General features: G+C 45.3%; 3 protein-coding genes and 1 long non-coding RNA gene across 8 annotated transcripts in view; 2 read left to right on the forward strand and 2 right to left on the reverse strand.

The window, feature by feature from the left end:
• The first annotated feature begins 79233 nt into the window (after positions 1-79233).
• Positions 79234-121092, forward strand: UGCG (UDP-glucose ceramide glucosyltransferase). The gene is made up of 9 exons (XM_066604429.1): positions 79234-79537; positions 94110-94251; positions 102870-102972; positions 105759-105860; positions 107635-107747; positions 110596-110774; positions 112131-112217; positions 112547-112736; positions 118375-121092. The coding sequence occupies exons 1-9, from the start codon at positions 79440-79442 to the stop codon at positions 118543-118545; spliced, it is 1185 nt and encodes a 394-aa protein (XP_066460526.1). The 5' UTR covers positions 79234-79439; the 3' UTR covers positions 118546-121092.
• A 3199-nt stretch (positions 121093-124291) lies between these two features.
• LOC136628488 (uncharacterized) lies at positions 124292-323837 on the forward strand. The gene is made up of 3 exons (XR_010792881.1): positions 124292-124377; positions 259675-259777; positions 322031-323837. It is a non-coding gene; the product is annotated as an uncharacterized lncRNA (long non-coding RNA).
• On the reverse strand, positions 312303-445876 carry SUSD1 (sushi domain containing 1). The gene is made up of 25 exons (XM_066604430.1): positions 445685-445876; positions 417545-417667; positions 414885-415037; positions 404113-404265; positions 402315-402494; positions 396036-396188; positions 391407-391583; positions 389646-389825; positions 385471-385650; positions 378811-378990; positions 378223-378402; positions 373824-373921; positions 373545-373728; positions 356459-356553; positions 355609-355795; positions 351712-351800; positions 349854-350001; positions 349581-349666; positions 348290-348479; positions 341200-341290; positions 337774-338020; positions 333799-333838; positions 321213-321306; positions 317592-317628; positions 312303-313003 (listed from the first exon to the last, which is right to left on the reverse strand). Exons 1-24 carry the CDS (start codon positions 445761-445763, stop codon positions 317613-317615), a joined length of 3303 nt encoding a protein of 1100 aa, XP_066460527.1. The 5' UTR covers positions 445764-445876; the 3' UTR covers positions 312303-313003; positions 317592-317612.
• Positions 445877-520788: 74912 nt separating this feature from the next.
• PTBP3 (polypyrimidine tract binding protein 3) overlaps positions 520789-576716 on the reverse strand; it is a 140087-nt gene continuing 84159 nt past the window's right edge. For all 5 annotated transcript variants that reach the window (XM_066604431.1, XM_066604433.1, XM_066604432.1 and 2 more), the window contains exons 2-14: positions 568561-568636; positions 563862-564031; positions 551270-551416; positions 546751-546915; positions 544397-544507; positions 539886-540060; positions 536149-536223; positions 534390-534529; positions 532544-532577; positions 531737-531829; positions 528632-528848; positions 527082-527159; positions 520789-524101 (exon numbers count right to left, since the gene is read on the reverse strand). In XM_066604431.1, the coding sequence (XP_066460528.1) occupies positions 523969-524101; positions 527082-527159; positions 528632-528848; positions 531737-531829; positions 532544-532577; positions 534390-534529; positions 536149-536223; positions 539886-540060; positions 544397-544507; positions 546751-546915; positions 551270-551416; positions 563862-564031; positions 568561-568636 (1614 nt within the window). In that variant the 3' untranslated portion in view covers positions 520789-523968. The remainder of the gene's footprint in view (positions 524102-527081; positions 527160-528631; positions 528849-531736; positions 531830-532543; positions 532578-534389; positions 534530-536148; positions 536224-539885; positions 540061-544396; positions 544508-546750; positions 546916-551269; positions 551417-563861; positions 564032-568560; positions 568637-576716) is intronic.

Here is a 576716-nt window from a genome sequence, read left to right on the forward strand (position 1 = left end):
CTGTTGATACACTATCTTTTTATCCTGTTTCTATTTTTTTATTATCTTTCTTGATATCTTGAATGTCTTTTGATGTCTTGTATGTATATCTACTTTTATCATTTTGAGTAAACTTGATTAATACTTATCCTGTGTGTATGTGAATTCATTTATTCTCGCCGTGGAACCCACCATGAATGCAGGGAGATGTGGAAACAGCTGACTGCTGCTGTAAATCTCCTAGACTTCAACAGGAGATATGAAAACCGAGAAGCACACTAAAGCCCTATTTACACACAACGATATCACTCAAAACGCGTTCAAACAATGGCTTTTGAGCAATAATTGTTGTGTGTAAATGCTTCCATCTTTACTCTTCTCTGAACAATAATTTTTAGGTGAGCATAAAATACATCCTTCAGCCAGAGAGAGATAGCAGGGACCAAAGGCTGTGTTCTCCATGGGAGCAGCTGATTACATTGTATTCAGTTGACAGTGCAAAGACAATGCAGCTGAGTGCAAAGTCCAGACTACATGCTGGGATTTGCAAACAGCTGCTGGAGAGGCTCATTTAGATGTAAATGAAGCTGATAAAGTGCTAATGGTAATTAGTGCCCATTAGTACTTTATGCAAAATGATCACTAGAACTGTCAATCTTCCAATGGTTTGAAAAATTGTCTTTTCGTGTAAATGAGCCTTAACTTGGTCATTACTGTGTCCTATACTTTACTGTTCAGTTGTGAGTGACCAGGCTTGGCTTTTCTAGGAATTTTTGGGGATCCTAGCAGTAAGAAATTGATAGTACTGTATATAAAACTGATTTGTCACCAATGATAATTAAGGAAAAAGCTCTTTAAAATATACATGCAAAATTTAGCATGAGATTTCAGGGTTCTTTAAACAGATATACACTGAGGTACTATAGCAAAGTACCAGGGTATGCTAGCTGGACATGAGTGACTTGACTCTTTGCATTTTGCAGAATCCTAATGGCCTAAATAATTTCTATACCAAACAGGTTTATCTGTATTTTCATCAAAAATTGTATACAAGACTTTTTATTACATTTAGGGCTCTTTCACCCAAACGTATATCGGCTGCCGTTTTCACGGCCGGCCGATATTTGCTACGATATGAGGTGTAAAAACTTATGAATGAGTGCACAAATCTAAAGTCTGTGTCCCGTTCAGATGGCATGGGCCCCAATGCATATACGTCGAGGCCGCCATGATGTGGCCCCTTCCCTCCCCCTCGTTGGCTCACCTCTTCTCCCCTCTGGCTGATTGCAATAGGAGTGGGCGGGATAGGAGCGAAGCTAAGCGCTGCCCCGTCCCGCCTCCTCCCATTGCTGGCTGCGGACAAGGGTCGGGGAGGGGACAGGGCTTAGCTCCACCCCAGCCCTGCCCTCAGTCCACAGCAGAAATGTTCACAGCATCGCTTAGCTCCGCCCCCTCCCTTTGCAATCACCTGGAGGGGAGGAGAGAAGAGGGAGGGAGTTTAGCAGTCACGCTGCTAAACTCCCTCCAACCTCCCTTCTCCGGCCGCTGTCCTTGGCTCCCATAGGAGCCCATGCAGCGGCCAATGTATTCCGGCCCAAAAGATAGTTCCAGGATTATCGTTTGGGCACGACGTAAAAACGCCCTGCACTATATTGGTCGGCTGAGCGCTTTAACATTGCGGGAATACGGCCATGTGATCTGATGCATTGGAATCCAATGTATCAGATCACAGCGGATATCGGCCGACCGTGAAAACGGCGGGCCGATATACGCCTGTGTGAAAGAGCTCTTAAGAAAATGCAACCCAACTGTATCATTCTTGGAAACGTAGAAGTAATTGTGTAAGATCAGGCTCTGTTCACATCTGTACTATGGAGCTGCAGTGACAGATCATCACATGATGAACTCCAACGGACCTCATTGAACTCCATCGAGTTCCATTGCATTGTCTGCCATTTCGATGGAAAAAATAGAGCTGCTTGCAACACCTTTTAAATTTGCAATGTAGGCTCACAGATCTGTACCATCTTCCTAAATTAATTTATTTTCTACCAACCTATACTATACAACTTAATTGAATACTATGTAAGAGTTTTAATATAGTCCTATTTATTGTGCTTTTTGATTTCTTATCACCTCTTTACAAATGGCAGGCTATGACCAGTGACTCACGGGATTTTACTAGAAGCACATCGCTATAATTAATCTTATTTTGCCAGGTGGAGGATTCCCCTTTTAATTTTCCTATGTTTATAAATGATTTTGTGATGCAAAGAGTCATTTCATTGTGACCAACTGTTACCAATGAACACAGGGCTGAATTTATAACTCATGCTGCCCTAGGCATTGTGGCTGAATTTGCCACCTCTAAAGTGTACCTCCTGGTGCAACAGGTTCAGTGCTGGACCTATGTTTTATATATGTCCCCGTGAGACAGTATGGACAATGGCAATCATACAATATGGGAAGTCTCTGTTGCAAAGTTCCTATAGTTTCCCAATGGCACATTCGTACTATACGCAAAAGCACATAACATGTTCTAACTGGAGGTATACATTAACTCAATATGCCACCTATTTTTATTATTATGATATCACATATAAATACCGTACAGGGCTCAAATAGTGCTATACACTGCAATTAGTTAATCCAGTGGGTGGATATTTAAGAGCAGATCAAGGAATAGGGAGTGGATTCACGTGGGAAACACAGAAAGCCTGTTTGTGGGAGTTGCTCTGTGTAAGTTCCAAACTGAAGTTGCAAGAAGGCTTGATTCAGGAAGCTGGACGGGAAAAGGCCTGCAGTGTATAGAAAGGGATATTTTTATTTAGTTAGTGCCAAACAGTGTTGATTTTGTACCTGTATTTCTGCATTTGATCTATAACATTTGAACCTCATACAATAAAGCTGAGTGAATAGCAGTCTTTAAACTTATGCTTGGTTGCTAACTCTGATTGTGGAGAAGATAGGATGTAGCTGGCAGAGACAGGCGGGGCATGTGCCCCGGGTGCAGTAAAGACTAAGGGGAAACATAGCTGGTTATGTAGGTAAAAAACATTACAGTTTTGGACAAACTGAACTTGTTCTATTAGTGCTGTTTCTGTAATTTTGGAGTCAGGCTTAGCACTTGCTTTTTTTAACAATGCGTGTATAAACTTACAACATGCATACTAAAGGCCTATTTAGATACAACCATTATCACTCAAAATTCGCTCAAAAGCCTCTTTTGAGTGATAATCATTGCATTTAAATGTGCCCATCTTTCACTTTTCTTTGGAGCCATGGATTTCAGTTCTTCATGAAATCCATCCTTCAGCAGAACAGCTGATAAGCAGGTCCGCAGGCTGTGTTCTGCCTAGGGAGCGTTGATAACAGCTGATTACATTGTCTCAGCTGTCAGCCCCATGGCAGAACAAAGGGAATGTATTCAGGGAACAGCGGGTGGTCTGCTCCTTGAATACAGCTCCCAGAGGCTCACATGCTACTAATTGGTGCTAATAGGCATTAGTACCAATTAGTAGTTTATGCAAAATGATCGCTCAAAAGACACCTTTGTGGTGTAAATGCACTTTTAGGGCATCTTCAGATGACTGTATATCGGCTGGGTGCCAATATTTGTCGTCCCTCTCTGCAGGGGGAGGAGGCTGGAAGAGCCCAGAGCAGTGCACTGAGCTCCTGCCCCCTCTCCGCCCCTCGTCACTATGTGCAATGGGAGGGAGTGGGATGGAGCTCCCATTGCACATAGTGGCGAGGGGCGGAGAGGGGGTGGGAGCTCAGTGCACTGCTCCCGGCTCTTCCAGCCTCCTCCCCCTGCAGAGAGGGACGACATATATCGGCACCCAGCCGATATACAGTCGTCTGAAGGTGCCCTGAGGGCTCCCACACACTTGCATTTGCGTCTTTTGTTAAAGTGATTGTCAATGGGACTTTCTAATGTTAAAAACGCAACGCAACGCAATGCACCAAAAACGCAAGTTGCACTGCATTGCGTTGCGTTTTTTACATTAGAAAGTCCCATTGACAATCGCGTTATCAAAAAACGCAAACGCAAGTGTGTGAGAGCCCTCAGGGCTTATTCAGATGACCATATATTGGCTGGGTATTCACGCTGGCCGATATACGGTGTCTCTCTCTGCAGGGGGAGGAGGCTGGAAGAGCCGGGAGCAGTGCTCTGAGTTCCCGCCCCCCCTCTGCCTCCTCTCAACCCCCTCTCCGCCCCTCTACACTATTTGTAATGAGAGGAAGCGGGACGGGGGTGGGGCTAAGTTCCGGGAATTAGCTCCGCCACTGTCCCGCCTCTCCACATTGAAAATAGTGCAGGGGGGTGGAGAGGATGTAGAGAGGGGGTGGGAGCTCAGAGCACTGCTCCCGGCTCTTCCAGCCTCCTCCCCCTGCAGAGAGAGACGCCGTATATCGTGAAGACCCGACCGATATACGGTCGTCTGAATGCGCCCTTAGACTTATACATTCATCCACTAAATGTAGGCAAACAGAAACTTTCATATGCACCTGATATACTCTCACACATATGTACACTCACTAATTACATCTACACACAGTTCTGTACACTTTACATACATACACGCAAACATATGCGCAATTATCATATATATATAGTGTGTGTATATATATATATATATATATATATATATATATATATATATATATATGTACTGTATCCAAACACATTCTATTCTTCTTAGTCCTTCCCTTTCTCCTTCTTTTGTTAATGTTTTGGAAGTTTAATACATGTTTGATTTAAGACTCAGATCTCCCAATAATTGAGATCTGCAAATTAATTCAGACTCTAAAAGTAGCATCGGCTGTCAGTGGCAGGATACATCTGGATTGGAGCAGAAGCAGCTGCTCCGACTCCTGTGTAGTGGCCGGCGTTTGTAATTGCAGGTGCAATTCCCATTTTAATCAATGGGAGCTGCGCTTGTAATTGCAGAATGGGGTCCCATTGATTTTAATGAGAGCTGCGCTTGCAATTTCGAGCGTCTGCCACTACACAGGGATCCGAGCAGCGGCTTCAGCTCCAACCCTGGTGTAGCCTGACACTGACAACCGGCGCTACCTGAAAAACCGCTTTAAGGAAAAGCCATGCAAATCTGTCAATTTCTGCTGGGCAGGCATCCTGCACACGGGTTAAATGGCCCGTAGAACAGAGCTTTAGACACTGTGTGCTTCCTTACAGACTTTCTTCACATGGATACGCCGTGTGCGAAGGCCTAGGATGACGGCAATCTATAATTCCTTAGACAGCACTGCCCAGTTACACAATCCTTCACAATCTGCTATTATGTGTCTGATTTCCTTGTTACAGAATACAGGTTCCAAGTATTAGGAGATAATATGAGCCTATTATTACTCCAGTAACCTGCTCTAAAGTATTCCACAACCGCATCTGGAGGACGAGCAATTAAAGGTCATGTCATTACTTGTGCGCTATGCATAAAACTTGGATTATATTAAGGGTGTATGCACATGGGCGAGTGCCATATTGGTCTGAGGAATTTGGACCGATATTTCACTCTGAGGGCGACCGTATATCGGCCGAGTTTTCACGCCCGGCCAATATACGATGTACGGTATGGGGCGGGGCTAAGTAACGGGATTTAGCCCCGCCCCTCCCGCCCCCTCCTATTGCAAATAGTGGAGAGGGGCTGGAGGGGGCAGGAGCTCAGAGCACTGCTCCTGGCTCTTCCAGCCTCCTCCCCCTGCAGAGAGGGACGCTGTATATCTGCCGGGCATGAAAACCTGGCCGATATATGGTCATCTAAATAAGCCATTAGGGCTAATACACACAAGCACATTTGTTCTTTCTATTACAAGTGCAATATTTGTGTGTGCAATATACAGCAAGTAATACTCACTGAATTCAATGGGTTCAGTAATATGTGCGTTTTCTGCACACGCATTTCGGTCGTGCAAAAAAAATGCAGCATGCTCTATTTTCCGTGTGTATTAAAATAGCACATACCGTGTTTCCCCGAAATTAAGACTCTGTCTTATATTCATTTTTGCCTAAAAAAAGGCTCAGTATCTTATTTTCGGGGGAGGGGGGGGGCTTATAATACTCACCTACCGCCGGCATTCCAATCCTCGCGCTGGCCTCCGTCGCTGCTGCAGCCTGCCACGTCCTCCTTCACGTCGACAGAGCAGTTCTTCCTAGAAGCGGGGCTTAAATGCCCCGCCTCCAGCAAGCTAATGCTCTGATTGGTTAATCCAGTGCTGCGTCAACCAATGAGGTGCTGGATTAACCAATCACTGCCATTCAATGATGTCATTGATGGAGACCGGTGTGAGGACTGGAACGCCAGCAGTAGGTAAGTATTGTTTATTTTCTTTTTTCACATGTAGCATAGCTAAAGCTTATTTTCGGGGAGGGCTTATATTTCGAGCACCCACCTCCCCCCCGAATATTAGGGTAGGTCTTATTATCAGGGAAAATGGTATAAAACTAATTAAACTGAATTGCCTATAAAAAACAGTGGAAGTATGCTTGTGTGTGTTTTTGCATGCGCAAATACGCAGGGCTTGTACATGCAAAAAATACAGTAAAATATGCACAGATACGCAAAAATGTAACGCCCTGTTGCGGAAATATGTGTGTAAATACACTAACGCATGTATGAAGCTGGCATTAAACTCTCCATTTTGGGTGCGAGCGTGATACAGTTTTGCTTAAAAAAAACAAATCGTACAAAATTTGTGTCTGCAATACGCAATGAACAGTAGCCATTGATTTTGATAGGTTCGGCCATGTGTGTTTTTTTGTGCATGCAGTTGTGGAAAAAAAACACCGCATGTACTATTTTCATGCATATAGCTGCATTCTGCGGCTAAGGTCCGAGAATTAGCCCCGCCCCCATCCCGCCTCTCCCCCACTGCAAATAGGGCAGAGTGGCAGAGAGGAGGCAGAGAGGGGACGGGAGCTCAGTTCCTGCTCCTGGCTCTTCCATCCCCCCCCCTGCACATGAGGACGACGTATATCGGCTCGACTTGAAAGCCGAGCCGAAATACGTTCATGTGAATGCAGCCTTCTAGGTAGATATATTGTCACATATGGTCTTAGGTTATGCTGTCGGAGCTTACTTGGAGCCAATATGTTTTTAAGGTTGGGTCCTTACGATCCATGATGCTCTATTTTGTTGGCACATTGGCTCTAAGAATGGATCCTCCTTCGAATTCTGCCAAAGTATTATGGCACATAGTATTAACAATCGGCTGGTGTTTTTGATTTATAAGTGGTAACGAAATTGACACCATTCAATGGATGAACCTCTTTCCTTTTTTCCAATGGGATCCAACACTCCTGCTTTGTTAGTCCTGGCCCCATCGTAAGCATTAGCCAAAGTAGTCGCATAACCTTTCTCCTCAGAGCGCTTTTTCAAGATGTCAAAATGATGTTCAAGAGTATGAAATTCTGTGCAATTTTTCCTTATCCTGCTAAATTTACTCTATGGTACATTCTGTTTCCATTTCTTGTAGTTGCCACTGCTGAAATCAATAGAACTGTTCACATCTGGCCTTTTAAAATGTTGATGTAGTTATTTTCTTACTTTCATGTGTTATGATTTAATCGAGAAATTCAGTCCTGGAGTGATTGTAATTAAGAGTAAAATTGATCCCCCAATCATTGTTATTAACCCCTTAAGGACGCGGACCTTTCTTCTTTTCATTTTTCCCTTCCCATTTAACCCTTTCCAATCCACTGTCTGACATCTAAAGACATTCTGATTGAAGGCTGTACAGCTCGGATGTTGGAGGGCATCCAGCAGGGTATTCTTACTGTAGATTACTGGCCACTCTGTTGTCGGTAGGCCTCTCCAGCATGTCCCATACCGCAGTACTGACTCTAGCCAGCAGATGGTGCCATTGCATAATGGCAGAAAGAGGAAGCCCCCTAGGAAACCCCGAATCCAAAATTGTATTGCAAAGGTTTAAAAAGAAACCCAAAACATATCTCTTTTATTTATCCATTGACGTCGCTGCCTGATGGCTTGTTTTTATACTGGACGAGTTGTATTTTTCAGTGGTACTACTTAATGTTCCATATAATGTACTAACAAACTTTTTAAAAATTTAAAAAAAGAAATTCCAACATCATGTGGGGGAGGGGATTGTTTCTACGATGTGCACAATGCAGTAAAAATGACATGATAAACGTATTCTGTGGGTCAGGAACATTACTAGGATACTAAATTTATAGGTTTTTTTTTTGGTAAACTACTTAAATATCTTTGTAAAAAAATGTTTTTTCTGCCGCCATCTTTTGACAGTCATAACTTTTTTATTTTTCATCGACATCGTTCTATGAGGGATTGCGTTTTTGCGGGATGTCCTGTAGATTCCATTAGTACCAAATTGGAATAGACATGACTTTTGGATCGCTTATTCTTAATTTATTTTCTTATAGATGGAGTGACCGTAAAAAAGTGCAGTTTTGACATTCTGTATTTTTTTCAGACAACGTTCACCATGTGGGATAAATAGTGCTTTAGGGTGGGTTCACACGAGCGTGTTTTTGTGCGTGCATATGAGCGCACAAAAACACACTTCTATTAGAACCAATGCATTCCCTATAGTGTGTTCACATGTCCGTACTTTGCAGATATATCCCTGTAAAGATAGGACATGCGTGCACCATAGGGAATGCACGCATTGTCTTCAATAGAGCCGCCGGCAGCAGCTCCTGGTCCCTGCGCTCAGCCAATCAGAGCCAGCACTCACCCATTCATGAATTGGCTGAGTGCAGGGACCAATCAGAGGCAGCTCTCAGCTGTCATTCAATAGCTGAGAGCTGCCTCTGATTGGTCACAGTGCTTAGCCAACCAGAGGCAGCCCATTCAGCAGGCGGGGATTTTAAATCCCCGCCTGCTGAATACTCCTAAGAGCAGTGCAGGAGAAGAACCAGCTGGACGCGGCTAAGCCCCAGCAGCTGAAGAAAGGTGAGTATTTTTTAAAATTATTTTTAATCACCATTTTTTCATGCTTTTCAGGGAAGGGCTTATATTTAAAGCCCTTCCCTGAAAAAACATTTACAGGATGCCGACAGCTGGATCCCCTACTGCAGCTGTCATCTGTGACAGCTGTGGTAGGGAATCCTTTATTCCCTGCAGGGATGAAGAATTTCTTTGCTGCATCTGTCACAGATGTGGCAGGTGCAACAGGGAATTATTTTTCCTCGTGGGGATGAAGGAAACATCTGCCGCATGGGACACGGCAGCGGCGGACAGGTAAGTATTTTTTTTTTTTACCCTAAAACACTTCAGGGGTGTCGGCAGACTATTGCCTTCAATGGAGCTGCCGGCAGCAACGCGGCTCCATTGAAGGCAATACGCAGACCTGTCCATTTTACGAATGATTGTGAATGCTTGAGTTTGGTTCCATTTGGAGGTTCCGTCATGATGCCGCTTTGGGCACCTTTGCTTGGACCCAAGACAAATATGCCATGTGAATGCTCCCTAACAGATCCAGTTGGTAGCATCAGCATCACTGGGATGGTAGCAGGAATCTTCTTTAACCCCTTAAGAACCAAGCACTTTAGTCCTGGGCTTTAATCCTGGCTGATGGTAAAAATACGGTGTGGGATTAAAGCTCCTACAATATAGCAGGAGCAGATTGGGTTGTAGGCTGTCAGTAACATCTGAGGACTCGGTGGTTAAATACCGCTTCTGCCTTCTCTCTTGCAGACTATATATAGAGAAAGTGGAAATGTCACTTCCACTATTTGACCCAGTGATCATGTGACCGCTCTGGTACACATCTCAGATAATGCACTTGTAGCACTATGTCTACTTTTCTCTTGCATTACAAAATATATTATTATTATGATTAAAAAGGTGTCAATTGCATTAATGTCACTAATAACAATAGTCATATTTGACTTTTTCACCTTTGTATTTAGCTATTCTATGGCACTGAATAGTTATTACCACCGCAGGAACCATCCCAGTGCTGTTTACTGCTGCAGGCTACACTGATGTGAACCATTAGGGACATTTCAAAGTAAGACTAAAAGCTACTGAGTCAATGATGTCAATTCGTTTAGCCAACAAATGCTTAAAACTGTTGAACTCCGTGAACTAAATGTGTGTTGAGTCAAGGCAAGATTTTTTTTTTAAGCTCCAAACTTTTGTACTTCTAGATCATAAGCTTTATACCAACAGAACTAAAGCACAGGCACGTAGGCGAAAATGGATTGAATGTTTTCAAACATGAAGGAGGTCCGGCTCAGGTGTTATCAGCAAGGTCTGCGGTTCTGACGCCAAGAAACCAGTTAAATGCACACCCAGTGTTTACTTTTTGCTCTGCTACTATGTGCATATAATGTGGCTATTAGTATGTGCAAACATCTGATAAACATCTTTACCTTAGCACAGGCCGGCACAACTTGGCAGTAGGTATGGGCCAAAATTAAAATTGGCAACCCTTTTGGCCTGCAGGTGGGTTATTACCGTAGCAGCTCACTTTCTAAGTACACCACTAAAAACCTATTCTATGGTTTAATGATTACACTGTTTTGCAAACCCCAGGATGCTCTGTCTGCCAATAAATAGAACTGACCTCAGTTGGTTCATGCTGCTATTTAGATACAATGCTACAAAAACTATGATTCCACACACTGCTGCACTATATATATATATGTTTGAGTATAAAAAAAAATACTTACCTGTCCGCCGCTGCCGTGTCCCATGCGGCAGATGTTTCCTTCATTCCTGCGAGGAAAAAGAATTCCCTGTTGCACCTGCCACATCTGTGACAAATGGAGCAAAGGAATTCTTCATCCCTGCGGGGAATAAAGAATTCCCTACCACAGTTGTCACAGATGACAGCTGCAGTAGGGGGTCCAGCTGTCATATATATATATATACACTTAGAAGCCTAAGGATACTTCTTACCCTGCAATGTATTACTGTTACATAAACATGGCAATACATGTTGAAAGATTTGGCCACACTGTTACTCCTGGGAACTACAGGACCTTCCCTGACTTGAGTGACAGGCATGTGACCGGCTGTGCCCTACACTACGCACTGTGGACGATCATATGACTGTCACCCATTGAAGGTCCTTTACTCTGCACTTTCATGTCATGCTAGCCGCTATTGCTGCTAGTTGCTAACGGTAAAATTTAGGCTTTATGGCTAGCATGACGTGACCGTGCCGCGGACTGTGACATGAGTATGATGTCAAGAGGCTAGCGGACCGCCAGAAATCTCTGCGCTGTATTTTTTTCCCCATGTTCATTTGTGCACGGTGAGCAAACACACTGTTTGAAATGCATAATTAGTTCCAGAAGTGTTCTTTTTCCAGTCTTCTATGCATCTTCTTCCGTATTGCGTGCGTATTTACGCCTTCCCCCATAGACTTCTATGGGGACCTTAGGTGAGCAAATATGCAGAAACATAGAACATGAATCCTCCTGCAGACCAGACATCACTAGCTCTAGTTATTCCTATGAGACTCTCATTGTGACTGTCATATGAATGTATTAGGCTGCCTTCATGCCTGCCCTTGGGGCTCTGCCTTCCTCCTGCGTTCGGAGAGCAGGAAATGGGAATTCCCAGGTTGAATCAGTCCGTCTTATGATGGAACCGAAGAGCACCGGATGGATCCAATTGACTATAATGGGATCTGTTTGGTTTCCACTCAGCTGCCCGGAATCTCTGCAGATGTGATGGCAGCCTAAAGAAACTAACTTCCACTTGCACAGAAAATACTGTGTGATTTAACCAGTTACAGTGTAGGTCAGTCATGTGGGATGATGGGGACCGGGCCAGAGCGGCTATTTCATCAACATAGCAATATGTATAGATAAATATAAGATCTGCTCCAGTAGACTCTGCCTCATAGGCAGGGAGGCATATACCATCTAGCTGGACACCTTGCAAACGGTACGGACCACCCTACTACCGGTCCTAAAAGACCGACCACCTGTACAGCTTACAGCAGCTGGATGACATGCATGCAGGGTTGATCTTTGGACCCAGAGAAAAGAAAGCAGAATATGGATGACTCCAAACGGAGACAACATCCCCTGTGATTACTGGGGTAACTGCACTGTAATCACTATCACTGTGTAGAGCTGGTATTCCAGTACAGTATATGATAACTGCAGACCCACAGCCAGGCTGTGATGCTGGTCTGATATTGCCCATATACAGAAGTAATGTGGTTTGTGGTTCGGAGTGTGATGGGTAGCAGAGTACATTTTCATTTTTGGGTTTTGTGCATTTTATTTCTTATCATCATTATGTAAAGTAAACCAATAAAGACAATGACAGATGTGTTTATAGAATGGCACCATAATACATTTGGCCTCTCTGTTCCAATTCGTAAAAGTCTGTCAAACTCTATAAACTGTTTAGATAAACCCTCATCATCTTAATTGAACTGGCCAACCTGACATAAACTTATACCCGTCTTCTGCCATTAACTCCAGCTTGTTTTACAGTTGCCCCTGGTTTTAATGTCCCGATTTCAGAGATGTTGGCCGGATTAGAAATTATTTTACGCACAATCTACCTAGTCTGTTTGTAAGTGGACTGAGTGACACTGTCAGCATGGCCCTAATACACATGAAGAATGTTTTCACTGCGGGTCGGGGTTTTGTGGGGAAAATATACTAGGACTTGGTATGCTTACACCAGATGACATGAGTTTACAGCATGATTAGGAAGGCTGATTAATGCCCTTGTCTCAAGGGGAGCAGTTTTAACCATGCAATTTGGTATGTAATTGGGAGATGTTGCAATGCCTTGGCAGCGCCACCTATTAGAAGGCAGCTCTCCTGCAAGTCAATGCCTGCCCTATTAACAGGCCTTACAACAATGGCTGAGAATATAAGCCAAAACCAGAGGCTTTACAGAAAGAAAAGATAATCATGTACAGGCAGGCTGTTTCGGGGATTTTGCCCCTCCTGGTGGCTATAGGGGCCGCAGGGGTTTCGTTTCGTCCCTTTTTGCAGCTGTGATTTGCAAAATGGGACAAAAACACGCCATATGTGCCCTCTGTTTGTATGTGTATAAGGGGCAACTTACACGGCCATTGGCGTTTTACGCGCACCTGCCGGCGCTGTAAAAATGCCTTAACGGCAAAGGGCCCGGCGCATATATGCTGAGGCCGCAATGTCGTGGAGCCTGAGGGCCTCTTAACATCTTCATCAGCACTTCTGCACTATTCAAAATTCCAGCAACCTGATTGGTGAATAGGGCAGAAGTGCTGATGAAGTTATTAATATGCAGCCTGGGCAGACAAGTCTGCCTTCCCTCCCTCTCGCCGGATCACCTCCTCTCTCCTCCCCTCGGGCCGTTTGCAATCGGGGGGGGGGGGGGGGGGGCAGCCAGCAATGGGAGGGACGGAGGGGGTGCTGCTTAGATCTGCTCCTCACCCTCCCATTGCAAACAGCAGCAAGGGGTGGAGAGGAGAAGAGAAGGTGTAGGGAGTTTAGCAGTCATGCTGCTAAACTCCCTCCCGCCACCCTTCTCCAATAGCTAGTATAGGCTAACATAGGAATCTACGCAGCTGCCGGCATGGTAGCGCCTTAATTACGTCTCTGATGCATTGTAAGCCAATGCATCAGAGGGGCAGCGTATATCGGCCGGGCATAAAAAGCTGATCAATATATGCCCGTGTGAATAAGCCCTAAAAGTGTGCCTGTATGCTTGTAAGATGTTTTATGTGTGGATTAACACGAGCGTATATCGACCGTGTTTTCACGCCCGGACAATATATACGCTGCCCTTTTGATGCATTGGTTTACAATGCCTCAGTGCTCATGGGCGTATTTCCGCGTCAGAAAGGGACCCGACCGGCTAAGAAAGTGCATTTTAGTCGGACACTTTTAAGCCACCGCCGGCCGCATAGCCTCCTATGGGAGCCTATGACAGCTGCCAGAGAAGGACGGTGGGAGGGAGTTTAGCAGACTGACTGCAGTTTTTTCAATAGGGCTGCAGATTCATTGTGTAAAATCCCTACACCATGTTAAACCGATTTTCGAATCCCCCTCCACACGGCTTGTACTGTAAATGCTGCGGAAGCTTCCAGGTAAATCCGCAGTGAACAACCTGCAGCAAATACACCGCAGATCCGCAGTCGCCAAATCCGCATTAGATTTGCCACAGATTTTAATCCTTGTATTTCACATCTTGAATGTCTGCAGCATAAGACCCCCTTCCCCCGACCGTATCCGTATTTGTGCCCGCATGAGTGTAGCATGTTTTTGGAATGAAAGTTGTTTTGTTGTGCGCGTATCGGCGTATCTTACAGCACTTTTTCCATATGCAAGTCATTGAAATGGCTAATTAGTCTAATGAGTTTTTTTCTGCGCAATGTTTCACGCATTTCCTAGCGTATTTTTCACGCACTTGCTTATCCCCATTGACTTCTATGGGAACTTTTGGTGTGCAAAGGTGCAGGAAAAAAAGAGCACGCTGCGTTTTGTTTTTGCACGCCCATAATGCGCAGGAAAAATACGCACGTGTGAATGAACCCATTAAAATCAATGGGTTCCATTCTCTGTGTATTGCGCACTCAAATTGTGTATGCATAAATAAGCCCGTGTGAAGCTGGACTAACTAGGCATACTACAGGGAAATGTTTCCCTTCGTATGGAGGAGATTTTTGAGATTTCTTCCACATGGTTTGTACTGTAAATGCTATGGAATTACCATACAAAATCCGCATTTAGGCCTCCTTCACACAGGCGACAAAGTTGCGCGATTTTGTCACATTGCTACAATGCAGCAAATCGCATGTATGTGAAGTCCGTGCTTTCCTAAGGGTTCCTTCACACATGCGATGTTTTGTAGCATGCAACAACCTGACACAAAAACCTCGCGGGTCCGGCGATATGTCTGCAACTCGGGAGGTTTTGTAGCCCATGTTTCTCTATGAAGCCTTCCTCTCTGCTGCATCACATCACACGAAAATGTGATTTTCGGGCAGTGCAATGCAACTTTGACAGTAGGAAATCCTAATGTCAAAGTCTAATCTAAGCCCCAGCTGCAGGGAAAAATAAAAAAACACATACATCACCTCTCTGCGCTGTCCGGGTTGCCGCCACAGCTTCTCCCCGGGTCCCGAGACTGTTTCTCTTCATCATCTTCTAGCCGAGGATTCAAAAATCCCCGCCTCCTGGAAGCGCTGGCTGTGATTGGCTGACGACTAGCCAATCACAGCTAGTGCTTGATGAATGGCTGTTTTTAACCAATGAATTTAACCAATCACAGCCATTCATTGAGCACTGGCTGTGAAGAGTCAGCCAATCACAGCCAGCAGCCGGGGATTTTTTAATCCATGGCCAGAAGATGAAGAAGAGAAACCGTGCCAGGACCCGGGGAGAAGCTGCGGCGGCGCCCCACACAGTGCAGGAGAGGTGATGTATAATCTTTTTTTTAAAATACAGATACAGCTTATTTTCGGGGTAGGGCTTATATTTCAAGCTTCTCCCAAGCCCCCCCGAGAAAATTCTTGCATGTCAGTCTACAAAGTCACGCGACTTAGTAGCGCTACAAAATTGCGGTATTACGGCGAGAACACACAGCGATATCGCACGGACCAACGATGCGATATCGCTGCGATTTTCTCACGGCGATGCCTTGTCTCCCATGTGAAGGAGGCCTTATAGTGTGAATTTGATACTTTCAAACTATTTGTATTTGATTGTTGTCTCACCTTACACAGGGCAGAGACAAGACATATTTTTGTGCTGCCACTGATGTTTCCATAATATAGGACCGTATTCACATTTGCACTGGGAGCTCCATTTGAAGGTCCCATTGCAGATCCGGCACAAAATGCCGAATGATTGAGCGGAAACCAAACGGGCCCCATTACAGTCAATGGGGTCTGTTCGGCATTGTTCGGTTCCATCATAAGAGGGAGCTGCCCGGCCAGGGGATTCCCCTTTCCTGCTCCCCAGATGGAGCAGGAAAACTGAACGCCCGACGCAAATGTGAAAGCAGCCCAACACATTTCAGCAGCGGTATACAATACCGTCTTTATACTCACGCCAGTAAGTAAATACAAGTAAATCCCTTTGCCCATTGTAGTCAGCTTGTAAGATGTTACAATTTCCATACGCGCACCCTGAGCGCTCCCGTAGGTATTATATAGCTAAGAAGGATTACAAATCCAATTTGTATTAAAATAACAGATTGAGCTAATTGCAGTTTTCTTACTCCTTATCCAATTTTAATAACCAAGAGCTTGTCCGATGCTTCCTATGGAGGGATTGGAACTTTTTTCTTACAGGATTGTGAGATTACAGACTGTGAGCAATCACATTTATCAGAATAATCTTAGTTTAATGAATAGGATCTGATCCCAGGGTGCATTCAGAAAAAGTACATTTTCATGGTCTAACTAGGTGATGAACATTTCTATTTCAGCCTCATGTACATCACATAATTGACAAGATCTAGGAAGAAACTGTTATCATTGCAAATATGCATGGATTCTGTATGGATTCTGGCTTGGCTTTCAATTCCCAGTCATTCTTACGAGGCTTGTATAAAGAGTCTAACATTGACTTGAAGGAATGCAGCCTTCCAATAGGTGGCGCTGCAGAGGTATGGTTCTACCTCTCTTATTTGCATATTACCCAGAGGAACACGAATGGCCCTTGAATCTCCTCACTCACTGTCTAGGTCTCTCCCTAAGGAGAAAAGATAGTGTTTCTGACCTCCACAGTTGTGTGCACACAGGCTGATTTAAATTGCGGATACCGGGAGCGGAAAATAGATTGCAGCGTTCTCCATTTCAGAGTGGATTCAGCGCGGACGGGCTCCATTGATCTCCATGGAAGCGTTTGATCCGCAATTACATCCCACAGTGAAATCCAGCTGTGCCCACAGACATTGGAAGGAAAAAAGGGTTTTCTTACCTCTCCGGCTCCAACGCCGGCCGGATCTTCTTTCTTCAGCACGGCAGATGCATCCAGACGTGCTGGCGATGTTCCGGACACATGCGCAATGCATTTTTTTTTAATGAACTGCTTTTCTGTGGATCCACGGCACAGCCAAAATGACACCTGTGGCTGTGCCACTGATTGACTTCAATGGAAGCTGTCACGCGGAATCCACAGCCAAAATGGAGCATGCCACGATTCTCTCCCGCAGCGTGCGATCCCCACGCCGGGAGAAAATGGCATCCATATGCTTTTAAATCGTTTGCGGATGCTAATGTATCCCTACGGGTAGCTTTGATTTGCGGATCTCCCGCCTAAGTCTCCTCACTCACCTTCTGGGTGCTCTCCCTAAGGAGAAAAGATCTTTCCTGACCCATGTAATAGGCCTCTCACTAGCCAAGCCAGAAACCTACTACACACTGATGAGACCCTCCACCGATCTTAAGAATGATGGGATCCAGTTCCCCGTACTGCTAGAGGTGGTCCCTTGTGAGTGATCTCTGTCTGCTTCAATGAATTATGAACCCCCATTTGGGGATTTCCATAAAAGTGACTGTTAGCATCATGCCGTATTCGCCTGTATTATAGATCCATATTATGCCGCCTGCTATTGGCCCATACCTTGTACCATTGTTTGCCGCTGATTCTCTGTGGAAGCAGAAAGAGCAGCGGTGCCAAACTCATCACCGAGGGCTACATCAGTCTTATGACAGCTTTCAAAGGGCTGACTGTAATTGTAAGACTATATAGTAAGGGCTTGTTCACATGAGCATATCTGCGCTCGTAATACGCAGTGAACAGAACCCAATGAATTCAATTGGTTCGTTTACATGAGTGTATTTTTTCACGATTTTCTCACCCGTGTGAAGCCGGCCTTGGGCTGCTTTTACATCTGTGTTTGGACGTTCCGGCACGAATACCGGAAGAAAAAGTCCTGCATGAAGGACTTGTTCGTCCGGTAAAATGCCGGACAGCTGAACGGAGACCAAACGGAAAGCATTAATGTCAATGGGTTTGTTTGGAGCCATTCGGTTCCATCATAAGATGGATTCGTTCAACCGGGGGATTCTCCTTTCCTGCTCCCATAATAAAGGAGCAGGAAAATGGAACCCCGAATGCAGATATGAAAGCAACCTTAGAAATGCACGTTGGCCATTGCACCAATATCTGCATATATGTTATGGAGGAATACACATGTACTATAATAATTTGTAGACTTTTAGCAACAGAGAAATTAATATGTATCTTTTAATTCCACGGATCTTCATAATCATATGTATGCAGCCCTGCCTAAACTAAACATGCACAGAGTCTACATGGAGGTTTTTTTTTCTTATTTGGGTATAGGAATTTAGAAATTAGTCATTCAGGAGTTGATCAATGGCCGCGATTTACTCTGGCAAGAATAACTTTGGGGGGGGGATTGAAAGTTTTCACTAAAATGCATAAACCATATGGCTTCCACCAATAGACGGGTGGCGTGGGCGAACCTTGCTGGATTTACCTACTGATACATTTTGGTCAGTTGTGTGTAAATGTAAAAAATCCTAGTTTATACACCTGGCGTTGCCCATGTATAGATCTATGTATATTAATATATACTAATGCTATTTACTCATTGTTGTCTTTGGCCCAATTAGACAGATAAACAAAAACATGCACAATTTTTAAAAATCATTAACTTATTTATTATTTAACACTTCACAGTCTGTAATATTTCATTCTTTTTTCTTTTAATCTAATAATTTGTCATTCTTCTTGATCACCTCTGGAATATGCAAAGTATAATTGTCCATGGGAACAGCATGGAGACTGCAAGCACTTCTTTTTCTGAACCGCTGTGCTTTATGTTCCACGGTTTCTGACGCCCAGATATCCTGGTATTTCCCCTGCTGTTTTGGGGTCTCTGCAGCCCTTGATGTCCCGGCTCTTTCCGGCTTATCTTAAGTTGTGGGTCATGTTTGCTTGTCTCACTCGCTCGCAGTAATTTTATTTTCTTTGCTTTCGGGTGGACTTATCAGATGGGTTTCCATTTTTTTCTGAGACACTCTGGATGCTTTACCCATCTGAATCACAAAGCATCTTATTTTACCATAAATTATGCAATAGGCTTCATTTATTGAAACGTTGTTTGTGGTACATAACAGCCAATTATCATTCATTAACCCCTTAGTGACCACCCCATAGTATTTCTATGTTCTGGCTGTGTGGGCTTTAATCCCCAGGGCCGTAAAAACACGCTCGCCCTGGAGATTAAAGCCGCGGGGCCTGTGGATACGACAGCTCCCTGCTGTCGGCTGCTGGAGGTAGACGACAACCTGGAGCTGTCATGGGGGGCCACGAAATGCGACCCCTAGTCATGCGATCACCTTTATATAATGGTGATCGCATGAAAGTAAATACAAAGTGAAAAAAAGTTAAAGTTTCAGCTCCCTTCACAGGAAAAACATCCCCGAGTAGTGACAGTAGTCACCAACAGAGCTAGTTGTGGTCTGCTAGGACAAAGCAGCTCTGCCATGGCAGGGGGCACCCGGCAGTCATGTGATCGCTGGGTCAAATAGTGGAAGTGACACTTCCGCTTTCTCTATTCACTACATAGTGATCGTTGGGCACTATGTAGCCTGCAAGAGAGAAGGCAGAAGTGGTTAAAAACTGTCTTCTCCTCCTAGTCGGGCTGTCACCAACAGCCGAGAGTCCGACCTCCTCCTGCTGCTGCGTTACAGGAGCAGGAGATTTAATTTTTACTATTGGCCGGGATTAAAGCCCAGGGCCAAGTGCTGTAAATGTGCAGTGCTTGGTCCTTAATGGGTTAAAAACATGATGTGAAGATCCCTTCACTCTCAATTGATTAAGATAAATTTCCATTAACTCACAAGACAGTGATTGTGCAAATCATAATCACTGTTAGACTAGAAATGGCAAAATTTGGGGGAAAAATGTATTCTTCCTACTTCGGAAGAAATAATAAATGCTATTAATGAAAATTGCGTATATGTAAATGAATCCGCTTCCGGTCTTCACGGATTATCTCAATTTTATCTTCACCGGGATGTTTGATTAGAGTGCACATATAATAAAGTTCTTCAATTACTCTAAAAAGATCGGATATTCGAAAGCGTCTCATATATATTTGTCACCTCAACGTTTCTACAAAGGTCCCTTATCTGATTCCTTTATTTTTTGTACTGCTTCTTGAAGACTCGTGGTATTATGTAAGTGATTGCTGGACCTTTGTACGCTTTGTACTTTTAGATGCCGAACACCATTGATTTTTCTGTGTTCTCTCACAAACAATAAAAAGTAATGTTATAAAATTAAAGTAATGGCTGCTACGCTTTTAGGCTTAAGACCTTTGATGCCTAAATGTCCACATCAAAATTTTATATTTTCAAAACAATGCATTCTAAGGGTTAATTTTATTTCATATCTATTTTTTTTTTGTTTTTTGTGGCATTCATGGTACAGGACAAGGCCAGAACCTTATAATTATACTTGTTGTGTGGAGAAGAATGGGCAGAAATCTTGTTAAATCTTGTTATTTTGTATAGCGCCAACTTATTCCGCAGCGCTTTCAGGTAATTTTTATTTATGACACCCCACCAAGCTGGGTTCTCATTTTACCGACCTCGGAAGGATGAGTCAACCTTGAGCCGGCTACCTGAATCATGCAGGGATGAACTTGCAACCTTCAGGTCGTAGGCGAGAGAAGTTGGTCTGAGTGCTGGCTCGGATTGGCTGGCGCTCGATCCAATCACAGCACTTGCTTGTGGAGGTGGGGTAATTCAAAACCCTGTTACCAGATAGAAGAGAATCCTTGGTCAGGCTGACACGGCAGCATGCCGCGGCATCAGAAACCAGCCAGAGGACCCGGACACTGGCGGCTAAGTGAGTTTCCCCCCCCCCAGTAGTGTAGCTAGGGCTTATTTTCAAAGGAGGGCTTATATGTCAAGCCCCCCCCCACCGAAAATCAGGGTAGGGCTTATTATTGGAGTAGGTCTTCTTTTCAGGGAAAGGTGGTACTATACATAAAATTGGAGCTGCGTCACAGGAGGTAGTGATGCAGCTTTAGAGTGTGTGCAGAAGCTGTTCAAGAGCTCACCAGCAGCAGAGTGACACAGCTATGTTGAGAAGCAGCCAAGGACCAAGGACGTGGCAGCTGCTATATGGATAGCATCGTGATTAGCACTGTCTTTATGCTGGGGAGCATTGCAGGAGAGAGGACTCACTATCAGACAGCCTAATGACTGGGGGCAGAATGCTTACAGAAAAAGGGCCCCGATGACTGGGGGCTGAATGGGGACTGTGAAAGGGCCCTGATGATCAAGGGTCAAAGGTTTGCCAAGCTGCACAAAAGAGGGAGTCATTGCTGTGGATTCAACAGCAGGATGACCATCCAGACTTCTGTGGTCTTGTGTCGGGAGCTACAACATGGAGCAATGGTTGAGGTTGGACTTCCACCAATAGGAAACATGAGTGAAGCTCAGCCTAAATAAACACTGGTATCCACATCAGGAGAGGGACTAAATGGTTAGCCAGCAGGCCTGCTGTGAAGGTAGCAAGGATGCTGATGGTAGTAATCTGGAAAGTAGTGAGTAATGAAGGCTCAAACAGTTAATGAAGGGCTGAGTTATAGGTTGAGCTGCGAAGGGATTGATGATTTCCTGGGGTTATGGGTAAAGTGTTATTTTGATGATATTTAACCCTTTGTAGCCAGTAATATTAATGATAGTAATGGGTATATAAAGTTGCAGCAGGACCACTGGATGTGTAAAGAGAAATATAGTAGTGTGGGAGACCTAAAGTAGAGTGGTATATGTGTTACATTGTGCGCCCCGGTGTAAGGAAATGGCCCCTATGGTGCAGAAGAGGTCAGGTTATCGGAAGTGAGTTCGGTGTATGTCTAGGAGGTCCGAGGTATTGTGTGAACGTGCAATGTACCCACGAATGCAAGGCGCTTTCCCTCCCATCACTTCTGTGCAGTTACGATCGGCTAGTGTTTCAATGAGAAACCTCGCATCGCACTTGTGTGCACTTTGCATGCCGTGTAACCCGTTTTCCAGTCCCATTGAAAACAATGGAAGATGCGTTCCAAGGAGCGCGCAAAGATAGAGCATGCCACGATTTCTTTTAGCCGTGTGAAAGCTGTGTAAGCAGGCACAATTCTGTAGCTTGAGAGATGTGCCGTCTGAATCATCTCAGAACCCCAAGAGCTTCTAGAATGTCAATTCCACTAAAGGACATTTCAGGAAAAAATATGTCTGAGCAAATTTCTAAAATATGACTATTCCTGGAGTAAGTAACTATAGACCACTTGTCAGAATCAAGGCCCGCGGGCCAAATTTGAAGCGCCACATCATTTTATGTGGCCTGCAATGATGTCCAGATGCAGAAGGACCAGCTCTCCACTTTCCTCAAAGGATGGAGTCAATGCTTGATAGAAGGAGCGGCATCTTGGATTCTGAGCTTCAGCGCACCTCCACACCACTCTGTTCAGCAGCTCACAGGTGGCGGCACAGTGCTGACAACCCTACCCGGGCATCCATAGCCACCTGTCAAGGTAGGAAACTCAAGAGGTGGAAGGGGAGAAACCCCATGCTAGTGCAGAGAGCTCCACAGCCATGCAGGGAGTAGTTACATTCACACGAGCGGAGGCAGTTTCAGTCTGTGATATACGCAGCATTTTCACGGATTGAAGCTGTGCGTATTCGGACCCTCTTTACTTTCTGCTCGTGTATTCACCACATTTTTCACGTGTTCAAGAAGGTCTCGTAAATTTCTCCTGCCTTAATGCGTAAATATGCAGTGAGTAGTAGTTTTGTCCGACTTCTATATGGAAATATTGGCAAGAATATCAAATCTGTATCAACCTGCTGTTGTACAGTAGGACTAACTATCGACTTTACAGAAGATTAGCTATTTCGAGGAAGGTTTCCACCTCTGAATCTTTTATACAGCAATCCTGGAGACGGAAGGGTATAAATAGCAGTGTGGGGGCAGCTAGAATCCGTAGACATGCCGTGTACGTATAATGGGTCACAGCAGTAGACCAAGCGTGCGTAGGAGCGACGGGTCCCGGATTAGGAAACATAAAGTAACATTCCAGCTGGTTTGGACTGCGGGGGTACATATATGTGTAGCAGCAATTATATACATTTCTGAGGAAATGTAGAGGGGTCCCACATTCAGGACCCTCATCTACTAGCCGGACCTAGCTAGTAATGCACTAGCTCCAGAGCAGCCAGCATGCTAGTGCATTACACAAACGGCGCTGGTGACTACACAGCCAACGGCTGATGACGGACGCCCAGCTATAGATGTAGGGCCACATAATACTGCTCACCATTACTATTCAGATCAGTCTGAGGAAAAGCTACATTTAGTATATAGTCCTTACTAAGAGTAACTACCTCCCACTGACCTCTATCTTTCACAAGTATGTTACTCTATGATCATCACAATTTAACCCCTTAAGGACACGTCCTATTTTTGCAATCATTTTTGCAGGGATTTTTATCTCCACTTTTCTAAAGCCATAATTTTTTTTTTTTTTTTCTGTCCCTGTGGCCACATAAGGCTTGTTTTTTGCATGGCAAAATGTATAGGTACCATTTTTGGGTACATACGATGTATTGTAAAAATTGTATTTTTGGTGGGGTGAGAGGGGGGTTGGAATAGGATATAGTTTTGCTGCGGGTCGGTATGATTATGACGATATCAAAATGATATATATATTTTTCAGGCCTTTCCAGTTTTGCACAATAAAAACCCTTTTTTTGGAAACATTTTTTTCCTTTTTTGCCGTGGAGGATAAATAGTGTGTTCAATTTATTGTACAGGTCGTTATGGATATAATGATACAAAATATTCGAGGGTTGTGTTTTTTTTATACAAACAGGGGAAAATGTGCAAAAAGCGGTGTTTCTTTTTTTTTTTTTACAAATTTTCTTCTTAATGTCCTTGGAGGGGACTTGAACAAAAATAGCTCTGTTTGCTATGACAATGCACTGCAGTACTTCTGTACTTCAATGCATTATTGATTACAATAGCGATTGCAGGCCATGGCAGGCCCGGACACCATTAGCCCTCTGTGATTATATGTCGGAGGGCCAATGACATCATAGAGGAGCACTCTCCAGCTGTGAAACCTATACATGCTGCGATCTACATTGATCGCGGCATGTAAGGGGTTAAAAGTGGGAATCAATGTTGTCACTGATCCCTGCTGTTGCAGCCAGCGGATGGCTGTCAGTCACAGCCAGCTCCTGCTGCAGTATGGCATTGGCTTAACTTCTGAGCCTGTGCCATCCACAGTACATAAGTTTATATTTTATTGCATTAGGTGTCCTGCACACGGGCGGATTTGCATTGCGAAATCTGGAGCGGGATTCTGCTTCTGGATTCTGCAGCAAATCCAACCCATGGCATGCTATGGGAATACGCGATTTCCTGCCCACAAGATCGATTGCGATCTTCCCCCTGGGAAGGGGGGGGGGGGGGGGGGAGGAGTTGCAGCATGCTGTGATTTTGTGTGGACTATGCATGTCCGGCATCCACCCCATGGTCATTCTGGTGTGGCGTCCTCTGTACTGCGCATGTGCGCTGGCGCTCCGGGCCTGCACATTCGCAGCTGAAGAGAAGACCGTCAAAGAGGTAGGCTGGGGTCACCGGATCGAGCTCCACTGCGGGAATCCTGCATGCGGGGTCTGACCCGCCCGTGTGCAGGAGGCCTAAAGTGCCCCCAGCCAGGACAAAAACTTGCGTCCTGTGGCATTAAGGGGTTAAATAGCATACAGTTGTATATCAGCAATCTGATTCCTCCTTTTAACTTTCTGGAAGAAACAAGTCCTTGGGGATCAGTTTTCTCAAAGATAGGGAAACTGAATTAAGTGCATAGGAGCATCCATTTCCAACAATTCAATTAGAATTATATATTTGGAGAGAAGTTCCTCCCATGGGAACAATTATAACTCGTGTTCTTGATAAAATGAGCAATCTTAGTATTTACCACCTCGTGGAGACTTGTAATTTTTCTATCACTAATCTCTCTTTTTCTCCATATTAAATATTTCGTAGTGCAACGGCCAAGCTGAGTGCGCCAAAGTGGGGGCAACCACGGTGATTGAAAGATGGTTGTCACGGGTGGCTCTGTAATCCCTCCCGACAGTGGCGATAACAGGGCTCTGCTCAGCTGTCGCACAGTGGCCAAATAATGTATACAAGCATGTTTAGAATGAACAATTGTTTTGTCATGGGTGCTCCAACCTGAACTCACAAGTGTAATGATGGCTGAACAACTTGAGACGAGTCCAGTAGCCTGTATTAGTAAACTGGGAGCACGCAGTTGGTTGCAATAACAGATAGATATGCAATGTTATGCAGGAACAGCAGGGTCCACAATAAGGGTGGCTTCAGACGAGCGGGTTTTTGTGCATGCCTACGCACGCACAAAAACACGCGTCTGTTACAAGCAATACTTTCCCTATGGTGTGTTCACAAGTCCCTGTTTTACAGGTGCGTGCCTGTAAAGATAGGACATGTGTGCACCATAGGGAATGCATGCATTGGCTTCAATGGAGCCGCGGCTGCTGCCGGCAGCTCCATTGAGGACAATGGTCTGTCGGCACCCTGTAATTGTTTTTCAGGGAAGGGCTTTATATATAAGCCCTTCCCTGAAAAACAACAATTTTAGTGTAAAAAAAAAACAAAAAAAAACCTACGGGATGAAGAATGCATCTGCCGCATGCGGCAAATGTTTCATTCATCCCTGTGTGGTAAAAGAATTCCCTGCTGCACCTGCAACATCTGTGACAGATGCAGCAAAGGAATTCTAAATCCCTGCAGGGAATAAAGAATTCCCTACCACTGCTGTCACAGATGACAGCTGCGGTTGCGGATCAAGCTGCCGGCATCCAGTAATTGTTTTCCAAAAATAAAAAAAAATCTATACTCACCTTTCTTTAGCTGCCGGGGCTCAACTGCGTCCAGCTGGCTCTTCTCCTGCACTGCTTGAATTCATGAATGGGTGAGTGAGTGCTGCCTCTGAATGGCTGAGTGCTGGGACCAATCAGAGGCAGCACTCAGCTGTCATTCAATAGCTGAGAGCTGCCTCTGGTTGGTCACAGTGCTCAGCCAATCAGAGGCAGCCCATTCAGCAGGCGGGGATTTTAAATCCACAGATTCAGTTCAGGTTGTGCAGGTGGTGGAGGCAGATCGAGAGACTGAGCAGATGGCAGCCGGGAGTGCTATGCAATTTGTGTTTGGTGGTACTTTGAGGACAAAGGGAGCTGCAGGGACTTCTCCCCTAGTGTCGCCCGTTGCCTGCAGGTTCTCCTGTAGACTTGAGTCAGACTGCTGTGGAGCCTGCACTCCGTGCCATCATTTTGCCTAGCTACGATCAAGGAGTGCATCAGGGGACTTCAAAAGGTTCCCTGGAGAAAATGCCAGCCTCAACCATAAGGATGCTTTTATGGAGCAAGAAGCTTCTCCAGCTGCCGTGGACAAGGTAGAGGGGCAGAGAGACTTGATAGAGCCTGCCCGAGAGGAGATGGAGCAGACCCAACCTGTCCCCAAGGCTGAAGAACTACATCACTTCACTTCATCAGAGGAGGTCTTTATGTCATAGTATCCTCCTTGGATTTTGTTGCACAGGAACAATTTGGAAGCCCAACAGGCCATACCTCCTCATTTACATCCCCTCATAAAGGAATATGGAGATCAATCATTGAATAGCTGTGATTGGTTAATGCAGCGCCGGCTTTCATTGGCTGGACATTCAAGCCCCGCATCCGGAAAGCAATGCTCTGTCGGCATGAAGGAAGGAGCGACAGGCTGCAGCAGCGCTGCAGATCATCACAGAGCACCAGCAGTAGGTGAGTATTGATTTTTTTTTCTACAGGTAGTTAGTTTCCCCATTGAAATGCATTAATGGCGTTTCAATGCATTTCAATGGGGAAAAGTGCTTTAACAAATGATTTTTCTGCCTTACGAGCTCTGATTTAGGGTCACTACCCACTAGAGTTTGCGAATTAGCTGCGTCTTTTTTTCCAGGTGTCTATGGGGCTTTTAATGTTAAAAACACATTGCAGCAAAATCGCAATTTACCGCAAAATCGTGATTTTAGCATTCACAAGTCCCATAGACCCCTGGAGGAAAAAAAACATTGCGAATTTCACAGTGAAAAAGAACTGTAGTGGGTAATCACCCTTAAAGGGGTTGTCCCGAGGCAGCAAGTGGGTCTATACACTTCTGCATGGCCATAATAATGCACTTTGTAATGTACATTGTGCATTAATTATGAGCCATACAGAAGTTATAAAAAGTTTTATACTTACCTGCTCCGTTGCTGGCGTCCTCGTCTCCATGGTGCCGACTAATTTTCGCCCTCCGATGGCCAAATTAGCCGCGCTTGCGCAGTCCGGGTCTTCTCCTCTTCTCTATGGGGCTCCGTGTAGCTCCATGTAGCTCTGCCCCGTCACGTGCCGATTCCAGCCAATCAGGAGGCTGGAATCGGCAATGGACCGCACAGAAGCCCTGCGGTCCATGAAGACAGAGGATCCCGGCGGCCATCTTCAGCAGGTGAGTATGAAGACGCCGGACCGCCGGGATTCAGGTAAGCGCTGTGCGGGTGGGTTTTTTAACCCCTGCATCGGGGTTGTCTCGCGCCGAACGGGGGGGGGGTTTAAAAAAAAAAAAAACCCGTTTCGGCGCGGGACATCTCCTTTAAGAGCGAAAACTTAGATTAAGAGCCTTGCTCTCAATGGGGCTGCTGTGGGTGGCCCCGTTGAATGCAAAGGCCTGCCGGCAACCCCTGCAGTGATTTTCGGGGAAGATTTCCTGAAAATCTTCCCTAGCTGTAGTAAAAAATATATACTCACCTGTCCGCGGCTGTCGGGGCTCAGGCATGTCTAGCCACCACTTGTTCTCCCTGCATTTTTAATCCCCATCTGCTGAAAAGCTTCAGAGCAGTGATAGGGGAGCACAAGTGGCGGCTAGACGCGCATGGGCCCCGGCAAACAGGTGAGTATATATTTTTTTCCTACTAGGGTTGATTTTCAGGGAAGGGCTTATATCTAAAGCCCTTTCCCGAAAATCACTGCGGGGGTGCCGGCGTCCTATTGCTTTCAATGAGGCAATGCCATCCCCGTTAAAATCAGTGGGAGAGCTTCGCGATCTGGAACTGATTAATGGCTTTTCCATTCATTTCAATGGGTAAAATTCATTTGACTTACAAGTGTTTTGGGTTAAGAGCTAAAAAGAGTTTTGGGTACTTCTAAATAATCTTATTAAAGCTTATAGTGAAAGTAATGAGTTAAAGGTAATCTGTCAGCTCAAACAAGCTATCCAAACTGCAGACATCATGTTATAGAGCAGGGGGAGCCGAGCAGATGGATATATAGTTTAATGGGGGAAGAATCAATATAACTTGTGTTTTATTTATATCTCTGCTTCTCCTGAGCTGAACTGTCCAATGGTCAGTCATATACAGTTGCCAATCACTGATAGCTATATCTTAGCTATTCATGACTGAATAGCTAAGGGCTATGGGTGATTGGCTGAGCGCTCAGCCAATAGCTAAGCAGTAGCTGTTATTGGCTGAATCCTCAGCCAATCTGCACAGCCCTTTCAGGAGGCAGGAATTTTTAAATCCCCGACTGCTGAAAGAGCTTAATAGCAGTGCCGGGGAGCCAGCAGGAGGACGCAGCTGAGCGCAGGAGAGGTGAGTAATAATTGTAAAAATTTTTTTACCACTTATTGATGATTATTGGGCAAGGGATTATATTTCAAGCCCTTCCCCGATAATCATTCTGCGGGGCTTGGCAGAAAGCAGGGCTTTCAATGGAATCGGCAGCAGTGCCGATCCCATTGAAAGCAATGGGCTAGAATGCCGTGGACTTCTGCCACAGCTGTCACAGTTGTGGCAGAAGTCCGCAGCATTCTCTCTATGCTTTCAATGGGGCTAGCACTGCTGTCGCTGGCTCCATTGAAACCACTTGCGATATGCCGGTTCTATACCGGCCTCTTTCTTGCGCTGCGATGCGAGAGTTTTCTCGTGCTCTCGCAGCGCAAGTAAGAAAATATCGACAGTGGGTGGGAGCCCTCAGAGGAATTCGTTAAGGGGTCTAGTTTTCAAAATGGGGTCATTTGTGGAGTTCTCCATCATTTTGGCTGCTCAAGGGCTCTACAAGTGGGCAATGGGGCCTAAAACGCCTTCAAGCAAAATGTCTGTTCTGAAAGCCATTGGCTGCTCCTTTCAGTTTGGGCCCCATTGTGCATACAGACAGATGATTAGGGCCACAATGGGTATGTTTCTAAACACAGGACAAACAGCAGTATGCATTTTGGGGTGTAAATCCTCATTTTCATGTGCACTATAGAAAAAAATATGACTTTAAGGGCTCAGTCACACAGGCACCAATCCGCCCGTGTTTCTGTAGGATAAGACAGCTGCACTGCAGGTGCGGACGACCCTCCACACAAGAAAGGAAACATGGCCAGCAATGGAGCCGGTTATGCAGAGAGTCGTCTGCATGCAGTGCGGCCATCTTATCCTGCAGAAACATGGGCGGATTGGCACCCGTATGACTGAGCCCTAAAATGACATTTGCAAAAATATAACATTTTTATTTTTTCTCCTCTAAATTGCATTAACTCCTGCCAAAAAGCTGTGGGGTCAAAATACTCCTGACCCCCCTCAGTAAATACATTAAGGGGTGTAGATTTTAAAATGGGGTCATTTGGGGGGGGGGGGTATCTATCATTCTGACACCTATGAGCCTTTGCAATTTTGGCTTGGTGTAAGAAAACAAAGTGTTCCTCCAAATGTTGATAATCAATTTTAAATTTGTACGTCTCCTAAATGGTTAAACAAATGAAAGTTTTTCAAATGTATGTCCAGAATAAAGTAAACAGATGGAAATATATGTCTTATTTTCAAATTTGTACAGTATGTTTGCACATATTTGAGATATTACAGTTGAAAATGTGAAAAAAATATTTTTTTCAAAATTTTCCCAATTTTGGCACTTTTAATAAATATACACAAATTCTATTGGTTTATTTTTACCAATATAAATGAAGTACAATATGTGGCAAAAAAACAATGTCAGAATCACTTGAATATGCAAAAAGTTTACGGAGTCATTCTGTTAAAGTGACACGTGTCAGATTTCCAAAATTTGGCTCCTGCAAAATTTGGCTTGAGCAGCGTTAGCTAATCAAAGCAGTGTGTAGTGTCTTAGGCCACTCTCACCCAAGTTTGTAAAAAAGCATTTTTGTGAGCTTTTTCCTGTGTTTTTACTGCATATTTTCTGCAGTAACATTGCAGGCAAAGTAAGCTGATGACATTACCAGCTTTCCCCCCTCCCGTTGGCATAGTAAGCAGCGTTAAAAACGTTGAGAAACGCTCTACACAGTGTCTTATAACGTTTTTCATGCCATTTTTTTTTAAACTCGTTTTATTGACAAGTAAACAACATGTCAAGAACAGAAAGGAAAAAAAAAAAAAAAGGCAAACAAAAAAACAAAAAAGAACTTTTGCAGTACAGAGTCATGTATACAAAATAAGGGGTCAATTGACCTTACAATTTCAATGTTTACACAATCTGGTATAATTCGTGAGTAGGAGGAGAGGAAAGAGGAGAGATAAGTGGGAGGATATAGTAGTGCCTTCTAAAGAAGAGGTTGTACCATTAAAGAGTATGGTGAGGGGAGTATATCTGTTGTGGGAGCAAACATATATATATATATATATGTATGTAGACTTGCGTGTTGGTACTTCTATAGGAAGAATACACCATAGTAGGGAGTGGGATCATCAGGGCATTCTTTAGTGTGGTGTCCTGGGTGGGTAGCCATGCGCGGGGGTCAGGTCCCCCCTTCCGACCAACGGTAACTGGTTTTAGCGTCGTCTATGTAGTACGGATATGGCCATCGTGAGCGGTTGTGGTGGGAACAATGTCAGCGACGAATCACACCACTGGCCCCACACCTTCAGAAATTTGTCTGGACATTTACGTGCCTTGTATACTAAATTATTATAAAGTATGGTTGAGTTGGTGATTTTTCTCCACATTGCTAGGGTCCGGCCCCTCTGGTCCATCCACCTCAGAGCAATAGTCTTCCTAGACAGGAACAGGACCTCTCGTAAAAAGGTTCTGTCATAGTGTTGCATTGCTCTGCATCAAGGATACCAAAAAGGCATATTTCCGGGGTGATGGGATTTCATGCCATTTGTAACGCAGCCCATTCATTTCAATAAGAAATGCAAGGTGTCAAAAACACACTACACCGCTGAAAATAGCATATACAGCGTTTGTTTTAGCACATATAAGTGCTGTGCTAAAACACTCGTCTGCAAAGACCCATTGAAATTAATGGAGGCTTGTTTTTAATGGACATTTAAGATGCCTGCTAAACTCTATACAAGAATGCCTGTGTGTTTAAATCACCACCCTTTTGCCATATCTATCCTAAAAAATCAAAATCATAAAATCATTAAAAAAATACCTATTTGCTATCGCCGCATCCGTAAAAGTCCGATCTATCAAAATAGCACATTATCTACCCCGCACGGTGAACGTCGTCCAAATAAAAAAATAAAGAACGCCAAAAATGCACTTTTTCAGTTACCCTGTCTCCCAGAAAAAATGCAATAAAAAGCGATCAAAATGTTGTATGTATTCCGAATCGGTACTAACAGAAACTACAGGACATCTCGCAAAAAATGAGCCCCTGCTCAACCACGTCAACGGAAAAATAAAAAAGTTATTGCGTGCAGAAGATGGCAGCAGAAAATAATTGAAAAAAATGTATTAGTTTTTTTTTTTTTTCATTTTACTCCACTTAGAATTTTTTAAAAGTTTTTCAGTACATTATATGGTAAAGTAAATGGTACCATTGAAAACTACAACTCATCCCGCAAAAAACAAGCCTTCATACAGCGACATCGATGGATAAATAAAGGAGTTATGATTTTTTTTTTTTTTTTTTAAAGGGGGGAGAAAAAAACAAAAATGGAGGAAAAAAAGGGGGCCGCGTTATTAAAGGGGTTGTCCCGCGGCGAAATGCAATTTTTTTTCAACCTACCCCCACATTCTGCCCCGTTAAAATCAATACCGTTTGTAATTAAAAAAAAAAAATTGCTTACCTCCTTCCCAGTTCGCGCAGCATCTTCTTTTCTTCTTTTAAAGATGGCCGCCGGTCCTTTCCCAATGATGCACCGTGGTTTTCTCCCATGGTGCACCGCGGGTCTTCTCCCATGGTGCACCATGGGCTCTGTGCGGTCCATTGCCGATTCCAGCCTCCTGATTGGCTGGAATCGGCACACGTGATGGGGCGGAGCTACGTGATGATGCGTAGAAGGGGGTGGAGCCAGAACGCCGCTCGTGCCCGGACCGACCAGAAGGGAGAAGACCCTTCTGCGCAAGCGCGTCTAATCGGGCGATTAGACGCTGAAATTAGACGGAGCCATGGAGACGGGGACGCCAGCAACGGAGCAGGTAAGTGTATAACCTCTGTATGGCCAATATTTAATGCACGATGTATATTACAAAGTGCATTAATATGGCCATACAGAAGTGTATAACCCCACTTGCTTTCGCGGGACAACTCCTTTAAGGGGTTAAAGTAGTCTTAAAATGCACCAAATTGCACCAAAATTGTGCAAACAATTGCTCTGCAGTAAGCCAACAAAGCTTACTTTCAGTTACTACCACATACAGTACAACACGGTTATAGCGGCCAGAGAGATATAAGATACAGATTACTAAATTATCACAACTAACTAGGACTAGATGAGTAAAATCTCAGCACATGGATATGCTCGTTGTCCATGGATGCATTCCATGAAAAGTGGCCTCAGGCAGGACTGCTCATCACATGAAGCAAAGGTTGTAACTAATCGACAATCACCATGACAAAGCTGTAAGGCCTGGTACATTGCCTCTTCACTGCTATAACCCTTCTCTAGCATTATACCCAACAAAAACCAAATTCAGTCAGCACTTCCTACAAATGAATTAAATGTGCCGGCCCACCTATGCCATGGTGGCAACAATACAGTACAAACAAAAACACATGGCTACAGCACGCTGCAACATTTAACATCTGAATTAACATATCTCTTTTATGTACTAACCACATAAAAATGCTAGGTTCTCAGCACGCATTTTGATCAAAATATGTGAGCCCATCTGCCAGCAACAAAGCAGCCTCTTGTAGATGGCACCTTATACTGACACTCACATCTCTTGATTTCTAGGTCTCCAAATTCCTTTAGTAAATGTAGGATTAACGGGATTTGGGACAGATGGTGAAATAGAGTGCACAACAGATAAGGTAAGGTACAGGTAAGGTATGATGGTGTTTGCTTGCAGTTTTCTTTAAAGCATGCCTAAGTTTTCATTAAGTTTTCGAAAATACACCAGGTTCTCCTTACCCTTTCTTCTGCTGTTTGCACCCTATTTTGTGTCTGTTCGTTCTGATTTTCAGGTGGCTTTCCCCATTTTTCTGTTGCTCTGCTCTTTGCAATGCACTTTCAGGAGCAAGCCTACTATTCTGCCAGTAGTTCACTGTCCTGACTTCCTTGCCCTTACTTTTCATGCTGCATTGAACAGTCCCAGGTCCAATCAGCCAGGAGACAGTCTCTGAATGTCCGGTCCTCTGCTTTCCGTGGGCGATCCAGTATTTTGAGACATTCTGGCCAAATGGTGAGTAAACCCACTATAATGTGTTGGCTGTGTCCTTCTGCATCCGGACCTCATTGCGGGCCCCATAAAATGATCTGGTGGGCCGGTTTGTCTGCGGGCCTTGAGTTTGACACGTGGTGTACAGGGTTAGATTTTCCATTAACCACAAGGGGTACAGTATCTATGCCATATAAAGCTGCCATTACACATTGTTCATAATTTTTTATTTTAATTAGTTCCTAAGTTTCCTTTTGTTGTATCGGAATTATTAAGGAAGCACTTTCAAGTGCTTTAGGTTATTCTCTTCTTAAGGCTCTGCTAAGCAGAAAATGTATGCTTGAAGTCATCTTCAATAACGTCTTGTCACCCAGAACTGCTTTGTTTTCTGCCTCCTGACTTCTCAGCTTACAACCATCCTCCTGATCTGCACATGACTCTACGCTTGACTACTCTTAATCCTAGCAACCAACACTTCTTGAGCCACGGATAGGTATTCCTATCAATTAGTCATGTATTTTTTATAATCTGTTTTGACAGACCCCATCTGCTAGGAATTCTCCAATGGCATGAAGAAATGCATTTACTTTCTCCCTAGTAGTAAACTGACAATGGAGGGAGATCTGTTGTGGTGTAGAAGAATGACTGCTATTTGTAAATGATAAACTAAGGTTAATTGTTACCATGCGGCGGTTGCTGGTCCTCCCGGGGCGGCGGTGTGCGGGGTCCCGCGGTCAGGGCGCATCCCCCCGCTTGTTGTCCGGCTGCCGGGGGCTCGGGTGCCTGGGCGGCGTGGTGCTGGTGGCGCGCGCACCTGTGAGTGCAGCTGACGTGCACGAGCTCCCTTTTATTATGTTCTGATGGAAGTTGGCTATCTCCCTCTCTCCGCCCCTGGGTGGAGGCTTTTGTTTAAAGGTCGGGCAGAGACTTGCAAATCACTGCCAGTTATTGGTTTCCCTCAGTGTGCTAGCTAGTCTGCCTCTGTTGGTCTCCTGCCTCTGTCATCTTGTCTGCTATACTTTGCTATTTTCTCCCAGGTTTTTCCGCCTGCCTCAGTTCTGCTTAGTATTGTTTGTGTTGGTTATTTACATCTGCCTTTTCTGTTGGTATTCTACCCTTTCTATCCAGGTACGCCAGCGTACCTTTTTCGGTCCTTAGTTAGAGTAGGGACCGCCGCCCAGTTGCCCGCCTGGGGTTAGCCAGGAGTGGAGGCAAGTAGGCAGGGACAGGGGTTGTGGGTGAGATCTAGGGCACCTGGGCTGGCGTATCCCGGGTAGTATACCGTAACATTAATCTGAGTTAGGAACCTCCAACGTAGCTTAAAATGACACTAGGATTATTACCACAGTATCTCCAATGTGTGTTACAACTAGAGTATTGTGTGCTCATTTCTTGTGAGGAAATATTGCATACGCGTTTACTATTTCCTAGTGATAGTGCCATGTAAAAATGTTGTGGGTGGAAATGTTCCATCCGGGTGAAACTAAACTACAGAAGTGCAGAAACAGGTTTTTCCCAGAGAGTTATTATTAAATAGGAAAAACTTTGCACCTAAGGCCGCAGTCAGCAGTGCTCAGGACTCCTGGCTATTGAGCCAAACAACGAAAATACCGGAACCATTGGATCTGGCACATGATGTACCTACTGTAAGTGGAGTTGGATGGACCTCATTGCCTATAATGGGGTTGTCAGGTTTCTGGTATGCTAGCCAAAATGCTGCATGCATGCTGCACTATTTTGCCAGGCCTGCACTGCAGGATGTGAAAGTGGCCAGTGGCGTAGCAAAGGTTCAGCTTTGCCCTCTACTCCCTGCATTAACACCCACATTCCTACGTGTTCGCGTAGACACTGTGGCAAAAATTACATAACTTTATTCTGTGGGTCAGCATGTTTACTACCACACCAAATTCATATAGTTTTTTCTTTTGACCACCATACCTTTTTTTTAATCTTTCCATCAGTAGGGTTGTGTAAAGGGCTCATTTTTTGCAGACATCCTGTAGTTTCTATTTGTAGCATTTTGGGGGAAATATCTTCTTTAGGCCGCCTGTAGACGGGCGGGTCGGATCCAGCGGCGAGAATTCTTGCCGCGGGACCCGACCCGAGCCCCTGCAGGGAGGAGCGTGTACTCACCCGCGCCCGGCGGCCCCGGCTCTTTCATGTGCCGGCTGCCGGCAGCCGGCGCATGCGCAGACCGGAGCCGGCGGCCAGGTGAGTGATGTTTCTGTGCGAGGCTCTGTGAGCCCCGCACAGAAATAGGACATGCCGCGGTTTGTTTGCCGCGCGACATTTCGCGCGGCAAAACCGCGGCCGTCTGCATAGGAGTGCGTATTGTAATGAACTCCTATGCAGGCTTTCAGTGGCGGAAATCCCGCTGCGGGATTTCCGCCCGTGTGCAGGTGGCCTTAATTAGTTTTTTACGAATTGCAATATTCAAACTTACATAATAATAAGTAACACTGAACATACTTACAATATAATAAATAAATACTGATATCTATAACCAGAAATAACCACATAACAATCCTTATCCCTCTCAGGTTAAATACTTCATGGTTAATATTGGTTCTAGACAGGTATATAAATCAATCCATCACCAAAATCTTTTGGTGTTATGTTTTGCCCTGACCGGCCATCACCCCGGCCTTATAGGAGGACTGGAGTGGTGCGCACAGGGCTCTACTGAGCACCAAATGCCCCTCTATAAGGCCTCATGTCCACGGGCTTAAAATCTGCAACGTTTTTCCTGCACGCGGATCCGCGCCCCATAGGGATGCATTGGACACCCGCAGGTAGTTAAATACCTGCGGATGTCATCTTTCCTGTCAGGCGTGGATCCGCGTGCAGGAAAAAAAATGGACATGCTCCATTTTCGTGCGGGTCTCCCGCGGGGACGGATCCCGCAGGCTTCTATTGAAGTCTATGGAAGCCGTCCGGATCCGCGGGAGACCCGTACCATAATTAAACTCACCTGCTCCGGACGATGCGGTTCTTCCCTTCTTCGCGGCCGGATCTTCTTTCTTCGGCCCGGTGGATGTGCCCGGCGCATGCGCGCGGCACGCCGCTGGCCCGAAGAAAGAAGATCCGGCCGCGAAGGAAGGAAGATCCGCATCGCCCGGAGCAGGTGAGTTTATTCTTATTTTTAGGCCTCAAGTCCACGGGGCAGGAGGGACCCGCTACGGATTCTACATGAAGAATCTGCGGCGGGCCTGATTTTCCTTGTGGACATGAGGCCTAAGGGTTTCTTTTATCAGCCAGTATTATTCCTATATTCACACGAAAAAGTAGAAGGAAAAAAGAAAAAAACAAAAAGAGAAAAAAGGGGAGAAAAAAAAGGGAAGTCTCCGGCCTCACTTCTCACCCCAGGCTCCGTTGATTGAAGTGTAATCTATAATCAGGTTCTAGATCTGATACCTCTTGCCCTTTGGCCTTCTCTGGGATCTGTCCCTCCTACTGTCTTCTATATTGAGGCTGCCCCATCTGAAAGCCACCCCGCACATCTTGGGGACCCTCAGCATCCTTTCCAGACTTCCCATGTCATATTATAAACCGCCCATTTAACGCTTTGTAATCCAATTTTGGATTTAGGATTTCCTAGGAGGCTATCTCTTTTTGCCATTTTACAACAGCGCCATTTGCTGGCTAGAGCCAGTACTGCAGTATGTGGCATGCTGGAAAGGCCCCCGACAACAAACTGGCCAGTAATATACAAGAAGAATACCCTGCCAGATGTCTTCCGACATTGGATCTGTACAGCCTTCAATCAAAATGTCTTCAGATGTCAGACAGTGGATTGGAAAGGGTTAATATCGTCCTTGGCTCTGAGTTCCTCCATATGGTTGATCTCGTCCACAATTAATATCCAGCTTATACGCGTGGGTGGGACCTGAGATTTCCAGGATCGAGGAATCGCAAGTCTCACAGCCAGCAAGAAAAACGTAGGATGTCCCTTTTGTTATCTGCGTAGGAGCCTGGAAAAATTGAGAGAAGAGCGATCTCTGGGGCTAAAACCACTGATCTCCCCCTCAGCAAGTTATTCAGTATCCTGATCTCCCTCCATAGACCTATTATCGCCGGGCAAGACCACCAAACGTGCCCATCTCATCACGGCATCTCCAGCACCTATCAGACGGCCCGTGGTGTATCCTGACGAGGCGGGCAGCAGTATAATACCATCTCACCAGGATGTACTCCTGGTGTCTGCCCGACACAGAGATTTTATGGGTCATGATCAGAGATTTGGACCAATCCCCCTCAGATAGGGGGTGACCCAGTTGACTCTCCCGGTACCCCTTGAACCATATCTCCTAGTTCAGTAACTCCCTGGCTGCCAAGAGACCATAAATCACAGAAATCTCTCTCCTAGAGGCCTGGGGGGGGGGGGGGGGGGGTGCATAGTTCCTCAAAAGGTGTGGACTAACCAGTCGTGGGTAGGCCTAGGCTTTGTATAAAATAGCAGGGCTGTAAATATTGAAACCATGCCCTTGTCTCCTAAAAGCTCAAGTAGTATTTAATCCCGCCTGCCTGCATGATATCTCGGATCCTATTAGTACCATTTTGGAGTGCATACAACTTTTTGATAGTTTTTAATAAATTTTATTTTTCACCCGCCTAGTGTATTTTTTTTCTGACGTTCAGTGTGTGGCATATATAATACATTACTTTCATTGACGGGACTTTTACAGATGAGGTTGTACCAAATACGTTTTTGAATTTCTTTTGCTTTGATTTTTTATTATAAAATCGTTATTTTTCTTAACTTTTAATATCCTTTATTTTTTACAGTAATGGAAAAATTCTTTTCCCTACCTTTCACCCATTTTTTAGTCCCTGTAGGGGACTTGAACTTACAATCTTTTGTTTGCTTAAGGCTGCCATGCACTTCTGCAAATACAGGCCTGTCTACATAGAATGCCTGCAGAAATGCCATATACTGCAATACTGATGCAATATGGGTATTTCTGCAGGCAGTGTATTAAGACAGGCAAAAAAGCGTAGTATGCTCTGTTTTCCTGCACATTTGCACACCAAAAGTCTCCATAGAAGTCAATGGGGAAGCGGGGGTGCAAATGCACACGCCATACTCTAGAAAATACATGATATGCTGCGTAATTCCGCTAAAAAAGGAACTCATCTGGAACTCATTAGACTAATTAGCTATTTCAATTAGTGTGTCCATTTGGCGCGCATAAATAAGCATGTCTTGCGGGCGCAAAAGTACAGTAAAATACGCCAATGCACACACAAAAGAGCATAGTTCACAGAAATGCTACACTACGCTGATGTGAAGGAGGCCTTAATATTCAGAAATACATGGCAGCGCTGCAGGCCGATCGGGGCATTTAAATGCCAATGTCAGAATTGACAGCGGCATTTACAGGTCTAACAGCCACGATCAGTGTGAATGATGATCATGGCCGTTGCTGCTGGGCGTCAGCGTATCAAAGACAGCTTACACTGACCGTGTATGACCCTCTGCACACGGGCAGATGTGAATTGTGGAATCCGCAATCGGTACCCGCAAGGACGATCCGCTGTAATAGTCTCCCATAGGAAAGCATGTGCTTCCGCAGCTCCGTGCACACAGGCAGATTTGAATTGCGCATTCTGCGAGCGGAAAATAAATCACAATATGCTCCATTTTAGCGCGGATTCTGCACGGACGGGCTCCATTGATCTCTATGGAGGCGTTCAATCCGCAATGCATCTGGAATTACATTGCAGATGCATTGTGGATTTGTAGGTGGATACGTCTCCGGTTGCTTGGAGATCAGACAGGGAGGTGAGAGAAGGCACTATTGGGCTTGCGTTTTTGTTTTTTTTTTGCCCTGAAAAGCTCTTGAATCCAAACCAAAGTTTTCATTGGAGGCAAACTTACGAAACAGACACTTTGACCACATAATGCAAGCTCATTCATTAGAAACATTAATAGTGTTTGAAATGGCCAGCGGGAAAAGAAGACCTGATGCCAAAGAAGGCGTTGGCTTAACCTTTGCAATCCAATTTTGGATTCAGGGTTTCCTAGGGGGCTTTCTCTTTCTGCCATTATATAATGGCACCATCTGCTGGCTAGAGCCAGTACTGCGGTATGGGACATGCTGGAGAGGCCCCCAACAACAGAGCAGCCAGTAATCTACAGTAAAAAATACCCTGACGGACGTCTTCCAACGTTGGAGCTGTACAGCCTTCAATCAGAATGTCTTTAGATGTCAGACAGTGGATTGGAAAGGGTTAATACCTTCAAAGCCAACACCAACATGCAAATGATCGCACTGGAAGAATCAGAACAAAACAGAACCGCGTGGAGAGGGCCGAACCATAAAGTGTCCGACAGTCGGCCCTGACTGAACAGATAAAGATAGATTGATCATTCATATAGTATTATAATGTGCAGCACTAGTTAGGTATTGCAGTGTCAAACAAATGTTCCCATAAGAACTGCTGTGGCCTTCTGCGTGATAGACGTTCTCAGTATATTGTTGTCATTTCTAAATTTTATGTGCCGGTTTAATAAGAATGTGAAGAACATACCCTAAATATAACTTCCACTATTACATAATATCTGAGGCTCACAAACCTGTTTCTAGCAAAGTGACTAAACGGTGTTGCTATAAAAGCCGTGTGAGTCACCAGCCGGAGAAGGTGCAATAGAGGTGGGGTAACCAGAAAGTACATTGTGCTACCTGACTTTCACAACAGGCCTTTCTTTGACATCAGAATGATATTGAAACCCGAGGTGTAATCAGTGCACAGATCAACCACCGTAAGGCTTCACACGGGCGTGTGTGCGTGCTCAAAATTTGCATATGCCATATGCAGAGAATAGAACCCACTGATTTCAATGGGTTCATTCCCATTTCCGTATTTTGCGTTCACATTCCAGTTGCGCAAGAAAAAAAACAGAACACTTTTCCGTGCAGTTACGCACCAAAGGTCTCCATAGAAGTCAATGAAAATGCGTGAACCACTACATTATTGCACTGGAAAAAGGACGCAACTGGAGCTCATTAGCTATTTCAATCAGTGCGTCTTTGTTCGCCGCGCGCAAATATACATGCATTGTGGGTGAAAAAAGTACAGCAAAATACACCACACCAATGTGTACGCAAAAAAAGCATAGTCCATACACAAAATCATGCGTGTTAAATACGCATACGCCCGTGTGACGCCGGCCCTAGTTGGGACTTGATTGTGTCATGCATTGCATATACCTGCAGCCCAAATATGCTATAAAATTATATAACTGAAATTATGCAAATTTGGGCTCTCCGCCTCCCTGACACATTAACTCCGACACGTCTGCATTACAGCCAATGCTGGAAATTCTGGCCTGCACTGAATGGAGGAAAATTCGTGTGCGAATCGGCAGCATTTGAAAAATTGTAAATTCGTGGCAGGAATCACAGGGTTCGTCCACAGAAGCGTATTTGTGCAGCATTGTATGCTTAACATGAGCGTATCTTTTCACGCAATGTGCATTCATGTGGAAAAATACATGACCCATCTTGCGTACCGCAAGTGCCCATTGATTTCCATTTAAATGCGCACAACATATGCAGAAAACCTGCGTATTCGCTTATATGCACTAAATGAATGTGATCTTGTGCATTTCTTTGCACGTGCAAACACGCGTTGCAATTGCGCACACAAATACACGTGGGAGCCGGTGAAATATGTAGGTGAAATATGTAGGTGAAAGCACATTTCGGTCGTGCAAACGTGGCGTATTTGTGTGGCCAAGATGCACTTACGCCGATCTGAGCCCGGCCTAAGGAGGTATTCACACAGGCAGGTTTCAGATGGGAGTTCCGTCCGTATTCACAGGCCATATAAACATAATAGAGGGGGGCCCCCGCTATGTTCCAGAATGGAGGGCACGCTCAGTAAAGGTCTGGAGACTTTTTGCATTTCATGGGCCCTTTAAAGAGAACACTCTTAGGCCGGCTTCACACGAGTGTAAGCGTATTTGGGTGCACATGACTGCCACGTATTTGCGGAATGAATTCTGCTTTTTTTGGGTGCTCATCCGCGTATATTTTGCATTTTTGTGGGATTTTTGGTGGGCAAATGTGCAGGAGAATAGAGCATGCAGAATTTTTTTGCAGCACGGAAACAAGCAGGAAATATGCGCATGTGAATGAAAAAATAGAAGTCAATGGGTTCTATTCACTACGTATTGCGCGCACAAATTTGTCTTGCGCAAATACATCTTTGTGAAGCCATCCTTAAGGAGAAATCAGAACTGGGGTTAAAGCTAGAAGATATGAGTTATTGAACACGTGAGAGGGTAATCTTGTGGTCTGTAAATGCTATACTTAAAGTCGTAAGCCTAAGGCCCCATGTCCGCAGGCGGATTTGAATTGCAGAATCCGCCAGGACGATCCGCAATTCAAGCTGCCCGTAGGGAGACATGGGTGTCCGCAGTTTAATTAAAGCATGTGGATTTATTTTGCAACCCTTCTGGTCCGAAAAACAAATCGTGGCATGCTCCATTGTGCTGTGGATCCCACACAGGCGGCTTCCATTGAAGTCAACGGAAGCCGTCCGATCCGCGGTACAGAAGAAAGAAGATATGAACGTGGAGGCAGAAGACTGATACAGGTCCACACAAGACCCGCACAGGTAAAAAAGTGTCCTCGGCCGTGGTCATAATCGGATCCCGCTGCGGGCCTAAGGCGTAAGGGCTCTTTCACATGGGTGTAAGCACATTTCGGCTGCTCACATATGTTGCGTGTTTGCGAGACCAAAGTGCGCGTATGCCCATGTATTTTTCTCAGTCTCATGAATACACCGCATGTTCACTTACACAAAAAATCTGCACAAAATCACATTGATTTTGTGTGTATATGTGCAGTGAATACGCACATATACACTATCTGGGTATGTCATGCCCATTTACGCATCCCCATTGATTTCAATGGGCTCTTGCGGTGCGTAAATGTAAACCAAGATAGGTTGTTCCGCATATTCTTTCACACAATTGTACATTGAGTGAGAAAATACGCTCATTTGGACGAACCCATTGCAGTCACAAAATCTGCATGCATAATATGCTGCTGAAATACACTCAAGTCTAATCAATGTGACAAGGAATCTGCGGATCGTCTGGAGTTGTCTGCAATTCATGGTGAGCAACCATTTCAAGTCATGGACTGTAATACTGGGGTGGGTCAAGATGGCGCCCAGGCATGTTCTTCCGGGATTATCGCGCCCGCGAAAATTTCCCGCCACTCAATTCCCTCCGAGTATCCGTTGCCTCGTCATGGGACTCCGGATTTGGAGAGGATGAAGAGGTGAGAGTCTTTATGTGTCCAAGCCCGTCTCTCTGCTCTCCTGTGGGCATCAGTTTGTGGAGTAGTTGTGCCACCCCCACTGGTTTTACGTCGGAATCAGAAGCCGAAGAGTCCCCCATTACTAGGTGTTGATAGACTCTTATGCAGACTGTTTATGCTCTTGTTGCATTTTGGTTTTTTTTCAAGACTTTCTGAAAAAGACTTTTCGTTTTCATTTACCGCACTTATATTAGCCCCAAAAGGACTTGAAAAAATGCTCCCTTTTCACAGAATCAAAAGTCTGTTGCACATGTGCTGTACATTGCACTTATCTGCTAATGTTATGCAACGTTTAAGCAATTGTGCAGGAGGGGTAAAGAAAGACTGTCTAAGTAAAATTTGCTTGCCTCTCTCATGTATGCTTGTTGAAGTCATTGTATGCAAATCCAGTGGGAGTTCCTTGTCTACAAGTCTTCCTTGTTGCGTAAGTGTGCCGACATGTTTCTTTACCTGTCCCAGGGGAAGCATCAACAATAATCATCTTCCTTTTCACTCTGTTGGGAGTATATACCTAAGGTTACTACCCTTCATGAGATAGTCTTCCGGAATACTGATGAATCATTCCACTTTTTCTGGGTTAATACTAGCAGTCAACCATTTCTCAGTTTTGTGACTTGTAGCGGTGTGATGCTTCATTTCTCTTACTACTAGTCCTTGGGGAGAAGAATTATCTAAGTGCCCCATGGCAATGTTAGTGCATCCTGGATTCTGTCCAGCTTAACAGATACTTGTGGTAATGGCCATACCACTTTCTGCACACACTGTCATAAAAATTAACACTAGACACAAAACATGATGTTATAAGTAGTCTCAGTACACTTTGATAGGTAAGCTGTAAGTAGCACCGGAGGGTGAGTTGTGTTTATAGGTTTCGCCTTTCACACTCAACAACTGTGTAGATTGTGCTCCAGATGTTATTGTGTAGGCCACTGAAAGCTAGCTTACTCCAGAAAATTGCACTCTGTTTAAGAGGTGCCAGGGTCTGTTTTTTTTAAGTAGGGGGGAACTATAGTGGCCCAGTACAATGGGGCCCTCCTGAATGGTGTGTATGCTCAGTATTGTGCTGTCAGTGTCTTTCACTGAAAGAGTTAAGTGTCTGGTTTGTGGATGACTGTCTGGTTTTGTATCTTTTTGTCTGTCACGTGATCATGCTTGAGGTATGTGTTCCGAGTCTGCATGGGAAAGAGGGACTCTGTTCTGAGTTCTGCTAGAGACAGGAGTGCAAGGCAGTACCTTCAACCCACAGACACAGAATGGAGGAGGCCAAGAGGACGGTCTAGCAAATGTGGGTACTTCTATCCCCCAGCAGTTCTGCAGTGTGTTCCCGTCTGTGAATGTGAAACCGGTAGAGAGAGAGATAAAAAGAGAAATGTTATGCCATCCAGGACCTACAGATAACCGAGCCTGTGGTTTCTCCTGTCATCCCATGAGTCCTCCCGGTCATATAATTTTCCAAGAAGCTGCTCAATTGTTCTGTTCTTCAAGTGAAGTAAAACGACCAGTCGCCTGTCTGTTTCCAGAGGCTGTGTCTTAAACTGTACCCATGTGTGTGTGGATTTACTCCATCACCCAAGACACCCCCTTGCCCCACGGAAGCTACACGGGAGAGGATTTACTGCACTATCCAGGAATGCCCCGTTGTGGAAGAAATAGTGGCATCAGGAGACAAAAACAGGACTTGAGGTAATCCATCCGTTGGGTTCCCCTTTTATTAACCTGTCCTCGGCCCTTGCGCGTGTCACTGGTTACCCTCCGGGTGGGAGAGGGTAGAGCCACCGTGACAAAGCCAAACTCTACCCAGCTGTCTCCTAGGCCATGACTCGCTCCTCGGTCACTGCAGGAAGGTAGGTGTGTGATATATCAAACTGGCAGAGAATATAACCAGAAATACAATGGTGTGCTTCATTTTAACATAACTTAATTCGTTTTCCTGTTAACACAGTGATGCCTTTTCATCATAGGCAATGTTGATAATGGCATTATCTCAAGCAGAACATGTTGAGATTGTCCTTATGTCAGGTGAATGAAACACGTGTCATTGCAGAAGAGTTCAATCAATGCCACTCACCCAGATTTCCATTACCTGTAGTGCAGCTGCCAAACTTCTTTCCGAATTCCAGGAAACAGGTTCTGTCGCTGATAAACCAAAATCTGGAGAGCAGAATTTGGTCATCCATATTTTTTACTTTACAAATTTAATTCATTTGTATATTACTATAAATTATTTAGCATCTGTTCTACTTCAGCTCATAAACTGCAGGGATACCAATCAGTCCAGTTAGGAAGCATAAACGATTGTAAATCAATTTCACCTGCTTTGGTGCAAATGGAAGGGACAAGAGGTGCGCTGGAGAGCAACAGCAAGACACTCCCAAAAAGGGAATGGTTCCGCAGGTGATGGGCACATATGTAGTGGCCCAAAATGTATATTCCTGGCCCCTCCATAAATGTCATACATGTCTTGTCTGTTGTGTAGATGCACTGTGCAAACTGTCTAGGTTCTTGTTATGTATATTGCACAGCTGCAGCAAATGAGAGGTTAACGTTTGCATAAGACTGGGAGATGCCTGCAAATGTATCGATTTATGTCCTGTCATGTGGTATGTAAGAGATTATAAGTATGAGTGTCTGAGAGCGGGGAAAAGGTGTTCTATTCGTCTGGGTTCCTGAGTTAATGTGCCAGCCACATTGGGGTATCTTCAACCCTCATGTGGTGAAGAATGGAAGAGGAGGAAAGGTATCCTGAGAACCTTAATGCCAGGAGCCAATAGAGAGCAAGATAAGTAAGAGAGAGAGAATTTGAGAGTGAGCATGTCCGGAAAGGCCGTGATCCCCGTGCAGAGGTACTGTACTTCAACAGTGTCTGTGGAGTGACCCTACCCCTATCCTCCTCTAGAGAGTTCCTCTGCCAGGAGTGGTTCCTGTTGGATAACTGAGACTGCAGGACCGATGTAATCCTGTTTCCTCCCTGACCTCAAATCTGCTGTTTTGCCTACACGTCTTTTGCTTTTGTGCTTTGTATCACGTTTATCAAGTAAAGTTTTGCCAGGCCCTGGCTCTTCTCAGGGCCTGAGGTACGTTACACAGTCTGCGGATTCTTTATTTACCTCCGAGGGTCATTCTGGTGGGTAACGGAACGGTGGCGTCACCCGTGACAACGTTATCTCCTGTTCCTATGTTTTCTTGGCCATCCCTCTCCTAGAAGTGTCCGGAAGAGGCCCAGCGCTGCTCTGGCCGAGGCTAAGTGTGTCCCTCTGGGAGGGAGCTTAGTGCGTATTTCGTCACATATGTTCCATTTTTCATGGTCCGACGTATTTACGTGCCATATAGTCGCCCGTGTGAATGGATGCATTGTGTCCAAGGGCTCAGATGGTCGTGTATATTGGTTGGCCTTAAAAGCGCCCCGTTTATGCGCTCGTGTGAAAGAGCCCTCAGTTATAATGCAAAAAAAAAATACCAATGGGGCAATGAAAATACAGCAAAACCTCTTCAAACTGCCTTTTGAGAAAACAACCCCCTATCTAGACTAGTATTCTCTTAGAAAGTACCACCCCCTAGGAGACAACTTTTCTCTGCAGTTTTTGGCGGTTATGATAACATCTTCCTCCTCCATGATGTGCTATTCTGTCATGGGAACCTAGCAGTTCCCACAGTTTGATATAAAAAGTACATTAGGTTGATTATGTGGTCACAGGAGCTGCGCCCGCATGATTACCGCAAAAGCATGGCTGTAACTGATAGCCGAGGTCCTGTTGCAACAGTTGGTATCAGAGAAAACTAGGATCCCAGCTGTTAACTCCCTAGATGCTGTGGTCAACACTGATTGTGGCATGTAACTGCTTAACACAAAGAGTTAGCTCCCTCTGTCACATCAATGGCGCTCTGCAATGCAGTTCCTGAGCGCCAACAGCTTGCCATGATAACCAGAAGCCCACTAGAGGCTTTCGAGCCTGCCATTGCTGTCAGTCTAATAAACAGGACATAACAATTCATAAGTATAGCAGTGTATTATCTGAGCGAAGATAGGATCACATGTTCAGGTTCCCTAGGAGGAAGATGTAAAAAAAAAAGAAAAATGGTAAAAAAATATCCAAGTTAAAAATATGCTTTTGTGTACTTTTACCTTTTTGAAAAACGAGTGAAAGAAATAAATCTTACATTACCATATTCATAGCGGCCTGCACAGTAAATTTTTAAAAAACAAACAAAAAAAAAACAGAAAAACAAAGCCAAAATTGTGTTTGTTCATCCTGCCTCCAAGAAAAAATGTAGAAGAGAACAAAAAGGTTGTACGCAGAATAAAATCATACCATTAAAAATTATAGCTTGTCACGCAAAAAAAAAAAAAGCCCTTGCACAGCTCCGTTAGTGGAAAAACAAAAAAAAATTAACTGGGTCTTTGAATACGGCGTAAAAAAGACATTTTGATAAAAGAGGTTTTATTGTGCAATGTCCTTAGGGGTTAAACCTTTCCTATCCAATTTGTATCCTGGTTTTCCTAGGGGGCTTACTCTTTTTCTGCTGTTATACAACGGCGCTATATGCTGGCTAAAGCCAGTACTGCACGAGGTGACACACTGGATAGGCCCCGACAGCAAAGAGGCTGGCAATATACAGTAAGAGAACCCCAACGGACATCTTCTAACATCGGAGCTGTACAGCCTTAAATCATAATGTCTTCACAGGTCAGACAGTGGATTAGAAAGGGTTAAAGAGGCTTCACTGTATAACATTTCCGGTAATACAAACCCACGGGAAATTTACTAACTAAACAAAATTACATTTCGGAATGTTTCATGTCGAGTTTCCACTGCATGACCAGTTTAAGAACAGAAAGAGATGGCAGCATAAGTGGAGAAGCAGGCTCAAGAAAACTTCATGGGTGTTTACACACATAACACACATATAAAGTAACAGAACTGTACCATTAAGGGTTAAATAGGTTGTCCAAGATTAGAAAAAGTCTGTTTTCTGGTAAACAGCGCCACACCTGCCTATGGGTTGTGTCGGGTATAGCAGCTCAGCACTATTAAAGCGAATGAAGAAGAGATGCAATACTACACAAACCTGTGGACAGGTTGGCACTGTTTTTGGAAAAAAATCAGCCACTTTTTTAAAATCTTGTACGACGCCTTTAACTGCTTTGTAAATATTTCACACTTGATTCAACAATGTATAAAAAAGGCCGCAGGATTGCTTAGACCGGGCTCGCACGGGCGTATGGTAGAAGGCTGCATGTATAACGCAACGTTTTACCATTGTGTGACCAGGCCTATTGCTGTATATGGCAGCAATGTTTCACTGCGCATGACAGCGTATCTCATGCACAGACTGACTTTTTTCTTTTTTTTTTTCTTTCCTGCTCTGTCACTTAGCGACGTTGTATATAGTTATGCCACGAAGAGAACTATAGGACTGTATCATAGGCGTATCGTGAGGGGGAGCAGGGGTCGCCATTGCGACCCGGCCCTTGCTCTGCAGGGGGCCCAGAAGCCCCGCCATATTCAAAATGCACACTTGTGCATTCTATAGAAGGCGGAGCAGGGCGACCGGCATTACACTAGCAGCTGCGTGATTGGTGCGGCTGGGGTGTGTGGCTGCTGGAGGGGAGGAGCGACGAGGGGAGGCGAGGCAAGGCTGCCTTACCCATGCAGAGAACACTGCAGACGTGGCTCCTCTCCGGTTACTTCTCCTCCCGCAGCGTGTCGGCAGCCACCAATGAGACGTCCAGGGAACAAACAGGCTTCTCTCTGGTTCTGTAAGCATTCTTTCTTGAAGTAAAGTCCCGATTGGCTCCTCCCACAGGCTGGTCACATGACTGGCCACATGAGTGTGACATCAGAGGTCCTTGACAGACAGCACCCGGCTCAGGTAGTTAACCATGTGCTGCCTGCTTCCTGGAGGAGAACCCCTCTGTCTGCTGGGAGTCCCCCAAACTATTGCAGATTTACATGCAGTTCACCCAACAACCCTCCATGTCTAACCTCACTGACCAGCAGTGAATGCCCGCAGTTAACTCCTTCATGACTGACCTGGTTTAAGCACTAATGAGCAACCAGTTTTTCAGTCTTTATTTTTGTGCATTCCTGGGATCAGAACTCTTTTTTTTTCTTGTTGACATGTTTGTTTTGAGGACTTGTTTTTGTGTGAAAAGTTGTTTATTTAACCCCTTCCCGCCCCATGACATAAGGGTACATCATGGCAGGGTGGTACTTCTCGCAAAGTGACGTACCCTTATGTCATAGGGATAGCGCGAGATCATAGTAGATCTCGCGCTATCCCGCAGCGGGAGCCAGCTGTCACTAGTAGCCGGCGTCCTGCTGCAACAGTGGGGGGCATCGGAGATGCGCCCCCCTCCCCCCTGGTGTAAACCCCTTCCCTGCCGCGATCTATGTTGATTGCAGCAGGGAAAGGGTTCACAGAGGGAGCGCGCTCCCTCTGTGACTTCAGCCGGCTCTCGCAATGTTATCGCAGAGCCCGGCTGGTTGTTATGGCAACAGGACGCCAGATACTGGCGTCCTGTATTGCCAGCGCCTAAGATCGCTATAGTAAGCATTTTAGCATTTTGCCTCACAAAAAAACACAATAAAAGTGATTAAAAAAGCGTATGTACCCCAAAATGGTACAAATAAAAAATACAGCTCGTCTCGCAAAAAATAAGCCCTCAGAGAGCTCCATCCATGGAAAAATAAAAAAGTTATAGGACTTTGAATGCAGTGAGTTAAGAAAAAAATAATAATTTCCAAAAAAAGGCTTTTTATTGTGGAAAAACCTAAAAAAAATATAAGAATTTTGGTATCATTGTAACCGTACCATCCCGCAGAAAAAAATGTAGTGTATCATTTATGCTGCATGATTAACGCTATGAAAAAACTCTCAAAATTCTATGGCAGAATTGATGCGTTTTCTCTCCCTGCGATCATAAAAAAAGATGTGATACAGGCGAGCATGGAGGCTCTAGTACCCCGTTGTCCCACCTCTAGCTTGGATACAAGATGTGATACAGGCGAGCATGGAGGCTCTAGTACTTTGTTGTACCGCCTCTAGCTTGGATACAAGATGTGATACAGGCGAGCATGGAGGCTCTAGTACTTTGTTGTACCGCCTCTAGCTTGGATACAAGATGTGATACAGGCGAGCATGGAGGCTCTAGTACCCTGTTGTACCGCCTCTAGCTTGGATACAAGATGTGATATGGGGGGCAATTGAGGCATACAGGTTCCATATGGTATTATGTGTCCACATTTGCTGTGACTGAGCCTCTAGATCAGGGGTGGGCAATTAATTTTCCCATGGGGCCACATGAGAAATTGGAATGGTTTTAGAGGGCCAGACCAACATACGAAGGCTCCATGCACATTGCCTTAATGGGGCCGTATTCCAGCCGCCCGATTTGCGGCCAGAATACGGCCGCCATTGAAAATGAATGGCGCTGTAATATCTAGCAAGTCTTCAGATACCCGTGCCCGCTCTGCCTCCGTCAAGTTCTTGTATTTCTCTCCGTGTTTAGTCTCATAATGGCGATGCAAATTGTAATCTTTAAATACAGCTATCTGCTCTCCACAAACTAAACACACAGCTTTACCTTTGGTTTCAGTAAATAGATATTTAGAAGTCCATTCTTTGTTAAAAACTCGGCATTCTGCATCAATTTTTCTTTTTTTAATGTTAGCCGCCATATTTAAGGGTTAACAGCTAACCTCGGAAAATAGATTTTTTTAATACACAGTAGTATGCTCCTAGGAGAGGGCACAGAGAGCTGCCCCAAGAAGAGAGATTAAAAAGTGAATATTATTAGTATTATTATTCTAATTACAATGCAAAGGGAAAAGTCCTGACACTTACCAATGACGAGCGTGGAACGATTGTCCTGGCACTCCCCAAGGTCCGCAACGAGCATCCTGGCACTCAGAAGTTACAGTGGCATCACTTACTCAGCATCGGGAAGCAGTGAAACTACAAACTCCGAAGCCTTGTCCATTTTGTTAACTTATGTGCTGTTTAATAAAGTTATTCAAGCCTACGTCATTGGTAGAGGTGCTTGAATAAGTAAGGCCTGAATAACTATTAGCACAGCACAGAAGTGAACAAAATGGACAAGGCTTCGGAGTGCATAGTTTCGCTGCTTCCCGTTGCTGACACCGGACTCATTGGTGAGTCACCAGGACACTCTTTGCGGGCCGGTCCGAGCTATTCAGCGGGCCGGATTCGGCCCGCGGGCCGTGCTTTGCCCAGGTCTGCTCTAGATCATACAAACTTCTAGGCTGTGGGAGTTGCCGTCCTAAATGCGCAGACAGGTGCCCGCGGCCGGCGAGTGACGTTTCTGTGTGGGGCTCTGCGATCCCCGCACAGAAATAGAGCATGCCGCGGTTTGTTTTCCACGTGTGATTTTGCGCGGACAAACCGCGGCCGTCTGCCTAGGATTGCGTTTTCTAACGCAATCCTATGGCAGCTTCCATGGGTGGAAATTCTGCGGGAAATCCGGCAGCGGAATTTCCGCCCGTGTGCACGGGGCCTAAGGCTGCTCTAAGACGTGCATTCAGAAAACACAGCTTAAAATCGTGGGTTTTTTACCTCAATTTTGAGCAGCACTTTTGAACGCATGGTAAAGCGGTTTTAATGCACCCCACAATTGTGATGGGTGGGGAGGTGCGTTAGAAAACGCAAATACAGGACAGATAGCGCTTAAAAATCACCGCTTCCGAGCTCACGTCTGAGTAATCGCATTCAAATCAATGGAAGCAGTATACCGCAATAAAAAGTGGTGTGTGTGTGTGATTTTCATCTAGTGCAGGAAACGCGGTAATAGGGCTAATTCATGTATGGAAATTCGTTTTGCAGCTGTATGCAGCATGATTTAGGTATGGGTACGCGGTGAGAAAGGGAAGGGGGGGGGGGGGCCCTGAGCTGAACTTTTGCACCCAGGCCCTTGAGCCTTTAGGTACGCCCCTGGACTGTATCATTCACAATACGCGGGAAAATAGAACATGAACATGCTGCGTTCTTTTTGACGTGCGCATTATACACAATGTGTATACGCAAGTGTGAATGGGTCAATGAAAATGAATGTGCTTTTATTGATTCCATTCATTATGTGTGTGTAATATGCTGTAAACACTCATGTGAGCCTGCTCTTAGTTTAATGATTTGCACTTTATAAACAAAAGGTCACTAGAAGAAGTTGTGGTTTTGCTGCAAAACCCAGCATGCAGTTACATCTCAGGCAGATATGTAAATGATGAGAGTTGTGGTGATTAGATGAATGGCCTTGTCATCTGAGGCCCTAAAAGTGCTTCCCCACTTGGCCTATAAAAGGCTCCTTAGAATCCCAGAATGGTAGAATTGGAAGGGACCTCCAGGGTCATCGGGTCCAACCCCCTGCTCAGTGCAGGATCACTAAGTCATCCCAGGCAGATATTTGTCCAGAGTCTGTTTGAAGACTTTCATTGAAAGAGAACTCACCACCTCCCATGGTAACCTGTTCCACTCATTGACCCCCATCACTGTCTAATATTTAATCTGTGTCTCCTCCCTTTCAGTTTCATCCCATTGCTTCTAGTCTTTCCTTGTGCAGATAAGAATAGGGCTGATCCCTCTGCACTGTGACAGCCCTTCAGATATTTGTAGACCGCTATTTATCCTCTCAGCCTTTTTTTGCAAGCTAAACATTCCCAGATCCTTTAACCGTTCCTCATAGGACATGATTTGCTTACTATCCTGGTAACGCTTCTCTGAACTTGCTCTAGTTTGTCTATGTCTTTTTAAAGTGGGGTGCCCAGAACTGGACACAGTTTTCCAGATGAGGTCTGACTAAGGAAGAGTAGAGGGGGATAATGACCTCACATGATCTAGACTCTATGCTTCTCTTAACACATCCCACAATTGTGTTTGCGTTTTTGGCTGCTGCATCACATTGTTGACTCATGTTCAGTCTATGATCTATTAGTATACCTGTCTTTTTCACGTGTGCTGCTGCTTAGCCCAATTCCTCCCATACTGTATGTGCATTTTTCATTTTTCTTGCCCAGATGTAGGACTTTGCATTTCTCCTAGTCAAATACCATTCTGTTAGTTGACGCCCACTGTTCAAGCTTTTCTAGATCTTTTTGATTACTCTCTCTCTTCCCTAGTGTTAGCTATTCCTCCTAGCGTTATGTCGTCAGCAAATTTGATTAGTTTCCCATCAATTCCCTCCTCCAGATCATTTCTAAAAATGTTGAACAACACTAGGCCTAGGAAAGAGCCTTGTAGTACCCCACTTGATACATTCTTCCACTTGGATATGCAGCCATTTATGACCACTTTTAGTACGATCACTCAGCCAGCTGTGAATCCATCTAACAGTTGCCTTGTCAATCCCATATTTGGTTATATTTTCAATAACTATAGTATAAGATACTTGGTCAAATGCTTTACTAAAGTCAAGATATGCTATATTCACTGCATTTCCCTGATCAAGCCAGTCGGTGATACTGTCTTGAAGGAAATTAGATTAGTCTGGCATGACTTGTTTGTTACAAAGCCATGCTGGCTCTGGTTAATTACTCCACTTTTATCCAAGTACTTGCATACATGCTGTAGTTTCCTGGATCCACCTTCTTCCCTTTTTGAAGATAGGGACATTTACCCTCTTCCAATCTTCTGGGACTTCTCCTGTTCTCCAGGAATTTTCAAAGATTATGGCGAAAGGGCTCAGTAATAACCTCTGCTGCTTCCTTTAGTATCCTAGGATGTAATTCATCTGGACCTTGAGACTTGAATTCATTTAAGTTAGCTAAGTGTTCCCTCACCATCTCTCTGCTTATACATAGTCTACATTCTTTTATTCCCCCAATAGCACAGGGAAGATCAGTTGATGTTACATCTACTTTCTGAGAGAAAACAGATACAAAACAGGAATTTAAACGTTCGGCCTTCTTAACATCATTCTTAACCAATTCACCATTTTCATCTTGTAAGCATCTAATAGCATTTTTGACTTTTCTTTTGCTTTTGACATATTCCACAAAATCCTTTTTTATTGCTTTTGGTCTCTGTTGCAAGCCTCAATTTAATATTAGCTTTAGCTTTTCTGACACTTGCCCTACAGTTTCTGCAGACCTCATTATATTCTTCTTTAGATATTCCCCCCTCTTTCCATTTGATAAACATATTTCTCTTCATTTTTAACATGTGTGCAAGTTCTGTGTTCATCCATCCTGGTCTCTTTAAATGCTCCCCATTCTTCCTTCTTTTAGAGATTGTTAATGATTGTGTTTTGAGAATCTCATTTCGTAATATTTCACAACCTTGGACATTTCTGTCCTTAAGAACATCCAGCCATTGGATTCTTCCTACTTTCTTTCTGAGTTCATTAAAATCTGCCTTTCTGAAATCTAACCATGAGGTCTGAGTTTTCTCAGGTCTTCCTCCCCTTTTTATTCAACATTCAAGGATAGCATGATCACTGCCTCCTAAGGTTCCAGCCAACCTTACTTCCGCAACCATTCCCTCCCTGTTGGTAAGAATTAGATCCAAGATAGCAGAAGAATTTGTTGGATCCATTACTTTTACCTGAGATTCCCAACAAATGTCTTGATAGGTAAAATCTCCCATGATCACTTTGTCATGCTTTTTTGAGAGATTGGCCATCTGATGTAGAAAGAGTTCCTCCATATCTTCTGCTTGTCCAGGCAGCCTGTAGTAAATTCCTACAATAGTGTCCTTTCTGTTGTTCTCTCCTTGTATTCTTACCCAAACAGTTTCTACAGAACTCCCATGTCTAAAGCTTGAATCTCGGTGGAGATTAATGTTTTCCTAACATACAACACAACACCTCCTCCCTTTTTTTAGGTCTGTTTCTTATAAATAAGTTGTATTCTTCAAGCCTTGTGTTCCAATTATGTATATTATTCTACTTAGTTTCCGTGATGCCTATGACATCATATTTCTCTTCCTGTGTTAGGAGCTCCAATTCTCCTTGTTTGTTTCCCATGCTCTGTGCATTTGTGTAAAAACAGGTTAGTTTGTGATCGGTGTCTCTTGCTCCTCTACTTTCCCTTCTAATTTTTTGTCTTTGTTCTTTCTTTCCACTTCAAATAGCAAGGTCCTCAAATATATTAATTAGCTGTATATTTTTACCTAGCCTTTCACCTCCCTTCCCATATTGTTCTATTCTAATGCTCTCCTAATGAGTGAAGCAAGATGCCCCCCAAATATATGCTTACCTGTTTTTGTAAGGTGCAACCCGTCTTTAGCAAGCGGTCCATCATATAGGTAATTCACTCCATGTTCTAGAAATCCAAATCTTTGCTGACGGCACCATCAACATAGCCAGTTGTTTACTTCTAGAATTCTGTTCCATCTTCTTATTCCATGACCATCCACTGGCAGGATAGTTGAGAAGACCACCTGTGCTCCTAGTTCCTTCACCTTCTTTCCGAGGTCTTCAAAGTCTCTGCAGATAGTTGCAAGGTCCTCTTTTGCAGTGTCATTTGTCCATACATGTATTAGTAGGAATTGGTGGTGTTCTGTAGGACTGAAGAGTCTTGACAGCCTATCAGACACATCTTTGATTTGTGCACCTGGAAGACAGCACCCCTCTCGTGAGGTTATGTCTGGTCTCTTAATAGGGAATCCCCCACAACCACCACTTCCCTTTTCTTCTTCACAACAGCCCTTTTTTTCTCCATTTAAGAGGACTCTATGGGCTTACTACACAGTTCTTTGTGAGTAAAGTCATTTCCTGCTGTACCTCTTTCTCCTCCGCTCTGTTCTTTGTGTGTAGTGACCTCTTCTTCCGCTTGTGTAGAGCTTGTTGACCACTAGACGCCTCTACGATGCAGAGAAGAGATTTTGCCCCATTACCAGAGTCTGAGAGGGGGTGCATTATTGGGATGTAAGAAGCTAGATGATTGTATCTACAAATTGCCCCCCACCTGGGCCATTCTGACCAGACTGTTAAGGGGTGTTAAGGGTGTGAGGGTGTGGGTGTGAGGACACACTAGGCGAGCGGGCTCAGGATATCCTCGACAGACCAGCAGTAGAGAGGATTGTCTGCTTGTACAACAATCATGAGTAAATCCAACTGTTTTATTGCTGTTGTCCAGACACATGTGGCACCATCCTTACAAGCCACTGTGTCTGTTAGAACTATTTACGGGGGCTTGGCTGAAGGACATTTGGTCCCATGGCGCCCATTAATTGTACTTCCTTTGACACCCACTGTCATCTCCGTTTGCAGTGGTATTGTGAATTATGAAATTGGGCTGCTACAGATTAGTACTTGGTTGTCTTCAGTGGAGAATCCAGCTTTAGTTTGGGCACTGATGATGGCCATGTTTATCCCTCGAGACCTAGGGAAGAGCACCTCAATCCTGCCTTTGCCATGGAGTGGCACACTGCCCCCAATGCTGGTGTGATGGCCTGAGGGGCCATCACATATGACAGTCCATCACCCCTAGTAGTGGTACAAGGGACAATGACAGCTCTGTGATTTGTTCAGGATATCCTGAACACAAGCGCATCACAGCAATGTCTCCATAACATTGTCACACTTCTGCAGCCTGCATGGTCACGTTTCATTGCCAATAGAACATGTATGGGACCATCTCGGATGCCAACTTCAACAGCCTACCAGTTTGCATGATCTAGAGGCTCAGTTACAGGCAATGTTGACTGATATGCCGTAGGATATCATATGGAACCTGTATGCCTCCAAACCCGCCTGTTTCACATCTTGCATCCAAGCTAGAGGCGGTACAACAGGTACTAGAGCCCCCATATCCACCCATATCACATCTTGTGTCCAAGATGGAGGCAGTACAACAGGGTACTAGAGCCTCAATGCCTGCCCATATCACATCTTGTGTGCAAGCTAGAGGCGCTACAACAGGGTACTAGAGCCTCCATGCCTGCCCGTATCACATTTTGTATCCAAGCTAGAGGTGGTACAACAGGGTACTAGAGCCTCCATGACCGCCCGCCTGCCCATATCACTTCTTGTATCCAAGCTAGAGGCAGTACAGCAGGGTACTAGAGCCTCCATGCCTGCCCGTATCACATCTTGTATCCAAGCTAGTGGTGGTACAACAGGGTACTAGCGCATCCATGCCCACCCCTATCACATCTTGTGTGGCAGCTAGAGGTGGTACAACAGGGTACTAGAGCCTCCATGCTGGCCTGTATCACATCTTGTATCCAAACTAGAGGCAGTACAACAGGGTACTAAAGCCTCTATTCCCACTCCTATCACATCTTTTATCCAAGCTAGAGGCTGTACAACAGGGTACTAGAACCTCCATTCCCGGCCATATCACATCTTGTATCCAAGCTAGAGGTGGTACAGCAGGGTACTAGAGCCTTCATGCCTGCCCGTATCACATTTTGCATCCAAGCTAGAGGTAGTACAGCAGGGTACTAGAGCCTTCATGCCTGCCCGTATCACATTTTGCATCCAAGCTAGAGGTAGTACAGCAGGGTACTAGAGCCTTCATGCCTGCCCGTATCACACTTTGCATCCAAGCTAGAGGTAGTACAGCAGGATACTAGAGCCTCCATGTCCACCCATATCACATCTTGTATCCAAGTTAGCGGTAGTACAACAGGGTACTAGAGCCTCCATGCCCGCTAGTATCGCATCTTGTGTGCAAGCTAGATGCGGTACAACAGGGTACTAGTGCCTCCATGCCCACCCATATCACTTCTTGCATCCAAGCCAAAGGCAGTACAACAGGGTACTAGAGCCTCCATGACTGCCCACCCTTATCACAACTTGCATCCAAGCTAGAGGTGGTACAACAGGGTCCTAGAGCCTCCATGCCCACCTGTATCACATCTTGTATCCAAGCTAGAGGTGGTACAACAGGGTACTAGAGCCTCCATGCCCACCTGTATCACATCTTGTATCCAAGCTAGAGGCTGTACAACAGGGAACTAGAGCCTCCATGCCCACCTGTATCACATCTTGTATCCAAGCTAGAGGCGGTACAACAGGATACTAGAGCCTCAATGCCTACCCATATCACATCTTGTATCCAAGCTAGAGGTGGTACAACAGGGTACTAGAGCCTCCCTTCAATTGTTTAGTTTTCTGCAATAATGTATCCTTTTGCTCTGATATTGCAATCAGTTACGTATAGCAATATTACCATCACACTGAGAAAGTTTCATTCCATACCAACAACTCCTTCAAAGGGAGGGATTTTTCTTGACAATGAGTGTATTAGAAAGTCTTGACTTGTGATTTCTGTTTAGGTGTCAGGGGGTTATTTTGCACATATTGTACGAGCTGCTGATTATGGAAACGTCTAATGCAAATCCTGGACTTGCCCTGTGTCACATGAGCAGCTTCATTACATTTCCTCCGCTTCAAGCCGAGAACCTGATGTCACAATACAATTACTCACACAGCATTCCACAACCGGATGTTATACAATCCTCATGATGACCTTGTGTGCCTTGTGGAGGAAAGGTGCATTGTGCGAGAGAAAATTCCCTGAGTTGTGTGACGTCATTAATCTGCTGACTTACTCATGACTGTATTTTCATCACCGGAGGTTTCATAAATAACTTTTCTAAGGATCTATTGTCAATGCTACATCGCGCCAACCGACCATTCTTCACATTGGCTCACAGGAAATATTTCCTCATGTTCTGTGCGCACCATACCTACAATTATCAACAGTCTCTCAATTTCAGTCACAAGTCCTTATCGGATAGATGTCATTTTCTTCTTTTATTTCATGGCGAAAATATTGCTCTGTTCTAGGTGTCGGTGGAATATGCATTAACCCTTTCAAATCCACTGTCTGACGTCTGAAGACATTCTGATTGAAGGCTGTACAGCTCAGATGTTGGAAGACATCCGGCAGGGTATTCTTACTGTATATTACTGGCCACTCTGTTGCCGGGGGCCTCTCCAGTATGTCCAATACCGCAGTACTGGCTCTAGCCAGCAGACGGCGCCACTGTATAATGGCAGAAAGAGAAAGCCCCCTAGGAAACCGTGAATCCACAATTGGATTGCAAAGGGTTAATATATGTGACAATGTGAAATGAAGCATGGATGCGAGCCAGGCATGCTTAGAATACGAGGCTCTTTCCTATAGTCACTGGGGCTTATTTACTAATACTGTCTAAACGTTAGACAGTGCAGATGTAGAGTGGACAGACTTCAGATGCACCGGATCTATACAGAATGGTAAATCTGTTACATTTTAAGGCTGCCTGCATACTGGCGGATTTGCATTGCGGAACCTGGTTATCCGCCTCTGGATTTTGCAGTAAATACATCCCATAGCATGCTATGGCAAATCGCAATTTCATCTCCACGAGCGGAAATCGATTGTGATTTTCCACTTGTGGAGAAGAAATGGCAGCATGCTGCGATTCTGTGCGCACTCTGCATGGACGGCTTCCATTGAAGTCAATGGAAGCCGTCTGATCCGCGGCCCCTCCTCAATGTCATTGTGGAAAGGTCGCGGAATCCACATCATCGCTAGGTGATGACACGGGAAAAGCAGCGATTTAACAAAAAAAATGTGTACTGCATATGTCCGACGTCTCGCCGTGCGGACTATCTGCAGTACGGCAAAAAGACTTCTGCGCGGATGCCGGCCGGGCAGAGGGTCAGATTCCGCTATGGGATCCTGCATGTGGAATCCAGCCCGCCCGTGTGCAGGCGGCCTAAGACTCTCTAGTCTAGGTTTAGACCGCCTATTAGTTGGCTTAATTTCTGCCAAAAATTGCACCAAAATTTTGACGCAATTCACAACAATTTGGCATAATCTAGGTTATGCCCCTTTTTGGACAAGTTGAAAAAAGGGTCTGAAAGGGCCAAAAAACAAATGATAAATGTGGCGCAAGCATGTTAGTTTTCTGGCATAATTTGCACCAGAAAACTGTCATATTTTGCATAGTAGATAAGCCCCAGTATGGGTGCTCTCCTCTATGGAGAAGAACAATTATCTAACAGCAGCACACTAGTGAATTACAGTCTGGGTACAGCAGGAACACCCTGTATGTACTCCGATGATAAGTACATCTATGTGCACAGACCTGTACTGCAATACATGGAAACCTCATGGGTCCATATCACCAAGTCGTCTGTGTGCCACCATACAGTGCCTCTATAAGCCTCCACTTTCTACCCTAGAAGAATGCATCTATAACTGTATATGGCATGCAATAATGTATGCTCAAATCTTTTTTAACACTATCCACTAGGAAAAAATCCTAGGATCAAAAATGTCTATGAGGCCTCAGGATTCATGCAAACAGCCGGATTCCAACTTTGTACAACCCTTGAGTTATACCGAGCTGTAATATCATACATAGAAGTGTATGGGCCCTACCATGCTTCTGTATGACTCCAATTTCTTATAGAGTTTTTGTGTGGGATCCCTATCCAAATCTAAGCCCTCCGGCACACTAGCGACTTTGGGTTTATGTGCTATTCGTGTTATTTCATGGACAACACATGGACCCATTATAGCCTATGGTGCTATGCACGCTACAGTTCCGCAGGAAAAGAAACTCATTGCATGTCCTATTCTTGTCTGTATCATGTTTCATCGGTCTCCATTCGTACAGTTATCCTCTGCCGGATGTGCCGTTCTCTGTGACAGTGTGCCTAAGACCTGATCAAAAACTGAAACTCATGCTCTCTACATGTCCACAACGTTATACTTATCTTAACAACAACATTAAGGTGCATTTAGACACAAAGATGATTGCTCAAAAGATTATCATTTTTGCATAAAGTACTACTTAGTACTAATGCCTATTAGTACCAATTAGTAGCATGTGACTTGTAATCAGGGAACAGACCACCCGCTGTTCTCTAAATACATTCCCTTTGTTCTGCTGACATGGGGCTGACAGCTGAGACAATGTTAGCAGCGCTCCCTGTGGAGAACACAGCGTGCGGTCCATCTTATCAGCTGCTCTGTGGAACAATGGATTTCATGCCGAAATCCATCATTCGGCAGAAAAGTGAAAGATGGGCAAATTTACACTCAATGAATACCGCTCAAAAGATGGCTGTTGAGCAAATTTTGAGCGATAATCATTGTGTCTAAGTGGGCCTTTACTTTGTTTTCTATTATAAGGCTATTGAAATTTGTGCTGGACATGACAACATGATAATAGAGTAGCGTTATAATGGGCCGGTATAGGACGTGTTCCAAGTGGCTGTTGCCAGCCCAGCTTGTGTTCATAAAGCTCAGCAAAGGGTTTTCAGAACACCCCAATTCCGGTGAGAATTTGCAGTAACATGATTTCCAATTTAAGTTTTTGTCTGAAATTACTTTTTGTGCAGTTGCTTATATGGCCTATTGCATACAGTGTACAGATGAGAAGTCATCCTTCACAACTACATGATGTATATAGACGTAATGTGGTTCGGAAGGGGTTAAATGTTATTCAAAGGGCTAGGGAGTCAAGTCCACTCCATACGCAACGTCTAGGAGCAGCCTTGAGAAAGCTGCCGGGGATGCCATTCATAGATGCCAGGAGGCAACATGAAAACCGGGGATGTTGGTTTTCCAAATTTTGCTACAGGGCTTTGTGTGCCAGTTACAAACAAGTAATCAGGTCATTAGGAAATGAAACAATATTACTATATAAACAATTACTTTCCATCTCTGCACCTCAGAACTCTACTTCAATATGTGATTAATAATAGTTCTCAAATATTGTGTGTCTTATTAACCCGTTTAGGACCAGCCACGGTAAATTTACGGCGGCTGGTCCTGGGCTTAGAGGACCGCCGATAGTAAAATTACGGCGGTGCTTTAAGTCTCCTGCCTCTGCAATCAGTCAGAGCAGGAACGGGTTATCAGCTGTTAGTGACAGCTGATAACCCGGAGCAGAAGGCAGGAGGGGTTTTTAACCCTTTCTGCCTTCTACTTCCCCGATATACAGCGCTCAATGAGCACTGTATGGGGAAAGTGAAAGTAACATGTACTTTCACTATGGGAGCCTCGGGGGGTCATATGACCTCCCGGGATTCCCTGCTACTGCAGAGCTGGAGGGTCAGAATAGACCCTGGCAGCTCTGCAAGTGACTAATGTCACCACAGGGGTTGCGTTCCCCTGCTCCTATGGACGCCCTAGCTACAGGTGGAAAGTGTCAAATAAAGGGAAAAAAAAATGTGACTGGCCCCCAGAGGTCTTATATGACGTCATGGGGGACATAGATAGTAAAAAACACAATTACATAAATAAGTAAAATAAAACAACAGAATAAAACAACAATACACACAAAAGAAAGAGAATAACACAAAGCAGACGCCAACAAAAACCGTCGCCGTATGCGCCCTATAAACCAAAACCATACATATTGTATATCAAAACGTCCGAAATAAATAGAGGAACCCATTCCCATACTTTATTTTAGTGTAAATATAAAAATACTTTTAAAAAAAATTATAAATGTTAAAAAAAAGATTATTTTTTTAGCTTTTTACTCTAAATAAAACTAAAAAACGGAAAGAAAAGTCAGTGAAAAAGATATAAAAAAGTAGTCCTATATGTCACGGAAAAAAAAACGCAGCAAAAATAATTTTGGTAGCTGAAGGAAAAAAAAATGAGCAGTAAAACCGCCACATGGGTAAAATCCCTAAAAAGTGTCTGGTCCTTAAGGTACAAAACAACCTGGTCCTTAAGGGGTTAAGCTTTCACGTCTGTGTTTGGGGTTTCGTTTTCCTGCTCCGTTGGCAGAACGGATTCTTGTTTTATGACGGAACTGAATGGGGCCAAGCAGACCCCCTTGACTTTAATGAGATCCGTTTGCTCTCCATTCAGTTGTCCGATGTTTTACCATACGGTGGATCCTAACGCAGATGTGAAAGCGGCCTAAGAGGGGAAATAAGGCCCAGAACAAAACGCAACGGATGCTGCCCGAGAATAGAGGAGGGTAAACTTTCCAGATGTCAGAAAATACAATTTGGCAAGCTTGCTGCGACATGGGACGCCTGGATCCCCGGCTCCAGCTTTTACATTAATTGGCATCTGGAATCAAAATGTTTCTGGCTTCTATCTGCACTTTGCACACCAGATACTCTAAACGTCCCAAAACACAGCTTGATATTAAAGGATACTATTGCAGCCTGGAGGGCCATAAGGGAGATTTTCGAATGCCTCTGTAATCTATCCAAATACCTTTCCCTATGGGGTCATCCAGAATTCCAGCAGGGACAGGGGAAAAATATATTTAAACGTTGGTAGATGAAAGGCTTCCACAACTGAAACACATTCTCCAGCCACTTGAGAACTGACTTTCCACCTTTCTGGAATCAATCTTATATCCCAGCTGGCCATTTCTTGCCGTACTACCAACTAGCAAAGTTCATAAATTCAAAAATATCAGATCTGACAAAAAATGTAGAGCTAACATTTATTATCTTCTGATCACTATCCCTGCTATGTAGTAAGCTAAGCGAGGATCCCATCGAGTGGGAGAGTTTTGGAACCCTGGGCAGATGAATTCCAGGACTCTGAGCTACAGCAAATGTTTTTTGAGTATTGGGATATAGTGAGAAAGAGTGTTGCAGGTTGCCTATGTCCTATATTACATTTTGGATATGAACAACAGCACAAAATCAGGAAGGGGAGCTTCAAGTTACGCCTCTGCATGGTCGTATTCCTGAGACGTATATAGCTCCGGGCGTTTTTATGTTGGGCTCAAAGGATAGTCCTGGAACTATTTTTTGGACCGGAATACGTTGACCGCTGCATGGGCTTTTATGGGAGCCAAGGACAGCGGCCGGAGAAGGGAGGAAGTTTAACTTGGCTGCTAAACTCCAGGGCGTGGCTGCTAAATTCCCTTCCTCTGCTCTCCTCCCCGCTCCTTCTTTGCAATGGGAGGGGGCATGGCGAAGGGCAGAGCTAAGTGACACCCCGTTGCGACTCCTTCCATTGCTGGCTCTGGACAAGGGGCAGGACAGGGGTGGAGCTAGGCTCCGCCTCTGTCCCGCCCCTCTTATTGCAAAGAATGAGCGGGGAGGAGAGCAGAGGTGAGCCTGCATGGGGGGGAGGAGGGGAAAGGTGCAACGGCATGGTGACATGGCATATATGAGCCGGGGCCCATGCCGTGTGAACGGTAGATTTGTGCGCCTGTTCATGAGCTTCTACGTCCCAGATGGCAGCGTATATCGGCTGGCTGTGAAAACGCCGGCCAATATACACTGTGGCAATAAGCCCTTAACCCCTTGAGTGGCACGCCCAGAAATTTTCCGGGACGAGCTCCACTGCCCATAGCAATATAGCCCGAAAGATTTCCGGACTATGTATCACTATGGGAGCTGCAGAGCATAATGCCGCAAGCTGTGACAGTGTGCTCTGCCTGCACAGTCCCACAGAGAACAAAACAAGGGCTTTGAAAAACCAGCAGAAGATATTGCCGATATACCGGCAATCTCCTGCTTCTAAGTCTCCTGCTTTGTTTACAGGTTGCCATAGAGACCATCGGCTTGTCAGAAGCAAGCCGATGGTCTCTGTGGCAGGGAGAGCTGGTGCTTGGTTGTCAGAGGACAGTTAGGTACCAGCTCTTACAGCAGAGATCAGAGAAAACCTCCGATCTCTGCTGTGTTAACCCTTTACATGCTGCAGTCTATGTGACTGCAGCATGTAAAGGGCTGTCACTGCAGCATGTAAAGGGCTGTCACCATCGGACCCCCGGAATGTGATCAGGGGGTCCTGATGGGTCCCTGTGAAAGTCACCTAAAGGGACAAAAAAAAAAAAGTAAAAAAATAATAAAAACACTTGTCTCCCTTCACTTTGTAAAAAATCAAAAATAAAATCACACATGTGGTATCCATGCGTCATAATGACCCAGAGAAGGAAGTTAAAACATTATTTAACCCCTTAATGACATGGCCCCTTTTTTTCTTTTTTCCCCATTTCTTTTTTTCCTCCCCCCTGTTTAAAAAATCACAACTTGTCCCGCAAAAAACAAGCCCTTATATGGCCGTGTCAATGGGAAAATGAAAAAGTTATGGCTCTTGAGACGTAACTGCAAAATTAGTTGAAATTCAATGATTAGACCATTGTAAAAAACCTGCCCTGGTGGGCACGACAGGGTGGTAGGAAACCCGCAGCTCAAGGGGTTAAGGCAGGATTCTTTTTGCGGAATTCACGGTCAGCGTCATACCCTTGTTTGCAGTTTGTAACATTTTATATTCTTTTTGCCCTCTTTATTACATTTTTTTACAGCCTACATTGAACAATAAGGTCTACATTAGAAGCAAACACGTCTTGTGAGATATTTCTAACTTTTCTCTTTCCATTTCTACCTAACTGTTGATGTAAGGAAAAGGATCAGATATGGGATTAATAATTTCAAGGCCTTTACACGGTCCACTGTACCTTGTACCGATCGGGATCTTTAGTAATAAAATTAATAGTCAGCCATTTATATTATCTGCCAAGCACTTTGCTAGATAAAAGTTGAAAGAAAGTCCAAAGGCATGAGCAAGCAACGGGAAAGAGGATTTCCAGCACAAAAAAGACATTTAGATTCCAGCAGACTAGCTTGCATTTTTTGTTCCGTAACTAATTTCAATGCTGGTGGTGTTCATAAGTCAAGTATGGCCGCTGCACACAGGCGGATTTGCATTGCAGAATCCGGAGCCGGCGTCGACCTCCGGATTCTGCAGCAAATGCGGCCCATAGCATGCAATGGCAAAATGCGATTGCCTACCCACGAGTGGAAATCGATTGCGATTTTCCGCTCGCAGAGGAGAAATCTCAGCATGCTGCGATTCTGTGCGGCTTCCATTGAACTCAATGAAAGCCGTCCGCCACGCAGTGGAAAATACCCATGTGAATATACCCAAAGACTGGAAGTGGAGAGAGGTGCGCACATGCATAGCCAGCTCTATTCTCTGTTCCTCCTCTTCTCATGTTCTGCAGCCCCAGGAGGGTCATAGGATGCTTATCTTCTCAGCAATGAGACCCCCACCTACTAGACATTTACTGCATGTCCTACATTTATGCCCTAAATACTCCTATGTGACTCATTCCTCTTTTTGTGAAAGCTTCAGTTTCAAGAAGAAAGTCACCATGTATCACAAGCCTGTTGCTTTTCCCACTATGTGAGCAAAGGCAGCATTCTTCCTTTTAGTTTTAGGTTATAATAACCCCTTGTTCTGGGGCTCACATTCTTTGGAAAATTGTCTACAGTAGAACTATACCTAACTTTAACCCCTTCCTCCTTTGTGACATACAGAAGTGTTGCTTGAGTATGAAGGGGGCCCAAGTGTAATGCCAGCTGCATACCCGGTGGGTGCAGGCGGTTTGAAATGGCTGACACTTGCTGTGATCAGGGCTAGCTTCAATCATGGCTGTTTGACGGCTTACGTACATGCGCTGTAAATGCTGAAGCATATAAACCATTAGCCAGAGGATGGGGTTCCCCCTCCAACTCATTATTGGCCCCCTGTGATGAAATCATGGTCAACGTTTGCCATGGTAGCCTTGGGCCTAGTGAAGGCTCCCTGGGTTGTCATGGAAGCCTTCGGGTCTGGAGAAGCAAATATGGCCAAATCGCCTCTCTGACTATCTGATACACACTGTGTATAGCATGCATTGGTAGTCTAAATACTAAATGTTCATCTGATAAGTCAGTTCAGCTCATATGGGCAGCAATGGTTAATCAAAGCAGGTGGGTAGTGTCTTAGACTAATAATGCATCCCAATGTACAGTCAGAGAAGCTACTCTGGCCATCTTTGTTTCTCCAGGCCCAAAGTGTCATTTAAAACTCTGTTTGTGCCAGGGCTTAATATGTGAATGTAAAAATTGAATACACTGCAATACTGAAGTATTACAGTATATTATAGACGCGAAGTGTCATTTTGGCTAAGTGTCTGGGCAGTTATACCATGTCAGTTAGACAGAGCAAAACACAGGTACGCTACTTACAATTTGTTACTAAATCGTAATTCCACCACTTTACTAATGCTTCTGCTTTCCTGTTAGCCCACTACCTCACAACTAACAAACAATATCCCCCTTCTGTGCGCTCCGTCCTCATCAGCCCCTCACCCATGCAAAGTTCACTCGAACTCTTCACATTCCTAAACTGCCTTAAACCATCTGACTCCACTGTTAAACATAAAGGTTGCTTGTGCAAATCTCTCAACCATCTGCTCACCCTCTCTATCCTTCTCCTACTAGCTGTGGGGGCATCTCTCCTAACCCCGGCCCACCCCTAGGTGGTTTAACTTGTAATCTGCCTAAGAAACCAACCAAATCTGGTTACTATTCACTACACACCCTCTCCTGTCTCCTTTAGGCCTCATGCCCACGGCCGTGAGGGACTACGCCAGCAGAATATCGCAGCAGATTCCGCCATGGCACCCCCCAAAACCCCCATATTCACCACTCCGGATCCGCTGTATGCGTCCCGCCTTGCGGGCCGGCGCGCGTGCGCAGTACAGCGCGCAACGCGCCAGCAGTGTCAGATGATGCGGCAGGCGAGGACGCGTATTCAGTGCTACAGCGGAAGTGTAGCGTGACGGCCGGCTTCCATTGACTGCAATGGAAGCGGGCCGCACGTATTCCCGCGGCAAATAGAGCATGCCGCGTTTTCTTTCATGCTGCGGAATTCTGGGGTATGAACACTGAGCTATTAGGTTCAATAGAACGTAATAGCTGCGGGACAATGCCGCAGATTTCCGCCACGTAAAATGCGGCAGAAATACGTCCGTGGGCATTAGCCCTTAAGTGAGAGTTCTGTAAGCGTCAGTAAGCTTACAACAAACTCCCCACAATTCATGATGACTTCATTACAAAATCGCTCAACCTGCTGTCTCTCACAGAGACCGGGATCCAACGGTCTGACACAGCCCCCCTCACTGCTCTATCTTATGATGGCCTACACTTCTCCCAAACCCCTAGACCTGAGAACAGGCTTGGTGGAGGAGTAGGCATTCTTCTCTCTTCACAATGTACCTTCGAGGTCATACCTTGGTAGACGTGTAATTACTGGTATATTAGAAACCCAGCCTCACTGTCCATAACTCCAGATCCCAAAGTTTTTGTGTCCCCTCTATGCCATGTAAAAGAGCCTTAAGACTTATGCTTCTTTGCATTGTTCAACGTTTGGGAGGTATAGGCAATACTATACATCACATCTATCAGTGCATTATTGTGATAGACGTATTACTTAGCATTACTAAAGGCCCATTTACACGAAACGATTATTGCATTATTCGTTCAAACGATGGCATATAAGCGATAATAGTTGCGTGTAAATGGGTCTTTAGTAATGCTATGCAATACATCTATCACAATAGTGCACTGATAGATCTGGTCATGTGATCAGGGGTGTCACTCACTTACAGACAGGTGGTTGTTAGTATTCCATTGCAACTGAGGCCGTGGGGGGGGGGGGTTGTAGTCCACCCATAATCTGCACAGGGATGAAGAACCTGTGATGATGTCACTAACTCACTCACAGACACAGAGCCCAGGTGACTGATCACAGGATGGTGACATCATCACAGGTCCTGTAAGCACATGGCTGCTGTCAGGCTCTGCATATTTTAGGACCTTAGATAATGTCACTGTCGTGGCAAGGAGCGGAGCATGTAACTCACTAACTCACGGACAGGGGGTCTTTAGTATTTTGATAATGCTATATACACCTTGTAAAAAAAAAACAAAAACAAGCAACTAGGAGTTGCCATTTTATAACAAAACCCAGCAGGTAGTTCCATCTCAGGCAGATATGTAAATGATGAGAGTTGTGGTGATTAGATGAACGGTCTTGTCCATGGAGGCCCTAAAAGTGGTTCCCCCTTGGCCTATAAAGGCTCTCAGAGGCTCATTGTGTGTAGTGACCTCTTCTTCTGCTTGTGTACAGCTTGTTGACCATTAGACGCCTCTACGACACAGAGAAGAGATTTTGCCCCGCTAACAGAGTTTGAACGTTTTATTTGATTCTGACAACTCCTTCTAGGGGAGGGATTTTTTTTTGACAATGGGTTTACATTATGTCCAACATGTGCTTCCACTTGCCTGCTTTTATGCATTAGGGAAAAAAATATTTTGGTACCTGACATAACTGAAAAAGGACAATGTTCTCCACAATCCACAATTCATATCCGCGAGTCTGAAGAAAAATTCAAAAATGCATGCCTTTCAATGCCCGCATATTACAGTGGATCGTCCGCGAGGAAGCTGATAACGGAACCTGCAATTCAGATCTGGTCATGTGAGCCCGGCCTTAGTCAACATTTTTGTCCTGTTTTACATGAACCTGCCCTTAAAAAAATTCTAAAAAATGACTTAGTAATTAAAGAGGGCTTGTACTCTCAGTCTGCGGCGCTCGTGCTCCTTCAGATGTTTTCGGGTCCTCCCGGCAGCTGAAGTCATCCTCATATAGTGCTAAAAATGGGGCCGTCTTCAACTACCGCGAAAAACAGGAGCAAAATGGCCGACAGAGCACGAGCGCTGCAGACTGAAAGAAAAAAAAAGCCTTCTGCATTACACACTAGTCTTACTCATCTTGATTGGCCAGGGCATAAAATTGTTCCAATTTTCGCAAAATTGAATTGGATTAGTCCAAACTGATTTTTGGTAAAAATCGAGGGAAAATAGAATTTCCCATAATGCCTGCTGCAGGTCTCTGTGTAGCCAAGGTGCCTTGTTAAGGTCACCAAATGCGTCTTCCATCTTGCAAATGGGCAGCAGTTTCATTGGATGCCTGAATCACATGACCCAGCCATATATAACATAGGCACAGTGTAGCCAGTGGTCATTTTACAGTAGAGCATCAGAAAGAGAAGCTACATCACGTTTATATGCCTATATAATATTTGGTCTGTTAGGGTTCGAAATTCTACAGAGGATATATTGCTGCTGGGTATGAAAACTTACATTGGAGGGGGCAAAGAAAGAAGCTGCATCATGTTTATATGCCTATATCACACATGGTCTGTTTCTAAAATATTCTACAGAGGATACATTGCTGCTAGTGTAAAAGCTTGTATACCAGCGGAGAACATAAACAGGGTTCTGTGGGAGGGAGCAAAGTAAGAAGCTGCATCAAGTTTACATGGTCTGTACATAGGGAGAGGGTTTATTTCTGCTGCTGTCAACGTATATAGCAGCAAAGCAGACAGACATTATTAGCCTCTCCAATCCATACTATGAGCAGTTAGGCTCATTTTTCTATCCAGCCGTTTCTCAGATACCTCTGCATTATGCCAGTCGCTGCATTGGCTGGCGATACACTGTAGAACTCAATTTAAACTCCTCACCCACAAAGCTCTCCATGGCGTCGTGCCACAGTACATCACCTCCCTCCCGTCCGTACACCACTCAGCCCGCATACTCCGATCAGCCAACACATTGCGATTAAACGCCCCTCTAATACGAACCTCACATGCTCGCCTACAGGACTTCACCAGAGCAGCACCCATCCTCTGGAACGCTCTACCCCAAGGCATCCGGACAATCCCCGATGCATGGAATTTCAGACGCGCCTTAAAAACGCACCTCTTCAGGGAGGCATACCAAATCTCTTGACCCAGTCCCCCTGCCCCTCCCTATGGCTCCCCACACCTTCCACCCTGCCTTTCGTACACCTCCTTACCAACCCCGTTTGCCTCTTAATAACCGATTTCTACGTGTAATTCCCATACTGCCTGTGACCCCCCATGCCTCACCCCCCCTGTACCTCCTGTATCACCCCCACCCCGTTTGTTTCAACCGATTGTATAACACATGTAATTGCGGTATTGTCTGTGTTCTCCCATGCATGAATGCGCTGCGGAATAAGTTAGCGCTCTACAAATAAAGATTATTAGCCTGACGAAAAGCTTACTGTAACAATTTCTTTTTCTTAGCCATTATAAGGTATCATATCTAAAAATTACATTGTTTCTCTTAATGAGAGCAGTCACGATGAGGTCATAATCAGATGAGGTCACAATCGTGATGATAAACAAATTCCAAAAGTGCCTCAAGGAACACACCAGTGCTTATTACCCAATACGTACAAAACAAATGCCCAAAGGTCAAAAAAGTAACTGCTGGCATCATCAGGGGTTGGGGCTGCTAAGGGGGCATCACCTCCATGACAGTTTTTATAGGCAAGAAGGGAGGGCTTGCCAGTCTCTCTAGCAAATAGGGAACTGCATCTTACCTATTATCCAATAGGAACATAGCCATCGGTAAAGAAAGCTCCATATACCAATCACATCTGCAGGCTCTCACGCAGTGTTTGATGATGTAACTCCCAAGTCTAACCACTAACGGCTCTGTGCTCGCACCCTGCGTTGGTGTTTCTGAGCGTGCACTGTATGTCCCTTTTCGGACTTCGTGCATGCTCACCGGGGGAAATCCCACACTTAAAGGAGCGCTATCAATATTCTTTGCAGTTTCCTATGCAAACTAGGAGTATTTGTGTTCTACATCAATCATCCCAAGCATGCACCATATGTCACTTGATGGACTTAGAAATGCTGAATATGCTGTAGCGCATGCCTGCTGTATTACATTCTATACTTAGAAAGACTTATTGGATTCCGTCAGTCCTGCAAGTAGATACATTATTATTTGCTAAAGTAGTGATGAGGAGTATATGTTAGGGCGGAATATTTTATCTCCAATATGCTGAAATGTATTGTGGGTGCCTACTTACAGTACATCCAGTCCCACCCGCAGTATAATTATATTCAGTCTCCACCCCTTCACAGTATAAGTACATCCAGTCTTTCCCCACAGTATAATTACATACAGTACCCACCCACCCCCCAATAAAATTACATACAGTACCCACCCACCCAATATAATCACATACAGCCACACTCCCCAGGCCCATATACAAGTGGCACATCAATGAGTAACTCTCCAAATCCTCCCATGTGCATCGACAAAAGGCTCATCTCTTTCTTCTCCTGCCCAGGTCTATAAGCATGAAATTTATTTCATCTTGGTAGTTGGCTCTGAGTCCTAGGACCCAGAAGCAGTGCGGATGTTGCCCCTTCAGCTCCTAGTGTTTAGTGTTAAGGCCCTTTAAGACAACGATTTTCGCTCAAAAATCGCTCAAAGCCATCTTTTCAGCGATAATCGTTGTGTCTAACTGCACTGACATTGTGCAGTTTTCGTTATGCCGTCCCTGATCTTTCAGCATGCTGTAAGATCAGCGATCAGTTATCAGGAATTCTCAGCAGGATGCAGCTGATACCATTGTTTCAGCTGTATCCCACTCCCTGAAGACAGGCGGGGAATGAAGAACACAGGGCTCCAGCTGTGTTCTGCATCCCCCGCTCGGAGTGCTTGGCTGTATAACAGCTGGGCGCTCCGAGCAGAGAACAGCTGGATGCAGAAGACAAGCGGGGACACCCCGCTTGTCTTCTACATCTTCCGCTCGGAGCGCAAGGTGATCGCTCAACGTTTAAGTGATCACCTTGCGCTAAAGAACACAACGATTATTGCTCAAAAATCGCTCAAAAGATTTTTTTGCCCGATAATCGTTGTGTCTAAACAAGCCTTTAGTGTCAAAGGACGGGCCATCCAGTATACATATTTGCTAGATGCCAAAGAAATAACTCATCTGGAGTAGAGTTAGTTGCAAATGGCAACAAGATTGAAAAATCTTGTCACCATTTGCAAAATCTTATACACATTGGTGATCATTTTGGTTGCCATCTGTAGCCCTGTAATAAGCACATCCCTGCATTCCCTTCCTTCCACCGGGCTCCACTATCCCTACCCACCGAACACATTTAGAATGTTTCTTCTGATATTATGCCAAGAGAGTAGGGTGCATTGGCTTACTTCATCAACAGCATCACTGTGACAGCCCTTACAGGTGGCATAATGAACGGGAACAGGAGACTATTCTGAGTTGAGTGGGGCTGTGTTGGCTCGTCATAAAAATCAGAAGGGACTGTACAACTTCCTAGAACATCGGCACACTTTCTTAAGAAGATGTATGCTGATAAGTTATTCAACTCACGATTATTAAATCGCTGCATGATAATTTTATGGTGCTGGATAATTCCTCTAAAGGGGTCTTCTTCCTAGAATTAGCATCTGCAAGAAAGCTGATAAATGCCTGACCACTGGGAGTCCCAATGCTGGGACCCCACCGACCATGTGGGTCCTGTGTCCACCTTAATTCCTCACTGCACCGCGAAGTGAGGAGGCGCTTGAATGGAGCAGCGACCAAGTTGTTGCCCTTTGTCGTGCAAGCATTGTTTGTGAATATCCCGTTCTAACTGCACACAAGTGGCCTTGGACATCTTGGCCTTACTATACATTTCCTGCACACTACATACTTCCAGGTGGCAGGATATGTTGTGTACAATATAGGAAGAAATTATTCATTTTGTCGAGCCTTTTTCAATTCAAGCTGTACTAGTGCTACACAGAAGGACTTTTGTCCCGCGGCACTGGGTCACATTTATTCTCTAGTTGAGTTTGGTTCTACTCTTTTTATGGTTCTCGTGGGACTTTCTGGTTACTTGATGTCATATTATTACAATATGGTAAATGCACTTTGTTTGCTATTGGGCTTGAAATAAGATTACTTACCGGTACTCCGTTCTCTATGAGCCCATAACACCAGCCACGAGAGACCAGCTCCCATCCGGACAGGAAACAGGGACCTCCCCGATCTTGTTAAAAGCAGGAACACCCTTCAGATCCTCGGTTCTTTTACAAGATTCAATGGACTATTTGAGACCTTTTTCTATTTTACTTATGTTTATACCTGGAATTTCCCTTGCGCCCATGACTGCACCATGAGAGATTCAACCAGATTCCTAATTAGGGGGGCTTTATAGCCTGAAGTGCTATGCTACTGTTGGCTAATAGCTTATTGGGTTGGAGATGCCTTCAATATAGAACTAGCGAAACTCAACAGCTGATTCGTAGCTTTGAAGTATTCGTATTCTCTCCTGATGTTGAAGCCGTGCCACACAACCAAATAGACGTTCCAATTCTACCATGTATATAACATCTGGCCCCCATTACACTGATTTATCTATTACTGCCAAGCAGACTATGGGACTCACCTTGTTTCTAATATTTTGATAAAAAAGGTAAATATGATTCTTAGAAAACAAGCATATTTCCAATCCAGTGTCGGCCCTTGTCCGACATTAAAATTTCCCTGCATAGCTTTGATGTTGGAGGCTGTTCTGCATATCTATGCTGCAGTATGCAGGACAGCGCTCCATCAATGGAGTGCTGTCCTGCATACTGTAGCATGCACATGAACAACAGCCTACGACATCGGAGTGCTGTCCTGCATACTGTTAGAAATATATGTCTGACCTCGTCCAACATCAGCGCTAAGCAAGGAAGTCTTAACGTCAGACAAGGTACACTAGGTTGGAAAGGGTTAAAGGAAACTTGTCACGTCCCGACGGCACCATAAACTAAGTTATGATGCTGTTAAGGGACGTGGCAGGGAGCTGGGTGATATATTTTTTATACTCACCTGTGATCCAGTGCTGTCGGCTCATGAAATATGTGCGTGGCGCACAAATCTGACTCTTTTCAGAGTCCTATTCGCACAAGTCTATGGGGGAGCGTGCACATGACTCCGAGCAGAGTCAGATTTCCGTACAGTCTGGCTTTACATACTGTGTTTGTAATCTGTTTCTGAGCCAAGATCTACAAAACATACAGTAATTAGAGAACAGGTTCTCCAGATTTCCAACTGTACTTTAAGGACTCATGCCCATGGCCGTGACGGGCTCCGCAAGCGGAATACCGCAGCAGAGGCCGTTACGGCGCCCCCCCAAAGACCTCATAATCACCTCCGGGTCCACTGTGTAGCTCCCGTATAACACTGCCGGCGTGCATGCGCAGTACAGCGCAGCAGTGTCATATGACGCGCCTGCAATGTCACATGAAGAGCCGGCTGCGGGCGGGGTGCGTATTAACGCTATACTTCCGCTGTGCTACAGTGGAAGTATAGCATGACGGCCGGCTTCCATTGACTACAACGAAAGCTGTTTGCACGTATTCCCGCGGCAAATAGAACATGCTGCGGGTAATTTCACGCTGCGGAATTCTGCGGTGGAATTCCGCAGGGTGTACATTGAGCTATTATGTTTGCCGTAGTTGCCGTGAAATCCGGCCGTGGGCATTAGCCCTCAGCTAAATGACTGCAGAACCTGAGAGAAGCGCGTGCTCCTTTTATATACCCCTTTGGTAGGCTGCATTCACAAGAGCGGTAAAATCGTGCGAGTTTTGTGCGTTGCGAGGTGCATGAAAACAGAAGCCATTCTTTGCAATGGGCAGATTACATGGGTGAGTCGTCTCTTGCATTGGTACCGAGAGACGGAGAGATCACAGCAGGTTCTATTTACATGCGAGTGTCGTATGAGAATAGATCCCGCAGATGTGCGGTCTCCCGCACAACACACGGACGACTCGTGCTATCATTAACATGGGCTGATCACGGAGCCTTTTAGTGCTCCCCCTCATCCCCTGCGACGGAATATAGCTAGTAATGGGCAGGCGGCAATAAACCAATGTGAAATATAAATCATAGTGATGCTTCTGGCCTTCCCGAGGGCTCAGTGGAGAAGTCAGCGCTGCGCCAATTATCATGGGCGATTGTAAGTTTAAGGCCCGCTTCATATGGGCGTAAGTGTATTTGCGCAATGAACGTTGTGTTTTTGCATGTAAATGTGTGCATTTTACTGTATTTTCTGTCTGCGCATGCACTGCATATTTGTGCGCGCAAAAAAAAAAAATGTGTGTGATTTTTTTCTCAATTACGTATTGGAGGCAAAAATCGCATGATGTGTCATAAGACCAGCTTCACACGGGCGTCCGTGGATTTACGTGCACATTTTCACGTTGGGTGTTGCTTTTTGGCACGCATGTGTGTTTTTACTGTATCTTTTACACGAGCATGCCCTGCGTAAGCGCACACACAAACACACAAGCATGCTCCCACTGAATTCAATGGGCAATTAAGTTTAACCCCTTAGTGACGAAGCCTGTTTGCGCCTTAGTCACGGAGCCAAATTTAGTAAATCTGACAGGTTTCACTTTGACATACAACTCCGTAAAGGTTTTGTATATCCAAGTGATTCTGACATTGTTTTTTCGCCACATGTTGTACTTCATTTAGGTGGGGAAAATAGTCCAATTGAATTTATGCATATTTATTAAAAGCGCTAAAATTGGGAAAAATTTTTTTTGCAAACTGTGTCATTTTAAAAACAGTTTTTTTTGTACAGCACACATAACAATGAAGACTTTCACTCCAAAATGGATCCCCCTGTTTGTCCCGTGTTCAGAAACATACCCATTGTGGCCCTCATCTGCTTACAGGGTACATGGCTATAATGGAAGGAGCACCCGTTGGATTTCAGGGCACAACTGAATAAATCCAGACCCCATTGCCCACTTGCGCGGAAAAAAATTTGACTCCCTAAAAATAATCCCCCTCCCCCTCCGCGCCCTTTTTGGCGTCCCCTAAATCTTAGATAAAAGTAATAATGTGAACTGTGTGGTTTGTTCGTAGACAGGGGTAATTACGGAGGCTGGGTGGGATGGGCACATGGGGCAATAAAACCGGTTATCCCCCCTCCTCTCATGCTTTTTTGGGGGTATTTCTTGACCCCAGCGTCAGGAATAGGGCGTAAAGAGTGGCGCTCTGTGAGGCTTCGCAAGCTCGCTGAGGTGCGATGGTCTCACACAGAAGGCGCTCAACAAGCTGCTCCTGAAACTGCATGAAGGCGAGCGTTCCCGGGGCCTCTTGTAAATTACTTATTACAGGTAGTGGTCTGAATAACGCCGGGCTCACACGGCCGGATGTGGAATCCGCTTGTGGAAGCCCGCAGTGGATCCCAGCTGTGAGCCCGACTGAGGCGCTGTGTACGGCCGCGTAATGTACTGCGCATAACTGTATACTCACCCAGGCGGTCATGCGCAATACTTTTTGTTTGTTTGTTTCCCGCACAGTCGCTTAGCGATGACACGGGTACCCGCAGCCCGTACACAATGTAGTTACGAATCGGCTGCGGGTATATCCGCAACCATGGAGCACAATAGGCTCTATGTCGCGGATATACATGATGAAGTAGAACCTGCTGCGTTCTCTTTTCTGCGAGTGGATTACGTAATTCTGACCCGCTAATGTGAGCGGAATTGTGTAATCCAATGCGATTGATCTGCGTATTACCGCGGATCAGACGCATGCGGAATCCGTAATTCCTATCCGGTCATGTGAGACCGACCTAAGGTAGATCGCTACCTTTTTTTTATCACATGAGTGGGGACCGCTCAACAAGGCCACTGCTCTAGTCCCTCTCGCCAGGAGCAAGGAGATTTTACATTTCCCCGCTCCTGTGAATGTGTCTAGCATTTTGCCGACGGTCGCATGCGCAGAAGCTGGGAAGCTTCACGGAGGAGGATCGCGTTGGAGTTCAAATACGGAGGCCTCCTGTAAAAAGTTTCATCGTGAGGGGAGATGAAACTTAAAACTTTTTTTTTTTTTACTTTTACATGATCGCCATTACCATTGGATAACGGCGATCACATGATCGGGGACTGACATCTCCAGGCTCTCAGCTACCTTCTGTAGTCAGGAACAGAAAGATTTTAAGTTTCCTGGGCAATCCTCGACTTTAGCCATGCATCCGCCATTATGCTGACAGGCGCATGCGCCGAAGCCGGGGTAAACACCGTGGATAAAGATCCCATCGGAGGGAGATGAAACTAATTTTTTATTTTTACTTTATTTAACTTTATATGATCACCGTTATCCGATTATGTGACCCAGAACCGCATACAGCGGCCCCGGTGACATCTACCTACACTTGGCTATCTTTGATAGCCGGGTGCAGGCAGATCTTAAATTTGCCGGGCTCTCTGCGTGTGCGTAGAAGCCCGCGGGAGGTCCTGATCACCGGGGGACATCACGGAGGACCGGGAGGAGTATTTTCAGCTGCCCCCATGGATCCGATCCGGCCCTTTTGTGCAGAATGATTATTGTTCAAATGAGCGAAAGTGAACAATAATTGCTCAGTGTAAACACGGCCAAAAACACGGATAAATCCCTTTTCATTCACTTTATGCAGCATAAAAACCATCATTGGTTCGTTCGCTTGAAACGGCGCTCGTTCTGTCACTTTCAGCGTCCTATACGGCGACTGTGAATTCCCGATCGATTTCTCGTTTGAACGAACCAACGATGCATCTGCTGTATAAACAGGCCGCCCGAGTGTGAACGAGCTAGTGACCCCCCGGCTGGTGAGCCTACGTTTTCTGTATTGCGGATGACCGCGGACGCTCAACCCATTGGTCATGCGCAGTACAGATTTTCTAATTAAATCTTTGTTTTTCCTGTGCTGTCGCTAGGTGATGATGTGGGTACCCACGGCCTATCCGAAATGTCAATTGCGGACAGGCCGCAAGTCAGGACGGGTTCCATTTACTCCAATGAAAGCTATCCGTGCGGACGCCGCACAAGAACAGAACATACTGCGATTTTATTTCTGCTCGTGGAAATCGCAATCGCTGTCCGCTCATGCTCTATTCTTTCAATGTGTGTGGATACCGCGGGCGATGATCGCAGACTGCGCAATTCAAGTCCGGTTGTGTCAGATCGCCATGGGCTTAAGATCTGCCACAAAACCTGAATGTGACCCCATAATAGCGCCGGTCATGGACCCCGGACAGTCTGTCGCTGGCTACAAGAAGGCAGCTACATCCGCTCTGGCCTTTCTGTGCGTTTCATTGCAGACGGTACAGAATAGTCCGCAACAATGTTGCAAATACGCAGCCCGGAATTTCAACCCAAAATTCACCAATCTAAATGCAGATTTTGATATGTAGTTAGCGGCAGAATTCTGCATTCTGTAGCTACCTGCTGGCTGTGCGGATTTTGACACAGAATGTTCCGTAAATGGGCGTATTTGGCAACAATGTTGCAGAATATTCCTGGAAGCACCGATGCTGCTCACAATATGGCAACAGCACGTCCGCGATGGTCGCCATGCAGGTGGTCATGGGCTGTCAGAGGTGAGGCACACAGGCTGTACGTGTCTCTCAGCAGCCCCCCGGACCAGACTTTCCTGTACCCTGTCCGCCGCGACTGCCCGCAGGACGATGACGACACCGTCTCCAGACACGTTCCACACACCTTCCGGCCCCGCCCCTCTCGTGACGTCACCGTGCCCAGCTGATAGTAGCGCTGAAAGGTTTGTAGTTCCACCGAGAGAGCCCCGCCCACATAAGGAGAGGAGGGGCGTGGTCACCCGGGAGTGCTTCGTACGACGGAGGCGCTGAGTGAGCGAGCCGGACATGAGGTGGGCGTGGCGTGAGAGGGGGCGTGGTTCCGCGCCTGGCTGTGAAGGGTGGAGGGCTGCTGTGGCTCCGGTGTCAGTTATCTGTGGACTGTAGAGCCGGGCGGAGGAGGAGGGCCGCTGGGCGCACGGCACACACACGCTTCCCGGACAGCCCTCTACCCCCGGCCCCGCCGTGTCCATGCAGTGCGGGGCGACACGTTACTGACACCTGAGCGCCGCTCTACACACGGGGAGATAGTCGGTGTGTTCCCGGTGATGGCCGTCCTGGATCTGGCCCTACAAGGTCTCGCCATCTTCGGCGTCGTCCTCTTCTTCGTCCTGTGGTTCATGCATTTCTTGTCCATCATCTACACGTAAGTGATGCGGCGCTCCCGTGCATGACGGCGCTAGTACATGTATGCCCACCGGGGGGGACCCGGGACATGTATGCCCACCGGGGGGGACCGGGGACATGTATGCCCACCGGGGGGGACCGGGGACATGTATGCCCACCGGGGGGGACCGGGGACATGTATGCCCACCGGGGGGGACCGGGGACATGTATGCCCACCGGGGGGGACCGGGGACATGTATGCCCACCGGGGGGGACCGGGGACATGTATGCCCACCGGGGGGGACCGGGGACATGTATGCCCACCGGGGGGGACCGGGGACATGTATGCCCACCGGGGGGGACCCGGGACATGTATGCCCACCGGGGGGGGGGGACCCGGGACATGTATGCCCACCGGGGGGGGGGACCCGGGACATGTATGCCCACCGGGGGGGGGGACCCGGGACATGTATGCCCACCGGGGGGGGGGACCCGGGACATGTATGCCCACCGGGGGGGGGGACCCGGGACATGTATGCCCACCGGGGGGGGGGACCCGGGACATGTATGCCCACCGGGGGGGGGGACCCGGGACATGTATGCCCACCGGGGGGGGGGACCCGGGACATGTATGCCCACCGGGGGGGGGGGACCCGGGACATGTATGCCCACCGGGGGGGGGGGACCCGGGACATGTATGCCCACCGGGGGGGGGGACCCGGGACATGTATGCCCACCGGGGGGGGGGGACCCGGGACATGTATGCCCACCGGGGGGGGGGACCCGGGACATGTATGCCCACCGGGGGGGGGGACCCGGGACATGTATGCCCACCGGGGGGGGGGACCCGGGACATGTATGCCCACCGGGGGGGGGGACCCGGGACATGTATGCCCACCGGGGGGGGGGACCCGGGACATGTATGCCCACCGGGGGGGGGGACCCGGGACATGTATGCCCACCGGGGGGGGGGGACCCGGGACATGTATGCCCACCGGGGGGGGGGACCCGGGACATGTATGCCCACCGGGGGGGGGGACCCGGGACATGTATGCCCACCGGGGGGGGGGACCCGGGACATGTATGCCCACCGGGGGGGGGGACCCGGGACATGTATGCCCACCGGGGGGGGGGACCCGGGACATGTATGCCCACCGGGGGGGGGGACCCGGGACATGTATGCCCACCGGGGGGGGGGGACCCGGGACATGTATGCCCACCGGGGGGGGGGACCCGGGACATGTATGCCCACCGGGGGGGGGGACCCGGGACATGTATGCCCACCGGGGGGGGGGGACCCGGGACATGTATGCCCACCGGGGGGGGGGGACCCGGGACATGTATGCCCACCGGGGGGGGGGGGACCCGGGACATGTATGCCCACCGGGGGGGGGGGGACCCGGGACATGTATGCCCACCGGGGGGGGGGGGAGGGACCCGGGACATGTATGCCCACCGGGGGGGGGGGGGGGGACCCGGGACATGTATGCCCACCGGGGGGGGGGGGGGGGGGACCCGGGACATGTATGCCCACCGGGGGGGGGGGGGGGGAGACCCGGGACATGTATGCCCACCGGGGGGGGGGGGGGGACCCGGGACATGTATGCCCACCGGGGGGGGGGGGGGGACCCGGGACATGTATGCCCACGGGGGGGGGGGGGGACCCGGGACATGTATGCCCACGGGGGGGGGGGGGGGACCCGGGACATGTATGCCCACCGGGGGGGGGGGGGGGGGACCCGGGACATGTATGCCCACCGGGGGGGGGGGGGGGACCCGGGACATGTATGCCCACCGGGGGGGGGGGGGGGGGGGACCCGGGACATGGTGGGTGCCTCTTTGGCATTGGTGTTTTGCTTGCTTACCCCAGCGGGTCCCCTGGTGACTTGTGTGCCCTGTAAGGTGCCCCAATAGTAACACAGTATATGAGGCTTAAAAAAGCCCCTTGCCCCCTCCCCGTGTTTATCCAAAAAACCCAATGAGGTAGAAACCAGTGTTCCCCCTCCAAAAAAAAAAAAAATCCTCCCTGCGCCCTGGTGGCACGTTTCAGAGGGAGCCCTGGTATCGTTTGTTTGTGTGCCCGCCCTAGAGGGTGCTCCAGTGGTGACTGTTTGGCTGCATGTTCCAGAGGGAGCCCTGGTGGTGTCTGGTGCCATGCTTCAGGGGACGCCCTGCTACCATGAGAGGGGGAATATGCTTCTGGAGGGTGCCCCAGTGGTGGCTGCAAGCTCCAGAGGGTGCCCTGGTATCGTGCGTGTGCCCTATAGGGGGCCCCGGTGGTGGCTGCAAGCTCCAGAGGGTGCCCTGGTATCGTGCGTGTGCCCTATAGGGTGCCCCGGTGGTGGCTGCAAGCTCCAGAGGGTGCCCTGGTATCGTGCGTGTGCCCTATAGGGTGCCCCGGTGGTGGCTGCATGCTCCAGAGGGTGCCCTGGTATCGTGCGTGTGCCCTATAGGGTGCCCCGGTGGTGGCTGCATGCTCCAGAGGGTGCCCTGGTATCGTGCGTGTGCCCTATAGGGTGCCCCGGTGGTGGCTGCATGCTCCAGAGGGTGTCCTGGTATCGCTGTGCCCTATAGGGTGCCCTGGTGGTGGCTGAAAGCTCCAGAGGGTGCCCTGGTATCGTGTGGGTGAGCTGGTGATGTTTGTTTGGTTGCACCCTTCAGAAGATGCTCTAGTGTGGGGGGGGGGGGGGGGGTGCGCCCTGGAAGGTGCCCCGGTTGTGTCTGTTTGGTTGCACGCTGGAGCGGACACCCTGGCATCTTGCGTGTGTGGACCCTGCAGGGTGCCCTCCTCTACATGGAAGGAGGGCACAGCTCTTCTGGCTGCTGCCATGTGCGGTGTCTGCAGGCAGAGCACTGAGGCCTCTGTCACCAGCTTTGTGTCCGCCTCGGCTCTGTACATTGTACCCACACGGCTTTCTCTATAAAGGTAGAAGGGCATCTGTGTTGGCGATCCTGGACGTGTTGATGCCATCTCTCACCGTGCCCCCTTATGTGATGGGCGGTCATATATTATGCCCACTCTGTGATCTGCAGGGGTATATAACCGAGCCGTCTGCAGCCCTGCGGGGGGGGCAGTGTCTTCTGTCTTCCTTGCTGGGTAGAAGTGCTTCCTGCGGCGCTGCTGCTGCATTGTAGCTGAAGCCCCTCGCTGGGGATCCTTGACGCCTGGTGAACTGCTGGCTGCCCGCTCCTTATCCCCGCAGCTCAGCGCCATTAACGTTTAACCTTTGGCCACTGAATCAGTGTTTGTTCCTACAATCAGACCATTAAACTTTGTGCTGCATCAACAGATCATGTGACGTGGGTTGGCAGAGGCTGGTACTGGCATGGCACTAGCCAGCGTCTGCCCCAGGTAATGGTACCTGCAGGGATATCTATAGATGTATACCCCCCGCCTGCTCCTGCTGTCGTGCTCAGTTCTCTCGTGCGTGTGGCGGTCGCTGGTTGTACCCCCCCCCCCTTGTCTCTCAGGATGTCGTCCTCCAGCATCACCTCTCCAAGTTCTGAGACCATTCGCAGACGAGTATTGTTCGCGTGCGCCCCTCACCCTGACCTTGTCTTACTTGTCCCAGTCATCGCCGTCCGCTTCTGTCCTGGACGGCGGCCATTCACTTATACGGCCGAAAATCTGGCAAATAATTAGTTTACACGAAATCTGGAAGTTGCGGGCAATCATCTGAAGGCTGCGACTAGAAGGACGGAAGCACAGAGCTCCTTTAATATTGAATACTGCCAGTGCGCCCCCCCCTCCCCCCTCACCTTACAGTACCATGCACGCCGCCCCCTATAGAATCGCAGTGATGTCCCGTGCACGCCGCCCCCTATAGAATCGCAGTGATGTCCCGTGCACGCCGCCCCCTATAGAATCGCAGTGATGTCCCGTGCACGCCGCCCCCTATAGAATCGCAGTGATGTCCCGTGCACGCCGCCCCCCCGTAGAATCGCAGTGATGTCCCGTGCACGCCGCCCCCTGTAGAATCGCAGGGATGTCCCGTGCACGCCGCCCCCCACCTTACAGTACCGTGCACGCTGCCCCCTATAGAATCGCAGGGATGTCCCGTGCGCGCCACCCCCTATAGAATCGCAGGGATGTCCCGTGCGCGCCGCCCCCGCCCCTATAGAATCGCAGGGATGTCCCGTGCGCGCCGCCGCCCCCTATAGAATCGCAGGGATGTCCCGTGCGCGCCGCCGCCCCCTATAGAATCGCAGGGATGCCCCGTGCACGCCGCCCCCTATAGAATCGCAGGGATGCCCCGTGCACGCCGCCCCCTATAGAATCGCAGGGATGCCCCGTGCACGCCGCCCCCTATAGAATCGCAGTGATGTCCCGTGCACGCCGCCCCCTATAGAATCGCAGTGATGTCCCGTGCACGCCGCCCCCTATAGAATCGCAGTGATGTCCCGTGCACGCCGCCCCCTATAGAATCGCAGTGATGTCCCGTGCACGCCGCCCCCCCCCGTAGAATCGCAGTGATGTCCCGTGCACGCCGCCCCCCCCCCGTAGAATCGCAGTGATGTCCCGTGCACGCCGCCCCCCACCTTACAGTACCGTGCACGCTGCCCCCTATAGAATCGCAGGGATGTCCCGTGCGCGCCGCCCCCTATAGAATCGCAGGGATGTCCCGTGCGCGCCGCCGCCGCCCCTATAGAATCGCAGGGATGTCCCGTGCGCGCCGCCGCCCCCTATAGAATCGCAGGGATGCCCCGTGCACGCCGCCCCCTATAGAATCGCAGGGATGTCCCGTGCACGCCGCCCCCTATAGAATCACAGGGATGTCACGTGCACGCCGCCCCCTATAGAATCGCAGTGATGTCCCGTGCACGCCGCCCCCTATACAATCGCAGTGATGTCCCGTGCACGCCGCCCCCCCGTAGAATCGCAGTGATGTCCCGTGCACGCCGCCCCCTGTAGAATCGCAGTGATGTCCCGTGCACGCCGCCCCCCACCTTACAGTACCGTGCACGCTGCCCCCTATAGAATCGCAGGGATGTCCCGTGCGCGGCGCCCCCTATAGAATCGCAGGGATGCCCCGTGCGCGCCGCCGCCCCCTATAGAATCGCAGGGATGCCCCGTGCGCGCCGCCGCCCCCTATAGAATCGCAGGGATGCCCCGTGCGCGCCGCCGCCCCCTATAGAATCGCAGGGATGCCCCGTGCGCGCCGCCGCCCCCTATAGAATCGCAGGGATGCCCCGTGCGCGCCGCCGCCCCCTATAGAATCGCGGTGATGGCCCGTGCACACCACCTTCTGCATCACTGATGTACCGTGCACGCGCGCCCCCCTTGAATCGCAGTGATGTACCGTGCACGCCCCCCCCAATACAATATCGCAGTGATGTACCGTGCACACTGCTCCCCCGCCCCCCAGAATCCTGGTGACGTACCGTGCACGCCCCCCCCCCCCATATAATATCGCTGTGATGAGCCGTGCACGCCGCCTGCCAATATAATATCGCAGTGATGAACCGTGCATGCCGCCCCCCCCTAGAATCGCAGTGATGTACTGTGCACGCCGCCCCCCCAATATAATATCAGTGATGTACCATGCACGCCGCCACCCCTCCCTCCCCAGAATCACAGTGATGTACTGTGCAGGCTACCCCCCCCCCCCCCCCCCACTATAGAACCACAGTGATGTACCGTGCATGTTGCGTATTACATGGCGCAAATATGCTGGTGTGGACCCCATCCTTGTCTGTACTCTCTATATACGTGTGCTCATAGATTGCAAGCTCTTGTGGGCAGGAGCCTCTGCAGTAACGTTCAGTTAGTAGCTCTATATTGGAGGTACCATCTGACTTGTAAAGCGCTGCGGAATATGTTGACGCTATATAAAGATGATTATACACTGTTGCTGTGTCCGGTACTGCGGTGTATTGTGCTGGCACGTAGAGTAATGCCAGGTTGCCATGGAGCCTGATGTAATTAAGATGGATGGTTCTTGTGGTATCGACAGCTGTGATGCCTCCACCTGTAGCGGGGCGGGTGTCGTGGCAGCTGTCACCTGTCAGTGTCTGCAGGGATCAGCCGCAGTTAATGGGATTAGATGTGTCACTTTGCTATTTCGGCTGACAACCTCCGAGAAGGGATTCCGGGTTCATATTGCGGCATCCTTCTTCCCCTGGACGTAAGATCTCGGCACGGTTTCCTCGAGATGCTTTTCTTCTGACTCGCACTCTTAGAGCGCTCCCCTCTGCTGTAAATGTGGGGTAAGGGGAGCGCTCAGATGGCAGGATGGGTATGTGCTGGCCGACCTCCATTACGGTCCGTCGCTTTCCCTCGGTATCGGTTGTCTGATTATTCAGCATCTTCCATGCTCTGACACACGGGGCCCGCAGGGTTTGCATGGCGGCGCCCCCTCTGTATGAAAAGCTGCCATGTAAGCGTGGGAATATTTTAGCCAAGTAGTTCTCTGAAGTAACTGAACCCCTCGCTGTAGTTATTTTTGGCTGTTTTAGTTGCACTTTTTTCCTTATTAACCCCTAACGCTCCAGCACGTACAGATGCGTCGTGGAGGTACGAAATTAGTATGGAGTGGGGTCTGCAGTCTGACAGATGACACCCACCTGCAGCAGCCTTGGCTGACGCTTACGTTGATCGCGGCGGCTGTTTAAATGCCTCAGTCGGAGTTCGCGGGGCCTGAACTGCCCTATCCACAATGAGATCGCAGGCTGCCAGGGGTAACAGGGCTGCTATGGCAGATTGCCTGCGGCATTGCTTGATCGGCTGCCTGTCCATTGTATCATTTTATACTACTGATGCTTTAAAATGATCGCAAGTTCAAATCCCATATGGGGATTAAAAAAAAAATTGATATCGCTCCGTCCATAAATGTCTCATCTAACAAAGTCGCACATTATTTATCCTTCATGGTGAGAATCGTGGGGAAAAAAAATACACAATATCAGAATTTCGTGTTTTTTCTTTTTTTCTTTTCCGGTCACCCCATCTCTAAGCAAACACTTTATTAAAAAATTACAGGGTGTCCCGCAAAAAAAAAAATTTTATTAAAAAGCCCTTAAAGGGGTTGTCCCGCGCCGAAACGGGTTTTTTTTTTCAAACCCCCCCCCCCCCCGTTCGGCGCGAGACAACCCCGATGCAGGGACCTAAAGAAAGCTTACCGGAGCGCTTACCTTAATCCCCGCGCTCCGGTGACTTCTATACTTACCGGTGAAGATGGCCGCCGGGATCCTCTTCCTCCGTGGACCGCAGCTCTTCTGTGCGGTCCATTGCCGATTCCAGCCTCCTGATTGGCTGGAATCGGCATGTGACGGGGCGGAGCTACACGGAGCCCCATAGAGAACAGGAGAAGACCTGGACTGCGCAAGCGCGGCTAATTTGGCCATCGGAGGGCGAAAATTAGTCGGCACCATGGAGACGAGGACGCTAGCAACGGAGCAGGTAAGTAAAAAACTTTTTATAACTTCTGTATGGCTCATAATTAATGCACAATGTACATTACAAAGTGCATTAATATGGCCATACAGAAGTGTATAGACCCACTTGCTGCTGCGGGACAACCCCTTTAAACAACTACGTTGATAGAAAGATGGTTATGGCTGTAATTTCCCTCCCAAAAACTTTAAGAAGCAGAGCAAAAAAACTATTAAAAAATCATGCCCCAAACCTACTGACTTGTAGGATAAAGTTGTCATTTTTGCCGCAGTAAGTATTTAAAAAAAATTTTTTCACTCCACTTAGTATTTTTAAAAAGTTTTTCAGTACATTATATAGTACCATTGGAAAATACAACTCGTCTCGCAAAAAAACAAGCCCCCCCCCCCCCGAGCCGCTTCAGCACAACGTATTTTCGCAGTGAACAAGGTTTGAGGTAGGTCTCGGTGCCCAGTACTATAATTCGTGCAGTTATTGCCCCATTCACACGACTTTCTTTTTGTACCATTAACTACAATCCGGACCCTGAAATCCCAATCCAGATGTGGACGTCTCCCATAGCAACCAATCACTGCACAACTTTGTTTTACCAGAGCGATTCACTTTAACACCGCGTGAACTTGGCTTCAGGTCTTCTCCACGTGGAGAAGTTGGATTCGTCTAAACATATAGGAAATCGCGCTTCCTTCCTCTGTCCCTCGGGGGGGGCGGCTTTCATTGGTGTCCAACTATTCCATTGTCTTCAGTGTAGTATGATAGACTTGTAACACGGGCGATTCACAGTTCAAGGGAACGTTGGATACAATGTAACTACTTCTGGAGACAAATCTGCTACAAATGTTTCTATGAAGGCCTCTGCAGTCAGTGCGCATAATACCTAGAATATGTGCCAAAGGGGGTCTTAGAGGGTCTTTGGGATGGTTACCGATGACTTGTCCTAAGCGTAGGTCATTGGTCGGCGCCCTGACGATCAGCTGTTATGTCAGCAGACAGAGCTGTCCGTATTGTAACAACCTTCGTTAGTAATGCAATCACAGCTGCCATTGGATTCAGCAGACCCCATAACAGCTGATCACTAGGGGGTCCCAAGTGGTTAACCCCTGCCGATCAGCTATTGATGACCTATCCTGAGAATTGGTTATTAACAGATAAGTCCAAGATGACCTTTTTAATACTTTCTGATTGTAAGAGTCGTATTCGCATGCTGATATTTAAGTAGATGAAACATGTAGGCCGTTTACACGTGCCAATAATCACTCAAAAGCAAAAATGCATGATAATCGTTGGGTCTAAATGCAGAAAAAAAGCTTACTATTTGTTCGCATTTTGTTATTGGTCAGCCAGCATCAAAATCATTGCTGGATCGCTGACTTGTCGCTGCGTGTAAACGCTCCCCGCTTCACATAGAATGAGGAGGCAGCGAGGATCTGCCAATCTAAACCCACTGTATGAGTATGTAGTCCTTTAGACGGGAAGATTGTCCTGTCATAATGTACCTTTTAGCTGCAGTTCTTGTAACTTTATAGAAGTTGTGTAACAAATGAATGGCTCACAAGAGCGTATTCTGCTGCATATTACGTACACGGGTTTTGCACACGTGATATGAGATGCTAATCTTTACTCTACGTCTCCTAGGACCTGGAATCCATCACTGTATGGGAGCAAGGTAGAATCATAGAATGGTAGAGTTGGAAGGGACCTCCAGGGTCATCGGGTCCAACCCCCTGCTCAGGGCAGGATCACTAAATCATCCCAGACAGATGTCTGTCCAGCTTTTGTTTGAACATTTCCATTGAAGGAGAACTCACCACCTCCCGTGGCCGCCTGTTCCACTCATTGATCCCCCTCACTGTCTAATATCTAATCTGTGTCTCCTCCCTTTCAGTTTCATCCCATTGCTTCTAGTCTTTCCTTGTACAGATGAGAATAGGGCTGATCCCTCTGCACTGTGACAGCCCTTTAGATATTTGTAGACAGCTATTAAGTCTCCTCTCAGTCTTCTCTTCTGCAAGCTAAACATTCCTCATAGGACATGATTTGCAGACCGCTCACCATCTTGGTAACTCTTCTCTGAACTTGCTCCAGTTTGTCGGTCTTTTTTTAAGTTGGGGTGCCAAGAACTGGACACAGTATTCCAGCTGAGGTCTGACTAAGGAAGAGTAGAGGGGGATAATGACCTCACGTGATCTGGACTCTATGCTTCTCGCAATACATCCCAGAATTGCTTCTCGCACACAGGCAATAAGCGTGCGCAAAGAAAGTGCAAGCTGCGTTAATTTTGGCATGTATATGGGGATTGGGTACGCAGCAAGCATGCGTTGCGGTACAGGGCTTAAAACCACGTGTGAAACAGACCTAAATGCTAAGAAAAACTCCTTGTCAATATGTCATTTACAATTGTGACAAAGGGGGGGACCTTTTTTGAAGGAATGTAGCATCTTCACCCATGAGGAACTTTGGGGGGTCGTGATATATTGTCGGTTATGGCCTTCTATTTTAGCGAGCATCGGGGCAAGGAATGGGACGCGCTTGCATGAGCGCCACCAAACTTGCTGAAGTCCACAAAGTTCCCAGGACGGTGCACCAATACTGCTCTGAGCTTTGCTCTGCAGGTCATCGGCTTTGTGGTACATTCTGGTAGATCATCAGTTAGAAGCCATTAAGGATATACAAGTGAGAATTACGCCCACTGTAACCAAAATAAGAGCGCTTGGCTTTGGCCAGACGGGGCAAATTGGCTGCACGGTTTTCAGCGCAAATCGGCATAAAGTTTGGAGCAGGAAGAACGGCACAGAATGTTGCAGATCTGCTTTAGGGCTTCTACCCACTAGCGTTGTGTGGGTGTGTTTTTTTTTTTTTTTGTGCAATGGGATTTTAACATCAGAAAGTCCCATTGAAAAATGCAGCGATATCACAACATAAAAAAAAAATGCTCATGGGTAAAAGCCCTTAGATTTCACCCTTTTTTAGAACTGGGTGAAATCCATGCTAAAAAGTAACAGCAAAGAACTGGGATTGGGATTAGAGGGCTTGTAGATATTATTTTTCTGCAGTATCTGTAATTGCTGCGGATTTCTCTCTGGAAATTCTGCATTGAAAATCTGCAGCATTTACTTCCCCTCTGAACAGACAGCAAAAAAAATTAATGTCCTACGAAGGCTGCTCACACCTGTTCACAAAACGCCGCGTTGAAACCGTGGCACATGCTACAGTGTCTCTTAACAAGCACGAAAATCTAAAATTACAGCGTTAGAAGTCTGCGAGGCCCCATTGAAATCAATGAAAGCATTGTACCGTGATTAGCATGTCATTTGTACTGTCGCTGTAAAAAGCGAGCGCTGTGATTGGCCGAAGGCCTCGCATAAAAAAAATTATGCACTTAGATTTTTTTTTGCTTTGAGTTTTCATTGTCATGCACTTAAAATGCCTTATACCAGCATTACCTCAAATTCTCCTCTGGGTTTTATAGCTTGGGGTGTTCCCTGGACTGATCAATACAAACTCTGCTCCTCCTCCCCTCTCCTTGGTCACAGCCTGTGTAGCCACGCCCACTCAGTACTACACAATGCTATCTTTTTACTATTTATTAATGAGGCATGGCTTGATGGTGGAAAACTAATCAAATGACAAGGTGCTTGGAGATGAGCTGCACTGAAAACAGACTAAGGCTGCCTGTCCACAGGCGTTTTTACATTGCGTTCCCCGTGGCGATAATCCGACCATGGGGACCGCAGTGCATGCTTTCCATAGCGTTGCTATAGAAAGCGCAGGCCCCCTCTGTCCATGAGCAGAGAATCATAGCGATTCTCCGCTCGCGGCCGCCAGTTTGCAGCATGCTGCGAATTGCCACGACTCTCTGCCATGAGCCTATCTGTCTGCAGGCTCCAGCTCCTGGGTGGCGGCTCTGCTGCAGGATACCGCGACGCCCATGGACAGGCAGTCTAATTGTACTATGATCTGGAGAGCATAACAGTCCTAGAAGCTGCTGGGGCACAGGGGCTGGTGAGGAGATCTGCGTCTCCCCACACTGTCATACAGCCCTATGTAAGAAGGTTTCTCCCTCCAGATATATCAGGGGTTGTTTTTTCTTTTACTGCTCTTCTGACTTGGAGTGACAGTAATAAACAATGACATATAAACTTTCCCTAAATGGCACTCCCCTGTGCCAAATGACACTGCTTACTTCTTCCTGTCACTGCAGAAAGCCCCTAAGGGGGTTGTTTCTCACAAATCCCTTACTGTGCAATATGTCCTATCACAGCATACTTTTTGCTAGGCTAGGGGATCGGCTGAGAAGCAGCAGTCACTGACTGATTTTGCAAGTCTGTCAATCCTCCAAACTGCAATGCCTTAGAAAACAATAAAAGTATAGAAAAAAACTTTTTTTTTTTTTAATGAAAACCAATTACAAAAGGTCTTTGTTTCCAAAGATACATTAAGGTAAGGAAAAGAGTGTAACGATGTATGTGGCGTTTAAGCTCCATTTAGCTGCAGTGGAAATTTTCTGTGGTGAAACCGTCATATCTGTATTTACGGTACTTTCCAAAGGATGAAGTCAACAGTGCGCCCCGACATCTGGACACGGTGTAGAAAACTCTACTTGCATTCAGTTATATTTAAGACCCATTCAGACATCTGATTTCACGGACAGTACTTGGGTCAGTTATAGCCAATCAAGCTATTAACGTGTTTTTTTTGTTTCTTTTCACGCGAACGATTATCCCTGGGGTGGGGGTGGGGAGAGACACTCGCAGCATGTCCTTTTCTAATCCAATTTACAGATGAAAATTGGGAATTCATTGTCCACTGCCCATGGGTATCACTTACGTTGGACATGGGTATGTGTCCGTGTGCTGTCTGATGCGAGTTGCCCTTGAGAATCTGAGTGACAATTCGCACCCGGCTGTCTGGATGCGCCTTTAGTTGCACATTTTTAGTACAGAAATTTCACCCAAAATCTGCAAAAAGTCTTGCCCTTCTGACTGTGACCTTAGTGACAATGACCGTTCTGAATGATCTTGTGTAGATCTGTCACCTAGCTACTTTGTTGCTTTTCACTGCGGTTTGGCCCTTTAAAACTACAACCCCAAGAAGTTAATGGTCACGCACTATTTTAAACTCTTCCCTAAAAATGCTTCAGAGTTGGCCCACTGCTTGTGGTGTGAAGCTTGAATGTTCAAAGAATTCCTGGTGATCCGCTCTACTGTCCAGATGACAGCCGTTAAAGTATCCATAGTTTACAGATTAACTTCTGTGGTTGTCATGGTTAATCCACTCAATAGTATGTCTATGAGCAATGCGCGGGTAATAAATGTACATGAAAACTGACATTAATATTTTATCATATGGTAATCATTCATTGTGCAACATTATCACATGTTCACTCCCAGCATATGTTTTGCTTGCATCATAACATCCTGATTGAAAAACTACCAAATATGGGATTGACAAGGCAACTGTTAGGTGGATTCACAACTGGCTGAGTGATCGTACTCAAAGAGGGGTCATAAATGGCTGCATATCCAAGTGGAAGAATGTATCAAGTGGGGGACCACAAGGCTCTGTCCTGGGACCAGTGGTGGTCAATATATTTATAAGTGATTTAGATGAGGAAATTGAGGGGAAACGGGTCAAATTTACCAATGACACAAAGCTGGAAGGGATAGCTAACACTAGAGAGGATTCAAAAAGATCTGGGCAAACTTGAATAGTAGGCAACGACTAACAGAATGGTATTTAACAAAGAAAAAGCACATACAGAATGGGAGGAATTGGGCTAAGCAGCAAAACGTGACAAAGATTTGGATATACTAATAGATCATGGACTGAACATGAGTCAACAATGTGATGGAGGAGCAAAAGGACAAACACAATTCTGGAATGTATTAAGAGAAGCATAGAGTCTAGATCACGTGAGGTCATTATCCCTCTCTACTCTTCCTTAGTCAGACCTCATCTGGAATACTGCGTCCAGTTCTGGGCACCCCACTTTAAAAAAGACATAGACAAACTGGAGCAAGTTCAGAGAAGAGTTACCAAGATGGTGAGCGGTCTGCAAATCATGTCCTATGAGGAATGGTTAAAGGATCTGGAAATGTTTAGCTTGCAGAAGAGAAGGCTGAGAGGAGACTTAATAGCTGTCTGCAAATATCTGAAGGGCTGTCACAGTGCAGAGGGATCAGCCCTATTCTCATCTGCACAAGGGAAAATTAGAAGCAATGGGATGAAACTGAAAGGGGGGAGACACAGATTAGATATTAGACAGTGAGGGGGATCAATGAGTGGAACAGGTTACCCCAGGGGGTGGTGAGTTCTCCTTCAATGGAAGTCTTCAAACAAAGGCTGGACAGACATCTGTCTTGGATGACTAAGTGATCCTGCCTTGAGCAGGGGGTTGGACCCGGTGACCCTGGAGGTCCCTTCCAACTCTACCATTCTATGATTCTACCTTGCTCCCATGCACAGTGATGGATTCCAGGTCCCAAGAGATAATGTAAGCTGCAGAGTGTTTGCTGGGAAGTGGTTGTTACTGAATATTGGTTTCAGTGGTGAGGCATAAAACTAGTGCTTTCCTGATAAGTGAACCAAAGGAAGTAGCCGGTCACGAACACGGTTTGCAGGCTTTGCTTTCTGACGGGGATGGGGAGGGGGGGGGGGTGTTTGTTCTTGATATGCATTTATTTTAGTCTAAGAATAATCTTTCTTTGCATTTGTGTCCTATGAAAAATGTAATAAAGGCAGGTCAAATATATGCATATCAGTAAAAAATGGCCCAAAGGTGCCCATAGCTAGTACGACTTTATATTCGCGGGATCCGACGTGGATTTCTTTAAGTGAATTCCGCCTCTGAAAGCGATGGCAGAAGCCTGCAGCGGAGCGCTGTATTTCTGCTGTGACTGCAGATGTATGGCCGCAGATCCACAAGCAGATTTAACGCTTTACAGTTGGCAAATGTGTGTATGGAAATGGTGTGGAATCTGCGTCAGCAGTGACATGTTGAGGTGTGTTTTTATTTCCCCCGCATGTGTGAATTTGAAATCCACTTATAGAAAATGTTGACGGTAATGGGATGCTGATTTGCCATGAATTTGACCTAGAATCTGCATCAAGTCCAAAACCCCGCTATGTGCGCATAACCTTTGGTGTACAGCGGAAATGCTGCCGGTGGACGGGGTGCAGCTGGACCATGCCAATAACGCACATGTAATCTTCATTGCAGGCGGCTACATCTCAACAAGAAGGCGTCGGACAAGCAGCCTTACAGCAAGCTTCCGGGGGTCTCGCTGCTTAAACCACTGAAGGGTGTCGATCCCAATCTCATCAACAACTTGGAAACTTTCTTTGAGTTGGACTATCCTAAGGTACGCAGCCCGTCGCTTCCTGGTGATCACATGACTGTTTGTTATGTGTGTGTAAATTATGGTACGTTGCGGACAGGTACGGGTTAAATATAAACCATACACTCCATTTTTGTTACCCACCCGCCTCAGCTGCTTCGGGCACCAGGACCACTAGAGAGGTGGCTTATACTTCTGTCTACTATAGGATTCTTTCACTCTTGTAAAACCCTTTTTAAAGCAGTTGTCCCGAAAAATGAGATGGGTGTTAAAGGGTCTGATCAGTGGGGGTCTGACTGCCAGGAACGGGGGTCTGACGGCTAGGGACACGGGAATGGATCCAGGGAATAGGTAGAAAGTTCATTTTGTGAAACTACTTGACTTGAGACCATTGACAGTGGTGAAGTTTCCCCTCGTGTCACCCGCTGCACACCACACGAAAGTGTGACTCTTCAGATTGCTATGAATGCTTTCTCCCATACACGCCTATGGCAGAGCATGCGCTTGGCAATCTGAAGAGTCTAAACCTGTAGCTCAGAGGCAATAGATGCTTGCTGTGGCACTAGGGGATCTAGTGAAGGCTCCCTGGGCTGCCATGGAATCAATCCTATTAAGCCCTGCCTGTGGTAGGGCCTTAGAGATGATCGTTAAAAGTATAATGTTCTGCAGTACAGAAGTATTGCAGTATATTGTACAAGTAATCGAACAGTTGTAAGTTTACGTCCCGTATGGGGAGCAATAAAAACTGTAAAGTTTAATTTGAAGAAAAATAATTAAAATAAATATCCCTCTCCCTAGTAAAAAGAAAAAAAAACGTAATAACTACCGTAAAAAGAAATAGGCATTGTTGTGTCTGGAAGTCTAAACATTTAGGCTGGGTTCACACAGGGCGGAAATTTCATCAAATTTCGCCGCAGCACATCTGCCTGCGGCCGCTGATCCCTGGATTGGCCAGCCATGTGGACGAGATTTCTTAGACCTCTCATCCACACAGGACAGCAAATCCGTCACGGCAAAGCCGGGTGCTGCGGCGCGGATTCGCCGGCCGCAGCATGTCCCCTTTTTTTTTTTTGTTTCCTCAATTTTGCTGTGGCTGCACTCTCCTCTATGGGATCGCCGGCCACAGCAGAAAAGCGAGCGACCAGGCCGCTTCAAAACCCATGGCTAAGTGCCGCGGGTTTTGAAGCAGCGCTTTTCCCCGTTGAAATCTCAGTTTTTCGCTGCGGCCAAACTGCGAGATTTCCGGCATGTGTATGTGTGGACCCAGTCTTAAAATCACATTATTTATCCCAGATGCTGAACTCCTTTATACTAGATAATAAATTGCGCAATGCCAGAATTGGGGGTTATTTCTCATAGGACTAATAGAAACTCGAGCTTTCTGCACGGAGAACCAGCCCTCCAACAGCCCCGGTGACGGAAGTATTGAAATGTTACGGCTTGGATATGGTGACAAAGTAATTTTAACAAGTGTTTAGGTAAAACTGGTCGCTGTAATCGTGCTGAGCTGCTGATTATCGCCGCGGCGGTTTTAGTGCCATAAACGTCTTAAAAATGAAACCGCTATGGAGTGAGGTAAAGGCGAGCGAGTAGCTGACCTAATGATCTCCTCCACGTACTGCAGAACTCTTCTGCTCGGGGATTGACCTGCGATGGCGATTTCTCAGTGCGTATTTGGCGCACAATGTTGGTGGACTTTGGGGATTTATCCTATTAACTTCAAAGCAGAACCCACAAGTGCGAACTTCAGAATCATAGTTGGCTGTAATACGGGGGCACAAATGCATCATGTAAAGCCGTCCTTACCGCGATGTGACGCTCCAACGGCCTCATATCCCAACTCGCCTTGTATCTTCTCTGAGTGCTGATTGGTCACTGTGAATAAAGGTGCTTTTACACGGAACAATTATTGGATCCAGCGAGAATCTGAACGTTTATCGTTCAGTGCAAATGCACCGACTGAACGACAAGTCTTCAACTTCTCATTCAGTTTCTGTGTGCGCCTATAAAGGACTGCCAATGGTGGTTGGCGTGATTCCCCGCCGCTCCGCCACCGTGCGGTCAGCAATGATTGTACTTTTTACACAGGAACAGAAGTGATTATTGCTGGGGCGACCTGTTGGGCATCTGTGGCATGACAGATAAACACTCTAAGGCCGTCTTCACATGACCGAGAAAATTGCGTTGCGAGGCGCACGAATATGGGCCCCATTCCTTTGAATGCATTCCTTTACCAGCCCTATCGGAACATGACGCTATATAGGGCTCTTATAAATCTGACGAGGCGGCTGCCCGTAAAAACTAGTCAAATTGCGCGTTTACTCTTCCATTGCGTCATAGAAGACGGGAGGCGATTGGATAGGTGGTTGTAGTTCGTCCGTTACTTTGTCTGTTTGCTGTACTGGAAGAGTTGGGTTATGGTTTGGGGTTTTCTACATCCCCTTTCGACTCCCCCTGTCATGGCTGACTGATGTTGGTCTGTTAATACATCTATGCAGGAAATGGTTATGATTAATTGAAGTGTGTAGGAAACTTCTTCCTTCTTTGCAGAACTTTCCTAAAGTAACTTAAATTCATGTTTTTCAACTTTTATCGGTTGTTTTTTTTTTCCTTCTGTTGCTCTAATGTCGTTTGCGACTTCCTTTGCAGTCATGGCAGCATTTTCTGCTAGCTTGATGCTCTTGGGTTAGTAAATCCCCCCTTAGTGCCTAAGAAGCATGGCTTTGCTGAGGCGGCATGTCTTGTAGATGTCTGATGAATAATGAAAATAAATGATGCCTCCTTGTACAATCCAGTCCTCCTCCTACAGCATATGGGGGAATTCAGCGAGGAACCGCAAGGGGAAACATTCAGCACCAGCGGGACGGACGGATGCTGCAGCGAAGGTTAAATTAAGTAGATAAAGAAAAACTAACCCCCAGTATGTGCCGTCTAAAATGGTGTGCTAAACACTTTCCGAGTGCATAGCCTTGGGCAGCGCTTCCTTCAAGGAGCAGATTTCGTTCCAGAAGAAACAGTATGCAAGAAGGCCTTCGCTGTTCGCAAGATATCACATAAGGATGTGTCTGAGAGGCTGCAGACTGACGGCCGTTCATCTATTGGATCAGTCAAAATAACTGGTGACCTTCTCAAGGTTATGGGGGCCTTATAGTAGGTGGCTGTAAAGAGGCTATACATTTATAAGCATAGGGTGTAATGTTGGGCGTTTTCCCCATGAACGCCCTATCTTCATTTCTGCAATCCTCAAAGAACTTCCGATTGTACGCATTGCACTAGCAATCCATGCATTTGTTTATAGATTAGATAGCTTTCTCATTTCACCCCACCCAGCTGGCATCGCTGCTCGTTACCATGTTCTGCTGCTAACCTGTAATCATTTGCAAAGGACAAAACAGATACCTGTAGTATTAAAAGTACTCATTTGGTATAAGGGCTGTAGTACCCTGTTGTACTGCCTCTAGCTTGGATACAAGATGTGATACGGGCAGGCATGGGGGCTCTAGTACCCTGTTGTACCGCCTCTAGCTTGGATACAAGATGTGATACGGGCAGGCATGGGGGCTCTAGTACCCTGTTGTACCGCCTCTAGCTTGGATACAAGATGTGATACGGGCAGGCATGGGGGCTCTAGTACCCTGTTGTACCGCCTCTAGCTTGGATAAAAGATATAATACAGGCGGGCATTTAGGCTCTAGTACCCTGTTGGGCTGCCTCGAGCTTCGATACAAGATGTGATATAGGTGGGCATGGGGGCTCTAGTACCTTGTTGGGCTGCCTCTATCTTGGATAAAAGATGTAATACAGGCGGGCATGGAGGCTCTCGTAGCATTTTGGACCGCCATTAGCTTTGATGCAAGATTTGATACAGGCTGGCATGGAGGCTCCAGTACCCTGCTGTACCACCTCTAGCTTGGATACAAGATGTGATATAGGCGGGCATGGAGGCTCTAGTACCCTGATGTACCACCTCTAGCTTCAATGCAAGATGTGATACAGGTGGGCATGGAGGCTGTAGTACCTTGTTGGGCTGCCTCAAGCTTGGATACAAGATGTGATATGGGTGGGCATGGAGGATCTAGTACCCTGTTGTACCGCCTCTAGCTTAGATACAAGATATGATACGGGCGAGCATGGAGGATCTAGTACCTGTTGTACCGCCTCTAGCTTAGATACAAGATATGATACGGGCGAGCATGGAGGCTCTAGTACCTTGTTGGGCTGCTTTGAGTTTAGATACAAAATGTGATATGGGCCGGCAAAGAGGCATACAGGCTCTGTACAGTATCCTGTGGTATATTAGTCCATATTAGTCCACTTTTGCTGTAGCGGAGTCTCTAGTTCATGCAAACTAGTAGGCTTTCGAAGTTGGTGTCCCAGATGGCCCTATTAATTTTTTATTGGTGATAAATCTGCGAGCAGGCAGCCACAGAAGTGACAATGTTGTGAAAACATTTCTGTGACCCCCCCCCCCCCTTGTCCTGCTGGAAAATGCCTCTTGGAAGCCGCCATGAGAAGAACACACGTGGTTGCAGGATGTCCTGAACATATCGCTGAGCTGTCATTGTCCCTCGTACCACTACTAGGGATGACTGACTGGGGGTCCATCGTATATGACAGTCCATCACACCAGCAGTGAGGGTAGTGTGCTGCTCCACAGCAAAGAGAGGATTGAGATGCTCATCCTGAGTTCTCCAGACACCAATATAGCAGTCAGTGGCCAAACTAAACCTGGATTCGTTGACTACAACCCGGATCCACTCCATGGCAGGCCAGTTTTGTTGTTCATGACACCACTGCAAACAGCGTCTATGGTGGGTGGGTGACAAAGGCAAAACATGTAATGGGCGCTGTGAGACCAAATATCTTTCAGCCAAGCCTGGAAATGGTTGAGGCAGACACAGGAGCCTGTAACGATGGCGTCTTGATGGCGGACAATAAAACTGTTGGAGCTGCTCATGCTTGTCGGTTGATCAGACGCTCCCCTCTTCTGGTGGTCTGTTGGGTGTGTCCTGAGCCCGGTCACCTTGTGTGCCCTCACACATCCACTGGTTCCAACACCCTCTAACAGTCTGGTCTGACCCTTCTCTCTTCTGGTGGTCTGTAGGGGGCGTCCTGAGCCCGGTCACCTTGTGTGCCCTCACACATCCACTGGTTGCAACACCTCCTAACAGTCTGGTTAGGACAGTCTAGATGGCAGGCAATTTGTCAATACGATGATTCAGCTTCTCACCAATAATGCACCCCTCTCAGACTCTGGTAACGGGGTGAAATCTCTTCTCTGTGACGTAGAGGCGTCTAGTGGTCAACAAGCTCTACACAAGTGGAAGAAGAGGTCACTACACACAAGGAGCCTCCGAGAGCCTTTTATAGGCCCATACATTACTCTTGGGGCTGGAGGATAAACCCAAAAGCACTAGTGGTACCAGAAGGTGTAGGGAGCCTGTCCAAGCAGTACCTCCAGCCCCAAGAGTGATGTCCTACCCAGCCTGACTCATGAAGGGGCCTACTCCGAAACGTGTATCCACTGGCTTTCATTGATATAATAAGAGGAGGTTGGATGTTATCCCACTCTGTTTGAAATTCATTGGAGAGCAGCGTCTAAACACCAGCATTGTTCCTCCACTGCACTTGACCAAAAGTTAGTAGATCTATCTGGTAAGCAGCGCCTCCCTAGTGAAAATTGTTTCACACATGTGCATGCTTTTCTCTCCTCATCTTCCGGGCTCCGGACATCTGACTGGACCCTTGCATACACTGGGCTTGCTCCACACCTTTCCTATAGGCCAAGTATGGAACCACTTTTGGGGCCTCAGGTGACCATTCATCTAATCATACCACAATTCTCCTAATTTTGTACATCTCCATGCCGAGTTTTGCAGCAAACTACCATTTCCTGTAGGGGCGGGATTTTCTTTGACAAAAGGTGTATTTTACAAATCAAGTGAACGTGTAATCAGTATTCATATATAAATGCTGCGGCACAATATATCCAGTTGATCTCTAGCGGAGCGTGGCAGAAAGTTGACTACTTCCCTCTGTTTTATAATTCTCGCCTTGTTAAAAATTGTTCACAGTTGGTTTTGGGATGCTGAACCCTCTGTAGACTTTGTGGTCACTATTTCTAATGCCAAAACTTATTACAAGCGTTTCATTGGTCAGGAACGCTATCTTTTCTCCTTAGGGAGAGCACCTAGGTGAGTGAGGAGACTTATAAGGCCATTCATGCTCCTTTGGGTAATATGCAAATTAGTGTTTTAGTTGTAACCTTCAACGTTGGCTAGTGATACTCCTGGGGGTGTTAAGTATCGGGTGCCAAATCCTGTACCTTGTCTCTGTTTACAGATTCATAGGGGAGCCTTTTAGAACCTTTTACTTTCTGACATTGACCAAAGGGGAGAACATATTTAAAGCAAGGCCTATTTTGTTGTGATGGCCAACGTAGGTCTTCCCACATCATGCAATGTCAAATTTACATAAGTCCTAGATACATTGGTTCTTCATGAATATTTCATTGGATTATTATATACTTCGAGGTAATAACTTACTGTAAAATGTCTCCAAGTTCGTTGACTGACGTAGACTGATCTGGGTGTCCGCATCTTTGTTGAGCGAACAGGTTCTACCAGAGCCTATTAAGGTCACATAGTATGTAATTTAAATAACAAGTTCGCCAACTTTCAGGTTGGTTCCCTTTGTGCCAGGGTAATGACTTACCTTGATGTATTCTTAGCCAGAGTATTTATATAATGCAGCAGGAAGGGTGGATAACGAGGATTACAAGTTGGCACTTGGTGTCTGATCATTATACAGTACTGCTGAATCAATGGCTTATACTCGCGTTCCGTACATCGCTTAATTCCATGTTCCTTCATCACCTGCAGTTCTCTGCCGTCCCTCAGATCCGCCAATTTCGGGTCTTTTTCTTCTTTTGGTCGTCCAAGATGGTGAATGCACTCCTCAGACTACCTAATCCCCACGGTGCATGGGTAGTTTTGGACTATTAATGCACTCTATCTAATGTCTGATTTGCCGGAGATGCTCATGTGATCAACAGTGGCCAATCAGAGAGCAGTGTGCATTAGGTAGATACTCTTCTCTTCTAAAATCCCTCTCCCTCCAAGTACAAACATCTTCTGTAAAATTCTGATCCTTTTGTAAAAGTTTCCCTCCTGATGGAGGATCGAAAGTGTTCCCCATTGATTTCAGTGGGGTAACCTTGCAATGTATCAAAGGTCCCATTGAAATCAATGAGCAATGTGGAAAAATAGGCCAGATTTTACCTTGCTGCATCGCTGCGAGGGAAGGCATTGCTTATATGAAATGAACCCCATTCTTTTGAATGGAGTCAATCACGTCTCAATGCGCAAAACTCGCGTGAGATTCCCTGCTGCGCGAAACCGGCCTTAGACTGCCAAATAATGCTGTAAAAACTGCCACAACCTCAAAAAAGGCAAAGCTGCATCCAGTTGTTGGCTTTTACCTGCAGCGTCTGAATGGACTCTCTTGGTGGTTTCTCGTACGTGAAGACGGTTCTCTTCCTGATGGCGCCGTAAAAGCTGCACTTTGTAATTCTATTTACCCCTCCACACTGTAAAGTATGAAAGCTGATCTTTGTAATATACAACTCGGGTTGCTTGGCTCACCTTGGCAGGTTATTATAGGTCACGGACTCGTTGCACAACTATACACGCCCTTGGTGACTGGTAATTGTCCTTCATCTGTGCACTTCCTGTTCCGTGTCCGTCCTTCACGGCTCACGGTGTGGGGAGGACTCCTCTAACTCTCATGTATTTAGAGTGTGAGTGAAGTTCCCGAGCGGCTGACGCCATCCCCGCTCATTCGCGCTCGGACAGCGTGTTTTAGAATGATTTTCGCTGAGAATCGTACAATTCTCGTTCAAGGCTTCACATTTCTGCGCACGAGCCGGCGGTGATTTTTATGCCGGCTGAAACTGAATGACTAACGAGAACGGCGTGTTTCTCACTTAGTCGTCGACTCGCGTTTAAACTGGACGGTTATCATTCCGTTTTTTTTGTTTTATGAGCGACAATCGTTCCGTCTAAATACACCTTAAGGTTTGTCACACGGCCAACAAAATCACGTATGATTTGTGTGTTGCGAGGCACTGAAATCTCACATGAGTATGAAACCCATTCTTATGAACGCGGTCATACACGCAACTGCCATATAATGGTGTTCTATTTTATTTATTTTTCTGTTGAAACAACATGCGCAGGAAAATTGCACGAGCGACGCGGCGCACCCCTGTACGGCTTGTTCCGTTAGGGCTTTCTATGATGTATGTTGTAAAAAAAAAAATGGCACCGCATATAAGTTGGTCAACATGGCTGAACCCAACAGAACCCTTTCCGTCATGAAGTTCCATCAAGGTGTTTTTTGTTCGGTGACCATAAGCAGAAACCTCCCTGTAAAGTCTGCCTTGTGGCCGTGAGTAATAAACGCGACTACGTTGCCCTTGAGTAATCGCCATCCTCTGGGTAATTCTGGTGTACGGTTGAACTGGCAGGAGGCACTCGCTATCCCTGGTGATGTAGTTGGGTGACCTGCGGCTAGAAATAGTCGGAGCCACGGGAGGATAAGTTGCTAGGCGCTAATTGACTTGTGTGCCTTTTTTTTTCCAGTTCGAAATCCTCCTTTGTGTTCAAGATGTTGACGATCCGGCTGTGGACGTATGCAAGAAACTACTGGGCAAATACCCCAATGTGGACGCCAACTTATTTATAGGTACGATCGCCAGCCGTTTAGTCGGGACTTGTGGGTTTAAGCTGTTTAGTCGATATTGTTCTCAGGTATTAAACAGTAGGTAGGTACCAGTCCCCTGATGACTGACCTCCAGGGTGATGGCACATCGCAACATTTTCTTTAAAAGTCTCTAAAAGGAGAACATTTGCATATCCGCTCAGATGAGCGGATAACAATCGAGATTTCCGTGAGTGGAAATAAAATCGCAGCGTGTTGTATTTTTGTACGGACTCCGCATGGACGGCTTCCATTGAATCATGGAAGCCGTCCAACCTGCGGCCCATCTGCAGTTGACATTGCAGATAGGCAGTGGGTACGCGCGTCATCACCTGGTGCTGGAAATATGAAAAACATCTATACCGTGCATTACCAACGGCGAGCGCAGTAAAGAAATTACAGGTACGCGGGTCGCTGGCCGTGGTCAAAGCCGGATTGCGCTGTGGGCTCCTGAGACCAGCCTTAAACGTTTTCTCCGGGTCTTTAAAAATTGATGACTTATCTACGGGATAAGTCCTAAACGGTTGATCGGTGGGGTCTGTCACCCAGCCTGTCAGCGATTCACCGGCAATAAGCGGAGAGCGCTGTGCGTTGTGCAGGGACTACAGTGAAGCCGTCGGTCTTCAATGTTCGGTGCAGAAAATGACGACTTCTTACATCCGTCGTTGAGTCGTCTGCTTGGTGTTCGTCTAGGATTCACCAGTTATACATTTCGATGTCCTCTGGCTAATTTGCAGCAGCAAGAAGAATCCTCTCTGCTGATATTCTATACCGGTAAGCCGGGAGGGCAGGATGTGTTACAGAGGAGCGCCGGCCCCCCTCCACTGCCTGGTAATCTAATACACAACCAGATCTGCTAACCGGCTTCCAGGATTCCCTCATTTGTCTTTCCAGGAACGGCTCTTTCTGATGTGCCTTGCCGTTATTTTTTTGCCTTTCTCTGCCGGGCGACTAATTTGGTGGCTCAGCAGTTTTATGCCGAAACAATTGCCTTTCACAAAGAAATACGTACTTTTTAAAAAACAATGTATTTATTTTTATAGATTTTTTTTTTTTTTTCTGTGCTATCATCTACTTGCCCCGTCCCTCCTCTTTCCCAGCTGCTATCGACCCTGGAAAGTAATGCTGATGACAGCAGTACTGCTCGGTCCTTCTGCTAGACACATCCCGCAGCAGTGCTGGCAATCTCAGGAAACCTGGCTTGCAAGAGTCCTACTAACAGCTGAGCGCTGAAAAAAACCGCTTTGGCTGAATCAGACGGCCTTTTCCTGCCAGCGATGAATATTTAATTATAGACTCCCAACCCTGCTATTATTTCCTGTCATCGTCTTGATATAAACTGGGGCATCAAAAATACTTCACCTGCAGATCAGTGTAGTAGATCTGTGTTCTAGAAAAACGTACATATGTAAAAAGGAACCTCTATCTGTAAGAGGGGTCTCGCACGAACGGATTCTAATTGCGAAATCTGTAATCGCCGTGTGCGCCGAGGCTACATGGAAAACACGGGCCGTGAAAGGCACGAACGTTAATTTAAATATTTTTTTATTTTTTTTCCCCCCCTCCACGCTCATGGATACGAATTGCATTTTCCACGAGCGGTAGAAAAATTGCCGCATGCTCTATTTTGCCACAGACCCTGCTGAAGTCAATAGAGGCTTCGAACCTACAGCCCATATACAATTAATATTGCGTATGGGCCGCAGGTACCCAGGTCATCGCTTAATGACGGCGCAGGTAATGCAAACCATGAAAGAAGAAAAACTGTACTGATGAAGACCGCTGGCAAGCCGCTGCAGTCATCCGCAATACTGAGAAATCGAGTACCGGTCAGGCTCTCAGCCGGAATCCGCTGGGGGCTCCTGAATGCAGAATCTAGTACGCCCATGGGAGCCTGGCCTGAAGCGAACCCCACCCCCCCAAATACACATGGAGTGACAGTATGCTTCTGTTCTCAATGGGAAGCGCTGGAGAAAGCATGTTGGAAGAGCGGGGGTCACATCTGCACTGGAAGGTCCCATCACAGAGCCAGCACAGAATACCAGAAGAAATGGCGCAACATGCAGCACTTTTTTTTGCTTCCAGTAAAACGCCAGCAGCTGAGCAGAACCCGTTCTAGTCAATGGGGTCCGTTCGCGCTATTGGGTTCCACCATAAGACGGACCCGTTCGGCTTCGGGATTCCTCTAAACTGCACCCCAAACGCAGCATTCCAACCCTTCTCTCCCCCCACACTAGTATTATGCCCAGGATGCCTTACACTGGCTAACTTGTGCTGATCGACAGATCGCATATGGATCAGTACTTGTTACTGCTGTTCTCGTGCGGCAGGGGATCATAAGAATATCCAGGTAGGGTGGCGATAAGTGTTTGTACCCGCTCGTTGGTCCGTGTAAAGGGGTCTTACTGTCTACATCCTAATGAAACCATGAAGACATGAGGTACTTAAAGGGAAGGAAGTTAATTAAAGAACTTAAACTTTTTATAAAGTTTTCACATGTCATAGTGACCTGGGGGTCCGGGGAGTCTGATCACCGTGCCTATTAGGCTGTTTCCGGATCGGTGTATGGGCTTCATAGAAAGTCACCGGAGTCTGTACATCGTTTGCTGATTGGCAGTAGAATGGGCACAGTGCTCAGAAGTTTGTTCCTTTTCGCGGTCAGTGGGGGTCTCCGTACCTGGACAATCACTGATCAAAACGTTCGACCTGTCAGACGTTTATAAAGTTTTTACTTACACTTAAAGCTAACTTTTTTTTTTTTTTCCTCCTAGGTGGTAAGAAAGTTGGCATTAACCCAAAAATCAACAACTTGATGCCCGGATATGAGCTTGCCAAATATGATCTCATATGGATCTGTGACAGCGGCATTAAAGGTATCCTTCCTCAGACATGCCACAGATACATGTTGGGTAGGAAACCAATAACTTCCAGGAATGGCGTTATTTGAGCAAGAGACGACAGTCCTGTAACCAGCTCCCAGGATGGGCGCGCTCTCCGCAGGGCGCCCGTTACTGTTTGTTTAAAGCCTCCTATTTACGTAGTCGCGGCTGAGGTCCCTGTAGAACAACTTCTGGCTGCGCTGCACTTCCATGAGCTTTATGAGGCCAGCGGGACCTGATAAGATCTGTTTATCCTTCCATATCCTCTTAGTGCATAATGTTGCTTATGTTATCCTCTCTGAAAACAAAGCATTACCCCGGGCGCGCGCCAATGTCAAGCCAAGGCTAAAGCCTCGTGTAGTCAGACTACTTAGACACGAGGTGCTAAATAGAAAAATGGGCAAATATTACCGCCGCACAACGAATGCGTTGATATTGGACTAATATTCACAAGAAGGCAACTTTCATCCACATTAAGCAGTTGGTGACCAACTTACTAGATACAATCTGAAGTCCGACTGCTGGCAGGAACTTGGAGGGTTTCTTTTTTGTGACACTTGTGGGCAACATTTCTACAGGAACTGCAGTAAAGGTTTCTGGGCCCCTCTACCCCCCTCTATCAGATGACCTATTTTTTGGTGTTCTACTTCCTGTTGTTCCTGCTGTGGTCGGTCCTGTGGTTCTCGGCTGTAGTGCAGTTCCTCGTGTTCCTTGTTTCTATACTTATTTCTGCAGTCCTAATATTTCAGGGCGTCGTTTACAAGTTGCCATATGAAGACAGATCCCTTTAATTTTTGGGATCCGTTAGTGATCTGTCAAATTAAACCATTTCTTAAAAGCACCTCGTATTTAATTCAGTGCCCCACCGCAGCCAATTACATCCCGCCCTCCTCTCGCCTCTTAAGGCCGCCTGTACACGGCAGAGCGGAATTCTGAAAGCAGGTGCCCGCATCGGATTCCTGTTCTGACCGTGGCCAGCGACCCTGCACACCTGTTTTTTTTTTGTTTTGTTTTTTTTCCCCCCTGTGGATGGTCGTGGCGCCGTTGTACATGCGCAGATTTGTTTTTGTGTGTTTTTTTTTTTTTTTTTCAAATGTTAATCTCGCACCGTCGCCAGGCGATGACGTGGAATCCGCGACTTGTCTGCAATGTTAACAGTTGTGGACCGGGCGTGGGTTGGATAGCTTCCATTGACTTCAAAGGAAACTGTCTGCGGGGAATCAGTGCGAGCATTGAGCATGCTACAATTTTTTTTAATTTTTAAAATTTTTTTATTGATTTCCCTCCGTGAGCAGAAACCGCAATTGATTCCACTCGTGTCCAGGAGAACGATCTCCCCTAGCATGCTATTTGCTGCTGATCTGCGGTCTGGACGCCTGCTGCGGACTCCACAGCAATAATCCATTCGTATGTAGGTGACCTAATGCTGCCCTAAGTACTGCAGCGTGCGCCAACTGCTACCGAGCCCTACTTAGTGGAAAATCGTGCGACATGTCCGTAACGGAAAATCTGCACCAAATTCTGCATAACTTTCCTTGTCAAACATTTAATAATCCGCATCGATGGTGAGCAGATCCGCAACTGATTTCACTTTTTCATTGGAGGGGTGACGTCTGCTGCAGATTCGCACCCAAATCCACATCAATCTGCTCAAAGGGTAGTTTCACACGGGCAATCGTGATGTAGGTTCCCGCGGGTTTCTTGTTGTGGTGGTTTGTTTGTTTGTGTTTTTTTTAATTTTTTAAATTCTTTTTAATTCCTCTTGCAGTGAAGCCGGACACTCTGACAGACATGGCCAATCAGATGACCGAAAAAGTTGGGCTGGTGCACGGACTTCCATATGTGGCGGACCGTCAAGGCTTTGCTGCTACACTAGAGCAGGTAAATCACTTCTGAGCGTGTGATCCCGGAGATGGAACCTCCCGAGGGCGGAGGAACCAGTTGTGAGGCGGCTGACGTGGCAGCTACACATTCCAAAGTTCAATTTTTTTTCTTTTCGTTTTTTTCCCCATTCCTCTTCTTTATAAGCAATGATGTAACCTATGCACACCTGTCTGTGTGCCGCTACAATGTATCTGTTTCTGTTTGGCAGAAGCTGATATTTACACTTTTTTTCTTTCTGAGTATTGATCCAGCTCTATAGTACAATATTTAAACTGTAGCAGTCCGTTTCTTGTGGTATGCGGCCCCCGTGGCGGTTCCTCCACGTTCCTTGAAAGTAATACTTTGTTTAAAAAAGAAAAAAAAAGTATATCTTTTAAACTTTGCATTTACTATGAGGGATCTAGTAAGTAAATAGAATGCCCTCGTCCTCCTATCAGCTCAGCACCGTGTAAAGTCATTCTATTAAAATCCGTCTACTGAAGGCTCCTAGGTGCGGCGTCTTGCACTGGAATCCGGCTGACGGGGTTTTGCTCTGACGCGCCTCTACCAGTCCGGAAGGAACGGTGACTAGTTCAGGCAGCAGTTCTGAAGCAAATACCTTAGTGATGACCTGTCGAGCGTCGCCTGCCTCCAGTTTCACTTGTCCCTTATTCTACATTGTGAGGCCCAATACCGCGTTCACCAACGTGCATTATTTTTTATGCCGATGCCATGCGGTTTTCATTCAAAAGCGCTTCGTAACTTTTCTGTGAAATTGCGGTCTTCAGGCGGGTTCCACGTACTTGAGGATCGCAAGTATTTCCCATTGACTTCAGCGAGGAACATGATATCACACGTCATGCGTCTTCTCTTAAAATCCCGCTGAAAACAATGGGTGAAGCGTTCCGAGGGAGCGCCAAAAGACAGAACGTGCTGTGTGTAAGCTTGTTAATGGCGGTTTCCCTTTAGCTGGAAAGTTGGTTTCCATTCTATTCCAGGCTGTAAAGTACAAGAATGTCCCCACAGAGGTGGGACGGCGTTCCTGCTGGGAGTTTGTGAACTTTTTGTAAACTTTTGACATGTTATAGCGACACACTAGAAGTTTTGATCAGCGAGGTTCCAATAGTGGAAGCGCTCAGCCAAGCGCTGTGCGCCTTCAGCTCTGATCACTCTCTGGCTCTACTAGATAGCTGAAGTCGGGCTAATGGAGGCCCGCAGAGGGGTCTTGTCTACAGCTGCCTAGAAGACTGAAGAGACGGTCACAGCCAGAGGTACTCGGCACATCTGCCCCTTTCAGTGATTGAACCCCCACTGATCAAAAGTTTAAGTTTGTGTCTCCCTGATATGTCGAGTTTTACAAGAGTGCAGTTACTGTACGGCTCAGTGCACACTAGCGTGTTTTGGGGTCTGTGTTATTCCATAGACCACACACAACCCCATTATAGTCTACGAGGCTAAGACACATGGACCCATGTTTGTATGGAAAGAACCGCCCACCCCTTCCCCCCCAAAAAACTGGCATGTCTTATTCCCATGAGTAACTGGATATGTCAGTGCAGGTGAATGCGCTATGCCTACATATATTGGACGGCGCGCTTTAGTGTCCATGTGCTATCCCATGCGTCATTGGGGAATTTTTTGCCTTTTTCTGGATCAACAAGGGGAGTGGAAACGGGCTGAAAGACAATGACCATTTAGTTCAGCCTAACATACTATATTACTATTAGCGTTGCACTGAGTTACTCGGGCATCACTTGCAGTTATTGCTAGTGTGCACTTTGTCGGCTCCAAGTGAATTTCAGCCTTACAATCCAGATTTATATAAAACGCCACACGTGTACTACCATGTTTCCCGATAAGCCCTCCCCCGAAAATAAGCCCTAGGTAGGCCACATGTAAAATAAAAATAAATGTTCTCATAGCAGCAGGCATTCGGGTCCCTTGCGCTGGGCTGCGGCACTGCTGCAGGCTGCCGTGTCCTCCTGGATGCCGACAGAGCAGTTCTTCCTGGTGGCGGGACTCGAATACCCCGCCTCCAGCAAAGCTAATGCTCTGGTTGGTTAATCGAGCAGCGTGTCAGCCAATGAAAGCCGGCACTGGATTAACCAATCACGGCCACTCAATGATGTCATTCAATGAGTGGCTGTGATTGGTTAATCGAGTGCCGACTCCCATTGCCTGATGTGGTGCTCAATTAACCAATTGGAGCATTAGCTTGCTGGAGACAAGGTATTCAAGCCCCGCTACCAGGAAGAACTGCTCTGTCGGCGTGCAGGAGGACACGGAAGCCTGCAGCAGCGATGGAGACCAGCGTTAGCACTGGAATGCCGGCTGCTAGGTAAGTAGTATTAGACACGCCCTAAAAATAAGACACTGCCTCTTTTGGGGCAAAAATTAATATAAGACAGTGTCTTATTTTCAGGGAAACAGTTAGTCATCGTTTTAGCACTTACAACATTATGGGTAGCAGTCCCCCACCTTCAAGTGTAGGAACGGCCTATGTCTGTCTGCCCCCAGTCTATAGACAGAGTTGGGTTGCACTCTGGCTGTGATGGTCTGCATATTTACATCATGTTCTTCGCAGCGGAGTTACTGGAGCGGCTTGAGGCATTTTTCACACCTTCCAGGCCGGGGATCAGTTCTTTCCCCTTTTTGGCCTAATCGAAACTGCATATCCAGACACTTTGACCACAGTCGGGAGGACATTACTTGCAAAGTTTAACTTCTCTAACTTTTTATAGTGAATTGGAAGGAACTGAGAAACTACTTGTTAATTAAGTTCCTTTCATTATGAAAATGGTGACGGCTCTAGAACTGCATGCAATATACTACATATATAACCGGCTCTTCCCTTTTTTGTGTTTAGGTTTATTTTGGGACTTCCCATCCGAGATCCTACATCTCTGCCAATGTTACTGGTATCAAGTGTGTAACTGGGATGTCCTGCCTAATGAGGAAGGAGGTTCTGGACCAGGCCGGTGGCCTGATCGCGTTTGCGCAGTATATAGCTGAAGATTATTTCATGGCCAAGGCGATAGCAGATCGGTAAGTTGTGCGCAGGTTCAGCCTTAAAGGGACGTTGAGCCTAGAAGTGACGCAGGAGATAATCTTGCCGACGCGGTTAGAACCGCTCGTGAAGTCCTTTCAAAAGAATTAAGTCGACGTTCTTGCAAGTTCTGTGCGTCTCGCAATGCACGAAACTCGCAGGAGATTTCCGCAATGGTAAAATTGGACATGCCGTGGAATTGAATTCCGCACAACATGTCATTTTCCACAGGGTTTCGTGTGATTATTTCTCAGCTTGTGGGCAAGATTTTCAAAGTTTTGCTACTGTAAGACCGCCTGCAGACGGGCAGGTCGGGTCCGGCGGCGAGAATCCAACCCGAGCGCCTGCAGGGACCAGTGTGTACTCACCTGCGACTCCGGCTGTTTGATGTGCCGGCTTGCCGGGCAGCCGGCGCATGCGCAGACCAGAGTCGGCGGTGGGTGAGTGACGTTTCTGTGCAGGGCTCTGCGAGCTCCGCACAGAAATGGAGCATGCCGCGGTTTGTTTGCCGCGCGAGACTTCGCACGGCCAAGCCGCGGCCGTCTGCATAGGATTGCGTTTGTTAATGCAAACCTATGCAGGCTTCCAGCGGTGGAAATCCCACCGCGGCATTTCCGCTCGTGTGCAGGTGCCCTAAGTGTTGTGGAATTTCCGTGCGGTGGGTCTGCATAGACATTCCACAGCAAACCCGCCTCCTCTGGACCAGCCCGAGGTATTTTATAATTGGGTTTTCCTTGGCGCTCGTCTGTCGGAGGTAAGTAGTGTAGAATTATGGCTGAAAGCCTCAAAAATCAACATGTGAAATTTTAAAGTATGTTGGGTGATTGTAAACACTGCAAAAGCATGCAAAAGAGTTAGAAAATGTGCAAGATTTGGTTTGGAGGTCACGCTTGAAAAAAGCCAATTTCACTACAGAATGTTTTCATTGAGGGCTGCGCCTGCAGTTACGAGCGTTGGCCACTACAGAGGTTGGGCAGTGTGGCTTCGGCTCTGACCCCTTAAGTATTACTGGGTGCAGAATCCTGTTGCATACCTGAGGAATGTATACAAAAAAACACTAAATGTTGCAAAAGAAGTAGTTTGCATGAATAGCGGGAGAACCAACCCATGTGTGCCGGAGACTCGGTGTGACCTTCACCACCTCCGTGGATTACGGCAGCACTTTCTATACAATGCATGTTGTGTTGAAACTGTTACGGATCCTGTGGAGCCGTGAAGTCTGGACCGACCTTAAAACAGCTAGTATAATAGGTGTTGAAGCAATATACCAGCTGATCGTGCTCCGGCGCGTCCAGAGCAAACATTCCCTTTAATCCCTTCATGATATAACCAGTTTCATGCTTTCTTTTGTTTAGCGGCTGGAAGTTTTCTATGGCTACCCAAGTTGCAATGCAAAATTCTGGCTGTTACTCCATCTCTCAGTTCCAGTCCCGAATGATAAGGTAAGTCGACCTGGTGGATGCACAGGGCAAACAAACTAGTGTGGAAATGTGCAAGTAGCGGCTACTAGTATCGTCCTTCGGGAAGTAGATTTGGCCGTTCTTCGTGGAGAAGACTGTTTCCTTTTATTTGGCCTGCTTGTTCCATTCTGCCTAGAACTAGAGAATCGGTCAACTTGGCCGGATGATCGGAACTCATCTTTGTGAACCATTTACATAGAACATCGAGTTCCGTATATAAAGTTTACTACACGGACTATATGGAAATCCTGTTTTCTCCTAAGGCCCAAAGAGGAAAAGACCGAAGAACTTATTTTGTACGTTTCTTGCAGATGGACGAAGCTCCGAATCAATATGGTACCCGCCACCATCATATGTGAGCCCATCTCGGAATGCTTTGTTTCCAGTTTAATCATCGGCTGGGCGGCGCACCACATCTTCCGCTGGGACATCATGGTGTTCTTCATGTGCCACTGCTTGGCTTGGTTTATATTTGATTACATACAACTCCGAGGCGTGCAGGTAGGGCTTCTGTTGGCTCATTGGCACTTGGTTATACTTCATATTAACGCTGCTGAACCTCAAAAGTTGGAAAAAATGGCCAAATCCATTAAAGGGGTTGTCTCGCGGCAGCAAGGGGGGTTATACACTTCTGTATGGCCATATTAATGCACTTTGTAATATACATCGTGCATTAAATATGAGCCATACAGAAGTTATACACTTACCCCCTCCGGTGTTGACGTCCCCGTCTCCATGGCGACGACCGAAGCTGCCTTCTCCCTGGATTAGACGTGCTTGCGCAGTCTGCCCTCTTCTGTCCGGCTCCGGCGTGCTCGCATGGGCAGAAGACCTGTGCGGCGCGAGCACGCCTGAGCCGGACAGAAGAGGGCAGACAACGCAAGCACGTCTAATCCAGGGAGAAGGCAGCTTTGGTCGGCGCCATGGAGACGGGGATGCCAGCACCGGAGGGGGTTGCCAGCACCGAAGGGGGTAAGTGTATAACTTCTGTATGGCTCATATTTAATGCACGATGTATATTACAAAGTGCATTAATATGGCCATACAGAAGTGCTTAACCCCACTTGCTATCACGGGACAACCCCTTTAAGGAAGGGCTAAAGAACTATTGGTGGCAGAAGTAAACTACCGATTTACTTATCCCATTTTTTAAAATTTTGTATTAACCCTTTCCAATCCACTGACATCTGAAGACATTATGATTTAAGGCTGTAAAGCTCTGATGTTGGAAGACGTCCATCGGGGTTCTCTTACTGTATATTGCCACCCTTTCTGCTGTCAGAGCCTATCCAACATGTCACCTCCTGCAGTACTGGCTTTAGCCAGCAGATAGCGCCGTTGTGTAACAGCAGAAAGAGTAAGCCCCCTAGGAACACCAGGATACAAATTGGACTGGAAAGAGTTAACCCCCAACGGTGACGTTCAACTTTAAAAACCCTTTTGACAATGTCACGGTCACTTCTAACGGTACTTTTCGAATTTGTCTCAAGTAAATCTATCTGATGCAGAACTGTCGCCTTAAATGTGTATTTTTAACCCCGTAGTGACAACGTTAGCCTTAAGAGCCGAGACGTAATTGCATAATTTCCCCTTTTGTATTCTAGTGGTCATAACTTCATTTTTATTTCCGTCTGTGTAGCTGTAAGACAAGTTTGTGTTTTGAGAGACTAGGTCTCGTGTTTAGGGTAACCGTAGTTGTTGGCACCTTTTTTGAAATCTATACGATTCTTTTAAAGCTAAATACATCTGACTGGTTCAAACGTGACTCCTGAATAGACGCAATGTCCGCATTAAGAGGTGGGAGTGGGAGGGGGGGTATTAAAACTAAACTGCGAGTAGAGACACAAAATCCTGGACCAAAAATGGAAAAATGAAGCCAGTAACCAGAGGACCAGCTAATGAGGAAGGCTGACAGTGAAAAGGCTCTCCTAAGTAACAAAACAGACACTTAAGATGCTTTTAGACGAGCCAATTCTGGTTTGGACGAACGAGTGACGTCATCGCCAGCTTATTCGCGCTCCTGCAGCCTGCTTGGACAGACAGACCCCTCATTGGCTCGTTTTAGACACCCATCGTTTAGTCTTTCACATTTGCGAGGGCGGTTTAAACTAAACGAGCCAACGATGGTTTTTATGCCTGCATAAAAAGGAGCGATTCTTGTTCGCCGTTCAGTCATTGGTTCGCGGTTTAAACAGAACTATTATTGGTCACTTTTGCTCGTTTTTAAAAATTTTAACGATAATCGTCCTGTCTGATGTTTTGGTCACAGTGAGGAGGGACCTTGGCCAGGGTGAAGCGGAGGATGGAGTTGTCAGGTTCCATTCCTGGATAAGAGGCTTCGGTTCTGCAGATTCATTGGTGACTAGAGATATGCGAGCGTACTCGGTTCGGGTGTTTTTGGACCCGAGCACCGCTTTTTCCGAGTAACTGACTACTCGGACGAAAAGATTCGGGGGGCGCCGGGGGTGCGTGGTGGGTTGCAGAGGGGAGTGGGGGGTGGGGAGAGTTCCCCACTGATATCCACCCCCACCCCCCTCCTGCTCCACCACGCCGCCCCTCGAATCTTTTCGTCCGAGTAGTCAGTTACTCGGAAAAAGCGGCGCTCGGGTCCAAAAACACCCGAACCGAGTACGTTCGCTCATCTCTATTGGTAACCCTTTTTCCCATCCTTTGTTACAACTAACTTCACTCGGAATCCCCATTTATACGGGATGTTGTTGGCACAGAGAATGTTTGTCTTAACAGCAAATTCATGTCTGTGTGCCAAAGTGGTTGCACATAAGTAGGCAAACATGGTAACTTCTTGGAAGCGCTCGGGCAAATTCTTGGCTCCTCCTCGTTACCATAATTTTTTTTTAAAGTGATGGAAATGCAAGTGTGCAGGAACGTCTCTGGAACGGAGATGGGCAGAGACTTTGGTTTAGGTATGCGATGCCCTCTGTCAGTCGAGATCAAACTGAGGGGTATCTACTAATATCGCTGAAGGCATTCTGCCAGGTGCTGCTGGGATGCCACGGAATCTCATGTTGTGGCAGTGGGAGCGATCTTCCAGATCTGCCACTATTAAATGCAGAAACCCATCTCTTACTCTAAAATGTTGTTTCTTTTTGTTTTTTGTCGACTAGTTCACTATGTGCTACTGAGAACTCCATTTTATTCTGTGTAGAGGCTGCGTTCTCCCAAAACCATTAGATTCTGCCTAAATGTTCAAAAGAGCAGTTTGGATGTCCTATTGAATAGTAGCTTTTAAGTCGGGAAGTATAGCCCTTAGAGCCCTCAGTCACTGGCTAGGAGGGGGTTAATGCAGGAGTAAGGCTCTGAGGAGGACTGTGATGCCGCGTGTTATGCAGCTTGTTTAAAGGGCTAATTACAGGCTTATCAGTGCAAACAGCAGGGGCACATAAGCTCCTTTTAGACACAACAGGAAGTACCCCATTCTCGTTTGCCGGAGTGAAGGAGCTGGTGACGTCATCGCCGGCTCGGGCAGTCTGTTTGAGAACTGCATGATTCTCCATGAGAATCATGCAGTTTTCATTGACTTCTCATTCAGTGGTTCACATGCCTATGTGGGTCAGGAAGGGTATTGTTTCTCCTTAAGGAGAGCAACCTAGAAAGTATGTATGTGACACTTAGAAGGCCATGCATGCTCCTCCTGGGAAATATGCAAATGGCAATATGGAACAATACCTCTGCAGCGCCACCTATCAGAAGGCAGCATTCCTGCAAGTCAATGTCAGACTTTTTAAACAAGTCTTATAACAATGGATGGGAATTGTAAGCCAAAGCCAGAATAGCCATGTACAGACAGCTGTTTCGGGGTGATTGGACCTCATCGGTGTGCTGCAGGTTCCTGGCTTGGATGGTGAGAGGCTTAAAGACCTCTTCCCATTTACACATTCCTGCGTGAAACATGGTCAGTGTTTAAACTACATGATAGGTTCCCAAGCTTATATTTGCACCACTGATTTAACCAGTCCCTTCTAAGAGCTGATGTTTCTAATGATTAGAGAATGGCCAATGTCGTACCCCTCCATAAGAAGGGTAGTAGAGAAGCCAGAAACTACAGGCCAGTTTGACCCCTATAGTTAAACTAATGGAAACTCTTCTGAAAAAGTGGATATTTGACCCCAATTAGTACAGCTTCACTGCAGGCAGATCATGTCAGAACAGATTTCTGATTATGGCACAAAAGTGGTAAATAAGGTGGCGCTGTGCAGATCGCCTACCTGGATTTCAGTAAAGCTTTTGCTATAGTTGCTCATCAAGAGCTCATAGATTATCGAAAAGGGAAATTAACCCTTTGATAGTCCGGTGCATTTACAAATGGTTAAAATATGGCTATCAGTGTTAATGGTGAACAGGGACGAGTTACCGGTGGTGACCACAAGGGGCGGTCCTCAGGCCAATTCTGTTATGTTCATAAGTGACATACAGTTAGGCAAACGTTTAATAAGGTTTGTCTGCTTTTGGACACGGAGTGTGCACTGGGGATGACACTCCTGGTGGGTCTTGAAAATGGAGAACAATTTTTACCATTCCTGGATAAATTTATAAAACAATGGAAACTACAAGTCAATAATTCCAAATGTAAAAATGTACTTTAAGAAGAAGAAATCCTTGGACTGAGTATCTTTTATGGGTTCTGATTTCGAACAGCTTCAAAATGAGTCCAAAGTGTGGTCAGTCAGCAAGGAAAGCAAGTAGGAAGCTTAGTTGCATAGCCAGAGGTATAACCAGTAGAAAGAGAGAGATTGTGATCCTGGTGTATAGAGCTCTGCTGAGACATCTGGAATACTGTGTTCAGTTCTGGAGACCTAGCTACAGAAAGGCACTGATAAGATATAACCAGTCCAAAGACGGGCTACAAAAATGGTGGTAGAAGAAAAAAACTTGATCAGGAAAGCCCTAGCTTAATTTGAGGGGCGCAACATGATCAAAACCTCTCCATGTGCTTAAAGTATAAAGGTTCAGCAGGGAAGAGTTAGGCAGGTTTTCCACGGGATGAAAATCCAGCAGGAATCTCGTGGCTTGCCCGCACTGAAAAGCCGTGAGCTTTCCGTGGGAGAGCCACAGCTTCAAAACCCGCTGCATTTTGCTGTGGGTTTTGGTGTGCTTTGGCCGCTGGCATTTCATTGCAGCTTTCTCTCCCCATAGAGAGGAGTGAGGCCGCAACGGGAAAAAAATGACATACTGCTGCTGTCAATTCTGCGCTGCATCGCCAGTTCTGCCCGGCTTTGCCTCAACGGATTGGCCACCCCGTGTGGATGAGATTTTTGCAAAATTCTGTCCACATGGCTGGCTAATTCCAGGATTAGGAGCCATGGGCGGATTTGCCGCACGGAAATTCCGCGGTAAATCTGTCCCATGTGAACCCAACAGTAGGAAACTAAATTTAAATACCTTCACACCAGCTAGCAGGACGCTGAAGCCGATCAACCTGGAAGTTAGAACCCCATTCCATAAAATGCATAGAAAAGGCATCCATAAAGAATACAATGTGTTCTATATTTATCTATTTATGTGCCGTGTAGTATTTATGGGGTCTTATATATTTGTTAGAACTGTATATTACTGAGGGCCCCCTGGGGGGGGGGGGGTGTCTCCCCGCGAATGTCAATGGGACTTTCTAATGTAAAAAAACGCATCGCACAAAAATTTCAAAGCGCCAACTTGTTATGCAGTTTTAACATTAGAAAGTCCCATTGACACTCGCATTAAAGAAACACAAGTGTGCGGGAGCCCTAAGGGTGGTTTCACATCTGTGTTGGAATCTCTGGCCAGAGCTTCCATCAGATGTGGCTGAAAATACCAGAAGAAAAAGCGCTGCATGCAATGCATTTTCTTCAGTCAAAAAGCCGGCCAACTGGGTGGAGAGCGGGCGGACCCCGTTACAGTGAATGGGGTCCACCTGGCGCTGTACGGTTTTTCCAGAGACGAAACTGGGTCATGGGGATTCCTCTTTCCTGCACTCTAAAGAAAGCAGGAAGGTGGAATCCCCACTGCAGATGTGAAACCACCCCAACCCCATGCAGTCATCAGAACAGTACCGCCGTACCAGTTTATGAATCGTATGTTAATGTCTTGTCAAGTGACCTCATCCTGGATCCTCTTTAGTAATTGTGTGTTTTGTTTCCACCAGGGTGGTCCTCTTCCTTTTTCAAAGCTGGACTATGCAGTGGCGTGGTTCATCAGAGAGTCTATGACGATATATATCTTTTTATCTGCCCTTTGGGATCCAACAATCAGCTGGAGGACTGGAAGATATAGATTACGATGTGGAGGCACAGCCGAAGAAATCCTAGATGTATAGTTTTGGACCTTTAATTGTATATAAAAAAGACGACGGAAAAAAAAAAAGAAAAAAAAGTATTATAAATTATGTTTATACGAATGCTTTTAAAGAAACTACCTTTTGAATAGTTTTTACATGTATGTATGTTTTGCTATCTGATCCTTAATTTATTTTGCATGGCAATCTGTGAAGATGAGATGTTTGTAATCGGGACCCTTTTTGGGGGTGGGGGGTGGGAAATGGAATAGAAGTGGCCTGCAGTACAAAAAAAAACCACCTAGGCAGAAAGTGACTGTTGCTCTCCATCTCAATATGAGGGGGCAAGTGGCCAAAAAGTTGTTTGGCGTTTCTTCTTCCTCTTCATCAAGGAACAGTAGGACAGTAATGACGAAGCATCTGGGCTCTTACTTGAGGATGGATACCTGCCACACACCAATCTGCTTCTACTGAAATGCAACATGGCAATTACTGGACAAATGATTGGGCTACCTCTTCACATTATGGGCAGTTCAGTTTGTGAATGCTAAAGGCAACGACATGTACTTACTGACTTTTTTATTTGCCGAGAAAATATTTTTGGCGAATCCAAGCTGCAACATCGGTGGGAATTGATGACGCTGATTCTTGAGGCACTTTATGGACGCTGACATCACTTCCTGGGAGTTGATGGTTTGCGTTCTCATCAATATTGGATTAGATTACACTGGGACTGGCAAATGAAAATTTGTACAAATTTTGCAAGTGTTCAACCGGCTTCACACTCTCACCGTATCATGATTTTGAACTGGAAACCGTGGAAGGAATCTGAAAGTACATTTTGCCTTTTCTACTTTTCTTCGAGACGTCTTGATCCTGTCCCCATAAAACACTTGCTGTGTGTGTGTGGTCCCAGCTTCAGAGAAGATACATTTTTTTGCTTCCTAGCCATTACTGCAATTAACCAAAAGTAGACTGATTGCTCCTTTTGGCTCAACGTGTCCTGAAAGTCCGTTGCTAATCTCAATGCTGTAACTAGCCTTTACCTCCAGACGTCCTCCTGGCGAGGTGACTTTGTTTTGCTTTGAGCATCCTTTTTTTTTTTTTACCTTAATTTTCTTAGTTTTTCTTCTGCTACCTTTTTTTTTTCTCTCCTTTCTACATCTGATAAAATGCAGTTTAGTAATTCATGCCTTCAAACTATTTTCTTACTCCACGTGACATTGCTAAAATGGGTCATTTTGTGACCGCTTTAGTATCTTTTTAATGCATGTATAATATTGAAGATGAAACTCACAGTAACTATTGTAAATATATATTTAAATGTGCAAAAAAAGACGAAAAAAAAAGTGAGGATGTATTTGCCGTAAATGAAAAAGCTGTAAACTGTCCTAATTTATTAGCTTTTGAACACGTCTAACGCTGGGTCGTCTGCTTTATACGGTTTAGACTTAACTTTTTTTTTTCTTTTAGGTCTACGCTTGGGTAACAATGTGAATAAATGTTGATGCATGCTGTAGATTATTCCTTGCTACTGTAACTATTTGTACTTGATAGTCCCAGCTGTAACCTCCCCTATAGCTCTGGTGAACTGGGCATACTTGGGTAATGTATATGCTCTCGAAAGAAGTGAACAGGAAATGCATAAGCCTTTAATACATGTGCATGTACATGTCTTATGTCACCCCATCTCACTCCATGTTATCGACGCAACGGCTAGTGAAAAGGTCTCGTTACTTTGAAACTTTTTATTACACCTAAGTATAGTAGATACTTGGGAACTTTTTAAGAAGTTCATAAAAGCAATAATTACCTGTAACATTTGGGCACTCCCTTACTGAACCATTATAGATCTGCCCAAATCTTCCTTCTCCTGTAAACTAGTATTAGATAAAGACCGTCCTAGCCTGCTTAATATTTTGCCTTTATGATATCATTATTTTTTTTGTTTGAAGGGCATCTGTCTTTTTTTTTCTCTTCCCGATGGGGTGAGGCTTTTGTTGCATGTTCGCATTCTTTACATGAATCGGGGACGTGGTGTCCCTGATGAAATGGCACATTGCAAGCCTGTCTAGTTGTGACCCACATGAGCTTCGTTATTTTGTTTATACTTTTATTTTTTGTACTTTTTAATGCATTTTTTTGTTTTTTTGAAGTTTGGTTGATGCCACCCATTCCGCTGCTATCCCCATCATACACTGTACTATCTGGAAGCTTATTGGTGTATGCAGTGTATCTATAGAATGAAGGCTGAACGGACTTCAGAAGTTTTTTATGTTTTCTAGGTATAACCGTGGTATTTTGCACTTCTCGTACATCTGCTTATGGAGGCAAAAAATTTTAAAAAATGAAGCTTCCTATGAAGCGCACAGTTGAAGCTTCTGTTTTTGTGTTGGTAACTTTTTGATTTCGGCACTCCTGAGTTTCACAAGCAGAATATTTTGAATTCCAAATACTGTGTATCATTGAAAGTGGTCTTAGTAGATGCAAATGAGGAAACGTGTAGAATATTTTCAGTGTTTATTTAAAATAATTGTTTCTTGTTGTTAAAGAGGAAAAAGAAAATAAACTTTCACAATGAAAAGATGAGCCGTCTGGTTTCTTGTCATTTTTGGCCTCTGGAATGTATATTTTATGTGCTGTTAATGGGGAAATTATCATAAACTGTCTTCTGAACGGATTCTTCGACCACAGGAACATTTTGGTTTTCATTATTTCCTTTAATGGCAGGAACAAAGTTTCTTGTAGCTGGGACACTATCGAGCATTACCGAGCGTAATTTATTACTGTGCGGGTAGAAAAATAAAACTGGCCTCCGTTATTTAGAGATCTGAGAAAAGGAAAGTGCGCCACAGTTTCACTTAAGAAAACTGATGAGAGACGGCACTCCACCCACTGCCGTGTAATAGTGGTACAAGAAACAAAAAGATGGGACTTACCCGGTGTAGGTGGAAGGGCTTCAAAGGAGAGCCCCCCACCTAACACCTCCACGTCCTGGTAGCCGTTGTGTATATATAATGCAGTCTCCTCTCTCCAGTCCGGAAATCAGGAAGCGATGCAAAAAGAGCAGGCACGGATCTGTCACATCCCTGGGTGGGGATGCGACTGAGTATAAATGAATTTAGGAAAAAACTAAAAAGATCCAGCGCTCCAAAAGAAGGAAAAAAGGCAGAAAAAGCCTTAACAATTACATCAATGAAAGGCTCCTTAATATGTCAAACCAAACAGTTGCTTTTATTGAAGATTTGTCCGACGCTTTTCGGCGCATAACAGTGACTTTTTCAAGTGACATATAAAACAATTACTAACCTTATATACTGTCATACAGCCCACCTTACCTATGTAACAGCTGTTGTCTATTCTCTACTCAGAAGGACCGAGACGCCGTGTCACGGCTTCCGGGGCACCGGAGGGGTCCTGGAGGACTTCCGGTTCATGTACATTACTTCCGGATTCAATCCCCATATACAACTCTCCGTGTGACGTCTCGCTGTGCCGATCATGTGACTGTAGTCACATGATTACTCAGCGACATGTCATCATTACGCTCAGCGCAGGTCATTGAAGCCTTTGTATGGAAGATGCGTTACCATGGTAATGGAACGCTATCAGCCAAAGCTGAGCGGATATATCCTTATATGTCACGCTGTGACCAATTTATAAGGCAAACCAATATATAGATCTGGAAACCCTATAAATGTACAAGATTATAAAACATCTCATCGTCATTCTTATAATTATCTAAAATTCTTAAAAGGAAAATTGCATTACCATAGCCACACTATCATCGGGTATATCACTGAGCCTCATTATTCTACCTTTTATCTCTATTACATACAATACTAATACATTAAAAATATATATAAAAAAATTCAATAGTGCAATTTATAATATATACTCTGCAATCTAATAAAATTTATATATACTATTAAACCACAAACATTAAAAATAATAAATACTTCATAAGCACATTTCCACCACTATATCTCATATACCCCTGAATATAAATCTTGGTGTGTATATGTATGTGTATATATATATATATATGTATATATATATATATATATATATATATATATGTATATGTATATATATATGTATATGTATATGTATATGTATATGTATATATATGTGTATATATATGTGTATATATATGTGTATATATATATGTGTATATATATATGTGTATATATATATGTGTATATATATATGTGTATATATATATGTGTATATATATATGTGTATATATATATGTGTATATATATATGTGTATATATATATGTGTATGTATATATGTGTATGTATGTATATGTGTATGTATGTATATGTGTATGTATGTATATATATATGTATATATATGTGTATGTATGTATATATATATGTATATGTATATATGTATATGTATATATATATATATGTATATATATATTTATTTATACTGACTCCCTGAAGAGAAAAAGAACTATAGAATAAATTGGATAAATATGATAAATATAAAACCCCCATTAGAATTTCTCCAAAACCTCATTTAGGCCATGAGGAGTGAGTGTATTTGTATATCCAATACATTTCTTTAATTCGTAAATTTCTCACGGACCGTAGAGGAAAGCTTTCTAATGGGGTAACCTTCAGGCCTGATGGATCACTATCGTGGAACATTTTAAAGTGCCTGGAGATGCTATGTTGCATAAACCCCTTTTTTATGTTACTTTTATGTCTTGAGACCCTTGCTCTCAACATATTCAGAGTTCTCCCAACGTATTTTTTGTAACATGGACATTCCAATAAATATACAACATCTTACATGCAGGTCCAAGAACGTTATATATTTATTGGAATGTCCATGTTACAAAAAATACGTTGGGAGAACTCTGAATATGTTGAGAGCAAGGGTCTCAAGACATAAAAGTAACATAAAAAAGGGGTTTATGCAACATAGCATCTCCAGGCACTTTAAAATGTTCCACGATAGTGATCCATCAGGCCTGAAGGTTACCCCATTAGAAGGCCTTCCTCTACGGTCCGTGAGAAATTTACGAATTAAAGAAATGTATTGGATATACAAATACACTCACTCCTCATGGCCTAAATGAGGTTTTGGAGAAATTCTAATGGGGGTTTTATATTTATCATATTTATCCAATTTATTCTATAGTTCTTTTTCTCTTCAGGGAGTCAGTATATATATACCAAGATTTATATTCAGGGGTATATATGAGATATAGTGGTGGAAATGTGCTTATGGAGTATTTATTATTTTTAATGTTTGTGGTTTAATGATAGTATATATAAATTTTATTAGATTGCAGAGTATATATTATAAATTGCACTATTGAATTTTTTTATATATATTTTTAATGTATTAGTATTGTATGTAATAGAGATAAAAGGTAGAATAATGAGGCTCACAGCGCTATACCCGATGATAGTGTGGCTATGGTAATGCAATTTTCCTTTTAAGCATTTTAGCTAATTATAAGAATGACGATGAGATGTTTTATAATCTTGTAAATTTATATGGTTTCCAGATCTATATATTGGTTTGCCTTATAAATTGGTCACAGTGTGACATATAAGGATATATCCGCTCAGCCTGGGATAATAGCGTTCCATTACCATGGTAACGCATCTTCCATACAAAGGTTTCAATGACCTGCGCTGAGCGTAATGACGACATGTCGCTGAGTAATCATGTGACTACAGTCACATGATCGGCACAGCGAGACGTCACACACGGAGAGTTGTATATGGGGATTAAATCCGGAAGTAATGTACATGAACCGGAAGTCCTCCAGGACCCCTCCGGTGCGCCGGAAGCCGTGACACGGCGTCTCGGTCCTTCTGAGTAGAGAATAGACAACAGCTGTTACATAGGTAAGGTGGGCTGTATGACAGTATATAAGGTTAGTAATTGTTTTATGTCACTTGAAAAAGTCGCTGTTATGCAACGAAACGCGTCGGACAAATCTTCAATAAAAGCAACTGTTTGGTTTGACATATTAAGGAGCCTTTCATTGATGTAATTGTTGAGGCTTTTTTTTTTCCTGCCTTTTTTCCTTCTTTTGGAGCGCTGGATCTTTTTTTGTTTTTTCCTAAATACAGTTTGACTTAAGTTTATTGTAATTTTCGTTTCACAGTTTTATTGTAGTTTTGTCCCCATTTTTGAGCCTTGGAATTAAAAAAAAATTTTTTATTTTTTTTTAAATTTTATTCTGCTCTCCCATGCAGAGAGGGATTCCACTGGACAGAAACAGGTTAGGACAATTAACTGATTTAAGGACCAAGCACAAGGAACTTGTGGCACTTGGTTTCCAAGATAGAAATACCTTTTAAAGACAAAGATATGATGTGTGTATGGATGCTCTAGTACCCTGTTGTACCACCTCTAGCTTGGATACAGGATGTGATATGGGCGAGCATGGAGGCTCTAGTACCCTGTTGTACTGCCTCTAGCTTGGATACAAGATGTGATACGGGCGGCATGGAGGCTCTAGTACCCTGTTGAACTGCCTCTAGGTTGGATACAGGATGTGATACTTGCGGCATGGAAGCTCTAGTACCTTGTTGAACTGTCCCTAGGTTTGATACAAGATGTGATAGACAGGCATAGAGGGTCTACCATCCTGTTGGGGTGCCTCTAGCTTGGATACAAGATGTGATACAGGTGGCATGTAGGCTCTAGTTCCCTGTTGTACCACCTCTAGCTTAGACACAAGATGTGATACGGGTGAGAATGGAGGCTCTAGTACCCTGTAGTACCAACTAGCTTGGATACAAGAGGTGATACGGGCAGGCATGAAGGCTCTAGTACCTTGTTATACTGCCTTAGTCTTGGATGCAAGATGTGATACAGGCGGGCATGGAGACATACAGGTTCCTCCTGCTATATCGGTCCACATTAGCTGTAACTGAGCATCTAGATCATGCAAACTCGTAGCTTGTCAAAGTTGGCGTTCCAGATTGTTCATACATGTTTTATTGGCGGGTTAAATATGGTAACGAGGCAGGTCATGGAAGTGTGACAGTTTGGGGGCTTCTGTGATTTCCTCCTCCCCCTCCCCCTTGTGGGTGAGGTCAAGCATTATCCTTCTGGAAAATGCCTCTTGAAAGGATTGGGTAGTTGAATTTCAACAGGCCTGAACCTTTTTAGTTCTTGAGGAGATAAGGCACTGCACAAGTAGTCCAGCAGTAACTTATTCCCCTCTCCTTATTCAGAAGACATACATGCTTAGTGTGCATGTGTGGAGGGGGCGAGAGAGATGGCTGTCAGCCAATCGGCTATCTAAAATGTAGGGGGAGCTTTAAGTTCTAGCTCAGTAACACTACAGATTTCAGCCCTGGGTAGTATTTTTGATTGTGAACTCACTAAGCTTAAAACTGCAAAAAGATTTGTCAAGGCAACTGTGGGAATGAGACTTCCCTTAATGAAAACTATTCCAATCTCGGTCTTAAATTTTGTGCCAAAGGGATTGCGCTTTCCCACGCTTGAGCCTATTTAGCCAGGTTGAAACTCCTAATGCTCAAAACAGCTTTTGAAATATCTGTCAGAAGGCTTTGTAAAATGCAAGTATTGTCATGTAGAGGAACATGCCTAAACATCGGGAGTCAAACTGGTTTTGAAGTTTAGATCCTCCTTTTCTTCTTGGTGTTCCAGCGGCATAGGAGTTATACAAATATCCTTCCCACATTCTGCCAAAACCCCAAGAATGAATAGGGCCCATCCTTTCATAGTCTGCATACCACAGACTTGTTCTACTGCATTTACAAGCTTCTGAATCATGGGGAATTGATAATTCTTCCATTCAGTTCCAGAGGAAGGACACAAGTGAAAAGACTTCTCGCAGTACCATTGCATGATTGATCAAGTTGGCAATTTAAGAAGATTGCAAAGCTTATTATGTAATGAACTACGGTTATAAATATCTTGACAGGATGCCAAGCTTCAAATGGAACCAACCCTTCCACTCTTATCCATATTCCAGATTCTACTAGAGGTCAAATTCCCACCATTTCTAAATATTTGCATGCCTTAATTGATTGCAACTGCTACAGGCTTTTCTAGCTGGACATCGACTAAACCAGAATTCAATACATCAGATCTAGAAAAAAAAGGCAACATATTAGTTTAGACCCGCTCTCTGTCCAAGAATTTGGAGAACACCATGAAGCTCCTACACCGTAAGCGACTTGGAAAATGGGTATTACCTAGTAACATAGTTCGTAAGGCCGAATGAAGACAATGTCCATCTAGTCCAGCCTGTCTATCCTCCTGTGTTGATCCAGAGGAAGGCAAAAAAAACCAAGAGCAGAAGCCAATTAGCCCTTTTGGGGAAAAAAATCCTTCCCGACTCCCTAATGGCAATCAGACTGTTCCCTGGATCAACTCCTAATAGTTCCTACCTGCCTGTATCCCCGGATTAACAATTAACCTAAGATTTATAACCTATAATATCCTTCCTCTCCAGAAAGACATCAAGTCCCCTTTTAAACTCCTCCATGGATTTTGCCATCACCACTTCCTTAGGCAGAGAGTTCCACAGTCTTAACTGCTCTTACAGTAAAGAACCCCTTTCTATGTTGGTGATGAAACCTGCTTTCCTCTAAACGTAGCGGATGACCTCTTGTTACCATCGTAGTCCTGGGTATAAACAGATTATGGGAGAGATCCATGTAGTGTCCCCTCTTCTCGAGTAACTGCATTCCCGTCCGAGCGTGCTCGGGGGGAGGGAGAGAGATTCGGGTGCCGGAGGGAGGGGGGAGGAAAGATCTCGCTCTCTTCCCCGCCGGCACCCGAATCTTTGCGGACGAGCAGGCAGATACTCAAAGGACAATACTTGCTCGAGTATTTGTCCTTAACGAGTATGCTCACTCATCTCCACTTCTGATCTCTGCCACAGCACAAAAATAAAAGCTATCCTCCAGACCTCCCCTCACGCTCTTCCACACAAGCTTTATCTGGAACAACTGTCCTTTCTCTTTAGGACGTATTAGGTAGAAGCCACAATTTTTGACAAAGGAACGAGTAGAAACCATTTTTTTTAAACATAGGAAAGTTTTATTACACACTTACAGAATACAAGCTAAAATCAAATCTCCGTTCTGTGACACCCCTAGGTGCCTGGAACAAGAACTTTAGAGGGAACCCACCTATCTGAAATCTAATACAGCACCTATTAATGGAGTGTCCAGGAATCCACAGAGCTCTTTCTTCCTCTGTCTTCCTTTTTTCTTTTTTTTTGCCTTTTGTTTAGCCATACATTTTACTGACAGAAAGGGACATTTCGATTAATGAAAAACCTAGCAGGTGACCATACTTATATGATGGTAGATCTACACAAAGGAGGTGAAAACACCACTCCCCAACAGCATGCAGAGAGACCCAGAGGAGCATGAATGGCCATTAGTCTCCTCACTCACTGTCTAGATGCTCTCCCTAAGAAGAAAAGATAGCGTTTCTGACCCTCGTGCCAGGCCTCTCACTAGCAAAGTCAGACTCCTACTGTACCCTGAAACACCTGTCTGTACATCGAGTTTGGTTTTGCTTTTACTTCCCAGCCATTGTTACAAGGCTTGTATAAAGATTCTAACTTTGGATAAAAGGTATGCTGTTTTCCAATAGGGGGCGCTGTGTAGGTATTATTCCATCTCCCTTATTTGCATATTATCTAGAGGAGCATGAATGACCTTTTGAGTCTCCACTCACCGTCTCGGTGTTCTCCCTAGGGAGGAAAGATAGCATTTCTGACCAGGCAAAATACTGATCACCAGCCACTCACACCTACCACACACTGGGGTGGTAGCTGCTCAGTACTATATTTGCACATAAATATAGCATTTTATGGGTGTCAACCACACAGGTACATGTAGTGCACTATGCAGGCTTACAGCCTATTGGTGATGCTGCTATTCTATCCGGCAGGTTGTCCTGCACTCTACAAATGAAACACAATAGTGGAGGCACCCCGGGCTCCCGCCAACATACCATAGTGGAGGCACCCCGGGCTCCCCCAACATCCAATAGTGGAGACACCCCGGGCTCCCCCAACATCCAATAGTGGAGACATCCGGTGGTCCCCTGGTAATTATAACCCAGACCATTTACTGCACTACATGTACCTACTGCCCATACCAACATGAATCAAGAATGCTTGCTCAGAGGAAGAGGCATATAATGTACTAGCTGATATACCCGGCTTCGCCCGAGTTAATTTGGTGCTGGTGTTCATCTGGTGTGCACACGGAAAATCTTATGAAGTCGTGCTTACTTTAGAGATACTGAGGAAAAAAATATGTTCACCATTTTGCATAGTTCTCTGCGTTACCCAGGAAACACCACGGGGAGGTAACCATGCGACGTTTCCTTTATATAAAATGACATCAGGAAGTGAGAGAATTTGATTACGTACATAAAATTTGGCCACTAATTTTTTTGCGCTTAGAATTGAATAATCGAGTTGGGACCCATTAGCTTTTCCTATTTATGACATAATCAATGCTCGTGCCAAATTTCCCGTTTCTATGACAGCGGAAAGTGAAAAAATTACATTCCGCACGTAAAATTTGGACGCTAATTCTTTTGCGCTAGAATTGAATAATCAAGTTGGGACCTATGAACTTTTCCTATTTATGACATAATGCTCGTGCCAAATTTCACGTTTCTATGACACGGAAAGTGAGAAAATTAGATTCCGTACGTAAAATTTGGACGCTAATTCTTTTGCGCATAGAATTGAATAATCGAGTTGGGACCTATTAACTTTTCCTATTTATGACATAATCAATGCCCGTGCCAAATTTCATGTTTCTATCACATTGGGAAGTGAGAGATTTAGATTATGTACGTAAAATTTGGACGCTAATTCTTTTGCGCATAGAATTAAATAATGGAGTTGGGACCCATTAGCGTTTCCTAATTATGACATAATCAATGCTCGTGCCAAATTTCCTGTTTCTATGACACCGCAAAGTGAGAAAATTACATTCCACACTTAAAATTTGGACGCTAATTCTTTTGCGCATAGAATTAAATAATCGAGTTGGGACCCATCAGCGTTTCCTATTTATGACATAATCAATGCTCGTGCCAAATTTCCCGTTTCTATGACACCGGAAAGTGAGAAAATTAGATTCCGTACGTAAAATTTCGACGCTAATTCTTTTGCGCATAGAATTGAATAATGGAGTTGGAACCCATTAGCTTTTACTATTTATGACATAATCAATGCTCGTGCCAAATTTCCTGTTTCTATGACACCGGAAAGTGAAAAAATTACATTCCGCACGTAAAATTTTGACGCCAATTCTTTTGCGCATAGAATTGAATAATGGAATTGGGACCTATTAACTTTTCCTATTTATGACATAATCAATGCTCGTGCCAAATTTCCTGTTTCTATGACACCGGAAAGTGAAGAAATTACATTCCGCACATAAAATTTGGACACTAATTCTTTTGCGCATAGAATTGAATAATGGAGTTGGGACCCATTAGTTTTTCCTATTTATGACATAATCAATGCTCGTGCCAAATTTCCTGTTTCTATGACACTGGAAAGTGAGAAAATTACATTCCGCACGTAAAATTTTGACGCCAATTCTTTTGCGCTAGAATTGAATAATTGAATTGGGACCCATTCGCTTTTCCTATTTATGACATAATCAATGCTCGTGCCAAATTTCACGTTTCTATGACACCGGAAAGTGAGAAAATTACATTCTGCATGTAAAATTTGGACGCTAATTCTTTTGCGCATAGAATTGAATAATCGAGTTGGGACCCAATTTCTTTTCCTATTTTGGAGATAATCTATGCTTGCGCCAAATTTCATGTTTCTACGACATCGGGAAGTTGGAGAACTTTTGGCGAGTGAGTCAGTCAGTCAGTCAGTGAAGGCTTTCAGTTTTATATATATAGATGAGATTGACACCATTAGCTGTAAGGGGGTTATCCACGTTGGCTTGTCTAAACAGCACGCAATATTGACACTAATAAGAACTGCAAAACATTACTTGATTCTGATTAATCAAGCAATAAAATAATCATTGGTTATGCAGTTAGGCAATAATTATCAGATTTCCATAATTTGTAAGAATACACCTTTATTATACCAGGATATTGGATGGTTATCGTGTAGTAGCCTAAAAGTGGAGGATTTTGCATAATATTTTATCCCCGAGTCTATTTAACAGTTGCAAAATCCAACCTACTTGGTTGAAATACAAAGGAAATCCGAAATGTACTTCCAATAGATATCGGACATATAACACGCACATTTATATGAATTACATTCCTACATTGTGATGTGGAATATGTAGTGTGTAGCATTCAGCGTATGGCCTGCAGGTTGAAGTATGTAGGTCGCACTCCTCGCAGACTTTGTTTTGGTATTATGGTATTGAAAGAGTTAACAGACTCCCAGGGGGAGGTGATAGATGGAAGTAACTCCTCCTCCGGGAGGCGGATCGGATGTGTACCTTGAATACAAGACAGCCATTGGGTATAAACTTTATAACGGACATTATGTATGATGCATATTAATTGGTTTATAGTATACATAAATATTCATATGGAACGTTTATATTGCGGTAGAACATGTGACCTTGCTTGCAGGTTCTTGTTTTTTTTTGATTGGCCGCTATTTGATTTTCATATTGTGGTGTCGTCTTTTGTATATATGCCACGACTAAGGGCGGTCACGCTGGAAATGCATTGAAGCTCAAAACTGTCTTACCAGTAACACTGCTCCTCTTGCCCGAAGCAACCAATCACAACACAGCTTTCATTTTACCTCCGCAGCTTTGAGAAATGAACGTTGCGCTGTGATTGGTTGCTGTGGGCAAAAAGGACAGTCTTAAGGTGCTTGAACTCCTGCTTTTAGGGTTCCGCTTTCTTGATCTGTTTAAGGAGCCGGAAAGGGAAATCCTCACGGCTAAGCGGCTCCATCTCAGGATGGAACCGAACTGCGTCTGTTCGGTATTCCCTCGGCTGCCGGGTTTTTGGACGGAAGAAAAAGCGCTGCATGCAGGTATTTTGAATCGGATATGTGATGGAACCTCCGGCCGGAGATTCCAATGCAGATGTGAAGGCAGCCTTAGGGCGCCTTCGCATTTGTGAGAAAATCGTGTGTTTTTAGAGCGATGCGAGAGTGAGTGAAAACACGGAGTTTTAAAACCAGTGATTTTCAAAGGTTTCATTCCCATTTGCGATGTTTTCACTCATGGGATGTGGAGTGGAAAAAAAATCGAAGTCCTATCTTTCTGCGTTTTGCTTTTTTTTTTTTTTTTTAATCTCCCATGTTTCCCTATGGAGCCTCCATTTTAACTCCGCGCAAAACATGAACTTGTGATTTTTGTATGATGCGATGCGTTTTTTAACATTAAAAAGTCCTATTGACTTTTGCGGCAAAATCGCGTAAAAAAACTACGCGAGAAAATCGCAAGTGACGGTGACGTTTTTGCAAGAAAAAGCAGCGCTGACGCTCAGAAGTCGATTTTCTCGCGGCAATATCGTGATCACGAGTGTGAAGGAGTGTGAAGACAGTTTTGCTAACTGAAAATGTTTGTGTTTTGTTTGCATTGATATCCTGTTTCTGTATCTGAGTGTCATTAAACGTGAATTATGGGGGGTCACATCGGGGAGATCATCTGTAATAACCCGGCATTATAACTGTTAAGCGTGAAGCGGCTCAGAGGGAACATTTCGGAGTGGCCTAGTCAAAGTCCGGACCTGAATTTAATTGTGACGCTATCACGGGTTGAGGGTGTAGAGCAGGCCGGTACAACTTGGTAGTAGGTAGGGGCCAAAATTAAAATCGGCAAACCTCTTGGGGCCGCAGATGGGTTTTCAGTGTCCCACCTCGTAGTAAAGGTAATCTACCTCTCATCATCACTTTTACTTACAAAGTAAGCCGCTAACAACCTATCACTCACTTTTGTTACTGCAAAAACTTTCACTTTCCAAAAAATTGCTCACTAACTGCACCAACCTGATTACAAACTATCATAAGCTGTAATATATATAATGTATATATCGCTATATACTGTATAATACAGTATATATCATTGCAATATGAAAGCTTAAGGCCGCCTGCAGACGGCCGGGTCAGATCCGGCTGCGAGAATTCTTGCAGCGGGACCCGACCCGAGCTCCTGCAGAGAGCAGCGTGACACTCACCTGCCGGGCAACTGGCGCATGTGCAGACCGGAGCCGGCGGCCGGCGAGTGACATTTCTGTGTGGGGCTTGCAGAAATAGAGCATGCCGCAATTTGTTTTCTGCACGTGATTTCTCGCAGACAAATCGCAGCCGTCTGCATAGGATTGCGTTTTCTAACGCAATCCTATGGCAGCTTCCACGGGTGTAAATTCTGCAGGAAATCCGGCCGCGAATTTCCACCCGTGTGCACGGGGCCTAACTGTCCTTTCAAGCCTTCTTAGAAAGATTCTAAGCCACTGCTGCACCGCTTCCTGCTCCTGTGTGACCGCTGCTGCTCTTTGCATCTGAGCACTGGCGTAGCTATAGCGAATGCCTTTGCTCCTGGGCCCATAAGGCCTCTCTTCTCCATATAGGGAGCCCAGTACTATGAATAAAGCATTATAGTCGGGGCCCTGTCACAGATTTTGCATTGGGGCCCAGAAGCTTCAAGTTACACCTCTGTATCTGAGCCTAAAGGACCTTTCCTGAAGAAGTCATGTGACCGGCCGTACAGTGAGAGGAAAGCGGGCATCAGCTGCGTATTCAACACCACATTCAAGTCATGCCGCTGATGCCCGCTATCCCCTCCCTCGCTGTGCTACACGGCTGGTCACAGGACTGTTACTCAGGAAAGGTCCTTTACCGGGTAAGGTTTACCGCTAGTGTGGCATGACTATGACTAGGCTCTTGCCATTAGTCATGTCACAGTCGGCAGGGCGGCATGTTGTGCCGGCCTGGTGTAGAGTGACCTCTTGTACACTGCCTCACTTTACATATTTCATTTGTTAACTCTTATGCTTCAAAGAATCATAGTGGTCATGTGACGATATTACTCAGGATGTAAGTACATTATTGTCTCTTATGCAGACTAACTTTTCTCTTGCCTATTTGTGTATATCCTTGCAGCCTCATGCGGCTAACAGTACGAGAGTGCACCGGGTGCAGGGGTGCCATGCTCACCCCCCCCCCCCACAGACACCTCTCGTACAACCATTATATACGTTAATAAAATGCCATTTTTGTCCCCCCAAAAATATAAAAACTATTGGAAACTGAGTCAATGGTTTCATTCTACGTTCTGTTTGAAAACTGTTAGATTGTATTTGTCTAGAATTGTGACTTCGGTAACGATCAGACCACATTTTATTAGTAACCAATGCTGAAATCCAGATAATTCCAAAGGGTTCCCTTACCTTTTGTTGCAACTGCACACTTCACCCCAAGTATTACTAACACCCTCTCCAATATCATCTTTCCTATTTTTCCGATATCCTCTGACTCCCCCAGTACTCCCCTGTATCATTTCTCCCTCATGGTATAATTTCTACTCCCCAATTTGATCTTACTCCCCCCAATATCATTTGATTTGTCACCCATCCTTTCCCCCACCGCCACCCCCTTCCCAGAGTATTACATCTCCCCTGCTGTCATTTTTTTCTTCACCTCTACAACCATCAGTAGTTTTATCTACCCCCGCACACAGTATTGCCCCCCCTCAATAATACATCTATTGCGTCTTACCTCACCCATAGTAGACTGCTGTCTTACTGCCACCCCACCATAAGCACCTTCTCCGCCACACACAGTACACCAGCAATAGCCTCAGGGCAGGAGCTGTGAGAGCCATGGGGAAGAGCTACTGATAGCTACTACTGCATGTCGGAAGGAGTGGATACCGAAAGGAAGGATGTGAGCCATCAGAAGAGCGAGCAGCTAGGGGTCCCCCTCAGACAGCAAGAGAGTGGGGTCTGGAGCTCCAATGTCCCCGACGATCAGTTTTGAAGTACATTATTGAAAAAGCTAATGAAACCTGATGTGGAAACCATGATGCAGTGCAAGGATTAGAGATGAGCGAGTATACTCGCTAAGGCACATTACTCGAGCGAGTAGTGCCTTAGCCGAGTACCTCCCCGCTCGTCTCTAAAGATTCGGGGTCGGAGCGGCGGAGGAGAGAGGGAGAGAGAGATCTCCGTTCCTCCCCGCTCTCCCCCGCCGCTCCCTGCCCCCCGCCGGCCCCCAAATCTTTAGAGACGAGTGGGGAGATACTCGGCTAAGGCACTACTCGCTCATCTCTAGCAAGGATCCATGAAAAATTTGCAAACGAGACTCCAATGAAACTTTTGACACAGAGCCTAAAATCTGCTGCAGAGAAAAAAGAAATGGACCAAGTTACATATAATGGGTTCCCGGCCTTCTGGGCTATCACTTGTGTTTTGGACACAGCATACCACATAAAATGCGCTTGTAATAATCTACCTCAGGGTGAAATCAAGAGAATCAATAATTAAAAATTGGATGGGGAAAAAAAATGAAAAAAGCATTTTAGATACGGAGTTTTGCTGGTAATTAGGGACTTTAATGAACTATGCATTAAAGCCTCATAAATAATGTACTGTATATTATTTTCCAAGTAAAACTGTACTTTCTACTTTCAAGTTCGGCTACTTTCACATGGAACCACTTGGGTAGTGTTTTGATTAATATTTGTAAACCAAAACCATAAGCAGAACATAATGCAAAGATCTGCTTTCTTCTGGACTTTACAGCCCCCCCAGGTTTTAACTTACTGGCGCTGATACAAAATATTGACATGCGAAAATGGCCTAAAGCAAGAAAAGTGCCCTCTCCTTCCAAAAGAATTTGTACACTTCAATAAGTAGATTGCATCATATCTTATTAGCATGTCATGTAGCATCTTAAACTATTCTACATAAGACGCAGACCCTTGGAGGTGTCAGCCATAGTTTGTGATGCATCAGCCCTTCTACGCATACAATGGTGCAGGGAGCCCCATTGTTGGACAGTTGGGTAATGGAAGAACATCCAATGGAGTGGGAATCATGATACTCCATCTTCAGATCAGATGGGCATACCTGGGTGTGGAGGATGAGGGGAAACGCCTTTTGCCTGAGTGTGTTGTGCCAACAGTTAAGTACGGCGTAGGTTCTGTTATGGCCTGGGGATATTGTACATGGCATGGTGTAAGTCCGCTGGTTGTAGTGATAAGAAGCATGAATATGGAGGTGTACCCTGACATTGTAGACAGTAATGTGCTGCTGACCACTCTGGGAATGGTCAGCAATAATTCCAACAAGATAACGTGCCTTGTCACACATCCAATGCTGTTTTACATAGATTTTAAGATGTCGATGTTCCATGATTAGACTGACCTGCGCAGAGTTCCGACAGGAATCCTACTGAACATCTTGAGGACGAACTGAAAAGTTGGGTTGGGGAATTGGTACAGAGTCCATTTCCTTTGAGAGAACTCACCAGATGCTTTCAGGATGAATAAAGGGAAGTGCCAAATGAAGTGTATCAGACGTTAGTATACCACGGAGAGTATCCGATGTCATTTGGGCCAAAGAAGGCCCCACTAAGTATAAGAAATACTACTTCTGATTTTTGCTCAGATCTCCAATCACTTTTGGTAGGAGAGTGTAGTAAAAAAAAAAGGGTGAAGTGCAAAAAAAAAAAAAAAACGCCTCCCGAAAGGAGGGATGTTCAGATAATAAAGTGAATCTCAAAATTAATATTCAATACAATTAGAATTGAAAATTTGAACTTTCTTCATCTGGTCATAATTAACTATTAAAGGGGTTGTCCCGCGCCGAAACGGGTTTTTTTTTTTCAATAGCCCCCCCGTTCGGCGCGAGACAAACCCGATGCAGGGGTTTAAAGAAAAAAACGGATAGTACTTACCCGAATCCCCGCGCTCCGGTGACTTCTTACTTTCCTTTCGAAGATGGACGCCGGGATCTTCACCCTCGGTGGACCGCAGGTCTCCTGTGCGGTCCATTGCCGATTCCAGCCTCCTGATTGGCTGGAATCGGCACGTGACGGGGCGGAGCTACGAGGAGCAGCTCTCCGGCACGAGCGGCCCCATTCAGAAGGGAGAAGACCGGACTGCGCAAGCGCGTCTAATCGGGCGATTAGACGCTGAAAATTAGACGGCACCATGGAGACGAGGACGCTAGCAACGGAACAGGTAAGTGAATAACTTCTGTATGGCTCATAATTAATGCACAATGTACATTTCAAAGTGCATTAATATGGCCATACAGAAGTGTATAGACCCACTTTGTTTCGCGGGACAACCCCTTTAACATCTTCTTGGCAAATAATTCCCGAATACACACTAGAGTGCCGCGTAAATATACCCACGTGCTGGGAGTAGCTAGGGGATTGTAACACACCATATGCATTCAGAAGATACCTGAAACACAAAGTACAAAGGTAACAAGTGTTCCTACTATAGCAACTGATTTGTCTACACATAGGAAAGATGAAACCGCATCTTGTGGTCAAATTATCAACACTGTTGCCTTAGATATCGTTCTTTCATGTTCTTTCTTTGAAAACCTCTGCAATGCTCCATTGACTTCCATTGCTTTGTACAGACCACATTTCACAATCTTTTGATCTCAATAACTACCTAAAAGTAGTTTCATGCCTGCACTGGGGATTCCGCTTTGTTCGGGGAGCAGGAAAAGGGTATCCCCGCGTTTCTGTGTCTAGAGGAAGCTGAACAGCACCAGACGGACCCTATTGACTATGATGGGCTTTGCCCACTTTCCGCCCAGCTGGCCGGCTTTTGGACAGAATCAAAAGTGCTGCATGCATCTGCTGTTGTCCGCCACTCGGCAGAGTCCAACTGATCAACTATTTTCGGGAAAACCCCTTTAATATAAATACAGCATTCAGTGAGTTGTGTAAAAGCTTTCATACAACTGCTGTTTGTACACTTCAGCGACTTTTCTGCGCCCCTATGTGAATGATAGTTGTTTAGTGTAAAGGTACCTCCAGGCCGGCTTCACACTGATGCATTTATGCGCGCAAAACTTGCACATTTAATACGCAGTGAATAGAACAAATTGATTTCAATAGGTTTGTTCACATGCGCGTATTTTGCGTGCGCATTTTTCGCTGTGCAAAAAACCCATAGAACATGCTCTATTTTTCTGCACATTTACGCATCAAAGGTCCGCATAGCGGTCAATGAGGGGCGGGCAAATACACAAGGAGATGCAAGAAACACTGCATAATTCTGCTGGAATAAGAACACATCTGGAACTCATTAGCCATTTCAATCAGTGCGTTTGTTTGCACAAATGCACATGACATACAGTAGAATATGTAGTGGCCTACCCCATGTAGACTTGTCTTTGTGCTGTGTTGGTGTTGCCTACCCTCATGATGTGTCCTACCCCCCTAATCTGCTGAGCCTGTGATTTGTGTGGTTGGTTAGGAATGTTGGGGGTAGAGTTTGGGTAGGAAGTGGAGTCGAGGGAGTGCGGAGATGTAGTCGGTGGAGGAGGACATGTGAGCAGGGGGCTGATGCTCTGAAGCTACTGCCTGAACAGAGCCTTGGGCCTATCTCAATGTCTTTGGGATATCTCCCCTCCCGGGAGTTCAGAGTTCAGATCCTGTTGCTGGCAGTCGGCAGTGGTGATTGCATATCTCCTCCACGTAACTACGACAGTTCTGAGGACGAATTAGGAGTGAGTCACCAAGACTGTTGAGTGTGTCTGGGACAGAGAAAGAGAAGATTGTGACAAGAAAGGAAATATGTCGTGTGTGCCCCTACATGTCAGGAGTACATTCCCCCAGAGATCATCCATCAGATAACTGAGACTGGGGATGTTCATATGTCGGGAAGAAAAGAGACTTCTAGATACAAAGATGTTGGAGATTCTGAGGAGAGGAAAGGACAAACATTGTTCAACATGAATTGTTATGCCTAAGACTGTTGTAATGCCGTGTTCTTGGAAAATCAAAGTTGAATATGTGAATAAAGGAAAACCGTGTACCTCCGGTTTAAAACTACTTCTTTGACTGTGGACTCTGTTATGTGGTTTGGGTGTTCGATCACTTGAAAGAGGCACTGGCGTCACATGGACAAACAAGTAACAAATTTAAATCAGCACGGTTGCCAGTGTGTGGCTGGGCTAGCATCACTTTGGATTCATCGGGAGGGGATGGTAGAGCCACCCATGACACATCATCAGGTTTTTCCCCGCTATCTCCCCCAGCCAAAGAACTGACCCTGCCCGCTACATATGCTAAGGCTGCCTATCAAACATATGATAACAGGTGCTGGTGCATTAGGTGCATGAACACTTGCAGCTTTCAGTTTAGTAGCTGTGCAGTGGGAAATGTGCTACAGACCCTTGCATTTCAGCTGCAGAAGGCTGATGCACTGTAGTGTTCAACCTGAACAAAAGCTACTGAAACAACTCTTTGCAGTCCTTAGTCCTCCCATCTCCATATAACCGAACCCGGCCATTCACTAGTGATTTTTTGTTGTCTACTATAATAGATTTCTTTAACTTATAAATGAAATAAAAAGTGATTAAAAAGTCATATTTACTCCAATACCAATAGAAACTACAGGATGTCCGACACAAAATGAGACCAACACTATGTTGATGGAAATATAAGAAAGTTACAACCGGCAGAAGATGGCGGCATAACATTTTTTTCCCCAAAAAAAGATTTTTTTTTTTTTAAAGTAGTGCGTCAAAAAATTTTAAACTATAAACTTGACATCGTAATAATCATACTGACCCATAGAATATAGTGATTGTGACATTTTTGGTGCAGTGCGTACACCGTGAAAACAAGACACCCCTCCTCCACCTCCAAAGATGGCGCAATTGCCCCTTTTTTTTTTCATTTCACTTCAATTAGGATTTTTAAAAAGTTTTTCAGCACATTATATTGTAAATTAAATAGTACCATTGAATAAATACAACTCGTCCCGCAAAAAACAAGCCCTCTGACAGCTACATCCATGGATAAATAAGAGGTATGATTTCTTAAAAGTGGGGTGGAAAAATCGAAAATGGGGAAAAAAAAGGCTGCGTCCTTAAGGGGTTAAACTGTTCTAAGTTGATTTAACATGACAAACAATACTAGCTCTGTCTATACTAAAGGAAGTTATTCTGCAAGATTCCTGTAATTGAAAATGTTTACCTCCCACAGGCATAAAAGTGTTGGCCCGTGTTAAGCAAAGTCAGCTTTCCGCTCTTGAACGTTGTAAGGAAAAACACATGGATGGACAATATCCTGCTTATCTTAAGAGACCTTTTCGCAACCCTTCAGTAAATTACACATTAGCATACTAAAATGGTTAACATGGAGAGATTCTTCTTCGCCTTTTGGTTGTGTTCATTAATCAATTATATCAATGTATAGGGTGTAGAGATGAGCGAACGTACTCGTCCGAGCTTGATATTCGTGCGAATATTAGGGTGTTCGGGATGCTCGTTACTCGTAACGAGTACCACGCGGTGTTCCGGTTACTTTCAGTTTCCTCTCTGAGACGTTAGCGCGCTTTTCTGGCCAATTGAAAGACAGGGAAGGCATTACAACTTCCCCCTGTGACGTTCAAGCCCTATACCACCCCCCTGCTGTGAGTGGCTGGGGCGATCAGATGTCACCCGAGTATAAAAGTTGGCCCCTCCCGCGGCTCGCCACACGTGCCTTGTGAGTTAGCTGAGGGAAAGTGCTGTTCTATTGGAGTTGCTGTAGGGAGAGTGTTTGTAGTGAGTGTAGGCTTCAAGAACCCCAATGGTCCTTCTTAGGGCCACATCTACCTGTGTGCAGGCTGCTGTTAGCAGTGGAGAAATTTTTTTTTCTTCTCAAAATCGGCAGTGCAGAGCATTGCACCCGGCATTAGGGACAGAAGTGGTGCTTAGGCAGGGAGAGTGTTAGGAGTGAGTGTAGCCTTCAAGAACCTCAACGGTCCTTTCTAGGGGCACATTTAACTGTGTGGAGTACTGTGCAGGCTGCTGTTAGCTGTGTTGCTTTTTTTTTTCTTCTCAAAATCGGCGGTGCAGAGCATTGCACCCTGCATTGATACTACAGGCACAGAATTGTGTAGGCAGGGCCACAACACAGTTATTAGTCATTGAATAGGCACAGTGGGCCTTTCCTTTTAAACAAAAGGGAAAAAATTATATTTGCCCTGCCTCTGTCAGTCCTAAGGGCTCTGGGTACGTGTGTGCTGCGTGGAGAACGTCAAAAAATCAGACGCAACCAGCTACGGTTGAGTGCAGCCTTGCGCCAATTTCTTTCCTGCCTGGGAAATACCTGCTCTGCCACAGTTAATAACTCTGCAACAGTAAAGTTCTGTGACACTTTTGCAGGGCCGCAACACAGTTATATTAGTCATTGAATAGGCACAGTGCGCCTTTCCTTTTAAACAAAAGGGAAAAAAGTATATTTGCCCTGCCTCTGTCAGTCCTAAGGGCTCTGGGTACGTGTGTGCTGCGTGGAGAACGTCAAAAAATCAGACGCAACCAGCTACGGTTGAGTGCAGCCTTGCGCCAATTTCTTTCCTGCCTGGGAAATACCTGCTCTGCCACAGTTAATAACTCTGCAACAGTAAAGTTCTGTGACACTTTTGCAGGGCCGCAACACAGTTATTAAACTTATTATTCATTCACTAGAGGCAGTGGGCCTTTCCTTTTTAACAAAAGGGAAAAAATTATATTTGCCCTGGCTCTGTCAGTCTTAAGGGCTCTGGGTACGTGTGTGCTGCGTGGAGAACGTCAAAAAATCAGACGCAACCAGCTACGGTTGACTGCAGCCTTGCGCCAATTTCTTTCCTGCCTGGGAAATACCTGCTCTGCCACAGTTAATAACTCTGCAACAGTAAAGTTCTGTGACACTTTTGCAGGGCCGCAACACAGTTATTAAACTTATTATTCATTCACTAGAGGCAGTGGGCCTTTCCTTTTTAAAAAAAGTTAAAAAATTATATTTGGCCTGCAGGTTTGCGCCAATTTATTTCCTGCCTGTGAAATCAAATCACTGGTAATACAGCATGCTGAGGGGTAGGGGTAGGCCTAGAGGACGTGGACGCGGCCGAGGACGCGGAGGGCCAAGTGAGGGTGTGGGCACAGGCCGAGCTCCTGATCCAGGTGTGTCGCAGCCGACTGCTGCACGATTAGGAGAGAGGCACGTTTCTGGCGTCCCCACATTCATCGCCCAATTAATGGGTCCACGCGGGAGACCTTTATTAGAAAATGAGCAGTGTGAGCAGGTCCTGTCCTGGATGGCAGAAAGTGCTTCGAGCAAGCTATCATCCAGCCACAGTTCTGCGCCGTCCACTGCTGCAAATCCGAATCCTCTGTCTGCTGCTCCTCCTTCCTCCCAGCCTCCTCACTCCACTACAATGACACATGCTCAGGAGCGGGAAGACTCCCAGGAACTGTTCTCGGGCCCCTGCTCAGATTGGGCAGCAGTGGTTCCTCTCCCACCAGATGAGTTTATCGTCACTGATGCACAACCATTGGAAAGTTCCCGGGGTCCGGGGGATGAGGCTGGGGACTTCCGCCAACTGTCCCAAGACCTTTCAGTGGGTGAGGAGGACGATGACGATGAGACACAGTTGTCTTGCAGTGAGGTAGTAGTAAGGGCAGTAAGTCCAAGGGAGCAGCGCACAGAGGATTCGGAGGAAGAGCAGCAGGACGATGAGGTGACTGACCCCACCTGGTGTGCAACGCCTACACAGGACAGGTCTTCAGATGGGGATGCACGGGCAGCAGCAGGGCAGGTTGCAAGAGGCAGTGCGGTGTCCAGGGGTAGAGGCAGGGCCAGACCAAATAATCCACCAACTGTTTCCCAATTCACAGACGTGACTTATATTAAAACTCAAATTTTAATAAGATACGATTAAAAAACGAAAAAAGGGCACAATACTGACAAACATACAAAAACAACAAACCAGGTGAGGTAGACCACGAAAAAATAGTGGTACCCGTAGTGCCCTGGATTATGACACTCAATGAGTATTTTCAAACACTCCACTGGGACAAGAGTCTAAAAGACCCCAACAGAGCAAAAGTGGAAGTTGAACGGGCTCGTATTAATTATGGTAGTACAAGAGCCCGAATAGAGTTTTTTTTTTGAAATCTCTAAGGCCTCATGTCCACGGGGAAAATCAGATCCGCTGCAGATTCTACATGTAGAATCTGCAGCGGGTCCCTCCTGCCCCGCGGACATGAGCGCTGAAAATAGCAATTTAAAAGCATTTACCTTTCCGTAGCGGACGGCGAAGATCAGCTGTTCCTCACGGCCGGATCTTCATTTTCGGCCGGCGGATGAATTCCTGACGCCGGCGGCACATCGCCGGCACGTCGTCGACGTGCCGCGCGCATGCGCCGGGCACATCCGCCGAGCCGAAGCAAGGGAGATGCGGCCGTGAGGAAGAGCAGAGCTTCGCGGTCCGCTGCGGGTGAGTAAATGCTTTTAATTCCTATTTTAGGTCTCCCGCGGATCCGGACGGCTTCCATAGGCTTCAATAGAAGCCCGCGGGAGCCGTCCCCGCGGGAGACCCGCATGAAAATGGAGCATGGTCCAGATTTTTTCATGCTCCATTTTTTTTAAAATGCCTTTTATTGACGATCCGCGGGTATTTATCTACCCGCGGGTGGTCAATGCATCCCTATGGGGTGCGGATCCGCGCGCGGGAGATCCGCTGCGGATTTTAAATCACATTTTGCCCGTGGACATGAGCCCTAAGTTCCACTCCGTCTCTGTAAAGAAACGTATCAGACAGGTATCTGCTCGCATTGAACGTGTATCGTTCGATGCAAGTTCAGATTTATAAGTCCTATATTGACAAAATTTGGTGGGGTGTAATAGTGTGGTCACCCAACACCAATATTTATAGAGCACCTGTAAATGATAGAAAAATGCTTAAGGTCAGTTAGAACTCAGTATATTGTACTGTGGTGTTTCTTTTCTCAAGATGTTGAGTACAAGACTCTAGATAACCAAGAGGAAATGTATGTATAATTATACTTTATTCCTCTATCTACTGAAAGAAGCTGAGAATTTGATAATGCAATGATAGTATCTGCTTCAAGCAGTTAATGTGTGAAAATAGTACTTTTAGACTCTACGCGTTTCACCACATAGTCTTTGTGGATCATCAGGAGATATAGTACTCAAGCTATAGATAACGAATCTGTGTATAATCACAAGTAGATAAAGTTGTATCACGTCACAGAGTATCATGAAAAATTAACTGAAATATGTGATAAAGTCTCAGTTTCGTTTATAAGAAAAATAGGTCACTGAGAGTAAGTGACCCATTTAAAGAGTCTTAGGAGATGGATCCTGACTCAAAAGTGCCAATAGCTCCTGCTCCTAACTGAGGTAAAATGAGCTATTTCTAAGTCTGAGGGACTATAGTACGATAGTCATGCTGTTGGGGTTGTCAAGCGACCTAATATTAGCAAAAGTGAAGCACTAGGGGGAAGACAACAATATGTGTTTGTTAGCCCCACTCTTAGTTGAATGTCACAAAAAACAAACAACAAAAGGAGAGAGACTAGTGCTTCTTGTTAAAGTGAGTAAGCCCCGAGGCTATCACAAGGTCTAAGTCTCAAATCCCAATGGTGGATTTTGAGATAAGCAAGAGAAAGTCTATTGCCTCTTGTCAGAAAAAGTAAGCCCAGAGGCTGCCGTAGGTCTAAGTCTCAAATCCCTATGGTGGATTTTGAGATCAGCAAATTGATTAGAAACCCCTCCAGCAGTAGCTAATGCCCTAATCCAAAAGAAAAAAAGAGCCCCAGCAGGAGCATAGCGGAGAGAGTAACCCGTGACCACACTATTACACCCCACCAAATTTTGTCCATATAGGACTTATAAATCTGAACTTGCATCGAACGATACACGTTCAATGCGAGCAGATACCTGTCTGATACGTTTCTTTACAGAGACGGAGTGGAACTTAGAGATTTTAAAAAAAAACTCTATTCGGGCTCTTGTACTACCATAATTAATACGAGCCCGTTCAACTTCCACTTTTGCTCTGTTGGGGTCTTTTAGACTCTTGTCCCAGTGGAGTGTTTGAAAATACTCATTGAGTGTCATAATCCAGGGCACTACGGGTACCACTATTTTTTCGTGGTCTACCTCACCTGGTTTGTTGTTTTTGTATGTTTGTCAGTATTGTGCCCTTTTTTCGTTTTTTAATCGTATCTTATTAAAATTTGAGTTTTAATATAAGTCACGTCTGTGAATTGGGCTTTAAATTTATTTGGTTTGACTCCAACTGCCTACCCTCTGAGAATTCTTTACCAACTGTTTCCCAAAGCACACCCTCGCGCCATGCCACCCTGCAGAGGCCGAGGTGCTCTAAGGTCTGGCAGTTTTTCACCGAGACGCCTGACGACCGACGAACAGTGGTGTGCAACCTTTGTCTGCCAAGGTCAGCCGGGGAGCCACCACCAACAGCCTCACCACCACCAGCATGCGCAGACATATGATGGCCAAGCACCCCACAAGGTGGGACGAAGGCCGTTCACCGCCTCCGGTTTGCACCGCTGCCTCTCCCCCTGTGCCCCAACCTGCCACTGAGATCCAACCCCCCTCTCAGGACACAGGCACTACCGTCTCATGGCCTGCACCCACGCCCTCACCTCCGCTGTCCTCGGCCCCATCCACCAATGTCTTGCACCGCACAGTCCAGACGTCGCTAGCGCAAGTGTTGGAGCGCAAGCGCAAGTACGCCGCCACGCACCCGCACGCTCAATCGTTAACCATCCACATAGCCAAATTTATCAGCCTTGAAATGCTGCCGTATAGGGTTGTGGAAACGGAGGCTTTCAAAGCTATGATTGCGGCGGCGGCCCTGAGCTACTCAGTTCCCAGTCGCCACTACTTTTCCCGATGTGCCGTCCCAGCCCTGCACGACCACGTCTCCCGCAACATTGTACGCGCCCTCACCAATGCGGTTAGTGGCAAGGTCCACTTAACTACGGACACGTGGACAAGCACAGGCGGGCAGGGCCACTACATCTCCCTGACGGCACATTGGGTGAATTTAGTGGAGGCTGGGACAGAGTCAGAGACTGGGACCGCTCACGTCCTACCCACCCCCAGAATTGCGGGCCCCAGCTCGGTGGTGGTATGTTCGGCGGTGTATGCTTCTTCCACTAAAGCACCCTCCTCCTCCTCAACCTCTGTCTCGCAATCTAGATGTGTCAGCAGCAGCAGGACGTCGCCAGCAGTCAGTGTCGCGCGGCGTGGCAGCACAGCGGTGGGCAAGCGTCAGCAGGCCGTGCTGAAACTACTCAGCTTAGGAGATAGGAGGCACACGGCCCACGAACTGCTGCAGGGTCTGACAGAGCAGACTGACCGTTGGCTTGCGCCGCTGAGCCTCCAACCGGGCATGGTCGTGTGTGACAACGGCCGTAACCTGGTGGCGGCTCTGCAGCTCGGCAGCCTCACGCACGTGCCATGCCTGGCCCACGTCTTTAATTTGGTGGTTCAGCGCTTTCTGAAAAGCTACCGACGCTTGTCAGACCTGCTCGGAAAGGTGCGCCGGCTCTGCGCACATTTCCGCAAGTCCCACACGGACGCTGCCACCCTGCAACATTGCTTTAATCTGCCAGTGCACCGACTGCTGTGCGACGTGCCCACACGGTGGAACTCTACGCTCCACATGTTGGCTAGGCTCTATGAGCAGCGTAGAGCTATAGTGGAATACCAACTCCAACATGGGCGGCGCAGTGGTAGTCAGCCTCCTCAATTCTTTTCAGAAGAGTGGGCCTGGTTGGCAGACATCTGCCAGGTCCTTCGAAACTTTGAGCAGTCTACCCAGGTGGTGAGCGGCGATGCTGCAATCATTAGCGTCACCATTCCTCTGCTATGCATCTTGAGAAGTTCCCTGCAAACCATAAAGGCAGCCGCTTTGCGCTCGGAAACAGAGCCGGGGGAAGACAGTATGTCGCTGGATAGTCAGAGCACCCTCCTGTCTATATCTCAGCGCGTTCAGGAGGAGGAGGAGGAGCATGAGGAGGAGGGGGAAGAGACAGCTTGGCCCACTGCTGACGGTACCCATGCTGCTTGCCTGTCATCATTTCAGCGTGTATGGCCTGAGGAGGAGGAAGAGGAGGAGGATCCTGAAAGTGATCTTCCTAGTGCAGACAGCCATGTGTTGCGTACAGGTACCCTGGCACACATGGCTGACTTCATGTTAGGATGCCTTTCTCGTGACCCTCGCGTTACACACATTCTGGCCACTACGGATTACTGGGTGTACACACTGCTCGACCCACGCTATAAGGAGAACCTTCCCACTCTCATTCCCGAAGAGGAAAGGGGTTCGAGAGTGTTGCTATACCACAGGACCCTGGCGGACAAGCTGATGGTAAAATTCCCATCCGACAGCGCTAGTGGCAGAAGGCGCAGTTCCGAGGGATGTACCAGGGGAGGTGCGTAGATCGAGCAGCATGTACAGCCCAGGCAGTGCAACAGTCTTTAAGGGCCTGGACAGCTTTATGGCTCCCCAGCAAGACTGTGTCACCGCTCCCCAGTCAAGGCTGAGTCAGCGGGAGCACTGTAAAAGGATGGTGAGGGAGTACGTAGCCGATCGCACGACCGTCCTCCGTGACGCCTCTGCCACCTACAACTACTGGGTGTCGAAGCTGGACACGTGGCCTGAACTAGCGCTGTATGCCCTGGAGGTGCTTGCTTGTCCTGCGGCTAGCGTCTTGTCGGAAAGGGTGTTTAGTGCGGCTGGGGGAATCATCACAGATAAGCGTACCCGCCTGCCAACCGACAGTGCCGACAGGCTAACACTCATCAAGATGAACAAAGCCTGGATTTCCCCAGACTTCTCTTCTCCACCAGCGGACAGCAGCGATACATAAGCAATACGTAGGCTGCACCCGCGGATGGAAGCTACGTTCTCTCTCACCATCCAAAACGGGGACATTTCTGCTTCATCAATCTGTGTCTAATATTCCTCCTCCTCCTCCTGCTCCTCCTCCTGAAACCTCACGTAATCACGCTGAACGGGCAATTTTTCTTAGGGCCACAAGGCTCACTCATATAATTTTTCTAAACAATTTTTATATGTTTCAATGCTCTTAAAAGCGTTGAAACTTTAACTTGAACCAATTTTTAGTTAAACTGGGCTGCCTCCAGGCCTAGTTACCACTTAAGCCACATTAATCAAAGCGATTAATGGGTTTCACCTGCCATCTTGGTTGGGCTTGGCCAATTTTTACTGAGGTACATTAGTACTGTTGGTACACCAATGTTTTGGGGCCCTCACCTACAGTGTAATCCTAGCAATTTGTATGTTCTTCGCCTGCACTCATGGTACAGAAGTGTGTGTGGGGTTGGCCTACACTTTAGCTACATAAATGTAACTTGGGCCTTGGCTATATTGCAGCTACTGAAATGGAACTAAGACTGCGCTCCCACTATACTGCTGCTTCGGAATTGTTCCTGGGGCCTGTGTAGGCTGCTACAATGACTTAAATGGAACTAAGACTATGCTCCTCCTATACTGCTGCTTCGGAATTGTTCCTGGGGCCTGTGTAGGCTGCTACAATGACTTAAATGGAACTAAGACTATGCTCCTCCTATACTGCTGCTTCGGAATTGTTCCTGGGGCCTGTGTAGGCTGCTACTATTACTGAAATGGAACGAAGACTGCGCTCCCACTATACTGCTGCTTCGGAATTGTTACTGGGGCCTGTGTAGGCTGCTACTATTACTGAAATGGAACTAAGACTGTGCTCCCCCTATAATGCTGCTAGTGATATGTTAGTGGGGCCTGTCGCTAATGCTACGGCTGAAATGTTACTAATTCTGGGCTCTGCCTATACCGCTGCTAATGGTATGTCTCTGGGGTGTGGAAACAGAGGCTTCCCAAAGACATGATGGCGGCGAGGCCATTTCCCACCAACGCTGTTACTGTTAAGGTGCATATAACCACGGACACGTGGAGAGGACACGTAGTGCCTCCAAAACATCCCCCGCCACGGCCCACTTAATCCTGGCCACATTCCGAAAACCAACTACATTAAACCGCGCTACCAGGTCCGCAGTCACCACCACATTACCACCAACGAGGTTACTGTTAAGGTACATATTACCAGTCAGACTGGGGCATGCAGTGTGGGCCGAAGCCCACCTGCATTAAGCACGACATTACTACCTCAGCTGTGTTGGGCAATGCAATGGGATATTTTTATGTACCGCCGGTGGCTTCCTGGCACCCACCCATGCTGTGGGTCCACAGGGAATTATAAATGCATCTGTTTCCACTTGTAAAGAACCCCAGTCTGACTGGGGCATGCAGTGTGGGCCGAAGCCCACCTGCATTAAGCACGACATTACTACCTCAGCTGTGTTGGGCAATGCAATGGGATATTTCTATGTACCGCCGGTGGCTTCCTGGCACCCACCCATGCTGTGGGTCCACAGGGAATTATAAATGCATCTGTTTCCACTTCTAAAGAACCCCAGTCTGACTGGGGCATGCAGTGTGGGCCGAAGCCCACCTGCATTAAGCACGACATTACTACCTCAGCTGTGTTGGGCAATGCAATGGGATATTTTTATGTACCGCCGGTGGCTTCCTGGCACCCACCCATGCTGTGGGTCCACAGGGAATTATAAATGCATCTGTTTCCACTTGTAAAGAACCCCAGTCTGACTGGGGCATGCAGTGTGGGCCGAAGCCCACCTGCATTAAGCACGACATTACTACCTCAGCTGTGTTGGGCAATGCAATGGGATATTTCTATGTACCGCCGGTGGCTTCCTGGCACCCACCCATGCTGTGGGTCCACAGGGAATTATAAATGCATCTGTTTCCACTTCTAAAGAACCCCAGTCAGACTGGGGCATGCAGTGTGGGCCGAAGCCCACCTGCATTAAGCACGACATTACTACCTCAGCTGTGATGGGCACTGCAATGGGATATTTTTATGTACCGCCGGTGGGTTCCAGGGAGCCACCCATGCTGTCGGTCGACAGGGACTTCACAATAGTACCTGCCTGTGTCTATGAATTAAAAAGCCCGGTCTGACTGGGGCATGCAGAGACACCTTGACAGAATGAATAGCGTGTGGCACATAGGTTCCCCATTGCTATGCCCACGTGTGCAGCTCCTGATGGCGGTGGCACAGGATTCTATTTCTCATTGCTTCTGTACAGCATTGTGGGCTATCGCCCCGCACCTTTTAAAGAGGGTCGCTGCCTAGCCGTGCCACCCTCTGCAGTGTGTGCCTGCGGTTCCTCCTCATGGCAGACGCACTTCTAAATAGACATGAGGGTGGTGTGGCATGAGGGCAGCTGAAGGCTGCGCAGGGACACTTTGGTGTGCGCTGTGGGGGGGAGGGGGGGCGGTTGGGCAGCATGTAAGCCAGGAGAAGTGGCAGTGGAGTGTCATGCAGGCAGTGATTGTGCTTTGTTGGAGGTAGTGTGGTGCTTAGCTAAGGTATGCATTGCTAATGAGGGCTTTTCAGAAGTAAAAGTTTTTGGGAGGGGGGGGGCCCACTCTTGCCGCTATTGTGGCTTAATAGTGGGACCTGTGAACTTGAGATGCAGCCCAACATGTAGCCCCTCGCCTGCCCTATCCGTTGCTGTGTCGTTCCCATCACTTTCTTGAATTGCCCAGATTTTCACACAAGGAAACCTTAGCGAGCATCGGCGAAATACAAAAATGCTCGGGTCGCCCATTGACTTCAATGGGGTTCGTTACTCGAAACGAACCCTCGAGCATCGCGAAAAGTTTGTCCCGAGTAACGAGCACCCGAGCATTTTGGTGCTCGCTCATCTCTAATAGGGTGATTATTATTAAAATATCCCTGTTCAGAGATGTCTACGAGTCGTAACAGAAGCAAACTTGGTAATAATACTATCCAGAACATATAGCTATGATCCATGTAAAAAAAGTTAAAATGGCTGATGTTAGCCATTTTGGACTCAGCCCAAGATACTTCAATGGAAAGAAGGTTGTGGGATGTGCAATTTCAGGATATAATTTCATGAGAAGTCAATTGGGGCAGTCATTTTTTCAATAACAGCAACCATTTTTGAGTTATGACTGATGTCATGTTGAGTTTTAATAAAGTTGCTCATAAGAAAGTGTAATTGTCAAAACAGTACTTGCTGGGAGGAAGGGGGATCTATTGCCAATAGAAAGCCCCTCCAGAAGTGGTGTCAAAGTGGTCCAAATAGTAGGATGTTGATGTTCAAGAAGATTTATTCATTAAAACGCGTTTCGGTGATGAGTGATTACCTTTATCAAGCGATAAAAAGCAGTTTGAAACACTTGGACACGACTTCTGGAGGGGTTTCTATTGGCAATAGATCCCCCTCCCTCATGACTAAGTACTGTTTTGACAATTACACTTTCTTATCAACACAGCCACTTTTTTGAGTCACTACTATTTCTTTATTTTCTGAAACACACCATTTTGGACCTGACCATGACGCTCTCCTATCCCTTGGATACACTGTGTACATAAGTAGTGTACCGGCTTCCAGTCAACCAGGATCCAAGGTGTGACGTCTACCCTTTTGAGTCATTATTATTACTTATGTGTCTTGAGGATCCTTCTGACAGTTGGTTTACTCACACCATGCTCCAATGGCAGTCTCCTTCATGCAAACAGCTAGCACAGCTGTCGACACCTAGGGACCAGAAACACTGCTCAGAATACCAGTTCTTGGTTTGTCCTAGACACTACCAGTTTCTCCGAACTTATTAATCATTTATGTAACACTTTGTGTACTCACTGACTGTCTTCCTGGGTGTTCTTGATTAAAAACCTTGGCCACCTCATGTGTACGTCTGTTACAGGATGATTTCAATTCTGTCTGGGATTGTTAATGGCATCTTCAGGGCATTATAGTGGCTGCCATCCAAATCCATTCACCAACCTGACCCACATGAGTTAAAGAGGTTATCTAGGACAGTCTGGCTGAGATACAGCGGATCATAGCGGAAGTCCTGCTCTGGCCCCTGTATCATAGTCAATTCTTGTAATTGCAGCACAGCTCTCTCGCTTACAGTTAGAATCACCAGCCACTATGCAGGAGATGGAGCAGCACTTCCGCTCCAACCACAGTGTATCCTGGCTGACGCTCCCTGGATAACCCCCTTTTATTGGAAATATTTAGCCATATACCCAGCTTTCTCAGAGTTTATTGGAGGCCTTTGACCAAAGAGAGTTGTCTTTTAGAGCTAGGTACTCATCCAATAAAATTTGCCTAGATGTGTCAGATGGGTCCAGATGTTTTGATCAAAATATGAGGTGAACAAGAACCCGTTCTAGGGTTTGAAACGCGTTCTCTGTATTTTATGGCATGAATATTTAAATAAAAGCAAGTCACTTTTTTCAAGCTTACCAAGCACCCTATCTTTTTTGGACCTGGTTTGAATGAAGCCGCTGTGACTGGGCGACACAGTTTGACAAGGGCAAGTGATTTTGAAAGAATGGACAGTTGCAAAATCCCAGCAAAGGTGAGCTCTTTTTTCTTTTTGACTCATCCAATAAAGTTCGCCTAGATGTGGCAGATGGGTCCACATGTTTTGATCAAAAGATGTGCTAAGAACCTATTTTATGTGGCTAGTATAAACAGCAGTAGTACAGGTTTATTCAGGTATTAGATGTATATAAGTGATGAGACAATGTGTTTCTGTTACTGTATTTGTTGCAGTCATGGTTTACACGCACCTTCACATTTCCTTTATTTGTTGAAAGTGCAGACTTTTGATTTTTGTATGCATTCATTGAAATGCAGTAAGTGAATTCTACAGTGAAACCTGCATGTGAATTTTGGTGCAGATTTTCTTTATCCTGTGTGCACATACCATTAGGAAGGTGCAGCATTGTGGAGAGCTCTATGGATGAAAGTGATCTACTTAAATTATGTTCTAAAGTGGATGGAGAACCAGTGCAGTGACTGGCATAGCTTTGAGACATCAGTGTAATGCTTGGACAGAAAGACTTATTCCAAGACTTTTAACCCTTGTACTATTGATGACTTATCCTCAAGATAGGCCATCTATAGTGTATCGGCAGGTTTCCCACTGCTTGGGACCCTGGCCATCAGCTGATCCTAGCCCCGCACGCATTGCAACTGAGCTAAATTTTAACAACGATATCCGCATTGTGTTTAGAGCCAGAAGCGTAATAGAAGGCATAGCTTTCACTGTAATCAATGACAATCATACTAAATTATGAAATAGTCTACAAGATATACCCTTGTAGCTATACATTCAGGTACTAATGTCATTAGATGTGAGGGAGTGGTGGAATGAATAAGACAAGATTATTAATAATGATTGATATAAACACACGGGTGCAAACATTATGGTGCTAGATTTTGCCTTCCAGGGCGGCAGTGACAGGTATTTGTTTCTCCCTCCACACCCTTTCCATCATTTCCTCTTCTGCATAGGCTCTTGCCACATAGAGGCAATGGTGATGGGACCTCTCTCTCCAAGGGCCCTGTAGCAGCTTTATAGCAGCATTCAGTCTTTTTAGGTCAGTGTCTATAAGCATGGTACATCTTGACTTGGGAATCTTTACACACTTTTCTGTGCGAAAGCTCTCCAAATCTGTCAGATTGTGACGTGTGTAGCGCCCTCTTAAGGTCACCCACAGATCTTCAATAGGATTCAACTCTGGGTGGGCCATTCCAAAACTTTGATCTTCTTCTGGTGAAGCCATTCTTTTGTTGATTTGGAGGTCTGATTTGGGTCGTCGTCGTGCTGAAAGGTGAAATTGCTCTTCATCTTCAGCTTTTTAGCACAGATCTGAAGGTTTTCCGGCAGAATTTGCTGATATCTGGATCTGCTCATAATGCCCCTCACCTTGACTAAGGCCCAAGTTCCAGCAGCAGAAAAACAGCCCCAAAGCATAATGCTGCCCCCACCATCTTCACTACGAGTATGGTGGTGAAGCACGGTGTTGGCTTTGTAGCAAACATGCCTTTTGGAATTATGGCTGCAAAGTTCCCCCTTGGTCTCATCAGACATAATACGTTCTCCCACAGACTTTTGGCAGAATTGATGTAGGTTGTGGCAAAACACAGCTTTGATATTTTGCTTTGTTAGAGAAGGCTTCTGTCTTGTCACCCTACCCCACACAATCCAGTCATATGAAGAATATGGGAGATTGTAATCGGCGTTCCACCATCTTCACTGCCCGCTCTTTCATAGCTGCCTCGTACCGGCGTCCCTGTAGAGCAAATGCGCATGCGCCACCCTCATTCCATTGCGTATGCGTAAGACTGTGACTGTGTCTTTTTGTGATGGGACAATAAATTATTTTTTCTACTGCATCCCTATATGCTGCCAGCCCTATACTTTCTTTATATGTCTCTCTATTGCTGTCTCTCTATCGCTCTTTCTTTAACTGTCTCTCTCTCTCTCTATCACTCTCTCTATCTCTCTCTCACTGGGGAGTGTATGGTGCAGCTTAGCAGTGTATGCAGTGTTGCTTAGCAATGCTTCACTAATTCCAGTGCATGCCTGAAGCACAGCAGCGCCGCCTATAGACTTAACATTGTAACTTCCAACCCGCCTGACAGTCCCTGAATGTATTAAACTCACATTTCATGATTTTATAGCACCGGTGAGCATGTGTGTCATCTAATGACACCAACATCATACACCAAAGTTACAGCAAAGAGGGGCAAAGTGTGGGGCAAGAAAAAGCACGGAGGCTTATTTATATTAGATGTGTCTTCTTGTGACATTTCTACTACAACCAAATCCACTCTGAATCTTCCGGCTTGGAGATTATTGCCTTTAATTGTACCAGAACAACCTTGGACCCACTTGTCCATGGATTTTATCCCACCCCAGAGGGGAATACTGTTGTTTGAGTTTTGGTGGACTGGTTCAGCAAGATGTGTCATTTAACGGCTCGACCTACCCTTCTAAATACAAAAACTTTGGCCATTGAATATTGGCTCAGATCAGAGTGTTCCTTTTATGTCTAAATTCTGGCGCCTTCTTTGCTGCCTTTTGGGATTCAGCTGTCCTTCTCCATATATCGTCTAGAGACAAACAGTCAAATGGAAAGATGTAACCAGAGCCTAGAACAATACTTGCAGTGTTTTGTTTCTGACAACCAGGAAGACTGGTCGTGGCATTTGCCTTTGGCGGAGTGTGCACTGAACAATAGGTCCCTGGAGTCTTCTGTCACCTTCCCTTTTTTTCTGTTTACTATGTACACATCCATGTTTTGGTTCATATTCCAAATTTCTCTCTGAGGTACCTGATAACAATGAATTTTCGTCCCATATTGAGATGGTTTGAGAGGAGGTTTGGAAAAATTCAAAGAAGTCAGTGAGAGATTACAAGAGGGTGGCAGACAGAAGTCGCTTGTTGGGTGTTAAATTTGGTCTGGTTGTCCACTAGGAACATTAAGCTTAAACTGCCATTTTTTAAACTGGGTCCACGCTTCATCGGTCCGTATAAAATCAAAGAGGTAATTAACCGTGCCGCTTTCAGGAACCCCATTTCCTTTAAGATTGCTGATCTCTTTCTCAAATCTTTAATTAAGAAGTATGTGAATCCTGTGAATGGTGAATCTCCCCCTTCTCAAGTTGCTGTGTATAGGAGTCTTCAGTTTGAGGTCAGCCGAATAATTGATTCATGTCATGTTAGGTATTCAATGCAATATTTGGCATATTGGCGAGGGTACGGTCCTGAAGAGAGGACTTGGGTTCCAGCTGCAGACGTCACATCCTAAGGTTCCTGAGGCCCCTCTTCAGAGGGGAGGTACCGTCATGGCTCGATGGCCGCGATGTGGAAATGGACTGACGGTACAAGGTCAATCCGAGCCATACTATGACACTTTTGTGGTTGTACGTTGTTATCCCCTTGGGTTTCCTCATTATTGATAAAGGGTCATTGGAGTCATATGTTGAAATTTGTCTAGGTGGTTTGTGTTTTCCTTGCTGCTACTGTCCGGATTAAACTAAGTAGTTTGTGTATTGATTTATATCTAAAGCCCCATTAACATGGGTTGAGTGTTGGGCAAACAATGCCTGACAACGCGTTCTAGTGAAGCTTGCTCCCGTGCTATTACACAGGAGCGAGTATTGCTGGCATCCCTCAGAGCATGATCAGCATGGGGACGGAGTGGCCGGGGAGTCCCATGTGAACACTGTCTGGCGCGGCACGTGGTGCGTAAACGCTCAGCAAGGACCTAGTATAGAACAGCCCAGTGACTCAGCTACTTTCAGCTGCTGCCAATTATACTGGGTCACAGGAAAAAAACCTTTGTCTGCTACTTGGGGTATTTCATGTGTCCTATACTAAACCGAGTGTGTAGAGTCCAAATTTGTAGTTGGATTTTGCCTCGGATGTCGGGTTCTGCAGTTATACACCATCATTGGCTATTCATACAAACATGAGAAACTGATTTTCTGTTGGCTATCCAGCCACAGTACAGAAATACAAAGCACAGACACTGTTCTAAAGGGCTTTAGGCGCTCGTGAGTGTCTGTTGTTGACCCTGCAGTAGTTGCCATCATGTTGGGGCTGAAGTGGCCCTGATATCTTTTCTTCATGGTGACAATATCCTGGTGGGATCTCTCCCCATGTTCATCACTCGCATCACCCAAAAAATACAGATGAGATGTAGGAAATTAGATTTGAGTGACATTCGGCAGCGAGTTGCTGATCCGCTGCTCACCTACATATATATATATATATATATATATATATATATATGTGATATATATATAATTCTTTGCATCTTTGGGCCACTACATCAAGTGATCAGTTCAGACATCAACAATATCGGGCAAATCTCTACTTTCAACTCTGTTTTTTCCCTTTTGTTCGGGGCTGGCAGTGTTATTGTGTATTTTTATCTGTTCCTTTTACCTGCTTGCGCATGGAGTTGCCGGTGCATCTGATTTCTGTAAGTTGTGATTAATTATTCACATGATAATAGCTAGGTAGAAGCCATTATTCAGTTGCAGCATCAGTGTTTTAGTTATCTTGGCACAGTTACCTATACAATTATTTTATTTTTAGTATGGATTTTAGTTCTTCCCTGGCATCAAGTAATTCATTAAGGGTGGATGAAGAATCATTGGCCTTATGAGGCATTTCGAGGGAGCGGACACTGTTAGGAAGCGAAGAGACTTTGAAGGTATTCTCTCTCTTGAGCCACGACCCGTATTTAACCAGAATGCCCCGAATTACACATTTCAAAACCTCCCATTGTATTGGAAAGGGAGTAGAAAGAGAGGAGTGCGTAAAAGAAACTCTGTGATACAATTCCTAACATCTGTGGAACAAACCAGGACTTTCAACAAGTCATTGTTGAGACACCATGTCCATGGTTTCTTCAGTGACTCAGGAAGCTCAAGAGAGAGAAACATTGGTGCATGGTCCGACCACAAAGCAGACCCAATATCAGTGGAGGGGCTCCAGGACAAGGCGAAGTGGCTTAGCAGGAAATAGTCTAGTTGACTGTAGGTCCGGTGGGCAAGGGAAAAATAAGAGTAATCCTTGTCCTTGGGATGTAAGATTTGCCATACCTCAACCAATAGAAGGTTATGTAAAGCCTGTCGGAAGAGCAGATGGAATTGTGCAGTAGGGAATTGACTTCTAGAAGCAAAGTCTCCATAACCTGTTCTAGTGGGAAATTAAAATCACCGCCTGCTATAACTATGCCTTCCATGATATTGGCAAGTTTCTTCAACAAGTCCTCAATGATCCCTGCTTCGGGAAATACCAGTTGGCCAAAGCAAACATCTTGTTTCACACCTTTAATTTAAGAAAGACTGACCTGCCCTCTGAGTCAATAAGGGTGTCCCTTACCTCAAGCTGCAGAGCCTTGTGAATAGCAATGGAAGTACCTTTTGACTTTGCCTCAGGATTCGTGCTGTGAAACCAGGAGGTATCCTTCCCGTATGGTGGGAATACGTCCTGCCCCAAACTATGTGTCTCCTGTAAGAACACAATGTGAGCTCGCTGCCGATGCATTGGATATAGAACATGCTTAAATAGTATAAACTTTCTTTTTGCCATTTTTTTGTGCCCCTGACAGTTTTATGTACAGATGTATTCCAGGACGTTTTTCATTTGTTCTATTGATGACTGACTGTCCATCACTAGATGACTGATGAGAACCCGCCGTTCGGATCCCCGCCAATCAACTGATCAGGGATCTTTCACATGACCGTATGCGTTTTTACGTTTTCTCGTCCACACCGTAAATTTGCTGATTTTCTGTGATCACGGCCAGAGATAATTAGTGTTTTCTCATCTATTCACATGATGTTTTAGCAAAAAAATACATTGCACCCCGGAAAACCATCGCTCGGCATAAATCCTCGGGATGCCTTCAAATGCCTAACTAGAGGCACCTATAAGCTTTTCACAGCTAAATTGCCTCCCCCTCCCTTTTTTTTCCAGAACTCTATTTTTGCCCACCGTATAATCAGCCATGCGTATTTATGTCGCGTATGTTCCATTTTTCATGGTGCAACATTTTCACGCAGCGTATATTTCCCGTGTGAACGAATGCATTGGAGACCAATACCCCACATATGGTCACATATATCAGTCAGCTGTAAAAATGTGCCGTATATGCGCTCGTGTGAATGAAGCCTCACTGTCACTATGGTCAGCGCAGAAAGCAGAAAGTGCTGACCAGTGGATTGGGTTAGGAATTGCAGGCGCAGCTCCCGTTGAATTCAGTGGGACCTTCGCTGCGCTACCACCCCCGATCGCTGCGCTATCGTCAGCATTTTCTGCGCTGACTGCAGTGACAGGGTCCCTGAGAATCAGATAATTGGTGGAGATCTGGGCGCCAGGTCCCTGCCAATCATTGCATTTGCACGCGTAAAATGCACAAAGTCCTATTGATTTTGTTGGAAATGCGCAGCGAATATGCAGGTTTAGGGCTCCTGCACACGCGCAGCTTACGGTACTTTTTTGCACTGCTGGGCCCGGTTACATCCGGCTTTGGAACCAGCTCAGCAGCCTAATTAGTCCCTGGTGTTAGCAATTGACACCGCTAAATCCCACAGTTACGCACACAATTTCATGCGACCCTCGGGTGCGCAAATGGGCACAAAAATAGAGCATGTCACGTATTTTCCCCTGACAGAAATCCGCGTGCAAAAGTGCAGAATGTGAGGGAACCCATTGAAATTGATGGCTTCTATATACTGCATTTTAGCTCACACGAAATCACCCGTGTGAATAAGTCCTTACTGCATATTTTCTACATATTTACGCACGTCCATTGATTTCAATGACCTATTACGGTGTGTAAAATACACCAAGAAAGGATATGCTGCTTTTTTTTGGTCGTGTGAAAAATATGCAGCTGTGAATGAACCCATTGAAATCAATAGGCTCTATTCACTGCGTATAATGCGCGTGCGTAATGTGCTGCTTAAACACATTTTTGTAAGCATTTACCTTACAGGGTTTTTCATCTGTAATGGCGGCTTCAGATGAGCATAGACGCAAATATGCTTGCCTCAGTGCAACATATTTGCGCAGTAGCGCTCTTGCCTACACATAGTACTGTATGTTTTTGCGCATGCAAGCCATGTTCATATGTGCGTGCGACATCGTCTGCCCTCATTCAAAAGTCTATTTAGCCTAATGAGGCTCAGATGTGCTCTTTTATCTGCAGTTTTGCGCAGTGTATTGCCCATCCACTTGTGCGTACTTGAGCACCTTCCATAGACGTCTATGAGGCCCTTTGCTGTGCAAATATGCAAAAAGATAGAAAAGGACCTATTTTTTTACCCGTGCAAGAAATGCATACATTTATGAACCCAAGACATCAATTCACTACATATTGCGTGCGCTAATTCTGCATTCGCAAATGCGACCACCTGCAGAATCCCTAAACTATTGATGAACTATCATTCAGGATGGGTCATTAATTAATAGTTGATTGGAGTGGGGCCACCACCGAGGGTCCCCGCTGATCAGCTGTGCGCCGGTTCCATGCAGAGGTGGTGCGTGCTGGAAACACACGGCTGTGCACGCTCTTCGGCAGTCCAGACTGGCACTACAGGCACAGCTGTCCTTCAAGTCAATACTATTTGTAAAGGGATGAAAAATGGCTTAGCGAAGGATTGCTTGCAAGAATTCCTGGTATGAATTCCCATGGAATGCCGGAGTGAGAAACTGGTTTAACAAGACACCTTTCTGCAGTGCACACTAACGAGTTAGTAATTAAGAGGATTTTATATAAACTCTTATTGCATTACAGCAGTCCAAGCAATGAAGATAAACAAGGGTATTACTGGTAATATATTTGTTTAGTAATACTCTGTTGTTCTAAGACTTCCAGCACATTGTGCTCAGCAGGATGTGGACAGAGATTGTTAGTATCCTTTGTTATATGGACATTTCCCACGGCTATCCATTACCTGCTGATTTCCAACTGAGAGGAAATAATATATAGCGGTGAGCGAAACGTATTTCATGGCTCGTGAATTTCTATAATTTGAGGAATGAGTGCTGATCCAATCTATCATCTATAAAACACTGTGATCGCATAGTAATTATAGCCACATACTAAATTAAAGGGGCTTTCACTCCATAATGTTTTATAGTCTGAGAACTTCGACAAACGAACGTGAAACGCGGGAACTTCCCACTCACAAAACACAGAGAATAGAAATGATGGGAAGATTAGTATTTTCCATATTTTGACCCTCTTCTGGTTTCATTTACAAAATACTGATGTTATATATTGATGTTTGACTTATTTGTGATGATTCCTAGCCACTGGGAATTTGTATACTTCACTGCACTTCGATTTTCTGTTGGGCCGGTCTATTATTTCTCGGATCATCATCGTTTTCCCCAGGACAACGATGCACCTTGGAATGCAGAAGAGGCTGAAGCTGCAGCTCTCCCAGCAGACATTGGGAATGACCCCAAGCTGCATTGCAGACCAGCAGCATTTGTTCTCCGAGTCAGGGACATTTTGATGGACTACTTTCTGAGTCCTCATGGAACAGTTCTGTGGCAGATGGACTATGTTCGACGAAGCAGATGAACTGATCTCTCCAAACATCATTATTTTTTTTTAAACCAGCAGTACTTCATTTTTTAGCTTAGCCAGATACTTAATAGCAATTGTTTTGTTATGGACTAGCAAGACAACAAGGACCCTTGACGCGGGTTGCGAGCTTAAAATAATTAGGCAAACTTTAAACACATTTGATTTTCTGTAACCAATATTGTCACTTTAGCTAGTTTGCCACTGTATAGGAGTTTGCCTAATTACACTGGACAAGAAAACTGTACTTTGAAATTTTTTCTCAAAATAGTTAACCTACCCGGGGCGTGGCCTAGATGCAGACCCAGGCAGACATGTTTCCTAGATCTCTGCTCGTACCTGGCCTTAAAGCAACGTTAAAAGCATCCCCAGCGAAGCCAACCTGCTCAAATCTACTGCTAAAGTTCCCTACAGCGGTGGCGGCATAGTTTGAACACTGAGAAGCGTGGAGGAGAGGAACAGTGACCTCCGTTACCCAGCATATCCCAGAGAGGTAAAGCCAGCTAAAGACATCTGGAGACATATCAAATGTCTTACCCGTCCTCGAGGGCAATCTCCACAACGGAAGAGAAAGATCGGAGCCCCAGCACTGACAGCGCAATACCAGCCGGTGAGTTGCTGCAGGAGGAAGCTAGGTGAAGAGCGGGAACGGGCGCCATCTTGGACTCCGGTGGCCATGGCTGAGTGTGTAGTGCAGAGTATAGCAGCTGTCATAGCACCAGACAGCGTGCCGTAGCCCCAAGCCCTCCGAGATAATAAAGCCCACAGCTGCTGCTCAGATAAGCTAGACAGCTGAATACAGAGGAACTCTCTGCCTAGCAGCACTTTGCACTGATAACAGAGAGATTAGCTCCGCTTTGCACTTATAACAGGGAGAATAGCTTCGCAGTGTCAGAGATAAGACCCTCAGGGACCGTGACTCCCCTGCACTGGGGCTTAAAAGAGTGAGATCTCCCAACAGTGAAAGCACTATAATTGACCATAAACCGGGTCAAATTTAAGCACAAACACATCACAATCAAATCTAACAGAGAACTCCCTTGGAGGGGGAGTGGTCTGAATGCAGGCAGGCACAACTTCACAACACAGAGATCTGACTGCCTCCGGTCCACACAAAGATTGAAAGGGATACTGCTCTCTTTTGAAACTTCTAAAAACAGATCAAAAGACCCTCTATAGTAAAAAAAAAAATAAATGCCCAAAAGAAGAAGCACCAGAACACCATTAAATAAAGTTTCAGACTTTTTTACCACTCATGGCCCAAAAAAACAGGGACCATTAAACAAAGATGGCTCCCCCCCACCTGCGAGCCCCAAAGAGAGAACGGATCTCTCTCCTTCTCAATCACTCGGCGCCAGAAGCCAAAACTCCAACCAAGAATTACAAGGAGAGGAGACACTGAGAAGCACACCCAGACGTGGGGTGAGTGTTTCCCTTGAGGAAAAAGATGGTACCACCCCACATGGCCGAAAAATGGCGCCGATGGGCTCCCGACCACCAACTACCCCCTCCACCCCTTTATCAAGCCCTGAAAAGCAACGTCCACGACTATCCCCATCCACCAATCAACTCCAGGAGGACCCCGCATTTGAGCCTGACCTCATCATAAGTGTTCCATCATCCAATATGCCTGCCACAGAGGATTTTATAAAACAAATGATCCTAGCTTTAAGAGGATCCTTACAAAAGGACATTAAGTCTCTGTCAAATTCTCTAAATACCTCTATACAAGAACTGGAAGAAAGGACCGATCATATTGAAACCAAAATGGGAGAAGTAACTGCATCCCACAATAAGCTAATAGATGCACACTACTCCCTGGAGGAGGAAGTAGAAGACATAAAGAAAAAACTCACAGATCTGGAGGATAGGAGCAGGAGATGCAATGTTAAATTCAGAGGCATCCCAGAGAGTGTTCCACAGCATGAGCTAAAAAGTTTTCTCACCAAGCTAATCAAAAGCATCCTTCCAAAAGTCTCGGAACTGGACTGTACAATTGATAGAGCGCACAGATTGTTAAAGCCGAACTTTCTCCCAGATTCTGTCCCAAGAGATGTAATCGCCAAATTCCATTTTTTCCATATAAAAGACGCCCTTATGACAGCTGTAAGAAAACAGGGCACCTTACCATCTCCATTTACAAACATCAGCCTTTTCACCGATTTATCACAGAATACAATTCAAGCAAGAAAGGCTTTTTCTTTAATCACCTCTTCCCTAAGAGCTGCAAAAATCCCCTACAAATGGGGTTTCCCTGCTAAAATAATAATTCACAAGGATAATACAGTGCATGCTCTAAACTCTCCAGAAGACGGTGCCAACATCCTCTCAAAATGGAATATTCTACTCCCGGAAGAACCACCAACAAGCAAGTCCCAAAGGTCTTCCAAATCCTCCTACCGCCGCACGCTCCCCACCACCCCTCCGTGAGAACATCATGAATACCCTCAAGTGTTCTTCTTCATATGTCGCTGGTTACATCCTTTGCCGACCTTCAAAACCAGGCTGATGGTCTGCAAGCCGAACTTTCCCCCCACAACAGGATTCAGGTTTTTATACCTGTTATTATCCAAAGTTTTATCTGTTTTGTTTTACAGGTCCGTTGCTTATTGCATAGAGGACTCATCCAAATGCTTTATTCAAATAATGCATTTCACATATCTTTAAATGTTAACAGGCATATTACTGTTTCCGCCTGTATTTCTGGACTAAGTTTGTATGTTTACTATGCTGCCAAAGTGTTCCAAACACATATGCTCACAATTTACTTCTATAATGCATATAAAAATCTGCTCCCAAAACGTTAGGGGATTAAACTCCCCATTTAAGCGCTCAATGGTCTGGAAGGACGCTAAAGCGTCCAATATAGACATTCTATCTTTACAGGAAACGCATTTTGCTCAGCAGTCTTGCCCTAAATTTTCAAATAAACAATACCCTCATGTTTTCTTTTCGAATGCCCACAAAAAACATGCAGGAGTACTGATTGCTTTAAGGGATAACCTTCACTTCTCTCTCCACAAACAAATGTCAGATGACAAAGGCAGATATCTGATATTACAAGGTACTATTAATAATTCACCGTTTACTCTAGTAAATATTTACGCACCTAACAAATCCCAGGTCTCCTTCTTGAACAGAGTAATCAAGAAGGTCAAAAAAACCCTCTCGGGAAAATTGATAATCTGTGGAGATTTTAATATAATAGTAGACAAAGAAATGGACTCCACAGCGCCCACCAGAAATATGTCGGTCCTCCGCCCTTGGTTACATAAAGAGGGGCTATATGACACGTTTAGATGTCTCAATTCCTCCTCAAAGGAATACACTTTTTTCTCCCCAAGACACAAAACATATTCGAGGATAGACATGTTTTTGGTGGACAGAGAGACCTTCACATCAATTACCAACTCCACAATTGGAGTCTCTACTTGGTCAGACCATGCGCCGATACATATGGAATTGAATGTGGGCGCACCATGCACTCTAACAAAAATCTGGCGTAATGACACCAAAAAATTATAAACAAAGCCCTAGAGGAATATTTCTCCTTCAACACCACCCCGGATATAAGTAACGCCACACTCTGGAACGCCCACAAGGCAGTTATAAGAGGAGTGCTGATAAAACTCAAAATACAACAGAATAAAAACAAGCGAGAAAAGTTAGATCTCTTACTAGAAAAAATAAAAAAGCTGGAATCACTCCATCAAAAATCTTCACAAAGCATACATCTACTGGAACTGTCTTCCTTGAGAAGAGATTTAAAGAAAATGCTTCTAGATAATTTTAACAGAGGTCTAATGTATTCCAAAGCAAACTTTTATTCTTACATGGATAAGCCCTCAAAACTGATGGCCAACCTTGTAAAGAAAAAACAATTAAAAACAAAAATTCCATATATCACTAATATCAGTACCCCCCAAATAAAAATTTCCCACCCCAAGCAAATAGCTGAACAATTTAAAGACTATTACATGAATCTTTATAATCTCAAGGATAGCTCTAATACCTTGCAACCCACTCCGGAGATAATAAACAAATTCTTGGATGGAATAGCTCTCCCCACGCTAGACGGCCAAGAAGATATCTTAAGCAAACCAATCTCGGACGCAGAAATCCACAAAGCCATACATGACCTGAAAAGTCACAAATCCCCTGGACCTGACGGTCTTTTAAACGAATACTACAAAAATTTCGCTCATATGCTGACTCCCCACCTAAACTCACTATTTAATGAGACGATGGAACAAGGCATTATGCATGAAGAAATACTCCAAGCCACCATCGTCACTATACCCAAGCCGGGCAAGCCCCCGACAACACCAGCAAATTTTAGGCCTATCTCCCTTCTAAATTCTGATTTAAAAATATATGCCAAAATATTGGCCTATAGGCTCCTAGAGGTCCTGCCCAAGGTCATACACAATGACCAAGTAGGTTTTACGAAAGGAAGAAGTGCCGCGGATGGCACACGCAAAATCCAGAACTTGCTGGAACAGATAAACTCGAGTCGGACGCCTTCTCTCCTCCTTTTCCTGGATACAGAGAAGGCGTTCGATAGAGTGCACTGGGGCTTTGCTTTTGAAGTGCTCCGGAGATTTCGAGTGGGCGAGGGCTTTATACGGGCGGTCCAAGCTCTCTACACGAAACCCTCAGCCAAAGTACTAGTTGACGGGGTGTTGTCTTCATCCTTTTCTATATCAAATGGTACCCGACAGGGCTGCCCTCTGTCCCCATTATTATTTGTTATGACGATAGAGCCCCTTGCAGAAATGATTAGATCCTCCCCAGAAATAAGAGGAGTTTCTATGGGATTAAGACAACACAAAATCGGTCTTTTTGCCGATGACATTATTGTCACCATGACAGACCCCCTAAACTCCCTAAGAGAAGTAAACAACTGTATCATCCAATATAGCAGAGCCTCATTATACAAGCTAAACTCTGACAAATCCCAGATATTGGGGATTAATGTCGATTCTGATTTAAAATTAGATATACAAAGGGAGTTCCCTTTCCAATGGAAAACCGAGATACCATACTTAGGCACCAACATATGTCAAAACCCATTGGAAACAATCTCTGCAAACTTTGACCCCCTATATGTTTCCCTCCAAACAGAGATGGAAGAGATGGGCAAAAAAGAATTATCTTGGTTTGGCAGAATGGCACTCTATAAAATGATATTACTCCCGAAAATCCTATATCTGTTCCGCACACTGGCATATCCAATTCCCCTATCCACGATTCAAAAATTCCAGAGACAACTACTCAACTTCATTTGGAGCGGCAAGAAACCGAGACTGGCAGCGTCCATACTATACCAACATAGGAAACAAGGAGGCCTCGGTGTACCCAACCTCCAATCCTATTATAAAGCTTCTCTATTAAGCCAATCTAGTATATGGCTGAAGCCCCAAACATCTCCATCCTGGTGCCACATAGAGAAAAATAGAAATGGAGATAAATACCTAAGCTCTTTAATTAAAGCCTCAATTATGGGGGCTCTGATTCAGAAGATTCAACCATTAATAGATCTTCAAAATATCTCCTTATTAATGTCAAACACCCTAAATTATTGGAACCAATTGGCTCTTGGATATAAGATTGATTCAAAGGGCTCACCAGCGGAGCTTTCATTTGAAATTCTCTCGTATTTTATACGAGACCTAAATCTAAACAGATGGCTGGCAAAGGGAGTAAAATCTATCTCCGACATACTAAATAATGGTAAACCTATACCTTTTCAAATAATCCAAAACAAATTCAATATACCCGACTCAGAAGCCTTCTCATATATAAAGATTATCTCCTTTCTCAAACACGCCGATATATATAGCTTCTCCTTCCCAAAAGAACTGGAATTCATATTTCTCAGATGCAGAAAATCCCAAACTTCCCAAATTAAAATTTTTTACAACGCACTCACTCAAAATTTTAACAGATCAAAAAAGATTCACTTATTGAACTGGGAACACACAATAAAAGAAAACATACCACTCCCCAAATGGTTGAAAGCCTTTGAATGGGCAAACAAAGCTACTTTGTCGGCCAACATTCTCCAAACCCACTACAAGGTGTTAACCAACTGGTACTACACACCCTCAAAAATGGCAAGATTCTTTCCAGCTCACTCTAACTCATGCTAGAGAGGCTGCGGACAAGAGGGTACCCTATATCACTTGTTCTGGGAGTGCCCCCAAATTCACGGTTACTGGAAAGAAGTATTCAATACCATTCAACTTATAACTGGCACACGTCTACAATGCCTACCCCAACTAGCACTTCTTCTCATCGATTGCCAATCAATACCAAAAAAGAAAAGAAAGTGGATATGCCATTTTCTACTAACGGCCAAAAACATCATAGCAAAAAAATGGAAAGAGGTTTCCCCACCCTCAATGAGGGACCTCCTAGGCGCAGTTTCAGATCACTATTGTTATGAAAAAATATATGCAAAATTTAATAACTGTCTCCCAAAATTTAATAGCACTTGGAATAAATGGCAGCAATTCGAGTTAAAAAATAAGTTTTGACATGGTTAAAAACTGTTTTGTTGATCCTTTCAACTACTGATTAAACTTAAAGAGTATTTCATCATATTTAGAATTTATATCGCTGCATAAAATGTAGAATTCGAAACACACAGTAACAAGAACTTTGTAACGATGTATACAATGTCTACTGCATATATAATGTTTGTATATGTACTCTTGATCTTTTATAAAACCCAATAAAAATTATTTAAGAAAAAAAAAATAGTTAACCTACCCGAGAAACACGAATATGATATTAGATTTTGTTTATTGGCTCTGTTTTTTAAGATATACTAATCTCAAATCAAAATACTAATAATACACTTTAAAGTTCTTTCTTTTCTCAAAATAACCAAACTACCCTAATTTTGGGTCGAGGAAAATGAATGTGCCATTATATTTTGTTTAGTAAGCCTAACTCTGGTTTATAGATACAGAAACTGAAAATAAAGTACTTGTTGTGACCTCCTAACTGGATACCGAAATATTGGCGATATGCAGTCTTTGTGATTGGAGTAATTCGATGTTTCTGGGCAGAAAATGTCACCTCACCACATGTAACAAAAATTTTCAGAAGAGTTTTTACAATTATGTGGCATCTTTGATTCTAACCTGAAATTATGAAAGAAAAGAAGTTGGAGAAACTTAATTGCATTTTTCTTGTAATGTATACATATCAATTGTAAGATTTAAGCATTACGGTATCTGATTTACCTTTTAGGTATTCAGCGATTTTACTATATATACACCTTTGTTTATTTAATGATTTCACTCATCTAACCTCGTGGATGTGAATAAAGGTACATATATTTAATAGAGATGAGCGAGCATACTCACTAAGGCAAACTACTCGAGCGAGTAGTGCCTTATGCGAGTACCTGCCCGCTCGCCTCTAAAGATTTGGGTGCTGGCGTGGGAGAGCGGTGAGTTGCGAGAGTGAGCAGGGTGGAGTGGGGCGGGTGAGAGTGAGAGAGAGATCTCGCCTCCGTTCCTCCGCGCTCCCCCACCGCTCCCCGCCCCCCGCCGAATCTTTAGAGACTTTTTGCCTTAGCGAGTATGCTGACTCATCTCTAATATTTAACTTAAATGGGCTTTATCTTAGAGCCCAGAGCTCACTCAAAGTTTTCAATGTCATTTTCGTTTCTTCCATGATGAAATGATTAGGAAATACCCATTTTCAAGTCAGAAAGATTTTCACTGTTGACCGGTGTTATTAACCAATACCTTGTTATTGTTCTCACCCATCCCACAAACCAACAACAACAAAAAATAAAGACAATGTTAAACGACAGTTTTTTGTTTTTAAAGAAAACCATGCGCTGCGTGTCCAAAACTGTGCGATTAGAAATGCGTAGTACAGTTGTGACAGTGCCATTAACAGCTGAAGGTCCCAGTAGTGTAATACTGCCGCCCTACTGGTTGCAGGTGCACTATTGTTTTCAGGCATTGTGTAAACTACACTCGAGCACACTGTATGAAAGCATAATAATAGCAGCACCAACCATGTGTCAGTTTGTCTATGTTGTCAGTAAACATACATTGGCAGATAATGGGGCCGCTGTATGATGACTGCCATAATAACAGTAGCTATGTGTAAGGACTGGCGGTTCGCGGGTCCGTCGTGCCCGCACCGCCGGTCCGATCACACGTGCGGCCGCTGTGCGGCGCAGGGGAGCCCCGGCCCTCGTCACCTCCCCTGGCCGCCGGGCTCCGCCTCGCCGCCGGGTTGCTAGGGACGCGGTGGGTGTTTCCCCGCGTTGCGTCCTAGGTATCCTGGCAACCAAACGTGTGTCTCCTTTCCTGCCTCCTGCAGGGCTGGGGGCGGGTTCCCCAGTGCTGCTGGGTGCACTCAGCTGCTGTCAGGCTCCCCGCCCCAATCAGCTGCTAGGGCGGGAGCTCTGACAGCATTTAAACCTGCTGGTGTCTCCTGACCAGTGCCAGTGTTAGTCTTGGATTTCCTGCTACACCAGCGTACTGCATCTTTCTGACTCCTGACTCCTGTTACCGACCCTCCGCCTTTTGACCTGACGTTGCCTTTGCCTGATCCTCTTGTACCGCGTACCCTCTCGTTGCTGACCCGGATTGTCTGACTCTCCTTGCTGTTGTTTGTTCCAGTGTCTGTCTGTTTGTTAGTCCCCATGTCCCCCTTCCTTAGTGAGTGTAGGGACCGTCGCCCAGTTGTCGCCCTGGGGCGTAGCCCAGGGGGACAAGTAGGAAGGGACAGGGGTTGCGGGTATTTTCAGGGACCTCCAGTTTCCCGGACCCCGTGTCCTGACACTATGCTGTAGACATGCACCTGATTACCACGGCGGATGAGTAAAGTACTACAACGCAGCTAGAGCAACATAAAATATTTATCCATCACAAAACATAAAGGGAAGATTAATTTCATTTAAAATTAATTGCTATTCCAAAAATAAAGGACAAAGTACTAAAAAAAACCTAATCCTGAAAATATCTGTATTATAATAATATTGAGCACAGCCGAAGTACCGCGGAAAAACACGTGGCCGGCTTCTATTGTAGTCAATGGAAGCCCTCCGTTGCATGCGATCCGGAGAGGTGAGTATGGGGACTTCTGGGCTGCTGCTGCGATATGCCGCTGGCAGAGTCCGCCACGGCCGTGGGCAGGAGGCCTAAGGGCTCCTGCCCACAGATGGAGTGAGATACGACCACACTTTAATGCCGCGGGAATCCCGTGGAGATAACAAAAAAGTCCCTGTTGGCGATTGTGGAAAAATGTGCGTTTTTCTGAAGTGTCCGGGAGGTCTACTTTAATACTATATTAATGGAGACCTCTTGTGGCGCAAAAACTCGCTAAAATACAGCACACCTGCGGCAGCATCATGCCGCAGTAGGAACCGCTGCAGAAATCCAGCCCTAAAGGGGACCAACGGCGATATCACATATGTGGGGTTTTGCTGAAACGTTTAATGTGCTTCATGAAAATAGGGGAAAGAAAAGCAAAAAAAGGTTTAAAAAAAAAGAAAAAGTATTTTATTTTTTGTAAACTATTGATTTAGTCGCTAGCAGAGGCATATATTTATATTCCACAATACTTCTGCTTGATTTAACCCAAACAACCCATCACTGTGAATCAGCCAACCCAAACAACCAATCAGGTTGCTGGAATTGTGAATCAGGCCACCCAACAACCAATCAGGTTGTGAATCGAGCAGAAGTGTTGTAGAATATAGATATATGCATGGCAGAGCAGGACGCCTGTATCCTGTTGCCATGACAACCCAGTGACACAGAAAGAGCTCCCTCCCTCTGTGAAGCCTTTCCAGGTCTCCACCGAGCTGCTGCTCTCTGGAGCTCCCTGAAGGTGGCTGAAGGTGCGTATATAAGCAGCCAATCAGCAGCTAGCACAGAGCTCTGGGCACAGCAGTGATGGTGTGTATGTGGCTACCAATAAGAAGCTCTGGGCGTTCCCTTCACCTCAGCCCCTCTCCACCCATCAGCCTGGTGGTGACAAGTTACAAGAATACCACACACATGTCCCAATCAGACTTGATCTGCTCAGTTTTTTTTCGTTTTTTTTAACTGTTGTAGGAATAAAAAGTTTGGAAGGAGAGAGCCATTAATGGTGGTAACACTGAACGGCTTCGTAAGAATAAGCTATAGACACGCCTGGAATTAAAAAAAAAAAAAAATTTTTTATTCCAGTAGTTAGCAGATGTTTATTTTAGTAGGTATTCTAGCTAAAAGCATTAAAGGGTTCCAATGAGTTATCCCCTATCTATGGGATAGGGGATAACTAGCTGATCGGTGGCGGTCCGACCACTGGGACCCCCACGGATCACAAGAACAGGGGCTCGATTGGTATCCGAATGAAGGGAGCGCAAGTTGGGCAGTGCATCATTACTACAGGGGTCCGCTGTGGGATGTCACCATTACTACAGGGGTCCGCTGTGGGATGATGTCATCATTACTACATGGGTCCGCTGTGGGATGTCATCATTACTACAGGGGTCCGCTGTGGGATGTCATCATTACTACAGGGTCCGCTGTGGGATGTCACCATTACTACAGGGGTCCTCTGTGGGATGACACCATTACTACAGGGGTCACTGTGGGATGTCACCATTACTACAGGGGGCCACTGTGGGATGTCACCATTACTACAGGGGTCCGCTGTGGGATGTCATCATTACTACAGGGGTCACTGTGGGATTTCACCATTACTACTGGGGGCCACTGTGGGATGTCATCATTACTACAGGGGCCGCTGTTGTATGTCACCATAACTACAGGGGTCCGTTGTGGGATGTCATCATTACTACAGGGGCCGCTGTGGGATGTCATCATTACTACAGGGGCCACTGTTGTATGTCACCATTCCTACAGGGGCCGCTGTGGGATCTCACCATTACTACAGGGGCCGCAGTGGGATCTCACCATTACTACAGGGGCCGCTGTCGGATGTCACCATTACTACAGGGGTCACTGTGGGATGTCACTATTACTACTGGGGGCCACTGTGGGATGTCACCATTACTACAGGGGCCACTGTGGGATGTCACCATTACTACAGGGATCACTGTGGGATGTCACTATTACTACAGGCGGCCACTGTGGGATGTCACTATTACTACAAGGGGCCACTGTGGAATATCACCATTACTACAGCCGGTCACTGTGGGATGTCACCATAACTACAGGTGGCCGATGTGGTATGTCACCATTACTACAGGGGGCCGCTGTGGGATGTCACCATTACTACAAGGGGCTGCTGTGGGATGTCGCCATTACTACAGGGGTCACTGTGGGATGTCATCATTACTACGCATGTGGCAATGTGTTCTTCATCCCCGGGGGGGGATACCATTACTACAGGGGTCACTGTGGGAAGTCACTATTACTACAGGCGGCCGCTGTGAGATGTCATCATTACTACAGGGGGTCACTGTGGGATGTCACCATTACTACAGGCGGCCGCTGTGGGATGTCATCATTACTACAGGGGGTCACTGTGGGATGTCACCATTACTACAGGCGGCCGCTGTGGGATGTCACTATTACTACAGGGGGCCGCTGTGGGATCTCATCATTACTACAGGGGGTCACTGTGGGATGTCACCATTACTACAGGCGGCCGCTGTGGGATGTCACCATTACTACTGGGGGCTGCTGTGGGATTTCTCTATTACTACAGGGGTCATTGTGGGATGTCACCATTACTACAGGGGTCACTGTGGGATGTCACCATTACTACAGGGGGCCGCTGTGGGATTTCACTATTACTACAGGGGGCTGCTGTGGGATGTCACCATTACTACAGAGGCCGCTGTGGGATGTCACTATTAATGCTGGGGCCACTGTGGGTTGTCACTATTACTACAGGGGGGCACTGTGGGATGTCACCATTACTACAGGGGGCCACTGTGGGATGTCACCATTACTACAGGGGCCTCTATGGGATGTCACCATTACTACATTGGTTACTGTGGGATGTCAACATTACTACAGGCGGCCGCTGTGGGATGTCACCATGACTACAGGGGTCACTGTGGGATCTCACCATTACAACAGGGGCCGCTGTGGGATCTCACCATTACTACAGGGGCCGCTGTGGGATGTTATCATTACTACAGGGGGCCACTGTGGGATGTCACCATTACTACAGGCGGCCGCTGTGGGATGTCACCATTACTACAGGGGTCACTGTGGGATGTCACCATTGCTACAGCGGTCACTGTGGGATGTCACCATTACTACAGGGGGCCGCTGTGGGATCTCACCATTACTACAGGTGCCGCTGTGGGATGTCACTATTAGTACAGGGGTCACTGTGGGATGTCACCATTACTACAGGGGTCTCTGTGGGATGTCACTATTACTACAGGGGGCTACTGTGGGATGTTATCATTACTACAGGGGACCGCTGTGGGATGTCATCATTACTATAGGGGTCACTGTGGGATGTCACTATTACTACAGGCGGCCACTGTGAGATGTCACTATTACTACAGGGGCCGCTGTGGGATCTCACTATTACTACAGGGGCCGCTGTGGGATGTCATCATTACTACAGGGGCTGCTGTGGAATGTCGCCATTACTACAGGGGTCACTGTGGGATGTCACCATTACTACGTATGTGGCAGATGTGTTCCTCATCCCCACGGGGGACATCATTACTACAGGGGTCACTGTGGGAAGTCACTATTACTACAGGTGGCCGCTGTGAGATGTCACCATTACTACACGGGGCCGCTGTGGGATCTCATCATTACTACAGGGGGTCACTGTGGGATGTCACTATTACTACAGGCGGCCGCTGTGGGATGTCATCATTACTACAGGGGCTGCTGTGGGATTTCTCTATTACTACAGGGGTCACTGTGGGATGTCACCATTACTACAGGGGTCACTGTGGGATGTCACCATTACTACAGGGGGCCGCTGTGGGATTTCACTATTACTACAGGGGGCCGCTGTGGGATGTCACCATTACTACAGAGGCCCACTGTGGGATGTCACTATTAATGCTGGGGCCACTGTGGGATGTCACTATTACTACAGGGGGCCACTGTGGGATGTCACCATTATTACAGGGGGCCGCTGTGGGATGTCACCATTACTACAGAGGCCCGCTGTGGGATGTCACTATTAATGCTGGGGCCACTGTGGGATGTCACTATTACTACAGGGGGCCACTGTGGGATGTCACCATTATTACAGGGGTCCGCTGTGGGATGTCCCCATTACTACAGAGGCCCGCTGTAGGATGTCACTATTAATGCTGGGGCCACTGTGGGATGTCACTATTACTACAGGGGGCCACTGTGGAATGTCACTATTACTACAGGGGGCACTGTGGGATGTCACCATTATTACAGTGGGCCGCTGTGGGATGTCACTATTAAAACTGGGGCCGCTATGTTGGGTGTCATTATTACTAATGGGGGCCACCATGAGATGTCACTATTGCCACTGGGGCCGCTCTGGGGGATGTCACTATTACTAATGGGGGGCCACTGTGAGATGTCACTATTAACGCTGGGGCCGCTCTGTGGGGTATCACTATTACTAATGGGGGCCACTGTGAGATGTCATTATTACCACTGGGGCTGCTCTGGGGGATGTTACACGCACCTGCCTGTAGATTGTATGTGATGTGAGCGTCTGCAGACTGCAGCATGTTCTTGTGAGTAGATGACATTTAGTGTCATTCGGGATCCAGGACGGGGTCCAGGAGATAAAGGAGAGAAAAATGCTGTGATAAGCCACGCCCCAAGCCACACCCCTTTTCTACCATGGTCGGCATTTTTTCGTGACAAAGGTGGCAACCCTACCGCCGTTTGGTAGCTCCCCGGCCTTCTGCACATGACATTTTCCGTCTGACGCACATGCGCAGAAGCCCACAGCAGGTCCTGGAAGCACCAGAACGCGAAGGATTGGGCTGAGCATCCGATCCGTGAGGGGAGCTGAAACTTTAATTTTCTTTTACACTTTTATGCGATCGCCAACCGCTCACCGCGGATCTCAGTGTGTGCTCCAGACCTCTGGTAGGTGAGAGCCTGGACCTGTGACACCCCCAGGGCCCGTGGTTCTATTCCACAGTGAGGCCGTCTTTTGACAGACGTGTGGACTAAGGCCCAGCTTGGGAGGCCGTCAAAAGGCGTATTGGCCGTCATTAGGAAATTAAGGGAAAAAAATTGTTCCCGACTCCAATCTGGCAATCGTAATAATCCCGGATCCTGACCCCTCTGATGTAATCAGTGATATAACATGTCATATTGTATCACCCAAGAAAGACATCCAGGCCCCTCTTGTACTCTTTTAACTCTTTAGAACCCCCTTCTATGTCAGTATAGAAACATTCTTTCCTCTATATGTATAGGATGTCCCCTTGTTAGGGCTCCTTCATACTGGCAATAAAATTGCGCAATTTTCTTGCAATACAAGAGTGACTGAAAATGCATGATTTTCATTGGTTTTATTCTCATTTCCAAAGTCCTCACTCCTGCGATGCTGCATGAAAAACAAATCGCAGCATCTCCTTTCTTTTTGTGATATCGCCCATTGTTCACGATGGGGCCGGTGGCAGCAGCGTCGGCCCCACTGAAAACAATGGGAGAACATCGCGATCTCCTGCCCGGCTATGACAGCTGTGGCGGGGATGAAGAGAACCCCTGCAGTGATCCAAGGCTGTTTCCATGTGAATGGAATACAGGGGTTTTCAGAAGGATTGTGAGGATGATATTGGGCCATGATTCATGCCCTGATATCGCTCTCACCAGTTTGCAGGAGCCCTTACAGTCACAGTCCTGGGTGTAAACAGATGATGGGAGAGATCTCTGTATTGTCCCCCCAAACCCCCAAGTCCTTCTCCATGTCAGTGTTTCCCATGTAATGTGTAATGGTGACATGTATTTCCTCTACCCGTGTGCAGAACCTTACATTTATCATTTGCGACTTTTCTTCCCCCAACTTATCCAGATCCATCTATAACCGCATTCTGTCCTCTTGTATTAATTACTTTCCATAGTTTTGTATCATCTGCAAATATTGATATTTTACTGCACAATCCTCCGCCGCGGGAGCTGCCACCGGGGAGCAGGAGAGAGCTGACGGCTCTCCACACTGAGCCTATATGACAGATAGGCTTACCGCGGAGAATCGCGGCAAATTGCAGCATGCAGAATCACTATGATTCTCCGCTCGTGGACAGCGGGGCTGCGCTTTCCATAGTAGTCTATAGAAAGCGTTCACTGCGTTCCCCTGTGTTTGTTGCAGGAAACGCAGAGAAAACTCGCCCGTGGACAGGCAGCCTTACACTGCGGGAAAGAAATCGTGGCATGTTCTATTCTATCGCGTTATTCCGTGGCGCGAGGTCTGCATTAATACAGTATTAATGGAGACCTCCCGGCAACCGCGGAATAAAGCACGTTATTTCACGATTGCCAGCGGGGATTTTTTTGTTTATCCCTGCTGGCGATCGAGCCGTAATACCGCGGCAGAATCTCGCTCTGGCTGTGGGCATCCGGCCTAATAGTTCAATGTTCATGCTGCAGAATTCCACAGCGTGAAAGAAACCGTGGCATGTTCTAATTGTAGTCAATGGAAGCCGTCCGTCACGTGATACTTCCACTGTGATCAGGTGTCAGCGCCCACCGGCGGCTGCATCATTGCCCTCTGACGCTGCGTCATGTGATACAGAGAAGGGAGTATGGGGTCTTGTGGGACTCCACTGCTATATTCCGCTGGCGGAGTCCGCCACGGCTGCGGGCATAAGGCCTAAGGGCTCCTGCCCACAGACAGAGTGGAATACGCCCAGGGTTTAACGCAGTGGGAATTACGTGGATATAACCAAAGAATCCCTGCTGGCGATTGTGGAAAAACACGCCTTTTTTTGCGGCGTCCGGGAGGTCTCCTTTAATACTAAATTAATGGAGACCTCACGCAGCGAAAAACGTGCTAACATACAGCATGCTGTGATTAGGGGATCCCGTGGACATAACCAAAAAGTCTCTGCTGGTGATAGCTGAAAAACACATGAATTTTTTTCCTGCGGCGTAAATCCGCGGCAGCATCATGTCGCCGCAGGAACCACTGCAAAAATCCCACTCTAAAGGGGACCAGAGGCGATATCACATATGTGGGGTTTAGCGGGGTCTTGTGGGGCGCCGTGTGGGAGTCTGCTGCGATATTCCGCTGGCGGAGTCCGCTGCGCCGTGGGCATGAGGCCTAAGGGCTCCTGCCCACGGACAGAGAGGGGTATGCCTGCGGTTTAACACAGCGGGAATCCCACAGACATAACCAAAAAGTCTCTGCTGGTGATAGCGGAAAAACACGCATTTTTCTGCGGTGTCCGGGGGGGTCTCATTTAATACTATATTAATGGAGACCTCACGCAGTGGAAAAACGCGCTAACAACAACTAAAAGATCTTTTCAACTCACTCCTACAGGGCGAAGTATTTCCCAAACAAGCGTTGGAAGCCCATATCACCCTCATACAAAAGGGGGACAAAGACCCAGAAAATTGTGCGAACTACAGACCAATTTCACTCATTAATGTCGATGTGAAATTATGGGCAAAGTTCCTAGTCAGGAGGATGGAGGACCACATCCCTAACTTAGTACATAAAGAGCAAGCGGGGTTTATTAAGGGAAGGGAGGGAAAGGACAATGCATACAGGTTGTTACACGCGATAAAGTTCGCTCAAACACACAAAATCCCAACAGTGTTGATTAGTACTGACGCTGAAAAGGCGTTCGATCGCGTTAACTGGACGTATCTAGAGAAGGTATTGCTCAACTACAACTTTCCAAGCCCCTGGGTCTCAGCAATACTTTCCCTGTACAGTAACCCCCACGCAAGGCTAAAAATTAATGACTCCCTCTCACAGGCGTTTGACATACGCAGCGGGACGCGACAAGGGTGCCCGCTCTCCCCGACCCTTTTTGTACTAGCGCTAGAGCCCCTGTTACAGGAGGTGAGAAAGCACCCAGAAATTGAAGGGCTAACGGCGGGCCGGCAAGGGCTTTCGTTGGCAGCCTACGCCGACGACATTATGTTCGTCGTATCGAACCCGCGGAAAGGGATCCCCTCATTAATTAAGATCCTGGACACTTTTGGCTCCATCTCAGACTTTAAAATAAACTACGCAAAGTCAAAAATATTGAATGTCTCCGTCTCACCAAAATTCAGCAACATTCTGAGGGTCCGAATCACCTTTGATATGGAAAGAGAACTATATCGAGTACCTAGGGATAAAAATCACCAAAAAGGTAGAAAACCTCTACACAACCAACATTCAACCCCTCTTGACACAGGTTAAAAACCTGCTAGGCACATATGACTTGCCATACCTTTCTTGGTTTGGGAGGAAGAATATCGTAAAATCATATGTGACCCCCATTATCACGTACAAACTACGCATGCTCCCGATCCACATTCCCAGGCCATTCTTTCTGGACCTCAACTCATTACTAGCCAAATATGTGTGGAAACAGAAAAAAACAAGAATCGCACTCAGTCTATTATCTAAAAGAATAGAGGAAGGAGGGATGGACCTGCCTAACATCCCCAACATATACAGAGCCATACAGCTCACCTATTGGCTGGACTTAGTCCACCCAAGTAGAGACCCCCTCCTCCAAAAATTAGCTGCATACGCACATGGGGATACCATGGTCGAAGACCTATGGCGACCTGTTAGGCATCACTACACCTCCAAGAAATTCAACCCCCTTCTGAGAGCTCCCTGTGAGACCTGGGATACACTTAGGCCCAGCCTAGCACCTGATCCTTCCCCAATAGCCCCACTGAGCACCATGTGCAACTTGGTGGGCATCGATACAGACCCGAGCATAAGAAACATATGGCGGGGGCTCGCAGGCGCCAAGATAGGAGACGCGCAAGCATTGGCGAACCAGACGCCGAGCGAGGCCGGACAGACCTTGACCGCAAACTTGCAAATCTCTTTCTTACACAGAGCACACATTAGCAAAATAACAGAAGAGTTCCTCAGGAAATACAGATCCACCAGACCTTCCACCCCCTTTGAAAAATTCTTTTCGGAGGGCGCGCCCAAACAAAAACAAGTAGCGAGAGTACAAAGAAAATTTATTAGTCCCACCACAGGTTACAAGCCCGCATTCCTCACCTCCTGGGAGAAAGAGCTAAACATCTCCCTCACAGCAGAAGACACAAAGCTTATCTTAAAATTAGCTTTTGGCCTGTCACTGTGTGTTTCACTGCAAGAATGCCACTATAAAGCCCTCATTAGATGGTATAGAACACCACAGGGGTTACACACACATAAGCTGGCCACGCATGACAGGTGTTGGCGTTGTGTAGCCGAAGGCGGCTCATACCGTCACATCTGGTAGGACTGCCCGTCCATTATCCCGTTCTGGAGAGAGATTGAACTCTCTATAAAAAGCATCAGGCCCAACTTTATACTGTCACCGGAGATAATTTTCCTGTGGAAGCCTTCTTCCGATTTCCACCCCACGAAAGATAAATTGATCGCCTTGCTGATAGATGCAGCGAAAGCACTCATTCCGACATTGTGGCTACAAAAATTACCTCCCACTGTGGCTCAATGGAGAGAAAAGGTTGACCTGATCTATAACCTGGAGGAACTTACTAGTTGGAAGAGGAACACCCACGAGAAATTCATTAAGGAATGGGAGTTGTGGAAACGCATGAGCTAAGCCCCGAGACACACATTAATTCACCTCGACAGAGGGTGACATGTCCCTCCCCGGGCTTCCCGGGGGGACACAACTTCACCCCACCCCCTCATAAAGAGCTTCCACACCCTCAAGGTGGGTGTCCTGCCCTGTCATGCGGAGGGAGAACACCCCGAACGTTGGAGGAGACCTAAGCGGGGTGCTTCCCATAGGGAGCCCCCACAGCAGGAGTCAGAAAACTAATGACCCCGGAGACACCTGGTGATGGGAGGCGGAGTCTGCGGGCGTCCTCCTGTGAGAGGTAAACTTGGAGGGTTAATGTATACCCTTACCCCCCCCACCACCCCATTCCCCCCCCCCTATCCTGCGTGTTATGTTGGATGTGTTATGTTTTATGTGTAATGATTAGCCGCGCGTTAGGCTACTGCATTTAGAACGACCCAAGATGATACATGGACAATAGAACTAAACAAGCACAGTAACCCTCTTTATATTTAGAAAGGTTTAATGGTTTTTAAAAGTGTACTGTACAAGACCTGAATCTAGTTGTGATTATTGTTATTGAAAAAGTAAAATCTTTGAATAAAAAATTATAAAAATAAATAAATAAAAAATAAAGACCATTCTTTAGCTGCATTCTTTAGAAATGCATCTAAAAAAAACAAAACAAAAAAAACGCGCTAACATACAGCATGCTGCGATTATTTTCCTGCAGTGTAAATCCGCGGCAGCATCATGTCGCCGCGGGAACCGCTGCAGAAATCCCTAAAGGGGAGTAGCGGCGATATCACATATGTGGTGTTTAACTGAAATGTTTAACGTGCTTCATGAAAATAGGAGAAAGAAGAGCAAATGAGGGCTTTTTAAAAAGAAAAAAAAAGTGTTTTATTTTATTTTTTGTACACTACTGACTTAGTCCATGGCAGAGCAGAACTCCTGTATCTGGCATCATGTTGCCATGACAACCCAGCGACACAGAGGGAGCTCCCTCTGTGAAGCCTTTCCACATCTCCACTGAGCTGCTACTCTCTGCAGCTCCCTGAAGGTGGCTGAAGGTGTGTATAAAAGCAGCCAATCAGCAGCTAGCAAAGAGCTGCACAGCAGTGAGGGTGTGTATGTGGCTGCCAATAAGAAGCTCTGGGCGTTCCCTTCACCTCAACCCGTCTCCACCCATCAGCCTGGTGGTGACAAGATACAAGAATACCCATTATACATATAATCGGTATATAGGTGCATTGTACATTAGGTCTGTATATAGGTACTTTGTATATATAGTCTCTTTATAGGTGCATTATACAAACAATCTGTATAGAGGTGCATTGTACATATAAACTATATACAGGTACATAGTAAATATAATCTGTATATAAGTGCATTATACATCACATCTCTTTTACAGGTGCATTGTATATATAGTCTCCATATAGGTGCATTAAACAAACAATCTGTATACTGGCACATTGTACATATAATCTGTATACAGGTGCATTGTATATATAATCTGTATACAGGTGCATTGTATATATAATCTGCATACAGGTGTATTGTACATATAGTCTGTATACAGGTGCATTGTAAATATAATCTGCACAGGTGTATTGTACATATAATCTGTATGCAGGTGCATTATACAAACAATCTATATACAGGTGCATTGTGCATATAGTCTGCATATAGTTGCATTGTACATATAATCTGTATACAGGTGCATTATACAAACAATCTGTATACAGGTGCATTGTATATATAATCTGTATATAGGTGCATTGTACACATAGTCTGCATGCAGGTGCATTGTATATATAATCTGTATACAGATGCATTGTGCATATAGTCTATATATAGGTATGTTGTACATATAATCTGTATACAGGTGAATTATACATATAATCTGTATACCAGGTATATTGTATATATAATCTACATACAGTAGCATTGTACATATAATCTATATACAAATGCATTATACATATAATCTGTATACCGGTGCATGTTATATATAATCTATATATAGGTGCATTAAGCATATAGTCTGCATAAAGGTACATTGTACTTATAATTTGTATACTGGTGCATTGTACATATAATCTGTATACAGGTGCATTGTATATATATATATATATATATATATATATATATATATGTAGTTTGTATACAGGTGCATTGTACAGATAAGAATGTGGAAAAAAGCTGGTGTGGGGCGCAACCCTCTAAGCTACCAGAAGATAAAAGATCCAGTATGTGATGGTGAAGGCACTTCTTTTTTATTATTTCACAAGATAAAAACCAGCAATTGAAAGCGCGTTTCGGGTACGCCCCTCTTCGTCAGTTCGGCTGCATTGGACACAACAGGATGCCTGGGGGTGACACAATCCCAAAGGTGTTTTGGGTGTGCCAGAGGTCCTGCATGTGGCAGGGGGACAGGGGAGAAAGAAGTGCACACGTGCCTGAGCATATTATTGTACTTTTTGTGTACGCAGGGCCAGTTCACACATAAGCGCAACACATCCTTTCCGTGGAATAAAAGACTAATTAGCCTAATGAGCTCCAAATGTGTTCTTTTCTCTGTGGTTTGTGCTGTGTTTCACGCCTCCGCATCTGTATTTGCGCACTTCTTATAGACGTCTATGGGACCTTTGCTGCACAAAATGCAGGTATATAGAGCAGGTTCTTCTTTTTACCACGAGTGCGAAACGCACCTGCAAAACGCTCTCCAGTGTCATAAGTCCACTCTCACAGTGGAGCCTTTTTACTGTGACTTGCGTGGCATCCAGAGTACCATGTTAACCGCGTTTCAACGCCGTTGTTTTCAATAGAGTTATTGCAGACCAGCGCTGAAACATGGCGTTTCAGGCGCTGTCTGTTTTCTTTCTGCGTTTTCGAATGCACCCCTTCACAATGATGGGGTGCTTTTACAAAGCACTATTAAACGCTGTTACATTGCATGCAAAAATGGTGCTTGAAATAAAAAGCATTAAAATGGCGCGGTTCCGAGTGGCGTTTAACTGAACGCATTTGTAAATGTGACCTTAGGAGTCTATGGCAGGTGTGCAAAATGCAAGAACATGTGCAATCTGCTCCGCAACTCCATGAAAAACAAAACACATCTGAACCTCACCCGGCTAAATGCATTTAAGTGAAAAACTGGTCCCTCAAAGGTATCCATAGCTCTTAAATATATGCTGAGTCCCATAAAATTCTATTGATCCGCTTCACAGCTACTGAGCCCTGCTGAGCCCTCTGGTACTGTGACAAGTTCAGCACTTGCAGTCTGTCTCTTTCTCTATCTAAACATTTTCCATTAAGACCTTCTAACAGTTGTTTCCGTTTTATGGACATTAATTATTGCTAATATAGTATATTCTGTATTGTTCTCTGCTGTTATTATCATCGCATAGTAAAGGGACATCCGGCCAGTGAAACTTACCATTTATAAAGAGGTGACATCTGGGGAAATACAAAAGCTCTAAGTGCTTGACTTCACTAATAGCCAAATACAGAGTGATTTTATAAGGAGGTTAATTGAAGTGACTGCAGAAACCAATCCCTGAGCGCTGACTTCAGACAGCATCACATTTCATTAACAACAATAGCACTTGAATATTAACACATATCCTCTAAACTTGCTCATATCATCTTTGAAGCATAAAGTTAAAAATAGATGGATAAAAAAATTAGGTGACAAAATGGTAAAGACGATTAAAGGAGTTTTCACAGAAAATAAAAATGTGGTCAAAAATGTGGTCAAAAATGTAAATGAAGGAAATGTTATAAAATTAGATGCTATACTCACTTGATAAATCCGTTAAGGCTCCAGCACCACCGCTACTGTGGACCCCACCGGCTGCAGTGATCACGTGCCCATATACCCACGTGACTACTGCAGCCAATCACAGGCCACCAGCAATCTCATGCCATACATGTAAGCACCACCACAGAGGTCAGTGACTGTCTGCACTGCTCTCGTGGGTCTGCAAGCACGTCATCACTGTACCCAAGTAAGGAAAGACCAGTAGGGACCACCGAAGCAGCAGCACTGAAGTGGTGGGCGATTTAAGAGACGAAAGTAGGTTGTTTTGTGCTTTTATTGCTTTTTTCATCCATTGGGCAAATTTTTTATTATCTAAAAAAAAACACTTTAATTTCTATTAGTATTTCAACCTCCAACATATCATGTATGACAACAACAGCATAAAAACAAGCTACAGCATACTCGTATATAGTCAACTAGTAGAGTACAGGAACCTCGTCCCTTCTGGGCTTAGTCACATTGGCGTTTTTCCGTGCGATTTTCTTTTTGTGAGCAAAACTGATGCGCACAAAAAATCGCGTGACCGAAGCCAGCGTCACGGCTGAAAAAAACGCTGCTAGCAGTGTTTATCAGCCCAAAGGGCTTAGTCACACGGGCGCTGCCTGCTATCCTCTGCCACAGCTGTGGCAGAGAACGATGTTCGCCGATTGAATTCAATGGAGCCGGCAATACAGCCGGCTCCATTGAAAGCAATGGGCTGCCAGCAAGCACTGTATTAATTTTCGGTGAAGGGCTTCAAATATAAGCCCTTCCCTGAAAACCATCCAAAAAAAGTGTAAAAAATATATATACTTACCTTTTTGCAGCTGCTGGAGATCAGCCACGTCCCACCGGATCTTCTCCTGAACTACTTTCTGTAGTATTCAGCAGATGGGGATTTAAAATCCCCGCCTGCTGAATGGGCTGCCTCTGATTGGTCACAGCCCTCAGCCAATCAGAGGCAGCTCTCACTCACCCATTCATGAATTCATGAATACTACAGAAAGCAGTTCAGGAGAAGAGCCGGCTAGACACGGCTGATCTCCGGCAGTTGCAAAAAGGTGAGTATATATATTTTTTTATTTTTTAAACTTTTTTTGGTTGGTTTTCAGGGAAGGGCTTATATTTGAAGCCCTTCCCCGTAAATTAATACAGCGCTTGCCGGCAGCTCATTGCTTTCAATGGAGCCGGCTGTATTGCCGGCTCTATTGAATTCGATGGGAGAATATCGTTCTTCTCTGCCACAGCTGTTACAGCTGTGGCAGAGGAGAACGATCTTTAGTATACACTACCGTTCAAAAGTTTGGGGTCACCCAAACAATTTTGTGTTTTCCATGAAAAGTCACACTTATTCACCACCATGCGTTGTGAAATGAATAGAAAATAGAGTCAAGACATTGACAAGGTTAGAAATAATGATTTGTATTTGAAATAACATTGTTTTTACATCAAACTTTGCTTTCGTCAAAGAATCCTCCTTTTGCAGCAATTACAGCATTGCACACCTTTGACATTCTAGCTGTTAATTTGTTGAGGTAAGCTTGTGAAATTGCACCCCACGCTTCTAGAAGCATCTCCCACAAGTTGGATTGGTTGGATGGGCACTTCTGGCGTACCATACGGTCAAGCTGCTCCCACAACAGCTCAATGGGGTTCAGATCTGGTGACTGCGCTGGCCACTCCATTACCGATAGAATACCAGCTGCCTGCTTCTGCTGTAAATAGTTCTTGCACAATTTGGAGGTGTGTTTAGGGTCATTGTCCTGTTGTAGGATGAAATTGGTTCCAATCAAGCGCTGTCCACTGGGTATGGCATGGCGTTGCAAAATGGAGTGATAGCCTTCCTTATTCAGAATCCCTTTTACCCTGTACAAATCTCCCACCTTACCAGCACCAAAGCAACCCCAGACCATCACATTACCTCCACCATGCTTAACAGATGGCGTCAGGCATTCTTCCAGCATCTTTTCATTTGTTCTGCGTCTCACAAACGTTCTTCTTTGTGATCCAAACACCTCAAACTTGGATTCATCCGTCCACAACACTTTTTTCCAGTCTTCCTCTGTCCAATGTCTGTGTTCTTTTGCCCATCTTAATCTTTTTCTTTTATTGGCCAGTCTCAGATATGGCTTTTTCTTTGCCACTCTGCCCTGAAGCCCAAAATCCCGCAGCCGCCTCTTCACTGTAGATGTTGACACTGGTGTTTTGCGGGTACTATTTAATGAAGATGCCAGTTGGGTACCTGTGAGGCGTCTGTTTCTCAAACTAGAGACTCTAATGTGCTTATCTTCTTGCTTAGTTGTGCAACGCGGCCTCCCACTTCTTTTTCTACTCTGGTTAGAGCCTGTTTGTGCTGTCCTCTGAAGGGAGTAGTACACACCGTTGTAGGAAATCTTTAATTTCTTAGCAATTTCTCGCATGGAATAGCCTTCATTTCTAAGAACAAGAATAGACTGTCGAGTTTCAGATGAAAGTTCTCTTTTTCTGGCCATTTTGAGCGTTTAATTGACCCCACAAATGTGATGCTCCAGAAACTCAATCTGCTCACAGGAAGGTCAGTTTTGTAGTTTCTGTAACGAGCTAGACTGTTTTCAGATGTGTGAACATGATTGCACAAGGGTTTTCTAATCATCAATTAGCCTTCTGAGCCAATGAGCAAACACATTGTACCATTAGAACACTGGAGTGATAGTTGCTGGAAATGGGCCTCTATTCACCTTTGTAGATATTGCACAAAAAACCAGGCATTTGCAGCTAGAATAGTCATTTACCACATTAGCAATGTATAGAGTGCATTTGTTTAAAGTTAGGTCTAGTTTAAAGTTATCTTCATTGAAAAGTACAGTGCTTTTCCTTCAAAAATAAGGACATTTCAATGTGACCCCAAACTTTTGAACGGTAGTGTATGTTCTCAATGGGGTCGGCGCTGCTGCCGCCGGCCCCATTGAGCGCATATACAAGAACAACGATTTGCGCAGAACGCAGTTACATGCGTTCTGCGAATCGTTGTGTCATATAATTTTCGGCACATCTGCATAAAAAACGGCCATGTGACTGATCCAATTGCTAAGCATTGGGTATATATATTTGCAGATCGCAAGCGCATCTGCAAATCGGGCAAAAAAACACCCGTGTGACTGAGCCCTCATACTGTTTATTCACCCAACACAAATCCCATGGCACACTTAGAGGTGGCACACATTACTAATCTCAGGCTGCCAAAGATAAACTTCAGCAGCTGACTTTATGCAACTGGATAACCTTTTAGTGACCATCAATATGCCTTTTTATAGTGGTCGCTAACGGGCTTTAAACCTGCACATACACCTTTTAAAGGCGTGGCTTGGCTGACTACTGACAGCCAGGCTCCTGCTCTAACAGCCAGAAACCTGATATCCTGGCAGTTTAAGCCCTTACATGCCACAATCAATAGCAACTGCGGCATGTAAGCAGATGACGGGAGGGGAAGCTTTCTGTCACTCATTGGCACCCCACAGTGCGTTTACAAGGTACCAATGTGTTTTAATGGTAGCCGGAAGCCTGACAAAGACCTCCATGTCTGCCATGTAAATCAACCTATTAGGCCCCGCCTCCTGCAAAGTCTAAAGCTCCATTTAGATGGGACGAGTGTCGGGCAAACGATGCCCAACACTCGTCCCTGTGCATACTCTCTCTCGTGCTGCTGCACAGGAGCTGGTATTACTGGCTCACAGTGGGGAGGCTGCAGGAGATTTCACTCTGCGCTCCCCCGCCCCTCTCTATTGACATAACATAGCAGCTGTTCAATACTGAACGGCTGCTATTTACACTGACTGATCAGCGATCAGCTCGTTTATGCAGTGTACTATCCTAATGATCGAACAGTAACAGTAGTCTTCAAATCCCCTTTAGGCAATAAAAAATAGTTTCCAAAAAAGTTCAATAAAGTTTAACTTAAAGAAAGAAAATCTAGTTTAAAAAAAATACATATTTTTCCCCACAAAAAAACATTTTTAATAGATAAAATACCCCAAGTTTTTTAAAAACGGAGCACGTAATAGGCATTACTGTGTTCATAACGACTCTGAAAATGAAAATATTTTGCTACTTATCTGGCTTGGTGAACGCCATAAAAATTATTTTAAAAAGGAATTTCAGAATTCATATTTTTCTTTTGTATGCTTCCAAAAAATGCAGCATAAAGCAATCCAAAAGTCACATGTACCTCAAACTGGTGCCAATACAAGCTGCAACTCAAAAAACAAGCCCTTACAGAGCCCGGACAAATAAAAATGTAATGGATCTTAGAATGCGATGATACAGATTCAATTATTTCTCTTTAAAAACATGTCTAATTGTGCTAATGTGGTAAAAAAAAATCTTTATATACTTAGTATCGCAGTAATCATACTGATCCAGATAAGAAAGTTATCATGTCATTTTTACTGAATTGCTGTAAAAACAAAACCCCAAAACAATGGCGGAATTTCTTCGTGTTTTTTCATCTCTCCCCAAAAAACATAAAAAAAGTTATATAACACATTATATGTCTCTCAGAGTGGTGCCGTTAAAATATACAAATTGCTCTCCCCCCCCCCCCCAAAAGAAAACATTTATATGACTATGCCAATGAGTTATGGCTCTTGCAATGCGTCAAAAAAACCCTTAGTCCTTAAGGCATAAAATAGGCTGGTTTCTAAGGGGTTAACCCTTTCCAATCCACTGTCTGACGTCTTCCTACATTCTGATTGAAGCTTGTACAACTCCAATGTCAGAAGACGTCCGACAGGGTATTCTTACCGTCTATTACCAGCCACTCCGCTGTCGGAGCCTCTCTGGCGCACACACACAGGCTTTAGCCAGCAGATGGCACCGTTGTATAACAGCAAAAAGAGAAAACCTTTTAGGAAACCCTGAACCAAAGATTGGATTGAAAAGGGTTAAACCATCAATAAATTACTTTTAATACCTAACAAAAAGACCCTTGTAGTTTCAAATAGAGACATAAACTTCAGCAGTCCTATAGGCCCTAGCATAACGCTCCAATGGTGTTCACTCTGGGCAGGAATGTCAACTTGTCTATTTGTTCATGTTTAATATGACCGAATGAAAAAAGTTTGGTATGTTATTATCCAGTAGAGCAAAATATGATTGTTCCCAGCAAGAGAAACCAAGTAATCTTGTGAATATGATGACTTTTAACGGCTAACAAAAATACATGATGTTATAGCGAGCTTTCAAACCTCTAAGGGGCCTTTCTCAGGCTTAAATGAAATAGATCTGAAGAGGCATGCATATATATAGACACACATACTTTTGACAAGGCACAGACATCTCCTCATGCGGGTGCTATGATATGGCACCTGTCTAGCGGCGAGCTGAGTAGTTGCCATGGTAGCTTTAAGGTCAGTGACACTTCCTTGGCATCGCGCTCCTTTTGTGGTCAGTCCTTGGTGGGGGAGGTGGGGGCATTGCTATAATTTTAAAAGCAAAGGCAAAGGCTAAATGTAGTGAGGACCCAATGTAAAATCTGTAGCATGGCCCCCCAACCATCCATGGCCCCCCCAACCATATTATAAACACCATTTATAATACTGGTGTTTTCTTATAATAGAGAGGCTTTTGGGTCCACTAAGGCTCTGGGGCCCAGTATCACCTGCTATATCTGCACCCCCTATAGCCACGGCCCTGGGCCCCTATGCTTTCGGGTAATGTGCAGTCAGCACCTAGCATTTAAGATACAAGTTGGGTATCAAATGCTTTGATCTATTTCTAACAATTAAGCAGGCTGCTCTTATCTGTGGTTACACCATCTAGATAAGTTTACTCCTCCCGGATAGGCAGAAGAGAGCCTATGTTTTATAGCTGGAGTGCGCTCATTTATTCAGTTCACTGGCTGATTTACTATATAAACCTGGTGGATTTATTTATAATCTTTTGTTTGGTGATCTGGACCTGTATTGTCTATATCTGGGTGACTTCCAAAAATTCATCTAACCCATGATATGACACAAGTGTCAGCTGATGTACGGCTGACTATGTCCCAGACACTTACAAAAAGTTTTGAGAAGTCTGTTGGGCTAGTTTAAGCATCGTAATTAGAGATGAGCGAACGTACTCGTCCGAGCTTGATACTCGTTCGAGTATTAGCGTGTTCGAGATGCTTGTTATTCGAAACGAGCACCACGCGATGTTCGAGTTACTTTCACTTTCATCTCTGAGACGTTAGCGCGCTTTTCTGGCCAATAGAAAGACAGGGAAGGCATTACAACTTCCCCCTGCGACGTTCAAGCCCTATACCACCCCCCTGCAGTGAGTGGCTGGGGAGATCAGGTGTCACCCGAGTATATAAATCGGCCCCTCCCGCGGCTCGCCACAGATGCATTCTGACAGAGATCAGGGAAAGTGCTGCTGATGCCGGAGCTGCTATAGGGAGAGTGTTAGGATTGATTTTAGGCTTCAGGAACCCCAACGGTCCTTCTTAGGGCCACATCTGACCGTGTGCAGTACTGTTGAGGCTGCTTTTAGCAGTGTTGCACTTTTTTTTTTTTTGTATATCGGCCGTGCAGAGCATTGCATCCAGAGCATTGCGTCCTGCAGTAATTTTACATAGTCCAAGGCCAGTAGTAGTGATGAGGCAGGGACCGTGAAAGACATATCCAGTCTATATAGGCAGTGGGTTTTTTCCAAAAAAATTTGGGAAAAAAAATCTATTTGGGCTGCCTGTGACCGTCCTGACTGTACTGCGTCTCTGCTGGGGGTAGTTGTCCTAATTCATACGCAGCCAGCTAAGTGTTACAGCAGGCTTGCGCAAAATTCTTTCCTGGCTCTGCGTTGCCTCATACATCACTGCTGTCATCCTGGCCACAGTGAAACAGTCTGCAGTAATTTTACATAGTCCACGGCCAGTAGTGGTGGTGAGGCAGGGACAGTGAAAGATATATCCAGTCTATATAGGCAGTGGGCTTTTCCAAAAAAATTTGGGAAAAAAAATCTCTTTGGGCTGCCTGTGACCGTCCTGACTGTACTGCGTCTCTGCTGGGGGTGGTTGTCCTAATTCATACGCAGCCAGCTAAGTGTTACAGCAGGCTTGCGCAAAATTCTTTCCTGCCTCTGCTGTGCGTTCCGTAAGCGAAGTCAGCCTCCAACCACAGGCCAATAAGCGGCACATTTAATTACAGCGTTCTGTTTCTGCACTACTAGTAATACAGCATGCTGAGGGGTAGGGGTAGGCCTAGAGGATGTGGACGCGGGCGAGGACGCGGAGGCCCAAGTCAGGGTGTGGGCACAGGCCGAGCTCCTGATCCAGGTGTATCGCAGCCGACTGCTGCGGGATTAGGAGAGAGGCACGTTTCTGGCGTCCCCACATTCATCTCACAATTAATGGGTCCACGCGGTAGACCTTTATTAAAAAATGAGCAGTGTGAGCAGGTCCTGTCGTGGATGGCAGAAAGTGCATCCAGCAATCTATCGACCACCCAGAATTCTGCGCCGTCCACTGCTGCAACTCTGAATCCTCTGGCTGCTGCTCCTCCTTCCTCCCAGCCTCCTCACTCCATTACAATGACACATTCTGAGGAGCAGGCAGACTCCCAGGAACTGTTCTCGGGCCCCTGCCCAGAATGGGCAGCAATGGTTCCGAATCCTCTCCCACTGAAGGAGTTTGTCGTGACCGATGCCCAACCTTCGGAAAGTTCCCGGGATCCGGGGGATGAGGCTGGGGACTTCCGGCAACTGTGTCAAGAGCTTTCAGTGGGTGAGGAGGACGATGACGATGAGACACAGTTGTCTATCACTCAGGTAGTAGTAATTGGAGTAAGTCCGAGGGAGGAGCGCACAGAGGATTCGGAGGAAGAGCAGCAGGACGATGAGGTGACTGACCCCACCTGGTTTGCTACGCCTACTGAGGACAGGTCTTCAGAGGGGGAGGCAAGTGCAGCAGCAGGGCAGGTTGGAAGAGGCAGTGCAGTGGCCAGGGGTAGAGGCAGGGCCAGACCGAATAATCCACCAACTGTTTCCCAAAGCGCCCCCTCGCGCCATGCCACCCAGCAGAGGCCGAGGTGCTCAAAGGTCTGGCAGTTTTTCACTGAGAATGCAGACGACCGACGAACAGTGGTGTGCAACCTTTGTCGCACCAAGATCAGCCGGGGAGCCACCACCACCAGCCTCACCACCACCAGCATGCGCAGACATATGATGGCCAAGCACCCCACAAGGTGGGACGAAGGCCGTTCACCGCCTCCGGTTTTCACCGCTACCTCACCCTCTGTGCCCCAACCTGCCACTGAGATCCAACCCCCCTCTCAGGACACAGGCACTACTGTTCCCTGGCCTGCACCCACACCCTCAACTCCGCTGACCTCGGCCCCATCCACCAATGTCTCTCAGCGCACCGTCCAGCCGTCGCTAGCGCAAGTGTTGGAGCGCAAGCGCAAGTACGCCGCCACGCACCCGCACACTCAAGCGTTAAATGTGCACATAGCCAAATTTATCAGCCTGGAGATGCTGCCGTATAGGGTTGTGGAAACGGAGGCTTTTAAAGGTATGATGGCAGCGGCGGCCCCGCGCTACTCAGTTCCCAGTCGCCACTACTTTTCCCGATGTGCCGTCCCAGCCCTGCACAACCACGTCTCCCGCAACATAGTACGCGCCTTCACCAACGCGGTTACCGCCTGCCCTATCCGTTGCTGTGTCGTTCCCATCACTTTCTTGAATTGCCCAGATTTTCACAAATGGAAACCTTAGCGAGCATCGGCAATATACAAAAATGCTCGAGTCGCCCATTGACTTCAATGGGGTTCGTTCGTTACTCGAAACGAACCCTCGAGCATCGCGAAAATTTCGTCCCGAGTAACGAGCACCCGAGCATTTTGGTGCTCGCTCATCTCTAATCGTAATTTTTCCTTTCCTGTTTTCACTTATGTGCTCTATTTTTAAACATTTATAGGGGTTGTCCCGCGGCAGCAAGTGGGTCTATACACTTCTGTATGGCCATATTAATGCACTTTGTAATATACATCGTGCATTAATTATGAGCCATACAGAAGTTATAAAAAGTTTTTTACTTACCTGCTCCGTTGCTGGCGTCCTCGTCTCCATGGTGCCGACTAATTTTCGCCCTCCGATGGCCAAATTAGCCGCGCTTGCGCAGTCCGGGTCTTCTGCTTTCTTCTATGGAGCCTTTCGTGCAGGATGCCGGCTCCGTGTAGCTCCGCCCCGTCACGTGCCGATTCCAGCCAATCAGGAGGCTGGAATCGGCAATGGACCGCACAGAAGAGCTGCGGTCCACGGAAGAAGAGGATTCCGGCGGCCATCTTCACAGGTAAGTATAGAAGTCACCGGAGCGCGGGGATTACGGTAAGCGCTCCGGTAAGCTTTCTGTACGGCCCTGCATCGGGGTTGTCTCGCGCCGAACGGGGGGGGGGGGGGTTGAAAAAAAAAAAAACCCGTTTCGGCGCGGGACAACCCCTTTAATATTAAAGGTTAAAGGGGTTGTCCCGCGGCAGCAAGTGGGTCTATACACTTCTGTATGGCCATATTAATGCACTTTGTAATGTACATTGTGCATTAATTATGAGCCATACAGAAGTTATCAAAAGTTTTATACTTACCTGCTCCGTTGCTGGCGTCCTCGTCTCCATGGTGCCGACTAATTTTCGGCCTCTAATGGCCAAATTAGCCGCGCTTGCGCAGTCCGGGTCTTCTGCTGTCTTCAATGGGGCCGCTCGTGCAGAATGCCGGCTCCGTGTAGCTCCGCCCCATCACGTGCCGATTCCAGCCAATCAGGAGGCTGGAATCGGCAATGGACCGCACAGAAGCCCTGCGGTCCACAGAGAGAGAGGATCCCGGCGGCCATCTTCAGCAGGTGAGTATGAAGACGCCGGACCGCCGGGATTCGGGTAAGTACTACCCGGTTTGTTTTTTTAACCCCTGCATCGGGGTTGTCTCGCGCCGAACGGGGGGGGGGGGGGGGGGGGTTAAAAAAAAAAAAAAAAAAAACCCGTTTCGGCGCGGGACAACCCCTTTAAGTTTTAGGTTCCACCCTGGGACAGGACTTTATATATAATTGTGAACCTTAAAAGCCCTCTGTGATATTGACTATTCGTGTAAAGATTCGGACTCATAGTGTCTGGCGGCTAGGTTAAGAAAAAAACAGTATATGAGGAACTCGTGGACCTCCTGAAATAGCCGTCCACTGGGCAACCCATGCCAATTTATAGTACTTAGCAAGATTTGGGATAGAAAGACCTTCTAGCTGTTTATGATTGTGCGTAACTATAGTTTTACTCCTAGGGCCTTTATGAGCCCATATAAATTTAAAGAATAGGCGTTGAAAGTTTTCTATGGTCAGCCTGGGAATAAGGATAGGTAAGGTGTGAAATAGATACAATATTCAGGGAAGTGTGGCCATTTTAATGCATTAATTCTACTTACAAAAACAGCAGTGGAGTCTTCCATTTAGTAAGTTCAGACATTAGTTTTTGGATCGTAGATGGATAATTCCTTTTGAGAATAGGAAATTCATTATTAGTTGGAAGCTTTAGTAAAGTAGAGGGTGGGGGTGGGGGGGGTAGTTAGGTTCTTTAAGAAAGCACCCCTAATTCCAACATGTTCTAGAGTATAGAACAGATAATTCCATGAAAGTGTGTCAAAGGTTTTCTCTATATCCAGGGCCAGTAGGGTCATAGGGGATTTTGTTTTGTTAGCATGGTCTATGATATTTAGGACCTTACCGATGCTGTCAGGGGTCTGTGAAGATGGGATAAACCCAACTTGACCTTTATGTATTATCTTGGTAATAAAGAGTTTAAATGTGCAGTCAAAGTGGAAATAAATATTTTATAATCCAAATTTAGGAGGAAGATTACCCTGTAGTTTTTAGGGGATAAGGGGTCTTTATTGGCATTGGAAATGACAGTAAGTTGAGAGTCTAAAAATTCCTGTGAGGGGGTTTCTCCTATCATAAAAGTGTGAAACATATTTGCAATGGACTGGCAAGGTGGTCATTATACTTTTTATAATATGTGAATCCATCAGGTCCTGGTGCTTTACCTAGTCTGACATTTTTAGGGTGTGTTCAACCTCATCTGTAGTTAATTTTCCATTCTGTTCTTTGGGATGGCATTACGGTAGGAATTGAAAGGGATTTCAAAAAACAGAGCCCTAATGTTGGAATATTGCTATTATGTGCCTTATATAGAGTAAGAGGTGAAAGTATTGTAAATGAGATCAGGGTTTGTAGTTGTAGTGCCCGGAATAGTGTTGATTTTGTAGATGGAACTGACCCTTCCTATCTCCCTGGATTTAGCACTAATGGGAAGTCTTATATTCAGCAGCATACTTGAAGAAGAAAGATTTGGTCAATTGAAGAGCCTTCTCAGGCTGACAGGATAAGAGCTCAGTTAGCTGAAGTTTAGTGTCTCTAATTTCTTTAATAGTAGCTAGGGGAAGGGTATTTGTTGATTGTGTTTCTGACAAGAATGGTCTCCTCTCCAAGGCTATCTGAGTTTGAGATCTTTCTCTCTTTTTCTGTGAAGTGGATAAGAATCCCCCTAAGGGATGCCTTATATGAAAGCCCCAACTATACTGGAGTAGAGTCTGAAGTAGTTTTAAGCTCAAAGAACTCAGAGATATGTTTGGAGAGCCGTGTAGAGATGAGCGAACGTACTCGTCCGAGCTTGATATTCGTGCGAATATTAGGGTGTTCGGGATGCTCGTTACTCTTAACGAGTACCACGCGATGTTCGGGTTACTTTCACTTTCATCTCTGAGACGTTAGCGTGCTTTTCTGGCCAATTGAAAGACAGGGAAGGCATTACAACTTCCCCCTGCGACGTTCAAGCCCTATACCACCCCCCTGCTGTGAGTGGCTGGGGAGATCAGATGTCACCCGAGTATAAAAGTCGGCCCCTCCCGCGGCTCGCCTCAGATGCCTTGTGAGTTAGCTGAGGGACAGTGCTGCTGGTGCCGGAGCTGCTGTAGGGAGAGTGTTAGTAGTGAGTGTAGGCTTCAAGAACCCCAACGGTCCTTCTTAGGGCCACATCTACCTGTGTGCAGGCTGCTGTTAGCAGTGGATATATTTTTTTTTTCCTCAAAATCGGCTGTGCAGAGCATTGCACCCTGCATTAGGGACAGAAGTGGTGGTTAGGCAGGGAGAGTGTTAGGAGTGAGTGTAGGCTTCAAGAACCCCAACGGTCCTTTCTAGGGCCACATTACAGTACTGTGCAGGCTGCTGTTAGCTGTGTTGCATATTTTTTTTTCTTCTCAAAATCGGCTGTGCAGAGCATTGCACCCTGCATTGATACTACAGGGACAGAATTGTGTAGGCAGGGCCAGAAGACATATATTATTGATTGAATATAGTCAGTGGGCCTTTTCTTTAAAAAAAAAAAAGGGAAAAAAGTATATTTGGCCTGCCTCTGTCAGGGCTCTGGGTACGTGTGTGCTGCGTGGAGAACGTAAAAAAATCAGACGCAGCCAGCTACGGTTGACTGCAGGCTTGCGCCAATTTCTTTCCTGCCTGGGAAATACCTGCTCTGCCATAGTTAATAACTCTGCAACACTAAAGTTCTGTGACACATTTGCAGGGGCACAACACAGTTATTATTCATTGAATAGACGCAGTGGGCCTTTCCTTTTAAAAAAAGTGAAAAAATTATATTTGGCCTGCCTCTGTCATTCCTAAGGGCTCTGGGTACGTGTGTGCTGCATGGAGAACGTAAAAATAATCAGACGCAGCCAGCTACGGTTGACTGCAGGCTTGCGCCAATTTCTTTCCTGCCTGGGAAATACCTGCTCTGCCATAGTTAATAACTCTGCAACACTAAAGTTCTGTGACACATTTGCAGGGGCACAACACAGTTATTATTCATTGAATAGACGCAGTGGGCCTTTCCTTTTAAAAAAAAGGGAAAAAAGTATATTTGGCCTGCAGGCTTGTGCCAATTTCTTTCCTGCCTGGGAAATCAAATCACTGGTAATACAGCATGCTGAGGGGTAGGGGTAGGTCTAGAGGACGTGGACGCGGCCGAGGACGCGGAGGCCCAAGTCAGGGTGTGGGCACAGGCCAAGCTCCTGATCCAGGTGTATCGCAGCCGACTGCTGCGCGATTAGGAGAGAGGCACGTTTCTGGCGTCCCGACATTCATCGCACAATTTATGGGTCCACGCGGGAGACCTTTATTAGAAAATGAGCAGTGTGAGCAGGTCCTGTCGTGGATGGCAGAAAGTGCTTCGTGCAACCTATCGTCCACCCACAGTTCTGCGCCGTCCACTGCTGCAAATCCGAATCCTCTGTCTGCTGCTCCTCCTTCCTCCCAGCCTCCTCACTCCACTCCAATGACACAGGCTCAGCAGTGGGAAGACTCCCAGGAACTGTTCTCGGGCCCCTGCTCAGATTGGGCAGCAGTGGTTCCTCTCCCACCAGAGGAGTTTATCGTCACTGATGCACAACCATTGCAAAGTTCCCGGGGTCCGGGGGATGAGGCTGGGGACTTCCGCCAACTGTCTCAAGACCTTTCTGTGGGTGAGGAGGACGATGAGACACAGTTGTCTTGCAGTCAGGTAGTAGTGAGGGCAGTAAGTCCAAGGGAGGAGCGCACAGAGGATTCGGAGGAAGAGCAACAGGACGATGAGGTGACTGACCCCACCTGGTTTGCAACGCCTACTCAGGACAGGTCTTCAGAGGGGGAGGCAAGGGCAGCAGCAGGGCAGGTTGCAAGAGGCAGTGCGGTGGCCAGGGGTAGAGGCAGGGCCAGACCGAATAATCCACCAACTGTTTCCCAAAGCGCCCCCTCGCGCCATGCCACCCTGCAGAGGCCAAGGTGCTCTAAGGTCTGGCAGTTTTTCACAGAGACGCCTGACGACCGACGAACAGTGGTGTGCAACGTTTGTCGTGCCAAGATCAGCCGGGGAGCCACCACCACCAGCCTCACCACCACCAGCATGCGCAGACATATGATGGCCAAGCACCCCACAAGGTGGGACGAAGGCCGTTCACCGCCTCCGGTTTGCACCGCTGCCTCTCCCCCTGTGCCCCAACCTGCCACTGAGAAACAACCCAACAACCCCCCTCTCAGGACACAGGCACTACCGTCTCATGGCCTGCACCCACACCCTCACCTCCGCTGTCCTCGGCCCCATCCACCAGTGTCTGTCAGCGCACCGTCCAGCCGTCGCTAGCGCAACTGTTGGAGCGCAAGCGCAAGTACGCCGCCACGCACCCGCACGCTCAAGCGTTAACTGTCCACAGAGCCAAATTTATCAGCCTTGAGATGCTGCCGTATAGGGTTGTGGAAACGGAGTCCTTCAAAAGTATGATGGAGGCGGCGGCCCCGCGCTACTCAGTTCCCAGTCGCCACTACTTTTCCCGATGTGCCGTCCCAGCCCTGCACGACCACGTCTCCCGCAACATTGTACGCGCCCTCACCGACGCGGTTACTGCCAAGGTCCACTTAACAACGGACACGTGGACAAGCACAGGCGGCCAGGTCCACTACATCTCCCTGACGGCACATTGGGTGAATTTAGTGGAGGCTGGGACAGAGTCAGAGCCTGGGACCGCTCACGTCCTACCCACCCCCAGAATTGTGGGCCCCAGCTCGGTGCTGGTATCTGCGGCGGTGTATGCTTCCTCCACCAAAGCACCCTCCTCCTCCTCCTCCGCAACCTCTGTCTCGCAATTAAGATGTGTCAGCAGCAGCAGCACGTCGCCAGCAGTCGGTGTCGCGCGGCGTGGCAGCACAGCGGTGGGCAAGCGTCAGCAGGCCGTGCTGAAACTACTCAGCTTAGGAGATAAGAGGCACACGGCCCACGAACTGCTGCAGGGTCTGACAGAGCAGACCGACCGTTGGCTTGCGCCGCTGAGCCTCCAACCGGGCATGGTCGTGTGTGACAACGGCCGTAACCTGGTGGCGGCTCTGCAGCTCGGCAGCCTCACGCACGTGCCATGCCTGGCCCACGTCTTTAATTTGGTGGTTCAGCGCTTTCTGAAAAGCTACCCACGCTTGTCAGACCTGCTCGTAAAGGTGCGCCGGCTCTGCGCACATTTCCGCAAGTCCCACACGGACGCTGCCACCCTGCACACCCTGCAACATCGCTTTAATCTGCCAGTGCACCGACTGCTGTGCGACGTGCCCACACGGTGGAACTCTACGCTCCACATGTTGGCCAGGCTCTATGAGCAGCGTAGAACTATAGTGGAATACCAACTCCAACATGGGCGGCGCAGTGGGAGTCAGCCTCCTCAATTATTTTCTGAAGAGTGGGCCTGGTTGGCAGACATCTGCCAGGTCCTTCGAAACTTTGAGCAGTCTACCCAGGTGGTGGGCGGCGATGCTGCAATCATTAGCGTCATCATTCCTCTGCTATGCATCTTGAGAAGTTCCCTGCAAAGCATAAAGACAGATGCTTTGCGCTCGGAAACGGAGGCGGGGGAAGACAGTATGTCACTGGATAGTCAGAGCACCCTCCTGTCTATATCTCAGCACATTCAGGAGGAGGAGGAGGAGCATGAGGAGGATGAGGAGGAGGGGGAAGAGACAGCTTGGCCCACTGCTGACGGTGCCCCTGCTGCTTGCCTGTCATCCTTTCAGCGTGTATGGCCTGAGGAGGAGGAGGAGGAGGAGGAGGAGGAGGATCCTGAAAGTGATCTTCCTAGTGAAGACAGCCATGTGTTGCGTACAGGTACCCTGGCACACATGGGTGACTTCATGTTAGGATGCCTTTCTCGTGACCCTCGCATTACACGCATTCTGGCCACTACGGATTACTGGGTGTACACACTGCTCGACCCACGGTATAAGGAGAACCTTTCCACTCTCATACCCGAAGAGGAAAGGGGTTCGAGAGTGATGCTATACCACAGGACCCTGGCGGACAAGCTGATGGTAAAATTCCCATCCGACAGCGCTAGTGGCAGAAGGCGCAGTTCCGAGGGCCAGGTAGCAGGGGAGGTGCGGAGATCGAGCAGCATGTACAGCCCAGGCAGTGCAACACTCTTTAAGGGCCTGGACAGCTTTATGGCTCCCCACCAAGACTGTGTCACCGCTCCCCAGTCAAGGCTGAGTCGGCGGGAGCACTGTAAAAGGATGGTGAGGGAGTACATAGCCGATCGCACGACCGTCCTCCGTGACGCCTCTGCCACCTACAACTACTGGACACGTGGCCTGAACTAGCGCTGTATGCCCTGGAGGTGCTTGCTTGTCCTGCGGCTAGCGTCTTGTCGGAGAGGGTGTTTAGTGCGGCTGGGGGAATCATCACAGATAAGCGTACCCGCCTGTCAACCGACAGTGCCGACAGGCTAACACTCATCAAGATGAACAAAGCCTGGATTTCCCCAGACTTCTCTTCTCCACCAGCGGACAGCAGCGATACCTAAGCAATACGTAGGCTGCACCCGCGGATGGAAGCATCGTTCTCTCTCACCATCCAAAACGGGGACATTTCTGCTTCATCAATCTGTGTATAATATTCCTCCTCCTCCTCCTGCTCCTCCTCCTGAAACCTCACGTAATCACGCTGAACGGGCAATTTTTCTTAGGGTCACAAGGCTCACTCATATAATTTTTCTAAAAATTTTTTATACGTTCCAATGCTCTTAAAAGCGTTGGAACTTTAACTTGAAACAATTTTTCGTTAAACTGGGCTGCCTCCAGGCCTAGTTACCACTTAAGCCACATTAACCAAAGCGATTAATGGGTTTCACCTGCCATCTTGGTTGGGCATGGCCAATTTTTACTGAGGTACATTAGTACTGTTGGTACACCAATTTTTTTGGGCCCTCACCTACAGTGTAATCATAGCAATTTCTATGTTCTTCGCCTGCACTCATGGTACAGAAAGGTGTGTGGGGTTGGCCTACACTTTAGCTACATAAATGTAACTTGGGCCTTGGCTATACTGCAGCTACTGAAATGGAACTAAGACTGCGCTCCCACTATACTGCTGCTTCGGAATTGTTCCTGGGGCCTGTGTAGGCTGCTACTATTACTTAAATGGAACTTAGAGTATGCTCCTCCTATACTGCTGCTTCGGAATTGTTACTGGGGCCTGTCTTGAGTGCTACTATTACTGAAATGGAACAAAGACTGCGCTCCCACTATACTGCTGCTTCGGAATTGTTACTGGTGCCTGTCTTGAGTGCTACTATTACTGAACTGGAACGAAGACTGCGCTCCCACTATACTGCTGCTTCGGAATTGTTACTGGGGCCTGTCTTGAGTGCTACTATTACTGAAATGGAACTAATACTGTGCTCCCCCTATAATGCTGCTAGTGATATGTTAGTGGGGCCTGTCCCTAATGCTACGGCTGAAATGTTACGAATTATGGGCTCTGCCTATACCGCTGCTAATGGTATGTCTCTGGGGTGTGGAAACAGAGGCTTCCCAAAGACATGATGGCGGCGAGGCCATTTCCCACCAACGCGGTTACTGTTAAGGTGCATATAACCACGGACACGTGGAGAGGACACATAGTGCCTCAAAAACATCCCCCTCCTCCTCCAACAATGAAAACATTCTTGGCAAATGCCTTTGCATTTGTTCGTCTGGTGGCAGTCCAAGAATTTCACCTTTACCGACACAACAAGAGAGCCCCCCCACCATCCCCCCGCCACGGCCCACTTAATCCTGGCCACATTCCGAAAACCAACAAAATAAAACCGCGCTACTAGGTCTGCAGTCACCACCACATTACCACCAACGCGGTTACTGTTAAGGTGCATATAACCACGGACACGTGGAGAGGACACATAGTGCCTCAAAAACATCCCCCTCCTCCTCCAACAATGAAAACATTCTTGGCAAATGCCTTTGCATTGGTTTGTCTGGTGGCAGTCCAAGAATTTCACCTTTACCGACACAACAAGAGAGCCCCCCCACCATCCCCCCGCCACGGCCCACTTAATCCTGGCCACATTCCGAAAACCAACAAAATAAAACCGCGCTACTAGGTCCGCAGTCACCACCACATTACCACCAACGCGGTTACTGTTAAGGTGCATATAACCACGGACACGTGGAGAGGACACGTAGTGCCTCAAAAACATCCCCCGCCATGGCCAACTTAATCCTGGCCACATTCCGAAAACCAACAAAATGAAACCGCGCTACTAGGTCCGCAGTCACCACCACATTACCACCAACGCGGTTACTGTTAAGGTACATATTACCAGTCTGACTGGGGCATGCAGACACCTTGACAGAATGAATAGTGTGTGGCACATAGGTTCTCCATTGCTATGCCCACGTGTGCAGCTCCAGATGGAGGTGGCACAGGATTATATTTCTCATTGCTTCTGTACAGCATTGTGGGCTATCGCCCCACCACTTTTAAAGAGGGTCGCTGTCTAGCCGTGCCAACCCTCTGCAGTGTGTGCCTGCAGTTCCTCCTCATGGCAGACGCACTTATAAATAGACATGAGGGTGGTGTGGCATGAGGGCAGCTGAAGGCTGGGCAGGGACAATTTGGTGTACGCTGTGGACACTGCGTCATGCAGGGGGGAGGGGGGTTGGGCAGCATGTAACCCAGGAGAAGTGGCAGCAGAGTGTCATGCAGGCAGTGATTGTGCTTTGTTGTAGGTAGTGTGGTGCTTAGCTAAGGTATGCCATGCTAATGAGGGCTTTTCAGAAGTGAAAGTTGTTGGGAGGGGGGGGGGGGGCCCACTCTTGCCGGTATTGTGGCTTAATAGTGGGACCTGTGAACTTGAGATGCAGCCCAACATGTAGCCCCTCGCCTGCCCTATCCGTTTCTGTGTCGTTCCCATCACTTTCTTGAATTGCCTAGATTTTCACACATGAAAACCTTAGCGAGCATCGGCGAAATACAAAAATGCTTGGGTCGCCCATTGACTTCAATGGGGTTCGTTACTCGAAATGCACCCTCGAGCATCGCGATAATTTCGTCCCGAGTAACGAGCACCCGAGCATTTTGGTGCTCGCTCATCTCTAGAGCCGTGAGAGGAGTAATGAATCTCGCAATACAGATACTTTCAATCGCCATCTGAAGGCGGAGCTAGTGATCGAATCACACATGATCGAGGCCAGAAGCAAGTTGAAAAAGAGCAAGGGAGATGTCGAGCCGTGTCCAGAAAGAATAACGAGGAGGTAGAGAGTTTGATGTAACCGAGCCTAGAACAAGTATAATGGGTGCAAAAAAAAAAAAAGTATAGCTTTTATTACCGGTAGTATCACGAAGTTCCCTCTAACTATCTGCAATGGCTAAAGAAGCCAAAGTGTTCACCCACTCAGCTAGTCGTTAATTGGTAAACTGGTCCGGTTGGTTGTGAATTAGACTTATCTACAGTGTGTGAGAAATAGTAGTTACAATCACCCTCTTTGCTAGAGGATATTTCAGGAGTTTAGGATTAATAAGCATGAGGGTAGGTAAAGGGTCTTCAGAGGGTAGGTAAAGGGTCTTAAGAATGACCATGGGTTGATCATGCAGTGTGCCTACCACTATGCAGAATTTGCCTCTGGAATCAGATCCCACGTTGTCTACTTGCAATGGCAATGACTTATGAAGAAGAGTAAAGAGTCTTCCGTGACTTTTAGATGACCAGGTTGTTGTTTGTTAGCTAAGGTAACGCTAGAGACATGGTAATGCTTGTTTGATTGAAAACTGAGAAACTACCACCTAGTATTGCTCCATGAAGTCCTGAAAGCCCTACTGGACAAACATTTATGTAATATGATAGCCAAACACTTCATATACAAGACAGCTCGTCTCCTAGCACCTTAGCATTGTGACACATTCATGCTGGGTTGGCTTTGACACATTGTTATAGCTGCTAAGCAATAATGTGTATTGATGTACACAGACATTATCTAATATATATGACGAAAAATAAATCGCAGGACAGATTTGAGATGCTAATTTATTGCCCTATGAAGAGGAGTATTACCAGTTATTGTGCTGTTTTACGGAGAATTAGTTGTTAATGGATACGTTTCTAGGAAGCCTCACACAAAGAACTTTTATTTGTAGCATAATTATATATTGCAGCAAGCTTAGGGGAACCAGAAGTGTATATCGTATTAATCACTATCATTATACAACATAGAGTATGTTATTTCCATAAGAAGTGGCGACATTTGTTGTAAGGATGACATTAACAACATCTATGAAAGTCATTTGCTGGTTTCTACAAAGCCTTTCACTGTCAAGAAGCAACAACACAGCCCAATAAAAGAGATTGAAGAACCAGCAAGTGCAACATAGAGGACAATTAAAGGGGTTTTCCAGGAGGCGCCGGCTGTCAATGCCGGGATGCATCAGGGTTGGAGCGGAAGCCACTACTCCGACCCCTGTGTAGTGGCTGGCGCTTGTAATTGCAGGCACAGCTCTCACTGCAATCAATGGGACCCAATCTTGCAGTTACAAGCACAGCTCCCATTGATTTTACGAGGCACGTCACTTGCTGCGTCACTGCCTGTGATGCCTGTAGGCATGAAAACACTAGAGGCTTTATATTGACCTACTTATGACTGATGACACCAGAGACATAACAGCATATGCTCATTTGTCATTTAAAAGGACACTTCCTGTAATGCTTAGTTTGCTTCAATTTGTTGCACATTTTTTTAAAAAGATGGCATAGAAAATAATGTCCGATTCCTTCCTCATAATCGCCCACAAATAGGACATGCAGCGATTCTTGCAATCTCACATCATCACTGGAAGAGAAAAATCCCTAATGTGAATAAACACATTGAAATCAATGTGTTATTAACATATCGCTGTTGGACGGAACTCGCCTGTCTGAATACACCCCTACATCTAAGGCCTCATTCTCACGAGCGTGAAAATCACGCCGAAGTTAGCCACGCAAAAAAATTGCAACTGAGTGCGTGAAAAATAGTGTGAACGGGCGATTTCCCACTATCAAGTCCTGAGCTTAATTAGCGGTGAAATTGGCTGTTCACGCGATTGGGGACTGCGTGTTGCTGAAAACGAGCGCTGCTTCTTGTCTAAGAGGGGAGAGAGAGAGATGAAGGAAAACCCCACGGGACTCCCTACATCTCAGCAGGGATGGAGGGTTTCCCCAGCAACTGAGCTTGAGGAATTCACCTGTAGTGGGGAGAGAGAGCGAGATGAAGGGAGTCCCCTGGGAAACCACCTTCATTGTTGGGGACTCTCTTCATCTCAGCGTGATACCAGCATTCTCCTACAGGGGAGAATAAGGGATTTCCCAGCAGCTTGGAGAGAAGGAATCCCCCTGCAGGGGAGAACGAGGGAATCCCTGTAGCCAGTAGAGAGAGTGGGGCGGAGCTACAGGGCTTCCGTGAGGGATTCCCTGAGAGTGGGGGGAGAGAGGGTGGGGCTAGATGGAACCACTTTCTAGTTCATCTGGGGAGAGAAGGAGTTCCTCTGCAGGTGAGTACGAGGGAATCCCCATAGTGGGAGGAGAGAAGGGGTGGGGCTACAGGTCTTCCTCGAGAGTGGAGGGTGAGAGAGCAGGGCTAGAGGGAACCACCCCACCCTCTATCTCTTCCCCTGCTCTGGGAAAATCCTGTCTCCCCATCTCCACGGGGAGAGAGAAATTCCCCAGCAGCAGAGCTAGAGGAATATACCCACTGTGAGGGGAGAAGGACGGAATCCCCCATAGCAGAGAGGGAGGGCAGGGCTAGAGAGGGGTGGGGCTAAATGGGCAAGAGGGCAGTTCCATCTAGCCTCGCTCTCAGGGAATCCCTTTGGGAAGCCCTGTAGCCCAGCCCCACTCTCTCTCCCCACTACAAGAATTTCCTCATTTTCCCCTGCAGGGTGAAATCCTTCTTTCCTCGCTGCTGGGAAATTCCTTATTCTGCCATGCAGGGGAATGCCGGTATTGTGCTGAGATGAAGGGTGTCCCCAACGATGAAGGGGGTTCCCCGGTGACTCCCTTCATCTCCCTCTCTCTCTCCCCCTACTGCAGAGAAATTCCTCCAGCCTTGCAGAGATGAATGGAACCCCCAGGGAATCCCCCTCATCCCCACATAGCTTACAGTGGGAAAATAAAATGGGCTTCTGGCTCTAGCAGCATGGCAGCACTCCCCCTTATCTTCCTTCGACTCACATTCCCATTGTTTAGAAATTTGAACTAAACAATTAGAATGTTTAGCTAATCTCCCTCCCCCTCCCTTATTATCCAGCTCCCATAGGAGTCTTTGGAAACTCTTGTGCCTCGTGCACCAAAGATAGGTCCTATGTTTTCACGCAGCACAGACTTTAGATGCATTTTAGTCACACATGTCCTATCTTTATAGGTGCGTGTTTTTCGCGAGTTTTAAAATTCCTTCATCTGAATGTTCCCATAGGAAGCCATTGGTTCCGATAGCTGCGAGTTTTTTACGTGCGTGATTTCTGCGTGCGTAAATCCCTGTGTGAATAAGCCCTAATATTAAAAACTAAGAATAAAGCAGATCATGATAAAGATATTTTCTTATATTGCCCCCCTCCCACCCGTTGACAACATGGGCCCCGCTCACTTGATATTGTATCATAAATGCATTGCAGGAGAATTACACCGCACTGAGAAAAGGAATTTTAAATCCAGGAATGATAATTTTTGTTTTTGTACGGATGAAAATGAGAACTGAAGAGACGCATCCTTCCGACTATCTAGCCTGTTAATTATTTAATAACCAGCCATATACAATGGGACCATTAGTACTTAAATTATTCAGAAGTAAAGATGCATTATTTAGCTCAGTTTATTAATATGAAATTATGTCATAATGAATAAATTAGATTTTTGTAATCAAGGGACGAGATTTTAGCTGCAAAATTATACAGAAATGCATGTCTGAAGTCTAAAATGATGGCTGCGGCGCGGCGTAATACTTTTAGTTAATATCCTTAAAGAACACCTATCACCAACAAGAAAATATGATTTATTCAATAGGTCAGGAAGGGAAAATGTTACATTAAATACAATGTACTTAATCATTTAAAAAAAGTTATTTACAGTTTTTTTCTGCTTTACACTTATATTAATGGAGCTGAGTTGGAGATCAAAGTTGACTCCTAGAGATGAGCAAGTATACTCGCTAAGGCACATTACTCGAGCGAGTAGTGCCTTAGCCGAGTATCTCCCTGCTTGTCTCTAAAGATTCGGGGGCCGGCGGGGGGCGGGGAGCGGCGGGGGAGAGCGGGGAGGAACGGAGGGGAGATCTCTCTCTCCCTCTCTCCCTCTCTCCCCCCCGCAACTCACCTGTCAGCCGCGTCGGCCCATGAATCTTTAGAGACGAGCGGGGAGATACTCGGCTAAGGCACTACTCGCTCGAGTAATGTGCCTTAACGAGTATACTCGCTCATCTCTATTGACTACCCATCACATCCCAGCATCATTTGTTTTGGTGATGTGGATACATGTTGCCTCTTAAAGGCATTGTCTACGTCATGTAAGATGGCCTGCTGGGTCTAAGATCTGCTTAAAAAGACCCCCACCCCACCCCCTGCAGAGACCCAGACTCTTTGGCTATATAGGTCCTACAGATTCCTGATGTTTCCTAGGCTTGTTTCAACCATTAGGCCAACTGTGCACATGCCTGGGGTTCCCGAAACAGGGAGGGCCCCAGAAGATGTAAAAAAATGTCTAATGCCTTGTAAAACAGTCTTTCTTCACATTTTTAAAGGGGTATTCTGGGCATTTACTATTCATGACCTGTCCCCAGGTTCTGCATTTGAGCCTCTCGTCACTGTGGCTGCCATTTTTATTCCATATCTACCACGGTTAAATGACTCCCGATGGTTCTTACTGTTATGAGTGTCATGTGACTATCACTGTTACGGGAGGTTCACTGTTGGGCGCCTCATGTTATTATTGTATGTCTATATTGGTATTCTGGTGGTCAAGGAAATTCAGAATTTGTCAACAGGGGTGTACTATATTAAAGATGTTCACTATCCCATGGTATTAGTTCAACGGTATGCGTTGTATATTCTGTGGAAGAGACACGTCACCCAAGGAACATCCCGATGTAAATGGTCATTTAGGTGGAATATTTTTCCAAAGCTGCAGTGTTTACAGTAAATATCCTTAAATTACATGGCATGGCTATTTTTACAGAATCGTGCTTGTCCTGTGAACGTTTTTTTCTGTCAGTGCCAAGACGTTTAGTGTTTGTGGGAATGTAAAAGTCTGCTGCATCCAGTGCTAAGAGGGAGCCTAAATTAGGGTCTCGCTTCTAACTATTGATTTAGCTCATAAGTGGATAGTTATGTATTCCCATGCAGAAATGACATTTAGTTTTATAGTGCAGGGTAATTTATGCTGGATGGAATAGTCTACACAAAGCATTCCTTTTATTTTGGGGTATGGGAAGAGCAATTTGGTCGCAGCAGAAAGTCCTGGAAGCCTTGACAGACACCCATTAAGGAAGAACACTTGGATGGAGTGTAATATCAGTTTCTTCCATACGTGATATTAAGAGACTTTACAAACAATCCAATTAACTTTTCTCATACTCTTTTATTAGTTGCAACCCATTTACTAGCCCATTAAAGTCCAGATATGTATTTTAAATGTGGGTGGCTATGGCTTCACATGCCCTAACATCCTTGCTAGTTCAGTTTCCCATAGTCTACTATTGGTAGCATTTAGTATTCTGGAAGAAAGTTTATATGCTATGAAAATTCTCAACTCGGAATGTAGAGAGTTATAGAAGATGAAGGTCATTATAGGTGAATATTTCTTTACAGTTTCATTCACTGTAGCTACCATGTTTCCCCCAAAATAAGACCCTGTCTTACATTATTTTTTGGCCCAAAAGAAGCACAGGGTCTTATTTTCAGGAAAGGTCTTATTTTACTTACCTAGCAGCCACGGTCCAGGTTCCTCCTGCTGCTCCGAAGTTCCGTGTCCTGCACTCCTCAGCTGCCAACAGAACATCACTTCGCACGCAATACGCATTGAATAGACCCCACTGACTTCAATGGCTTAATTCACGTGTGTATATTTTGCATGTACATTTTTGGCCACCCAGAAAAACATAGAGTACGCTTTATCTTATTGCACATTTGCGCCTCAAAGGTCCCCATGGAAGTCAATGTGGGGGTTACAAGAAGACGGGACCCCAGCCTACAATCACAAGTGCAGCTCCCATTGATTTTAGTGAGAGTAGAGATGAGTGAGTATACTCGCTAAGGCTAACTACTCGAGCGAGTAGTGCCTTAGCCGAGTATCCTCCCGCTCGTCTGTAAAGATTCGGCTGCTGGCGCGGGTGACAGGTGAGTTGCGGCGGTGAACAGAGGTGAGCGGGGGGGGAGAGAGAGATCTCCCCTCCGTTCCTCCCCGCTCTCCCCTGCCGCTCCCCGCCCCCCGAATCTTTGAAGACAAGCGGGAGGATACTCGGCTAAGGCACTACTCGCTCGAGTAGTTAGCCTTAGCGAGTATACTCGCTCATCTCTAAGTGAGAGCTATGCTTGCAATTACGACTGCCAGTGAATCCCGGTGGCTGTTACATGGATAACCCCTTTAAATGTTCACTGCACTTTGAGCCAACATGTATCAATATGATAGCCAAAGTAATAACTAGCAAAAAGTGCAAATTATTTTATTTACCTAAAATCATATTTTTGTGCTCAAAAACCTCAGAGGTGATTGCGGAAAGCTTGAACTCAACTATCCCAGCGGCTCCCACTGAAAGAAATAGTATAGCAACTGTCGCTTCATTCATTCTTGAAAGCACTGCACCCCATTCTCAGGATCGGTGGGGGTCCCAATGCTCAAACCTGCACTGACCAGAAAGTGACCCCCAGTTCTGTATGTATGGGATAACATTGTAACTTGGCACAACCCTTTTAACTCTGACTGACCTGCCAGCAGACCAACCAAGGTACGTTACACTTACAGTAAGGAAAGAATATGTTGACATATAATAGTGCCCTTATAGTATTAATCAAGCTAATAGAGTGAATTCCACTCGCGTGGGACACGGTGGGACTCCTGGATAGTGATCCCACCAGTACCTAGTCTCCAGGTGTGCGTATCGGTGTGTCACTGCTCCTTTGATCCAGGTATTCCGGAGAGGCGTCTTGGAAGGTGGAAGCCCTCTGGGTGACCAGGGGCTGGCAAATGGGTCAAGCAAAGGAAAAAAATGTAAAAAACTCCGTGGTCTAGGACTTTGACAATGATCTCCGGACCCACGGGTCTACTGGTTTAAAATAACCGTTTTTTTATTAGCTCATTTCTGCAACGCGTTTCGGTTCATGTCGGCGCCTTTCTCAAGCATACAAATAGCATTCACAAAGTACATTTATGTAAGCACATCTATTAATGAGACTGACAATCACTGTGCCCGCTTCAGACGCCAGGACCGTCATCATGACGTCACTATAGTGGGATGGACTTTCGGTTTCTATATTGCGTTCCACATGCCGATCATCTGACTAACGTCACACAGAAACCCGAAGTCCATCCCACTATAGTGACTATAGAGAGATCATTCTCATAGTCCTAGACCCCGGAGGTTTTTTTTGTCTTTTTTCCTTTGCTTGACTCGCTAACAGTAAGGGTCCGGCATTCTGTGCAAAACACAAATCATTCCTGTTAGCCGTTGGTTTCTCAGGAAGGATGTTTCAAAAGCAGCAATGGGGATGTATTTTCAGCTTCCTGCACATTTGTTGTGTAATCCCTTATTTTCTCAGAGTGACAAACACTCCAGCCATGAGCGAAGCATTCCTAGGAAACCACTTGTAGGACGGTCTACATGAGTTCACACAACTTTTCTTCGCCTTGCCTGCTAAACCATTTATTTATCTAATCGGATTTTATTCTAAAAAGCCGGTTTTCTAGATAGCATTTAATGTATCTCTACACGGGCCGACTGGCATCCGGATAATGCCTAGAAACAGCAAATTTGGGCAATACGTGTCCCCTGTGCACACAGCCACAGATGGGGCACTGAGCGATAATTTGCTCACTACTCGCTAGTTATTAGTTTTCAGCTCACCTAAAAAATAGTCCTTGGGGGGTACTTACCCTCCCCACCCCCCTAAAAACTCCCACCTTTTCTCTTTCCTCCCTCTTTTCTTTTTCTCTTCTCACTTTCTTTAGCTCTACTATCTACTCTTATACAACTTAGGTATGTTTTTGGATTGCATGAATATTTGATAGGGGATAAGATTGGGCACGTTAGTGGCTGGGGAAGCTGGCCGGATGAGTGTTCATTGGGCGCAGCATAGGAAGGCGTTGAAATGTTTATTGTTTAATTTTATATATACATATACAGGAAATTGAAACATTTGCCGCGATGGAAGAAGACATCAAACCCAGTAATGTTATATATGACTGTAAAAGGCTCTTCTGTTAATGCACACAGTTTAACTCAATATCATATATTTCAACTGTAATTTCTCTATGGAAGCAAATAAAATCCTTCTGAACATAAAAAAATAGTCCTTGGTTGATCAAATGTCGTCTGGTGAAAAGTCACAATCGCTCGCATTTCAATGACTTGCAAAGAAATCTGCATGGACATTCCCCCCCCTCCCCCCCCCCCCCCCCCCATGAACGATAACCAATAACTCAGCAAACAACTATTATTGCTCTTTGTGCGTATGCATCAACAACTTGTATGAGCGACTATCCAGGTGATAGTCATCATATATAAGGGAGGGCTCACACAGGGCCGATTTGCAGCCTCCGCATGAAATTGTGCAGTATTTATAGTAGCAGCAGAAAAGTGGAGAAGATTTTAAAAATCTCGTCCACAAGCTGGAAATAACCCGCGGAAATTGACATGTAGAACATAAATTCAGGACATTCTTTTGCAGAGTTGTGGGATAATCGTCACTCTTAGGCTAACTGCATACGGGCACGTACGATATCGGGCCAAGAAACTCGCCCAATATGGCGCTCGTCAATGTGCATTTCACGCATGGATGCGAGGCGATTTTCAGGCAAAAACGCATCGCTCCTGTGAAATTCCACTTCTCTCGCATGAGTTTCACATGCGATAGAGAATCAGAAATGTTTCCTATTAATTTTAATGGGAAACCTCACATTGCGCTCGCATGCAGATCGCACGGCACGGGAGAGCCATGCCATGTATTTAAGCTCCTACTGAAATTAATAGACAATGTGTTCTGAGGAAGGTGAAAAAATAGGACATGCCACGGTTTCTTTCCTCGCAGCATCGCTGGGGGGAAAACATCACTCATATGTATGATTCCATTTAGAAGAATGGAGTTCATATTCGCACACGTTTTGTGGGTCTCGCAACGCACAAAACTCACATGAGAATAGCGCTTGTATAAAACCGGCCCTAGTCAGATAAGACATTCAGGCCTACCTTCCACTGTGCCCTAGCTGGTAGTATTTGCCAGTTCATGAGGTCAGTATAAATGGTGGATATAAATATATATCCATGTATATAATTATATTATTATCCTTTTACTTGGAGGTTCTGATACGATATTGGAAAGTCATTAACCACAAAGGACGATTCAGGAATTTACATTTGCAATGCATATACAACTGACAGGAGTGGCAATTCCATTTTTGGACCAGAGCTGTTGAAAGGATGCTTACCTGACCGTTATCGTATATTCCTAGGGTTTTCTATTTTGTGGCACATGGGAGAAACTGGTGTTTAGAAAGGAATGGACTATCCCACAAGGGGGTATATGGACAACCTTATAGTATAAAGTCCTGCTTGCTGACTATATCATAAGAGTTTGTCTTAACTACAGATGAGCGAGCCTGCTCGGATAAGGCAGTTACTCGAGCGAGCATCACTCTTCTTGAGTAACTGCATTCTCGTCCGAGCAGGCTCGGGGGGCGAGCGGGTGGGAGCGCGGGGGGGGGGGGGGGAGTGAGAGAGATCTCCCCCCCCCCCGCTACCTGCCCATCCCCGCCGCGCCTGCTCGAACGAGAATGCAGTTACTCGAGAAGAGCGATGCTCGCTCGAGTAACTGCCTTATCCGAGCATGCTTCCTCATCTCTAGTCTTCACACAGGATGTCTGGAGATGCCACGTAGTCTGCTTGTAACTCTACCCGAGAGGAGATGGTCAGGGTGTCCGTATGCTGTGTAATAAGGTCACGTAAGTAATTCCATCACCCTATTTAGCTCCAAGCGGTTACCACCAGGGACATGAGATAACTGTGCAGCCCAATAATACAACTGCAGATGCAAAAGTGCCCTCCCACGTTCTGCCACGATTATATTTTAGTTTTTAAAGTAAACTTTGTATTGTAGAAACTGCAGAATGGATTCCACTGCTCTGTCCATGTGGGTTAGTGGATCAAACCTTCTAGTCAGGACATTCATACAATGTATTATTTATTGTCACCCATCAAGCTACTATATTCTTCCAGCCTATGGATGCATCTATACATCAAAGTGGTAAAAGTACAGGGGGTGGACAAAAATATGGAAACACTGTACAAAATGCTTGCCTTAAATTACATGGGATTATGAATCGTATTTCAAGAAGACATGTAGAGACCGATTTTAAATGGAGGTAATATGACACAGATGCCACTGGGCAGAAGTGACCATGTGCCCAAGCAACAAGGTTCCATTGGTCAGGGGTTTGAGCTACAGAGCAGGGCAAGAGGTGAAGTAAATACAAATTTAGTGGGAAAACTCTCAGACAGCAGGAGTCAAATGGGCAGCTCAGTGCTAATGGTTAAAATCCCATGCATTTCGTATGATGTTTCAATATTTTTTCAACCCCCTGTAGAAGGAGCATTTTTCTTTTTACCATCCAATTGTAAGGGGATGATTGGGGTTATCCCATCTAAAAGAGCCTTTATAGATTATAAACAGATTAGGACAAGACAGAGTTTTCAGCAGTAAAAGCAAAAGTCGAAGAGCGCTATACTGGGTTAAGGTTGCTTTACATGGGCCGAATGTTCGGCGCATAATTGTCCGACAGTCGTCCCAAGACTTATAGCACCTGTGCTTTTACACAAGAGCGATAGTCATTTAATGAATAAAGGTGGAGCGCGTCGGAGATCTCTTCTGGCCGGCATCCATTCATGCGAACAGGCAGGCTTTCAAAGATGAATGACTGCCTGTTTACACTAAGTGTAAGAAGTCACTCACTGTGCGCTTTGTTTCAGTGAGATGAAACGCAGTGACTGGAGACTACTGAGTGATGTTTGTGCTCAGTACCCTGTAGGTACCCTGTATTTGGCACAACTATTGCTGAAAATGGCCTATTTGAGGGATTCTTGATCGATTCTAGCCCTAGGTAAAACCATCCTTAGCCAAAATATAAAGTAGTTAAGGAATATTTATTGACAGTAATATCTTCAATATATCTATTTTACCATTTTTGCATTATTTTGGGTTTTCCGTTACATTGATACCCTGTACAGTTTAGGAAAAGGGAAGCTAGAAAGCAACAACAAGCATAATTTACTCAATGGGAATGTGATGTAATTCAGACTGGAGTTGTAAGAAAGGCCCTAGTACTTTTTCATAGGCATGGATAAGACATTGATGATGCACTGTGGATTGATGTATTACCGTGTTTTGCCAAAAATAATACCTGATTGGCCTGAGCCAATCAGAGTTGGCACTCGATGAACCAATCACAGCCATTCGTTGAATGACATAATTGAATGGCTTTGATTGTTTCATCGAGCGCTGGCTTTCATTGCCTGAGGCAGTGCTCCTGAATCAATCAGAGCAATCACTTGCTGGAGGCGGGGTATTCAAGCCTCATCGCCAGCAAGAGATGCTCTGTCGGCATTGAGGACTACACAGTAGCCTGCTGGAGCGCCGCAGCCCGGTATGAGAGACCCAGACAGCGCCTGCTAGGTGAGTAGAAGACACCCCCTCCCGAAAATAAGACACTGTGCCTCTTTTGGGGCAAAATGTATATAAGACAGGGTCTTATTTTTGAGGAAACACAGTATCATTACTTACCATGGTGAAAATCTTATAACAAGTTAATGAGCCGAAAGCTCATTTACCACATTACACCATTGCACACCTAAAGGGCTAGTATTAGAGAAAGCGGCACCTTACCTACTAGCATCTGTAAGATGCTTATGACTCCTTCAAATGGGTGTATTTGCGTGCGTTTTTGCTCACGCAATATTTGTGTGCATATTAGGCAGAAAATAAAACCAATTGATGTCAATAGGTTTGCTCTCATTTTCTTTTTTGTGTGTGCAATTCTCGCCTGCTCAAAAAAAGAATAGGACCATTTGTGCACCAAGGTTTATGAGGGGGGGGGGGGGGTGCAAATGAGTATGCAATGTGAACAAAAATGCGAAATTCCATGACAAAAGAACAAATATAGACCTCATTAGGCTAAATAGCCATTTAAATCAGGGTGGGGTGCATATGAACAGGCCCTTCTTGCGCAAAATAGTACAGTACTATGTGCAGACGTGCGCAAATAAACCTCATTCATAGCACAAATATGTTGCGCTGAAGCATGCGCTCGTCTGAAGGAGCTCTGAAAGGTCGTCTTACACGAAATGCTAATGCAATCCAATTTTGGATTCAGGGTTTCCTAAAAGGCTTTCTCTTTTTGCTGTTATACAACGGTGCCATCTGCTGGCTAAAGCCAGTGTGTGTGCACCAGTGAGGCTCCGACAGCAGAGTGACTGGCAATAGACGGTAAGAATACCCTGTCAGATGTCTTCTGACAATGGAGCTGTACAAGCTTCAATCAGAATGTAGGAAGACGTCAGAGAGTAGATTGGAAAGGGTTAAATGCAGCCAACGATGAAACGACGGATGAGAAATTGTTCGCTTTTCGTCATCGTTCAATTTATGCAAACACAAAAATCATTATCGTGGGGCTTAAATACCGATCGTCTGGTCTCTCTTACAGCCAATGTAAACGACTTAACGATTTCTCATCTGAATGAGCCAACAAAGTATTTGTCTGTATAAACCGGGTGCGTGAGCGAATGAGCGAACTCTGGCGTTGTTCACAGAACCATAGGGGATTTAGAAATAGGATGGAGTTTGGGGGTGCTGTAAGCAACTTGCTGTGACCCCTAAAATGACCTTCAGATAACAATTTTGCAACAGAGCTGCGATATGCAATGGGTGTCCTCCAGAAAGTGGCACTGAGCCGTTCGCGGCTACACACTGCACACTACTATGTGCGCTGCCATTCTAATTCGGTTCACCAAAAGCAGGCAAATTGCATTGCCAGCCCGGGCTCAATCGGCCTGGAAGCGTAAAATGCTGCGGGTTCACACAGCGTTTTACAGCTCTGGAGCCGGGGTGACGAGATTATACTGCGCATGACAGCGTATCTCATTTGTTTCTTTTCTATTGTGAATGGGTGCATGTATACACGTGCCCATAGAAAACAATGGCCTCTATCTTGCATATATACGCTGAAAAATAGGACATGCTGCGTTCTTTTTTGCACTCGCGTATTACGCAATTCTGACACAGCAATGTGACCGGAACTGCGTAAGGCAATGTAATTGATTGCCTGCGAGTTACAACGCCAGTGTAATCATACGCCCGTGTGAGCCTGGCCTTAGGTTGCCAAGTGTGTAGTACACTAGCTCAATTCTGGGTTCAAAAGGGTGAAAGTGGAACAACTTTGTCTGGATCCCCCATTGTAGTTTCCATTATGCAGCACTAATTTCCCTTCAAAACAAATGACACTAATAAACAGGTTCCGATGGGCACCGGTAGTTGGCACCACATTGTGGCCACCAGTATAAAACAGAAGTTTTACATGGACATAGCCTAACTTGGATAGAAAAGTAAGCAGAAGGTCCATTAGGCAGTTTAAAGGGATTTTTCACCTCTAAAAAGTCGATGATGTAGTCTCAGGAAATCGTCAATGGCTGATCACCGGCGGTCTACTTCTTGGGACCCCTGCCGATCAGTTTTTGTCAGGTTGCTGTCATGGTGCAAAGACAAGGAAGCTGATAGCACATTGTACAGAAGCCTGGCATGGTATTGCACATACAGCTCCCATTTAAGTGAATGGAAGCTGTAAATACAAAATCATGCCAGGCCACACCATGACAGTGGGCAGCATAGCCGATCCTGAGGGTAGTCATCCGATTCATAGAGCTGGAAAACCCCTTTAAGGAACAGATGCTAAGCAGGAGGTTTTTTTTACTAAGTTGTACAATAGTAGACCACAACAAAATCAAAAAGGTCAATATCTCTATGAGAAAATGAAACATATTTAATAACATGTAGCTGCTGCTCTAGCTCTGGATTTGATAAGTGGCCATTTTAACATTTTGGATAGAAAGCCTATTTAAGATATTGCTATAAAAGCAATTCCTTAAGAGCAAAACCCGACTCCGATTCTCCCTCTGTAGTCTGAGAGCAGGAGATGGGGAAGAGTCAGGTTGTGTTCTGCATAAAGTTGCAGTAGTCTTATGGAGATTGTTCTACTGGGGGCAGGAGATTCAGCAGTGGGGGTATAGTGACCCAGTACATTATCCTGGTCTCCTCCATAAATGTCATACATGCTTGTCCTATTTAGATGCACTGTGCAAGCTTGTCTTGTTATTTCCAGTGTGTGTGTTGCACAGCTGCGGCTCTTGAGAGGTTAACTTCAATAAAATCATTGCCCGCCTGTAAATGCATGAGTCTGTCATGTCATGTTGTGTGAGTAAGGGTATAACCAGGAGTGCTTGAGAGCGGGAAAGCAGTTCCATCAAGTGTTCAGGAGTGGTCTTCCATCTTGCCTCCCACCTAACACAGAGCTACATGGAAGCACCTTCAGCTTCCTTGTGGTGAAGATGGAAGAGGAGAAGAGATATCCCGTAGTGACTGTATTGTGTATGTGAGTGGAGTGAGCCCCGAGCATAATACAGAGCATTCGTAAGTAATTCTGTAAGACAAGGCCCAGTGTAGAGGTACTAGTCAAAGTCTCCAAGTTTTCCAGAGCTAGGATTCCTGCGTAGAAGTACGCTACTGAGTTACACCCATGCGTCTCCAGTGCAGGGTGCAAATACTGAAAAGTCAATAATTGCTGCCAGAGTGTCTGTGGAGTGATCCTACCCGCTTCCTCCTCTGGAGTGTTTCCTTTCCAGGAGCGGTTCCTGACAGATAACGTGGACTGCAGGACTGGTGTCATCCTGAGTTTCCTCCCTGACCTCAAACCTCTTGTCTTTCCTGCACTGTATAGACTGCACCTAAACTGCCTTGTGATAACTGTTTACAACATGTTTATTCAAGTAAAGTTTTACTGGGCCCTAACCGTTCCTGGGGACCTGAGGTATTAAGAGACTGTCTGTGATTATTCTCCGCCGTGTAGCATACCAGTGTGTGGGAACGGTGGCGTCACCCGTGATAACTACTACCCTTATCGCCCTGTTTATTGGCATTTCCTATCCTAGGGGTGTCATTGGCCTTGGCTTTGTGTTATCCCTCAAGGAAAGGAGTCTGGTAAGTGCCGTCGTGACAAGCCAACACTTAACCCTCCCAACTCCCAACACAACGCAGGGGTCTCACTCATTTGTCGAGTATGATGGGGGCGAGGCAAGTAAGCCATGCGACTCCCAGCCCCATAGCAGGCATGTAGTCTGCTGTCATTGACCGCACACCAGTGAGTGGTCCAAGGGACAGAAAAGGTTGTGTATCCCTGCTATATACATCCTCTCTGAGATTTATACCTAATTTAATGTTACAAATGATCATATGACGATAAACCCCTTAAGGACCAGGCTGTTTTGTACCTTAAGGACCAGACACTTTTTAGGGATTTTACCCATGTGGTGGTTTTACTGCCCTACTTTTTTCCTTTAGCTACCAAAATTATTTTTCCTGCGTTTTTTTTTTCTGCGACATATAGGGCTATTTTTTAAATATCTTTTTTACTGACTTTTTTCCCCGTTTTTTTGTTTTATTGGAGCTAAAAAACTAAAAAAAATATATTTTATTAAAAACATTTATACTTATTTTATTTAATTACCAGTAGTATATTCACGCTAAAAAAAAATATGGGAACGGGTTCCTCATTTTGTTTCGGATGTTTTGATATATAGTTTGCATGGTTTTGTATTACAGGGCAGATATAGCGACGGTTTTGGTTGGCGTCGGCTTTGGGTTATTTTCTTTCTTAGGGCTCCTATCCACGGGTGATTGTTCATTGTGTTACTCATGGCGATAATCCGGCCGCGGGTAAAGCAGTGAACGCTTTCCATAGCATTGCTATAGAAAGCGCAGACCAGCTGTCCATGAGCGGAGAATCATAGAGATAGGATTCAATTCGCAGCATGCTGTAATTTTCTGCAGTTAGCCTATGTGTCAGATAGGCTCACTGCAGAGAACTGACAATTCTCCCCCCTGCTCCCGGGCAGCGGAATATCGCTAGAGATATTCTGTCACGGCCGTGGGCAGGGGGCCTTATGTATATATTGTTGTTTTATTCTGGTTTTTTTTACTTATTTATGTAATTATTCTTTTTTCCATCTATGTCCCCCATGATGTCATACAAAACCTCTGGGGAACATTCACATGTTTTTTATTTTAATTTGATACTTTCCCACTGTAGCTGAGGCATGGCATAGGACCCTCAGTTACAGGGAGAAACATCCCCTATAGTAACAATAGTCACTGGCAGAGCTGATCAGGGTCTACTAAGGCTCTACAGCTCTGCTGTAGCAGGAAATCCCAGCAGTCATGTGACCCCCGGGTGCACGTAGTTAAAGAAACACTTTAACTGTTAGTACATATCGCTCATTTGTGGTGTCTTGTGAGAGACACTAACTTCTGCAACACCCATGAGTGGGATACTGCAGGGAAATGGCTCTCTTCCCACGCATAAGGCTGGAGTTTAGAGGTTGTAGTGCGTGGACCTGTCACGGTGGCACTCACTAACTCCTGGTCGCAGAGGGAGTTACCACAGCAGAGGATAAGGCAAGTAATCCTAAGGATGAGGGGAGTAGTAGTTGTCAAGTTCATGGCTCCACCGTTCCACACACCGGCATTCAAACACGACGGATTAATAAACTCTGGATAAGTGTATCGCACATTGGGTCCTCAGGAACGGTTGAGGCCCGGTAAAACTTTACTTAGTTTAACTTTGCAAACAGGTAATTACAGGTAGATTCATGGCAGTGGTTACAGGTAGAAGCTCAAAAGTTGGGAGGCAAAAATACACAGGAACAATACGGCCATCTAGTCCACATTATCTATATGTCACTGGTCCTGGACACAAAATATACTCCGGAGGAGGCAAAAAGACAAGATCCTCTCCACATACTCTCTGGCAAGACAAAATTACTCTTGTGCAGCATAGTAATTAACGCAGCTGCAGGTGACTGGGGGCGGAGCTTATGTTAATAGCGAGCTAGAGGGGGGAGGAGCGTAGAGCGGAAAGGGGGGGAAGAAGACAGGAAGAGGAGCAGAAGTGAAGAAGCGTGGAGCAGAGAGGACGGAGCCGGACAAGACACCCACCCACCCGCCCGGGGATTGGGCAGGGAGAGACTTTATAGGACTTTTATTCGTTGGAAGTTGTCACAGCTGGTTTGGCCTGAACTTTCCATGCTGGATAGAAGGAAGGTTTACAAGCCCAAGAAAAGCGGGCTTACAAACGTCCAGTGGAACTTTAAAGTTAAAATTCGGTTAAGTTAAGCGGGTTGTAGCATGGGAAGGGTTAGCGAGTTTTAGAAATAATAGGTAGAAAGGTTAAAGCGTTAATAAAGCTGTGGCCTACCCCACATTTGACACTAAAGAAGTTGTTGGTAAGTTTTTTGGGTTAGATGGTAAGGGAGCGTCAGTCAGGCTGATGCCCCCAGTCTCAGAAGAAGACTTAGTTTAAATGTACCCCACATATTCTCCGCATGGGTGTTGAAATCACGTACCTCTGTGTGGTGATGCTATTGGCAGACGGCCACACAGGAAAAATAAGCGCCTGTAGTCTGAACGGGTACCTGGTTTGTGTGAAGTAGGATGATGGGGGTTGTGCGCTCTCTCTCTCTTTGGGGAATTTTTAGTGACTCACTCGTTCTCTTATGCGCTTCACATATGGTTAGACTGTCTCTCCGTCTCCTCTATATTAGACACAAGGAAACCAGAGATGTATCCCTGCACCCCTGTGGTTTCTCCAGCGGATCGGGGAAGAGGGCAGATCCTCAGCTCCAACTAGGGAGCCTTTCCTTCTCTCTTTTCGATACAGGCAAGCTGAAGGTGCTTCCCTGCATCACTGTGGGTCCTCCAACAGAATGGACAGATGGAAGATCATCAACCTCCTTCCCGCTTTCAGATACTCACATTTATCACCTTTCTTGTACCACATGACACAGTAGAATAGATACATTCAGCAGCAGACAGAGCTGGCAGGCAATGATTTTAGGGGAGTTAACCCTTCAGATGCTGCAGTTGTGCAACATACATACAGAAAATAGACATGACAGCTTTGCACAGTGCATCCACATAAGACAATTATGTATGACAATTACAGAGGGGACCAGGATGTTGTTCTGGGACGCTACACATTGAGTGCTGTGTACTAAACAAAGGAGGAGGCAGAAAGGGTTAAAACCCACGTCTCCCTCCTCCTCTGGGTTATCAGCTGTGACTAACAGCTGACAACCCGTCCTGCTTCTGATTGATTCGTGAACAGGAGGCTTTAATCCCCGCTGTAATTTTACATATGGCTGGGCTTTAAGCCCGGGACCAGGCGCCACAAATTTACAGCGCCTGGTCCTTAATGGGTTAAAAAAATCATAACTTTTATTTATGCATCAACGTAGATGTCTGGGGATTATTTCTTTGCCGGACAAGTTGTATTTTTCAATGGTACTATGTAATGGACCATATAGTGTACTAAGAAACTTGTTTCTACGGTGTACACTACAGCAAAAATCACATGATCACTTTATTCTATGGGTCAGTACGATTACTACGATACAAAATTTACATAGTTTTTTTTTGCTGCACTACTTTTATTTTTTCCCAAAGATGTTTAATTTTTTAAATTTGCCTTTTTCTTTTTTTCATCAACGTAGATGTGCAAGGGCTTATTTTTTACGCAATGTCCTGCACCATTTTGAAGTACATACAACTTTTTGATAGCTTTTTATCACATTTCTTCTAGAGATGGGCTGACCAAAAAAGTGCAATTCTGGCAATGTTTATTTTATTTCCTTCTGATGCCGTTCACCGTGCGGGGTGAATAATGTGTTACTTTGATAGATCAGACTTTTATGGATGCAACAAAACCAAATATCTTTTTGGATTTTATTATTTAGATTCTTTTTTTTAACTTTTATTACCCTTTATTTTTTATAATAATTAATAAAACTTTTTAAAACTAATTTCTACATTTTTTAATGGTTTGATCACTTCTGCAGTATAATGCAATGCCATAGCATTACAGTATACCATGATCTGACAGGCAAGGCCCCTGACTGCCTTGGCAACCACATGGCACCCCGTGATCTCATCGCGATGGACAGTGTGGGACCCCCCACATTGATCGGGGCAATTCTATCAGAATTGATGGGGCTTCTTATTGAAGCTGTTGTGGGCAGGTGACGACTGTAAGAAACTGCCAGCACCCACATTGCATGGAGAAGGATGGAGAAGAAATGTACATACTGAAGCGTTAAGGGATTAAAGGGAATATGTCACCATTAGAGATGAGCGAGCGTAATCGGTTCAGGTGTTTTTGCACTCGAGCACCGCTTTTTCCGAGTAACTGACTACTCGGACGAAAAGATTCGGGGGTGCCAGGGGGCGGCGGGTGGCGTGGTGGAGTGGGGGGTAGCAGTGGGGAACAGGGGGGAGCTCTCTCCCCCCCCCCACTCCCCTCTGCAACCCCTCGCTCACCCCCGGCGCCCCCCGAATCTTTTCGTCCGAGTAGTCAGTTACTCGGAAAAAGCGGTGCTCGAGTGCAAAAACACCCGAACCGAGTACGCTCGCTCATCTCCAGTCACCATCTTTTGCAGCACTGATTACAGTGATATGGGTACTGTGTAGATCTGCATAGTAGTTTAGGAGACACTTCAATTTCCACAGGCCTGTTTGTATATGTTATATGTTTCATGAATGTGCAGCTCGTATAGCATCTCTATGCCAGAATGTGTCTGGTCTTGGCGAATGTGTATGGAATTTACTCCATGGTGCGAGACGTCAGATGTAACTTGCATATTCTTGGAAGTTTCGTCCTTAAAGATTTGTATAATTGCTGTGAAAGATGACTTGGCTTTCCATTTAAGCAATCAGTGATAACTGACCTACTCTCCACGTCACTGAAGTAAACAGGACATATATGATGACTTAATGAAGTATCTGCTTTGAAAGTATTAGAGCTGTTCGGTCAGTTCATCTCTTTTTTATAGCACCACCTATTGGAAGGCAGCATTCCTGCAAGTCATTGTAGCAAGCCTCCTAACAATGACTGGGAATTGTGAGCCAAAACTAACCATAATTTGCAGTCACTGTTACAAGATTGATACAAGGTTAATTACTCCATTTTTAAGGTGAGAGAGATCTCTCTCTCTTTCTCCCCCCGCTGCCCCCCCCCCCCGAATTTTATTTTCTCAGACGAGTATGCAGTTACTCGAGAAGAGTGATGCTTGCTCAAGTAAATGCCTTAACCAAGCATGCTCGCTCATCTCTAATCACTATGTCATGTTTTTTTTGAGAGCTTGGCCATCCGATGTAGAAAGAGTTCCTCCATATCTTCTGCTTGTCCAGGCGGCCTATAGTAAATGCCTACAATGGTGTCCTTTCTGTTGTTCTCTCCTTGTATTCTTACCCAAACAGTTTCTACAGAACTCCCATGGTCTGAAGCTTGAATCTCTGTGGAGGTGAATGTTTTTTTTGGGGTTTTTTTTTGTTTTTTTTCCATTAAGTTTTTTAATTAAATTTCACAATCAGATATACAAATATTCATTAATAATAAAAACAGTTTTCCTAGGAAAATTACAACAGAAAATCAGAGGCATTTAAATTTTTCAGTGTGAAATCATGTTTTGTCATTTAAGAAACATATTGTAGAGTTTGTTAGGTAAGTCCGGAGATAGGGGGGGGGGGGGGGGGGACTGATAGGTAAGGGGGGGGGGGGGGGGGAGAGAAGAACAAAGGGATTATGGGAAAGCGGGGATAGGAAAACAAAGAAAATAACATTTTTTAAACATCCAGCTGAAACCTGTCAAACCATTGTTTCCATACTGCCGTGTATTTTAGGTATGAGTTATTTCTAAGCGCAAGAGCTTTCTCAAAGGTTCCATGTTCAGTTATAAGTTGGATTAACTCGTCTATATGAGGGATTTCCGTGGTTCGCCATTTCCTAGTAATTAAGATTTTTGCTCCCATGAGTAAGTGGCTTATTAGCTGTCTTTTTTCAGGTTTGATTTCTCCAAGGTCGAGAAGCAGAAGTGCTGTAGCAGGGAGTTTCGGGACATTAGTATTGGAGATTTTGTTAATTAGTAAATATACGTTAGACCAGAATACGGTGATTAGGGGGCATGCCCAGAGGTTGTGGATTAGGGATCCCTCCTGGCCGCAGCCCCTCCAACATTCCGCCCTGGCGACCAACCGCCTTTTCTTTAATTGGTCCGGGGTGAGGTACCACCTTGTGAGAGTTTTTAAATGGGTTTCCATTAAAGTGGCACTTTTTGTTGCTTGTCTGGTTCTTTTAAAAGACTCTAACCAGCTTTCAATGGAGATCTTTGTTTTTAGGTCTTTTTCCCAATTTAAAAGGTGGCATCTCTTACCCGATCTTAGATTGCCAGTCATCTGGTCGTAGAGGAGTCTGGTTGAACTTTTGTTTCTCTTTTGTAGGTTTGTTATGTTTGAGATCATTATGTGTGAGATCACAGTACTTTGAGGGTGGATGGATTTCAGTAAGGATCTTAATTGGAAATATCTATATATTTCTGTTGTTGGTAAGTTGAATTGATGGACCAATATTGAAAAGGGTTTCAGTGAGTTTTGCTCATAGAGGTCAGCTATTTGTTTTATCCCCATCTCTACCCATTTGCTTAGTCTCATTCCCGGAATGAAGTGTTCTAAGGTGTCTAATGGTATTGAGTTTTGGTTGTGGGTTTTTGTATGTTCTATGCTTTGAGTAAGTTTAATCCACGCTTCCGCTGTTGCTGTGATTGTTGGTGAGGTGTTTGGGATCACAATTTTTGACCTCAGTTGTGGATGTTGAGTTGCCATAATATTTGCATAAATTAACGACTTTAGGGTTTTAGAGTTAATAATTTCTCGTTCTAGGTTTACCCATCCTGTCCTTGTCGAGTGGGATAGCCAGTCTCTTGACTGATTAACTAGAGTCGCTGTAAAATAAGTCTCTAAGTTGGGAAGATCCACTCCTCCTTGGGTTTTGTGTAGAGACAAGATAGAGCGAGCCACTCTTGGTGGTTTACCATTCCACACATAATTTGACATCTGACTCTGGAATTTTTGTAATATTTTTGGGGGGATCGGAATAGGCAGTGTTCTGAAATAATAGAGGATTTTTGGAAGAATTATCATTTTATACAATGTAATCTTTCCCAGCCATGTAGAATGATGTTTTTTAAAGCCGTTTAAATCTTCCTGTATAGCTTTAAGCAGAGGGAAATAGTTAGTTGAAGTGGTGGCGGACAGGGGAAAGCATATTTGGATTCCAAGATAGGGAATGTTTTGCGACTGCCACTGGAATGGGAATTCAGATTTTATATCTCTTTTTAAATCATTTGGAATGAGGACTCCCAATATTTGTGACTTGGACACATTTAATTTATAGTATGAAATTTTTGAGAATAAGGATAAACTAGAGTATACATGTCTAAGGGAGGATATAGGGTTAGTTATCATAATTAACGTATCATCTGCAAATAAGCTTATTTTGTGTTGTCTAGTTTTTGTAGGTATTCCCTGTATGTTAGTGTGCATTCTTATGAATTCAGCTAAGGGTTCCATGGCTAAAATAAATATTAAGGGGGAAAGTGCACATCCCTGACGGGTCCCATTAGTGATAGAAAAGGTGTCAGACAGTGTGCCATCTACCAAGATTTTAGCTGAGGGGCTGGAATAAAGTGCTTTTATTGCGTTAATGATATTTCCCGTGAGTCCAAATTTTTCTAGAACAGCAAAAGTGTATTCCCAATGTAGGCGATCGAAAGCCTTTTCTGCATCTAAGGCAAGGAGTATGGCCGGAGTGTGGGATGCTTCTAGTATAGAGAGTAGATCAATGACTCTTCTTGTGGCGTCGGACGCTTGTCCCTTGATAAAGCCCACTTGATCCGAATGCACTATGGAGAGTAGGACTGTCTGTAATCTCTGGGCAATGATTTTTGAGTATAGTTTAGTGTCGCAATTTAGCAGCGATATAGGGCGAAAATTAGTTACGGACGAGGGGTCTTTACCAGGTTTGGCTATTGTGACGATTGTAGCTTCAAGCATTTCTCTTGGAAATTTACTTTGTTGTATTGCCGAATTAAACATTTGGGTCAGGTGTGGAGCTAGGATGTCTTTAAAGGATTTATAATATTCGTTTGGGTAGCCATCTGGGCCCGGGGATTTTTGAGGTTTTAGTGTTCTTATATTGTCAATAATTTCTTGGGTTGCTATGGGTTTGCTTAGGTTTTTTAGTTGCGACTGAAATTTTTGGGAGATTTAATGTTTGAAGAAAAGACGCAATTTCTTTTTTATTCGGCTGGGGGGTGGAGGGGTCTTCTTTCAGATTATATAGCTTTTCATAAAATTTGCGAAAGCATTCCGCAATCTGTTTAGGACGTGATATTTTTTGCTTCTTGTTTTCTGGGTCCGATATGTACGGAATTTTTGTTTTTGTTCTAGTTTTTTTGACTAAGTTTGCCATTAGTTTGGAAGGTTTATTCATTGAGGAGTAGTAGGCTATTTTTGAATTTTTAATAGATTTGTCAAAATCATCTATAAGAAGGGAGCGTAGCTTGTGTCTTAGTTCAAATAGTTGTTTGTGTAGTTCTTCTGATTGAACCGTTTGCAGGTGAGTTTCGGTAGTTGTTATTTGGGTTAGAATGTCCTTGAGTTGTTTTTCTTTGTCTCTTTTGTGTTTTGCGCTGATTTTAATGAGGATTCCCCTAATGAACGCTTTGTGGGCGTTCCAGATTGTTGTTGGAGAAACCTCCGGAGTAACATTGATTTGGAAATATTCCGTGAGGGCGTCTTTTATTGTTTTTGTATGTTTAGGGATCCCCATTAGGAAGGTGTTATATTTCCATGTGCGTATCACATTCCCTCCCTCCCCCCATGTGAAAGTGGCTGAGATAGGCGCATGATCTGACCATGTGGCCTTTCCAATCGAGGCGCTTGAGATTAAAGGTAGGGACCATCTATCTACCAATATCAGGTCTATTCTCGAAAATGTTCTATGTGGTGGGGAGTAAAAGGTATACTCTCTTGCTGACGCGTTTAGGCAGCAGAAGCTGTCATAGAGAGCTTCTTTTTGGATCCATGGGTTTAAGTTTGGGCTGATTCTGCGGGTTCGAGAAGTTGTGTCTATAGAATCGTCTGGGACGAGATTAAAGTCCCCACAAATCATCACCTTTCCATTTCCATGCCTCCGCAATTTCTTGATGGTTTTATTCAAAAAACTTATCTGGGCTTTATTTGGTGCGTAGATGTTCAGTAAGGAGGAGGGGAGAGAGTTTAAAGTTCCTGTTACCAAGAGGAATCTCCCCCTAGGGTCTTGTATAATTGAGTTGGTTTGTACGTTAATCGTATCTCTAAAAGCAATCAATACTCCTGCCTTTTTGTTTGGGGCGCAGGCCAGGAGGATCTTAGGAAATTTAGTATGGTGAATTTTTGGACATGCGGAAGCATCGAAATGTGTCTCCTGCACACAAAGAATGTCAGCTTTTTGGGTCAACGCTTCTCTCCATAGTGATGAGCGTTTAAATGGTGAGTTTAACCCATTCGCGTTTATGGAGAGAAGTTTAACCGACATTTTTAGAAGTAGAGTATGACATGAAGCAGCATGGACAGTAGTGATGTCTAAACATAACAAGGGGTAACATTGCAGCGAATAGTGACAAAAGGTGTATCATCAAAACAGTTGACTAAATGGGTGGAACTTCAAGTCCAGTTAAATTGTGGACTTGTGAATTGGGGGGTAAAGTTCACCTGAGTAAGCAGGAGCCAGAGGCAGGCTGTGATGAGAAGGTTCTCGTAGGTCGAGATGTATGTGGATTTTCAACGGCCGTGTTCGGAGGTCATGAAGGTTTTTTCTGGTCTTGGTCTTCTTGTTGGACCCCTTGTTGGACCCCTGGGGTTTTCCTCCGGAGGTAGGATGGAAACGCCCCAGGATTTAATTTTTTCTGTGGCTTCTTCTGGGTTTGAGAGGAGGTGAGTGGTCCCATCTTTGTGGATTAGGAGTTTCGGAGGGAAGCCCCATTTATAAGGAATTTTAGCTTGGCGAAGGGCGTTGGTAACTACTGAAAATTTTCTTCTTGTTTGTAAGGTCGTCTGTGAGAGATCCGTGTAGAGGCGGATAGCATTATATGGGGCCGGTAGCTGATTTAATTTACGCGTAGCTTGCATCATGGCCTCTTTGATATGAAAGAAGTGAAATCTAGCAATAATATCTCTAGGCATAGAGTCGGGAACAAATTTTGGTTTTGGCAATCTGTGCGCCCTGTCTATGGTTAAATCCATGGCTGTAACATCTGGGAGGATTGTTTTAATCATTTGCTGGATATAGTTGGTGATTTCAGCTGTCTGGATCGCCTCTGGGATACCTCTGAACTTGACGTTATTACGTTGGTTTCTATCTTCTATATCTGCAAGCTTTATTTTGAGAGCGTCAACCTCTTCTGACAGCGAGTAGTGTTCATCAATTAGATTATTGTGAGATTGAGTAATTTCGCTCATTTTGTTTTCAGTATGGGCTACTCTTTCCTCCATTTCCTCCATAGAGGATTTTAGGGTAGAGCTTAATGAGTCAAAATTCACTTGTAAGGAATCTTTTAGGGCCAACAACATTTCTTTCATAAATGCCTATGTGGCTGGTTTATCTGAAGAGGGCATAGAAGTGATAGGATCTTCCATCTGAGGGCTTTGTGGGTCTTCTATCTGCTCTTCCGCTATTTTAGCTCGCTGTTTTAATGGGCTAGCGGTCGGGGATGCGTGTGTTTTCTTGTTTTGTGCTGTGTTAGCAGCCATTTTGTTGGCATGTGACTTGCTTTTTTGGGGAGCTTTCCCCTTAATGGCCGACATGGAGTTAGTGGCGTGGGGCAGGGGGTTGTTAAGTGGGGCTGAAATGTCACTCACCGCTATGTCTCCCCTCCGTTCTGCTGCGGTCCTTGGCTGGAGGCTCTCGTCGGCTCTAGGAGGCTGCAGGTTGGAATCCTCTGTCCGAATTGCAGGCTGTGTCCCAGGATCAGGATCCGCTGTGTATGGGCTGCCACGCAGGGTGAAGAAGTCTTCTAGCCGTCTATGCAGGGGCTGATAGGACTTATGGCGGCTCATCTGTTCTCCGTTGCTTTCAGAGGTGGGTTGTCGCACATCACCTCGTTTCTCTCTTCTATGAATGAAGACTGTCGTGGACCGCAAGTTTCAAAGAGAACGATCCACCGGCTGTCCCTCAGCGTCAGGGAGATTGCATGCAATGGGGAGGCTGCCACGTGCAGAGAACGATCTCTCCGGGTGTCTGTGCAGGGGGTATTGCTGCCGGTAGCGGCTCCTCCGCTCGCCGTTAATGCCAGCGGTGTAGGGTTTCTCTCCGCCGGGAGGGAATCACCTCCTCTCTCTCCGCAGTCAGCAGCAGCCGATGTAGATCGCCGGCTCTTTGACGAACCGCCGGCTGTCCCTCTCCACCAGGGAGATTACGTGTTGTATAAGGTTCAGGAGCCGTTACGGGGAAGCCGCCACGTGCAGAGAGCGGGCTCTCCGGGTGTCTGTGCAGGGGGTATTGCTGCCGATAGCGGCTCCTCCGCTCACCGTTTATGTCAGCGGTGCAGGGTTTCTCTCCGCCGGGAGGGAACCACCTCCTCTCTCTCCGTATTCAGCAGCAGCCGATGTAGACCGCCGGCTCCTTAACGAACCGCCGGCTATCCTCTACCAGGGAGATTACTTGTTGTGTAAGGTGCAGGAGCCGTTTCGGGGTCGCCGCCACGTGCAGAGAGTGGGCTCTCCGGGTGTCCGTGCAGGGGGTGTTGCTGCCGATAGCGGCTCCTCCGCTCACCGTCAACGCCAGCGGTGCAGGGTTTCTCTTCGCCGGGAGGGAATCACCTCCTCTCTCTTCGTAGTTAGCAGCAGCCGATGTAGACCGCCGGTGCCTTGACAATCTGCCGGCTGTCCCTCTCCACCAGGGAGATTACGTGCTGTGGAAGGATGCAGGAGCCGTTACGGGGAAGCCGCCACGTGCAGAGAGCGGGCTCCCCGGGTGTCCGTGCCGAAGGTGGAAGTGCCGACAGCTGTTCCTCCGCTCACCGCTACCGCTGGCAATGTAAGGGTGACTTGCTGCCGGGTGAGAAATGACCTTTTCTTGCTTTGAAGTAGCTTTTAGAAGCCTCTGCGCTCGGAGCACCTTAGTTATGCGGCCATCTTAGTGCTCGGTCAGGCCACGCCCCCGATGAATGTTTTTTTAACATACAACACAACACCTCCTCCCCTTTATTAGATCTGTTTCTTATAAATAAGTTGTATCCTTCAAGCCTTGTGTTCCAATCGTGTATCATTCCACCAAGTTTACGTGATGCCTATGACATATTTTTCTTCCTGTGTTAGGAACTCCAATGCTCCTTGTTTGTTTCCCATGCTCTGTGCATTTGTATAAAAACATGTTAGTTTGTGATCGGTGTCTCTTGCTCCTCTACTTGCCTTCTGAATTTTTTGCCTTTGTTCTTTATTTCCACTTCTAATAGCTAGGATCTCAAATGTATTATTAGCTGTATATTTTTACCTAGCCTTTCACCTCCCTTCCCATATTGTTCTAGTATAAAGATATTGTTCTAGTTATAAGACTTGTAGGAATGCTGTCTTCCAATAGGTGGTGCTGTGAATGCATTGTTTCATCTACCATTTGCATATTTCCCCGAGGAGCATGGATGGCCTTATAAGTCTCCTCAGACCTTCTAAGTGCTCTCCCTAAGGAGAAACGATACCCTGCGTGATCCTCCATTTTTATAAACCTTTTGCAAGAGTCAGGGCTGGACTGGGACTGAAATTAAGCCCTAGTATTTCATGGCACACAGGTCCATATGCACTATTACCATGCCGTGAATATATAATAACCCCTTTCCGACTCACATTCCAACTGCCTATGTCAATTGCAGTTAGGATGTATATAGACATTCACCGTATATGCTGCGCATGAAGTGTGCTTGAGATTTCTTTTTTTTTTGCATGACCCCAGTTGCGGCCAAGGTTTCCGTGCAGCCCTAGCATATTACATGGCTACCTGTCTCTATATCATGTTGTTATTAATAAAGTTAACTGGGAAGAGAACAGCACACAGAGGTGATGTGTAGTAATACTGTATAATGTCTGCTCCTCAATTAACTGCTAGTCACCTCTTAGCCTATACGGTGGTGCTTTGACATACGAGTTTAATTCGGAGACGGAGCTCATAAGCCAAAAAACTCATATGCCAAAGCACTTTTCCCCATTGAAATGCCATGAATGCGTTCCAATGCATTTCAATGGGGAAACTAACTACAAGTTAAAAAAAAAAATCAATACTCACCTACCTCCAGCGTTCTCCAATGATCTGCGGCGCTGCTGCAGGCTGGTGCTGCTGCAGGCTGTCGCTCTCTCCTCCACACTGACAAAGGATTGATTTCTGGATGCGGGGCTTAAATGTCCCGCCTCCATCAACCTAATGTTTTGATTGGTTAACTCAGCGCCACGTCAGCCAATGAAAGCCGGCGCTGGGTTGACCAATCACAGCCATTCAATAATATAATTGAATGGCTGTGATTGGTTAACCCATCACCGGCTTTCATTGGCTGACGCGGCACTAAGTTTACTAATCATAGCTTAGCTTGCTGGAGGCAGGGCATTCAAACCCCGAATCTAGAGAGCAACGCTCTGTGTAAACGTGGAGGAGGGAGCGACAGTCTGCAGCAGCGTCGCAGACCATCGCGAGGACAAAACGTCGGCGACAGGTGAATATACCCCCCCCCCCCCGAGCCTCAGCTTGCGAGTTTATTCAAAAATGCAAGTGTGAAAGAAGTCTTAGTCAAATGACACTAATCAGGTAACTATCAGGAGTCATATGACATGTTTGGTGCTCACGTGACTGAAAGCCATGTATATTTCATTACTATAGCCTGACTGATCCATGTTCTGTACCATTTTAGAGATAGGGTCCACTGCACACAAGAAAGATATGTAAGCAGAATCTTGCATGCATGTATATTCGAAAATTGTATGGTTTCCTATTTTATAACTAAGTAAATACAATACAAATCAGACAACCCCTTTAACCCCTTAGTGACGGCCCCATTGCCTTTTTACGCCCTAGCTAAGTGGGCTTTAATCCTCAGGGACGTAAAAACATGCTTACTGTGGATGTCATAGCTGCATGCTGATGGCTGCCAGAGAGGAATCCGACCCCCCGTCATGTGATCGGCGCTTTCCAATGGAAAGCGCCGATCGCATGAAAGTAAATTAAAAGTGAAAAAAGTTAGTGTCATCTCACCTAATGGATCGCATCCATGAGGGCGCTGACACTACTCACAGAAAAGGACCTTTGACCGTGCGCCCATTGGCAAAATGGTGGACGTAAGCGCAGATGCTGGGGAGGGCCCGGGAAAAATATCCATGCTACTGGCTACCAAAGATAGCCAAGAGCCTGGAACAGTGACCGAGGGCCACGGTGAGCGGTCTCCGGTAAAAGTTAAAAAAAACTGTTGAAGTTTAATGCTCCTTTTGGTTTGGCCCCCATTGAGCGTACAGAAACAAGATTAGGGCCACAATGGGCATGTTTCTGAACACCGGACAAACAGGGGGATCCATTTTGCGGTGAAAGCCTTCATTCATATGTGTGCTGTACAAAAAAAACCTGTTTTTAAAATGACGCAATTGCCCCCCAAAATTATCAAAATACACAGTACACCCCTAGATGAATTTGTTAAGGGGTCTAGTTTTAAAAATTGGGTCATTTTGGGGGGTTCTCCATAGTTTTGGCCGCTCAAGGGCTCTACAAGTGGGCAATGGGGCCTAAACCACCTTTAAGCAAAATTTCTGTTCTAAAAGCCACTGGCTGCTCCTTTTGGTTTGGGTCCCGCAAAACCTGCTAGATATACACACTATAGGGTCTCAAACAGTCAGACAAAAGGCCTGTTGTATAGGACCTCGTCTGTACTAGTGCTTACGGGTATGAACTGAGATAGAGTCACAGGGATAAGAGCCTAAGTAACAGAGACCTATTGGCTGGGGTTCGAACGCTGTGCCTCAAGTGGACTGTAAAATGTGATTGTTCCCAGCAGGAGAAACCAAGTAATCTTGTAGATATGATACCTTTTACTAACAAAAATACATGATGTTATAGCGAGCTTTCAAACCTACACAGGGTTCTTCCTCAGGCTAAATGAAATAGATCTGAAGAGGTGTGTATATATATATATATATATATATATATATAAATATATTAGAGATGAGCGAACGTACTCGTCCGAGCTTGATACTCGTTCGAGTATTAGCGTGTTCGAGATGCTCGTTACTAGAGGCGAGTACCACGCGATGTTCGAGTTACTTTCACTTTCATCTCTGAGACGGTAGCGCGCTTTTCTGGCCAATAGAAAGACAGGGAAGGCATTACAACTTCCCCCTGCGACGTTCAAGCCCTATACCACCCCCCTGCAGTGAGTGGCTGGCGAGATCAGGTGTCACCCGAGTATATAAATCGGCCCCTCCCACGGCTCGCCACAGATGCATTCTGACATAGATCAGGGACAGTGCTGCTGATGCCGGAGCTGCTATAGGGAGAGCGTTAGGAGTATTTTAGGCTTCAAGAACCCCAACGGTCCTTCTTAGGGCCACATCTGACCATGTGCAGTACTGTTAAGGCTGCTTTTAGCAGTGTTGCACAATTTTTTTTATATCGGCCGTGCAGAGCATTGCGTCCGCAGTCTGCAGTCATTGTACAGAGTATAGGGGCAGTACTGGTGAGGCAGGGAAAGAGATATTCAGGCTATATACGCAGTGGGCTTTTTCCAAAAAATTGATCACCGTCATCCCGCCAGAGGGAAACAGTATACATAATATTATACGCTGCCTACAGTATCTATCTGCTGGGGGTTGTAGTCCTAATTAATACGCAGTTAAGCGTTACAGCAGGCTTGCGCAAAATTGTTTCCTGGATCTGCTGTCTCTGTTACATGATCGCTGTCATACCACCAGAGGGAAAGAGTATACATAATATTATACGCTGCCTACAGTATCTATCTGCTGGGGGTAGTAGTCCTAATTAATACGCAGCTAAGCGTTACAGCAGGCTTGCGCAAAATTGTTTCCTGGATCTGCTGTCTCTGTTACATCAGCGCTGTCATCCCGCCAGAGGGAAACAGTATACATAATATTATACACTGCCTACAGTATCTATCTGCTGGGGGTTGTAGTCCTAATTAATACGCAGCTAAGCGTTACAGCAGGCTTGCGCAAAATTGTTTCCTGGATCTGCTGTCTCTGTTACATGATCGCCGTCATCCCGCCAGAGGGAAACAGTATACATAATATTATACGCTGCCTACAGTATCTGTCTGCTGTATCAGCTCAGCATTTAAAAAAAATAGAAGCAAAATACTTAAGGCCTACTACTGGCCTTTGGCCACTTGACTGCTTCTGCGCTGTGAATTCCACTAGCTCAGTCATACGCACCTACGTCTCACTACAGGCGTGCGCAAAATTGTTTCCTGGCTCTGCTGTGCATTCCGTAAGGGATGTCAGCCTCCAACCACAGGCCAATAAGCGGCACATTTAATTACAGCGTTCTGTTTCTGCACTACTGGTAATACAGCATGCTGAGGGGTAGGGGTAGGCCCAGAGGACGTGGATGCGAGCGAGGACGCGGAGGCCCAAGTCAGGGTTTGGGCACAGGCCAAGCTCCTGATCCAGGTGTATCGCAGCCGACTGCTGCGGGATTAGGAGAGAGGCACGTTTCTGGCGTTCCCACATTCATCTCACAATTAATGGGTCCACGCGGTAGACCTTTATTAGAAAATGAGCAGTGTGAGCAGGTCCTGTCGTGGATGGCAGAAACTGCATCCAGCAATCTATTGACCACCCAGAGTTCTGCGCCGTCCACTGCTGCAACTCTGAATCCTCTGGCTGCTGCTCCTCCTTCCTCCCAGCCTCCTCACTCCATTACAATGACACATTCTGAGGAGCAGGCAGACTCCCTGGAACTGTTCTCGGGCCCCTGCCCAGAATGGGCAGCAATGGTTCCGAATCCTCTCCCACTGGAGGAGTTTGTCGTGACCGATGCCCAACCTTTGGAAAGTTCCCGGGGTCCGGGGGATGAGGCTGGGGACTTCCGGCAACTGTCTCAAGAGCTTTCAGTGGGTGAGGAGGATGATGACGATGAGACACAGTTGTCTATCACTCAGGTAGTAGTAATTGGAGTAAGTCCGAGGGAGGAGCGCACAGAGGATTCGGAGGAAGAGCAGCAGGATGATGAGGTGACTGACCCCACCTGGTTTGCTACGCCTACTGAGGACAGGTCTTCACAGGGGGAGGCAAGTGCAGCAGCAGGGCAGGTTGGAAGAGGCAGTGCGGTGGCCAGGGGTAGAGGCAGGGCCAGACCGAATAATCCACCAACTGTTTCCCAAAGCGCACCCTCGCGCCATGCCACCCTGCAGAGGCCGAGGTGCTCAAAGGTCTGGCAGTTTTTCACTGAGAGTGCAGACGACGGACGAACAGTGGTGTGCAACCTTTGTCGCGCCAAGATCAGCTGGGGAGCCACCACCACCAGCCTCACCACCACCAGCATGCGCAGACATATGATGGCCAAGCACCTCACAAGGTGGGACGAAGGCCGTTCACCGCCTCCGGTTTGCACCGCTGCCTCTCCCCCTGTGCCCCAACCTGCCACTGAGATCCAACCCCCCTCTCAGGACACAGGCACTACCGTCTCCTGGCCTGCACCCACACCCTCACCTCCGCTGTGCTCAGCCCAATCCACCAATGTCTCTCAGCGCACCGTCCAGCCGTCGCTAGCGCAAGTGTTTGAGCGCAAGCGCAAGTACGCCGCCACGCACCCGCACGCTCAAGCGTTAAATGTGCACATAGCCAAATTTATCAGCCTGGAGATGCTGTCGTATAGGGTTGTGGAAACGGAGGCTTTCAAAGGTATGATGGCGGCGGCGGCCCCGCGCTACTCAGTTCCCAGTCGCCGCTACTTTTCCCGATGTGCCGTCCCAGCCCTGCACGACCACGTCTCCCGCAACATTGTACGCGCCCTCAGCAACGCGGTTACTGCCAAGGTCCACTTAACAACGGACACGTGGACAAGCACAGGCGGGCAGGGCCACTATATCTCCCTGATGGCACATTGGGTGAATTTAGTGGAGGCTGGGACAGAGTCAGAGCCTGGGACCGCTCACGTCCTACCCACCCCCAGAATTGCGGGCCCCAGCTCGGTGGTGGTATCTGCGGCGGTGTATGCTTCCTCCACTAAACCACCCTCCTCCTCCTCCTCCTCCTACGCAACCTTTGTCTCGCAATCAAGATGTGTCAGCAGCAGCACGTCGTCAGCAGTCGGTGTCGCGCGGCGTGGCAGCACAGCGGTGGGCAAGCGTCAGCAGGCCATGCTGAAACTACTCAGCTTAGGAGAGAAGAGGCACACGGCCCACGAACTGCTGCAGGGTCTGACAGAGCAGACCGACCGCTGGCTTTCGCCGCTGAGCCTCCAACCAGGCATGGTCATGTGTGACAACGGCCGTAACCTGGTGGCGGCTCTGCAGCTCGGCAGCCTCACGCACGTGCCATACCTGGCCCATGTCTTTAATTTGGTGGTTCAGCGCTTTCTTAAAAGCTACCCACACTTGTCAGACCTGCTCGGAAAGGTGCGCCGGGTCAGCGCACATTTCCGCAAGTCCAAGACGGACGCTGCCACCCTGCGGACCCTGCAACATCGGTTTAATCTGCCAGTGCACCGACTGCTGTGCGACGTGCCCACACAGTGGAACTCTACGCTCCACATGTTGGCCAGACTCTATGAGCAGCGTAGAGCTATAGTGGAATACCAACTCCAACATGGGCGGCGTAGTGGGAGTCAGACTCCTCAATTCTTTACAGAAGAGTGGGCCTGGTTGGCAGCCATCTGCCAGGTCCTTGGAAACTTTGAGGAGTCTACCCAGATGGTGAGCGGGGATGCTGCAATCATTAGTGTCACCATTCCTCTGCTATGCCTCTTGAGAAGTTCCTTGCAAAGCATAAAGGCAGACGCTTTGCGCTCGGAAACGGAGGCGGGGGAAGACAGTATGTCGCTGGATAGTCAGAGCACCCTCATGTCTATATCTCAGCGCGTTGAGGAGGAGGAGGAGCATGAGGAGGAGGGGGAAGAGACAGCTTGGCCCACTGCTGAGGGTACCCATGCTGCTTGCCTGTCATCCTTTCAGCGTGTATGGCCTGAGGAGGAGGAGGATCCTGAAAGTGATCTTCCTAGTGAGGACAGCCATGTGTTGCGTACAGGTACCCTGGCACACATGGCTGACTTCATGTTAGGATGCATTTCTCGTGACCCTCGCTTTACACGCATTCTGGCCACTACAGATTACTGGGTGTACACAATGCTCGACCCACGGTATAAGAAGAACCTTTCCACTCTCATACCCGAAGAGGAAAGGGGTTCGAGAGTGATGCTATACCACAGGACCCTGGCGGACAAACTGATGGTAACATTCCCATCCGACAGCGCTAGTGGCAGAAAGCGCAGTTCCGAGGGCCAGGTAGCAGGGGAGGTGCGGAGATCAGGCAGCATGTACAGCGCAGGCAGGGGAACACTCTCCAAGGCCTTTTCCAGCTTTATGGCTCCCCAGCAAGACTGTGTCACCGCTCCCCAGTCAAGGCTGAGTCGGCGGGAGCACTGTAAAAGGATGGTGAGGGAGTACGTAGCCGATCGCACAACCGTCCTCGGTGACGCCTCTGCCCCCTACAACTACTGGGTGTCGAAGCTGGACACGTGGCCTGAACTCGTGCTGTATGCCCTGGAGGTGCTTGCTTGTCCTGCGGCTAGCGTCTTGTCAGAGAGGGTGTTTAGTGTGGCTTGGGGAATCATCACGGATAAGCATACCCGCCTATCAACCGACAGTGCCGACAGGCTTACACTCATCAAGATGAACAAAGCCTGGATTTCCCCAGACTTCTCTTCTTCACCAGCGGACAGCAGCGATACCTAAACAATACGTAGGCTGCACCCGCGGATGGAAGCATCGTTCTCTATCACCATCCAAAACGGGGACCTTTTAGCTTCATCAATCTGTGTATTCTATTCATCCTCCTCCTCCTGCTCCTCCTCCTGAAACCTGACGTAATCACACCGAACGGGCAATTTTTCTTAGGCCCACAAGGCTCAGTCATATAATTTTTGTAAACAATTTTTATACGTTTCAATGCTCATTAAAGCGTTGAAACTTTCACCTCAACCAATTTTTATTTTAACTGGGCTGCCTCCAGGCCTAGTTAGAAATTAAGCCACATTAACCAAAGCGATTAATGGGTTTCACCTGCCCTCTTGGTTGGGCTTGGGCAATTTTTCTGAGGTACATCAGTACTGTTGGTACACAAATTTTTTTGGGCCCTCGCCTACAGTGTAATCCAATTAATTTTTTGCCCACCTGCATTAAAGCTGACGTTACATCAGCTATGCTGGGCACTGCAATGGGATATATTTATGTACCGCCGGTGGCTTCCTGGCACCCACCCATGCTGTCGGTCCACACGGAGTTGTAACTGCATGTGTCCACTTCTAAAGAACCCCAGTCTGACTGGGGCATGCAGTGTGGGCCGAAGCCCACCTGCATTTAATCTGACGTTAGCTCTGCTGTCCAGGGCACTGCAATGGGATACATTTATGTACAGCCGGTGGGTTCCAGGGAGCCACCCATGCTGTGGGTGCACACGGAATTCCCATTGCGGAGTTGTACCTGCCTGCGACTATTTATAAAAAAACGCGGTCTGACTGGGGCATGCAGACACCTTGACAGAATGAATAGTGTGTGGCACATAGGTTCCCCATTGCTATGCCCACGTTTGCAGCTCCTGATGGCGGTGGCACAGGATTATATTTCTCACTGCTTCTGTACAGCATTGTGGGCTATCGTCCTGCCCCTTTTAAAGAGGGTCGCTGGCTAGCCGTGCCAACCCTCTGCAGTGTGTGCCTGCGGTTCCTCCTCATGGCAAACGCACTTATAAATAGACATGAGGGTGGTGTGGCATGAGGGCAGCTGAAGGCTGCGCAGGGACACTTTGGTGTGTGCTGTGGACACTCGGTCGTGCGGGGGGGGGGGGGGTTGGTCAGCATGTAACCCAGGAGAAGTGGCAGCGGAGTGTCATGCAGGCAGTTATTGTGCTTTGTTGGAGATAGTGTGGTGCTTAGCTAAGGTATGCATTGCTAATGAGGGCTTTTCAGAAGTAAAAATTGTTGGGAGGGGGGGGCCCACTCTTGCCGCTATTGTGGCTTAATAGTGGGACGTGGGAACTTGAGATGCAGCCCAACATGTAGCCCCCCGCCTGCCCTATCCGTTGCTGTGTCGTTCCCATCACTTTCTTGAATTGCCCAGATTTTCACAAATGGAAACCTTAGCGAGCATCGGCGATATACAAAAATGCTCAGGTCGCCCATTGACTTCAATGGGGTTCGTTATTCGAAACGAACCCTCGAGCATCACGGAAATTTCGTCCCGAGTAACGACCACCCGAGCATTTTGGTGTTCGCTCATCTGTAATTATATATATATATTTTTTTTTATGGTCCCTGAATTAGTGTTAGAGGGTCACAAGGACAGCAGGACAATGTGAATCCTTTGTAGCAGTCTTTGTAGCAGTAGTCCTTGCAGCTTTGCTCCCTCAGCGATGTTGGTTCTGGTGCGTTATGGAGTTGCGCTTCTCCAACACCGGCTGCCTTCTTTCTTGCGCCACTGTTCTTGTCCAACAGGCAGACATTCTCCAGGACAAGTCCTCCATGGCCCTTCAAGCTGACTCTTCACTCCTTTGGCAACTCCCTCATGGCTATGCAGTCTCCCTTAAGGCTCAGTACCACTGGAATTGCTTTCCAGCTCTTGATGATCTCAAGTTCTCCAGATCTCCCATCTCACCTCTGCAGCCAATAGAAAGTCAAATACAACATTCTATAGAGAAATACACAAACTGCAGTATTGTATAAACTGCCAGTAGAGGTCGCACGTATACTGTCCAAATTACATAACTATAGGAAGCGTAACAGAACTTAATTACAGCACAAACTTGAACCTGGGCTCCCTCCTTACAGGGTGACAGGGAGCTAAGATTTGGGAAAGATATGCTTAGAGGCATATAGCAATCCTGACAGTGTTACCGTTTTATCTTTACAACCTTCATGATTGATGATCAACAGTTATCAAAAGTTGAAGATCAAGAACCAAACCAGAGAACAATCATCACTATGATTGGTGAGACAAATCTGAATCATGACAAGAACTGGCGAGTGTAAATGCCCCTTTAACAGAGATGTATACAGGCTTCGTGCCCAGGGCAGCGGGATCAGTAAATCCAGCCCTGAAAGTGCCTTCTATTTTATTTAGCAAGACACAGCGACTTTCTTCAATGATTTCAACTATCAGACAAATACTAGAACTGAGGTTAATAAGCACTAATTAGAGATGTCTAGCACTGCTCTATGCCTGATACAGCCAGAAATTATGGCGACAGCAGTGGAATGTTTTGCTTCAAAGATAACCCTGAAAAGTGGAAAATAGATAATGACAAGCGCACAGGGCAAGGGTACTTGAATTAATAAAATATCAGAAGAAGAAGTCAAAACAAATCTTCATTTGCAAGAAAGACAACTGTTTCCACCCAAATGACTATACTGTAGATTATAAAAAAATGGGAAATCAGTGGTAAGGTAGGGATAGCAATTTTACAGGACCCTGTGAGCAAAGTGTTTACACTGTTAGAACAGAAAGTCTAGTACTATGTTAGCTAGCTGAAAAAAAGTATTTGCTCCTAATAAGGCTGGTCTCAAACGACTGGATTTCAATTGCAGAATCTACAATTCGCGGTATTCCACACCTATTGAAAATATAGAACATTCGCATATCGATTGCGATTTCCGCAAGCGGATTTAAAATCTCAACATGTTCTACTTTTGTGCGGAATCCACATGGACAACTTCCATAGAAGTCAATGGAATGCGCCCGATCCTCAGCCCATCTGCAACTGACATTGTGGATAGGCCGTAGGTACCCACTGTACTGCGCATGACCGACGGCGAGTGTCTGCAGTCATCTGCAATACAGAAAAGCGAAGGTGCGCAAGGTCACCGGCCGGGGTCAGAGTCTGATTCCACTGCAGGCTCCTGCATGCGGAATCCGACTCGTTTGTGTGAGCCTGACCTAAGAGGAACAAATAATAGTCTTGCAGGTATGATACCTTTCAAAAATGGAAGAAATGATGCTAATCAGCAAGCTTTTGAGACTCCTCAGATCTCTTCACCAGGCATAACAAAGTATCTAGATAGATAGGCAAGGTGATGCACAGAATGGCCCGCAGGGGGCTGAAATCAGGTATTCTGTGTGCTAAATTAGCAGGGGCAGCTGTAGAGGTGTGGTTGGAGGAGATAAAGACCTGCCTACTACATGGGTTGAAACGTTGCTGCTATAAAGGATCTCCTCCATATGGTGGAATTGTAAGTGCACCTTACTGATGCTGCCTGGTTTTCTTTGCACATTGGAGGAGATAAAACCACCAGACACTCCTGCAAAGTAGCAGAAGCCTGGAAGCCAGAGGTTGTAAAGGCAGCTACAGGAGCTGCAAGCCTGAGGTCTGGGGTGGTGTCTGTCACAAGTCTGACAGGGGAGGACGCCCCCTAGATGCCCTGGTGTATCATGTTCCAGTGTATATGCAGTGTGTCATGCTGTACACCTGTGATGTTTGCAATAAAGCTGGCAGATACCAGAGATATTTAAAGAGATCCGGTTCTCCAGAATCCCTGCAGGAGTGGTGCAGACCATCTTTGGTGGGGCAGATGGAGGTCTCTGTGAGCGAGCATCCCCCAAGTTACCACAATATATATTAAAAAAGTGGGGAAAATGCTGCAAAATATGAATGCTTTCAAAAATAGAAGTGTTAATAGTTTATTTTTGTCAATCAGCAAAATGCAAAGTGACTGAACAAAAGAGGAATCTAAATCAAATCAACATTTGGTGCAACTGCCCTTTGTCTTCAAAAAAGAATTTCTAGGTACACTTGCACACCGTTTTTCAAGGAACCTGGCAGGTAGGATGCCCCAAACATCTTGAAGAACTAAGCACAGATCTTGAAGTCGGCTTGTTCAAATCTTTCTGGCTCTTCATGTAATCCCAGACAGACTGAATGACGTGAGATCAGGGCTCTGTGAGGCCATATCAACACTTCCAGAACTCCTTATTCTTCTTTACGCTGATGATAGTTCTTAATAACATTGGAGAGATGTTTTGGGGCGCTGTTCTACTGCGGAATAAATTTGAAGCCACTCAAACGCGTCTCTGATGGTTTTGTATGATGCGTATCTGCCTGTATTTCTCAGCATTGATTACACCATTAATCCCAACCAAATTCCAAATTCCATTTGCTGAACTGCAGTCGCAAACTTGCAAGGATCCTCCACCATGCTTCACTGCTGCCTGTAGACACTCATTATTATACCGCTCTCCACCATATTTCACTGCTGCCTACAGACACTTATTATTGTTCCGCTCTCCTCCATGCTTCACTGCTGCCTGCAGACACACATTATTGTACCACTCTGCACCATGCTTCACTGCTGCCTGCAGACACACATTATTGTACCACTCTGCACCATGCTTCACTGCTGCCTGCAGACACTCATTATTGTACTGCTTTCCACCATGCTTCACTGCTGCCTGCAGACAATCATTATTGTACTGCTTTCCACCATGCTTCACTGCTGCCTGCAGACACTCATTATTGTACCGCTCTCCACCATGCTTCACTGCTGCATGCAGACACTCATTGTGGTACCACTCTCCACCATGCTTCACTGCTGCCTACAGACACTCATTATTGTACTGCTCTCCACCATGCTACACTGCTGCCTACAGTCACTCATCATTGTACTGCTCACCACCATGCTTCACTGCTGCCTGCAGACACTCATTATTGTACCGCTCTGCACCATGCTTCACTGCTGCCTGCAGACACTCATTATTGTACTGCTCTGCACCATGCTTCACTGCTGCCTGCAGACACTCATTGTTCCACTCTGCACCATGCTTCACTGCTGCCTGCAGACACTCATTGTTCCACTCTGCACCATGCTTCACTGCTGCCTGCAGACACTCATTATTGTACCGCTCTCCTCCATGCTTCACTGCTGCCTGCAGAAACTCATTATTGTTCCGCTCTCCTCTATGCTTCATTGTTGCCTGCAGACACTCATTATTGTACCAGTCTCCACCATACTTCACTGCTGCCTGCAGACACTCATTATTGTACCGCTCTCCAGCCCTTTGGCAAACCAACTGTCTTCTGTGACCTCTAGGCTGATTGCAAACGTCCGGGTCGGATTCCGCATGCGGGATCCTGCATGACTCTGACCCTGTGCCGGCCGGTGACCCCGGCGTACCTGTCCGGATTCTTCATAATCTGTATTGCGGATGAGCCGGCTGGCACACATGCGCAGTACAGATTATGCCGCAGCGTCACCGTGTAAGCTGCGGACAGGCCACGGATCAGACGTCTTCCATTGACTTCAATGGAAACCGCGCTGAAATAGAACGTGCTGCAATTTTCCCTCCACGAGCAGAAAATCGTAATTGATTTCCGCTTGTGGAAGGGGAAAGCTATTTTTCAATAGCATGTCTATGGGCAGTATTCACTGTGGAATCCGGAGGCGGACGCCTGCTCCTGATTCTGCAATGTAAATACGTCCGTGTGCAGCCGGGAGTTGGTGAGCTGAGAAGTGTTTAGAAGTGAATCCTTTCTGGCAATGACTTTCTTCCTTAAGTTTCTGTTTTTGCATAAAGCTGTGATTTTGTACATTGAGGTGCTCTTTATATGAACTTACAGTAATTATGCAGTTATCTTTGCAGTTAGGGCTCGTTCACAGCGCTGCGGAATAAGTTGGCGCTATACAAATAAAGATTATTATTATTATTATATTATTATGTATTAACCCTTTGCAATCCACTGTCTGATCTCTGAAGACAATATGATTTAAGGCTGTACAGCTCTGATGTTGGAAGACATCCGTCGGTGTTCTCTTACTATGTACTGCCAGCCTCTCTGCTGTCGGAGCCTATCCAATGTGTCACATCATGCAGTACTGGCTTTAGCCAGCATATAGCGCCGTTGTATAACGGCAGAAAAAGAGTAAGCCCCCTAGGACAACCAGGATACAAATTGGATTGGAAGGGGTTAATCCTCCGTCGCAGATTTCCATTAATGCTCCACTCCAGCTCCGCTCTGCTCCTCTCCAACCACATGGCAATCACCTTCACCTCAGGCTACCAGCTGCGCTGCATTTAAACTGCCTGCCTCACTTCTGACAGGGGAGGAAGGAAGCGCTCCCATTGGGCTGCTGTGCAGAGAGGCAGGTGACATGTCGAACTACCAGCGACAGCGCGCATTCCGGCAGAAAGGGCTCGGCGTGCCATAGGCTCACCAATCCTGCCATATAACTACCTTGTATCCTGTTGCTGTGCTCAGTCTTGTCTGGGTGTATGACCTACATATCACCCGCTTAGTATAATTGGTTCATCATATACCTGACTATAATCCTACAAAATCCTGGACTTTTTGCAAGTGTGCCTAGAAGAATTAGTCCTCTTCTGAAGGCAAAGGGTGGTCACACCAAATATTGATTTGATTTAGATTTCTCTTTTGTTCATTCCCTTTGCATTTTGTTTGTTGACAAAATAAATTACAATTTCTATTTTTGAAAGCTTTCTTACTTTTATAAACACACAAGGAAACTTTCAGTTATGATGCCAATTAAAGGGGTTGGCCACTTTATTAGCAGCCTTCAGCAATTAATCTAAAGGCCCCACAGGTCTTCATGTCTCCTTCAGTAATACCCAGTGCACCTCCAAGCTGCGCCAGGATGTATGTTGACTGTGTATCAATTGAGGAGGCATGATGATGTGTTGGTCACATGCCCTTCCATAGACTGCCATCTTATGGATGTGAATGCCACCTAAAGGGCACAGGAGGTTGAGGAGGTGAGAAGAGCACAGCTTCAAGAATAATACAGAATGGCACATAAGTTACATATACATGTCATTTAGATTCACGGCTAATAGAGTGGACAACCTCTTTAATACATTTTTATACACTCTGTTATACGCAGGCCAGAAGATAGTAGCAAGTGCTATCAGCTTGACAATACTTTGGCCTCTTGACTGGGATTCTTGACAGGAAGACCATAAGCAAATCTCAACCATAGTAGAGAATTATCAGATGCTTTACCTGTTACTATGCAAAGCTTCGTCTATAGTGTTGACCGGTATGGAGATCACTGGTCAACACTATAGACCCAACCTTACAAATGCCCAGGAGATTTTAAAGAGCTCTAAGCTCAAGAGACACAGTTACATGCTTATGCAACACTCTAGAGGGGTGACCCTGGGCACCTGGCTAACTCGAAGAGCTGGGAGGGATAAGTGCTGTCTTGTCACGGCGGCACTTACCAGGCTCTGGTCCTGAAGGGATTACATGGAGCCAAGGCCAGTGTAGTATCGCAGGCCAGCTTCGACACCCCTATGATAGGAAATGCCAATAAATGGGATTGGGGGACTAGTAGTACTTATCACTCATGACGCCACCATTCCCACACACTGGTATTCTATGCGGCGGAAAAATGACCACAGAGACTTGTGTGTAGTACCTTGGGTCTCCGGGAATGGTTAGGGCCCGGTATAACTTTTACTGAAGAATAACTTGTATAGCAGGTAATGCAGGTACAATTCACTTTAAGCGGTAACAGGCTAGTACTCAGAGGTAGGGAGGATACACAGGATGAATACAGTCCATGCTATCTGTATGTCACCGGGTCCTGGATTGGGAGCACTCCAGAGGAGGAAGGGGGATAGGGTAGTGGCATGGCAAGGTGAGATGGTACCTGGGGTGGAATTTTTTTTGTCACCTCTGTCACAATTTTGAAATTACTAGAAGAAGGAAAGACAAGATACTTACAGTTGCAAGTGTAATTTTCTGGTTTATTTCTTAACATTGTGGGCATAAACGCTTACAACCTTCGTTTCCTAACTTTGTTCTCTGTAAATTTTGAAATCGCATCATCAAAATCAATTCCTTTTGCTACTTTGTTTTGAAGAGAGCCCCGGATTAATTTTAGTTCTGAAAAACTCCTCTCACATGATGCTACTGAAACACATAACGTTAACAAGAATCTTAAGGCTAAAGTGATAGTCACAGCTCACCTCCTCCCCCTCCCTGCACAGGTCACAGTGCATGCTGAAATAGTCTCCCCTAGAAATTAATAGGTCAGCTTCTGCATCCACTGAGCTCCCCTATGGTCATGTGAGCCTGGACTCCTCCCACACAAGGTATCACATGACCAGACATCACCACAGGTCCTGGAAGCTGCCAACTCTGCAGGTCTGTGTATCCCCTCATGTCAGGACTGCCGGGGAAGGATTAACCAGTGTAAGGGGGCAGTGCAGGCTCTGTGAGGGGCTTCTGGCAGCCTGTGCTGTACAGAAAAGCTCCTCTGCGGCTAGTCAGTCACACGTGGCCCCGGGTAGAGTGCAGACAGGGCGCTGGTTCTCCTGCAGCAGCTACAATATTAGCTCCTCCACCCGCTTCTGCTGCCACATTGTTGTGCGCCAGAGCGAGAGCTTAGGTCTGCATTCTGCTGCCTTAGCACTCTGTGCCACTCAAGGCCAATAACATTGCATTCCACCATTGCAGGTCTGCCTGGCATACAGTGTCTTGATGGTGGCCAGTGTTAGCACATTCTTTGAGGAGCCTGGCCTGGCACATAATTCTTGACATTAGTCATTCAGTCCCTTAGGCCTCATGTCCATGGGGAAAATCAGGCCCGCTACGGATTCTCCATGGAAAATCTGTAGCGGGTCCTTCCTGCCCCGCGGACATGAGGCATAAAAATCAGAATAAACTCACCTGCTCCGGACGATGCATATCTTCCTTCCTTCGCGGCCGGATCTTCTTCCTCCGGCCCAGCGGCGTGCCGCGCGCATAGAACCGCATCGTCTGGAGCAGGTGAGTTTAATTCAGGTACGGGTCTCCCGCAGATCCGGAAGGCTTGCATAGGCTTCAATAGAAGCCTGCGGGAGACCCGCACAAAAATGGAGCATGTCCATTTTTTTTCCCGCACGCGGATCCGCGCCTGCCGGGAAAAATGACGTCCGCAGGTGTTAAACTACCTGCGAGTGTCGAATGCATCCCTATGGGGTGCGGATCTGCATGCAGGAAAAACGCTGCGGATTTTAAGCCCATGGACATGAGGCCTTAGATGCCGCAGTCAGTAGTGGACACAGCGTTTACTTGGTTAGACAGAGGGAAGGGGTCCTATTCAAAAGTTTGCTATTCACGTTCCGATAGAAATATATATCATTGTGAGATTTATGCTTTCCACAAGCTGTTTTACAAATAATGTGTTCCTGATTTAGGGCGGCGTCAGAGGGGCGTGCATGTGTGTGCATTGAGCAGAGAATAGAACCCGTTAGTTTCATTCCCACCTTTTTTTTGCGCTGGCATTTCGTTGCCCTGAAAAAAAGTGATATGCTCTATTTTTGTGCGCATTTGCGCAGCAAAGGTCCCCGTAGGAGTCTATGGGGTGCGCAAAAGAGGAAATATATTTATACAAAATGCTGCACATACCTATGAACACCGGCACCTAATTTGGCTTAAAAGCCATTTAAATCAGCCCTGCCCATGTCAGCGAGTAGTGCCTGCGTAAATGCGCAGTCATGTATGCAAAATACCCTTTCCTTCACAGCGCAAATATGTTGCGCTGGAGCAAGTGTTTTTCTGAAGCCGCCCTTAAGCAGAATTAACCAGTTAGGCCATATTCACCCAGACTGGACATTTTGCACTAAAGGAAATGGAATGGAGTCCACAGCTAAATCCTTGTGTGTTACATGCAGATTATGCTAGGGATTTATGAATCCATGTCAGATAGGTCATACTGGGGAGCATGCCTTCCAACAGACGTAGATACAGTATAAGGGTGCATTCAGACGACCGTATATCGGCCGGGTATTCTGCAGGGGGAGGAGGCTGGAAGAGCCGGGAGCAGTGCTCTGAGCTCCCGCCCCCTCTCTGCCTCCTCTCCACCCCACTGCAGTATTTTCAATGAGGAGAGGCAGGATGGGGGCGGAGCTTATTCCTGGAACTTAGCCACGCCCCCATCCCACCGCCTCTCATTACAAATAGTGGAGAGGAGGCAGAGAGAGGTCGGGAGCTCAGAGCACTGCTCCCGGCTCTTCCAGCCTCCTCCCCCTGCAGAGAGAGACGCCGTATATCGGCCGGCGTAAATACCTGGCCGATATATGGTCGTCTGAATGCACCTTAACATCCACACGTAACACATGTAGCCTGGATTGTCCTCGCCCTGCACATACTTTTTGTAGCAGTACTGCAAGGTATTGCAGTGTTGTCCTATGTACACAAAGTCTGGTGTGTGCATGTATGAACTAGACTGAAACTCATGTAAACATTGAAGAGGTTGCTGCGCTCTCACAAGCCCTGTGGCCTATTCAGGGCAGTTTCAGATGGCTGTATGTGTAGTGGCCTGAACTCTATATTTCTGGCCCCTCCATAATTGTCATACATGTCATGTCTTCAATGTAGATGCACTGTGCAAAGCGTCTAGTCTTCTATTATGTGTATTGCATAACTGCAGCATGTGAGAGGTTAATGTCTGAAAGTGACTGGGATACGTCTAGAGATGATCAATATCTGTCTAGTCACATGATGACTATGTCCTATAAATGTGAGTGATTGGGATGTGATTGAGAAGTTCCTGCTCTTCAATGGTTGAGAGTGGAGTGCCGGCCACATGGGAATACCTTTAACCCTCATGTGCTAAAGAGAATGGAAGCTGAGGAAAGGTATACTCATGTCCTTATCCCAAGAACCTTCATCTGAGAGAGAGAGCTGAGTGGAGAGAAGAGTCTGCAGTGCACTGAAGTAAGTGCTGAATCAAGTGAGTGTCTGTGGAGTGATCCTACCCCATCCTCCTCCGGAGTGTTCCCCTTCCAGGACTGGTACTAGAGATGAGCGAGCACCAAAATGCTCAGGTGCTCGTTACTCGGGACGAAATTATCGCGATGCTCGAGGGTTCGTTTCGAGTAACGAACCCTATTGAAGTCAATGGGCGACTCGAGCATTTTTGTATATCGCCGATGCTCGCTAAGGTTTTCATTTGTGAAAATCTGGGCAATTCAAGAAAGTGATGGGAACGACACAGCAACGGATAGGGCAGGCGAGGGGCTACATGTTGGGCTGCATCTCAAGTTCCCAGGTCCCACTATTAAGCCACAATAGCGGCAAGAGTGGGCCCCCCCCCCAACAACTTTTACTTCTGAAAAGCCCTCATTAGCAATGCATACCTTAGCTAAGCACCACACTACCTCCAACAAAGCACAATCACTGCCTGCATGACACTCCGCTGCCACTTCTCCTGGGTTACATGCTGCCAACCCCCCCCCCCCCCCCCCCGCACGACGCAGTGTCCAAAACGCACACCAAAGTGTCCCTGCGCAGCCTTCAGCTGCCCTCATGCCACACCACCCTCATGTCTATTTATAAGTGCGTCTGCCATGAGGAGGAACCGCAGGCACACACTGCAGAGGGTTGGCACGGCTAGGCAGCGACCCTCTTTAAAAGGGGCGGGGCGATAGCCCACAATGCTGTACAGAAGCAATGAGAGATATAATCCTGTGCCACCGCCATCAGGAGCTGCACACGTGGGCATAGCAATGGGGAACCTATGTGCCACACACTATTCATTCTGTCAAGGTGTCTGCATGCCCCAGTCAGACCGCGTTTTTTTTTATAAATAGTCACAGGCAGGTACAACTCCGCAATGGGAATTCCGTGTGCACCCACAGCATGGGTGGCTCCCTGGAACTCACCGGCTGTACATAAATATATCCCATTGCATTGCCCATCACAGCTGAGGTAATGTCATGTTAAATGCAGATGGGCTTCGGCCCACACTGCATGCCCCAGTCAGACTGGGGTTCTTTAGAAGTGGACACATGCAGTTACAACTCTGTGTGAACCGACAGCATGGGTGGGTGCTTGGAAGCCACCCGCGGTACATAAATATATCCCATTGCAGTCCCCAGCACAGCTGATGTAACGTCAGCTTTAATGCAGGTGGGCAAAAAATTAATTGGATTACACTGTAGGCGAGGGCCCCCAAAAATTGGTGTACCAACAGTACTAATGTACGTCAGAAAAATTGCCCATGCCCAACCAAGAGGGCAGGTGAAACCCATTAATCGCTTTGGTTAATGTGGCTTAATTTGTAACTAGGCTTGGAGGCAGCCCAGTTAAAATAAAGATTGATTGAGGTGAAAGTTTCAACGCTTTAATGAGCATTGAAACGTATAAAAATTGTTTAGAAAAATTATATGACTGAGCCTTGTGGGCCTAAGAAAAATTGCCTGTTCGGTGTGATTACGTCAGGTTTCAGGAGGAGGAGCAGGAATTTTATACACAGATTGATGAAGCTAAAAGGTCCACGTTTTTGATGGTGATAGAGAACGATGCTTCCATCCGCAGGTGCAGCCTACGTATTGTTTAGGTATCGCTGCTGTCCGCTGGTGGAGAAGAGAAGTCTGGGGAAATCCAGGCTTTGTTCATCTTGATGAGTGTTAGCCTGTCGGCACTGTCGGTTGACAGGCGGGTACGCTTATCTGTGATGATTCCCCCAGCCGCACTAAACATCCTCTCTGACAAGACGCTAGCCGCAGGACAAGCAAGCACCTCCAGGGCATACAGCGCGAGTTCAGGCCACGTGTCCAGCTTCGACACCCAGTAGTTGTAGGGGGCAGAGGCGTCACCGAGGACGGTCGTGCGATCGGCTACGTACTCCCTCACCATCCTTTTACAGTGCTCCCGCCGACTCAGCCTTGACTAGGGAGCCGTGACACAGTCTTGCTGGGGAGCCAGAAAGCTGTCAAAGGCCTTAGAGAGTGTTCCCCTGCCTGTGCTGTACATGCTGCCTGATCTCTGCGCCTCCCCTGCTACCTGGCCCTCGGAACTGCGCCTTCTGCCACTAGCGCTGTCGGATGGGAATTTTACCATCAGTTTGTCCGCCAGGGTCCTGTGGTATAGCATCACTCTCGAACCTCTTTCCTCTTCAGGTATGAGAGTGGAAAGGTTCTCCTTATACCGTGGGTCGAGCAGTGTGTACACCCAGTAATCCGTAGTGGCCAGAATGCGTGTAACGCGAGGGTCACGAGAAAGGCATCCTAACATGAAGTCAGCCATGTGTGCCAGGGTACCTGTACGCAACACATGGCTGTCCGCACTAGGAAGATCACTTTCAGGATCCTCCTCCTCCTCAGGCCATACACGCTGAAAGGATGACAGGCAAGCAGCATGGGTACCCTCAGCATTGGGCCAAGCTGTCTCTTCCCCCTCCTCCTCATCCTCCTCATGCTCCTCCTCCTCCTCCTCAATGCACTGAGATATAGACACGAGGGTGCTCTGACTATCCAGCGACATACTGTCTTCCCCCGCCTCTGTTTCCGAGTGCAAAGCGTCTGCCTTTATGCTTTGCAGGGAACTTCTCAAGAGGCATAGCAGAGGAATGGTGACGCTAATGATTGCAGCATCGCCGCTCACCATCTGGGTACACTCCTCAAAGTTTCCAAGGACCTGGCAGATGTCTGCCAACCAGGCCCACTCTTCTGTAAAGAATTGAGGAGGCTGACTCCCACTGCGCCGCCCATGTTGGAGTTGGTATTCCACTATAGCTCTACGCTGCTCATAGAGCCTGGCCAACATGTGGAGCGTAGAGCTCCACCGTGTGGGCACGTCGCACAGCAGTCGGTGCACTGGCAGATGAAACCGATGTTGCAGGGTGCGCAGGGTGGCAGCGTCCGTGTGGGACTTGCGGAAATGTGCGCAGAGCCAGCGCACCTTTCCGAGCAGGTCTGACAAGCGTGGGTAGCTTTTCAGAAAGCGCTGAACCACCAAATTAAAGACGTGGGCCAGGCATGGCACGTGCGTGAGGCTGCCGAGCTGTAGAGCTGCCACCAGGTTACGGCCGTTGTCACACATGACCATGCCCGGTTGGAGGCTCAGCGGTGCAAGCCAGCGGTCGGTCTGCTCTGTCAGACCCTGCAGCAGTTCGTGGGCCGTGTGCCTCTTCTCTCCTAAGCTGAGTAGTTTCAGCACGGCCTGCTGACGCTTGCCCACCGCTGTGCTGCCACGCCGCGCGACACCGACTGCTGGCGACGTGCTGCTGACACATCTTGATTGCGAGACAGAGGTTGCGTAGGAGGAGGAGGGTGGTTTAGTGGAGGAAGCATACACCGCTGCAGATACCAGCACCGAGCTGGGGCCCGCAATTCTGGGGGTGGGTAGGACGTGAGCGGTCCCAGGCTCTGACTCTGTCCCAGCCTCCACTAAATTCACCCAATGTGCCGTCAGGGAGATATAGTGGCCCTGCCCGCCTGTGCTTGTCCACGTGTCCGTTGTTAAGTGGACCTTGGCAGTAACCGTGTTGGTGAGGGCGCGTACAATGTTGCGGGAGACGTGGTCGTGCACGGCTGGGACGGCACATCGGGAAAAGTAATGGTGACTGGGAACTGAGTAGCGCGGGGCCGCCGCCACCATCATACCTTTGAAAGCCTCCGTTTCCACAACCCTATACGGCAGCATCTCCAGGCTGATAAATTTGGCTATGTGCACGTTTAACGCTTGAGCGTGCGGGTGCGTGGCGGCGTACTTGCGCTCCAACACTTGCGCTAGCGTCGGCTGGACGGTGCGCTGAGAGCCATTGGTGGATTGGGCCGAGCACAGCGGAGGTGAGGGTGTGGGTGCAGGCCAGGAGACGGTGGTGCCTGTGTCCTGAGAGGGGGGTTGGATCTCAGTGGCAGGTTGGGGCACAGGGGGAGAGGCAGCGGTGCAAACCGGAGGCGGTGAACGGCCTTCGTCCCACCTTGTGGGGTGCTTGACCATCGTATGCCTGCGCATGCTGGTGGTGGTGAGGCTGGTGGTGGTGGCTCCCCGGCTGATCTTGGCGCGACAAAGGTTGCACACCACTGTTCGTCGGTCGTCTGCACTCTCAGTGAAAAACTGCCAGACCTTTGAGCACCTCGGCCTCTGCAGGGTGGCATGGTGCGAGGGGGCGCTTTGGGAAACAGTTGGTGGATTATTCGGTCTGGCCCTGCCTCTACCCCTGGCCACCGCACTGCCTCTTCCAACCTGCCCTGCTGCTGCACTTGCCTCCCCCTCTGAAGACCTGTCCTCAGTAGGCTTAGCAAACCAGGTGTGGTCAGTCACCTCATCGTCCTGCTGCTCTTCCTCCGAATCCTCTGTGCGCTCCTCCCTCGGACTTACTCCAATTACTACTACCTGAGTGATAGACCACTGTGTCTCATCGTCATCGTCCTCCTCACCCACTGAAAGCTCTTGAGACAGTTGCCGGAAGTCCCCAGCCTCATCCCCCGGACCCCGGGAACTTTCCAAAGGTTGGGCATCGGTCACGACAAACTCCTCCGGTGGGAGAGGAACCATTGCTGGCCATTCTGGGCAGGGGCCCGGGAACAGTTCCTGGGAGTCTGCCTGCTCCTCAGAATGTGTCATTGTAATGGAGTGAGGAGGCTGGGAGGAAGGAGGAGCAGCAGCCAGAGGATTCAGAGTTGCAGCAGTGGACGGCGCAGAACTCTGGGTGGTCGATAGATTGCTGGATGCACTTTCTGCCATCCACGACAGGACCTGCTCGCACTGCTCATTTTCTAATAAAGGTCTACCGCGTGGACCCATTAATTGTGAGATGAATGTGGGGACGCCAGAAACGTGCCTTTCTCCTAATCCCGCAGCAGTCAGCTGCGATACACCTGGATCAGGAGCTCGTCCTATGCCCACACCCTGACTTGGGCCTCCGCGTCCTCGCCCGCGTCCACGTCCTCTAGGCCTACCCCTACCCCTCAGCATGCTGTATTACCAGTAATGCAGAAACAGAACGCTGTAATTAAATGTGCCGCTTATTGGCCTGTGGTTGGAGGCTGACTTCCCTTACGGAACGCACAGCAGAGCCAGGAAACAATTTTGCACATGCCTGTAGTGAGACGTAGGTGCGTATGACTGAGCTAGTGGAATTCACAGCGCAGAAGCAGTCATGTGGCCAAAGGCCAGTAGTAGGCCTTAAGTATTTTGCTTCTATTTTTTTAAAATGCTGAGCTGATACAGTAGACAGATACTGTAGGCAGCGTATAATATTATGTATACTGTTTCCCTCTGGCGGGATGACAGCGCTGATGTAACAGAGACAGCAGATCCAGGAAACAATTTTGCGCAAGCCTGCTGTAACGCTTAGCTGCGTATTAATTAGGACTACTACCCCCAGCAGATAGATACTGTAGGCAGCGTATAATATTATGTATACTGTTTCCCTCTGGCGGGATGACGGCGATCATGTAACAGAGACAGCAGATCCAGGAAACAATTTTGCGCAAGCCTGCTGTAACGGTTAGCTGCGTATTAATTAGGACTACTACCCCCAGCAGATAGATACTGTAGGCAGCGTATAATATTATGTATACTGTTTCCCTCTGGCGGGATGACGGCGATCATGTAACAGAGACAGCAGATCCAGGGAACAATTTTGCGCAAGCCTGCTGTAACGCTTAGCTGCGTATTAATTAGGACTACTACCCCCAGCAGATAGATACTGTAGGCAGCGTATAATATTATGTATACTGTTTCCCTCTGGCGGGATGACGGCGATCATGTAACAGAGACAGCAGATCCAGGAAACAATTTTGCGCAAGCCTGCTGTAACGCTTAGCTGCGTATTAATTAGGACTACTACCCCCAGCAGATAGATACTGTAGGCTGCGTATAATATTATGTATACTCTTTCCCTCTGGCGGGATGACGGCGATCATGTAACAGAGACAGCAGATCCAGGAAACAATTTTGCGCAAGCCTGCTGTAACGCTTAGCTGCGTATTAATTAGGACTACTACCCCCAGCAGATAGATACTGTAGGCAGCGTATAATATTATGTATACTGTTTCCCTCTGGCGGGATGACGGCGATCAATTTTTTGGAAAAAGCCCACTGCCTATATAGCCTGAATATCTCTTTCCCTGCCTCACCAGTACTGGCCCTATACTCTGTACAATGACTGCAGACTGCGGACGCAATGCTCTGCACGGCCGATATACAAAAAAAAAAAATTGTGCAACACTGCTAAAAGCAGCCTCAACAGTACTTCACACGGTCAGATGTGGCCCTAAGAAGGACCGTTGGGGTTCTTGAAGCCTAAAATAACTCCTAACGCTCTCCCTATAGCAGCTCCGGCACCAGCAGCACTTTCCCTGATCTCTGTCAGAATGCATCTGTGGCGATCCGCGGGAGGGGCCGATTTATATACTCGGGTGACACCTGATCCTGCCAGCCACTCACTGCAGGGGGGTGGTATAGGGCTTGAACGTCGCAGGGGGAAGTTGTAATGCCTTCCCTGTCTTTCTATTGGCCAGAAAAGCGCACTAACGTCTCAGAGATGAAAGTGAAAGTAACTGGAACATCGCGTGGTACTCGCCTCTAGTAACGAGCATCTCGAACACGCTAATACTCGAACGAGTATCAAGCTCGGACGAGTATGTTCGCTCATTTCTAACTGGTACCTCACAGATAGCATGGACTGTAGGGCCAGTGTCATCCTCTGTCTCCTCCCTGACCTCAAGTCTACTGTCCTGCCTGCACTAGTGTGTATTAAGCTGTACGCTGTTAAGCTTCAAGTAAAGTTTTTCCAGCTCCTGTCCGTTCCTAGGAACTGAGGTACTAAAGTTAATTATGTGTGTGGACTTCCTTCATTTCTCCGCCGAGGATCATACCAGTGTGTAAGGAACGGTGGCGTCACGCGTGACAAGTTTACAGTCCACCACATGTATGCAGATAATCGCTGTCCCAGTGTTGCCTGGAAGCGTCCTAGCGGTAATTGAGCTGAGGTTGTGTACGTCCCTCCGGGGAGGTGTCTGTTAAGAGCCACCGTGACAAGTGCCAACTTTACCCTCCCAGCTCCTTAGTGTGGGCCTCGGGTCTAGGTGGCCATTGGGACGCTGCATATGCGCAACTACACTCACTGCTATGGAGCATAGTTGCACATAGCATCCACATTGAAATAAAATATATTTTTGCATCCCTTTTAATTTTCTGTAAGCACAGTAAGAAAAACATCTAATTGCATGGTGCGTCATAGAGATTACCGGTGACTGTCAGATCACATGCAGCACTAATATGGATTGTATCCAAAGGGGAAAGGAAAATACACGTGGCTCAGGTTTCCTTTTTGCTGCACGGTGTTTCCTATTAATTTTCATGAACTTGGCAAACAGTATTTTGTGAGCCGATCCATTAATTAAATGACTATAGAAGGAGAACGGTTCAGCATTTCCTGGTCATCCAGCATACTGAAGATGTAGAGATTGCAGGGGATTACATTCCTGGCATACTAGAAAGCTATATTTATTTCCATAGCCTGGGTGGTCAGGCTGAAGTCAGGAAACACAGTTAAGGACCCAGGGGGTTCATACTTATTACATCATATGAGCATTATATGTGGCAGAATAAAAAGAGTTGTAGCAGGTAAGGGTATGAGGACATCAAAGTTGGAGGCTGGTTCAGAGCCGCCATTCATAAATTTTGGCAACAAAATAGTGCTGAACAGAATGATGGAAACCTAAAGGATGCATAATGGGCCCATTTGGCAGGGTTTGTTTCTGCCATAAAATGGATCCTTTCAGTCAAGGGAATTTCATTTTTCTCCTGAGCAGGAAAACGGAAACCCCAGCGCTGATGTGAACATAGCCTAACAAGGTTGGTGGTAACATAGCATAGAAAAAATGTGTTAATTGTCAACTCACCTATTTGAGTTGTCTCTGCAATCCACAGCTCAGACTCTTGTAGGGAATCTTATGATGTATAATGTCTGTAAATATATATATATATATACATACATACATACACACACACAAAAATAATAGCTGACCACTTGGGGAGTTGGGGTGGAGACCCAAAATGAAAATGTCTCTTATCAGAATCAGTGTATGATAACACATTGTGGATTAAAGCTGCACCACAGTGTGGATTGTGGTGCAGATTTTCACAGCATAATTCACTCATTGCAATGAACGAATCACACAGTCAAAATCCATTACATTTCCGCAACTTCACATGTGATGTGCCCGCAGTGGCAAATTCGCAACAAAAATGCATCAGATCCGCAGTGGACAAATCCAAATAGTGCAGATTTGGCCACATTTTGAATTGCAGATCTGCTGCATGATTTGTCTATGTATTTCAAGAGTTGAATTCCACAGCATATATCCACAACATAAATAGATTTGCTGCTGATTTAGAATTCATAGTGTTTTTAAAAAACATAGTAGCATGACATAGTAGAAGCCAATTTTCGGCATTTTAGGAGAAAAAAAATTCTTCCCGACTCCAATCTGGCAATCAGAATAATCCCCGGATCACCGACCCTTCTGAAGTAATCAGTGATATAACATGTAATATTGTAACACTGAAAAAAAAAGATGTGCAGGCCCCTCTTGTGCTCTTTTATTGAGTTAGCAATCACCACGTCCTCAGGCAGATAGTTCCATAATCTAATTGCTCTTACGATGAGGATTTGTTGTGGAAAGTTTTTGCACCATGTAAAGGAGATTTCTGAATTCTCCTCCCCATGGCATGTACTGTGAATTCTGTAGAATTTACGTAGCAAAGTCTACTATGGAAATTTCATAGAGTTTATGAAGGTGTGTTGATGCATAGAGAAATTAGTGAGGAATTTTGGCTGCAGAATACAAAATGAAATTCCACAGCACCCCCCTCAATTGTTGGGTACCAGATGGATCTGCCAAAGGTGCTGTTGTATCCTAACTGACTCAAGGTTTGACCCATGCTGGATTCACCCAGCTTACCTATATTCTCCTGTGCTCGGCCTACTTTATACCTGTCTGTTGCCTGCCCTTTGCCTGTCTTTTCATTATGCAAGAACTCCGCCTGTCCTGACCTCAGCTTGTATATTGATGACATCTCTGCCTGCTCCTCCAGCACCGTGCTACAGTTCTCCTGATCTGTCTGTGTTAGTTGCAACTGAACTGGGACTACTCTTGGGGCAATGGTCTCGAAATCTCCGCAGAGAAGACCAGATCCCAATTGAAGGTGTTAAAAGGTGAAAACCTGAAGCCCACAGTTGCTTCTCTCAGAATAATACTGGTGCTTTCTTATATGAGAGAGGGGAATATAGCTACATGCATCCCCTATAGCTACGTCTCTGAGCACAGCTACTAGAGACCTTCTTAATGAAAAAGTGGAGGTATTTACTATCTAAGAATTACCAAATTGTGGACAACAATCCCTCCCTTTCTCTCTCCCAAAAGAACATTGAGTCACCTTGGAGTTCCATAACCTGTAGAAATGCAACGAGTCTGTAGACTTGTCCTTTTTTTATATGATATCTCATTTTCCTATACTCCACTGTGGGGTGCATAATCTTAAGTATCACAGGATAATGATGAGAGGCTGCAGTTTTCTTGTGAACAAGGTTCATACATCCTTCCCCATCCTGATACAACCACAAAGCAGTTAGCTCAACTTTTACTTCTCTTATATAGAGAATTCTTTACTTTAGAGTAGAAGCCAGGTTAGTTTCTGAGGAACTGTGCAGTGCCTGAGAAGTGGGTCACGGCCTAGAAGACAGCAAGGTAGAGTTTGGGCCTTGTCACGGTGGCTCTACCGCCTCCCACCCGTAAGGGTAACCGGTGACACGTTCAAGGGTCGAGGGCAGGTTAATAAATCGGAAACCCAATATTGGATTACCTTATATTGGATTACTTTTGTCACGGATGATGCCACTGTTTCTTCTGCAGCGGGGAATTCCTAGATGGTGGAGCAAATCCTCTCTTACGCAGCTTCTGTGGGGGAATTCCTGGTTGTCAGAGTAAATCCACACACATGGATACTTTTTAAGACACGGGCTCCGGAAATGGACGCGCGACCGGTCGTTTTACTCAACTTCAGTTACAAATACAGTTCAGCAGTTTCCTAGGCAGGCGGTGTGACAGGGAAAACTCCCTGGATGTCAGGAGAAACTACAGCCATAGTTATCTGTAGATCCTGGCCCGGTACCACACTCTCTTCTAATCTAATCTCTACCAGTCCACACTCACGGTCAGGTTCACACTGCCGAACTCTTGGGGGGTATTAGTTCCCGACAGTCGTTAGCCTATTCTCTCTGCCTCTTCCATTCTGACCCACACAGGTTGAAAGTACCGGTGTAGAACTCCTGAAGACCTCTCTGCTGCAGGTCCAGAACACTCTCAGAACTCAGAACAGAAGCAAACTCCCTTGCACATGCATTGCAAGCACATATCTCTCACAAGGTCATATGACAAACAAACAGATACATTTTCCAGACAGTCAGTTCACATACCAGACATTTAACCTATTCAGTGCTGCAGCTATGAAATATACATCATTCTTGCAACACAGAAGACACTGCCAAGACAAATGCATGCATACAGTTATGGAAGGGCCCCGTTGCACTGGGCCACTACAACTGAATTTCCTATGACTTTAATTTAACATTTCAATAAGAAACAGAAAATAATCTAAATGATGTATATATATTTGTGTTCTTAATATACTAGAAATAGTTAACCATTGCCTTCATGTCACATTTCAACAACCATGTTATAATTGATGTTTGCAAGAATGTACCATTCATTTTGCTGAGGAAACGTTGAGCTGCTAAAATGAAAAACTACTAAATAATGGCATGCAGAAGTCCTTATTATGAACGCCTTTAATTAGTGCATACAATGAGCAGCACTGTGCATGCGAGTCCAGTGGTACTCAATGGGCAAGTGCTCTGTAGGGCTCATAAAACAATGGGACCACTGTGCTCTCGAAATGGTGCTTGTCACATATTTAGAAGAATCTGCTTTTAATATAGCTGAAAATATGCGAGGGACATGGTGAACCGTTTCCTTAGGCTTAACATTAGACGTTCAACTTCCCATTCTGTAACAACAAATTCATTGTATTGTACAAATGCTTTCACTCCGTCTCCCGAAGAAGAAAAATAATGGCTTAGTGGCTTTCAAAGTTGACATAGTAACAGGTAGAGAACAAGTGCATAATGAACTACAAGAATAGTGCCTTAATTAAGCAAGAGATTCATTGAGAGAAAGTCAGAATAAAAAGTCGGCACATGAGAACAATTGGTAATGGGCATAACTTTAAGCTCCATTCAAAGTTTATAACAGAATCTCCACTTACCATGTGCCATTCATTATACGGATGTCTTCTCATTTTGCAGTTGGGGTCAACCATAAGACTGCTAAAAAAAGTATTGATTCCTCTAATGTTGGTGACCGTAGGATTCTGCATATCGCAACACCGTCTATCTGAATATTCAGGCAATCTTATATCATTTCAGGTTGACAGGGTTAACAAGCCTCATAGAGGTGATGACTGGGAGGCAAAATTGAGAAATAAAGAAGCCTTTTGGATAATGGTCCTGGACAATCGCCATCCTTGAGGTTTGAATTAACAACATTTATTGATGTTTTGTGTTAGCATGTTCTAGCATTGATTTGAGGTCATGTGCATCCTTAATGTGATTGACTGATTATTCACCATATGTGTAGAAGTTGTTTGTTTTTAACCAGAAGCATGAGGTTGGGAATGATATTATAGGGAGAGTCCAGTTTCTGAGGCTCGAAACATGTAAAAGAGTTCCCCTTTTTTTCCTGTCTGCTTCTATGAGGATGTTTTCAAGGATGCTATAATAAAGGTTTTGTTTTTAACTTCATATGAGCGCTGGAAGAAATCTTGTGTTTTGGAACCAGTTGGGTGCAACTACTACTGCTGCCCTCTATAGCTATGCCCCTGTTGTTGTTAGCTATTTAGTCGTTCATGACCCTCGGCGACCCTAAAGGCGAGCTCCCTCCATGTTTTACGGTTTTACACTGCTTCTTTTCAGTTGTGTGATATCCATGCCAGTAGCTCTGACAGTATCAGCCATCGTGTCCTTTGGCTGCCGGGTCTTCTTTTGCTACTGATCTGTCCAAGCATTACAGATTTTTCTAGCGGCTCTGCTTGCATTACATGGCCAAAATCCGTGAGTCTGAGCCCGGTCATCCTCCCCTCCAGTGATATATCAGGTCTTATACGATTCAGGACTTCTCTGTTACTCTTACCATCCAGGGCATATGCAGCAGCTTCCACCAGCACCACAGCTCAAATGCATCAATCCTCCTTCTATCAGCTTTTTTCGCAGTCCAGCTTTCACATCGATACATGGCTATGGGGAAATGGTTTGCACTATCTTGCCTTTAGTTGTGATGGCGATATCCCTACTTTTCCAGATTTTGTCCATGTTTAGTATCGCGCTTCGCCCCAATACTATCCTATGTTTTATCTCTGGCATAGATTCTCCAGCCTGGTCAATTTTTGAGCCAAGGAAGATGAAGTCTCGCACGCATTCTATGACCTCATGGTCAGTTTTGATTGGAATGTGGCCATTTTTTGAAGCTTCATAATTTTAGTCTTCTTTATATTCAGGTAGAGGCCCATTATTCCACTTTCAGTTTTACTCTTAGGCCGCCTGCAGATGGACGGGAATTCCGCGGCGGGATTCCCCGCAGAATTTCCGCCCATACACGCCTGCATAGGATTGCATTACAATACGCAATCCTATGCAGACGGCCGCGGTTTGTCTACGCGAAATCCTGTGCAGAAAACAAACCGCGGCATGCTCTATTTCTATGTGAGAATTCTCGCAGCCAGATCCGAACCGGCCGTCTGCAGGCGGCCTACATATGAGCTGCTTCAGACCGGCTTCTGTTTCTGCAAGCAGAGTTGTGTCATCCACATAACGGAGATTGTTGATGTTTCTGCCACCTATTTTCACCCCGATTTCCAATTCATTTTGGTCCATTTTCCACATGATCACTTCCGCATATAGGTTAAACAGGAGGGGTGAGAGGATGCAGCCCTGTCGGATGCCTTTGCCGATCCCAAACCAATCTGTGTCCCCATACTGTGTTCTCACACTGGCTTCCTGATTGGTATAAAGTGATTTTATCAGCCTGACTAGCGATATTCCGCTGCTGGGCAGCAGGGGGAGAACTGTCAGTTCTGACAGATAGGCTCGCTGCAGGGAATCGCGACAAATCGCAGCATGCCACAATTTGAGTCCCGCGAGCGGAGAATCACTATGATTCTCCGCTCATGGACAGGAAGCTGCGCTTTCCATAGTAACGCTATGGAAAGCGTGCACTGTGCTACTCGCCGCCGGATTATTGCCGAGGATAATGCAATGAACTATCGCCTGTGGAAAGGCAACCTTAGAAGAATGCTTCCTATCTACAGCTTCAGTGATCACCAGTCAGCTTACTAAAGCTGGGGCAATACACAATGCTAAAAATTAGCCCCGAGCTTGAGAGCAGCACAAGCTTCAGCAGGAAAGCCCTGACAGACGGGGCTGAAGATGGCAGATTGAAAGGGCCCTGAGGACTAGAAGGCTGAAGATTTCAGATCAGTTGCAGTCTGAGGGACCGAGTAGCTGCACTATGGCCCCGGTGTGGAGTGGAAGGATGAATCAGGATGGCTTGGGCCAGTGAGGACACTATACTCGCCAGAAGGACACATAATTAAAGCTTGGCCTCAATAAGATGTGCACACCTAGGGACTTTAGTGGCTTGTAGACCTGAGATAGTAGGAATGGGTTCATGTATGGGAATATTCTTCATGTTAATGTGTTACTTTGCATGTGATATATATGTTGTAAGGGTTCATCATCCACCTACCTTGCAGAAAGGGAATGTGACATAACCAGGAATAGACCTAGTTATATGGTTTATGTGACATCTATGATGTTGTGCGGGTCCTTGGAGAAACACAGCCCTGATGGGGCGAGGTAAGGTTTAGGCTACACGTAGCAAAGTTGAGTAGACTAACGACCAGTTAAAATGAGCAGGTGAGTTCTTTCTGCCTGGACCGAGTCAATGTTCTGAAACATTTACTATTGATTTGTCAGTTATGCCGAGTGATGTTTCTAGTATTATGTGCTAATGCAAACAACAAACACCAGTTCCTGTTATGTAACGTTCAAGTAATGTGTTCTCCCAAGGAGTAAAAATACTTTATTATAGCAGGTCACTGAAGTACAGTTTTTACAAAAAATGCTGCCTCCACCTCTGTCTGTTGCTGCCGCGCCATAATGCCACCCACCTGCAACAGGAACAGGGAACAACATTTTCCTCATGGATTTTGTATGGACCTTTAAGAAAACTCGGGTTGTCAGGGGCTTTAACCCTGGTGCTTGAAGTGCTAGCCATTGTTTTTTGATCAGGAGTCCCTGGATACTTTGTCACCTTGGGACAGGGGGCGACAGGATGCACAGTAATGAGGCCCATTTCACAAGTGTATTGGTACTAGGCCCTTCATTATTGCATGCTGTTGCCGTTTGCCTCGACTAGGAGGTGTATCCGCCTTCAGCAAGGAAGGAACCGCTGTTGCCCTGCCTTCATCAGAGCCTCGTTAGCCAGCAGCATTCGAGGTTCCTGACAGGCCTTCATGGCTACGGTAGTGGCCACTATACTTTGCCCTGTCAGGCAGTCCCTTACTTGACTGTTGCCCATCTCCCATGGCGAAAACGTGAGGTTGGACTTTTGGGAGACAATTTCAACATTGCAATCGAGAACCAGTTCCATATTCTGGGCAATCTCCCAGATGAACCAGAGGCAGCTTGGAATGTCACAAGAGATGCTATCTGTGTAGCCGCAAAGACCGTTCTTGGATACTGGCGCCCCCATAGGCAGCCTTCGCTTACGGACGATACTATGCAGGTCCTTGAAGCAAAGGCGAAAGCCCACCTTAAAAACGACCAAGCGGAATGTAAGAGGGTGTGTTCAGGGCAAAGGCCAAGAAAGACTATAATGCTCTGGCTGATGAAGCTGAGGAGGGTCTGAAGTCTAAAAGGAGCATACAAAGCAGTCTCCAAAATCCGGGGGTCCTCAGGGACCAGCCGGCATACGCCAATCCACAAATCCGATGGCAGTCCTTGTACCAACCATGACAAGACACTTCAACGCTGGCATGAACATTTCTCATCCGCCCTAAACCATCCACCGGCTAATCCGTGCCATGATCTCAATAACCTTGCATCCATTGCTGTGGACGACCATTTTGTGCTTACGGATGCTCCATCACGGGAATAGGTCTGTTCTGCTATTCAGAAAATTAGACACGGATGTGCCACTGGCTCAGATGGCATTCCACCTGAACTGCTGAAATGTGCAATTGAGCCGATAAGCACTGCTCTACATCAACTATTTTTACGCATCTGGTCTTGTGGGGAAATCCCTGTTGAATGGAAGAAGAGCATCATCCTCGCCTTGTACAAGGGGAAAGGCCCAAAAACAGCATGCACTAGCTACAGGCTGATAACCCTCTTTTTGGTTCCCGGCAAGGTCTTCGCGCACATTCTACTCTCAAGGGTACAACCACTCTTGACCTCCAAGCGGAGACCCCAGAAGTCAGGCTTCACAGCAGGCCACTCCATCATGGATGCCATACTCGCTCTTAGGCTCCTCTCAGAGATACATAGAGAATTTAACAAACCGCTCCTCGTCATGCATGTTGATCTCACGGCGGCATTTGACTCGGTCAACATAGAAGCCCTCTGGAAGACCATGCATGGCATTGGCGTCCCCACATCCCTTCTAAACCCACTAAAAGACATGCATCAGGGCATATTCGCCAAAATCCGTATCAACAATTCAACCTCCGCTAGTTTTGAGATCTCGTCTTGTGTTTGACAAGGTTGCGTCTTGGCTCCCGCACTCTTCTGCAGGGCCATGGATTGGATTCTTCAGCATATTGTCCAATGTAATGGGGTCACTCTTCCGGAGTACCACTTCACCGACCTGGACTATGCCAATGATGATGCACTCTTGGATGTCGCATCTAATAATCTGAGACACACATTGGAACAGTTCGATTTTGAGGCGTCCTGTCTTGGGCTTCACATCTCCTGGCAAAAATCCAAGCTGCAGAATCTAGGAGCCTGCGCAATCCCTCCGGACCTAATCGTAAATGGCCAGAGAGTTAACGCTGTAAGTTAGTTTGTGTACCTCGAAAGTGTTCAGCACACAGATTGGAGGGTGCTTTCGGACATCCTGTGGTCATAACTAGTTATCATAACATTTTCCCCAACACTATACTACAGTGATTGCTGTTCAAAAATTACACATCAAGCCCCCCTGACCAGTTTCACCATCTGCACAGCTTCCTCAGAGGTTGGGCTTTAAGGAACTGCTGCCACCATTAAATAACCAAGCATATGCATCAGCAGAGTGCAGCACTGTATTAAAATCAATGCTCTCCCATTGCTGTGATTAACAACTCCGACCTCCAATTAGAACACCCCATGTCATCGTTGCGCTGCATCAACCCGGACATGCGTAGTCATGTGATACATCACATGCATCTAGTCATATATCCAGCAACTCCCATTCCTGTGATTGATGACTCGGAGCTACAACTAAAAGACGCTGTGTCAACCCTGATGTTGCCTTGTGTCCTAATTCTGGCCCATATGAAAGGCCCCTAAGGGTACGACTTCAGGATGCTATCTTTTACTGTCCTCTGGACTACACTGCCGGTTCTGTGAAATAATAAATTTGATGATACTTTGTAGTAGAACTGAGTATATTACAATTTTTGTAAAATTTTTAAATTTGTAACTTACATACATTTAATCTTTTGCCTCATGTGGACCTAAAACATTTTGGAAGGTAAGATAGCTATCACATTTATAGGTATCAACAAATTTAGGAAACAAAGCAATAAAGGATACTTTTATCTACTGGAATAGAGAGAGAACCTTGTAGTCCAATCTTCTACTTGCGAAGTATTTTACGTGAACAGGTTTCCAGCAGATGATATTCCGGATCCAGAAATAGGATGTTGCTAGATCAGAATTTACGCTGACTCTGTGCCCTGCAGTGAGTAAGTGATTCCTGTACTAGGAGCACCATTCACCCGGCCCTGGTGTATGAATCAATACAGCTGTCCAAAACTTCCTGACAAGCCTGTGGATTTCTGCCAGTCCGTGCAAATGACTGTCATGTTCTTCTGTGAAAGGCAATGCAATGCAGACCAACTGTCCTGTGGCCTTGGCCCGAGATACCTCTCAGACATGCTGTAACTATATATTTGTCTGTGTAGGAATTTACACAATTCAATACCTGCTTTCTGACTCATCTCATCGGACTAAATACTTAATACACAAATGCTAAAAGTCCACATGTTTTGTTTCCTTTGCATAAATGGAGTAAAGTTTTATTTTTTGGTACTTCATAATGAAAACATACAAATAAATAGTACAATATACAAGCGTGCTGTTTTGCATTGCAATCAATGGCCCAACCAGGTTTTTAAATGTAGACTTTTCAGCAATACTTTTAACCCCTTAAGAATGCGGCCTTTTAAAAAAAAACTTTTTTATTTTTCTATTTCCACAGCTACATGAGGGCTGGCTTTTTGCGGGACGAGTTGTATTTTTCAATAGTACCAATTAATGTGACTTATAATTTACTGGAAAACTTTTAAAAAACTCTAAGTGGAGTGAAATGAACAAAAGACACAATTCTGCCATCTTTGAAGTGGTCTTGTTTTCACGTCCTACACACTGCAGCAAAAATTACATAATCATTTTATTCCACCTTTGGGTTCCACTGCCTAAACAGCTCCGTTCCATCAAGACACGGATTCCACAAGACCTCGTAAACTAAGATTTCAGCAGCAGATCCAAAATTGGTTCAATGGATTAAACTTGTTTTTCCAGCACATCTGTAATATGCTCGATTGGATTGAGATCGCGGGTATTTCAACAATCAACACCTTGAACTCTTTGGCATGTTCCTCAAACCATTCCTGAAGAACTTTTAGGGGCCTTCACATTGTTGAGAAAATCGCATGATTTTCTCATGATGCGAGAGGGAGTGAAAACGCATGATTATAAAACTAATGATTTTCAATGGTTTCATTCTGATTTGCGATGTTTTCACTCCGGTGATGCTGTGTGAAAAAAAAAATCGCAAAAATCACGATATTTCTTTTCTTTTTGCGGTATTGCCCATTGTTTGCTATGGGGCCGGCGGCAGCAGCTCCGGCACCATTGAAAACAATGGGAGAATATCGTGATCCCCTGCTGCGGCTGTAACAGTTGCGCCGGGGGATTCCTTCAGCCCCATGGGGAATCCCTTCAGAAGCGACAGGGCAATCCCTTCAGCCTCAGCGGGGGTGAAGGGATTTTCTGTGGGTATGAAGTGATTTCCCGCAGTAATAAAGGGATTTGCTGGAATGATGTGTGGCTGCTTTCACATGAAATGCCTCGCATCCAGGGGTTTCACATGGATTGCGAGAGCAAAATCGGGCTGTTAATCATGGACTGATATCGCCCTCGTCAGTGTGATGGTGCCCTTGCAATGTCACAGAGCGCATTATGCTGCTTAAAGAGGCCACTGTCATTAAGGAGGTTAAATCAATGGGAGCTTTGCTATGCATTTAGAAACAATGGCCACAACACAAGGGTTAGAACTGCAGCTTCCGCTCCATACCCTGTTTATAGCGGAACTGACAGCAGCCGCCCAATCAGCTGATCAGCCCGGGGTCCTAAGTGGCAAACTGCAGCGACCAACTATTCATGACCTAGTGCACAACAGGATATCATTTATTATTCTTATTGCTCTTTGGGTCTTTAAAATTCTCTTTTTATTCTCCGTTGGGTCACTTTCAGTATTTTTACTCCATATTTGGCATTTGGTCCGTGTTTTGTGAACCGTAACACGGAACTAATGTAAATCTAAATATCTACTTACTTGACCATATTTTAAAAATGCAGCATGTTCTATTTTGGCAATTTGCCCCCATATGTACATTCAAACACAGATACAATAATGTTGAAACTAGCCTAACTAAACCAGAAGCAGGAAATTTGGGGAATTACCGAAATAGTAAAAGCGTTAAAAAATAGTATTAGAGGAAATACAAATCATATGTACATGATGGGGGTATTGCTATCTCACGGTCAATAAAACCCCCCTAAATCACTACACCCCTCTCTCTGAGGGATTTTATCGTAACAGTTGAAGCTGAACTTAATTAGCAAGTTAGACCCACAGAGAGGAATTCGTAAAGGCAAAAATGAATCTATTTAGAAGCAAATACACATGCAGGTAAAACATTAGGTACAAATAGGGTATTCAAGGTACCAGAGGGGTCACTGGATTAACACAGAACACAGGACTAAAAGAGAAGTCCATGGGGAGATCGTGGAGCTAAGTCCGTAGCACTAGATCAACCACCAATAAGGTGACTGCGGTCTGCAGTGGGGTCTCAGCTGGCTCATTTTTGGGTTTCTGCAGGGTACAGGATACATTCTGGGTCTTGGTACAGGAAACGGAGTACAGATTCAGGTACACAAGTTTATATCCCCAGGTCTCTTTTCCTGCAAAAGCAAGCCCAAGGGGTTTCAGGGGTATTCAGAGTTCAGATATACCAGGCCTAGGGACAGCACAAGTCTATCATGAGTGCACATGACAGGCACTGAGGTAAGTCCACAGGTGTTTCTAATAGCTAACTTCCTCCTCTGATTGGTAAGTGAGGTAAGCTCTTGGAAAACCGTTAGTTTTCCCTTTGCATTAAAGAGGACCGATCACCGGAATTGTTGTATCCATATTATTTGCTGATCAATTAGATCCTGCAAAACAAATAATCTTGTAAAAAGATGTCAACTGCATTGTTTTAAAGAAATGCTGCATACCTTCATGTAGCGGACCTGACACCCCACAGGTGTCTAGTCCAAATATCTGGATTTTGCAATCCTGGCACTCGCAGCACCTACCAAGAAGCCCCCACAGCAATATGTGAGGTCACAATGTAAGATGTCGCTGGTTATCATGAGATCCTATGGCTTTCTCTAAACAAACATTGCCTGCACCTTAAATTGGTTGTTGTACCACAATTGCAGGTTATTCCCTATTCTCAGGGTCCCATGTCCCCTATCCTCCTCACTGTGGGGTTACTGCCCTGCCCACCGCAAAGAGGAGAAGACTGAATGAAGTTCTGGTCGCGCCACCTCACTAGCGCTTCGTTCACTTTCAACAACACTGCTTCGCTCAGCTATTTTCGTGAGCCCCATTGAAATGAAAGAAGCACTGACTACGCACGCTCGGCCAATGCTCCATTCACAATTACGTCACTGAGGGGGATGAAGCTCCCCCGGCAGTGACAAGACAGTGGTACACGAGAGTTCCGTTCTCAAAATTGACAGATGTCTCAGTGGTGAGACCCCCACTGATCAGCAAGTTAGCCCCTATCCTTGGAGTTGTGGTACAATCCATTTAACACCTTAAGCATGCGGACTGCAGATCCATTCATCCCTATGAGACTTCCAAAGATAGTTTGCACCAGTGTTTTGGTGGAAACTGCTGGTCTGAAATGGACCATCCAAGAAGTGCCTTAGAGAAAGGAAAATAAACTAACGAAGTCTACGTGATAAATTTGGTGCATCTTATCTGAATGTACACTGCGTAAAAATTACACAGCATTAGTAAATCTGTTCCATAATTAGGAAAACCTTGAGATTATTCCACTTAAATATGTTCCTGCTGAGTTGATTAGTTAGTTATGCTTTACAGCTCCATTCCAATTTAACAAACCCAAGATAATAATCTTCTGTAGACTTAAGACGGCCATGCAAATTACGGCAGATTAATGTTGGACAAACCTCTTGATTTCGGCAGGACCGGCCAACCATCCAATGTGCATGGCTGTGTCCCAAATTTCTCCTGATAGCAGATGTCAGGGAAAAGAAGAGTCAACTGTTGGATTTCTGGCAGTGGCTTACTCCCCACTGGTTTAATTAGCTGCATTAATTAGTGGTTCTATGGCTGCTATTGCACAGCAGCATTTTGCAGGGTAAGAAAACACTGATTGCAGCTGGCACGTAAAGTCAGAAAGAGGGTAGGAAAGATCCAATAGCTGGATGTTCTTAAGGACAGAAATGTCCAAGAAGGTTGGGAAATATTGTGAAATGAGATTCTCAAAACATAATCATTAACAATCCCTAAAAGAAGGAAGAATGTGAAGTATTTAAAGAGACCAAGATGGATGAACACAGAACTTAAATATGCGTTAAAAAAGGAAGAAACATATGTTTATCAAATGGAAAAAGGGTGACATATCTAAAGAAGAATATAATGCAGTCTGCAGAACCTGTAGGGCAAGTGTTAGAAAAGCTAAAGCTAATAATGAATTGAGGCTTCCAAGGGAGTCCAAAAGCAATAAAAAAGATTCTTGGGGTATGTCAAAAGCCAAAAAAAAAGTCATGGATGCTATAGGATGTTTACAGAATGAAAATGGTGAATTGGTCGAAAATGATTTTAAGAAAGCTGAACTTTTAACTATTTTATATCTGTTTTCTCTCAGAAAGTAGATGTAACATCAACTGATCTTCCCTGTGCTATTGAAGGAATAAAAAAATGCAGACTATTGATAAGCAGAACAATGGTGAGGGAACACTTAGCTAACTTAAATGAATTCAAGTCTCCAGGTCCAGATGAATTACATCCTAGGATACTAAAGGAAGCATCGGGGGTAATTGCTGAACCACTTGCCGTTATCTTTGAAAATTCCTGGAGAACAGGAGAAGTCCTAGAAGATTGGAAAAGAAAAAATGTTGAGCCTATCTTAGTAAAAGGGAAAAAGGTGGATCCAGGAAACTACAGACCTGTGAGCCTGACTTCTATACCGGGAAATACCTTTTAACAAATTAAACAGCATGTATACAAGTACTTGAATAAGAAGGAAATAATTAACCAGAGCCAGTATGGGTTTGTAACAAATAAGTAATGCCAGACGAAGCTAAGTTCCTTCTATGACAGAATCACAGACTGAACATGTGTCAACAGTGTGCAAAAGCAAAAAAGGTAATACACAATTCTGGGATATATTAAGAGAAGCATGGAGTCTAGATCACGTGAGGTAATTATCCCCCTCTACTCTTCCTTAGTCAGACCTCATCTGGAATACTGTGTCCAGTTCTGGGCACCTCAATTTAAAACAAAGCCATAGACAAACTGGAGCAGGTTCAGAGAAGAGCTACTGGGATTGTAAATGGTCTGCAAACTATGTCCTAAGAGGAATGGTTAGAGGATCTGGCAATGCTTCGCTTGCAATAAAGAAGGCTAAGAGGAGACTTAATAGCTGTCTACAAATATCTGAAGGGCTGTCACAGTGCAGAGGGATCAGTCCTATTCTCATCTGTACAAGGAAAGACTAGAAGCAATGGGATGAAACTTAAAGGAAGGAGACACAGATTAGACAGTGAGAGGGATCAATGAGTGGAACAGGTTAGCATGGGAGGTGGTGAGTTCTCCTTCAATAGAAGTCTTTAGAGGCTGGACAGACATCTGAATGGGATGATTTAGTGATCCTGCACTGAGCAGGGGGTTGGAGCCGGTTACCCTAGAGGTTTCTGTCAACTCTATGATTCTACAATAGTCATTGAACTGACATGTGCAGGTGCTGGATGCAATCAGCGTAGCTCCTCCTGCTTTTTACAGGGAAGAAATGCTTGTGTAATAGCAGCCTAAGGCCGGCTGCACACGGCCGTGACGGGCTCCGCCGCGGAATATTCCGCAGCGAAGCCAGTCACTGCGCCCCCCAGAGACCCCATACTTACCAGCGGATCTGGTGTCCTCGCTCCTGCATGACGCTTCCCCGCCCACTGCGCCGCATCATGTGATACGTCGGCCGCGTCACATGACACGCCCACCGCGTCACATGACGCGGCCGGCTGTGTCATATTATGCGGCGGTAGGCGGGGAAGCGTTTTCACGCTATCTTCCGCTGTGCTACAGCAGAAGATAGCGTGAACTAACGGCTTCCATTGACTGCAATGGAAGCCGTCCGCGCGTACACCCGTGGCAAATAGAGCATGCCGTGGGTGAGGACGGGAGATTTCACGGCACCGTGAGCATTGTGCTATTAGGTTCAATAGAACCTAATAGCAGTGGGCAACGCAGCGGATTTCCGCCGCGAATTACGCCGCGGAAATCTGTTCGTGGTAAGGAGGCCTAAGTCAGTATTCCCTTATTTTCAGTAAAGAAAGCCTAAAGTGAAGAATGACTGATTTTATTTCAAATTTTCGTGAGGTCCATATAATGACCAGTGAAGTAGCCTGTAATGTCTCATAAGCTTTTATCTGCTCAGTTAGCCAATAACAGACATAATTAACTATTCTTATGCACCATACAAATTTTTTATTTACCAAAAAGAGTAATTATTTGGGACCAATTTTGTCAATTAGCCCTTAAAACTCAAAAACAGTGACAAAAAATGAGAAATACGTACTTTAGGGCTTCTTCAGATAGCCTTGGACTTGGAGCTTTTTGCGGCCACAAAAAGTGATAAACCGAAACCATTGATTTCAATGGTTTCGTTTTCAATAGTGGGATTGTTGCGCGATATTAGTACGTATGAGAAAAGATAGGGCAGGACCTATATTCCTCCTTTTCTTTATTTAAACTCATGCACAATAGCGCAGAGTTTGAATAGCAAAAAATAAAATCACTGGTTCATGTGCGAATATGGTCCGTTGTGGCGAGTGTATTTGCGTATGCGCCAATGTGACGAACGTGGTTTTACACCGTTATGCGGCTGTGATTATCACGGCTATTTAAGGGGACAAAAGTACGCTCATCTGAATCCGGCCTAAGACTGTATAGTAAGGGCTCGTTCACAGAAGCAGATTTGGTCAGTATATTACGCATGCAATTTTTGCACGCGTAATAAGCAGTGCATAGAACAATGGGTTTGTTCATATGAGTGTATTTTTTCACGCAATGTGTGATCATGTTAAAAAATACATGGCATGATGTATTTTTGTGACTATTATGCACTGCAATAGGCCACTGAAGTGAATGGGCAGGCGCAAATACGCAGGGAACCTAGGTGTTCACTGTGTATTTGTGTACCATTTTAATGGACCCATCTGTGTTCTTCTTCTTGTGAGTGCAAATACGTAGTGTATTTACGCACATAAAAACATGCTGGAATGACCGAAAAATGTGGACGTAAGCAATTTTTGGTCGTGCAAATACGGAGCGTATTTGCATGACTGAAATGCGCTTATGTCCATGGCTGCATTGGTAGCAGTGACCCCCATAATGGCCCCAGTAGTAATAGTGTCCCCCATAGTAGTGCCAGTAGTAATTGTGATCCCCATAGTAGTGCCAGTAGTAATAGTGTTCCCTAAATTGTCTTGTCCCTAGTAGTAAGAATGCCCCCCGTTGTGGCCCTAGCAGTAATAGTGTTAGCAGCGTCCAAAAATCAGGCAAAAATTATGACCATCTGAAGGATTGGATTCCAATGTATTCATTTAGATTAATGATTTTTAGCCATGTAAAAAAATTGCGCCAGCAAAAATAGCATACGGGCAACTGAAAAAAAGGCAGGGGGAGGGAGTTTAGCTGTGTCCAACACCAGGAAAAGAAGACAGGTGCCTTCATTTAGGCATTAGCAATCATTCCAAGGATTTCTGCTGATCGAGGGATTTCCGCCCGTGTGAATGGCAGAAAATACGCGGCTAAAGATCGGGACTTGATCGCGGCTATTCTTCATTCATGCGATTTTTCAGTGCATACGGTCGAACCTATAAACACATACGGTTGTGTGAAAGAGGCCAAACAGATGCAAATGTTAGAATCAGAAAAGTGTAGTTGTCCTTGTAATGGTGGCGAACCTATGGCACGTGTGCTTTGCCCTGCAGAGGTTGTTCAGAGTTGTTTTTTCAATTTTGGATTTTCATCCCCACTTTCGAAACATCATAAGGGTTCATGTCCACGGCCGTGTTTTCACCGCGTATTACGAGTGTATTGCCCGGACGCGTAATACTTGGTTAATGGAGTTAAAGGGGTTGTCTCACGAAAGCAAGTGGGGTTAAGCACTTCTCTATGGTCATATTAATGCACTTTGTAATATACATCGTGCATTAAATATGAGCCATACAGAAGTTATTCACTTACCTTCCCTGCGCTGGCGTCCCTGTCTCCATGGCGCCGTCTAACTTCAGCGTCTAATCGCCCAATTAGACGCGCTTGCGCAGAAAGGTCTTCTGCCTTCGGGTCTGTCCGGCAGCATCGGCGTTCTGGCTCCGCCCCCTTCTACGCTTCATCACGCAGCTCCGCCCCATGACGTTTGCCGATTCCAGCCTCCTGATTGGCTGGAATCGGCACATGTGATGGGGCGGAGCTACGCAATGACACGTAGAAGGGGGCGGAGCCAGAGTGCCGTTGCTGCCGGACAGACCCGAAGGCAGAAGACCCTTCTGCGTAAGCGCGCCTAATCGGGCGATTAGACGCTGAAGTTAGACGAAGCCATGGAGACTGGGACGCCAGCGCAGGGAAGGTAAGTGAATAACTTCTGTATGGCTCATATTTAATGCAAGATGTATATTACAAAGTGCATTAATATGGCCATACAGAAGTGCATAACCCCACTTGCTTTTGCGAGACAACCACTTTAATGAAAGTCAATGGACTTTTAATGATCCATACACATTTGCTGCAGACACTGCTTACCGATACGCATGAGAAATAGATCGCGGCATGCTTTATTACTTTACGTACCACGCAGCGTGAGCCTTATCTGTGTGGGCAGAATAGGCGCTGTCCATACACAATACATTGAATACACCTTCACTGACAGGAAAGGGAAAGATCTGTCATATCCCTACTGCGGGCGATTTGGTATCTTACAATAAACACTAAATATTTCATGGCTAATTACTATCCTCTACTGTATCATCAGACATATAAATTCTTCATGTGATTGTGAACTTCAAACTCTTTCCACTTTCTGATTAGATTTTGAAGTGTGCGTCTTGTCCAAATGTTTCCCTTTTACCTTTTTATCAAAAACAGAAGCAGAAGACGTAGAAATGGAGGTGGATTTTTTGTCAGATCATAATAACAGATTACCCTATACTTTATTATATGTATCTAAAGATGCATGTGCGGCAGCAGACACCCTGACAGGTATTATGTAAGGTGACCGAGGTGTTCTGCGTAGGACAAAAGAAGTCAGAGGCAAGAAGCCTGGGAAAATGGCAACTAGAGGATTATTGAACATTTAGCAGCAGGTTTCAGATGATCTTTATCACAGCCACAGCAATCACAGTGCCTGGAAACTCCACAGTGTCTCTCATAAACCCAGGGAACTTCTTAATCTCTGCCAGCAGCTTAATCAGAGTGTCTTACTTTAGGTGATCCCAGCTTCTCTTGGGTTCAATCCAGATGGCCTTTCTTCCTGCTGATCTCTTAACACAAGCTGAAGCTTCTTTCTGGGCTGGTAACAATCCTGCAGTGTTGGGTGCTGAACGCTACATGAGCAGATAATTCTCTGCTCTGCTCCAACTTTACACTACATTGACTGAACTCACTACTACACTGTACTGACCCAAACAGCTTACAGCCCCTTCTGGCTTAACCCCTCATCTGCCAATGAGGGCTAAGGTAATACAGAGGGGCTGACTAAAAGCCCATTTAGACACAACAATTATCACTCAAAAGCCATCTTTTGAGCGATAATCGTTCTGTCTAAATGCACTGCTATCGTGCACTATTCGTTCATCGCTCATGTCTAGCAAGCCTTATCAGTGCCGCACGCTCATTTTCTCAGCGGGCGGCACTAATAACATTCTTTCAGCTTGTATCCCGCTAGGACTTCTCAATGGGATACCAGCTTACAGCTCCGAAAAGAAAGGAGCTGTATACAGAAGACAGTGCTCCAGCTGTCTTCTGCATACCCCACTCGGAGCGCTCAGCTGTATACCAGCTGAGCGCTTCAAGAACACAGCAGGAGTATACAGAAGACAGCACTCAAGCTGTCTTCTGTATACAGCGGGAGCCTTCATTTACACACTAATAAGTTCTTAAGTAGCTAATTAGCTACTTAAGAGCTTATGCAAAGTGAACGCTCAAAACTATCACTCAAACTGCTGTTTGGGCGAATTTTGAGCGATCATTTTGCCATGTAAATGCACGCAACGATTATCGCTCAAAAGATTGCTTTTAAGCGAATTTTGAGCGATAATTGTTGTGTCTAAATGGGCCTTTACAGTGGGAGATTTCACAGTTGCCAAGGCCAGGCAGAGATACAGGAGATACAGCTATATAATCAAATACAGTACAATATATGTATATAGGGACATGGTCTCCCTTAGATGTTAATATTATTCAGCAGGGCCACTACTGGGTCACTTCATATGTGTTCAAGCAACTGTTTTGATGTTATTATTGAAGTAAAGGTACATGCACACGGACGATATGTCTGTCCAGTTTTTGTTCCAAAAGTTGACATCTGCCTGCAATAAATTTTGCAATACAAAACATGGCAAGAAAAAGCATAGAAAGCTGTGAATTAAAAAAACACCACCCATAAAACGTCTGGCATAAATAATGCTTTATAATAGGGGAAAAAACAACCAAAATCTTATACAACATTGATATCACTATGTTTGTAACGACACGCACAGTGAAATTATCGATTTATTTATCCCACATAGTCAACGTTGTAAAAAAGAAAACAAAAAACAATACCAGAATTGCTGTTTTTGTTCTTCCTCCAAAAAAACTGAATAAAAAGTGATCAATAAGTTCTATGTACCTCTAATCATTACCAACAGGCACGACAGCTCATTCCACAAAAACACACCTTACCCAGCTCTCTCACAAAATATGCCTGCCTGTATTCAGTGGCAGAATAAAATTATTTTCCCATTGGCTCACACACACACAAGCTCCGCCCAGCATGGTAACCAGTTGCAGAGAGCATTTCTTTCCTCCATTGCCATGGGTTTGGGACCACACACACATGCATGGGCCATGACTGAGACTGATACAGATATGTAACTACAATTAAGCATAAATGGCATACATTATACTTTAACCACCCACTGTCCAATACACAGTTACATTATAGCATTCCCTCTCCAGTAAATGATAATAGATTATACTACTGTGGTAACTGTACAAGCAATACGAAGGAAAGAAAGAAAAAACACCACAATTTTAGTGGATCCTGTGATGGTGAATTCAATAGCAGTGCATAAGAGGGCCAGGATGCCTTTCCTGAGTGATACAATATTACATGTTATATCACTGATTACTTCAGAAGGGTCGGTGATGCGGGGGTTATTCCGATTGCCAGATTGGAGTTGTGAAAGAATTTTTTCCTTTAAATGAAGAAAATTGCCTTCTACCTCATTGGGTTATTTTTGCCTTCCTCTGGATCAACATTATGGGGGAAAATAGGCTGAACTGGATGGACATGTGATTTTTTTCAGCCTAATATACTATGTTACTATGTGCAACGGTGGGTAAGCGGGCTAAATTTAACTAACCTCCCACACCCCGGGCACCTCTCTTTCTATCGGGCGTCCTGCCTATTTTGGTCACCTTTTGGCTCTTCTCTCTTCCCATCTGCCAGTCCTCTGCCCACTTTTCTTGGACCTAATCAAAGGGTTGTAAATAGAGATGAGCGAACGTACTCGTCCGAGCTTGATACTCGTTCGAGTATTAGCGTGTTCGAGATGCTCGTTACTCGTAACGAGTACCACGCGATGTTCGCGTTACTTTCACTTTCATCTCTGAGACGTTAGCGCGCTTTTCTGGCCAATTGAAAGACAGGGAAGGCATTACAACTTCCCCCTGCGACGTTCAAGCCCTATACCACCCCCCTGCAGTGAGTGGCTGGCGAGATCAGGTGTCACCCGAGTATAAAAATCGGCCCCTCCCGCGGCTCGCCTCAGATGCATTCTGACATAGTTCAGGGAAAGTGCTATCTTGTTGGAGCTGCTATAGGGAGAGCGTTAGGAGTATTTTAGGCTTCAAGAACCCCAACGGTCCTTCTTAGGGCCACATCTAACCATGTGCAGTACTGTGGAGGCTGCTTTTTGCAGTGTTGCACTTTTTTTTTTTTTTGGTATATCGGCCGTGCAGAGCATTGCGCCCTGCAGTAATACTCCAGGGCCAGAAGCGCTTAGGCAGGGACAGAAGACATATTATTGATTGAATATAGGCAGTGGGCCTTTGCAAAAAAATTTGTGGGAAAAAATCTATTTGGGCTGCCTGTGAGTGTCCTCAGTGTTCTGGGTCTGTGCTGGGTGTAGTAGTTCTCCAAATTCATACGCAGCCAGCTAACTGTTACAGCAGGCTTGCGCAAAATTATTTCCTGGCTCTGTCTGGGCTCTGAAATCACCGCTGTATTGCAGTTCACAGTGCAACACTCTGCAGCTCTGTGACATACCCTAGGGCCAGAAGTGCTTAGGCAGGGACAGAAGACATATTATTGATTGAATATAGGCAGTGGGCCTTTGCAAAAAAATTTGTGGGAAAAAATCTATTTGGGCTGCCTGTGAGTGTCCTCAGTGTTCTGGGTCTGTGCTGGGTGTAGTAGTTCTCCAAATTCATACGCAGCCAGCTAAGTGTTACAGCAGGCTTGCGCAAAATTATTTCCTGGCGTTCCGTAAGCGAAGTCAGCCTCCAACCACAGGCCAATAAGCGGCACATTTAATTACAGCATTCTGTTTCTGCATTACTGGTAATACAGCATGCTGAGGGGTAGGCCTAGAGGACATGGACGCGGCCGCGGAGGCCCAAGTCAGGGTGTGGGCACAGGCCGAGCTCCTGATCCAGGTGTATCGCAGCCGACTGCTGCGGGATTAGGAGAGAGGCACGTTTCTGGCGTCCCCACATTCATCGCACAATTAATGGGTCCACGCGGTAGACCTTTATTAGAAAATGAGCAGTGTGAGCAGGTCCTGTCGTGGATGGCAGAAAGTGCTTCCAGCAATCTATCGTCCACCCACAGTTCTGCGCCGTTCACTGCTGCAACTCAGAATCCTCTGGCTGCTGCTCCTCCTTCCTCCCAGCCTCCTCACTCCATTACAATGAGACATTCTGAGGAGCGGGCAGACTCCCAGGAACTGTTCTCGGGCCACCGGAGGAGTTTATTGTGACTGATGCCCAACCATTGGAAAGTTCCCGGGGTCCGGGGGATGAGGCTGGGGACTTCCGCCAACTGTCTCAAGACCTTTCAGTGGGTGAGGAGGACGATGACGTTGAGACACAGTTGTCTATCAGTGAGGTAGTAGTAATTTCAGTAAGTCCGAGGGAGGAGCGCACAGAGGATTCGGAGGAAGAGCAGCAGGACAATGAGGTGACTGACCCCACCTGGTTTGCTACGCCTACTGAGGACAGGTCTTCAGAGGGGGAGGCAAGGGCAGCAGCAGGGCAGTTTGCAAGAGGCAGTGCGGTGTCCAGGGGTAGAGGCAGGGCCAGACCGAATAATCCACCAACTGTTTCCCAAAGCGCCCCCTCGCGCCATGCCACCCTGCAGAGGCCGAGGTGCTCAAAGGTCTGGCAGTTTTTCACTGAGAGTGCAGACGACCGACGAACAGTGGTGTGCAACCTTTGTCGCGCCAAGATCAGCCGGGGAGCCACCACCACCAGCATGCGCAGACATATGATGGCCAAGCACCCCACAAGGTGCCTCCAGTTTGCACCGCTGCCTCTCCCCCTGTGCCCCAACCTGCCACTGAGATCCAACCGCGCTCTGAGGACACAGGCACTACCGTCTCCTGGCCTGCACCCACACCCTCACCTCCGCTGTCCTCGGCCCCATCCACCAATGTCTCTCAGCGCACCGTTCAGCCGTCGCTAGCGCAAGTGTTTGAGCGCAAGCGCAAGAACGCCGCCACGCACCCGCACGCTCAAGCATTAAACGTGCACATAGCCAAATTTATCAGCCTGGAGATGCTGCCGTATAGGGTTGTGGAAACGGAGTCCTTCAAAAGTATGATGGCGGCGGCGGCCCCGAGCTACTCAGTTCCCAGTCGCCACTACTTTTCCCGATGTGCCGTCCCAGCCCTGCACGACCACGTCTCCCGGAACATTGTACGCTCCCTCACCAACGCGGTTACTGCCAAGGTCCACTTAACAACGGACACGTGGACAAGCACAGGCGGGCAGGGCCACTATATCTCCCTGACGGCACATTGGGTGAATTTAGTGGAGGCTGGGACCGAGTCAGAGCCTGGGACCGCTCACGTCCTACCCACCCCCAGAATTGCGAGCCCCAGCTCGGTGCTGGTATCTGCGGCGGTGTATGCTTCCTCCACTAAAGCACCCTCCTCCTCCTCCTCCAACGCAACCTCTGTCTCGCAATCAAGATGTGTCAGCAGCAGCAGCACGTCACCAGCAGTCGGTGTCGCGCGGCGTGGCAGCACAGCGGTGGGCAAGCGTCAGCAGGCCGTGCTAAAACTACTCAGCTTAGGAGATAAGAGGCACACGGCCCACGAACTGCTGCAGGGTCTGACAGAGCACACCGACCGCTGGCTTGCGCCGCTGAGCGTCCAACCGGGCATGGTCGTGTGTGACAACGGCCGTAACCTGGTGATGGCTCTACAGCTCGGCAGCCTCACGCACGTGCCATGCCTGGCCCACGTCTTTAATTTGGTGGTTCAGCGCTTTCTGAAAAGCTACCCATGCTTGTCAGACCTGCTCGGAAAGGTGCGCCGGCTCTGCGCACATTTCCGCAAGTCCCACACGGACGCTGCCACCCTGCGCACCCTGCAACATCGGTTTAATCTGCCAGTGCACCGACTGCTGTGCGACGTGCCCACACGGTGGAACTCTACGCTCCACATGTTGGCCAGGCTCTATGAGCAGCGTAGAGCTATAGTGGAATACCAACTCCAACATGGGCGGCACAGTGGGAGTCAGCCTCCTCAATTCTTTTCAGAAGAGTGGGCCTGGTTGGCAGACATTTCCAGGTCCCTGGAAAGTTTGAGGAGTCTACCCAGGTGATGAGCGGCGATGCTGCAATCATTAGCGTCAGCATTCCTCTGCTATGCCTCTTGAGAAGTTCCCTGCAAAGCATAAAGGCAGACGCTTTGCGCTCGGAAACAGAGCCGGGGGAAGACAGTATGTCGCTGGATAGTCAGAGCACCCTCCTGTCTATATCTCAGCGCGGTGAGGAGGAGGAGGAAGATGAGGAGGAGGGGGAAGAGACAGCTTGGCCCACTGCTGAGGGTACACATGCTGCTTGCCTGTCATCCTTTCAGCGTGTATGGCCTGAGGAGGAGGAGGAGGATCCTGAAAGTGATCTTCCTAGTGAAGACAGCCATGTGTTGCGTACAGGTACCCTGGCACACATGGCTGACTTCATGTTAGGATGCCTTTCTCGTGACCCTCGCTTTACACGCATTCTGGCCACTACGGATTACTGGGTGTACACACTGCTTGACCCACGGTATAAGGAGAACCTTTCCACTCTCATACCCGAAGAGGAAAGGGGTTCGAGAGTGATGCTATACCACAGGACCCTGGCGGACAAACTGATGGTAAAATTTCCATACGACAGCGCTAGTGGCCAAAGGCGCAGTTCCGAGGGCCAGGTAGCAGGGGAGGCGCGGAGATCAGGCAGCATGTAAAGCACAGGCAGGGGAACAGTCTCTTAAGGCCCTTGACAGCTTTATGGCTCCCCAGCAAGACTGTGTCACCGCTGCCCAGTCACGGCCGAGTCGGCACTGTAAAAGGATGGTGAGGGAGTACGTAGCCGATCGCACGACCGTCCTCCGTGACGCCTCTGCCCCCTACAACTACTGGGTGTCGAAGCTGGACACGTGGCTTGAACTCGCGCTGTATGCCCTGGAGGTGGTTGCTTGTCCTGCGGCTAGCGTCTTGTCAGAGAGGGTGTTTAGTGCGGCTGGGGGAATCATCACAGATAAGCGTACCCGCCTGTCAATCGACAGTGCCGACAGGCTTACACTCATCAAGATGAACAAAGCCTGGATTTCCCCAGACTTCTCTTCTCCACCAGCGGACAGCAGCGATACCTAAGCAATACGTAGGCTGCACCCGCGGATGGAAGCATCGTTCTCTATCCCCATCAAAAACGGGGACCTTTTTGCTTCATCAATCTGTGTATAATATTCCTCCTCCTCCTCCTGCTCCTCCTCCTGAAACCTCACATAATCACGCCGAACGGGCAATTTTTCTTAGGCCCACAAGGCTCAGTCATATAATTTTTCTAAACAATTTTTATACGTTTCAATGCTCATTAAAGCGTTGAAACTTTCACCTCAACCAATTTTTATGTTTACTGGGCTGCCTCCAGGCCTAGTTACCAATTAAGCCACATTAACCAAAGCGATTAATGGGTTTCACCTGCCCTCTTGGTTGGGCATGGGCAATTTTTCTCAGGTACATTAGTACTGTTGGTACACCAATTTTTGGGGGCCCTCGCCTACAGTGTAATCCAATTAATTTTTAGCCCACCTGCATTACAGCTGACGTTACATCAGCTGTGTTGGGCACTGCAATGGGATATATTTATGTACCGCCGGTGGCTTCCTGGCACCCACCCATGCTGTGGTACCTCAGGGAGTTGTAACTGCATGTGTCCACTTCTAAAGAACCCCAGTCTGACTGGGGCATGCAGTGTGGGCCGAAGCCCACCTGCATTAAACATGACATTATTACCTCAGCTGTGATGGGCAATGCAATGGGATATATTTATGTACCGCCAGTGGCTTCCTGGCACCCACCCATGCTGTGGGTCCACAGGGAGTTGTAACTGCATGTGTCCACTTCTAAAGAACCCCAGTCTGACTGGGGCATGCAGTGTGGGCCGAAGCCCACCTGCATTTAATCTGACGTTAGCTCTGCTGTCCAGGGCACTGCAATGGGATACATTTATGTACAGCCGGTGGGTTCCAGGGAGCCACCCATGCTGTGGGTGCACACGGAATTCCCATTGCGGAGTTGTACCTGCCTGTGACTATTTATAAAAAACCGCGGTCTGACTGGGGCATGCAGACACCTTGACAGAATGAATAGTGTGTGGCACATAGGTTCCCCATTGCTATGCCCACGTGTGCAGCTCCAGATGGAGGTGGCACAGGATTGGATTTCTCATTGCTTCTGTACAGCATTGTGGACTATCGCCCCGCCCCTTTTAAGGAGGGTCGCTGCCTAGCCGTGCCAACCCTCTGCAGTGTGTGCCTGCGGTTCCTCCTCATGGCAGACGCACTTATAAATAGACATGAGTGTGGCGTGGCATGAGGGCAGCTGAAGGCTGGGCAGGGACAGTTTGGTGTGCGCTGTGGGCACTGGGTCGTGGGGGGGGGGGGGGGTTGGGCAGCATGTAACCCAGGAGAAGTGGCAGCAGAGTGTCATGCAGGCAGTGATTGTGCTTTGTTGGAGGTTGTGTGGTGCTTAGCTAAGGTATGCATTGCTAATCAGGGCTTTTCAGAAGTAAAAGTTGTTGGGAGGGGGGGCCCACTCTTGCCGCTATTGTGGCTTAATAGTGGGACCTGTGAACTTCATATGCAGCCCAACATGTAGCCCCTCGCCTGCCCTATCTGTTGCTGTGTCGTTCCCATCACTTTCTTGAATTGCCCAGATTTTCACAAACGAAAACCTTAGCGAGCTTCGGCGATATACAAAAATGCTCGGGTCGCCCATTGACTTCAATGGGGTTCGTTATTCGAAACGAACCCTCGAGCATCGCGAAAAGTTCGTCTCGAGTAACGAGCACCCGAGCATTTTGGTGCTCGCTCATCTCTAGTTGTAAACTAAAAATCCCCAGGCCCCCCCCCCAAAGGGGAATGCCAGTGTTGTCTTGATTTAACTATCAAGCCCATTTACACAGTACTATGCTATCAACTGGGAATCCTCAGAGCCTGCCTCCTTTCTTTCCAATTAGCCAGAACCCCCCCCCCCCCCCCCAACGCTCTTTATTCCTACGATCTTCTTCGATCTTAATAGGAAATCTGTTATGTATGCTGTCCCTCAACTCGACTATCCACTGCTGCCCCACAACAAAAACACACAATAGTACTTTTGAAAAACAAGATTTTGTGGCATTCTACACGTTTTATTTACAGGCAATACATCAGTGGTCCTAACATTAATCACAGCACGCACTTGATCTCCAATGGACTAAACTGGGCCCAACCTGCCATATGGGGCTAAGGCAAGTTGGGCCACACCTGCTGCTCAACTCTGCATAAGCAGCATTGTTAGCAGCTTAACACAGCCCCACTCTGACCAGCCATTGTTATAGCATGGACTTCTCAAGGCAGTAGTTATTTGAAGCATTGCCAGCTTACCACCAGTTTAACATCGGCCCATTAATTGCCACATCACCACTGCATCCAAGGGAACCTGTGAGGTTAAACATATACAGCTTACTGGCTGACTTAACATTGGCCCACTGCCACATCACCAGCTTGGTTAATGACTTAACATCAGCCCGAGGAGGTACTCCTGAACCTCTGCATGGTTCCCCCACAGGTAATAGTACTGTTACTGAAACATGGCTACTACACTTGCAGGACATCTTGATTTGCCTCATTGCAGGATAGTGCCATGATTCCACAACCACCAAAGTTGGGCTTAATCACATTGCCCTACTTTACTGCCAGCATGCTCACTCACACGTCCGCTCCATCTATGGTTGCAGACTCTCCTCTATGGAGTTATTTTAAATGTTGAGGCCCACATCAGGTATACCCCATTCTGTCAATATAAACCCCGACATTTGCAATCAATGAGATTATGCCTGACCACTACTCCCAAAGCTCCGAATTACTCAGTTTACTTTTCTTATGGACTTTTCTGCTGATGATGTAGTGACCCAGAGTAGGGTCTTACCATCATTTGTAAGTTTGTCTGTCTTTATGCAAGTTTGCTTGTCTCTCTGTTTTGTCAGTGTGTTGTGATTGGTGGTTTGAGTAGAACAGGGGAGGAGTTAGAGAAAGAGTGGAGTAGTGTGGTATGTGTCATCAGAGAAGGAGGTGTGCGCAGGAGAGACGAACCGATGCTCGTGCTGGAGCTAGTCCACAGCTATGTCTCTGCTGCTGGAACATTTGTTTTCCTCTGGGAATGAAAGCACAGGAAATGCTGCTTAATAGCCGGTATCGGAATGCAAGAGTCGTAAACGTCCCCTCCTAACTGCATATGGAGGGGAAGCGCAGAAGTCTGTTACAGCTAATGACTAAAGTGAGAGTGATATGAGAGACCATGTAACCTAAGCAAGTGCCCTTCAGATAACAGCGACTGAAAACAGGATCTATCCCAGGTGCCTCCCCCAGCCCAAAAAAATCAATACTCACCTGGTCCGCAGCATCCCGATGGTCTTCGGCGGCGCTGCAGCGTGCGGCATCCTCCTCCTCTCACAGCTAATCTTCTGCTGGTGACAGGGGTTTGAATACCCCGCCTCCAGCAAAGTGAGGGCTGTGATTGGCTAATCGAGTGCTGACAGCCAATTACAGCCGGCACTCGATGAGCCATTCTCAGCTATCACTGAATGGCTGTGATTGGCTGATCGAGCACTCGCTTTGCTGGAGGCGGGGTATTCAACCCCCGTCACCAGCAGAAGGCAGCTGTAAGACGAGGAGGACGCCGCCAGACACCATTGGGAGGCATCAGAACGCTGCAGACCAAGTGAGTATAAGGCCCCCCTCCCCAAAAATAAGACACTGTGCCCTTTTGGGGCAAAAAATAATATAAGACACTGTCTTATTTTCAGGGAAACACGGTATATGTCTATGCAAGGTAGTCTATGCAAGTCTGCGAGTGAGAGAACCCCACAGATACTAGTGGGTCAGTGCAGGGAAGAATGGAAGAGACTGAGAGATATCCTTTAGCTTGACCTGGGCCTGTCCTACCCAGAATGTGCCAGTGCTACCACTAAGCACTGAGGGAGAGAGAGAGAGGAGAACATCTAAAGTGTGAGTATTGACTGGTAGAGAGTAGGAGGGAAAGAGTCGCCGAGAGCGGGATCACACAGATAACTGGGACTGTGGATTGTCGGGATTGCCCAGAGAGAGCCTCCCTTTCAACCACCTTCTAGAAGTATAACTTGGGCCGAATTGCTGTTGTTGTGTTGGAACTTTGTTGAAGTCGAGTAAATTGACATTACCGACCGTTCCTGGTTTTGTTCAGAAAGTTATCCCTGTGTGTGGACTATTTATTACAACTTCAGGATTCACCGCAGAGGATGGGACAGTGGCGTCACGAATGACAACGGAATTTAAGGTAACTGCTTGTTACTCTTTCCCCGTGACCTTCCCCAGCAGTAACTTGGTCAGGTCCCGAGCTCCCCTCAGGGGAGGAGATGGTAGAGCCACCATGACAGAAATCCTTATCTACCCCGCCATCTCCTTGGCTGTGGGTCCGCTCCTCGGATGCTGCACTTCTCCCAAAAAAGCAAGCCCTCATATAGCTATGTCAATGAGTTATGTCTCTTGCAATGTGTCGATGAAAATTGCTTTATCTTTAAAGCAAAAAATAGGCTCGTCAATGAGGGGTTAAAAAAAGTTATCAGTTTCTATAAGAGAAGTGTCTGCTCTCTAATAGAAAACTCAGGCTTGCATTGCTGATCAAGCTGCGTGTTGTATAGTAAAACTAGTGAGAGTCTCAGAGGATAAGTCACACTGTTATGATGCATTGCATGTCAAAAACAGCCCAGACCCAGGAGGAAACCTATTCTGCTTCTATGAGCAAAGTCGCTGACATTTTGTATTGAAAACATTTTAGATTAAGTAAAAACCTTATACCTTCAACTATATAACCCCAACTCAGCAGCTGTAGAGAAAACACAAAAAAAATTCTTTTTCTGCCACATACTCTGTAAGAAGTACTATTCCAGCAATATTCCAGCAGTTTTACACTTCTACCATCACATCTACTGTTTTATTTTCTACCCTATAAATTATAAACACTATAATAGATGCAACTATAGCGGGGCCCTGTAGGCACGGCTGCTAACTGACCGATAAACCACTGGCCCAGCCAGTATTACTACAAGTGGCCTGGTGCTGGTATTTCATTTGTACCAGCAATGTTAACTGCCACTTCTACTCTGTACCCCAGTGTGTTGCGGCACTGATAGCTGATCGGCCGGGGACCGAAACAGTGGATCCCATCAACTATTGATGATGTATCCTGAGTAGTGATGAGCGAGCATACTTGTTAAGGGCAATTGCTCGAGCGATCATTGCCCTTAGCGAGTACCTGCCCGCTCGAGAGAAAAGGTTCGGGTGCCGGCGGCGGGCAGGGAGCTGCGGGGGAGAGCAGGGAGGAACGGAGGGGAGATCTCTCTCTCCCTCTCTCCCCCCCCCCCGCTCCCCCCTGCTGACTGCTGCAACTCACCGCTCCCCCGCACCGGCACCCGAACCTTTTCTCTTGAGCGGGCAGGTACTCGCTAAGGGCAATGCTCACTCGAGCAATTGCCCTTAGCGAGTATACTCTATCATCTCTAATTCTAAGTATAGGTATATTCAGTATTTCTCTGGAAAACCCCTTTAAGTACTGCTTCCAGAACAAGAAAAATAAAGTAGGAGTACCAAGATGGCAAAGCCAGAAGTGTTCACTAAGCCCCTGCAATCATGTTGTGGGAGGTCCACTGAGTAACAGACGGAAACTATGTCTTCATCTAACCACTTAGATACTGCAGTTGCTTTAGGAGTAAAAAAGAATAAAATGTCAGGATTGGAGATGAGCTAGAGTACTCGTCCGAGCTTGATACTCGTTTGAGTATTAGGGTGTTCGAGATGCTCGTTACTCGAGACGAGCACCACGCGGCACTCGACTCAATTACATTTCCTTCCCTGAGAAATTTGCGCCCTTTTCTGGACAATAGAAAGACATGGAAAGCATTACAACTTCCCCCTGCGACGTTCAAGCCCTATACCACCCCCCTTCAGTGAGTGGCTGGGAAGATCAGGTGACACCCGAGTATTTAAATCTGCCCCTCCCGCGGCTCGCCACAGATGCATGCTGACAGAGATCAGGGAAAGTGCTGTCTTGCTGTAGCTGCTATAGGGAGAGTGTTAGGTGTTATATTCGTCTTCAAGAACCCCAATGGTCCTTCTTAGGGCAACATCTGATCGTGTGCAGTACTGTTGAGGCTGCTTTTAGCAGTGTTGCACAATTTTTTTTTTGTATTTCGGGTGTGCAGACCATTGCGTCCTCAGTCTGCAGTCATTTTACAGAGTATAGGGGCAGTACTGGTGAGGCAGGGAAAGAGGTATACTGGCTATATAGGCAGTGGGCTTTTTCCCAAAAAGTGTAAAAATATACTATATTTGGCCTGCCTGTGACTGTTTTTAGTTTACTGCGTCTCTGCTGGGGGTAGTAGTCGCTGATTAATACCCAGCCTTGCGCATAATTGTTTCCTGGCTTTGCTGTGCGTTCCGTACGCGAAGTCAGCCTCCAACAGGGAAATCGAAATACAGTGTATATCAGAGGCAGTGGGCTTTTTCCCAAAAAGTTTAAAAATATACTATATTTGGCCTGCCTGTGACTGTCTTCAGTTTACTGCGTCTCTGCTGGGGGGAGTAGTCGGTGATTACTACCCAGCCTTGCGCATAATTGTTTCCTGGCTCTGCTGTGCGTTCCGTACGCGAAGTCAGCCTCCAACAGGGAAATCGAAATACAGTGTATATCAGAGGCAGTGGGCTTTTTCCCAAAAAGTTTAAAAATATACTATATTTGGCCTGCCTGTCACTGTCTTCAGTTTACTGCGTCCCTGCTGGGGGGAGTAGTCAGTGATTAATACCCAGCCTTGCGCATAATTGTTTCCTGGCTCTGCTGTGCGTTACGTACGCGAAGTCAGCCTCCAACCACAGGCCAATAAGCGGCACATTTAATTACAGCGTTCTGTTTCTGCACTACTGGTAATACAGCATGCTGATGGGTAGGGGTAGGCCTAGAGGACGTGGACGGGGGCGAGGACGCGGAGGCCCAAGTCAGGGTGTGGGCACAGGCTGAGCTCCTTATCCAGGTGTATCTCAGCCGACTGCTGCGGGATTAGGAGAGAGGCAAGTTTCTGGGGTCCCCAGATTCATCTCACAATTAATGGGTCCACGCGGTAGACCTTTATTAGAAACTGAGCAGTATGAGCAAGTCCTGTCGTGGATGGCAGAAAGTGCATCCAGCAATCTATCGACCACCCAGTCTTCGACGCCCCTCCACAGCTGCAACTCTGAATCCTCTGGCTGCTGCTCCTCCTTCCTCCCAGCCTCCTCACTCCATGAAAATGACACATTCTGAGGAGCAGGCAGACTCCCAGGAACTGTTCTCGGGCCCCTGCCCAGAATGGGCAGCAATGATTCCTCTCCCACCGGAGGAGTTTGTCGTGACCGATGCCCAACCTTTGGAAAGTTCCCGGGGTCTGGGGGATGAGGCTGGGGACTTCCGGCAACTGTCTCAAGAGCTTTCAGTGGGTGAGGAGGACGATGACGATGAGACACAGTTGTCTATCAGTGAGGTAGTAGTAATTTCAGTAAGTCCGAGGGAGGAGCGCACAGAGGATTCAGAGGAAGAGCAGCTGGACGATGAGGTGACTGACCCAACCTGGTTTGCTAAGCCTACTGAGGACATGTCTTCAGAGGGGGAGGCAAGTGCAGCAGCAGGGCAGGTTGGAAGAGGCAGTGCGGTGGCCAGGGGTAGAGGCAGGGCCAGACCGAATAATCCACCAACTGTTTCCCAAAGCCCCCCCTCGCGCCATGCCACCCTGCAGAGGCCGAGGTGCTCAAAGGTGTGGCAGTTTTTCACTGAGAGTGCAGACGACCGACGAACTGTGGTGTGCAAGGTTTGTCGCACCAAGATCAGCTGGGGAGCCACCACCACCAGCCTCACCACCACCAGCATGCGCAGGCATATGATGGCCAAGCACCCCACAAGGTGGGACGAAGGCCGTTCACCGCCTCCGGTTTGCACCACTGCCTCTCCCCCTGTGCCCCAACCTGCCACTGAGATCCACACCCCTCTCAGGACACAGGCACAACCATCTTCCGGCCTGCACCCACACGCTCACCTCCGCTGTCCTCGGCCCCATCCAGCAATGTCTCTCATCGCAGCGTCCAGCCGTCGCTAGCGCAACTGTTTGAGCGCAAGCGCAAGTAAGCCGCCACGCACCCGCACGCTCAAGCGTTAAACGTGCACATAGCCAAATTGATCAGCCTGGAGATGCTGCCGTATAGGCTTGTGGAAACGGAGGCTTTCAAAAACATGATGGCGGCGGCCCCGCGCTACTAGGTTCCCAGTCGCCACTACTTTTCCCGATGTGCCGTCCCAGCCCTGCACGACCACGTCTCCCGCAACATTGTACGCGCCCTCACCAACGCGGTTACTGCCAAGGTCCACTTAACAACGGACACGTGGACAAGCACAGACGGGCAGTGCCACTATATCTCCCTGATGGCACATTGGGTGAATTTAGTGGAGGCTGGGACAGAGTCAGAGCCTGGGACCGCTCACGTCCTACCCACCCCCAGAATTGCGGGCCCCAGCTCGTTGCTGGTATCTGCGGCGGTGTATGCTTCCTCCACTAAACCACCCTCCTCCTCTTACGCAACCTCTGTCTCGCAATCAAGATGTGTCAGCAGCAGCACGTCGCCAGCAGTCGGTGTCGGTGGCCAGCAGTCGGTGGCAGCACAGCGGTGGCAAAGCGTCAGCAGGCCGTGCTGAAACTACTCAGCTTAGGAGAGAAGAGGCACACGGCCCACGAACTGCTGCAGGGCCTGACAGAGCAGACCGACCGCTGGCTTTCGCCGCTGAGCCTCCAACCGGGCATGGTCGTGTGTGACAACGGCAGTAACCTGGTGGCGGCTCGGCAGCCTCACGCACGTGCCATGCCTGGCCCATGCTTTTAATTTGGTGGTTCAGCGGTTTCTGAAAAGCTACCCACGCTTGTCAGACCTGCTCGGAAAGGTGCGCCAGGTCAGCGCACATTTCCGCAAGTCCAACACGGACGCTGCCACCCTGCGGACCCTGCAACATCGGTTTAATCTGCCAGTGCACCGACTGCTGTGCGACGTGCCCACACGGTGGAACTCTACGCTCCACATGTTGGCCAGGCTCTATGAGCAGTGTAGAGCTATAGTGGAATACCAACTCCAACATGGGCGGCGTAGTGGGAGTCAGCCTCCTCAATTCTTTACAGAATAGTGGGCCTGGTTGGCAGACATCTGCCAGGTCCTTGGAAACTTTGAGGAGTCTACCCAGATGGTGAGCGGCGATGCTGCAATCATTAGCGTCACCATTCCTCTGCTATGCCTCTTTAGAAGTTCCCTGCAAAGCATAAAGGCAGATGCTTTGCGCTCGGAAACGGAGGCGAGGGAAGACAGTATGTCGCTGGATAGTCAGAGCACCCTGATGTCTATATCTCAGTGCGTTGAGGAGGAGGAGGGGGAGGAGCATGAGGAGGAGGGGGAAGAGACAGCTTGGCCCACTGCTGAGGGTACCCATGCTGCTTGCCTGTCATCCTTTCAGCATGTATGGCCTGAGGAGGAGGAGGAGGATCCTGAAAGTGATCTTCCTAGTGAGGACAGCCATGTGTTGCGTACAGGTACCCTGGCACACACGGCTGACTTCATGTTAGGATGCCTTTCTCGTGACCTTTGCGTTACACGCATTCTGGCCACTACGGATTGCTGGGTGTACACACTGCTCAACCCACGGTATAAGGAGAACCTTTCCACTCTCATACCCGAAGAGGAAAGGGGTTCGAGAGTGATGCTATACCACAGGACCCTGGCGGACAAACTGATGGTAAAATTCCCATCCGACAGCGCTAGTGGCAGAAAGCGCAGTTCCGAGGGCCAGGTAGCAGGGGAGGCGTGGAGATCAGGCAGCATGTACAGCGCAGGCAGGGGAACACTCTCCAAGACCTTTGACAGCTTTATGGCTCCCCAGCAAGACTGTGTCCCCGCTCCCCAGTCAAGGCTGAGTCGGCGGGAGCACTGTAAAAGGATGGTGAGGGAGTACGTAGCCGATCGCACGAGCGTCCTCCGTGATGCCTCTGCTCCCTACAACTACTGGGTGTCGAAGCTGGACACGTGGCCTGAACTCGCGCTGTATGCCCTGGAGGTGGTTGCTTGCCCTGCGGCTAGCGTCTTGTCAGAGAGGGTGTTTAGTGCGGCTGGGGGAATCATCACGGATAAGCGTACCCGCCTGTCAACTGACAGTGCCGACAGGCTTACACTCATCAAGATGAACAAAGCCTGGATTTCCCCAGACTTCCCTTCTCCACCAGCGGACAGCAGCGATACCTAAACAATACGTAGGCTGCACCCGCGGATGGAAGCATCGTTCTCTATCACCATAAAAAACGGGGACCTTTTAGCTTCATCAATCTGTGTATTATATTCATCCTCCTCCTCCTGCTCCTCCTCCTGAAACCTGACGTAATCACGCCGAACGGGTAATTTTTCTTAGGCCCACAAGGCTCAGTCATATGACTTTAGTAAACAATGTTTATACGTTTAAATTCTCATTAAAGCGTTGAAACTTGCACCTGAACCAATTTTTATTTTAACTGGGCTGCCTACAGGCCTAGTTATTAATTAAGCCACATTAACCAAAGCGATTAATGGGTTTCACCTGCCCTCTTGGTTGGGCATGGGCAATTTTTCTGAGATACATTTGTACTGTTGGTACACCAATTTTTTTGGGCCCCCGCCTACAGTGTAATCCTAGTAATTTTTATGGGCTTTGCCTGCACTCATGCTACAGCAAGGTGTGTGGGGTTGGCCTACACTTTTGCTACATCAATGTAACTGGGGCCTTGTCTATACTGCAACTACTGAAATGTGAAAGAGACTGTTATCTCCCTAAACTGCTGCAACGGGAATGTTACTGGGGCCTGTCTTGACTGCTACTACTACTGAAATGGACCTAATACTGTGCTCCCCCTATACTGCTGCTTCGGAATTGTTACTGGGGCCTGTCTTGAGTGCTATTATTACTGAAATGGAACTAAGACTGCGCTCCCCCTATACTGCTGCTTCGGAATTGTTACTGGGGCCTGTCTTGAGTGCTACTATTACTGAAATGGAACTAAGACTGCGCTCCCCCTATACTGCTGCTTCGGAATTGTTACTGGGGCCTGTCTTGAGTGCTACTATTACTGAAATGGAACTAAGACTGTGCTCCCCCTATACTGCTGCTTCGGAATTGTTACTGGGGCCTGTCTGGACTGCTACTACTACTGAAATGGAACTAATACTGTGCTCCCCCTATAATGCTGCCAGTGATATGTTACTGGGGCCTGTCGCTAATGCTACAGCTGAAATGTTACTAATTCTGGGCTCTGCCTATACCGCTGCTAATGCTATGTCACTGGGGTGTGGAAACGGAGGCTTCCCAAAGACATGATAGTGGCGAGGCCATTTCCCACCAACGCGGTTACTGTTAAGGTGCATATAACCATGGACACGTGGAGGGGACACGTAGTGCCTCAAAAGCATCCCCCTCCTCCTCCAACAATGAAAACCTTCTTGGCAAATACCTTTGCATCGGTCCGACTGGTGGGAGTCCAAGAATTTCACCTTTAACGACACAACAAGAGAGCCCCCCACCATCCCCCCACCACGGCCCACTTAATCCTGGCCACATTCCGAAAACCAACTAAATAAAACCGCGCTACTAGGTCCGCAGTCACCACCACATTCCCACCAATGCGGTTACTGTTAAGGTACATATTACCAGTCTGACTGGGGCATGCAGTGTGGGCCGAAGCCCACCTGTATTGTATCTGACGTTAGCTCTGCTGAGCAGGGCACTGCAATGGGATTTGTTTATGTACCGCCGGTGGGTTCCAGGGAGCCACTCATGCTTTGGGTCCACACGGACTTCACATTAGGGATTTGTACCTGCCTGTGTCTATGTATTAAAAACCCTGGTCAGACTGGGGCATGCAGTGTGGGCCGAAGCCCACTTGCATTTAATCTGACGTTACCTCAGCTGTGCTGGGCAATGCAATGGGATTTATTTATGTAACGCCGGAGGCTTCCTGGGACCCACCCATGCTGTCGGTCCACACGGAGTTGTACCTGCCTGTGTCTACTTATAAAGAACCCCGGTCGGACTGGGGCATGCAGTGTGGGCCAAAGCCAAGCTGTATTTAATCTGACATTAGCTCTACTATCCGGGGCACTGCATTGGGACAAACTACAGGATCAATACAGCGCTGATGAGACGTGCACAGCTACGCTAGCATTGGAGTCCGCTGTAGGCACTCGATTGCTGAGGGTTTGTGCAGAGGCCTATGTCCTGGGTGCAGTGAAAGTCCGCTTCCAGCCTAGGATTGCTGAATCTGTGGGCCGAGGCCTATGCCGTGGGCGCGGTGCAAGTCTGCCATTGGCCGCTCAGATCAATTTTTGGTTCATGTCTTGGGTTTCCTAGGAAACTTAGTTCCCATTGCGGTGTTTGACCTGTCTGGCACAAAGGCACTGACTGACATGGGTAGGGGGCAGAGCGCAAACGGCTTTCCTCTTGCACTGTGGATTGAGCTATGCGACACCTTGACAGAATGAATAGTGTGTGGCACATGGGTTCCCCATTGCTATGCCTACGTTTGCAGCTCCTGACGGAGGTGGTACAGGATTGGAGTTCTCATTGCTTCTGTACAGCATTGTGGGCTATCGCCCCGCCCTTTTTAAAGAAGGTCGCTGCCTGGCCCTGCCAACCCTCTGCAGTGTGTGCCTCCGGTTCCTCCTCATGGCAGACACACTTATAAATAGACATGAGGGTGGTGTGGCTATGAGGCCAGCGTGTGGCATGAGTGTGGCTGAAGGCTGCGCAGGGACACTTTGGTGTGCGCTGTGGACACTGGGTCGTGCGGGGTGGTTGGGCAGCATGTAACCCAGGAGAAGTGGCAGCGGAGTGTCATGCAGGCAGTGATTGTGCTTTGTTGGAGGTAGTGTGGTGCTTAGCTAAGGTATGCCTTGCTAATGAGGGTTTTTCAGAAGTAAAAATTGTTGGTAGGAGGGGGGGGGCACTCTTGCTGCTATTGTGGCTTAATAGTGGGACCTGTGAACTTGAGATGCAGCCCAACATGTAGCCCCTCGCCTGCCCTATCCGTTTCTGTGTCGTTCCCATCACTTTCTTGAATTTCCCAGATTTTCACAAATGAAAACCTTAGCGAGCATCGGCGATATACAAAAATGCTCAAATCGCCCATTGACTTCAATGGGGTTCATTACTCGAAACGAACCCTCGAGCATCGCGGAAAGTTCGACTCGAGTAACGAGCACCCGAGCATTTTGGTGCTCGCTCATCTCTAGTCTGGATTTCAGATTTTTGGCAACCTAGTTCCCCCTTAGAATCCCCTCAAAAAGGAATTGAAAGTGATCAAAAAGTCGTATATATGGGTCTAAAAATATATACAAAAACACAAAGCTATGTTTTTATATTTTATAAGAGTAGCAAACTTTATCAAATTACATAAATTTGGTATTGCCATAATCATACTGACCCACAGAATAAAGTTAATATTATTTTTCTCATGCATTGAGTACTGTAGAAATGCAATCCAAAACCAACCCCCCAAAAATGTGAAGCATCCATTCCACCCACTATTTTTTTTCAATTTTTTAAGTTTCTCAGTAGGTTATATGGTACAAAATTCTGCCATTCAAAAAATATAACTTGTATGTCACTGGACAAACAAAAAAGTTATGGATCTTGAGAGGTTGGGTTGAAAAAAAAATAAGGTTAAGGCTTCCTCTATACATTTTTTTCATGTTTTTTTACAATTTGTTTCCTATAGAGACGCCTATGGGAAAAAAGCAACGGACCCCAAAAAATGCACCAAAAGTTAAAAAAAATGTCACAAAAGGTCCTGTTTAGAGATGAGCGAGCATGCTCGTTTAGAGCAATTATTTAATCAAGCATCACTTTTTTCGAATAACTGCCTAATCGGGCAAAAAGATTCGGTGGTTCCGGGGGTGTGGGGGGTGGGGGGGGGGAAGAGAAAGAGATCCTCCCTGTTCCCCCTTGCTCCCCCCCACTCCACCCCGCCGCACCCCGAATCTTTTCACCCGAGGCAGTTACTCGAAAAAAGCGATGCTCAGTTGAGTAATTGTCCTAAACGAGCATGTTCGCTCATCTCTAGTCCTGTTTGTGGTCCATTTAAATGGTCACTAACTTTTTAAATAATTTGTGCTAATATGAATGCCAGTGGGATAACTAGCAAACATGCAATTTACTTTATTTACCTAAAATGATGTTTATTTGCTAATAAAGTACTCTAAATTGCTGGCCACTAGGGGTTTCCCTTCCTACTAACTTGCTGTCCACTGCCTGTTGTCAAGCTTTATTATCTCTGTTACTGGAGATGCCATGATGGCAGAATAGGAAGTGTGGGAGGATGAGCCATTGTGCTTATTGAAGTCTATGAGAGCAGAGGGGAGGGGAAGGAGGAGAGAAACAAAGCTAATGGTGAGTGTTTTCTTGCTATTTATTCACATCTCCACTGCTTAGTACTGCTGCACACTGTCCTATGTGATGATATTATATCTTTCTGCGTGTGTTACAGACAGCGCTGAATCTGTAGTTTTCTGTGCACAGTGTATTGCACAGTATAACAGCTAAGACTGCTCCCGCTAGCTCTGAGAGAACTGAGAATCAGATATACAGCAGGAGAGCTGAGAAAAAGGGAAGTGGCTAGAAATAAATACATACATACATACATATAATACATTTTAATATTTCCCTATTGTTGTGAAACAGGAGAATACACATTACGATACATACTAAATAAAGGTAAAAAGCTTCATTTTTGGAGATGAATTTCATCTTAGTCAACTTAGTATGTTTACCACTGCTTTAGGAGATTCTGGAAATCTGCATGATTGAAGCCAGATATTGTACTGAAATATTGGTCTTTGTCTTTGGAAGTTTTCTCTTGAACATTCAGATCCATTTGTTAAAATGTTTATTAAACTGTTCCAAAGCATATGGACTTTCCATCATTGACTGTAACTTTCTAATCCACATCTTTCTAGCAGTCCATCAATTATGTAAATAGTTTGTAAGTGGTTTGATGTTGATGTGGACATGTACTTCATCAAAAGTCTGAGCTGAAGTGTGTTACCATTCTTATGCCGTGGACTGCCAATGTCCCGGGGACCATAACTAGGATAGTAAATTCTAATGGCCCTTTTATTGGACCAACAGTTGTTTAAACAACTACACGAGTTCCATGGAACTGAGCACGCTCCTTGGGAATCTTCTACAGCAATTAGGTCCAGAATCTTATAATTTTGGGAGCTGCGTCACAAGGGGGAGAGCAGGAACTGTGATAGTGAGCTGGATGTACTGCTGGAGCATTGTTGGAGAGAGATGCAGTGGTCTGTAGGTGAGTTGCTGTCTGGGAGTCCGTGACAAAATTTGCTGGATTGTAATGTGGCACCCACAGGCCGTGGGGGGGGGGGGGTGCGGGTGACAGCAATGGAAGCGGTGTTGGCTCTGCTACTCCCCCTCTCCCACACAAAAATGCAGCCTGCGGGAAAATGCTGCAAAACGCTGCAGTGTGAGTGGTTTTCTGCTTTGGCATTGGGTGCTACCCATGAGGTCGTGCAGGATAAAATGATGGTTGGTCAGGTTCGTGACGCCAGTCTGTATGTAGGCCAAGACCTACTCCAGAGAAAATGCTAAGTAAAATGTAAAAAATAAAATAAAAAAGGGAAATTGTCCTTTCTCCATGGAGTGTAGTGTGGTACCTCAGTGCAGGTGTTGTTAGTAGTGGGAAGGGACTCCAAGAAGGCAGGTTGAACGGTAAGACAATGGAACGTTTTATTTGCAGAGAGAGAGGTCTTTACTTAGGGACAGTTATGCAGTTTGCATTACATTTACTTAAAGTAGATGATTACAGTTGAATGATTAGAATACTTCTTGATCCACATTGATATATATTCCAGCTTTACTCTCTGGGGTTGTCTATAGAGTTTCTCTTCACTTTCTCTTTCTATCACTTTCTTTATTTTCCAGATTGTTAAATTCTGCTTTCTATCTTCTCCTTTACTCAACCTTTCTCTTGCTATCTTCCTATACTTCCAACATAAACAAGCTTTTGTACTCACACTTTTCTTTCCTCGTTCTCACTGCACTGGCTTTCTCTTGATCTTGCTTCCTCTTCCTTGACTAGCCTTGACTCTTACTTCTCCTATAGACTTCACCCCCTCTAACCTTTTATCTGAATCCTCTCACCCAACCCTTGTGGAGGGCTTATCCTCCAATCACAGACCCCCTAGCAACTAGTTAGCTAGCTAGCCAATAACTAGGCTATGTTGGGGTGATTGACACACAAGACAACAGGCTAGGGTAGATTACCAGCCTGATATAGGGATAAGTTGCATGAACACATAAGTATAACAAACAACTGAATACTTAAAGGCACATACACATCTCCATATGAAGTGACCACATAAGTGCTGTAGTGACCCTAATCCAGGACACTATAGTAACCTACATTTGCATTAAAATACCACCTACCCATGACAGGGGCATCGTTGCTGCTCAAGCCGGAAGTGAAGACCATCAGGGTCCTGACAATGACAGTGGGGGATCAACAAAAGATCCGGTGAGGTGAATATTGCTCTTTTGCCTTTAAGTTTTTTTTATAGCATTTAACCTTGGATAACCCTTTTAAAATCTCATCTCCATCGCTGCTACATATTCTGCTGTGTATATTCTGTGCACAAATATGCGCCAAAAATTCTCAGAATTTCTTGCAGGTGGGGACGTACCTTAAGGCCTTAGTCACACGGGCGTTTTTTCCCGCGATTTGCGGATCGCATGACGGATGCGCATCCGCAAATCGCCTGACCGGGCCGAAAAATCGCCCGAAAAAACTGCTCCTAGCCGCGTTTCAATAGAAACGAGCCGGAGCTGTGCAGCGCACTGAATTCAATGGAGCCGGCAATACAGCCGGCTCCATTGAAAGCAATGCGCTGCGTGCGATCTCACGATGAATTTTCGGGAAGGGCTTAAATATATAAGCCCTTCCCTGCAATTCATCCAGAAATGTGTAAAAAAAAAATATATATATATTATATATATATATATATATATTACTCACCTTGTCCCGGCAGACGGAGTTCAGCCGCGGCCGGCGGCAGTTCTCCTGAACTGCTCTCTGTAGTATTCAGCAGCCGGGGATTTAAAATCCCCGCCTGCTGAATGAACTGCCTCTGATTGGTCACAGCCTCACCAATCAGAGGCAGCTCTCACTTACACCCATTCATGAATTTATGAATGGGTGAGTGAGTGCTGCCTCTGATTGGTCTCTGCGCTTAGCCAATCAGAGGCAGCACTCACTCACCCATTCATGAATTCATGAATGGGTGTGAGTGAGAGCTGCCTCTGATTGGTCAGGCTGTGACCAATCAGAGGCAGCTCATTCAGCAGGCAGGGATTTTAAATCCCCGGCTGCTGAATACTACAGAGAGCAGTTCAGGAGAACTGCCGCCAGCCGCGGCTGAACTCCGTCTGCCGGGACCAGGTGAGTATATATTTTTTTTTTGTTTTTACACATTTCTGGATGAATTGCAGGGAAGGGCTTATATTTTTAAGCCCTTCCCGAAACTTCATCCCGCGCTCGCGGCAGCCCATTCCTTTCAATGGAGCCGGCTGTATTGCCGGCTCCATTGAATTCAATGGGCAAACATCATTCTTCTCTTCCACAGCTGTTACAGCTGTGGCAGAGGAGAATGATTTGTCTACTATATGTTCTCAATGGGGTCGGCGCTGCTGCCGCCGGCCCCATTGAGCCCATATAGAGAAGAGAACAGGAATCGCAGATCGCAGATAGGTGCGATCTGCGATTTCTTTTCTATAATTTATCGGACGAGCGCAAAAAAGCGCTCATGTGTTCGATACCATTGCAAAGCAATGGTTTTATAAAATTGCCGGACGCATGCGCATGCACAAATCGCGCGAAAAAACGCCCGTCTGACTGAGCCCTAAAAGGGAAATCCAAAATTAGTTTTTGGTGAAGTTTTTCGTTCAGGAGGAGATTTAAAGGGAATGGAAAGTACAAAGTAAGGTCGTATACGTCTCCTTCATGCAAGATCCACTTCCTGCTTTGGCTAAAAAAAACTTCATGTGTATTTTTGCACACAAGATTTGTGTACACAGTATGCAGTGAATAGAACCCATTGATTTCGACGGGTTTATTCGCATGCACGTATTTTCCTGCACATTCTGGTCTCGTAAAAAAAAAAAAAAAACAACACAGCACGCTCTATTTTACTGTGCATATGTGCACCAAAAGCCCCCATAGAAATTATTGGAGATGCGCAAATGCATGCAAAATATGCTAGAAAATGCATGAAACACTGCAGAATTGCACAGGAAAAAGAACATCATCACGATCTACAACACACAGAGAGATGAGCAGCTAAGAGCAAATTTCTTTGACTGCACAAAAGATGTGATCAGCCAACGACTGAGGGCTGCTTCACACTGGTGAAATCCCAACATCACAGAAGAATTTGGAAGTACAGGTTTATACCTATCCTTGATACTCTCATGAGGGGGCTTCTCGCATCAGTGGAGAATATGAGAAATTTGGTGCAAAAGATAACAGTCTGGCCTGGTACCCCCTAACACTAATTTAGAGACCATAAAACTTTCACATCCCTAATTAAGTATTTGCTCCTCTACTCCTGTTCTGGTATTTTTTAACCCCTTAGTGACCACCCCATTGCCTTTTAACGCCCTGGCTTTGTGGGCTTTAATCCTCAGGGCTGTAAAAACATGCTTTCCCCTGAGGACAGAAGCCACGGGGCCTGTGCTGGAGTGGTCATGGGGGACGCGGGAAGCGACCCCTGGTCATGCAATCGTAAAAGTTAAAGAAAAAAGTAAACACAAAGTAAAAAAAGTTAAAGATTCAGCTCCCCTCATGGGTCGGATCTGTGAGAGATGCTAAGAGTACTCATTCCCGTCCTCTGTGATGTCCTGCGATGTTGTGCTCCTTCCAGGACCTTATGTCGCCTTCTGTACATGCACGCCAGACATAAAGGTCGGATGCGTGCACAGAAGGGCTTGCGGCCTGGGAGATTTAAAATCTCTGTACTCCCAGCTAGCATGTGTAGCTGAGAGCAGAAAGATATTACCAGACACTGCTGTATGCTGTTCCTGCTCACATGATCACTGTTATCCTATAGGTAATGACAATCATCTAATGTAAAAAAAAGAAGAAAAAAAAACTTAAAAAGTTTAAGTTTCATCTCCCCTCATGGATCATATACATGAGGGTAGATGGAATAATGCACCCAAGGCCTCCGGATTTATCCGTGGACCTTAAGCTAGCTTCCATGCATGCTCCCATCACCAAAATGGCGGACACGTGCAAAAGACGCAGATTGCCTGGGTAATTTAAAATCACCCTGCTTCTTAGTACCAAACGTAGATGAGAGCCTGGAGATTTCACGGAGGTCCGTGGTATGTAGTCCACTGTCATGTGATCGCCACTATCCAATGGATAATGATGATCATGTCAAAGTAAAAAAAAGCTAAAATTTCACATCCCATCATGTATCCCATCCATGAGGGGGGCGGGGTGAAATTACTTGCCTAAGGCCTCCGCCGATGTTTCCCGACTGGATCTTTATCCGTGGACCTTTCCCTAACTTCGGCACATGCAGCCCTCGTCAAAATAGCAGATGTAAGCACAGAAGCTAGGGAGGGCCCGGTGAATTTCAAATCTCCTTGCTCCTGGCTACTAAAGGTAGCCGAGAGCCTGGAGTAGTGAACGAGGGCATCGGTGAGCGGTCCCTGGTCACGTGATTGCTATTAACTAACAACTAATGGAAATCTGAACACGGGACAAACAGGGGTATCCATTTTGGGTTGCAAGTCTTCATTCATATGTGTGCTGTACAAAATAAACCCAGTTTTTAAAATGACATAATTGCCAAAAAAATTAAAATTGTAATTTTTTCCTTCTGCTTTGCTTAGATTTATTCAAAAACTGTGGGGTCAAAATACACAGTAGACCCCTAGATAAATTCGACAAGGGATCTAGTTTTCAAAATGGGGTCATTTGTGGGGGTCCTCCGCGTTTTGGCCGCTCAAGGTCTCTACAAGTGGGCAATGGGACCTAAAATGCCTTCAAGCAAAATGTGTATTTCGAAAGCCACCGGCTGCTCCTTTCGGTTTGGCCCCTGTTGTGCATACGGACATAGGATTAGGGCCGCAATGGGTATGCTACTGAACACAGGACAAATGGGGCTATCCATTCGGGGTGTAAATTCTCATTTTCATGTGCACTATAGAAAAAAAACTGTTTTTAAAATGACTTATGCACAGAAATATGAAATTTTATCTTTTCTCCTCTAAATTGCATTAACTCCTGAAAAAAAACTGTGTAGTCAAAATACTCCTGACCCCTCTCAGTGAATACATTAAGGGGTATATTTTTTAAAGTGGGGTCATTTATGGGGGTATCTATTATTTTGACTCCTATGAGCCTTTGCAATCTTGGCTTGGTGTAGGAAAACAAAGAGTTCCTCAAAATCTTGATAAGTGATGTTAAATCTGTACGTCTCCTAAATGGTTAAAAAAAATGTTTTTCAAATGTGCGCCCAAAATAAAGTAAACAGATGCAAATATATTTTATCAAAAAATTTGTACAGTATGTTTGCACATATTTGCCATATTGCAGTTGAAAATGTTAAAAAATGATAATTTTTCAAAATGTTTCCAATTTTGGCGCTTCTAATAAATATTCACAAATTCTATCAGTCTATTTTTACAACCTAAATGAAGTACAGTATGAGGCGAAAAACAAATATCCGAATTACTTAGATATGCAAAACCTTAGTTATTCTATGTTAAAGTGACACTAAATTTTCTAAATTTGGCGCAAACAGGCTTGATTACTAAGGGGTTAAAGTGAAAATCACACCATGTCTGTGCCTTTTCATGTGTATATATATATATATATATATATATATATCAAATTCATGCTTAAAACTTATAACCTAGCCCTTCACCATACCAAACAAGTTTATTTCACCTCCCTTGTCCCCTCACTATGCCACAACCCCAAAGAACTCTTTGAGACCTTTCACTCCCTCCTCAGCCCCAAAGAACAGGCCCCTGTGACAGACCTGACTGCTGGAGAACTAGCTGCCTATTTCAAAGAAAAAAAATCGACAACATTTGAAAAGAAATCTCTGAAAGCTGCATGGTTAGCCCCGATCCCAGTTTCATCAGCACTGCATCCAGCACCTACTCACTATCTACGCTAGAACCAACGACAGAGGAAGAAGTCTCCAGGCTCCTTTCCGCTGCCCACCCCACCACCTGCGCTAGCGACCCTCTCACCTCCTCCGGTCCCTTACCCCAGCTCTCATTACTCACCTCACCACAATCTGCAACTTCTCCCTAACCTCTGGCACTTTTCCCTCCTCATTCAAACACTCCATTATATCCCCTCTGCTTAAAAAAACAACTCTGGACCCGACTAATGCTGCCAACTACCGACCTGTCTCAAACCTCCCCTTCATCTCCAAATTACTGGAACGCCTGGTCTACTCCCGCCTTACTCGCTTTCTCTCTGACAACTCGCTCCTCGACCCCCTCCAGTCTGGTTTCCGCTCTCTACACTCGACCGAAACTGCCCTTACAAAAGTAACAAATGACCTGATGACTGCAAAGTCGAGAGGTGACTACTCCCTACTAATCCTCCTTGACCTGTTTGCTGCATTTGACACTGTCGACCATAATCTCCTTCTCACTATGCTCCACTCTATTGGTCTAAAGGATACTGCTCTCTCCTGGTTCTCTTCCTACCTCTCTGACTGCTCTTTCAGTGTTTCCTTTGCTGGTTCTATCTCTGCCCCACTTCATCTCGCTGTTGGGGTACCCCAGGGCTCGGTCCTTGGTCCCCTTCTCTTCTCTATCTATACTGCCCCAATTGGACAAACCATCCACAAATTTGGCCTCCAATACCATCTCTATGCTGATGACACCCAACTACACACCTCCTCTTGTGAGATCTCTGGACCATTCCTCCACAATATCACCGACTGTCTGTCCGCTGTCTGTAACACTATGCCCTCCCTTTTTCTCAAACTAAACCTCTCTAAAACTGACCTCCTTGTCTTTCCACCTTCTAACCAACCTCCCCTCAACATCTCCATTCCAGTGTCTAGCACCATCATAACCCCCCGACGGCATGCCCGATGCCTTGGGGTCACACTGGACTCTGACCTCTCCTTTGCCCCCCATATCCAATCTCTGGCCCAAACATGCCACATGCACCTCAGAAATATTGCTAAAATACGTCCGTTCCTAACCACGGACATGCTAAAGACGCTCGTGGTTGCCCTCATCCACTCCTGGCTTGACTACTGCAACTCGCTACTGATCGGCCTCCCCCGCACTAGACTCGACCCACTCCAATCCATACTAAATGCAGCAGCTAGACTCATTTTTCTATCCAGTCGTTATTCAGACGCCTCTGCATTATGCCAGTCGCTGCATTGGCTGCCCATCCACTGCAGAACTAAATTTAAACGCCTCTACCTCACTCACAAAGCTCTGCATGGCGCTGCGCCAGCATATATCGCCTCCCTTTTGTCAGTACACCACCCAGCGCGCTCACTCCGATCGGTTAACACACTCAGACTAAACACCCCTGTAATACGAACCTCACATGCTCGCCTACAGGACTTCTGTATGGCCATATTAATGCACTTTGTAATATACATCGTGCATTAAATATGAGCCTCAGGAGGCTGGAATCGGCACATGTGACGGGGCGGAGCTACGCGATGACGCGTACAAGGGGGCGGAGCAAAAACGTCGCTGCTTCCGAGCCAAAGGGAGAAGACCTATCTGCGCAAGCGCGTCTAAAAAGCAAGAAGACACCGAAATTAGACGGAGCCATGGAGACGGGGATGCCAGCAACGGAGCAGGTAAGTGAATAACTTCTGTATGGCTCATATTTAATGCACGATGTATATTACAAAGTGCATTAATATGGCCATACAGAAGTACTTAACCCCACTTGCTTTCGCGAGACAACCCCTTTAAGTGTGCAAATGAAACCTTAGCTGAAAGCAGTTAATAGGCAGAGGGCTCTTGTCTGCGCTCAGATCCTTTGTTCTCCACAGGTAAACAATGCTTTCAGCACTCTCCTTGAGAACTGCTGATAAGGCTGAATGACGATTTTTAGGGTGAACTGAATTTAACGATCAACTAGCAGTGCCTGAAAAGTGCATGATGGGCGCGCGTTTAGATGTGCCAATGATTGCTAAAACGATCATTTTTTACCGATTTTTGTAGCGATCATCGCTTAACACTATACCAAACTTTTTTGTTTTACTTAATGTTAAAAAACGCATTGCATCGCACGTAAGTTGCAAGTTCGTGCATTGCGATGCGATAAAATGAAGTCTCAATTGGGGAACATAGGAGATTTTTAAAAAAGCAAATCGCAGAAAGATAGGACATGCTGTGACTTATAAATCTCACAACATCGCATGAGCGAAAACATCGCAAATGAGAATGAAACCATTGAAAATCATTGGTTTCATCATTCTGCGTTTTCACGCACTCTTGCATCGCACGATTTTATCGCAAGTGTGAAGGCACCCTGAGTTAGTCAGCTGACTGAATCCTTCTTTACATAGGCCAACTGTTGCCCAAACGAGCATTTATATGAACTGGCAAGATTGTCGGCCGTGTACAAAGGCTTTAAGCAGGAGGGAGTTAATGGAAAATATTGAAAAAAGTTTTTCAGTTTTCAGCACAAAACCTTATTTGCAAAATGTCAAGTCAAAAATTTGAATGGAGATGAACATTGCAGGACAATTCCAGCATAAAAGACCAGCGATATTTGTATTTATTGTGTGCTGCTTATGAGACATTGTTTATAAGCTATTTCGATGTAATAGACATCCACCCCCGGCATCCTCCCTCCAAGAGTTGGAAATTAATTAGAAGCATGACAACTACAATTAGATTTTGCATGAGATCTACGAGAATCATAAAGACATTAGTGTTACCTGGCAGACAAGGATATCTCGTACATTATGAAAAGACGCACATAGAGGTATGATTTGTCATCCAATTAATGAGCACATTCATTGCTATTTGGTGTGCACATTTATGCTTTGTTGCTTGGGAGTCAAAGCTGCTACTGACTCGGGCAGCTCCTTGGTCGATAGAGTAACTTTACCACGGTTCTCTTCAATCCCTCATCCCATTCAGCTGCTTCACCAGATTTGGGCAATGGTGCGGCTGCTTTTCAGCTCTTAGCTCCAGATATCGAGAGCAGGTCTCCGGACCTTCCTCATAGTCCTCCAAGCGCCCTGTCTCACAGTCAGCCTCCTCCTGTCCTACAGCTCTGCACCTGCTCTCCTCAGTTTGGCCAACAGTAGCTCCGCTCACTCTACAACAATCCCTGAGCACACTGTTGCGCAGCATAAATTGTCCTTTTTATATCTAGGCATCAGCATCAACCCACCAGAAAGTTCCCAGTGAGCATGCTCAGTTCTGCTATGACAAAATTTGTCTCATGCAGTAATTTTGGCACGATTATTGACGCATTTTCACTCCATATCTATAGCCCCATTTTAACCCTTTAGGGGAGCCCATCAACCCCTACCCCTTGTAATAAACTTGCCTACTATGCCCCCACCTGTGACATCACTGCCTGTTTTGGGACCTTAAATAGGGCATGACATGCAATTGCAATGACATTGACCTCTCCAACAACAGCACATTCTCTTACTGTCTTGTCTATTACCCTTCCCCAGCAGTGAATCTTTCCCACTGACTCCCACCTACTGCAGCAGCACATCCTTCCCACTGACTCCCATCTACTGCAGCAGCATATCCTTCCCACTGACTCCCACCTACTGCAGCAGAATATCCCGCCCGCTGACTCCCACCTAGTGCAGCAGCACATCCTGCCCGCTGAATCCCACCTACTGCAGCAGCACATCCTTCCTGCTGACTTCCACCTGCTGCAGCAGCACATCCTTCCCACTGACTACCCCCTACTGCAGCAGCACATCCCGCCCGCTGACTCCCATCTACTGCAGCAGCACATCAGCTCTTCTTTCCCGTATGAATTTCCTTGAACGTTGCACTGGAGCAAACGCTGATTTTTTTTGGTAGGCAGCTAGAGGGGCCTTAGGGCTCCTACCCACTTGCGTTTTTTTTTAATGTTAAAAACGCATCACAAGTTTGTGCTTTGCGGTTTTGTGCGATGCATTTTTGACATTAGAAAGTCCCATTGACATTTACGTTGTAAAAATGCAGCGATATTGCAGCATTAAAAAGACGCAAGTGGGTAGGAGCTCTTAATGTAAGGCGTGTGGGGTGCCGGAGGATTAAAAGATGAAGCCCATATTTCAGGAAACAATAGCGGTCTTTACTTGGCAGCTGAATTAGCAGTAAAGTCACTTAAACTTGGCAAACAGTTTCAGAATGTTTAACACACTTTCAAATATTACTTGGCAACAGCATCTCAGCTTGTCAGCCCTTGAGGACCAAAGAGAGGTTTACTATGCCTGACATTTCCGACGCCGGGCTTAGAAGACTTTCCCCAGCACACGGTGTGCTGAATACATGTAGAGGCACACGACTCCCGACCAAACGTACATTGCTGGCATAAGTAAAAATTGCCTGGAAACCCCCTTTTCTTTCAACATTATAGTTAATGGGTGGCAGAACTGAATGGAAACTTTTGCATTTGGTTCTGTTGTCCCTTTAATGGATCAGTTTTCAAATGAGAATCAGAAGAAGTGAAGAAAGACAAAAACAAATCAGTTAAAAATGGATGCATAGTAAATGGAACTAAACAGCAACAAACTGATAATTGTCAGGTTTTTTTGACGGCTTTGTCTAACTGATCCATTGAAAAATGGAAAATACGGTTTCAATTTGGTTCAGTCTTAATTACGTTTTGCTATCCGTGTTCTGCTTAGCAGAAATCGAAGCTACATAACATCCTATTCTAGGTGTTTAGTGGTTACAGCACCATCTAGCTGTGTTAAAAATGTATTACAACTTGTTTTTCTATCATAAAGACTGATGTATTATGGTTAGTTTGCAAGGCATTGTGGGAAGAAGGAGCTTCCAGTCAGAGACAGACTTATCTTTGCACCTTCCTTTTCAAAATCCACTATCCTTGTCAAAGTATATCTGTTTTACCATCATTATCGTCACATCATCATCAATCAATCGCACACAATCACAAGCAATCAATCGCATTGAATGCACGCTTGTATGCTACGATCTGTTAACCAATAAATCTGTCAGATTAAGAAGAACAGTTTGTTTATTTGGAAGACAGAAATGGTTAAGCTGAATGTCGGACTGCACACTGTGTGAACGTGTAAGAAGACAGAACAATCCGTTTTATTTTGTGGAAAAAACCTGATCCATTAAAAATGGAAAGCAAAGCGCTGATGTGAAGGAGCCGTAAGTCATACGAATGTCTGCAGATTAACTGCATAGAAATCCTTAGAAGGATCCCTAGTAGTAAAAGAAAAATAGAAGAGCAAGAAGAATAAACACAGAAAGCCAATACAGCCACCACTCTTGGTTAGATTTGAATCTACAATCCCAGGACTGCAAGGTAGCAGTACTAATGACCGAGCCACCATGCTTGAGAAGAGTAAACACAATGAGAACACACAACCTCCATGCAGATGTTGTCCATGGTCACACATGGGAAATCTAAAGTAGTAAAAGTTAATATTGCTCTTGATGAGATTTGAATCTAGGACCCCCAACACTGCAAGGCAACAATGCTAACAACTGCACCACATACATTGAACCACCACACAGAAAACACAAAACGGATTGTCTTCAAGCCCCAGGCGCCTTTCAGTGAGTAGAATGCAAATAATAAAACGATTCATCTGTATTTTGCTTCACAATCTGGAAACATAAGCGCAGCAGTCGCACTTTTGAACCAAAAAATACAGAAGTCAGTTGAAATAGAAGACCTTCCACTTCAATATATTTCTATGGGCTTGAAAGTGGAAGCATTTTTGTTCTGTTTTGCTGTTCCCACAACGAAAGAGCAAATCTGAAGTGAAACTGCTAGAATGAATGAGCCCTAAGTGAAGGAAAGTATCAACTTTTTTTTTGGGGGGGGGGGGGGGGGCAGATTTGAACTGTGAAATACCAGCATCTTAAATGGGAAAATATTACTACCAATACACAGAAAAATGTATTTAATTCTAACACAACAGAAATACAAAAAACATTTAAACAGAACATTTATTAATATAATTGTATCAAATAAATAAAAGATAGGAACACCGCTGCATTAATACATATGTAAGAACATCACCTGAAGGAAGTAGGGTACTAGTGCAGCATGTCTCCACCAGAAGTATGGTTGGAGACATGCATTGGCTGGGCTGAGTTACAGGTAACGCCTAGATCACACCCAAAGCTGCCAATTGGCTACCTTGCTGGCGGTGTACAGCCTTCATCCTCCTCCTCCTCCTCCCTGGTCGGGCAGCCAAATCTAAATAGCGATGGCAGCAGTGGTGACCTGGCGGTGAACAGCCTCCATCCTAAAGGCGGCGGCAGGTGAGACGCGGCTGTCTATGACCTGGCGGGGGATGGGACGAGAGCAGAGATGGGAGCATGGCTTGGAGAGGCGGCATGGACGGTGAAAGCAAGCCCAGCAGCGGCAGTGGAAGGGAGCTGAGATGCGAGCGCAGCTCGGTGAGAGGGAGGCTGGTGGGGAGAGTGACGGTGGGGCCGGCTGCGGTGGCAGGGGAGAACGGGAGCAGAGATGGGAGGCCAGCAGGGAGATGTGTGAGCTGTCAGGGGAATGGCCGGTACATGTGTGTCTGGGAAGGTGTGTGTGCAGCAGCCAATCCCAGCCCAGCCAACCCATGTCTCCACCCATACTTCTGGGGAAGACATAGTGTACTAGTATCAGGAAGTAGTCCATGACAATCCCAACAAGGTTAATGAACCTTTGGCGAAAGTGCATCTTGTGTCTACATAAGAAAATCTCTGCAGATCAATAGATTCCAGAAAGAACTTGCTAGTGAACAGCTGCATCACCACAAGGACCAGCGGTAGTAGCATCACACAGATGGTTGGATGTTGCATTACTATGTACTATCATATGTCCTCTGCCCTCCTAGGCTCCTGACTTTACTGTACAAAATTGCCACAATTGGAGATTTCTGACTGTCATTAGCAGACAGTCTTCATTTCAGTAATACCGATATAAGGGGGTGTTCACATCAGGCTTTTAACGTACATTTTGCTTATATGTTACACGTACACAAAAAAGTGACCACTGAAAACGGCCAGATACCGTTATACAACAGATGTCTTGTTTTTATATTTTTCTTTCTGTGATACATAAAAAAGTGAAAAGCTTAAAGAAATGTATGCAAGTTTAAGCTTACATGTACTTTTCTTTTCTTTTTTGGCCTATATGTTAGGGGGCTGCACACGGCACATTTGCATTGCGGGCGTCCGCCTCTGGATTCCGCAGCAAATACCTTCCATAGTATCCCTTCACACGAGCGGAAATCAATTGCAATCTTTTGCTTGTGGAGGAAAAATCACAGCATGCTCTACTTTTGTGCAGTGTCCACATGGACGGCTGCCATTAAAGTTAATGGAAGCCGTCCAACCCACCACCCATGCACAATTGACATTGTGGAAAGGTCGCAGGACCTGCGTCATCGCCCAGTGATGGCGTGGAAATATCTGTACTGTGCATGTCAGGCGGCTCGCCATCCAGACCATCCACAGTACTGAAGAATTCAAGAAAAGACAGGTACGTGGGGTCCCCGGCCGGGCACAGGGTCGGATTCCGCTGTGGGCTCCCGCATGCAGAATCTGACCCAGTCGTGTGCAACTGACCTTAACCCCTTAAAGACCAGAGTATTAGGTCCTAAAGGACCGGACACTTCTTTGCAATTTTACCCGTGTGGCGGATTTATGGACCTGATTTTTTTTCCCGCCCTGCCAAAATTATTTTTGCTGCATTTTTTTTTTCGTCATATATACAGCTATTTTTAATACCTTTTTTCACAGAATTTTGTTTTCAGTTTTTTATTTTATTTGGAGTAATGTGTACAAAAAGTTTAAAAAAAGATGTTTAAATTTATAGTTTATTATTTTATTAGTATACTGTATATACTCGAGTATAAGCCGAGTCAATAAGTTTTACCACAAAAAACTGGCAAAACTTATTGACTCGAGTATAAGCCTAGCTATACTCCAGTATATACTAGGTTAAAAGAAAACGCAATACTCACCTCCCAGCCGGCGTCTGTGTACCTGGCGCAATGGTCTCCCCGGCGGTGCGGCAAGCTGCTTCAGACTTCTCCCTGCTCTCATCTCCCTGCTCGGTTTTCAATACCTCCGCCATCAGAGCTGTATAAGTAAGCGCTGCGATTGGATCGAGCGCCAGCCAATTACAGCCGGTAATGGCTGTGAACGATCAAGCGCCAGCTGTGATTGGCTGGCGCTCAATCCAATCACAGCGCTTACCTACTTAGCGCTGACGGCGGGGGATTTCAAAGCTGAGCAAGGAGATGACAGCGGGGAGAATTCTCAAGCAGCTTGCCTCACCGCCGAGGAGACCATCGTCCCGGGGACACAGACGCAGACTTGGAGGTGGGTATTGCTGAGGTTTTTTTTTTTACCTCACTCGAATATAAGCCGACGGGGGGTTTGTCAGCATAAAAAAACGTGCTGAAAAACTAGGCTTATACTCCAGTATATATGGTAATAATTTTAAAAATAAAGTACAGGAATCGGTTCGCCGTTTTGTTTTGGACGGTTTGGCTTTGGTGACTGTTACTGCTATGGCCACTATGGAGGTCACTATTAGGGATTGTTCACATGGTCTACTTATTTGAGAGATTGAAAATTGCTTACGCCCGCATTTTTCAGCCACTCCGGGGTGTTTTTATGTGCGCAAATACACTATCCATTTGCGTATGCAACTAGAACACAGAAGGCTCATTGAAATTGTGCACAAATACACAGGTTTCCTGTGTATTCACTGTGTATTTGCGTCTACACGTTCACTGCAATGGCCTATAGTGGGGCGTAATGCACACCAAAATAGGTCATACCACGTATTTCTTCACACATTGCTCATGTTTATGAACTTATTGAAATCAATGGGCACTGCGCAAATACACTTACGTGAATGAGCCCTTACTTTACAATTACAATCGGCCCTTTGAAGGCATCATGAGAGCGGTTTCACACGGCCATGTGCACAACTATGCTCGCCGCTCCAGAGAATAGTTGCATATGAACGGGGTTTTCTTTTTTCTCCGGCCTTCAAACTCCACACCATAGCACAGGAATTAGAAAAAAAAACTGTGAGAGGATAGGTCCTGCCCTATCTTTCCAGCATGAAGTAAATACTACACATGGGAAAGATGACAGGTGAGAATCCTGAAAGTGAAAACTAAACCATTGAAATCAGTGCTTCGTTTCATTCCACTATGCGGCTGTGATTATCACGGCCACGTAATGGGACCAAAAGACGCCCATCTGTTTAAGCCCTAAAGCTGATGTGGCCCTCAGTGAAAATGAGTTTGGCAGCCCTGCCTTAGTGTGACCTTACAGCTCTGACACATCAGGGGTCTGCAGCGATCACTTGATTGCCAGATCCCATGCAGAAAATGGCAGTGCCACTTTTTGCAGTCTCTACATAGCATTTACTGAACTCTATATAGCTTGTAAAGGAAAGGCAGAAGTGGGTAAAAAGTGCTCCAGGTTCTCAGCTTTGTCTGACAGCCGAGAACCCGACCTGCTCTTGACAAATTGGAGCTAGTAGCTTTAAAGCGCAGGTCCGAATGCTGTATAGTTATGGTCCTTAGTAGAGATGAGCGAACGTACTCGGTAAGGGCGATTTCGCAATCGAGCACCGCGATTTTCGAGTACTTCACTACTCGGGTGAAAAATACTCGGGGGCGCTGTGGGGCGGGGCGTGGTGGAGCCGGGGGTAGCAGCGGGGAACAGGGGGTAGCTCTCTCTCCCTCCCTCTCCCCCCCCACTCCCCTCTGCAACTCCCCGCTCACCCACAGTGCCCCCGAGTACTTTTCACCCGAGTAGTGAAGTACTCGAAAATCGCGGTGCTCGATTGCGAAATCGGCCTTACCGAGTACGTTCGCTCATCTCTAGTCCTTAGTTCTCAATGGGTTTAACATATAGACATACATTTCCATAAGTTTGTGCCTGTTTTTAAATAAAAATAAAAAAAGATAAGCGCTCAAACAGTTCAAGTGCAAGTCTTCGAGGCCCCATTGAAATGGGAGCGATGTACCGTGATCAGTGCGGCGCTCGGGATGCCATGCTAATCGTGGTAAAAAGTGGCATGTATGAGAGCGGCCTTAAAAGTATAAAACTAGAATTCTTTACTTTTCCATGTTTTCTATCGACTGTAATGTAAATATATTAAGCGTGGTTTGTTTGTTTTTTGTTATGGTGGTATGCTACGCTCTTGTATCCAACAGGAAGAAAAATGTACTGAAATGTAATAAATCAAATGTTGCCAAAAGTATGCCGTTCTGAAGGGTATTTGACCAATTATAGTCTATGGGTATATCAAGCAATATCTTTTAATACTTTTTTGTACCAAACCATATACACTCAGCAGATGGCTAAACCATGATGTGAAGATCCTCCAAGTGAAGCAATATTCTACTGGCATACAACTACTTAAAATATGCATTAAAGACTCTGGGCAGATGTGCATTTTTTTCTGTTCCACCGCATCGCATTCCCCGTGATTAGAAAGAACTTCACATAATCAGGTTGTCACATGAAGAGGATTCTGGGATGGCTCATTAAATAACCCTGAAATGTAACAGAAAATATACGTAGAATTAAACATACATTTATTGAGTGTTATAATAGCACAGAATGAAGATATCTTCACATTGATTCACAACATCAAAGGCTTCTCTGGTGAGGCGGAACATTTCACACAAAAATCTGCATATCTAACATCAGATTTTGCCACAAATTTGTATAAGGCAGAATCCACAGCAATTCCACGACAAAATACACATTAGACATTTGGATGTTGGTGCAGAATTTTCAGATTTTCCAGCAGATGTGGAAGCACCCTTATGGTATGTTTACACGGGGTCGAAATGATGCGGGTAATTGCACCACATTTCTGCATCCAAAACAGAGTCAAAATCCACACCGTTGGTGAGGATTTTGACTTGAGATCAGCTGCGTACCTGGAGCTTATTTCAGAAGATACAGCACTCACCTTCAGAGTCTTCGGCTGTCAGCGCTTCCTTTCCAGGGCAGCGGGTGGCCTCTAGTGAGCTCAGCTCCACTAGTCACTTCTGCATCACCTGACCAGCGCCGCTGCGCTCATTAGAGGCCACTGGGTGCCTGGTGAAGGAAAGCTGAAAGCTGAAGACTTTGGAGGTGAGCGCTGCATCTTCTGAAACCAGATTGATATTCACAGCATGGAGAGGGCACCTTTCTATAGTTCGCTACAGGTTTGATTCACCCCAAGGTGGGGATTCTAGGTTTCATAAACACATCTACATGGAGCAGCTGATCTGCAATTTAAATAGTGGCCAAATCTGCACCGTTGAGGGTACAGGCAGACTGACTTTTCTTCCGTCCAAGTAAAAAAAAAAAAATTGCATGTCCTATTCTTGTCCAATTTTCGGGCAAGAATAGCACATGTCAGTGTACAGTCTCCCGCACATTGGACACCATGCGGAGATTCTTGAGTGCAACTTTTAAATTGCCTGTGTGCATGTACCCTCAGTTGCGGATTTGGGCACTGTGGATTTTCAGTGGAACTGCTGCGGTCATTCTGTTACAGAATGCCCACAATGATTGCACCCCATGTGAAGGTACCTTTAGTCTGCCTTCACACACCGCGAAAGGAATGTCTACAGCAAATCTGCAGGAAATCCACAGTGGCCAAATCTGCAACTAAAGGGTACGGATTTGGCCACGTTTTTACTTGCAGAACAGCTAATTGTAACCCAATTCTGTCATTGATTGTGGCTTTGTCCATCTCCCACCTTCTGGAGGCTGCTACCTGATTCCCTGAGGCAAAGTCCATACCTTCTTGCTGGGGTTAAGGGTGAAGACCAGAGATCTTAGACTCCACAACCCAGTGTAGCTGGCTTTGTATCCACTTTGAGGTCCCTAGAAACCTTACTATATGTTCTGCACGGACTTTGAAACCTGCCCTCTACTTCTTGGGTCTGACATAAAACAAAATGACCGTAATAGTGCAATCCCTCCAACCAGTTCTACATTTTAGGTGTACGCTATTCTGAACAGCTATAAAGGATGCCTCTATCGGGCGAACCTGGCAGATCGATGCATTAGGGCTTCTTCAGACGGACATATGCACCAAAGGTCCTCATAGAGGTCTATCAGAGGTGCGTAAATGCGCAATTCCATAAAAAAAACCCACTAATCTGGATTTTATTAGGTTAAATAGCCTTTTTAAATCGCAGCGGGAGGGGTGTCCTGCTCCCATATGACCATGCCCTGCGTGTACAAAAAGGACAGTAAAACATTCAGAAACGGGTGAAAATCTACCTTCTTCATAGTGCAAATACGTTGCGCTGAAGTGTGCGCAGCTGCGCATATGTTCGTCTGAAAGAGCCTAATGTTTCACAACTCCAGACCTCAGGGACCCCAAAAAGGTCAAAATTTCAGGCTTTCCTCAGTATTGCACAGGTGATGTAATTATTGTCGGTGCCTCAGACATTTCCACAGAGGTTCTTACTATAGAATATCCTGAAAACATGACCTGTTGGGGTCCGTGAGGACTGGAGTTGGAAAATACTGCATTAGGGTTCATTCACACGAGCGTTGGCGTTTTTACATTTGCCCGTCAGCACCATAAAACCCCTTGAATGGGTGTTTTTTCCGTGATCCCAGCCGGCATTTTCTCACCATTTCACACGACCGTGAGTGTCGTTATTCGCAAAAAAAATACATTGCACACCGAAAATCCCTCGCTCTCCAAAAATCCTCGTGATGGCTTCCAATGCCAATATAGAGGCACCTGTAAGCTTTTCGCAGCATTGGACACTGCATAAATGCCTCCCCCTCCTTTTTTTCCTGCACCCGTAGGAGTCTATGGGACCCGCCGGCATACAATGGCCAAAACATAGTTCATTTTGACCACCGTGTATTTCGGATGCTTATGTTCTATCTTCAGCAGGTCGACGTTTCCACACACCTTATATTCACCTGTGTGAATGAATGCATTGGAAACCAATGCCTCAGATGGTCGTGTATATAGGGTTGGGCTATATGCGCTCCTGTGAATAAGCCCTTACACAGACAAAGAATAGTTTTCAATGGACACCATGTAATGCTTGATTTTCCCTGGAAATTGAACCCTTACAGCTGATCACTGGGGGCCACGACAGGACTACCTGAGAACAGTGTATTAGAAGAGGATCTTTCTGACAAAAAAATGCAAAAAACCGAAAAATTATTTTTAGTTGTGCCTTCTGTGCCCTCTATGGGTCTCTAGTTGAATTTCAAACGTCGACTCCCTAAATATAGAAGAATGTCCTCCCGCTCTCCCTGGTAGGTATGTGCTATGTAGTGCTGGGGTCATAAAGTCAAATCATCGTCCAGCAACCCATCTCTTCCAAGCCCGATGCTAGTCATCAGGAAGGAATGCGAGGATCCACACCAATCACACCATTTATTACAATCCTCAGCTCACTTTTTAATATATTATGAGGCTGGAGGAGTAATAAAACAGAGTTTGTGCTCCATCTGTAAAACGGCTCCCACTATCAGTACAAACATGACTTATTTTTAATCTGATTACCAAATTAGGTGAAAAATGTACAAAACAGACCAAGAGCATTTAACTACTTCATTCCTCTGTCTTTCTTCTTTTTTACGCTCTCCTAGGCTCTTGGCTGTACCACATAGGGACCAGACACTTTTAGGGATTTTACTAGAGATGAGCGAGCCTACTCGGTAAGACAATTACTTGAGCGAGCATCGCTCTTCTCGAGTAACTGCTTAGTGATCCGAGCAGGCTCGGGTGGGCTGCAGGGGTGAGTGTGGGGGAGCGGAGCGGGGGAAAGAGAGAGACACTGTGGTCTCTCTCACTCCTCCTCCAGTTTCTCCCCCCCCCCCCCCTCCCCGCAGCCCACCCGAGCCTGCTCGGATCACTAAGCAGTTACTCGAGAAGAGCGATGCTCGCTCGAGTAACTGTCTTACCGAGTAGGCTCGCTCATCTCTAGATTTTACCCATATGGTGGTTTTACTGTCCTATTTTTGTGTTTTTACTCCGTGACACATAGGGCTATTTTTTTTTAGATCTTTTTTCACTGAATTCTTTTTCCTGTTTTTTAGTTTTATTAGAGGTAGAAGGCTTAAAAAAGCTGTTTATTTTTAAAATTAGTATATCTTCACTAAAATAAGGTACAAGAACTGGTTCACCATTTTGTTTCAAACATTTTGATATATAATTTGTATAGTCTCTGATTACACTGCACATATTGTCTGCAGCCAGCAATGGGAGTGGGCGGGACAGAGCTGAGCTTAGCTCCACCCCCGTCCCATACCCTCCATTGCAAACGGCAGAGTGCAGGAGAGAGGCAGAGAGCCGGTGAGGGAGAGGGAAGGGGGGGGGAACAGCTTAGATATAAGCGTACATTGGTGGCCATGAAAACGCCAGCCGATATACGCTTGTGTAAATAAGCCCTTAGTCTGTAATTTTTTAACACTTATTTTTATAACAATTTTTTTTAACATTTATGTCCCCCATGACGTCATATAAATAAGACCTCTCGGGGTCATATTGTCTTTTTTTTTCAAACTTTTACACTGTCACTGACACACCATACCCAACACAGTGGCCACAGGCAGGACTCAGTAGGGTTAAATCCATAGCAGCCCTGGTAGAAGTCTTTACTAGACCCCCTAGTGGCTGTGGCAACCCATTTGTACTTCACAAAGGTATTGCAGGCGGAGTTAATGGGAAGGCAGGGACCCTTCCTCCACTAGCGACTTAGATGCTACAATCAGGATTGACTATAGCATCTAAATGGTTAAGCAACTGCGATTGGATGTAACTTTTATTGAGGCTCTGTTAGTTACAAGAAATAGCTGTCGGCCAGTGGATATGAAGCAACTCCAGTGGCTGAGGGTGTGAAGGGTTTAAAGGAGTTTTTGCTGACTGCATAAAAGGGTCTGCTTCTTCTCTATAAATTGTGCTGCTCTATTCTACAGGCTGTTTCTGGTATTGCAGCTCAGCCCTATGTGCTTGCATGGTGCTAAGTTGGAACACCAGACTCAACCAATGGCCAAGTATGGCATAGTTCAGGGGAAAAAACAGATCCTTTTTTCTAATCCCTGACGACCCCTTTAAGATCAAATGCCCAAGAAAGCAGATTTATAATATAATATAGTAACTTACTGTCTATCTAAAATGTCTCTGTTAGCTGTTACAGCACCTACAAAAAAGCAAACAGAATATGATTCATTAACAATCGGTAAGGAAGGTGGAGATAACCACAGAAAGAGAGAGATCTCTACACTTCTCCTACAATTGCATATATATTCGCTGAGAGGAATGGTAAACTAAAACGTAACTTTTATTAAGATGTAACTAAAAAAGAGAGCTGACAAGAAACTGACATAAATATGAAATGATATCAAAAAACCTTAGTGACATGAGGAGACCCTAGTTCTCATTTCACTGCATGGAGTCACCGCATGCAAGCATACCAATGAGATAGAGGAATACCTCCGTATCAAACCTTGTCCTTCAGAGACATTACTACCTTAGTACATGTCTAATTACCTCTGTAGTGATTTTAGGCTCTAGGTTGAAGCCTCAGATGTAGCAGTTGCAGGTGTGGAGAGTAGTCAAGGAAGAGCCAGGAGTCAGCAATGGAAGGTCTCAGTTCGCAGCACAGATGGAAGAGGTGGGTAGCGTAGTCAGAAGGGAAGCCAGGGGTTGTTATCAGAAGATCTCAGTAGAATAGCAGAGGAGCAAGCAGAAAGAGCTCGATCACGACTTGCAGCATTATAATCACACACTCGTGCGGGGGTCAAGCTTTTATAGGAAGTCCCAATTAGTGGCAGGGTGAGACCAGGACAGGGAAACAGAGAGTGGAGCCAGTCAGGTAAAACACAGGAGTATTGCTAGGTGTTCAGCAGAGAGCTGTCCAAGTCCTGGATGGCCTAGTGAAGAGAGCTGTCGACTGGAGTGCAGGAGCACTGGGGTGCAAGTCCTAAAATGACCTTATCCTCATCTCAAATTGTACTAGGCATATATAAGGCTGAAATGCTCATACCCCCGTGCAAAAATGTTAACTACTCCAGCCATTGTACTAGAAGCTGTGGAGCTAGTCTATTTCCTGAAAAGGTAGTTAGGGACAGGACTGTTGAAAAGCATAGGAGGAGTTTTCTAGCAAGGCTAACTCAACAGCTTCTAGTACAATGGCTGGTGTAATGAATGGCATGGGCCCGTTTTAGGACCAGCAGAGGTAATTAGATATACATTAGTAGTATCTCTGAAGGACAAAGTTTAATACTGAGGTGTTCCTCTATCTCATTGGTATACTTTCATGTGTTGAACCTAAGGGGTGAAATGAGGACTGGGGTTTCCTCATGTAACCGAGGTTTCTTGATATCTTTTAATATTTGTGTCAGTTAGTCATCAGCTCTCTTTTTTAGTTTTATATAATATAAGTGACTTTTTAATTTACCATTCCATTATTATATTGAATATATTAACAATGGCTAACATTTATATGGGGTTTATGGCTTATGGTAATATATGACTATACATTATTATTATGAGTTGCCATGGGAAACTTATGGTGACACCTTTACTATCTAAGAATGCAAAGAGAAAGGGAAATTCTTCCCATAAAATACCACAGCCACATATTAATCCTTTTAAACATCATATGATAGTAATTCCAAGAAGGTCACATGTGTTGGATGCTTTTTCCCCTTCATTTAAGTTTAAGCACATTTTTATCCTTTTTCTTCAAATTATAATTAAAAGTGTCTTTGAGATTAGCTGAAGTTAAAAAAACCCTTTGAGCTGGAAAACCTTCAGTTGGCCTTTGATCTATGCCAGCAGATTTTATAAATGATAGCATTCCTGTGCATGCACTTAGTAATACAGTTGCAAGACAAAGGAAGCGAACCCTTTGGAATTACCGGGATTTCTGCATTGATTACTAATGAAATGTGGTCTGGTTGTTATCCAATTCACATTTCTAGTATCAATACACTAATGACACACAAATAGTTTTCCTGTTCATGTCTTTTATGTAGCACATTGAGTAAACATTCACGGTGCAGACAGAAAAAGTAAGTAAGTCTTCGAATTTAACCACTGTAGATCCCCTTTACCATCAATCACCTCAACCAAACGTTTCCTGTAGCTGTGAATAAGATTTGTACAATGAATCGGACCGAAAGTGCACAGAAATAGAACACATTGATTTGAATGGGGATATTCACTTGGGCTTTCTTTTACTTGAACGGACATTCCGAGTAAAAGAAAAAAAATCACAGCAAATCCTAATTTTCTGATGAAAATTATCTGTTCAAGTCAATGGGTGCGTTTAAAAAAACAACAAAACAGACTGCGCTTTCTTGTAGTGTCTGTTTTTAACGGGGTTATCCAGGCAGCGCCTGCTTCCACTCCAACCAGGAAGTATCCCGGCAGGCACTGCCTGGATAACCCCTTTAACATATGTAACCATGGGGACCATAAAAAAAGTTAAAGGGGTTGTCTCGCGAAAGCAAGTGGGGTTCAGCACTTCTGTATGGCCATATTAATGCACTTTGTAATATACATCGTGCATTAAATATGAGCCATACAGAAGTTATTCACTTACCTTCCCTGCACTGGCGTCCCCGTCTCCATGGCTCCGTCTAATTTCAGCGTCTAATCGCCTGATTGGCTGGAATCGGCACACGTGACAGGGTGATGACGTGTAGAAGGGGGCGGAGCCAGAACGCTGCTGCTGCCGAACTCAGCCGAAGGCAGAAGACCCTTCTGCGCAAGCGCGTCTAATCGGGCGATTAGACGCTGAAATTAGACGGAGCCATGGAGACGGGGACGCCAGCGCAGGGAAGGTAAGTGAATAACTTCTGTATGGCTCATATTTAATGCACGATGTATATTACAAAGTGCATTAATATGGCCATACAGAAGTGTATAACCCCACTTGCTGCCGCAGGACAACCCCTTTAAGAGAACCAATAAGTGCAGAGCCTGCACATTTTTTCATATGTAAAATGGATGGAAGTCGCACATGAAAATCACTAAACCGCAAAAAAGTTATTGCCACCTGCTCTAACCTCCAGCCTGTTCTATCATGTTGCATGAACTCTGCCTGTATACCCACTACATCCTTGCCTGTTCCTCTAGTACCTTTTGGCTCGCCTGGGTCAGCTGTCACTCCACTGAAACTACTCCTGCGAAAACGACCTGGGAATTCCCTGCAGCTAAGACCAGATCCCTCAAAAAGGGATTACAGAGTGAAAACCAGAGGACCCATTAGAGTAACTAATGTATCAGAAACAAAGGAGCTCCTTATGTTATAAAAGATCTTGATCGGCAAAGAATGTTGGAACTAACAATTACCAAGAGCCTGCATTGGGAATAAATTATAGGTGAACTCGATTTACTAGATAAGTTTCCTTGACCACTTTATTGTATTGCGGTAACCTTAAAATATCTCTAGTTATTTCATGTTTCGGAAGATTTCCCATCTTTGCTGCAACTGACCCAATTTTCCTGCTGATTATAGCGTTCTGGTTGCTAATTCAACTTTCAGAATATTTTGGTCAATTTTTTATAGGAGTTTTAAACAAGAGCCTAAAAGGCAAAAATAAGTGACCTTATTGGCTTCCGGGTTTACTCTACTGTATAAATTAGAATAATTACCATATTGAAATATTCTTATCTGTGAGAAGATAAATATTGCAGCGCACATAATACAAAGACCTTGTGAAGGAAAATACATTTTATTTCAAGAATGGTAGGTATTAGGTCCAAGGTACTTACCGTGCCAAAGAATAAGACATAAATACAATGAAGCATGCAAAAGCAATTGATCCTAATAAGACCACCATCATACCATGACTACTGCCTGATAACTCTGAAAGAAAAGGACAATACACATTGGTTAGTAGTGAAGGAAGCACCCCAGACAAAGCAAAAAGTGACAATAATTGTACAATTTATATTATTTATAGGAAAGAATGTTCAATTATACTACTGCACTTGGCGTAGAAGAACAGATATTACAAAGGATATAATGCGGGTTTTATGCCAACAGTCTCTAAAACTATGGTAACAATATATTTTTTAAGCAATAAAATCTTCTACAAACATGTTTTGCATGATCAGTTAATTCAAGTCATATTTGGTAGATATTTAGCCATTAGTTTTAACCCTTACAGTTTCAATATTTAGTCATAATATCAGGTAGTAGCATAATATCTAAACACTGGAATATACAGTATAGTACAGTTGCTACGACACAAAGCTCGGAGGGATAGCTTACACTAGGGAAGAGTGAGAGAAAATGTAAAAAGATCTAGACAAGCTTGAACAGTGGACGGCGACTAACAGAATGATATTTAAATGCAAAGTCCTACATCTGGGCAAAAGAAATGAAAAAAACACATACAGAAAAGGAGGGATTGAGCTAAGCAGCAGCAAAGGTGAAAAAGACTTGGTAATACTAATAGATCATAAACTGAACATGAGTCAACAGTGTGATGCAGCAGCAAAAAAGGAGAACACAATTCTGGAATGTATTAAGAGAAGCATAGAGTCTAGATCACATGAGGTAATTATTCCCCTCTACTTTTCCTTAGTCAGACCTTATCTGGAATATTGTCTCCAGTCCTGGGCACCACAATTTTAAAAAGAAATCAACAAACTGCAACAAGTTCAGAGAAGAATTACCAGGATGGTGAGCGGTCTGCAAACCATGCCCTATGAAGAATGGTTAAAGGATCTGCACAAGGAAAGACTAGAAGCAATGGGATGAAACTGAAAGGGAGGAAACACAGATATTAGACAGTGAGGGCGATCAATGAGTGGAACAGGTTGCCATGGGAGATGGTGAGTTCTCCTTCAATGGAAGTCTTCAAAACAGAGACTGGACAGACATCTATCTGGGATGATTTAGTGAATCCCGTATTGAGAAGGGGGGTTGGGTTCTGATGACCCTGGAGGTCCCTTCTAACTCTACCAATCTATGATATTACCATCCTCTTTCAAAACAATGTTTAGGTACCAGTATAGTAGTCATTCAGACAAGTACCAGCTATAGTCAACTAAGCAGTAGGAGTTAGCTATACTGTATACTCAAAGTCCATTTCATTAAGTATGCTTGCTTATTAATTCAAATATGAAATCAATTAATTATATGGTAGCAGTACAATGTGTCAAGGCATGTAGAATTTGGCAAGAGGTTCAGTCACCAATTAGATGAAACATCAGATTTGGAACCAATATGTTATTCTAGAAATTGCTAATTTCATAGGATGTTTATGCATAACACAAATAAATAAAAGATCTAATGAGGGCCAGCTCTATGGCTCCAAACATCTTGTGAGATCAGAAGAGTCAGAACGGTTTAATCTGACAGGAAGATGACTCAAAATGTACATTACAAGAGTGCAATGCTGATGAGTATCTCTATTAGTACAGCATGTGGAACCTTGAAGTGGATACGTTGCAGCAAATGACCTCCCCAATTCTACTCTGGACAATTAAGAAGAGAAAGGTGAGATTACAATAGGTAAGCATTAAAACTAGGCAACTGAATAGCAGAGAAACCAGGGCTACAAATATCTTCATTTCTGCTTCATGATAACTAAAATAAAGTGTGAAATGATTCTATGAATCCCTCCTGGCTTGCTTCAATAATTTACACTGTTGGTGCTACTATGCCCTTTATTACCAAGGGCATACATGCTACTGTCTGAGTATTGTTGCTATGTTCATTCATTTCCACTGAAAAAATATGACAATGTAGTACCCCAGACTTGGGTACTACAGCACTTTTGTGGTCACTTCATATAATAATGTGTATATGCCTTTAAATGGTTAATTATGTGTTAAACTTGTGTGCTCCTGCAGCCTAATCCCGATGTGTTCTGGTAGATTACCCTAACCTTCTTAGCATATCTGTCAATCACCCTTATCCAGCCTAAGGATTGGTAAATTAGCTAGCTAGTTGCTAGGGAGCCTGTGATTGGGGGATAAGTCCTCAGCACAGGTTGGGTGAGCGTGATAGTATAAAAGGGAAGGGGTGGAGCCCGAGTCATTTGTAGTTTGAGAGAAAGATCATCAAGAACAGCCAGTGGGGTGGGAAGCAGAAAAGGAAAGTGTAAGTACAAAGAACAAGAATTGTGTTGAGAAAGACAGAAAACAGGCAGGAAAGACATTTCATGCAAAGAGAAGCATAGAGAAAGAGATATCAACAAGTACAAACAGAGGGCAGAGGCAAAGAGGAGTAAAAGAAGATTTAGCTATGAAGCAAAGTAGATTATTAATGTAATGAGTCCAGAGGGGCCTTCCGGTATCTATCTTAAACAGTCCTAAAACTAAGCACAAGGAAATGATCAAACGGTGTAACTGTAATACCTATCTGAAAGCAAAGAAATGAAAATGTAATGTAATGCTTTATGGAAGAACCCTCTTAAGTAATAAACTGCTTTCTTGTTTGCACCTTCAATCCTGACTCCTGGAGTCCTTTCCCACCAACTTAACATCTGTACTGAGGTACCACACTCTTTTTGATTTTGTACTGACTATGTACTGCCTCCCTTTTATTTAATGGTGTTGTAAAAGGTATCCCAGAAGATTACCCTGTTCCCCTCACCTCCAATGCTCTGTCTGGTTTAACATGGTTTCAGATGCGACATTTCACCGCATGGGTGGGCCCGATGCCTCTTCAACACATCTGAACTCTTGGTTTCTCTAGGTTTGCCAGATGCTTGGTGCCAAAAATTCCCTACTGGTAGAGTATTTTCCTATTATTCCATAGTCCACAAATTACTTTCTGATGCCTTTGGTACATTACATTAAATATACTTATTGGGGTATCTTCGACCATTCTGCCCTCCTTTGTAATGGGTTCTACTAATGTTACCAGCAATATCACTGTGACAAATGAGTGACAAGCCTGTTTTGTTTCATGGTTATGTTTCCCTTAAATAAATAAAACTTTTTTTTTTAAGGTGATAGTGCAGGCACTGCCACTGTCAGTGTCTGATTGTGTAGCATGCAAGGTTAGGAAGTCACAGTGAACAGGAATTTGATACATATTCTGTTTTTTTCCCTGTTTTGTCACTGATCACAGCAAAAACTGTTTGTGCAGTGATCCCAGCCACAAATTCATGCAGGACCTGCAGAAAAGGTATCACAATTAAGGTTACATGACAATATCTGTTCAGGTCCTAAAGCCAAGGTGTTTCCAGAGAGGAGGAGGAGTGTATGAGCATCTGTATGTCTATATTAGTGTTGAGGTTCTGGTCAGTGGTCTGTATTAGTTTAGAGGGTCTGGTCTTGGGTCTGAATTTAAGAGTTAAGTGGTCTGAATTTACTTAGGGGTCCAGTCTGAGGTTTAAATTAAGTTGGAGTACTGGTTTTAGTCTGAATTCATTGTGTTGCAGAACCAAGGGGTCAAAAATATCTCAGCAACAAATTCAGCAGTTTTCAAAGAAGACATCATGGTGGTCTGGGTAGAATATAAAAAAAATAGAATGCCTACAATCCGAGAAGACATCATCCTGAGTCACTGAATCTATAATAGATCAATCACATTCAAAACATATCTGTTTTAGTCAATACTTGAATGCCACAGAAAAGTATACAGAAAATATTTGCGTAGCTCAGGCCTAATGGACAACTGGGTAGTACCATTCCGCTTGTCCTTTACACAGACTGATACTGTCAGCTAATTATCATCTAGCTAAATGTTAGGGTAAGTAGAATTAAAGTGGCATTAAAACCATTGTGGAAAATTACTGTAAAACTAGATTATGAAATGGCCACTTAGACTATGATATGATAGGCTATAAAGTGACTGAAGCATAAATCTTCCAGTCTATCATGCCAAAACCATTTATACGATAAGGAACAGACATCCTGCTGCATTTGGCCAAATAAAAATCCTGTATGACAGTTCATTTATGCATCTGAAGACTCATCTGAGAGTTTGATAAGCTCGTAAGTATCAACCAATATTCTCCATTTAACTTCACAATGGAGACACTTGGGGGTATAGCTGTAATTATATATCTATTGTCAGCATTGCCACTTCATTGGATAAATAATACATGTTGGTTTGATAGAGTATAAACCCCGTGGAGATGACTGTGGATAAGAATCTCTGTTTACCTTCTCAATTATTAACAAGAGTAAACATCCGTTTTCATCACTTGCCGTGCAAATAAAGATATCTGTAGAAGCATTTCACTATGCAAATACAATATCTCCAAGAATAAGGCTTGTCCTGGGTCAGGCTTTGTGAGCTGGCTGTTTTCTTCCACGATATTAATATTTTCTATCAATGGATTACAGATGGGTATGGCATTATTGTGCTGCGTAGATAATCAGGAAAATATGTTCCAATATGCTGCTGCTGTTGTCACCAAAGTTTCCAAAAGGCATCCACTTATCTACTGAACGGCAGCTGCAACTTATTAATGGCTCATTGATAAAAGTCGGAAGAAAGGGGAACTGAAGAGTTTAAGACTGTTGTATCCTAACAAATAAATGTCTCATATATAATATATCCTGTCCGATGCGAATTGTCCCCAAGCGTCTCAGGCGAAAGATCATGTACATCCACACAAGCAGCCCCAAAATGATGACAGTTTCCGAAGTAACTAAATCTTAATTTAACACATTCCAAACTTAAGTCCTTTGAAAGCATGGTATGTCCTCGAAAATACACTCTGTCAAAAAAATCAATCTGGAAGGACTTGTCATTGTTCTGCAAAACTCGGCATGCAGTTACATCTCAGATGATTAGAGTTGTGGTGATTAGATGAACAGTCTTGCCACATGAGGCCCTAAAAGTGGTTCCCCCCTTGGCCTATAAGAGGCTCTCGGAGGCTCCTTGTGTATAGTGACCTCTACTTTCACTTGTGTAGAGCTTGTTGGCCACTAGACGCCTCTACAACGCAGAGAAGAGATTACACCCCGTTACCAGAGTCTGAGATGGGCCTATTATTGGGATGTGAGAAACTGGATGGTCGTATTGACGAATTGCCGCCACCTGGACCGTTCTGACCAGACTGTGAGGGGGTGTTGGCATCAGTGGATGTGTGACGGCAAACAAGGTGACCGGGCTCAGGACGCCCTCGACCGACTACCAGTAGAGAGGATCGTTTGACAAGCACAAGCAGCTTCAACAGTTTCATTGTTCGCCACCCAGAGACAGATAGCGCCATCATTACACCTCTGTGTCTATCAGAACCATTTTCAGGAACTTGGCTGAAGAACATTTGGTCTCACAGCACCCATTACGTGTACTGCTTTTGACACCCACCCATCATTGCTTCTGTTTGCATTGATGCCATGATGGACTAAACTAGAGCGGTACAGAGTGGAACTGGGTTGTCTTGAGCGACAAATTCAGGTATACTTTGTGTACTGACGACAGCTGTGTTTGTGTCTGAAGACCTCAGGGTGAGCGCCTCAAATCTGTCTTTGCTGTGGAGCGGCACACTGCCCCCTGCTGGTGTGATGGTCTGGGGGTCATCGCATATGACAGTCAGTCCCCCCTATTAGTGGTACGAGAACAATGACAGCTCAGCGATGTGTTCAGAACATTCTGCAGCCACATGTGTTCTTACCATGGCGGCTTCAAAGAGGGAGCAGGATAATGCTCGGCCGCACACACAAGGGGGGCACAGGAAGCCCACACAACATTGTCACACTTCCATGATTGTCCGGTTTCCAGATTTATTGCCAATAGAACATGTATGGGAACATCTGGGACAAAAACTTTAACAGTCTACAAGCTTGCACGATCTAGATGCTTAGTTACAGCAAATGTGGACCGATATGTGGCACAGATATATACAGCTAGATGCGGTACAACAGGGTATTAGAGCCTCTATGCCCACCCATATCACATCTTGTATCCCAGCTAGAGGCAGTACAAAAGGGTACTAGAGCCTCTATGCCCCCCGTATCACATCTTGTATCCAAGCTAGAGGTGGTACAACGGGGTACTAGAGCCTCCATGCCCCCCATATCACATCTTGTATCCAAGCTAGAGACGGTACAACAGGGTACCAGAGCCTCCATGCCCACCCGTATCACGTCTTGTATCCAAGCTAGAGGCAGTACAACAGGGTACTAGAGCCTCCATGCCTGCTCATATCACATCTCGTATCCAAGCTAGAGGTGGTACAAAAGGGTACTACAGCCTCCATGCCCCCCGTATCACATCTTGTATACAAGCTAGAGACGGTACAACAGGGTACCAGAGCCTCCATGCCCACCGGTATCACGTCTTGTATCCAAGCTAGAGGCAGTACAATAGGGTACTAGAGCCTCCATGCCCCCCGTATCACATCTTGTATACAAGCTAGAGACGGTACAACAGGGTACCAGAGCCTCCATGCCCACCGGTATCACGTCTTGTATCCAAGCTAGAGGCAGTACAACAGGGTACTAGAGCCTCCATGCCCACCCTTATCACATCTTCCATCCGAGCTAGAGGTGGTACAACAGGGTACTAGAGCCTTCATGCCTGCTCATATCACATCTCGTATCCAAGCTTGAGGTAGTACAACAGGGTATTAGAGCCTAACTTCAAGGGGTCAGTTTTTTACAATAAATGATCCTTTTGCTCTAATATTATATTTAACTTACTTATATCCATGTTACAATCACACAGAGAAAGATTTGTTTGATTCCAAGAGAATGCACAACCAGAGAGAATGAGACAACGAAGGAACCTCCACCTTAGTTTGCCCGGGGTATTTTATGTAAATAGGCAATGTGTTTGCATTATAACTATTACTCCTAATTGAACTGAATAATTTATATAGATTGCAGTTGCCATCCTAGAACCGGATTTCTCCCATTACTGTATACTGTGTGTCCTAAAAGACTTTCATAGGTTCTTGTCTATAGTGCTTTTTATATGATGGGTCTGAGTATGTTATACCATATGTGGTTAAACCTTTAGAATATCTATAAAACAATTACGGATCAGGAAACACTGCTTGGATTAGAGAAGATTGAGGTTCCTCTCTCTACCACGTCTTCTGAGGCTGGGTGAGTAGAGAAGTGATGGTAATTATGGGACAGGAATATGTTTTGTCTTCATATTTGTTTTTTGTAAGTAATAAGACTCAATAAAAAAATGCTGAATGGATGGAATTAACAATGGTGGCTCAGCAGATAGCACTATTGCCTTGAAACCTGAGCCAAAGCAACATCTGCATAGAGTTTGTATATTCTCACTGTGGTTGGTGGAGTCTCATCTCACACTCAGAAAACATAATAATGAGTTGGATTTTTACCAAATTGGCCCTATTGTGGAATATTTTGGCACTGCATACTGTTTATTAAGCTGATGTACAGACATGGCAGAATTGTCCCAGATTTTTGGTGTGGATTCCACAATATATGCCGCTATGATCATCAAAATCCTATCCAGATGTAGCAGAAAAAAAACATCCATGCAGATATTCATAAACACCCTTCAATGGGGGTGAGTTTTTCCTCAATGGAAGTCTTCAAACAGAGGTTGGACAGACATTTGTCTGGGATGATTTAGTGAACCCTGCACTGAGCAGGATTGGACCCTGATTACCCTGGAGGTCCCTTCCAACTCTATGATTCTATGACCCAGTACATGAGGCTTGGGAATCTTCCCCAAATGGACTGTAAATCATGTGATGGAGCATAAATCAGTAAAACAGCCTTGCACATGAGCCCTAAGATACAGTAAAGAGTGAAATGCACCATGCTACTGTATGGGTTATAAAGAGCACAGGGTGCAATTAAAAAGACCAATCAGTGCTATATCTCAGTACTGGTGTCCTATATTGAAACAACAGCATCTTACTTGAAGAGGAAGTCGCCTATTTTGGGCCCGAACAGACAGATTTTTTTATTCTTTTTCTTTTGCATATATTTCTTTAATTTACTTAACATTTCTGAGCATTTTTACTTTTTTTACAGTTATTTTTTTATTCCCACTAGAGAATTTGACCATGTGATCATTTGATCACTGATGTACTACATTGCAATACTCCTATATTGCAGCATATTATTATTACCTATCATGGTAAAACTGACAGGCATCCAGTGACCTAAATTGTAGATCTGGTGCTTTCTCCTTTTAGGCTTCCCCTGAGGTAATGGCAACTTATTGGCATTCTGTGATTGCGTCATGGGTGTGCTAATAGGATGACAGAGGGATCTCAGCAGCATCTAAGGGGTTAGGTTTATAATGGCCAGGTTTGTCGTTATGTATGATCTTAGCCATGACAGCCCAGTGTCAGCTGTGATATAAAGCTGCCACTCGCTGTGGACAGTGCAGACATCGCTCCAGGGCCCACACTTTCCCTGAACTGTACATTTATAGCACTTTGTGATATCTACAGAGCACCAGCACCATAATGTGCCATGGAGCTACAATTAGAGGAAGTATGTCCCTATCTCCCATGTCTAGATTTCATGGGGTTACATAATTTGATAATTATGTTTTGTCTTGGAGTATCACCTTGGAATCAACTTTGAATGTTTGAAAATGATGGGGAAAATGTATTGAACATGCTGACAAAGTCAGATTCCAAGAAGCTAAAGGCATAATCAATGTGGTTGAACTTCAGTCAACAATGGTTGCCACAAAACTGAAAAATACCAACATCTTGGAAAATAATCAAAATTATCTGTTTGTCAAAATTTTAATCCAATAATATATATCCTAATTTACATTTTTAGTTGAAATTGTCCTCAAATGATTACTGCACTTTGAGACAAAATGTGCTTATATGTTAGCCACTGTGATAACTAATAGAACAAAGGAAATGAATGAGTAGGATGACTTATCTTGATGTCTATAGATAGCAGAGGGGAGGAGGATGGAGGAAGAATGATTGAAATAGACTTGCTGCCTGAGAAAATTGAAAAATACAGACTGCAGAGGAATTCTGGTGACAAAATAGTGTTACTCCTCAATAACACACGTAATGATGGGGTACTAGTGCAATATGTCTCCACCGGAACTATGGGTAGAGACATGGCTTGGCCGGCCGCAGTGACAGGGAACTCCCAGGGCACACACCCCCTAAGCTCCTGTGGTGGACAGCACTGGGGAGCTTATTGACAACTGGGGACAGTAAACTTTAGAGCGGAGGAAGCTCCCCGTCAACTGCACATAAAACTTTTCCGGGGTGACACTGACCCCACTGATGCAGTTTGTCAATCCTCGTCCAGGGGAGGAGCACTGGAGATGTACTGCACCCTAGCTCGACCTTATGTATGCTCCCCACCAGTAATGAGGGACCGGAGGCCGATGAGGGCACTGCAATCCGGCGACACAGGAAGGCACATACCAGGTAAAGGAGCAGAACACAGACTGTCAGTCCTAGGGAAGCACGCCGACCATAGCGCCCCTGAGAGTGCTGATCACAGCTAAGGTGCTACGGGGCGTTCCCAGTCACTCAGCCCGGACCACCCATGTCACCACCCATTGTTTCCGGTGGTGACATAATGCACCGGTACCCAATGATGGTTTCATGTACACTGTCTTTCTGAAGAATTCCACTGCAGTTTTTCTTGCAGTTTTTGAGCCAAGGCCAGCAGTGAATCCAGCAGGAAGGAGAATTCTAAGGCTTCATTCACACAGCACTCATTGATGAAGCGCAGACTCCGTCCCAGCTGTTTTCTATGCATCATTAGTGTTTTTCTTACCAGTTTGAAAGACTGTCAGGGACAGAAATGATGTAATTAAAACAGAGACCAAAAAGGTCTCCGTCTTGCATATTGACCCCCATCATTCCGTCCTGATTCCATCCTGCTTTCCGTCCTTACGCAGTTTTCTGTATAGAAGGTGCAAAGCATTGGATCGAACAGCGAAGTGTGAAAATAGCTTGAGACTTTCTTTTGCATTCTTCCATTCTTTTGAATCTTCTGGCTTTGGTATGTAAAACTGCCACAAAAACTCAAGCGTTTTTTTCAAAAAAAATGTGTGTGAATCCAACCTAAATAAAATTACCAGCACGGCTCTATAAAGTTAACTGGACTTCCTTTTCCATAGGTTCTGCTTTAAACCCTTAGCAATTATTTGGGTTGACTTAACTCTTTAAATTCCAGGGGGTTTTGGTTCTAATAGAACCCAACAATTTTTAGACATTTTACCCATGTGGTGGTTTTATAGCCTTATTTTTTTATTTTTCCCCTTCTCATACAGGGCTATATTTTAGTACTTTTTCCGTACAATTTTTTTAAATTTTTTATTTTATTAAAGAGTTGTTATTTAGAGTAATGTGTACAAAAAGCTAAAAAAAATTAAGATTTCTAATATTTATAGTTCTTTAGTTTTAAATTTATTATATTAACATTAAAATAAGGTACAGGAATGGGTTTGCCATTTTGTTTTGGAAATCTTGATATATAATTTGTATAATTTTGGATTACAGGATGAATATGTTGACGGTTCAGGTTGGTGTCAGCAGTGTGTCATTTTCTCTATATATACTGTATATACTCGAGTATAAGCCTAGTTTTTCAGCACATTTTTTTGTGCTGAAAAAGTTCCCCCTCAGCTTATACTCAAGTCAGGGAAGGCTCAAAAAACCCCCCTCCATACTCACCTCCCAGCCGGTGTCTGTGTCTCCGGCGGCGGTGCGGCAGGCTGCTTGAATTCTCTCCGCGGTCATCCCCCGCCGTCCTTTTTGCTCGGCTCTGTCATTCCCTGCCATCAGCGCTATGTAAGTAAGAGCTGTGATTGGATCGAGCGTCAGGCAATCACAGCTGGTGCTCGATCATTCACAGCCAATCAAGCTGCTTTAGAATTGTCCCCGCTGTCATCTCCCTGCTCGGCTTTCAAATCCACTGCTGTCAGTGCTATGTAAGTAAGCTTTGCGATTGGATCGAGCCCTAGCTGTGATTGGCTGGCGCTCAATCCAATCACAGCGATTACACAGCACTGACAGAGCCAAGCAGAGAGGACGGCAGGAGATGACAGCGGGGAGAATTCAAGCAGCTTGTCGCACGGACACAGATCCCGGCTGGGAGGTGAGTATGAAGTTTTTTTTTATACCTAGTATATACTTGAGTATAGCTCGGCTTATACTCCAGTCAATACGTTTTCCCAGTTTTTTGTGGTGAAACTTATTGTCTCGGCTAATACTGGAGTATATACGGTATATAAATTTTTCAACAAAATTTTATTCTGTTATTTGTTTTAAATTTATCTTTGTAACTTTCTTTAACATCTATGTCCCTCATGACGTCATATAACACATCTGCTGGTCATTCACAGTATTTCTTTTTTATCGCAGAGGGCCCCAGTTACAGGGTAAAACATTCCCCTAGTATGGCAGTAGTCACTGGCAGAATTGGTCAGGGGTCTGCCGACGATCACGTGATAGCTGAGTCCCGTGTTCCCTGCGTTCTCTACATAGCGCTCACTGAGTGTACAGGAGAAGGTAGAAGTGGTTAAAAACTACTTCTGTGTTTTTCACTGTGTCCTCCGTTTTTTGATTGTGTTTGAAAAAGCAGCCTTGAGCTCTGAAACGTGTACTACTCTACTCCTGATTGGGCACATGTAGTTCCCTCTGTTTTCCATTTTTTTTGTTTGTCACTTCCTTTTTATCCCTCTGTGTTTCTTGGACCCTCCCCGTTATGCTCTCCTTCAGTGGGGGACTTGTTATTTGTATAGCGCCAACTTATTCCGCAGCACTTTCCAGTAATTTATTACCCCCAAGCAATCTATCTATCTGTCTATTATCTATCTATCTATCTATCTATCTATCTATCTATCTATCTATCTGTGTATTATCTATCTGTCTATCTGTCTATCTCCTATCTATCTATCTGTCTATTTATCTATCTATCTGTCTATTTATCTATCTATCTATCTCAAATCTATCTGTCTATCATCTATATCTAGCAATCTATCTATCGCATATCTATCTATCTCATCTCTCTACCTGTCTATCTATCTCCTATCTATCTATCTCATATCTATCTAATATCTATCTATCTCATATCTATCTATATCTATCTATCTCATATCTATCTATCTATCTCTCATATCTCTCTGTCTATCTGTCTGTCTATCAATCTAGCAATTAGGGAGGTGGGAAAAAGGCTGGGAGGCAGGGTTGCAGATGTTTTCCACGTGTATAATCCGCAGTGCATCCGCGTACATTCGCCCGGAAAAGAATCCACGATCTCCCACAAGCACTAAAAAAAAATTTAAGAGGATTCGCAGTGCATTTGCTGTGGAAGTCCACATGAAATATCCGCACGGCCAGTGGACATTAGACCTATAACCTGCTAGCAAAAGATATAGCACACTTGTACAGCATTTCCTACAGAAATGACAGATAAACCTTCTATATGTAACACGTTTGCTCATTCTTCTTACCTTCAACGTGTGCCATAACCGTACAGGTCTGTGTTCTCATCTGAAAAGGAAACACATGCAGATGCCGTCATCCTGCCATCTAAATAACAGGGACAGATACAAAGTAATATACGAAAAATACAACTCATCCCACCAAAAACAAGCCCTAATAATGCTATGTCCCTGGACAAATGAAATAACCTATACCAACAATGGCTGGGCATTAAGAGGTTAATACCCTCCTTGAATGAATAAAGCTTGCCACTACATGTAGCGTTATTCCACTTTCAGACAAAAGCTTGTATTTTTGTCATGATTAGGCTGATGAAATCGATACATTTCTGACGTCCTTCTGACTAATGGCTCTATATTCCTCCACAATCACGACTTTCACACCACTTTATTCTTCCCCTACTTCTTCCTTCAGAGCGACTCTCTGGCGAGTCACGTCCTGCAGTCACATGACCGTTCCCTTTACAAGTCAGCCCTGCAGGAAACTAATCAATACTTTACATTGTGCAGATAGTCCCAATGTAATTGGGACCTTCCACACGGGGCGGAATATTCCGCAGCAGCGGTGAATTCTGCACCAGATACTTACTGCTTACTGTTGGTTTTCATTTGGAATTGCCAGCAGGATTCTGCTATTTTCAATTTTGTACCAAAATCCGGATTTTGGTGCTGACTATTCTGCTGAAGGGTATATCCCGCAACACAGTTGCGTAATACTCAGGGCTCACAATGGCCTGCGTATAATTGTTTAGTATATATTGCCTTACGTAAGGCTCCTTCACACGGACATAAATGCACGGATATTTGCGCGTACAAGATTTGCATGCACAATACACAAAGAATAGAACCCATTCATTTCAATGGGTTCACTCTCATTTGCCTTTTTTGCGTGTGCAAAAAAATAGGACACACCCTATTTTTTGTGCACATTTGCGCACCAACAATCTCCATAAAAGTCTATGGGAGGTGTAAAAATGTGCAACGTGCTGCTCAATTCTGTGGAAATAAAATTACATCTTTGAGCCCATTAGGCCCATTAAATCATGGCGGGAGGGGATACGTCCCCATGTGTATATGCCCTGTGCACAGAAAAAGTACAGCAGTATGCGCCGATATGCACGCAAATGCGCCTCATTCACGGCGCAAATGCATGTGAAGGAACCCTTAAATGTAGAAATTACAATAGTTATGGCAAATGTTTTTTCCTTAGCTCATTATTGTACATTCACAAGTTATACATTTCAGAAGGTCCCATGGCAACCAAACAACACCTTGCAAAATCTCATCGCAAGGGTGACATTTGGGATTTGATCAAGGGGTTTAAATGCAAACTGACAGCGGTGTTTACAGCATTTACAGCCAAGATCAGAGCTCACGCTGATCATGGCTTTTGCGGGTGGGTGTTGGCTGTGAGAAACAGCCACCACCTGCATTGTATGGAGCATGATCGGCTCCCGATCCTGTCCATACAAACCCTGAATGTACAGGACGCAATTGTGTATCTTGTGGGAGGCCGCCCTAAAGCTGATGAGATTGTGAACCATGATGGGGTGAAGGACTGAATTGCTATCGCGGCTTGTCGGTCGCGACAGCATCGTGGCATGGTGGCCTCGACGCAGGCCAAAACCTGTTGCCTTGTTATGCAGGACAAGAGTTAATGCACTATGTGCAGTGACTGCTGGTGCTGTCTCTCTTTGCTGCATGGATGCATGCTGGATTAGTCATGCCTGAGAGAAGGTTGGAGGTGGGGTTCTCTAATTGCTCTGCCAGTCCTCAGGTGTGGAGTAGCTTTATATTGTCACCCCTCTCTTTGCTCAGTGCTGCTTATTCAGCTCCATAGAGGAGTAGTGGAGAGTGGGTCTCCTCTGTGCTGAGTGTACGTCTACTTTCAATTAAGTTGCTGCGGTTTACTTTTTCAGTCCTATTTCTGTTTTCTTTTCTGTTTTGCTAAAGGGACAATCAGGGCCCAGAAAGAAGGCCGTGGGGCTGCCTCTATCGAGGCAATTACTCTGCTTCTAGACAGGGACCCTTCATTCCCCTGCTAGGTTAGGGCCAGTCTTCCTTCTCCCTGGAGTGGTGCTACTGTTCAGCATAGTGTGGTGCGCACTGTTCTACAGTGCATGGTATTGTCAACTGCAGTGGTTGTGAACGTCACCCTGTGTCCGTGCTTAGCGTGGTGCTAGTGTGCCACACGGACATGACAATTTCTGTAAACTCTCTATAGTTCTGCAAAATATGTTACCACAATATAAGTAATAGAAAATACATAAATGACTGTTAATTGTTTGTGGAAGCAAATTGAGAAGTACAACTTGCTTTATCAGCAAAAGCCGATAATTAGTTCCCTCACTGTTTAATAAGGCTTCTTTCCTTATACTATGGTGGGAAGCAGCCAGCACTGCTCAGTACCCGCCTGCCAAGCACATGTTAGCTCTTAATCACTATAGACACAACTAGGACTTCTGCAGTTAAGTCCATGGAATCACAGATAATGATCTTTTATGCGGGCCGATAATCTTCGGATACCCACGATCCATAAGGGGCTTTACACCTCATACCAACATATAGTTTTTATATGAGTACATCTTCCATTCCTCTACTATATCATCGATTACAATTATACCCTCACTTACTATTAGCATTCCATATTTAACTCCAAATCTATACCATCTATATGGGAATCATGACAACATCCTATCATGTCTGACTCCATCACATCTCCTTATATGACATCTGTAGGATTAGTTGTTTCTATGTTTTACTTTTATCTTCCTTCTTGTGTTGAAAGTGCAGCTCAGATACTTATAGAGACTCTATCACCAGAGGCGTAACTTGAAGCTCCTAGGCCCCCAACTATAATGCTTTATTCATAGTACTGAGCTCCCTATATGGAGAAGAGACGCCTTATGGGACCCTTAAGGCCCCCTGCACATGTGCGGAATTTCCACAGCGGGATTTCCCACAGAATTTCCGCCCATGCCTGCTGCCATAGGATTGCATTAGATAATGCAATCCTATGCAGACGTCCACGATTTGTCCACGTGAAAACACACTCGGAAAACAAATCGCGGCATGTTCTATTTCTGTGCAGGTCTCTTGATACATATTATTATGCGAACCGAGGCTCTATCCCAATGTATACTTACAGCACCACATGCCTCAGCACTCACCCACATTTGATCTCTAAATAAATACTAACTGCATAAAAATGCAAGGTCCTTAGCACATATTTTGATAAAAGCATGTGGGCCCATCCGCCGCAATCCAGGTAAACTTTATTGGATGGCACTAAGCTCTGAAATATACCTTTCTTTGGGCTAAAGGTCTCCAATGAAATCTGGCAAAGCTGTATACCTGGCTATAAAGTTTAATCAAGCCACGTGTCATGCACTTCACTTGTCATGCACTCCATTCACTTATCTGTCCCAGGTGGCTTAATGAAAGTATATAGCCAGATATCAAACTTCCTCAGAGTTCATTGGAGGCCTTTGGCCCAAAGAAAAGCATATTTAAGAGCTAGGTACCCATCCAATAAAGTGGACTGCACCTGGACTGCGGCGGATGTGGCCACATGCTTTGATCAAAATATATAATAAGAACCTTGCTTTTTCATGTAGTTAGTATAAACAACAGTTGTACAATTGTATTCAGATATTAGATGTGTAGGAGTGCTGAGGCATGTTTTACTGTTACTGTACTTGTGACCTTCACATTTAATTTATTTGTTGCTCATTTTTGTTTTTTTGTATTCAAACAATTCATCCAATTTGTGTTCTGAAAAGGCCAGTTTATAGTGTAACAATGGCTTTTGGGGGTCTGAGCCAAGTTTGGTTGTAACACTGCGAATGTAAAACACCTACCTTGGTTTATTTCACAATAAGCCATAATAAAAATCTATTTTAAGTAATATACCGTACTTAAATCCTTATTTGACGAACTTTCAACCACATATCCAAAGGTAATCAGATTTTACAGTTGGCTCACCTTTGTTATAGTTCGTAATATTATGCAGTAGTCCTTCCCTCTCTCTAGAGGAGCATTATAGAATTCACCATAATATTGTCTGTCTCCAACAGAGAACTCCAGATGCTCAGAAACATCTCCTGGGAAAATCTCAGCGGTGGCATAGCCTTGGGTTTTTGATATATTATTAAAGTATGTGACGGCCTCCAGCAACTCACAGGTAAAGGAACACAAGCGGACCAACTGGATAACAAACACCTGATAGGAACTGAAATTGGCAAATGTTAAGGAAAGTTAAAAAATAACCGGTGGTTCATTGTACGCTCTACCAGCAAGTAGTGAATATTACTGTATTCTACCAAATGGTATTGTAACTATACCATCCTATCCAATACATAGACTGTTACAGAGAAGCCGGGCAATCACTACATAGTGTATGTGGTGCCAATGGTCGATGTCCCATAAAAACAAACGGAACTGTAATGCACACCCATGACCGGCGTTTCATTCATTTGGGAACAGCAGGATCTTCTGTTTTTGTGACCAGTGAGAATCCCAGCAGTCAGATCCCACCATCAGCTATTTATCATCTATTCAATGGAAAGGTTATAGGTTAAGGCCCATTTACACAGAACGATGATCGCTCAAAATTCATATAACTCTAAATAGCTAATTAGCTACTAAAGAGTTAATACAAGCAGAGCGGGATACCTCCACGATCACTCCGATAACAAAGCAGCTGTTTTGTATATGCAAACAGCTGCTTTGTTCTCCGTCCTTTCAGCTGGTGTCTTGCTGGGAAATGCCAGAGGGATACTAGCTGAAATAATACTATCAGCACCGCCCATTAAGATATCAGCATGTGGCACTTATAAGGCTCATCTAGCAAGCAAGCTAGAAATGAGCGATGAGCGAACAGTGCACGAAAAGTGCCCAATGGCTGCGCCTTTAGATGCAATGGTTATTGCTCAAAAGATGGCTTTTGAGCGAATTTTGAGCGATAATCATTGTGTCTAAATGAGCCTTTAGTTCCATGGGACAACCTGTTAAAATTCCAGTCCCATCTGGGTTTATTAGTCCAGTGGGTGGTCCTACTCAGTGATTGACAGCAATCTCTGCTAGTACGTTCATAAAACCAAGATTGTCAATCTCTGAATGACATTCCCCATTGGACTCCGAGGGAAAATAGATTGAAATTCATAAAGAACAAGTTACATGGACTATTTTCCCGCAAAACTATACATTCACATACTCAACTACTCTATATCTATATCTGCTCTATAACGTGCCGCTTGCAGATACCGCAGCATCACAGGTTTGCTATACGGACCGCTGTGCTTAGTTCAACTCATTAGAGGCGGGTTGGACAGACACTTGTGGTCATAATGTGGATGCTATAATGTAACTGCATTAGAGACGACTGAATGATGCCTAATTCCGCAGAAGTATATGTTTTTGGTCAAGAAGAAGCTGCTAGCACACAGAAGAATCACCCCAATTTATCTGGGGCACCATGTGCGTGAGTTCCACCATACCTACAGTATATGACTTTTAATGAGCTCTCCGTGGGCCAAAGCACCATCCACACATAAGCGTTTACTACAAAAAAATAGATATGGCTAAGAAAATTCATATTCACCAAGGAGATACATCTCCACACAATACAATCTAGAAGCATTAACACATTCTTGTCATCCTTCGGGCAGATAGAAGAGCTGTTAAATGTGCTAGTCCATTGATAGAATACTGTAACACACCGCCATTCCCAAAATGTTACCTTTGAGAGCAGTGGGTTATGTAACCCCCCCCTCTGCTTCTCATCACTAAATATCTACTAGAGCTCATAGAAACACTAAGGGTGGTCTCACATCTGCGCCCGGGGTTCTGCTTTACTGCTCCGTCTAATTCAAGAAATGAATGTCGGGAAGGACATTGATCATGATACAAATAATTACATAATAGAAAATTTAAAGGAGTATTCCCATCTCAGGAATCCTGTTTTAATGTGTTCAAAATCGCAAAACAATGCACTCTCATGTGAGTCGTTATTTTTCAGATTGCTCCATTCTCCAGATATTGATTCCTCTGTCCTCTGGCTGTTTACTGCTTGTTGTCAGGAAAACAACCACCACTTCTATAGAAAGAAATAGCAGAGCACAGTGGTAGCTGGTGGTCAGGCCGAAAACTAGTAACAAAAAAAGACATATCCATACAGTTCAGCCTATTACCCTCCCCCCACTCCAACCCCCCAAATATTGATCCAGAGGAAGGCAAAAAGAACCCAATGAGGTAGACGCCAATTTGCACTATTTAAGGAAAAAATTTCTTCCTGACTCCAATCTAGCAATCGGAATAATCCCCGGATCACCGACCCTTCTAAAGTAATCAGCCGTATAACATGTAATATTGTATCACTTAAAGGGGTTGTCCCGCGGCAGCAAGTGGGTCTATACACTTCTGTATGGCCATATTAATGCACTTTGTAATGTACATTGTGCATTAATTATGAGCCATACAGAAGTTATAAAAAGTTTTTTACTTACCTGCTCCGTTGCTGGCGTCCTCGTCTCCATGGTGCCGACTAATTTTCGGCCTCCGATGGCCAAATTAGCCGCGCTTGCGCAGTCCAGGTCTTCTGCTTTCTTCAATGGAGCCTCTCGTGCAGGATGCCGGCTCCGTGTAGCTCCGCCCCGTCACGTGCCGATTCCAGCCAATCAGGAGGCTGGAATCGGCAATGGACCGCACAGAAGAGCTGCGGTCCACGGAGGAAGAAGATCCCGGCGGCCATCTTCACCGGTAAGTATAGAAGTCACCGGAGCGCGGGGATTCAGGTAAGCGCTGTGCTGTTTTTTTTTTAAGTCCCTGCATCGGGGTTGTCTCGCGCCGAACGGGGGGGGGGGGGGGGGGTGAAAAAAAAAAAAAACCCGTTTCGGCGTGGGTCAACCCCTTTAACAAAGATGTCCAGGTCCTTCTTTAATGCTTTTATCGAATTTGACACCACCCTGTCCTCAGACAGAGCGCTCCATAGTATCACTAATTTTACAGTAAAGAACCGCCATCTATGTGGGTGTAGAAACCTTCTTTCCTCTAGTGCACATGTGCTCTGAGATCTCGGCCATCAGATTTAGATGAAAGAAGTGTGGAAGCACCGGCCACCTCTGCTCCTCTACCATTTCTTTCCATAGAAGAAGTGGTCTGTTTCCATGACAATGAGCAGTAAGCAACCAGAGAGCAGAGGAATCAATACCTGCAATATCTGGAGAATGGAGCATTTGGGAAATAAACCTCTTACAGGTGAATGCCTTGTTTTGCAATTTTGAACACATTGAAATAGGATTCCCGAGTTGGGAGTACCACATGTGGAGACTCACTTTAAAAAGACCACATACAATAAGATGTGACATTCTGCTTGACTCTATACTTTTATAAAGTTGGAAGGACACTTACCTGATTGGACCATTTCTATCACTCCTCTGGAAACTAATTTTTGGCAGTTGACTGTAAACTGGGACTACTTTCAGTTTAGGAAGTGGGGTATCTGAAATGCATAACACATACTAGGATTTATACAAGGGAACAAGTTGCTCCAAATTAGAAGAAAATGAACGTTTGGCTTCAGACTGATACTCATTGATGCAATGTCTGTATAACGTTATGCAGATGCCCCATAAAGCTACAGTAGCCATAGTAGTGTTATTGGCAACACTTCATGTGGCTGCTTCTCAAGGAGTCCCAGTGAGCCGTTGAGGTCGCAAGGTTCAAATTTAATTCTTTGCTCATCTAATTGTCAGATTAAACTGCCATAAAAAAAAAACAGTTATGGTTAGAGATGAGCGAACCTACTCGGCCACGCCCCTTTTTCGTCCGAGTGCCGCGATTTTCGAGTACTTCCGTACTCGGGCGATAAGATTTGGGGGGCGCTGTGGGTGAGTGGGGGGGTTGCAGCGGGGAACAGGGGAGAGAGGGAGAGAGAGAGGGCTACCCCCTGTTCCCCGCTGCTACCCCCCGCTCCGCCACGCCTCCCCCGGCGTCCCCCGAATCTTTTCACCCGAGTACGGAAGTACTCGAAAATCGCGGTGCTCGATCGAGTAATTACTCGAAGCGAGTATATTCGCTCATCTCTAGTTATGGTCTTTATTGGCATATCATGATTTACGCTATTTCACAGCTTAGGCTTGTGTCACTTGAATGTATTTGTTTTGCGTTTTGCGCACGCAAAATTTGCCCACACAAGCCACAGTGAGCAGTACTCAGTGATTTCAATGGGTTGGTTCGCATAAGTGTATTTTCTACGCACATTTTGTTCGCTCAAACAAATACGCAGCATCCCTTATTTTCCTGCACACGAAAATAGCAAATATTGAACTAATGAGCTTAATTGCACATTTCAATGAATCGGAGCATGGTCGTGTGCTTTTGCGCACACAAAAAGTACAGTAAGGGCCTCTTCATACAAGCATATGCATTTTTATGGATGCCCACACGCACCGTTAAGTCGCATGAATGAGGAAAAAACATGATCAAGTCCCGAGCTTAATTAGCATTTTCTCATCCATTCACACGGCTGGGTGCGATGTAGTACTGAAAAAATATGCAATGGCCTGGAAATCCCCGGCTTGGCATAAAACCTTGGAATGACTTCTAATGCCTAAGCCTTTCCCTGCGTTGGACGCTGCTAAACTCCCTCCCCTCCCTTTTTTTGCAGCTCCAATAGGAGTATATGGGAGCCGCCAGTGTATATCGGTCAAAAGAGCAAGACCTATCTTTTCCGGCAGTGAATAATTTCTGTGGTCGATTTCGGTTGCTAAGAATCAATTATCTGAACGAATACATTGGAAGCCAATGCTTCAGATGGTCGTGATTTTCAGCAGATGTAAGAACGCGGTTAAATCACGTAAGAATGCTCTTGTAAATAAAGAGTAAGACACGCACATGAGTGTGCAAATATGCAATACCCATTGCTCAAATATGCAGCGCAAATGTGCGCATAAATATGCGTACCCATTCACCAGGCTTACACGAACGTATCTGAATTCATATTATGTGCCCATGGTGAATGGCGTCAATGAGAGTACATTGATTTTCATTTTTCCATTCACACTTACGTACATTTATTGCGTATATTTCATTCATAAAAAAGAACGGCGCCTGCTCAGCTCTGCTGTTTTCTATGGGTGCATTTTTTACACATGTTGCTAGGAAACATGAGAAGAAAGTTAAAAAGAAGAAGAATCTAGGAAGCCAGTGCATAGCAGCGTGCTTAAAATACGCTGTTTATGTGCAGGCCCACGCATGCAAAAACGCCACAATATGCAGGAATACTCAGTTCCCTATAGCGGTAAAATGTTTTTTACACACCATATTACCGTAAGATCAAGTGAGCCCGGCCTTAAAAACAAAAACTACATCATGCAAAAAAGGCTGAAACTATGAGGGAAAACTTTTGCTGTATTTTTCCAGTATTTTAATTCTAATTTGTTTTGAAAACATGATATTGTTCTGCTCATAGATACATTGTATTAATGCACAGCGCCATCTAGTGTACAGTCATTTGCTGCACCGTTTTTAGTAGGACCACAAATGGTAATTGCAACAAATAATAATAATCTTTATTTATATAGCGCTAACATATTCCGCAGCGCTTACAAGACAGGGGAAATAAAATATAACAAATATACTTCTATAGACCTATTTTAGAGCATTCATATGTCTGGACTCCGGCCAGTAATACACGTAATGTCATTTATATAGACACCTTATAAACATCTGTGGCTGAAATATAATTATATTTTAAATATTTCTTGCTGATAAATATGCTAAAAGGTGAATTCAAAAATTGTGAGCCCCAATGGGGACAGAACCCAAGATGTGAAGTGCTGCATAATATGAATGCGCTATAACAAGCTGATTACTGCGCTATATTAGCATGATTATTACTTCACTGAATTGATTAATTTCTTATTCTGAACCAACCATTAGATATGATGTTATGCATTTCAATTGCATAGAAATAAAGTAGGAGAAGAGAATAAAAAGTATGGTTACTATCGTTGCCGTAAGGACAGGCTTATAGCAAAAATATATATTTTTTATATTTTAACCAATGAACTTGTAGATGAAGTAGAAGTAGAAGCATCTGCTAATAGTATGCGGTTATTCAGAAACGTCAGACAACCTAACTGACTGTGGTTAACGCTAACATCAGTGGGAGATGGTAACAAGGGTTAAGAGAAGTTGGGGGGCCCCCAAGATAAACTTTTGCACCCGGGCCCATGAGCCTTTAGCTACGCCCCTGTGGACAACGATTGGGCAATGTGTGTCAATCAGCGCTCATTACATTGAGCCAAGAATTCAGAGAGCAAGATAGTAAAAGGATGGTGGAGCGATCCCAGTGGAAAACAGGGGAAGAAATTGAGGACTATGTCCTCTTTTTGAAGAGTGATAGTTAAAAAAATGTTTTATACAATAGATGTAGCCAACCCTGAGTACCGTCATACCCTCTCGGGTAGACATTAGACAAAAGTGGAAAAGGGGTAAAAAAAAATTGGGTATAAAGCGCGACCTGTAGACGTGTGATTGAGGTTTACAAACTTTGATTTATTTTAAAAAACAGCATCTAATATGAGTTTTGAGGTCATACAGGCCTCCTCCTCAGTGCTTGCTGGGGACACACCACAGGCGTAACTATAGGCGATGCGGTTCTACTAAAGGATCTGGACTGTTTGCAGTGATACATAGAAGCTGCAGAAGCCAAACAGTGCAAAACCTGGGTACTTGTGGGTTATCTGTCACCACTTTTTAAAATAAATTTCATAAATATTTATAATATTATTCGGGTGATGTAAACATGGCAACAGCCTGCTAGATAGCGTTGATAATAGAACCTTAAGGTCGCTCTCAAACACACCACTTTTTACCGCGATTACCAAAACTTTTAATTAAACTGTATTGCAAAATTATTTTGTGACCCCAAAATACTTGCATGCAAGTTAAAAAGTGCCCTAAAAGTCTCCACAGCCATTAAACACAAAGTGTGGTTATAATTTGGTGCTTTATTCTTAAGGGCTCCTTCACACGGCCGTTGGCGTTTTTACATGCACCTGCCATTCAGATGGCCCACCGCATATATGCCGAGCCCGCAATGCCGCTGGGCAGGGGGGGAGACAGTGTAGCTGTGCTAGGCTGTTCTCCTCCTTCCCTCCCCCTTGCCGTCTCTCTGCAAAGGAAGGAGGCGGGATAGGGCAGGAGCTGGCATACTAAGCTCCTGCCCCTTCTCCACCCCTTGTCACCAACCACCAATGGGAGGGGGTGGACAGGGCGGAGCTTAGGACACTACTAAACTCCCCTCTCCAGCAGCCGTCATTGGCTCCCAGAGAAGTCTATGGCAGTGGCCTTATTCCAGCTGGGAAAGATAGTTCCAGGACTATCTTCCCTGTCCGGCATAAAAACGCCCAGCGCTATATTGGCTGGCAGGGGACTTTTACGCCACGGGAATATGCCTGTGTGATCTGATACATTGGAATCCAATACATCAGATGGTAGCGTATATCGGCCGGCTGTGAAAACGGCGGCCGATATACACTCATGTGAATAAGCCCTAAATGTAATGTTTTTAATATATATATATACACACACACACACACACATATACACACATTTAATATACAGATACAGCAGATGATATGTACTATATCGGTCTGTGTTATACAGTTACACGTATGGCTTCCTTATCATGTTAGACATATGCTGGAGGGATATAAATTCGCCCTGTTGCTGCTGCTAACAATGTTAGTATTTCTATCAGCTCCCTGCATCTCACATTTATAGATCTGCCCCCAGTCTCACAAAGGGAATTTAGAATCCTGTCCTGATTTGATCACATAAGAGTGCTATTAAACGCTAAGTGCACATTTTCAGATGATTGTACTTAATCTGTAAATTGCAGCTGTTTGCAGTTTGTGTTTCTTTCACGTGATATTAACTTATTTACCGTCTCTTGTTTCTTCTTAATTAGATACTGAACCCGCTGCATTATCTGAGCTTGTTCCCAAACTGCGTAGCCTAATTAGATCTTCATATGATCATTAGGGCCATTTTTAGATAGCTAATTATAGCTAATTACCGATTATGCTATTTTCTGCATTAATTTCTGTCCTTTCACTTACAACATACTGTAATGATTGGACAGTAATTAAAATGGCACATAATGCTGAAATACAACTGATTGTCTTAAATGCAGGTGAATTCAACTGGTCCTTCTAGAAGATGAGCTGTAATAACGCCAGTACATGCGGTAGTACGACTCCATGTTAGCATTTGTATTACGGCTCTCTCAGTCAGAACCTCCACGGTTTAGTGAACCGGACACAGACTTTCATAGGGTTCTATGATGGTCTAAATTGAGTTTGGTGAGACAATGGGGGGTTCAAGTTTTGCTGCTGTAAAATGTGGCTACCAAGGTTTTCAACTTAAAGGGGTTGTCTCACGAAAGCAAGTGGGGTTCAGCACTTCTGTATGGCCATATTAATGCACTTTGTAATATACATCGTGCATTAAATATGAGCCATACAGAAGTTATTCACTTACCTTCCCTGCGCTGGCGTCCCCGTCTCCATGGCTCCGTCTAACTTCAGCGTCTAATCTCCCGATTAGACGCGCTTGCGCAGAAGGGTCTTCTGCCTTCGGCTCGGTTCGGCAGCAGCGGCGTTCTGGCCCCGCCCCCTTCTACGCGTCATCGCGTAGCTCCGCCCCGTCACGCGTGCCGATTCCAGCCAATCAGGAGGCATATTGGCATTTTCACAACCGACCAATATACACTTTCATCTGGGCCGTATAAGCTCGTGAACCTAACGTTTGTGCGCCCGTTCACGTGGCATGGAGCCCAGTGCATATGCACCAAGCTCACCATGCCGTCGCCCTTTTCCCCTCCCTCCCCATCGCAGGCTCACCTCTCGTTTCCTCCCCGCTTGTTCTTTGCAATGGGAAGGGGTGAGGCAGGGGTGGAGCTAAGCGGCGACCTGCCCCGCCTCCTCCCATTGATGGCGATGGCAAGGGGCAGACAGAGGGTGGTAGCTTAGCTCCACCCACATCCCGCCCCTTATCCATCGCCATCAATGGGAGGAGGCAGGACAGGCCAGTGACTAGCTCCGCTCCCGCCCCGCCCCCTTCCATTGTACAGAACAATCCAGGAAGAGAAGAGAGGTGAGCCTGCACGGGGGGGGGGGGGGAGAGCAGAGAAAGCCCATGCAGCGGCAGACGTATTCCGGCCCAAAAGATAGTTCCAGGACTGTCTTTTTGGCCCGACGTAAAAACGCCTGGCACTATATTAGCCTTGCCGGGCGCTTTTACGTCTCAGTAATACGCCCATGTGATCTGATGCCTTGGAATCCAATGTATCAGATCACAAGGCCGGACAATATGCGCTCGTGTGAAAGAAGCCTCAATCAAGATCCTGTTTTGTCTGTGGCGCACTGAAGAAAATATCAATGAACAGGTATATATATTTAAAGCTTCCATAGATTTTCTGCACTAGAATTCAAAGTCTAACCTAGACATATATGCTAAATAAATTGGGAAACAAAGGTATTTTCATTACATCAAAGATACATAATAGAATCATCTGCTGTGTTCTCATGCCCATGTGACTCTCCACCAGCAATCTGAGCCAATCCTGAAAAGCCCTATTGTTCCCGCATTGCCTTAATGTGCTACATTTCTACAATCACTATACACATAGTTGCATCTGAATAGACGAAACTCACATGACCTTAAGAATGCAATGATGAAGCCACTTACTTGAATTAGAGTAATCCATTGCCTTATATTACATGTACTTACCAGACATCACCTACAGTATGTTCAACTGGGAAACATTATCAGACTTGTTTGATTTCCATGTATTGCTCTAAATAAGAATATCTCTAGTATTCTAGGAATATTCAGAAGAGATTGATTTCCAAGAAAACTTCCTGGAACAACATACAGTCTCTACTGCTTATAGCTTAAACTTTTTTTCTACTTAAAATGTTACAATGCTAGCTAGAAATAAAGCATACATCAGCTGAAATGGTGGAAACGTAATCTAGCCTGCAAATGAAGAAATCCTGTTCATCTTAACATTACAGCTTGTATGGGGTTAGAAACCGGCAGAAAAGCAAGCTGACCCTTCAATGGGCTAAGAAAAGCTTTAGTGGATTCCAACATGAACAGAACTCTGAACTCACAAAATGTCTAAAAAGGTACATAAATGTATACAGTACATTAATTAGGATGTCATGCTGAGCACTTTGAGGAAGTTAGACTATTTAATAGTGCGCTATTGACTTTCCTTTTGCCGCTGCATTCAGGAAACCTCTGAGACAGAATCAGAAAAGCATTTGGTTGTAAAAACAGTAAAAGTTCAGCCTCTACTTTATTACCTTTAATGTGTCTCAACTTTAATATTCTTTTAAACAATATCACTGTGGTTCGGCTCAATGAGTGAACATGTTTCTCTAATGCATTTCCCATTTGACATTGTACATAATTTAATGCATACCTAAATTTGGGGTAAAGATAGAGATTTGCTCAGGAAATCGAGGGTAAAATGCTGACACAACATCCACTGTGTAGTTAATGCCTCTATGAAGTTTAAAGCACACAACGGGTTGTTTCTCGTCTGTAGTGACATTATATATGAGCTTGTGAGAGATGCTCTTCTCGTTCCTTCTATAATCGTAGATAAAAAACTGAAAAATAGAAAAGATGTCTCAAAGTTACAGACAGGAGCGTACTTGTATATTATATAAGGCTACAGATCAACACCTTTACAGAAAGAGGCAAAGGCAGCAACCGTGGGTCTCCAACGTACACATAAAAGCAGGAGCACATCTTGAATTTCAAGACCAGGTCTGCCCCACCAGGTAATAACACTCCACAATGTCCCATCTGTGCCCCCACAATGTAATAGAGATCCCCTTGTACCCTTCCAAAGAATAATTTCCCTTCAGGCCCCACTAAAGAATAATTCCACTCTGTGCAACTCTAAGGAATAGTGCCTCCTCTGTGCCCACAGCAGAGAATAACGTCACCCTGTGCCCGAGTAATAATGCGCCTCTATAGAATAATGCAGGGCATCACCATAGGTACTGGACCACCAGCGGTAAATACAGCCCAGAATCTGTGGCCATATTTTGACTTAAAATGATGTATTTTTATGTATGTTTTGTCAGTCTTTAATGCTTTTTTATTTCACAGTTAAAGAGTTGACTGATTTTCAACAATCCTTCTTTGATAGGACGATTCCCTGAGAATCGCGGATCACAAGGCTCACCAAAACCTTTCCATTTAATACATCCCTAACCAAATCTCCAAATACCTTCCCATGTATAATCTCCGATCCTCACAAACCCACCTTCTTTACTCTTTTTGTTCACTTCTGATATCATTGCAATATTTCTCCCACACATCCGTCAATCACGTCATGGAGCTCGTTACCCCAAAACATCAGACTCTCTCCTATCATCCAAATCCTGTCTCCACTGCATAAGTAACTTCTACACTCCCTTTTAGTTTCTTTCCCATATCCCATGTAAATTCTAAGCCCTCTCAGATTTTGTACCTCTGCTCAAAACGCCAAGTATTAACGTGACGTCAAATCACATTTCTATGATAGTCAATTATGGTATGCCCCTGAGGTCATATGGCGTTGTGTGGCCATTTGCCATCGTCATGCAACATATCAATAGACGCCACATCATTACCTGGCATTTTAAGAAACCCTAAACCTTGGTACTTTCCAAAATACACGCAAATCTCGGAAAACCACTTTAATTTGAAATCTCTCTTACCACATAAAGCTCTTTTGATGTGAAAGGTCTTCTCCAAATCAGACATGATTCATTGAACACAGTTAAGTTTTGAATGGGTTCTCCACCTATAAGGGAAAAGGGTAATATGAAAATGTTTTAAGCCATATCTGGAGCTTCACGGCACGATGTGGTTTCTTACCTTATAGCAATACAATAGAAAAGGAATAAAGAATTTTGAATAGTTGTTTGTCTTAAAGTGGTCATGTAGGTCCATACGATGTGAACAGAATAATATGGCAAGATGTAACTTACTAACAAGGTTGGAGGGGGCTCCTGTCACGTTAACAGTGTCCATGGGTGTATCTAAACATATTGCACTTATATTTTGGTATGTCTTAATCTTGTATAGCAGATCTTGAAATAATTCCTTTGGATACCGTTTCTCCCCTTGTACATAAAGCTGTGGATACAGAGAAAAAAAAATATGAGACCAAATGAAATGTAATTTATTACCAGTATTAGTAGTATGGGCAAACAAAGCACGTGGCCCACATGATCGTGACCAAAGGAGGGAGGACTAAGTATGCACACAGGTATCTCGCAAACTGACCCTGTTCTACACGGGAGGTTGGCATGGCCATACCTAAGCGGGGACATTGCCCCAATAAGGGCAGCCCAGCGGTCTTCGGATCTGGGCCCTAGCTAATCCTAGGAGCCACGCACCATACAGGATACATACACATGCTGCATGATAGAGACTGAACAACACGACACAAAGAGACAGAATACACAGCAGCCACAATGCAACCACTAGTAACAGATAATAAGCTGAATATAAATCCCAGGTATTAGTTGACATGTGGTACAATATGTGGAAGCTAGCAGGCCACTTCACGGCTCCTCGTTATACTGCTAGTCCCTACACTAACCAGGAGTCCAGCTGAACCGGACAGAGTTCACACAGCACGCTGCAACAGGACACAACACAGATTGCAGGTCACACAGCACGCTGACACAAAACTGACAGAATTTAAATGTACAAACGGACATGAACCAGATCACACTGCAAACCTCACCAGACAAGGATTCATGACTGCTCACCTTGAACGCTAGACACAGACTGACCAAAAGCTGGGTTTATATGTGAGCACAGACCCAGGAGATTGGCTGGCAGGAAGAACCACACCCAGTGGCTCAATCAATTAACCCTCCACCTCCTATGGAGCTGTGCTGCTAGGAAGCCTAGAACTACAGATCCCAGCAGCACACGTAACACCAATGCATCAGATCACATCGGCGTATTAGTGAGATGTAAAAGCGCCCAGCAAAGCCAATATAGCGCAGGGTGTTTTTACGTCGGGCCCAAAAGATAGTCCTGGAACTTGAATAGTCCTGGAATCTTATGGGCCGGAATACATCGGCCGCTGCATGGGCTCCTATGGAAACCCATAGCAGCGGCTGTAAGTGGGAGGGAGTTTAGCAGCTGCTAAACTCCCTCCCTCCTCTCCCCCCCCCCCACCTCGTGCAGGCTCAACTCTCGTCTTCTATCCACTCGTTCTGTACAATGGAAGGAGGCAGGGCAGGGGCAGCGCTAAGCGCCGGCCCATCCTGCCTCCTCACATTGATGGCTATGGACAAGGGGGGGGGATGTGGGTGGAGCTAAGCTAATGCCCTCTTCCCGCCCATTATCCATAGCCATCAATGGGAGCAGGCGGGGCGGGTCCATTGCAAAGAACGAGTGGGGAGGAGAAGAGAGTTGAGCCTGCAATTGGGAGGGAGGGGAAATGGGTGATGCCATGGTGAGCTCGGTGCATATGCACCGGACCCCATGCCGTTTGAACGGGTGCACAAACGTTAGATTTGTGCTCCTGTTCACGAGCTTCTACGCCCCAGATGGAAGCGTATATCGGCCGGCCGTGAAAACCAATATGCGCTCATGTGAAAGAAGCCTTACCTGCTATGTTTCTGTTACCAAACAACCCCTTTAATCTCATCCACACAGATCAAACGCTAGCCACCTCTACAATCTGCCTGTAGGTCTAATCCTTGAGGGCAACACTCAAACTCTGGAATTATATTACTATATTATACTGATACTTTTGGAAAACCTTTATATAATATGTATGGGAGGTCACATGCAAAATGAACGAGGATAATGAAAATCACTTACTTTGTAAATCTCTTGTAATCCATCTAAACTTCGGTTCCACCACAGACAAGTTTCATTAAAAGTTTTCTCTTTTGTAGAATTTTCAGTTTCTGAAGAACAAAATGTGATAATTAGATTACAGTCCTTTAATGTTAATTTTATTATTTCACTATTAATAGTTGGTTTCTGCGTTTTGGATATTACTGGATTTTACGCTGTTGTATAATGCTTGTTTACCTCACGGACGATTTCATAGATATAAATATAGTAAACTCTCTCAGGACCCTCATGCTTCCCACTTTATGGACCAATTTTACATCACAATGTAAAGTCTTAAAATGCAAATTCTTTTAATGTTTTTCTTGTTTGTACATGTATTTTACATATTCTATTCAATAAGATTTCACAAAAAAATTGTAAACTTTTAGCTGTTAGAGGTCCACATGGGTGTGCAGCCTCTAGATGTAAATTAAAGTCGTCCCATTCACTAAGAGCAATTAGCAAAATAAGTGTAACTATCATAGCAGCCAGTGTATTTTCTATGGAGGCTGAAGGCTGGGGGATCAACTCTAGTGGTCTAATTACATAGCACCAACATATTTAGCAGCACTTTACACTTCAGAGGCTGAATAGATAAATAAAATCAGACGTTACAGAAAAAAATAATTTAAACAGTAAACGTTAGTGCCCCGCTCACAATAGCTATGAAACATAGGGGCGACAGAAGATGTAAACCGTGCTTTGTACAATAGTCCATCCATCTTTAAAAAAAAACCCAACCACAACAACAAGGTAGTCAGGGGCGTACCATCCATGAGGCAAGTTGAGTTTTTTGCCTATGCCAGCACCATCTAGCAGAAAAGGGAGGCAGCAATGCAATGTTCATGTATATTATAGTTTGGCAACATGTACTGAAGTAAGGAACCATCCAAGGATGTGCCACTTCTCCATAGCGCTCAGTGCCACATATCATGAAATGATTATTCGGTCTGTGATGGACAAGGAGGACCACTAGCGGGGCAGGCAGTGGCAGGGCTACAGAGACAAGGGATGTCACATGACTCTTATTTTAGCCTAGTGATCAGCTGCATAGTACTTATGTAGGGTGTGAGCGTAACTCCTCCTTTCCAGGGTCAGGCACCAGGCTCAGAGTAGGTGCTTGCTGTTCTTTTACCCATTGCTGTACTTGTTTTAGTCCAAATGTCCGTGTCAGGAGAGTTAACGACTTCTGCTCATTCATCATGTCTACTTCATCCTGTATGAGCAACAGTCCCCCCATGCTGCCCCTTCATGCTGCGTCTCACGTATAAGAAGAAACAAGCTTCCCACTATTTAGAGGTCAAGGCTTCCAGTAGTAGAAAGGTACAATGTTTAAAGGCAAAGAGGGATTACAGTTTGTGTCCAGTGGACTGTTTAGCTTCAGTGTGTTGTGTATATAATGCATTTGTTTCTGAGTGTATTTGCATATGTGCTGTACATGTATATATGCATGTATACACACTGTAAAAGACTTTTAATAATATTTGTGCACTTTGTTAGTAGTACACCAATACCTCTTCTCCCTGCAGGCTGCGCCAGATTTACTATCAAAGTATTTGCCCTGTTGAAGAATACAGTGTATGCCAAAACAACAGGTCTTAGGCCTTATTCACAAAACCCTTCATTGTTCTGCACCATTATATATCCAGAACAATGGAAATAAGAGCCTTACTCTTTATACGTTGGTACTGATGGCAACAGACAGAGCCCATTGACGTGGTTTCAAAAAAGAAATTAAAATTTTGATTCATCTGACTACAGAACAGTTTTCCATTTTGCTTCAGTCCATCTTAAATGAGGTTTGGCCCAAAGAAGACGCCGGCATTTCTGGATTGTATTTCTACATGGATTGTTCTTTGCATGATGCAGCTTTAACTTGCATTTGCAGATTGCATGGCGGACTTTGTTCACAGACAGTGATTTCTGGAAGTATTCCTGAGCCCATGCAGTGATTTACATTGTAGAATCATGCCTGTTTTTAATGCAGTGCCGCCTGAGGGCCCATAGATCTCAGGCATCCAATATTGATCATCGGCCTTGTCCATTGTACATGTGAATTTCTCCAGATTCTCTGAATTCTTTGATGATATTATGTACTGCAGATGGTGGAATATTCAAAGGCTTCACAATTTTATATTCAGGAACATTTTTATGAAATTATTTCCTAATTTTTAGATGCAGTTTTTCACAGATTGGTGAACCTGTGACCATCTTTATTTATGAGATACTCCATCTCTCTACAATCTCTTTTTATACACAGTCATGTGACTTAGTAGGAAATTGACCCTCTAGCTGTTTTTCATTAGTACCACTTACTTTTCCTTTTTTTGTTAACCCTGTCCCAACTTTTTAAAGATCTGTTGCTGCCATCAATGTCTAAATAAGTAAAAAATGTTTAAATTAAATGGAAAAATGTCTTACTTTCCCCTTCTAATGTGTTTTCTATTGTGAAAAAATAAGGTTATATGAGATTTCAAATCATTGCAGTCTTTTCTTCTTAACATATTCATTTACATGCGTTCCAACTTTTTTGGAATTGGGGTTGTAGATTCAAGCATACACCCTTATGTTTGGACACATCTGCCACTGACTCTTATCATAAGTGTAAGGTAGTGGAGGAGGTGCTCCTTGCACCTTCAACAGAACAGAACTGTCTTTATTTTTTTGCAGTTCTGAAAACTTCTTGAATTTGGATTCACCTAAGTAGCATTTTTATTTAGCTAAACCCAGGAATGGGTCATATATTCATAAATGAAGTATATGCTTTATTTCACTGTTCTCGATTTATTCTCAACCTTGGCTAGTAAGAGAAAACTACCCAGGATCCATGTTGAGATACGACATGTGCCCAGGAAAAGGAAAAATTTACAATTCTTCACCTGAAGATTCCAGTTTTGCATATTTTCGCTTATGTTTAAACTGTTTTATGGGTATTAGGTCATATAGTCATGCAACATTTGGTGCAAAGATTTATCTTGCTACACACAAATACAACGCCCGTATATATTGAACACAGCACATCAGGTATCCATACGTGATGAGATGTCAAGTAATTGTGAGCTGTCTAGAACTGATAACTTAGGAGGAAGCTCTTAAGGATCCCCCGGTTGCTCATATAATATATATATAAGCACAAACATCCTATCCATAGCAACTGCAATCTTATATTTGCCAGTATAGCATTAAAAAATATGACCTTTAACAAACATTAGGTAATAAACAAACTCTTAATAAAGGAAAAATGGAAGAAATAATGAACTCAAGGAGAAAGAGAAAAAAAGAAAGAAAAGGAAAAAAAGGGGGGGAGTGAAAGGAAAGAGAGAGAAGATGGAGGTGAGAGGTTCCAGGGAAAGGGGTAGTAAAGAGGAGGTGAGGGGATAAAACGTATCCTGTCTGGTGGCTGCCTTGATCTGCCTACCCTAGGAATTCCTGGAACTCTGCCGTGTCCCAGAAAAGGGTCCAAGCTGACCACTTTCCCGTGCATTCCTTGCGCTCTGGGTAGTCTTCTGACATTAATTCCTCCATGTATTTCAGGTGACACAATTCCTGAACAAATTCAAGTATTGTGGGGGGCCGTGTACTCCGCCAGTGCCTAGGGATTACGGCTCTGTGAGAAAGTGGCAGAAGTGGCCCTTTTTAATCACGGACAGACTCCCTGGGATAATAGAGAGCAATGTCAGCTGTGCTGACTGAATGACCACTCCATGTGTCACCCTTTCATACAGGTGGAATACATCATCCCAGAGAAGCTTCAGGTCTGGGCATTCCCACCATATGTGGAGATATTTTTGCTTATATATGTGTTCGGGTTACACAAAGTACACATGGACTGAATTAATGTGCACACATATGAAAAACCATGGAGGCATGCATACTCACCATCACTAGTTATCTGTATATAGGTATATGCAAACTGTTCTGTGGATGGATCTGTAATATTAACCAGGTATTCTGCAGCAAGAGGCAAATCCAAACAGAGCACCGGAGCAACTTTGTCTGTGCTGAAGTTAAACATTATGCTCTGGAGTGAACTGCCTGAAGACAAAGTCCTTCCTTGGATGTATACCTACATGAGAATGATATCTGGTATATTATTGCTTTAAAACAAATGTAATATGCATTCCACTTGTATATAAAACTCACAATGTAGTTGTGGTGGACATGATTTGGGCATATAATAACTCAGTAATAGAGATGAGCGAGTATACTCGCTAAGGCACTACTAGCTCAAGTAATGTGCCTTAGCCGAGTATCTCTCTGCTCGTCCCTAAAGATTCGGGGGCCGGCAGGGGGCGGGGAGCGGCGGGGGAGAGCGGGGAGGAATGGAGAGGAGATCTCTCTCTCCCTCTCTCCCGCCCGCTCTCCCCTGCTCCCCGCTGCAACTCACCTGTCAGCTGCGGCGCCCCCCAAATCTTTAGGGACAAGCGGGGAGATACTCGGCTAAGGCACATTACTCGATCAACTCAACTCAGTAATGAAAATAATTTTTACATTTTATTTGGACACGCTTGTCTATTACTTCTTGTAGCACTTCTCTGGCAGAAACATCAGGGGTCAGAATTATTTAAGACATGCTTTCCTGATCTCCAATTGAGATAGGTGGGGAAGAACTTTTTTACTTTCCAGCGGTGATGAAGTGAATATTTTAAAAAACCAAAGACCGAAAGTCAACAGGTAAGTAATATTTGGGCTTTTACTATATACACACACACTGTTTCTCTCTACTTACCATATATACCACAGGTGATCTTGAGGCTGAAGAATTCCTTGTCCATGTCAAGCATGTCTTATTCAATACTACAATGTCACCAAATGTTTGTTTCACTGTTAAATACAAACAGACACATTAGCCTGAATATTTCACTGTCTCACCTCAGATTGATACACATTACTGCCCTCATAAATTATGTTCTTTTGATATGGACAATTGGGTAACAGAAGGGACAAGCAAGATTTTCAGAATGGTTTCTGAAGTTTGGTTTCATAGCTGACACATCGAAAATTGCTCCCTGATGCACTAAAGAAAAGCACTCATCTGACCCAGGCATCTACAATATCATCAATTACTAGGGTCAGCTGGGTTAGGGGGCATGGATGCAGTAGCCCCCTTCCTTCCCAGGGCTTTCGGGCATCCTGATGACCAGCTTGCTGCACCCTCTGTGGAACTCCGGCCTGTAGTTGAATTCATCTTCATGATTAATGCTGTTGTCTAAGTCCTGGAGTGCTCTCCTGCCCAGCATAATCTCACTCCTACCCCCATGTTCTGCACAGACTGTAAGGCTTGAGGGACAGTTAGGAGGGAAAGCCTCATGGGATCTGGGAGCTTTATGTACATGATGGATGGATGATATGTCACCTTCTATGGAGCCTCATGGGATCTGGGAGCTTTATGTACACGATGGATGGATGATATGTCACCCTCTATGGAGCCTCATGGGATCTGGGAGCTTTATGTACATGATGGATGGATGATATGTCACCTTCTATGGAGCCTCATGGGATCTGGGAGCTTTATGTACATGATGGATGGATGATATGTCACCTTCTATGGAGCCTCATGGGATCTGGGAGCTTTATGTACATGATGGATGGATGATATGTCACTCTCTATGGAGTCTCATGGGATCTGGGAGCTTTATGTACATGATGGATGGATGATATGTCACCTTCTATGGAGCCTCATGGGATCTGGGAGCTTTATGTACATGATGGATGGATGATATGTCACCCTCTATGGAGCCTCATAGAATCTGGGAGCTTTATGTACATGATGGATGGATGATATGTCCCCCTCTATGGAGCCTCATGGGATCTGGGAGCTTTATGTACATGATGGATGGATGATATATCACCCTCTATGGAGCCTCATAGGATCTGGGAGCTTTATGTACATGATGGATGGATGATATGTCACCTTCTATGGAGCCTCATGGGATCTGGGAGCTTTATGTACATGATGGATGGATGATATGTCACCCTCTATGGAGCCTCATAGAATCTGGGAGCTTTATGTACATGATGGATGGATGATATGTCCCCCTCTATGGAGCCTCATGGGATCTGGGAGCTTTATGTACATGATGGGTGGATGATATATCACCCTCTATGGAGCCTCATAGGATCTGGGAGCTTTATGTACATGATGGATGGATGATATGTCACCTTCAATGGAGCCTCATGGGATCTGGGAGCTTTATGTACATAATGGATGGATGATATGTCACTCTCTATGGAGGAGGTTTTCTGGTTAACTATGATATGTTACAAAGGTTATTACTGGGTCAGATGAGATGGCACAGAGTGAGTTCTGCCCAGTGATGGACTAGTTGGCAGCAGCAAATGATTGGCTGTAGAAAAATGGCGGAAAATGCCTGTGGTTGTCAGGCAGAATCTGGTGGCCTGACAGTGGCTGGTGATTGGCCCAGAGGAACAAGCTGAGAGGAGCAGCAGTGAGATATGGAGGTGCAGGGATGTGGGCCATCATCATCTGGAAAGGAAGCAGCATGCAGCATCCCGGTGACGGCTCCCTGTTCCTGTCAGCTCCCCTCACCATTCCTGTCAGCTCCCCTCACCATTCCTGTCAGCTCCCCTCACAATTCATGTCACAGCTTCAGATCCTCTGTGAAGATGGAGGACCTTCTGCATCGGCCGATCGTCAGCGAGGATGAAGCGGACAGTGAGGAATAGCTGAGGAGATGTCTGGAATCCCCTGTGCTGCAGCTTAGGACTTGTAAGCAGCGCCGGCCAGGAGGAGCTGCAGAGGACATTGTGTGAACACTTGTATCAGAGGAGGACTTGTCAGTAGAGAACCACCAGCGAAGAGAACGCAGGGGCTACCTTTACCTTCATCCGTTCGGAGGTGACTGAAACCTGGCAGCGGGAACAGTGCCCAGCAGATGCCAACACCAACAGGAACAGTGCCCAGCAGATGCCAACACCAGCAGAAACAGTGCCACCAGATGACAACACCAAGTCCTGTGCTGCTGCAGGTGCAGGGTACAGGTGAAGCTCTACAAGATGGCGACGGCCCCTCTGCCAAGTCCTGTGCTGCTGTAATGGCAGGGTGCAGGTGAAGCTCTACAAGTGGTGAGACCCCCAGTAACCAGGTGGTACCCCTGGTTACTGGCACCTGTGCATAGAAGGATTTAGCTTGTGTACCAGTTGGGAGTGATTTCGCTCAGCGTTTTTTTGTGTTCGGTTTTTTGGCGCGCCGGAGCCAGGAGCGGGTCCATTACAGGGAAATCATGTGAATCTTTCCATTATGCTTCCTCTCTGCTCCTGGCTTTGGCCCACGAGGTGCTGGGCATCGGGGCTGTCGTGTGAGCGCCCCCTAAGGTAGATTGGTCAGTTTAAATGTGTTAGTGTTAACCCTTACTAGGCTGTAAAGAATGGGCGAGTCAGGGTGATGATGGGGAATGTATGTCTGCTTAACAATTGTGTTTTATTAATGGTATCATATCTGAGCTGAGAGCTCTGGGGTAACTGAGCTCTGAGGTAACTGAGCGCTGCGCTGAGGTAACTGAGCTCTGAGGTAACTGGGTGCTGCCCTGAGGTAACTGAGCTCTGGGGTGACTGAGCTCTGAGGTAACTGAGCGCTGCGCTGAGGTAACTGAGCTCTGGAGTGACTGAGCTCTGAGGTGACTGAGCTCTGAGGTGACTGAGCTCTGAGGTGACTGAGCTCTGAGGTGACTGAGCTCTGAGGTGACTGAGCGCTGCGCTGAGGTAACTGAGCTCTGGGGTGACTGAGCGCTGCGCTGAGGTAACTGAGCTCTGAGGTAACTGAGCTCTGAGGTAACTGAGCTCTGAGGTAACTGAGCTCTGAGGTAACTGAGCGCTGCGCTGAGGTAACTGAGCTCTGGGGTGACTGAGCTCTGGAGTGACTGAGCTCTGAGGTGACTGAGCTCTGAGGTGACTGAGCTCTGAGGTGACTGAGCTCTGAGGTGACTGAGCTCTGAGGTAACTGAGCGCTGCGCTGAGGTAACTGAGCTCTGGGGTGACTGAGCGCTGCGCTGAGGTAACTGAGCTCTGAGGTGACTGAGCTCTGCGCTGAGGTAACTGAGCTCTGAGGTGACTGAGCTCTGAGGTAACTGAGGTCTGGGGTGACTGAGCGCTGCTCTGAGGTAACTGAGCTCTGAGGTAACTGAGCTCTGAGGTAACTGAGCGTTGCGCTGAGGTAACTGAGCTCTGGGGTGACTGAGCGCTGCGCTGAGGTAACTGAGCCCTGAGGTAACTGAGCCCTGAGGTAACTGAGCTCTGAGGTAACTGAGCTCTGAGGTGACTGAGCGCTGCGCTGAGGTAACTGAGCTCTGAGGTAACTGAGCGCTGCGCTGAGGTAACTGAGCTGTGAGGTAACTGAGCTCTGAGGTAACTGAGCTCTGAGGTAACTGAGCGCTGCGCTGAGGTAACTGAGCTCTGGGGTGACTGAGCGCTGCTCTGAGGTAACTGAGCGCTGCAGGAGACTGTTCTGAGGTAACTGTCCACTGTCAGCTCTGAGGTAACCTGGTATCTGTCAGCTGCGAGATAACTGACCACTGTATGCAGGCAGTCAGCTGCGAGGTAACCACTGTATGCAGACTGTCGGCTGTGGGGTAACCGGAGGATGAGGCTGTGATGACCGGAGGAACAGAGATGGTTAATAATGGTTACCGGGAGGTTGGTGTTTCCTCAGTGTAACTAGTTAGGTGGTTGGTAGACCTCCTTGGGGCACCTCACTACCTTGGTGTAACTAGTTAGGTGGTTGTTAGACCTCCTTGGGGCACCTCACTACCTCGGTGTAACTAGTTAGGTGGTTGTTAGACATCCTTGGGGCTCCTCACTACCTCGGTGTAACTAGTTAGGTTGTTGTTAGACATCCTTGGGGCGCCTCACTACCTCAGTGTAACTAGTTAGGTGGTTGTTAAACATCCTTGGGGCACCTCACTACCTCAGTGTAACTAGTTAGGTGGTTGTTAGACCTCCTTGGGGCACCTCACTACCTCGGTGTAACTAGTTAGGTGGTTGTTAGATCTCCTTGGGGCACCTCACTACCTCGGTGTAACTAGTAAGGTGATTGTTAGACATCCTTGGGGCACCTCACTACCTCAGTGTAACTAGTTAGGTGGTTGTTAGGGGCGCCTCACTACCTCGGTGTAACTAGTCAGGTGGTTGTTAGACATCCCTGGGGATCCTCACTACCTCGGTGTAACTAGTTAGGTTGTTGTTAGACATCCTTGGGGCGCCTCACTACCTCGGTGTAACTAGTTAGGTGGTTGTTAGACATCTTTGGGGTGCCTCACTACCTCAGTGTAACTAGTAAGGTGGTTGTTAGACATCCTTGGGGCACCTCACTACCTTAGTGTAACTAGTTAGGTGGTTGTTAGGGGCGCCTCACTACCTCGGTGTAACTAGTCAGGTGGTTGTTAGACATCCCTGGGGATCCTCACTACCTCGGTGTAACTAGTTAGGTTGTTGTTAGACATCCTTGGGGCGCCTCACTACCTCGGTGTAACTAGTTAGGTGGTTGTTAGACATCCTTGGGGTGCCTCACTACCTCAGTGTAACTAGTAAGGTGGTTGTTAGACATCCTTGGGGCACCTCACTACCTCGGTGTAACTAGTTAGGTGGTTGTTAGGGGCGCCTCACTACCTCGGTGTAACTAGTCAGGTGGTTGTTAGACATCCCTGGGGCGCCTCACTACCTCGGTGTAACTAGTTAGGTGGTTGTTAGACATCCTTGGGGCGTCTCACTACCTCGGCGTAACTAGATAGGTGGTTGTTAGACATCCTTGGGGCGTCTCACTACCTCGGTGTAACTAGTTAGGTTGTTGTTAGATGTCCTTGGGGCACTTCACTACCTCGGTGTAACTAGTAAGGTGATTGTTAGACATCTTTGGGGCACCTCACTACCTCAGTGTAACTAGTTAGGTGGTTGTTAGGGGCGCCTCACTACCTCGGTGTAACTAGTCAGGTGGTTGTTAGACATCCTTGGGGCGCCTCACTACCTCGGTGTAACTAGTTAGATGGTTGTTAGATCTCCTTGGGGCACCTCACTACCTCGGTGTAACTAGTAAGGTGATTGTCAGACATCCTTGGGGCACCTCACTACCTTAGTGTAACTAGTTAGGTGGTTGTTAGACATCCTTGGGGCGCCTCACTACCTCGGTGTAACTAGTTAGATGGTTGTTAGACATCCTTGGGGCGTCTCACTACCTCGGTGTAACTAGATAGGTGGTTGTTAAACATCCTTGGGGCGTCTCACTACCTCGGTGTAACTAGTTAGGTGGTTGTTAGTCCTCCTTGGGGTGCCTCACTACCTCGGTGTAACTAGTTAGGTGATTGTTAGACATCCTTGGGGCACCTCACTACCTCAGTGTAACTAGTTAGGTGGTTGTTAGACATCCTTGGGGCGCCTCACTACCTCGGTGTAACTAGTTAGGTGGTTGTTAGACATCTTTGGGGTGCCTCACTACCTCAGTGTAACTAGTAAGGTGGTTGTTAGACATCCTTGGGGCACCTCACTACCTTAGTGTAACTAGTTAGGTGGTTGTTAGGGGCGCCTCACTACCTCGGTGTAACTAGTCAGGTGGTTGTTAGACATCCCTGGGGATCCTCACTACCTCGGTGTAACTAGTTAGGTTGTTGTTAGACATCCTTGGGGCGCCTCACTACCTCGGTGTAACTAGTTAGGTGGTTGTTAGACATCCTTGGGGTGCCTCACTACCTCAGTGTAACTAGTAAGGTGGTTGTTAGACATCCTTGGGGCACCTCACTACCTCGGTGTAACTAGTTAGGTGGTTGTTAGGGGCGCCTCACTACCTCGGTGTAACTAGTCAGGTGGTTGTTAGACATCCCTGGGGCGCCTCACTACCTCGGTGTAACTAGTTAGGTGGTTGTTAGACATCCTTGGGGCGTCTCACTACCTCGGCGTAACTAGATAGGTGGTTGTTAGACATCCTTGGGGCGTCTCACTACCTCGGTGTAACTAGTTAGGTTGTTGTTAGATGTCCTTGGGGCACTTCACTACCTCGGTGTAACTAGTAAGGTGATTGTTAGACATCTTTGGGGCACCTCACTACCTCAGTGTAACTAGTTAGGTGGTTGTTAGGGGCGCCTCACTACCTCGGTGTAACTAGTCAGGTGGTTGTTAGACATCCTTGGGGCGCCTCACTACCTCGGTGTAACTAGTTAGATGGTTGTTAGATCTCCTTGGGGCACCTCACTACCTCGGTGTAACTAGTAAGGTGATTGTCAGACATCCTTGGGGCACCTCACTACCTTAGTGTAACTAGTTAGGTGGTTGTTAGACATCCTTGGGGCGCCTCACTACCTCGGTGTAACTAGTTAGATGGTTGTTAGACATCCTTGGGGCGTCTCACTACCTCGGTGTAACTAGATAGGTGGTTGTTAGACATCCTTGGGGCGTCTCACTACCTCGGTGTAACTAGTTAGGTGGTTGTTAGTCCTCCTTGGGGTGCCTCACTACCTCGGTGTAACTAGTTAGGTGATTGTTAGACATCCTTGGGGCACCTCACTACCTCAGTGTAACTAGTTAGGTGGTTGTTAGACATCATTGGGGCACCTCACTACCTCGGTGTAACTAGTTAGGTAGTTGTTAGACATCCCTGGGGCTCCTCACTACCTCGGTGTAACTAGTTAGCTTGTTGTTAGACATCCTTGGGGCACCTCACTACCTCTGTGTAACTAGTTAGGTGGTTGTTAGACCTCCTTGGGGCACCTCACTACCTCGGTGTAACTAGTTAGGTGGTTGTTAGACCTCCTTGGGGCACCTCACTACCTCGGTGTAACTAGTTAGGTGGTTGTTAGACATCCCTGGGGCTCCTCACTACCTCGGTGTAACTAGTCAGGTGGTTGTTAGACATCCTTGGGGCGCCTCACTATCTCGGTGTAACTAGTTAGGTGGTTGTTAGACATCCTTGGGGCGTCTCACTACCTCGGTGTAACTAGATAGGTGGTTGTTAGACATCCTTGGGGCGTCTCACTACCTCGGTGTAACTAGTTAGGTGGTTGTTAGACCTCCTTGGGGCGCCTCACTACCTCGGTGTAACTAGTTAGGTGATTGTTAGACATCCTTGGGGCACCTCACTACCTCAGTGTAACTAGTTAGGTGGTTGTCAGACATCCTTGGGGCTCCTCACTGCCTCGGTGTAACTAGTTAGGTGGTTGTTAGACCTCCTTGGGGCGCCTCACTACCTCGGTGTAACTAGTTAGTTAGTGGTTAGACATCCTTGGTGCGCCTCACTACCTCGGTGTAACTAGTTAGGTGGTTGTTAGACATCCTTAGGGTGCCTCACTACCTCAGTGTAACTAGTAAGGTGGTTGTTAGACATCCTTGGGGCACCTCACTACCTTAGTGTAACTAGTTAGGTGGTTGTTAGGGGCGCCTCACTACCTCGGTGTAACTAGTCAGGTGGTTGTTAGACATCCCTGGGGCGCCTCACTACCTCGGTGTAACTAGTTAGGTGGTTGTTAGACATCCTTGGGGCGTCTCACTACCTCGGCGTAACTAGATAGGTGGTTGTTAGACATCCTTGGGGCGTCTCACTACCTCGGTGTAACTAGTTAGGTTGTTGTTAGATGTCCTTGGGGCATTTCACTACCTCGGTGTAACTAGTAAGGTGATTGTTAGACATCTTTGGGGCACCTCACTACCTCAGTGTAACTAGTTAGGTGGTTGTTAGGGGCGCCTCACTACCTCGGTGTAACTAGTCAGGTGGTTGTTAGACATCCTTGGGGCGCCTCACTACCTCGGTGTAACTAGTAAGGTGATTGTCAGACATCCTTGGGGCACCTCACTACCTCAGTGTAACTAGTTAGGTGGTTGTTAGACATCCTTGGGGCGCCTCACTACCTCGGTGTAACTAGTTAGATGGTTGTTAGACATCCTTGGGGCGTCTCACTACCTCGGTGTAACTAGATAGGTGGTTGTTAGACATCCTTGGGGCGTCTCACTACCTCGGTGTAACTAGTTAGGTGGTTGTTAGTCCTCCTTGGGGCGCCTCACTACCTCGGTGTAACTAGATAGGTGATTGTTAGACATCCTTGGGGCACCTCACTACCTCAGTGTAACTAGTTTGGTGGTTGTTAGACATCCTTGGGGCACCTCACTACCTCGGTGTAACTAGTTAGGTGGTTGTTAGACATCCCTGGGGTTCCTCACTACCTCGGTGTAACTAGTTAGCTTGTTGTTAGACATCCTTGGGGCGCCTCACTACCTCTGTGTAACTAGTTAGGTGGTTGTTAGACATCCTTGGGGCACCTCACTACCTCAGTGTAACTAGTTAGGTGGTTGTTAGACCTCCTTGGGGCACCTCACTACCTCGGTGTAACTAGTTAGGTGGTTGTTAGACATCCCTGGGGCTCCTCACTACCTCGGTGTAACTAGTTAGGTTGTTGTTAGACATCCTTGGGGTGCCTCACTACCTTGGTGTAACTAGTTAGGTGATTGTTAGACCTCCTTGGGGCACCTCACTACCTCGGTGTAACTAGTTAGGTGGTTGTTAGAAATCCTTGGGGCGCCTCACTACCTCGGTGTAACTAGTCAGGTGGTTGTTAGACCTCCTTGGGGCGCCTCACTACCTCGGTGTAACTAGTTAGGTGGTTGTTAGACATCCTTGGGGCGTCTCACTACCTCGGTGTAACTAGATAGGTGGTTGTTAGACATCCTTCGGCATCTCACTACCTTGGTGTAACTAGATAGGTGGTTGTTAGACATCCTTGGGGCGTCTCACTACCTCGGTGTAACTAGTTAGGTGGTTGTTAGACCTCCTTGGGGCGCCTCACTACCTCGGTGTAACTAGTTAGGTGATTGTTAGACATCCTTGGGGCACCTCACTACCTCAGTGTAACTAGTTAGGTGGTTGTTAGACATCCTTGGGGCACCTCACTACCTCGGTGTAACTAGTTAGGTGGTTGTCAGACATCCTTGGGGCTCCTCACTGCCTCGGTGTAACTAGTTAGGTGGTTGTTAGACCTCCTTGGGGCGCCTCACTACCTCGGTGTAACTAGTTAGGTGGTTGTTAGACATCCTTGGTGCGCCTCACTACCTCGGTGTAACTAGTCAGGTGGTGGTTAGACATCCTTGGGGCGCCTCACTACCTCGGTGTAACTAGTCAGGTGGTGGTTAGACATCCTTGGGGCACCTCACTACCTCGGTGTAACTAGTTAGGTGGTGGTTAGACATCCTTGGGGCCCCTCACTACCTCGGTGTAACTAGTTAGGTGGTTGTTAGACATCCTTGGGGCACCTCACTACCTCGGTGTAACTAGTTAGGTGGTTGTTAGACATCCCTGGGGCTCCTCACTACCTCGGTGTAACTAGTTAGCTTGTTGTTAGACATCCTTGGGGCGCCTCACTACCTCTGTGTAACTAGTTAGGTGGTTGTTAGACATCCTTGGGGCACCTCACTACCTCAGTGTAACTAGTTAGGTGGTTGTTAGACCTCCTTGGGGCACCTCACTACCTCGGTGTAACTAGTTAGGTGGTTGTTAGACCTCCTTGGGGCACCTCACTACCTCGGTGTAACTAGTTAGGTGGTTGTTAGACATCCCTGGGGCTCCTCACTACCTCGGTGTAACTAGTTAGGTTGTTGTTAGACATCCTTGGGGTGCCTCACTACCTTGGTGTAACTAGTTAGGTGATTGTTAGACCTCCTTGGGGCACCTCACTACCTCGGTGTAACTAGTTAGGTGGTTGTTAGAAATCCTTGGGGCGCCTCACTACCTCGGTGTAACTAGTCAGGTGGTTGTTAGACCTCCTTGGGGCGCCTCACTACCTCGGTGTAACTAGTTAGGTGGTTGTTAGACATCCTTGGGGCGTCTCACTACCTCGGTGTAACTAGATAGGTGGTTGTTAGACATCCTTCGGCATCTCACTACCTTGGTGTAACCAGATAGGTGGTTGTTAGACATCCTTGGGGCGTCTCACTACCTCGGTGTAACTAGTTAGGTGGTTGTTAGACCTCCTTGGGGCGCCTCACTACCTCGGTGTAACTAGTTAGGTGATTGTTAGACATCCTTGGGGCACCTCACTACCTCAGTGTAACTAGTTAGGTGGTTGTTAGACATCCTTGGGGCACCTCACTACCTCGGTGTAACTAGTTAGGTGGTTGTCAGACATCCTTGGGGCTCCTCACTGCCTCGGTGTAACTAGTTAGGTGGTTGTTAGACCTCCTTGGGGCGCCTCACTACCTCGGTGTAACTAGTTAGGTGGTTGTTAGACATCCTTGGTGCGCCTCACTACCTCGGTGTAACTAGTCAGGTGGTGGTTAGACATCCTTGGGGCGCCTCACTACCTCGGTGTAACTAGTCAGGTGGTGGTTAGACATCCTTGGGGCACCTCACTACCTCGGTGTAACTAGTTAGGTGGTGGTTAGACATCCTTGGGGCCCCTCACTACCTCGGTGTAACTAGTTAGGTGGTGGTTAGACATCCTTGGAGCGCCTCACTACCTCGGTGTAACTAGTTAGGTGGTTGTTAGACATCCTTGAGGCTCCTCACTACCTGGGTGTAATTAGTTAGGTGGTTGTTAGACATCCTTGGGGCACCTCACTAACTCGGTGTAACTAGTTAGGTTGTTGTTAGATGTCCTTGGGGCATTTCACTACCTCGGTGTAACTAGTAAGGTGATTGTTAGACATCTTTGGGGCACCTCACTACCTCAGTGTAACTAGTTAGGTGGTTGTTAGGGGCGCCTCACTACCTCGGTGTAACTAGTCAGGTGGTTGTTAGACATCCTTGGGGCGCCTCACTACCTCGGTGTAACTAGTAAGGTGATTGTCAGACATCCTTGGGGCACCTCACTACCTCAGTGTAACTAGTTAGGTGGTTGTTAGACATCCTTGGGGCGCCTCACTACCTCGGTGTAACTAGTTTGATGGTTGTTAGACATCCTTGGGGCGTCTCACTACCTCGGTGTAACTAGATAGGTGGTTGTTAGACATCCTTGGGGCGTCTCACTACCTCGGTGTAACTAGTTAGGTGGTTGTTAGTCCTCCTTGGGGCGCCTCACTACCTCGGTGTAATTAGTTAGGTGATTGTTAGACATCCTTGGGGCACCTCACTACCTCAGTGTAACTAGTTAGGTGGTTGTTAGACATCCTTGGGGCACCTCACTACCTCGGTGTAACTAGTTAGGTGGTTGTTAGACATCCCTGGGGCTCCTCACTACCTCGGTGTAACTAGTTAGCTTGTTGTTAGACATCCTTGGGGCGCCTCACTACCTCTGTGTAACTAGTTAGGTGGTTGTTAGACATCCTTGGGGCACCTCACTACCTCAGTGTAACTAGTTAGGTGGTTGTTAGACCTCCTTGGGGCACCTCACTACCTCGGTGTAACTAGTTAGGTGGTTGTTAGACCTCCTTGGGGCACCTCACTACCTCGGTGTAACTAGTTAGGTGGTTGTTAGACATCCCTGGGGCTCCTCACTACCTCGGTGTAACTAGTTAGGTTGTTGTTAGACATCCTTGGGGTGCCTCACTACCTTGGTGTAACTAGTTAGGTGATTGTTAGACCTCCTTGGGGCACCTCACTACCTCGGTGTAACTAGTTAGGTGGTTGTTAGACATCCTTGGGGCGCCTCACTACCTCAGTGTAACTAGTCAGGTGGTTGTTAGACATCCTTGGGGCGCCTCACTACCTCGGTGTAACTAGTTAGGTGGTTGTTAGACATCCTTGGGGCGTCTCACTACCTCGGTGTAACTAGATAGGTGGTTGTTAGACATCCTTCGGCATCTCACTACCTTGGTGTAACTAGATAGGTGGTTGTTAGACATCCTTGGGGCGTCTCACTACCTCGGTGTAACTAGTTAGGTGGTTGTTAGACCTCCTTGGGGCGCCTCACTACCTCGGTGTAACTAGTTAGGTGATTGTTAGACATCCTTGGGGCACCTCACTACCTCAGTGTAACTAGTTAGGTGGTTGTTAGACATCCTTGGGGCACCTCACTACCTCGGTGTAACTAGTTAGGTGGTTGTCAGACATCCTTGGGGCTCCTCACTGCCTCGGTGTAACTAGTTAGGTGGTTGTTAGACCTCCTTGGGGCGCCTCACTACCTCGGTGTAACTAGTTAGGTGGTTGTTAGACATCCTTGGTGCGCCTCACTACCTCGGTGTAACTAGTCAGGTGGTGGTTAGACATCCTTGGGGCGCCTCACTACCTCGGTGTAACTAGTCAGGTGGTGGTTAGACATCCTTGGGGCACCTCACTACCTCGGTGTAACTAGTTAGGTGGTGGTTAGACATCCTTGGGGCCCCTCACTACCTCGGTGTAACTAGTTAGGTGGTTGTTAGACATCCTTGGAGCGCCTCACTACCTCGGTGTAACTAGTTAGGTGGTTGTTAGACATCCTTGAGGCTCCTCACTACCTGGGTGTAATTAGTTAGGTGGTTGTTAGACATCCTTGGGGCACCTCACTAACTCGGTGTAACTAGTTAGGTGGTCTTAGACATCCTTGGGGCGCCCCACTACCTGGATGTGTGGTTACATTTATGGGATCGAGGTAATGGAGCAGTGTGGGTACTGCCATGAGGGCTCATATTGTGCCGCTCTCATCCATTTATGGTTGTTTTAGTCAGAAATCAGTACAAATTCCTTGCATCCAGGAAATTGAGAGTTTCCTGCAATAGGGCAAGACGCCAGTGAGGCTCTCATATTGGACGTAGGCCCGGCTCATTAAAGAAGGCTCCCTGTACGGCTTACATGTGCATGAGTTAAAGGGACTCAGCTGTGAAGGGGTTAATAAGTTAATTTCAGTTGTTTATGATCCTGAGGTAGTTAAATTGCTTAGCACATAGTTGAGAGCAGAGTTGTCGGTCATTTTGATACCTCCCCTTTTTTCAATTTGAGGTTGTCCCCTTTAAGGGTGATGCCACATAAGTAGTCTATCTCCTCTCAGTGATTTATCATCATCTTACCCCAAGCAGTCTTCTCTGAATGCTGAGGTGCTCCGGAGCTGCTGGCATTAAGATATGCATCATGTGACTACATTGGCTTTATTATGGCACTTCGGTCATGTGATGCAGTATTCGGATAACTTCTTATTGGTTGGGGTTTAATTCTTTGGGTTTCCGGTTTGGTGTTACCGATGGGATCTAAGGCATCCTACTATTATTTAGGACTATCCTCATTTTTAGAGTAGGTGGGAGGAAGGAATCCCCTGATGTTGGTGTAATACACTACTTAGATGATTGTTGTTTATGGGGCATTAGGGTAATGAGGGTATGCACAGGTTTTAGAGGGCATGTGGTCAGGATGGAGGATTTTGAGGTGCCGCTGGCGAACGGAAAAAATGGTATGGCCCTGTACTCGGTTGGAGTTTTTAGGTATTCAGTTGATAGCATCGCAATCGTTCTTCTAACTGCCAATGTCAGGGGTGTATAGTTTATGGGTTTAATTAGTCAGACATTACGTATGAAGGACGATTACATGGAGGGAGTTGCAGCCGTTAGCAGGTCGGTCCTGTTTGGCTTCACAGGTGATTATTATTGGTCGCAGGTATTCCCGCAGGTCATGTGTGGTGATGTGCGGTTGGAAGGCCCATACATCGCATGTGCAGATGTCAAGGGAGCTAAAGCAGGATTTAGTGCTATGGTTGGTATCTTTGACTTTAATGGTCAGTCAGCTTGGTGATCGTAGTTTGTGGAAGTGGATGAGTTATCATTAGGTGCTGACATCAGTGGATAATGATTATGGAGTGATTGTTGGTAAGAGCTGGTCGGCAGGAGTTAGTTCGTGTGCTAGTCAGATTAGGTCTAACATATAACCTCTTACTGAGGGTTAGAGATGGTCGTTGTGAGATTAATGCGGCTGCTACTTCATAGTCTGGTTTGCTGATGCAGCAATTCAAGGAAGAAGAGCCCAACATTTAGGATGCGGCTCATATAGCTCAGTTTGGAAGGTAATGTCGGGTATGGATTTCTTTCAAAGATGGTACAACATGGTACCTATTAATTGTTTTTCAGGTAGAGCGATTGATCAGGGACTGTAAGGCAGTACTGTACGCCGCTGATCAGGGGCTGTAAGGCAGTAGTGTACGCCGCTGATCAGGGGCTGTAAGGCAGTAGTGTACGCCGCTGATCAGGGGCTGTAAGGCAGTAGTATATGCCGCTGATCAGTGCTCTGCTATCACATTCAGCTTACAAGGGAATTTGGTAAAAGTATTGCCTGAAGTGTGTAGATCAGCATATGAGGTACAGCTGTTTAGATGTGACTTTGGGGCCTTAAGGATGTGTCCAACCATGGGAGCTTTATAATAATTAAAGACAGAATGGGTAAAGCGGTGTGGATTCGCTTGATTGCTCATTTGCATGAGAATATATGCCTGGTTAGGAATTTGCAGGCGTTTATGTGTCTGTGCCTGCAAGCACCAGGTTCTTTGTTGATCCATGTACCCTGTTTCCTTGGAGATAAAACATACCCCGGAAATAAACCCTAGCAGGATTTTTCAGAATTTTTGAGGATGCTTGAACTTTAAGCCCTATTCCAAAATTAACCCCTAGTTGCAGTTAATGAAAAAAAGTCAATGTAAATAGTGTCCAGGCAGCTATACATGGCAAAAGTAAGATCTTATGGAGCAATTAGTAGAAGGCCCTGTCTTGTTTTCGGGGAGACAGGGATGATGGACAGTCATTACCTTGCTTTTAATATATAATGGTGCTTAATTGTTTACAGGTGTGGTTTTATTGAAGAAAAAGGTAGACAGATGGGGATCATCTCGGTTTAAGTTGTACATGCGCCTGAATAATATGGTGTACTAATTCTTCTTTCATTCTAGGAATTAAGAAAAGTATTGTGTGGATTGTTGGACACTCCTTTGTGTACTGGGCTTGGAGAAGGGCAGCAGATCACTGCTATTCTGAAAATTTGGGATTGTACAGATCACAGTTTGAAATGTTTGGGGTGGTAATAGATGTATGAGGTGGAGTGGATTAATGGCTGAACTGATGTATAAAGAGTCACGTGGGCATAGAGAGTCACGTGGGCTTAGAGAGTCACGTGGGCCCTCTCCAGATGTTTTAATTTTACACTTAGGGGTTAATGGCATAGAAGAGAACACATTGATGTGTCATGGGACATTGAAAGGGAGATGTGGAGCATTAAACAAGGTTCCGGATACAGTGATGTTTTTTTCAGATATTGTTCCTCGATTATTATGGTCTTTGCCGAGGTCTGTATATAGCGAGAGAATTCAGAGAAGGGTTAACCCGGTGGTAGAGAGCTCATGCCAGGAGTGGATGTTTTCTTTTTAGATACGTTGATATGGAAGGTTTTAGTTCCAGGCTTCCATAGGAATGATCTAGTATACTTGTCAGAGATTGTGTTGGATATTTTTGTTATGGAGTTGTGTAGATGATTGAGGAGGCTGCGGGTGTTGGGGGGGCCCTGTCATTAGTGGATGCTATGGCCTGGTGGGGGATTGTCGCCCACATTAGGCGGGTGGGCAGGTAAACTTGGGGAGAGTTTGGTGGTGGTAAACTCGTGTCTGTAAGTCAGAGTTTACATGAACTGTTATGGTTATTGATTGGTTAATAAACTTGGGTCTGTAAAACAGAGTTTACAGGAAGTGTTATGGTTATTATTGGTTATATTTCTCCCCAAATGTTTGTAACCCCGTTAATAAACACCGCGGCCTTCTTTGTCCAATATTGGTGTTTGTGTCGGTTATTTATAAGAGTTTGGTAAGGTTTTTATAAAGCATAAGATCCCATGTACTGAGTGCTGGAGACAGGTGTAAGAGTGATGGAACTCTGTGCAAGAGAGTACATCGGGAATCTGACAGCAGTCCTGTGAATGTAATCATGAAGATAAGCTGTACTAGTAGCCAGAGTTTTAGAGCCACAGAGGGAGTCATATTACTAACAGAGAGGGGGCAATAATACTAAGTTGAGACACAGAGGTGTCACTTATTAAAGGGGGTGAAGGAGAGAGCATTGTTACAAAGTGTGGTCACAGAGGAAGTCCTATTATTAACTTGAGCACAGAGAGAGACCCAATACTAAGATCAGGCACAGAGGGGTCATTATTACAAAGTGAAAAAACAGAGTGGTCACTATTATTAATTGGAGCCACAAAGGGGTCACTATTACTAAATGGGGAGCACTAACGGGTTGTGACATTTGAAGAAATAAGTCATAGCTGGGAGAAGTTGTCATGGTGATCTGTGCTCAGATATAAAAGAAATATGAAAACATACATCTTCCATCCAAGGGGAGGGGGTGGGGCTTCAGTTTAAAACTCCTGTCAGCCTTTCCTTTCAGTCTTTTGCTGATTTATTACATCTTAGATAAATTCTAGAATAGGTTTCTCTGAGACTGCATGAATGTTTTTCAATTACTAGAGAATCCTTTTAACTAGACCCAGGGCTGTCAACATAAAACTGTTATCCCAGATATCACAATGCTAATGCTGACAGAGGTGAAACAAAGTGATCTCCCTTCCATTGCGTAATCTTTAGACTTGCAATCAGTATCGCTGGGTCAGAAGTTACTTCAGTCTTCGTTGTTACATTGGGACAAAAATACAACTTCTGTTTTACCAACCTCGGCTGCTTGCCATGATCCATGGGGCAGTTGACAAAAAGAGTTTGTATAGGGATTATTTTTGACCTAAAAGCCTTAAAAAAGTGTATGGCAGACAATTAACAAACTGTATGAGATTACATTTATTGAATCAGGTTAAGTCCGTTTTGTGAAATACCGTTTTGTGCCTAGAGTTTCCCTCTAAGCACCATATTGCTAGTTACAAATGATGATCGGTGTGAAGAGGACTGACCTATCGCAACTAAGTTTCTAAATATATTAGCCCAAAATAAATGGTTACCTACTAGTTGTTTTCACCGTTATGTTGAGGCGTATGGCTGGAAGAGCTGGAGAGATGGCGGTCATCGAGACCGTGTAGTTAGTGTCAGGAAGAAGATCCAAACATACGTTTTCATTAACTGTAGTGTAATTCAAACTCTTCTTGTCCGCAAAGTTGTTATCATTCCACCTAATTCCATATATACTGAACTGTTGTGAGAAAGAAGAAATACATTTGTTGAAGTTCTCCTAACATTTACTCCTTGGAACCTTTATATTTACAAAGGTCAACAACTTGGGCTTACCTTATACAAAATCTCCCAACCAAGTATATCACAACTTTTCTGCCATTGCAGACAGGTTTCATTTATGATGATGAGGTTACTGATCAGATCTGCTTTAACTGAGAAGAAATTAGGCTGTTAGTCTTATTAGTGTATTTGTTCATCAGATATACGATATAGTGAAAATAATGCCCATAGAATAGCTATTTTATGCTATATAGACAATATGATTCTAAATACGGAATTTTCCGATTGGTGTATCTATACAACCAAGCTGCAGTGTTATTAGGACTACATGAAATTCATCACATACTGCAGTGAAACTGGTTGTCTGGTTTAAAAAAAAAAAAAATTAAACAGGGCTGTGTCGGGGTCAGGGCCGCAAGTCTTTAGGGGGGTAAAATACGAACCCTGTGATAGGTATTCTCGAAATAAAATATCTAGTTGGTAGAGGTTTCCACTGCTTCCAAACAAAGTGGACATACAAGGGGTCTGTGATATGAGAAGTAACATGCATATGGGAAGAGATCGACGTCAATCTTATGGGCGAAAGCTCAATCTATAGTGTACCACCCCAAGTCGTGGGAGATTCCATGAGCAGATTATCCAGAGTAAAATACGTTTTCATGAAGTTTAAAGCGTGTAAATTCAGTTTGGCATTGTTATTGAAATCTCCAACTAGTATGATGGACACTTGTGTATTGATTATCATGTTTTCAGCGATCTTTGTAGTCAGAGTAAAGGCCCATTTACACCAGCCGATGATGGCTAAAAGACCGCTTAACGACAGTTTGAGTGACAGCTTTGAGCGATCATTTTGCATAAACTATTAAGTAGCTACTCAGTTACTTAATAGCGATTAAAAGTGCAAATGAAGCCTTAGCTGAAAGCAGGTAATAGCCAAAGGGCTCTTATTTGCTTTCAGATCCTTTGTTCTCCATGGGGAAACAATGCTATCAGCACTCCCCGTGGAGAACTGCTGATAAGGCTGAACAACGATTTTTAGGTTGGACTGAATTTAACGATCAGCTAGCAGTGCCCAAAAAGCGCACGATGGGTGCACATTTAGACGCACCGATTATCACTAAAATGATTGCCAATTAGCTATTTTTTAGCGATCATCAGCTGGTGTAAATGGGCCTTAAGCCATCATTCCCCCAAACAGCAGGATTTCCAAATCAGAAACATCTTAAGTTGGAGCGGCTCCCGATAAGCCTTTTGACATTTATCATGAGTGATTTTAGACTTTTTGTAATTCTCATGAGCCCCTCTATTCTCTCAAATGTGTTTTCAATAATTTTTAAGCCATTTATTAGGCATATGTTGCGACATTTTGCCATAGTAACTTTCTCAAATGTTCACTATTTGCTTTCTTTTTACTGTATACCTGTAGAACTCACTGAAAATAATCGAATACCACTTCACACAATGTGATAGGACGCCAAAGTCCAAAGCTACACTAATTTTAGTACCTCAAGATGGTGTTGCTACTGCTTGACGCAGTAACATTATACCAAGGTCAGACTTGTTGCTGGTTTCATTGGCTCTTCCTCTTTACATTGAGATAAGGTCATCATATATGTTGTCTAGAAATTATTTTGATTTTAAAACTTGCCTGTTTTTGTAACTCTCACCGCCCCAGTAGAGTTCCAAAACTAAAGACGTATTCTATGTCAAAAATGAATTTCAAATACCCTATTAGGCCTTAGTCACACGGGCGATTTTTCCCGCGATTTGCGGATCGCATGACGGATGCGCATCCGCAAATCGCGTGACCGGGGCCGAAAAATCGCCCGAAAATACTGCTCCTAGCCGCGTTTCAATAGAAATGGGCCGGAGCTGTCCAGCGCATTGAATTCAATGGAGCCGGCAATACAGCCGACTCCATTGAAAGCAATGCGCTGCGGGCGATCGCGGGATGAATTTTCGGGAAGGGCTTAAATATATAAGCCCTTCCCTGCAATTCATCCAGAAATGTGTAAAAATAAAAAATATATATATACTCACCCGGTCCCGGCAGACGGAGTTCAGCCGCTGCCGGCGGCAGTTCTCTGAACTGCTCTCTGTAGTATTCAGCAGCCGGGGATTTAAAATCCCCGCCTGCTGAATGAGCTGCCTCTGATTCGTCACAGCCTGACCAATCAGAGGCAGCTCTCACTCACACCCATTCATGAATTCATGGTGAGTGAGTGCTGCCTCTGATTGGTCAGGCTGTGACGAATGAAGAAGGAGAATGACAAGAGACACAAAGAGAACATACAGACTCCAAACAGATGTTGTCCTCAGTTAGATTTGAACCTAGGACTCCAGATTAGTAACAACAGATTACAACTTCAATAACGACACTTCTTTTACCTTCTACCAAGGAGGAGAAGAATAAAAAACCCCAAAGAAAATAAACTCCATGTAGATGTTGTCCTCAGTCAGATTTGAGCCTACTACTGCAAGATAGCAGCGTTAACCACTGAGCCACAACACTTCCCTTTGCCTCTTTAAAGGAGGAGGGAAAGAATGAGAAAAACAAAGACAAAGGTAACATACAATCTCAATGTATATTCAAAATAGGAAAAAACTCACTTCATGCGCTCCGTCAAACTGTGTCAGAATAAAGAGATCTTACTTGTTTAGGGGTGCCTGGACTCCTGGCACCCCCAATATCCAAGGAAGCAGAAGGACTCCAGTGGAGCAGGCGTATTCCTCATAGGTCAGTTTATTATATAAAAGAACAGGTGGATTGGCGCTGCAACGCGTTTCGGCTTCTGTCAAGCCTTTTTCAAGCTTGACATTGGGCTTGACAGAAGCCGAAACGCGTTGCAGCGCCAATCCACCTGTTCTTTTATATAATAAACTGACCTATGAGGAATACGCCTGCTCCACTGGAGTCCTTCTGCTTCCTTGGATATTGGGGGTGCCAGGAGTCCAGGCACCCCTAAACAAGTAAGATCTCTTTATTCTGACACAGTTTGACGGAGCGCATGAAGTGAGTTTTTTCCTATTTTGAATATACATTTCTTTCCTCCTCAACACGGTTGTTTTGGAGTCGCTCGCTGCTGCTCTCACCTAGGGGATGTTTTAGGACCGTCAACGTGTACTGCCCTAAATTTGGTTTGAAAGGCCTCTGTGGACCAACGAACTGACCGGTCTCTTAACCATAGGACCGGTTCAGTTGCGGTGAGTTCTTATTCATACTAATTCTGTTTTCTATTTTTCCACATACCATTGGAGCGCCGCTTCTGATTCAATTATTCTGTTTTTACAATCTCAATGTAGATATAATCCTTCGTCAGATTTGAAACTAGGATTATAGCACTGCAAGGCAACAGTGCTGACCGAACCACTATACTGCCTCTACTTTCTTCTTCTTCCTCATCCTCCTTCCTATTCCAGATAAGAATGAGAAGAACAACAAGAAGAAAACACAGGGGAAATACAAAAGCTCCATGCAGATGTTGCCCTTCATCAGATTTGACCTAGGACCTGGGGCTGGAGGCAACACTGATAAGCACTGCACCACTGAGCTTCTTTTTCTTCCTTCCTTTCCCTGCTTTTCGTGCTGGAGAAGTAGAAAGAGAGGATAAGAAGATATTATCTTTCTTCTCCTTCTTCCTTCTTCATCCTTCTGGAGGAGGAGAATAGCTAAAGAAGGAGGAAGAAAGAAGAAGAAGCATGGTGGCTAAGTGATTAGCACTGTTGCCTTGCAGCACTGCAATCCTAGGTTCAAATCTGAAGACAACATCTGTATGGAGTTTGCATGCTCTTTTTGTATCTCTTCTCCTCTTTGGGAGAAGGAAAAAAAGTGTGCTGGCTCAGAGGTTAGCACTGTTGTCTTGCATCATTGGAGTCCTAGGTTCAAATCTGACTGAGGACAACATCTGCATGGAATTTGAATGTTCTCTTTGTGTTTCTTCTCCTCCTGGACAGGAAAAAGAAGTGTGGTAACTCAAAGATTAGTGCTCTTGCCTTGTAGCTCTAGAGTCCTAGGTTCAAATCTGACTGAGGCCAACATCAGCAAGGAGTATTTCAAAGTCCATGGAGATGTTGTCCTTGGTGGCTTTAGAACCTATGATGCCAGTACTGTAACACAGTAGTGTTAACCACTAAGCTAGATCTATTAATGAACCACCTCGAAAGTGTTCTGTACTTATTTCCAGTTTGGCAGTGTCTGAGGTTCTAGTTATTGCTAAACTGAATTTGAGTTCTATCTATTTGGTTAGCTCATCTTTATTTATAAAGTATAAACTATAACATAAGATAAGCACCACCATGTAGAGGAAAAACAGGGTGCTACAAACATATTAAACAAACAGCATAGATTACCAGCAAGGTTATAAAGCATACCAGGTGCATTTTGGGCATAGTTTGCAGCCAAACCTGTATAAATTCATACTTAAGTATATTTTGCTATTCCTTGATGACATACCTGAGCAGGTTAAATTCAGTTCTTCCCAAGTAGCATTCGCAAGACATTCTGAATAGTTCCTGCTGCCATTGTCGTTGAATCCAGGCTTGCACTTATAATAGACATAGCTCCCCAGAGTGGTCCGATTATTCCATATCCAATCAGTATGTTCAATCAAAAAAGGCTTTCCACAGTCAACCTCTCCAATAGAAAACATAGAATTCTTTATACTTATAGTGAAAACAAAGGACCGTCACATTCACTGTAACCGCAGTAATGTCTCTTGCAAAGGAAACTGAATGCAGAAAGCAGACTCAAATACTTTATACAGACCTATTGTAGGTAAGTATTCACTACTAAATACCATATTTGCAAAATAATTAGCTGACGCTCTCAGCTGAATGGAATGTAGAATGTTATTACATTGGTGAAATGTAGTTTTCTTTGGCCCATACAGCATTAACAGACTCAACCTAGCTGCATTATATTTTTTGATACCAATGAAGTATGAACTGGGTCATGCTGACCCTGAAGTACAGGATGAATGACCGAAGGTTAAAACCATGGCAAACAGCATGAGGATGAAATCAGATGCAGCTCATACATTACCTGTACAAGAAAAAGTGATGTTTTCCCATGTTTCACGTGAAGTACATCTTGACATTTGCCACTTTTTAGGATTATAAAAGCCTTTCTGACATGTATACCGAAGCTCACTTCCAAGACTGCTAGCTCCATTCCATTCCATTTCTGCATTTGGAATTAATGGTGGTTGACCGCAGTCTATTTCTTAAAAGGAATGAAAAAGCTTAGTCATCCACTATATTTAGAAATCAAGAAGTGTGCAAAATAAGGCACAAAACAACATAATAAAGTTTAGGACTAGAGATGAGCGAGCAAACTCGCTAAGGGCAATTGCTCGAGGGAGCATTGCCCTTAGCGAGTACCTGCCCACTCGAGAGAAAAGGTTCGGCTGCCGGCGCAGGTGACAGGTGAGTTGCGGCAGTGAGCAAGGGGAGCGGAGGGAGAGAGAGATCTCCCCTCCAATCCTCCCCGCTCTCCCCCGCCACTCCCAGTCAGCCGCCGTCAGCCGAACCTTTTCTCTTGAGCGGGCAGGTACTTGCTAAGGGCAATGCTCGCTCGAGCAATTGCCCTTAGCGAGTATGCTCGCTCATCACTATTTAGGACCAAATGATCTAGTAATGTACCATCAGCTTAAGGGACTATACACACAACAGAACCCTGTTCACAGAGCCTGTACGGCAGTGCCTGGAGGCTGTATATTTTCTTAGTTCAGAGACAGGGGTGTATAGTGGATGCACAGGTAGCAGTTGCTACCAGGCCCTGCAGCCTTAGGGGGCTCAAAAGCCCCTCTATCATATAAAAAAATACCAGTATTATAAATGGCACATGGGTGGTTGGGGGCTATGTTACATATTTTGCATTGGGACCCTCTACATAGACTCTGCCTAATTTTTTAAGATTCTAAAAATCCCCCCGCCTGCTAGTGTTGCATCAATAGGCTTCTTAAGAGACCCAACGATGTAGAGGAAACTTGTGAGAGGGCCCTCATGCAGAATTTTTGAAATCGGGCCACGAGCCTTTAGTTACGCCTCTCTTCAGAGCTGTAAAGGAACAGTGTTTTGAGTTAAGAAAGTTCCACACAAAGGACATTAAATGGATTATGACATATATTAAATAGAAGGCATAGAGAAGTACAGTGGAGGACGCATGGACTATATTAAAGGCCTACCACTGCAACAATCAAATGAAGCTGTACTACAACCATGAGCCCTGGTAAGCACATATGGCTAAGTCCTGAACATGTAGAGAGGAGTATTTCTCCATAATTCTTCTCCATAAGAAACCACTCTTTCTGTGTCTGTAGAGTATTATATACAAGGGTGGATACAACACAAAACAACACATATGGACACAACACAACTAGCAGCCAAAGCGCAGTCTGAGTATTTCAACTGAGCATGTGCAGAGGACCAGAGAATTGGGATGGGTACAGTTGCAGAGACCAACTAGTAGGATGAGGAAACTTAAAAGGTCATGCAATGCTCCTCTGGGAAATCTGGTATGCAAATGGAGATGTTACAATGTCTGGGAAGTGACACCTATTAGAAGGCAGTTTTCCTACAAGTCTGTGTCTGAACTTTTTAAAGGCCCTGTAACATGACTGGAAATACAAACCAGCAACAGAAAACCAGAAGGAAACAATATAGTTTAAGAACAAACTGTTTCAGAAAACCCCTCATCAGTGTACCGTAGACTTCTGGGTGTGAGGCTTACAATGTCGGTCAGGAGGGGTACAGTTTCTCCTAGTTTCTGACACTGCCAACGCACTCTTACACCTCCAATTTACATACCAAATTTCCCAGAGGAGCATTGCATGGCCTTTTAAGTCTCTTCGCACCTACTAGATGATCTCCAAAAGGAGAAGAGTGAAGCAGAATCTGCAAAAGTAGCAATTTTGGCCACGTTTTTTAGTAGTAGTTCTTTTTCTTGCAGACTTCATTTTTTCATCTTTAAACATAATATTGATATGCATTGTAAAACAGCACTACTTTGGTTTCATCTGTCCATAGAACATTATCTTTGCCACATTACAAACCAACTTTTTTAGGTTCCCATCAATTTTCCTCTTTTCTGGAAGATTCTTGACAGTTTTATGAGTAAGGGCCCTTTTAAACGGGACGAGAGTAAGGCAAACGATGCCCAACACTCGTCCCCACATGTACTCGCTCTCATGCTGCTGCACAGGAGCTAGTATCGCTGACTCATAGCGGGGCGCCGGCAAGAGATTTCTTCTCCTCACTCCCCTGTCCATCTCCATTGACTTAACATAGCGGTTGTTCAATATTGAACAGTTGCTATTTACACTGAGCGATCGGCTCATCATCCATCTTTTATGCAGCTGATCGCTCATCGTTCAGTGTAAATAGCAGCTGTTCAGTACTGAACAGCCGCTGTGTTATGTCAATGGAGAGGGGCGGGGGAGCGAGAGGAGAGGAATCTCCTGCCGCTGCCCCGCTGTGAGCCAGCGATCCTAGCTCCTGTGCAGGAGCACGGGAGCGAGGGCACACAGGGACGAGTATCGCGCATCGTTTGCCCGACATTTTTCCGTGTAAACCCAGCCTAACAGACTTCTTGATAACATTTTGAACTGTTGACGCCAGGATGCCAGGGTCTTTGCAGCATCTTGTACCCTTTAGTCTTCTTGTGCTTTGTGATAATAGCACTTGTGGTCTGCTTGGATAGCTCTCTTGTCTTTGCCATTATGAACAAGAAACAGAGAATTAAACTGCCCTATTTAAGCATCAAAGCCACCATTCATAGGCTAATTACAGTTATGTAAGCACTGACAAGGTGGAGACAAGTCAGTCTAATTTCTAATTAGTCACAGGTTAGTCTTTGTCCTTTGTTTCAAACTGAACAGTGGAAACCATTAATCATGTCGTGGCATCGTTTTTATTGTTGGATCCTTTTTCCAGCCAGGATTTTATTTGGTTATTGTATGAACTGTGCTTCTCTGTATCAAACATATGAGTTTATATAGGGCGAGTCTCTCACTAGGAAACCCAACCATTTCTCAAAAACTTACTAATTCTTGTACGGTACCCTATGAAAATTGACAAGGACAAGGATTATGTCTAGTGAACCATCACACTTCTCAATGAAGTAGACGGTACCCGTCACGTCCAGATATGACTATTTGACGCAGTGTGGCACATACATGTATTCAGTTAAACAATGTCTTCATTGTTCATGATTATTGGTGAACAAGTTCATTTAAACAATGTCAAAGGGTATTTCAGAATACGTAAGGCGAAGTGTACAAAATCCTATATTCACAAATTGGTGAAGAAACACTTAACAGAGGACAAATTAACAGAAGATTACTATCAACAGGATGGCGCAACGTGCCGCACATCGAGGGAAATTGAACATTATTATGGTAACCAATTAATTTAGAAAACTCTGTGGCCACCAAGATTACCACACCTGATACCATCCGATTTCTTCTAGTGCGGTTTACTAAAGGGCCGTGTATCAGGGTTGATAACCTCCTCTTTAATTTTTTCTTTACAGGTTTGCCAAAAATCACGGAGAGTCCAACATTTTTACGGTTATAGGCTCCACCCCTTTATAGAAACCACACACCCATTTCACAGCATTAAAATGTCCTTGAATCAAAAAGACCCCAAAATTAAAGGGGTTAATCAGCATTTTAAAAAAAGAATCTGGCAGATTGGGGATGAGACAGACAGCTTGAAGAGTAACCGCAACATGTCCAAAGCTTTGATCTGTGGGTGCGAGGAACCCAGTTGATTGACAAAGAAAAGGAGCTGCAGTGCTCAACCCACTGCTGTGTGTTTTTGGTCATCATCGTTCCTTGTTGGCTCTTCTTGACAGCTGAAGATAGACGCATATCTCTAGACATCTATGCATTTGTCTTCAGCTGCTGAGAAGAGGACAAGCAATGATGACAGCTGAGGGAGCCCAACAATGGGGTGAGTGCTGCAGCTCCTTCTTTACAGTGATCAGTGGGGGTCTCAGCATCTCCACTCATCAAAACATTTGACATGTCAGAAGTTTTTAAAAGTGCGGTTAATCTTTAAGGTTCTAGGCAGCTCTGAGTCGCTGAGAAAAGCTATGACATGCCACATGGACAGTATTGGACATAGGTCATGTGAAAGCAGTTGTACCAGGATCAGAAGTTATCTCCTATCCACAAGATAACTACAGGATAGGGGATAACGTGCTGATCGGTAGGGATCTCACTGCTGAGATCCCCACAGATCCCAAGAATGGGGGGTGCTTGTGTTCCCTGTCCTCCTCACTGCAGTGTTGCTGAACCCCCCAAAGTGAGGAGGAGACTGAATGGAGTGCTGGTCGCACAAGTGACACTCCATCACTTTCAGGGCTCCCACCTACTGGCTATAAGACTTCCCTGCGATGCGAGAGGGAGTGAAAACACATGATAATGGAACCAATGATTTTCAATAGTTTCATTCTCATTAGCAATGTCTTCACTCTAGCCTCACAGCACAGAGAAAAATCTTAGATATCGCCCATTGTTTTCAATGGGGCCAGCAGCAGCAACGCTGTCCCTATTGAAATCAATGGAAGATCGCCATGCAGGCTAGGAATCCCCCATAGAGAGGAGAGAGGGGGGACTACATGTGATCTCTGACATATCTCCCCATATTTGGAGAGATAGGGGGCGGGGCTAGTCGGTTTCCCTGAGAGCAGGGGCAGGGCATGAGTGGCAGCAGGGCTAGAGGGGTTATCATAGTGTACCCTCTTTAGCCAAGTGTGGTGGCGGGGCTAGCAGGCGGATCAAAAAACATCAAATTTTTATGGACTGTCCATAAATACACAGAAGATTTGGAATGCAGCCGTGTATACAACAATGAGCCACAAACAATTCATGAACTCAAAGATGCAATACCGAGGGAGGGTGCTGCCATTACAGATGTCACATTAGCAGATGTCTATGTCAGTATATAGACTAACATACTAAAGTGCTTTGATGCCAGGGGTAGCAATTTTCAGCATATATACCAATGTTTCCCAACTCCAGTCCTCACGGACCCCAACAGGTCATATATTCAGGATCTCCTATAGTAAGAACACCTGTGGCAATGTCTGAGGCACTGACAATAATTACATCACCTGTGCAATACTGAGGGAATCCTGAAAACATGACCTGTTAGCGGTCCCTGAGGACCGGAGTTGGGAAACACTGGTCTAGGCAGACCTTGTTTTACAACATACAAAGTAAATACATATTAATTTTCATAGGGAACCATACACAAATTAAGAAGTTATGGAGGAATGTTTGGGTTTTCCAGGAGAGAATCATACGGTATATATTCTATTTTTTCTACACACATTTGGATCGCGCCTAGTGCTACCGGAGAACATGTTTTATTGTTTCGCCTTCTTGGATACCAGGGGATCTTTCTGACGATCTTTGGACCGCCCTTCTGAATAACTACTGCTTCACAGTTTCATCAAACAGACCATAGTATTGATTTCTAAACCGACACCTTGAGCACTGGATTTTATTTCTGTTTTGCATATCTCTCTGCTTTTATGACCGAGTCCTCCAGAGTTCTTGCGCCATCTCCATTGGGTTCTCCCTGGGATGTGTTATTGATAAGGTATCATGTTCACAGGACTTCTATGCCATCCCGAACCACAGGTGCGATGGCCTGCCAGGAGGTTGGGCCGTTTACACAGGATGAGTCCTTTCCTCTTTATCACGTTCTTACTTTTGTCTTTACTTCCTGAGGCTCCGTCTTGCATTTAATCTCTTAAAACCCAAATTAGTTGGAAACTTCAAAGGGTCTATTCTTTCTATGCAGTTTACCGAGGCACTTTTCTTTTTCACTAAGAATGTGTGGGAATAAACAAAGATTCAAGGTACAAGCAGTAAATTAGGATATTCTCTCAATTTATTTTAACACAAAAGAGATGGAGGTGAGGTAGGTGAGTAGTGAACACGGGTAAGGCTCAATATCCACTGGCGGATATTATTTATAAAATTGGCGCATTGCCCCTGCATGGCAGATCCATGCGTCTTGGTGCCCATAGGGATGCATTAGCATCAGTAGGGCAGCTAAAAGGATGCGGATGGGATTTCTTCCTGGCGTGTGGGTTGCACGCACGGAAAGATATCGCATGCTCCATTTTCCTGCGGATCTGCGCAGCTTCTATTGAAGCCTATGGAAGCCGTCCGTATCCACGGCACACCTGCAGCTGAATTTTTGTTCTGACGCAGAACCACGGCAAAGCAGGACTTCAATTTAAAAATGTGCACGGCGCATGGAGACGGCAGAAGATCCGGCCGTGACGTAGGGGAGATCCGCAGCGTCTGGACAGGCAAGTGTTGAGGATTTTCTTGCCTCATGTCTGCGGGAAAGGAGCTATCCGCGGCGGTATTCTGCATGGAGAATTCGCATGGGCCAGAATTTACCCGTGGACATTAGGCCTAAAGGAAGATTCATACAGATTTGGATCTCAAATGAAGATGGAGGAAATCCCAGATATGCTCTAATTTTTCACTTTCCATAGTGCATTCGAGTGTAAATTGTGGAGAAAAAAAGGAGAAAATACAAAATAGATTAGGCTGCATTTTTAAGGCATTTATCATCACATTCTTCCATTGTCTTTTCTACTATAACTATCATTTAGATGCTTTCCAATAGTGAAGTGATCTTTGTTTATAACATGACTTTTAGAAATTGATCTTACCTCTGCAAACAATGCTATATCCTACCCATTTTCCATTTTCATCACAGGTAGCAGTTTTATTTCCACTGTCCATAACAAAGTCAGACAAACATTCGAAGTTGATAGTGCTTCCATAGGTGGTATTCCATAGTAAATCAGGTTTTGTGTAATTGATGGAGGGTGGAGGCCCACAATCAACAACTAAGAAGAAAACATTAAAATTAAGCAATCTAATATATGGATAGTTCAGTTGTTGTAAGTGTACCAACTCAATAGTAGGCAAGAATGATGTTGTAAGTCATAACAATGATCTAAGTAATGATACACAGCACTCCCAAATAGCATTAAAGGGGTTGTCCCGCGAAAGCAAGTGGGGTTATACACTTCTGTATGGCCATATTAATGCACTTTGTAATGTACATTGTGCATTAATTATGAGCCATATAGAGGTTATTCACTTACCTGCTCCGTTGCTAGCGTCCCCGTCTCCATGGTGCCGTCTAATTTCAGCGTCTAATCGCCCGATTAGACGCGCTTGCGCAGTCCGGTCTTCTCCCTTCCGAATGGGGCCGCTCGTGCCGGAGAGCTGCTCCTTGTAGCTCCGCCCCGTCACGTGTGCCGATTCCAGCCAATCAGGAGGCTGGAATCGTCAATGGAGCGCACAGAGCCCACGGTGCACCATGGGAGAAGACCCGCGGTGCATCGTGGGTGAAGATCCCGGCGGCCATCTTACTAAGGTAAGTAAGAAGTCGCGGGAGCGCGGGGATTCGGGTAAGTACTGGACGGTTTGTTTTTTTACCCCTGCATCGAGTTTGTCTCGCGCCGAACGGGGGGCTATTGAAAAAAAAAAAAAACGTTTCGGCGTGGGACAACCCCTTTAAGGTATATCAACATTTTGATACATCTTAATTCTATTTGGGAGTGCTGTGTATCATTCCTTGGATTATGCCATTGACCCTTGGTCAGTGTCTGTGACGTTGGCATACATATTGTCGCATCACGCTTTGTAATAAAAACCACAATTACTTAGGACATTAAGAGGGCATAATATCACTGCCTTGATGACATCATTGGCAGCGGTTGTCATGGATATGGGCCCGTGGATTCCCACTAGTGTACATGAGGATGTCATAGGCATGGCAACGTCATAAGGCTGTTGATGTTACAATAGACAAAGAAAGTGAAATTTCCACTCTCCAGGCGACTGAACTGATGATGTCATATCACCCCTTTCCAAACAGAGGAGGAGCAGACGTATTACAGATAAGTGCTGTATAAGGCAAAAATAAGTGAGCGTGCGAGCTGAGTGAGTGTACTGTATTCTAAGTGTGCTGTCTGCTAAAGTGTGCTGTGTCTTAAGTGTGTGATTTTGGATTAGTGACTTTGGATTGAGGGACTTGTGTAGAGTCTCTTGTATTTATTTACTGCTTATCTATTTGAATTTGTGTACATATTACTTCTACCTAATCTAACTATAGGATCCCCATTTAGAATGTGCTTAATGATTGACAATGCCATCTAGTGTAAATCTTGTGCAGTCCTTGAACGCCCATCTGAAGGTGCATACTGCTGTATGAAATGGGAGCGTATTTGGAAGCTCAGATCCTGGATCTAAATTCTCGGCTTGCAACTCTGAGATCCATTGGCAACATGGCAGGGAGTTTACTGCTCACTGAGCAGGCACTCACTAGGGTAGATGTGAGGTTGGATGGTAGTATCGGAGAGCAGGATGGTCAGGCAGCTAGCCAACTTTGCTGTTGGCTACACATTCTACTGTAGGGATGGACTGCATCTCAATAGGGAGGGTGCAACTGTGCTGAAGAAGAAGATGGCTAGAAGTTTGGAGGACTGCCCCCTGCAGTCATACCGGTCCGGTCACTATATGGCTCAATTTGACCATTGTCTATGTGTATAGCATCCCACGCTCTCCACTTCGCCATACTGTGCACATCTCCAGACCCTTTACCTTCTGTATCACCCCATTATTTGTAATATGTAAGCTCTTTGGAGCAGGCCCCTCACCCCTACTGTTTCCATCAACTGGTTACTACATGTAACCATGGTTTTGTTTCGGTTCCTCCCAATGTGTTGGCCCCTATATAAATAAAGATTATTATTATTATTAGGTGTGTTTAAATTAGGGACTGGGGAAAAGACAGTGTAGACAGTGACCTGGGACTAAGTAATGGAAATGAGAGCAGAGAGGTGGGAGAGGTTAGTATAGTTAGAACTGGCAGAACAGTTAGTAGGGATATACTTAAAGTAAAAAATAACCCACACCTTCTAAACTGTATGGTGACTAATGCTAGAAGTCTGACTAATAAAGTAGATGAACTAGAAGTAATAATTTCTGAGGAAAACTATGACATAGTGGGAATAACGGAGACCTGGCTGAATGAAAGCTGTACCTGGGCGGTGAACTTACAGGGTTACAGTCTGTTCAGAAGGGATCATAAAAACCAGAAAGGATGGGGGGGGGGGGGTTGTCTTTACGTAATATCCTGTTTAAAGCCCACACTAGGGGAAGATATATGTGAGGGAGCTGAACCTGTGGAGTCTCTACGGGTATACATGGAGGTAAAAACAACAATTACATCCTCATAGGGGTTTTCTATAGACCACCAAATATAACAGAAGCCACCAAAAATATATTACTACGGTAAATAGATGAAGCAGCAAATCACAATGAGGTAATTATTATAGGATAACTATCTGGATATAAACTGGGAAGCCGAAACCTGCGGATCTCAGAAAGGTAACAGGTTGCTGTCAAAAACTAAAGCTAATTAACTTATCCAATTTTTTCAGGACTTAACTAGAGGGACGGCCATCTTAGCTGTAATACTAACCAACAGAAGTGACACAAAAACAGGGGTGCAGATCAGGGGGCATCTGGGAAATAGTGACCATAATATAATACATTTCTACTTGTGTTTCAAAAGGGAGCTACAAAAATACTAAACTTTAGGAAGGCAAAGTTCGTTCAGCTCAGAGATGCTTTTAAACTTACTTACTTGGACAATGTCCTCAAAAATAACAGTACAGACAATAAATAGAATTTTTTTTAAAAATGTGGCTCAATAAAGATGTAAAGGGGCCAATAAACAGCAAAATGAAAGTGTTTAAATAACTAAAAGAAGAAGGCCCCCTGTCCACGGGCGTTGCGCTATGCCGCGGCAGGAGCCGCCGCCCGGGAGCAAGAGTCAGCAGACAGATCTCCGGGGTCAAGCCTATCTGACAGATAGGCTGACCGCGGAGAATCGTAGCAATTCGCAGCATGCTGCGAATTGCCGGCCGAGAGCGGAGAATCGCAATGATTCTCTGCTCGTGGACACGGGGCTGGCGCTTTCCATAGCAACGCTATGGAAAGCTTTAGACGGCGTGATTCACCGTAGATTTACCGCTGGCGAAATCACGCCCGTGGTGGGGGGCCTAAGAAGCAGATAAAAGCAGCAAAAGTGGACACCGAAAGACTTATTGCCACAGAGAATAAAACTAACCCTGAACTGTAGGAAATATCTGCCTTAACTAATTTCTTCCACTGATTAAAACCTCATTTATAGGCCATCATGGGCAGATGATGAAATTCAGCAACTTGGGAGCAACCTTTTGCAAGCTCCAATTTTCTCTAATAATAATAATAATATTTTTACTAAATTCTGAAAATCTTGACATAAATGGAATCCTAGATGGAATATCAACCCGTCCCAAAGTAGCATTAGAGAACAATTTTACACTTATGTCTCACCAGTAATTTAGAGGGATAACCGCTTTGTATAAACTTTTCACACATTTCAGTGATTCTAGCATCAACCTTCTCTACATCTGAAACAATACGATCAACTGCCTCCATGGAAGTGAATCGGTCATGTGACTTGGATGGTAACTGTTGGTATAAGTAGGGGCCACATCAGTCCCATTAGTTCCATACTCCATTCATTTGGGGGTGAAATCCATGGCGAATATGCACCAAAATCCACAGCAAATTTGCATATGTTCCATGCAGATTTTGCAGCGGATTTGTTGTCCATTTTCTGCTGCAAATGACACGTCCTGTGTGGACGTACCATAAGTTCCTCTCTTAGCTAGACAGTGTGCCTTAACACAGCATGGCATTTTATTATTCTACTACCACTTTAATAATGTGGTAAAGATCATGTTAAGACCTTCCAACCTGGTAATCTTGTCAATCTTACCTCTACAGTCAAGATCCGCCCCTTCCCAGCGTCCTGCATCGCTGCATACAGATGAATTATAACCATTTACTGCAACAAACCCTTTAGCACATATGAATGTCACACGGCTCCCGAACATAGTGCTGTTACATGTGTGGACTACAGTGTTTGGAATGGCCTTTGGTGGTCCGCAGTCTATAGCTGGAAAGACAAAAATAGACAGGGAGCATAAAAATGCATAAAGGTAAAGCAGGATTTAGAATTAAGCAGCCATACACAGTAATTTCTGCTTATTCTAACATGCAGACTTCATAATGTGTGTTTAATTCAATGGTAACTGGTGAATATGCATCTGCCAGACCCATCTAACAGGCCTTAATCCCTGCCATTGGAGTTAGTCCAAACTTTCCCATACATATGAAAAAGTTGACCATTAGCTATGGTCCCACCACCCCTTGCCTTGCTGAATGCAGAGGCCAGAGGTGTTTTGGACTTATGGAAACAGCTGAATGGCCTTCACTATGCTGTTTTTATGATTCTCATAGAAGTCAATGGGAGCTGCAGAAACAGCGTAGCAAAGCCTGCTTGGCTGTTTCTGTATGTCCCTACAACCCCTGGCCAGGGCATTCAGTGAAGCTGGGGGCAGTGGAGAAAAGAACCAGAGGTAGCTGCGGGTCATAGAGGTGGGACCACATCTATCAGACCTTCATGGCTTATCTTGTGCACTGCATTGGATGCTCAGCACAGGTTGCAGGATATAGCAAGAGATTAGTTGTATGATCACAGCTAGACTCCTTCTAGTCCTGCCAGGATCGGAGCTAACTCCAATCCTACCCGTTTAACCCCTTAGATGCTGTGGTCATAGCAAAAGTGGTTTACAGATTGGCCCCTCCAAGATGCGATTGTAGTGTGCCAATGGGGCCAATAAACAGCAAAATGAAAACATTTAAATAACTAAAAGAAGAAGGCAGTGAAGAAGCACTCAGGAAAAAAAAATTGTGTAAGGCCCCCTGTACACGGGGGTTGCGTTATGCTGCGACGGGAGCCGCTGCCCAGGAGCTTGAACTAGAGGGACGGCCATCTTAGATGTACTACTAACCAACAGAAGTGACACAAAAACAGGGGTGCAGATCAGGGGGCATCTGGGAAATAGTGACCATAATATAATACATTTCTACTTGTGTTTCAAAAGGGAGCTACAAAAATACTAAACTTTAGGAAGGCAAAGTTCGTTCAGCTCAGAGATGCTTTTAAACTTACTTACTTGGACAATGTCCTCAAAAATAACAGTACAGACAATAAATAGAATTTTTTTTAAAAATGTGGCTCAATAAAGATGTAAAGGGGCCAATAAACAGCAAAATGAAAGCGTTTAAATAACTAAAAGAAGAAGGCACCCTGTCCACGGGGGTTGCGTTATGCTGCGACGGGAGCCGCTGCCCAGGAGCAGGAGCCAGCAGACGGATCTCCGGGGTCAAGCCTATCTGACAGATAGGCTGACCGCGGAGAATCGTAAAACTAACAATGGCCTCATAAACATAAAAAATATATATTGTCCCAATACAGCTATGTGAACAGAAAAATAAAAAAGTTATTATGACTCTTGCGTCAAAAAAAAGAAAAAAATTGGTGAGCCATTAGGGTCTAAAATAGGCCAGTCATTAAAGGTTAGGAAGGTTTGGCAGGGATTAAAGAGAACAGCTCGTTTAGATTGCTTTGCCTGTGTAATATGTCTTTTTTTAACCTAAAAATTGTCATCAAGATGTAAATAGTAAATATTACCTGTGCAAACTAAAGTGGCGCCTTCCCACACTCCATTAGTACTGCAGGTAGAGGTGCTGTGGCCATGTCCAAGGAAACCAGAAACACACGAGTAAGTCACTTGGTTAGCCAACGTTGTGGCTCCAGACAGAACCATTTCAGTGTTAGCAAGAGCTGGAGGATCGCCGCAGTCAACAGCTGGACAATGAAATAGAAGTATGTAAGTCATTGCAGCACATAGATTTCACCAGGTAGATACTTGCAAGAGGACCTTTATAGAACAGTACTTTTTGTGTGATGTTCTTAATGTGCTGAGAAACTCGTTGACCTTTAAATTGGATTGGCAATATAGTGTACTTATGCTGCTCTCTCAGTACTTATGCCGCTCTCTCAGTACTTATGCCGCTCTCTCAGTACTGATGCCGCTCTCTCAGTATTTATGCCGCTCTCTCAGTACTTATGCCGCTCTCTCAGCACTTATGCCGCTCTCTCAGTACTTATGCCGCTCTCTCAGTACTGATGCCGCTCTCTCAGTATTTATGCCGCTCTCTCAGTACTTATGCCGCTCTCTCAGCACTTATGCCGCTCTCTCAGCACTTATGCCGCTCTCTCAGTACTGATGCCACTCTCTCAGCACTTATGCCGCTCTCTCAGTACTTATGCCGCTCTCTCAGCACTTATGCCGCTCTCTCAGTACTGATGCCGCTCTCTCAGTATTTATGCCGCTCTCTCAGCACTTATGCCGCTCTCTCAGCCAGTTTGAATATTTTTTGGGGGGATCATTTTTCTGTGATAATTAATTAGGTATTGATTCCAAAGTAGGAGTAATCCTAGGGCTCCACAGAAGTTTGGGGTCACAAGTAATAAGCTGATTACTGCAACCATCACATGACCTCAATGTTTCCCAATTATTCTAATTCTTGTGATCATCTACTACTATCTACTCTCCTTAGCATAGAAACAGACCATTGTAACCTGCCAGGTACCTTCACACAGGGCAACTACTGGCCAAATAAATACTGAACATCACCAATAGGATAACACACGATAAATTGGTAGACATTTTGTTTCAGTTTGCCAAAAAAATTCTGTTAACTTTAAATATTGCTGTTACTCTCAGACTTAGGGCTCCCATCCACTGGCGATATTTTCTTTCTTGCGCTGCGAGAGCACGAGAAAAATCTTGCATCGTAGCGCAAGAAAGAGGCCGGTATAGAACCGGCATATCGCAAGTTGTTTCCATGGGGCCAGCGACAGCAGCGCTAGCCCCATTGAAAGCATAGGGAGAATGCTGTGGACTTCTGCCACAGCTGTGACAGCTGTGGCAGGAGTTTCCTTCATCCCCGCGAGGACCGCGGGGATGAAGGAATCCTCTGCCACAGCTGTCACAGCTGTGGCAGAAGTCCGCGGCATTCTATTCTATTGCTTTCAATGGGATCGGCACTGGTTTCAGCCAAGCCCCACAGAATGATTATCGGGGAAGGGCTTGAAATATAAGCCCTTCCCCGATAATCATCAATAAGTGTGAAAAAAAAAAAATTAAAATCATACTCACCTCTCCTGCGCTCAGCCGTGTCCTCTAAGATATAGCTATTCATGAATGAATAGCTAAGGGCTATGTGTGATTGGCTGAGCGCTCAGCCAGTAGCTAAGCAGTAGCTGCTATTGGCTGAGCCCTCAGCCAATCTGCACAGCCCATTCAGGAGGCGGGATTTTTAAATCCCTGACTGCTGAAAGAGCTTCATAGCAGTGCCAGGGAGCCAGGAGGATGTGGCTGAGCGCAGGAGAGGTGAGTATGGGGGTTTTTTTCACCCTTTTGGCAGATTATCGGGGAAGGGCTTATATTTCAAGCCCTTCCCCGATAATCATTCCGCATGGCTTGCAGAAAGCAGTGCTTTTAATGGGAACGGCAGCAGTGCCGATCCCATTGAAAGCAATGGAATAGAATGACGGGGACTTCTGCCACAGATGTGGCAGAAGTCCCCGGCATTCTCCATCTCTTTTCAATGGGGCTAGCACTACTGCAGCTGGTCCCATTGAAAAGACTGGCGATATGTCGGCGTGATGCCGATTTTTTTCTCGCACTGCGATGCGAGACTTTAACTTTAGAATCGCATCACAGTGGAGAAAATATTGCCAGTGGGTGGGAGCCCTAAGGCCTTATTCACACATAAATGAGAAAAAGCCACGATCAAGTTGCAGCTAAAATTTGTGTTTTCTCATCCATTCACACAGTTGGGCGCAACTTATATACAAGACTTTTACAGAGCAGCACCGCTCCTCTGGAACGCACTACCAAAGGCTACCCGGGCAATCCAGGACTCGCAGAACTTCAGGCGTGCTCTAAAAATGCACCTCTTCAGGGAGGCATACCGCATTCCCTAAACAAACCCCTCTGTACTCCGCCTGATAACATGCTCCCTGACCTACTGACTGCAATCCCTGCTAGCCATCATAAGCTGCTCCTGCAGTCATATCGATTCTGCCCTCACACGGCCAAATGTCTGACCATTGTCTATCTGTATAGCATCCCTCACTCTCCACCTCCCCATACCGTGCACATCTCCACCCACTTTACCTTCTGTATCCCCCCATTATCTGTAGTATGTAAGCTCGTTGTAACAGGACCCTCACCCCTACTGTTTCCATCAACTGATTACTATGTAACCGTGGTTCTGTAATTTATGTACTTTTCTCTTTCTGTATTCCCCCTGTCTATGTAAGCGCTGCGGAATATGTTGGCGCTATACAAATAAAGATTATTATTATTATATATACCGCAGCCTGGAATTCCTTCAGTCAGGAGAAATGCTCAGCATGGCTTTTATTAGTTAAATAGAGCCAGCTGACATGTTTTAGCAGCGCTAGCCGCTGCCAAACTCCCTCACTTTGCCAGCAGCTACCATAGAAGCCTATGAGAGCCGCCAGCTGATCATGGCTGTAAGATAGGGCAAGATCTATCTTTTCTTACTGTGTATAAACATTGGCCGGCGTATTCAGCCACTGATGTCCTATCTTCAACCATCTGAATGAACGCATTGGAATCTAATGCTTTTGATGGTTGCGATTTTTTATCACGGCTGCATTAGCCATGTAAAAATGCTTGTGTAAAAAAACCCTTAAGCTGGTAATGGAAACCCAGCCAAGATACAATGAGTTTCCAGATTTTTACATCTAATTTTGGCAATTGAGATGCTTGGAAGGAAAGGGATGTACACGAAAAAATATTTTCAATTATTTTAATGGTTCTCATGAAAAAGCTTGATTATTTGGGGAAAAATCATGCATTTGTATTTCCAACATACAATTTTTCTTGCATAATAGTAAATTAAAGGCTACAATTATAGCATTCACTATGAAATACCAAAAAATGACAAAGAACAAGACTTCTATTGGTCAGATTCATCTTTTTCTAGTATCATAAGACATAACTATTATTGTTCTGATCACTAAAGAGGCATCTCCATATCCACAGAATACGCCATAAATATATACTAGGTGAGAATCCTCCCTCTTGGAACCCCCCATCCTCCAAGTGGAATACTTTCTCCATGGCTGCATCCAACCACAGACTGAATAGACAAGTGGCTGTACTATTAATTCATGTCTATAGAGCAGAGGTTCCCGACCTTGTCAGCCATATCCAACTCTGAGTGACCACTGTGAGCCATCTTAACCCCCTGTGAGCCATGTTAACCCCTTAAGGACCAGGGTGTTTCAGTCCTAAAGGACCAGACACTTTTTAGGGATTTTACCCTTGTGGTGGTTTTACTACCCTAGTTTTGTTCTTCAGCTACCAAAATTATTTTTGCGTCATGTTTTTATTTCTGTAACACATTGGGCTATTTTTTATATATATTGTTTCACTGACTTTTTTTTTCATTAGGTGGAAAAAGCGAATATGAAAACAGATTTTTTTTTTACATTTATAGTTTATTTTTAGAATTAGAATATTTACGCTAAGATAAAGCACAGGAATGGATTATATGGCGAGGGTTTAGGTTGGTGCCGGTGGTGGGTCATTTTCTTTTTATATATATTTTTTTATTTTATTCAGTTTTTTTTTATAACTATTTTTGTCAACATCTATGTTCCCCATGATGTTATATAAGACCTCTAGGAGTCATACGAAGTTAAATTAAACAATGGAGAAGAGACATATTAAATGTGGAGAAACAAGAAATCGTGAATTTGCAAACATTTGCTGCGCAAAATATGCTACTGGTATTATACCATACAGATTGATATGGGTGGTTAGGACAAGTCTGTAATACTATACAGTAAATTGTCAGTGCGTATGGTTAGAACACAGGACCAGTATGGAGAACCAGCAGCATGGGGCTGTGAGCTACATGTGGCTCCCGAGTGACTGGTTGGGGACCACTGCTATAGAGCTTACAGACTGAGCCGAGCATGATTCTTCACATAGCTATGATGACAAGAATAAAGATGTCCATTATTTACATTTCAGGCTGAATTTGGGGAATTTAAAATCTTATAAATTAAAAATTACTTTGTAATATGACTAAACAACTTCATTTATAATAGGATATAAAATGCCTTTTTTATTATTCTTATTATTATCAACAACAATAATACGCCTATATAAGATGTATCCGTTTGTCTAGAGTCGTTTTATTATTTTCTTACCTTGACAAGTAAAATTAAGACCTTTGCTGTTATAAGTTTTTTTGCTCTTCTCTATCTTGTAGCCTTCTTTACAGGAACATTCAAAACTACCAGGGATATTCTTACACAGACCGTTAATACTGCAGGCTTCAGGCACTTCACACTCATCAATATCTGCACACAGAAATAAAGGAAATGTGATGAACATTGATGACCAACATGGCTGCAATCAAACCTAGGGCTATCATTCCAAAATGTTCAAATACATTCTTTGTCAAAAATAATCGCCCCCCTAGAAGGAGTTGATGTTTTGCTGCAGAATTCGGCATGCAGTTACATCTCAGGCAGATATGCAAATGATTAGAGTTGTGGTGTGATTTAAATGTGCAGTCTTGCCACCCTTGGCCTATAAAAAGGCTCTCGGAGGCTCCTTGTGTGTAGTGACCTTTTCTTCTGCTGGTGTGGAGCTTGTTGACCACTAGATGCCTCTATGATGCAGAAAAAAGATTTCGCCCCGTTACCAGAGTCTGAGAGGGGCGCATTATTGGGATGTGAGAAGCTGGATGGTCATATTGACGAATTGTCCCCCACCGGCTGTTCCGACCACACTGTTATGATGTGTTGGGACCAGTGTGTGTGTGAGAACACGCACACAAGGTGACCGGGCTCAGGACGCCCCCTACAGACCACCAGTAGGGAGGATCATCTGATTGTCCAACAAGCACAAGCAGCTCCAACTGTTTTGTTGTCCACCATCCAGAGACAGGTGGCGCCATCGTTACAGGCCCCTTTGTCTGTTGGAACCATTTCCAGGCACTTGGCTAAAGAACATTTGATCTCATGGTGCCTGTGATGATGTATGACATTTTGGACCTACAATTGTTAGGCCGTCAGCCCCTTGGAGGTCACTATACGTGAGGTCTGGTCCACAGTTCTGGCGAGACTCCACGCCACAGAATGGTAACACTCTTCTTTTAATCCCTGTTATTTTACTGTCTGTGATATCATATGTACTAGAGATGAGCGAGCGTACTCGGAAAAGCACTACTCGCTCGAGTAATGTGCTTTATCCTAGTATCGCTGTGCTCGTCCCTGAAGATTCGGGTGCTGCTGCGGCTGACAGGTGAGTCGCAGCGGGGAGCAGGGGAGAGCGGGCGGGAGAGAGGGAGAGAAAGATCTTACCTCCGTTCCTCCCCGCTCTCCCCTGCAGCTCCCCGCTCCGTGCCGGCACCCGAATCTTCAGGGACGAGCACAGCGATACTCGGATAAAGCAAATTACTCGAGCGAATAGTGCTTTTCCGAGTACGCTCCCTCATCTCTAATATGTACGTCTCTTGCCGATTATCTTGTAACATCATTTTTGTATTTTTCTGTAAATAAGCAGTGCTCTCTTCTTTGAGAATTAAACGTTAAATTAATTAGTGAGCCTCATCCGTGTTAACACGAAATCATATTCTCCGAAGATTGTATTCATAAGTCATAGATCGGGTTCCAATTTACTGTAACGAAGTTGGTGGTGGCAGCGTTTTGTATGCATATTGTAGAGCTCTGGAGTGCGTTAGAACGGATCAGGTGGTGATTTGAGCTTTGGCTTCGCATGCGTGCAGAAGTGTGGGGAAGCTAAATACAACTCAGCCTGTATTCTAACAACTGCCAGCTTACAATACTGCAGAGTGTCTGAGGACCAGAGGCAGGATCGATAGGTATCGTCCCTTCCCCTCTCTCCCCTTGTCCAGTGAGGGACAAATTGTTAATAAGTGCAGGGCCAGGTGGATTGCTGTAGAGTTGGGGCTGTGGCTCATGGTCGCTTTTCAGGAGTCTGGAAAGTTGGGTACCAGTCATCCCACAATCTAAGAGCCTTTCCTTCCTCGCCCTCGCCCCGCTACTGTGACAGTGCCCATTACATGAACTGCCTTTGACACCCACCCACCATCACCTCCATTTGCAGTGGTGTTGTAAATGACTGAAACTGGACTGCTATGGAGTGGAACCGGGTTGTCTTCAATGACAAATCCAGGTTTAGTTTGTCTGTGTTTTTGTCTGGAGACATCGGGGTGGGCGCATTAATCTTGCTTTTGCTGTGGAGCTGCACATTGCCCCCACTACTGGTGTGATGGTCTGGGGGGCCATTGCAAATGACAGTCGGTCACCCCTAGTAGTGGTACGAGGGACAATGACAGCTCAGTGATATGTCCAGAACATACTGCAGCCACATGTGTTCCACTCATGGCCGTTTCCAAGAGGCATTTTCCAGCAGGATAATACTTAGCTGCACACACAAGGGGGTCACAGGAAGCCTCTACAGCATTGTCACACTTCCGTGGCTACCAGGTCACCAGATTTATCACCAATAGAACATGTATGGGAGCATCTGGACATTAACTTCGACAGCCTACGAGTTTGCATGATCTAGAAACTCAGTTACAGCAAATGTAGAATCATTTGACGCAGGATAGTATATGGAACCTGTATTCCTCCATACTCTCCCGTATCACATCTTGTATCTGAGCTAGCTAGAGGCGGTACAACAGAGTACTAGAGCCTCCATGCCCACCCATATCACATCTTGTATCCAAGCTAGAGGTGGTACAACAGGGTACTAGAGCCTCCATGTCTACCCGTATCACATCTTGTATCCAAGCTTAAGGCAGTATAACAGGGTACTAGAGCCTCCATGCCAGCCCATATCACATCTTGTATCCAAGAAAGAGGCTGTACAAGAGGGTACTGGAGCCTCCATGCCCACCCATATCACATCTTGTATCCAAGCTAGAGGCGGTACAACAGGGTACTAGAGCCTCCATGTCTACCCGTATCACATCTTGTATCCAAGCTTAAGGCAGTATAACAGGGTACTAGAGCCTCCATGCCAGCCCATATCACATCTTGTATCCAAGAAAGAGGCTGTACAAGAGGGTACTGGAGCCTCCATGCCCCTGTATCACATCTTGCAGCCAAGCTAGAGGCGGTACAACAAGGTACTAGAGCCTCCATGCCCACCCGTATCACATCTTGTATCCAAGCAAGAGGCAGTACAACAGGGTACTAGAGCGTCCATGCCCCCTGTATCACATCTTGCAGTCAAGCTAGAGGCGGTACAACAGGGTACTAGAGCCTCCATGCCCACTCGCATCACATCTTGTATACAAGCTAGAGGCAGTACAACAGGGTAATAGAGCCTCGATGCCCGCCTGTATCACATCTTGTATACAAGCTAGAGGCGGTACAATAGAGTGCTGGAGCCTCCATGCCCTCTGTATCACATCTTGTATCCACGTTAGAGGTGGTAGAACAGGGTACTGGAGCCTCCATGCCCCCCGTATCACATCTTGTATCCAAGTTAGAGGTGGTACAACAGGGTACTAGAGCCTCCATGCCCACCCATATCCCATCTTGTATCGAAGTTAGAGGTGGTACAACAGAGTTCTAGAGCCTCCCTTCATTCCATTCTGACAACTCCTTCCTGGGGATGGATTTTTTTTGACAATAAATGTAGTAGGAATTTCCTTCCTATTATGTTCAATTACATAAGAGTAGTTAAATATCCCACCAGCCAAGTCAGCTGTCTCATTAAGACATGAATATTATGTTGGTACATATGTAGTGGCCCAGACTTAGTGGGGCTCCCCCATAATGTTCTGTGTTTGTCTTGTGCATTTGTATTGTCAGTGTCTTACATGTAGCATGCATTTGAGATGTGTATTGCCCCTCTGCAGCACTGAATGGGCTAATGTCTGGGTTATGTCTGGAAAATGTATCATGTTGTGTATCATGTGACTATGATTATATGCATATATATGTGTGTGTGTGTGTTTGCAAAGGAGTGTTAGGGAGAGTTGGAGTCAATCTGCAAGTCTGCAAGTGAGTAAACCCCTCAGACACTGGTCGGTCGGTGCGCGGATAATGGAAGAAGCTGAGCGATACCCGTCAGCTTGGCCTGGGCCTACTCTACCCAGGATGTGCCAGTGCTTCCACTAAAGCACTGAAGGAGAGAGAGAAAAGCTCCTGAAGCGTGAGCGTTGATTGGTAGAGAGTAGGAGGGAAAGAGAGTCGTCAAGAGTGGGATCACACAGATATCTGGTACTGTGGATTGTCCGGATTACCCCATGAGATCCTCCCTGTCACACCACCTTCTAGGAGTATAATTTGTGCTGAACTACTGTTATTTGTTGGAACTTTGTTGAAGTTAAAGTAAACGGACATTAGCGAGCATTCCCGCTTTGTCCAGAAAGTTATCCCTGTATGGGAACTATTTATTACAACTTCAGGATTCACCACAGAGGACGGAATGGTGGCATCACGAGTGACAGAGAACTTTAAGGTAACTGCTCGTTACTTTTTCCCTGTGACTTCCCCCAGCAGTAACTTGGTCAGGTCCCGAGCTCCCCTCAGGGGATGAGATGGTAGAGCCCCATGACACGGCCCTAATCAACCCCGCCATCTCCTCGGCTGTGGGCCTGCTCCTCGGATGCTGCAGATACATAAAGGCTTTTTGCATATACAAAAATACAGTTAACTCATTGTGTGACTAATCAATGTATTAGCCGGATGCACCAGTGGAATAAGTGTGCCCATAGGGCGGCTTTCACATCTGCATCAGGGGTTCAGTTTCCATTCAGTTCATTTTAATGGATGAAAAAGTACTTTTTTCCCGGTATTTTGTGCCCGACCTGTGATGGAGCCTCTGAATGGAGATTCCAGCGCAGATGTGAAAGCAGCCTTTTTAGCCTAATATAAGGCTTTCTTCAGGCACTGTTGTTTGTGTAGTTGTTTGATACTGGTAAAAACACCTTGAACTTTATAACTCAGGTATTTTTCAGGTATTTTTTTCTTATGGAGAAGTCTATTGGAAAATGGATTTTAAAATAGCCAACTCTAGAGTGTCCTGTGTTTGCATAAAAACGCAATGGACCCAAAAATCTCAGTATAAGTGAGGAAAATGGGACAATAAAACAATTTGTGCAGTGAGTTTGATATTTCCTATTGACCAACTTACAGCTATCCACAGCCTTTTTTGCAGCAAAAAAGTCTGGAATAGGCGCTGAAAATGTGGCTTTAGACTCAAATCACTATTTGTGAAACCACCTGAAAGTTGTACAGTTTTACAAAGCTGTAGATGTCTGTGGACCATTGTATGCTGTTCCATACTGCATCATATTTCAGAGGTATATACTCCCCACTAGAAGCAGTGTTTCTAGGGAAGAATACCTACATAACGTGTTTCCCCAAAAATAAGACACTGCCTTATATTAATTTTTGCTATAAAAGGGGCACTAGGTCTTATTTTTGGGGGTGTCTTAAATTTACCTAGCAGGCCTGGTCCGGGTCCTCCCGCTGCTCTGCAGAGCTCCGACATGCTGAGCCGCATCATTGATTGGCAAATTCATAAATTCCGCTCAGCCAATCAATGCAGCATTCGATGAACCAATCACAGCCATCACATTGGTTCATCAAGCGTTAAATTGATTGGCTGAGCAGCGCTCAAAAACCAATCAAAGCCGTCACTTCTTGGAGGGTGGATTTATGAATCTCGTGACCAGGAAGTGATCATCTGTGGGTGAACAAGGACTGCAGGACGCACGGCGGAGCAGACAGCAGCAGGAGGACCTGGATCAAGCCTGCTAAGTAAGTATGCCTTAAAAAAAAGTGTAATGCAGCTAGGGCTTATTTTTGGGGTAGGACTTATATTTCAAGTCTCCCTGAAAATCCTGAAGAATCAAGGTAGGGCTTATTTTCAGGGTAGGTCTTATTTTCAGGGAAACCGGGTGGTAGGGCATTCAATGAAACATGGCACAATTAGTTTTGCCGGGGTTCATCCGGACACTGTATGTTGCCATGCTCCAGCTACGTATGTGAGGTTCTAAGTATACTATCAAAAAAGATCTGATTTTATGAAGAAGAATAGAGAGTAGATAAACTGTAACAAGCAGATGGGTAATAATGATGGCGCTTTACATTATACTGACTTATATTGTGTTCGAAGGTCACTGAAGGCTTTATAAGGTCACACATTACAATTTAAGGGGCTTTTAACATGGTACGACTTGTGGGGTGCAGATGCCCAACGGGTCATCACAGCGAATTGTTGCTGTGATTTTACACAGGAGTGATCATTGCTAGTAAATGGAGAAGGAGCGACTGGCAGTTGTCCATAAGTGAGTGCCGTTATTCTACGTTATTGAACAATTCAGGTCTATCAGTAGCAACAGCAACCTCATGCCATCTCTATTCCCTATTCCTATTGGTGAAAACGCTGCAGTACTTACAGACAGATCGCAGTATTTCCCATTGCTGGCCTACCTGTGCAGCTCACTGTCGCACCTTCCCAGATCCCATTGGCTTTACAGATTGATGTATTGACTCCATGATCAGGTTGGAACCCAAGAACACACGTGTAGGTTACTTGGCTCCCGAATGTGGTTTTGGCTGACAGTATCATTGCAGAATTAAGACGGGACGGAGGCAGTCCACAATTAACCTCTGCATTTTGAAACAAAGAAAGACAAAAAGTCACAAGCTACTTCACATCTACCTAATCCATCTTTGTGATGGTGAGCAAAGAATACTTTATGTATGTCCTTCACCTATTTGTTGCCAAAGTTATATGTAAGGGTGGTTTCACTTTAGCGTTATGGGAGCAGGAAAAGTGAAGCCTCTGGCCCAACGGGTCTGTCTTATGATGGAACCGAAAAGCGCCAAATGGACTCAATTGACTATAATGGGGTCCGATCAGTTTCCACCCAGCTTCCCGGCTTTTGGCCCTAAAAAAAAGCACTGCATGCAACTATTTTTCTTCTGGTATCTTGTATATCTGCGGTGGAACCTCCGACAGCTCCAACGCAGATGTGGAACCACCCTAATACCTCATGATTTTAGACCAGAATATAAGGGGTGAAGCGTAGACCATAATAAAGCTTAGGGTCTTAGCTTTCAAATGATATGAATATTCTAAGGGCAATATTCAGGTGTAGCTTTTTTGCTGGTTCTGCATGTGGATGGAAGGACGGAAGGGGTCAGCTTCAAGTGACATCATGAAGAAAGATCCCAGCCTGTTACTGTCATCACTCCCCATGTACGGCCTTCTAACCATCTCATGGAGATGCAGGAACTTTTATTCATGGTATCACCGTCTTATCAATAAGGTTGTTGTTTTTTTTTTAAGGCGAACCTCCGGGCCTGGAGAATCAAAGATGGCCAACTTCTCTGACTATCTGATGCACCCTGTGCATACCGTAGTATACATCAGTAGTGTAAGACAATACATGCTGCTCCTATTGGCCAACAATACTCATGTGGGCATCATTGGTTAATCAAAGTAGATGTAGTGTCTTAGACTAATGATGCAAAGGAGTGCACAGGGTACATCAGGTAGTCAGAGAAGCGATGCGGCTATCTTTATTTCTCCGGGTCTGGAGGGTCACTTTAAGTCTTTCGTTCTGCTACAGAAGAAGATGAGCAGTTTCATGTAACCACCTCCCAGTGCCTAATTGGACCATTTATTTACTCAATTACTTACAGGGGTTTTCCAGACTGTCAGTGCCAGGATACCCCGGGGTCGGAGCAGAAGCTTGTAATTGCGGACACATCTCCTATTAATTTTAATGAGACATGTGCATACCGTTACAAGCTTCGGCCACTACACAAGAGTCAGAACAGTGGCTACCCCAGTGTAGCCCGGCACTGACAGCCAGCACTGCCTGGAAACCCCCTTTAAATGTTTATGGCATCTGGATCATGCAGATTTTTATCTCTTCCATGTTGGTAAGGCTCAGTTCACATCTCCGTCAGGGCTTCAGTCATAATTCCATTTCTCCGCTCCATTTTTGGAGGAGAGCAAAAGAATTAAAATGGAAAGAAAACAGATCCATTTTTTCCCCCCATTTATTTCAATGGTTTTTTTTTTAAAGAAACTGAAAGCTTTCTGGTTACTTCCGTCCCATTAGGTTTCCATGCTTTAACAGAACAAGTAGCACAGCCTGCAGTGATGTGAACATGGGCTACATGAGCAGGATGATCACACAACAAAAAATATACAGGAAAAAGGATAAACAGAAACATAAAATCTTCTTTAACTTAATTTGGACTTTTACTGATTTACCTTTGCATAAAGATTGACTATCATTTGCTTGAAACGGAGCGGTACCGTTGTGTAAAGTGAAGCCTTCCTCACAGTAGCATTCATAACTCCCGGGAATATTTTTACATTTCCCATTCTTCCTACAAATATCCGGATCTTCACATTCATCAATATCTACAAGAGAATGGTCAGAATAAATATTATATTAAACAATGATTTTTCAGAGGATCCTGTTTTATGAAAAATGAAAATATACAAAACAGAAGTGAAACAGATGAAAACGGATTGCTTTTTATATTGTAGTCAATAGGAGATTGAAAAAGAGAAAGCAAAGGATCTGTTTTTTGTTTTTTTTAAAACTGGAAACAAATGCGTTTTTGTTTTCGCGTAAAAAGTGGAATGTAGATGGAAAATTGAGAAATGGACTAAAACTGAAGGTCTTCAGTGTCAATGTGTTCCTATGGCAGGAAAACGGAAACGATTTCCTTCTATTTTGTTGCTCCCAAAACAGAACGACTCAACGGAAAACAAGAACGCAGGAGTGAAATCCCTGCAATTCCAGTGTAATCATACCATGTAGTTGATGCTTTTAACGAGGTTTTATTTATTTGTCATTATTCAATATATTATTCTTCATACTTGCAATGAGGAATGTTGTAAGAATTAAAGACCTCCAGAAGATGCGGCACACGTGCAGAATATTTCTGTATGTATGCATGCGGATTATGGAGCAGAAATATTTCACACGTGCCTCAGCTACTTGAAAAAACTACTGAAGCCCCCCACCCTCCCCACCGTCCTCTCGGATCAGTAAGTATGAATAAACTTTCCATGCCCAGGTTCCATTGTAAAGCATTTGGAGCCTGAGCTTTCAGTCATGATGAACCTTCCCCCCCGCCACACTCTCTGAAACTCATCACTTAGATCAATTACAAGTTTTGGTCACAGGTCTGGCACAAAATACTGAAAGAAAAAGTACTGAAAATGCCGTGCAGCCAGGTAGAAACTGAAGGGACCCCATTATAGTGAATGGGGTTGGTTCGATACTGTTCAGTTCAGTCATAAGAAAAAGGCCTCATGTCCATAGCACGAGCGGACCCCCCAGTGCGGAATCCCACGGGGAATCCGTCCGTGCCCCCAGCCCATGGACATTTTCTTACCTGTCCGGATGCGGTGCGGGTCTTCTCAGTCCTGACCGCCTCTTCTTTTCCTCTGCACGGTGTAGTGTAGGATCGCACCGCTCGGCGAGCCCCGCACATGCGCAGTGCTTTTTTTTTTTTAAATCCCCCACTTTACCGCGGATCCGCGGCACATCCATGCAGGAATCTACAGTAAATGGAGTATGCTGCAGGTTTTTTCCCCCGCAAATCAGGAAAATTGGCATCTGCAGGTATTTAATTACCTGCGGATGCCCAATGATTGTCTATGGGACGATTAAATTATTGATCGTCCGTGCGGATGCCCTGCGGGAAATCTGCAATTCAATTATGCCCATGGACATGAGGCCTAAGTCCTTTGACCAGAGGATTCCCCTTTTCTGCTCCCCGAATTGAGCAGGAAACCGGAACCCCCGACACAGATATGAAACCGTTCTCAGAGAAATATCAGCCTTGGACGCATTTAAAATAAAACTTAAAAGGCACCTGTTCAATTTGGTATAGAGGGCAAATAAGACACTTGCTCTTTACATCTGACATTCTAGCAAATTGATTGTTGTTATTATGGCACTAGCATAATATTTTACTGCAAATTATACCTACAAAATACAAAAAGCAATATACAAAATTAATTGGAGAACGAATTGAACCAATCTTCTTAGTATAAAGACGCCATTCATGCATTAGAAAGCTTTTAGAAAGGTTCCCTCTAAAGCTATGGAATGTTTTAGCTGCAGCGGGTCTTAAGAATCTGGATTTATTTGTATGTCACAAAGAAAGTTTAATAACGGTAAAGTGCTGCAAGCAAGGCAGGTGTGAGGACATTCAGGCACGTTCATTCTTCTGGTGAATGCAGCTGATGGGGATGTATGTATAATAACCTGAACTCACACAGCACAGAATAATGCCCTTCATAATAAGCACTTGTGTTGACTCAATCCTTTATTAAAATCACATGCAATTTCTCAAATTCGTATATGAAGCAAACAAAACTTATTCGAGACTCTTTACTGAAAAAGTACATACTTCGTGTTTGGAACAAACAAGGGATAATTGGCCTTGAAGGCGGCATTTGGAAATTATACCATTTTGATTTAATGCCAATAATGGATATATAATATGGCACAAAAGCTAATGGTTGTGCATGCAAATCTCCTGGCCTAAATAGGCTTAGATGTTGTATTTTTCTTTCTTTTGGGATACATTTCTGGATTGGGCTTTAAGAAAACACCTGTAACAATTGTACTGGGTAAAAACAGCATTGCATGGTGATTGAATTATTGCTGCATCTACAGTACTTCAGGAAAATAGGGGGTGTAGAAACTACATTAGAATCTGTGGCCTGCCAGAGGCTACCAGGGACCCTTGAAGCCATTTCAACCTAATTTAGAACAACCTTATGCTAGGAGTACATGGAAACTGTGTGCCAGAACAGGGGTCTTTCAACCAAAGATCATTGAGGTTAATGAGCTTTTGGCTCAAGTCATAAGTATCCATGTGTCGAGATTCGAACCTGGGACCTCCTGTGCTCCTCTGCTGATCCTAGCATTGTCCTTGCTCCTATTAAATCCACTTCCTGTCTCCCTGTCCTGGCCACGCCTTGCTTCTAATCAGGCTCACTTTAAAAACCTGACCCTGCAACTGCACCAGCATCCTATTGTGCTCCAAGACTTGGTCAAGCTCTACTTCTGCCTGCTCCTCTGCTATTCAACTGACCCCTGTCTTCCCTTCTGACTATGCTACCTGCCTCCTCCATCCATACTGTGAACTGAGACCTCCTGTTAGGGTTGCCACCTGACGGTAATCTACCGGCTTGGCTGGTATTTTTTCTGTCAGGCCGATGTCGTTTTTTTTACTGGCCCCATTAGAGGCTAATATTTTTAGAGCCTGCATTGCCCCCTAGTGCCGGTTAACCCTTCTACGGCAGTCCTGAAATCAGGAGAAACACAGACCTGAGAGCCGGCAGCTTCCAGGACCTCCAATGATGTCACGTCATGTGATACCCTGTGTTGAAGGAGTCCCGGATCACATGACCACGGGGAGCTCAGTAAATGTAAGACTCTGTGTGTGTGTGTCTCTCTTTTCTTGGAGCTGTGGGGTCTGGATGGATGGAGTGAGTGGAGCTGTGTCTGATGTGTGTGGGGGTCAGGATGATGTAGCAGAGCAGTGTGTGTGATGTCTGGGGATCAGGATGGATGTAGTAGAGCTATGTGTGTGATGTCTGGGGGTCAAGTTGGATGTAGCTGAGCTGTGTGTGTGATGTGTGGGGATCAGGATGGATACAGAGGTGTCGTATGTGTGATGTGTAGGGATCAGGATGGATGTAGTGGAGTTGTGTGTGTGTGATGTGTGGGGGTCAGGATTGATGTCCGGCCGGCCCTGCAGTGACAGTGTCGGGACCCGAGGAAGAGAGCGGAGGAGCAGTACAAGCGGTACGAGGTATGTACCATGTACTGCATAAAATCTTGTATGTTAGGGTTTAGGTGGTATACGTTATACCAGCTGTATATATAATTACATACAGGACATATCTACCTTACATCAGCATCACTATATACAGGGGAGGTATATCTCCTGTATATAGTGATATGGACCATGCTGGAGTAACCTGGGTATCGCATGTATATAATTATATATGTGTTGATTGTATGCGAGTGTCTGCAGTGTATTCTCACTAGTAGATGGTGTGTGAATCACACTAAATGTCATCTACTTGCGAGAACACACTGGTCTGGTTCCCGCACATGCACACAGCGCTGGACTGGATCCAGGAGATAAAGAAGGGGGGAAAATGCTGCAATAAGCCACGCCACTTTTTACCATGGTCAGTATATTTTTGTGACAAAGGTGGCAACCCTTCCTCCTGTTTCTTATCCCTGGCTTCCCTTCTGACTACGCTACCCTCCTCCTCCATGCACACTGCGAACTAATGCAGCATCCGAGAAGTGGGCCACGTCTTAGGAGACAGGGTAGAGTTTGGGCCTTGTCATGGCTCTACCGTTTCCCACCCGGAGGGTAACTGGTGACACGTCCAAGAGCTGAGGACAGATTATTAAACAGGAAACCCAATATTGGATTACCTTAGTTTCTTTTGTCACAGGTGATGCCACTATTTCTTCCGCAGCGGGGAATTCCTAGATGGTGGAGTAAATCCTCTCTCGCGCAGCTTCCGTGGGGGAATTCCTGGTTGTTGGAGTAAATCCACACACACACACAGGTACTTTTTAAGATGCGGCCTCTAGAAATGGACAGGCGATTCATCGTTTTACTCAACTTTAGTAACAAATACAGTTCAGCAGTTTCCTGGACAGGCGGTGCGACAGGGAGAACTCTCTGGATGTCAGGAGAAACTACAGCCATAGTTATCTGTAGGTCCTGGCCCAGTACCACACTCTCTTCTAATCTCTACCAGTCCACACTCCTCACGGTCAGGTTCATGCTGCTGAACTCTTGGGGATAGTAGTCCCCGACAGCAATTAGGCCATTCTCTCATGCCTCTTCCATTCTGCCCCACACAAGTTGAAGATACCTGTGTGGAATCCCTGAAGACCTCTCTGCTGCAGGTCCAGAACAGAACGCGCCAATAGACTCTCTCTTTCATATATATATATATATATATATATATATAAAAATATATATATATATAGTAAGGTCACGTGACAGACAAAAAGATACATAGCCCGGACAGTCAACTTGCATACCAGACAGTTAACCCTTTCAGTGCTGCTGCTAGGCAATGCACACCATTCTTGCAACACAGAAGACACTGACAAGACAAATGCATGCATATAGTTATGGAGGGGCCCCATTGTACTGGGCCACTACACTAACACCTCCCATTGCTGACTCCTAGCTCCATCCTGACTACTCTCCAGACCTGCTAGTACTACACCTCAGGCTGTACCATAGTGCCTGAAATCTCTACACCATCACTACGAACCACAGGTCAAAAAGATACAATGAGGCTATATTGTGAGTTGGATAACCTCCCTTTTTTTTGAAAAAATTAAATTTTCAGTACTATTCTACAAAATTGTTGCACAATTGTCCTTAAAGGGGTTTTATTAGACTAAGATAATCTCCTTTTATTTTGCTGAAATGGTCCTTCCACTAAGAGATGGATATTGGCTTTCTACCAGATACTTTTATTCCTGAGGGTGATGAACCTCCTTCTCATAAATATATGGACAAGTGGGAAGATACATTAGGAATCCCTATTCCGCTAACTTTATCGCAGATCATTTTGAAGCGAGTGGCTAAATCATTAATCTGTACCACTTATAAAGAAATGCAGTACAAACTCATGATGCCCTAGCCTAGGCCTGGTTTCATTGCTTAATCCTTCCCTACTGCCCACATATTGTAGCTCTGAGGAACCCTTTTTTCATATTTTCTGGACTTGCTCTTTTATTCTTTCCTTTAATTGATGAGGTTCTATATACCTCAGTCCCTTTAGACCCACTTCATTACATGCTTAATGCTGCATCAAAAGGGATGGGTAGAAAGTTCACCAGGCTGTTTTTATATATCTACTGTGGCAAAGTCTCTGATTGCAAGAGTGTAGAGACAAACGGCCCCTCCCTCTCGGCTCGACCTATATACTAAGTATATACAAACACCTTGGACTTGTTTAGAGCAATTTGGGATCCCTGGGACTACTGGTGTATCATCAATTCCCAATATTTATGCTTACTCTGCTTCTCTGTAGTGGGTAGTAAGGTACATGCGATTTTCTTGCCTGTCAGGCCCACCTCCCCTCTTTTATTCTTCCCTTCTTTCCCTTTTGTTTTGCACCCTCCCTCTGTCTTGTTTTATAATAGGTGGTGTTTATGCACTCAGGTCAATAGCCCTGCGAGTTAAAATGAAATACCCTTCCCTGATTGGGACCACTGCATAATATTGTCTATTGTTTTGTTGTTATTTTATTTTTACTCTTTCGAAAACCAAAAGTTAATAAAAATGAAGTTTAAAAAATAATACACATACAAAGGGACTTTACAAAAAGATTAAAAAGAGGAAATAAATCTAGACCGGCAATAATAATACAGCTACCAGTTGACCACAGGGGCACTACAAAATAAGGGCCAAAGAAGACAGTAGGGAGTAACTCAAGGTATAACAAAAAAAAAATAAACATTAAGTTCATGTAGTAGATAAATTGATAAAACAATATTAGAAAAAGACCATGTACTGTACAAAAAGCAAAAATTAATGAGCCGAATTAATAAGGCAGAGTGCAAGTGCATCAACGAAAAAGAAAATACAATGATATGATGTCAATACCAAACAGAGCTCTAGAGGAGATATGTATGGATCCAAGCTATAATACCGCATTTCCCTGAAAATAAGCCCTAGCTAAACTACATGGGAAAAAAAGCCAGCAATACCCACCTAGCCGGCAGCTCTGGTCTCCAGCGCTGAGGCAGGCTGCCGTGTTCTCAGCGTTGACACAGCACTCTCTTTCTGGTGACGGGGCTTTGAATACCCTGCCTCCAGCAAGTGAGTGCCATGATTGGATCACTAGCACCGCTGGCTCAGCCAATCAGAGCCGGCGCTCAATCATTCACAGCCATTCAGTGAATGACATCACTGAATGGCTGGAATTGGTTCATCGAGCACCGGCTCTGATTGGCTCCAATCACAGCACTTGCTTGCTGGAAGCGGGGTATTCAAACCAGAAAGAGAGTGCTGTGTCAACGCTGAGAACACGGCAGCCTGCCGCATTGCCGGAGACCAGTGTGAGGGACCTGGACGCTGCAGTCCAGGTTAGTATAAGACCCCCCCCCCCCCCCAAAAAAAAAATGACACTGTGCCCATTTTGGGCAAAAATTTATATAAGACAGTGCCTTATTTTTGGAGAAACACAATAGTTAAAAACCTGCAGTGTGTAACAACTCAAGGATAGGTCAAAAGTCTCACAGATTTACGAGGAATATAAGTCCCCTACAGCACGGATATCTATTACAGACACAAAAATTTCTATGTTGCACAGAAAAATCTACTACCTTTAGCATTAACCCCTTAGTGACCAAGCCTGTTTGCGCCTTTTGATCAAACCAAATTTTGGAAATCTGACATGTGTCACTTTGACATAGAATAACTCTGTAAAGGTTTTGCATATCCAAGTGATTCTGACATTGTTCTTTCGCCACATGTTGTACTTCATTTAGGCACTAAAAATATTCCGATTGAATTTATGAATATTTATTAAAAGCGCCAAAATTGGGAAAATTTTGAAAAAATTGTCATTTTTTCACATTTTCAACTGCAATATCTCAAATATGTGCAATCATACTGCACAAATTTTTGATAAGATATATATTTCCATCTGTTTACTTTATTCTAGACACATTGGAAAAACTTTAGTTTTTTTTTTAACCATTAAGGGTGACTACGGTACCTACTACAGTTCTTTTTCACTGCGAAATTCGCAGCGTTTTTTTCCTCCAGGGGTCTATGGGACTTGTTAATGTTAAAATCGCATCGCGCAAAATCGCGATTTTGTGGTTAATTGCGATTTTGCGCGTTCGCGATTTTAACATTAACAAGTCTCATAGACCCCTGGGGGGAAAAAACGCTGCAAATTTCACAGTGAAAAAGAACTGTAGTGAGTAGAGATGAGCGAACGTGCTCGGCCACGCCCCTTTTTCGCCCGAATACCGCGATTTTCGAGTACTTCCGTACTCGGGCGAAAAAATTCGGGGGTCGCCGTGGCGCCGCGGGGGGTTGCAGCAGGGAGTGGGGGGGAGAGGGAGAGAGAGAGGGCTCCCCCCTGTTCCCCGCTGCTACCCCCCGCGCCGCCACACCTCCCCCCGCCCCCCGGCGCACCCGAGTACTTTTCGCCCGAGTAGTGAAGTACTCGAAAATCGCGGTGCTCGATTGTGAAATCTCCCTTACCGAGTACGTTCGCTCATCTCTAGTAGTGAGTAGTCACCATAAGAGACGTACAAATTTAACATTACTTATCCACATTTTGAGGAACACTGTGTTTTCCTGCACCAAACCAAAATTGCAAAGGCTCATAGGTGTCAGAATAATTGATATCCCACAAATGACCCCATTTTTAAAAATACACATTTGAATGTATTCACTGAGAGGGGTCGTGAGTATTTTGACCCCACAGTTTCTTTTCAGGAATGAATGCAATTTAGAGGAGAAAAAAATTTAAAAGACGGGATTTTTTTCTATAGTGCACATGAAAATTAGTATTTGCACCCAAAAAGAATACTCCCATTTGTCCTGTGTTCAGAAACATACCCATTGTGGCCCTAATATTATGTCCGTATTCACAACGGGGTCCAAAACTAAAGGAGCAGCCAGTGGCTTTCAGAACAGACATTTTGCTTGAAGGTGATTTAGGCCCCATTGCCCACTTGTAGAGCCCTTGAGCGGCCAAAACGATGGAGAACCCCCATAAATGACCCTATTTTCAAAACTAAACCCCTTAAAGCATTCATCAAGGGTAGAGATGAGCGAACGTACTCGTTTCGAGTAATTACTCGATCGAGTACCGCCATTTTCGAGTACTTCAGTACTCGGTTGAAAAGATTCGGGGGGCGCCGGGGGGCGGGGAGAGGCGTGGCGGCGTGGGGGGTAGCAGTGGGGAACAGGGGGGAGCCCTCTCTCTCTCCCTCTCCCCCCCACTCCCCACTGCTACCCCCGTGCCGCCACGGCGCCCCCCGAATTTTTTCGCCCGAGTACGGAAGTACTCGAAAATCACGGTATTCGGGCGAAAAAGGGGCGTGGCCGAGCACGTTCGCTCATCTCTAATCAAGGGGTGTACTGTGTATTTTTACCCCACAGTTTTTTAATGAATCTGAGCAAAGCAGGAGGGAAAAATTACGATTTTAATTTTTTTTTGGCAAATGTGTCATTTTAAAAACAGGTTTTTTTGTACAGTACAAATATGAATGAAGACTTTCACCCCAAAATGGATCCCCTGTTTGTCGCGTGTTCAGAAACATACCCCCAATATTATGTCTGTATGCACAATGTGGCTCAAACCAAAAGGCGCATCAAACTTCAACCATGTCTTAACTTTTACATAATCGCTATTATCCATTGGATAACGGCGATCATGTGACCGGGGAACTTTCCAGGCTCTCGGCCCTCCACAGCTTCTGCGCTTGCATCCGCCATTTTGCTAATGGGCACATGCGCCAAAGTTGGGGAATGGTTCACGGATAAAGATCCTGTTGGAGGACATCGCCAGAGGCCTTAGGTAAGTAATTTCACTTTCCCTCATGAATCGGATTTGTGATTGGAGGTGAAACTTAATTTTTTTTTACTTTTACGTGATTGCCGTTTTCAATTGGAAAACGGCAATCACGTGACCAGGGATCGCATACTGTGGGCCCCCGTGAAATCTCCAGGATCTCACCTACGTTTGGTAGCCAGGAGCAGGGAGATTTTAAATTACCCTGGCAATCTGCGGCTTTTGCACATGCGTCCTCCATGTTGGTGGCGGGCGCGTGAGCAGAAGCCATGGTGAGGACCACAGATAAATCTGGGGCCTTAGGTACGCTATTTCATCTCCCATCACAGATATAATCCGTGAGGGGAGATGAAACTTAAACTTTTTTTCTTTTTTTCAACTTTTTTAAAACTTTTTTTTACTTTACATGATCGCTGCTATCCATTGGATAGCAGCGATCATGTGACCGGGAACCACGTACAGCAGCTCCCAGTGACATCGCTCTGCTCTAGGCTACACATGGGAGCCGGGAGCCAGAGAGTTTTTAAATTTCCCAGGCCGCTCGCCCTTCTGTGCGCGCCCGACGTATGACATCGGGTGCGCCTGCGCAGAAGGCGCCATCAGGACCTGGGAGGCCAGGACACCGCGGGTCATCGTGGAGAAGGCAAGTGAGTACTTTCAGCTGCCCTGATGGATCCAATAGGTCATCAATATTTAAATCAGAAAAAAAAAAATAATCTGTAGCTGCAACACTGATCTAAATCTGAATGGCTGAAGTGGAAAAAAAATCATCCTACTCAAATACCGAATTGAACTCCACAGAGATGTTGAAACAAGTCAATGTAAGAAGACTGAGCAATGTCTGGATTAAAGTACTTCTGCAAAGATCAGTAAACTGCTATTCAACAGCTCTGCAAAAGACATATCAATGATAGGAAGTGTTTGGCTACAAATATTGTTTCTAAAGGTGCTATGACCGAATATTTCGTCTAAAGGGGCAGTTTCTTCACAAGGGTGCTCTGGATGTTAGCTGAGTGTCCTACTTCTATATGTGCAGCAATTTATTAAGAATTCTAATTGTTAACCCTTTGCAATCCAATTTTGGATTCATTGTTTCCTAGGGGGCTTTCTCTTTCTGCCATTTTACAATGGCACCATCTGCTGGCTAGAGGCAGTAATTAAGTATGTGACATGCCGGAGAGGCCCCCGACAACAAAGCGGCCAGTGATATACAGTACAAATACTCTGCCGGATGTCTTCCAATATCGGAGCTGCACAGGCTTCAATCAGGATGTTGGAAGAAGTCAGACAGTGGATTGGAAAGGGTTAAATTGCATCATAACTATTCAGTTTTTGAAGTTATCTCCAACACGGAAACACTTTTTACACCCCTGCATTTGTTATAAATGTAAACAATCCACTTGTCACGGTCTGCTACTCACCTATACAAAACGTGCCGTCATTGGGTATGAAGTTTTCATGGTTGTTGGATGGCCGGTACCCTTTCAGGCAGATGCAATAGTAGCTTCCATGTGTGTTATGGCAGGCTGTGTGTTCTCCACATATCTTATGTCCCATTTGGCATTCATCCTTATCTGTTGAAAGAGAATATAGCATGTTGCAGAGAGTGAACAGCTGTATATATGGGATAATGTACCCCTAATAGAAAGATATTAATATTAGCATTTCCCAACCTATTTAGATTAAATAAACTATAGGTTCAGTTTCCTACGTTCTTCTTTAACCCCATCCTCATCCTAACCCATGTAATGAGATATATACACATTGTGTATAATGCATGGGCAGAATTGCCAACTGTCCCCAAATTGACGGCTAGTCCACAAAAAGGGGATATTTTTTTCTGCCGTCTGTAATGTCTGGCAGAAAAAAACGGTGATTCTTCCCTCCTTGTTATTTGTACTGCGCAAATGTAATTCAAATAGCTAATTTCAGCAAGGAAGGAATAGAGAGAGAGAGAGAGGAGGCGAACACTTAATTCGGCCAATCACCGCCATTCTTGAAAGAGCCTACGGGCTGCTCAGACTGAAGCTCTGCCTTCATCATTTGCTCTCCATGTGGTGGATCTGTCTTGTAGAAATGATTTGTAGAAATCTCCTTGACAGCTTTTAAGTTTGTCTGTTCCCAGTGAATGGCTGCTCCATTCTCTCTTCTTGGACTGAGATGGTACAGCCTCCTGTCACCCACTTCCCACCTCCTGGTCTTATTTATATAGACAGATGCTTTCTTATTATTTACAGAAATTCCCAGTAAAGGTTAAAAAAAAGTAGGAAAAATATTTAGGACATATTAATGAAGGTGAACGGGCCGCAGTGTTGTGTATGATTCCAATTATATTTTTATCTGAAAGTCAATGAGAATCGCATTTGTATTTAGTGCATAGAGTTTATCGTTCTCCATTACAGTTGTTTAACATGGGTATTAGATTGAACTCAGACTGTCAAAAATGGTATATAGATGATGCAGATTTAATGTATACAGACCTGGATTGTGTAAATATGTGTGACTTTGGGAATGAGGTTTTAGAGATAATTAAAATATATATCTTATCGATATTGATCTTAATCACAGAAATTGTATACTGGGTATTGTTGATGGGCTTGATGGGCATAGTCTTTTGGGAATTCAGAGAGTATTGTATCAGGCATGGAAGCTGATCACTGCCCGTTGGATGCAGCCTGCCCCCTCCACCATGCCTCACCCTTGATAGTAGGAGATTTTGTCGCAAGGACAAGATAGGTTCTATCCTTGGAAAAAGGAATATATCAATAAAGAGGCTGTTTGACTAAAGGCCCTTTTATACGGGCCGACAGTCATTTGGACGACTGTACGAGTGCTAACGTCACTGCTAAGGTCGTGCAGAGCATTCAAACAGCTCGCTGGCTTCTCCGCCGCTTCTCGCTCAGCGCTTCACTTCCTATGAGAAGCACTGAGCATAAAGCATTCACACGGAATGACAAGCCAGCGAGTGCTAACGAGGTTTTGTTAGCTGACTGAAAAGTCAGCTTGAACAACTGCGAATGACAAGTGAGTGACTTTTTTTACTTTCACACTGAACAATTATTGCTCACTTTCATTTGAACGAATTTTGGGCGATAATTGTTGCGTGTAAACAGGCCTTACATTTGGGGAAATTTGGTGAAGATGGTTCATATTGAGTGCTGCTGCAATGAGGTATTGCAGATATGTTGATTTAGAGAGGGTGAGGGATAGAGAGATGAAAAGAGGTTGTTTTTAACTTTTTTTTCCTTGTATGTATCTAAAAAAGATTTGGGGGCGGTTTAATGATTTGATTCAATATAGTTATAATTAATTGTATCGTTTGGGTGGGGTAATGACATGTTCTATGTATATTATGCTCATGCATGTATAAAATGTGTAGAAATGAAAGGGCAAGTGTATTCAAAAATGTAATGCAAATAAAAATAATCTGATTTTTAAAAAAGTCCATGTCTTGCATATTCTATTGCATTAAATATGTTTTTTAAAGGCTTTTTTTAACTTTTGCAAAAAGGAACAAAAAAATCTTAATTTTATTGATTTATCTATTATGTTTTTAAGTGCCGTCTTACTTGTAAAGGGGGCCGCCAACCTCCACATCCAGGCAGAGAGGGAATAGAGCATGTTTGTCTGTTTCTGTGACCACCATAGAAGTGAATGGAGACAGAGATGTGTAAGCGGGTCTTTATTCATTCTGCACCTGGATTTGGCAGCTGGTGAACTATAGGTAGGTATGTGTGCCGGATGTGAAATTTACATCTATCAGAAAATTTGTGGCATATACAGTGGATTTGCAATATGAGTCTAAATTGCGAATACCACTAGTATGACCTAACAAGCATTGGGGTCCATCGCCAGATTCCAGGCTGTGTTCATATTAATGCCAGTCTAGCATTCCTTATTCTACCCCCTTATTACTGGTGCCATGATTAGATTTGAGGGAAGTCATCAGGGGACAATGATTGTAAGAAGCAGCAGGAGATCTATCCATCTATTCTTCCCATGTCCACCTATTTAGTTCTATCTATCTCCAATTTATTTTTACAGATCTGTTAAACTAATAAATAATATTGACTCCACTTACCCAAACAATGTGTCCTCCCATTTCCAATCAGTCCAAAGTTACACATGCAGGAATACTTGTTGTCTTTTTCTTCACATGTGGCATTCTGATGGCATGTTTTACATACATCCTTTGATAGTGTAGCTGAAGGACCAAAGAGTAGAGCCAATTAGGATTCATTATACCCAGAAAACAAATACTATGTAGCAGATCATCTACAAAACAAAGTTTTGCAAATAGCACATATACCTGCAAACTATTTAATGGGCTGCTTGTGTTATAATTCTAACACACTACTGAAATGACCTTGAGAGATAACATACTGTAGGTTTAGTCAACACTAATATTTGATACAATGCATGATGGCAAGTATCCTTCTAGCTAGGTTCACATCTGCATGGGAAGAATATTCCATCATAAGCCAGAAAAATAGTAGCATAGTATTTCTTTCTGCAAAATAATACTAATAAACTTTATTTGTATAGCGCCAACATATTCCGCAGCGCTTACATAGACAGGGGGGATACAGAAAGACAAAAGTACAAAAATTACAGAACCACGGTTACATAGTAATCAGTTGATGGAAACAGTAGGGGTGAGGGTCCTGCTCCAACGAGCTTACAAACTACAAGTAATGGGGGGATACAGAAGGTAAAGGGGCTGAAGATGTGCACAGTATGGCGAGGTGGAGATGTGCATGGTATGGCGGGGTGGACAGTGAGAGATTCTATACACATAGACAATGGTCAGACATTTAAAATCATGTTATTTGTATAGCGCCAACATATTCCGCAGCGCTTTCAGGTAATTATTACTTATTACCCCCCCACCAAGCTGGGTTCTCATTTAACGTTGTGACGACAGAATCGGTATGACTGCAGGGGCGGTTGATGGTGGCTAGCAGGGATTGCAGTCAGTAGGTCAGGGAGCATGTTATCAGGCGGAGTACAGAGGGGTTTGTTTAGGGTATGCGGTATGCTTCCCTGAAGAGGTGCGTTTTTAGAGCACGCCTGAAGTTCTGCGAGTCCTGGATTGCTCGGGTAGCCTTTGGTAGTGCGTTCCAGAGGACTGGTGCTGCTCTGGAGAAGTCTTGGAAGTGGGAATGAGAAGTTCGAATTAAAGGAGCGCTCAGTCTGGTTTCGTTAGCAGAGCGGAGAGCCCGGGCTGGGTGATGAATTGAGATGAGGGAGGCGATATAGGGGGGCACTGCACTGTGGAGGGCTTTGTGGATGAAGGTGGCGAGTTTAAATTGAATTCTGTATTTAATGAGCCGCCAGTGCAGTGACCAGCACAGGGCAGAGGCGTCCGAGTAGCGGCTGGACAGGAAGATGAGCCTGGCTGCCGCATTCAGGATGGATTGGAGAGGGTAGAGTCTGGCGCAGGGGAGGCCGATCAGCAACGAGTTGCAATAATCGAGGTGGGTGTTGATGAGGGCAACAGTGAGCGTTTTTAGCGTGTCCATGGTGAGAAAAGAGCGGATTCTTGCGATGTTCTTGAGGTGCAGCTGACATGTACGGGCCAGAGATTGGATGTAGGGGGTAAAGCAGAGATCGGCGTCGAATATGACCCTAAGGCAGTGGGCATGTTGTCTGGGAGTTATGGTGGCGCCACACACTGAGATGGAGATGTCAGGATGAGGTCGGTTAGTGGAGGGTGGAAATACCAGTAAGTCAGTTTTAGAGAGGTCTCTTTTTAGGTAGAGAGAGGACATAGTGTTAGAGACAGCAGACAGACAGTCTGTGATGTTTTGGAGGAAAGGTGCAGAGATGTCACGGAAAGAGGTGTATAGCTGGGTGTCATCAGCGTACAGGTGGTATTGGAGGCCAAAATGACAGACACCATTGAGAAGACCAAATGGACCCCATTAAATGGGACGCCGTCGGTGTCTCATGTGACAGATCCAGTCTGGACATCATTTTCTGTTGTCTGCTACTCTGCTCCTATGATGGATTAGAAAACCAGAAATACGAGTGATGTGAACATGACTTTAGGATGTCCAAAGTTCCTAAAGTTTTCAACTTAGGCCAGGCTTAAACGACCGTGTCGCTAAAGCATATTCCTCTTACGCAAATTGCCCCAAATAAGCACATAAGAAAAATCACAGCAAGTTCTATCTTAGTGCGTATTACGTGCACATACACAGCCAAATAGTACATGGTAATGGGTGGCACAAAGCAAGTACGCAATGTCATTGCATACTTGCATGCGTGTCACACACGTGCCTCTCATGGAAGGATAGGGCACACCGAATTACGGTCGCAAGAGCCCAGCCTTAGGCTGCCTGTCCACTGGCAAGTTGTCATTGCGAGATCCACAGCGATAAATCATACGCGGGGCTCGCATGATACACTTTTCATAGGAGAACTATGAAAAGCGCAGCCCGACTTCCACTAGCAGAAAATCACAGCGATTTTCCACTCGCATGATTAAAATCGCGGCATGCTGTGATTTGCCACGATTCTCCGTGGTTAGCCTATCAACAATATTGGCTCATGGCGGAGACCTTGTAGTGCTCCCCCTCCCGCCCTGCAGTGGAATATCACTAGCGATATTCTGTCCCGCTCGTGGACAGGCGGCCTTAGTGTGAGAGAACTCATGATTATATATGTTTGTTTTCTTTTTACTGTTTTCAATTACATTTTTTCTCGATTCTACTTTCTTGTGCTGCGCATAAATGAAATCTCAGAAACTAGTTGACAGCATCATTATCTCTTCATCTACTATTTTGAGTACATAATTGTCTTTTGTTGTAAATGTGCAACTAACTCATTAAAGATGAAAACGTTTTTTCTTAGTTTCATTCCTAGAGGAACACCCCCAGAGAAATCATTTGTCTTCTTCCTAGTGTCATTGAACATGTATGGCCAATTCGAATGAATGCAACAGCCAATATTGACCAAAATTTGTACGGCTGCACCTGCAAAACGATCCTTCACCCGACAATCGCTCATTCAGTAGTTGTCCAACTGTAATACACACAGGCGAATCTGGGGAGAATAGGTTTATACTGACCGTGCGCCCAGGCCCTGAGTTGTGAACTTTTGAAGTGTGCTAGCAGTGTGACTAATCTGTGCATGTATGGGGAGAGCGCATGCACAGGCCAGACTGACAAGAGTCACGCTGCTGGGACACGTGACCTTCAGAAGAACCTAGTGAAGAAACTGGGTACCCGATGAGTTTAAAACAGCACTCCTTGGACTTCCTGTTCCCTCACCTCTGAGCCACATAACTTAGTTTATGGGGCTCAAAGGTTGTGACAAATTCCCTTTAAGTGCATTTTTTTTTTTAATTCTTTATTTATTAACATAAGAAAGCAAAAAAACATATGAAAAAACATGACTCCACATCATGAAACAAACATAAAAAGAGAATAAAGAGCAAAGGTTCCATTAACCCTTTCCAATCCAATTTGTATCCCAGTTTTCCTAAGGGGCTTACTCTTTTTCTGCCATTATACAACGGCGCTATCTGCTGGCTAAAGCCAGTACTGCATGAGGTGACACGTTGGATAGGCTCTGACAGCAGAGAGGCTGGCAATATACAGTAAGAGAACCCTGACAGATGGACGTCTTCCAACATCGGAGCTGTACAGCCTTAAATCATAATGTCTTCAGAGGTCAGACAGTGGATTGTAAAGGGTTAAAGGTCCAAATCAAGGATTGTAAATTTCCTTTAAATTGGCCAACAGAATTACTGGACTTACTTTATAAGGGTAAACTAAAAAAAACCCAGATAAAATATGCAAATACTTAATGAATTATGCAAGTACATGCCGAGCAGAAAAATAGTTCAGTTGTATAGCTCACCCAGATTGCTGGGAATCCACATGCTGATATATTTCACAGCTTTATGACCCATTTGAAAGGGATTGCAGAGTCTTGAAACATTGGAGTGTTAAAGGGAGCAATATACTTAAGATCTCTGATTTTTGAAAATTAATTAATTTTAAAATGAGAGAGATGTTGGAAAGTCCAAAGTTCCGTCAATAAATTGGGAAGCGATGTAGGCAGGCTAGTAAGAAAGAAAAGGAGATCGTCCGAATACACCACAATTTTGACATTCTGACTGTATCAATGAACCCTTGATATCTGGATTAGATCTGATTTTCCATAGTAAGGGTTCTAAGGTCAGGACAAAGATTAATGGAGGTAGAGGACAGTCCTGATGTGCAGCATTACAGACTCCAAAAGGGGAAGTGATAATACTATTAACTTTTGTTGATGCCCTAGCATTCTGATCTATCAAATGGAATGAATCCAATTCCTCGTGATATGGCCAAGGCCAATATGACGCGACACAAAAAATAGAAAGGGTCAGTACAGTTAGAATTGATAGACAGCTAATAGTACCATTAGTAGCACAATGAATACAAAGGTTACCAACAACTGTATAAATTGTATGGTAACGAATGCAAGAAGTCTGATCAGTAAAGTGGGTGAGCTTGAAGCGAGAATGTCTGAAGAAAATTGCAACATAGTAGCAATAATTGAAACATGGCTTGATGATAAGTGCGATTGGGTGGTAAATTTACAGGGTTACAATCTCTGTCAACATAAAGATCATTCTCCCCTGCCATAGCTGTAACAGCTGTGGCAGAGAAGAACGATGTTTGCCCATTGAATTCAATGGAGCCGGCAATACAGCAGGTACCACTGAAAGCAATGGGCTGCCGGCAATCGCGGGATGAATTGTCGGGAAGGGCTTAAATATATAAGCCCTTCCCTGCAATTCATCCAGAAATGTGTTACAATAAAAATATATACCGGCGTATAAGGCGACGGGGCGTATAAGACGACCCCCCAACTGTCACCTTATACGCCGGCAATACAGCGGAGCAAAGAATAAAAATCATTACTCACTTCTCCTGGTGTTCTGCGGCGCTGCTGCAGGCTGTCGCTCCCTCCTGGTCCCCGGCAGAGAAGAGAACAGAAATCGCAGATCGCACATAGGTGCGATCTGCGATTTCTATGGCCTAAGAAGGACCGTTGGGGTTCTTGAAGCCTAAAATCACTCCTAACACTCTCCCTATAGCAGCTCCGGCATCAACAACACTTTCCCTGAACTATGTCAGAATGCATCTGTGGCGAGCCGCGGGAGGGGCAGATTTTAATACTCGGGTGACACCTAATCTCGCCAGCCACTCACTGCAGGGGGGTGGTATAGGGCTTGAACGTTGCAGGGGGAAGTTGTAATGCCTTCCCTGTCTTTCTATTGGCCAGAAAAGCGCGCAAATTTCTCAGGGAAGAAAATGAAAGTAACCCGAACACCGCGTGGTACTCGTTACGAGTAACGAGCATCTCGAAAACCCTAATACTCGAATGAGTATCAAGCTCAGACGAGTATGCTCGCTCATCTCTAGTAGAAATACAGGGAGGAAAAAATAACAAAATCCGGATAGGGGTTTTTTATAGGCCACCAAAAATAAAAGAAGAAACTGAAAACGTATTCATAAAGCAAATAGAAGAGTCGTCAAAGCGCAATGAAGTAATTATTATGGGAGATTTTAATTATCCAGATATAATATGGGAAAACGAAACCTGCAAATCTCACAGGGGCGATAAGTTCTTGAGTACTATTAAATACAACTACCTTACCCAAATTGTACAGGAGCCAACTAGAGGGAGGGCCATGCTGGACTTAGTATTAACTAACAAACTGGACAGAATCACAAGGGTGCAGGAGCAGGGACACTTGGGAAATAGTGACCATAATATATATAATTTCCAGCTATCATTCAATAAGAAGCCTTATAAGGGAACAACAAAAAAACCTAAAACTTTAGTAAAACAAAATTTGATCAGCTCAGAACTACTATCGGTGACATTAATTGGGACAACATCCTCAAAAATAATAGTACAGTCGACAAATGGGAGACGTTTAAAAACATCCTAATTACCTCATGTGAGCAGTTCATACCCTTTAAAAGTAAAAGAACTACAAGTAGAAGGAAATCAATCTGGCTCGATAGGACTGTAAGGGGGGCAATAAATGAAAAAAAAGACAGCGTTTAAATTATTAAAACAAGAAGGCAGCGAAGAAGCGCTAAAAACATACAGGAAGAAAAACTAATTATGTAAAGAAAACATAAAAACTGCCAAGGAAGAGGCAGAAAGACTGATTGCCAAAAAGAGCAAAAATAACCCTAAACTATTTTTCATTTATATAAACTGTAAAAGAATGTTCCCTGAGAGCACTGGCCCTTTAATAAATAATGCTGGGGAAATCATAGAAGATGATGGGAGAAGGGCGAGATTATTAGTTTTTTTTCAGGTGTATTCGCGAAGAAAAAAGAAATGTCACACGAGATGCAGGAGGATAAAATGAACCCCCCACAAAATATCACCTGACAAACTCAGGAGCAAGTACAGAGCCCTTTAAAAAAAGATTAAAATTGACAAATCGCTGGGCCCAGATAGAATACACCAAAGGGTTCTAAGGGAACTGAGTGACGTGATAGACATTATTTAGACCGGGGTTGTACCACTGGATTGGCGTATTGTTAGTGTGGTTCCAATATACAAAAAGGGTCAAGAAGAGACTTTGCAAGAAGGGACTCTGCAAGATATTGCCGCACATCTGAGCGGATAGCTTGGCCAGCTGCCATGTCATGCATCAAAGGTTCATTAAGATGCCAATGTGAGGCGGCACTCAGGGCTTAAACACTAAATCTTTATCTCCAATGCCTTGGATTATCAGATGACTTCCACTTTCAATTGCATCTGCATTCTCAGAACGCAGATGCAGTTGAATGCTAATGTAGTGGGCCCTCCATAACTGTCATACATGTCATGTCCTCAGTGTGGATGCACTGTGCAAATTGTCTTGTCATTAGTTACATGTATTGCACAGGTGCAGCACGCAAAAGGTAATGTCTGTGAATGTCTGGGATATGTCTGGAAAATGTAACCAATTGTCTTGTCATGTGATGTTGCCCTATATATGTGTTTGCAAGAGATGTGCAAAGAGTTTCTTTTCTGGCTGTTTGTTCTGGGTTCCTTGAGTTCCAGCCACATAGGGATACCTTCAACCCTCATGTGGTGAAGAATGGAAGCTGAGGAGAGGTATCCTGATGTCTCCATCCCAGGACCCCTACCTTTAGTGAGTGGAGTAAGGAGCCTGCCGTGCAGTGTTCTATCAACAAGTGAGTGTCAGCGCAGTTTTTGAATCAATCTATTTGGATCTCGTGAAGGACTACATGCATGACCACGGAGAGAGTGAATACTCAGCCGGACTGTGGAAGCGGGGTAGCGGATGAGAGGCGGTGAGCACATTTTTGTTTTTCCAAGGGTTTTATTTGTCCACTAGTTAAAGATACCTAGAAAAAAAAATTGGCCACAGAAAAAATGTATCATGTCATTTATGCTATATGATTAACACTGTAAAAAAAACAATGGCAATTGACACTACCGGAAAATGGTACCAATGAAAACTATAGTTTGCCATGCAGAAAGCAAGCCCTCATACGGTGTTGACAGAAAAATAAAAAAGTTATGTCTTTCGAAAAGTGGAGATGAAATTTTCCCAACAATTGTTAGGTCCTTACGGCCGAAATAGGCCCTGTCCTTAAAGCGTTAAAAGAAAATCTTTCTACGTATCTGCTGCTTTCTATTTCAAATATCATTTAGCTTACGTACACGGAGGTCTGATATTTTTAGCAAACATCCATCATCACTAATTTTTTGGCGACAAAATGTTCTACTTGTTCTTTGATTTCATTTGGCCGTCTCTTCCTGCGCTATTGTATAACATTCTAGAACACATTTTCTCAAAGGAAACACTTTCTGCTGCTGCTTGTATACTTTGAAGAGTAGCTGCACTTTCAACTAATGTTTCACGGTAGCTGAAGACGGCCTGCATAGAGGTGTATAGACAGCGCTACAGATCTCTATGAGGCCATCATCAGCTGCCAGACGGACCCGAAAAACTGAGAAGACAGCTGAAGGGACACAGCGCTCCAGTGAGTGTTGTAGCCCCCTCGTCCGAGTGATCAGTGGAGGTCTCAGCAGTGGGACTCTACTGCTCAAAATGTTTGACATGTCTCTATGACTAAAAGTGCAGCTTTGTTATGTGTACATGATATACGTCAGTCTACAGAAAACTGCGTGTAAATCACTACGCACATTGTATAACGTCAATGTCGGAGAATACCAAATGTCACTAAATTAAACTTCCACTCTTTCAGCTAAAATTCTAAAATTGTATTGCAAATGAATTCTGCAATTTCATTTTAGTGTCGCTTTACATGATTGAAAATAAAAAGGTCGAAATTGCGAAAGAATATTAAAAAAAACAACTAAATTGTGTCGGGCCACACAAGCTAAATAGGTCAATAAAGTGTAAGTAAACGCATTTGACATGTCATGGCATCATCAGAGGTTTTGATCAGTGGGGATCCGAATGCTGAGACCCCAACCGAACTTGCCAACGATGGTTCAGAATCATTCAGCGTATTCCTTTGCCTGTGATTGGATTTATAGACTTTCTATTAAGACCGTACACCAATCTGATTAGAGCCTCAAAGAAATGGCCCCCTCCCATTGGTTTGACTCAGCCAACCGTCTTCACAGATGCTTATTCTTTCCACTTACATACACGGACTCTGACCTGCTTCAGACTTGCGCATTGGAGCTCTAATAATTCGGGTACTGGCTCTTCGCATCTGACTTTGGCTTTCTATTTCCTTCACATCAACACATCTCGTTTCTTAGTACTCTCATGCCAGTCTCTTTCTCTCTCAATTCGGGCTTACTGGTTGTCTCATTATCTCTATGTCTCCCCTTGCTGACTCTCTTTTCTCTAGCTGTGATAAACTTCACACAGTCTTTTTCCAGTGTCTACATCAACATACACAAACCAACCACCATCTGTAATAACGCTCTCATACCGGAGTATTCATCACCTTGCACACCCTGACTCCTGGAGTCTCTCTCCAGAGATCTTTTAGTCCTTTCTGCTTGCTCTCAGTCTCTCTTTCAATAACGTACAGAAACATGCACTCTCTTTGCTCAGTGGACCTTTTGTTCTCTCCTGTAGACCTCACTTGACTGTAATACTCTCGGAAGTCCTCTATCTTGGCTTTCCGCATCTCACTGGACCAGCCTTTGGAGAGTGCCACACCGAATGTTTACATAGGTAGCTGGGGCCCTTGAGCTAAAGAGTGTGATAAGCATCAAGGATCCATTGTAATAAAATAAAAGATCTGTTTTGGAAAGTGTTTTTTCTCTGCTGGATACAAGTAAAACTGTGTGAAAAAACATACTTGTGTGGCCTCCTCTAGACTCCACCTTGGCTGAATATAATATAAGACTTTGTGAAGGAGTCAAGGGCTACATTTGTGGCCTCCACAATTTGTCAAGTTGACCCCCAGTGTTTTAGTCCACTGCCTATTAAAATCGTTCTAATATCCCAACTCTAAACTACTGCAGTAATAGCTATCAGTTCGTTAAGGATAGAAATCTTGCACAAAATGTTTCATTCTTGATTCATTCTAGACATTCTATTATTTGTCAAATTTCAACACCTGGGCGTATAAAAATGATGCAACAATCACTACATGGCCACACTGCTGCTTCCTCCCTTGACCTCTTCACAAGAATCATTAACGTAATTATGTCAACATGATGCTCATTGTTATAACCTAATCTCTTGTCGATTTCGGACTTCCTTCCAACTTCTAACAAGCTTCCTTCTCACTTTTAGCTCAACAGGATAACTGATACAAGAAAATATCTACAAGTAGACTGTAGTGGGGGCTGCAATGAAAGACCTCTCCGGACTGATGAGCTCATATCTCTAGTTGACTCTTTGCACTGATTACTTATTGCTTTTAGAAAATGAAAAGCAAAAAAGAATATCTTCACCTAAAATCCTAAATGCCTTGTATAAATAAGGGGTTGGGCCACAATCCAATATTGTATTTATCGGTTAGATCATGCAAGACATAGCAGTTTGTCAATTGGAATAACTTATACTTTAGATGCAGCAGCCCCAACATTGTTTGATTCCTATTCCGAATAGTATTCTAATGTGCCCAGTGGCGGTGGTGACACATGCTAAGGCCAGAGTCACATCTGAGCTGGATCCTCAGTTCGCAGGTTCCATTGCAGATCCAGCACAAAATATCGTAAGAAGTAGCGCTGTATGCAGCGCTTTTTCTTCTGGTAAAATGTCGGCCAGCTGACCGGAAACCGAACTAATCCCAGTGTAGTCAATGGGGTCCATTTGGAGCTGTTTGGTTCTGTCATAAGCTGGAAATCGCAGCATGTCCCATTTCAGTGCGAGTCATCGCTGATGTGCTGGCTCTGCCCTGCGCCTGTGCGGCTGTGTGACGGCTGGCACATCCATAGTGCAGGGTGAAGAGGCCGGACAGGTAAGCCGGGGGTCACTGCAGGGGTACAGAGTCGCATCCTGCTACGAGAATCTCGCAGTCAGAATCCAACCCAACCGTCTGCATTCGGCCTACATATCCACATTTTTTTATGTATCTTTATACATGGTCTACATATTACGTGCACACAGTGTTACACATATAATATTTGTACTTTACTTGTTGCTGTGTTATGCCTGTTTATGTCATATTTTTATATAAAGTTTGAATATACTGATATCCATGTATATAATATACAGTATAATGATAACAAAAGCATCTCTCCCATGAGTTTGGCTGCCTTCACATCTGCGGCGGGGGGTTCTGTTTCCCTGATCCAATATGGGAGCAGGAAAGGGGAATCCCTTATCAGTCTTATGACGAAACCGAACAATGCCGAATGGACTCCATTGACTATAATGGGATCCGTTTGGTTTCTGCTCAGCTGTACCCGAACAATAGAGATCTTTATGGGGCCAGGAGACTGTGAGTATATATATTATATATATGTATCTCTATATGCATATACATCCGTGTACTTTTATTTCTGTAATATATATGTCTATGTGATATGTTTCTATATCCTGTTAATGTTTCTGTGTACTGCATTAGCAGATCAATATCTGTATATATGATCGATGTCCACAAATGTATTCTTGTTCTATATTTAATGCAGATATTGTTTGCATTGATGTTGTGTATATTGATGTCTGTATAGCTATTATATGAACATGTGTATATGTGATAAACTACAATATGTGATATACTATAATGTAATTAATGTCATTGTATTTATGTATTTATACTTCTTATATCCTCACTGTTACCCTACAGAACCGCTGATCTCTGGACCTGGCCTGCAGGGGGCGCACAATGTTTAGCTCCTAACCATAGATGAGGATATTAGAGGTTTAGAGCCGCTCTAGTGACGGGTTATCTAGCAACTATTTCTATATTCCCGGGAAAACGCTTTACCATTGCAGTGTGATTTTACCCTTTACCTGTATAGTCCCTCACATCCGTAGTATCTGTCCATTGGTGTTATCATATAGGGTGATATACAGCAAGGCCCCTGCTGGAATGACGTACATAATGTAGAATAGAAGCCGCCTAGATGTGTACGGAAGTAACAACTACAAGCTATATTAGTTACTAGAAGGTTCTGCATCGCATTGATACTTTATAGTGGACGACTTGACTCTAATCTCACAGATGGTGACAGGAGCCACATTGAGAAGTGACACACGCCACATCTGAGTATCTCCTCTTCTACAAGTCTGGTCTTAGTGTAGGTACCCATCTGAATGAGGTCGCCGTGACGGGGCAGATAGGCCCGCACAATTGGAATAAAATATGCGCCAAGAACCTCACATTTGTAACTCTAGTCAGTAATATGTAAGCTGTATGGGGAAAGGTTGATCATTGGAGTCTCTGCTCATATCAGAAGTATAAACTCACTGGAATGGAAACGTTGCCTGTAATACCATCCCAGGCCGCTGCCATGTGTACCATGTTGTGTGTTTTCGGCTACACATGACAAGATGATTAGTGAGTATCTCGGGTGGAAGACCCCTGCCAATTACAGGCTGCAGACCCCCGAGCATGCGCTCCTCCCTTGCACTGATAGACTGTTGTTGTTGTGAATGGTCCGGCGGTGGTGCAGTAACAACGTCGGGAGCGGAGGAGCAGTACAGTAGAACATGCTGCTTTCTTTTTTGTGCTAGCATATTATGTAATTCCTACTTGCAAATGTGAGCGGAACTGCGTATAGCAATGTATTTAATTGCCTGCGAATTAACATGTATCACATGCACATACAGCGCACGCATAATACGTGGTAATCATACACTCATGTGAGCCCGGCCTAAGAGGCTACAAAGAAATATTCACATAGTCCAGGAAATTAGTCATCTTTGGAAACCTTATGCCAAGCGGCTAGATCATGTATGTAAATTTGTTTTGCAGCTGTATGCACCATGGATTATGTATGGGTACGGGTACAGGCGGGGAAGGGGGGGCTGAGCTGAACTTTTGCACTCAGGCCCCTGGTTACGCCCCTGCTTGGGACCATTATCTTGGTTGCAGCATAGAGATCATGCGATGGGCATATTGCATGTTCACAGGCATGGGAGGTTGAGGATAATGAAATGTAGTTGTATAGCAGCCATGAGGCCCTACAGAGATGCAGAATGGTTTGACCGATGACCAGTCCCTCTCATAGCAGCACAGTAGGGCAAGCCACATAGTCTACAGCCACTTTGGCACAAACATCAAAATCCCCAAACCCTGTTAAGGACTTCACTGTAGGGTACAGCCACATGTATCCAATAAATCTAGTGTGGTGCAACATTTGTATCTTACTCTGCAGCCTCTCTTACACTTGTTGGCGGGATCACCATAAGATGTTGCAATGAATAGTGGTTGATGACCCTGGCAGCAGTGCCAGATCTGGCACTTAACACCCTAAAGAGACAAGTCCAAAGACAGGAGTAGTGCCTTCAGATGACCAATGGGATACCTTGGATGCGATGCATATTTCAATGCCTTGAGGCACTGTATAGAGAGAACACCTTGAATGACCTGGAAAAAAATCTAATCTCATAGTCAATAGGACGGGAGGCCTTCTACCTGCATTTAATCAGCTTTCAAAGTCTGTGGAGAAAGCTATGTATGCAAGATATAGAGGTTTATGTTGCCATGGCTGATGTGGACTGAGTGGTCAGAAACCAATTTGTAGTTGGACTCAGCAGTAGTAAGCCTCTGGCAGGCCTTGAGCTGCTTTTTCCGAGCAAAAAAGACCACAATAGATGCAGTTTTCCAGGAGGCGATCAAATGTTAGTGGGAGGACAATGACAACGGAACTGTGGCAGTTCAAGGCCCATAGTCTTCCTCTGTTCCTAAGACTATTTCAGAAGATGCCACATCAACCCTTCATGGCCTGATTCAGTAAGGGCCTGATTGAGTATAGGGCTTTGTGTAGAGCTAACATAATGGTGTAGTTAGCAACCATGAACAACTGATCGCCAATGACCCAGACACTCTTCACCCATGTTAACCAGGCACAGGAGTGCTCTTCTCAAGTGACTGAATGAAACTAGAAGAGCCCATTATGCTGAGCTGTGTCACCCAATTATATAGGCTCTGTAATAGTTCCAAGAGGAACCAACAAAAGGGTATTTGGTGGAACAGATTGTTCGGCAAGAATAGACAGTTAAGTACGGAAATAAGTGCAACCACTTGAAAGAAAGGCACAGTGAGGGTCCTCAATGCCGGTAAGGGGTATGGTTTCATCAACTAGAGTGACACTGCCCATATGATCAGTCTCAGAGGGAGAGACATGCTGAAGTTCATTTTAGTGGAGGGAGAAAAAAGTGACTGGACTTCCTGTGTCACCGCTTATGCAGAATGATTTATCGTTAATGCAATCCTTAATGTCCCATAGAGAATCATCCCTGTTGGAAGCCCATCCCTGATTTATCCAGGGGAATACAATAATTTTTTCAGCGTCACAAAATACGTGATCAGCTGACAAACGCACATTTGCAGATTCGTTGACTGATTGGGTGCAGCTACATATGGCGCAATTGTAGTGGCGCAGAGTTGGGGTGTCTTTAGAGTAGGTGTATGTCCGCTTCGTGTAAACTGTCTTGTGTGCACTTGTGTTGATCTATGTTCTATGTAAGTGCTAACAAGCTTTGTCATCACAAAATCTGTCTTACCTAACTTGTTTGTTGTGAGTGGCATTTTGAGAGTTTAGAAGAAGTTGGGAGGCAAAGACTAGAGTAGTGAGAGAGAGAGTGTGCAGAGATGTAGTCGGTGGAGGTGGACGTGTCAGCAGTAGGCTGAAGCTCGTTTTGATTCTGCCTGCGCACAGCTGTGGGCCTATCTAATTTGCCATGCAATATTTCCCCTATGGGGACTGAAGCTCACAGTAACAGTTCCTACTATGACAAGTCGGGAGGACTAACTAGCAAGCAAGAAAAGGCAAGAATTGTGTGCTAACCCACAGTGTCAGAAGTGCATCCCCTGGGATCATCTTGCAGATAACTTAGACAGAGGTCACCCAGATTATGGGACGGAAAGTGTCTCCTAGAAGAATGTGTGTGTAACAGAGTTGAATCAGAAGGAAGCTGCCAGAAGTGTTGTGTCTGAGACTGTCATCTTGCTTTATACGTGGAAATCAAAGTTGGACTATGTTAGTAAAGAAAACTGTGTACCTCTGGTTCAAAAACTCTCTCTTCATCTGTGGACTCTTTTATTTAACAACAGGCAACCTTTTGCTTGAACAGAGGTACTGGCGTCACGTGACAACACCGTTAAGACTAATCACCATCTGTCTGTGCATTTTGCATTGCACGTGGCAGAGCAGCACCACGTTACGCCATTGTTGGGGAGATATTACAGAGCCACCCGTGACAACCATTTTGAGAACCCCGTGGTCTCACCCACAACAGCCGGCGTTCCGCCCAGACGCCGCACAATGATTGCTTTTGATAAGAATAGTACAGGATATACGATATGTCAGCAGACAAGCACCTTAATGTAGTTCTGTTAAACAACAAATATTAGAACTCCGTAACAGCATGATTATTGAGCGAATAATTGTTAGATCGAGTGATTTACACGAGAATTGTTAGGTGTAAACATGTGCAGCAAGCAAGCAATCAGCAATAAATCGTTAGATTATTGCTGATTGGATCTTTTTTGTGGACCTAAAAATCAGCATTCGTTGGCTGCAAATCATTTCGTGTAAACAGGCGTTTTAACGGTATATTGAATGGAAAGCGGTAACAGAAGGGTTGACTAGAGGAGTGGTTATGTTTGAATGAACACACAAAACTACCCAATGTTTTTTTCAGTATAAATGCCTAGTGAACAATATACGATCGCTACTTCACCGTTGGTTGTGTGTTCGTTCTAATTTATCTTGCCATGTAAAACGACCCATAGCGAATAACGCTGTTATCATATCTGGTCATGTGGTTCTTTTTCCTGCTCCGTTTGGGAAGCAGGGAAGGGGAATCCCTTGGCGAATGAGTCCGCCTTATGACGGAACCAAAACGCACCGAAGAGACCCCATGGACATCCATTCAGTTTTTGCTCAGCTGCCCGACATTTTACCGGAGGTTCCGGCACAAATGTGAAGGCAGCTTAAATCTGCATCCACCAATCATATCTAATCAGACAGTTTACAATTGCCTTGAAAATTTGTAAATTTGATTTTAGAATTCTAAATAGTTCATCGTCATATATGGTTATAATGGGCGACGTTTCCGTCCACATCAGCTAGCTCACCAAGAAGCCTATAGACAAAGGGGGAATTCTGTGCAGGAGAGAACGGCATTGTTTAACTTGAATGCAGTCACAAGCAGATGACAGCTGCCCAGCGTTACCGGCAGGAAGTATTACAGAGGGATCTGGTGACTTCAGAGGACCATTGTTAACAGGAGAAACAGCTTGAAAAGGAGGCAAACAGGAAGGTAAGCATGAACTTTATCTATAGCAGGTGCTAACAGCTGAAACCCACCAGATTGGGTGCTTTTAGACCACATATGTCAAACACAAACCGAATCTGTCCCAAATCCTCATTTTGTATGGCTGTGTAACAACCTAACAGGAATTCTACTTGCCCAGTCTGCAGCTCCAGTCCAGTGGCAGCACAGATGCCGAGGCGAGAGGTCAGCGGTCATAGACTCAACAGCAGTTGCCACCGCCATACCAGCTCTGCAGGCTGAGTGAGTAAAATGCCTATGTAGTGGCCCAAAGTCTATATTTCTAGCCCCTACATAAATGTCATACATGTCATGTCTTCAATGTGGATGCGCTATGCAAAGTGTCTTCTCTGCTGTTATGTGTATTGCACAGCTGCAGAATGTGAGAGGTTAATGTCTGAATGTGGCTCGGATATGTCTGGAAAATGTATCAATTTATGTCCTGTCACATGGTGTGCTAGAGACTATAAATGTGAGTGTTTGAGAGCGGGAAAGAGTCTTTCAATCATCTTCTACGGTTGAGTGGGGAGCGAATTGCCGGCCACATGGGGGTACCTTCAACCCTAATGTGGTGAAGTGATGGAGGAAGAATAGAGGTATCCTGAGGCCTTTTACTCCAGGTACCACCTCTAAGGAGAGACTGAAGTGGAGAGTTTGCTGTGCAGAGTGTCTTCAAGTGTTGAGTGAGTGTCTGTGGAGTGATCTTGCCCTCATCCTCCTCTGGACTGTTCCTCTTCCAGGAGTGGTTCCTTACAGATAACGTGGCATGTAGGACCGGTGGCATCCTCTTTCTCCTCCCTGACCTCACAATCTCTGTCTTGACTGCAATGGCGTGTGTAATATTGTACTCTGACAAGCTTCCAGTAAAGGTTTCCAATCACTGCCCATTCCCAGTGATTGAGGTATTCAAGTTTCAACTATGTGTGTGGACTCTCTTCATTTAGCTGCCAAGTACAAGCTACAGTGAGACGGAATGGTGGTGTCACGCGTGACAAATGTACAGTACACCACACGTATCCAGGTATCCGCTGCGGTACTTGGGCCGAGGTTGCGTGTGTCTCTCCAGGGAGGAGTCTGGTAGAGCCACCATGACAAATGCCAACTCTACCCTTCCAGCTCCTCAGTGTGGGCCTCGTGTCTAGTTGGTCGTTGGGACGCTGCACCTGTAGAGATGCGTCCCTGAAGGGGTGTCACTATTACTACTGGAATGGCAATGGGGGTCACTGTTACTAGTGGGGCCACTATGGGGGCCACTATTACTACTGGGCCACTATGGGGGACACTATTGCTACTGGGACTATTATAGCAGTCACTATTACTACTGGGGCCACTATTGGGGACACTATTACTACTGGCCAGGGGTGTAACTATACAGAATGCAGAGGATGCAGTTGCACCTGGCCTAGGAGTCTCAGGGGGCACATAAGGCCTCTCTTCTCCATATAGGGAGCACAGAGCTATAAATAAAGCATTATAATTGGGGGCCCTGTTACAGATTTTGCATTGGAGCCCAGCAGCTCCAAGTTTCATCTCTGGGGCTAGTATGGTGGTCACTATTACTACTGGGACTACTATGGGGGTCACTATTACTATTGGTTCCACTATGGGGGACACTATTACTACTAGGACTAATATGGGGGTTACTGTTACTATTGGGACTACTATGGGGATCACCATTACTAGTGGGGCCACTATGGGGGACACTATTACTAATGGGACTAGTATGGGGGACACTATTACTACTGGGACTACTACGGGGGACACTAATGCTACTGGGGTCACTATGGGTGTCACTGTTAGTGCTTGTTCACATAAATGGAAGCACATTGTGATTGTGCAAATACAATGTGTATTTGCGCAACCAGAAAATAGCTTACCCCATGTTTTTTGAGTGCTCAGACATGTTTTTATGTGCGCAAATACACTACGTATTTGCACATGCAAAAAAAAATACAGATGGGCCAATTGAAATGGTGCACAAACACACAGTAAGTACACAGGTTTCCCGTGTATTTGCAGCGCCCATTCACTTCAATGGCACCAAAATACATCATGTCTGTGTCATAAGCGTGAAAAAAATCCACTTATGTGAACAAACCATTTGAAATCAGTGGGTTCTATTACCTTCATAAATACATGTGCAGCACAAATATGCTTCTTGAACAAGCCGCTACTATACAGTCTTACAATTACAATCGGCCCATTTGCCATGGCAAACTGAGTGGCTCAGAAACTCTTGCCTGTTACAACCGTCGCGGTATTGGTTGAAACGATAGTATACACTCTAAGTTAGACATGGATAACACAAAAATGGAAAAAGGAAACACAAAACGGGGAATCTATCCCCAAACCTACTTATACGAGAAGACCCTACTTGATGAGGGTGGCCTCACGTCAGGAACCTGGGGTGACCCTGACTTTCCCTGGAGCGTGACAGGGAATAGTGGGAAAAGTAAGACTGCATACTAAATATATACAACCAATGCAACTGAAGTGCAGGAAAAAAGAAGTACAAACACCCCAGATAAGTAGAACAACAGCAGACTTATCCTAACTGAGATGCAGTTCCAATCCAGGAGCCACAAACAAGACCATAAAAAAAATCCAAATAGACGTTCCATTCAGAAGAGCTGGTTTAAATAACTAAACAACACTGACTGACCGAGCAGCCAATTATCTTAGCCAGTCAATCAACCCCTTAACAGTAAGGGGTTGTCCAGTTGCAAACTATTGATGGGACCTATCCATTCCCACTAATGTGTCCAGGCTTGGTATTACAGGCTAAGTTTTCATTCACTTCAATGTCTACTTGGCTTGCAATACCAAACCTGGCCACTGCAGTAGGAACAGAGCTTTCTGCTTCCCGCAAACATCAGCTCAGTACTCTAGCCCAAAAAGCAGATGCCCAGTAGGTATTCCGGATGGTGGACTCCTGTTGATCTACTATTGATGGCCTATCCTGCAGATAAGTCCATCAATAGTTGGCAAGTGAACAACCCCTTTAAATCTCTGCTGACCAGTGCTGACAGGAAATGCACATGTGCCAATATGGCACATCATGTGAGCTTTGACCGATGCCGTAATGCCACCCCGGATCCATGACCATGAACACTTCCATGCCCAACATACTGCGACTTTGCTCAGCTCTAAAATACATAGCATGGGGAAATTACAGGCAAAAGGAGACAACAGAAGGAAGAACAAGGGACCAAACTCAAGTGTAGATAAGACAATGCAGAAGTGGAAAGATTAACCTCATTTTACCTCCTCCAGGCTCAACAAGTGTAGTCCTCTGCACTGACAGTCCTTGTCCACCAGGCATTCAGCTGGTCCGCAACAGGCACTGCAATAACCATCTCCCAGTGCTGTCAGTGGCTTATCCACTCCAAGCTCTCAGGGCGGATGAAAGAGACGGCAACCCTTCAGTCTAAAACTGATGGCCAGGAAAACCCTTTGAAGGAGGACCTCTGAGCTCTCCAGAGAAGAGAAGAGTATGGTGGAGTGACTTCTGCTGAGAATATCATTTAAATGAAGGAAACAGAAAAGAAATGTAAGGTTCTGCCAGTCCAAGTTTCCCCACCGTATATAACGGAGCTCAGTAATGTAACTTGCAGAAAATTAGAAACCATGAACCCTAGGCACAACCCTTTTGACCAAAAAGGTCATTTAGTTAGCCCCTTAGTGACGGAGCTTTTTTTGCTTTTTTCCATTTTCGTTTTTTCCTCCCCCCCTTTTAAAAAATCGTAACTCCTTTATTTATCCATCGCCGTCGCTGTATGATGGCTTGTTTTTTTGCGGGATGAGTTGTATTTTTGAATGGTACTTTTAAATGTACCATATAATGTACTGAAAAACTTTAAAAAATTCTAAGTGGAGAGAAATCGGAAAAAAATGACATTCCGCCATCTTTCAGTGCATCTTGTTTCTACGGCGCACAAACTGTAACAAAAATGACATGATACCTTTATTCTATGGGTTGGTACGATTACTACGATACCAAACTTGTATAGTTTTTTTTTTTTTGCTGTAGTACTTTTTTTTTTTTTAATATTTAATTTTTTAAAATTATTGTCTGTCTCTATTTTCTGCGCACAATAACTTTTTTATTTTTTTGGCGACATAGTTGTGTGAGGGCTCATTTAGTGCGGGATGTCCTGACATTTCCATTGGTACCATTTTTGTATACAAACAACTTTTTGATCACTTTTTATTACATTTTTTCTTGGAGACAGGGTGACCCAAAAAGCTCATTTCTGCTGTTCTTTTTTTTTTCTCGGACGACGTTCACGGAGCGGCATAAATAATGCATTTCTTTCCGAGATCGGACTTTTACGGATGCAGCGATAGCAAATAAATATTTTTGCTTTATTATTTAGATTCTCTTATTGCAAATATGACAAAAGTTTTTTTTTAACTTTTACTAATTATTTTTAAAAAAAGTAATAAAAGTTTATTGTTTTTTTTACACTTTCTTTCATTCCCCAGGGGGGACCACAATAAGCAATGCTTTGTTCGCTCTTGCAGTATGACGTAATGCTATAGCATTACGTCATACAGCTTTTTAACAGGAAGTTTATCAAGCCACCCCACGGGGATGGCTTAATAGACAGTCTCCTACGGCATCTCTGCGGCTTTCAGAAGGCCCCCAGTTGCCATGACATCTGCACCGCTCCCCCGATCTCACAACGGGGTGGGCTGTACGGGACCCCCAAACATTGTTCAGGGGATTTAAATGGCGCTGTCAGAATTTACAGCGGCATTTAAAGGGTTAATAGCCACGATCGGCCATGCGGCTGATTGCAGCTATTTCCCACGGGTGTCAGCTGCAATAAACAGCTGACGCCCGCGTTGTATGGCGAGAGATAGCGGCGCTATCTCCCTCCATACACATCCTGCAATGGCAGGACGTAAAAACACTATTGGGTTGTCACTAAGGGGTTAAGGAAATTAACCCGATTCTTCTTTATTAGTTAATAAAAACAGTCAGTATTAACACATTTCGGGGACCCAACCCGTTCCTCAGAAAATGGCTTGACTAACTGTGGTAGAGTGGATGAACCGATAGTTTCCGAACTTGGAGGAGAAAAATGACAAGTGCGGAAACTATGGGTTAATCCATCAACTGCACCTAATCCAGTCGTCTTCTCAGGAAGGGGCTGTGTCCCCGAAGCGCACTAATACTGGCTGTTTATTAACTAATAAATAAGAATTGAGTTATTTCCCTTGACTCAATGATCTTCAGTAATGGCAGGAAAGACACGGCACAAAGTTATAGGAGAAGGTCATCTAGAATGGTTACTGCACGGGGATACGAGGATTTACTAAAACGGACAAGTCGGCACAGCTGATCTTCACATGACTACCATCATGAGTCGAGATGAGTGAACTCACCAGGCTGATTGGAGTATCCATTCCTAAATTCATTCTGCGTCTCTTTACATTTATTTCTAAAACATTATGTGCTTTGTGAGAATAAAGGGAAGTTACACTTGCTGTAAAATCACAATACAGAAAATCCATCTTTGTTTTTGGGCCTTTATAGTTTGCGGTCAAATGACAAAAACATCACAATCGATGAAAAAGAGAGAAGTTTTCTGTTTCCTTCTTCTATGAGGATCTACCATAAGTGTAGTTAAATACTCTTTATGTGAACCACTTCTCTATTATTAAATATGATGAGGAATAAGTAAAAGCATACGAAATCCTAAGACCTCATGCATACAGCAAAACCATGTGAACTGAGCCTGGACGGCAGAGCATGCAATGGCGTCTTACAGGCCTGCAAGCACTCTGGTTGCCGCCGTATAGCACATCCATGATAAGGTAATGGAACATGCCATATGAATTAGACCCATAGATTTGTATGGACAACATATTATGGATCCGTACAACATGAAACTATGTCTACTTTATGAGAGACGCTGACTCTCTCACAATTGGAGCTTCCCTCTATGGATACTAAGTATGTGGGCCTCGGAGTGCAACTTAGAATCAAGTGAGCAAGTTGACTCTAAACCTGTCCCCCTCCAATCCCATCTTCAGTTGCTATATTAAGCATCCAACCCCCCTAGGCTCAGTGCCTAAGCAATTTTGTCTCAATGGTCATTTGTGTCAAAGCCCCCATTCGTGTACTTACTGGTTCTGACCTTTTGCCTGCCTATCCTAATTTCTGTGCTCCCTAACCTCAACTTTGTATTCTAGACTCTGCTATTGCCTGCTACCTGCCCGTTACTACAACCTGGAGTCCGCATTTGCACCTGTGCTGCTAGTAGTGACCATAGCTTGTATTCTTGCAAGTCTCCCATTCAGACCTTCAGGTACTGCGACTCGACCCAGTCTAGTGTCAGCAGCCACATTACCGGGACTGTATGTGTAACTTGATGGGAATTCCCGCAGCATAGTCAGTATCCCATTTGGAGGGATCAAGCATGAAAACCGGGGTTCCCCATGTTTTGCCACCTCAGATAGCCCATAGCCAAACCAAGTCTGCTTGACATGGTGTTTTCTCATGCAAGTGTTTTGAAAGTATGCTGAGAATGGTGCGATCAAGGAAAAACATCCAGAAACAGGCAATTCTGTGGACAGAAACAACTTATCAACAAAAGGGGTCAGAGGATGTTAAGAATTGTTCTGATGAACAGTCAAGCAAATACTGTGTTTCCCCCAATATAGGACCCTGTTTTATATTAATTTTTGCCCCAAAAGAGCCACTAGGTCTTATTTTCGAGTGGTGTCTTATTATACTTATTGGCGTTCCTCCCGCTGACCTCTGGAGCTCTAGCAGGATTCCTGCAGTTCTCAGCTGCCCATAGAAGATTGCTTCCTGGTTACGGGATCCATAAATCCTGCCTCCAGGAAATGATGATTGTGATTGTTTCTCCAGAGCTGCTCTGCCAATCAATGCAGTGCTTGATGAACCAATGCAATGACTGTGATTAGTTCGAGCACTGCATTGATTGGCTGAGCAGTGCTCGAGAACTAATCTCAGCCTTCACGTTGTGGAGGCAGAATTTATGAATTGGTCAATCAATGCCGCGGCTCAGCCAATTTATAAATCCCGCCTGCACAACACGATGGCTGTGATTGGTTCTTGAGTGCCATTGCATTGATTCATCAAATGCTGCATTGATTGGCTGAGCAGTTCTGGAGAACCGATCACAGCCATCACTTCCTGGAGGCAAGATTTATGAATCCTGTAACTAAGAAGCGATCTTCTGTGGGCGACTGAAGACTGCAGGAAGCCTGCCAGAGCTTCGGAGAGCAGCAGGAGGGATGCTGACTGATCTTGCTAGGTAATGTATTGGTTTGTTTTAATGTAACACAGCTAGGGCTTATTTTCAGGGTAGGGCTTATATTTCGAGCTTCCCCGGAAATCCCCAAAATTCAGGGTAGGGCTTATTTCTGGGGATACACGGTATTAGCCAAATACAATGCTGATGCTCCAACTAACACGTTCATCTGAATGTACAAATCATTATCTCTTAGCACAATGGCTATAACAGCAGATAGACAGAAATGGGTCATAAACTGAATAACAGAAACAGAAAGTCTACAGTCCAGTGGGCAAAAGAGCACAAATATTGGATCACTGAGCAGTGGAAAAACATCACCTGCTCAGATTAATCCAAATTTCTGGTGCACCATGCTGATCGGAAGGACAGAATTTGGCACAAGCAGTATGAATCGCTGAACCCTTCCTTTCAGATGTCAACAGTTCAGGGTCTTGGGGTTGGAGCAATTGAGTGGGAAATGTTTTCTTGGCACACGCTGAGTCCTTTAATACCTGAGGATGGATGCCGTAATGAATTGCTGCAGTTCTGAAGACTAAAGAAGGTCCAGTATGCTATTAGATGGGTGTCTCTATTAAAGTAGCCAGTCTATAGTCCTTATGCTTGCTGATACTAATAATGTATATTGTTGCATTTTTAGCTACAATGTTTACAAGTACCATCTCAATTTTATAGATACAGCAAAGAGGGACATTTTTTTTTCTAACGACAACTAATGTAAAAGCTCTCCTGGTGCTCCATACAGTAGAAAAAGTCAGCACACACGTTCGCTGCTGTTGACGGATCTTATTACTTAAAGGGATTGTGTCTTCAGGTTTATGCTGCCCGAACCACAAGCAGCATAAACTTTGGACAAATGATGGGACGTTTGAGGATATATACACCTTGAAGTTTGACTCGGAGCTGAGCTGTGAGTCATGATGGTGGGCCGTGCCAGCCTCTGCCCGCCCACTGCATTAAGACTGACAGCACTCTTCCTATACACAAAAGAGGGCAATAGGCACCTCTATCCTGGGTGGTTTGGGCAGCATGAACCTGATCACAGATATAAGGATAGCCCGGTTAATATAAGAACACCTCATGCTTGCACATGTGTGTATTAAAAAATTAAATTTTTTTAAAGCCCTCAGTTATTTTACAAGTGGGAACATTCTTCTAATAACATGACTGTTGTGAAGAATTTTAGAATTCCCACATTTGCCCTACAGCATTAATATAGATTTCCCTGTTCAATAACCAGACCGATGTATTATGAGGAGCCGTCAAGTCTAGTTAGTGCGCGACATAAAATATCAATGCATGAAGTTCCCATAGATATCAGTCATCTTCTTAATGAGCTGTGTTCATTGTGTAGTGACTATGATTCCAGATATTGAAAGAGCTAATAATATTTCGCATGTCAACGTTCCAAAATACGTTCAATTAGTATGAAAGCAAGTAGCATCGGGCTCAAAAATTAAACAGGGCTGCTTATGTGTCCAATGTGTTGCTTTAACTGCACATGGCTGCCCCATAACCAGAGCAGACCTATCCATGGCCTTAGTAGAATCAGCTTACAAAGGGGGCAGAGATAAGATAACCAAGTAGATCTAGAGTTCTGTGGCAGCGTGCTTGTAAACGGAATATTTATCATTCAAACGAGCGAAAGTGAACGATAATCGTTTGGACTGAACAATGAATGATAATCATTCATTTTTCATTCGTCGTTCATTTAATGCAGACATAAATATCATCGTTGACTCGTTTGCTTATCGTTTGGTCTAGACAGCGATCAATCAGTCCCTTTCATTCACTTATACAGCAAATGTGAAAGACTGAATGATTCTAAATGAGTCTCATTAGAATGAACCAACGATGTATCTGCACTAAACAGGCTGTACGACAGCGACGATCTACTGGTGGAGTCACTCGCTAATTCAAACAATAATCGGCTCGTCTAAAAGGAACCTAAAACCACAAATAACACATATGACTGATAATTGTGCCAAATCACAAACTCACTTCCATTGTATCTGTACAGTAGTTAATACAGAGTACACCGCTGGTAATCATTGGGGAAGCTGTCCGCAAAGGAGTTTACAAGTTCTCCTATTTAGTTATTTCTATCTGTTTGAGGGTGGACACCCACTGGCGTTTTTCTCTATCTTGCACTGCGAGAGCAAGTGAAAATACTCGCCTCGCAGCGCAAAAAAATGCTAGAAAATCGCTGGAACATCGCCAGCAGCGCTAGCCCCATTGAAAACATAGGGAGACTACCACGGAATTCTGCCCCAGCTGTCACAGCTGTGACAGCTGTGGCAGAAGTGCAGCATGCTATTCCAATGCTTTCAATGGGATCCTGTTGCCGATCCCATTGAAAGCAGTGGTTTCTGGCAAGCCCCGCAGTATGATTTGAAGGGCTTGAAATATAACCCCTTCCCTGAAAATCATCATTAACTGGTTAAAAAAAGAAAAAAAAATTAACTCACCTCTCTGCCGCTCAGACGCATCCTAAGGCTGACTCCCCGGCACTGCTGTCCAGCACTTTCAGCAGGCGGGGACTTAAAAATCCCCGCCTCCTGAAAGGACTGTACTGATTAGATAAGCGCTCAGCCAATAACAGCTAGTGCTTAGCTATTGGCTGAGCGCTCAGCCAATTACAGCTAGTGCTTAGCTATTCATGAGAATGTAGCTTGTCCTATTTTTTGATGATTCTTGTTTAAGAATTCTCTTTATTTCCTATGGGAGTCGGACAAAAATTTAATCACAATTTTAGGGTGCCTACTGCCTACCCAATAGCGATATTTTTTCTTGCGATGCGAGAGTGATTATCATGAAACCAATGATTTTCAATGGTTTCATACTCATGTGCGATTTTTACTCTCAAGCCTCGCAGCGCAGAGAAAAAAATCTGCGATAAGGCTCGGTGCTCTCAATGGGGCCGGCGGCAGCAGCGCCAGCCTCATTGAAGACATAAGGAGTACATCGTGGACTTCTGCCACAGCTCTGACAGCTATAGCAGAGGACTCCTTCAGCCCTGCGGGGACCGCAAGGGTAAAGGAATCTTCTGACACAGCTGTTACAGCTGTGGCAGAAATCCGTGATGCTATCCAATTGCTTTCAATGGGGTCAGCAGTGCTGCGGCCCCATTGAAAGCAGTTGTTTACAGGCAACCCCTGCAGAGATGATTTTCTGGGAAGGGCTTGAAATATAAGCCATACCCTGAAAAGCATCCCTAGGTGTAAAAAACAGTAAAAAAAATTATATTCACCTAGAAGAGTCGTCCGGCTCTTCTCTTTGACCCCGGCAGTCATCTTCTTTCTTCTGGAGGCCGAGGATAGCAAAACCCCAGAAAGTGCTGGTCTCATTGGTTGAGCCCTTGAATGACAGCTGAGCGCTGCCTGTGATTGGCTGAGGGCTGTAAATAATCACAGGCAGTGCTCAGCCATTAAATGACAGCTGAGTGCTGCCTGTGATTATTTACAGCCCTCAGCCAATCACAGGCAGCGCTCAGCTGTCATTCAAGGGCTGAGCGCTGAGCCAATGAGACCAGTGCTTTCTGGGGGTGGGGGTTTTTCAATCCCTGGCCTCCAGAACACAGAAAAAGACTGCCAGGGCTGGAGAGAAGAGCCAGATGGCTCTTCTAGTTGAGTATAATTTAAAAAAAATTTTTTTTACAGCTAGGGCTGATTTTCAGGGAAGGGCTTATATTTTAAGCCCTTCACTGATAATCATCGCTGCAGAGGTTGCCTGCAATTCCAAAAAAGTTAAACACTGTGTAAATATAGATACATGTAAAGAAAACTAGAATGTAATGATTTAGAAATCTCATATAACTATACTTTAGTCACAATAGAACATATCAGAAGGGGAAAGGGAGACATTTTACTATTTCATTTAGAAATTGATGGCAGCAACACATCTCACAGAAGTCGGGCAGTGTCGTGTCTACCATTATGTAGCCTCCCCTCTTCTTTATATAGCGGTCTGTAAATGTCTAGGAAGCTGGGAGACCAATTACTGGAGTTTTGGGAGAGGAATGTTGTCCCATTCTTGTCTGATGCTCAGCAATCCGGAGTCATCTTACAATATTTTTTGTTTCATAATGCACCAAATATTTTCTACTTGTGAAAGGTCTGGACTGCAGGCAAGTGAGTTCTATACTCGGACTCTTCTTCTGCAAAGCCAGATCGTGTTGATATATGGCTTCTTCTTTGCATGATACGGCCTTAACTTACACTTGTGGTTTACATGATGATTGAACTGTGTTCACAGACAATGATTTCTGGAAGTATTCCTGAGCCCAGTGATTTGCATTACAGAATCATGCCTGTTTTTAATGCAGTGACACCTGATGGTCCATAGATCTCAAGCATCCAATATTAACCGTCACCCTTGTCCTTTGTGCACATAAATTTCTCCTAATTCAGAATTTTTTTGATATTACATATCGTAGATGGTGGGATATTCAAAGTCTTTGCAATTTTACATTGAGGAACACTTTTGTGAAATTGTTCCACAATTTCTAAATGCAGTTTTTTCACAGATTGGTGAACCTCTGACCACCTTTGCCTCTGAGAGACTCTGCCTCTTTAGCATGCTCTTTTTATACCCAGTCATGTGACTTACTAGAAAAATGACCCTACAATTGTTTTTCATTAGTATCACTTACTTTTCCAGCTTTTTGTTAACCCTGTCCCAACTTTGTGTTGCTGCCATCAATTTTTAAATGAGTTCATTTTTAAAAATAAAATGGAAGCAATGTCTCCCTTTCCCCTTCTGATATGTTCAATTGTGCATAAAATATGCTTATATGAGATTTTCAATTTATTACATTCTTTTTTTCTTTACATTTTACAAGGCATCAAAACTTTTTTGGAATCAGGGTTGCATTATTATCATGCTATAACGCCAATGAGAAGAAAGTTGCACAAAACGGCGTATATTCTAATATACTATTCCAAGACAGATTTCTTTCCCCCTAATGAAGTCACAAATACACAAGCACAACATGTTATATAGGACTGACACTCACCCTTAAAGCCATGGAAGCTGAGCAGGAGCAGTAGACAAGTCCCCAGCAGGACCCGGCGCGCAGCACTTAGTGTCATCATATCATAACGTCTTTCAACACTTCCTTGACTGTTAATTTCTTGCCAGCTGTAGTTCTTTCCCCTGAACTTCTAAAAGAAGTTGAGAGCAGAAAACCCTCTTTTATCAGATACAAGGCGTCATTTCCCTGTGGGCAGCACATTCATACAACTCCTGGGCAGGATGGAGCAAGACGTGTGGTGACTCATTCTTCAGATCTCACATTGAAGCTGCACACAAATATCCTTAATATTAGAAGAAACATAAAACTAAATGGAACAAACAAGGTCCCCATCTGAATCCACCTCTGATCCTGATGTTATGCACTTGTGAAGAGCGAGTAAATACTGAAATATGGGGTATGAGATAGCAGCACTGTGCGTACACTAGTCACTCTTCTCCAACTTTACGTCTTAAACAACATGTTGTTTTGACATGGTGAATCGCGTCGTCCCATGTGATGTGTGATGCTCGCATTTGTGTTGTAAAATAACAGCAGCAGATTTGTTCAGGAGCAAAATATAACAGCTCCCCACCAAAGACATAATAAGTAACTAGTACTATATGTAAGAAAATCATAAAACAATATCATTAGTTATAGCATTAAAGGGGTTGTCTCGCGGCAGCAAGTGGGGTTATACACTTCTGTATGGCCATATTAATGCACTTTGTAATGTACATCGTGCATTAAATATGAGCCATACAGAAGTTATTCACTTACCTGCTCCGTTGCTGGCGTCCCCGTTGCCATGGATCCGTCTAATTCTGATGTCTTCTGGCGTTTTTAGACGCGCTTGCGCAGTCCGTGCTTCTGGCTGGTGAATGGGGCCGCTCGTTCCGGAGAGCTGGTCACCGCGTCGTCATCGTAGCTCCGCCCCGTCACGTGTGCCAATTCCAGCCAATCAGGAGGCTGGAATCGGCAATGGAACGCACAGAGCCCATGGTGCACCATGGGAGAAGACCCGCGGTGCACCATGGGAGAAAACCACAGTGCATCCCTGGGAAAGGACCGGCGGCCATCTTTGGGAGAAGATTTTTATAACTCCTTATTTCGTCGGATCGGTGAGTAGCAAGCAGTTTAAAAACCGCTTTAATTTGCTATTTTATGCCAGGGGGTGACAGGGGGAATGGGGTAATGTAAAATTTTGATGCTTGCCGCGAGACAACCCCTTTAAGGCTGCCTTCACATCTGCGTTGGATCCTCCAGGCGGAGCTTCCATTGCCGATGCGGCACAGTATACCGAAAGAAATAGTGCTGCATGCACAACCTTTTCTTCCAGTAAAATGCCGGGCAGCTGAGGAGAACCCGAATTGACCCAATTATAGTCAATGGGGTCACTTCGGCATTGTTCGTTTCTTTCATAAGATGACCCATTCAGCCAGGGGATTCCCCCTTCCTGCTCCCCGAATGGAACAGGAAAATGGAATCCCCCTTGCAGATGCGAAGGCAGCTTAATATTACTATTTTTAGTGCTGCAATATCCCAAAAGTAAAAAAGGGATTAAAGGGGTTGTCCCGCGAAAGCAAGTGGGGGTAAGCACTTCTGTATGGCCATATTAATGCACTTTGTAATATACATCGTGCATTAAATATGAGCCATACAGAAGTTATTCACTTACCTGCTCCGTTGCTAGCGTCCCCGTCGCCATGGATCCGTCTAATTTCAGCGTCTAATCTCCCGATTAGACGCGCTTGCGCAGTCCGGTCTTCTCCCTTCTGAATGGGGCCGCTCGTGCCGGAGAGCTGCTCCTCGTAGCTCCTCCCCGTCACGTGTGCCGATTCCAGCCAATCAGGAGGCTGGAATCGGCAATGGAACGCACAGAGCCCACGGTGCACCATGGGAGAAGACCTGCGGCCCACCGTGGGTGAAGATCCCGGCGGCCATCTTAGCAAGGTAAGTAAGAAGTCGCCGGAGTGCGGGGATTCGGGTAAGTACTATCCGTTTTTCTTTTTTTACCCCTGCATCGGGTTTGTCTCGCGCCGAACGGGGGGCCTATTGAAAAAAAAAAAAACAGTTTCGGCGCGGGACAACCCCTTTAAGGTTGAAATCAGACAGATGTGAATAAACCCATTAAAATCAATGGGTTCTACTTTCTTCATATTGCGCTACCAAACGTTCTGCATGCAAATGTGAGCAGTGAACACACATTTGCACACAAAAAAATTGCAAGCACAATAGATTTTAATGGGCTTATTAACATACACATATTTAGTGTGAGCGATTTGGTCGTGCAAAACAAATACACAGCGTGCTCTATTTTCTTCTATACAGCGTGCTCTATTTTTCTTTGCATTTGTGCTGGGATAGAACTCATCTTCAACTCTTTAAACTAATTGGCCATTCCAATGGCTGAGAGCGTCGGTGTGTCTATACTTGTGCATGCAAAAAGTACAGCAAAAATTGCAACACCTGAGGCACAATGCTTGTGGGAATCCGGCTTCAACAAAAATGTTTAGTGATATCCCATTAAAATTAATGAATAAATACATCATTATTAACAGAATTGGGTCTCTTTTTATTTTCTTTACTCTCAAACCAGCATTTATGTAGAATAGTTCCACTTTTTTGCTTATATGTGTTTTATTCTGTTTTATTGTGTTTTATCACCTGTTGGCTATTACTATGCGTTGAGGAGCTCCTTTCATCCAAGAGCTCACTTGGATGGTTTCCAGATACTTTGTGGTCACCGTAGGACGTATCTTTTCTCTCCAGATATGACTTTATCTCGCTGAGTCCTGTCTGCCTCATTGTGTGTCCTTGTTCCTTGGAGCACCCGGGGCATTGAGCAGCTTCAGCACTGTGTACAGGTGGAGAGGTCCGATAAGGCTCTTGTCTGAAATGGCCAATCGGTAAAGGAGCTTCAGTTTCTTTTAAGAATGATGAAACACGACGAGCTGCAACTGAAAACCAGAATGCCATGTGCTGTCAATGATTGTGGCCGTGCTCTGTATAATATGAGAGTGGAGGGATGGGAAGGGATGGCATACAAAATGTGAGAAAGGGCTAGAGAAATGCTAAACTTATGCAAAACTCAAAGTCCATCTATTCACCAAATATTGGGATGGGATAACATAATGCTCAGCCATGATGACCAATGATTGGACACTATGACATGCTTGCGAGCCAAATCCAGCCAGTCACGTCACTTTACAAGGCCCGCGAAGAGATCCGGACATAGAAGGATCAGCTCTCTACTTTTCCCGGAGGATGCAGCCAGCACTTGGTAGAGGGGGCGCCAGCGCAGAGAGGAGAGCCCTTCTAGGATTCTAAGCTCTAATGCCAGTTCTGGTCCGTGAAATGCAGTCTTTTCATAGACTGAAACCGTGCACATTCACTGCGTATTTGAACCTTCTTGCGTTTGTCGTGGCACATCTATTCACTGCATTATTCACATGCGCAAAAAAAATATAAGAAGGTTCTATAAACCTTTCCTGCTTTCATGTGTAGTGGCCCAGAATGTTTATTCCTGGCCCCTCCATAAATGTCATACATGCAATGTCTTTTGTGTAGATGCACTGCGCAAATTGTCTAGTCTCTTGTTATGTGTATTGCACAGCTGCAGCAAGGGAGGGGTTAATGTTTGCATGAGACTGGGAGATGCCTGCAATGTATCAATATTTGTCTAGTCATGTGATTTGTGTAGTCCATAAGTAGGAGTGTTTTGGGTGTGGTAGACAGTCCGTTCATCTTCTTCAACGGTAGAGAGGAATGGAGTGCCGGCCACATGGGGGTACCTTTAACCCTCATGTAGTGAAGAGATGGAAGAAGAGGAGCGGTTCCTGAGAGCCCATATACTGGAAACCGTATGTGAGAAGCATATATGGCCCTGGGGCTGCAGGTATGCAGGGCCAGGTGTAAGGCTCTTCCCCAACGGCGGCACACAAGGTAGCCCCCCTCCCCCTGATGTTAGTTCCACATATTGGGCATCAGCGGAAGACACAGCAGCGGTGAGGGGAGATAATGTGACAGGCGGCCTTCGCTGTGTGCAGCAGCACAGCAGCAACGGGACACACCCGCGGAACACTCCATTCTGAGAGGCGCCAGCGTGGAGTGAGCAGGCAGCCGGGACACTACATACAGCCTGTACCCGGGACAGAGTCCTCATCCGGCGGTCACCCGGGACACATCCGCTGTGACAGGTGGCGCCGTGCACTCATCAGCCTGCAGGGATGCTACAGACAGGCTGTGGCCGGGACGGACAGCTCATCCGGCAGGACCAAGAGCGCTGAGAGTCTATGCTGATGCGTGTGCATAGCTTTTTGCCACCCGTGCTGCCTTACGATGAAGCTTACTTTTCTTCTTAGCCTTAGTTTCAGAAAATCTCATTATGCGAGCCTAAGTGCAAAACGTATCCTCGCCCTAAGGCTAAAGCAATGCACTGCCTGCTAGGACCTTAAAGGCTTGACCCAATCGGGAGCTAGACGTGTGAGAGGGGCATTCTTGCTGTCAAACCCTTAGCTTCCGGTCGCGTCAAGATACAATGATACCATGTGAATGAGCCCTTTTATACGGCCCTTTGAAGGCAACCAGAATGCTGATGTGGCCCCCAGTGAAAATGAGTTTGAGACCCTTGTGCTATGACAAAAGCAGGCTGATTAGTGACATTTTATACTACCTTGTCACTGCACCCTATCACAGAATAGCAAAGTCTGGATCACTTTGTGGGATTCTGTCCAGGTGCTGTTTTATAACAGGATACTATTCTGATCTTGTAACACAGTGGAAAAATGTCCAATCCTCCTTATCCAAATGCTATAATATCTAGCTCCTGGTAACTAGCTGAGCTTCATGGTGGAGTTCCTGATCACTCATTGGCAGACTATCTAGTCCATTATAACTCTGAGTGTCCACTTTGCAATGGCATATATAATTGGGGTTTACAGGAGTAAGACCAGCCTCTTACTCCCCACTTTGAGAGGGCCCACCAGCCCTGCAGGACCAATGGCAGCTTCCCAACTGGATCTGAAGAGCTAGATCACTGCCCCACCATTCACCTTGTAGGCCACATACCGGCAAAGATACTATTGCATACTTAAATGCAGAGTATGGCCAGGCCATTTTTTCTGATTTAGGGCTTCTACCTACTAGCGATATTTTATCTTGCGATGTGACAGCGATTATTATGAAACCATTGATTTTCAATGGTTCCATACTCATTTGCATTTTTTTTCTCGCAGCACACAGAAAAAATCTGCGATATTGCTCAGTGTTTTCAATGGGGCCGGCGGCAGCAGCGCTAGCCCCATTGAAAACATAGGGAGTGCTTCACGGACGTCTACCACAGCTGTGACTGCTATGGCAGAGGATTTCTTCATCCCCGCGGGGACTGCGGGAATGAAGAAATCCTTTGCCATAGCTGTCACAGCTGTGGCAGAAGTCCGTGATGCTATCCTATTTCTTTTAATGGGGCCAGCATTATGGCCCCATTGAAAGCAGTGGGTTTGCAGCGATGATTTTCGGCTCTTTTCTCCGGTACAGCAGTTGTCTTCTGTTTTCTGGAGGTCGGGGATTAAAAAATCCCCTCCTCCAGAAAGCGCTGGTGTCATTGGCTGAGCGCTTAGCCAATCACATGCAGCGCTCAGGCATTAAATGACAGCTGAGCGCTGCCTGTAATTGGTCACAGCGCTCAGCCAATCACAGGCAGCCCTCAGCCATTCAGCCAGTCTCCGCAGGGATGAAGGAATCCTCCGCCATAGCTGTCACAGCTGTGGCAGAAGTCCATGATGTATTCCCTATGTTTTCAATGGAGCTGGCACTCCTGCTACCGGCCCGATTGAAAACAACAAGCGATATTGCAGCGTTTTCTCTGCGCTGCGAGACACTCGATCTCGCATCGCTAGAGAAAAACGCTAGTGAGTAGAAGCCCTAACATGTTAAAAACAAAAACTCTGAAGATCTTTGGCACCCAGACCTGTAAATAATCTTGTAGGTTGCAAGTAAAGGTACATTTACACGCAACGATGATCGCTCAAAAGCCATGTATTTTAAAGCATTTATTTTATAATCACTGTTAATCTTACAGTTGTATACATAAGGCTGCTTTCACATCTGCGTTAAGAATCTCAGTTCTTTTTTGTCCAGTAAAATGCCAGAATGGTGAACGGAGACCAAACGGATACCATTAAAGTCAATGAGGTCCGTTTGGAGCCATTCGGTTCCGTCATAAGACATTTGGTGGATTCTCCTTTCTTGCTCCCATAATGAAGCACATATGAAAGCAGCCTGAAGCAAACAAAGGAATACATGAGATGACGCATTCAGCAAGGCATCTGTTTTTATCATAGTGATGTATACTACTTCCACGAATACAATAGTAAGCCCTCATAACTGCACTTGCGTGGTACAAAGTACTTTTATAACAGATGGGTTTGCAGTATTTCTAGATAAAGCTGTTTTTCTTTTTCTAAGCAGGACATTATTGAATGTGTACTGGGTGTGTGGTGCATAAAAATAATGGTATATGTATGTGCTGGACTTTATATTGATGAAGACAGAAGATTACATTGTTCTCCTAAAGGTTACAAGTCTTGGTCTTCTGCAGCGGCTGACATATTCTTACCCAGATCTCACAGAAAAATATCCAAATGGCATGAAAGTAAAAAAAATTTTTTGTTTCCCCAACAAAAGTCCTATAATTGGTTTATCTACAGTTTAACATGAACGACACAGAAAACTGTTCCCACGGTGCACTTCCCTTCTCTTCTGTAAACATTCTACTTCCAGCAGATGATACCAAATATCACATAGAAAATAAGCTTTCAATTGATATGACACCATGTTATCTCTTATCAGACAAGTACATATGGATGCCAATTACAGTGTAATCTCCATGTCATCTAATCGTGGCCTGCCCTTATCTCTATATGGCTGAGTTCACACAGGATATATTTGTGCCATATCATTGGACCAATGCTGCTTTACAAGGCTAGTTGTGACTTTTCTGTGTGATATAACCTTCAAATATTTGTAGCATATATAGTAAATATTGCACCAAGGAGAAGTTGTTGGAATCAAATGAAACTTTATATGTGTGAGTGTAATGATGATATATGTAAGGGATTACAATATTTGAGCAAAAACATGTTTATTGGGGAAAATTATACAATTCAAAGGGGGTCCTAGTACCCTGTAAGCTGCCTCTAGACTGGATACATGATGAGATATGGTCAACCATGGAGGTGTACAGGCTCTGAATGTTATTTTGTGACACATTTGCCCACAGATTTTACAACCTTGCCTCTAGACCCTGTACTCTCGTAGACTGCCAAAGCTGGCATCTCAGCTGGTCCCATAAATACTCTATTGGTGATAAATCTGCTGAACGGCCAGGCCAAGAAAGTGTGGCAACCCAGCGGCGGCATTCCTGGGAAACCTTTTTGTGTGCGGCCCAACATTGTTAATGTCCCTCGTATCACTTCTAGCGGTAACTGACCATCGTATGTGATGGCCCCCTAGACCATCACACCAGGAGTTAGGACTTTGCGCTGCTCCACAGCAAAGACAGAAGTCGAGTGCTAACCCCGAGGCCTTCATACTCAAACACAACAGTCATCAACTCCCAAACAGAACCTGGATTTGCCACTAAAGACAATATGGTTCCAGTCCATAGCAGTCCAGGATTCTCATTCACAACTTCACCGCAAATGTAGGCAGTGGTGTTGGGTTGTTAATGGCAGGACACGTTATGTGTGCCTTAACACCAAATTTTTTTCTGCTAAGCGCCTGGAAATGCTCCTGGCAGACACAGAGATCTGATACGATGGCGCCACCTGTCCCTAGATGGCGGACAATGAAACAGCTGAATCTTCTCTTGCTTGTTGGATGATCAGATGATCCTCTCTGCCCATGGACAGTCTGGGGCCTGTTTAGCATATGTACATGTCCTCACGTAATCACTGCTCCCAACACCTCTTAACAACTTGGTCAGAAAGGTCTAGATGGCGGGCAATTCAACAAAAAGACCATCCTGCTTCTCTCATTCTAATGATTCAACCTCTCTCAAAGTCTGTTAACTGGGCAAACTGTCTTTGAATGCGTTTTGAAGTCATGTCTAGCAGTTAATGATCTCTCAACAAGGGGTACAGTACACAAAAGTAGCCTTTGAGAGCTTTTTTGTATAACAATGGGGGAAGCACTTTTTTGGCTTCTGGTGGCAAGACCCAGTGACTAATGGTTTACAACTGTAATCATTTACATATCTCCCTGAGACATAATTGCATGCTAAGTTTTGTAGAAATACGACAGTTCTATCTGAGTGTATTATAGTTATTGTCAATGAGTGGCTGAATATTACTGCCATACCATGATTAAATAACAGCGCTACACTGTTGTTGAATAAAAACCACTACACAAATGCCGAAATTATGAGATTGCCTACAGCGATCATAAACCACATCGGCATGATTCAAGGCAAAGGAGAAAAGACTTTTCTGAGAATGTTCTTCCTTGGCTAGTGACAAAAATTTTAATTGCGGCTGACAAATTTTACCCAAGTAATTGTTTTGGTTGAAAATGTTTAAATTTTGTTTTGGCAACTTTACACTAATGTGTATGGGCACCTTAAATGGGGTTGTCTAACTATGAACAATCTATCATGATAGATTATCAATAGTTGACTTACACGGGTTCGCCCCTTGGGACTTTTGCCAATCATCTGTTTGCTGGGCCACTGTTAGGTCCCCTGTCTACGGACGTGTATTCGCTGGCGGTAAACCGCCGTCGAATCACGCCGGCCGACGCTTTCCATAGCATTGTTATGGAAAGCGCCGGCCCCTGTCCACGAGTGGAGAATCATTGCGATTGTCCGCTTGTGGCGGGCAATTCGCAGCATACTGCGAATTGCCCCGATTCTCCGCGGCCAGCCTATCTATCAGATGGGGCTGACCTGCGGAGATTCGGCGGCGGCTCCTGCTCCCAGGCGGCGGCAGATCTTCGCAGGGGGCTTTACTGTAAGGACAGAGCCTTTCGGCACCCCACTTGACACATTTTTCCACTTGGATGTGCAGCATTTATCACCACTCTTTGAGTACGATCACTTAGTCAGTTGTGAATCCACCTAACAATTGCCTTGTCAATCCAATATTTGTAATTTTTTCAATAAGTATGATACAAAGTATTTCATACCATACTTATTTGAAAAAATTACCAAACATGAGTTTGACAAGGCAATTGTTAGGTGGATTCACAACTGGCTGAGTGATCGTACTCAAAGAGTGGTGATAAATGGCTGCACATCCAAGTAGAAGAATGTATCAAGTGGGGTACCACAAGGCTCTGTCCTTACAGTAACAGTGGCCAGCAAACAGATGATTGGCAAAAGTCCCAAGCGGCGAACCCATGCCAGTCAACTATTGATAATCTATCATGAGGATAGATTGTTCAAATGGGGTACCACAAGGCTCTGTCCTAGGCCCAGTATTCAACATTTTTATAAATGATCTGGAGAAGGGAATTGAGGGGAAACTGATCAAATTTGCCAACGACACAAAGCTAGGAGGGATAGCTAACACTGGAGGAGAGAGAGAGAGAGGATTCAAAAAGATCTAGAAAAGCTTGAACAGTGGGCGGCGACTAACAGAATTATATTTAACAAGGAGAAATGCAAAGTCCTGCATCTGGGCAAGAAAAATGAAATAAAGCACATACAGAATTGAAGTATTTGGGCTAAGCAGCAGCACATGAGAAAAAGACTTGGGTATACTAATAGATCATAGACTGAACATGAGTCAACAATGTGACGCAGCAGCCAAAAAGGCAAACACAATGCTGGGATGTATTAAGAGAAGCATGAAGTCTAGGTCACGTGGGGTAATTATCCTCCTCTACTCTTCCCTAGTCAGACCTCTGGAATACTGTGTCCAGTTCTGGGCACGCCACTTTAAAAAAGATATAGACAAACTGGAGCAAGTTCAGAGAAGAGCTATCAGGTTGGCGAGCCGTCTGCAACTCATGTCCTATGAGGAACGGTAAAGGATCTGGGAATGTTTAGCCTGCAAAAAGAAGGCTGAGAGGAGACTTAATAGCTGTCTACAAATATCTGAAGGGCTGTCACAGTGCAGAGGGATCAGCCCTATTCTCATTTGCACAAGGAAAGACTAGAAGCAATGGGATGAAGCTGAAAGGAAGGAGACACAGATTAGATATTAGACAGTGAGGTTGATCAATGAGTGAAACATGTTGCCACGGGAGGTGGGGAGTTCTCCTTCAATGAAATTCTTCAAAAAGAGGCTGGACAGACATTTGTCTGGGATAATTTAGTGATCCTACATTGAGCAGGAGGTTGGACCTGATGACTCTGGAGGTCCCTTCCAACTCAACCATCCTATGACTCCATGATTCTACGTAGACATAAGCAGATAGCTCCATACACTTTGCAGCACCCTAGATTAAGATTGGAGGCACTGTTCCTGTTGCAAAGTTTACTGAGCTATCTGTTTCCAGCTATGTACACAGTGACCATTTCCTGGTGAACAGATGATCAGTGTGCGTCCCTATTGGCAAACCCCTGATGATCAACTATTGATGACCCATCCTGGGATAAGGCATCAGTAGGTTATTGTTGGACAACCCCTTTAACCTTCTCATCTTACATGCCTCCATATGTTTATTATGGGAGCGGGAAAATGGAATGCCCTGGCTGAACGGACTCGTTTATGACTTAACCGAAAGCTGTCACCCTGTGTAACAATTTACTAGACGAAAAAGTCCTGCATGCAAGCATCTTTCATCCGTCATTTGATATTGGATCTGTGCTGGAGGCTATATAACTTTTCTTGCTGAAGGGTTAATTTGTTAAACTTCAAGACAACCCCTTTAACAACAATAATTTCATTGGGCAACAGTGAATTAATCTAAAATTGCTTTCACGTGTACTGGAATATTTCATAAAATGCAGCAGAATATTCTGCTGAGTGTAAATATCCACACAACAGTCTGCATGCCTAATATGCATCTTGAATTATATTTGCAAATGGTTTAATTCTGCTGCAAATCTGCATGAAAATCTACATATTAGACATGCAAATTTTTGTGCTGATTTCCACAGCAAAATATTTCAGTGCAAAGGGGATGAGCAGTGCCTTACAGGATATAGCACCTTACAGACAATCTGACAAGACCACGAGGGCTACGGAGTTAAGCCCAGTCTCCTCCAGCTCATGACTCAGCTGGTAGGGGGGACAGAAAGGAAAGGACAGAAGAAAAATGTGTGCCAGTGTGGCAGCGGCAGTTCCAGGAGCAGGAGCTGAAGTAAAAGTGGTGGCAGCATTTTCCTGGAGTGCAGCTTAAAAACCACGAAGAGCCCCGATGACCTGGGGGCTGAAAACCGATGTAAAATGAGGAAACTGCAAGACCTTCTGGATGAAGGACCCCGCAGTGTGCGGTAGGGGAGGGCAGCTCCCTCCCCGTAAAAATCTGGATGCAGAGGTGCAATAGATGATGTACTGGGTCTGGATGACAGAGATGACGCAGGCGTGGACGAAAGTGATCTGCCAAAAATAATTCTGTGGAAGCATGAGTGTAACAACTTCCCCGGGTTGCATACTGTTAAATCCCTGGCTAGGTCTGGGGTATGTGGGCTTACTGGGACTGTGATACTATTTCCATAGTAATGGCGCAGTAAAGCATATGAGGAAGAGCGGTAGTGCAGGGTGGAAAAGATGTGTGACGACCTCTGTAAATGGTGTTTATGATGTAATGCATCCTATGTAAAGGCCACTGCTTCTATTATGTATTAGAGGTTGGGGCCTACAGATAATCGTGTCATATAATGATTATGCTGCAGTCAGGAGATGCGAATAGTCTTGTGAAAGGCCATGTCACTTGCTGTTGCCAAGGAGCAGTAAAAGTGATATAAATGTTGGCGTGAGACGCTGGGTGACGAAAAAGGATATTTGTGGTCGCAGTAGATATTTAGAGCACTGTCGCTTTAAGAGAGTTGATGTTAAAGGGGTTGTCCCGCGCCGAAACGGGTTTTTTTTTTTGCATAGGTCAGCGCAGGACAAACCCAAGGGATGTGGTGAAATTAAAAAAAAATTTTACTTACCCGAATCCCCTCTCTGCATCTTCTTCTTTCTTTTCCTCCAAGATGGCCGCCGGGATCTTCACCCACGATGCACCGCGGGTCTTCTCCCATGGTGCACCGTGGGCTCTGTGCGGTCCATTGCCGATTCCAGCCTCCTGATTGGCTGGAATCGGCACACGTGACAGGGCGGAGCTACGCGATGACGCGTAGAAGGGGCGGAGCCAGAACGCCGCTCGTGCCCGGACCGACCAGAAGGGAGAAGACCCTTCTGCGCAAGCGCGTCTAATCGGGCCATTAGACGCTGAAATTAGACGGAGCCATGGAGACGGGGACACCAGCAACGGAGTGGGTAAGTGAATAACTTCTGTATGGCTCATATTTAATGCACGATGTATATTACAAAGTGCATTAATATGGCCATACAGAAGTGCATAACCCCACTTGCTTTCGTGGGACAACCCCTCTAAGTTATCACGTAAACTTTAAGTACAAGTACCCTCCTATGAAGGGAAACTATGTAAAATAGGGTTAGTGTTCAGTAAAGTTACTTTTAATAGTAATAATCTTTATTTATAGAGTGCCAACATATTCCGCAGGGCGAATAAAAACAAAATTACAGTTACATTAAGTAATCAATTGGTGGAAACAGTAGGGGTGAGGGTCCTGCTCCAACGAGCTGACATACTACAAATAATAAGGTGATACAGAAGGTAAAGGGGCTAGAGATGTGCACGGTATGGCGAAATGGAAAATGAGGGGTGCTATACACATAGACAATAGTATCAGGCAGAATATAGAGGGTTTTGTTTAGGGGATGTGGTAATCCTCGCTGAAGAGATGTGTTTTTAGAGCTCACCTGAAGTTGTATGTGTGTCAGGGATTGCCTGGATAGTTTTGGGTAGCGCGTTCCAGAGGACTGGTGCTGCTCTGGATAAGTCTTGGATGCGGGAATAAGAGGTTCGTATTAAAGGGGTACTTAGTCTGATTTCATTAGCAGAGCGGAGGGCGCGGGCTGGGTGATGGATTGAAATGAGGGAAGCAATGTATGGCGGGGCGGGGCTGTGGAGGGCTTTGTGGATCAGGGTAGTGAGTTTAAATTGAATTCTGTATTTAATGGGCAGCCAGTGCAGAAACTGGCACAGGACAGAGGTGTCTGAGTAGTGACTAAACAGGAAGTTGAGCCTGGCTGCTGCATTCATGATGGATTCGGGGCGTAGAGTCTGCGGGGAGGCCAATCAGCAGCAAGTTGCAATAATCGAGCTGAGATTGGATGACGGCAACAGTGAGCGTTTTTAGCGTGTCCACGAGGAGAAAAGGGCGGATTCTAACGATATTCTTGAGGTGGAGCTGACATGTTCGGGCCAGAGATTGGATATAGGGGTAAAGGAGAGATTGGAGGTCGGTTAGTAGAGGGCAGAAACAGGAGTAGGTCAGTTTTTGGGAGGTTTTAGGAAGAGAGAGGGCATGGTGTTAGAGACAGCGGCTAGACAGTCGTTGGCGTTCTGGAGGAAACTTCCTGTGATGTCACGGGAAGAGGTGTATAGCTGGGTAATGTCAGCATAGAGATGGTACTAAAAACCAAATTTCTTGATGGCCTGTTCAATTGGGGCTGTGTAGATGGAGAAGAGGAGGGGGTCAAGGACCGAGCCCTGGGGGACCCTAACAGCAAGGGTAAGAGGGCTTGACAAAGTCCGATTGGATCGAAACGTCGCTGCTGGGCTTGTACCATGGGCTAAAATAAAAAGTTTGCCAACTTTATTCAACTTTGCTGTCTGGAGTGCTGCCTGTTACGTGTGCTGCTGAGACATGTTGTACTATTGTGATTCCAGCAGCACAGCACTCTCAGGGTTAATGATTGAGCTGGCTGGGTGTGGTACTTTCTGCTAGCCAATCTCCTGGATCTGTGCTCACATATAAACCCAGCTCCTGGTCAGTCTGTATGGCCACTAAGGTGAGCAGTCATGAATGCTTGTCTGGTGAAGTTTGCAGTGTGACTTGGTTCATGTCCGTTTGTACGTTCAAATTCTGTCAGTTTTGTGTTAGCTTGCTGTGTGTCCTGCAATCTGTGTTGTGTCCTGTTGCAGCGTGCGGTGTGAACTGTGTCCGGTTCTGCTGGACTCCTGGTTAGTGTAGGGACTAGCAGTATAACCAGGAGCCGTGAAGTGGCCTGCTAGCTTTCAACATCTTGTACAAAATGTCAACCAATACCTGGTATTTATATTCAGCTTCCAATCTGTTACTAGTGGTTGCATGTTGTATGCGGTGTATTCTGGATCTGTCATGTGGCATTATGAGGGTTAAAATTCTAAGTGCAGCACCAATCCGGCCCACCCCACTTGCCCCGTTGCCGGCCGTAAGAAGAGACACCACACACAGGAGTCTGGTCTAGCTCCTCACACGGGAGAAAAAACTGCGCACTTTATTACAGATTACATGAGATCTTATACCCTCTGCCCTCTCACCACTAGGGGGTGATGGGCTTATAACCATATATGGGCAGTCCGGATTTGCGGACTGAGACAGTGAAAATCATATAACAGTCATGTACATTTGAACATCTTGATATCTTGTTCCAGCGCTTCTGGGAAATCGGCCAAGTACATGCGTCCTTGCGTCTGGTTCGGTATCTTCTCTGAACTTCTAGAACATCTTCTTGCAAAGCCTTGGCATATCTGATTTAAGGCGACATTTAAGTTTTTTCTCATTTGGAATTGAATAAAACTTGCATACAGGTATAAAAGCATAAAAAACACATATGGCAATATATATATATATACCCTCACAAACCCCCCTAAAAAACTTAATATGGAGATCAAGCATCAGACCTTGCACTCTTCCTCGGTCGTCTCTCCCTTGCGTCAGGGTTTCTCCACTGCCCGTAAGTCCCTACTCCTAAAAGGGAGGGATCCCTACCTCACCTCAGAAGGAGGCCATGGATTCCCTGGGCTTATTTCCGGGCAGCCATACCCTCTATCTGTACAAGTTAACACCCCACAGGGTGTGCCCTCGCCGGAACCTAAGGTCTTCTGCACTTTCCCTAGGCAAATGGGAAGTCCACTGACAGTCCATCTTATGAGACTGAGGCAGACACAGTACTAGTCCATCTCTCCATTCTTCTGGTAACGTATCTGGTTGGCATTATCGGAACTGGCTCTTCATCTTTTTTCAAACAAGGGAAATTTTGGTCACATTAAAGGGATAATATACAAACAGGAAATTACATACCCCACCTCTTTCTGCTAAAATCATATCCAGGGCCACTCTATTTTGGAACGCCATGGATGCAGTGGGCCCTAACTGGTCAGCTAACCCTTGCAAAGCATCTCTGGTGTAGTTTGCAAACCTCTGCTGATTGTAAAAGATATAATTAATCTAATCTACATTATTATTAATAAGGAATCAAAACCTGCTTTAACCTGATCTCTAGAATTAAATTCATCTGGCACCCCCCTTGGCACTCCTATTGCATCTACGTGTACATGTGGATCAAAGTTACCATCTGGAGCGTCAACTTCTCTCTTAGCACGATACGGTGTTGGATTCTCACCCTCAGTGTAGTCTACATATTGCACATTTCATTGTATTAATTTGTTCTGAAACAGGGGGCTAGTGTACAGTAGTCAAAGGTGTGTGTTAGAGGAATTGTACCACATTATAGCATTTAAAGGATATGCAGGATCATTAGTTTTTTCAGTGCGAAGTGTGGATCCAAGTGGGTTTTCCCTCAAGCTTGACTGCAGTTGGGGCGGTGAACAACATCTGGTAAGGACCTTTAAACCGGGTTTCTCTCTCAACTTTTTCCACATAGACCCTGTCACCTGGTTTTAGATTGTGACACTCATCTGTAGGACCTGGGAGAAAAGCAGAGACTACAGAATACATTATTGACAATTCCTTGGAGAGACCTATGACAAAATTAACAAGAAAATCATTCCCCAAACTCAGCTACTGTGGCATGTATCCTCCGGAGAAAAAGAAAAACTAATAGAAGACACTCAATTCAAGATTTACCCATTTCCTTCATTGTCTTTTGTATCTACTTTCCCCCTACTCCGCGGATGGTAGGGTGTGTGAAAAGCCTAGAATATACCCAAAACAGACATGATGTATTGCATTATTTCACCTGTGACATTTGTACCTTTGTTTGACTCAATCACTTCCGGTACCCCGTATCTGCAGATTACCTCATTCATGAGCTTCTGTGCGGTTACCTGCTTATTTACTTTGGTAACAGAGTAGGTCTCCAACCTGAAAAGACATCAACAACAACAACAAGCACATTTTCATGCTTCCCAACAAGTAGGAGCTGAGTGTAGCCAATTTGCAATCCCTGAAATGGGTAGAGTGGCCCCGGCAAGTGTGATGTGGCAAATTTACTTCTGCCCTGTTGCTTTACGGCAAAGATCATGCAAAATTGGACAAATGATGCAGCAGCTACAGAAAACCAAGGAGCCACCCGTCCTTGTTCAAGCATAGACATCATTACTGCTTTGAGAGGTGCGTCTTTCCGTGCGTCAGCTGGGCCATTATGAGGCACAGGGACTATGGTAAGCAAGTGCTGTTGACTGTTCACCATACGCCGTCCCTTTTTAGTCCATTTGTCTTTTTCTTAACTGTAAAGTCTTTAGCATATCAAAGTCCAATGTTTTTTTATCAAAGTCCAAGTTCAAATCAAAGTCCAAGTTCATATCAAAGTAGTCAAAGTCCAAAGTTATTATCAAATTCTTCTTTTCTTCTGCTCTTCCACGGCTTGAGGGCCGCTGCTTTTGCTGTGTGGCCTGTGATGGCGTTGCCTCTTGCTTCTCCGGTGTAGGAATTGGTGTGAGCTTTCCACCTTGTCAGGTAGAAGTAGGGTCTCCATGAGACTGCACCGCTGCAACATTTTTAATTGGCTGTCCTGCTGTGGTAAAAAACTGTCTGGCCTTCCATGTTGGGCCTTAATCATGAGCTATGCCAAATGCATACCGGGAGTCAGTGTAAATGTTTGCCGTCTTACCTTCCTCCACTCTACACGCCTCCGTGAGTGCTTTTAATTCCGCTTCTTGTACTGCGACATGCGGAGACATTCTGCTTTTTAGGACATCTTGTTGTGTAACCACCGTATATCCAGTGTGGAGTCGTCAATCACCCTGGGTACCATCTATAAAAAAACAACTCAAAATATGCATTATTAACAAGGGCTTTCAGTAACTTTTTTAAAACTTAAATTTTCTTGTTGCATCAATGCTGGACATTCAGGCTGGTATTCTATTTGAAAAAGATTAGAACCTTGTTGCAAAAAATGTAAAAATGTAAAAATGACTTGCAAAAAATTTAAAAATGGCTGATTTGCAATACCTAAAATGGCTGACTTGCAATACCTAAAATGGCTGACTTGCAATACCTAGATCACCTATGCCTTCTCCTCCCCCCCTTTAAACCAGGGTACGCAATTGGAACAATAGTAGCCGGGTTTAAGTTATTATAACATTGTAAAAAGATTTGATGGATACAGATAAGGCCTGTAAGATGTTAGCACCTATAACAGAAACATGAGTTACATCAAGGAAGAATAACCTACAAAACATCTATTAATATTTGAAATGTGATATCCCTTTAAGTGAATTCATTATTAGTCTGTTCCTGCCTGCAGTCTTATCAAATCTGAGACAGGAGAAAAAAAAACAAAACAAAAAAAAAAACTAGCTGCTCAAAATCCTCACCCCCTCCCTCGTGCAAGAGGAGGGATGAAACATTATTACGTACTATTACATCATCTAGCTCCACCCCCTCGATATTGGCACATTGCGTCCGTCTTCTCAACTCCATTTCAGCTTAACCGTCCACACGTCCACATCTCAACCAAGCAAAGTCCCATGCATGGGGTAGGACTTTTACCCCCAGTCAATTATCCACATCACACATTCCACCACAGCCCAAACACGGGTCACTAACTCACATCCATCCATTCTCTCAAGTCTGCTCCGTCACCCCCCTTGAAAGTGTACCAGTACACACAGATGCACGGACAAAAAAAGTTTGACAAACATACATCATCATCTGAAAAACATTGAGGTGAGTGCTTATAAATGTTATAAAGTACATGATTCTATTGAGATGAGATTGTGAATGAACGCTATTTATGACAAATTATGTGAAAAAGTTTGCTGAGTGACTGAAATATTCTATATTTCTTATCTACTGAAGCTATTATATGCTGTATTAAACGCTGAAGTGTTTTAGAATCTCTGGGTATTTTTCAACCCCCCCTTGTGACCCTGACTGTTATCTCTCCGCGAATATGAAACACAGTTTTAGCTCAAACTATTGAAAAAACATTTGAACTCATAATTAACACATATGCTGGGACCTTGCAACATTCATTTTCAACCCCTGTATAAGTAAGAATATATATTAGAAATTACTATATTTCCCTGCCTACTAAGACAGTATAACTAATTAAATTCATTTCAATTCATTGCAAGCAAGCCAAGATATTAACCAAGGATGTTATTGTATTTTCTCTCTTGCTGTTATCTTCCTGACCTTGGAAGGCTACACAGAGACTCGCAGCTATATGTCAACAACCTCTTCTCCCCTAAGAGCAAGCTGTTAACTATTTGCACATACAGTATATATATCTACACACACATATACCCACCTAGTATGGATTATACATATTATCTATTATCTATCTTGTATTATACACTTTTTTCTTTCTTTGCCAACAAATCACGTGCATTGTACTTCTCTCCCCTACCTAACTGCCAATATAACCTTCAATAGACACTCTCCTGACGCCCTCTTGATCACTTACTGTACTTTTCAACATTTCACTTACGGATACTTTCTTAAACAAATAATGTGTATATACCTAACTTACTCTGACTGTCTCTCTCTCTCTCCTTCTAGCAAACCTTGGTCTTCCAAGGCACCTCTGGGTCCTAAAGACCTCCTCCCAGACACCATTTTGTAATCTACCGTGCGGGTCGGTGTCACACATTTTCATTAGAGTTTTCTTACATTTTACAGATTCATCCACACGGCGGCAGCCCTTGAGGGGCTCTGTCTTCTTTAATAAGATCTTACGCATATTACAACAAAAACAACAAAAATAATAATAATAACACGCTCCATAGAATGCATCCCTCTTAATTTTCAAATTGTCAGCCCCTTATATACCGGCAGATAACCGAGGGTCCCTTCTCCTTATGGAACCAGTCCCATAAAAATGCATCTCTCTGAAATCAAATCGCTAGCCCCATATATAAGGCAAACCGACCGAGAGTCCCTTTTTCTATGAGGCCTTATCTCACAAAATGCATCCCTCTCTGCTAAACCATTAACAACTAACTAAACTAACCTGAGGGTCCCTTCTCTTGTGAGATTAAATGAAAAGTAAGAGAGAAAAAAATTCTGCAGATACAACAAACAATCAAACAATCTCCACTATCGCTAAAACGCTACGGACTTCAAAGTACAAATAAACTACAGACTAGTTTCTGGGTGAGCCATTGGTGCGCATATCACGGTCAGTGGTCCATGACGGCAAACCCGGAGCCCACACGAGTTACCGTGTAGAACTCTTAACCCAACCCGTCCGGTCACAAACCACAGATAGTCAGTCCTGCTGCAAGACTCGCAGTGTAAAACACAACATAAATATATGTTTGTCTTACCTGGAGTTCTAAGTGAGTTGATCAGGCTCGGTTTGCAGTAGGACGGTTTCTCAGTAGCGTGGATCCGGGTGAATTGCGCTGTAAGCTCCGATTTTACCGCCCCAGTTGGTTGCGCCATTTATGAGTGTTAAAATTCTAAGTGCAGCACCAATCCGGCCCACCCCACTTGCCCCGTTGCCGGCCGTAAGAAGAGACACCACACACAGGAGTCTGGTCTAGCTCCTCACACGGGAGAAAAAACTGCGCACTTTATTACAGATTACATGAGATCTTATACCCTCTGCCCTCTCACCACTAGGGGGTGATGGGCTTATAACCATATATGGGCAGTCCGGATTTGCGGACTGAGACAGTGAAAATCATATAACAGTCATGTACATTTGAACATCTTGATATCTTGTTCCAGCGCTTCTGGGAAATCGGCCAAGTACATGCGTCCTTGCGTCTGGTTCGGTATCTTCTCTGAACTTCTAGAACATCTTCTTGCAAAGCCTTGGCATATCTGATTTAAGGCGACATTTAAGTTTTTTCTCATTTGGAATTGAATAAAACTTGCATACAGGTATAAAAGCATAAAAAACACATATGGCAATATATATATATACCCTCACAGCATGTGAATGCATCCTGTTCTAGTGCGTGGCTCCTAGGATCAGCTAGGGCCCAGATCCGAAGACCGCTGGGCTGCCCTTATTGGGGCAATGTCCCCGCTTAGGTAGGGCCAGGTCTACCTCCTTATAGCCAGAGCCAGTTGCATGAATCCCGTGTGTGTGTCCCCCTTGGTCACGATCGCGTCGGTCCCGTGCTTTGCCTGCCCACACGATCGTAACACTGCCTTTATATATTGCTATTGGACTATTTTTGGAACAAAGGATCCAGTTACCTTAGGCATGCACTTATCTTGCTCCAAACCTCCTACCAAATATTGGTTTTGGTGAGTACTGCTGATATTTCTTTGTTATCTATTAGCAAGGGTAAGAGGGAGGTGGAGCCAGAAAAGGAGACACTGAAGGAACTGTCAGATAGGTAGGAGAAGAACCTGGAGAGAGCAGTGTCTTTTAGTCTGATGGAGCGAAGCATACTGAGGAGGAGTTTATGGTCAACAGTGTCAAATGCTGTGGAGAGATCGAGGAGGATCAGTAGGGAGTAGTCACCCCTCGATTTAGTCTTCAGGAGACCATTTGAACATTAGTCAGGGCAGTTTCTGTAGAGTGCAGAGGGCGGAAGCCGGACTTTAAGGGGTCAAGAAGAGAGTTTTCTGAGAGATAGCTTACAAGGCGGGAGTAAACCAGGCGTTCTAATAGTTTGGCCATGAAGGGGAGATTTGAGATGGGTCGGTAGTTGGCAGCATCAGTCAAGTCAAGAGTTAGGTTCTTTAGCAGGGGGGATTTGATAGCATGTTTGAATGAGGAGGGCAAGATACCAGAGGTCACAGAAAGATTGAATATAGTGGTGAGGTGGGAGATAACACCAGGGGAGAGGGATCGAAGGAGATGTGAGGGGAAAGGGTCGCTAGCGCAGGTGGTGGGGTAAGCAGAGAAAAGCAGTCTGGAGACTTCTTCCTCTGTCGTTGGTCTGAATACAGAGAGAGAGCAGGAGCTAGACGCAGTACTGATGAGACTAAGGTTGGGGCTAGTCTGGGATTGGGAAGTAATTTACTGCCGGATGTTGTCGATTTTCTTTTTGAAGTAGGCAGCCAGCTCTTCAGCACTGAGATCCGTCACTGGGGGCTGCAGTTTTGGACTGAGAAGGGAGTGAAAAGTGACAAAGAGTTATTTAGGGTTATGAGATAGTGAGAGGTGAAGTAGACTTGTTTGGCATGGTGGAGGGCTAGGTTGCAGGTTTTGAGCATGAATTTGAAGTGGAGAAAGTCTGCGGACTTTTGAAACTTTCTCCACAGCCGCTCAGCACACCTAGAGCACCGCCGGATGAAGAGCATTTGAGGCTTGAGCCATAGTTTCCTCGGTCTGCACCGGATGGCTTGGATCACGGGGGGGGTTCTTCATTCAACACATGTTTGAGAGTGATGTTATAGTGTCTGACAGCCAGGTTGGGGCAGGACAAGAGAAAGATAGGGGATTTTTATAAAAATATGCTATCGCCATCTCTGTCTGCCATCACCGCACCAACACATAACCTATCACCGAGTGATTTTTATACGCAAGTGGAAAATTGCTTGTGTATATGGGGCTGCGCTCTCCATAGTTCTCCTATCGAAAGCGTTCATTGCGTTACCTGCGTGTGCCTTATTGCAGAGGGTATGATATATCGCCTGTTGACAGGAGGCCTAGCTCTTTCAAAAATGTGGGAGCTAACTTTATTAAACTGTGCTTAAACCTTAAACAAGTAATATAGAGGGCTCACAGTTGTCAGCCTACAATCTAAATGGAAATGTATTCCTTTAGTAATAACTTTGTTTGGTCTGTTTGTTGACTGATCCTATAGTCCTGCTATGTAGAAGCATCTATGTTCAGAAGAGGTTGGGGTTAATTAAACAGTGTGTTATACATTGTATCTCTAAGGAGATTTCTGAGTTGTATTTTCTCACAGAAATCACAGCTTGCTCAGCCAAATCAATGTGAGAGAAAGAGTTGGAGTGGAAGATGGATACATAAGCCAGAGCATAGAGAGAAATGAATTGGGGGGCCCTGAACTTAGAGTTCCACAAGCAGACACGTCAGAGAAAGCAGATCTTAAGAGGGGTTGTCCAAGTTATAGATTATTAGTAAAAGCCCTTCCTTCTGCATGCAATAATGTAACAAATAGACATATACCGATTTTCCCCCAAAATAAGCCCTACCCTGATAATGAGCCCTACCCCTATTTTCAGGTGCCGGGGGGGGTGTTGAAATATAAGTCCTTCCTCAAAAATAAGCCATAGCAAATTGAAAAAGAAAACACAAAAATCATCAATACTCACCTAGCTGGCGGTGTCTGAGTCTCTCACGCTGGTCCCCGGGGCTGCGGCAGTCTGCCGTGTCCTCTGCGCTCACACAGAACTCTCCTTCTTGATGGTTTCTTTAAAAACCCCACCTCCAGCAAGCGAGTGCTGTGATTGGATTCAGCGCCAGCCAATCAGAGCCGGCGCTCGATCATTCACAGCCATTCAGTGAATAACATCACTGAATGGCTGTGATTGGCTCATCGAGAGCCAGCTCTGATTGGCTGAGCCATGACGCTTGTGAGCCAATCACAGCACTCGCTTACTGGAGCCAGAGTATTCAAAGCCCCATCACCAGAAGGAGAGTTCTGTGTTAACGCCAAGGACACTGCAGCCTGTCGCATCGCCGCCGAAGATCAGCAGCAACGGGCACCCAGACGCCGCGAACCAGGTGAGTATAAGCAGCTCCCTCCGAAAATAAGACACTGTACCTCTTTTGGAGCAAAAATTAATATAAAGCAATGTCTTAATTTTGGGGAAATATGGTACTTGCCTATGCCTGCCATGTCCTGAGCCGATGCTTGGTACTCCGCGCCTGCGTTTGTTTAAAAGCTTCAGATCCAACTATTGAATGCTGAGCTCTGTTGTTGGTTGCAGCGCTTGTAGCCTCATGTAAAAAGGATGGGGAAGCCCATAAACATGACATCAGGGAAGTAGGGCCCATGTCAGCACTACAGGACACAGCGGGAGTGGGGAGAGATGAGTTTATCACTATTTGTTAAGTTACTGCAGGAAGAAGGGCTTTTACTGATAAGCTATAACTCGGACAACCCCTTTAGGACCTATTTTCTCTGGAATGTCTGCTTGTAAAACTGCAAGTTTAGAACTCCCCAATTCATTACTCTCAGTGCTCTGGCCTGAGTACCTATCTTCTGCCCAAGGGCGTAACTATAGGGGATGCGGTTGCACCCGGGCCCAGGAGCCTTGGGGGACCCATAAGGCCTCTCTTCTCCATATAGAGAGCCCAGTATTGTGAATAAAGCATTATAGTTGGGGGCCCTGTTCCAGGTTTTGCATTAGGGCCCAGGAGCTTCAAGTTACGCCTCTGCTTCCGCCCCATAACAATCTGCATAGGTATAGAAGACAAGACATGCTGGTTTAGAGATACTCTGACCCACTTGTCTAGTATCACAATTTGTCCCTTGTCAGGGTCGCTCAGATCTTTACACATCAACTTCTAGAACTGACTGTTCCAGAGGAGAAGGAGGAGGAAGAAAGGGGGGAAATCAGCATGGTGGTTCAGTGGTTAGCATTGTTGATTTACAGCACTGAGGTCCTAGGATCAAATCTGACCAAGGGAAACATCTGCATGGAGTTTGTATGTTCTTCCCATGTTTGTGGGGGGTTTACACTCCAAAAACATATTGACCTTCACAGTTTAGACAAGTTTTTTTTAACCCCTTAGTGACCAAGCCTGTTTGCGCCTTAATGACCAGGCCAAATTTTGCAAATCTGACATGTGTCACTTTAACATGGAAAAACACCAGAAAGGTTTTGCATATCCAAGCGATTCTGACATTGTTTTTTCACCACATGTTGTACTTCATTTAGGCGGAAAAAATAGACCGATAGAATTTGTGTTTATTTATTAAAAGTGCCAAAATTGGGAAAATTTAGAAAAAATCGTCATTTTTTTCACATTTCCAACTGCAATATCTTAAATATGTGCAAACATAATATAGAAATTTTTGCTAAGATTTATATTTTCACCCGTTTACTTTATTTTGGGCGCACATTGGAAAAACTTTCGGTTTTTTTTTTAACCATTTAGGAGACGTACAAATTTAACATTACTTTTTAGCATTTTGAGAAACACTTTGTTTTCCTACACCAAGCCAAGATTGGAAAGGCTCATGAGTGTCAGAATAATAGATACCCCCACAAATGACCCCATTTTAAAAACTACACCCCTTTACGTATTCACTGAGGGGTGTTATGAGTATTTTGACCCCACATTTTTTTTCAAGAATTAATTCAATTTAGAGGAGAAAAAGTAAAATTTCACATTTTTGCAATTCTATCATTTTAAAGACATATTTTTTTCCTATATTTTACATGAAAATGAGGATTTACACCCCAAAATGGATACCCCTGTTTCTCCCGTGTTCAGAAATATACCCATTGTGGCCCTAATATTATATCTGAGTTCACAACGGGGCCCAAAACTAAAGGAGTAGTCAGTGTCTTTCAGAACAGAAATTTAGCTTGATGTCCTTTTAGACCCCATAGCACACATGTAGAGTTCTTGAGCGCCCAAAACCATAGAAAACCCCCACAAATGAACCCATTTTGAAAACTAGACCCCTTAAGGAATTTATCTAGGGGTGTACTGCATATTTTGACCACACAGTTTTTGAATGAATTTAAGCCAAGCAAAAGGAAAAAAAATTTGGATTTTTGTTTTTTGGCAATTCTGTCATTTTAAAAACAGCTTTTTTTGTACAGCACACATATGAATGAAGACTTGCACCCAAAAATGGATACCCCTGTTTGTCCCATGTTCAGAGACATACCCATTGTGGCCCTAATCTTATGTCTGGATGCACAACAGGGCCAAAAATGAAAGGAGTAGTCAGTGGCTTTCAGAACATAGATTTTGCTTGAAGTCTTTTTAGGCCCCATTGCCCACTTGTAGAGTTCTTGAGCGCCCAAAACCATAGAGAACCCCCACAAATGACCCCATTTTGAAAACTAGACCCCTTAACGAATTTATCTAGGGGTGTACTGTGTATTTTAACCCTACAATTTTTGAATAGATCTAAGCAAAGCAGTAAGAAAAAATTACGATTTTCATTTTGTGGGCTATTTCATCAATTTAAAAACAGGGTTTTTTGTACAGCACACATATAAATGATGACTTTCACCCCAAAATGGATACCCCTGTTTGTCCCGTGTTCAGAAACATACCCATTGTGGCCCTAATCTACTTACAGGACACATGGCTAGGCCTACAATGAAAGGAATACCCATTGGATTTCAGGGTACAACTGAATAAATTCCAGGCCCCATTGCCCACTTATAGAGTGGCCAAAACTATAAAGAATCCCCACAAATGACCCCATTTTGAAAACTAGACCCCTTAACAAATTCATCTAGGGGTGTACTGCGTATTTTGACCCCACAGTATTTGAATGAATCTAAGCAAAACAGAAAGAAAAAGTTACGATTTTCAATTTTTTGGGCAATTTTTTAAATTTAAAAACAGTTTTTTTGTACAGTGTACATAAGAATGAAGACGTTCACCCCAAAATGTATCCCCCCGTTTGTCCCGTGTTCAGAAACATACCCATTGTGACCCTAATTCACTTACAGGACCCATGGCAAGGCCTATAAAGGAGGGAACACCCGCTGGATTTCAGGGCACAACTGAATAAATTCCAGGCCCCATTGTTCATTTGTACGGAATAAAAATTGACTCCCTAAAAATCCCCTCCCCCACACCTTTTTGGCATTCGCAAATCTTAGATAAAAGTAATAATGTGAACTGTGTGGTATTTCCGAAGACAGGGGTAATTACGGACGCTGGTTGGAATGGGCCCATGGGGCAATAAAACCGGTATCCCCCCTCCTCTCATGCTTTTTGGGGGTCATTTCTTGACCTCCGTGGTGGGTACGGGGTGTAAAAAGTGACGTTCCATGAGCTTGATGAGGTGCTGCGGTCTCACATAGAAGGCGCTCAACAAGCTGCTCCTGGAACTGCAGGAAGGCGAGCGTTCCTGGGGCTTCTTGTAAATTGCGTATTACAGGTAGTGGTCTGAATAACGCCGGGCTCACGCAGCCGTAGGCAGAATCTGCTTGCGGAGGCCCGCAGCGGATCCCATCTGTGAGCCCGGCTGTGACCCTGCGTACGGTAAAATAGAACCTGCTGTGTTCTGTTTTCTGTTAGTGGATTACACAATTCCGACCCGCTAATGTGAGCAGAATTGTGTAATCCAATGCGATTGATCTGCGTATTACCGCGAATCAGACGCATGCGGAATCCGTAATTCCTATCCGGTCATGTGAGACCGGCCTAAGGTAGATCGCTACCTTTTTATCACGTGACCGGGGACCGCTCAACGAGGCCACCCGTCACTGCTCCAGGCTCTCAGCGACCGTTGGTCGCTGGGAGCAAGGAGATTTTAAGTTTCCTAGGCTCCCCGACTCCTGCGCATGTGTCGGGTGTTTTGCCGGCGGTCGCATGTGCAGAATCCGGGTAAGTTCACGGATGAGGATCGCATCGGGGTGCAAATACGGAGGCCTCCGGTACAAAGTTTCATCTCCTCTCACCGATCGCATCAGTGAGGGGAGATGAAACTTCAATTTTTTTTTAAAACTTTTACGTGATCGCCATTATCCATTGTATAACGGCGAACACAGGATCAGGAACCGCTCACCGCGGCCCCCCGTGAAATCTCCAGGCTCTTGGCTCAGTTTTGTAGCCAGGAGCAGGGAGATTTTCAATTATCCTGGCAATCCACAGCTTTTGCACATGCGTCCGCCATTTTGGCGACGGGCGTGTGCGCAGAATCTGGGGTAAGGTCCGCGGATAAATCTGGGGGCCTTATGTGCGTACTTTCATCCTCCCTCACGGATATGATCCGTGAGGGGAGATGAAACGTACGCTTTTTAAACTTTTTTTAAAACTTTTTAAAACCTTTTTTTTTTTTTTTACTTTTGCACACTTTTTTTTTAACTTTACATGATCACTGTCATCCATTGGATGACAGTGATCATGTCCCCAGTGACATCCCTCTGCTCTTGGCTACACATGGCAGCCAGGAGCAAAGGGATTTTGAATTTCCCGGGGCTCGAGCCCCTCTGTGCACGCGCCCGATGTCAATCATTGGGCGCGCATGCGCAGAGGGGGACTTCGGGTCCCGGGACATCGTGGAGGACTTAGGTGAGTATTTTCACCTCCCTTCATGGATCCGATCCATGAGGGGAGGTGAAACTAGCACTTTTTTTTAACTTTTTAAACTTTTTCGCGATCGCCGCTATCCAATGGATAGCGGCGATCGCGGGCCTGGGGACCGCTCACCACGGTCCCCGGTAACACCTCCTGGTTCCCGGCTACCTTCAGGAGCCGGGAGCCAGGAGGTTTTGAATTTGCTGGGGGCTCCCGGGCTTCTGCGCATGCGCCTGACGTAATCGTCTGGCGCGCATGCGCAGAAGGCCGCCGGCGGGTCCGGGAGGACCAGATCTCGGGGGGACACCACCGACAAGCCAGGTAAGAATCTTCAGCTGCTCTGATGGAGCCGATCCGTCAGGGCAGCTGAATATCTATCTTTTTTCACTGCTTTATTAACTTTTTTGCGATCGGCGCTATCCATTGGATAGCGCCGATTGCAATGCCGGGGGGGCGTCCCCGCAGCCCGGGATGACAGCTCCATGCTGTCGGCTACCTGCGGGCACCGACAGCATGGAGCTGACACGTCCAGAGCCCACAGGGCTTTATTCTCTGCAGGACACATGTTTTTACGTCCTCAGAGAATAAAGCCCACTTGGGCAGGACGTAAAAACACTATGGGCTGGTCGTTAAGGGGTTAAAATATTGTAAATTTTAATAATTCTCAATTAAAAACATCCAATGGGCACAGAGAATAAGTGCAGCAAGACAAAAATAACGAAAAAGGTGTTAGGACTACACACAAGGTGACAGACACACAATAAAACATGTACTAGGGTTTGCATTAATTTGAATGATGGGACTCTAGGTAAATGAGCAGATTCTTATGCAGCATAGTGAGTAACGCGGCTGCAGGGGACTGGGGGCGGAGCTTTAGGGTAATAGCGAGATAGAAAGGGGGGAGGAGCTTAGAACGGAAGGGGGGAAGAAGAAAGGAAGAGGAACAGAAGTGAGAAGCAAGTGAAGAGAGAAGACGGAGCCGTGCAAGACAGAAGACACGTGGATTACAATTGCCTGGATTAAAAATTTTTGTAAACCAGCGAAGAAGACACGTGGAGTACAATTTCTTGGATTACAATTTTTGAAAATCAGAGCAAGCGGAGCGGAGGAGTAGTTTAAAGAAGAACAAGAAACTTACTGCTGAGGACCGGACGTCGGGAGAAGAGTAGAAGAGGATTCCGGCAAGAAGACAAGAAGAAAAGAAAATGGAGGACCTGCGGGCGAAAATCCAGGAGGCGGTTATCCAGGATGGCACCGGCTGGCTGGAGGAATTGCTGCTGAGCTGCAGGACGGCCGCGGGAGCGGCGGAGCCGGAGGGATCCGGGACGCAACAGAGTGGAGCCAGCGAGGCGCCGCCGGAAGGAGAGGAGCAGCTGCGGGGAAGACCGCAGCGAAGGAAGCAGCCGCCAGCGAGGCTCAGCCCGAGCCCGGCGAACAAGCGACGCGGACGGAGGAACAGCAGGGGAGAAGACGGAGCGGCGGCCGCCGCAAAAACCGGAAACAAGATGGCGCCGGGTTCAAACCGTTTGGCGGGAAAACGGCCCGCCACGAGGCAGCGCTCACCGCCGGCGAGCGGGAGCAGAAGAGGAGAAGTTCAGCCATCTGCTACAGCAGCGGCAGCAGCATCCATAGCAGCAGGGCAGCGCGCGCTGGGGCACAAAACAGCGCAGACAAGGAGTGGTGCGGCCAGGATCCAGACGGAGGAGAGAGGGAACACGCGGGAAGGGCGCGTACCCCGCCAGCACCACAGAGCATCACAGCCAGAGCGCAGCGCGGCAGAAGGTAGGCAACAGAAAGGCAGGGGGCCAAGTAAGAGGGGGAACAACCCGAGAGCAGCAGCCACCTGTAGCACCCCCACCAGCAGCCCCGCTAGCAGCCCCGTTAGCAGCCCAAGCCCTGCCATTTTAAGCCCAGGAAGGGCACAACGAGGGAGGGGTAGCCGGTTTGAGGGGTCACGTAGCCCGACCCCGAGCCCCCATGCAGCTATCCAACCGGGTCATATCCACAGTATGCCATCTTACTATGGCGGTAATAGACCGGAGGCTTCCCTATATCCGGGACAGCAAGGGGGGGTATACACCACCCAGAGGCCAAGCAGACACACTTCATTAGTGCAGCCACCCGCTACGGGCATGCAGCATCGGTGTTTCGTTAACCCGAGATACCTCGACCCAAGGCTGCAAGAAACGTTGGGTTACTCATCCCAAGTATCAGGCAATTACGCTAGCAGTGGCCGCCAAGGGCAGGGCGCTAGGCGTAGGCGTAGGGACAGAGCCAGGGCGATAAGACAAGAAGCCAGGCGTTCGGGGCAGCTAGAGCAGGCGAGCAGCGCTTCAAGTAGCAGCAGCGGCAGGGCAAGAGGAGACAGCAGAATAGATAGGAGCAGCTCAGAAGAAGATAGACGGGACTCAGAAGAACATCGGCATCCGCTCAATGTACAAGCTAAACAAAGTTCAAGAGACTACAGGAGTTACAGAAGTCAAGGCCACTCGCATGGACGGTCGTGCGGACACCAGCCTGGTTTGGCCCATCGGCAGAGGGCGCAGGAGGCTACGCAAAAGGACAGTCGTCAGCCCACGCCAGACCACAGGATCCGGAGGAGGGATACAGCTGGGACATCACCCTTGGCGTTGCCGGAGGTCGGTCGAGCTGGTGAGTTATCATTACATAATGCTTGGTGTAATGTGATGGATCCCGCGAAGGGCGCGGAAAAACAAGATTTGGTCACGGTGTTGAAGTCATTGTTGAGCAAGAAGGGCTTGCAGGATCCGGTGGTTCACCGGGGGGCAGAGGCCCGCCTGTGAGTAATGTGTCTGGAAGCTCAACGTTGTGTATGGAGGGTGACCCAACGGAAGGTTTAAAATATGCAGATTCGATGTTCTGCGGTGTTGCCCCGCTAGGGGTAGGTTTGGCTGAGGATGTTACGGAAAGGATCAAAAAAGGTTTATATGTGGATATTTGGTCCTTATTGTCGGTGGACCACGTTATGGAGGACAAGGAACGGTTGTCCGAACGTGGAACAGAAAAGAAGCCAAAGATTGCCAAGACGTTCGGCAATTGGCTTCAAGCGTATATGGTTTTGGCTCATGTGGTGTGTCAGCATCAGCCGAGTAAAGGACCAGAGTTGATGGTCTATTTAAATACTATATACAGCGCCTACAAGCTGCATGGTGGGTCAGCTTGGTGGCGCTATGATGAGGTTTTCCGCAGGCGCGTATCCGGAACGAGTCACATAAGCTGGGCCACAAAAGTCGACTGACGTGTGGATCCAGCTGATCCTAGCACAACGGCCCGCCAGAGCGTCCTTTCCGACGGGAGCCGCGGGAGGCGGGCAACAGCCCCCCGCGGCATCACAGAGACCTAACGGCACATGTTGGCTCTATAACGAGGGCCATTGCCGATTTTACGCCACCTGCAAATTCCGACATGAATGCTCGGTTTGCGGTGGCCAGCACGCAGCAGTTCGCTGCTTTAAAAAACAAAGAGCGTCTGCCACAGTGGGTGGTGCCGGTGGAGCACCGAACACCAGTGAAAAGTCGGGTCCTGCATCCGTGGTTAGACATTTACCACAGGAAGCAGGCGGCAAAAATGCTTAAAGATGGTTTTTCCGAGGGTTTCGTGATTCCGTTCGTTTTTTCTCCCGCGTCTATGTTTTCCCCGAATTTAAAATCGGCATTAGATAACATTAGCTTGGTCAAAGAAAAATTGATAAAAGAAGTGGAGCTGGGCCGCATGGCCGGCCCTTTCGAAACACCGCCCTTTACCAATTTGCGGGTTTCCCCCTTGGGTTTAGTACCTAAGAAGGAAACCGGTAAGTTCCGTTTAATTCATCACCTTTCTTTCCCCGCCGGTGACTCGGTTAACGACGGTATATCGAAAGATCAGGCGGCGGTGACGTATACGTCTTTTGATTGCGCGGTGCGTTTGGTTAGGGTGGCGGGCAAGCGAGCTCGGCTGGCGAAGACGGACATTGAGTCCGCTTTCCGGTTGTTACCGGTACATCCCGAATGTTTCCACCTTCTGGGGTGCCGTGTCGAGAATCAATTTTTCATAGACATGTGTCTGCCGATGGGATGCTCGATTTCGTGTTATTATTTCGAATTGTTTAGTTCTTTCCTGGAGTGGTTACTCAAGCATGAGACGGGCATCTCATCGGTGATACATTATTTAGATGATTTTTTGTTTGTGGGCTCGGAAAAATCAGCCGATTGCGCAATTTTGCTAAAAACCTTCCAGTCTCTCATTCGTCGGGTGGGGGTCCCGTTATCAGAAGAAAAAACGGTGGGCCCGTTAACACGGATCACTTTCTTAGGGATCGAGATCGACTCCGAGGATATGGTTTTCAGGCTACCAGTGGAGAAAGTAGCAAGGCTGACCCAGGTGGTCAATGAAGTGTCCAGCTGCAGGAAGGTCATCCTGCGCCAAATACAGAGGCTGGCAGGCCTGCTTAACTTTGCCTGTAAAGTTATCCCCATGGGGCGGGTCTTCTCGAGAAGGCTAACTTTAGCCATGACGGGAATTCGGGAGCCCCACCATTTCGTGCGGGTGACTCAGGGGATGAGAGCTGATTTACATATCTGGAAGGTGTTTTTGCAATCCTTCAACGGGCAGGTGATATGCCCTAAGGAGGAGGTGACCGGAAGCGACATATGCCTGTTTGCGGACGCTGCGGGATCAGGAGGTTTTGGGGTCATTTTCAATAACCATTGGTGCCGGGAACCCTGGCCCCAGAGTTGGTTGCTTAGAAAGTGGACCAAAAACGTGACACTGTTGGAGTTTTTTCCCGTGGTGGTAGCTTTGGAATTATGGATCTCGGAGTTTCAGGACCGCAAGGTCTGTTTCTGGTCAGATAATGCGGCGGTGGTACATGTTATCAATAAGCAGACATCGGCTTCTCCACCCGTGTTGGCGTTGTTGAGATACGTGGTTTTGAAATGTCTACAAAGCAATATCTACTTGCGAGCCAGGCATGTTCCGGGTCGTGACAATGGGGCGGCTGACGCACTCTCTCGTTTTCAGATGGAGGCGTTCAGGGACCGTCATCCCCAGGCGGAGGCCGAGGGGGCACGATGCCCCCCTCACTTATGGAAGCTGGTAGAGCAGAATTACTGAAGCTGGTGGAGGCATCGGTTACGCGTGCGACGTGGAACAGTTATAATTCTATTTGGTTACATTGGCTTTCATTGTCAGGCGGTTCCGTCGCCGACGGCGAGAAGGCGCGGGCGGCGACGCTGGATATGCTGGCAGCTTTGCGGGAAAAACGGCGGTCCGTCGGTGTAGCAAAAAAGCACTTAGCCGGCGTAGCGTTTTTATTAAAACTACACGGCAAGGCGGATGTCACGAAGGATTTTATTTTCCGCCAAGTAATACGCGGCTGGAAAAAGGAGAAGACGCGCGTTGACAAGCGACGGCCGATTACGTTTTCCTTGTTAGTAAGGCTTTTAGAACTTTTAGAAAGTGTTTGCGACAATAGCTCGGAAGCGTTGCTATTCAGGGCAGCTTTTTCGATGGCGTTTTTCGCGGCATTGCGCATCGGTGAGTTGGTCCCGGCTAGTAAAAACAAGCCGGGCGGCCTTCGCCACAACGACGTTATCCCCTCGGGAGAGTCTTTGCGGGTATGCATTAGAAAGTCCAAAACGGACATGTATGGCAGAGGCGAGTGGTTAGCGATTAACAGCCTTGGCTCCAAGTGGTGCCCGGTAGCCACGGTACGTGAGTATATGTGCTCGCGTAACATCTGTGACCAATTTTTTGTTCATGCGTCGGGCACACCCCTCACCCGGTTCCAATTTTCGGCGGTTTTTCGTTCAGCCCTACGCGCGGCAGGTCTGAATGCGTCCGAATTCGGTACGCATTCTTTTAGAATAGGGGCGGCAACCATGGCAGACGCACATGGTATGAAGGAGGAGGACGTGAAACGTCTGGGTAGATGGAAGTCGCAGGCCTATAAATCATACATCAGACCAGACCTAGTGTTATAGGAATTAGGAGTGACGAGGTTTTTCTGTCTGTTGGTTAATTCGTTTCAGTTGGCCGGTATGGGTTCTGTTTTCTTTTGTTTCTATTTTTCAGCTGCGGAACCGTGGAAAATATGGATTGTCGGTCACTCATTTGTGTATTGGGCCGAAAAGAGGGCAGCAACTCGGCCACTAGGAAGGAGCCTGGGATTGACGGACACGGTGGTCAACTGGTATGGAGTTAGAGGCCTGCAGTGGCCCAGTTTGCTGAAAATTATCACGGAAATTAGCAGGTGGACCCCCCCGGCGAGTCATTCTGGTCGTGCACGCCGGGGGGAACGACCTAGGAAAAGTAAAGTTGGGCGATCTACTCGTCCTAATGAAACAAGACATGCTCTGTTTTAGGGAGTGCTTTCAAGAGTCCATGCTGGTCTGGTCGGATATTATCGGCAGGAGACGTTGGAGGGGGGCAAAAAGCCCCGAAGCAATTGAGAATGTCCGGAAGGTGATCAACCAAAGGGTTTCGAAATTTGTGCATTCCCTGGGGGGGATTGCTATACGACATTGGGAGTTGGAGGACAGAGAGAGAGGTGCACTGAGGAATGACGGGGTACACCTGAACGAAGTCGGTTTGGACACTTTCTTGTCAGGACTGCAGGATGGAGTCGAGGCTGCGCTAGCTCGGGTTCGTGGGGTGGGGCGGAATGCGCCGTGAAGGATACGGCGCATGCCGCGTGGCCTGAACTTTCCATGCTGGTTTGAAGGAAAGTTTACAAGCCCAAGGAAAGCGGGCTTACAAACGTCCAGTGGAACTGTTAAAGTTGAATTCAGTTAAGTTAAGCGGGTTGGAGCATGGGAAGGGTTAGCGAGTTAGACATAATAGGTAGTAAAGGTTAAATCTTGAATAAAGCTGTGGCCTACCCCACATTTGACACTAAAGAAGTTGTCGGTAAGTTTTGTTATTAGTTGGTAAGGGAGCGTCAGTCAGGCTGATGCCCCCAGTCTCTTATGCAGCATAGTGAGTAACGCGGCTGCAGGGGACTGGGGGCGGAGCTTTAGGGTAATAGCGAGATAGAAAGGGGGGAGGAGCTTAGAACGGAAGGGGGGAAGAAGAAAGGAAGAGGAACAGAAGTGAGAAGCAAGTGAAGAGAGAAGACGGAGCCGTGCAAGACACCCACCCGCCCGGGGGATTGGGCGAGGAGAGACTTTATAAGACTTTAGTTGTTGGAAGTCGTCACAGCTGGTTTTTGCCTGAACTTTCCATGCTGGTTTGAAGGAAGGTTTACAAGCCCAAGGAAAGCGGGCTTACAAACGTCCAGTGGAACTGTTAAAGTTGAATTCAGTTAAGTTAAGCGGGTTGGAGCATGGGAAGGGTTAGCGAGTTAGACATAATAGGTAGTAAAGGTTAAATCTTGAATAAAGCTGTGGCCTACCCCACATTTGACACTAAAGAAGTTGTCGGTAAGTTTTGTTATTAGTTGGTAAGGGAGCGTCAGTCAGGCTGATGCCCCCAGTCCATGCGGTCTCTAGCTATCAATTGGGAAATGCTGAAATATAAAGCCCCAATTCGAATCACATTGTCTGTAACGAATCCATATACTGAATGAAACCACTTCTAATGATAAACGCGTATATGGAATAGGGATACTCTGCATATCAATGGTGCAACCACTAGTAATATTTTAGGAATGCGATAGCATATATTACTTTATATTACTAACTGTGTAATCAAATAATGTTTCTATCAATACTGGGTTTAATTTAAGTTCGTCATCCCAGTGATTTATAATAAAGTTTATAAACAATAATCGACTCTGTGTATTTCTTTCTCAAGCGAGCTTCAACTTATTGTATGTTTATTCTCTTTACACGAAAAAGGACCTTATGATAAGGGTGGATTCAGATGACCGTATATCGGCTCGGTTTTCTCGCCGAGCCGATATACGTTGTCTCTCTCTGCAGGGGGGGAGGCTGGAAGAGCCAGGAGCAGGAACTGAGCTCCCGCCCCCTCTCTGCCTCCTCCCCACCCCCTCTCCGTCCCTCTGCACTATTTGCAATGAGAGGAGGCAGGACGGGGGCGGGGCTAAGTGGCGTGAATTAGCCCCGCCCCGTCCCGCCTCTCCCCATTGCAAATAGTGCAGAGGGGTGGGGAGGAAGCAGAGAGGGGGCGGGAGCTCAGGTCCTGCTCCTGGGCTCTTCCTGCCTCCCCCCCCTGCACACGAGGACAACGTATATCGGCTCGGCGTGAAAACCAAGCCGATATACGTTCGTCTGAATGCAGCCTAAGTCCCACATTCCGTGCTGAATAGTTTTACCAAGTATCTTAATCGTCAGATGGGGGATCTAAAACTCCAAGTGTTGGGGGGTTTTTTGTTGTTTTTTTTTTTTCCTTTTTTTTGGCTCCCATAGCAAAGCGAAACAACAGAAACCCATGGAGTAAGCGTGGACCCAGCCCCAAATGTATATCTGTACGGGGGGGTCTGGAGCATCAGAAAATAATGCAACACAGGACTCTGGACTTATTTAGGGTTATAAAAGTATGGTTCAAGGGTGGCCAAACACCATACGTTAGGATACAGGAGTGCCGAGTGCGGTTCACAGATATGTAGCCGCATGGACAATCTAAGATCTCTACTTTAATGAACGGCTGAAAAAAATGTCTCTCAGTTTGAAAATATGATACCGTAATGGTGATCCTTAAATATACCCAGGGTCAATATGAATACAAGGTATGAGTACTGCTTATTACAGGGATGTCATCCACAATGTCCGCACTGAGAGACTACATGCGGCTGGTCTTCCTGCCGTGGTGCAGTATCCAGCAGAGGGAGTCGCACTTTACAAGACTGTAGCCCAGCATCAAATATGTCTGATAAGGCATAGCTGAGGAAAACCGTAATCACAGGATCTTATACTTGTCTTGGATATTCACTAAATTTTAGCTTGTAAGGAGATATTGGATGAACTGGAAAAGGGGTAATTGCATACACTATTTGTGGGGACCTTCCACACGGAACGGAATAGGCCGCATGATGCACCGCAAGCCGCGGTAAATTCAGCATCGAAATCCTGCAAATTTTGAGGCAGCATTGAAAATGACTTAAAACCTGCCTGCAATTCTGCATCAAAAGCTGCAGTTTGACCTGCAGATTTCGTTGTGGAATTCAGCAGCTGCAGATTTGGCTGTATCCTAAGGCTGGGGTCACACGGGGCGGAATCCCGCCGGAAATCTCGCGGTTTGACCGTAGCAAAAACCGCGAGATTTCCGCCGGGAGAAGTGCTGCGGAAAAACCCACGGCGGCTTTGAAGCGGCCCAGCCGCTCACTCTTCCGCTGCGGCTGGCGCTCCCATAGAGGAGAGCATGGCCACAACGGAAAGAAAAAAGATTGGACATGCTGCGGTCGGCAAAGCCACAGCTGCGGTCAGCAAAGCCGCAGCCGCGGTTTTGGCCGGATTAACGGCAGCAGATTGGCCGTCCAGTGTGGACGAGATTTCTGAGAAATCTCGTCCAAATGGCTGGCCAATCCCGAGATCAGCGGCCGCAGGCGGATCTGCTGCGCGGAAATCCCATCCAGAATTTCCGCAGCAAATTCGCCCTGTGTGAACCCCCCCCCCCTTAAACTTTTTTTGTTAACACAATTTTTATGTCCATGTAGGGGACTTGAACCCACAGTTATATGATCACTCCGCTAATACATTGCAGTATGTCTGTACTGCAATGCATTATCACTAATGTCTCAATTATTGTGAAACCCTGTGAACCCTTTTACATCCCGAGATCGACATCAATCGCAGCGTGTAAGGGGGTTAACAGCAGGGATCATATCAGTCACAGCTGACTCCCACTGCAGATTGCAGAGGCTCAGCTTCAGAGCCAGTGCCACTCACAGGATGTAAGTCTACGTCCTGTTGCAGCAAATACCAAGCACCCAGGACACAAAGTTACATCACATAGTGCTAAGGAAGGCAGACCACGTGTTTTAGAAACACTAAAAGGGTAGTAAAAATGTTAAGTCACATCCTTGGTGGCCTTGAGCAGTGAGGGGCACATCCCTGGTGGTCTAGAACAGTGAACGGTTAATGGTGTATACCTTTGGTGGTCTAGCTGTGCTCAGGACACATGCTACAGTTGCTCCTCCTCTCCAGCTAGCTTAATATATAAAAGTGGGGAACGTATCTAGGCCGTTATGGAATATTAGAGGAAAATCCAGACAGGGAATATAAGAGTTGAGAACTACACGTTCCAGCATGTCCAGGCTATTATATTAGAGGTCATTACAAGAAGGTGATATAAGAGAACTACAACTTCCAAAACATCCAAATTCTTATTTTAGAGTGTCATACAATGTTACACTGAGGGGGTGTAAGAGGAGGGAACTACAACTCCCAATACTTCCCTGGTCTCATCTAATAGAAAAGTCCGCCTCATCACTTCTCCACTTCCTTCATATGAAGCTCCTTCCGCTCATGTCACATCACTGCATCACCAACATAAGTCCTTTACCAGCACTTGTCCTTGAGCTCTGTCCTCATGTGCTGGGGGCATGATGGTAACAGAGCAAGCAACCCATCTGGCATATGCCATGATTGACGGATGGGCAATGCGGTCCTGGGGTTCAGCTTGTATTCCTTCACAGTTGCTGTCACTTTGACAGCAAGAATACTGAATAGCATCCAGAAAGATGGAATCCTTGACAGAAACTTGACAAACCCCGGTATAAGTCAATGGCGGTTCATCCGGTGATCATCATGGTTCAGATCTGTCACATCTGTATGATTTACTTTATGAATGGAAACCATAGCACATGTGAACACAGCCTAAAGGCCCATTTAGACACAATGATTATCACTCAAAATTCGCTCAAAAGCCGTCTTTTAAGCAATAATCGTTGTGTGTAACTGCACTGACATCGTGCAGTTTTTGTTATCCCGTCGCTCATTGTTGTCTTTTAGCGTGCTGAAAGATGACGATGAGCCTTATCAGGGATTCACAGCGGGATACAGCTGATACTATTGTTTCAGCTGTATCCCTCTCTATGATGACAGGCTGGGTATGAAGAACAGTGCGGTCCAGCTCTGTTCTCCATACCCCCCCTCGGAGCACCCGGCTGTAGAATAGCCGGGCGCTCCGTGCAGAAGACAAACGGGGACGCCCCGCTTGTCTTCTGCATCCTCTGCTCAGGGCACCCGGCTGTATAACAGCTGGGCACTGCAAGCGGGGGAACAGCTGGATGCAGAAGGCAAGCGGGGACACCCCGCTTGTCCTCTGCATTCTCTGCTCAGAGTGCCCAGCTGTATACCAGCCGGGCGTTCAGAGCGGGGAACAGCTGGGGCACAAGGTTATCGCTCAACGTTTGAGCGATCATTTTGCACCCTAAATGACACAACGATTATTGCTTAAAAGTCGCTCAAAAGACAGCTTTTAAACGATAATCTTTGCGTCTAAATGGGCCTTAAGTAGAGATGAGCGAATGTACTCGTCCGAGCTTGATGCTCGTTCGAGTATTAGGGTGTTCGAGATGCTCATTACTTGAGACAAACACCACGCGGTACTCGAGTCAATTCCATTTCCTTCCCTGCATGTTTAGCGCCATTTTCTGGCCAATAGACATGCAGGGAAGGCATTACAACTTCCTCCTGTGATGTTCCAGCCCTATCCCACCCCCCTGCAGTGAGTGCCTGGTGAGATCAAGTGACCGCCAAGTACTTAAAGCGGTCCCGCCTGCGGCTCGCCTCAGACACACGCTGGCAGAGATTAGGGAGGGTGGTGCTGCTGCTATAGGGAGAGTGTTAGTGTCTACAATAACCCCATCAGTCCTTCTTAGGGCCACATCTGACTGTGTGCATTGCTGTTGTGGCTGCTGGGAGCAGTTTTGCACCAAAAAAATTTTTTTTTTTCATCTCGGTCTGTGCAGGCTATTACAGCTATAGCGTTCTCAGTCTGCAGTCAATTATACAGGGTATAGGGGCAGTACTGGTGAGGCAGGGACAGTGGTAGTGTAGAATCCTTTCTACAAGAACCCAAACGGTCCTTCTTAGGGCTACCTGTGACCGTCTGCATTTTACTGTGTGGCTGCTGGGAGTTGTAGTGCTTCACTATTACGCAGCTAGGCCTTTTTGCAGCCTTGCGTATAATTTTTTTCTGGCTGCAGTTTGCGTTCCATAACTGCTGTCAGCCTCCAACTGTATGCCAATAATTCCCTAATTTTTTACACTGCTCTGTGCCTGCTGCAAACTTAACGCACAGCGTACGGCCACAGCCACTGATAGAGGGAAAGTCATATACACGCTATATAGCCTGTATTCTTTTTCAAAAACATTTTAATAAAAGCTCCTTGGTTGGACTACCCCTGACCATCTGAAATTTACTGTGTTTCTGGTGGCAGTTGTAGTGAATCACTATTGCACGGCTAGGCCTGTTTGCAGCCTTCTGCATTCTTTGTTTCTGCCTGGAGTTAGCGTTACAATACCGCTGTCAGCCTCCAACTGTAAGCAAATAATTCCATAATTATTTACACCGCTGTGTCTGCCGTCAACTTAACGCACAGCGTGCGGCCACAGCCACTGATAGAGGGAAAGTCATATACACGCTATATAGCCGGTATTCTTTTTCCAAAAAATTATAATAAAAGCTCCTTCGTTGGGCTACCCCTGACTGTCTGAAATTTACTGTGTGTCTGGTGGGAGTTGTTGTGAATCACTATTGTGCCGCTAGGCCTGTTTGCAGCCTTCTGTATTCTTTGTGTCTGCCTGGAGTTCGCGTTACAATACCGCTGTCAGCCTCCAACTGTACGCAAATAATTCCATAATTATTTACACCGCTCTGTGTCTGCTCTATTCGTAATCCACCATGCTGATGGGTAGGAATAGGGCTAGAGGACGTGGATGCGGGCGAGGATGCGGAGGTCCAAGTTAGGGCGTGGGCACAGGCCGAGTTCCTGGTCCAGGTGAATCGCAGCCGACTGCTGCGGCATTAGGAGAGAGGCAAGTTTCTGGGGTCCTCAGCTTCATATCACAATTTTTGGGTCCACGTGGTAGATCTTTATTACAAACAGAGCCATGTGAGCAGGTCCAGTCGTTGATGGCAGAAAATGCATCCAGCAATGTATCGACCACCCAGTCTTCTACGTAGTCCACTGCTGCAACTCTGAATCCTCTGGCTGCTGCTGCTCCTTCCTCCCAGCCTCCTCACTCCATGAAAATGACACATTCTGATGAGCAGGCAGACTCCCAGGAACTGTTCTCGGGCCCCTGCCCAGATTGGGAAAAAATGGTTCCTCTCACCTGAGGAGTTTCTCGTGACCGATGCCAAACCTTTGGAAAGTTCCCGGGGTCCGGGTGATGAGGCTGGGGACTTCCGGCAACTGTCTCAAGAGCTTTCAGTGGGTGAGGAGGACGATGATGATGAGACACAGTTGTCTATCAGTGAGGTAGTAGTAAGGGCAGTAAGTCCGAGAAAGGAGCGCACAGCGGATTCGGAGGAAGAGCTGCTGGACGATGAGGTGACTGACCCCACCTGGTTTGCTAAGCCAACTGAGGACAGGTCTTCAGAGGGGGAGGCAAGTGCAGCAGCAGGACAGGTTGGAAGAGGCAGTGCGGTGGCCAGGGGTAGAGGCAGGGCCAGAGCGAAGAATCCCCCAACTGTTTCCCAAAGCACCCCCTCGCACCAAGCCACCGTGCAGAGGCCCAGGTGTTCAAAGGTGTGGATGTTTGTCAGTGAGAGCGCGGACGACCGACGAACAGTGGTGTGCAACCTGTGTCGCGCCAAGATTAGCCGGGGAGCCACCACCACCAGCCTCACCACCACCAGCATGCGCAGACATATGATGGCCAAGCACCCCACAAGGTGGGACGAAGGCCGTTCACCGCCTCCGGGTCGCACCACTGCCTCTCCCCTGTGCCCCAACCTGCCACTCAGATCCAACACCCCTCTCAGGACACAGGCACGAGCGCCTCCCGGCCTGCACCCACACCCTCACCTCCGCTGTTCTCGACCCCATCCAGCAATGTCTCTCAGCGCAGCATCCAGCTGTCGCAAGCGCAAATACGCCGCCATGCACGCTCAAGCTTTAAACATGCACATTGCCAAATTCATCAGCCTGGAAATGCTGCTGTACAGGCTTGTGGAAACGGAGGCTTTCAAAAACATGATGGCGGTGGCGGTCCCACGCTACTCGGTCCCCAGTTGCCACTATTTTTCACGGTGTGCCGCCCCAGCCCTACACCAGCACATCTCCCGCTACATCAATCGTGCCCTCACCAAAACGGTTACTGGGAAGGTCCCCTTAACCACGGACACGTGGACAAGTACTGGTGGGCAAGGCCACTATATCTCCCTGACGGCACATTGGGTGAATTTGGTGGAGGCTGGGACCGAGGCAGAGCCTGGGACCGCACACGTCCTACCCACACCCAGAATAGCGGATCCTTCCTCGGTTCTGGTATCTGCGGCAGTCTATGCCACCTCCTCTAAACCCTCCTCCTACGCAACCTCTACCTCTCAATTAAGAAATGTAAGCAGCACGTCGCCAGCAGTCAGTGTGGCGCGGCGCTGCAGCACAGCGGTGGGCAAGCGTCAGCAGGCCGTGCTGAAACTACTCAGCCTAGGTGATGAGGCACACGGCCCCCGAGCTGTTGCAGGGTCTGACAGAGCAGACCGACCTCTGGCTTTCGCTGCTGAGCCTCCAACCGGGCATGGTCGTGTGTGACAACGGCCGTAACCTGGTGGCGGCTCAGCAGCCTCACACACGTGCCATGCCTGGCCCACGTCTTCAATCTGGTGGTTCAGCGGTTTCTGAAAAACTACCCGCACTTATCTGACCTGCTGGGCAAGGTGCGCCGCGTCTGCGCACATTTCCGCAAGTCCCCCTGGACGCTGCCACCCTGCAGACCCTGCAACATCGGTTTAATCTGCCAGAGCAGAGCACATGTTGGCCAGGCTGTATGAGCAGTGTAGAGCAATAGTGGAATAGTGGGCCTGGATGGCAGACATCTGCCAGCTCCTCGGAGACTTTGAGGAGTCTACCCAGATGGTGAGCGGCGATGCTGCAATCATTAGCGTCACCATTCCTCTGCTATGCCTGCTGAGAAGTTCGCTGCAAAGCATAAAGGCTGACGCTTTGCGGTCAGAACAGGAGACGGGGGAAGAGAGTATGTCGCTTGATAGTCAGAGCACCCTCATGTCTATATCTCAGCGCGTTTTGGAGGAGGGGGGAGCAGGAGGAGGAGGGGGAAGAGACAGCTGGGCCCACTGCAGAGGGTACCCATGCTGCTTGCCTCCTATCTGTTCAGCGTGTATGGCCTATGAATAAGGAGGAGGATTTTGAAAGTGATCTTCCTAGTGAGGACAGCGATGTATTGCGTACTGTTACCCTGGCACACATGGTTGACTTCATGTTAGGCTGCCTTTCTCGTGACCCTCGCATTTACTGGGTGTACACCCTTCTTGACCCACGGTATAAGGAGAACCTTTCCACTCTCATTCCCGAAGAGGAAAGGGGTTCGAGAGTGATGCAATACCACAGGGCCCTGGTGGACAAACTGATGGTAAACTTCCCATCTGACAGCGCTAGCGGCAGAAGGGGCACTTCCCAGGGGCAAGTAGCAGGGGAGGCACAGAGATCAGGCAGCATGTTCAGCGCAGGCAGGGGAACACTCTCCAAGGCCTTTGCCAGCTTTATGGCTCCCCAGCAAGACTGCGTCACCACTCCCCAGTCAAAGCTGAGTCGGAGGGAGCACTGTAAAAAGATGGTGAGGGAGTACGTAGCGGATCATACCACCGTCCTCCGTGATGCCTCTGCTCCATACAACTATTGGGTGTCAAAGCTGGACACGTGGCACAAACTTGCATTGTATGCCCTGGAGGTGCTGGCTTGCTCTGCCGCTAGCGTCTTGTCAGAGAGGGTGTTTTAGTGCAGCTGGGGGAATCGTCACAGACAAGCGTAACTGCCAGTGCCGACATGCTTACACTCATAAAGATGAACAAAGCCTGGATATCCCCAGACTTCTCTTCTCCACTGGCGGAGAGCAGCAGAACTTTTCTTTTCGCTGAAACCGCAGATAAAAGCACTCCTCTCTATCATCGGGAAAACGGGGCATTTCTCTTTGTCAACCTGTCTCTGACATTAGTCCTCCTCCTGCTGCTACTCCTCCAGAAACATGCCATCGCGCTGAACGGACAATTTTTCTGCGGCCCAAAAGGGTCATCTACACCTACCAATGTTTTTACAATTTTTCTAAGTTTCAAAAGTATTGATACTTTAACATGAACCAATTTTTTCAACAGGGCTGCCTTCAGGCCATGTTACAAATTAAGCAACAGTGAGCTGTATCTTTCAAAAAATATTTATGGGTTTCACCTGCCCTCTCGGTTGATAAATTTTTCAGAGGTACACTTGTACTCTTGGTACACTTATTTTTTGGGCCCACGCCTACACTCTTATCCAACTAATTTTTCCGGCCTTCGCCTACACTTATGGTACCCCAATGTTTCAGAGGTTGGCCTATACTATTACTACAGAAATTTTACTGGGGTCTGCCTGCCTATACTTCTGCTACAAGAAAGTTACAGGGGTCTGCCTATACTGCTGCCACAAGGATGTTACTGGGGTCTGCCATACTGCTGCCACGTAAATTTTACAAGGGTTTGCCTATACTGCTGCCACAAGGATGTTACTGGGGTCTGCCTATACTGCTGCCACGTAAATGTTACAGGGGTCTGCCTATACGTATGCTACAGAAATGTTATTGGGATCTGTCTATGCTGTTACTACAGAAATGTTACAGGGGTCTGCGTATACTTCTGCTACAAAATTGTTACTGAGGTCTGTCTATACTGCTGCCACGTAAATTTTACAGGGGTTTGCCTATACTGCTGCCACAAGGATGTTACTGGGGTCTGCCTAGACTGCCGCCACTTAAATGTTTCAGAGGTGTGCGTTTACTTCTGCTACAGAAATGTTACTGGGATCTGTCTATACTGTTACTACAGAAATTTTACAGGGGTCTGCCTATACTGCTGCCACTTAAATGTTAAAGGGGTCTGCCTATACTGCTGTCACAAGGATGTTACTAGGGTCTGCCTATACTGCTGCCACTTAAATGTTAGAGGGGTCTGCCTATACTTCTGCCACGTAAATGTTACAGGGGTCTTCCTATACTGCTGCCACAAGGATGTTACTGGGGTCTGCCGATACTTCTGCCACGCAAATTTTACAGGGGTTTGCCTATACTGCTGCCACAAGGATGTTACTGGGGTCTGCCTATACTGCTGCCATGTAAATGTTACAGGGGTCTGCCTGTACTTCTGCTACAGAAATGTTACTGGGATCTGTCTATATTGTTACTACAGAAATGTTACAGGGGTCTGCCTATACTTCTGCTACAAAAATGTTACTGAGGTCTGTCTATACTGCTGCCACGTAAATTTTACAGGTGTTTGCCTATACTGCTGCCACAAGGATGTTACTGGGGTCTGCCTATACTGCTGCCACTTAAATGTTACAGGGGCCTGCCTTTACCTCTGCTACAGAAATATTACTGGGATCTGTCTATACTGTTACTACAGGAATGTTACAGGGGTCTGCCAATACTGCTGCTACATAAATGTTACTGGGGTCTGCCTATGCTTCTGCTACATAAATGTTACAGGGGTCTGCTTTTACTGCGGCGACGGAAATGTTACTGGGGTCTGCCTTTACTTCTACAGAAATGTTACTGGGGTCTCCCTATACTTCTACTACAGACATGTTACAGGGGTCTGTCTATACTGTTGCTACAGAAATGTTACTCGGCTCTGTCTATACTGTTACTATTGAAATGTTTCTAATACTGGGCGCTGCCTATACCCCTGCTACTGAAATGTTACAGGGGTCTGTCTATACTGCTGCTACATAAATGTCACTGGGGTCTGCCTATACTGTTACTACAGAAATGTTACTCGGCTCTGTCTATACTGTTACTACATAAATGTTCCTGGGGTCTGTCTATACTGCTACTACTGAAATGTTCCTGGGGTCTGTCTATACTGTTACTACAGAAATGTTACTGGGGTCTCCCTAGGATTCTGCAACATAACTGTTACTGACGTTAGCTTATACCTTTGCTACAGGAATATTACAGGGGTCTGTGTATACTATGGGTGCGCTAAGTCTTCCCATAGCGGTGTTCTACCTATCTGGCCCCCCCCCCCAAAAAAAACAGACTGACTAGGGCATGGAGTATGGGCTGAAGCCAACGTGTATTTTCTCTCACGTTACCACAGCTATCCGGGGCACTGCAATGGGATTTCTTTATGTACCGTCGGTGGGTTCCTGGGAGCCACCCATGCTGTGGGTGCACACAGAATTCCCATAGCGGAGTTGTACCTGCCTGGCACTTTTTAAAAAACCCAGACTGACTAGGGCATGGAGTGTGGGCCGAAGCCAACATGTATTTTCTCCCACGTAATCTCAGCTATCTGGGCCACTGCAATGGGATTTCTTTATGTACGGTCTGTGGGTTCCTGGGAGCCACCCATGCTGGCGGTGCACACAGACTTCCCATAGCGGTGTTTTACGTGTCTGTCCCCAAAACACTGACAGACTTGGGTAGGGTGCAGAGTTTACCCCTTGCTTTGCCGATGAGGTATCCGACACCCAAACAGAATGAGTAGTGTGTGGACACATAGATTCCCCATTGCTATGTCACTCGCAGCACCTTGGGCCACACAAGGTGTTTGCTGGGACAGAGGCTGACCCAGGGCCCGCTCACATACTTCCCACACCGAGTATTGCTGCATTGTGCAGATGGGTAGAAGTGCTGGGCTGGCAGCTGAGTCCCCTTTATGCCCACGTTTGCAGCTCCTGACGGAGGTGTCACAGGATTGGAATGAAGATCGAACGTCAATTTCTCATTGATTCTCTACAGCATTGTGGGCTATAGCCCCCCCCCCACACCTCTTTTAAAGAGGGTCGCTACCTGGCCCTGCCAACCCTCTGCAGTGTGTGCCTGCGGTTCCTCCTCATGGCAGACGCACTTATAAATAGACATGAGGGGTGGTGTGGCTATGCAGCCAGCGTGTGGCATGAGTGCAGCTGAAGGCTGCGCTGGGACACTTTGGTGTGCGCTGCGGACGCACGGTCGTGCGCGGGGGGGGGGGGGGGGGGTTGGACAGCATGTAACCCAGGAGAAGAGGCAGCGTCCCGCAGGTAGTGCTTGTGCTTTGTTGGAGGTAGTGTGGTGCTTAGCTAAGGTATGCCTTGCTAATGAGGGTTTGTCCGAAGTAAAAATTGCTAGGGGGGGGGGCTCACTCTTGCTGCTACTGTGGCTTAATAGTGAGACCTGGGAACCTGAGATGCAGCCCTGCATGTTGCCCCTCGCCTGCCCTATCCGTTTCTGTGTCGTTTCCATCACTTTCGTAGGTTTTCCAGATTTTCACAAATGAAAACCTTAGCGAGCATCGGCGATATACAAAAATGCTCGAGTCATCCATTGACTTCAATGGGGTTCGTTACTCGAAACGAACCCTCGAGCATCGCGATAATTTCGTCCCGAGTAACGAGCACCCGAGCATTTTGGTGCTCGCTCATCTCTAGCCTTAAGTCATATATGTTTCTGAATTATCAGCTGCAAGGTTCTCAATACTGCTAATGCAATCCGCATGTAGACAATATCCTAATTACATGTTGGAAATGTGAAGTTCGGGTCACTGATGTTAATACTCTTGCGTCCTGGAGAACAATTTACATAAGTTACGGCTCCTCAAGACATCGGAAGTGTATTTATACCCGTCACCCATTCATGAATTATTCATTCTAGCAGCCAATGACTCCAGCTGACATTAAGAAGATGTAGAATTACTGATGTGAAGCTTTATGACAAATATACAAATGATAGTAACATTCATAGCTATAAAGTCAATAAATAAATAATGGGCTGTAAACAGCATTCTCCAATGTGAAGGAAAAGGTCACCAGAATATGAAAAGCCACTTATGACGAATCCCATTTGTGGTGCCATACTGAAAAGTTGTCTTCATTTAGAGCTTCAACTCCATCATAATTGTCTGTTCTCTTACTGCACATTTAATAGAATGCAGTGTAGTAAACAATTTCGCACAAGATCGTGCACCGCTCTCCGAAATGTCTCCAGTTACGTCTGGTTAAAGGGATCTTGTCGTGAAATACGTTTATACAAATGACTTTTGCCTACACTTAATATTACTGAACAATATAGAGCAAAAGCAGTGAGCCAGAGAAATCGATGTGATGTCAGATACTCTTGTATTACAGAGGCGATGCCTGTATTGGGTAGGTGCAATCAGTTTTTATTAAGTAACTTGTTTTGCAAAAACCCAATCCAAACTATCCATCTAAGGTCGTGCAGGACCTGATAATATATACACATCAGAAATATAACATTTCATACCAGCACTGATCCGGAGTATACTGGGGACTCTTATTGTTCCCAACTTGTTAACTTATGTAGTGAATGATCTAATTACAACTGTTGGGAACTGAGAAAACTGGTTAACAAGGGAAATATTGAGGTATATCTAAAAAATATACGGTAAGAGAGCCCTGAGGGAATATTCCCAGGAGGCATAGGTTACATACACAGATAAGTATAAGGGTGTCTGTCCACAGGCGGGTTTAAATTGCGTTCCTCGCGGCGATAATCCGGCCACGGGGAACGCAGTGAAAGCTCTCCATAGCAACGCTTCTCCCTGTCCACAAGCGGAGAATCATTGCTTGCGGGTGGTAAAACGCAGCATGCTGCGAATTTACCGCGATTCTCTGCGGTCGGCCTATCTGTCTGATAGCGTAGATCCATCTGCCGGCTGCTGCTCCTGGGCGGCGGTATCCCGCGTCGGATCTCCACCATGGGATACCACAACGCCCGTGGAGAGAGAAGGGAGGGGGACTATCAAAAAACAAACAAAGGTGGTATTAAGTAAGGGAAAATGGGTGGAGAAAAATAGGGAAATATTACGCCTTAGAATCGACATGATAATGGGGATGATGGTGGTTATTAATATGGCTCCTTACTACCCGGCTGGGTCTAAATACTCCCCTCAGCCGCAGGTCCAGGAGCATTTATGAGAAGAAGTTTTGAAACTCTGGACATCTGTACCATCTCATCATGGTCTTGTAATTTTATTTCCCGAGTTGCACAGGCTATAGATAGTTTATGGGTAAAGCTGAACGCCCTCCGCCAGTCCTTCTGCGGTATTGTAACTCCCAGTTCCTGTTCCCAGGCCCATTTAAAGCCAGGTTCTGTGGTGTAGGTCTCCTGGCTCAACAAGCCGTAAACCAGGGAGACTATGTGTCGGAGGAGACTGGCCCGAAAACAGACACTCAAAGGGAGTGAGCACTGAGTCAAACAGACCACCATCCCCTCGACTACCGAGAAAAGAGCGCAATTGATAAAACTTTAACCAAGAGAGGCTACACTCCCGGATCCATTCAGCGCATGGTGCATCCATGTGTCTTCACTTGCTTCCCATCCCATAAAATGTTCATGTGTATTGCCTGGTGGGAATGCTGGGCAGTGGCGTAGGAAGGGGGTTTCGGCAGGTGCGGGCCGCCCCGGGTGCTGTCACTGAGAGGGGTGACAGCTCGCGCTGACTATATCACCCCGTGTGAACTTCGCTACAAAACAACAAACTAAGCCGGTGGGTGAGAAAGGCATAAAAGCAAGTTGCAGTCCTACATGTCTTTCAATCATCTGCCTGCCTGCCTGCCAATCACTTAGCAAAATTTAGTCCAACCCATTACTCACTCCACCAATCAGACACTACTGGAGCACAGTGCGGGTGATCCACGTTTGCCATTGAATGCGCTCAGGCTGTTGACCATGCCCCTTCCCTGTCGAGTGTATCAGTTGCTATAGTAACCGTCACACGCTGCAACCGTGAAGTAGCATGCGCCTCTACATACTTGCCGCAGTTATCAGACCACCTCAGTGTACCTGCAGGAGACGATGTGATCCGCCGCTATTAGGTGATTATCTGCTCTCCTTACGTTTGCAGTAGGCTGTAGTAACGACACAGATAAGTAAACTCGGCATCACATTTGTTATTTTGTTGGCTCTTCCACTGCTAGTTACAGAGGACTACTTGTAATAGTGGAACAACCAATCACAGGACAGCTTTCACTTCTCAAGTTGCTGGGGGGTAAAATGAAAACTGCGCTGTGATTGGTTGCTAGGGGCTTATTAAAAAGTTTTATTCTGCCAAAATTGTCTCTAGGAGGATATGAGACAAAATGGCTGGCAACAAAGACAGGAGAGCATTTTGCATCCTTTATTTCCACATCTGTTATTAGTCTGCAACGTCATTTTCTAATAAAGTTTGATGAAAATCCACCAGTGGGTGCACAATTCGTAAGTGGTCTCACAATTTTATCGTCAGGATAGGTCATCAATAGTTGATCGTCGGAGAACCGCCACTTGGGATCCCTGCCACTGAGTTGATCGTCCTGTTAGTACAGCGTGGCCGTAAGTCATCATAAGGGATGAAAGAGGAAGGGCGATAGCCTGGTGGTCTATGTGAAAAAATTGCAGGCTGTCCTACGTGGGTCCATATCAGCGATGCCGTATCACCGACGAGAAATGGACATACACCAGTGTCCGTATGCTGTCCGATGCACGTTGTCTCCGAGAATCTGTATGAATGGGTCCGAAGGGTGCGTTCGAACATAGTGAGTTTGCAGATATTGAGGCGGCTTTGCAGCAGACAACACATCTACATTTGAAGGGATGAAGTCTGCTGCGGATCTGCATTAAAATATGCACTAAATGGTGCAAGTTTGGGCGAAAATTTTCTTGTGGATTTTTCAGCTGCGGAAAATCGGCACCAAATTCACTAAATGTGAAAGCACCCTAAAAGTTGATATGTTGGAAGTGGAAGAAAATAAGCCAATGTAAGGATCTGAGTGACTTTGACAAGTGTCAACTAGTGATGTCAGAGCATCTCTAAAACGGCAGGTCTTACGGGGTGTTCCTGGTATGAAGTGGTTGATACCTACCAAAACTGGTCCAAGGAAGAACAGCTGGTGAGTTGTAGACAGGGCTTAGTGTCCCTAAGGCTCATAGATGCACTAGTGGAGTGAAGACTAGCCTGTCTGGTCTGGTTTACAGAAGAGCTACCATAGCATAAATTGCTGAAAACGTTACTGCTGGCTGTGATAGAAAGGTGCAAAGATAAACCATAGAAAGAGGTCCTGGCCCAACGATTCCATCAAGCAGTAGCAGAAAGGAAACAGGCAGCACTTCGGGATGCAAATAAATAATGATTCCTTTATTTGCCCATTCACACACAGAGCATCTTATCTAGCTGTAGATGGGGCTGTGTAGCCATTGACTGGTCCAAGTGTTCATACTGACCCCTACCCACTGCCAAAAGTGCCTTCCAAGGGCATATTAGCATCAGAACTGGACCATGGAGCAATGGAAGAAGGTGGCCTGGTTGATGAAACATGTTTTCTTTTACATCATGGGGATGACCGAGTGTGTCACTTAGCTGGGGAAGAGAACGCACCAGGATGCACTATGGGGAGAAGCTGGTGGAGGCAGTGTGCTGCTCTGGCAATATTCTGCTGGGCACTTGGGTCCTGGCATTCATGTGGGTGTGATACGTATCACCTACCTACCATTGTATAGATAAGTACCACCCTTCATGGGAGCAGTATTTCCTAGTGGCAGGGGCATCCTTCAGGAGGATAATGTGTCCTGCTACGCTGCAGGAACTGTTCATGAATGGTTTGAGGAACATGACAAAGACCAAGGTGATGACTTGTTTACTGAATTCTCAAAATCTCGATCTGATTGAACATCTGTGGGATAGAACATGCTGCGCTGAATTTCGCGGCTGTGAGGCATGCAATGCAGCAGCACTCGTGTGATAGCATATCACCCGCATTTAATAATTTCAAAATTGGGGAGGGGAGTGGGGTGTGACAAAAAAGTTTCCACACCGGGTACCATCTGACCTTGCTACGCCACTGATGTTGGGTTAGAGAATAGCAGTGTAAGGGCGCCCACCCACTGGCGATTCGCGGTAAATTGCGATTTTGAGCGATCGCGATTTTAACATTACAAGTCCCATAGACCCCTGCAGAAAAAAAATGCTGCGAATTTCGCAGGGAAAAAAAAACGCCAGTGGGTGGGCGCCCTAAGGGGACCATTGACCCATAATAATATCTGCTTCCTTATTTTTAAGTCCCATAACCTAAGCGTCCCTTTCAATTAGTAGTTAGGAGTGAGGATCTGGGCCCTGCCGCACGGTCAAATCCAGGGGAGAAGTTTAGTGGAATCGAGCAGACCACCTGTTCCATATTCACCCATTGTTTATGGGTAGAATGGTGCCAGGCTATTAGGTGTGTTAAGACTATGGCTGCATGATAGAGTCTAAGCTTCGGTAGGCCAACTCCACCCCACCCCCACATTTGTTTTGGGGCGGAATTACCTTTATTGGTTAAGCATAAAATTATATTTACAAGCTTTTAAGGCTACGTAGGCCTCTTCATCAGGCTGAGGCAGCCTTCCTATACTCCAGTCCCCACAGCCGCCCAACAGGTTTGGTTTTTAAGTTTTCCATAGTATTAGACAGGTGATGTAATTTTTTCAGCACCTCAGGTGTTCTTTCTATAATGTCCTGAAACCATGACCCATTGGAGGGTCATCATGAGGACTGGAGTTTGGGAAATACTGGGTTAGGGTGGTTTCACATCGGCGTTGGAACCTCCGCCGCAGATCCAGCTCAAAATACCATAAGAGAAGGTGCTGCATGAAGCGCTTTTTTCCCGTCTAAATAATGGGCAGCTGAGCGGAAACCGAATGGACTACATTATAGTCAATGGGGTTCGTTTGGCGCTCTTCATTTGTCTTGTCCTGAGACAAAGCCCTTCATCCACGGGAATTTCCCTTTCCCCTAAATATACCCCAGGTGCAGGTGTGAAACTACCCTCAGGCCGTCTGCACATGACTGGGTCGGATTCTGCATGTGGTAGCATTCATGGACGGCAAATAGCGGAATCCATCTTTGATTGCGACCAGCGACCTAGGCAGAGCTGATTTCTCCGGTATTTTAAAAAAGGCAAGATAACTAATGACTGATAGGAGAGGTACAGCATTTAATAAACAATAATAATCTTTATTTGTATAGCGCCAACATATTCCGCAGCGCTTACATAGACAGGGGGAATACTGAAAGACAAAAGTACAAACATTTCAGAACCACGGTTAGGGCTTAGTCAGACGGGCGTTTTTTGCCGCGATTTGCGGATCGCATGACGGATGCGCATCCGCAAATCGCGTGACCGGTGCGCGCATGTCGCCCGCAAATCGCCCGAAAATCTGCTCCTAGCCGCGTTTCATTAGAAACGGGCCGGAGCTGTCCAGCGCATTGCATTCAATGGAGACGGCAATACAGCCGTCTCCATTGAAAGCAATGCGCTGCGGGCGAGCCCGGGATGAATTGTCGGTAAGGGCTTAAATATATAAGCCCTTACCTGCAATTCATCCTAAAATGTGTAAAAATAAAAAAAAATTGCATTCTCACCTTCTGCCGGCAGCTCCGAGCGGCCGTCCTGCAGTGGGTGTGAAGGGGGTGTGAGTCAGACCTGCCCCCTGATTGGCTCAGCGCTGAGCCAATCAGAGGCATGCCTCACTCACACCCATTCATGAATTCATGAATGGATGTGAGTCAGACCTGCCCCTGATTGGCTCAGCACTGAGAGGCAGCAGTCACTCACCCATTCATGAATTCATGAATTCATGAATGGGTGTGTGAGTGAAACCGGCCTCTGATTGGTCAGGCTGTGACCAATCAGAGGCGGATCATTCAGCAGGCGGGGATTTTAAAGCCCCGCCGGCTGAATAGTGCCGAGAAGCAGTTCAGGAGAACTGACAGCGGCCGCGGCTGGACTCCGGCTGCAGCGGAAAGGTGAGTATACAAATTTTTTTTATTTTAACACATTTTAGCATGAATTGCAGGGAAGGGTTTATATAGTTAAACCCTTCCCGACAATTCACCCCGCGCACGCCGGCAGCCCATTGCTTTCAATGGAGCGGCTGTATTGCCGCTCCATTGAATTCAATGGGCAAACATCGTTCTTCTCTGCCACAGCTGTTACAGCTGTGGCAGAGAAGAATGATTTGTCTTCTATATGTTCTCAATGGGGTCGGCGCTGCTGCCCCCGGCCCCGTTGAGCGCATATACAGAAGCGAACAGAAATCGCAGATCGCAGATAGGTGCGATCTGCGATTTTTTTTTTTTTTTTTTTTTTTTGTTCTATAATTTTTCGGACGAGCGCATAAAAAGCGCTCATGTGTCCGATACCATTGCGAAGCAATGGTTTTAAAAAATCGCCGGACGCATGCGCAAATCGCGGCAAAAAACGCCCGTCTGACTAAGCCCTTACATAGTAATCAGTTGATGGAAACAATAGGGGTGAGGGTCCTGCTCCAACGAGCTTACATACTACAAATAGTGGGGTGATACAGAAGGTAAAGGGGCTGGAGATGTGCGCGGTATGGGGAGGTGGAGAGTTAGGGGTGATATACACATAGACAATGGTCAGACATTTGGCCGTGTGACGGCAGAATCGGTATGACTGCAGGAGTGGTTTATGATGGCTAGCAGGGATTGCAGTCAGTAGGTCAGGGAGCATGTTATCAGGCGGAGTACAGAGGGGTTTGTTTAGGGAATGCGGTATGCCTCCCTGAAGGGGTGCGATTTTAGAGCACGCCTGAAGTTTTTCGAGTCCTAGATTGCTCGGGTAGCCTTTGGTAGTGCGTTCCAGAGGAGCGGTGCTGCTCTGGAGAAGTCTTGGAGGCGGGAACGAGAAGTTCGAATTAAAGGGGCACTCAGTCTGGTTTTGTTAGCAGAGCGGAGAGCCCGGGCTGGTTGATGGATTGAGATGAGGGAGGCGCTGCGCTGTGGAGGGCTTTGTGGATGAAGGTAGGGAGTTTAAAATGAATTCTGTATTTAACGGGCAGCCAGTGCAGTGACTGGCACAGGGCAGAGGCGTCCGAGTAGCAGCTGGACAGGAAGATGAGCATTTAAATCACAATAAACCAGAATCTCAGAACTGAGGTTTATATGATGAAGGGGTAAGAGGTGATGACTTCACAGATATCACAGAGCAGGCTGATAGATGTGAAGTGTCCATATAAGTCATAAACCCAGGTGTTAAATTTAGCCCTTGTGTTAATATCCAAAAAGTTCTTATACCTTTTGAATTCCCAAATTTTTCTGTCTTTTTTTGAGATGACCTTTGAGTATTATAACTTTTTTAGATTCATTAACCTCTTGAGGACCAGACTGTTTTGGTCCTAAAGGACGAGACACTATTTAGGATTTTATCCATGTGCTTTTTTACTGCCCTATAATATGTATAGTTTTAGATTACAGGGCAACAGTTTTGGTTGGAGTCGGCTTTGGGTCAGTCAATCAGACACAATTTAAGAGGGACTAGATGCCTTCCTAGAGTGCTATGCTATTACAGGATATAGACATTACGTGACCAGCGGGGTTGTTGATCTCAAATGTTGATCCAGGGATTACTCTGGAACAAGTTGAACTAGATGGACATCATCCTCATTCAGCCTAACATACTGTGTTACTTTGCTACCTTGCTGCCTAATCCTAAACCATAGGCTTTCTTACTTGACCAAGGGGTAGGTAGGTATACACCAGGGTGAAAAGTATAAAAAGTTATACTGAATGATGGGAAATGTCACATTTGAAGAGGGTCGCTCGGTGCAGCTGTAACGGGTGTCATTCCTCCCTTCGGGAACAAAGGCTCTAGAGCGCCTGCGGAGGTCTCGGTGCTTCTCCATTTTATGTCATTTTTTTTTCTCCCATTCTTTTCCTTTTTGTAAGCGCTGCATTTCTTTGTACTAAAGTTTAAAAGCTTTGGTAATTACATCCTTGAGGCGCTGAGCCCAAGTCCATGAGCGTTGTGAAGTCCTGTGGCAGATCTCCGCAGTGGGAGCCGCTGCCCGGGAGGAGGAGCCACCGCCGAATCTCCGCCGGTCAGCCCTATCTAATAGATAGGCTGGCCGCGGAGAATCGTGGCAATTCGCAATTGCTGCGAATTGCCCACCACGAGCGGAGAATCGCAATGATTCTCTGCTCGTGGACAGGTGCCAGCGCTTTCCATAGCAATGCTATGGAAAGCGTCGGTCGGCATAATTCGCCGGCGGTTTACCACCGGCAAAATCACTGCCATGGACAGGGGGCCTAAGGCTTCAGGGATATTAACCCTTTTACTGCTGGAGAGTAGTGTGTGCGTGTGTGTGTATTCAGTGGTGGTGGCAGCAAGTATTTTGGGGTGTATGGAATATGTTGGGGTGTAATCTGTGTTCATTTTACAACCTGAGTGGAAGTTGAGCACAAGATAGAATGAGTGAGATAGATCAGCCCCGTTTACAGTCACACCCAAGTCATCTGTTGGTAGAGTGTGTACAAAACAGAGGCTTTAAGAAGCCCAAGGGCGGACACCAACTACCGTTTTTTTCTCCACTGCGCTGCGAGAGTAAGTGAAAACTCTCGCAGCGCAATCCGAGGGGGGGAAAAAAAATGGGATCACGCCAGGATATCACAAGTCTTTTCAGTGGGGCCGGCGGCAGCAGCGCTAGCCCCAGCCCCATTGAAAAGATATGGAGAATGCCGCGGACTTCTGCCACAGCTGTGGCAGAAGTGGCAGAAGAGCAGCAAGCTATCCCATTGCTTTCAATGGGATCGGCACTGCTGCCGGTCCCATTGAAAGCAGTGGTTTGTAGCAAACCCTGCAGTATGATTTTCGGAAAAGGGCTTGAAATATAAGCCCTTCCCTGAAAAGCATAAATAAGTGGTAAAAGAGAAAAAAAAATTACTCACACCTCCGCCATTCAGACGCGTCGTCCGGCTGGCTCCCCGACATTGCTATCCAGCACTTTCAGCAGGTGGGGATTTAAAAATCCCCGCCTCCTGAAAGGGCTGTGCTGATTGGCTGAGCGCTCAGCTAATAGCAGCTAGTGCTTAGCTATTGGCTGAGCGCTCAGCCAATTACAGATAGTGCTTAGCTATTCATCAATGAATAGCACTATCTTAGCCGGAGGACGTGTCTGAGCGGCGGAGAGGTGAGTAATTTTTTTTTCTTTTTTACCACTTATTGATGCTTTTCAGGGAAGGGCTTATATTTCAAGCCCTTCCCTGAAAATCATACTGCAGGGTTTGCTACAAACCACTGCTTTCAATGGGACCGGCAATGACTCCCATTGAAAGGGAAAATAGAAGAAAACCTCACAATTTGCCAGGCAATTTCACCCGAGTACAGAAATGCCCCATATTTGGACATAAACTGCTGTTTGGGCAAATGGCAGAGTTCAGAAAAGTTCTTTTTTTTTTTTCCCCGGTAACCCAGCAGGAGCTAACAGATTAACAAAACACTATTTATTACCCTGATTCTGCAATTTTCAGAAGTATCCCACGAGACCCTAGAGCGCACCATGAGTCAAACACTTAGAATGAAGCAGCACCTAATTGATTTTGAGGCCTCCCTCTTACTCGGTCTTTCTCTAGGGCCCATTTTAGGTTTATAAGAGGCCATCGCCAAGTGGCTAAACATAAGAGCTTTTCCCCTTCAAAAGACCCTATTTTGAAACTACAGCACTTAAAGAATTTATCTAGGGGTGTTGTGACTATTTTAACTCCATTAGTGTTTCGTGTTTTGTTAACATTGGACCATAAAAATGAAAAAAATGCACTTTTATCCAAAAATAAATATATATGTTTAGCACAAAATTTTTCATCTTGCAAGGGAAAATAGAAGAAAACCCCACAATTTGCCAGGCAGTTTCACCTGAGTACAGAAATGCCCCATATTTGGACATAAAATGCTGTTTGGGCAAATGGCAGAGCTCAGAAAAGAAGCGGCGCTGCGAGGCTATAGTGAGAAAACCCCTTGAAGTACTCAGAATAGGTGACCATCCCAAAAATGACTCCCATTTTAGAGACTAGATGCCTCAAGGAATACAGTGTGCATTTTGGCACCAAGTTTTTTGTACAAGTTGTTAACATTGGGCCATAAAAAACTAAAAATTACAATTTTTGCTATAATGCACAGGTCTAGCCCCAGTTTTTTTTTTATTCTATCAAGGGGCAATAGCAGAACAAGCACACCACAATCTGTTACCCAATTTCTCCTGATTATGGAAATGTTCCATGTGTGGAGGTGAACTGCTGTTTGGATACATGGCAGAGAGCAGATGCGAAGGAGCTCAGATTTTGCTAGACTTTTTTGACACCATGTCACACTTGCAGAGCTCTTGGAGGTACCCAGTACAGTGGAACCCCCCTCCGAAAGTGACTTCATTTTCAAAACTACACCCCTCAGGGCATTCATCTGTGTGTGAAAGTAGTACTAGATTTTAGTGGCATGTCAATTTATATTTTTCCATCTATGAAGCTCTTTGGGGGATTGTTTATTGCAGGATGAGCTAACATTTTCATAGTATCATTTTTGGGTGCGTAGAACCTTTTGATCTCTTTTGTAAGAGGCTGGGGTGATCAAAATCAGCCATGCTTTTTTTTTAACAGCTTTTACAGTGCAGAATAATGTCCTTGTACATTAGAAGCACATGACCAAATTTACAGGATGTCACCAATTTCATGATGGGTCAGATGCCATGATACTGGAGCACTAAAGTGACACTCTGACACCTAGTGTAGTTTCGGGTGGGGTGGGCACACAATAATGAAACTCCGCAGATAAATCTCCTTAATGGCCTACTTAATCCCCCTACTGACAGCGTATTTGCTAGCCCAGACTCCCTATTGTTTTATTGAAATGGAAGGAGTAGCTTCTCTGAATTTCTTCACATCTTTGTAATCTGAAGATAAAAAATTAGGCACCTTTTTATATAAAGGCAGTGGAAGGTCTCCTCTGGATTCTTGGGGTTATCATAGATGTTGGGATAATCTCTTGAATTTGGTGAAAATCCAAGACCACTTTGGAAGTGAAGGAGGGTAATACCCCATTTAGACACAACGATTATCGCTCACAATTCACTCAAAAGCCGTCTTTTGAGCGATAATTTTTGTGTCTAAACACATGACCATCGTGCACTGCTCGTGCACGATTTGCTCATCGTTGTCTTTCAGCTTGCTGAAAGACAACGATGAGTCTCATCAGGACCGCTCACTGTCTTCTGTATACCCCGCTCAGGGCGCTCAGCTGTATACTAGCTGATCGCTCCGTGAACACAGCAGGAGTATGCAGAAGCCAGCACTCCAGCTGTCTTCTGTACATCCTGCTCAGAGCGCTCAACTGTATACCAGCTGAGCACTCCGTGAACACAGCAGGAATATGCAGAAAAGAGCACTCCAGCTGTGTTCTGCATACCCCGCTTGGAGCAGTCAGCTGGATACCAGCTGAGCGCTCCGAGAACACAGCAGCTCTAGGGGCGCATAAACACACACGATTATGGTTCAAAAGATTGCCTTTGAGTGAATCCTGAGCAATATGCATTGTGTCTAAACGGGCCTTAAGGTTTTTAGGATTACTCAGTCATCAAGAATTGCGGTATCAGGAGCGTAGGCTGAGAGTGCCTATATTTCACTGACCCCCACAGGCTGAAACTATTGCTAGAAGAAAAGGAAATGTGATATAGACTAACATCAACAAAGTGGAAGCAAGGAGGTGCTGTGGATCTCACCTGTGGCCTGAGCCAACTTACCGATGTGACAAACATCTTTATCCAAGGGTGGTCAGCAAACTTCTAGTCAAAGAAGAACATAACAGCTGAGATCTGGATCTTGAGCGTGCTTGTTTTAAGGTTCTTATCTAGTTCTGCTTGCACAAAATCCAGGATTAGAGGAATATTTTGATTGAATAAGTTGGCCTGAGAATTGGCTGCAAAGTTTAAGAGATAGATACTAGAAGTAACTACCATTCTGCTGGCTAACAGGATGGTAATGACCTGATCTGAGAGTTCCCTCTTTTAGGGCTCTTTCACACGGGCATCGGCATTTTTACGTTCACCCGCTGGCAGCATAAAAACGCGTGAACGAGAAAACAAATCTTAAGTTTGTGCGCCCGTTCAGAAGGCTTGGGTCCGGCGCATATACGCTGAGCCCAAAATACCGTTGGGCAGGGGGAGACAGTTTAGCTTTGCAAAGCGGTCTCCCACTTCCCACTCCCTTGCTGGCTCCCGGCAAGGGGAGGAGGTGGGACGGGAGCTAGTGTGCCAAGTTGCTAGTTGGTAAGCTCCCACCCCAACCCATTGCTGGCTGCCGACAAGGGACGGAGAGGGGGCAGGGCAGGAGCTTACCAACTAGCTCTGCCCCATTTCCTCCCATTGCAAACAAGCTGGCAAGGGGTGGAGAGGAGGAGAGAATGGGGAGTTTAGCAGTCACACTGCTAAACTCCCTCCCACCTACCTTCTCCGGCAGCTGTCATTGGTTCCCATAGGAGTCTATGGCAGTGGCCGTATTCCGGATGGGAAAGATAGTTCCAGGACTATATTTTCTGCCCGGCATAAAAGCTCCTGAAGCTATATTGGCCAGCAGATATACGCTCGTGTGAATAAAGCCTTAAGGAAATAGCTTTCCATTTTGTTAAAGGAAACCTTGGAATCTGAGCATTTATCACTGAGCGGCCGATCCTCCTTTCTGGAAGGATCCAAGGATGGTCCACAGATAGTATTCTGAGACAGGTGAACCAAATATTTTTTGACCATAATGTAGCATTTAGAAGAACCAAAGCCTGATTTCTCTTACCATTCAGGGTAGGAGGACGCCCTATTTCTGTTCCAGCATTGGGCTAGTGTCCATTGCTGTTGGGTGGTCTGCTGGATTGAAAGAGAATTACTTTGTCTCACAGTGGTCTCCGGAGGCAAACAAGTCGATCGAACGCCAACTCCAGTTTTACTATTAATTGGAAGATCTGTTTATTTAGCGACTATTCTGACTGGTTTAGATATACTTTGCTCAGAAAATCTACTATATTGACTTTTGCTTTTAGATGGATTGCGGTTAGAGGGAGCTTTCACTATACTACACAGAATATTTGGATTGTCAGCCTCACAAGTACTTTTAATTTGGTATCCTGTTGAGAGATGGAGGGAGTCCCCGCTGCCGGGGAACTGCCCAGCAGCGAGGTTCTGAGGAATACCCCGCTGCTTACAGCAGGATATTTAAAGCATGCTACCCAGTGGCACATTTTAAATGTCCTGCTGTAAATTCCTGTTAGTCCCTGCAGGGATTAAGGGAACCCTTAGGAAGTACACTCATCTCCGTGGACACAAATGGTAGTTTACAGCGGGACATTTAAAATGTGCTTCTGGGTAGCATGTTTTAAATGTCTATTCCCTCAGTCAGCAGAAATCTTTTTTTTTTTCTTGCTCAGGAGTCTCCATGGCCTCCTGCTCCTATAGGAGTCAATGGAAACTCCTCCGCAGCTTGCACCAAAGATAGGTCAGGCTCTCTTTTCTCGCAGCATGGATCTTTGATTGGTGCGAGTATTTAGCGCGTCTAAAATTCCTTCATATATAAAAGAGTTATGAGCAGCATAGAGGGTGCAAGTAAAATTGCATCAAGCCTCATGCCTCTTTATTTCCTCCATAATGGAACATTTGACCGCCTGCTGAAGTTAAAAAAAAAAAAAGAAAAGGAAAAAAAAAAAAACTTGAGAAAGACCGCTATAGGCAGTCGAAAAAATAGATTATACCTACCCGATAATCGGGTTTCCAGGAGTCTCCACAACAGCACCAATTGAGATTGCCTCCTCCTGATAGGACAGGAACATACTGAGAGGTTAAAAGCTCCCCCCCTTCCCCACTTTCCTCAGTGGATTCTAACGAATTGCCGGCGTAGGAGCTCAACTTAAATTTTTTCCCCTAACCAGGGTTTTTTGGGGGGGAAATTATATTCTATAGTTTCTTAACTACTTTCTTAGGGGGAAAAAGGTACGGGTGCTGTCGTGGAGATTCCTGGAAACCCGATTATCGGGTAGGTATAATCTATTTTTTCCCCAGTCGTCTCCATGACAGCACCAATTGAGACATACCAACTAAAGTTTTCCTAGGGTGGGATTGCTGCCGAGAGGACTTTGCGGCCGAAGGCCATGTCCTCGTCCTGCTGCACTTTTACCCTGTAGTGTTTAACGAACATGTGGGGTTTCTTCTAGACTGCGGCTTTGCATATCTGCTCGACCAAAGCTGAGCTATGTTCGGCCCATGATGCTACTGCCCTTGTAGAATGGGCTTTAAGAGCTAAAGGGATTTCCTTCCCGAGGGCCTTATAGGACTCTATGATGGCTAGGCGGATCCACCTGGCTATGGAGCTTTTCGCTGCTTTGCTCCCTTTATTTGGGCCACTGAACTGGACGAACAAGTTGTCGTCCCGCCTCCAGTGGCTTGTCACCTTTATATAGCCTAGGACTGCTCTCCTGACGTCCAGGCAGCTTAGGGTTTTTTCTTCCTCGTTTTTAGGTTTACTAAAAAATGAGGGGATTATTAGGTCTTGGGACCTATGAAAATGTGATACCACCTTTGGCATGAAGGCAGGGTCCATTTTAAATACTAATTTGGTGTCTGAGATTTTCAGGAACGGGTGGCGAATGGACAAGGCCTGCAGCTCGCTAACCCGCCTTGCGGAGGTGATGGCTACTAAGAAAATGGTCTTGATAGTAAGCATTTTTATGGGTAGTGCTTCGATTGGCTCGAATGGTACCGCTGTCATGGCCCTTAGAGCCCAATTAAGGTTCCAGTCTGGAAAAAGATTTATGGGCCTAGGCCGTAATCTAGTTGCTGCTGCTAGGAACCTGTTGACCCATCTGTTGTCTGCGAACTTTGTGTCACATATGGCGCTAAGGGCTGTGACCTGGACCCTCAGGGTGCTTGGAGAGTGGCCCATCTCTAGGCCCTCCTGCAAGAACTCTAAGATTAGAGGGATGTCCGGGATAGAATCCCCGGGAACCCTTCCCTGTCTCCATGAGGAAAACCTTCTCCAAACTTTCTGGTAGATAAGGTGGGTAGTCTTTTTTCTGCTGGACATTAACGTTTCCACTATTCTCTCTGAGAATCCCTTCTCTTTTAGTGAGGATTCCTCAAGAGCCATGCTGTTAAGTGGAGCTTGTCTAGGCTCTGATGGTTCAGTGGCCCCTGTGATAGAAGATCTGTCCAGGTAGGAAAGGTGACTGGGTCCTGGACGCTCAATGTTGCTAGAAGACCGAACCAGCTTCTCTTGGGCCAGAAGGGGGTCACCAGGATTAGTGTGCATACCTGGGTTCTGAAATGTTGCAAGACTCTGGGGATCAGAGGTATAGGAGGAAAGGCATACGCCAGCCCCTCTCCCCAGTCTTGGCCTAGGGCATCTACTGCTGTCGGACGATCTCCTGGCCGGAGGGAGAAGAAGTTGCTTACTTTGGCATTTTCCCTGGTTGCGAACAGGTCCAATTGTGGGGTCCCCCACCGGTTGGTCAGGATTCTGAATGCTTCCAGGGAGCGAGACCATTCTCCTGGGTCTATTTGCCTCCTGCTGAGAAAGTCCGCTTTTTGGTTTAGCGTCCCCTTCAAGTGGGTTGCCGTGATTGAGAGGATCCGGCCCTCTGCCCAGTGGAAAATTTTCTGTGCGATATTTTGCAGGGCGGGAGACCTTGTGCCCCCCTGGTGCCGAATATAGGCGACCGCGGTGATATTGTCTGACAGTATCTTTATATGTTGTTTCCGTAGCGAGTTCCCCAACTGCTGTAGGACCTGCCATACGGCCTGTAGTTCCCTGTAATTTGAGGACTGTTCTTTTGTCCTTTGAGGCCATGGGCCCTGAAAGAACTGGTTCCCCACATGCGCTCCCCATCCCCAGGCGCTTGCGTCCGTTGTGATGAGTGGCTGGGTTTTGTAGCCAATGAACCCCTCTCTGCAGGTTCTCTGGGGATGTCCACCAACGCAGGGATGTTTTCACCGCGCTTGGGATGTACATTCTTGTCCCTAGAGAGGACTGCCTTTTGTCCCACGTGTATAGGACTGAGGCTTGCAGGGCTCTGGTGTGAGCCTGGGCCCATGCCACTCCTGGAATGCATGACGTCAAGCTTCCCAGGAGAGACATGGCTTCCCGAATTGTGCATAATCGTCTCCGTAGGAAGGTTTTCACTAGGCGTCGGATTTTTTGTATTTTTTTCTCGGGTAGGCAGGAGCATTGCGATTCTGAGTTGAGCGTTATACCCAGAAACGTCGTCTTCTTGTCGGGATCTAGGCTGGATTTTTCCCAGTTTATGATCCATCCTAAGGATTGAAGAAGTTCTAGCACTATCCCCAGGTGTTTCTTTAGGAGTTCTCTGGACTCTGCTATTATTAAAATATCGTCCAGGTAGGGTACTATTAGGACCGACTTCTTCCTCAGGTAGGCGGCTACCTCTGCCATAATTTTGGTGAAGATTCTGGGTGCTGAGATCCCGAAAGGCAGGCATCTGAATTGATGGTGCTCTATTCCTTTGCCCATATCCACTGCGAACCTTAGGTATTTCCGGGACCCCTCGTGGATCGGTACGTGGAAATAAGCATCCTTTAAATCGATGGATGCCATGTAAGCTCCTTTTGGGAATCAACTTTATCGTTGAGATGGACTCCATCTTGAATTTTCTGTATCTGACGCAGGTGTTCAGAGGTTTCAGATTCACTATCATCTGCTGTTTCCCGCAGGGTTTTCTTACTAGGAAGAGCCTGGAATAATGGCCCTGGGTTTCCTCTTTTTGCGGTACGGGGGATATTGCGTTTAGTTGTTGCAGGTCCCGAACGCTTTGCCTTAGCAGGTGTAACTGTTGCTTGGAGCCTCCCGTGATAACGAATTTCCTCCTTGGGAGGGACAGCAGCTCTATCCGGTATCCCTGCTGCAAATCACGGCCCATTGATCCACAAAGCTCCCCAGCCTTGCCCCTACAGGGATGGCGTCAGGGTCTCTGCTTTGGCTCCCCCTGGTGGGGGTTAAAGAGGATGTTCCTTCCTCTGCCCTCCTTGGGGTAACTCCAGCGGCCTGTCTTGCCCTTGCCTCGGTAGGCCTCGGGCTGTTGCACTGGGGCCCGGAAGAAGGTCTTCCCTCTCTGTGGCTTTTCTTCCGGGAATCCTTTCTTTTTGTCGGCCGCCTTCTCTAGAATCTTGTCTAAGTCCCGTCCGAACAAAAACTGGCCGTAGAATGGAAGGGCGAACAGCTTATTTTTTGAGGCTAGGTCGCCTGACCACGATTTCAGCCATAACACTCTTCTGGCTGGGTTAGACCGGGCTGTGGCTTTCGCCAAGAGTTTGACAGTGTCGGCCGCGGCGTCCACTGGGAAATTTGTTGCCATACGCAGGATCGGAAGGGAATTTAGGATCTGTTCCCTCGGCGTCTTATTGGTTAGGTGTAGCTCCAGCTGTTCTAGCCATACCCCCAGAGTCCGCGCCACACAAGTGGCTGCGATCCCTGGCCTAAGTATGTTTGCCGCTGCCTCCCATGATTTCTTTAGAAGGCCCTCAGCTTTGCGATCCATGGGATCTTTTAACTGTGCGGCGTCCTCAAAGGGCAGGGTCTTCCTCCTGGCTACCTTGGCCACTGGGACGTCTACCTTAGGTACCGCCTCCAAGCTTGTGCAAACTTCCTCCTCAAATGGGTACCTTCTTTTTACCCCTTTAGCGGAGAAAGAGCCTGCATCTGGTTTCCTCCACTCTTTCTGGATTATTTTGGTGATATTCTTGTGGACAGGGAAGGTATGCTTGCGCCTCTCCCCTAGTCCCCCAAATATCTCATCTTGTAGGGTACGTGGTTCTCTGGGCTCTTCCATTTTTAGTGTAGCCCTGACTGACTTAATCAATTCCGTTAAGTCGTCTTGATGGAATAAGTATCTTTTGTGGTCCTCATCATCTGAGGACTCCTCGGCCGCCTGTTCCTCTTGCTCCGACCCGATAGAACTCTCGGAGTCAGAAGGCTCGTCGGGAACATACGCCTTTTTCTGGCATTTCGCTGTCGGCGCCAGCTGTGACGTTAGGGCTGATCTAACCTCCTCTTCCACCAGCTTCCTAACGTCCTCCATGAATCCCCCCGATTCCTCTCAGACTAGCCTAGCTACGCATGCCTTGCATAGAGGCCTCTGGTATGTAGCTGGCAGTCTCGTCCCGCACTCCACGCATTTTTTGAGTTTTGTTCTGGGGGGGCATCTTTTTTATCCCCCTGACAAAGCATTTTTGCGGGTAAATATGCAATTTTTCCATACACAATGCACTGGATATTTGCATTGTATTTTTTGCCGCACTGGCTACTTACGGCCGCTGAGGCTGAGGTTTCAGCTGTCTCTGGGGCTGGAGCACTCATTACTATACCGGTGCTGCAGACACCCTGCGACCTATAGTGCTGGTTTGTTCTGGCTTCTCTCAGGTTCCTTTATTTTTAAATTTTCGCGCTCCTGCGCTAAGCCCCGCCCCCTCCACTCCTGATGCAAGCGCGATGACGTCATCACGCTGGACACGTGACGCGGCCCCCGCCGTTCAAAGGGCTTCCTGGAGCGCTGCGCTGTAACTCTGCAGGGAGGGGGGGGGGGGACTGAGGCTCCCGCTTTGTACCCCCCATGGGCCGCCGCAGGAGGAACCTGGCCTGGGGGTTACCACCCCATGTGGCGTCCCAGGAGTCGTCTGGCTTGGAAGGGAGGACAGGCTGACCCACTGCCCTCCGATCCGCCTGGAAGTAAATCCTGGCTGGCTTCTCCACCAGCCCCTCTCAGAGATCCTGCCTCCTGGCAGGATAGGAAGACACTGAGGAAAGTGGGGAATGGGGGGAGCTTTTAACCTCTGTGTGTTCCTGTCCTAGCAGGAGGAGGCAATCTCAATTGGTGCTGTCGTGGAGACGACTGGGGAAACATTGATCCATTATGGAGGAAATAAAGAGGTATCTATGCTGCTCCGGACTCTTCTATATATTAATTTTCTGTGGATTGTGGAGTCATATCCTTCACTTGAGCATGCACAGCTCCCCTTCCTGGTACAGTTTATTGGTTGTGCTGCTGACCCAACTATCTTCTAGACATTTAAAATTCCTTCATGTGAACGCTTCTATAGGAAACCATTGGTTCTTATAGAGGCGCTCTTTTTTCACGCCTCTAATGCGCGAACACAGCGCTCGTGTGAACGAGGATTTAAGATGGGAGGGGGTGTCTTTTCTTTCCACACCACTATTCTCTCTGCATGATCTTGGATGTTCCTTTTTACCAGATTCTGTAGTTTAAAAGAAACAGCAGGGGAGAAAATAGTCCTACCAGTGGGATGACATCCTCCCAACCATCATTGTCTTTGTGTCCTGCTATGTCCCCATTTTCAGACCACACAGCTACTTTGCCTCATTTACTTATGTCAAGTCTTCAGCCTGCATAGACAGAGTTGGCTGGTACAGACCTTCGGGCTTGTGCCCACCGACTACCACTCTTGGGATGCCTGAGCCCCAGGAGATGATGTTCCGGGACTAGAGGTGACGACTGTAGAGGTGCGCTTGAGCTCTAAACTACAAGCGCTGCAGAGAGAACAGCTGGATGTGGTCTCCTGCTAGTAAGCACACTCCCCACCTAAATGGCGCCTGACTCAGCAAGAAACATCAACACGGTGGGGGCGGGAGAGATTGTGGACTAAAGAGAGCGGGATAAACTCATCAGGCTTCAAGCTGCTCTTAAGAGAGACGTACACTTGCAGTGAGCCCAAATGTTCCACAGCCTGTTATCATAGGCATTTTACACTTTTGCAGCATCCTACATTTCCCATTGATAATAGATTTCTATAAGGTCTAATGCTAATGATAAAGAAACATTAAACGAACGTTCTCAAGTCAAAAGGATATTCCCATCAAAAAAATGCTATGGCATAAGACAGATATGCCATAACTTTAAAATCAGTGGTCCCCCCCTTCCCATGGTCACACAAAATGATTGGAATGCAGTCCTTTCAGCTTATCTTTGTACATAGGTTCTCCAATTATGCAAGTAACAGCAATACAGTCTTGCGCAAGTCAATGGGGGTGTTTGTAATGATCTGTGAAGAAGTTGGCTGAAAGCATTGCTGTGATGGTAAAATGTTTGAAGCAGTGATCAACCGATGCTGCTGGTCCTTCACTTTGGGCTGGAATTGTGGAGGTTGGACCCCCACCGATCAATAAGTAACAGCATATCCTTGACATCTTAGTACCGTGCATAAACCTCTATATGAGTAACTTTCTAGTCCATAGCAATCAAAAAAACATAGGATTTAAGGGGATTTTCTTGCAAAAAGGTAGTTTGAGTAGTCAATTTAGACTCATCATGAAAGTGATCAGTTTGGAGAGGGGACCAGTCAATGGCACTCTTTTGCATCCATAATTGGTTGGTCGTTGGTCTACAGCAATATTTCCCACATGTATTGATCAGGTCCACAAATATGAATATAATAAGAAAAAAAAAAAGAGAAAAAGGCAAAAACAATATTAGCGTCACAAAGAAAGACAAGGGAAACCCCAATGCAGAAAACAAGAACGCAGGAATATTTAGAAGAGTATAGGTGTAATGACATTTATTAACAGCATGCTACAAACAGCTAGAGTTGTTAAGAAAGAGTAAGTATAGATATTGGAGTAGTTTTCAGTAAATACATAAAACTTAAAAAAAAAATGTAATACAGTATACAGAAATCTGAATTAACCATGCACTACGCAGTTAGAAAATAATGGTTTCTTTAATATTCATCTTCAGTTTCCATGTGATAACAGGTCATGATAATATACATGAAAACTCGCTGCCCCCCCCCCCCCCCCACCCTCTGCATTGTCACAAGTAAAGCTGGTACTGTTGCTTATCAAAATATACAAGACAAGTGATTCTTTTTTTTTTCATATAAAAGCACTTTATACTTTAAATTGTTCCCAAAAACCACATTTTTGCCTAGTTTAAAAAAAAAAAAAAAAGTTACAAATATTTACAGCATTTTCATGTCAGATGAACATTCTTGGTTTGAAGTGAGGGTGTGACAAAAGGAAACGGGCAGAACAGACTAAAGTGCCACTGGCTCCATAATCTCTATAAATACAGTACTGTAAATAGCCATCTTTTTTTTTCAGGTTACGTGAAATTTTGATCACAAAAAAAAAACGGAAATTATCTGGTTAACAGCAGAAGGAAAGGAGTTGAAAAGGCCACTTTTCGTTTCTGATGAACATAGTAAAATGTACACAACCACTGAATGTCTTAGTAATACCAGGACAGACATCTTTGGTCAGAGCAATGAGGTGACATTCTAGATACAGTACAGAGATGCACTCGTAACTTGTGCTACTGTGGGCTTAAAACCAAAATGTGCAATAAAAACGTACACAACGAGGGATCCGGAGAGTAAAAACATGTATTTAGCAATACCACAGTGTACACAGAATAGACTATGAAATGTCACCCGTGTCCTTCCATTACACTTGAAGAATGACCTTGAATGCTATGAAATAAAGCCAATAGCTGCATATTCGTTGTATGGGAATGTAGCTCGATAACCTCTACATATTCTACTGCAATACAACACAAAGCAGCCTGTTGGGATCCTTCATTGTGTGTGTAGGTAAGGGTGGTTTCAGATCTCTTCGGAACGTCCAGTTGGAGGTTCCATCACAGATCCGACACAAAGACCAGCCAGTTGAGCGGAAATCAAACCATTTTTTTCAACGGGGTCTGTTCGGAGTTGTTTGGTTCCATCATAAGACAAAGGCGTTCGGCCAGGTGATTCCCTTTCCTGCTCCCCGAAGGGCGCAGGAAACCGGAACCTCCGATACAGATGTGAAACCACCCTGATTTGATAGGTCTTCTATTTTTCCTAGTTCCGAATTCTGTAGTCTTCAACCATCGTGAGACACTACTGTGAAATGGTATGTATGAAATGTAGATCATTGAAGGCACATAAACTTTGGTCCTTTAAAATGTTAACAAGCTTGCATTAAGCCCCAAGAATATATAAAAAAGATACAAATCACTTACATTATCTAGAACCCAAAACGGATGTGAATACTTTCAGAATGTTCAACTAAGAATATTACTATCGGTCAACTCTGAAAGCGTTCTGAAAACAAAGAAAAATACGAAAGAAAATCTGTGGAACATCGGGAAGCATCAGTGCCTTCAGTAGGGGGCTGTATACCACGCATCCACTTAGATACAAGAGGCATGGAAAGCCAATGGCAACGGTGGTATATTTCTCTATTGCTTTAATAGGCAGCCCAAATTTTTCAGAAACTGTTGTATTTCGCCTTATTTTTCAAGTGTGTAAATGCTACTAATTCATCAGATATACAGGCATTGTAATGTATATAAAAAGCAAAACCTTTGTGGGTGACTGTAGTTTAAAAGCAATGGCAAATCCCTGATTCTCCATGTGCTCTTTATTAGAATATCGAGTACAGACGTTCTGCTAGAAACTAAATATCCAGTGTTGGGCACTATACATTCAAAGATCTTACGGATATAGAGGAGAGAGTTACATTGTATTATTGTCTCATTGATACCAACAGATCATTAAGAGAGAAGTCTGGTCGATTATTATCCACACATTCACCATTAGCAGCACTGTTCTCACTGTGTACAAGCTATGACCGCCTGAAACATGCCACAAGGGTTATTTTAGAATATTCGAAAAGGGATCGGCTTGTCATGTACTGAAATCATGTAGTAAAACAACATTAACCCTGCATCTTTCTATTTCCAAAGGAAGCCAAACAGCAATCCTCATCCACTAATCAGTCATTTTTAAGGCTCGATGTCTATCACTTCACAAGGGGACAATTTGTGTGTCAAAGTAGCCGGATAACAGTTTCTGGCGCTGTGGGGGTAATAAAAAAGATGGTCAAGGCTTTGAAAAAATGGTCTGCTTGTTGTTGTTGTCTAGACACAGCGCCACTATTATCCTTGGGCTGTGTTTGGTACTAGTGATGAGGGAGCATACTCGCTAAGGGCAATTGCTCGAGCGAGCATTGCCCTTAGTGAGTACCTGCCTGCTCGAGAGAAAAGGGTGCCGGCGGGGGAGAGCGGGGAGGAACGGAGGGGAGATCTCTCTCTCCCCCCGCTGACTGCCGCAACTCACCACTCCCCTGCGCCAGCACCCGAAGCTTTTCTCTCGAGCGGGCAGGTACTCACTATTGCTCGCTAATTGCTCAAGCAATTGCCCTTAGCGAGTATGCTCGCTCATCTCTATTTGGTACTGCAACAAATAATTCAAGAATTGCTTAGTCACACCAGGCTATTAAACTACTGGAGAAAGTTGCTCTAGGGCAACCAAAAGCCAGTTGGTTATGACCCCAACCATTATGGCATGATTTATTATACTTTAATCTATAGAGGTTGCAAGAGACTTTTAATTTTAAGATCTTCATTGGGGTTTTATTTCACTTACATAATAAGGTGATGTTTTACTTCAGTAGGAATCATAATGATTAGGCTTTTGGTTGCCCTTGGGCATTTTGTTTGCCTAGTGTTTGGTATTGCAACTTCTCCCCATTCAGACAATACAGACATATGCAAACCCTTTTTCCTAGCCCTGGACAACCTCTCTAAAGTATTTTACGAAGCAACGAACAATACGAATGCTATAAAGGCACTAGAATACATGGCTGAAACTTCTAGTTAATTCTGTTTGGCAGTACTCCTTTAAATCAATGGGTGTTCTGTATTATGCATGGACTTGCACATTCCTTTAGGGCTCTGCAACCACTCATCACTCTGGGTAATAGATGAAGGTCCTGAATGCCCCCAATCCACGCATAATTACAAAATAGGGCATTGGAAACCAGACAACTGCTTTAGGTTTACTATGTAACCTAGATAAAGGCAATATTTTAATTAACGTAGAACATTCAGATCAGGATTAGTCATCTACTACAAGGCATGCCACCAGATCTGGCCTAGTAAGGGGAACTGTGATCCTTAGATATTGACTCTAGGGAAAAAAAATAACAAATGTATAAAAAAAAAAAAAAAAAAAAAAATTAACATAAAAGGCCTTGAGTGTGTTTCAGTATTAAAGGCAGCCTGTCAGGTAGTTTATGCTGCCTTTATGGAGGGTAGCATAAAGTAGTGACAGATGCGCCAATTCCAGCGTGTCACTCATGGGGTAATGTTTAGTAGATTCCATGCACTTACATAGCGAAGCCGCTGAGTCTGGCAAGAGGAGTCCATATTACTTATGAAGCGCTAATAACCCCTCCCACTTAATTTAATTTGTAGTTTTCCAGTTTGCGATGCAATAGCTAGAAAAACGTCAATCCCGTTGGCTGGGCAGGGTGAACAGCACCTCATGAGTAACCTGCACTCATCCCTCAGTAAGGGGAGTATTAAGTAGCCAACAGTTTCCCTTTAAAGGGTTGGTCACTTTATATGCAATATTTAAAAATGGGCTTACAAAGTGCTCAATTACAACTTACTAATATATCCTTTAAGGAGGCTGTATCTCCTTTTTCTGCATGATTGAAGCCATACTCCCTTCAAATACACTGACAGCTTACCCCTTTACAAGATGGTTGTAAATGAAGGGACATGCAACCATACATGTAAATCAGCACCAGGGTTGCCAACCTGAATTATTCTTGACAACTTATCCAAAAATAACAGACAATCAACACTTTTTTTGCCAACACATTGAAAAAAAAACAAAAAAACATACAAAATGATAAAGATCGTAAGTAGAGATGAGAGAGCACACTCGGATACAGCAGTTACTCGAGCGAGAATCGCTCTTCTTGAGTAACTGCTTACTAGTCTGAGCAGGCTCCGGGGGGGTGAGGGGTTGAGGTGTGGGCGGTAGCAGGGGGGAGAGTGAGAGAGATCTCTCCCTCCCCCCCCCCCCGCCCGCCACCAGCCGCTCAACCCCGCCGCCCCCCCCCCCCCCGAGCACGCTCGGACCAATAAGCAGTTACTTGAGAAGAGCAATGCTCGCTTGAGTAACTGCTGTATCCAAGCATGCTTGCTCATCTCTAATCGTAAGTGTTACATGTCTGTAGCTCAGATATTCATATGAAGTAATTACCAGCATTCACTGTAAGCTGTAAAATGGTGACAATCAACGGTCATAATTGGTAGTGGTTGGCACCTGTTTTGAGTACCAATAGCCAAAAACTTCATGGACGCATCTCACATTTTTCACAAACACTGTAAAAAAAAAAAGTGACCTGCTTTTATAGACTGTCCAGAAATTTCTAGATGGTTGGCAACCATTCACGGCACATTGAAAGAAGGCAGTGTGGAGGTGGCTAAGTAATGGGCATGATCACATTGCCTGGCAATAGAAGGGTTTTTAAGTATTGGAGGGCAGTTGGGATGGGAGTGAAGGTTGGCTGAATGAGGGGTCTTGGCTTCAATAATAACAGGACAACTTTACCAAAAGTAATACTAGTAATCGTGAATTACTCTAAGTGTATTACAAGCCCATTTTGTAATATAGGTACAAAGAGGCCAACTCCTTTAAGGTTTATATTGGATCGACTATGAAAAAAGTCAAACTGACATACACAATAAGTAAAAAAAACCAAGCCATAAAAGTTACAGCAGACATCTCCTAACTGAATTTAACCAAATAATGTTTACCGGATAACATCAAATACTGAATGTTCTACTTCATAGTCTCACATGATAAAGTCAAAGCTAGTTTGAAAAACAACTTGAGTGCCAGAATATATACTTTCACATCACATTTTAATAAACCACCTTCCACAATTCAATGTAGGTCAAAAGAAAAGAATGATACCTCTTTAAAACAAATTCACTGCATGCTATAGGATATACATAACCTTTCATAACCGTAAAATTAAAACACATTTGGCTGCACACTACCGAAAACGAAAAACACCAAATCAAATATATACTTATATAGATATATATTACACACACACAAACATCACATAAATAATCAAACCCCAATTCATTTAGGGATTTACAGCTTTGTCCCCACAGTGACCCTTCATACTATTGACCTCGAAATCAGCGCTACACAAGCATAAAACCATCAAAGCATGCTTGCATATACAGCATTAACCCACAGAAGATATAGTAATTCACTTAATGTCATGCAATACATTACAAGCAGTCTATACCTTAGACTAAGTCATGCGTTAACATTTTTTTGGTAGACAGATGTAATAAAATGGGTAGAGATGGGCGTAAACCCAAATGTTCCATTTTGCTTACCAACTTTTTTTTTTTTTTTTACAAGCCATAAATGTGACAAAACAATTAGCCACTAAACGAATGCAAAAATTGCAGCTGCCTCCTTCACCTTTACAAAATACTTATTGGGTTCATAGGAAGCAAACTTCTACATTCAGAGTTCTGAACCAAGGCACGGTGCTCCGCCTGGCAGAAGTAGAGGAGTGAAGGCCATCGGTACATAAAAAAAAAAATGTATCCCTCGAAAAAGAATGAGCATTTCTGCTAATGTAACTACAGGAAATAAAGAATATGTCGTATATCTCAATTCAGACGCGCACATACAAGTCACCAGCATGGCATATGAGGCTATAAGAATGGACATGAGCATTCACCAAGTCTCGCCCAATCACTGCTCCCTGAAAACGTCTTAAATCATCATCTTTTCCATTAAACCATCTATATACACAAAACACACGACGGTATAGAAAGAGTACTTCAACAATCAACACGTATCAAGCCTATAATGATGTATTTCCATGAAAAAAAACCATAAAAGTTGACAACTCTCGGTTAGAGTCAATGGTCCTCAAAGTCCGACACAACAGTTTCCACTTTACGAACACCATACAGTTAACAACAAGGATTGCTTAAGTCATATGCATCTTATAATCGGTAAAATACAGAAATGGTTAAGGATGAATAACCATACGAGCTAAGGCTGACCATAAGGCCTACTTAACGGTACTAGAAGTTGTTCTGTGGTAGGGAAAAAAAAAAAAAAGCTTATTGCCTATGGGTGTGACGGGGCAAAAACCGGAATCCAGAAGTACAAGTACAACGCTTTATTGCAGTATTGATGTAAATATTGTACGGTAGGTGTACCCAGTTACATTAAGCCTAATGGAAACTGGTCAAATGGGTCAACTCTTCTGGCAATTAAGGATATCAGTCAACTTGTCATATTACAATCCGGAAAGAATAAAGTGCTAATAAATCAGCATTTGGGCAATTTTCGAGTTACCATTACTCTTGAAAACTTTACCTGAGACAGGATTTTAAAGAATACATGTTGTCAGGCATAGATACCAGTGTAGGTAAAAAGCAGGACCCCCTCAATAGGTTAAAGGCGAAACGGACATTGGAGGAACTATTAATGACATGTTTCATATTCGGTAAAACACTGCTCGTTGCTCCAAGGAGGTCTTAAAGCACTTTCTGAAGGACATTTGTTTCTCCACAAACACTCTTTAAATAGTCAATAATGATTTTGGATTCTGGTCACATATATAGATATATTTAAAACATTGGGGGAGGGGTGGCTAAGAATCCAATGAATACCACACAATGTACTTAGACCAGCTAAGACCTCACATATTATCTAGATTATATATCTTACCACTGCCGTTTCTTATAAAGCAGCGGCTGACATTCAGCGCCGGTTAGAGATTCTTGAGGATAGGTTTGTAGTTTTTTTTTTTGCATTGGGAAATGCATAATCAAGCCAAACAATGCCAATATATCCTGAGATACTCTGAGTGTGGCAACAGTTTGCAGACTATGAATCCATCAACCCGGAAGAAAGTTAAACCAGCGTTTGATAACAGATCACAGCAATTTACTAGGTGTGACAACATTTGGACTCATGGACACAGTTGTAGTACAGGTCCATCTTGTACGGAGCCAAGCGCATCCATACAGGATCATGGAGCCTTAGCAGGCCGATTTCATAAGGAGGAGGCATAACTTTTTTTTTTTTCTTATCTTTGTTGGCTTCTGCAGGAAAACTGTGGCATACGCCATCAGATGTCATTGCTCCTCGTGAAAATATCTCCATACGTATGGTGCTTGTTGGAGCATAGTACATGGATGCAGAGTACAGAGCTGCAGCGGACTCCATGTCCCATTGTACAGACTCCTGCACACTGCTCTGCTATTTGCATGAGGCGTTAAAGAAAAAAGGTTGCCCATAGCAACAAACAGCAGTGCTGCAGTAATTGCTTGCTATGGGCAACAAGGCCAGTTCTTCTCTTAGACAGTAATAGATAAAGGCCCCCTTACACGGGAGCAACTGTCGGGCGCCAATCTGACTCTTACTCCTGTGTTTTTACACAGAAGCAATAGTGGTTCTGTGAATGGAGACAGAGCGGGCTGGGGATCGTTCCGGGCCGCCCGCCACCATTCATGATAAACAGGCAAATCGCTCAAAGACTGAGCAACTCCCAGATAAAAACCAAGCGACTCCGACAAATGACCGATTTGTCGCTCAGTGCCCTGTCGGCGGCTGCTAGTCCATGGGGCGACTATTGTCCTGTTTCAAGTGATAATTCAGGCGATATTCGTTCTGTGTAAAGGTACCTTAAGGCCTAATGTCTCCACTGGACTTTTTTATGACAACACCTCATAACCAAGTTAAACAATTACATTTCATAGGTTGCCTATATATATCAGTACAAACATGTTTGAGACTTGCAGATACTTTTACGTGCATTCCATAACTTGCTTCCAACGTACAAAAAAGAAAAACACCTAAAAAGTAAAAACTCTAATAAAAATCGGACAGACGTTTCCTAATTTCTCGTTAGTGTGAGTACACAGTGATGCAACATATTGCATTATTTTTGCATACGTGCACAAAGTTTTGCAGCAAGTCATTACATCGGCTTCCATACCGTAAAACTAAAAAAACAGGAGCCGAAAGAACTCTAGAAACCACGTTTCGAAAATCTGCAAGAAAACCATAAACAGAAAGTTTACAAAGCCTCATAAATAATGCAGAACTTACAAAGTAGATTGCTGTAGACATTCACTAAAAATCGGTGACATTTCTCATCATTCAAAACATCTTGGGATTCGAAGAGTGCCAATCAACCTGCGGCTCAAGGGAGAGGTAAACCTCACGGCTACCCAACTGAAAACAAAATCTGGTATGCAAACAAGTATTTTTTTTACCATGCATGCAGTCTACCTCATTGTAAATGTATACAGATATGCAAGGCTTTTATCAGCTGTTTCTATGTTTAATGTCCTGCTTTCTAAGGCTAAACGCAATTGATTAATGCTTTTGGAAAAACCAAAAAAAACAAATTAAAATAAAAACACACACTAAACACCAAAAAACTAGAAAAATTTGAATGAAAAAACTTTCACCAAACCCACAATACAATTTTCAAAAGATACATCAAAAATAATCTACCCTATTTTTCATTATAAGCACATAATAAGGCACATAAGTAAATTAAGTACACAGTAATTCTGATGTAAGGATTTTAGTTATTATAGTGGTACAAAAAAACCCTTGAGGTTTAAGTTTTTTGTGAACATATTACCAAAAATAATTTCTTAAAAATCTGCAAAACCAAATGATAGACCTGAATAATTATTTGTAAGACTGTAAACTTTTTTTTTATATATATATTTTCAGAAAAAAATAAGTTTGTGATTTAACTAAAATGGTGATCTTTTACAGTTTGTTCCAAAAATAAGTACACAACACGTCTCAATAGGCCAATAGCCGTTCGGTCACAATGGTCGGCTGCTTGTGTGCAGCTCCGTTTTCAAGTAATCAATTTTATAACCGTTTCCAAGAGTTTATAAAATCGTTGGAAAGAACAAAAAATATTCCAAGGTTTAACCCTTTCCAATCCAATTTGTATCCTGGTTTTCCTACGGGGCTTACTCTTTTTCTGCTGTTATACAATGGTGCTATATGCTGGCTAAAGCCAGTACTGCACGAGGTGACACGTTGGATAGGCTCTGACAGCAGAGAGGCTGGCAATATACAGTAAGAAAACCCCGACAGACGTCTTCCAACATCGGAGCTGTACAGCCTTAAATCATAATGTCTTCAGAGGTCAGACAGTGGATTGGAAAGGGTTAATAAGAAATAAGAGTAAATAAGGGATTAAAATATTTACTTTAAAAGAAAAAAACTAATTTTGCGAGAGTCAATAAAATAAAATTTGGTCCAACGGTCTAATGGAAAAATATTACCAGCATGTAATGGAATATTTGTTAGAAATAAGTCATCTGCACTTTCTCCTTTCACTAGCTACAAATATTAAAAAAAGGCTTAAACAGGATATTCTGGCCTATTTAGCCACTAGATAGGTGAAGGCCAGGAGGATTTGGATGAAGCGGTGGCCAACCATGCTCCATTCAAAGTCATGGCCGAGCTCAGTGAGCAGATTGGTGGGTCCAGTAGGCACCTTACCTCTCCGGCCAAAATACAAAGAGAGGAAAAGAAAGTTGAGATCCGCCTCCATAGAACTATTTCGAAACCTGGATGATTGTCAGAAAAATGTTGCGTAAAGTTTATTTGGAACAAAAAGAAAAGGACCACCAGGGGTATTTAATTATAAAACAAAAATGATAATATCTTTAGATTTCACTATAAAATGCAGAATTTGTCTATTTTCCCGCCATCGAGCACAGAGCTTTATAACGATTCTGCATTTTGGTAGTCTGTTTATAAAGAAGGCATCTGATGTGTTCCTTCTTCTCACAGAGATTCCAGATATTACAAACGAGGCAGGGTTGGTCTTGTAATATTCAGTCTCTGTCTGAGGGATTTTACCAAAACCGTGGTCCAGTCTTTACAAAGAAATCATGAAGTGGGAGGAGAACTGATAGCAGATGAAGATTTAGATCATGGATTTGGAAAAGGAAACCCTCAGATGGTGGTTATCTCCCAAATCATGGTTGTGCAGATCTATGAGAGCGGCTATAGCTTCCTCCACTGACCCCAGCTGGATAAGTGCCATTTTTCGGTCTTTCCTGGAAAAATACAAGAGCGAACAATCAATACGTTGCCAGTACACCAAAGGACTATAGGTAGATAGCTGCATACATTTTGACTTAATAAGTGGGCTGCTTCATACTCGATATGAGAAAAAGGCTTTGCGTAATATTTGCAAACTTTCTAACATCGTCTTTATTGAATGTGTGCTGTTCTTCTGATTTAGTCAAGCCATGCCCAACGCTCGACCGGCCTCCAATACTTACAACTTTCTCATCCATAACATAGCTGCATACGGAGGGGCATCTGACCATACATATCACTAGCCACCTGTACTGGGCCTGTGTTTGTGTCCTATGCACAGTGGATCACTATGGAGGAGGCTGATATTTATCGTCACATGCCTCTCCATATGCAGCCATGTTATTTCGAGGGAGCTATTGGGACAGGAAAAGGAGGCTAACCGAGCAGGGGCATGACTTCAAGAATACAGAAGAACAGTGTAGACATTCCACAAAGGCAAGGTACATAAGCTGTAATTTGCACAAACTAGTTTCAATTAATGTGCTTTTGCCTTTAAAAATCAATGGAGATTATGCCCTTGAATGGTGTTTTCAATGCTCACCACTGTGAGAAATACCACTACCATGTGCCATCACTTGCTGACTGACGGGGAAAAGACCTCAGGAACCCACACAAATCACAGGAATGAACAAAACAAAGCCCCTCCAGCATTTTCCCCGCACATCACTGCTTCTGTAGAGGCCATATGCAGAAAACTGCAACTCAGCCCTATTCAAGGAAAAGTGTGGACAGTAGGCGTATTGTAAAGGGAAAGGTTTAGAAGGACCTGCAGTGATCTACAAACTGAGGCAGTCCTTCATTCTAACAATTGGTCGGCCGCGGTTATCCACAAGCTGAGGCAGTCCTTCATTCTAACAATTGGTCGGCCGCGGTTATCCATAAACTGTGGCAGTCCTTCATTCTAACAATTGGTTGGCCGCGGTTATCCACAAACTGAGGCAGTCCTTCATTCTAACAATTGGGCGGCTGCGGTTATCCACAAACTGAGGCAGTCCTTCATTCTAACAATTGGTCGGCCGCGGTTATCTACAAACTGAGGCAGTCCTTCATTCTAACAATTGGTTGGCCGCGGTTATCCACAAGCTGAGGCAGTCCTTCATTCTAACAATTGGTCGGCCGCAGTTATCCACAAACTGAGGCAGTCCTTCATTCTAACAATTGGTTGGCCGCGGTTATCCACAAGCTGAGGCAGTCCTTCATTCTAACAATTGGTTGGCCGCGGTTATCCACAAACTGAGGCAGTCCTTCATTCTAACAATTGGTCGGCCGCGGTTATCCACAAGCTGAGGCAGTCCTTCATTCTAACAATTGGTCGGCCGCAGTTATCCACAAACTGAGGCAGTCCTTCATTCTAACAATTGGTTGGCCGCGGTTATCCACAAGCTGAGGCAGTCCTTCATTCTAACAATTGGTTGGCCGCGGTTATCCACAAACTGAGGCAGTCCTTCATTCTAACAATTGGTCGGCCGCGGTTATCCACAAGCTGAGGCAGACCTTCATTCTAACAATTGGTTGGCCGCGGTTATCCACAAACTGAGGCAGTCCTTCATTCTAACAATTGGTCGGCTGCGGTTATCCACAAACTGAGGCAGTCCTTCATTCTAACAATTGGTTGGCCGCGGTTATCCACAAACTGAGGCAGTCCTTCATTCTAACAATTGGTTGGCCGCGGTTATCCACAAACTGAGGCAGTCCTTCATTCTAACAATTGGTCGGCCGCGGTTATCCACAAGCTGAGGCAGTCCTTCATTCTAACAATTGGTTGGCCGCGGTTATCCACAAACTGAGGCAGTCCTTCATTCTAACAATTGGTCGGCTGCAGTTATCCACAAACTGAGGCAGTCCTTCATTCTAACAATTGGTCGGCTGCGGTTATCCACAAACTGAGGCAGTCCTTCATTCTAACAATTGGTCGGCTGCGGTTATCCACAAACTGAGGCAGTCCTTCATTCTAACAATTGGTCGGCTGCGGTTATCCATAAACTGAGGCAGTCCTTCATTCTAACAATTGGTCGGCTGCGGTTATCCACAAACTGAGGCAGTCCTTCATTCTAACAATTGGTTGGCCGCGGTTATCCACAAACTGAGGCAGTCCTTCATTCTAACAATTGGTCGGCTGCGGTTATCCATAAACTGAGGCAGTCCTTCATTCTAACAATTGGTTGGCCCCGGTTATCCACAAACTGAGGCAGTCCTTCATACTAACAATTGGTCGGCTGCGGTTATCCACAAGCTGAGGCAGTCCTTCATTCTAACAATTGGTTGGCAGCGGTTATCCACAAACTGAGGCAGACCTTCATTCTAACAATTGGTCGGCTGCGGTTATCCACAATCTGAGGCAGTCCTTCATTCTAACAATTGGTCGGCCGCGGTTATCCACAATCTGAGGCAGTCCTTCATTCTAACAATTGGTCGGCCGCGGTTATCCACAAGCTGAGGCAGTCCTTCATTCTAACAATTGGTTGGGCGCGGTTATCCACAAACTGAGGCAGTCCTTCATTCTAACAATTGGTCGGCCGCGGTTATCCACAAACTAAGGCAGTCCTTCATTCTAACTACTGACACACATAAGCTGTAATTTGCCTCCAAATTTATTAACAATTAAAAGTATATACTAGTGATATCCTGTCACTTGCTTATGTAAGAAAACCTCTTTAGTGGTATTTTAAGAAGTCACTGAGACCCATCAAAAAATTGATGGCAGTTCCAGTCCCAGGAACTCCCACAGATGTCATTTTGATGATGTAGTATGTGATTCTTAAAGAATAAAAAGTATATCAATCAGTAGCAACCTGAACATAGGCAGAATTCCCAGTAAGGTATATAGTAATGAAGCAAAATGTTGTTTATTTCAGGTCAACTTTAATACTGATCTGGGCGAAAGGGGGAAAGAAAAAAAATGCTTACTGCAGATATTTATAGAGATATACTTACTGGAAGAATTTAAAGGCCTTGACTGAACATCCAGTACTTGCAAATAATCTTTTAAGGTCATCATCAGAAATTGAAGGCCTTTCAAAAATAAAGAATAGAAAATGAAGCATTTCAGTGAATAACTGGTAAGGTGCCAATTAAAAGGGTTATAGTCAAAACGCAATACTACTAGTTTAACCCCTTAGTGCCACGGGATGTAAGTTTAATGCAACAGGCCGTAAACTTACATCCTATGGATGATGCAGGCTTAGCCTACCGCTGTAGCAGTCACAAAAGCACTGCAATCCTTTATCTTAGCTTTTCTGGTTCAAGTCCACTAGGTCTGGTAAAGTCTCCAGGTGCAAGCACCAATCGTGACCGACTCCCAGGGTGACGTCACATTCTGACATTTTCTTGGCAGACCGTTTTTGTGGGGTGGTTTGCCATTGCCGTTCCCAGTCATCTTTACCCCCCAGCCAGCTGGGTACTCATTTTACCGACCTCAGTAGGATGGAAGGCTGAGTCAACCTTGAGCCGGCTACCTGAACCATGCAGGGTTGAACCCGCAACCTTCAGGTCGTGAGCAAGAGCTTAGAACTGCATTCTGCTGCCTTAACACTCTGCGCCACATGAGGCTCTTAAGCAAGTCCCCTACAGGAACGTAAAAAAAAAAAAAAGTAACCGAGACCCCTCTTTTGCAGAAGTTAAGGAGTTTTGTCTCGACACTCCACCCCCTAAAACACAGAGGACAGCTTCATACAGGTGATTTAATTATCTTTCTGCATGCTCTTGGATCACACCACCCATTCATTTCAATGGGGCTGGTGGCAGCATTGCCGGCCCTATTGAAAGCAATGGGAGAAACTCCACGATCCTCTGCCGTGGCTGTGACAGCCGCGCCGGAGGATCACTTTTTCCCGAAATGATGTGAGACTGTTTTACCATGAAACCGCCTCGCATCCTCAATGAATTCACATGGTGGGGAGTGCGATCTAGGAGCGGGATTGCGCTCGCCTGTGTAAAATAAAACATTTTAAATGGATAAAATACCAAAAAATGAAAAAAAAGCATTAGGTATTACTACGTTTGTAACAGCCAAGACAATGAAAATATTTCTTTTATTGCCATTTGTCTTTTGCTCGCCAGTAAATGCAATAAAAAGCAAATTCAAAAGTCACATATATATGAAAATCATGCCAAAAAGATCTACAACTCTTCCTGCAAAAAACAAGCCCTCACAGAGATACGTTACCAGTAGGGATGAGCGAGCCTACTCGGTAAGGCAGTTACACGAGCGAGCATCGCTCTTCTCGAGTAACTGCTTAGTGATCCGAGCAGGCTCGGGTGGGCTGCGGGGGGGAGCGGAGCGGGAGGAAGAGTGAGAGAGATCTCTCTCTTCCCCCCCCCCCCCCCCCCCGTAACCCTCATCTTCCCAGTAAGCCTCATCAGTGGGGGATGTTGGACCTGGACCCCCATTGATCAGTTAATGATGGCCTATTAGGAGGATAGGCCATGAATTTGTAACACTCTGTTAACCCCTTTACAATGTGTTCCCCAAATGTCATACGTACGGTATGTTGGACAGATGTAGGGTTGCTGAGGGAGGAAATATATTCTGAAAGTTCTTTGAGCCTGGCTTTTTGAAGCGATGTAGTGGGCTATTTGTATAGTCCTTTGTCAGGCCTTGGTCTTCGTGTCCTTCACGAGGAAGCTGAACAGACTGGTGCTTTGACAGGGTAATTCGCAGGACTCTTCCGTGAAGTCTTTGTCCATTCAGATGGCTCATAGCTAAAATACAAAAACACAACATGTAACATGCACTGTAAATAGTAACTTATAGCCATTATTACGCCAACGTAGTAGATTAAACAACTGTATGGTGCACGCATCCAAAAGTATCAATTCAGCAAATGCAAGTAAAAAAAAAGAAGTAGACTTCGACTCTACATTTATTATACACCAACTCCATTGACACTTTTTTAAAGGGGGGTTTCTGGTACAAGTTTTCAAGTATATCAGGAAGTTACGTCTCTGATTTACTTAATGAGTTACAGGCTCTCAAAAATTCAAGATCCTGGTCATGTCCAACTGACAACTACATGATTCGCTATAGTGTGTCAATGCTATCCCTTGCTCTGCAACCGTCAGCGGGACGTGATCAGACGTGACTAGATGCAAACAAGGATGGCTTTTGACTGCACGAGTGCAATAAGGTCTGCATCACTATTCTTGTCATCAAAAGTAGGAGAACCCTGATAGGATAGGCCCATTCATTAGAACTCAATGAGACCCATTAATAATGCTTCCATCATGACTATTAGGGTAGGTTCTCTCAGCCAATTTTGGTATGTATTCCACACCAAAATCTGCATCCCATTTATTTTTCCACCACAGATTAAAAAATGAAGAAGTGACATGTGACTTCTTAATGCGGATTCATGTCGGAAATGCAACATACTGATTTTGCCCATTCACAATGGCTAAATCCTCATGCAGCTCCGCAGCAGAAATACCCGTCCTAGCCATGGATTTCTGCTGCGGTTTCAGAGGCGGAATCCGCATTGTCTAAGAAACAAGATTCCTTTGCGAAGCTTGCCATGACATTTGGAGACTAATCACGCCGGCCGACGCTTTCCATAGCATTACAATTTTATTGTATTTTTTGAGACATAAAATGAAGAAAATATGCATTTTTGCTCTGTTTTTTAGTTCTTTTTTTTAAGGTTTTTGCCGTGTGGGATGGACCATTTTGGCTGTTTTTTTAAAGGGTTTTATCATGCTGGATACATAGGATGTTCAAATTTATTGTACGGATTGCTACGGATCAGATGATACCAAATATGTGTTTTTTCTTTTTATACAAGGAGGGGAAAGTGCGCAAAAAATGATTTTTTTCCGTTACAATTTTTTATTTATTTTTATGTCCCTAAAGGGAACTTGAACCAGAAAAGCTGTGCTTGGTTTGATAATGCATTGCAGTGCGTCTGAACTGCGATGCATTATTGCCTACAATAGCAATCACAGGCCAAGGCAGCTCCAGACGCCATAAGCATGGATCGCGTCATGTAAGGGGGATGATAACAGGATGGCTCGGGCGCAGCCTCTATAGCCATCAATTGTACATAAGTTAACGTCCTGTTTTGCTAAGTGCCCCTGTGGGAGATATCCTATATGTTCACCATTTTGTATGTATTTTCTGTTATCAACTGTGAATATACTGTATTTTGTCTATAATGGTCTGAACTTCTGGAGGAAGGAAACATCACCTCCCCCCCACCTCCACAAGAATTGGAGGAGCTCAAGAACTGGTAAAACCAGTTCTAACTGGCCAAACCTTTTTAGGAGTGCTTTGTCTTGGACAGCAGAGAGGAGAAACACAGGATGTTCTTCTCATGAAGCTAAATTCAAGAATGAACTGAGCGTGCTCACTGAAGTTCCTCCCAGATGGATGACATCACAAGCTACCTCACAAATACCTCCCTCTGAGGACAACCAATCAGCACGCTAAATAATGTAACTGTATACTTCCTGTGTGGAAACTTATTTAAGTTTCAACGCGCGCAGAATAAAGGGACTCTTTGGGGAACACATGATGTAGTCCGTGTGGTCTTTGAAGGCTCTCCAGGCCTGTACACATATTATTTAATTTGGAACACATGGTATATCTATAATAGCGAATTTTGCGCTAACACCCCCCAGCCAGGAGGTTAGCTTACATCCCGTGGCATTAACCCTTTCCAATCCAATGTCGGGCCTGTCCTGACATCATTTTACTCCACAACTCCGATGTCGACAGGCCTGACACTGCAGTGCAGGAGTGCATCTGCCTCCGATCCTCAGACACATCGGGTACAGATGCACTCCTGCACACTGGTCCTCATGGAGGAACCCCGAGGAGAAGGCAGAAAGGGTTTTTAACCCTTTCTGCCTTCTCCTTTACACATTACATAGCGCTCAATTAGCGCTATTTAATACAAAGAGATTCCACCCGGCGTCACCTGACCCCCAGCTATCACATGATCGCCGAGGTGGGAGGATGAAGAGAGAATGCGGAAGTGTTACTTCCGCATTCTGCCCGGCGATCATGTGACCGCCGGGTGCCACCTGACCTCAGCTGTCACATAATCGCCGACCCGGGAGGCTGAAGGGAGAATGCAGAAGTATTATTTCCGCATTTCCCCGATGGTGATATGACCGCTGGCACCCTCCTGAACTCTGTCAGATCAGGAGGGTGAAGGGAGAATTTATTTTTTCTCATCCATTCTCCCCAGCTCCAATTTATTTGAAGCTGGGAAGAATGGATGAGAAAAAAATAAATGGATTGGAAAGGGTTAAGAGGTTCAAAAACAAAGACTTGTCAGCAGCAACCAATATAGATTTTTGTTGTACTGCACAGTCTATTTGTAAAACACGCTTTTGGGAGGAATCAATGCCATCAGAGAAATCAATTTATGATGGTCCGATTTACACAAATTGCTTTTTAAATGGCACCCCAATGCAAAATCATCGGGTGTACAAGAGGAGAAAAAAAGCAGCAATCGTTAATGGACTATCTGATAGAATTTCTCTGCCACATTCAAGCAAATACCAAGCCCAAGCCGCGGGCAGAAGTGGTGCCGGCTCACAGACCAATAAGCAGGTACTTCTAAGTCCAGCGCACCCCTTTAAGTACTCACCAAGTTGTGCTTGAGTTGCATCTGCCATCTGCACCAAGGCATTTTCTTTTTTATTAAACAGAATCTTCACACGATGGACGTCGCCATAAACTCCTTTAAAAAGAAAGTAAAAAGCTTTACAGTACGCCACAGACATGTATGCAAGCTCTACTGAAAGCCATACAGCAACAAGTCTTGCAACGGAGGTTGAACTGCACCCAACTGCTGAGACAGAACTTCTCCAATACAAAGTCAGTATGACAAGGAGTCATCAGCTACAATTTCCATTGCCCATTATCTATGATGGAAGACCCTAGTTACAGTACCGGTGGTAAATCCATCCACCTTAACCATGAACGGGTCTGGAGAGGTTTGATCTCCTCATAAGGCGAGGTTCACCTCTGAATTGGAGGGTCTGTTAAAATGTTCCATTACAGAGTTTGTCAAATAAAGGTGGTCAACATAGAACAGCATGCGGCGTTATTGTGTATGGGAATATGACGGACACCATTATGGAAACCCGATGGGCCCAATTATAGTCAATGGTGTCCGTTTGTATCAGTCACACAATGAAGTTGGTTGCCGTTATTTTCGTTGCTCTGCCCTAGAACGGCGCAGAACAATGGAAGTACATGCAGGCGTGAAAGCAACCGGCTACATACAAAATTAACATTTCTGTTGTAACACTATTAATCATTTCTGAATAAAAAAGTACAAACATGGTGATCCTTTATCACAGTTGGCTTTTAGCATCTCGTGTTCCTTTTATCTTACATTTATGCTAGCAATTTCTGAATGGTTCTTCTACAAAAGAATAAGATTGCTTACCAAACAGGATAAATAGGGCATGGGGTAAGATCACCTGTAAAAGAAGCCAGACACAATTTAGCAAAATATGACACAAAACGTAAAGTGATAAAACTCAATTCTATTTTAAAAAGGTTAAAGGGAATGCTTCACAAAATAACCCGTCTATATTCTTTAATAGGGCATACGAATGCCATAGAGCACTCATATCGAGCACAAGACCCGTGGGCCGCATACAGCCCGTCACGCTATTTTATGTGACCTGCTGGCTGTGCAGCAACCTAATAGGCACTCCACTCACCCAGCCTGCAGCTCCGGACCGGCGGCGGTAGTGCAGAGTCACTGACTACTGACCTCTAACCCCCCCAGCGTCTGCATGTGCCAAGGGGAGCAGTTAGACCGCACTGCCGCCACCGGACCGGAGCTGCAGGCTGGGTAAGTGGAATGCCTGCACGGATGCTGCTCGGCTAGATGCCAATAGGGTAGTTAGTATTACTCCTGGAAACACCAGGGGGGGGGGGGTCACTTATTACTACTGGAGCCGATTAAGGGGACACTATTACTATTTGAGCAACTATGAGGGGTGCTATTAATACTGGGTCTTCTAAAGGGTTACTAATCCCTACTGGGACCACTATGGGGGTCACTATTACTATACTGTCTTACAATTACAATCTTCCCTTTGAAGGCGACCACAAGGCTGATGTGGCCCTCGGGGTAAAGGAGTTTGACGCCCCAGCCATAGAGCGGAGTCCGCCCATTAAGGATCCCTCTCTGTGAGTTATAGCTTGCTTATACTTATATAGTCTTCTTCCAGCACTGCTCTCAGCAAATTAGGAGAGAGGGGTGTAAGGCTAACAGCATTCTGTGTCACTACTATCTTTTTATTACATATATGAATGCCAACCAGATTACAATGTCAAGTATTAGTAGTGCATTACCAACATTGATACTAAATGTTGGCAATCTTGTGGTGATGCAGCATGAGAGCCAGCAGACCCAAGGGTGTTTTAACACTGGGCGACCAGTCAGGTGCAGATGCCCGACAGGTTGCCCCAGCGACGATCATTCCTATGCTTTTACACAGGAACGAATGGAGGTGGAGTGGCCAGGGATCGTTCCAGCCCGCCGGCCTCCATTCACAGTAAGCAGGCAGTCGTTCATAAGTGAGCGACTACCTGTTTACACAGAATAACAAGTCCTGCAGTTTTCTGCATTCAGAAACTCAACAGCGAATGAGAAATCATTGACTTCTAATTCGTCATTCAGTCGGTGCATGCATTTACCCTGAACAATTATCCTTCAGATCGTCGGGGAATAGTGGAAATCTGAACGATAATCGCTCCCTGTAAATGCATCTTTACTACAGATCCTGGTACCAGGGACATTGCAGACATTAGATAACAATACATTTATTAACCCTTTCCAATCCAATTTGTATCCTGGTTTTCCTAGGGGGCTTACTCTTTTTCTGCCATTATACAACAGCACTATCTGCTGGCTAAAGCCAGTACTGCATGAGGTGACACGTTGGATAGGCTCCGACAGCAGAGAGGCTGGCAATATACAGTAAGAGAACCCAGACGGACGTCTTCCAACATCGGAGCTGTACAGCCTTAAATCATAATGTCTTCAGATGTCAGACAGTGGATTGGAAAGGGTTAAGACGCCTGATGTCTGTGTAAGTGATCTCGGTGAACCTATATTCCATATGACGCTGATGCCAATGCTGCTGTATCATCACTGACTTAATAGCTGAATGCAGAAGAAAGGAAAGTAAGAGCCAACACTCCTCAATCCTGGCTTATCAACACAGTCTTTATATACTGTACATCGTAAGAGAGACTCCAACAGGGGGTTCACTTACGTCAGGATTAAGATTACTGATTAACAAAACGGAGTGTCCTGGAATAGCAGTCAGGCCGGGTATTGCCATACGCCCAGTGATAGCAGAAGTGGTGAGAGCAAGAGGTCCAAGAGACCCAGGTACACTTGAGACTGACAGCCCTTAAATGGGAAGAAAACAGTGGAATTAAAATTCAACATACTGTAGTGACTACCGCGTTTCCCCAAAAATAAGCCATACCCTGATTTTTCGAGGAGGCTTGAAATCTAAGCATTACATAAAAATATAAGAATATATTATCTAGCAGATCCCGTCCTCTCGCTGCTTTCCGGGGCTTCACCGCGCATCCTGCAGTCCTCGTTCACCAACAGAAGATCACTTCATGGTTACGAGATTCATAAATCCCGCCTCCAGCAAGCGACAACTCTGATTGGTTTATAGAGCGCTGCATTAATTGGCTGAGCAGTGCTCAAAAACCAATCTGAAGGCTGTGATTGGTTTATCCAGCAAAACTTTAATTGGTTCTTCGACCACCGCTCAGCCAAACACAGCCATTGCGTTGTGGAGGCAGTATTGATGAATTGGCTGAGCTGTGGCATTGATTGGTTAAATTCATAAATCCCGCCGCCACAATGCGACGTCTGTGATTTGATTCTTCGACTGCTGCTCAGCCAATCAATGCAGCGCTAGATGAACCAATCATAGCCATCGCATTGGTTCATTGAGCACTGCATTGATTGACTGAGCAGCACTCAAGAACCAATCAGAGCCATCGTTTTTTAGAGGCGGGATTTATGAATCTCTTAACCAGGAAGCGATCTTCTGTTGGCGAATAAGGACTGCACGATGCGCTGGAGCTCCAGAAAGCAGCGAGAGAACATGAACCGAGCCTGCTAGGTAAGTAAAATAAGATCTCCCCTGAACATAAGACATAGCGCCTCTTTTGGGGCAAGAATTAATATACAACAGGGCCTTATTTTCAGGGAAACATGGTAGTGGTTGTGCAGGATTACACAAAAAGGTCAATTTTCCGGATGCAGCAGCGCTCTCATCCACGGGCTGTGCCTGATATGGCAGCTAAATTAAGCTGAATGGAGATGAAGGACAAAAGGATTAGGTAATCTCAGATGCTCCTCAATGGGTAATCTGTTGGGTATTTGCGTATATGTCATCTGCATTACACATTTAAGAAATGATTCACTAATGAACAGGCCCAAGTGCTACACAAACAACAGAAGTCCGACGCATAATTAGGTTTCTTAGTATAAAACTGCTGATTAAAAACTCCAATCAAATTAGCTCATATTAATGCTACAGATTTCCAGAGCTAACCATCATGTCATCTTCTCCTTCCTCACATGATGCTTAAAAGAGAGTCTGTCACCTACTTTTAGCCCTACAAGCTTTTAGGCTAAGAGTATGTGACCCGCTGAGTCCGGAGATGTAAGTGTTATACTTACCTTCCGTCGTTCCCCCGGTGTGAGCGCTGAAAGCTGGCGCTCGGTTCATTGGGCGGCGCTGCTAAGTAGTCCGTCCATTATAAAACTAGTACAGATTACTTGGCAGCGCTGTTGGATACACTGAGCGGCGGCTTCCAGCGCTGACACGAGAGGAACGATGGGGAAGGCAATTATAATACTTACATCCAAGACTTGGGGTCACCGACTTAGTAGGTGACAGATTCCCTTTAATAAGCCTCAGAATGCTTTATATCAAAACATCGGGTTATCATTTGGGAAAGTACTTATTGTTTCATTGACCCATGTTGCGGTATACCTACCTGCCTGAGGGAAGCCAATAGCGGGTGCAAACCCTGCAGCTCCTGCATAAGGTGAGGAAATTATACCTGGAGCACCTGAACCAAAAAAAACAAAGGTATATAAGTCACATGTGAGTGAGGGTTACATTCTTCACCCGCAATCCTACAGTCAAGGAAGAGGCACATTTTGGGCAAAACCATTTAACAAATAGACACCACACTGCGTGGCTGGGATGACGGCCACAGGGGCCTCTTTATTCAATGTTTTAGCGTATTATTCAATAAAAGACTAAACTATGTATACAAATAAACAATTTTTATATATCAAAACCCTGAAGAAAAGAGAAAGAAGTCTGATGGCCCAATACCAGAGTCATGCCACCACTTTGCAGAAACCAATATGAACTTGGAAGTTAAAATTTGCCTCCGCTGCATCAAGTGTAACCAGACCCGGAATCCATACGTGCCATCACTTGGCTTACACATCTACCGTTAATGAAGTCAACTCTCTAAAGCCAAGACTGTTGTACCAACAAGAAGCTACTCCTAAATCCTAGGCACTAACATTAAGCCAATAGGGACGGCAGGTGGACAAGCAGCTTCCAACATTAAGATGTGGCTGAGAAGATGGCCTCCTCTTGTGACCACCACGCAGCACCACACTTAACCCTACCTATAATCCTTCAAGGATTTGTCATATTTCTCTTCCTCTGGGTCACGATTGCTCGAGTCACACTTTGCAATACTAAGGTTACACAGAGGGTATAAACATTCCCACCTCTTCCTGCTTCCAAAAAGTAGTGCGTTAGCGCATATCTACGCTATAGTATTCTAACCGAGGACACACCGGGCCTTGTGGATCAAACTTTAAAAAAAAAAAGAGGACTAAAAAAAAAAAAAAAAAATTTACACACACGCACACACTTTATCTCACTAAGCTTGTACCTTGTTACTTAAAGGGGACCCGTCACCAATGTCATACCGCCCAAACCACTGACAGCATAAGCTTGGGGCAAGTATGCATATTGCGCCCATGCATGCTCTCTTCTGAGAGATTTCAGGATAAACATTCTTTGAAGATACAAGCGGAGCTGGTGATCCGAGTCACAGGGGTGGCGCTGTACCAGGCCTTCCCTGCCTACATTGTGTAGAGTGAAAGCGCTGTCCTCTTTTTTTTGGGGGGGGGGGGTCATTCCGCCTGCATCTTCCAAGTAGGTTTATTCTGAAACGCCACAGTACTTCAGAGTAGAACATACATGGGTGCGATGTGCGGACTCATCCCAGGTTCTCGGAGCCTCGTGGTTTTGGGCAGCATGAACACGCCGTTATTAGTGGTCACGCACACACATGTAATATGGCTCCGGACAGGCTTCAGGTTGTTGTACGCTCCTATGGTCATACAGTTTTTTCAGTTCGTTTCCATATGAATGCATAAAACCCCACACGCTCCATTGGGTTCCATATTATTGAGGCATTCCTTCAGAAGCCTTTAGGGGAAAATAACTGACTAATATATGCTGCCATGGACGGTAGCTTGGGGCAGCAGGAACCACATATCCCTTATTACAGATGGATGGGCATGAGGCCTTTAACCCCTTAACGGCGCAGGACGTACAGTTACGTCCTGTGTGCTCGGGGATTGTACTGAGGGGATGGGGAGCCGTTCTTGCTCCAAACAATGCAGGTGGTGGCTGTTTCTTACAGCTGGCACTCGCTTGCAACAGTCACGATTAGCGCTCTTAACCCTTGAAATGCCGCTGCTAGTTCTGTTTAAATCCCCTGATCAAAGTTTGGTGGTCTTGAATGCCCATCTTCCCTGTGATGCGGTGGCAAGATGCCTTGGGACTTCTGAAGGTATGTCTGTGGCATGGCTTGGTAGAATGCCTATGAGATCACGGTATAAATCTAAAACAAAAGTATTACATTATACTGCATGAGTGATCAAACAATCGCAAGTTCAAGTCCCTATGGGAACTAAAAAATAAAAAAATTAAAAAAAAATATATATATATATTAAAAACATGAGTAAAAGAAATAAGGAAGTTTAAAAACTTTCCCTTTTCTCATATTTGGAATAAAACAAATCAAAACAAAAGCATATTTGGTAGCACTGGACCGGTACAAGTACAATCAAAGTAAAGCATCGGTGAACACTGTCAGTACAAAAAAAAATGTATATATTTATTAATTTTTCATTTATCATCATAAATCGTACTAACCCAGAGAATAAAGTTATTATGTCATTTTTGCCACAGTATGTACACCAGAAAAACAAGATTCCACCCAAAGATGTCGGAATTCCATTTTTTCCATTTCACTCCACTTAGAGAATTTTTAAAAACTTTTTCAGTATATTATATGGTGCATTAAATAGTACCACTAAAAATACAACTCGTCCCGCAGAAAACAAACCGTCAGATGGCAATGTTGTTGGATATATAAATAATTTTTTTTAAAAGGCTGCTTCCTGAAGGGGTTAAATAATAATAATGAAAAACCCCGCAGTGATCAAGCTGTGAGTAAGGGAGCAGTAAAGTAATTTTCACAGTAAAGAAGCATATTCAGGGATTATTTATGTTGTAAGATCATCCATTTCCATGGAAAGTAGAATTAATGAATGATGGCATTACCAGAAATTACGCAACTGCAATTATGAAACGGTTAACAAGCTATAGGAGGCCTGAAGATCATGTGCTTTACAAGGAAGCGCCGGACATAAAGTAGCATGAATTAATACAAATATGTAACATTTCCATGTGAAAACCAGTAGACTACTGGAAGAATGACACATTCACAATGAGATAATTACACCTGACAAGACTCATCAGTACAGAAGAGCAGAACACATTTCATTAACGATGCAAGAATGCATAAATAAGGACTGCGGCATCTCCGGAATTGTGTGCGGAACAAGAAGAGGGACAGACGCCTTACAACACGGACTCATTTACAGTATGAAGACCAAAGGACTACTGTCATTCCGGTAATTACTGACATGTTCATAGTCATTTCCACGACAAGAAAATTGTAAGTATACAGGAAGCTGGAAAACTGCAGATAGAAATGATACACACAGGCGCAATAATGGGAACATATCATATGGGAGCTATTGGAAAATTAACAGCAAGTGCTAGCTAGGACCTAAAATACAAAAGTTGTTACAATGTACATTTAGCATTGAGCCTCTTAAAGGGACTTTGTCACCTACTTTTAGCCCTATGAGCTAAGCTTATGGGCTGAATGTAGGTGACCCGTGAAGTCCGGGGATGTAAGGGTTATACTTACCTTCCCCAGTTTGAAAGCTGCTAAGTAGTCCGCCCATGAGAAAATTAGACCACACCCCCTTTTCTCCCCTCCCAGTCAGCAGATTCATCACTGATCGAGCTTTTATTGGACCATCTAGGACGCCAGCTTCAGCAGCCTACAAGTGCGCAAGATCTGGGAGGCCGGGTTGCAACATCTGTGGGCAAATGTGCCACAGGATAACGAATGGCGCCTGTATGCCTCCATACCCAACTGTATCTCATCATGCATCCAGGATAGAGGCGGCCCAACAGGATACTAGAACCTCCTTTCAATTCTACAGTTTTCCCAAAAAACGTTTCCTTTCACTCTAATATTGTAATCACTTATACCATCATTACATTCACACATAAAACTCCTTTTTTGTCAATGAGTGTATAATTTTAGGGATTTTTAAAAGACTTTGCAGAGGGTTACGAGCCCCTTAGGGGAATGCAAAACCCCACAATACCTACCAAAAGCAGCTGCCATTGTGGCATCGAGGGACGGCTGTCCATCTCCAGTAGGCAGGTCAAGGCGCGTGAAGTCTCGGCTCTTATCATTGTTGTATTTGACATTAAGGCTTGTCAGCTTGGAAAATTCTATACGCAGGGTGCAACAGGCATTGTAAATATTCTGCCCATCTAGAGCCTGGAAAAAGGAATAGTTACATTATAAAAAAGTTTAAAAAAGGGAGGGTTTACTATTACAAATATGCAAGATTTCTGGTGAAAAAAGCAGCAATTTTGGCGCAAGAAGCGTTTTGTGTCAAATGGCTAGCGGCCCATCATGATGACTGTGATTTATGCCAGAAACAGGTCTAAGTTGTAGATGAAAACTAGGTGATAAGTTGCAGATCGATGAGGTCCAACTGCCGGGACCACCACCCATCTTGAGAACAGGACCCCACCGCATCCCGAAATATGGGAAGCAGTAGCTGCACATGGTCACTATTTATTTTAATGGGACTGCCAGGGATACAAAAGCGCTTGGACTTGGTTATCCCTAGCGGTCCCATTGAAGTGAGTAGAGCAGCAGTACGCATATATGACTGCTGCTGCCCACAATTCGGGAAGTGCGGGATCCTGCTTTTGGGATTGGGGAGGGTCCTAGCAATTGGACCCCCACTGATCTGTAAGTTATCCCCTATCCATAGTAGAAGTATCCACTTGGTGTAAGAAGGCACTATTGTACAAGCGAGCCACAATATTGTACAAGTGAGCCACAATATTGTACAAGCGAGTCTACTCATCACCGCTCCCCAGCAGAGCATTCATCCCGGACCACCTAGTCTTCTATTACTTCTTCTGCGGCCTGACCGTGCTCCTGCAGTCAGCACTACCTTGCAAAATTCAGATTATAAAAGCATGCGTTTCAGATGGAGAGAAACTTAAATTTTGTAGAGTCTCTAAAACGTTTCTATGTACATTTTTCTATTTCCCGTATTGCACTAGGACTTTGTTTCTACTTCTGTTCCACATTATGCTTTACAGTTCAGAAGCAAGCAGAGCTGAGGTGTTAGGAACTTCCGTGAAGCTTATGCACACAAGCCATACTGTGGTTTAATGAAGCTTGGACAACCTCCAGCTAATGAATTTTGGTTCCTTTACCCTCAGGCTTAAAGGGGGTTCAAAGGAAGAAAGAGTGCAAAGTAATGTAAGAAGGAAGCAACACATTAGACTCTTTATGACGCTCACTAATGGACCCATGTGTTTTCCAGCAGGCTTGGGTACGGTGGCAGACTGGCACTTGAATGCTGGTCATTGCTACTATTTTCTCCTGATTAGAGTCAGATACTAGTAACTAAATCTCACCAGATGGAGGTTTTCCCATTTTAACCCTTTTAAGTAGTTTGGCAGTCGTTTTATGCCAAAATTAACACAGGGCCTATTTGACATTGTGGTACTTTAAAGCAAAGATTGTACAGAGGCGATTTCATTTTTTGAGGTTTTTTTAAGCCTCAGCATGGTCTAGTTTCAGAATTTAGTGATTTGTTTCCTACTTGGTCTTCATGGTAAAATGTTAAAAATTGCATTTAAAAAAAGCCATAAAAAAAAACTTCTGTGTAGTGAAAGTAATATTCTCATGATGACCACCAACCACCATCCACTTGCTGCTTCTAGCAACCAAAAATATGGATAAAAACAGCCGATAAAAACAATACAAAAACCAAACCCTAAAAGGGAACCTGTCATCACCTTTGAGCCCCTTAAACTACATTATAGGGTTCAAAAGTGATGGAATGGGGAGTCCACACCTGCGAGCTGCCATCGTGACTCTCCCTGTCTGTCCATGTTCGATCAAGCAGCTCATCATCTTCCACCTCCTCCTCCTCCTCCTCCTCCTCCTGAGCGGACTGTATGTCACGGTGAGCACCAGGAGCTGGCACCTCCGTTCCCCCTGAGCACACACTGACCCATGGTTGGGCATCAGTGCATTTAATGTCTTGGTCTTCTCCTTCTGGTTGTTTGAACTGCCCGGGTTGACATCCATGGCACTGAATGATCAGGCAGCTCCTCAGACTGATCTATATAAACTGCTTTGGAGGGTGCGGGGAATTTGGCAGGGGGTGCAGCAGAGAGGGGAAGTGTTTTTGCGCACATAATAAGAAGTAGCAAGCTCCCATACACTTTCATTGTGTCGCTCATGTTCTATCTTGACACGTATTACACGAATACAGACGCCGAGATAGTGTATGGGGATTGATGGCATCCAGCAAGTACACATTGCGTACTTGCTCGCATGCAAGAGATACGTGTGGCACGCAGTAAACACAGTCATCATGAGCTCGGACTGTTTGTTATTTTTTCCATGATAAAGGGGATTTTGTTGTAAAAAGTAAACTAACTTTTTTCTTCACACTTTTTTAGTTCCTTAGTTGGTTATCACACGGCCGAGAAAATAGAGCAAGATTTGTGCGCTTTGCGAGACGCACAAGCTTTGCGTGAATATGCACCCCATTCTTTTGAATAGGGTCATACACGAGTGTTTTTTATTTATCATCATTTATTTATTTTGGCAGAAGGAGGTCTTGGAGATATATATAATTACTAACCATTCTAACTAACTAGACCATGTGATTGTATAATCGCCGATATAGTATACCGCAATTTTTCTGTATTACAGTCTATTATAGCTGCCAGTGTAAAACTGACAGGCAGCCTATTAGGCTCTGCATCTGCCAGGTCCTAATAGTTACACCCAGGGTGGGCCTTCTTTAAGGCTGATTTACACGCAACGATTTTTTTAAATGATTAAAAGACTGACAGTACTAGCCTTAATGCCCATTAGCACTTTATCAGCTTCATTTGCATGTAAATGAGCCTCCAGCAGCTGTTTGCAAATCCCAGCATGTGGTCTGGACTTTGCACTCAGCTGCATTGTCTTCCTATGGGCTGCCACTGGCTGTCAGCTGAATACAGTGTAATCAGTTGCTCCCATGCAGAACACAGTGTGCAGTTCCTGCTATTTGTCTCCGGCTGAACAATAGATTTTATGCTCCCCTAAAAATCATCATTCGGCCGAAGAGTGAAAGATAGAAGCGTTTACACGCAATGATTATCACTCAAAAGCCATCATTTTAACTAATTTTGAGTGATAATCATTGTGTGTATACGGGTCTTTAGACTCCCGGTTGCCATGGAATTACACTAGCACCTCCAGATCACCTTGCAGGATTTCCAATGGGGTGTCATGGAAGATCCCTTCCTCTGCCTCAACACTAGGATGCTATGTTGCTATTTAGTTATCTCACTGCGATGGTAACGAGTGGGCAATCGCTACGTCTAGAAGAAAGCAGGTTTCATCACCAACACAGAAAAGGGTTCTTTACTGTAAGAGCAGTGAGACTGTGGAACTCTCTGTCTGAGGATGTGGTGATAGCAAAATCCATAGAGGAGTTTAAAAGGGGACTTGATGTCTTTCTGGAGCAGAAGGATATTACAGGATATAAATCTTAGGTTAATTGTTAATACAGGCAGGTAGGAGCTATTAGGGGTTGATCCAGGGATTAGTCTGATTGCCATTAGGGAGACGGGAAGGAATTTTTCCCCCAAAAGGGCTAATTGGCTTCTGCCTCTTGGTTTTTTTTGCCTTCCTCTGGATCAACAACACAGGAGGATAAACAGGCTGGACTAGATGGACATTGTCTTCATTCGGCCTTACATACTATGTTAAATCCTTGCTGTTGCAACAAAGTATCAGCTGTAATATATATCTGACACTCTCTGCGGATGGTGCGTGCACCATGTAAATGATGGTCCTGTGCCCTAATAGGGCACATGGAAAGAGGTTCTACATATGGGACAAACCCTTTAAGTATCTCAATATTTCGTTGTGGATAAAAGCTGCTAAAAAACAACTCCACGGTAAGATTACTTGTTTATCCAGAATAAGCTAAAGCACCATAATCACCATCGCACAGAAATGGATGCAGATATATTACACTTTGTGCTACAATAGTATAAAGCGAGAATGAAGTGCGGCTATCACATGTGTGTGACATAACATATCCACGTGCGCTCAGCAGGGAGACGTATGTCCAAAAAGGTCACATGCCACACGGCTGCACATTACATCTACCTAGAGAAAACAGGACTGCTGGGGGAAAGAACAGACAAACACTGAGCAGCGGGACAATGAATGATAAATGTCTGCAAACATTTGCTCTCTTGAAAAGCAACCAAAACGGCGCGGCTTTTTAAGGTGGATACATTTTCCCCCGATGGTCCATGCGCTCTCTGCCACTTATCTCAATGTTGCAAAATAGGTCAGTCATTGTAGAGCCGGGTCCAAGAACATTTCAGACTCATTTATTACTGAAGCTCTTTGTTTACCCGGCACATTCACACAAAGCAGCTTTGTAACTCTGATAATACACAGCATAAGACTGCCAAAACTCACGAATAACTGTAGAACCTACAGAAAGAAGATTTTTTTTCCTTCCCCATCTCATGTAATAAGTGTGTGCATCATGTGCCTGCCTTACCACTTTGGCATGATGTGCATTCATTGGATCAGCATATTGAAGCAGAGCCTGGAACTGGTTGTTCTTTGTGAACGTGATGATCTTCAATACTGTTCCAAACTTGGAAAAGATCTGCGAGAAGAAATAAGTATTGGAGATAAGAGATAGAGAGAAGTATTAAGTGTCTTATACGGATCTTAAAGACTCCTTGACTTTGTGTCCCTACAAAGATTCCAATGAATGCGATCAAGTGAAGACATTAGAATAAGGTATTACTGTAAAACAAAGTCCTCTTTCGGCTACCGTACTTGGGATTATTTGTGATGGAATTAAAAAAGGCATGGTGCATTATGCACGGGTAATGTATATATATATATAATATATTACATAGTCCATTATAGGAAACTAGACTGCTACTTCCTACATACTATTGTAGAAGCATTGCATTATAAATTTTATGCATTAGTGTGGGGTGCATAACACTTGTGCAGAGCAAGAAGTACGTGTGTAAAAGACAGGCATTGTAGTGTTGGACGTGCAGCTTTGTCATAATTAACCTTTTTAATTTTTTTTTTTACTAAGGCCGATATCACACAGTCGTGAAAATCGTTTAAGATATGTTCAATGTGAGACGCACAAATATGAACCTCAATATTTTGAATTGCGTCATATACATGAGCGATTTTTTTCATGCACCGTGGTGTGGGAAGAGAAATTGCAGCATGTCCTATCCTTTGGCGTTCCTTCAGAACACATCGCCCATTGTGTTCAGTGGGGCCGGAAAACACATCACACGCCGTGTGATGCGCATGATAATGCGATGCGTGGTTTCCCATTGAAAACGACGGAAAACGCCTGCCAAGGATCGCAACTGTACTGAAGTGATGAGCGGCTTTTTGACACAAAGACATCTCGCATCCGCAGGGATATCGCACGTGCATGAGTGCAATATCGTGCTGTGATACTAGCCTAAGAGAGAAGTATCACACAAGCTGTAGACTTTGAATAGTTGTGGGGGATGACACTCTACATAACCTCTTGCATTGGAACAATAGAATAGAATAGCCTGGAAACATCACTTGAGTGTTTCTTATTGTATTCTTCTCCGCTGCATCGAATTAATCATACCCGATACAAAAAAATCATAGTTCATTCCACAAATACATGGCGCTCAGATGCGCACATATACACTCGAGTGATGCCAGCCTTAGGATGCCTTGCCACTGCAAGCGCAATGACGTATGGGCTCATTGCTCTCAAGCAGGGCAAAACCACGCAATCCCAGCTGTTGACGTGGATACATATTCTCTCGAATGGATTCATTCTATTCCCGCCATTATGGTTGATGTTCCAGCAGCCATGAAAACGCATCCACAATAAGGCGCAGATGGGAATTGTTTGAAGAGACTGATTGACCCAAAGGACTTCAATCTGGACATATTTCTTGCCCATAAAAAATGTTACCAGTTCATGAGTAGTTGATGGAAGATTTGTATATATAAAAAAAAACACTAAATTATTTTTAAGACCTGCCGATTTGTCGTTAGAACAAGCGAATGACATCAGAGTTCGCCCGTGCAGCCCGTTTATACTGGCAGATACATCGTTGGCTTGGTCAAATGAGAAATCGTTCAGTCGTTCACATTCGCTGTATGAGTGACTGAGAACGAATCAACAATCGGTATCTAAACCCAATGATAACTGAACGAGCCAACAATCATATTTCTGCCTGCAGAAAATAAATGAAAAGCGAATGATTTATGGTTCATCGCTTAGTCGTTGGCTGCGTTTACTCTGAACACTTATTGTTCATTTTTGCTCGTTTTAATGCTTTTTCGACAATAACATTCTGTGTAAAAGGGCCTTAAGACATCTATTACAAAGAATAGTCAATATGTTTACTCATCTACCATAGTGTAAAGCTTGAAGGGGTTTAGGTCTCTGCTGACCGAGAGGTCACGGCTCGTGTGTTTACAGGATTCATGACTGATCACCGTCATAAACCAGTCTGCCTTATAATGAGGCTGCAGCAAAGAAAGAAACCTGACATTTTGCACACGGCTTCCCAAGAAGTACTATTCCTAGATTTTATAAAACACAGTGAAGTGGGAATGTTTTTGACTCCCCTCTAGGAGGAAGGGAATAGGAATGCTACCTTCACAGCGCCCGTATCAGTCAGTACACTGAATTGTGATGGGTCTGTTCACATTCCCGTATTGTTCGCACGCATTTTGGTGGCGCAAAAAAAAGTCCTATTTTTCTGCGTATTTGCATGCCAAAGTTCCCTAAAGATGTAAAGTGTGAGCTAAGCCTTAATAGAGCATTACTGCATGTATGACGGTTCTACGGAGAGGAAGGGGCAGACAGAGGAGTACCTGATGGAGAACTTCCAGAGTAACAGGATAGAACAGGTTTTCCACGATTATTCTTAGGACCGAACTCTGGCCTGATAGCAACAAACTGTCACTCCCGGGCCCCGCAGTGAGAGTCAGACCGCCGGACTGGACTGTGTTCACAGCTTGTAACGCTGCCTGCGCGCGCTGAAGACAAGGAATAGGTTAGCAGGTATACAAGACATCATTCAGACTGCGCTGCCGGATCCGGCGCTGGGTCTGTCCTTGCCATCCATCCTCTATGGGAAGGAAAGCAGGACGGAACCAGGATGGAACGACATTTTATACTTTCTGTTCGTCAGTCTTTTACACTTGATAGAAAATTGTCATTTTATGAACGTCAGGAGGAAAAAAAAGCAGCACAAAAAATAAATTATACAATATTAACCAAAATCTTTTTTGTAATTAGGAGCCCGTAAAATCCACTGTATCTTCACAGTTCTACCCATTCCTCTAAATGCTAACTTCCGTACAAGTCACATAAGAACTTGTGCTTTGAGCCCTTAGAATGCAGCAGAATTGTGAACGGCAGGGAATAATCCAGAATCAGTACAATGGAAGAAAGCAGCCAATTAGCGCAAATTGTATGTAGATTATATTCATATGTATGCGCAAATGATTTTTGGGTTTTTTATATCACTCTAACAACACAGAAGGAACCTAAAGCCATTTATTTTCCCCTTCCTCCCTAGGATTCCAACATCAGTAGTACTAGTGTTGTCATGAGTAAGAAGCCATGAGTTATTACTAGTGTGTGTGTGTATATATATATATATATATATATATATATATATTAGTAGTGACCACATATTTTTCTTGCCTATTAGCTTTTTAATTTAAAGATCACTGCTTGGCAGTGAATGCAGCCTGTTTTGTTTATGGTCCATCCTGTGACTAGGTAGTAAAATAATGTGTTTTCAGACACTTTTGAACTGTTTTTTAAACTTGTCCGAGAAAAGGCGTGGCCTAAATTGTGCTATACCGCGCAAAACGTTGCGCACAATTTCATAGTGCAAACAGACAACTATTGGATGGTCTAAACGCAGACTGGACAATCTTAAAATTAGACAGATTTATCATTCAGTGATGAATCTGGTGCATTTTAACACTCTTTAGCCCAAGTTTGTACGGTCTACCTTTTAGACTGTGTTGGTAAATAAGCCCCATTAATATACCTATACTTGCACATTTTAGGCTCTGCTCAACATCTGTGATGGAGACACTACTAGGAGCCTGCGGCACAGATCCGTCATCAGACGTTGGATGAACAAGCGCAGCATGCTGTGCCACTTTGTTTAGGAAAATGCCAGAGGTCAATCATTAAACAATGGGACGATCTGAGGAGTAGTGCATCTGGTCGTGACCCGCCTGGTGATAACATCACGCCGATTGTTGCTAAATTGGTTCGGATCATCCGACTTTTAGCAAAAATAGCCAAAATATTGTCTCACTGCTTTGAGCAGAAAGGACCGGTGGGTTGGCTTACCACTGCTGGCGTTCGAGGTTTGAATCTGACCTCAATGGGGATTTGAACCTGGGACCCCAGCAGTGGTAATTCTGATAATCTGTATATATATATATATATATATATATATATATATATATATATATATATATATATATATATATATATATATATATATATATATATATATATATATGTATGTATATATATATATATATATATATATATATATATATATATATATATATATATATATATATATATATATATATATATATATATATATATATATATACACACACACACACATACATACATATATATACAGATTATCAGAATTTTTAGTCTTTAAAACAAAACATAAGAAAATAGAGATTAAATTCAAGAATTGTACTTAAATTCGGGGGAAAAAAATTAATTAGTTTTCGTGGGTATTGCCCAGCCCTAGCCTATGATGGTAACCAGATAAGTAGTGAAAAGTGATCTGTACAGAACAGGCAGGGACGTGTCTACCATGAGGCATGCTGAGCCTCAGGCGGCATCCAGTAGCTTCACAGAGGGGGTGGCGTTAGAGCTGCTGGTTGAGGGACCGGCACTTACCAGCAGCTACTGTGTAAGAGGAGCTGCTACCTTTAAAAAGGCATGTGCTTCCTTAACCCCTTCAAGACCTGATCTTTTTTTTTCCAGTTTTTCTTTTTTGCCTTTTTTCATTCCCAACTTTCAAAATTCATATCTTTTTTAAAAATTTTCTATCGATCTATCCAGGGGAGTAGCTAAAGGCTCGTGGGCCCGGGTGCAAAAGTTTATCTTAGGGCCCCCCAACTTCTTTTAACCCCTTAACGCAGAGGCGTAACTTAAAGCTTCTGGGCCCCAATGCAAAACCTGTAACAGGGCCCCCAAATATAATGCTTTATTCATAGTACTGGGCGGCGTATATGAGAAGAGAGGCTTTAAGGGCCCCCTAAGGCTCCTGGGCCCGGGTGCAACCACATCTCCAATAGTTTTTGTATTGTGTAAAACTTAAAAAAAAATTTTAAGTTGAGTAGAAATAGGAGAAAATCACAAGGGGGCTCTAAGGGACCCCCTTACATGGAACGAACTGTTTGGTGCAGAGCGCCCGACAGCCGTCTCGGTGAGGATTGTTCCTATACTTTTACTCAGAAACGATCATCACTCATTGAATGGAGGCGGAGCGGGCTGGGGATTGTTGCAGCCACGCGCCTCCATTCATATTAAACAGGCAGTCGTTTATAGACGGGTCCATCATTTTTCAGTTTTTATGCATGCATAGACTGGACGGACAGTTCAGTTGCTGCATTTATTTACACTGCGCAATAACCGTTCCGTTTTTCGCTGGATCTCAGCAATCTGAACCCTTATCAGCCCGTGTACAAGGACCCTAAAGCCGAGTGCCTCCACTTGCCTCCTACAGACGAGCTTTGTAGTTTCCTTGTACGTATATTGTAATGTGATCTTTTGCAGTTGAAAGTAAACTTTTTTTCAAACAATATAGAAAAGTACACGGACGTAAAGTCAGTCCCATCGGGGGCCAAAGGACCCTCTCTGCCTTTCATCTGGTGGATGCAGTCGCTGGTGCGTACTGCGTACAGTACGGAAAATGTACAGTGTGAATGCAGCCAAAAAGCGAGGATTCTGATGCTAATCCATGGCAAAATTTGGTTATATTTGGTGTTTGCAGTGAATTTGGCCGCAGCAACGATCCGTAAAACAGCAGGCATACTGCAGACATGAAAATCGGTAACAGTCCGCGCTGGATGGATGGGGTTATGAAATCCCTATTTACTTCTATTCTGCTGCACGTTATGCATTGAAAGTCTGCAACAATCTGCCATAACTGAATGCGGCCTAAAGCTCCAAATAAAGAGATTTTATTAAGGTAATTAGCACAGAATTTTGGAATTTAGATTAATGCAATTAAAATAAAAAATCCCGCACTTGGGCTATTATATATATGGTCTCACATCCGCGCCCAGGGTTCCACTTTCCTGCTCCAATCGAGCAGCAGGAAAGGAAAACCCCTGTGGTTGAATGGCTCCACCCACAAAACAGGGGATAGGTGCCTGATCGGTGTGGGTCTCATCACTGAACCGCCTATATGAATGGAGCAACAGCCAAGCGGGTGGGCTGTTGCTCCAATCACCTGCATGTGACTGCCAGTAATAGCGGAGCGCTGTACTTGACCTTTCTGCGGGTAAAGGGATGAGTGTAAAATCTAGGCCCAATCCTTTTTAATGAACAGCATATTTCTCAATTAGGGTCTAAGCATATTAGCATTAAAGGGGTTTTCCAGGCAATGCCAGCTGTCAGTGCCAGGATACACTGGGGTTGGAGCGGAAGTTGCTGCTCCGCCTCCTGCGTAGTGGCCGATGCTTGTAATAGCAGGCTGGAGTTCCACTGATTGCGCCTGCAATTATGAGCGCCGGCCGCTAGACAGGGGTAGGAGTAGCAGCTCCTTCTTTCACCCCAATGTATCTGACAGCGGGCGCTGCCTGGAAACCCCCTTTAAGGAGGCCCATGGGTTCTCATTAGGTTTACCAGTATTTTTTGATGGCAAGAATAGTGCTCGTCTTGCTGTGAAATTTACCGTCCCCAGGCAGACTGCAGAGTTTACTGACCACATTTGCTAGTATTAATTTAAAAACAGATATAAAGGAGCTGTAAGAGCTATTCTGTAAGTGGAAGGCGTGAAACACGGCCGTGGGATTCTTTTATGAAAGGTACAGTGTGTAAAAAAAGAGCGTCAATCAATGAGATCGTAAGTTTTAAAAGTTCCGAAAGGATCTATTTCTCTGTAACAATAATTGTCTTTTTTCTATGGAGTCTCCTTCCTCGTTTCCTCAGCTAACGACTGTCAGATACCAGTTTACACGAAGGGGTAGAACGCCGAAAACTATTTTCAGGTCTTCATAAAAGTTCTGATCAAAGACAAACAGTGGCAGACGATAACTGCGGCATGTGAAAGGTCCTTTAGTCCAAGTAGTAGACGACCATTTAGGATTTTGTTACATCACATACCGACTGATTAGGCAGGTTGTCAGTCTTCAATTCTCTATGGTTCGAATACTGAATGTAGACCGGCTGACTGCGGAGATGAGGAGTGATGGGGGTGTAGTAATTCATCATAGTAATAGCTGCTTCTTCAGAAGCCATTTCCAAGAAGGCCTGAAATTGAAAGAAAATATAAGAAAATAAACTCATCCGACAATATACGTTCTCTTCATTCATGACTTCCATCTATAGCATACTGTATCACTAAGGGTCGCTCACATCAGCATTAGAGGTTCTGTTTCCAACCTCAGTCACTAATTTACACTAAACAGACAGGACAAAATAGCAAATCAAGCTGCACTACTTCACTGCCAATTTCAATAAAACTGCGGACTGCTGGCTGACAATGAATAGACCCCATTATAATCAATGGGGTCCGTTTGAGTCACAAGACGGATCTATTTGGCCAGAGGGTGCAGTTTTGACGCTCCCCGAGCAGAGCAGGCGGCCGGACCCCCTGAGCGCTGATGTGAACGAGCCCCAATATATTTTGCTTCCTGATTAAAATACTACATGCAAAAAGAGAGAAGCATTTATTCATCTCATTAATGGGCTATAGCGCCTCCTGTCAGCATCAGACTCAACAACTCAACTGCAAACTGATGCAGATATATAATATATACTCATTGTAAAATACACAATCCATCCACTAGGAATTGTGAAAAGTTAAAAAAATTGTGTGATTGTCAAGTTGTTATAAGTAAGTGATTACAATATCAGCGCAAAAGGAACATTTATTGTGGAAAACTGACCCCTTGTAGGGAGGCTCTAGTACCCTGTTGTACCGCCTCTAGCTTGGATACAAGATATGATACAGGAGGTATGGAGGCTCTAGCACTGTGTTGTACCGCCTCTAGCTTGGATACAAGATGTGATACGCACAGGTATGGAGGCACAAGATGTGATACGGGCAGGTATGGAGGCACAAGATGTGATATGGAGGCTCTAGTACCCTGTTGTACCACCTTGTCTCTAGCTTGGATACAAGATGTGATACGGGTGGGCATGGAGGCTCTAGTACCCTGTTGTACCGCCTCTAGCTTGGATACAAGATGTTATACAAGTGGGCATTGAGGCTCTAGTACCCTGTTGTACCGCCTCTAGCTTGGATACAAGATGTGATACAAGCGGGCATGAAGGCTCTAGTACCCTGTTGTACTGCCTCTAGCTTGGATACAAGATGTGATACAAGCGGGCATGGAGGCTCTAGTACCCTGTTGTACTGCCTCTAGCTTGGATACAAGATGTGATACAAGCGGGCGTGGAGGCTCTAGTACCCTGTTGTACTGCCTCTAGCTTGGATACAAGATGTGATACAAGCGGGCATGGATGCTCTAGTACCCTTTTGTACCACCTCTAGCTTGGATACAAGATGTGATACAGGCGAGCATGGAGGCTCTAGTACTTTGTTGTACCGCCTCTAGCTTGGATATAAGATGTGATACAAGCGGGCGTGGAGGCTCTAGTACCCTGTTGTACCGCCTCTAGCTTGGATACAAGATATGATACAGGAGGTATGGAGGCTCTAGCACTGTGTTGTACCGCCTCTAGCTTGGATACAAGATGTGATACGCGCAGGTATGGAGGCACAAGATGTGATACGGGCAGGTATGGAGGCACAAGATGTGATATGGAGGCTCTAGTACCCTGTTGTACCACCTTGTCTCTAGCTTGGATACAAGATGTGATACGGGTGGGCATGGAGGCTCTAGTACCCTGTTGTACCGCCTCTAGCTTGGATACAAGATGTTATACAAGTGGGCATTGAGGCTCTAGTACCCTGTTGTACCGCCTCTAGCTTGGATACAAGATGTGATACAAGCGGGCATGAAGGCTCTAGTACCCTGTTGTACTGCCTCTAGCTTGGATACAAGATGTGATACAAGCGGGCATGGAGGCTCTAGTACCCTGTTGTACTGCCTCTAGCTTGGATACAAGATGTGATACAAGCGGGCGTGGAGGCTCTAGTACCCTGTTGTACTGCCTCTAGCTTGGATACAAGATGTGATACAAGCGGGCATGGATGCTCTAGTACCCTGTTGTACCACCTCTAGCTTGGATACAAGATGTGATACAGGCGAGCATGGAGGCTCTAGTACTTTGTTGTACCGCCTCTAGCTTGGATATAAGATGTGATACAAGCGGGCGTGGAGGCTCTAGTACCCTGTTGTACTGCCTCTAGCTTGGATACAAGATGTGATACAAGCGGGCATGGATGCTCTAGTACCCTGTTGTACCACCTCTAGCTTGGATACAAGATGTGATACAGGCGAGCATGGAGGCTCTAGTACTTTGTTGTACCGCCTCTAGCTTGGATATAAGATGTGATACAAGCGGGCGTGGAGGCTCTAGTACCCTGTTGTACTGCCTCTAGCTTGGATACAAAATGTCAAGTCCAGTTTAGTCATTCATGACACCACTGCAAACAGAAGTGACTGTGGGTATCAAAGGCAAAACAAATAATGGGCGCTGTGACACCAAGTGTCCTTCAGCCATGCACCTGGAGATAGTTCCAAAAGACATAGGGGTGTAACGATGGCGCCCCCTGTCTCTGGATAGTAGACAACAAAACAGCTGGAGCTGCCTGTGCTTGTTTGATGATCAGACAATCCTTTCTACTGGTGGTCTGTAGGGGGTGTCCTGAGCCCGGTCACCTTGTGTGCCCTCACACATCCACTGACCCAACACCCCCCAACAGTCTGGTCAGATGCTTCTCTCTACTGGTGGTCTGTAGGGGGCGTCCTGAGCCCGGTCACCTTGTGTGCCCTCACACATCCACTGGTCCCAATACCCTCTAACAGTCTGGTTAGACGCTCCTCTCTACTGGTGGTCTGTAGGGGGCGTCCTGAGCCCGGTCACCTTGTGTGCCCTCACACATCCACTGGTCCCAATACCCCCTAACAGTCTGGTCAGACGCTCCTCTCTACTGGTGGTCTATCGGGGGGTCCTGAGCCCAGTCACCTTGTGTGCCCTCACGCATCCACTGGTGCCAACACCTCCTAACAGTCTGGTCAGACGCTCCTCTCTACTGGTGGTCTATCGGGGGGTCCTGAGCCCGGTCACCTTGTGTGCACTCACACACCCACTGGTCCCAACACCTCCTAACAGTCTGGTCAGAACGGCCCCGATTGGGGACAATTAGTCGATACAACCATTCAGCTTCTCACATCCCAATAATGCGCCCCCTCTGGTAATGGGGCGAAATCTCTTCTCTGTTTCCTAGAGGCGTCTAGTGGCCAACAAGCTCTACACAAGCAGGAGAAGAGGTCACTACATACAAGGAGCCTCTGAGAGCCACTTATAGGCCAAGGGGGGAACCACTTTTAGGGCCTCCGGTGACAAGACCGTTCATCTAATCACCACAACTCTCATCATTTACAGATCTGCCTGAGACGGAACAGAGTTTTGCAGGAAAATGACAAATTCTTCGAGGGGCCGGACTGTTTGACAAAGAGTGTATAAATAGCCATCTGCATTTCAAAAGTGCTGCTTATAAAACATGCACTACACAATAACCTACTTGTCTCCGTCCTCACTAAATAACTAGGAGAAAGATGAGAGGGTGACATTCATATCCAATTACCAGAAGTGGCAAACAAGCATCTGTGCATTATTTAAGAGCTTTTATGTATGCAAACACAAAACGCATACAATAAAGCCTAAACCAGAAATATAAAACACCGTCAGTAGTGCAATCACATCCGAAAGCTGGTCGAGCAACTATACCGGGTGCACATTACATGCCCTGCGAGGCGTCCTACATTACAATGGCAAGGAACATTGTTGCACAACCAGCTGGTGGGGCAGAGCAACTGAGTCAAGGAGATTGTGCAAGTCATGAGGATTACTTCAGGCTCCAGGACACATCTGTGTGTTTGTCAACTTTTCAGGCCTTTTTTCCTACTGTGTAGAATAGTGCCATAGCCCCTTCTAAGTGTTAATGTACCCAGAACCCCCCCTCAGTAAACCTCCCTACTTCTTGGACAGTAAGTGATCTGTACGCTTGAATAGACATTTGCTGGGTAGGTCGGGCAGAAGGCAGCGGGTGGGATTTTAAAAAACGTCATCCATACTTTGCAGAATTTTAAACCACATGGAAATTGATCTTCAGGGCAGATTTTGAAATGCGTCAATTCCTGCTGCTGATTTCCACGGCGAATTTCGCCCCTTTCAACATAAGCGATTTGTTGCAGAGTAAGACAGCAACTTAAAGGGGTTGTCCCGCGCCGAAACGTTTTTTTTTTATTCAATAGGCCCCCCGTTCGGCGCGAGACAAACCCAAGGGATGGGTTAAAAAAAAAAAAGGTTTAGTACTTACCCGAATCCCCGCGCTGCGGCGACTTCTTACTTACCTTACCAAGATGGCCGCCGGGATCTTCACCCACGATGCACCGCAGGTCTTCTCCCATGGTGCACCGTGGGCTCTGTGCGATCCATTGACGATTCCAGCCTCCTGATTGGCTGCAATCGGCACACGTGACGGGGCGGAGCTAGGAGGACCAGGTCTCTGGCACGAGCTGCCCCATTCACCAGGGAGAAGACCGGACTGCGCAAGCGCGTCTAATCGGGCGATTAGACGCTGAAATTAGACGGCACCATGGCGACGGGGACGCTAGCAACGGAACAGGTAAGTGAATAACTTCTGTATGGCTCATAATTAATGCACGATGTATATTACAAAGTGCATTAATATGGCCATACAGAAGTGCTGAACCCCACTTTCTTTCGCGGGACAACCCCTTTAAATCGCATAGCATATGGACGGGACATGGCACATTGCATGCCCAATTCTCATGAGAAATTTGCACAAAAATTGGACATGCTGCGATTTTTCAAACACAGGTAATCGGTCCGAGGAAAAAAACTCATTCAAATGTATGCGCCCGTTTTCCGTATGAGTTCTGCCCGTCTCAGACAGGGACAGAACTTGTATTCACACGGACTAGAATTCCATGCATCGTAAAGGGATCATGCCACGATTGTAAATCATTCCCTATCCTGTAGATAAAGAGTAACTTACAGATCAGTTGTTGCCCAACTGCTGGGACACCAACCAACCCCAAATACAGGGCCCCAGTATGTTCTGCAGTGTGGGCAGCAGCAGTCACATATGAGCCCCTGCTGCATTCACTTAAATGGGACCACTAAAGATGGAGTTCAAGCACTCGGCTATCTCTGGCTGTCTTGGTGATGCTAAATGGAGCTGCAATCTGCATTTGCGACGGCAACCATTCACATTTCAAGACACAACAGGACCCCATTCTTAAGATTAATGGGGCTCCCACCAGTCAGAATCACACCAATTTGCAAGATATTCCCTATCCTATGTATAGGGGATCATTTCTAATCATGGCACAACTACACCAGACGATGACCTATATGAGATGGGGTCTATTATACGGTTAGGAACGGAAACAGATTCCTGAAGCAATATAATTAATGTACATCTAGGACAAAGAAGGATTTGGCTTAAAAGTAGGGACTGGTCTTCCAAAAGAAAAAAAAGTGGGTGTACAGTAAGATTTAGGTTATATGGTATATGCAGGAGGTGAGGATTCGCAGTCTATAGTGTGTATTGGGCTTCATGGTGACTATAAGAGCAGAGGGCATATATAGTAAGTATCGGGGTATATGGAGGATACAGAATGCATATGTTTCTGCCGGCCCCTTAACATAGCCCTAGGTAAATGTGATATGCAGTCGCTTTGCCAGATTTCAAGCCCCAATATTAATGAATGGGCTTGAGCGTTTGCTGGTACCGTAGCATCACTGAAATTATTGAATCCACTGAACCAACTGGGTTGATCAGGGAAATGCGGTGAATATAGTTTATCTTGACTTTAGTAAAGCATTTGACAAAGTATCTCATACTATACTTATTGAAAAAATGACCAAATATGGGATTGACAAGGCAACTCTTAGATGGATTCACAGCTGGCTGAGTGATCCTACTCAAAGAGTGGTCATAAATGGCTGCACATCCAAGTGGAAGAATGTATCACGTGGGGACCACAAGGCTCTGTCCTAGGCCCAGTGTTGTTCAACATTGTTATAAATGATCTAGAAGAGGGAACTGAGGGAAAACTGATCTAGTTTGCCAACAACACAAAGCTAAGAGGAATAGCTAACACTAGAGAGGATTCAAAAAGATCTAAACAAATTTGAACAGTAGGCTGTGACTAACAGAATAATAATAATCTTTATTTGTATAGCGCCAACTTATTCCGCAGTGCTTTCAAGCATGGGAGAACCCAGACAATACAACAATTACATGTGATATACAATCAGTTTGAAAGAAACGGGGTAGGGGTGGTACAGGAAGTACAAGGGGGGAGGGGTGATGCAAGGGGGAACACAGACAATACGAGAATTACATGTGGAAATCAGTTATTAGGATGCAAATGGGGTGGGGGTGGTGAGGAGGTGCAGGGGTAGAGGTCGTCTGCAATAGGCAGGGTGAAAGGTGTGGGAAGCCATAAGGAGGGGCAGGGGGACTAGGTCAGGAAATTTGGTATGCCTCCCTGAAGAGGTGAGTTTTTAAGGCGCATCTGAAATTTTGTGCATCGGGAATTATCTGGATACCTCTAGGGTAGAGCATTCCAGAGGATGGGTGCTGCTCTGGTGAAGTCCTGTAGGCGAGCATGTGATGTTCGTATTAGAGGGGTGTTTAATCTGAGTGTGTTAGCAGATCAGAGTGTGCGTGCTGGGTGGTCTACGGACAGGAGGGAGGCGATGTACGATGGCACGGCGCCATGGTGAACTTTGTGGGTGAGGAGTTTAGGTTTAGTTCTGCAGTGGATGGGCAGCCAATGCACTGAAATGGCATGGTGCAGAGGCGTCTGAGTAACGGCTGGATAGAAAAATGGGGTAGAGCATTCCAGAGGATGGGTGCTGCTCTGGTGAAGTCCTGTAGGCGAGCATGTGATGTTCGTATTAGAGGGGTGTTTAATCTGAGTGTGTTAGCAGATCAGAGTGTGCATGCTGGGTGGTCTACGGACAGGAGGGAGGCGATGTACGATGGCACGGCGCCATGGTGAACTTTGTGGGTGAGGAGTTTAGGTTTAGTTCTGCAGTGGATGGGCAGCCAATGAAGTGAAATGGCATGGTGCAGAGGCGTCTGAGTAACGGCTGGATAGAAAAATGAGCCTAGCTACCGCATTTAGTATGGATTAGAGTGAGTCTGGTGCGGGGAAGGCCAATGAATAGCGAGTTGCAGTAGTCGAGTCAAGAGTAGATGAGGGCGACCACGAGTGTCTTAAGCGTGTCCATGGTGGGGAACGACCGGATTTTAATGTGGCATGTTTGGGCCAGAGATTGGATGTGGGGGTAAAGGAGAGGTCAGAGTCCAGTGTGACCCCAAGGCAGCGGGCATGCTCTCTGGGGGTTATGATGATGCCAGACACTGTAATGGAGATGTTGAGGGGAGGGCGGTTGGAAGGTGGAAAGACAAGAAGGTCAGTTTTAGAGAGGTTAAGTTTGAGAAAAAGGGAGGACATAGTATTAGAGACAGCGGACATACAGTCGGTGATATTTTGGAGGAAATGGCTCAGATATTTCACGGGAAGAAGTGTATATTTGGGTGTCGTCAGCGTAGAGATGGTATTGGAGGCCGAATTTGAGGATGGTTTGACCAATTGAGGCTGGGTAGATAGAGAAGGGGACCAAGGACCAAGCCCTGGGGTACCCGACAGCAAGAGGAAGTGGAGAGGAGATCGAGCCAGCGAAAGAGACACTAAAAGAGTGGTCAGAAAGGTAGGAGGAGAACCAAGAGAGAGCAGTTTCCTTAAAGCTAATAGAGCGGAGCATAGTGAGAAGGGGGTCATGGTCGACAGTGTAAAATACAGCAGAGGGGTCAAGGAGGATTAGTAGTAGTTGCCTCTCGACTTTGCCGTCATCAGGTCATTTGATACTTTTGTAAGGGCAGTTTCGGTCAAGTGTAGAGAGCGGAAACCAGACTGGAGGGGGTCAAGAAGAGAGTTGTCAGAGAGAAAGCGTAAGGCGGGAATAAAACAGGCGTTCTAGTAATTTGGAGTTGAAGGGGAGGTTTGAGACGGGTCGGTAGTTGGCGGCAGCGGTCAGATCAAGGGTTGGTTTTTTAAACAGCGGGGATATGATGAGTATTTAAATGAGGAGGGGAAGGTGCCAGAGGTTAGGGAGAGGTTGCAGATTATGGGGAGGTGGGTAATGAGAGCTGAGGAAAGGGAATGGAGGACGTGAGAGGGTCGCTAGTGCAGGTGGTGGGGCGGGCAGTGGAAAGCAGTCTGGAGACTTCTTCCTCTGTCGTTGGTTAGAACATAGAAAGGGAGTAAGTGCTGGATGCAGTGCTGAAGAGACTGGGATCGGGGCTAGCCGTGCAGTTTTCGGATATTTCTTTTCAGATGTTGATTTTTTCTTTGAAATAGCAGTCAGATCCGTCATGGAGGCCTGTTCTTAGGGGTCAGGATGGAGTGGAAGGTGTCGAAGAGTCATTTGGGGTTGTGGGATAGTGAGGAGACAAGGGAGGCAAATTAAACTTGTTTGGCATGGTGAAGAGCTATAAGTTTTAAGCATTAATTTGAAGTGGAAGAAGTCTGCAGGCGGCTTTGATTTTCTCCACAGCCACTTGGCGCACCTAGAGCTTTGCTGGATGAAGTGTGTTTGGGACTTGAGCCAAGGTTGCCGTGGTCTGCGGTTGACAGCTCAGGTCACGGGCGGTGCCGCTTCATCCAGGGCATGGCTGAGGGTGGTGTGGTAGGGTTCGGGTGCCAGGTTAGGGCAAGAGAGGAGAGAGACAGGGGACAGGAAGGACTGAATAGTCTCGGCGAACTGTTGGCTGAGAACGGACTGGAGGTTCCTAGAGGTGCGATAGATAGGAGGGTCACGGGAGATGCTAGGGTGCATAATGGAGAAAGAGTGGAGGTTGTGATCTGAGAGTGGAAGGGGGGAGTTACTAAAGTGAGAGGCAGAGCAGAGACTGAGTAAGATTAAAATCGAGAGTGTTGCCATCTCTGTGAGTGGGGGAGTCAGAGATTTGTGATAGGCAGAGGGAGGAGGTAAGCGGTAAAAAACGGGAGGCAGATGAGGAGCTGGGGTCGTTAGTAGGGATTTTGAAATTTTCAAAGATGACCATTGGGAGATCACAGAATAGGAAAAGGGGGAGCCAGGCTGCAAAGTGGTCTAGGAAGAGGTGGGGGGGACCTGGGGGCCGATAAATAACTGCGACACGCAGGGACAGTAGGTGGAAGAGTCTTAGGGTGTGGACTTCGAATGATTGAAAGGTGAGCGAGGGAGATGAGGAAATCACCTGGAAGGAACAGTTCAGTGAGAGTATGACACCTACTCCTCCACCGTGCCTGTCGTCCGATCTGGGGTTGTGGGAGAACTGCAGGCCATCAAAGGACAATGCAGCGGGAGGGGTAGAATCAGACTGCTGTATCCAGGTTTTTAGTGAGGGCGAGCAGGTTGAAATGTTTGGTGGTGAAGAGGTCGTGGATAGTTGGTAGTATGTTGCATGCGAATTGGGAGTTCCATAGGGCGCATTTGAATGGGGCGGGGGGCAATTTGGTAGTGAGCAGAATGAAGAGGTTTATTGCCCTCTTTAAATAAACAGAATGATGAAAAAAAGTGCATACAGAATGGGAGGAATTGAGCTAAGCAGCACATGGGAAAAAGACTTTGGTATACTAATAGATCATAGACTGAACATGAGTCAACAGAGTGATGCAGCAGTAAAAAAAAAGGCAAACACAATTCTGGAATGTATTAAGAGAAGCATAGAGTCTAGATCACATGGGGTAATTATCCTCCTCTACTCTTCCTTAGTCAGTGAGAGAATTCCTTTCAAATGAAACGTCTTTTGAGTGGCCGAATGATGGTTTTTAATGCCGACTAAACACCCGCAGCTGAGGACAAGTAAACTATGAGCGCACGACTGCCCGCTTTTACACGTAATGATTATTGTTCACTTTTAGCTGTTTGAAGGATATTACGTGTAAAAGGGCCTTTATTCTACCATTCTATGATAAGATGACGATTACTTAAAACAAGTTACATTGACCCTTAAGTGCTATTAATGGGGTTTCTTACCAGGAAACAAAGATTGTCAGGTGTCTGAGAGACACCACGATAGTACTTAGACTATAATATTGGAAGGACATGTTGCACTAACCAGCATTCAAAGTTTCAAGGGGCTTCTCCCACAAATGAGATTTAATCTTCTGCCAGTCCATGCATGGTCTATGGGACTACATTGTACTCTACTGCATTCAAACTCATCTTTAATACGGTCATGCAATGACGAGATTAGGACCCCGACCTTTTGATTAATGAGATCCTAGAAGTGGACCTCCCAGTTATCAGGCATTTTCACCATCCTATGCTCATAAATGTCATTTCTGGGAAAAGCCCTTCAAGGTTAACATGTGCTTAGATAGAAGGCTGGAGATTCTATCTGACCGCCTACATAATCCCTTGAAAGCGAGCAGCTTGTACATGTAGGGACCATACACTTTTATGGAGTTCTCACACGCTTATTGCCATTTAAAGGGAAGGTGTGTCCTTTCCTATACTTTTACTAATTAACCCTATATATATATATATATGCTTTACTGACAGAATTAGTATCTTTTTATTATATATCAATGATTATGAGGGCTGCTGTGATGATCTGTGAGCAGCACTTCATAGATCTGCTTTACAACAGCTGCATGGATATAGACAACCTTAGCCGATAGACTCATTGACCTCTATGAGAGAGTTTTGTTTGTGTCCTCTGCGCTCATCACGCATCAATATCATCATCTTCTGTTATTTATATACAGGTGCTCCATTCATTGTAGTACTTCCTGTGCGATGGAGATGACTGCTATGGTGAGGGGTCCCTGGCCAATGTGAAACTGCAAGATTACTTTTTCTTATATTCAGATTGTATATATTAACATATGGAAACAAAATAACCATCGCCAACATTTCATCAGCAAGAAACGGTAATATAAAAACTTGATGGAAACAATGGAGCAAGAAAGGAGTAACTATCAAACTTTTTGTCCCTTATGACTGGATAATGGAGTTCCTAATGAAGAAGCCATGAGGTTCCTAATGAAGAAGCCATGCAGTTCCTAATGAAGAAGCCATGGAGTTCCTCATGAAGAAGCCATGGAGTTCCTCATGAAGAAGCCATGGAGTTCCTCATGAAGAAGCCATGGAGTTCCTCATGAAGAAGCCATGGAGTTCCTCATGAAGAAGCCATGGAGTTCCTCATGAAGAAGCCATGGAGTTCCTCATGAAGAAGCCATGGAGTTCCTCATGAAGAAGCCATGGAGTTCCTCATGAAGAAGCCATGGAGTTCCTCATGAAGAAGCCATGGAGTTCCTCATGAAGAAGCCATGGAGTTCCTCATGAAGAAGCCATGGAGTTCCTCATGAAGAAGCCATGGAGTTCCTAATGAAGAAGCCATGGAGTTCCTAATGAAGAAGCCATGGGGTTCCTAATGAAGAAGCCATGGGGTTCCTAATGAAGAAGCCATGGGGTTCCTAATGAAGAAGCCATGGGGGTCCTAATGAAGAAGCCATGGGGTTCCTAATGAAGAAGCCATGGGGTTCCTAATGAAGAAGCTATGAGGTTCCTAATGAAGAAGCCATGAGGTTCCTAATGAAGAAGCCATGGGGTTCCTAATGAAGAAGCCATGAGGTTCCTAATGAAGAAGCCATGAGGTTCCTAATGAAGAAGCCATGAGGTTCCTAATGAAGAAGCCATGAGGTTCCTGATGAAGAACACTGAAAAGATCTAGTTATGATATTAAGTTCTCCCAACAAACATCCGGTGTTTTTCCACCTTACAAGCTGACAGAAATGATTCAGACTGATGCAAGACAAAAAAAAAATACAAGATCGTTGAAGCTTAGTGAATACATTTGCAAATTTCTTAAGGGTTGTATCACTCCCTAGGCTGAGATTTCCCTATACACAAAGAGGTAGACTTCTGTCAGTCTAGGTGAACCAGGCATGGAGAGATGGCGGCGACCTCCCCAGATGACCGTTTTCCCAGTTTCCAGTGGCTTTTCAGCATATGTTTATTCAGAAATACCAGAGTAAAACATGGATGTCTGCAACGTTGCTGCCTGTCGAGATGTCATGCTGCCTCTGGTTCGACCAACATAAAAATCCGACCGGTTCCTTATAATTGCTTTTTCTTCTTATAGTTTTACATTATGTACTAATATTGCAATCTTTTAAGAGCGGCCTCATACAAACATGTGTGCAGGTGTGCAGCGTGCGTATCTCAGCAAGTACGCAATGACAAGACTACTTGCTGCAGGCCGCCAATCACCATACACTATCTGGGCATGTATGTGCATGTAATATGTGCGAAGATAGTGCATGGCGGGAGTAGTAGGAGCAAAAAAAAATAACTTTTTTAAATCGCAGGTGTGATTGGTCCAATAGAAATAAATGGACTATAAGCATTGCGTATAGCGTACGGGAAGATTGCATGCGCAACACGCAATGACAACACACTTGTATGAGACCGGCCTAATACCTAAATGATTAGAAGAAGAAAACAGAAGAGATTGCTCCAGTACCTGGCTTTTACTTTTCAGCATCAACAGATTGGTAACTTTTCCAAAAGGTACGCCTAATGAAATGACATCAGCTTCTGTAACATCATTTGGAATCTTGCGAATGTGGATAACACGTGAAGGGGAACAGGGAGAGCGATCTCCTTTAAATTTCTTGCTATCGTTCCCATTAGCTGAAGAGAAGGGAGAAGGGAGAAAAAAAATCTATTATCAGCAAGAGATCCGTATCTGTAACACTCATCAATGTGAAGCTTCTGCTTGGAATGTGAGGATTCTCTCTAATAACATTGCATTAGGCTATAAAACTTTACAAGGGACCACAAATCAGACGTTCACTTTAAATACCGCAAATACTACACTAAGCAGCAAATAAAAAGGGTGGGGGATTCTCTTAGTTTATTGTAATTTTGTATAATCACAATGTTACTGGTTATTTTATAGAAGTAGCACGAGGGGTCCCCAACGTAGAGCCTTCCATTAGGTACAGCCAAAAGCCGGCACCCACTTCCCTCAGTGTAATTCACTATTATCTCCAGGGTGTTGCTTCAAGAAAAACAACTTCGGCTATGATCACATCTGCGCTGGAATCTTTGTTTGTCGCAGATCCGACACAAGTGCCGGAAGAACAAGTCCTGCATGAAGGCCAGTAAAAATGCGAGGCAGCGAAACGAAGACCAAACGGACAGCATTAAAGCCAATGAAGTCCGTTTGGCGCCGTTCACTTCCGTCATAAGACAAATCCGTTTGGCCAAGGGATTCCACTTTTCTGCTCCAGTAACAGACTACCGTGTCCTCATTCCCCACACACAATGCCGAGGGGATCTTTCCAAACCAGGCAACTGCTTAAGACAATGCTCACAGTGCAGTTATGGCTGCAGTTTAAGATATATGCTAGGATATATGAAATGAACGGATACCTCTGATGGAGGTCATGCAGTGGCATCCGTCTCAGTTGTCCATTTTTTTATTTTTTTTTTTACTTATACCATTGTATTGAGTATATATCACAGATATCTAATCATATCAGAATTATTGAAACATAATCTTTATTAAAGACTCATAAAAGGCAATAAGCCATAATATAGGTAGAAGTCACATTTCAGCATACAAGAGTATCACACACTTTTTGGGTGCTCTCCTTAAGGAGACACGACACCCATCTTGACCCCCATCCCATGCCTCTCACTAGCCAAGCCAGAAACCTACTGGAGACTGATTAGGGGCAAACACCCCGAAACAGCTGTCTGTGTATGGTTTTCTGGCTTGGTTTCCTATTTCCAATCTTTGTTTTACAGATTTGTTAAAAAGTCGTACATTGATTCGAAGGAATGCTGCCATCCAATAGGTAGCGCTGTAGAGGTATTATTCCATCTACCTTATTTGCATAAATTACCCAGAGGAGCGTGCATGGCCTCATAAGTCTCCTCACTCACTTTTCAGGTGTCTTCTCACAACTCTTCTGGGTGCTCTCCTAGGGATGCCATCTCCTGACCCACTCACCCCCTAAGTAGTCTCCACACACTTTTTGGGTGTTCTCCTTAAGGAGAGACGAGACCTCTCTTGACCCACAGTATCAATGGAGCATGTCAATATTGCATTTAACATAGCACCAACTTAAATACTAAGGGCTCGTTCACATCAGTGCTGCAGATTGTGCTTGGGAACCTCTGTTGCCAATTTCCACTAGAAAACAGGACAAAATAGTGCAGCAAGCCGTGCCAATTTGTACTATAAATTCTGGCAAAATGCCAGACAGCTGGTCAAAAATTGAATGGACCCTTATTATTGTCAATGGGTGGTGGGCTGCATTTGGTTCCATCACAAGTCAACCATTTGAGCAAGGGATGCCGTTTTCCTGCAATAAGAAATAGTTTTGATACAGTTTAATATTCTCTAATAAGGGTATATTAGGGCTCCATAGGATACTCTATTATCGGGGATACATTATCCAGGGTATTGTAGGGTAAGCCTAGTAACTAGATATTTTTCTGGATCCACGGATTCTATATCACTATTACCTTTTCTGGTTTATAGTGGTTTGTAATTACATGGATCCCTAATAAAGAGTAGATTTAATATTTCTGATATGATCTGATTTCAGCGATAGTTCATTGTGTCATAGAGCATCGTTTACTACACTATTCAACCCTGTTTTAACATCTATTATTTTTGGTCCATTTCTGACTAATTGACTTCCGTCGAAACTGGCGTACACGCTACTGTGTAGATGCTCAAACATGTAGTAATAGCACAATATGAACACAGCCTTAGGCCGGGCTCACACGAGCGTGTTAGTATAGCGTATTCCATGTGCGTGTTTTGCACAGGGAATACAGTATACCAAATTCTGATAGGTGGCCATGTTACCACTCAAACGAATTGTGCGCACAAGAAAAATCATATGTTCTATCTTGGTGCATATTACATGCCCATACATGCCAAGACAGTACATGGCGAAAGTCGGCACGCAGCCGGTACACAATGTCGTTGTGTAATGACTGCGTGCCGCGTGTGTATATCTCGTAGTCTGCATGCTGTAAGATCCGGTCATGTGAGCCCGGCCTTAGTCTGTCTATAAATACAGGAGCACACAGAAAATCTTATCAGGGCGACTAAAGAAACATTAATGGACCTTCATGGCGGAATATACACCGCGTCTTCCAAGATGCAGTGCATGCTGGAACCAACCATTAAATACAGGGGGCCCAGAAAGGCTTCAGCCCCTGTCACTTTTTTAAAATTTTGATATATCTTGATTTTGTTCTAAATTTGAACCAGGCAACAACATAACAAGTTTTCCCCATCATTCTGGACTAAATACCCTATAATAATAAATGAAAACATAAGGCTTGAGATCTTAGTTTTTCAACTTTTTTAAAAATTACAAACATTTTGCATTAAAATAAGTATTTTGGTACGACACTTGAAATTGAGCTCTGGGTGCCTCACATTTCTCTTGGTCATCTTAGAGAGGTTCCTACACTTTGACTGGAGTCACCTGAAGGGAATTCAGTTGATTGGACATCATTTTAAAACACACGCCCCTGCTTATATAAGGTCTCAAAGCTCACAATGTATATCAGAGCCAAACCCAAGTCATGAGGGGGAAAGAACTGTAAAGCTCAGAGACTGGATTGTGTGGGGCACAGATCTGGAGAAGGCTACAAAAATTTTCTGCTGCACTGAAAAGGTTTATCCTTTTAATTCAAGAAGTCTGGAACAACCAGGAAGCTCTCTAGAGCATGCTAACCCACCACAATAATCAGGGGAGAAGGACCTTGGTAAGAGATGGACTAGTGTGTAGTCATCTATTCCCTATAGGCCAAAGTCATCAACTCCTAAATAAGACCGATAAGTCAGAAGTCATGTGTTACAGCGTACCGTTACAGAAAGCCCTTAGGGGCAAGTTTGCACCATATATCTGAAAGTAATCAGTCTAGGTTTCATCGTCACATATTTGATACTGTAGCAGTACAATGCTGGAAATGGTCACTAGAGGGCTCAATGAAAGTATCTGGCAGGGAAAGGGTGCCTCTGCTGGTTAATTAAGAGGCCCCTGGGAGGTGTGCCTCTTGAGCTGCTAGTTTGTGGCTCCCCCTGAGTTTCTGGCTCCTGGGCTCTCAGTACAACTCCAAAGTCTGATGTGATATGACGAGTTAAGACGTGGTAATGGACTGTGGGATGAGCTGTGAAGTTTTGGTATTGGGCCTATTTGTAGTGAAGGACACTGCTAATGTTTAGATAGAGGCCAGAAGGCCAGGTCTTATTTTCGTGCATCATGGAAAGCGTTGAACAGGGTGAAAACCTAAAAGCAATTAAACCGGTAGAGCTTTTGGGGACCGAGTTTCTGCGGACGCACCACCTCCATCTAATGAGGAAGAGATGGCAATTTGAGTGTGACTAATCCCCTGTTAGCCACAATGCACACAACTATAGAGCTGTTCCGGGCGTAATGGCTTATTCTTTCATGCACTGATCTCTACCTTCTACATAGCCATTGCAGGTATTAACGCCTAAACCATGCTAGACCCAAAGCGATATTGGGTGCTAATCCCTTAAGGACCATAGACCCCAGAACATTAAGTGTAAATCCCTTTAACCCATTAATGTATTTAGACTGATCCCCAAATCCCCTTAAAACCAGCTTTAGGGGAATCCCCACGGCCGAATGGATCAGTCTTCTGATAGAACCAAAAAAAGACAAATGCACCCAACTGAGTATAATTGGGGTCATTCAGTTTCCGCTCAGCAGCCCAGACTTTTACCGGAAGAATAAGCGCTGTGTGCAACACTATTTCTTCCGGTATTTTGTGCCGAATCTGCAACGGAACCTCCGAATAGACGTTCCAGCACAGATCGGACTTACTCAAAAATCAGCCCTGGATATTGGAATGTTAGATGGTAGATAACGTATAGTACTGTTATACATGGAAATATTAGATAAGCAGATAAATATATATATATTCTCATTGAAGCAAGTCAGAATAATAGACAGGTCAGGCAGGATATACATTATGAATGCAGGTAGTCGGCCTTTTCTGATGGTATAGGTTTTAGCTTATTTACTGTATGCGCAATGGAAAGTCTCTCATCTGAAACATTCGTTGACACGAACAAAAATTTGCATAAATTGCATTAAGAAAATACTGTATGAGAGTCCAGCAAAGCGTAGCATGCTGACTGTCAAAGACTCTCACTGTACCTGTAGCTGGAGTGGAATGGCTCATGGTAAGAGGACCGTTAGCGATACCAGAAAGGAGAAGCTCGTCAGATGCCCGCTAAAGAAATAAAACAATGTATATCAGTATCAATATGAAAGAACACAACAAAGAAAAAAACATGCAAAAATAAATATCACTGTAATGGAGCATCTTGAATTACATTGGGAGAACCTCATGGGTGTTGGGTTTCCGTGGCTATTTCAGGGATCGTACAATCTGCAAGACCCACTAAACCATTTACCAATGATCCTGGTTCAAAGAGTACCTGTCGCTTCAGATAACTTGTTAGAATAAGTTCTTGTGTGTATGTACATATAGAAAAACACTATTTATGGACATTGTATAACTTGTATCTGGTCGTTCCCCTATTTCCTTTCTCTAACTCTCAGTTTTCCAAGAGCTGGTAGGTGGAGACAGACTGTTATGACGTCTCCTATACACAGCACACAGAGAAGAGGAGATTCTGCTCCCCTATCACTCTCATACACAGCGCCGCAGGATGATACATATTATAGAGAATTACTGAGCCTTGTAGATGTGTTTCCAATAGCTGACAGACAGTAAAACAATTCCTGTAACTGCTGCAGCAGCTGTGTGTTTGGGTCTCTGCGTCTCTAACTTATCTCATCTGCTCTCCTCCTCTCCCTTCTCTATAGACTTTTATGGGCAGTAAATTTTTGGCCATGCCATTACCGCATCAATCAAAGAGTATATTTGCTCTCTGATTGTCATATATAGGGTTTTCTGCAGAAAAGTAGTGAAATGATGAGGACTTGCTCATCTAAACACTCCTCTACATCGTTACACCCAGTAGATGCTGCATTCATTGCTGACCGCAGCATCTAAATGTTTTTACTGAATTGTTTTTTAAACATTTTTCCGTTTTTCACAAGGCTTTAAACTTTGAAACAAACCCTACATATATTTTATATCATCACTTCCATAACACCCCGCACTATAAAATATATCATTTATCCAGCATGGTAAATTCCGTAAAAATAAAAAATTGCAGTTTTCTGATCATCTCATTACCCCTAAACAAGGATTTAAAAAATGTAAAAATCGTATAGACCTCAAAATGGTATCAATAAAAACTACAAGTTGTCCCACAAAAAACAGGCCTGATACAGCTCTGTCAACCGGAAAATATAAATGCTCTGGTCCTGGAATGTGCCGCCAGATAAAAAAAACTTTTTTTTATGTGTTATGAAAAAAATGTTTACATTGTACAAAAGTGGTAAAACATAAGACCTGTATAAATTTGGTATAGCCATAAATGTGATCACCTGTAGAATAAGGATCATATAAATATACCACACTGTGCGCCATAAAAATAAATTACAAAAATTTTGGGTGAAATAGCCGATTTCCACTGCTTAGCAGCAACAAAAAAAAAGTCATTCAATGCATTATATGTACTTGAAGTTGCCTATAAAAGCTCTAACTCATCCCACAAGATACAAGGTGTCATACAGATACACTGAAGCAAAAAAGGAAAAGCTACGACAGCCGGGAGGACAAAAGGGGAAACAATTTACTGCCTCTTAAGGCTAAAATTAGTTACGTCACTAAGGCCTCATGCCCTCGTCCGTGACGGACTCCGCCAACGGAATATTGCTGGCAGAGTCATTGACTACAATGGAACCTGGCCGCGTGTAGTCCTGCAGCAAATAGAGCATGCCGTGGTTTCTTTCACACTGTAGAATTCCGCAGCGTGAAAAGCGAGGTATTAGGTTCAATAGAGCCTAATAGCTGCAGGACAACGACGCGGATGTCCGCCGCGCAAAACCGTCCGTGGGCATAAGGCCTAAGGGGTTAAAATGCACTTAAAGCGACTGAGTTCTGTTATACTTACCTTCCCCGGCGTTCCCTTAGTGTGAGCGCCTAATTTTAAAAACAGCGGACTACTTTCTAGTCGACACAGATGCAAAGCAAACTGTAGTAAGCTGGTTGCTTGCTGACAACATTAAAGGGATCACATTGCGGGGGGGCGATGGGAAATGGAGGGAGCCACTTCCTGCCACTGAGTGTGCCTGACCAGTAAAGCAGCGGAGCGTACCGGACGTCACCACTGGATTCCAATAGAGGACTAAGCAGGGGAAGAACACCAGGAAAGCCAGATCTGTGCAGCTTGGTAAAACAAGTGATATTATGCTGCAAAAGTACATGTTATCCCCTTATGAAGCTTATAACTTTCACTTCAAATCACTGGAATACCCCTTTAACCCTTTCCAATCCACTGTCTGACCTCTGAAGACATTATGATTTAAGGCTGTACAGCTCCGATGTTGGAAGACGTCCGTCGGGGTTCTCTTACTGTATATTGCCAGCATCTCTGCTGTTGGAGCCTGTCCAACCTGTCACCTCATGCAGTACTGGCTTTACCAGCATATAACGCCGTTGTATAAAGCAGAAAAAGAGTAAGCCCCCTAGAAAAACCAGGATACAAATTGGATTGGAAAGGGCTAACGCTGAGTTCCATTCGCGTTTGAAAATGCCAGAAATTTTTTTGTGCACCAATTATCCATATAAAAAAATAAATAAAAAAACAAAAATTGCAGCTTGTCCTATTCTGGGGCGATTCTTGGACCCAGATTGTCCATAAATAAAAACAAAATCCACTTACATTGCATGCAACGGGTGCTCCATGTGTTTTCATGCACCCGGGGACTCCAAAGTGGGTTTTAAATGACATCAATTGGGCCACCTTCCTTTTTTTCACATGCATTTAAAAACGGATGGCTGTCGGATACACGAGTACATTAACCCAAAAACTAAAACTAAGTCTGATGTACAATGTACGGACATACTTAGACTTACTTAGGCCCTTCCGGAGAACTGGTTGCCAAAAGAATAGCAGTTTTGGCAACATCCCATTAAATTTCACAAGTCCTCTGTAAAGTACACCCCCAGGTGATCTTTTGCCTTTCCGGCCAACGCTTTTTATTTTTTGTCATGAATTAGCGGGTCTTGTCTCAGGAAGGTATAGAATGTGTCCAGCAAAAGTCGGTCTTCGATGACTCATGAATGGAGTGGCTGTGTACTAGAGTGGCGGTAGATTTCTTAATTGGTAATCCAATCATGTTAAGTGACCTTAAACAGGCAATAAAGGAATCACTGTTGGAAGACATCAAGTGGTCGGTTGACACGTGTGGTCGCTTTCTATGCTTCAGATGCATGTGGCGCATTCGGGATCATGATAGTCATGTCTTTGTTTGTAAAGGGCGACTTTTCAAGCTGTAACAACTGATGTGTGGTATCCTACATCTATCTATCCCAAGCAAGGTATTCTATAAGGGCCTGTTACCTCATCTTTCAAGAGCGGCTAAGGGCAACTATGTTGGAGCCAGCAGGATTCCGGAAAGGGTGGTCATGTGTTGAATAGATATTCGCACTTCGAACCATATTGAACAGAACCTTGGAGTTCCAGCAGAAACTGTGAGGGAGTTTTGTTTATTCAAACAAAGCATTTGACACGGAGACGTCCAATGGAGGATCATCTAATCCTACGGCATACCCAACCACTTCATTACCATTTTTCGCGCACTGTACCCCAACTCTAGTTGCTGTAATCTAATAAAATACAGGGGCTACAGGTTTCTTCAACATTGACCTAAGTGACCGAAATGAGCGACTGGGACAAATGTAGTTGGTGTTGTGGGACGTAACCCACTACAACGGTTTACGGAGTTGGACTTTGTGGATGATATAGCTCTCCTACCATCGCTCCCCGAACTCCAACAAGTAGTATCCGCAAAGAAACAAAAAGCGGCAATTGTTGGTTTACGGATTAACTGGGAGAAGACAGATTATGGGAGTTGGATACGCTACAATCACAGTCGAACTGGTCAACGTCTTGCAACCGCTGTTGTTGGTCATCTACCTAGGCAGTACAATCACTAATGACGGGGACGCCGAACATGATGTCCAGTGCCATATTGTCGTGAACACTTACCAAACTAGCACCCACGTGTGTGAATAAAGCCCCAGTGTTCCATTTAGGCCTTACATAGGAGGTCAATTTTGGTCAGTGAAAACTGACCAACTCACTGCGAGCTTACGTACATTTCTTATCAGTTTTTGTTCAGCATTTGCACTTTCACTGCAGGATTGTAACGCGAGTTTCATCGGTTTTTTATGTACGTGAAAAAAATGTAGGCGGCCCAACTGATGTCATTTAAAACACCTATTGAAGTCAATGGGTAGGTGAAAAAAAACCGGAACACACTCGCAAGTCATGTGAGTATTTTCAGCTCTTTTTAATGCGCTCATTGATTTGAATGGGTGATTCTGGCCAGAGAATCGCATCAGAGTACGACATACTGCAATTTTTTATTTATTTATTTTTTTAAATGCACCATTGGTCCATAAAATGAAAAAGGGAGGGAAAAAAAGTTTAAATTGCACACATGGACTTTAATGGGTCTGTCAATTTCAAACTAAGATAGAGCTCAGATATCAAAATCTTCTATGTGAATAAGCTCTAAGGCAAATCTATTCCCACTGTTACCCCTATAGAAGGCCCGATTCCCACAGATGCATTTACAAGCGCAATACGCAGAGAATCGAACCCATTGAATACCCATGTGCGGATTTTCTCTGCGCTTTTCGGTTGAGAAAAAAAAAAAAGCGCATCATGCTCTATTTTCCTGCGCACCATAGGTCCCTAAAGAAGTCAATGGTGGACACGAAAAATTTGCTAAAATATAGTGCGATACATTGCGTAATTGAGCAGGAAAAAGAACACATCTGGAGCCTTGTATCCGTATACCTTTAATTTCATGTAAGTAACAATGTGGCGGTGGGCGTCTTTAAACACTTTTAAAAAAGTTTGTTGCCTTTTAAATCTGACAAGTAGACATTTAGTCATTACGGATTCCCAATCACGGAACGTACTGTCGCTTTAAGCGCTGACGAATATAATAATTACAGTCAAACCAGGGTGGAACGAGAGAGATAATAGAGCAGAGCCCGCAGCGACAGCCGCTTACCTCACCGCCTATCCAACTTCTGGTATGCGACTCCCACAGTCCTGGAACCTCCGGAAGGGAGTCAAGGGGTTTGGCCAAGTTAAAAAAAAAATCTTTGTCGTTTTTTTTCTCATTCAGATGACGGAGATTTTTTCCTCCGCAGTAACTAATAGGAGCTTCACGAGGCAGAAGACCTAGAACATACGTGTTACACGCAGCGCTTCCCATTACTACACGAAGGCCAGAATAGGTAACCCTACCAACACAAGTCTACCTTCACCTGAGCTGGCAGGTGGGCCCAATCTACAGCGCTGGTTTGTCATATGAAATGGCTAAAATAAAGGATTTATCAGATTCCGATGTGTACGCCAAAATACTGAAATGTAGACTTTTTAGAAAAAACTTTTTGGAATATTCTCTTAGTTTTTTTCTTACAAAAAGGTAACTGCTAATCCTGCCTCCCCCAGGAGAGAAGAGCTTGTCTGCCCGTTTGTGCCAGCGGTTGGTATCAGTGTGGCAAAACGGAAGAAAACAGGCACTCAGGGATGGCTTCCAATACAAATCAGCATGCGATAGAGAGTACAACGGCAAATGCACGCAGCCAGGTGGGACTGCGCATGCGGGATTCCGCAGTGATATCCGTCCCTGTGCCCGGACGGTGACGCCATGTATCTGTCCAGGTTCTTGTTATCTGTGTTGCAGATGAGACAGTGCACGTGTAGTACAGATAATGCTGCGCCGTCACTAGGCGAAGACACGGATACCGCAGACTTTCCACAATGATGAATGCGGAAGGGCTGCGGGTCGGATGGCTTCCATTGACTTCAATGGAAGCCATCCACACGGAATCCGGGTCAAAACAGGGCATGCTGCAATCTCCCCCCTGCAGCTGGAGAATCACAATTAATTTCTGCTTGTCGGCATGAAAACCCGCTTTTCCACTGCATGTTATGGGCGGTATTTGCTGTGGAGGCAGACGACCGCTCCGGATTCCGCAATGCAAATCCAGCCGTGTGCATTGGGCCTAGGGGGCAAACCTTCACACAAGCGTATACATTGGCTGGAATTGGCACATGTGACGGGGGCGGAGCTACGCGATGACGCGTACACGGGGGTGGAGCCAAAACGCCGGTGCTGCCGAGCCAAGCCGAAGGGAAAAGACCCATCTGCGCAAGCGCGTCTAAAAAAGCAAGAAGACACCGAAATTAGACGGAGCCATGGAGACGGGGACGCCAGCAACGGAGCAGGTAAGTGAATAACTTCTGTATGGCTCATATTTAATGCACGATGTATATTACAAAGTGCATTAATATGGCCATACAGAAGTACTTAACCCCACTTGCTTTCGCGAGACAACCCCTTTAAGCTGGTTCAGTTATTGGGGAATAAGGGCGAAGGTTTGACCCCCTCACTCCCCTAATGAAGTACGAATGGTTTATATGTTTTACTCACTATCACATGCTGACATATTGTGGGCGCGCTCCTTGCATGGATGTGGTGAATAGACAGTTGACATAGGTTGACATAAAGGCCTACCAGGCTGGTGGTTTGGTGGCCTTTCCCAAATTGAGACACTTCTCACCATACAGGGCAAGAGCCCCTCTATTTCTTCTTCCTTTTACCCTCCCCATTGATTTGCACCTATTTTCACCAAATCGGAGCCCAGCTTTTTCTGCTATAGTACATCTGGTATAGTACAACCAAACCGTGCCCATCAGAGCTGATGCCTAGCACTGCTCACCCTTCATACCAGTGATCGCCAGGGTCTTAGAACTCGGAGGTTACGTTATGTTACGATTTGCAAAAAAGACAGTGAAAAAAAGGGGAGACTAGGCCAAATGGACATAATAACCCCATTTTATGGTCACTAAAATGTCCACCGCATTGGACCCTCCACAGAACCAAACTTGGAGGACTATATGGATCTGATGACATCATGTGAACCTGTACTGTGTGAACAAAGGCTATAGAAGCAACTGGAAATAAAGGTAGAAAACATACTTTTCATTGTGATTTCATTAGACTGACCATGAGCAAGAGGCCAAAACTGATCTTGTGATCAATGGGGACCTGGGAAGAGTGTACGAGCGACAAAAACGGACAGGAGAGCGCTTTTGGTCACACAAAGGGCTCCATGTAATGGGGCCACAGAATCACGCCATGACTACCGGAGGGAGCCCTACTCCGGAGGGGGCAAGGTCTCAAGGCGGGCAAACTTACACACGTCCAACTGCAGTGTGGACACAGCCCCACGGAACGATTCTGATGGCTCGGAGCTTCGAGAGTTCTCTAGGCTTTGTCAAGCAGACATAAGACAGCCCCAATTCTGCTAAGGAGTAAGAACATTTTAAATGTAAGGCCTCATTCATGCATTCAGGATTAGATGAGGACTGACTCCACGCCAAAGTCCTCATTAAATCCTATAACATTCTGCATTTAATGTAAGCGAATTAGGTATTTTATAGCCTATTTACACCAGAAGACATCTACGCAGATTTACGCCCACCCCAAGTTAAAAAAAAGAAAAAAAGAAAAAACAACACGTCCAAAAAAAAAAAAAAAAAACAGCCTATTTACTCTTCTTGCGATTTGCACCTGGAATAACCTGGCGGTGTGGCCAACCCTCGTACGGATCTGCCAGCACATCTGCGTCAGAAATCTGAGCATGAAAAGCCTGCCATGGATCCATGGGTGTGCCATAGGTAATTCCTGAATACATGATCAGACCCGAAGGTTTGTGCAAAATGTCAACAGGAAGCAACATTATATCTATTTGCATCCCATAGTCAAAGCACTGTCATAAGCTTCTATGAGCAAGCACTATGCAATATGAGCTACAGTGGAAATATCGGGTGGGTGATGCGGCCCCCATATAGCGCCAGTCTAAGGTATGCAAGCAATACTGGAAGCAAAAAGAGAAAATCTTATTGCCATACAAGATGAGCGGGAATATCTAATGTGGAAATAATATATCTATAATGTATCATGCAAACACCACTGACTCACAAGTGCGTAAAGAAAGGAAACGGCTACCGTGGTTTCCTCTGTGAATGTAACAAGTGCTTTAGTAACGGCCCCGTTACATGCACTGCACGCAACACTGGGGGGAACCGCTAAATCCCCTGAACCACGAGGCCACGGGGCCTGTCTGGCATGTCAGCAAACAG

Source organism: Eleutherodactylus coqui, chromosome 5 (genome assembly GCF_035609145.1).
Source record: "Eleutherodactylus coqui strain aEleCoq1 chromosome 5, aEleCoq1.hap1, whole genome shotgun sequence".
NCBI lineage: Eukaryota > Metazoa > Chordata > Amphibia > Anura > Eleutherodactylidae > Eleutherodactylus > Eleutherodactylus coqui.

What these genes read in the sequence shown, in the direction of transcription:
- UGCG (XM_066604429.1), top strand. Translation starts at nt 79,440, where the DNA reads ATGGCCGTCCTGGATCTGGCCCTACAAGGTCTCGCCATCTTCGGCGTC. An exon ending in TTCTTGTCCATCATCTACAC is followed by an intron (nt 79,538 to 94,109) that starts GTAAGTGATGCG and finishes TCTTCATTGCAG; the next exon opens with GCGGCTACATCTCAACAAGA. An exon ending in GGACGCCAACTTATTTATAG is followed by an intron (nt 102,973 to 105,758) that starts GTACGATCGCCA and finishes TTTTCCTCCTAG; the next exon opens with GTGGTAAGAAAGTTGGCATT.
- SUSD1 (XM_066604430.1), bottom strand. Translation starts at nt 445,763, where the DNA reads ATGATGACACTAAGTGCTGCGCGCCGGGTCCTGCTGGGGACTTGTCTA. An exon ending in TCTTAATTTTACTTGTCAAG is followed by an intron (nt 391,584 to 396,035) that starts GTAAGAAAATAA and finishes TTCATTGTCCAG; the next exon opens with CTGTTGACTGCGGCGATCCT. An exon ending in TATTACGAACTATAACAAAG is followed by an intron (nt 333,839 to 337,773) that starts GTGAGCCAACTG and finishes TTTCCTTTTCAG; the next exon opens with ATGAGAACACAGACCTGTAC.